At 41.4% G+C, this 527840-nt stretch overlaps 1 protein-coding gene across 1 annotated transcript; it reads left to right on the forward strand.

Annotated features, from left to right (window-relative positions):
- Positions 1-35333: 35333 nt before the first annotated feature.
- Kcnb2 (potassium voltage-gated channel subfamily B member 2) lies at positions 35334-449281 on the forward strand. Its single transcript, XM_028864611.2, has 3 exons — positions 35334-36186; positions 60576-61243; positions 445273-449281. Exons 2-3 carry the CDS (start codon positions 60665-60667, stop codon positions 447415-447417), a joined length of 2724 nt encoding a protein of 907 aa, XP_028720444.1. The 5' UTR covers positions 35334-36186; positions 60576-60664; the 3' UTR covers positions 447418-449281.
- The last annotated feature ends 78559 nt before the right edge of the window (positions 449282-527840 follow it).

The raw sequence follows: 527840 nt of genomic DNA on the forward strand, positions 1-527840 counted from the left end.
AAAAAAAAAAACTATGATCAAATATCTGACAAGAAGCAATTTCATGAAGGAAGGGTTTATTTTGTTCCATAGTTTGAGGGTGCATTATGGGGAAGACATGGGTATAAGAGAGTTAGGAGCTGCAGCAGTCAAGGATATGAAGCAGTTTGTCACACTATTTGCAGTCATGAAACAGAGAGGTGAATTCTGGTGTTCTGCTCACATTTTGCTTTTGTTTTAGTCTTGGCCTTAGCCAAGGGGATTAGGCCAGTCGTTTTCAGGATGAGTTTTCCCTCCTCAGTTAGACATCTCTGGAAAAACCCTTATGGATGCACTTAGAAGTGTGTCTCCTTAGGCCAGGCGGTGGTGGCACACATCTTTAATCCCAGCACTTGGGAGGCAGAGGTAGGTGGATCTCTGTGAGTTCGAGGCAAGCCTGGTCTACAAAGTGAGATCCAGGACAGGAACCAAAACTACACAGAGAAAACTTGTCTCAAAAACAAACAAAAACAAAACAAGACAAAAAAAAAAAAGAAGTGTGTCTCCCAGGTAATATCAAATCTAGTCAAGCCCATAAAGAAGATCACCATCATGCCACTGGTGTCAATTTTAGCTTCCAGTGGACCTCTCTAGCATAGCTCCCATCTGTGGCAATCAAAGACATGACTTCGGGTGAGTCCTCAGGCTTAGTCAATTCCTGCCAGGAGATAGGTAGTATGAATAAAAACACAGGATTTTGTTGCATATGGAGGAAGCAAATTACTCTTCCATTTGTCTACATCAGTTATCAATTTATCAGGCTATTCCAAGATGAGAAAAGAGTAGAGAAATTTCTAGACAACTTGCAGCTCTCATCTGTCTGGGAGGAAGATTTTTATACCTCAATGGTTGTTCTTGAAGAATTCCAAGATTAATCCACTAGTCATACAACACACTGGCTGGCACAGGAGGATGGTGAATGACTGAAGGGGGTCCAATAGAACACTACACAGTTCAACACTAAACACTGTGTTTACCAGAGGGATGAACAGAAGGGGCTTAAAGAACCCTGGGCGTCATATCACAGCTAAACAGATCCTCCAAAATCAATCTTTGTTTCTAACGAAAGTAAGCATTAACCAAAAAGGACTATTTCTATGTATTTTGTTTAGGATGTGCATAAATGTGTGCAGTGTTTTCAGACTCTCAGTTTCTGTACTTTTGCTTTTTTGATTTCTTTCTTGGGAAAGGAATTTTCTGTTCAAAGTCCAGTCTATGCCTTCAGTTAAATGTTCATTATTCTGACTCAACACATGGCATAGGAAAACTAAGTACTCTCATTATTTTAAAGCCGTGGGCCCCATGCTGTTGTGTTTTTCTAGGTTTAAGCTCAATAATTTGGAATGAATGTAAAATTACTATGGCACCATTACCAAAACAATCTTAACTGCTGTTGTTGATTTAAAGAATTCTCAGTATTTACAGTGTATGCCTCCAGTTTGGAGATGCTCATGGGTATTTATTTGAGTAGATGAACAGGAAAACTATCTGTAGTGATAGCAACAAGAAAGCAAAAGAACAGAAAGGGAAAGGTAATTTTCATAAAAAGGGCAAAATCCTTTTAAAACGTGATGAGTCCAAACAGATAGTGTTGAATAAAATTTTGGAGACAGTTATTTCCATCTTTTAAAAGTAAACAATTCCTTATCTTCATGGACCATTGTAGGAAATTACTCAGCATTTAGGATCATGTGCTCAGAAACAATATGATACATATTATGACAGTTTCCAATTGTGGTTTAACTGGTGGGCTAATCTCAAGTGAAGATGGAAGTGACGTGTTGCATTAGACCTCAGAGATCCCCAATCCTAATTATCCCATTGTTTCCTCTGGCAAAAATCTCTGTCTTGTTAAACATGCTGCTCATCTGATGATCCCATTAGTGACTCATTCCCGTACTGCCTGCCCCATGCTGGAAATAGAGCAGGCAGTTAGGAATATCACTGTGCTTCCCAAGCACAGCTCTCCATCTATCTTTAATGTTTACAGTTTACCAAGACTGGATGTCACTAGGGGGTAACAAGATACTATTAAGATAATGTAATAGGGTACTGAGAATTCTCTAAGAACAGTGTATGCTTTCCTGCTTCTTCTCTTTGGCTTGTGTCCCTTGGTCCAGGACTGTCTTTCCTTCTCTCTGCTGTTGAATGTCCTTCTGTATTTAAAGCTCAGATCAAATATCAGCCCTGCGTAGATCCCCCCTTTCTCATTAATAAAAAGCACCCTCTCCCTCCAATTTGCTTGCAGAACTATCCCAATACCGATCTAGTTGCAACTGTGTCTCTCTCTAGTTTTGAATTATTTGTGTCTACTTTTTGTCTTCTACCCTGTGACACCTTAAACTCTATGAACACATCCTTCTCATATTCGCTTCCTGATGCCCAGCACAGTGCTTGACATAGTATTATGCACTCAATTATGTCCACACTATATGTTACTCTTTTCTAAAGCATGTCTTCACCCCACCAGTGCCTTCTTCAATACCTAGCAAATGGCTGCCTGTGTGCAATGTCTGTTGAACTGCATAAAATCCAGTCACACGCTGGACTGATATTTGATGAATATTTAAATTTCCTTAACATTCTACAAAAGGCACTAGAAATAGCAGATAGATACTCATTTCATTTCTATGGGTTGTCCACAGCAGCACTTAGGAAGGAACATTTGGCTTCACCCTTTTTGATGAAAGCCAATAAACTAAAATCACAGTGCATGTAGACTGCAATTAAGGAAGTTGATGACAAAGAGCAAAGGCTAGGTTTCTCAATGTTAGGGATCAGGAACAAGCAAGGGGGAAGGCTAGAATGATCTAAGCACTAATAGATTAGAATGGACATATGAGTATGAAATCATATTATCTTAATGTAAATACATTAAATAATAATGTGAGTGTTCTTATAGATATGTAAATACACCAGTTAATACACACATATGTATACCATTGCTGTGTCATCTGGGAAAGTCTGTGAATAACAGTGCCCCCAAAGCATCGAGTACATTGAGTGTTCGATTGTGGTTTGTAATAGCCTGTTCCAGTACACAGCACCAGGACTCTGGACAAACAGCACCTTACAGGACAAGAAATATATAAGTTGAATCTTGAATATCTCAAATATCTGTAGCTGTGAATGACATGGAATTTAGGGCCACACAGGCCTTTGATTTGTGATGACTCTCTTGTTTCTGCCTTTAAAGAACTGAGGTTACAGCTTTGTATCACCACACTGACTTTTCACCCTCAAAGTTTTTAATGTACAATATAGACTTCGTTCCAATCCATCCATACAGAAAATTTAGAACTCAGAATTCCTAATTAATAACATAGGTCCACACAACACTGCTATACTAGACCATGCTGTATTACATTATATACTAAATATCATAAGCACATTATTATAGAAACATGGATGAGCACATCTACGTCTTTACACAATGAGAGAATTTATTGAGTAATAAATCCACAAGGTGCAGTGATTTCAACAGCAATTTGCCAGACAATCCTGCCCCATTGGTACTCAAAATAAGGTAAATGAAGGCTCTCTCTTTCCAGTCTTAAATACCACTCTTGACTCTCCTATCGCATAGAACACAATGAATCTACCTCCCTATAAGTTAAGAAGACTACAACAGTCTTCAAGAGGTTTCAGAAGTGGCACGAGAGGAGCGCAGTAGTCTGTGCTAACAAATCTAAACCAGCCATAGGGAAGAGCCAGCTTCTCAGGCCATGGGAATGCCAGGGATGGGAATAAAGGTGCAACACTGAGCCCAGCTACAAGGTGAGAAGGGCAGAACTGGCTGGGGTTGGGAACAGCAGATGTAGGTCCAGATGGATGAACAGCAGGAGGAGCAGACAGCAGTCAAATAGGCTTCTGCACACCAACAGCAGAGAATAAGGAAGACTGAACCATGGTGAAGCTGCAGGAGCAGTCAGGAGATTTAAGTCAGTTGGTCCTTGATGTCCACCTTAGCCACCAGAAGGCAGGCTGCTGTGGAGCCACGCACCATTGCCATTGGTGGACTACAAGTCCACCATTTCATGGAGTCCAAGTGAGGAAGTTACACAGTTTTCTTAATGTAACTTGAGCCTGAGCTCCATGATAGGATCTTAATACAACCACAAGCCCCCACAGTCTGAATTCACCCTGATAAATGTGTAGGATGGTACTCTGGCTACTCTCCTGGTAAGTCACCACCAATCAGCCTGTATTGCATGGCTGGTGCCAGACCAATGGTGGGTGTTTACTTGGTTACTTACAAACACAATCATCCTCCACCTTTAAAATGGAGTCAAGAGCTGATTATAAAACAATGTGCCAAGGGAAAGACACCATCTGAAAAACTACTATTTTATACAATTTGAAGTAACCTAGGGAGTAGAAGGGTGCAGCCTTCTCTCAACACTAAAGACATCTACAGAGAAAGAAGCTGGGGCACAGTAGTTGCATGTAACATGCTCATATTCCCCTATATACTTAAATCATCTCTACTTTACATATATTCTATGCTACAATGCAAATGATAATTACATAGTTGCTGTATTATATGACAAGCATATCTGTTCATGCTCTGTATAGGTGCATTTTTATCCTAGATTATTTCAATCTGAGATTGATGAAATGCACAGGCACAGAAACAGCCCATTCAGAAGACCAACTGTCTTCTTAATCCCCACCAAGTGTATGGAGAACATTACACTTAGTGAAACTTAAATAGCAAAGGGAATTGGGCAACCAGAAGCTGAGGTGGGAAAGGGGGATGAATGAATTGAAAAAGAAAGACTCTTCATGGAGCCAGGGCCTTAAGTCAGTTCCAACTTTTACCAATAGCATCTCTGCCACACGGCTTAATAATCTATGTAAAAACTAATCCCAATGGAAACCCATCTGAATTAAGTTAGTATATGTTTTAGTTAGAGTTTCTATTTGCTACGAGGGAGCACCATGACCAAAAAGCAAGTTGAGGAGGAAAGGGTTTATTTGCTTACACTTCCATATTGCTGTTCATCATTGAGGGAAGTCAGGACAGAAACTCAAGCTGGGCAGAATCCTGGAGGCAGGAGCTGATGCAGAGGCCATGGAGGGGTGCTGCTTACTGGCTTGCTTCCCATGGCTCGCTCAGCCTGCTTTTTTTTTTTTTTTTTTTTATAGAACTCAAGGCTACCAGCCTACGCAAGAAACCACTCACAATGTACTGGGTCCTCCTTCATCAATCACTAATTAAGAAAATGCCTTATAGCCAGACATTAGGGAGGCATTTTTTCATTTGAGGTTACCTCCTTTCAGATAACTCTAGTGTGTGTGCCAAGTTGACATAAGACTAGCCAGCACAGTATACAATCTGTTTTAGAATACACCTTCCCATGTAAGTAAAATGTCCATTCAAATACCAGTCTTTAACCTTTTTCACAAGTCTGTAACGGCTATCACTTATCTCAGTTTGGTCCTTCTAGATGACCCCAGGCAAGATCAGTTGCTCTTCAACAAGATGGTCCCTTCAATACTTTGAAACAGATTTTTATGTTTCTAATATCCTGCTTGTTATTCTTTCGAGGCACTATCAAGGAATTTCTTTTAATGAAACCAGGGCAGTAGTTTGCAAACATTGAAAGAGTACATTTTAAATTTTGCTTTGTGTAAGACTCTTCCTTGGCAACCATTCATCAACATTGCCTCATAGAAAGAGAAAGCAGAATGCTGCCTCAAATAGGAAGCAGGAAACTCTCAAGAAGGGGGAATGGGAAGCCCTTGTTTTATTGCCTTCTCAAGGACATGGCAGACACTGAAAACAGGGGGGTAGTACGCCAATTGCTTAAAGAGCAGTCATCTTCCATTTCAAAGGTTGTTGCATTATTCTGGGTTGTAGCTCAGTGTTTACCCACCTTGTATGAGACTCTGAGTTCAATACTCAACACTGGGAGGAAAAGTAGTTAACTCATTCATCAAAGGAGGTATCTGCCTCACAAACTGCCAAGACTTGTGCTACGTGTGAAGTGCTTAGGACAGTGTTTGGAATCCAGTAGTCATTCAACAGATGACAGCTGTGATCCCTACCCTGAGAATACCAAAAGGGTATTTTGTTTGTTTTTCTCCACTGCTCTAGCATCATCCACCTGATACAGAGTTCAAACTGTCTGGTTTTTACCCCCAAAGGGGGTAATTAATAAAAATAACTAACTAAACACATTCCAGTTAAATAATTTCTTTTATTTAATGTGTTTGTGTCTGAGCATGTGTATGTGTACCACAAGCATGTAGGTACCCAAAGTGGCCAGAAGAGGGTGTCTGATTTTCTAGAGCTAAAATTACAGGCAGTTGTGAGATACTGTGGATGCTAGAACTGAACCTGTGCCCTCTGTAAGAGGAGCAAGTGCTCTTCACCACTGAGCCATTGCTCCAGCCCTTGTAATTTTTAATGTACTAATGAATTTGTGAATAGGCAATTCACAGTAGAAAGGAAGGAGTCAGAAATGCAAAATAGACACAATAAAATACATGTATGAAAGAATCCTAAAACAACTGCACAAATCTCTATAAACACTGAATACAGAACAAGAGCAGAGGCAGGTGGGGTGAGATATTTGAAAAGAAGGTGAAACTAAAATGGTTTGGAGGCATGACATGTCCAGCAGGCACTTTGGCAAGCTGTGACCAGAATTCAAGTGTTCTTTTGTTGAACCTATCACTAAGATGAATTCAGACTTATTGGTACTCATCTATAGTTCTTTGGAGTAAAACAATCAATTAGATTTTTAAAGCTAAGCATGCATGTTAAATTGCATGAATTTAGTAAAGGGAATATGACATTAAACCATTCAAGGATTTAACAACAATTAGTAAACAAATGTGATTGTTCTAGAAACAATAATCTGCGATGCACAATTCTGCTCTAAGCTCTAGACAAACTCCTACACACACACACACACACACACACACACACACACACACACACACACACAAATGCAGACAACAGTGGGCACTTCATTGCTCATCTCCTTCCATTCCAGAATAAATAAATCATCATAAAATTATACAAGAGAACACCGTAGGCATTTAAAATACATTGACTACACTGGCATGTATAATGCTAGAGAGGAATGTTTAATATAGAAAAAACAAGTAGCAGAATGTAGGCAAAATTATAACAAATTACATAAACTTAAACGAAGAGACCTGTGCTGTTTACGACTTTGCACATATGCACAGGCAAATTATGAAACCATGCACGGAAGGATCCATCCAACACCAAGGCAGCGCTTACCTCTGGGGAGAGTGGGAGGCTGAGTGGGAGCAGGGATGTGGGCGAAATGACTTTAGCTCTCTCTGTGACATTTTATTCCTTTTTTAAAAAAGAGAGCTGAAACAAATATGTCAAAATATTGACATTTGATATATCTGAGCAATAGGTAGACAGGTGTCACATGTTTTCTGTATTTTTCCACATACTAAGTAGTTATTTATTTGGAGATGTTAAAACCAATTCAAATAACTCATAAGGTTTTAAGACTAAATCAATCTTCTCTCCTTCTCCTTTGACAATTCCATCTTTCTCTATTTCTTTGGCTTTTACAGGAGCATATGCGTGCACAGTTTCTAATTTGTGTCAGATGACACATATTACTCTTCTGCTTGCTTGAATGGCTCTTTGCAGAAGTCAATACACAGATCTACGTCACTTTGTATTCTTCACCCAGTGGGTGTGTTACAAGTGTATAACCTGATTTCCCCACTGATGAGCAATTAGATTTCTAGGGGTGTTTCTACTTGTGGATTTAGGAAGAAATAATGCTGCAATAGTTCTGCAACCAACAGACTTGTGTATTTATCTCGGCATTGAAGGTGAGTCAGATAAAAATCCCAGAACTGAGGGCATGGGGTTAAACAGTACACTATGACTCTTTCTAATTGCTTATAACAGCTGTAATATTTTATGTCACCAAGTCTTATCCATCCCAGCAAGCAAGAGGCATTGCCAGTCTCCTCTTTATTTAGCAGTCTGAATTCCTTGTCTCTCCCACTCCTTCAACAAATTGAAAACTGAAGAGTCTTTCATATGTTTACTGGGCTCTCTCTCTCTCTCTCTCTCTCTCTCTCTCTCTCTCTCTCTCTCTCTCTCTCTCGCACACATACACATACACAATGTTACTATGAGCTAACAATCACACACACACACTGTGCATACATGCATGTATGTGTGTTCTTTAAGACTTGCTCACTGCACTTTGTTAAAATCGTTTGATATTGGCTATTAAACTCACCCATTTATTCAGTAAACATTCTTATAGCAGCTGGTAGATGCCTGGAACTAAGAAGATGGCCAGTACCAATTGAGGTTGTGATTGTTCCTGCAGGGAGTTTACAACCCAGTAGAGGGAGACATACAAATCCAGGTGACCTAGCAGGTGTAGCAAGAAACAGTGTCTGAGCAGAGTGTGGTGAGCTCTTTGTGGAGCTCCCAAAAGGTCTGGCTAATCTCCATGCAGTCATGGGATGCTGGATCTTGGTAATGGAGAAGCATTTGTCATGTCCTCTCCAGGGCTGTAAGAGAGGAAGACAAAGAGCAGAGGGAAGAGCATGTGCAATAGCACACGGGGGTAGTTAGTGTGGATTGGTCCTCAGCAGTCATAGCACAGGATGGAAGACTCACAGGACTTGGACTATGTCCTGCCATACAATGTGCCACTGCAGACTTCCCCTGGGCAGTTTGGGCAATGTGTCTGGAGCATTGAATGTTTGGGGTTAGAAATCTGGGTTCAAGAGTCATTAACATTAAGGAGATTTGTCATTAGTCATGGCCTTGTTGAACTGCCCCTGTTCCTAGCTTTCCAATGTATTTCCAGGCTTGACAGAAAACTAACTGGTTTTCAACTACTGTTTTTGAGGTTTGTAGAGGCTTTATTGGTTTTTAATGCCCCTTCTCTTGTTTTTAGTACTTGCTTCTTGATGCAGTCATGTATGTCCTAATCTACTTTGTTTAAAATGTCTGTACATAAACACACACACTTGCACACGCACATGCACATGACCGTACGCACACATACACACAAGGTTAACCTAATGGTGTTTAGAACTGTGTCTCTACTAATATCAGTGGCTTACAGTCATCTCACAGAGGGAATGGCAATCTCTCATGGCAGAATACTGAATACAAACCTCATGTATTTGAAGTTTGTGCTTTTCACCTGATACTCGCATGGGATTTTCAGGACAGAACTCAAACTCTTAAGTTTTATGTCAGTAAACCTTCACTGTGTTTAGAGACAAACATAATCACAGCTTTAAACTATCTCCACGCTGCAAATAAGCTCCTTATGAAGGTTATTTTAAAATTTTAAACCCAGCAAGCTTGATTCTGATTTCAGATGGTAGCAGCTCTGCTTCCTTTAGATTCAAGTGGCGCCTCCGCTATTGAAGGAGACCCATCACTACTGATTCCTTAATAAACCAAATAACATTTCACAATTGACTCATTATCCCCAATTATTCTGATTCCTGAATTCTAATCTGATCATGTAGTTTATGATATTATATCCTATATTCAATTTTGCATCATCAAAATAAGATATGCATGTGCTTGAGAACAGAAGGGAATGTAGTTGGTTCTTCAGGGACCATCCTTCCCAATGTCTCGCACTGCCTCCTCCAGTGTGATTCAGTTCTCTCTTAACTTGCTCACTAATGCTCATTGCTAATCGCTGTCTGCTGTTTCACAGCTTCTGTAACACTAGAAAGCAGATGTCACCTGTCACGTTCCAGTTCTCCTTCCCTGTTTCTTTACATTCCCATTCATAATTCTCCATTAGATGCATTTACAATTAGTTAAAATAAACAATATAGTTAAACCTCTATTTTCTACCCTAATAGAGGTACCCAGTGCTTCTTGGCCTCCGCTGTAAAAGATCAGGATGTCAACATGTTAGCATTATTACTTTAACACTGACCTCGTCTTTCAAAGCTTTGCTTTCTGTATTCTCAAGGTGAAGAAAATGTGCATTATTATATTGCAACTTTTGAATTTGTTTCTGAAGTGTTTATGTCATCATTTTTAAAGTTAAAGTTCTAATAATTAATAGAAAATTTTTGGTATCAAGAACACACACATTTGGAGCACTGGAGAGATGACTTTGTCACTCATATGCCTGCACGCAAGCATGAGGACAGTTCATATTACCAGAACCAAAAAGAAAATGCCAAGGATTATGGTGTTTATTTGTAACTCTAGCACTGAGTGGGGCCAGAGGAAGAAGGGAGATGGGCTAGAGACAGGCAAATCTCGAAAGCCCATTGGCTAGTCAGCCTGACTGAGTCAATGTCTTCCAAGTTCACTGAGAGACTCTGTCCCCCAAAATAAACATGGAATGGCTGGTGACATTGCTTAACCTTAAAGGGCATTGCTGGTCTTCCAGAGGACCCTAGATCAGCTGCCAGGACCTATCCATGTCAGGCTCACAGCTGCCTATAACTCCAGCTCCAAGAGACCTGCTGCTCTCTTTTGGTCCCTGCAGTCAACCAAACACATACAGTACACACACACACACACACACACACACACACACACACACCACAGAAAAGGAGCAAACATATATTTGTTCCCTCCAGACCTTGTACCAGTTTCCTCACTCCACTCTGCATGCTTTCTCCTGTCTCTGCGTCACAATGTGCCTCGCCTGTATTCTCACCGCTCTCCTTCTGTCTAATTGACTGAATTCCTTTATATTGCTAACACTGCCCCGGGAGACCTCTGGCTGCCTGCTCCAATCTGGGCCGGATCCCCTTTGGCTTCAGTAAAATTGTCACTCGGGGCTCGTTTGCCACTGTATGTCTGCTATAACTGCCTCACAGGGCCAGTCTTGTCTCCTTTCTTGCTGTTATTTAGGAAGGCTTCTTTAAGTCACTGTCTAAAGAAATGATGAGCCTCATAAGGAAAGACCACTGGGACAGAGAACAGATCCCAGAACTAAATCCTCATGTCTACAGGTAAATGATTTTTGACAAGGTTTTCAAACCATCCGCTATCAAGATGATAGTATTTTCAATAAATGTTGCTAAGAAAATTGGACATCCATGTACTAAAGAATGTAGCTGGGTCCTTAACTTATATGATAAGAGTAACTCAGAATTGTTTAAATGATTAACTATTAGAGCTGAAGCTGTAAAATTTTTATAGGAAGACACTGGGGAAACCTTCATGTCACTGATACTTCTGGATAGGAGACAGAAACACTGGCAGCAGAAAAAAAGAAACAGATTCTTAGACCTCATTGAAATCTGAAACTTCAGTGCATCAAACGCACTGTCCGGGGTTGAAAAGGGAAGTCAGTTATGTGTGTGTGTGGTGGCTGTACCTTTGAAATCTGCATTCTCAGACAACAGAGGCAGGCAGATCTTTGTGATTCAGGGCCACCCTTGTCTACAAGAGTCACAGGTCAACCAGGGCTAGGCCATGAGACCCTGTCTTAAAAAAAAGGTTAAGTCACATGATGGAAACTATTAAACCTTACACCTCTGAAAAAGGGAAGTATAGGTAGGGGTCGGAGAGAGGGCTTAGCAGTTGAGGTCACTTCCAGAGGACCAGGGTTCAATTCCCAATACTCACATGGTAGTTCAGAACTAATAGTAGCTCCAGTTCCAAGGGATCCAGTTGTCCTCATCTGGCCTCTGCAGACATCAGACATATGTGTGGTATGCAGGCAAAATGTTCGTACACATAAAACAACTTTTAACGAGTAGTATATTCATACACACAACTCCTATAACTCAGTCATCACAAAATAAACAACTAAATTGAAAAAGAGAGAGTCAAAGTCTACTGATAGCCGTTTCTCCAAAGAAGTCATACAAACAACCAGTAAGGACAGAATAAGCTGCTCAACTTAGGGAAATAGACATTGAAACCGTGATGCGGGGCAGGTGCAATGTGGGGCAGGTGGGACGGCTCAGCTGTCAGGGAGCTTGCAAGCCTGACGACTTGAGTTCTTTCCCTGGAACCCACAGAGAATGGAGAGAGCCAGCTCCTGCAAGCTGCCCTCTGACCTCCACACCCTCACTATAGGACGTGCACCCCCATTCACAAACTCACATCACACACATGTGCACCTGTGCACACTGGGTGGGGGGAGTCATGTGACTGCACTTCACACTGTTAGAATGACTGTAGTGAAACAGAAAAGCGTGTTGGGGAGGATGTAAGCAAATTGGAACCGTTTGCTCTGTTAGTGGGGATGTAAATAATGCAGCTGACGTGGAAAAGAGCCGTTAGTTACAAAACCATTCAGCGTGGAGTCACCAGTCATTCAGGAATCTACTTCTAGCTATGAAACCCCCCCTCAAGAAATGAAAGCAACAACTAATATATATATATATATATATATATATATATATATATATATATATATATATATATATCTGTGCATCAGGCTTGCAGCAGTATTGTTCACAAGCGCCAAAAGATAGAAAAAGCCCAACTGCCTGCTGATGTGTGGATGGGAAAACAAAATGGAGTACAGAGGAATATGACAGAAATGTTAAAAAGGAATGAAACTGTGATACAAGCTACAACATGGGTGGAATATTTGCAAATCTTTTAAGTGAAATGGGCCAAACATGGAAGGTCAAATACAATCTGATTCCATATACCTGAGGCACCTAGAACAGCCTCGTGGATAGAAACAGGAAGTTGACAGATAGGCTCCCAGGGCTGGGAGGAGAGGACGGTGGGTACTGTTTAATGGAGTGCACAATAGTAATAGCAATGAAAATGTAGCTAATGCCATTCAACTGTACAGTTAAAAATTATAAATTCTATGCCATATCTATTTTATCAAAAGTTAAAAAAAATGTGGGAGTAAACTAATTTGAATACATTTAAATGATGAACGAGGAACAAAAAACATTGAGATTTTTAATGCCCCCCATCTCTTTAACTTTCATTGAGACCACAGTGATAGCTTAAGTAAGTATTGAATTCCCGGCTGAGCTAATTTTCACTTAGAAATTTGAAGACTTTACCCTGAGAAGTCTAATGTTCCTCTTTATATTTCTATTGAAAACTCCTAGAAGAAGTTGACATGCTTTGCAAAAGGAAGTCATACTTCCCAAAGGTGTGAAAGAATTAAAGATGGCACTTTACATTTTAATAGTTATAACCAAAGATAAAGCTTCAAATTTACAGATATTTTGTCTGTTAAACAAACAAACAAACAAACCACTAAAGACTAATAATTTATCCCCATAAACCCCAGACCTCTGCAACTAATTGGTCATGCAGGCTGAATGAAGGACCTGACTCTGACATGGGCATGTATTTTAACACCAAGGGATAATTTAGAAATAGCAAAGCCCTGCCTCCTTAATCAAGTACCATGGATCCTAATATTAAAAATAGCTTAGAAAAATCATTAAATTAATCATTAACTGTAAAGACAAAAAAGCACTGTTGGGCTGGTTTTGTCAGGAGAGATTGCTCAATATCTTCTGATATTAGAATTTTAATTAAAAGTGATGGGTGTTTCAATTTTTCATTTCCTTCTTTTAAATAAGACTGCCAAGCCTGAAGGCTAAATACAAACCAGAAATAATTAAAATATATAATAAGGATTAGACTTTGAATAAACTTTTTTCTGTAGTAACCCTTACACTGTTCATTTTCAGTAGTTAATGATATTAATCTATTTGAACTATCATCTAAATACTCTATGTGGATAGCAGAATTTAAAACCCTAACATTCATTATTTACTTCTTTTTACAATATTGCTTTTGTGTTCTTTTAGCCAGAGAAATGTAATCATTTCTGTAATTAGAAAGTCCATAATGAGTGCTCCCCAGATGATATCAAGAAATACCAACAATATTAATGATTACTTTCATTCTTTAATTCAGTTTGTAGTTCTATGAGATGTCTCAGCTCTAATTGAATTGTTTCTGTCTTTCAAGTCAGGCAAGACTTTAGGCCTAAGAACCCCTGTGTGTGGCCCCCAGCAGCACAAACAATAGAGCGCCATTTTCCATTCTTCTCCAACCTGGGCAGAGACATGCAGGCTCCATGTGGAGGCTTCATCCTGACCATTCCCTTGTTGGTCTTTAGGACTCAAAGCAAACTATGTGGTTTTGTTTTGCAATATTCTATTGAATTTTCTTCCTACTGGATTTAATTTAACTTGATGTAATGCTATTACTTTTTTTCCAGTAGTCAATGTTGTCTTATACATTTAGGAAACTGTTAAATTACATTTTTTTAAAATGGAACTTCAGCCTGCTTCTGAAACAGGACAGCACTGAGGCCGGAAAAAGGAACAAAGACAAATAGCAGTTGGATGAGTCTGTCAGAGGTCACTATCTTTGATGTGGTTATTTCCTTGGTTGTCTCAACTCCTCCATTACATTGACAGTCAATGACACCATTGACTTTATTGGTAAATGTCCATCATAAATAAGGACCTGCATCTTGGTTTTTCTCTAGAGAATTATAAGTCATGGGGCCTATCTCACCAAATCTAATTTTAATAGTATGATAACCAATCAATCAATAAAATAATATTCACATTCTGTGAACTGCATTTTACAAATTTAATCTCACTCCTCCAGCAGTCCCATGAAAACACCATTATTAATTACATCTTATAGGAAGGGAAACAGACGTTCAAGGAAGGAAAGGGATGTGCCTATGGTCACTTATTTTCTGGGTCAGAATATCAATCCCACCTCCTGACACCAAGTCTATATTTTTGCAAATACAGACTAAGAACTCTGGTTGTTCTTAGCATATTACAATGGGAACAAATTAAAAAACAGAGCAATGGATCATGTGAATCGGTTCATCTGTTTCAGCATCTATTTCAGTTTGAGAAAGACTGGTAGTCAAGTTTTTCTGCTGCCTCATACTGCCCTGTATAGTCAAGCACTGTGCCCTTCAGTGTCTTATATGTGCTTTTACTATGCTGAGACTGGGTAACTAACTTCTCTTCTTAAAAAAAATGTTAAAATTCTAAATTGTCACAATAGTTTTTGCTATGAATTTGATTTTGTCCAAGTCCTTTTGAGAAAACCAACAGCAGGAACTCATATTTATTGTCTTCTAGGATTAGTTTCTCTACATGTTTGTTATTTTAACTAACCCTTAAAACAATTTTCAAAATGCATATTCCCTCTGCCTTCTTATAAAGCATGAACCTGAGACCTAGAGATGTTGTTTCATTTAGCAATGCTTGGGATATATTCTGAGTTCCTCAGATGGCTGTGTTTTCACAGTTGGACGTTATAAATCTCATGCCTATCCAATTCCCCTCCAGAAATTAATCTTTCAGAGTTACAGATGACCCTCAAAACTCTATGAAAATAGTGATGAGACTACTTCATAAGTGTTATAAATCCTGGGTGATACAGGAGGCTGACCTGTCTGAATAATACTCTCTGTTAGGACCAAGAAGAAGCAGGTAGTATGTTAGAGTTTCAACATGAGCAACACTCCTCACAGTAGTCATGGAAGATACTGGGGAGTAAGTAGAATTTAAGTAGACCTCTTCAGAATGTTGACTGACAGAAAAGAATGGGAGAGTATCTTAAGAGAAGCATCTGGAACTGTTCAAAGTCTGAAACTGTGGACTAGAGGAAACTATGTGGGGACCAAAGGTAGAAACACATAGTAGGTCAAACATGGGAACCCTTAAACCTCAGAGAGACAGATTGTAGATTTACCCAACTGGCAACAGGGAATCAGTCATAAAGCAAAGCCCGGTGTTCTTAAACCACCTGGTAGTGGGGGGGGGGGGGGAGATGAAACAGGCTGGATTCTTACTGACTGATACTGTGAGAATAAGGCAAAGTTAGAAACATTGTATGGAAGCGTGCATGTGCCTTTTCTCTTATACACGTGTGCATGCAGTTCTAAGTCTGAAGACCATGTGGGAGAAAAGTCAAAACTTATTAAGTACTGGATAAGGCTGAGAACAAAGCAAATCTGGCTGCCAAGCATTAATCTAAGAAATGGAAAGAAAAAGCTGCAGGGTGATCAACAGAAGGAATTAGTTCAGATGAACTAAGCTGAGATGATAGCCTAACACTGTTTTGCTCTGCAACGGTGGGTTTGCAATATTTGATATCTGGGAAAAATAATACTGTGCTGTTAGTTTTATCTGTGAACTTGAAGCAACCTTTAATTATCTGAGAAGACAGTCTTAATAATAACAACATAAAAATCTTAATAATAAAAAGCACCTAGATCAAGCTGGGCCATATGCATGTCGATGATGAACTATTTTAGGAAGATGCAGCCATTATGGGTGGCATCATTCTCTAGGCAAGGGTTCCTGAACAGTGTAAGAGAGAAGAAAGCTAGCTGAGAGTAGCAAGCCAGGATATAAGCAAAGGTTTAGTCTCTCTGCTTTTGCCTGTGGATGTGACCCGTTAAGTTCTTGCCTCAACTTCACAACGAAAGGCTGTAACCTGCAATTCTAAGCTAAATGAACTCTTGCTGTCCTAAGTTACTTTCAGTCAAAGTGTTTTATCACAGCAACAGAAATAATACTAAAATAAATACATTATAAATTTGCATACCTTGAGAAGTGGATGTTTTAAGATCAGGCAGCTTAGAAGGTTGAAGAGTCTATCTCAGTGATACTGTGTACACTTAGCACACTTATTTAATCCCCAGAAGCCCACTTTGACCTCAAATTGGAAGGTTTAGTTATCTCTGATCTTTCTGGAGAAATTTTTATTTTGCTTTAAAATATTTTTTATTTTTTTGACAATTCTGTGCATGTATATGATATATCTGGTTGTAGAATATTATTTTAAGGTGTGCTACATTTGTTTATGCTGTGGAACATTTGTCGAATGATGCAAAGATGTGCTTCATCCTTTTATGTTGCATTAGTTTAACTCTATGAAACTGTGTTACTGCGCCTGTCTAAAACACCAGATGGTCTAATAAAGAACTAAACCACCAATAGTGAGGCAAGGGAAAAGATAGGTGGGGCTGCCAGGCAGAGAGAATAAACAGAAGAAGAAATCTGGGAGGAAAGGAAGAAGGAATGAGAGAGGAAGAAGATTCTAGGGGCCAACTACCCAGCCACACAGTCAGCCATGGAGTAAGAGTGAAAGTAGGATATACAGAAGTGAGGAAAGGGAAAAGCCCAGAGGCAAACGGTAGACAGGCTCATTTAAGTTAAGAAAAGATGGCAAGGAACAAACCAGGTTTGTGATCCCATCTCAACCAAGTCAGAAAGACTAACATCAAAGGGAAAAAGTGACAGAAAATGATAGTGAGAATGTGGAGAAAAGGGGATCTATTTGAACCACCACCCAAGGGACAAACCAGCTAAGGCCAGGCATTTATAATTAAAAATAAGCCTTTATATGTGATTTATTTGGGAACTGAGTGGCAGCTCCCCCAAAGAGCAAAAATGACCAACAACAACATCTTGATCATATTCACCCACAGTTCTCTTTTCCCACTTATCAAGGAACGCCCTCAATTTTTCCATTCCCACTTTGATGTCCACTCCTTTCTGTAAATAACACACTGAGCCTAACCACTGTTCCCTACATGCATACGGGTATAGGCCATCCACCAGAACATGAGCTCTCTAGCAATAGCCATATGCCAAAGAACAAGGATTTCCCTTCTCCCTCAGGCATCAGTTGCCAATACACCTCTGCTATGGGTGATGCTTCATCAACTCTTCTGCTATCCATGCTGGGAAGCGGACCAGCTTGATCTTTACAGATGATGTAGAGCAAACACCCCTGAGTTCACGTCTTTAGTAGCCGTATCTTGGCCAGAAGAAAAAAATTCACATCACTTTCCTCCATCCTCAGGTTCTTAAATTCTTCCTGCTTCCTCTTCCACAATATTCCCTTGGGTGGTGGTTCAAATAGATCCCCTTTTCTCCACATTCTCACTATCATTTTCTGACATTTTTTCCCTTTGATGTTAGTCGTTCTGACTTGGTTGAGGTGGGATCACAAGTAGTTTTAATTTGTCTTCACTCATAGCTATTGACACTGACAACTATTAAAATATTTATCGCTAATTTGTATTTATTCTTTTCAGTACTCTCTGTTCACTTCCTTATCCTAGTTTATGAAATTTTTTGTTCACTTCAAGTCTTTTGTGTATTGTAGACACTAATCCTCTATAGAATAGTCTGCAAAGATTTTCTTCTATTCTTAGATTGCTGTTTCACTCAACTGACAGCTTTTCTCACTTTTTAATTATGAGATCCCATTTGCCCATGATTGATCTCATTTCATGATTGATCAAAGTCACAATTAGACAGACCTTACCTCTGTCTCTATCTTGAAATGTGATCCCTAATTGTTCCTCTATAAACTTTAGATTTCTGGACTTACTCTGAGGTTCTTGATCCATTTCAAGTTGATTTTTGTGTGGGGTGAGAGACAGGATCTAATTTCATTCTTCTACATGTAGATGCCCAAGTTTCCAAGCACCACTGTTTGAAGATTCTGTCTTTTCTCCAAAGTATATTTTTTACACCTTTGTAAACGATCAGTTGGCTGTAGTTGTGTGCCCTCGTATCTGGGCCTTCTGTTCTGTCCCCATTTATCTACATTCCTGTTTTGTGCCAGTACCTTCCATCTTTATTACATGGTGCTATTATTATCTGACTTTAAATTAGATAAAAATGATACTTCTACCAGTATTTTTTTCTTCCTACATTGCTTTGGCTCTGTGGAGTCTTTTATACTTCCATATGAGTTCTAAGATTTGTTTTTCTATTTCTTTGAAAAATGTCAACTGGACCATAGGCAGTGATTAGACTAAATCCTAGGATGGCTTTAAGTAGAATGGTCATGTTCATAGTATTGATTTGTCTTATCTTTGAACATAGGAGTGCTTTTCATCTTCTAGTGTCTTTCTTAATTTCTTTCCTCAGGTTTTAAAGTTTTCACTGGCAAGTTCTTCTACATCCTTGGTTAAGTTAATACAGTATAATATAATAATATAGGTTATGATTAGTGGATTTGTTTCCTATACTTCTCAGTATTTTTTTCACTGCCACATAAGAAGGTGCCAGTTGATAAACACATTTATGAGTTCTAAGAGTTCTCTTTTGGAGTCTTTAGGGTTTCTTATATTTATAATATTATTGTCAAATAGAGACACTGTTATTTACTATTACTATTCTTTCCTGTTTACATCCCCTTTATTTCTCTTGTCTTATTGTTCTAAGACTTCCAGTACTATATTGAAAAGTGTTTGTCTTGTTTCTGATGTAAGTGGAAGTGCTTTGGGCTTTCTCCATTTAATATAGTGCTAACTATAAGCTTATCACTTGTGTTGTTGATTATATTGAGATATGTTCCTTCTATTCCTTAGTTCTTCAGGATATTTAACATAAACAAATACTGGATTTTTTTCCTTGAGTCCATGTGTGAAATTGATTACATTTATTGATTTATGTCTTCTGAACTATGTTTAATCTTTGGAATAAAGCCATCTTGATCACAGTGAATGATGTTTTTGAGATACCATTAGATTTGTTTGGCAAATATTTTGAGAATTTTTGGTTTTATTTATTTATTTTGAGACAGAGCTTCTGTGTATAATCCTGGCTGTCCTGGAACTCTCTTTGTAAACCATACTGGCCTCAGACTCACCAAGGTCCACCTGCTTCTGCCTCCTGAGTGCTGGAATCAAAGGCACATGCCACCATGCTGGCTTTGTTGCAATTTTTCACATCCATGTTCACTGGGGGAAATTGGTGTATAATTTTCTTTTTTTCATTGCATCATTATCTGCATTGGGTGTGAGGATAATACTAGCTTCAAAAAGGAGCTTGGCAGTGTTCTTTTATAGTTTATGAAATAACTAGGGAAACATTGGTGTTAGTTATTTGAAGGTCTGATAAAATTCACCAGTGGTTCCATCAGGGCAAGTCTGGAGTTTTTTTTAGTATGGAAACTTGCAATCACTGCATTAATCTCATTGTTTCTTCCGGGATTGCTTTTTTTGCTAAATTTTTGTCAACTTGACACAAACTAGAGTCACCTATGAAAAGAGACCTTCAGATGAGGAAATCCTTCACTCATATTGGCCTGTAGGCATGTCTGTGTGACATTTTCTTGATTGTCAATTCATGTGGGAGGGTCTAGCCCTCTGTCACTGGCGCTACCCATGAGCAAGTGGTCCTTGAAGTATAAGAAAAGAGCCAGCCGAATGTGAACCTAGAAGCAAATAAGCCACCCAGTAAGCAGGGCTCCTCAGTGCCCTCTGCCTTAGCTCCTGCCTCTGGGTTCTTGCCTTGAGTTCCTGTGTTGTCTTTTCTTGATGATGGGCAGTGACCTGTGAACAATAATAAACCATTTCTTCCCCAGGTTGGTTTTAGTCAGTGTCTTTATCACAGCAGCATAGAGGTAAACTGGGAAATAGGTCATATGCATCCAGAAATTCATCCATTTCTTTTCTTCTTTTTAAAAATTTATTTTATTTAGTTAACTTTTTTTTTCACTTATTTTACACACTGACCTCAGTTTCCTCTCCCTGTTCTCCTCCTACCCCACCCCTCATCCACTCCTCCTCCATCTCCATTCAGAAAGGGCCAGGCCTCCCATGGGCTTGAACAAAGCATGGCACATCAAGCTCCTCCCTCTGCATCAAGGCTGGTCAGGGTAATCCAAAGCAAGGAACAGGTTTCCAAAAGCCAGCTAAATGCCAGGGACAGCTCCTGATCTCACTGCTAGGAGGCTTACAAAATAGACCAAGCTACACAACTGTCACACAAACGCAGAGGGCCTAGATTGGTCCCATGCAGGCAAATAGATGGAACTAGAAAAAAAATCATTCTGAGTGAGGTAACCCAGACTTAGAAGTACAAACATAGTATGTACTCACTCATAAGTGGATATTAGGAGTAAACTATAGGATAACCAACCTATAATCCACAGTCCCAGAGAGGCTAGATGACAACCTACAACCGAAAGAGGGATACATGGATTTCCCTGGGAAGGGGAATAGACCAGATCTCCTCGGTAAATTCGGGGTGGGATGGAGAAGGATGGGGAGATGGGAATATAAGGGTTGGGGATGGGAGGAATGAGGGATGGGAACGTCCATTTCTTTTCAACTTTCTGATGTATTAGAATATGTTTTTTAGGTAAGACATTTTTTTTCTGCATTACCTAGTATCTGTTCCAATCTCTCCCCTTTCATGTCTAATTTTATTAATATGTCTTCTCTTTGTCTTCCTTTCTTTTGGTTAGTTTAGCTAGGATTTGTCAGTCTTATTTATCTTTTCAATGAACTAGCTCTTCATTTCATTGATTTTTTGTGTTGTTTTGTTGTTTCCATTTCAATAGTTGTTGCTGAATCCTAATGATTTCCTTCCATCCACTGATTTGAAGTTTAACCTGTTCTTCTTTTTCTAGGCCCTAAGGAGTATCCTTAAGTTACTTATTAGAGATCTTTGATTTCTTAATGTAGGTACTGAATGCTGTTGATTTTCCTCTTGGGATTACTTTCATTGTGCCTTCTAGGTCTTATTACATGGTATTTTCACTTTCATTTGATTCTAATATTTCATTTTATTTATTTCTTTATTTCTTCAAGGATGTACTATACTAGTTACCTTTCTGTTTCTGTGATAAAACATAATGGCCAAAAGTGATTTATAAAGGACTTTACTTTGGCTTATGGTTCCAAAGGGTCCGTCATGGCAGGGAAGCATGGCAGCAAGCGGCAGACATGGTGGTGGCAGCAGGAAGCAGACAGGTCACACCTTTAACAGCAGGCGTGAAGCAGAGAGAACAAACTGGAAGTAAGGAGAGGATACACACTCTCAAAACCCACTCACAGTAGCATGCTTCCTCCACCAAGGCCTCACCTCCTAACTCTCCAAACTGTTCCACCAACTGGGAGCCATGTGACTTCTTCAGGGGACAAGGCTTGAGAATAGAACTAACAGATTCTTCTTGTGGCAAGGCCCTGGAGAAACTGACCCATTTTGGCAAGACCGATGGCTAGTTCACTGCATAACTCTAGGCATAACCCCAGGAGCATATGTGCTGCCCTCTCTCCTTGCTTTCTTTACACAAACCATATTGCTGGCTGCCTCTAGTTTCACTTTCCCAGAGATACAGATAAAATAGCTATTATAAGAGGAAAACTTCCCCCTGATGACTCTCCTCTGGGTGAGCTAGAGGGAATGTTGTAAAAAATATACAGTGGACCTGGTTCAGTTCCTAAAGCCTTTGATGTTTCAAGTGTGATCATGAATTCAGGCTTTTTAAGAACAGGATGTTGCCTTTCCAAGGCACCTTGTGACTAGCCTGAAACAGTCACAGTAGTTCATACAAGAGTCTAGGAGAAATGCAAATAAATAGATGATATCAAGAGTTAATGGGAACAGTCTAAGAACAGGGAATAAAACAGACTCATAGAAACCCATAATGCCCTCGTTTATAATAGTTGTGCCAATACTGAAGGAAGTAGAGAGGAAGTGGATATTCGAAAAAGGGATAAAAAATGCCAATTGTTAAGAGTAAGCTTTTAAGTTATATAGTTTACAGGATTATAAGAATAAAGCCTGGTATGTCCCCATAGGAGAAAGAGTAATATAGAATGAAGAATGGATTGATTCAGCCTTGACTGATGAGTTAATTGTGAGAACTTAGATTTGACTAGAGGTAAACATTAACTGCTAGAGGCAAACTCGCTTTCACTTTGCATGATGCTGTAACCGCAAATGTTGTGAACTGGACACTGTTCAACCTGTAGGTGTACCTAGTTAGAAAACTTGCTTAGCCGCTTGCAACACAGCTTACCCTTCCAACATTAGAGCTATGAATCAAGTAGGTAATGGTCACCAGTGGTAAAGTTGGGGAATGAAAGGGGAATGAGGTAAAGGAACAAACTGGCAATTATTATTATTATTGTTCATTTGTTTTTTCGAGACAGGGTTTCTCTGTGTAGTTTTGGTGCCTGTCCTGAATCTTGCTCTGTAAACCAGGCTGGCCTTGAACTCACAGAGATCTGCCTGGCTCTGCCTCCTGAGTGCTGGGATTAAAGGCATGTGCTACCACCGCCCAGGCCAAACTGGCAATTCTTGTAACCATTATTAGAAACATAAGGAAACAAATTTGATTGTAAAGCTGTTCATATAAACCATTAAAACTGTATAAATAAGAACGGCCCAGGTTACTTGTTGAAACAGGTGGTCAGAGTTTCTTTGCTGCACCAACTTCATACATCTGTCCCAGGTCCTCGGACCTGTTTGGAGCAAGGCTCCCTGCAGGATCGCAGGTTCTAATACCCAAGCCTACAGGGCAGAGCCTGCTGAGAAAAAATCTGAGAATCAACATCCTTCACAATACCTTCAAATAATATAAAATATCTTGGTGTAACTCTAAGCAAGCAAGTGAAAGACCTGTATGACACGAACTTAAAGTCTTGGAAGGAAGAAATTGAAGAAGATATCAGAAGATGGAAGATCTCCCATGCTCATGAATCCTTAGGATTAACACAGTAAAAAATGGCCATCCTACCAAAAGCAATCTACAGATTCAGTGCAATCCCTATTAAAATCCCAACACAATTCTTTACAGACCTTGAAAGAGCAATACCCAACTTCACATGGAAAAAACAACAACAATAACCCAGAATAGCTAAAACAATCCTGTACAATAAAGGAACTTCCAGAGATATCACTATCCTTGATTTCAAATTGTTCTAGAGCTATAGTTAAAAAAAAAACATCCTAATATCATAAAAACAGACAGGTAGATCAGTGGGATCAAATCAAAGACCCAGACATAAATCTACACACACCAATGGACACCTGATTTTTGACAAAGAAGCCAAAATTCTACAATGGAAAAAAGAAAACATCTTCAACAAATGTTGCTAGTCTAACTGGATGTCAGCAAATAGAAGAATGCAAATAAGCTCATACCTATCACTTGGCACAAAACTCAGTCCAAGTGTATTAAAGATCTCAACATAAAACCAGATACACTGAACCTGCCAGAAGAGAAAGAGAGAAATAATCTTGAATGCATTGGCACAGGAGACAACTTCCTGAACAGAACACCAATAGCACAGGTACTAAGATGGACAATTAATAAATGGAAGCCAATGAAATTGGGCAAAGGACACCATCAATAGGACAAATGACAACCTACAGAATGGGAAAAGATCTTCACTAATTCCACATATGACAGAGAGCTGATTTCCAAAATATATAAAGAACTCAAGAAACTAGATATTCACAAACCAAATAATTCAATTAAAAATGGGGTACAAACCTAAACAGAGAATTCTCAACAGAGGACTCTCAAATGGCCAAGAAACACTTGAGATGTTCAACATCCTTAGCCATCCAGGAAATGCAAATAAAAATGACTCTGAGATTCCATCTTACACCTGTCAGAATGGCTAAGATCAAAAACACAAGCAACAGCTCATGCTGGAGAGGATGTGGAACAAGGGGAACACTCCTTCCATTGCTGGTGGGAATGCAAACTTGTACAACCACTTTGAAGTCAGTGTGGCAGTTTCTCAGAAAACTGGAAATCCATCTTCCAAAAGACACAGCTATAGCAATCTTGGGCATATACCAAAGGATGCTCAATCATACCACAGTGACACTTGCTCAACTATGTTCATAGCAGCTTTCTTTGTAATAGCCAGGAAACAACTTAGATGTCCCTCAACCAAAGAATGGATAAAGAAAACATGGTACATTTACACAATGGAGTATTACTCAGCTGTTAAAAACAAGGATGCCAGGAAATTTGAAGGCAAATGGATGGAACTAGACAATATCATCCTGAGTGAGGTGACCCAAACCCAGAAAGATAAGCATGGTATATATTCACTCATAAGTGAATATGAACTGTAAAATAAAGCATAACTATGCTACAGTCTGGAGACCCAGACAAACTAGATAACAAGAAGGGTTCATGGGGAAACACCTGGTCTCCCTGGGAAGGGGAAATAAAAGAGATTTTTGTGAGTAGACTGAGGGTGGGGATTGGAATACGAGGGATCAAGTTGTGGGGGGTGGCATTTGGGGTCAGGTATAAACCTGGGGCAAGAAAATCTCTCTGGAATCTATAAGGATGACACCAGCTAAGACTTTTTTGTTTTGTTTTTTGAGACAGGGTTTCTCTGTGTAGTTTTGATGCCTGTCCTGGATCTCGCTCTGTAGACCAGGCTGGCCTCAAACTCGCAGAGATCTTCCGGGCTCTGCCTTCCAAGTGCTGGAATTAAAGGCATGTGCCACCACTGCCAGGTCCCAGCTAATACTCTTAACAATAGTGGATGCGTAGCCTGAACTGGCTGTCTCCTGTGTCCAGATTGGTGCCTAGCCCAATTGTTACCAGAGAGGCTTTACCCAGCCACTGATGGAAACAAATGCAGACCCACAGCCAAACATTAGGTGGAGTATGGGGAAACCTGCAGAAGAGGAGGGGAAAGGATTGCAGGAGCCAGAGGGATCAAGGATACCACAAGAAAACTCATGGAATCGACTAACCTGGGTTCGTAGGGGCTCACAGAGATGGATCCAATAACCAGGGAGCCTGCAGGGGACTGACCTAGGCACTCTGCATACATGTGACAGTTTTGTAGCTTGGTCTTCTTGTGGGACACCTAACAGTGGAAACAGGGGCTGACTGACTCTTTTGCTGGCTTTTGGGACCCTGCTTCTCATACTGAGTCACTTTGACCAGCCTTAATACATGAGGAGCTGCTTAGTCTTACTGCAACTTGATATGCCATGTTTTGTTGATATTTATGCTCTCATATATACCTGTCCTTTCCTGGGCAAAGATGGAGGAGGAATGGAGTTGGGGGAGAGACTGGGAGGGGAGGAGGAAGGGGAAACTGTGGCCAGGATGTAAAATAAATAAATAGACAAACAAACATAAATAATTAATTAAAAATTTTTAAAAAAACCTACCACACTCAGCCATCATTACTAGTGTTTTCTGTGATCTCTGTTAGTTTGCGTAAGTTCTGAGGCTTCTTTTTCTTTGATTTGTAGTCTCACTCCATTGTGATCAGATAGCATATAAGGCATTTTTGTGACTTCCTTTGTGTCTTAATGTATGGTCTATTTCAGAGGAAGTTTTATGAGCTCCTGGGGAAAATGTGTATTCTTCAGCGTTCGTATGGAACATTCTGCCAATGGCTATTGAATCCATTTGCTCTATGATGTCATTTAATTCATATATTTCTCTTTTTGTTCATTTAGGAAAACCTGTCCACTGGTGAGAGTGGGACATTGAAGCCACCCAGTACTATTGCGCTAAGATTAACTTATGACTTCACAACTAATGGTATTTGTTCTATGAAATTGTGTTTAAGTTGTATTATGCTTAGGATCATAGCCTCCTCTTGGTGTATTCTTCCCTTAATCGGTATGAAGTAGCCCGTTTCAGCCTTTCTTTTATTAGTTTCTGTTGGAAGTTTATCTTGTCGGGCATTAGAACAGTGACGCTGCTTGTTTACTAGGTTCATGTGATTGGAACAGCTTACTCCATCCTTCCACTCAAGGTAATGTCTTTTGTGATGAAATGTATCTCCTGGGGGCAACACAGGAGATTCTGATGTTTGGATCTAGTTTACAGGTCTGTATCTTTTGACTGGGTAATTGATATCATTGATATTTGTAATTATTATTGAAATCTGTGTATTGATTCCTGTCATTATGTGGCTTTTGTAGTGCTTTTATTTTCCCTCTTCTCTTGCTTAACTATTGTGATAACATGACTTATTCCTTCTATAGCCTCATAGCTGACATTTTTTTTAATCTAAAGAATTCTTTCAAATATCTTCTTTAGAGCTCGTTTAAGTTCCTTTGGCGCATTTTTATTGTGAATGGTTTTTATTTTTCCTTCAGTTCTAACACATAGCTTAGCTCAGTGAAATGGTCTAGATTGGCAGCTGTCATCTTTCAAAACTCCAAACACATCACTACACGCCCCTCTGAAGTTTCAATGGCAGAATCTGGTGTTAAAATAACACTCCCCCTTTATATAGAAGGTACTGGAATCTTAGTTAATGAGATTAGGATAGGAGGGAAGCAGGATGGGTGAGAATAAGGCTAAAGGGTTAGATTAATTCTGAAGAGGAATGCAGAGTCGCAGTGGCTGAGGTACTGGGAGGAGGACAGCTGGGATGCCGTCAGGCACCAGAGATGTTAGAGGTTACTAAAGTCATGGAAAATGTTGTACAAGCAGGGTGCATTTGCGACGTTGGTCTCCAGAGCCTCCACATTTAATGTTGTTCTAGTGTATGAGAAAGGGGAGAGTGTAAGTCTTTTCCTGGGAGCCCTGCATTCTGTCTTGGCATCTTCTGGTCCTTCAAGTCTGGTGTATGTGAGGCACAGCATTTCCCTCGCAAGTTCCGCCGCTCTCTCCTACACAGAGCACTGTTTAAACCTGGATTTTCACATCTCCCTCCCCACTGGTCATTTTGTAACAGAATTCTAACGTTTCTCTCTGTGTTTTTCTTTTTAATTGCTTTTGTTTTCTTTTTTCTTTTCTTTTTTCTTTTTTTTTTCACACAACTCCTAATCTGGCCACATTCTTCTGTTGGTGAAGTACATGGAATTAACTGTAATTTTTCAGCTCAAATCTTAACAGTCATTTAAATGTCAACAGCCATGTTTTTCAAATGGGAATGCAAACAATATCTCATAGCTCTGCAAGCCAAGCAATAATATTGTCTATGGGCACTCAAATCTCATGCTTCAGGGGATAAACTGGAGTGTTTGTATAGAAGCAGCAAAGTGTTTTCCTTCCTCAGCATTTGTTATCTAACTAATTCTTTCATCCACTCTCTTTTTGGTTAATTTTCACATTAGTTTCCAGTTCTTTAACTATTGGTAATTGCCATTGGCAATATAGAGAATTACATAAGGCAATAACCTCACTATAAATATAGTAAAAGTATTCTGCCTGGAAACTCCTCAGCTCTTAGTTTATAATGGATAATTTTCACTTTGTATATTACACAGAAGCACATTGTTCTTCAGAAAACAATTTTATGGCCTCCTATATGGTAACCCTTCAAAGTTTCAAATGAATTTTGTGCAAAATGCTGAACTTTATAGTACGTGGTATACTTGAATGAAAATGTCTCTGTGGAACTTAGCTCTTTATATAATGAGTATACACTAATAACAAGTTTTAAATTATTAATTTCACAGGAATATGGTATGATATTTTAAATCAATGCAGCATATAGTAGAGAAGATGGGAAGATACATACTAGACTTCTTTGGGGCTACTGAGTGCAATTATCAGGATTATTGTATTTACTGAGTTTAGACAATATAAGAGAATGTTGTATCCTTCTTTTTTTTCCCCTTGCAGTAAGGTAAAACAATTCAAAGATTTCTTAAGTTTCAATTTTTTTTTTTTTTTAACTATTGGGTAGATGAACTCATCTGGCACCAAAGATGGCCCTGTTAGCAATCATATCAAGGTCCAACTTGAGAGATAATCATAAGGAATGGAAGAGGGAACAAGCAGAATCCTCTAATGCAAAGGGGATTCCATCCCCTTACACTACTTAGCACTAACCATATCAAGGGTGTGCCTTTTAACTTTGCTGGTGTTCTCTGGAAAGGTAAACTTTTATTTACACATTCTCATTGGCTGGAAAATAATACGAGATGAGCTACAGCTAACCTAAAACTCTTAAAGATTTACCTCTTCAAGAAAATGAGTATCTCTCTCAAAATAGTGCCGTGTGACCTGACTGTGGCAGCAATAATTGCAACTTCTTGGACTGCAGGAGCAGAAAGTCAAATTAGATTGTTTTCATGTTAATAGTGCTCATTCAGCAGACTGACTCCCTGTGTTGATTTTCCTCTTGAGTATGTGATTGTCTTTATAAGCAATGTGACTAAATATGATATATGTCAAATTCTAAGATTTGCGTGGTCTATGTATTAGTTATTTTTCTCATTGTTGTGATGAAATACCTGATAGAGACAACTCAAGAGGGTTCATAATCCAAGAGGGTAGAGTCCATCTTAGTTAAGACAGTATGCAGAGTTTGTGAGTCTGGTGGCTTAGAGCTGGGGTTCCTTGTATCTCAGCAGATAAGGATGGGAAGAACATGGCAGGCTGATATTACCTGGCCTGGTGTGGTTGGTGCCACCACACTCAAGGTGGGTCTTCCTCCTTCAGTTAAGCCTTACCGAAAATTCTCTCAATGACACACCCAGAAGTGTGCCTCTTAGGTGATTGCAAATCCAGCCAAGTTGATAATGACAATTAACCACGACAGTCTTGCTATCAATACATAAAGTGGAGATAGTACATGTATAGGAGATTAGTCACTTTCACTTTTAGGGTTTTTTTTTTTCATTTCTATGTTTTAAATTCCAGACAAATTTACTTGCTATGAACTCCAAAATATATGCCTGGGTTCACTGAAATAGGTCTTAAAAAACTCAGCCACCTAAAAATGTACATTGATAACATGTTACTTCAAATTCTACATAACACAATAGGTTGCATGTAACAAAACACTAAATGCACCATAACAAGCATTAAAACAAAACTTTAACAGTAAATAAGGAATCTAAAAATTGGCATTATTGAAAATATTATTCATTCATCTTCATTAAGTAAAGCAAGTTTATGTTTGAGATTCTATGTATCTCATACATGTTGAGCTATTTTTATGAATTACTCATATCTATTTATCATTAATATTAAGTATTTGGAAGTAGCTACTGCTCATTTCTTGATATAATTTTAATAAATATTAGGTGTTAGAAAATTGATTTTTAATGCTTTATTAATTATATTTTAATTAAACAAAACATTGAAATATAAATTTAGTGGGCAATGATAATTGTTAGATGATAGATCCCAGGGATGATCACTATTTCTACTATAAAGATTTTAAAGGTATGAGAGTACCAACTCCACAGAAGACCAGGAAATAACCAACATCACTTTTCCACCCTTCCTAGAAATGAATGGCCCCTCTGGAAGGTTTCTGTTGAATGGATTGTCAGTTCAGGCTTTATTCTTAGAAAGGAACACAAGCGCTGTTACAGTATCTGCCACATTTTAAACCCAATTGCTGTGTTGAGGGCTGTGATCACACGGAAATTTCTCAGAAAAGACTGTGGGTAACTGATTTCATCTTGCTAGTTACGGGTCTGATCTTGGCTTTTACCAGACAAGGTCCTTGCCAGGGCAGGAGGGATATCATATCGTTAACTCCACTTTTTGTTTCTGTTGGTGAGGACTCTGGGGTACAGAACAATGCCTTTGCCCTTGGGGAACTCCCTTCGCAAAGTGACTGGTTGCTCTTTGCTCACTGTTGGAGATTATTCCATTCCCTCCTTGTCCCACTCATAGGAAGTTCTTTAAATCTGTTTTGTCTAGGAGCCCCCAAAGTGTTCTAACACATTGTGTTAATGGTATGTTGGCAGATTGCAGCCATCTGGTACATCTAGGTGAGCCATCCACAGAGGTATCTTCTTTAGGTGAGTCTGAAAGCCTTCATCAGAGTCTGTGACAGCATGCCTCATCCTCAACGCTCCAGTCCAGTTTTTTTTTTTTTTTTTCAAATCAAACCAATACAACACAGTCATTCAGACAACAGATAAACCATGTGAGTAAACCAAGTGACCAGTCTGTCAGAAAACAAAGATACACACCCTACCTCCATGCCCCACATCAATGCCCATTTAAGATCAATGATATTTTTTTTTCTTTAAATACATTGGTTCTTTTCCCTTTTTTTGTAAGTCCCACATGTATCTTAGTGTTTTGTGCATTTCCCCGAATGAGTGTGAGGCAATCAAGTGAGACAAGAAAGGGACTAGGAATGTGGGGTGAAGTACAGTTGCCTAAAACTTTGAGAATACACTGCTTCCTGTCAAATTCCAATTCTACCACTTTAACCATATGATCTTAGGCTAGGAATTTAAATTCTCTCTAGTTCAGTTGCCTCCATCTTTAACAATAACAACAGTGCCATAATGATGATGATGATGATGATGATGATGATGATAGTTTTTACCTTTAAGGATTAAACTTGTAAAGACCTGTAAAGGATTCAGCCTAATGACTGATATTATAGTAAGATAGATAAAAATTTATGTTACTACACAGCATAAACACTTAACAAAAATGAGACTCAAGTTCCAATCATTGCTCTGCAATGCCCTAGAAACATACCACAATTTCAAATTCTAAGTGTGTATTTTTTAAATTTCTAGTTCACTGGTTCCAGAAACTCTACCACAATCCTTATGATTACCAAGGAAAAAAACAAGCTGCTGATGCTTAGATGCTAAGACTGTCTGCTAGTAGGGTAAAGGGTGAATTCAACTGTGGTGCTTAGAGCCATCCTAGGACATAGAAAAAAAATGTGTTGAAGTGTCTGGCATTTTTCAAAAAGTTCATGCTCAGAACAGGAATTGTTTTTCTTTTTTGTTGTTGTTGTTTTTAATACAAATATAGTCAGTCAGGAACTTATCTCTTGCTTTAAATCTTCAAAGAACAGCCAACTAAACCCAAGAGCACCCGTGAGATAGCACTTATCTCTCAGTGAAGAGCACGGAAGGCTCATTTGTTTTCCTAGCCTTCACTGTGTACCTGAGTGTTGGATTCTGGGAGTTGCTCAGAACTGCCCAAGTGTGCCTACAGTTTTGTTTAGAAGGAAATATTGAAGCACATTAGGCTTTAAAGTATGTTAACTCCTCATTGCCATACACGGCTTCCATTACAACCATAAAACCCACAGTATTTGCTCTTTAAAAAAGCCTATAGTCACAATCAATATATAAATTGGATTTTAATTAAGGGCACAAATAGAGTTATTATGTGCTGATATTTAAGGAAATTGATAGCCACCATATCTTCTGATATGATTGGGTTATACCAAACAAAACAAACCTGTCTATCAATTCAGAGACAATTTCTTTAGCTTGGTAATAAAAACTTTTCCAGACTGTGCATGTGCATGCACGTACATGCACACACATACACATGCATGTGCATGCACATGTGCACATATACCCATATGCATGCACATGTACATACATGTGCATGTACACACTATATTTTCATGGGCTTTAATTTTCCCTCTTAATAGGGCCTGTGACTTTTTTTAGAGACTCTTCTTTTGACCTTCATTTTTGTTTGATTTTACTCAATACTCTGTACAGTGCCTTCAATTTTTTTCTGTTGGAAGAGTTTTTTCTGGGTAGCCCACATTGGCCTGTAATTTGAGAGTCTTCTGCTTTAGCATCCCAGGTGCTGAGGTTATAGGCCTGTGTCACTACACTGACTTCATTTGTCATAAAAAAGTAAGTAAATAAATAAATAAATATAAATTAAAAAATCAAACCACCAAATTAAGTCTCCAAAAACTTGGAAATTATTGCCCTTTATGAATTTAGCATTTAAAAATCCTGTAGATGTACTACTTTATTCTAATGTATACAGACCCTCTAAGTCAACATGCAATTCAAATCCCTGCTTGATAGACTGAACTAAATACTAATGCTATTCAGATTAATAATTAAATATTTCCAAATGCTTCATTCAACAGCAAAAATCCAAGAACATACTATGCTCTGTACTGTGTATGTGCAGAGATTCATATACAGCAGCATTATGAGGTATGAGGAAACACATTTTTCATTTAAATTGTGTCTACTGATATGCAGAAAGGTTATTTCAGGCTAACCTTGTACTTCAGCTATTTATTTTAGCAGGCTTTACCAGGTAGGCATTTTGACACCACAGTAAGCAGTCATTTCTCCTCTTTAATATAATTTCATCATATCACAGGATGAATCTGAGAAATTGAAATATAAGCAAAAGGAACATTTCTATAAATCTCAATAAAGATTAAAAATGAGTTAAGAAGCAATATGAAAACACGTCTGACTTTTCAACTACATCATGTTACATTTTCCTTTGGAGAACAAATGGAGAAGATGGAAATTTATGCACTGAAGAGGTGCAGCCACATGATGATAATGAATGCAGGAGTTGGGGCTGCCGGTTGCAACCAAAGCTCTGTGCTTTGGGAGAACTCCGCCATAACGACTTGTACACAATGCTTCCAGTGAGTAACTGCGGGCCCCACCCCCTAAGCAGAATCGGATCACCTCCCCTACCCTGAAATTGTTTTCTTATCATTGCATCTCAGACAGTCAGCTGAGGCTGGTGGGTAACCAACCCCTAGCACCCTGTCTCCCAGAAGCTGAAGATGGCCGCATTGCAGGCGGGCTAGCGATCATTCTCATGCTAGACAAGCAGGTTTAAATGTCTCAGTCTAACCAAAGTTTAAGTCAATTATTTTTTTTTTTTTACTTAAAAACTTTATTTTTATTTTGCATGTGTTAGTGTTTTTCCTGCATGTGTATATGCATACAGTGTGCATGCCTGGTGCCCTCTAAGGCAAGAAGAGGCTGTCGGATCTCCTGGAACTGGAATTACAGCTGGTTGTCATGTGGATGCTGGCAATAGAACCTGGGTCCTCTGCTGTGCAGTGAGTGTTTGCTGAATACATATGGGACTTTGGGTTCCATCGAAGGCATGAAAACAGTGAAGGTATTTTTAAATCATTCCTGGGGGAACTTGTGGTTTACGATGAGGCACTGAAGTACACATATGCCATATAAAGCAGATGGTACCCTGTGTCTCTTTAAAAACCTGGGACAGAGCCGGTGGTAATGGCGCATGCCTTTAATCCCAGTACTGAGGAGGTAGAGGCAGGCAGATCTCTGAGTTTGAGGCCAGCCTAGTCTCTAGAGTGAGATCCAGGACAGCTAGAGCTGTTACACAGAGAAACCCTGTCTTGAAAAACAAAACAAAACAAAAAGCCAGTACAGTGTGCTATGGATGTCTGGGGATGGGGGTGGGGGGCTGGTCATTGAAGAGTTAAGAGTATGAAATCGTCCTTGAAAAGGCTGTAGTAGTTTAGACCTGCGAGGTAGTAAGGAATATTCCAGAAGGAAAGAAACACAGGACCCACTGACACAGCTGTGCAGGCACAGTTATGGCTTCAGTGTTGTTCTTGGAGACTAGTCGTCTGCAGAGAAATGTAAACTATATGGGAAGACCGGAGGCAAGAGAAGGCACTTCCTGCAAACTCCCGGACACTTGGAGCTGGAACTTGGGAATGGGCCAGGATTATGATAAAGGTTTTAGAATCCAGGCTTTGTCTTCTTGGTGCTCACACTTCAGAAGTCGCGGGGAGAGAAAAACAGGAGCCAAGGCAAGTTTCTTGTTGGAGGGTGATGGAGTTAGAAGAACCAGTTCCCAGAGTAAACATCCAGCAAGCGTGACAGCTCAGAAAAGGACCGTTCAGTGCAAGGTAAGACCTAGAGAGGCCGGAATTCAAGACACAGAGAATTCTGAAAGGCTATGCTACCTCCTGTATATTGGACTAAATGAGATATATTTTAAAGGCAGTATCTAGATATTCTTGGTCAAAAGTAATGTCAGGGTCCCAGCTCTGAATATAATATTCTCATGTCCTGAATTCTTTTAGAAAGAAAGGGTGTTTTAAGTTACTTGTTTTCCTGAAAGACACACAACTGTTTTGACTGCTTAATGTTCCAAGCATCGAGGTGCACCTAAGTCAGGAAGCTGCAGAGCCCAGTAATTTTGTTCAAGTTCATTGCATTTATTACACCCCGAAGTTGGGGAGGGGCCTGGGGTATCCACCTTATCACCCTCTCACTAAGGGAAAACTTGGCAGAGTTTTCCAGCCAGTAAATAGATCACTAAAGCAAGCAAGCCGGGGTCTGAACAGCGCCCCCGTGGGAAGCGAGAGTCAAAGCGGCCTCCCACCCAGCTTTATCCCCCAAACACAGAAAAGCGTTGACTTAGGGATGGTCCCCGAGCATAGCTGGAGGTTCCCGGAGTGAAGTAACATTCCACCTGGACTCCCGTTTATTCCGGAAGCTTCTTTTATGGGAGAACACTCTGGGGCCCATCCTTCAGGAGCCATATGTCCTCGCCCCACTTCCCCATGGTGGAACAGGCAGCCCGGGTTCTGGTCGCCTAGGGGTCGGGAGGCGGGAGAGCACAACAGCTGGAAGACAAGGGCCGGGAAATCCGTGAAGCCGCGGGAGCGTCCCGGCGGGGCGTCCCAGGGCTTCCCCGACCGCGTGCTTGCGGAGACCGACCGCGGGGCTGCGGACCCCTTGCCGGGTGCAGCTAGGTGGAAGCCCCACGGAGAGGCAGGTGGGTGTGGAGCCTGGACCTAGGCAGCGGCGGGAGCCGAGGGAGGATCCCGGTGAGGTGTGGGCGGCGCCCGATCGCCAGCGCCCGGGCCGCGCCTTGGGCACCGGGGGCGCTGTCGCCTGCCGAGCGCACAGCTCTGGTGCCGGGAGGCCGAGCCTGGCGTTCCCCCCGAGGTGCCCGGCCAGCAGCGCAGCAGGGCCGCCCACCCCGGGAGCCACGATTGCCTGGGAGCTGCGGGAGGAGGAGACACAGAGAAGGAGAGAGAAAGAGAGAGAGAGAGGCGGCGGCGGGCGCTCAGCCCGCGGGTGCGCGGAGCGCAGGAGGCGGAGCGCTAGTCTGGGTGGCCGCGGGCGAGTGTGCGCGCCCGGCCGGAGAGCTGCGGGAAGGAGGACCCGCACCCCGAGCGCCCCGCCTGGCTTCTTCTCGCGTGCAGCTAGCGCCGCTGCTGCACAGACACACACCCACCGAACGCCACCGAGCACCCGCCGCCCCCGCCGCCGCCGCCGCCGCGCCTCGGGCAGCGGGATCGAGAGCCAAGTCCAGGGCTGGCGCGGCGCGCAGAGCACCACTTGATTTTTTTCCCCACCTTCACTCCAGCCCTCTCTGATCTGGGCGGCGGCGGCAGGGGGATGGGGGCTCTAGGAGGGGGAAGGGGGTGACGATCGAGGAAGATTATTGTTCTTTTTAAAGGATGTCTTCGCTTCCTCCCAATGAGTCTTCTGTGAGCCTTCCTACTAGAGACTGCCAACCGGAGTGAGGGATGTAAAGAGAGAAGGAAAGCCGCCAGGAGCTCCAGCCAGCAGGGGAGACCCTCCTCTCTGCAGAGGGGAGGGGGATTTCCAACGACACAGCATTGACGAAAGGGACCTTCGTAGGAGAGGAGCCCTCCGAGGGAGCGGGGAATCCCACCGCCCTTTGTGGCACAGGAGCCAGGGCTGCTGGCTGAGTGGAGCGGGGTCTGTGGGAGCTAGGTAAGTGGCCCGGGCATTGCTGCTCCCCAAGAGCTCTTTAGAGATGCTTCGCCTTGACAGCCTGCCAGACTTGAGTTGCTAAAGGAACTGGAAACTGCCATATGGCGCCCAGTGGACTTAGATACAAAGCTGACCGGGTTGTTAGCCCTGACTGATGACTATTACTGACCGATTATTAACGCAAGGCTTCTTCCTGGTGGGGAAGACACGCAAGTGTGAGCCCCTGACAAGCCTGCCTTGACCAAAGGGATGAGAACAGTTTCATGTAGGAGAGGAGCCCCTGTTGCCTTCTGTTGCTGTTCGTTTGTTAGTAAATGCCACGCTCTCACGCACACACTTGCCGGACTAGACTTAGGGAGTGTGATTTCTCGTTGCATGCACAGTCCTCAGAACACTGAGGCATGCATGCGTTTTATTCCTTAATGGTGAGTGGTCTTGGTTCCCAGGAGCGAGCTAGAACAGGTCTCTAAGGAAAGCGCTCCGAGCTGTTCCCAACACTCTCTGCCTAGGAGACTTGGGAATACAGTTGCCCTGAGGGGCATCAAAAGACACCCATCATTTGCCTCATCATCTGCTCTAAAGACTTAACGACCCTTTTCAAGATAATATCCTACCATCCATTTTCTCAGATTAGGAGCATTTATTTGTATCCATTCATAAAAAGTGTCAATGTGCAATGTGCATAAACATGCCATTTATACATTTATGACTGCACAAGTGTTTTAACAGGTAAGATTAAATACTGGGAAATTTTAATATGCAAGAGCAGGCATTGAGGTAATTGCATGCAGGTTCAACACTCCATCTAATCAAATCATTCATTAATGTCAATATTTTAAATAGCACTTCACATTTCTATTTTTTTTCCGTATTGATTGGCTTTGGGGTTTGTTTACAATCTGATTTTTTTTCAAGCCCAGTCCAAAAGAAAAGTAAATATTTCACTGTTAATGTTTTTAATGTCTAGCATTGTGTGAGACAGACACCTCTTGGTTATTTATCAGTGATAACACATTGCATAGAATTAGCAAATAACAGATTTTGGTCAAATGTCTGCAGTCTTACCTGCCAGTACTGAGTGAGTCATAGGAAAGAATCTGCAAAGAGAGTAATATGTTAAAATTGTTCACTTGTAAAGTTTTGTCTATTTCACTCCAGATGCATGAGCAGGGTGCATCAATAAACACAAGAATGTCCCACACTTATCTTTTAGTATGTGAATAAAACATAGATATCTAGACTAGAGAGTTCTTTGTTCTTAAATTAACCAGAACTTAAACAGTTCAGTAGTTACGCATGTAAATGTGCAAATGTGCCTTTTTTTTTTTTTTTTTTTTTTTTTTTTTTTAGTTTTCCTGCTGCTTCGGGTGTTGTTTTTAATGTAGGGCTTATTTGTGTAGCTGCAAAGACTCTGAAAATACTGAAGGTCCTGTATGAAAATAACCCACTCATTTCTCCACTAAGTGCAAAGGGACCAGGTCACCTCACAGTGTTTCTATGCAGCCACAAAGTCAAGTCTGTGGTCTGCTCCTTCATGGAGTGCCGCTGGTCAGAGCAGCTGTCTGTCACAAACAGGAATCTGTCTAACATGCTCTTCTTTCTCTCGCACTACTCAGACTTTTAGAGAGAGGAATGAAGAAGCACTTGGCTTTCTCTCTCCTTTGGCCTTCACCTTTCCCTTCAAAGATAGTCGTCCCCAAGTCTCCCTCTTGCACCAACCCCTACACGCAGATTCTAGAAACAAACTCTACTGCCTGCCACTTGACGTTTTCAGGCTCATTCTGGGTTTTCATCCTCTTGTGCAACCCTTTCCTGAAGAGAATCAGTCTGTGCATCACTTGAAACTGTTTCCCAATTCATCTTATCCCACAGTTAAGTTCTCCACGTTTGTTCATTTACTGACGATTCAGATCAACCAGTAGAAATATAACCATATCAATGCTTTTGATTTGGCTTTTAAAGCGTCCTTGTTGATGTCATGGGGGAATAAGAGTTTAGCCTGCCCTTCTAAGATGTTCAAGAATGAGATTGCTCCACAAAATGAAATTGCAGGATGTGGGTTCAATCACATTTCTTGGCAACTTAAAGGCACATCTGATCAGATTTTTGTTAGACTTGTCTGAATGCTTAAAAGTGTCTAAGTCTGTGGAGCACTGAGAAGTAGTTTGTTTCTTGAGGGAAAAAATGAGTGACTTTTTGAACTGCTGTTGTAGCGAGATCACTGCACATGTCTACATCTTATGAAAGTAGATCATGTTACTGGCAATCTAGGAAAGCCACAGACTATATTTCATTTCATCCCAAGGCATGATTTTTCTTTGATTAATTCCTTGAAATTTACTAACTCTTATAGGCTAATTTCTAAAGGAAAACACTTAAATTGATAGGTAACTTCCCCATATGTATTCTAAGGTAGACGAACATGGTTAAGATATTCTGTTTATTTCCAAATATTCTTTAGGGTGTTCTTACATTTACATAGTCATCAAGTGGGGTTTGCATAAAAGCACGCTGCCTTCTAATTTCACAAGGAAGGCCTCCCGAGGCATGCAAAGCACAGGTGGGTTATGTGTGAAATCCTTGAATTTCAAGAGTATTTTTAAGGTAAGAATTTATGGTTGTATTACTCCCAGGGACATTAAAAAAAAAAACTTTATAGAGCAGAGCAATTTCTGGATTTCTTAGTTATGTACCACAAGTATCTCCGTAGATCTGTAGTCAATTCTTATTTATTGCTTATTTCCTCCCTCCCTTCATAGATAGTCTCCCCAGCTCTGTATTGAAGTGTAGTTTCTAAGGAAGAAAGAAAGTCAAATGTTGTCAGAAAAGGGTCCCTTAACCCATGTGAGCCAAGTCCTACATTAGCCTTTCAAATACCTCTCCCATAGGCTGAATTCTACCTGTTTTCACTCTCCAGTTTAATATCATAAAGAGGTTAACTAATTCGTTCATTAATTGGTATAATACTCATTAAGTGTATATCAGAAGAATGCTAGATAAGAACGTAACACATGCCAAATATATGGAAGACAGTCCCTGCCCCCAGTTTTTAAAGTATAAGTTAGAAAAAACAAAAACAAAACTCTTGCATTCTTGGTTGAGGAATCTCAGTTTCAGTTCAAAATGACAGATTTCTTACATGTGGAAACACATTTCACAATTTCATACTTAATCAAAGCAAATTCATGAACATGATCATTAAAATTTGTCAAGGCTGTGAATTTAGGACTTCTCAGAAAACCCTGTCATCAACAACACTGAAAGTTAACTAAATCTTTCATTTTAGACTTACAGAGTACATGAGACTATTTTCATTATAAATCAGAATATTTATTTTGTTTTCTTTAAGCAAAATAATTGTAATAGCCCACACTTAGTTGAGCCAGATGCTGTCTTAAGTATATTGCAAAAATTTCTCCATTCTTACCTTCACCTTATGAGGAAGCCAAAACTAATGCCCTTCATACAGGGACATGAAAGCTAATATTCATAGTCATTCCTTACCCAGAGTGACACAGGAAGGAAATGGAGAAGTCACTTTAAAGTCAGTATTTTGGGTTCAGGAACACGGTGACCCACTTTGATATTAGGGCATGTTGGGAAAGATGACCCTAGACAGAATTAGGAAGTATGCTTTCACTTCTAGATTCTTTGGGAGCTATGTATTCTCTCAACAGAGGGCATAGTTCTACAGATAAAGGGAGGCTTGGGAAAGACCAAGTGGAGGGGCACTTTTTGTTGTTATTGTTGCCCCTGACCTGCTCTCCCCTATAAACGTTTACTGGGAATCTGAAGGAAGAAGTCCAGATGTAGGCTGACTTTCAAATTGTGGTGACAAGGGGTTGAGGGCTCCTAAGGAAGCTAGCAGATTAGAGAGCACTGTGCTTGCAGTGACCTTTGAAAATGTGGGGCTAAGGGAGTGGTTCTCTGCATGCAGCTCTATCCCAGCAGGAACATAAGATGCTGTGTGGTCGCTCAGACCTGTAGTCATAATGCTGGGGAGGCCAGGCTGGAGGGTTTCTGACCACACAGCCTAACTCACTCAGCCTGTCTCAAAGGAAGAGGGCAGCCTTCCCCGGGAACAACACCAAAGCTGTCCTCTGGCCTCTGCATGTATACTCCACTCACATGATACACATCAGTTAAAAACAAAACAGAAAAATGTCTAACACAGGTGACCTGACTGGTGGACTGCTCACAGGAGTCCAATTTTATGCCTAAGTTTTGTGAATTATTTTCAATAAAACATAGCATCACAGGCATTTTTTAAATGACATATTTATGCCTTACAGGAAAATTATTGTATTCAGAGATATGATAGTCATTTATCGGTGTCCTCATCTTCTACTGTGCAAATATAAACCCACTATTTAATGGGAATTGAAGCACAGTCTCCTAACAGATTCTTTCTAGTATATTCCTAGAATGCTTCTGTTTTATTACACAGCTAATAACTATAATTGTGGAAACAAAGCAAAAAAAAAAAAATCCTCCTTTGAAATATTTGTCAAGAGAACTTAAATAATATTTGAAACAAAGTTCTTTCTAAGTAGCCACTGCTTCTGTTTATGTAGAAAATACCATCTGGCTTCAATTTGAAAGATAAAATGATTAAATATTTTTTGCAAGATGCCATTGAATCAAATATTTGGATTCATCTTCTTGATTGATTGACACTTTTATTTTTCACGCAGATGTGTCTCATAGACTGGGTGACATAGTACATACAGTTGTCTCTCAGACTACAATTGGCTTGTAGTATAAAAGTTCACTTAAAAACTTACATTTCCCCATTTAAAAAAACAGTCTTAAGTGATGTTCAGGTCCTCAGACAAAATTAACGAAGTCTTTTAAATCAGTAAAATACTTGAAGTACAGTGCCATTAACAGTAAAAATCCATGACCATTATCTCTAGTAGTGTTCCCAGGAAATGGTTGTTTTAAATAATGTGTATTGACCTCTCTGTATGAGACTCCTTGGGGGCATGCAGAGGTGGATGTAGTACTGTCCAGGTCCACCAGGAGGAGGGAGGCTGGAGAGAGTAATGCATGAGGAGCTCTGAGCAGAAAGAATGTTTTCTTAGATTAGTCTAGGCAAAGCAGTGACTAAGTGACTCACAAGCCCATCCTGAGAACAATGCCTTTAGGATTCACATCTGATATTTCATCCCGAAAGATCTCCTGGGTTTCTCCTCTGCTCTGAGTCCTGTGTGAATGAGTGTAAGACATCATGCATTCTCAGTCCAGAGGCAGAGACATAAATCCCCACAACATACCATACATGATCTTGGTGGGTTGCATAGCAATTCAGCTGAGTAGCTGCATCACAGAAGGATCCTAGAGTAAGGAAATACAGTTTAGTTTAATTCCTCCATATAATTATATTTAGAGCCATGATTCTAGCCCCAGTTAGACCAAGTTCCTCCTTTTTCATAGGCAGTATTTTGCAATTTCCCCTATGCTATCCTGAAATGATATTTATACATAATACAACTTGTCTGCACATACATTTTAAACTATTTAAAATAAATTTGTCAAAGAAAATACAAATAAAAGGAAAATATCTCCAGGGGAAAATAGCAGGTATGACAATATGTATGTGCTCAGATCCAGATGGACAGAAGATAGAATGAAGTAGAGCTACTGAAAATGCAGATGATTGGAAGAAAAAGACAGGTTGAAATAAAATAACTTTGAGTAAGAAAGTAATATTCTCTTGTATAGTGATGACACTTGTATATTTGCCATTTTAGAGCAGGAGTGAGATAAACGCTCACTAACTGTGACAACTGTACACCGTAAACAGATGTGCATGTACTGGAGTAGTGAGTCGATTAGCATGAACAGTGTTACACAGGGTGACACACTTCTCCAAAGTGGTGAACAAATCTTGGTGATGTTCCAAATGTGGTGGTTGAATTCCTAGAAAATTACTCTGTAAAAATGTAGTGTGTGCTATCGGGTTGGTATCCAGTGACATAATGAACAGGGCTTTGCTTATGTAGCTGTCCAGGGAGATATATGAACATTTGCAGGGCAGGACACAGGGTTTCTGCACACATGGCCAGGGTTCTCACATCCCTGGGCCTGGCCAACTTTACCAAACTCCCTGCAAAGAGACTGTACCCAGCTTTTCAGAAGCACTACTTGTGCCTATATTTTCCAATGAGAGCAAGCTACTGAGGTTGTAATGTGTGGCTAGCTGATTTGAAAAAGTGGGATTCTTAAGCTTTTTGTTTTATTTTTTAAAAGCCTTTTCATTAGTTTTAGAATTTCATACAATATATCTTGGTCATATTCACCTCCTCCCCCAGTTCCTCACAGATCCACCCCCTTTCCTCACCCATGTCACTCAGTCCTCTGTCTTCCTTTTCAACCCATGAAGTCCAATTGTGCTGTTGATGTACTCTTGGGTGCATAGCCATCAACTCGAGTGTGATTTGACCCACCCAACTGACATACCTCAAAGAAGACTAATTATTCCTTTCCCAGCATCTATCAACTCTTCAGTGGAGTGGGAAGTTGTGCCTACCTCTCTCTCCATGCTGGGATTTTTCTCTGGCTTTAGTTTGTACAGGGTATTTACACACTTTGACACCCTCTCAGTTTGTATTTGCAACTGCCCTGTTGTGTAGGGACGATACTGTTTCTGTACTCATCCACTGCCTCTGGCTCTTGCAATCTTTCTTCTGCCTCTTCTGAAGTGCATCCTGAGCCTTGGGAGGGTGGGGAGGTGAGGCAGATGTGCCACTTACAGCTGAACATCCCAGAGTCTCTCAGTTGCGGCTTTCCGCTCCTCCACCAGTTGTAGGTCTCTGGGTTAATTTTTGTCTACTGAAACAGAAGCTTCTCTGATGTGAGTTGAGAGATGCCCTGATCTGTGAGTGACAAGTCATCAGAGCTTTCAAGCTTTTTGGTAAGAAGGTGAGCTTGGTGGTGGGCTAAATAACACACAAAGGTGACAACGAAAAGATCAAAACATGTAGCTGGCTAAGCACTCGAGACATCCCCCCAGTAAGTAGATACAGTGTGTAAGGCTGGCTGGTGGGGATGCTCTGATGAGGGCTGTCAGAGCTTCATTTCCTACGTGGGAGTGTCAGACATGCCTTCACAGATGAAGTGACATCTAAGCTCGTTTTTAAAAGATGAGTAAGCATTCTCCAGGTGGAGAAGGAGGCAGATGGAGCACGGGCTGGGCCGAGGGAACAGCATTTGCAAAGCATTGTCAGGAAAAGAGCTAGGCTGGTGATTGGTTCGGTGTTCACGGTTGTAGGAAGTTGATGTCAGAGGAAGATGAAGAAAATGAAGACAGGATTAGACATCAGAGTGTTATATGCCATCCTGAAAGTCTGAATGTTGTCCCATAGGACAGGCTGTTGGGATCATGTGAAATTAAAAAAAAAAAAAAAAAAGTGACACGATTCCCTTCATGTTTTAGAGACAATCTCTACACTGGAATTTTGAGATGGTTGAATTATGAGAAGTAAGATTGACACCTGGGAGATGAATAGGCAGGATAATATCAAGAACTTCCTTTAAACAAGTATAGCAAAAGGAGAGGAAGATGTGGATTTCTTTTTTTCTTTAGGGCCAGTTTTGAACTTCTTTGACTGTGCAATTCCCTCACAACCTTCCTAGGTCATGCATGTATTTGCTTTCTGTTTTCCCAATGACCACAAGGAGAACCTTTCCCTTTGTATATTCCTTGAACTCAATTTATTTCTTTTCTCATGACTCAAATACACAAATCTCAAATGATTACTGTCCTAGCTAAGGTTCCTCTTGATGTGATGAAACACCATGGCTAAAAGCAACTTGGGAGGAAAGGGTTTGGCTTATGTGGCTCACACGTCCACATCACTGCTCATTGCCACAGCAAGTCAGGCCAGGAACTCAAGCAGGACAGGAACCTGGGAGCAGGAGCTGATGTAGAGACCATGGAGGGGTGCTGCTTACTGGCCTACTTATCATGGCTTGTTCAGCCTGCTTTCCTTTAAAACCCAGGACCACCAGCCCAGGGATGATCCTACAGCTGGTGCCTCCCCATCAATCACTAATTAAGAAATTGTCCTGAAGACTTGTTTCCAGTTTTAGGGAGGCATTTTCTCAGTTGAGCCTCCCACCTTTCCTGTGACTCTAGCTTGTGTCAAGTTGACATAAAACTAGTCACCAAAGTTACCTTTGGAATCATCAGCAAAATAGGCTTGGATGGTTAGGGAAATTCATTAATCACATGTTTGCTGACAGGCTGTTACTTTGTCCATTTGGGAAGAGCTGGTAAATTTCTGTCACCCAAGGCTGTCCCTCTTCTTAGGAATCCCATCAGTAGTAAGCTGTTCCAGATTTTAAAGTCTTACATCCTAGGCTTTGGCTACTTCCCTTTGTCTCTGTTATAAAACTAGCAATTCCTTCCCAAGGCCAGCAGTTATTTGTTAATACCTCATTACAAGCACCTCATGCTAACATTCTAATAATTTCCTTTGGCATTCCTCAGGCAGGCCCTGAGTTTCTTAAGTTTTGCTAAAAACATAGCATAGCCTCCAGCTACCAAGTTCTGTATTGGTTTCCTTGCTGATGGTCAATGTCACAATATTTAGATTTTTGTAAAGGCAGCACCTCCTTTTAGGGTACCAATTTCAATTTCAGAGTAAGATAGAATAGTGATAACGGCTGAAAATAACACTGAATGCAGCTGTTTAACATGCTGTGTATTTCTCTAATAGTTACATAAAGAGAAAAGGGAGGCAGTGGAGGTAAAGAATGAGTGTCATCAGAGATGGCAGAAGGAGGTAGCAATAAGTAGATAGATTAGATAGATAGATAGATAGATAGATAGATAGATAGATAGATAGATAGATAGATAGATAGATAGATAGATAATAGATGGTCAGTCTTGACTACTTCTTTAATACCTTAACTCAGATATGAGACATTTTGGGGGCTATTCCACGGATGAATATTTTTCCAAGAGCCTCAACCTAAATGGATAGGGGCCGGAAATTAAATCCTTGGCTTGATAGGAACTTCTCAGCGACAAGTCTCTCAAATAAATTTAGATAGACATTTAGCCATTCTGATTGTAGTCATCTTCCTTCAAAATAAATTAGGGGGGAAATGGGTGTGAATTCAGCTCAGTCACCAGTCAACCCGTACTTTGGGTGGCACACCGCATACTCCTATCTTCTCTTTGGCTCTCTTCCCAGACCTCTGGGACATGATCCTGTGGGACACATCTTCCTTTATTCTCTGAAGCCTCACTATTATAAGACTCCAATATGTAACAGACTCTGGCTGGGTGCTTTGGGATAAAGGATGGTAATTATAGCATAGACAAGAAACTAATTCTAATTAAATATTAGGTGTCATTGCTCCTGGAATGTATGTAGCATTTCTTAGCACAAGAGCTTTCCTACTGGCTCATATCTCCCTGAAGTCTAGGCACCAGCCATTTGCTATCTCTTCCTTCCTCCAGAGCCTTCTTCTCCATCCAGAACTGTACCACTGTCCTTTGCCAAAGAGTTAGTGGATGACTTCAAAAGTCACAGGTAGCTTATTATGTGGAACAATTTAACTTATGTTTGTCTCACTTTGACAAGGACACTTGGTTCTAATAGTGTAACAATTCACTGTGAAGCATAACACTCCTCTTTTTTCTTTTTCTTTTTCTTTCTTTCTTCCTTCCTTCCTTCCCTCCTTTCTTTCTTTCTTTCTTTCTTTCTTTCTTTCTTTCTTTCTTTCTTTCTTTCTTTCTTTCGTTCACAAAGGAGCAGTTTTTACTATTTCTCAGAGCCCGTAGTTTGAAATTATAGGCAGCTTTTAAGAGACTTAAGCTCAGCAAATACTTACTAGGCACTTTTTGAATAGGAAGCACTCTGCTAAGTCCCAGGGTTAAACACACAGAGTCTTAACCTTTATGGAGTTCCTGTCCATAGGAAAGTAAGTATGGACTCTGCAGTTCTCTGTTCATGATTGCAGTGACTCTACTCTAGGTCAGGACCAATGGTAGTTCTTTGGTTAGGAACTGTTTTGGAAAGAGAGGTGAGAAGCTGCACATGGGCTGTAGTATGCTAACCTGGAAGATACCCTACCACCATGATTTTCCAGAGGTGATTTTGTCCTCTGTGGACACCAGGACTTAGCTGTTTGTGTCTCGGTACACCATCTCCTCCTATTTTAACAGTCAATGAACCTGTCTTACAAGGAGCTAAGACAGACAGGGATAATGTGACATCTGGAGAAAGTGGGGCAGAGGACAAATGGCAATTGACAGAGTCAGAGCTTTCAGAGTACGGCAGGCTGTCCTGAGGGAGAGGGTGTCAGAGCAGCCAGTGCTTGGAGTTTTGGACAGGTGGGATAAAAATGGCCAAGTCCCATGTACTCAGAGTGCTGTGCTTTGGAGGAACATGAGGTTTGGGAGAAACCTCTCTCTTTAGTGGCTGTCAGGGCTCCACCCAGTAAGCTTTATCTGAAAAACAAGTCAGTGGTCTTGTACTAATAAAGGGATTCAGTAGACAGTTCCATTTCTTGTGCCATTACCATGTGACTAACCTGTCTTTCTGGACTTCCTGTACAACTTACTTACAGGGACTCTTGCTTTTCTTACCATTTAATTAGTTTGGTACTTTGCATATTTTATAACTATCAAATATGACCGTTTCATTTTTAGATTCTTTCTTGCCTTTTCTTTCTTTTCCTAATGATAAACTACAAGCCACACCTCTGCACTGCTTACACTTGCATATTCTTTATACCCTTCTTGCCAAGGACTAGGGTATTCCCAGAATCTGGGAGGGACAAAAAGGTGACTGGAGGCCCAGAATCTATCACTCTTGAGAATGGAGATGATCAGTAAACAGGAATACAAATACAGATGAGGCCAAGCTTAGTGCTTCCAACACAACTTTTCTCTCACCTTTTAAAGGAGAGGACTTATTTCTGCATTAAGAACAGAACTCGTTGTCAAAGCTGCAGAGGAGGGCTTGCAGAACTCCATTTGAGGATGGGAATGGTCTGTGTCTGTGCTTTCTGACCACAAGCCACATGGACTATGGAATACAAGAAATGTGACTTCTGACACTGAAAAAAATGGAACTTAAAGCTTACCTAAGTTAAGTAGCAGTAGTGGCTGGTGGTCATCCTGGAAAGTGCAGGTCTGTTAGCATGAATTAATTTAGGAAACCTAAGTTTCCAAAGCAGTGTTATTTACTAACAATATTGACCATATTTTACTGTATGTAAACATATAGGCCATTTCTGGTACCCAGTACCTACTTTGGCTCAGATGATCTCCCAGGTACTTGCGAAGGAAGGGATCTCAGAGTAATGACTCTTGTTTCTAACCATAAGAATCCCTGTTCTGGTGGCATTTCCTGCTTTCTGTGATCTGCACAAAATGTAGATACAAATGCAGAGTGTTATCCTTGTAAGTATCTGATTCATGGGAACCTAAACATTTTCTCACACCCAGCTCTCCTGACCAGGACTCTGTGTGTGTGTGTGTGTGTGTGTGTGTGTGTCTTGGGGGAGGCAGGTGCCCCCTCCTCCTCTCATCTGTTCACACTTCCTAAGTTATAAAGTTACACAAATACATCACTGTGTCCTTTAGCAGGTTCCCTTTTTTTTTTTTTTTGTATTGATTACTTTTCTCCTGTGCTTATTTATAAAACGTGTTTGTCAGTTTAGTTCAGTAGCAAGGAGCAGAGCAACAACAACAAATGCAAAACCATTTGGCTTATACACACACACACACACACACACACACACACACACACACACACCATCTCTAAAACAGTGGCAACTTTTGGCTGCCAATTAATGCAGTTTGGAATTTGTAAAAATTTAATGGTTTCAATGTGAAGTATATGAAACATGTAAGGTATGGCATCACATGGACCTGGACTTTTACCCCCTCCGTCTCTCCATCCCTCCTCCCTGCCTCCCTCCCTTTCTCTTCCTCTCCCTTCCCTTCCCGCCCCCCTCACACACACACATTTTGACCCTTTAGAAGCGCCGGTGGGTCAGGCCCTTGATTTCTTTGTCGTACTCTTTTCATGTAAAAAAAAAAAACATTTTAGTGACATGATCCTGGAAGAAGAATGTGGTGTCTAGAAGCGAAAATTATGAAGTGTGATGGTAAAGTAACATTTAAAAAGGAATAGTTTATCTTGATCCCTTTATCCTTGGTCTGAAAGGTTCAGGGGGAAAAAGTGGGTCCAGGGGGTTTCATATTGAATGTCTCCAGTTCACAAAGTCATGATTATTAATCAGAACATCATTAAATATTAATTGACTTTTGAGATAAATGTCTCTTTAAATTTGGAATCCTGGCTTTCTCTAAGTCTAAGGCGAGCGTTTTCATTAGGCTTTATGGAGGGCGCGCACAGAGGAAGCTAAGGAGCTGGTAAAAACCTACTTCGTAAACCACCTCTGGCTTGACTCAGGCCCAATAAAACACTCGGCTTCCAGCATAATAAAGTTTGCAAAGTTCATGTGTACACAGCACTGTACAGCACTGTAGTGATGGCTTTGGTCATTTTTGATTGGTTTGTTTTTTATCTAGGGAGCTATTTCCTTGCTAGAATTCTATACTGTCAGAAATATAATACTTAGTAGGTAGTAGATACTCAATAAGTATTTGTTGAACAAATTAACAAATTAATAAAACTCTAAAGAATTTAAAAACCAAACAGCAGCAAAAGTTGTAGCTGCCATAAAAAGAGATATTATCCTAGAAGGTGCTTGGAATTTTATTACTTTTCTTCCTTAAATCAAGGGGAAAGCTTCAAGACAACTCCAGTGTAATAATCAAGTCCACAATATCATCTGCACTCAGAACACATGCTAGAATCACAAATCCCAGCACCCCAGTGCTCTGTGCAGTGGTCCTGTTGCTTTCCTGAAAACAAGGCGGTGCTTGGCCCACTTTGTTTCCTTTGACCATCACGAACAGTAATAGCTGAGTGACACATTGCTTTGGAGGAAAGAATGGAAATGAGAAGGGAGTGGTGGATCTAAACCAGCATCTTTAATTTATATTTCATGCTCTTTTTCCATTCTGACTATTAGTGAAGCAGTAGAAATTAGGGAAGCATGTGGAAGCCAGAATCATCAACAATTAGGTTCAACTCAACAGTGTTTGTAGGTTATACTGTGTATGTACTTGTTTTATACTTTTTCTACCTCTCTGTTTTTATTATATTTGTTTGTGAACTCAGAAATTGCAAGGTCTAAGTGAAAGAAGTAAGTTCTAGCCTTCATTCTGAACACTCTTGGAAAGATGACTTCAGCCCACTGATGTTATTTCTCTTCTAAATTCCTTGACTTTCTCAAACTTTTAACATTAAGAAAAGTTTTTGGAATTGAATTAAGAATTCAATTAAGAATTGAATATTAAAACTGAGGCTAGGAGAGTAAGTAAACACCTTATTAATGACCAGACAGAGAGGTATGGAGTTGAAGTAGGCAGTATGTGCGGCTCTGTGGCCAGTCAGTCTAGCTGAAATAACAAGCTCATGATCAATGAGAGACTTTGCCTCAAAAAATAAGGTGAACACTGTGCCAAGTTCCACCACTCATTTCGTTCATCAGATATATTTTATAATGTTCTTTGGATATTAAAAAAATTATCTTCAAACATAAACCTACACTTAAAGAACCAAGATATGCTTACTCTGAGAAAGCTAAGGAGTTGACAAGTTTCCAAAGAGGGTTCTAGAAACATTTTAAGTTGGGTCAGCACACTGGAATAATTTTTATTAAAATTAAAAAATACAAGGTGAAGAGTGTAGCTAGAGTTTTCCTGCCTTGCCCACAGTCAGGACAAATCTTTGTCACCCGCCAGTCCCACAGCCACTCAGACGACCCAACCAAGTAAACACAGAGACTTATATTGCTTACAGACTGTATGGCCGTGGCAGGCTTCCTGCTAACTGTTCTTTTATCTTAAATTAACCCATCTTTATAAATCTATACCTTGCCATGTGGCTGGTGGCTTACTGGTGTCTTTACATGCTGCTTGTCCTGGTGGTGGCTGCAGTGTCTCTCCGCCTCAGCCTTCTGCTTCCCAGAATTCTCCTCTCTCCTTGTCCCACCTACTTCCTGCCTGGCCACTGGCCAATCAGTGTTTTATTTGTTGACCAATCAGAGCAATTTGACATACAGACCATCCCACAGCACTTCCCCTTTTCTTTTTTTAAAAAGGAAGGTTTTAACTTTTACGCATCTCCAAAGCCAGCTTGGTATATTTGGGAATTTGGGCGTAGCTTCTCTTACTACTTCCTGCTGGAGGGGGGCGCTGTATCTTATGGGGACACAAAGAAAATTTTAGGATCATGGAGTAGTCCGTGAGGCTGTATCATCTGAGCCAGTTGCCTTGAAACGATTCTGGATGTTGGATCATCTGATCCATGGTGTCATCGGAGACCTTTCAGGTGGTCTTGGCTGGTCAAACCTGATGTATCTTAATCTGGAACAAATCCATAGCCTCTGGCTTTCTGTAGAAACAAAAGCAGGAGAGTAATACAAAAGATACCAGATATTTACCTCTGGTCTACACACAGACACATAAGCAGACACACATGCACAGACACACACAAATACATCCACATGCATGTGTACACACACACACATACACTCATACACAAAACACACACAGACTTAGACACATACACAGACACACACACAGATGTGCCCACTGCGCAGACACACACACACACACACACACAGGAATATAATCACATGTATATAACACAAACATAGATGTTCCCATGGAGGAACGTGGATTCAGATAATGCTGTGGGTAGGCGAATCCTGAAGCCAACACTTAACTATTTGTGTCATTTTTGTATAAGAAGTTTGCCTTTCTAAAGTGTTAGTAAACTATACTGATACTCATCCCAACATGGGTTAGAAATAAAAAAGAAACCCCACTATATCAGAGTCAAATGGCTAAGCACAGTGGCTGCACGGAATGATCACTCAATATCTGATAGATGATAATGATAATTATTAACAAAGTTCAGAATTCAAATGAGATCATAACTTCGGCTCAGTTTCAGATACAGCTCCAAGAATATCCTGCCTTCTAGGAATGTAAATCTTCCTTATGGACATTGAGATCATAAGCTGAAATCAAATCCAAATTAAGACTCTGAATCTCATTGTCATATTTATTTTACATTCACATGCTTTCTCATGGCGAGCCTCACTGCATGAGGCTTACCAAGGGAATAAGTGCTTTAAGATTCCACTATGACCAAATCTGGAATACCAGACTTCCCTAAGGGGGAAATAGTGGGAAAATAGCATCATAGTAAATAAGAATTGCAATCAGGAAACACACCCCTGATCCCAACACCACTCTAATCACATTCCTCCTTTCATTTATTTCTGAATATTTTCCCTTGGTGAAAAGCAACAATTCCATGTTTTACTGTTCTTGCCATATTTTTTTTTATTTTTCCACACTGTTTTTGAAATTATTTATTTCAAGACTGTATCATCTGGTACCAATCACATGAACTCAGGGCTTCAGTCAGTCCATTTGTGGTCCCTAATTTTCACATTTTTATTCTAGAAACTGTTGATGGGAACTGATGAGTTCATTTTCAATTCTCAAATGCTTTCATATTTTCTTATCAGATTGTGCCAAATGTTATTATTGGCAGTCATTAAAAACCCCAAGGTTCATAGACACTAGGAGGTCATCTTGCCCATCTGCTTCTACCCTTGCCATTGACTATTTGTCGTTGTTGTAGAATCTCAGCCTTCTGTACAACAGATACACGTGGCAGATTAAAAGAGGGGGCAGGGACAAGGAAAGGACTATTTAAACACTGTCACATACAAATGGATGCTTGAAAAGGACACTTAATGATCTGCCCTGATGATGAGAATAGATGGAGGGCATGAAGAGACAATAGTGTCTATACTTAGGGACCCTGTTTCCTTTACTACCTACTAATCATAAAAAAGTAAATAAATAAAAATAAAGCCAAGCAGACATGTACTTATGATGAGTTCTGGTGTTTAAATATGGTCCATTCATATGATTTTCTTTCTGTCGTAGAATCTAGAACACATCATCTTTCAATCAGAATGACAGAAAGGAAGGAGGGTTGAAAGGCAGAGCAGAGGGTGGTCAGATGGAGAGGAGAGAAGAGGAGGGGAGGAGAGCAAGGAGAGAAGGGGAAGAGAATGGTAGATAGAGAAGGAGAGAGGGGAGGAAAGAAATGAAGAAAGAAAGCAAAGGAGAGAGGAGGGAGGGAGGAGGGAGGAAGGGAGGCAGGAGGGAGGGAGGAGAGAGGAAGGGAAGGAGGAAGGAAGGAAGACTTTTGACTCTGACTTTGCTGTTCCCCTGAGTGACTGTGAAGGCACAATAACAGTTCATGTTTTGCCTGCTTTCATTATTGTTTCATTTGGATTTTTGTATCACGCCTGTGTACCTTCACTAGATTATAAGTTCCATGATGTCTCCAATGGCCCAGGGCAGAGTAGTTCCTCATATGTAGTTGCTGAACAAACAAAGAAGGAACTCTAGATGATCTACAGAGTGATACAATAAAAGCATCATGATAGATAAAACAGACTGATGACTCACTGAGGCAGGGGCTGTTGCTCCTCTCTGGAAAAGATACTTGTTTTAATCTTGAATGACAAGTGAGGGTTTGTCAGAAAGAGAATGCAGCAAAGAACATTTTATAGAGGAATCCATATTGGATTGGAAAAATGGCAGATAATGTGAGGTATCTGGAATGGAAGAAAATGATTTCTAAATAAATCTGGAAAAGATTATGCTGCAGAGCCAATCTTTAGTATTTGGACCTTAAGAGGCCCAATATTACCTGACACATGATGGACTCCAGAAAACAGGGACTGGAACACAATTGGAAAATTTTTGTCTACTACTAATACATCCTAAATGAGAAATATCACTGTGTAAAAATCATATTCCTGAATGTTCGAGACTCATCATTATGTGCATCAAAGCTACTAGTGTTAGAAGGAGCCTAACAACATGTTCAAACTCTATCCAAATTTTATAAACTTTTTTAGTTTGGTTTCATAGAGCCTGACTTTGCTTTATGACAGCCATCCAAATGGAGTATGAAGTGTCAGCCAATCATCCAAGGAATTAACTGTACCATCCAGACAGAAGCCCAGGGAGCAACTATAGTCTTCAAGAGATTAGTATCGCCCATTGCTTGTTATTCCCTCAGCGCTAAGAACTTTTCTGTTGGTTGCTTTCTGTGTTTTTCTGACCAGCTTTCATCTTTGCTCCTGTCCTTTACTCCATTGTGATTCTGGGAAGACTTTTGTAAAAAGAAATAATGTGTCTTAGGTCCCAACATAAGGTCATGCTCTCCATCATAATATCAAACTCCAGCCAGGCGGTGGTGGCTCATGCCTTTAATCCCAGCACTCAGGAGGCAGAGGCAGGTGAATCTCTGTGAGTTCGAGGCCAGCCTAGGCTACAGAGTGAGTTCCGGGAAAGGCGCAAAGCTACACAGAGAAACCCTGTCTCAAAAAACAAACAAACAAACAACCCCCCAAAATCAAACTCTACATAAGGGCACACTCTCATAGTATTAAACTCCCTACTTGAATGGCCAAGTGATACTATGAAAGTTGAGCTTTACGCCATATAAACAATTAATGGGGAAAAGGGCCATGAATATGAAAGTGAGCAAGGCGGTATATGTGGTAGGGTTTGGAGGGAGGAAAGGAAAATGATATAATTATTCTATAATCTCAAAAAATAAAAGAATATTTTCAAAGAAACATTAAAAAGACCATTGTTCTAAATATAAGTCTAGAGCCTTCATGCTCTAAGTATAGCAAACACACGCATATATTATCTAACTAACTCTTTAAATAATTCTGTATTCTAGTGAAGAAAATGGTGTCTAAATAAAATAGTTTATTTATAGATTTGGGGACGTCTGTGTTATTGAAAAATGCTCACATTACATCTTCTTTAATACCTGTCTTTGCCCCTTCTGACTGCAGAAAAGCACATCCTGTGACCACAGAAGGCAAGCAAAGCTTTGGGCAACTATTTGAGTGCATCTAAAAAAAGCATCGCATCACTTATAGCAAGGGGGAAAGTTCTAGGTTTTTTGTTTTTAACTAAAAAGTAAATAGTTGTGCTAAAACTGAGGGTCACATAGACACGAGTGGCCTTTGGTTGCAAAAGAGAGGTTTGCACCCTCTACTCAGGACACAGCGGCACCTCAGCCCTTACTGGAGCCTGACCTGTTGAAAAGCCACAGACAGTCTGAAATGAGACAGCATCTCTAAGTTCCAACATAATCCTGGTTTGCCCAGTTTTCTTAGAATCCTTGAGCGGTTCCAGGAACTCTGTTTAGAATATTGTCTTGACATAAGAAGTTTGATGTATTTTTATATTGTTAATTATTTTAAAGGTTTTTTTTTCACTTTTTATTAAGGTGGTTTAAAGGATTTTAATAGGGAGTATATTTTTAAAATTGATTTCATTACCATCTAACAGTAATTTTGTCTTTCTCTCCAGATATTAACCACAGACAATCTTTGTGGCTTTTTGAAATAGAAACAGCATTCCCAAAATCTACTCCTTGAGATATACGTGAAATTTTAAGAAGCAACCGCATAGTTAGATATGGATCCTAGAGATGTAAAGGTCTAAAAGCTCTTTGCTTGCAAATATCTGGTCAGCACAGGCCAGCAACACAACACTGCAATGAGACATCACTAAGCCCTTTAGAAACATTTGCTTTTTGTGTTCCCCGACCCAGCTCGGTCACACTAAGGAAGTGTCAAGCGTATGACATAATGCTAGTATTTTTGAGACTGCAGAAAGGAAAAAAAGAAAAAAAAAATCTCCTTTTCAAACCTGGAGCCTGGAGCTGTAATTATGATGCCATGATCAGAAAGTTGTGTTTTGTCAGCTTCGGCCCTGAATGGGTGGCAGCATAATTCCACGCTGCTGCTGGGAGAAGGATGCAGCTGTGCTAACCTCCAGGATTTGTGGTTGTTTACTGTGCAAAGAGTCGCTTTCTTCTTAGACTAATGGAGGGATGTTGAGTACATTTGCACTGGCCAATTGATCTGCTGTAAGGCTTTATGTTTAGTCGATCCAACAAAGACAAAATATCAACTGTGATTTCATCCCCGACATAAGTATATATCTTCGTTTGTAACTGGTAATTTACATATACATAAATTCTGCAGTTACTTAATACCTATAGTTTAGGTATTGAATCATTTGATATTCAATGTATCTACAAGTTGAATTATGTGATTAATTTTTATGGAGTAAAATTATTATGGTAGACATAATTTCATATATAAAATTGTATGTGAGAGAACACAGTACTGTATCCATTTGCATTACCAAAATTAAAAACATAAATTTTGCCAGTACTCTGGAGTGGTAAGATACAATACCTAACCCAGAGCAAACTGAGAGATTCATTGTTATAAGTAAAATTAATATGGAAGAAAAGAATATAGATTAAAAGTGAAATGCTGCAGAATAGAAAATTAACCAAATGCTAAATAAAATGAGTGAAACTTTTATGATATTCAGAATGTAGTCTTGTCTAAGCCATGATAAAAATTAAAGGGCTCTTAAAGTGAAATATGTGAACCACCTTCTTCTATTTGGAAGCTAGAAGTGAAAATGAAAAGTTTTCATTGATTTAGAGGTAGTCTGTGTTTATTCCTGTTTAAAGTAAACACAGAGATTGAAGGGAAGATGGGAAAGGCCACAGAATCAGTGACAGGAAAATAGCACGCGGATGTCACAGGAAGTCAGAGAATCATAGACTTGGAAATGCCACTGTTCTATCGACAAGGAAACCAAACCCCAACCAGAAAGGTCAGCCCAAGTGGGAAGAGATGCTATAGCCCTCCTACACCCATCCGTGGAAAGCACCTTGGGGCAGGCATGGCAGCTGGTGCCTAAGTCCCGGTTGCTTGGGAGGCTGATGCAGGTAGGCTGCTTGAGATTAAGTTTAGGAGTCTGAGATTCAACTGGGAAACATAGTAACACCTAGTCAGAGGCAGTGAAAATACTGTCAGGGGCTGTGGTTACCTCAATGGTAAGGTGTGTACCTTAGTAGTACAAGTACCAAGCACTAGGTTCAGCCTCCAACACCTGAAAACTAATAAACAGCTTGGTTTACATATTTTTGTTGTCCTCTAAAACAAGATCTGATAACTGAATCTCAAGAGGTTTTTATATGGGAAGCAGTTAACTCTGAAAATAATATTCTGTTTTTGGATGTTTTCCCAGGTTGTGAGAATCAAATGACATAGTGAACATGCATGTTAGGAAGACAGGAGGTGGGGGGGGCAGTAAGACATAGAATTTGCAGGGTGGTGGAGACAGGAGAGTAGGGGGAGGCGCCAGCTGGTAGACCCAACGGGTTGGTGAATTCTGAGGTTCTGGTGTCTGGGCTGGTGCACTAGAGTGTACTGGAATTATTGGCTTATTCTGAAAGCCTTTTTGACTCTCTGAACACAATTCACAATTCTTTAGTTACTCAAGAACTGATGTCTTTAATCAGGAAACATGAAGAACATTCTGCCAAAGGTGAATGAGGAAATTTTACCACAGTAATGAAAGCCACAACAGACAATGTTAAGTTGTAAGGAAATCGAATCAACAGGGCATTCTCTCACCCTGGTCGCTCTTTTCACTTTGAAAAGAAGGCATTGGGTTTCCGCCTGCCTTTTATTGAGGGAATCTGTAATCAACACTGGATTTCTTATAATAGAAAGTTCTTGATCAGTGAAGAAGATATTTTGAAATCTAAGTCCTCTGACCTCTCTTCTCTTTTCACTTGAGACAGCCTTTGAAAGGGAAAATTCTGTGAAGTCATGGGCATGAAATTGCTTAAGGATGGTGTCCTGCTAGCAATTGGGACACTGCATTTTCTCTTGGCAATAACATTACAAGATGTCAGGTCTCAGTTTACCTTTGATCATAGTTATGAAATGTTTCTATCAGAGTCACGTTAAAGCTCTCTCTGTCTCTCTATCATAACCTCACACATGAGGTAATTAATTAAAACACTGTTTTTCTTAAGCAGAAGGCATGATATTCTAAAGGAGTAAGTGCATTTTCTATTCCTTTGTCCTTGTGATGGCTGTTCCTGGTCATGAATTTTACATACCCAGGAAGAGAGAACCTCAGTTGAACAATATAGACTCTGTCAAACTGGCCTGTGCGTATGCCTGCAGGGGATTTTCTTCATTGGTGATTGATGGAGCAGGGCCATGCTGGGCAAATGGTCCTCGGTTGCATTAGGAGGTTATCTGAACAGAAGCAGTGAGTGAGTCAGGAAGTAACATTCTTCCATGGTCTTTGCTTCAGTTCTTACTTCCAACATTCTGCTCAGGTTCTTGCCCTGGCCCAGCTTTCTTCGATATTCATTGTGTGATGTGGAGGTATAAGCCAAATAAACCCTTCCTTCTCCAAGTTGCTTTGGGTTGGTGTTTTATCACAGTAAAGGAAAAGCAAAGTAGAACAGTGTCAGAGCTCAAAGCAGTCCGGCCTTAATGTTTGTTGTGCGTGGGAACTAGTGAAAGACTTTGAGTTGTTATGGCGTCAGCAGAATGAAGTCACTCAGTGGAGGAGACATCTGGACTCACCACTGGAATTGCCCTTTCCCTAATATTTTCATTCAGTTTTGCCTGATATTGATGTTGCTGCTCATTAAAAAAATATTTATAGTTCAATGTCAGTAAGATATAAAATGTGGACATGAACATCAATGTCAACATAGTGCATATTACAGGGTGCCTGTTATTTGTAGATCTATATCTCAATAGAGAAAAAGGATGGACCCACAAGTCCAGGCCTTAGAAGGCAAAAGATATACCAGCATTCATTTAATAAACACGAATGTGCTTTTTTCTTATTCATTTTCTTTCAGTGGTTGAAAACCAAACCTCAGGAAGATCTGTGAATACTCTCACTTTATTCAGATGTGTTTTCTTGGAGTGAGGTCTTTACACAGACTGTCTCAGTTACTCACAGTGATGCCACATCTGACAGATGAGCTAGTATTCTGGTCTTTATAAAGGAAGAATTCAAGTTCAAACAACTTTAACAATCACTATAGTCTCTGATAGTCCCTTTTTCCTTTTCTAAAAATGGACATATTTTTACCAGACAAGAGGGAAGTGTGTGTGTGTGTGTGTGTGTGTGTGTGTGTGTGTGTGTGTGTGTGTGTGCTTAAAATATTCCTATAATTATATATCTGAAAAAAACTCCCAATTCAAATATATTTGCTGTCCATGTCTAAAATACTTCTTACATAGTCCATCTACTTTTTCTTCAGAAGCCAAACATATTCATTTGAGAGGATGCTTGGCCTCCAGATGGAGAAATAAATTTAACTTGCAGATGGAGAATCCTGGGGCTTGCAGACATTGTTGTGCATCTTACAAGAAAGTTCTAGGCATAAGAACCTCTTGGATCTCAAAGTTCATCCCTTTAGCACAGGCACTGACCTGTGAAACATGGCATATTACATTAAGGAGAGTGCTGTGGGCCAGTTTCTCCAAGCTCTGTGATTTTCTGCCAAATCACTCAGAAGACATTAACCATGAGGCTTCTTGCTGCTTCAGATGGCAATACAATAAGAACATCAAAGGGAAAACATCACAGATACTATGTTATAACCAAGTAATGCCCAATGGAAAGAGATGTGTTGCAAAAGAAGACAAACCACACATACAATAACATATTCTGTACATGTACAGCCTATATACATGGGTGCACTTTAAGCACACGATCCCAACAACTTCATGTATACATTTTTCTGTTAGCTGCCTTATGGAAAACAAAGAATTGACTCATTATTTAAATATAGTAAACCTCTCCAGTGTATAAGAGCAGCACTCAATGACAAGGGCATAAAAATAAAAAAGGGTGGACTTGTTCTTGGGAGCTTGTGATATATTGTGGAAACATTGTTACAATAACATGGTGAAAGACAAGAGATACAGTTTCTTGATCTGAGAGGGGGGTATGTCATGGAAGACCCTCTGGAGGAGGTAACATCTGGCCCAAGTCTTGAAAATCAAGCAGTTGTTGAGCAAAAGGAAATAGAAAAATGTAGATCCCACCAGGATCCACTATAAATAAGCCAAGTTCTAGAAACAGTGGTGTGTGCATGATGGGGTTGTTGCAACATGAAGGAAAAGTCTCCTTTATCCACTCTTTCACTTTCTGTGTGTTTGGTTAACCGTGGTCAAACAAGGTCCTAAAATATTACATGGAAATATACAGAAATTAACAATTCTTAGTTTTAGATAACTTCTTATAGTATATTATTATAATTCTTATATTTTACTATTAGCTATTACTGTTACTGTACTTAAAATTAAAACACAGAAATATGCATGTGTGTCTGTATGAAAAGCATTTCATGATATAGCTTTCCATATCTAGCTGTCTATATCATCTACCTATCATCCATCTATCTACCTAGCTATACACATTTCAAGTATACCAAAATCCACTGAGTATTTTGAGTCATATCCCCTGTAGATAGGAGATAGTTTTCAGACAGTGACTTGGACTAAAAGGGAAGGTGGAGAGGATCTTGCAGGACTGACTAGGTTTTACTTTCAATAACAAGGAGCCTTTGAAGGTTTAAGACCGGTGACAAGGCCAAGTCTGTATCTTAGTAGATGGTTTTTGTAGCTATTTGGTAAGTGGTTTTCAGATGGTCAGCACCAGAGGTTGGGCCAGTTTTAATGGCCTTAAGAGAGACACATACCAAGGAAGGCAAGGGATTTAGCTCTGTACCTTGGTGCTGGGGACTGGGTCATGGCAGAGGGTAGAAGCAGTGTCTAGGAGATATAATGCCCAGACTTCTGTAGATGCATGAAGATGAGAGGATCAGGTGCTCTCAGACTTTGGCTTGGGTGACTGGGGTAGGTGTGGGCATGAGGAAGGTCATCAAACTGAAACGGGTGGTATAGACAGGACCTGACCGGGTAGGTTAGAGGTGTAGCTGATATAACTGTGCCAGGTGTTATGAACAGGACCTGACTGGGTAGGTTAGAGGCGTAGCTGGTAGAACTGCGCTGAGGTTTTTCTCTCTGAGGCCTTCATCAGCACGGGTTTTCAGCAACTTGAGCAAAAGGACTGGGGTGACACAGTTAGGTCTCATCAACTTACAGATGTGCACAAGTGAACACACAACTTCCTCTGTGAACCTAACTATGTTGCTTCCCCTCTTTCTTATCTCCTACAACATAGATGTATACCTGTAGAAGAATGACCATTAATAACATACCTGGTTGTAACAGCTGAAGGACCCAGTAGGACAGGCCACGCTGTGGGATGTGGGAGAACTGTGAATAACCAAACGCTGTTGCTTTGTTTCCAGCTGCCATGGAGATGCCTGCTCCGGAGGAGTCCTGCCGCAGCTGACCTCCTCTTTAAGGACCCTGGCTCTGTGGTTCTGTCCAATTCAAAATGGCAGAAAAGGCTCCACCTGGCTTGAACAGGAAGACGTCCAGGTCGACACTTTCTCTTCCTCCAGAACCTGTGGACATTATTCGAAGCAAAACGTGCTCTCGGAGAGTTAAGATCAACGTGGGGGGCCTTAACCACGAAGTCCTATGGAGAACTCTGGATAGGCTACCCAGGACACGCTTGGGGAAGCTTCGAGACTGCAACACGCACGAGAGCCTCCTGGAGGTATGCGATGACTACAATCTTAACGAGAATGAGTATTTCTTCGACCGACATCCTGGAGCTTTCACGTCTATTCTAAACTTCTACCGGACAGGAAAGCTCCACATGATGGAAGAAATGTGTGCACTCTCTTTTGGCCAAGAGCTTGATTACTGGGGCATCGATGAGATCTACTTAGAATCCTGCTGCCAAGCCAGATACCATCAGAAGAAAGAGCAGATGAATGAAGAACTGAGGCGGGAGGCAGAGACCATGCGTGAGCGGGAGGGAGAGGAATTTGATAACACCTGCTGCCCTGAGAAAAGGAAGAAACTTTGGGACTTGCTGGAGAAACCGAATTCATCCGTGGCTGCAAAGGTATGGAAAACATGGTCTTGGGTCACCTGTGTAGTCAAAAAAGGTGGAGTGCTCACTGAGCACAGTTTTCTTCATTGCTGTGGTAAGACAGAACAAAACGTGGCTGCACAGTACCGTATGTAGGCAGATGTCATTTTTCCTGTGGGATGTAATAAAATGGTGCTAGTCCTTGAGAAATATTATTGTCTGTAGGGACAGGCCTGCACCTTAAGGTAGGGTTCTGATTTCCATGGTGTGGTGCCTTGGAGGTGGAGAAAGAAACCATGACTGAGACCCAAAGTTAGAGTCTTGTAGACCCGGACATAAGCTTCATCTTTGGTCAAGAAGGTGCTGTTATTAGAAGAAGCAAAAGTGCTTCCTGGCCTGGTTCAGTGGAAGATCAGGGAAAGAGAAGCTAGCATGTCCCAGAGGACTGAGAGGTCATATACAGGAGAAGGGAACCATCCTAAAAAGCTGTGTAACACTTGGGCCAGTGCTCACAACGCACCCATTGACCTGTCCTGTGAGGTCTTCTGTCATAGAGTTGTTTTTAACTACTGATGCATGTTTCTTTTATAAAACTGGTATATTATCATGTCTCAGAGTTTATAAAGTATTTGCTTAAAATGAAGGCAAACTTGTGTTTTTCATTGTGCCTGCATATATAGCCAAATCCAAATTAGTTTTCTGTCACTGATTTTTGTGTTTGGTTATAATGCATGATTCTGTTTGTCTAATTTTATGTAGAGCATCAAGAGTGCGTGAAAGCCAATTTCCATGCCATATATTTAATTCTATATTGCAATAGGAATGATACAGAAGACATCAAGTTGCCGTTAGCTGCAGGAGCATAACATCAATGGTTTGCTCCTGGTAGATGACATGGAGTGGGGTAGAGAGAGGGAATGCCATCATATGGGGCTTTCTGGTTGCTCTTTCACCTTAAAGTTTCTTCCTCTGTAACTGCGAATGGCTGCAGAATTAAAACAGAACATATGAGCCTTTGGACCTGAAATGAACCTTCTACAGGACCACCGGCAGCATAAATAATGACAGCAGCTGATACAGATGATGAGCATGTTGGTTCTCACGGCCTTTGGTTTACCTGAGTTGGTTTCTGATTGACTTCCAAAAGCATTTTATTTTCTGGGCAGGATGTGTACTTTAAATAAAAAAAAATGTCTTTCCTTTATACACAATGAAGAAATGTACCTTGATGGCGACTGTACAATGTCACTCGCTCTTCTTTCCTTTTTTAGTGACAAATCCTTGGTTTGCTCTTGCTTGTCCTGTATGTAGGAGGGAGACATGTCACCCGTGTGGAGATTTGTTGGGAAAGGTGATTGCCTTCCCCCGGGTTGAGTATTCAGTTACATATTTGAGTTCCTACTGAAAATATGGGGTGGATTTTGAAAGTGAATAAAGTAGACTATAGATTTAAGTTAGTATTGTGGAAGTTAAAAATTAACTTTATAGAAAGACTTTCAGCAACAGAGGGAAAAGTTAGGTTTACATCAAAAGTTCAAGAAGGAGTTTAATCAAGTATGTAAAATCAAGCAGGTGGATCAAGAAGACTTGAAGTTGATATCATTGATTTGATCATAACATTATCGATACACATCTAACATGGAATGCTAGTGGAGAAGATATTTGAAATATATGTTTTTTCCTTCTTGGTAAGGTAGTGCTAGATTAGGGTCAGTAACATGTTTTCTAGACAAGGGAGTATATTTGACTTCTAAAGTTTGAAAGCAGTACCTATTTCTTGATCTCTAGGAAGATAATGGCTTATTGTAATATACTATTTTTACCCTATATATCAACAATTATTTAAGCTTGCTTTGTATAGATATGTGCTTAAAACAATATGCAAAAGCTATGTACACTGTCCTTCAATTTTTTATGTTGTTATAAATAGTAAATTTGTCTCCACATATTAATGAGGAGTGATTTTGCTGCCTTAAGGACAGTCATAAAGCATTTATGTTTATTTCAATGTCCACATTTCCTCTCTGATTCAATATGAAATATTATGGAACTGTTTATGTCTGATTCCGTAGTATTTTAATGAAAGTGTTCCTCTTTTGTCTGAGCTTTGAGACCTTTTAAAACAAGCTTTGCATGATGCTCAATGTAAACCTATGTCTTCTTCCATATGTTTAAAAAGCAATAAAACTTGTTCTTTTCCTAGAGGGATTTTGGGAATGAGAGGGCCCATTCAGCTATGTGTGAATAGCTTTTTTTTGTAACTTAAGAATAAGCAGTTGTGTTACATCTGCAGGGGAATGACACTCCAGTCCTCACTATATATTTAGGTTCTGAATACATTGGGTTCTTTATGTGTATGAAACTCGTGTGGAAATTGCTGGAATTGCTCTGTGTTCTTAGGAGGCCTAGGAGGTAGAGATCTGTGGTCCAGGTGTCTGTTGATCTTTCTTGCCCAACCATTGCTGCTTTTGTGAGTTGAACTCATGTTCCACATACACTATACGCTTAAAGCAGAAACTTGTGAAAATGCTCCCTTCTTCCCAGAATTTACAATCTGGCCTTTTATCTCAGGAATTTCATACCACTGAAAATACTGGGATTTTCCTCTTCTGGTTTCTCTATATTTTCTGATTTTTCTGTAATAAAATACAGCTGGGCATGTTGCTGCATAGCTGTAATCCTAGCACTCAGAATGAAGAGGCAGGAAGATTGCTGGCAGTTAAAATCAACCTAGGCTGTATATCTAGTTCCAGATCAGCCCATGCTATGTACTGAGACCTTGTATCAGAAAACAGAAACAAACAAATGAAAAAAAAATGAATGTTTTGAGATTATTTGCCATTCCAATCACACTCCTAGTGTGGAAGGAAAAGATTTTTATCAGACTACCCATAATAAGTTAACTATCTACTCACTGATATATAATGCATATTCGATAATTTAGTAGCAATTGCTCAGCCATGCTACGTGTATCCATCGTGATGCACATACTCACGACTGACCTGCTCTACTTCATGTTTGGATAGGATCCTGTCGGTAAGAATTGGACCCTTAGAGAGCAGGCTCTCCAGTATCACATAAAGAACTACATTACCAAATAACTTTCAGGTGTATTAGAGCAACAACATCATTTGAAACATCAGTATCTGACTAATTAGCTTCTGTGCACATGCACAGAAGATGGTGAACTGTAATTGTACTTTTTATAAAATCTGAACGGACTGGTAGAAATGGTGTCTCTGGGTTTCAGACACGGCTCAGTGGTAGGTGCTTGAATAGTATGTGTAAGGGTGTTAAATCTTAGCACTGCAGTCAAGGGAAATGTCTTTATCAGTTCTAGGTGGTATGGTATGACTTATGATCTGGTATTGCAGCCTAAGTTGACATTTGCAAGGCGGACTTTGTCTTTTTCCAGCATGTCAGTCTATCTTAGAACCTATATTCACCTTCAGGTAGAGATACTGCCCTGAGTTAAAATGACAGGCTGTTTGTCAATGATGGGTCCAGCCACATGGTCTGGAAAATGACTAGGAAGCCTCTCTGAATACATGTGAGAGGGGATTATTGGCTCTGCTATGTTTTCATAGGATTGTGGAAAGCCAAGGGCCAGAATTAACTCAATGTCAGTTCCCTAGGCAGTAGATTGGAATTAGATTTGAGCCTGTACCTCTTCCAGACTGGAACAATTTAGTCTATTTCCAGATTTGAAGCATTTTTCTCTTTTTATTTGGCCTTTTCCAAGGGAGCTGCAATAGCCATTTCCTATAAATATCACTGACAGGGACTTCAATGTAAGGGATGTTTAGAAGATCTGAGGAAAATACTTCTTGTCCCCTGTAGTACCCTCAGGCTTGAGGTAGAGAACAGAGGCACACAGCTGCCTACATTCTGAAGTAGACTAACTCACTGCATACCACACAAGGCCACACTCTGGATTTCTAACGACAGCTGTGGACTAAGGACATCAGATCAGTGTCCACAGCATTGCCTCAGCCTGGGCACAGGTAGAAATGACTCCAGAATAGTGCCTGGCAGCAGACTGATCTCAGACTGAGGCAACACAGAGAACCAGGGTTCCAAGGAGCCCTGACCTGGGAAGAGCCGAACACAGAAATACATTTCTGTTCAGTGGAACCAGACAGTGGGAGCCATGCAGCAGCCTTGTCAGACATGACGCAGAGTCCGGAGTGGACACTAGATCTTGTCTGCTTCCTCTTCAGTTCCTTCATTTGCCATGGCTGACCTGCTTCATACACGTTCCCCACTACTCTTGAGTTTCTCTTCCTTCCCCTTTTCCTCTCCTCACTTTTGAAATCCTGGGCCCCCCCCTCCTCCTCCTGACCCTCTTCCTTCCCTTCTTATTCTTTCTCATCTTCTTCCTCCTCTGCCTCTGTCCTTCACAAACAGCCTCTTTGTCCTAAATGACTCTTCACCCTCATCCTCTTCCTCCCTTCTTCTTCTTCCTCCTCCTCCCTCTCCCCTACTCAGTTCTCCCATCTTTCATGCTTAGGAAGTAGCTGTATAGCTTAAGGAAGTGGAGGTGATTAACCAGAGAAATGTTTTCTCAACAAGTTTTTATTAATAGCTACCTAACGAGAAAAATTAAATTTTCCCTAAAAAAAAAAAAAAAAAAAAAAAAAAAAGGAAGAAACCAAACAACAAAGAATAAGACGGAATAACATTTTTTTAAAGTGGAGCTTGAAATGCTGCAAATGACCATCTTGTCTAAGTCTCTTCAGCCTTTCCCATTAGAACTAGCTTTTCTCCCCTTACAGCGATTATTTTATCCATTGAAGTTGCAGGGATCTGGGAAAAGGATATGAATCCATGCCCCTGCCTTTGACTCCTTCTTTCCATACTCTACATGGCCATCATGGGTAGCATGGCCCAGCACAGCACCTAAAGCAAGCCTGGACCTCCTACTCCCTGGAGACCTGGGGTCAATGTCAGGAACTTCCCGCTGTTGGGTTGCTCTATGTGCAATAGCACACACCCTCTTTTATCCCACTGTGTGGGCCTTTAATGTCACAAAAACAGTAAAGAGAAAATACATCAAAAGAAACAAAAAAAAAACCCTTTGAGCTCATCAAGGAGAAAGAATATATAGCATTCTCATTCTTTTTATAGTATCTGGATCAATTATTCTAATGCTTTGAAAGAAAAAACCTACTAGAAAATAATCACAGGTGATTTCTGCTTAGTTCAAGAATGGAACTGTCACATGTTGACTTGTGGGTCTGTACAGGGCCAAGCTCTGCTATATGATAGTCTTCATCTAACTCTGTGATGCCTCCTTTTATGATCAAAACCAAGTGACAATAAGCATTCACATAATGACAGACTCAAAAGATGATGGTGCAGTGTGAGCACACACAGAGAAATCTGCCTGCATCTATGCAGTTTTGTGAAGTAGACAGGTTGGTAATTCTTAACTAGGATTGACAGTTGACTAATAACCTTGCTAGTGGTTGCTTTGGTGTTCCTCAGTCTCCTTTCTCCTTTTCTTTCCAAATCTTCTTCTCTCTTCTCTTTCTTCACTCACATTTTTCAAAGTAAGCCAGTCTGTGTTCTCTGGTTCTATACCGTAAGAGTTCAGAGGTGCCAACAGGAGATGGGAGATTGAACACAATGTGGCCAAGCTGTGGAGGATGAACTTGGAGGCTGATGTTTTTTGTTTTTTGTTTTTAAAAAGCTTCATCAGTGCAGACAGAGTAGTCAAAATCCCAGCTTAAAAATATAGATAAAAAGAAAGCAGATTAGATAGAAAACAACAGAATTTTGGTTCAAATGTCTTAAATAATCCATTCCTTATGGTCTTATGGTCTTTTTCTAAATTCCACTTCTCTGTTTTTCCAGAAAGGCTGCTGTGAAAGGCCCCTCTGCTCCACTTGGTCACATTTGATCAGGATGAGAAAAGCAGGCAAATAGGAGGAACCCACAAGTTCAGTGTAAGCCTAACTTGACGGAGGTGTAAGAATAGAGTCTGCTTATTTGTTATTTTGGCTGTTACTTCAATCTAATTATTAGTAACTTCTTTTTGCATGTGAAGACATCTCTCTTTACACTGTGACTTGTGTGATCACTCTCAACTACTTCCCCACCTCGTGCCACGGAGCAGGAACTTGAACTCGGGTCTTCCTGCTTGCCAAGAATCTACCCTGTACCCAGGAATGTTTGTGAAAAAAGAAAAATCCAAGAAATACTCATTTTTCATTTGTTTGTTTGGTTGGTTGGTTAGATGTTTGTGGTTGTTTTAAAGAGATCCGGTCCTAACATGCCAACAGCTTTTCATCTCTTTAAAAGACAAAACAAAGAGAAAGCATTCATGCTTCTTTCAAACTTGATTTTAAACATCAGTAAGTGATTATCGTTCTCAAAGTTAATCTAAAAACCCAAGAAGCTTTTTCTACACTGCCTAATATTATCAAAAGCCAGAATGCATTTGCAATATTTAAATGCCAAGGCTTTGAAACCCCAAGTAATAGCAGATTTGTTTTATTCCAATAAGAGCCTTTGTGAAGTGAATGAGCTGCTATTTTAAGTCAGCCTAAGTATTGTGAAAAATGGTCACAATATTGAACACTCTCCGCTTTGGAAGATTCTGGAAGGGTTTAAACAATATGTTTTGATTAACCGCTCTTACTGGAGCTTGATCCCCCATTAAAAAGGGAAGAAGAAACCAAACCCTTCAAATGCTAAGCGCTTAAAAGGAAATTCCAGTTGCATGTTCAGAGAGCTTACCCAACTTATTTGTGTTCAAGAATTTGTTTTCTAGTGGAATAATGCCTTGAGAGCCTGGCTGATAGATGAATGAAGCTGCTTTGATTCATTGAGGAGATGGCTAGAAATTGCCTTTTCCATTATTGTTCATATTTTCATGGTTTAGCTTTGTCTACAGCATGTCACAGAAAACACATCATTTTTTTTTCAAAACTGATAGACTGGTATACACGGCATGGCATAGAACAGTGACAGTCACACTGACGTATAATATGATATAGATACAGCATTAATTCACCTAGAACTGAATGCCGGCAAAGACTGATTTGAATGTCATTGGTTTGTTCCCTTTAATGATCCAAATATTTAAGTTTGGCAGAAATATCAACCATGTGACAAAAAAGAAATCTCTTCCCAGAGGATACATTAATATGACCATTATGGAACTTCAAGCTTTAAATATAAAGTATTGACTGTCTTATTGAATATTACAATAAGTAGTACACAAATTCAATCATCAAAAAGAAAAGGTTTTAGATGTCTTATTCATGTTTGATTCGTCTATACTTCCAAACTGTTCCACAAAAGACAGTTCACTAGAAATCCATGCACTAATGACTCAAATAAAGTAACAATAAAAAAATCCAAAGCAAAAAATAGAAATGGAAAGATATTTTTAAAATTACCATAGTAACACTAGAGAATATTTTGTTTTCTGCAAAATGCTGTGCCTAATTTTAGGGAAATATTACAATCTTACCATTTTAAATAGTCCTTAATATTCATAAATAAAATTTGTGCTCATGATTGGAAGAACTTGCCTCTCTGGCCTTAGTGAATGTCACTAAATGGCCCAAAAGAAGATCCATTCATAATACAAACACCATCTGTGTACCATTTTGAACTGGATTTTTTTCTGATAAAACATGCTTTCAAAAGTAATTAACAGTCAATTATAGAATTATTACTTGAATTAAAAACCTATTTTAATGAAATCATAGCTACATAGGTGTAAAAGAACTGACAAAGTATAATTGATGAGGTAGATTTTTGTTTTGAGCAATGATTTAGCATTGCTGATTTTATTTCAATTGAGAGTAAGTGCAGAGTTCCTTGACATTCAACAGTTTTAATGTGCTGAGCCATTAATCTGAACTATATGTAATGTAAATTGAGATTAGGCATGCCAGTGACTGAGAGAATTTAGCTGGCCACAGAGCTTAACGTGTTTGAGGCTTTCTCTTCTTTGTATGAATTAATAAATTAATATTTTATGTTATATATGAAAGGGGCAATTCTATACAATAAGAGATTTATAAACATCTCATGAAACATTTATCATTAGGAATAACTTAGACAGGCATGGGAGAATGCTTGTAATCTTAGAACTTGAGGGGTTGAGGCAAGAAGATTGCGTGTTCAAAGGTAACCTGGTCTCCACAGTAAGACGCTGCTTCAAGATAAACAAATCAGTATTAAGTAGGAAATACACACACACACACACACACACACACACACACACACACACACACACACGCCTACTCACTTAGGTAGTCTAAGGTTTGATAGGGGCTTTCTCAATCCATCAGGAAATTTTCTTGCTTATCAATAGCCTGAAACGAAGCTGTTCCTGTATGAGCAGAGATATCCTCAACATCAAGCATGTTCCATACAGCATGTGGGGAGCAGCACTTCCTGTGCCTCTCAAGAGTGTATACCACCTCCTCCTTCTTTCTCTTTCCCCGTGTCTCCTGAACTAGAGTTGAAGATGGCTTTGTATCTCAGAATCAGAATTTAAGGACTTAATAATGAGTACATTGCCAGCCTAACTAGACATAGCCATTCTAGTATAAAGAAAATAGCTGGCCATGGTCTAACAGAGAACTACAGTAACAGATACAGAGGTGGATCATGGGAAAGAGGAAGATGTTTGCTTTCATCTTGATGAAGATGTTCTAGGAGGCACTGAAAGCTAACATCACAACCATTCCATACTTGGCATCTGTGTACTGTTCATATTTGACTGTGTAGATGTCTATATTTAAGTTGACTTCTTAAAATACATAAATTAAGTAGAGGTTACTTACCCTCTCCCTCCCTAAGTCACCCTTTTATTGTTTTTATTAACCCTGAAGTAAAGGAGATCCTCTGGATATCCCCAAGGACAAGTCACTGAAGTAGATATATCTGTCCAGATGCATACACACTGCCACTTCTCCATCTAAGCATGTTATAATATAAAGAATGCCCCTGCATGAAAATGCAGTGAACTGGAACATATATTTGTTAATTTAGTGTAGATTCAACTTTGTCATCCAAATAAGACGTTCAGCCCATTCAGAACATAACCTCCTGTGATAATCCGATCAAGCATGAAAATCCATGAGAAGTGCTCTATTATCCAAGAATAGAAAGATGAAGTGTTTTTATTAGTCTCCCAGGGTTTTGTTTCAGGATGTTGGAGGTCATTGCTACCCTGAGTGTCATGATTTAACTTGTGTCTCATTGAGTCACTCCTGATGCAACCACAAGTGTTGAATGTCATCCTAAATAGATGACACTCAAGCCTATGCCACAGCAGTACCAAGGGCAACCAAGTGATCTCAGCACAGCATCCTTTCCTGAAGCCTACCTCAGGGTATTTGCATATGAGAGGAAGGACTTCTGACCACTGCTATAACTCTAAGTCAATATAAAACCTCGAGTATAGCTTTGGATATTGAACTGCAGTTGTCCTGGTTGGTGACATCCAGCGTGTGTCCTCAACCAAATTTTCAGCTAGGAACTTCTTTTTTTAACATTGAGGTTTTAGTTTGCATTTCTAAATGGCATTCCTCTTTAGCGATGATTTGGGTGAGATTATCTGACTTGTTTTTTGGTGTCAGAGCAGGGCGTTTCAACCAGAACTTGGTTGAATTAAGAAATAAATCAGTGCCACTGTCTATGACAAATTTCTATGACCAGATTTGTGCTGTGACTGACTCACTTCATTCACACAGTGAGAATTTATGCTCTGGGAAGCTAGCAGAGGTCCTGCACGGTACCCTCAAGGTGAGGAATCTCTGAGGTTTCAGTGCATGTTTTGGTGTACAAGCAGACAAACATTGGTAAGAAGTGTTGCTGTTCAATTGCTGATAATTTTCGGTGCCACAGATGGAATGAACTGCATACTCAAAGAATAAAGATAAGAATGAGCAGACTAGGAAATAGGAAACCGTGCATTTGCCATTTCACATTGACTCTGTAAAAATCTAGCACATTTTATTATATTTCTTAAATGAATTCTGCAGGTGTGAAAATTATTGCATTACATAAGGAAAGTAATTGCATTATGAGTAATATTACAATTGAAAGCAAAAAAATCTGTTTTTTAGTACTGGTCTTTATTTTTCCATCTCTAGCACAGGAGCCATTATAAACATTTCAATCTCCACAGATTGTTTATAATGTAATAATCACACATGCCTTTCCCCTCTCTAAATTTTGAAAGATTAGCATGAGGTAGCTTAATAATCAGCAAACTATTTTGATTAACAATATAGCATGTACAATTTGTTCCCAAAGATAGAATGATGAATTTTTCTTTTGTACTTTGCAATGAATGAGCCTGAAGACAGGGAAACAGGTCTAGGTTGTTTACAGGCCATCCCAGCCTGCCTGTCAGAGAGGCCTCTTGGTATATTTCCAGTGTTGAAGAGATTGGTCAAGGTACCATATTACCACTGAGGAGGATTTGGAAGGCATGGTAATGTCTTTCTCACTGAAATTTAGCCTGTAAGAACATCCCCTAACTGCTTCCTTAGAGTTTGATTTCCTGTCTGCCTGAGTAGGCTCAAGTGCATCCTATATTCTTCTTTAACAAACCACTTCTGTATTCCTTCACCTGGACCAGCTCTTCCAAATGAATTAAAAAGAAGCCTGTCCCGCCCCCAGGACGATGTGCAGCCCCTTCCCACTGATCTCCCCAAGAGCCTTCCTCAGGAGAGACTGTGTGAGCTAATATGTAGATTATTAAACAAACTCCTGCTTCTCCATTTGATTCCTTTGGCTCTTGTTGAATTTTGCATTTATGTTAGCTTTTTCTTGTATCATTGTTGTGTGCTGATATTTTGTTAAACTTCATGATGTGAAACAGTATAGATTATAAATTAAGGAAAGTAGATGACCAATCACAAATTCAGCCTCCTTTTGTTTTTAACTTGGAAGGCAGGGACTCTAAGAGGAGGTAGGCTTTCCTTCATGGTTTGAAACCAGAATCTAGATTGTTCTTTCCCTGTTTCTTTAAGAGGAACAGGTTCATCATAAACTCAGCTTGTGCAAGGAAAGTAAGGCTTACCTTGTCATCCCTGTGGCTGCTGCTTTCTCCTCCGAGCCTCCTAATTTGAGCAGAAACATAACTTGGGGGAGGCTGTAGATAGAGAATCCAAAGCTGTATTTGCTTCCAGTTGAGACATTCTCCAAAGAGCTTCCTCATGCCCATCAGCACAATGACTCTAGTTTCCAATTCTGGGCCCTGATCCTTTCTCATAATCCCATTTCCCTCACAACCAGGGAAAAATGAACCTAATTCCCCACAGTCCAAGACCGCACACAGTTTTCATTCACTCTCTATATCAGCAGTGGGAAGCCATTTTCTGAAAAGGGCCAGGGTGTCAATGTTTTCAGTTTTGTGGGACTCCAAGTCTCCACTCAGCAGGTGTGGTGACAAAGCAGCTAGAAGGAATCTGAAACAACAAGGCTTCTTCGCGGCTTCCAATAAAACTTGACTCTGCAGCTGGGAACTATTCTGTCCAGCCTTACCACTCCTGAGGTACATGACTCTAAAGTCCTGATCTCTACTGAGATTGGGCTCTTGGCTAGACCTTGCTCACTGCCCTCTGCAGGCAATAACCCCATACGGCTGTGTCTATCTATGGAAAGCAGGAGCGACACTTCTCTAACTAGTTCAAGGATGCCTGCAGCTTAGCTGCAGCCACACCTGCAGATACATGGCTCATTGATACCTCTGGGAGCACCTTCAGTCTCGAACGCTGTCTATTCCCTAGCATTCTTTTTTTTTTTAATCTCAGCTCACATGCCACATTTCTGTGATTTGTTTCTGACTCTACTGTTTGCCCTAGTCTTGCAGCCAGATTTTGTCTGTGCTGTGTTCCTCTCCTTGGATCATGGCTTCAGAGGGATCATAGCGCCTCTTACCTTTAGTTCCTGACACCGTGCACAGTTCCGACTCAGTGTAACAAGTTCTCATTTCCTGCTACCAAATGGTACTGAAGGGTAATGATAGTAATAAAACCATGCTTGCAAATAGTTTCATGTCTCTGTGATGATTAAACAACATGGTTAGAAGTTGAATATCACATCCTAAATAATCAGACCTGGGTATTGCCAGGTTTGGCTTTGACAGTTTAAGAAAGTTGGAGATTTTATCGGTTTTAAATTGCTCTGTTTTTAAATGTAAGCCAAGAGCCGCCACAGCTGTGAGTTTTATATTTTTGTAATATATAACTTCTCCCTTCAGACAGCAGTGGAGGCTTCTCTGTATGCTGCAGGGTTTCTGTGAAGAAAGGAGTCAGGTGCTGCTGAGAGGCAGGCTTTCAGATATTTTGCCTTTCCAGGTCTGCTCATTTTGTCATCTGCACCACAGATTCTTGTCAGAGGCAGTAGGTGGCCTCTCAGTCTCTGCGTGTCGCAGAGGAGAGCTGGTGCTGACTCCGGGCATGTGTCCTTCCACACCCTGAGAGAATGGACATGTCATTTATTTACATTCGGCTTAATTTTGGAGAACTTTGGGTCGAAGGGATATTTGAGAAGTAGACTCAGTATGTGCTACTTACAACTCTGAGTGTGATAACACAGACGCTCATGTACGCCATGCATGGAGTAATGCATCACCTACACATGGACATGGAGGGACAATGGAAGCCTTGGCAGCTGGTCCTCCTGATGCTCAGAAAAGCTTCTCAGGGCACAGAGAGTCTGGAAGGCAGCCTGCTTTGAAGGACTTCCTGTTTCTGGAGACTGCAGACAGTTCTTTGTCAGGATACTGTCTCCCCAACACATCTGCAGTGAATTGAGAGCTGTAAGTGAGTAAGAAGGACAGAGTCAGTCCAGCGCTGCCCAGAGGGTACAAGCCCTGCAAGGGGACCTCATCACTGAAAAGCCATAAATAGGGACAAATCCAGGCTTTGAAACAAGACTAATATGGGGGTTTTGTGGAGAAATATTAAATGTAATATTTTTTGAAAATAGTAATTTTAATAAACATTGATTACTTATTCTCACTATAAAATGTAGAATAATAATGTTATCTACATAAGTGAACTGATTTTGTATAAACAAAAATATTTTTCTGGAAATGCCTTAGTTAAGATTTTATAGAAAAAAAACATGGGGAATATTTTGTTTGTTTCAAAAATGCTTGTAATCTGCACACTATTTTTCCAGCAAGTATGCTGAGACAATATTCTGATGTTTCAGATAATACTTTTGGGATTTTCTAATTTACTTTTTCCTAACAATGCTCATTGAACATGTTTTAAAGTTCTGTTACCTGTGAAGTGATTTCGTCTTCTTTTCATGTAACAGTTCACAAAACTATTTTCAGAACTATTTTGTGGATAAGCAACCGGAATTTAAGCCTTAAATGTGTCTTCTGGGAACATAATCGCAGTTGCTCACAGTTAGCTTTTTCATGGGTTAAATCTTTTTTATTTCTGATGCTCTCATACCTGCTTTTGAATTTTTGGTTCCACCGTAGTGTAACCCAGTTCTCTGGCTGGAGATCTGGCTCTAGAAGGGAGGACAAACACTGCCAAGTTACACCATGGTCCCAGTTCTACCACTGCAAACTGTACAAAAGAAAAGTCAGACTTGAGGAAATTATATGATTTTTATAGGAGACCAAGTTGGTAGGCATAGAATGACCAGAAGTCATCCTCTATACAAGCACAAATTAGAGCCGAGGTCAGTTTTGTGTATAGAGAAGTTTAATTATGCAGATTTTACTAGGCCCAGAAGGCTTTCTGAACCAGGGAATAAAGCAGAAGGGATGGAAGAGAAGAAGGAGAAAGTAGACATAAAGGCCACAGGAAAGGACAACAGTGTCGGATGCATGCATGGACCTTAGGGGACTGTCACGAGCAGAAAGCTGATGGAAGGCTCAGGAGGGCCTGCTTTGCTCTCACCCGAGGACCACTTGAGGGTCTGTGCTCACAGGGTTTATCAGTAGACAGGCTTCTGTTTGTGCACAGTGCTGGGGAGTTCTGGGGCATAGCACAGTAGCAGAGCTACAGGCCCAGGTTTAAGACATCTGGAATGGAGGGCTGACTCAGATCCTTCACCCACTTAGAGAGTTTGCCCAGTCTCAGAAACTTCACCAGATGGGGGAAAGGAGAGCAGTAAGTAGCAAATACAGTTGTTATAAAGACAAAATTAGCTACTTAGCAGGAGCCCTGGTATACATACACATCTAGAATATACGTTATCATCACTATTACCCAAAAAAATAGTCATCGCAAAGAAAATATTTTCCTTTAAATATTAAGGATTTATGTTGCAATATGGTAATTTTATTTGAGTGTGAAGGACATCTGTGCACATATAGTAAATTTTTTCCTCTTATTTTTAGAATAAATAAGATTAGCTAATTGAATTAATATTTATTGATTTATCCAAGTTTTCTTGAAAATGATACATTAGATAAGTGGAAACTGGGATATAAATTAAAATCTTAAAGACCCTCTGCTTTGGGGGTGGCAAATGGGACCTACTAATGTACAAAGAGAGAGAGAGACAGAGACAGAGAGGAGACTGATTTGGCTATTTAGTACTTGACCTAGCTGTCCTCTTTTCCAGATGGTCACTGTTGTGTCAATCACTGATATTAATATAACTGCCTGAAAGTTTAGCAGCTGTAAATAGCTCTATTCTTGCTCAGAAACAGTGACTTTGCTATGGGGCAGGGAAGTGATCAGTCTATCATGTCACACTTTCCAGTTGAGCTCACTGGTTCACCTTTCTTATCTAAGTATTTGTGGACATAGCATGAAGTTAAACACAGAACACTAACCTTCTAAAGCCCCATCATTCTGAGTCATTAGTAATAATATATTTTACTGCAAATTATTGTTTAACCTCAGCCTTAAAAACGTCCATGCTGCACTTCAAAAACTCTCAAGTTTGTTCAAAAACAATAGAGCAAGTAGGGAGTCATTAGAACATTGGTAAACACTAGTTTTTAATTTAATTCAGTTTTTTCATCTTGAACCACATTTGCTAACTTTAAGATTGAGATATGGATATGCCATAATATTTGTTTTCCAATGTGGACATTTATTTAAATAAGGCCATTCCCCTTAAAATACCACATTTTATTTGTATTAGCATCTAATGAATCTTGATTAAGAGTATGCAGTAGTAGGTCTCATTTCCTCAAATTATCTAAGACATCTTACAGAGAGATTGGCATCATGACAGGATAATCGATGACTGGGTTGTGGATAGAGAAACAGAGACTGAATAACCCAGAAAGGGAAAGTCAGAAAGACAAACTAGGTCACTTGGGGTCTTTTGTTACTCTCCTGCTCACTGTTCCTTCTGTAGTATATTAAATCAACCTGTGCCCCTTCTAAAATATTCAAGATTTGGTAGAGAGAGTGATAGATGATAAATTATGGATGGATTAGGTACATACATAATAGACAAATGATAGCTAACTTAGATAAATAGTAGATGATAGATAGATAGATAGACAGATATATGATAGATAGACAGATATATGATAGATAGATAGATAGATAGATAGATAGATAGATAGATAGATAGATAGATAGACAGATGATAGAAAACAGATGAGAGCTATAAGCTGATAGATGGATACAGAATACAGGTGATTGGTTGAAGATAGATAATAAAGGGAGGATAGATTGAAAATAAAAGAGTTCATAGAGAGGTAGATAATTGAGAGAGATGATAGATAGTTGATAGATATAAATGATAGATAAATGGAAGCTAGATTGAAGATATATGATATAAAATAGATGATAGATAGATAAAAAGATAGATAGATAGACAATAGGTGGATAGAAAAATGGTAGATGTTAGATGATAGGTTAATAGATAGATGATAGGTATGATAGATAGTAGATAGATGTATGTTACATTGAAGATATATAAGAGATAGATGTTAGATGGATAAGGAAATGTTGGCAGCAAAATATAGGGAAGATTAGGGGAAAATGAAATGCAAAATTTCATGACATAGACAATCCTCTAGTTGTCAGGAAATGACAAATTTTGGACATTCTTAATGCTAAAGCAAATAAGTAAACATACAGGTTTAAAAAACCAAAATTCCACAAAATCTCCACTTCTCAGGTAAACCTTATGGTTCCTCTCTAAGTAAAGATCTTTGACAAGAGAGATGTGACTTACAGGGTCAGCTCTGCACATATCATTCACCTATTGGACAGTGTCATTGACTCCCTGACACTGCCCTGTGTGCTGAGAACCCATGCTTGAGGACAGTAGACAGCATTAATGCACCACCACTGCAGAAGGAACAGACAAATGGCATGCAGTCAACACATTCTTCATCTCTGTGGTTTCACACCCATGATTCAACCAACCATGGATAAGGCAGATTCTGGGATAAAAGTGTGTGTACTGAACACTTACAAGCTTTGTTTTCGTGTTTCAATTTTCTGTAAACAATGCTGTAAGACCACTTATCTACATAGTTATTCATATTACTATAAGTAATGTAGAGATGACACACAGAGGGATGTGTGTAGATATATGCAAATACCACAGCATATTATATAAAATTTGCTGCGAGGACATGAACTTGTCTGGACCTTGGTGTTTGCAGGGCATCCCGGATCCAATTGCTCAGGGGTGCAGAGGGACAACTAACTGTCTAATACAATAAAAAAGGGTGAATGAGGTAGGGAAATAAAGCAAGAAGCAAGGATGGGGAGTGTCTCCTGGCTGGTAGCTCCAATTGAAGTAGGTTTTCAAGGGAAGGAGTCACTGGAAAGAGCATACTGAAGTAAAATTCTACAGTGGACCTGCCTGGCAACTATGGTTCCCAGCTTGGGTGGTTCTCGTACTTCAGGAAACATTTGACAATGACAGAAACTTTGGGTTTTCAACTTTGGGATAAAAGTGCTACTGTCATTGGGTATGTGGAGGTTGGGATGCTGTCACAAGTCTCACAGTGGACAAAAGAGCCCCCACACAGCACAAGGTTCTAGAGGACCTAGCTCTGGCCTAGTTTCAAGGATAACACTGGGGAGTGAGCCTGGGAAGCCCGGGAGTTAAGCTCACACACTTCACAGGAGTCTGGATCCTATGGGACCCAGAAAGTCCTTTTCTGAGCATGTTCCCTTTTCAAAATCTCTAAGGTCATGGAGCCACAGTTGGTTTCTTTTGAAACAGTCTCATCTCAGCTCCCATGTTGGAAATAGATGCTAGTGAAGGGAAATGGTGCAGATGGATGTTTCTGCAATAATTCTGCACAGTATATCACACTAACTGATGCAACTACATGATGAACTGGTAGAGTTCCATATGAAACCCTTCAGGCAATTTATAGTCATCTTAAAATTGGTGTCTATGGACACAACCTCCTGGCTATTCAGTTTTTAAATTATAGGAGGGAATGTTGTCTATGAAAAATTAAATTTTAATAGTTACAGCAACAGAATGTCTCAAAACAAAAATAAAAGACCTTTAAATACATAAGTCACCTTAGGAATGCCAGTGACGGTCGGTTTGTCTTCAGCAACTTTCACAAAAGAAAAGAAGCATTTTTTTAATGAGCTAGATTTATTAACTAAATCACATTGCTCCATGTGAAACTTCTGTGGAATCATATTAAACATTGAATATAAAATTTACTTTTTTAACTTTTATTTTTGGGGTTTAGCTTAATTACATTTCTCCCTTCCCTTTTCTCCCTCCAAATCCTCCCATATACCCTTTCTTGCTCTCCTCCAAATTCATGGCTTCTTTTTCAATAATGTTATTACATGGAAATATGTAGATGTGTGTACATATATATTCCTAAATATAACCTGTTGGAGTACATAATGTTACTTATCTGTGTATCTTCAGAGCTGTCCATTTGACAATCGGTATGCTCTTCCCTCAGGTCGACCACCCCTCCCACACCCAGCTTTATTCAGTTGCCCATAGTTCAAAGAAGCATTTATAAGAATTAAAACCATGCAGCTCAGAATACCAAGATATCTTGGGGCAGGGGTGAGGGTGAGGGGTCATCTAAAGAGGATCATTTCAAAAAAATAAGGTAAGCAGGGGAGACAGAGAGATGAATATAAATATTCTGGAAAAAGGCAAACGCTACCCAGATAAATGTGGGGGAATTCCAAGAGAGCAAGAACCTCTCATCACGAAAGCTCCCTGCACCCATGTTTGACTGTGGTACCCAGGTCAAGGCTCAGAGCCCACACTGCTACAAGCCTTTTCCTACTGCAATGCCCTATCAAATCAGCTAACTTCATTTTTTTTTCTTTTTTGCTGTTGTTCAATATATATTAGAAAAGGTCTCTTTCTCTCCCACCTTTTTAAAATTTCTTTGACATTACAGAGCATTAATGATTTAAAGATTTAATTAGACAAAGGTTCCTGTAGTGGCAATATAAGCCACTTCTCACCCTCTATGCAGGGACAGGAACTGTCCCTTTGTAAAATGTCTTTGTAACTGTGATCCACTGAGCAAGTAAAATTATGCTATTTTATTGCAGGAGAAAACATAATTATGCATTCATATGTTTAAAATCATGTGAGGCACTTTAGTATTTGCTTTGTGGTCATACGATTTTGGCAGAAACTACTATTTAGAGCCCCAATTTGGGATGATTGAATACTGATAAAATTGAATCCTTTCTCCTCTCTTTATCCCCATCTCTTTGACTCCCTCCTCTGGATTTCCACAAAAGGTTTACAGGGTTAAGAAAGGTCACTGAGTCTCACCCTGACAAATCATGTGGCACTTGAAGTAACACCTCCACCTCATACACTTCAAGCTCTTTTACTCTAAAGTAGGGTGGCCACACTCCTGTCTCACGGGGTCCTGCTGAGGAATGAATGGGTTGGTCCATGTCACCTAGGTTAGAGGAATACCTAACACACTGAGTGCTGGGTAAGAGGCTGTGTTGTTATTACTGATGTCTCTTTTAGCAGCAAGGTGTATGAGCAATGAAAACAGCTCCTCAGTAATATGCAGAAAAATTGCAAGTAATTCCCTAAGTAATATTACTTATTTTGTAATATCTGTAATATTATCAATAAATCGGGTCTCACTCTAAGAAATATCATGCGGGGATGGAGAGATGGCCCAGTGGTCAGGAACACTTGGTGCCTTACAGGGGACTAGAGTGGTTCCACTGTCGCTCCAGGAAATCTGGCGCCCTCCTCTGGCCTCTGTGGACACTAGTACACGTAGGGAACATACATATGGAGTCACTGGTAGGTAATCCTTTTAAATTGCTTAAAAAAAAAAAAAGATGACTTTTTCTGCTTCTTCTTAACTATTTTCTATGAATTTGCTTCCTCAAATTAGATCTTAAACTGGATGAGGATTTTATGGATTTGTTTCATTTTTCCTTCCCTTTAATGCTAGGACCAGTGTCCCCTCATGTTACAAAGTACTAAGCATACAGTTGGTAAATGCCTTTATTTTGCTGTTTGCTTTAGTTTAGAAATTTTACATCAATGGTTAACAGAAAGACATTTTATATCAAAATTATTATGACAAAATATGATTTTTTCAGAGATATACTGGGATTGTGAAAGCAAGGTTGGAAAATATCATATTTTAGCCAAATTATGGCAGCTGACACTTTTCTCAATTGATTCATTTAAACCTATACTTTCAAAACACAGGGAACTGACAACTTGAAAATGCACTGGTTTGGAACATTTACAAGGATGTGGAGTTTCTATCTAGTCAGATCTTTTCCAAAAATTAATCACTCTTTCTTATGTTCTCGCTCACTGAAAATAGATCCTTGTTAACCCACCAGCATTCCTGAAAAGTAGCATACTGATGTTCCTCCATGTGGCAGAGAGGAATGTCCACATTGCCAGATGCCTTGGGTTTACCAGAAGGAAGTCCTCCTACATTGCGGTCTTCTGGTCTCTGCCCTTTAAACAAGAGAAAAACCGTCACAGAATGAACTGATTGGGAACACTAGAGACTGGATGTGGTGTTGACATATTGCAAGCCAGCATTTGGAAAGTGGAGGCAGGAGAATTAGGAGTTTAAGCCTCAGGGATACAGTGAGTTCAGAATTAGCCTGGAATACATGGCATCCTATCTAAACAAATAAACAAACAGACAAACAAATAAGGTAAAACCAAAACAAAACCAAGCAAACACATAAAATACAAGAAAAAGAGAGAAGAGAAAAGAAACATGTTGGATTATTTGCAAATATAGAGCCCTTAATATGTGTCAGTTCTACTTTGAGAGACTATATCTGAAAAATGAAAATATTCCATTAGCAGCCATGTTTTTTTTTTTTTACTGTTTTATTGTGTGTATGTGTATGTGTGAGATACATGTGTATGTGGGGTTTATATGTGTGACCAGAGGAGGGTGTAGACCAGGCTGTCCATATGTAGTGTTCTCTACCTTACTCCTTTGAAGCAGGGTCTCTCACTTAACTCAGAGCTTACAGTTTTAAGCTCAGCTGGAAGCTGCAGGCAGCAAGCTCCGGCCCTCCTGCCTGCTCCCATCATTACTGGAGTTGCTGGCATGCATAGGACCATGCTGGGCTTGTTACATGAGTGCTAGGGTTCAAACGCTGGTGCCCACGCCTCTGCAGCAAATACTCTCAACTGCTGAGCTATCCCTCCAACCATTATTGTGGAGATTTTAGATGGAGTTCTAGATAGTAGATAAATTAAGATTTTTCTCTTGTATCTGTAAGCTCTGAGATCATTATCTTGCCCTGGAAGAAGCGATAAGAGACAAAGGTTGGGGAGTACAGCCGTAAAATAGAGTGTTCTGGACATGACATGGCCGTTTCACTTATGAACTCACATCTATGGTTACTTGCACAAGACCTGCCCATGATCAAGCCAGTCAACATTTGAGCATGGATGGGAAAGGAACCCCTGCTGTCCCTCCTGTAGCTGAGAGCATTGGCAGTTGATGGCAGAGAGAGGCCCATTTTTTCAAAGGTATGACATCTAGTAGGTTGCCTATGTTGCATGGATGGCCCTATATCCATTAAAATATAGCTAGAAAGAAAAAGATATGAATTTTGGAGGGTGACATGGAGGCTTAGGAGAACTTGATGGAAGAAAGAGGGTAAATAGGATCCAAATACTTTGTATACATATGTGAAATTCTCTAAGAAGAGATGAATAAAATTACATTAAAATTAAAAATAGCACTACCATGTGAACAAACAAGGAAATTGAGAAGGATGATGTTAAGGTAATACACAAGAGTGAGGTGTCTGAGAAAGAAACAGGCATTAATTATCTGCCATAACACTTTCCATGCTCTATGATCACAACTACACAGCAATCCTGAGGTATGTGCTTTTGTTCTGACCTTGGGGATTGAAAACTAAAGCTCAGAGGGCTTATGCAACAGAACAAAGGGCATTTCCCAACTTCGCATCCTGGCTTAAGTAAGTCTATCATCTATGCTGCCAAGACAGTATAAATAATTCTTGAGGAAAGAAGGCAAACTGCCATCAACAGTCCAACCTCATTATGTCATTAACGTCTTCCTCAGTCCCTAAGACTGGACTCAATTTGAGTGGCCATTTGTGGATTATCAGGAAGTAGCATGTTTTAAATAACATACATTTTGCTCTTGGGATGTTGCTAGGAACTTTCACCCTGTGTTAGGGTCTCTGAGATTTCATTCAAATGAGGTCTGTGGGAAGAAAAGAAGTGGTGTATTTTCTCTTTTACTAAGTACTACAGTGTGCTGATTTCAAGAGAGCAAGAGTCCTAAATGTTCCTTTTGTCATTCCTGGACAAAACAATAGAGAAATAACAAATATTGACTTTAAACCTTGAAAACTCATCAGCAGAGGATAGCTGCTCTAAGACTTCTTGTTTGGTGTGGCTTTTTACACTCACAATCTCTGTGTGGCAGCTTTTCTCCAGGGCATTGAAAGCTTCTTGGATACAGGACTGTGTGGTGTTTCCATGAAACAATGAGTGAATTTGTTATGTCTGAATTCACATACAGCTTTTAGTATAGCTATTGACAAAGTAAACTCCATAATGGATGGCAGATCTCAATTTAAAGTCACTTTCTACTTTTGAAGTTGTCATAACATCTTGATTACATAAAGAAAACATTGGTGAAATATTCCTTTTCACAAAACATGAATGCCTGGACCATGAAAAGAGTTAACTTACTACAGTCATTCATTGAAAAATCTAAAGAGTTGGCTTAAAATTCCAACCATATTTTAGGTAAAGGATTAATGGACTGCATGTACTATGCACTCATTTTCTTGATTTTTGTTAGAAAAGAACCAGGTCTGGAAACACAGTCATATCTTTGAAGTTTGGAAATGCTGTCTTCTTCATGGATGTTCATGCTGGCCCACTTTCAAGTTAAAGATTTTAAACCTCTAGATTTGTTACCAATCTGAGGTTTCTGAGCTCTGTGAGTTTCTTTACCTTACCAGAGACTCTTGAATATCATTCACATGTTAGTATGATCCCTGGACAACAGGGAACTTGTGGTACTCTACCCTAAACTCTGCTCTTCAAATCACCTTAGTGGGTTATCTCAATCTTCATACTTCTTACATCATGCTTCTTACTCAGCCTACAGAACTAGTAGGTTTTCATCCCATTTTGTAGGTGGGGATCAGAGATAATGGAGAAATGAACAAGCATACACCATTTCACATAACTGGAAAATGGCTGAGTTCAGGATGATACCAATAGTCTTATTTCCAGAGTCCATGGGTTGCATTACTGTAGGCATTGCTCTGCCTCAGAAGAGCAGTACAGAAATATGAGAAAACATAACATTATAGAAGACACTGAACACTGCAGCAGAGGGGCAGCACCAGAAGTGTGTTTCCTACGGGTCACAATCGTCCTTCATGGCCCTTAACATGCAAGGGTGGGCATCTGTTGACATGTCTCTACATCCATTTTTTTTTAATTGAATATCCAAAAAGTGGAATGGAAGTACAAATCCAAAAACCATAGTTAGTACCTTACTTTGCTCTGAATCATACAAGATGTTGAACAATTCTGAAAATCACACCAGGGTTGCAGCACTGTTCGTGGGATTACAGTCACTAATACATGCTTGCACGATGATCACATAGCTAAGGGCAGACATATGGCTAGATCATGACTGTGGGAACATTTGCTTTTAGGAAATCTAGATTATTTCAATAGAAAGGGTATCCCTTTGGTTTTTGTTTTTTATTTAGCTACATTAGTCACTTTCCTCATCATTCTGACAAAATGCCTGACAACAAGATAAAGGAGGAAGGTGTGGCTCATGCTTTCAGAGGGGTCTGTCTATGGTCACATGGCTTTTTGTTTCTGGGACTCTGGTGAAGCAGAACATCATGAATGTGGGATCTTTTGGGGGAAGCAGCTGTGCACAGCACGGTGGACAGGAATCAGAAAAGAGGAGAATAAGAGGCAAGAGGTACCACTCAGGGCCATGGCTTTATAACCTACTTTCTCCTGCTAAGTCCTATTTCTCAGCACCATCCCAATGCTGCCATGATAAGGAGAATTGTCCTTTGACCTCAGCATGCATGCCATGGTACATATGAACCTACATACACACACATACACACACACACACACACACACACACACACACACACACACACACACACACGGATAGTACCAGCAGATTTGGAATCCATCCAGAGATGAATCCCATTATTAATTCAGGCTTCTAGGGATCCAATCATTTTATAAAAGCTCTTCAACTGCCCATCCACCTCCCAACAACACATGGAATGTCATGGGACATGTCACATTCAATTCAAAGTCATTATTAACATTTTTTAAGTGTACATAAGTTAAATTACTCACCAGTTTCATTCCAATGTAGCAACGAAGCCACACAAAATCTTTTCAAAGGAGGTGTCACTCTTGACAGAATTCAGAATCCCCAGATTGCCTTTCATTTGGAGCCATAAGCACCCAGAGTCATTAATTTTACTCTGCCAATTTTTGTAGCAGTTAACCAGTGCTAACTTAATCTTCTAAGAATTACTTCCTTGACAGGTACCACGTGGTACAATTAAGATGCACATATATGTCATCACCCTGTTTGTAATTTGTTTTAATTGTACTAATCTCAGAAGCATGACAAGAATGGACACATCTTCCTAGGATGGTTTTCTCATTTCTCTGCTGCTTTGATATATATATATATATCCTCTCCAGAAAAAAAAAATTAGAATCAGTAAGAAGTTAAAGTTAATGTCACTGAGCAAGAGGGCAAATTCACTTCTTAAAAAAAAAAGCAAATTTTCCCTATGGTAACCAGTGTATCATATGGCATACACAACATATGGCCCATGAATATGAATCCTTTCAGAGATGAATTTCTCTCAGAGAATCATGATTGTAGCAAGGGCTAAATTCAGGTGACAACATGTCTTGTCAGGTCACACCACTCTGCAGCATTTCATCTACAGTTTGCAAGAGCTGATAATAGCATTTCACTTTTATAAAAATGTTTAATGAGGGCCGGGCAGTGGTGACATATGCTTTTAATCCCAGCACTCAGGAGGCAGAGGCAGGCGGATCTCTATGAGTTCAAGGCCAGCCTGGACTACAGAGATCCAGGCCAGGCACCAAAGCTACACAGAGAAACACTGTCTTGAAAAAAAAAAATGTTTAATGAAAGCCAGCCATGTGTTGCGATTAACTTTCCAAGCATTTTACTAAGTCCCAAAAACAACATGGTCCCATTTCCTGTAAGTGTTAGAACTGAGTAAAAACTCTGGATCTCACTCAGTCTTCATTTGATTTCTTGGGCCTCATCTTGGTTGTTGGTTACATACTAAAAACAACAACAAAAACCTACTGATTGTAGCTCAGCATTTAGTCTTAGTAGGCGAAAACTTTGGTTCTAAAGTAAGCTCACTTATTTAATGAAGGGAAGGAAGAGGGAAACCTCTAGCATTTTTGCATCAGACAGAGTGAGAGCTGTAAATTTTAATTTGCATAGTTTTTAAGTATCCTTTGCCCTTTTTGGTTAGAAACACCTTTTGTTCAGTCAATCCTTTTTAGTTCATTTCTTTGGCATCCTCTTGTGAAGGCACAACTCCCGTGTGTGCATCCTCTTGTGAAGGCACAACTCCCGTGTGTGCATCCTCTTGTGAAGGCACAACTCCCGTGTGTGCATCCTCTTGTGAAGGCACAACTCCCGTGTGTGCATCCTCTTGTGAAGGCACAACTCCCGTGTGTGTTTTTCCAATGTTAAGACACCTGATATGCAGTTGCTGTCCAGCACTGATCTGTTCTTTTCAGGGAATCCAAGATGGGTGATACTAGTTGTTATTAGTGGGTTGGGAATTATATAAGTTTTCTTTACAAATATGTTCAACTTTTTACATATATTTATAAATTTACATTTTAAATAAATTAGATACATATGTAAAAAAAATATGTCAACCTAAAAATATACCCCCATAGCCTGAGACTGATTAGACATTCACAAGAGCACATTGAAAAAGCAGGCTTTCAGAAATAATAGAAAAATTTGTTAGGCACTATGGGAGTAGAAACTACCTATTCTAATAACCTCAGAGGCTCATCATGTATTCAGTTATTAGTGAAAAGTCAGGTTATATATTTCTGACTCTTAATACCATTCCTGTCTCCCCTGAATGTTTCACTCATACAGACTCAAATTTCAGGATATTAAGGAAAAGAGACAATGAAGATAAGATTCATAAACGGGCGAAATCCACTGCAGGGTGGATTGAAGACCACAGACAGTCATAGCTCTGTCAACTTTAACTTGCTTGTAGGTAGCATGGAGCTGACAGAGCACTCAGCATCTGGCTGCAGAATTAACATTATTTTGATTATCATTTTGTGTAAAACTCTTCACATTATAATGCTAGTCTTTTGAATTATAAGAATAGAATCATGGGGAATAATCTTATGTAAATTTATATAACTAAGAGATAGAGAATCTTTTGAAATGAATATTTAGCTACATAAACTGTACATCCCAAACTTAAAGCATAAGAAATTTACATTTTGGCTAGGAGAATCTCTTTATTGTTGAATTATACCGTGTCCATCTGCTCCAGCGCTGCATAGATTTCAGCTCTAGTGAGCCAAGTGGGAGGATTCAGTGGATTATTCATCTGCCTCATACTCCAATACATAGACAACTTCTGATTGGTAAATTTTATCCCAAGTCTTTCCTTGTTTCATGATAATGAAATTAGGAAATCTGTACTCGAGTTAAGGTTGACTTTGTAATTCTTCCCCTAACCCTAAAGAAGGAAAGTGCAATTAATGTAGGAAACCAAGAGTTACATTGGTGCTAATTTAAGGCCCTTTTCTCTCCTTAACCTAATATTAGAAAAAACGTATCTCACATGTAGCTGCATGTTGTAGAGAGTAGCTAAAAATACTTATGACTTGGGTTAAAAAGTGTGTGTGTGTGTGTGTGTGTGTGTGTGTGTGTGTAAATCGTCCATTTCTGTATAGAAAACCTACCTTAAATTATAGTAGTCATTAAGGTTGTTCATTGATTTCTATGACATAAGGCATTGTCATGTGACTTGTACTGGCTAATAAAACATGAGTACAGTAGGTGGTACCACTTCTTGGCAGATATTTTAAGAGTCTGTGTGTAACATATACATTTCCTTTCTGCTCATCTTTATGAATAGCGGAATGTGTGTTGAGATAGCTCTACCATCAGACAGTGTCTCTCAGTGACTAGTCTGTGTTAATACAGTAAGAATAAAAAAGACCTAAAATGTGTTTTATTACATTTATTTAATGTATGTATTTAGTGTTTGGTGAGGGTGTGCATGCCACAGTTCACATGCAGAAGTCAGAGAACAACTTGTGGTAGTTAGTTTTCTCCTTCTGTCTTGTGAGTCCTGGGCTCAGATCCTCAAAGTTGGTGGCAAGTACCATCCCCTGCTGAGCCATCTTGTCAGCCTGAGAAAGAGACTTTTGTGCATTACTATCTTCTGAGATTTGGAATCATTTTGCTCTATCAGTATAGCTTAACTTAACCTACTTCAGCAAAATCTCAACTCTCCATTGCTTATTCCCATCACATATCCCAAAAGAAAAAGACTGCTTTATTTACTGTAAGTATTTATAAGTGAATCTGGAGGAATAAACTAAATAAGACTTTCTGAATTTGAAATGCATAGATTTACTTTGGACTTCTTTCGTAAGAATGACATTTAGTGAAAGGAAGCCTGCTTTGACTGTGTAGAATATTTGGCATGCTTGATAACTGGTGGTTGTAATTTAAATTAGAAAATAACAACCATTATAGATAGGATTCTTGGTTTGTTTGTAGACATAAAATTTATGTAGCATTTACATTTCAGATCATGTGCTGAGCCCTAAATATCTATCTTTGTAGAGAGAAATGTGCACAAAACTAAAAGAGAAATATGAATAATGAATTTGGACTTCATTAAATTATTTATATTCTTTAAGTATTTTAGTTTGCTTCTTTTGTGCTATGATTAAACACTGATCCAAACCAACTTGGGAAGGAAAGGGTTTATTTGACTGACAGGTCCATCACCAAGTGAAGTTGAGACAGGAATTCAAGGCAGGAACCTAGTGAAGCAGAGGCCATGGAGGAGTACTGCTTACAGACTTTCTCCTCACAGCTTGTTCACCCAGCTTTCTTATACAACTCAGAACACCTGCACTGGGGTTGCACTATCTACAATGGACTGGACCATGCCATATTAGTCATTAATTCAAAAAATTGCCCTGCAGACATGCCCACAGTTCAATATGATTTAAGCAACCCCTCAGTTGAGTTTTCTCTATCCCAGGTGACTCTAGTTTCTGCCTAGACAACAAAAATGAATCAGCACACTAAACATTCTGATTTATGTTTGGGGAGTGTAGCTAGAGTTTTCCTGCCTGGCCCACGGTCAGGACAAATCTCTCTTACCCACCAGTCCTGCAGCCGCTCAGACGCAACCAAGTAAACACATAGAGACCTATATTGCTTGTAAACTGTATGGCCGTGGCAGGCTTCTTGCTAACTGTTCTTATATCTTAAATCAACCCATTTATATTAGTCTATAAGTTGCCACATGGCCCATGGCTTACCGCCACCTAATATCTCACTTGTTATGGTGGTGGCTGGCAGTATCTCTCTCTGTCTTCCTGTTCCCTCAATTTTCGTCTCTGTTAGTCCCGCCTATACTTCCTGTCTGGCTACTGGCCAATCAGTGTTTTATTTATTAACCAATCAGAGCAACACATTTAACATACAGAACATCCCACAGCACTTTCTCTTTTTTTTAAAGGAAGGTTTTAACTTTTACAAAGTTAAATTACATATAACAAAACAGTTATCAAGCAAGAATTACAGTTAAAATATCTATTTGATTTGTTTTGGCAAAATTAAAGAAGATATCTTACCTATCTTATATTTGTGAGTTTAAGGTTTTATATCTAATTTATCTTTTATCATAACTAAGGAAAATTGTAACTATCTTTAGTTTTTAACTACATCAAAGACCTTAGAAGGATATAATATTATCTGAGAAATGGGAGAAAGATGTAAGCAACTTTCAGGAGTCTTGCAGGGTAGACAGAGACAGTTGGTAGCCAAAGTTCTCTTGTAAAGTTGGGGCATCTGTCTTTAGCCCACAGGACTATAGTTTCTCAGTCATTTTTTTTTCTTTAGTGTCTTGTAGAATGTCTGGCAGTTTTTTGTGTGTAGTCACTTTTTTTAGTGTCCTGTAGAATGTCTGGCAGTTTTTTCTGTGAAGCATGAATCCGAAGGACCATTTTCAAGCAAAGTCTAGTGGTTACCTTCTTATGGGTCCTGCATGTCCAGTCAATCAAGCTGTCTAGGCAAGAACAGTTTCTTGCCCAAATGGCTATTTTTGCCAAGAAGAAGATAAACTCCATATAGAGTATCTTTGATGTCCATCCTCTTTTCTGAAGTAAATTGGTGCTGCCAGGAGCAGACATGTCTCATTGTCCAGAAAGTCTAAAATTTTAAAACATTTTAAATGTCATATTTTGTAGGTCTTTGAAGTATTTGAAGATTACCTATCTACCTGATATATATCTATGTATACCTAGAAAACTTAACTAACATGACTACAAGTATGATTATCATAGATGACTAATTATTAATCTATTTTTAATTATTCATTACAATCTGAATGAGTTACATAAACATAATACCTCAAATGAGAGTACAAATATATATATACAGTATAATAAAAATAAGTTTAAAGTTGTATCAATAAACTAAAATCTGTATCAATGTAAAACATTTTTAAACAGGTTTAATAATCTATCCTTTTATCCTATCATATGTATATCATATCTCTTTTTTTTTTAGAAAGAGATCGCATTTATAATCAACTTATAAAAATATTGGTTTTTCTCTGTCCCATACCAGAGGGCTCTTTTGATATGGGACAGAAGAATCTCTTAACTTTTTTTTAGCAATATGTTTAGGTTTAGAGAAGGAGTGAGCCAATTCCATCTCTAAAGCCAACTTGGTATATTTGGGAATTTGGGGCGTAGCTTCTCTTACTACTTCCTGTTGGACGGGGATGCTGTATCATATGGGGACACAAAGAAAATTTTAGGATTATGGAGTAGTCCGTGAGGGTGTATCATCTGAGCCAGTTGTCTTGAAACCATTTTGGATGTTGGATTATCTGGGCCATGGTATCCTCAGAGGTCTTTCAGGGGGTCTTGGTTGGTTAAACCTGATGTATCTTAATCTGGAACAAATTCATAGCCTCTGGCTTTCTGTGGAAACAAAAGCAGAGCCTCCTTTCCAAAGCAACATATCCTTAGATTCAAATTTTGAAGTTAAGGTATCTTTACAATATACATATTGGCTTAACTTAACAGCCTTTACAATCAAGTGTTTTCTTGTAGTTAAAAATATCAAAGACAACATAATCTAGATTTTTTTGTGTGTGATATCTATCTTTACGTGGCTTATTTTTTATATTATCTTTACTTTCTCTTTAAAGACTTTATTTTTAAAAACTATTTTTATATAACTATATTTTTTTTCTTTTTTAAGCCTACATACACTTTTACACACATTGTAAAGCATTTAAAGTCTTGTTTCATCTGAATCTGTCTTATTGTGAATCTATTGTTTTAAACTGTAGCATTTCTAAGGCTGCTGGCTCTGCCCACCTCAGCTTCCCAATATGGCAGTGGTATGGTTTTGCACCAGCTCTGGGAGCCATCAACTCTCAGAAATAGTGGGTCTATGCTTCTATCAAAGCAGCATGTAGCCCAGAAACCTCTTTTTTTGTTTTGTACTAGCAAAGGCTAAATCCACCAGGCAGCATAATGTGCTGCTTATAGAGGCCTCATTCCCACCATACTGCAGGTCTAGCGTGCATGCCAGGAACCCGCCATAGTAGCTCAAACACGCAGGCTGCCACTAACTTGAGAGAAACAACTAGGAACTGTTTTTAGCTCTGTTTTAGAATCTTTTTTCTCAGGTTTTAGATGGAAACTCTTGCCAACCCATTGGGTGCCATTTATAGCTAGAGTTTTCCTGCCTGGCCCATGGTCAGGACAAATCTCTCTTACCTGCCAGTCCTGCAGCTACTCTGACCCAACCAAGTAAACACATAGAGACCTATATTACTTATAAACTGTATGGCCATGGCAGGCTTCTTGTTAACTGTTCTTATATCTTACATCAACCCATTTCTATTAGTCTATAAGTTGCCACATGGCCCATGGCTTACCAGTACCTTATATCTCGCTTGTCATGGCAGTGGCTGGCAGTATCTCTCTCTGTCTTCCTGTTCTCTCAATTTTCTTCTCTGTTAGTCCTGCCTATACTTCCTGTCTGGCTACTGGCCAGTCAGTGTTTTATTTATTAACCTATCAGAACAACACGTTTAACATACAGAACATCCCACCACAGGAGAGCTATAGACATATTACTTTAAAATTATTCTGTCTCTTCTTTGGCTGTGAAAAAGACAAAAAAAAAAAACCTGACTATGGGGTTTGTAGGAACTAAAGGGAAAGATACTGAAAATACTCTTTTCACTCAGAGAAAAGAGCTTTGTAAAGATTCCATCATTATTGACATAAATATTGAAGAAACAAGGTTAACATCTGTTCTCTCTTCTGTCTTAATTTCTATGCAGTTTCAGAGAAACAGTGTAGAGCTTGTGTGAGACCTGGGTGGGGAACTTCTGATATTCCCATTTTACCACCTTTGAGCACACTGCATCAGATGTGAGACAATGGGGGTCAATGACCACTTGGGAATCTGTGTGATTTTCCAATAACCCTTTCCCCAATCTGGGGCCCTGGTCTGCTGCCATGGCTAAATTGTGGTGATCGATGATTAAGACCATTGTTAGGGCATCTGAAATTTTCAAATCTGCTGGGTTATGGTTAATTTCATAAATATTGGATGAGCCAGCATCTGCCAAATGGCTTCGATGTGTTTTCTGGGCTTGTAGGAAGCAAGTGGGAATGGGTTATGTTTGGGTTCTTTAAGTACTGGAAGGAAATAGAACCTCTATGGAGAGTTACTGCAAGCCTTCAAGGATTTTTCCATAAGGGCCATTCCACTTACCTTCACTTGTCATTTATTGACAAGTTTAAAAGAGATATAAAGCTGAGCAAAATTACCTTCAATTTCAAGGAATTTAGAGTATAGCATAGAAAATTACAGGCTAGTTGGGTACCTACCTCATTTGGATATTGCTGTGACTCAATTCCATGGGTGCTTACAATGGTCTATAGAAGGGTATAAATGGAAATAGGGAGATAAAATGGGTTTCTTTTTTAAGGACTTTTTCCACTTTTAAGAAAGTAAAACTGTCTACCTAGAAGAAAAAAAATACTGTTTTGTATACCCCTATTCCCTCATCTTCTTTTTCTGCCATCTTTTAGATGTACGACCACTCAATCAATTAAGGATGAATTTTCTAAACCAAATGTGTCCAGAAAGAATTTTTCAATTGCATTGGCTTGTGAGAATTTGTTTTGGAGTACAGCTAAGAGTGGGACAGGGAAGTAAGAAGGCAACAATTCAGGTATACTTTGATACTTGAAGGTAGAGCAAGGGATTAATTATTGGCTTTGGTAGCTGTAACTTGGGCTTTTCTTTCAACAACAACCAAAATTTTCTTGCTGAATGTGCCAGTAGACACACTATTTCAATTTCAACATGGTGTGTGGGCTTAACCTAGGCCATGTCTTTACCTTTAAATCATTTACTCAGCTGATGAATATGTTTCATGTTTTAGATGTCTTCTGTGGTGACCAGTTTTGTGTCACCTTGACACAAGCTAGTGTTATTGGAAAGGAGGGAACCTCAAATTAGAAAATATCCCCATAATATCTGTCTGCAAGGTATTTTCTTAATTAGTTATTCATGGTGGAGGACCCAGTCCATTGTGGGTGGTACCATCCCTGTGCTAGTGGTCCTGGGTTCTATAACAAAACAGGTTGAGAAAGCCAGGAGGAGTAGGCCAGTGGGCAGCACCCCTCCATGGCCTCTGCTTCAGCTCCTGCCTCCAGATTCCTGTCCTGTTTGAGTTCCTGTCCTGACTTCCTGCAATGATGGACTATGGTATGGAAGTGCAAGTCAAATAAAACCTTGTCCTCCTCAACTGCTCTTGACCATGGTGTTCCATTGCAACAACAGAAACCCTAACTGAAACATCCTCCAATCCTGCTCTGCTTCTTACTGATAAAAAGGACTTTCTTGATTTATTATGTTCAAAAAGATAAACAATTTTAAAACATGAATAGATTTAATATTATGGCAGGGTGAAGCAATACATTAGCTTGAGAAAATTAGAAGAAAGTTTTCTCCGTGTATGCACATCAGTCAGAAGTAATGATTGACACACACCTGGATTGCTGAGAATAAAAACCTATGAAAAGCTTTCATGAGAACACAAACTATTTTTAGTAGTTCTTTGAGAATTTCTTGCGATGTGTTTTGAACATATTCACCTCCTCCCTTAACTCCTCTCAGATTGCCTCCTCTACCCACCCAACTTTGTGTCTTCTGTTTTTGCTGTTTTTTTTTTAAACATCCACCAAATCTGATTTATTCTGGCCATAAATTCTTGGATGTGTGGCCTTCCACTGCAACATGGTTGACTCACCAGGGGCTAAATTCTTAATCAGAACTGACTGTCTCTATAACCAGAAGCTATCAATCGCCAATAGCTCTTCAGCAAGAGATGGAATATCATGTCTACTCCCATTCTATGCTGCAATTTTGTCTGGTATTAGCATACACAGGACTGATGTTTGTCACCAGAACCACTGTGAGTTCATATTCATTCTATAGTCTATATTTCCATATTCTATTTATGTTTCTAGAAGTCACTGTCCCCTTATTGTCATTGCCACCTCTCACTTTTACAGTCTTTCTGGCCTGTATTCTACAATATTCCTTGAGACTTTGGAGGGGGAGGTGTGATATATATACATACATACTGTGTGTGTGTATTCATACATACATACATACATACATACATACATACATACATACAGTGTGTGTGTCTGTATGTGTATGTGTGTGTGTGTCCCATTTAAGGATGAGAATTCCATGAGTCTTTTATTCTTTGTATAGTTACCAGTTGTGGATTTCTGAGTTAATTGGTATCTACTTACTGCAAGAAAACTTCTCTAAAAAGAGTAGAGAGGGCATTAATCTATGGGCATAATGATAAGTTATTAGGGATTGGTTTAATACTATGTCCTCTTAGCAGAATAATAGCAGCAGGTTCTCCACTAAGGCCCATGACCTGTTTAGCCACAGATTCTGGGCCCTACAGTGGTGCCAAATATGAGTTTCATCTTGTTATGCAAGACATAAATCCAATCAGAAAGGGTTTGGTTAGTCCATGATGTTCATACCACTATTGCATCAGCGGGCATCTTTACAGGCCAGTCAGTATTATAGCTTACAGGGGTCACAACTGAGTAAGACTGATGATTACCTTTCTGTTCCAGTAATGTGCATAGGACCTTCTAGCACCATGAAAGCTAACCAATAGGGATGAAGCTTCCAGGTCAGTACCAGCTTAATATATTCATGTTCCATGACTTAAATATGTGGTGTTTTCAACAGTAGAATCTTACTATTAAGTTCTGAAAGAAAACCAATAGCCTTGTTAACAGTCTTTAATGGTCAGGGATATATGGGGTCTCATTGACCAACGAATCAAAATAGGTAAGCCATTCCCGGCACTGGGGATTTTAGCCTGTGGTATCTAGTAGAGGTGCTAATAACCTCTTACAGGGCAATTCCACTTTGTGTGTGTGTGTGTGTGTGTGTGTGTGTGTGTGTGTGTGTGTGTGATTCTACAGTAGGTAGGATTCCATATGACTTTTTCAAAAAGCTTTTAGTGTTATTTATACCTCCTCAGTATTCCCTCATCCAGCCTGTCCTTCCATCCTGTCCCAATTTACCCTGCTCCATTATTCCCCTTGTAATTTTTGTACCAATGCGTTCTGGATCAGTTGGTGCAAAGACAAATTGTTCTTCCTATTTCAAAAGCCCTCTGAGTGTCTGTTTTTTACATAACAGTGATTCTGTCTCTTCCTCCACTCACACAGCTTTCCATGAGCATTGTTAGTCAGCTTTAAAGTCACTATGACAAAACACCTGAGAGACATGGTAAGAGGAGGAAATGGTTCTGTCACTGCGTGGTTAAATAGTCCGTAATCACTTGGATCCTGTTGTGATATGCCTGTAGGGCACAGTACATCACAGTGGTTGTATTGGACAGGGTTCTCTAAAAGTACAGAACTGATATAGTGAATATTCACATATAGAAGCACACACATGTAGACATGGTATTTATTTGATTGGCTTACATGATATGGCCTGGGTGGTCCTTCAGTGGCTGTCTCACACTGGGAGACTACCAAACTGAGAAGTTTCATTTCATGAGACTAGATGGCTCCACAGTCCCAGTCTAGAGCTGAAGCCTGGGTGATTTCTGGAGAGTTGCTGTCTCCAGTCCACATCAGAAACCTGAAGAAACTGGTTCGAATGTCAGCAAAGGAATGCAGCATCAATTAGGTAAACTTGCTAGCAAGAGTGAAGGCCAAGTGTGGAGACTTTCAATTTAAGCACTTACAAGTCATAGGAAATTGTGTCTTTCGGAGTTAGAGGTCCACATATTCCACATAATTAGACACAATAAATAAATAAATAAATAAATAAATAAATAAATAAATAAATAAATAAATAAATAAAAACTTTTTAAATGAGGGCAAGCAAGCAAAAAACAAAAGTTTCCTCTTCCATGTCCTTTTATTTGGGCCACCACCAGAAGGCACTGCCCACATTTGGTTGGGACTTCCTACTTCAGTTAATCTGTGCAAGAAAGGAGTGCCCAGTGGCACACACTTCATGTGACACAGGGTGCAATCACATTAACAACACTATTTGTTGTCACAGCATGAGTGTGGTGAAAGAGGACCTACCTCCCAAGAGTTTCCGCACATCACTGTGGTAGCACAGGCTAGAGATCTAGCCGTGAGGTACATAGAAAGTCCAAACAAGCATCAACTCCAGACTTCCTATAGAGAGAACCCTTTGTGTGCTGGTCACCATTTTCCACTTCTGCATGCCCACCACCATTGCCCTTGAGTCCTCCATGAGGGCACCCTAGAGGGTCATTGTCTCTCTTACCTTCGGTCTGTGGGCTTTTCTTCTGAAAGTTGCTCTTGTCAAATTTTAGTCATGCTTGTATTCCCATTTAGTACATCACCAGCCCTGAGAAACCTTCTCTGACCCTCCTAGAGTGGCCCTCGCTGTGTGTTCTTGTAACAATCTATACATTTTCCATCCAACCCGCTATAGTTGCTTGTTGAATAGTCTTGAGCAGGACTTAGTGAACTATGACCTATAATCAAAATCTGACCCCACCTATTTCTTAAAGGAAGTTATAGTGGAACATGACCATGCTGATTGTCATGACTCCTCCCACAACATAATGACATATCTAGACATTGGGGCAAAGGGTGCGTCTTCCACAACTTCTTTAGTATCTTAGCTTTTCCATAAAAATGCTTCTGGTTCTTGGATTTTAAAACAAGTAATATGTCTCTATCTCAGGCACCACAAATGTCTAGTGTTCAGGACAGTATTTGTATAGAGTATATATTCCATGCATTTTTAAGAAATTAATTGAAAATTAGCACATTATATAAATAAACCAGTGAAGCAAAAATTAAAAGAATTATTCACACACTGTCTAAGCAGTGTCCTGGATGCTCCTCGTGAAATCCTCAGGGCTAGCATGGGAAGACACTACTACAAGGCAGGGTGAAACAATGATTTTGTTAAGCATTTCGAAGCAGGTAAAATTGACTTGCCAGGAGTTTGAACCCAGACTTCTCTTGCAGTAAAAGTAGAGACAGCGCAGCTAAGAGCGACATCTGGCATTAGAATGCAGGATTGACTGGAGTCCTAGCTGTCACATTTGCTACCTTTAGGACCTTCTATGAGAACACATTGAACTTCTCTGATAATTTCCCATTTATGAGAATTTATATAATCTTTCTGGTATTTGTCTCCACATATAATAAACCAGTAGATTCTAGTGTTTCTTTGGGATGCTGTGAAGATGAAGTGAGGTAGGCTGAATAAAAGGCTTTGAAGTGGCCAGCTCAAAAGAAGCTTTTAAAGACGTGATTTTCAGTGGTAAGTGTCTCCCTCAAAAATTGTTGCTTATGAGCAACATGGCTACAAATGAAGGTAATTACATTAAGTGAAATAAGCCAGGCACAGAATGACAGACACTCCACGTTCCCCCTCATCTGGGCAGTTACATAACAGCATCAAGTCAGGGAGAAGGGCTGGAGGGGTAGCTCAGCAGTTAAGGGCTATTACGGCTCTTCCAGAGTTTTTTTCCTAGAATTCACTTGGGGTGGCTCACGATCACCCACAGCTTCAGCACTCGGGCATCCAACTCCCTCTTCTGTCCTCTATGATCCTTCACACACACATGCCATACACTCACACAGACACATATAGATGAATAAAAATAAATAAACCAAAACAAAAAATAAATAAATAAAATTCTGGAGAAAAAAAAAAGAGGAATTAGTTCTGGGTTTCTGTTGACTACAGAAATCTAGGTTTTGTTTCAAATTTCCAACACATAAAAATAAATAGGTTCACATGAGACAGGTGCTCACTATGCTGATAGGACATGTGGTACATTTTACTAGGTAATATTATTTCCTTCTAGGGTCTCTGAGGGAGTTGAAGATTAGATAATTATAGCTACAGTTTTCCTTGTTAACAATTTCAGAAAAGAAACTCACTAAGAAGTGTAAAGTGTATAAATTTGAAAGACATCATAAGATAACTTTCTGTTGGTAATACAAGATAGGATAGAAAGCGAATTAGGACATTTTGGATTCACAAAATAGGATAGATAATGGAATATTTTCTCTGAATTTGTCAATGCAAATGGACTAGACATTGTTGATGTATTTATTGCTTGTATATATTATATATATTATTGTACTTATTGTATATAGTTTTTCTTATATTAAAATATGTGTAGCATGTTATGCTATATCCACAACTTTACAAATAATACATCTCAATAAGAAATTTAAATAAAATTATAAATCCTTGGTATTCATTTTTAAGTTTTTAAGAAATTCCATCTTATTTGTAACATATTTCACTTAAGTTCAAAGAAAACTTTCATTGGTGTTTTGCTTGTGCTCTTTACATAAAAGGTTAGGAAGAGGTTCTAGATATAGCTACATTAACAGATACACCAAATATTATATTTTTTGCATTGAATTTATAAATATTCTTTTGTTTGTGTTATTTATACAGAGTATACTGTAATACAGTAATAGCATAGAATATATAATATGTGGTAAGCTGGACTTCTGTGGGTTGAAGGTCAACCCTTCTGTGTGGCATTAAAGAGTAGCATGCACAGGCTGCTTGCTGGCTCATGGTTTGACTCATTATAGGCTGATTGACTGGTGACTTAACTTTCACTGTTAGTGTTTAAGGAGCAAATATCCATGCAAGATTAATTAAAGTATATCTACTATCCTAACAGGTAAATAGATTTTAACTTCTGAAAAAGAGGCAAGTATGGTTTCTTGACCTGAGCAGTGTCAAGACCAACTCACACAAGACTAGTCCATTGACATTTTCGCTAACACAAGGCTTTCACAGGACTAAGTAATGTGAGCAGACAGCTAGTGAGGACAGAACATCACAGACCGAAACCCCTAGAGATGCCGATTTACAGACAGATTTGAACTTGCTTATCTTTTGCAAACTACCACAAGAAGAGTGGCTTCAGAGACAATCATTTTAGTAGAACTACTCTTGATTTTGTGAGCCGGGAACTCAGGAAGGACATAGCGTGGAAGTTCTTGAGTGGACTTGCATCAAGCATCAACTGGTGGTTTCACTGGGCATCTGGCTGGTCTTCACTCACAAGTTTAGCCTATTCCTGGGAGAAGTTGGAAGGCTGGTCATCACGGTTTTTTTTTTTTTTTTTTTTTCTTTCCAAGAAGTCTTTCCACATGAAATGTCTAGTAGAAGTTAGACTTCATAAATAGCAGTTCCGGATTCCCAGAACAAGCCCCCTGAAAGGCCTATGTGGAGCTGCAAAATTTGTAGTGACTAAACCTCAAGAGTCCTACCATATCGAGGGGCCTGCCTGAGCACATTCGTTTTTAATTTATTTTGAGAATTTCATATATGAGTACTATATTTACATAATTTCCAATCTGCCCACTCCCTCCCTCTTCTTCTGAAATTCATGAGCTTTTCTTTATTCTTGTTTTACACATGCACACACACACACACACACACACACACACACACATATGCATTCACACACATAGACCACACACACAGCCTGCTGAGTCCATTTAGAATTGTCCATGTATATGTGTTTAAGGCATTTAAGTTTGCCCATTTAGGATTGGGATTGGATAATTTATCAGGGGGCTCATCCTAAAAAAGACTGATTCTCCCTCTCTTAGCAGAAATTAATTGCCTATAATTCTTTATCTAGGAGGGGTCTTATGAGATTTCTCCTATCCACAGATGTCAACTGGTGCTGTCATCGTTCATATCTTGCTTATGCAACCACAATATTAAGATTTCACGGTTGCAACTACCTGTCATATATACAATTCACTGTTTCCTACCAGATGCCCTAGCTCTTACAGTCCCTCCCCATGCCTTCTATGATGCTCCTGGAACCTTCTTTGTAGGCTTGAATTGCAGATGTATCAATAGAGGATCGGCACCCCACGCTCAGTTCTCTATATTTTGATCAGTTGTGTATTTCTGCAATGGTCTCTGTCTTTTGCCCAAAAATAGCTTCTTTGATGAGGGGTAAGAGCTACATATATCTGTGTATAAAAAGAATCTGTCTAAAGACTGAATGCATTTGAGAATTACACACTGGGCTGGAGAGATGGCTCAGCCGTTAAAGGCTAGGCTCACAACCAAAAATATAAGAGAATTACACTGGTTTAGGAAAGTGTCAGTTGTATGTTCTTCTCTAGGTTCCATGGCCCAATCAACCATGGGTGATTAGCCAGGTTTATAGTTCCCAGCTACGAACTTTCCCCTACTGAGCAGGCCTTAACTCCAACTAGACAGTTATTGGTTACCCCAAGATACAGTGCCACTATTGTACCCTGAGGCATATCTTGCTGTGCTAGTCATTGTTTGCAGATGGGTAGAACTATTGATTGTTTTTGTTCTTAGACAATTTGCACAGTACCTTCAGATACTATGAGAGCTAGGCATAAGGAAGTACACTTCCAGGTCAGTTACAACTTGATTTCTCCAAGTCCTATGACTAAAATGCATAGGACATTCAACAATAGGGTCTTACCTATAGGCTTTCAACAAAGGGCAACAGCAATAGCCCATATTGTTTTGGGATTCTCTTGGACTCCCTTGACCAACAAATGGAAGGAAGGTTTACTATGCCTGTTAGTGGGAATTATTACTCCCTAAGAGAATAAATTTCATCTAAACTGTATGTGTGTGTTTAAGTAAACATAAAACAATATGCTTCCTTCCTTACATATTTTTCAAGCATCCTTAGTGTTTGTTATCCCTTATTCCTCCTTCTTCCTTTGTGTTGTCCTTCTTTTCCCTTCCCAAGTTAAGACTTCTCGCTATTAAAAGCAGGCAAAAGGCTCTAGTCACTGAGCCTGAAGCCATATCTCCTATAAACCTCGTGCATACTTGTTATCTCATGCTTCTCTTAACCTGTCCTTTTTCATTTAACTTTTCAAATACACCCCTTGAGTATCTTCTATATAGATAGCCTCATCACTGATATCCCTGCCTCCTCTCCAGTGTGACCAAAATTCTTATACTCCAGCATACCCACTGTCAGTTTTCATTGACACCTCTCAGGGCCATATTAAGTGCTGTACTGATGCCTTAGCTGTGTGCTCTAAGACCTGCATTGCCTGCTCTCAGTCTGCTGCTGCTGCTTTTATTGCAGACAACTTTTATACTTACTTTTTTATGTGTTTAGAATGGGAGAGCACATTTGGAGATTGGAGGACAGCTTGTGAGAATCAGTTTTTTCATCCCATCATTTCAGTTCTGGGAATCAATTGCAGGTTGCTTTCTTTTTGATTTCTGATTTCTATAAAGGTGAGAGAATAAGTATTGTATCAAGCCACTAGTTTTGTGGAACTTTGTTATTGTATCCATAGGAAATTAATGCACTAACTGGATGACTTTGAGCACTTGACTTCGCCTTTCTACACCTCAGTTTTATCATCTGTAAAATGGTCATAGTGATGAGCCTTACTTGGTAGAGTGTTGTGTGAAGTAAGTGGGTTATGATACAGTAACTGCTTAGAACCTTTTCCACTCAGAGTCAGAGGTCCTCTCTATACACTGTTAGGCTTATGTTGTTCTTCACTACAGTAAAGATGGCCTCTGGTTTTTATGCCTCCTGTGAGAAGCAGTATGACACAGCTTAAAAAAATAATAACTGAGTTCAAATTTGGGATGTATTGTCATTTAAGGGTAATTTTTAACAAATTATGTAACTTAGATCCTCAATTATCTCATTTATAAAATGATCTAATATGACATGCTTTTCAAGAATACTGTGGCAAGCAGGACTGCTCTATAGCATCACATGCCACACTGATCAGATAAGGGAGCTAGCTCCTTTTCTACAAAGTCACTAAGACATGAACTGTGTGGATGTTGATGGCATCCACATATAATCCCAGCCCTTGGGAGAGTGAAGCTGCAGGATTGAGAGTTCAAGGATAAACCGGTAGGTGCTGCGTAATGAGTAACAGTCAACCTTGACTTCATAATGAGAGCCTATGTCTAAAAAGAAAACACATTTAGATTGAATATAGCAATCAATGTTTCATTGCTTATTTAAATTAACACGTTTTAAGAATTCTATATCTTTCCAGAAGTATGTTTATGGTTATGAATTTTTGTGTCCTTTCCCTTAGGCTCCAAAGGTCATCCCCATCCTGGATGAGAATGCTGAGTAGAAGCACATGATCTTTTAAAAATGTATCTTTTATTACATTATGAACTATCTATCAATCATGCCTTCTCTTGTGTTTTTTAAAAGAGGGAAAAATGATTTTAACATTCTTGACAAGCTTTCTTGCCTGCTTCTGGATGCCAAGTTGGTTCTCTTGTTCTCATAAGTTGATCAACAGCCTTGCTTAGAATATTTTATTCCTTTCATGTTGTGCTGTCACTTTTAAGACAGCCAATCAGCCTAAGTGTGGTTCACCATGCTGTGTGCCACTCAAATCTGCAATAAGGAAGACTTTCAAGCACTAGGCTAGAAGACAAAGTTAATTAGTAGAAGTAGACAGTAAGAAGTCACTGGGGGAAATGTCAGGAAGAAACAGTGTCCCAGCACACTGCCACTGTGATTCTTACAAGGCTGACACAGCACAGATGAGACCCGGTGTTAACAATGGTGCCAATAAGGTCATCATTCCTCAGCAGCTGTTAGTGTCCAGGCTACACTGGGGGTTCCACAGAAAATATCATTAGGGCTTTTGTGGCGTAGCAAGCTTTATTCTGTTCTCTGGGCCCATTTGTGTCGTTGCTATCCGTCTGAAACATAAGTAATTTAAATGTTATGGAAATGATTGTGTGGCCTTCAGAATTTTCTTAGGAATAAAATATAAGAGAACAGGATTTCAATAAAGCCATTTCATCTTATTAACACAACTTCTGAAATCGTTACTAAGAAAAGGATAGAATAGTCAACAGATGTGTATTTGCAAAAAGGGAATATATCTAGTTACTTTTTGATGCTGTAAAACCTGCAAACTAATTTCACTGGAAAGAAAATGTTGCAAATGAACACCATACACACATCAGTTTCAGCTTCCTTTGCTCACCAATTTCATCTTTGTGAAGGTATGTGATTGAATAAGGGTGCTAATAATGGCAGGAGGGGATAAAATTATAGGCATGATGATAATTAAGTGGTATTTATTTTTTATGACAATATAAAATCATATCTTTAGATTATAAAATCATATCTTTAGAGGGAAAAGGACAAAGGATGAAGAAAATTTATAAATTACCCCGTTATACTAAAGAAATGCAAATAAAAATAGCAGCTCACATTTTCAATTGTACAGTTCTAAAGATCCCAAAACTTTAAAATATCTTAGTGTTGATGAGTACACAGTAGGGCTGCTGTGGTAAACCAAACTGGGACTAACTTTTGTGATATCCTTCTTGAGGGTTGCTGGAGTTGAAATGGCAAAAGTGTGTGCTATGGTTTGAATATGAATGTCTCTCAAAGATCTGTGTGTTTTAACACTTCATCTCCAGCTGACAGTGCTAGTGTGTGTGTGTGTGTGTGTGTGTGTGTGTGTGTGTGTGTGTGTGAGAGAGAGAGAGAGACAGAGACAGAGACAGAGACAGAGACAGACAGAGACAGACAGAGACAGAGACAGAGACGGAGAGAGAGTGCAGAGAGGCGAGATGGGGCACTGTAACATAAGTTCATACGTTCAGAAGAACCGTGTTGGAGAATATGAATCATTGGGAGTGGTTGTTGATGTGTCACAGCTCAGCTCCGCTTTCTGTCTAGTTTCTGATTTTCTGATCTTTCAAGATGTGAAGACTTCCAGCTAGTGATCGTAGTGCCTTGAATTCCACCACACCCTTGCTTCCATGATGGACTGTACTCTCAAACTCTGAGGCAAAATCATCCTCGATTCTCTCCTATTCCTTCTTGTCAAGTATTTAATCACTGCAATACGAAAAGTCACTAATAGAAACTGTTGCTGTGATGAAGCTGAGCATACGGTTCGTAGGCATTCAGAACAGGTTTGTAGGAGGAAGTTAGAAAAGATGTGAGCTAGAAAGGCCTAGAGTGCTGGGAAGAGTTCTTGAAGGATCCTTTTGGTGGATCCTTCAAAAGACCAGAATGCAGACAGAAAAGATGACAGTCAGAGTGGCCTTCTAAGGTTTTGGAGAGGAACAGGGAGAGGTGGGCTATGTGCCATTTGTGTTGTATTTTAGCAAAGAATCTGATTATGTTTGCCTCGTGTCCTCAAAGTTTGAATGCGATGAATCAAAAAATAATGGACTAAGATGTTTGGAGAGAAAATTTCAAGGCAGCCTGTCTCTCGGCTGTGAAATCGTTGTAGACTGTTGCATTTGCCCGTATTTCCAGTGAGCACCAGCAGCAAGCAGAGCAGAAATCGGTGGGAAATGTTCAGTGTGGCAAAGGAAGGAACCCGAACTTAGATAAAGATGCAGGTAGAAATACGCAGTGTGGTGGAGAAGGAATTTGAACCCTGGTGAAGTTAAGGTTAGGGACCTTTGAATAAAGTCATTATAGTTGTTAAAAAAAAAAAACAATTAGTGCTATTGAGAGAACTTTTAGATTTTTCACAGGGACAACAGGAAATGTGCCTCTAGAACAATAACCCACTTATTGAGAGCTCCAGGATGTAAAGGTAAAAGTTAATTTAAATGGCGACATCTAGCCAGGCGGTGGTGGCGCACACCTTTTATCCCAGCACTCGGGAGGCAGAGCCAGGCAGATCTCTGTGAGTTCAAGGCCAGCCTGGACTACCAAGTGAGTTCCAGAAAAGGCACAAAGCTACACAAGAGAAACCCTGTCTTGAAAAACCAACCAACCAAACAAACAATTAATTAATTAATTAATTAATGGCGACATCTAAATGGCTGCTTAGGGAAGTGTTTTCCAAGGTTCAGCCATGAAGGCACACAGAGGCTGAGCAACCCCGGCCAATGCTGACCAGGTTGCATCTTGAGTATGCAGTGAGGCTTGGCATTCTCTATGCAAAAGGGGTTATAGAGACTTGAACCAAGTTTCCAGAAAGCTGCTGATATCATACAACATATATCAGGGTCAGATTCTTTACATGGAGCCCTTGAGCTAACTGCATGTGAAGCTCTGAGGCTGAAGCCTAAGTTATAGTTATGATCCAAGTGTATAAGAAATACCAGGAATATGAGATGTCTAAACGGTTAGAATGTTGCAATTATCAGTTGGAACCAGCCTAAAAGAGAGGACACCTGTATCACACACAATATAGCTACAGGGATGGGGCTACCCAAGGCCATTGGAGCACTGGTGCTGTCATCATGAGCTCAATATGCCACGTATGATCTGGTATTTGGCCTATTGGGGTTTGGTCTCACTTTGGTACAAACACTGCTCATCCCTTTTAGAATGGGAATTTTTACCCTGGGCCAAAGTCCCCATGTTCGAGTGTGTGAATTGTTTTTATGAGAGTTAGGAGAATGCCTGAGCCTTTGAAAAGACTTTTAATTTCACATTTTTCAGCAGTGTAAAGACTATGTAAGACCACTGGGTCCTATAAAGCTAGACTAAATGAAGTCTGCATTATGATATAACCATGAGCATATGGGGCTGGGGGAAATGTGATAACTTGCATATGAAGTGTCCCCCATAAATATTTGAACACTGGTTCCCAGATTGAGGTGCTATCAGGGGAGGAGATGGAACCTTCTGGATGAAGTGCATCATTAGGCACTCAGCTTGAAGTTTTGCAGTCTGGTCCTATGTCCTGTGCAGCTTCTGCTTCCTAGTGATACAAAGAATTCCAGACATGTGCTTTCTTCCCCATGAGAGACTGCATCATCTTAAACAAGCCAGACAAGATCCTACCTTTAAAGGAGCTTATGTTCTCATAGGGGTGAGAGAGAGTCATCTGAAATTTTTCAGGTAGTGAGGCAATACCCAGGGATTTTAGAGTAGAGTGGTGTGATAGAGAATTCTGAATAGAGAGTCTAGATTATGAGGTTGAAGAAAACTTGTAGAAGAAGCCTGGCATGTGCATATTTGTGACAGGATTGTATGAGCATTCCTAACAGGAAGAAAGGAAGTAGCTGCGATGGACTGGTAAGTTATGAGAGAGGTGAGCAAAGGTTAGGAAAGTTTGGCCGGGCAAAGGTGGCTGGACTATTGGATCTCAATCTGACAATGATCGTATTTGAATGGAAGGGAATCATCAGTTCCAAGGGGCAGAAGGGAGAAGAGCCAACAGTGGAAACTGATAAAGAAGCCCAGTCAGACCATGCTCTTGAAAATGAGAACTGAACAAGACCACCAGTGTGCAGATTCTGATCTTCATAGTGTAGTCCAACTCATGTAGATGTCACAGGTCCAGTTACAAAGATGTCAGTTACCCAGTGACTGTAAAAAGATGGCTGTGAGGAGGGACAAGATGTACAACCCACCTATTTTACTTAACACTAAGAAATTTGATTCAGTTCTCTGTACCAAGTAATTTTTTGTGATAGAGCTGTGGCAAAACAGAGCAGTAAGTCAGGGAGCTGGAAAATGGCTGCATGGAGCGTTAGGATGGAAGTGAACTGGAGCATTGCTTTCTTCCACCCTCCCCCTCCCCCTTATTTTCAGAATTTGTTCAGAGTCACACAGTAGTGTATGAGCAAGTAAAGGCTAGAACCTTGTTTTTTTATTCCTTACGTCAAGTATGTTAATAATGTGCATATACACATACACACTCATACATTCAGGCACACAGGTGATCACATAGCATTATTAACTTTCATAAGTGACAAAAATGAGTAGTGCCGAGAGCAAATCTTCTGTAGAACTAAAATCTTGGGTCATATTTCTATTCAAAGACATCTCTTTATGAATGCAATTGCATTTATCATCTAAGAAGAAAAGCATTATTTTTCCTTATCAGATTATAGTGGTTATCTTTCTGTTGCTGTGAGAAAGCACCATGACCAAGGAAACTTAGAGAAGAAATAGTTATTGTTGCTTACAGTCCCACGGAGTTGAAGTCTGTGCTGGCCCGGCAAAGGCATGGCTATAGGAGCATCTTGAACTCCAAGCACGAAGACAGAGCAGTGGAATGGTACATGGCTTCTGAGACCTCAAAGCCTACTCCCACTGAAATGCTCCTGCAAACAAGGTCTCACCTTTAAACACACCCAAACAGCACTCCAACTGGGGACCAACTTCAAACATCCGAACCTATGGGGGACATTCTCATTCAAATCACCACACAGAGACTTTTAAGGTAGAATAATAGATCTCCACATTATGTTCTATAATTTTATTCTATTTTTTCATGAAGAACAGGAGGTTAATGCAAAATAAATATTAATATTTTCTAATGTGCCTTTGTAGTTGAATAAAGACTAGAGAGACCCAGATAAAATCAAATTTTAAATGTACTGTAAAAATGTCAGGACCAAGAAATAAAATATATACTACATTAGGCCGTGCTATCAGTTAGGATCAATGTAGTATAATTTCATTTGCAGTGCTTGGAATATCTATAAAATGTTTTAGACCATTGCGCATGATGCTCGTTTGTGCATTTGTCCAAATCAGGTTTTATTTTGACTCCTGACTGAATAAAACATTATGTAAACATCAGTGTCGTCCCATCATGCAGCTCTAGACTGCCATTCCCATTGAACATTGGGACTGGGGACTGTTTGTCACGTGAATTATGGCTCTGGTTCCCCCTAGAGGTATAGTCCAGAGTACTCTCTTCTTCTCTTGTGTGAGGGAAAATTGGTTTTCTCAGCCATAGCAAAGGATCACAAACAAATTCTACTTGAAGGGAATTTGTAGATTTTTCTGACTGCAGTGTTAGGATAAGGCAGCAGGGAAAAATCTACACATCAATGAACAGAAAAGGATTAGACCAGAGGGCCCAGGGAAAAGATAGTGCTCTCAGAGCACTTCAAATTACAGTACTTGAAAAGCAGATGCTGTACTGAAATATAATTCCTTCAGAATCAAGGGCTTAGCACTTTAGTTCCCCCACCACCCTCCCCACCCCGCTCCTCGCTCTAGCCAGCGGGCAGTGGAGGCAGGGGTGTTCTTTCTTCTATTGATATGCAAGCAATGGAGTCTAAGCTAAATTGAGGAAAAGGTTTAACATAGAATTTAGGCTTTATGCAATTGAATTTATGATGATTTATCTTGCAATCATTTTGTGCTCACAAAGTACTGCTGTTTAAAGACTCAGTCTACCATTTGTATCTTCCTCAGATTTCTAAGATACGCTCTGCCTAAGAAAAGGATAAGATGGGAAATGATGTCTCATTACATAGGCAGCAAAATTAATACTCATAATACCATCAACCGGTGATGAGTGTTTCCTGTAAGAAAATCTCCATTGTACATAATTTAAAGATATGTTAACCAGTTGATCTTTACAAGCAATCCTAAGAGAAAGGGCCTGTGATTAGCCTCATTTGAAAAACATGCCTATGGAAGCAAGGTCAATACAATAAAAATAGGACCATTCTTCTCTGTTGAGGAAAGGAAAACATATTAATCTTTAGCTTGAGTAAAATCAAAAGACAAATCATTTACAACATGGCAAACAGGATTTGGACAATTAGAAAAACAGGAGAAAGAAGCAAACAGACAAATGATAAATTTACTAATGCATATAAATTTATTTGCAATGCTAAGTTTTTGGGAAGTGACATTTAACCTGTCCATGAGTGATTTAAAATGCATTCTACCAGTAGGAGAGATTGCCCAGCAATTAAGAGCATTGAGTTAAGATCTTGTGCTGCTCTTCCAAAGGATCCAAAAGTGGTTCTCACCAGCCAAGTCTGGCCACTCAACAACCAGCTGCACCTCCAGCTCCAGGAGGGTTTGATGCTCTTAGCCAGTTACACTCACATTCACATATCCACATACAGATAAACATATACACATAATTAAATATAATCAAAGTAAAAATTTAAAAATTAATTTACCCAAGCTTTGGTAAACATAAAAATAATCTTCAAAAACACAAGGGAGGGGAGATGGTTCAGAGTTCAGATCCCCAACACACATGTAAATTCCATATGGGTATGGTAGCACATCTGTAATTCCTACACTTTGGAAGCAGAGACATGGAATCTCCAGTGGCAGGCTGGCTAAGATTCTGCTTCAGTTATCAAAATAGATGGTGATCAAGAAAGACACCTGATGTGAACCTCTAGGTTTGGCACAAATGGCATATAAAGCATACATGTGCATGCACACTAGCACACATGTATGCCCATGTACATGCACACACATATCTGTATATCACACACATGCACATGCAAAAGATGAATCAAAAAGGAAACACAAGGCAATAGAACACAATTAATCAGATTATCACTTTCGGCTCTTTGCATTTCAAAGCAATAACATTTCTGCTTTGCCTTCATCTTCTCTCAAGTTTTCCATCTCTTGAGTAAAAGTACATGGGAGACACTGTGGAAGTAGAAACACCTGCTGTAGGAAAGCCTAGTTCAAGCCTGCAGGTGAAGGCTCTACACTCCTCAGCAGTGTCAGCATCCCAGAAATCAAGGTCAAATTCTACAACTAGAGAAACAGAAACTGTTGCCTTGGGCTTTGTGGAGGCAGAATGGGTGTCTGAATGTGACTGCATGGATTCATTGATTTTTCCCTACGGCAAGAGTAATTTAGTCCTTAAAATTTCCAAGGGAGTTCAAGTTTTACCTTGCAAGCAATGATTTTTAATATGAAGCATAGCCTGAGAAAAGTATGCTAGAATGATCGTCTCAATAGATTTAAGTCACACGCTTCTTGAAGATTAAACATGATATAGTGTTAAAAGATATAATCTTTTGTTAAAATAGCCTCTCTATAAAGGTAGTGTTGTTTCATTCACACCGGAGTACAGACGAGCTCACAAACAAATGTCACAGAGAAAGAAATGAGAGAGGGGAAAGCAGAAAGAAAGAAATAGAGAGGGAGGGAAGGAAGGAAGGGAGAAAGAAAGAAAGAAAGAAAGAAAGAAAGAAAGAAAGAAAGAAAGAAAGAAAGAAAGAAAGAAAAGAAAAAAAAGAAAAAATAAAATAAAAGAAAGAAAAGTAGGCAACAGTGAGTGAACAAATGCTTTTCCACACTGTGGCCACGAAGAGGAAACCTGATTTTAGGAAGATAAAATGAAAACAGTACATGGCAGATAGGCAATTATCTTCCAGAGGAATTTGATCAGATCAAGCAATAGAGATGGGAGTGGGCTTCTAGAAGTTCTTACAGGAATCTGTAAGTCGAGGATAACTACAAATTTATAGTCCTTGAAAAACAGCATTTGATACTGTCAGGCCATGAACATCCAAGTTATGTAGCTGAAACATGTTTCTAATTAGTCCCATCCTTTTCTAACATTTGACTTAGAAAAAAATACATAAAAATGAAACCTATCTTACACTGAATCAATGTTTTGCTGGGTTTTAAGATCTGACCACCTAATGAATGTGCCCAACTGGTGTTTATCATTGCCCAGCCCGAGCTGTGTGCCTGGAAGTAAACTGTCAACTCACCGTGGCCTCTCCTAGCCATTCAGGAACATCTGAAAACATCTCTGGCTCGTGTTTCTTTGTAAGTGCTGGAGGTGATGCACCAGCTAGCACACTGAGCATTCAATTAGACACTCCTTTCCTCTACTGTGAATTTGGAAGGGTCCCCTTGAAATTTCATCAGCAGAATGAAGTAACACGGAAGGGTGAATTTCTCGAGCTCTTGTAGTTACTCAGATCGGGTCTGATCCATTCTCAATATGCAGAGATTAGGAGTGTAAACTCCCACACGGCAGCTGAGATAATGACACCAACTCAAAGCATAATGTGGACTGATCTAATTTTAGTCGGGTGGCAGTAGATTCTCCTGTAGAAATGTTGCCCGTCTTCCTGCTGGGATGGATGGGGAAACACAGCTCGTCACACACTGTGGCACGGCAATTTTCCTCTCGCTAAGAGTGTAGTATTCAGAAAGAAATAGTTCTCCTTTCAGACAGCATTTGCAGTTGCTTCTCCGGGAGGTGTGTATTGGGTGAAAAAATAGTTTTAGTAGATACTGATTAAATGCAAAATAAGAAAGAAATATCATTTACAGTTAAGTATATATTTAAATTACATACACAATTAAGAAAATAAATACCTAAATGAATTTCTCCACGTTTGTCCTACCATTGAGTTGTTTGGAATGGTCAGTGTGGAGTGGTAGGTGTAGATAGGGCTTGAGTTTAAATCATAGCTCTGCCTGTGGTCCTGTGAATAACTTGGAAGCTATTTTATTTTATTTAGTATGAAATGAATACCCCTACACACATGCACCTGGTTCTACTGCTGTGGCAGCTGAGAGCCTGCAGTAAAATGCACAGCCTGACACTGATAGGGCAGATGGTAGTCTCTGAGTGCCACGGCGCTTGAGAAGTTTGTCGTTCTGCCTGCTGGACAGAGGGTGCTTATAAACATGCCTGCTTTTCCTTAATTTTTTTCCCAATGATAATTGCCTCAAGATACTTCACATCAGCCATTTGATAGGATCAGGTCCTGAGTGTCTGTCTCCCTTCTCCGGGCTCCCTCTTTTCTGAAAGTATCTTTCACTTCCTTCGATTATTTCCTGTCCCTACTTCAGATCAAGAATGTTCAGAAGAGGCTGGAGAGTCACCATCACTTATAGATGACCCTATAATAGTTCGTGTGACCTAATGAATAAAGGCTGACCCAGTTCCACAGAGCCAAAATGTCAAAGATCATGTAGTGTCACTACAGAGCTCCAGGCCCAGGTGGAGTAAGTGGTGGCCAGGGAGATGGCAGAGCTGACCACTACAAGCCAATCTTAGCTGTCTGAGTCATGCCTGTATGAAACATTGACAGTGGATTGTGAACGAGAATCTGAAATCTTGCCCAGCTCTGCCTTTTACTAATCACACGTAGGAGAATGTGGTCCCTACCCTCAAATCCCAGCTTTTTTTGCTTGTATAACAAAACTTATTTATTCTGCTTTCCATGAGTGCTCATTATGAGAATGGACTACTTAGTGAAAGTTGAGGGTGGTGAGGCTTTCTGCTACAAGTAGTTGGTGGTCTCTGGTCCCATTTAAAGCGTTGGGTTCTTCAAAACTTTGCACGGAGGGGTTTCCAGGCTCAAGAGGTCACCTTAATATTCTAGAGTTTGGCTTCTCAGTTGTATGAGAATTAGAGTCCAAGTTTAAATGTTGTGTCTGGAACCTCACCTCAAGAATTTCTAGTCCATTTGGTCTATAATGAAGCCTGTATCTTAACAAGTATACAGTGATAATACAGCGCCTGGTCTATGACCAAATGCCATTTTGTCCCCTAAGGGGCCAGTCCACTGGGGATAGGTATGTTTAGGGCAATTACTTAGGAATAATAAAGTGGAAGCACATGTATTATAAGCTATAAATTTTGATAACCTGGAGACTATACAGTTTAGAAAATTAGTACAAAATGGAGGTATTCAAAATCTGTACATTAGCTTTTGTTAAGCCCCCAAAGGGCAGTTTTTAAGTGACTAGGGTAAATGAAAAAGGTAACAGGGGTAAACAATGTATCCTCGGTAGAGGATAGAACTGCACAGCTGCAGGACTCATAATCTGTTCTGATAAGTTTGTAAAATTGAGGAACAAAAGACAACTTAAGCTTAAGCCACACAGAAAAGAATTTATTACTTTGGAAATGTCAGCTGTCTTGTGCAGGAGTCTCCCAATTATTAGCTATCCTAAAATCATAAAAATTAAAGCTGCATAATCACGAGGGAAAAAAGTTTCTCTAAGCCAGCCAAAGAGAATCAGGCTTCTCATTTTTAAATGGTTTTATTGATGTATAATTCACATGTAAGACAGTTCATTAGATTTTGGCCTATTCCACAGATAATTTTAATTATGGTAAATATATATATTATATATATAATATATATATAATGACATTTCCACTCTAACTGTTCTTAAGTGTACAATTCCATGGCCTAATTGCATTCACAATGCTGTGCAATCATCACTGTTATTATTCATAATCCCTGTCAGAAACTTTATAGCTTTTTCAAAATGACTCTCTAGTCTCTGTTTAGCTTCCTATGCCCATGTATTTGCCTCTTGTGGATATTTCACATAAGTGGTGATTCAGATCTTTTTCATGGTTCTTCATAAACCTTCATGGTACTTACTCCAGTTCTTATAGAACCGTTGTAGCCATGGAAGTCAGGCATCTTCCATCAATCTCAGTGTGAGCTTCTTGAGTCCTTGGTCCTGTCATTCATTCCACCATTCATTCTAAACATCCTACAGTTCATTGCACAGCTCTCCCTCCCACGTCACATCTGCTTACACTTTTATACCACCTCTCAGTGTTTAAACTTTTCTACTTTTCTATTTATTCTTATCTTCCACTTCCCTTAGGATGTGGAATTCATGAGAGCAAGGAAGGTTACCATTCCTGCTCCTCCCTAAAGCCAGACCCAAGGCTCAAACAGAAAATGACGAAGCGTTTGCTGGATACCTATAGAGAGAGTTGATGACAATCATCAGGGAAGCATTCTGACCTCTGAACTCTGTCCCATCATTGAAATCTCATAAGAGAGGGAATGAAAAGAATCTCACATCTCTTACACACACCATAATTAATTGCCTTCTAGAATTCTTCTTTTTCTTATGGGTTCTATGTTCTATGAAGTTATACGACTTCACACTATAAGCCAGTTTTCTTCTTTAATATGATTTATGTACAGCAGTTATAACCAGTGTTATACTACCTCAGGAAGTATATAGCTAAAACGTCCACTGATAAAGAGAAGTCTGGTTACATGTCTAGTTTTGCATCTCCATGACTCTAGACTGTATTAACCAAATACACCAACTTCTGCATCATAGTGAGCAAGAGAAAAAAAAAAAACGGAAATGACAGGCCATGGACCTGATCCTATTGCTAACATATGAGACTCTAGTCTCTCTGAGTTGGACAGGTGAAACAATAAGACCTGATTTGCGAGCCTAGCTACTGCCTGATCACACTGCCGATGTTGGCTTCTCTCCTTTTCTACGTGAAGCATCCTGTAGAATCACAAACACTGAATGAACATCTCTGTAGAATCCCAAACAAGAGTTTCTGCTGAAACATCATTTAGATGCTGAGGAAAAACCATCGTGGAGAAGGTGGAGAGCTGGTTAATGTTGAGTGCCGATTTGACAGGATTTAGAATCACCGAATAGTCAAGCCTCTGGGCATGTCTGTGAGAGATTATCTAGACTAGGTTAACCGAGGTGGGAAGACATTCCATGGTTGGGTTTCCAGACAGTAAAAAGGAGGGAGCCAGCTGAGCACCAGGAGTTATCACCCTTTGCTTCCTGACTGTGGACAGTGAGCAGCTGCCTCAAGCTCCTGCCTCTAGCTTAGGCTTCTTCACTATGGTGGACTGTAGCCTCCAGCAGTTAGACAAGTAAACCTTTCCTTCCTCAAGCTGCTTCTGCTGGGTATTTTGTGACAGCAATAGAAAGAATAACAAACACAGGTAAGGAGTAGAGCACTGTTAGATCATTAGATCACCTGGGTATCCATGGAACAGATGCATGGTGACAGGGACTAATGATACATGTATAAATGTATAAAAGAGGTATTTATACGTTGCTGTCACAAAAGGTATAATGATAAATGTATAGATGTGGACAGGTTTGGGAAAGTGTGGAAAGCAAGTAATGTCTACTGAATTGTCCTAAGATGAGGTCTCCCAAGACAACATAAAGATACTCTCTAGCTGCAAATGTTGAATGACAGGAAAAGGAGCAAGAGGGAGCAGCAATTCTCCAGACCTGCTGATACATCTAGAACTGTCTCTGCTGGTGGCTTGGTTGCCCAGGTTGCACGATTTCCTGTCACCTCTAATCTTGCCATGTGATAGCTTTTCCAGACAACAAACTCCTCCCCACTTCTCAAAAATAAATAAATAACTCATTAAAAATAGAGTGATTTCTGGCAAGTGCTATCTAAAGCCTGTTTTAGAAAACACACACCATAATATTATCTAAGCATCCTCTCAGGCTTTTTAGCAAGGGATATAAATATGCAGCAGAACATCTTCAGGACTCCCATATCGAACATCAGCTGTGACATTTGGAGTCTTTCATTATGCAGTCGCTGGGGCTCTGCAGACTCCCACTCACCTTGGTACCTACACACACTGCTGTTTTTCAGACTCCCTTGTATGGCTGCATCTGGGTGACAGGAAAGCTAGAAATAGCTATAAAGATGGCAACGTAAATGGACTTTCTCTCCTAAGCCTTGTGAACTGACAGTGGGTATACAAATGTCCCCCCAAATCCCAAATGACTCAAATTTTTATAGTACCCATGAAGAATGAACTATGTCAAATTGTAAAACCAGATAGTACCTCTAAAATCTTAAGCTTTATAACCTTAGGATCTGGGAAGCTGTATTAATTCCTAATTAACATACCACAGGTATTGGTTTAAAAACAGAAAAAAAAATGTTGCTGAATTTTCAGGAGCCCTTCTTGCTGGTCTCTAGAATTTAAAATATGATTTCACTAAAAAATATATATTTTAAATCTTTTCAGTTCATACTATAAGTAGTTGTGAAATAATTTCACTTACTCACCTTCATTATATGATTTCCTTTCCCTCAAATTTTGTTTCTTCTAAATCTTATCATTCAACATCATTATTCAGCATTTCAATGTGCACAGACATGATCAGTTTCAGGAAACAACTAACAAAATCTTCAAGACTGTAATAATGAAAGTGGAATGTACAAACACTTCAGAATCATTTATTTGAAGTAGCCAGGAATTTAATTGCCCATTTGCTGCATGGTGTTATGGTATGACTATGAGATATCCTCTATAGGCTCATGTCTTGAATTCTTGGTCCACGGATGGTGGTATGATTGTGAGAAGTTATGAGGTGAGACCTATCTGGAGGAACTAGCTCCCTGGGAGAGGGTTCTTAGTGGATGTCTTTCTTCCTCTGCTTCCTGTCAGCCATGAAGTAAAGAAGCGACTCTGTGATACAGGCTAGTGCCACGGTGGTGTTCTACCCAAACATACTGGGTCACCTAACCATGCACCAAACCCATCAATGCCATGAGCCAAATGAATCTCTCCTTCCTTAAGCTGTGATATTGTGCCGCAGAGGCAATAAAGGTAATTCATATAGATGAATAGAGCGGTGCTGTCCAACCTGTCAGATACTAAAGACTTTAAATGTAGCTGATTTGAGTTGAGATGAGCTACAAGTATAAAATACATGCCAATTTGTTTTGAGAACTTACTGAAAAAAATAAGAATGTAAAATACTCCTTTACAAGTCTTTAGATAGATGGCACACAAAATAATGATATTTTTAATATATTGTGATAAGATATGTCATTAAGCCTGGCTTTGGTGGCACACGCTTTTAATCCCAGCACTTGGGAGGCTGAGACAGGTGGATCTCTATGAGTTCCAGGCCATTCTAGTCTACAGAGCGGGTTTCAGGACAATCAGAGCTACACAGTAAAACCAAGTCTTGAAAAACTAAACAAGATATGTCATTAAAATTTATTTGTTGATATTTTTAAAATATAACACTGAAACAGTTTTTGTTAGTGTCCACTGGACATGGCTGCTTTAGAGAAACTAAAATTTCTCATTATTTTGCTGAAAACAGTTAAAGTACAACATTACACATTGAGATCCAGTACAGCTAAATTTAAATATTCTGCCTAGAGAACCTACTCAAAGCTCCTCCAGGGCAACCTGGAAAGGTATCTCTGGGATGGAAATGGCCACCCCATTGTCTGCACTGACTCCATCCTCCACCCCTCTTCTGCAGTAACAACCATAAAGTTTCGGTATGTGAGGGAGTTGCTGAGCCGCCAGCTGCTGTAAAAGAGGAGAAAGGCATACATCAACATGGACCGCAGGACCTTCCCACGTTTTTCTGTGGTAAAACCAACTGCCCCTTTCGAACAATGTGTCACTCCCAGAGGCATTGCTACCCAAGGGGTTAGGCTTTCCCAGTATTACCTCAGAGGTGCATGAATTCAGTGGATTATGTACTGCACCATCAGGCACAAATGTGAACACGATCTCCAGACTTCAGTCTTCCTGAGATAGTTCTGTGAATACTGTCTGACATTTGAGCATTCTAGAATACAAAGTATTCATATAGAAATGAGTCCTCTTTTTATACAAGAAGACTACAAACTTATAGAAATATGTTTTCCAAAGGATCTTTGTGAAATGCATGCATTTTATCTCTTATCAGTTTCTAATTTAAGTTTTTAAAGTTTCATCTGAGTTCCATCCTAACAGGATGGTACTGACCTCTCATGCACGCCAAGGAGCTCCTGCCATCTGCTGGTACATGTGGAGTTCATATAGTCACAAGCCCCACAGCATCATCTCGACCAGTCCACTTCCCAGCTTCTAGACTTTTCCATTAGAAAATCCAGAATGACGTTTAGAATAGGTCCTTATCTATTTAGCATGGTCGCCAGACACTGTCACCAGGCATTCCCTCCAGGCTCAATGTTTTGTTTTATTTGCTTCCTAGGAAGCCTGTGTGCTTGCTTTGCCTTTTATTTCATTTTTAATTATTTACATGTGTATTTATTTATGCGTTCGGTGTGTGGTGTGGCTATACATATTATTGTGGGTGTGTGACCATGGAAGTCAGATCTCAACATTCACTGAGTATCTTTCTTGCTTGTCCTTGATTTTGTTCTTTGAGACAGAGTATGGTCCTCACTGAACCTGTAGCTCCTCATGCATCTGAACTGGTTGTCGACTGAGTTCTGGAGATCCACCTGTCGCGGCTCTCTTTCCCCCAGCATTCAGCTTTTCCGAGCGTGCCAGAGACCCAACCATGGGTCCTTAGGCTTCAGCAGCAGTCTTTTGACTCACTGAGCCATCTCCCCAGCCCTACATGGGTAGACCCATGTGCCGTTCGGTGTGACTTAATCTATAATATCTGACCCCGAGTTAACTTACACTAGTGTAACAGTTTGTTTTTTTAAATGTATATAGGTTAATTGTAGCTATATCATACAGACTATATAAAAAATGTATAAAGAGAACCTGACTGTTTAAGTAGTTTTATTTTGTGGTATATTTTATAAGTTCTTACCATATCCTGGGTTGTATGTGAAGACTGGGGGATAAACTGATAACTTGGTATCATCTGATCCTTATGCAAGAAAATAGACATGTTCAGTATTTTCCTAGGATTTTATTTTGTTCTTTAAAAATACCTGTGTAGTTTGACCATTTTATAGATTTGTATTGATTGATACATTATTTCAGAAGGAGAAAAGCCCTATCCCTCCACTACTGATTTACTGAATAATGGTGACAGTCTCACTTTTTAGCCCAAAGATAGGAGACCAAATACAGTATTATTTTTTATCAATAATAGGAGATAGTTCAGTGTGTTGTTATCATAACATCCTATCATAGATCAGCTGAAATTCAAAATGAGCAACCCCAAGCTGAAATCCAAAATGTTTTGAAATCTGAACCCCGTGTATGCTTCTGTGCGTGCGTGTGCGTGTGCGTGTGGGTGTGCGTGCGTGCGTGCGTGCGTGCGTGCGTGTGCGTGTGCGTGTGCGTGTGTGTGTGTGTGTGTGTGTGTGTGTGTGTGTGTGTATGTTACTGAGGACTGAAATCAAAGCCTTGCTCATACTAAGAAGACGTACTTTACAGCTGAGCTATTTCCTCAATCTTGGGTTTTTATTTAATTAAAAATTTTTTGAGACAATGCCTCGCTAAGTTGCGACTGGCCTTGAACTCAGTCTGAAGCTCAGGCAGCCCTTGTAATTTCAGTCCTTCTGCCTCAATATCCTGAACAGGGAAGACTACAGATCTGTGCTATTGGGTGCTGCTTCAAACCTCAAACTTTCTGAACACTGTCCAGCAGTGAACAGTCCCACATCATGACACTTGGTTTCATGTTCAAAATGATTTCGAAACCTAGTATATAGTTGCTTTCAATCTTTATGTGTAAGATGCACAAATCATTAAAGAATCCAATATTTATGTTTGTTTTCTATCTCTAAGATATTCATAATGTATATTTGAAAATTAAAAACCACTCCAAAGTCTGAAATGCTCTGCCCCTAAGCAGTTTTTGATGAGGGCAGTTCAACTTGTACTGTAATCCTGAACTATGAGAAAAGTCTAGGGTAAGCAGTATCTTTATTGGATGGTTAAGCATCTTCCTGTCTGGACACAGTGAAATGGAGCTAAAGTCACTTTCCCTATGTCAGGCCCCCAGAAGAGTTACTTTATTAATCTGAACACTTGAGGCAAATGGACACATACACTCACGGTGGGGGGAGAGGGTGGCACTCGGTGAGGAATGTGAGTAGTCCAGGGATTAAATCCTACTATGCAGCTTCTCTGAAGGTTGATCTATGGAGAAGTCATGGGCACTAGTTAGGAATCCATGAGTAGAACCCTGTGGAAGAACAATAATCAAAAGTGGATTTTGAATTTGAGGTTGGTTTATCTTAGGCTCCCATCTGCTGACTGGATCACTGTAACTTGGTCATCTGGGAGTGCAAACTTGTACAGCCACTCTGGAAATCATTATGGAAATCAATCTTTCTTAAAACCCAGCTATACCACTCTTGGTCATAATACCCAAGGAATACTCAATCATACCACAGGGACACATGCTCAACTATGTTCATAGCAGCATTATTTGTAATAACCAGAACCTGGAAACAACCTAGATGCCCCTCAACTGAAGAACAGATTAAGAAAATGTGGCACATGTACACAATGGAGTACTACTCAGCAAAGAAAAACAATGACATCATGAGGTTTGCAGGCAAATGGATGGAACTAGAAAATATCATCCTGAGTGAGGTAACCTAGACTCAGAAGGACAAACATGGTATGTACCCACTCATAAGTGGATACTAGATGTAAAGCAAAGGATAACCAGACAACAACCCACAACTCCAGAGAAGCTAGCTGACAAGGAAGACTGAAAGACGGGCACATGGATCACCCTGGGAAGGGGAAATAGATGAGATCTCCATGAGTAAACTGGGGATGAGGGGTGAGCAATAGAGAGTAGGGGATGAGAATATAAGAGAATGGGATGGTCAAGCTGGAACAGGGATGGAGTGGGAAAGCAATGAAAGAGATACCATCATAGAGGGAGATACCATGAGGATAGATAGACACCCAGTGTTAGGGAAGTTGCCAGGAATCCCCAAGGATGACCCCAGCTTGGACCACTAAAAATAGTAGAGAGGGTGCCTGAACTAAACTGGCTTACCCCAGTGATCAGATCGGTGAATACCCTAATTGTCATCACAGAGCTTTTCTCCAGTGACTGATGGAGGCAGATGCAGAGATCCACAGCCAAACACCAGGCAGAGCTCCAGGAGTTCAGGCAAAGAGAGAGAAGAGGGATTCTATGAAGAAGTGCATCAGGGTCATGATGGAGAAACATGCAGGGATGACCAAACCAAACTAGTGTGAAGTCATGAAAGTTGGATCAATGGCTGTGGAGCCTGCATGGGACTGGACTAGGACCTCTACATGGAGAGAAAATTGTGTAGCTTGATCTGCTTGGAGGGCCCTCTGGCGGTAGGATCAGAATCCACCCCTAGTTCCTGAGCAGGCTTTTTGGAGTCCACTACCTATGATGGGACACCCAGTGCAGCCCTGAGGCAGGAGGAGGGGTTTGGACTTACCTCTATTGGATGTGCCTCCCCATGGGAGGCCTTGCCCTCTTGTAGGGGGGACTGAGGTGTAAGCTGGGAGGGGGAGGCTGGGGGGTGAGAGGAGGGAAGAAGGGGATCTTAAATTATATTAAATTAAAAATAAATAAAGAGGAGCCCCATAGTGAGGCTCTGAGAGTCCAAGGACAATAGTTTGGGTTTGTGACCTGTTCAGCCCCTACCTATACTCCTCATGTGGGTGTATAAGAGACACCACCTCCCTAAGCTTGAATTTCCCCATCTATAAAACAGGAGCAGGCTCTGCACCCTGATTTTTCAAAAAAAAAATCTGATAAATGGAAGGCACCAGAAGGTTTGAAGTGTTATTTTCCGTGTGTCTTCATTGACTGGGTTGTTAGTAATAAAGCCATTTCATTGGGGCATTTCTGGTGTGAGGACTTGTATTCCAGTCAGTCTGAGTCAATCGGTGTTGAGGTTAACTTTCTCTGAAGGTATTGATCCGATGAAACAGTTATCCCCAAAGCACTAGGAAAAAAATGTCTTCTCCCAGCTTAAATCACAGAGCTGCCCCTCACAAATTAGAAGCACTTCTGATCGTTTGCCCTTCGAAAGTTGGCACAGGGGTTGCAGACATCAAAGTTTAGCTTCGAGGAGAAGGAGGGCTAGGTGAGAGAAGGGAAGTCTCCCCTGGGCCTGGAGAAACAGACAACGATTACTGAAGGGTCATTGGCTGAAACCGAAGGTAGAGGCGAAAAGAGCCAGGGAAGTCATGGCTATGACCTGCTGTCGATTCGTGTTAATAGACGATTCTGGAACCCAAGCTATTCAGTCACATTCCAGGGAAGCATGAAGAACTGAAAAAGACTATGCAATAGAAGGAGTGAGAAAAGGTTGCTAGGAGAAAGATAGTGGAGATAACCTTGTGAATTAGTTGAAGGTAACTGGCTCATGGTACACAAGAGATCTTAGTCAGATTGAAAAACTAATCCATTCATACATCTCACAACATAGAGTATACATTTCTTTGTTGGTTTAGAAAGAAAAGGAAAAGGTTCCTGATGATGTAAAATGAATCCACCAGCACAGCTTCTTCTGAGGACACATGGAGAAATGTAAAAACATTACCTCCAGTTCTCATGTCTGAAGAAAGATATTTGGATCCTTTATCTGCAGGACACATCAAAATCTGTTTTCTATAACACTGTATTAGTCTGGCTTTTCTACAGGAACAGAACTGATAGAGTATTCATTCAAATATACATGTATTTATATTTGAATATATTCACATATATGGAATTTTTAGAATGGCTTAAAATCTGTGGGTCCAGCTAGTTCACCAATGGCTGTCTACAGAAGATCCAAAAACTGCAGTAGCTATATAGTCCACAAGGCTGAATGTCTCAGCTGCACTTCAGTATATTCCAGAATACCAAAGAAGTGGGTTCTAATGCAATGAATGTAGCTGAAGAGCTTCTCTCCAGGTCCCACCAAGGCATGCAGTCCCACAACCCATGTATATAAAATGATCACTCAGACACTTATATTACTTATAAACTGTATGGCTGTGGCAGGCTTCTTGTTATCTTCTATCTTAAATTATCCCATTTCTATTAATCTGTAAGTTGCCACATGGCTTGTGGCTTACCGGTATCTTACATCTTGCTTGTCATCATGGTGGCTGGCAGGTCTCTCCCCCTCAGCCTTCCACTTCCCAGCATTTTCCTTTCTCCTTGTCCCGCCTATACTTCCTGCCTGGCCACTGGCCAGTCAGTGTTTATTTATAGAGAACGATATCCACAGCAAATGAAGGAATGGGGAGCGAACAGGCAAAGAATGCAAGCTTCCTTCGTCTATGTCCTGCATATGGACTGCCACCAGAATGCATGCAGATTAAAGGTGAGTATTCCCATCTAAGTAGGCTCTGGAAATCTGAGAGAAAGACCTTTGAAGAGAGGGTTTTTAGTTTGCAACATGGCTTCATCATTTTATCCTTTGGAAGCATTTTCTTCCACAAAATACAATGTTACATTTTCTGTTGTTGTTTGCTTGTGATATCTCATCAAACTTCGTGAACCTGGGGTAACTTTTAGCATGTCAGTCTTGCTTGAGGTATTCTTTTAACCACATTCTAGATTCAGAACTTTGCAGTGGTCTGTCTGTCCCTGTGATCCTACAAAACATGGAAACATTTCAAAAATAAGCCACCTAAAACATTAAATACAAAGCTGCCCAAAGTCACCAGGATAAAGCTATTCCAAAATTGACAATTCAACTTCTAGAAGACCATCGCCTAAAAAAGAAAACCTGAAGTTCCTTTTGTGCCATGAGAAGATTATAGTCACATTAACAGATGTGGTATGTTAGTGTCTGGTGTCTCTCCAGAGAGCTCTGGGCAAGGGCTTTGGTTGAATCTCTGCACAGCTTACATAGTTTTACATTTAAGCCCAGAATGCCCAGCCACAAGGACCATAGCTCACCTGGTGAAGTGCCCAGCAAGTCTGAGATTCAAGTCATGTAGGGAACCTGAAGTGTCTACCTTATTCTGCAAACAGCAAAACCAAGGCCACATTCTATGGAATAAACTGAAGTGTTTTTGAAACTCATATGTAAATAGTCTATTCAGAACACATGTAGAGCCTTTATGTGTTCTGTGCACTATGCAGTGAAATGGCTGACTCTGTGGTACACATAAGATTCTCGTGCAGCTGGTTCTAACCTTATTGTTCACAATATGTGTTGATTCTGTCTGTGTTTAGAAGTCAGACTGAGAAATTTGATGTTTATTTAATTTTACTTTCTTTAGAGTATCATTTCAGGGCTGGAGAGATGGATCAGTAGTTAAAAGCAAGAACTTTTACAGAGGACCCAAGTTCGATTCCCAACATCTGTCAGCTCATAACAGCCTGTAACTCTAGATCCAGGGGATCCAATACCCTCTCCTGGCCTCCATGGACACCTGTACTTATAGGCACATACTACAGAAAGACACACACAAGTACATATAATTAAAAATTAAAAAAAAATGTATCATTGTCTCTGTTGAATGAGTGAAGAACTTTAGAGAACCTAAACTGCATACCAAAGCCCCAATAACAATGAAACATTAAGGTCAAAATCTTAAATCAAGCCCTCTGATGGCTTCTACATCCCTACATGCTGCTGTGAGGGTGACAAGACACTGTGATCTCTCATTTATCCCTCCTAATAACCCCCATAGAAGACTTTTAGAATAGGCAGGATATACAATCAAAATGTTCAAACAACTAGTTTTGGGAAGAGTTAAGATACAGGCACACATTTTCTGGTGAAATAATCATTCTTTACACAATTGAGACAAATGAAGACACCAAAATTGTTTATTCTGATAGGTGAGCATTATGTGCATTGTGTGTATCACACACACACACACACACACACACACACACACATACACACACACACACACTCACACACACATACATACACACACATACATACACACACAAACACACACACATACACACACATATACATGCATACATATCTGTGGTTCGTGTGTGTGTGTGTGTGTGTGTGTGTGTGTGTGTGTGTGTGTGTGTGTGTTATTTCAATCTGGGAATCGAAGTCAAGGACTGCTCATGCTAGGCAAACATTCTACCACTGAGCTACATACCCAGCTCTGTATGTGTAAGTATTAGTTACTTTTCTGTTGCTGTGATAAAAGTAACTTAAAGAAGAAAGGAGTTATTTTAACTTGGGGCTCCAGAGAATGAAGTCTTCATGGCAAGGAAGGCTTAACATTGCAGAAGGCTTGACCCCAGGACCTGGAAGCTGACTGATCACTTATCACCCACACAGAGGACAGAGAGAGAGCTCATTGAGGTGAAGCTATAAACCATCAAAGCCCATCCCCACTGCCAAACTTCCCTCTGCAAGGCTCCACCTCCTGAAAGTTCCATCACCTCCCCAAACAGCACCACCAATGGGGGAACAAGAGTTCAAATACCTGAGCCTATGGGGACATTTCTCATTCAACCATCAAAGCACCTATGTATACTTTAGTAACAATAAGTTTCTCTCACACTCACTTGAAAGTTTTATTTGTGGAGAGGAGAATTCAGACATATGAAGACCCAAAGCACTTCTCTAATAAAGGATGTCATTAAGGAGGAGGGCAGAAGAGATTCTGTGTAATGGTTCTCAGAGATACTAAAAACATTTTCTGGGGCTTTCAATTCTGATTTACTTTATGACTAATTATGTTTTGTATCATAGATAACCTTGTTTATAACCTAGAAGCTGCAGAAAAGAAAATTCTAAAAAATATTCAGAAAAGAAAAACATAATCATTTCTACTCTACACATTTGAAAAACTCAAAGCCATTCCAACCTCAATTTTCTTACATTAGAGAACAAATTGAGCCCAATGTGAATTTCTTATTTTCTTGTACATTACGTTTTATCCATGAGAAATACTAGGTGAGTAAATAAAACTGCACTGAGCTAAATAACGTGCATGGTAATGCAAAGATTGTGCACATACACACATCTCTAACCTCTGCCAGCTACCTTCACCTACCATGTGTAACAACCATGTGTTTTCAACCACACACCTTCATATCTTCTGCCACAACTTCCATTCTGATTCCAGATTCCCCTCTTTCCACTACCTCACTCCCAGGTTGCTTACACACCTACTTCCGCAAGAAAACTCCATGTCTTTTTCGTCATACTATTACAGCATTTTTAACATGCAAAACTGTACTGTTATTTTATTCACTTTTAAAAATGTTTCACCTTGAACTTTGTTGCACTCATTTTTCTCAAGTCCTCTGTGTGTGTGAGGGGGGGGGAGGGAGGGAGAGGAAGAGGGAGGGAGGGAGAAAGAGAGAGAGAGAGAGAGAGAGAGAGAGAGAGAGAGAGAGAGAGAGAGAGAGATTTCTGTATTCTACCTACAGAGGTTGTTAATGTAAGACATTATTCAGAACTGTTTTCCTTCATTGTATAGACCATGGTCCTGTTAAGCTGCAAGCATGCCTAGCCTTGCACTTAAAGTAAACTCTACTATTTATATAAAGCACTTCTTGTCACAGATTTGGAGGAGATTTCTCCAAAGCAAGACAGACTAACTAGGCATCACTTCTTAGTGAGGTTTTCAGAAGATAGCCCCAAAGACCAGAGATCAGTGGATTGTCTAGGTTGGCATCTCTCAAACCTTGTGGTAATGACAAGAGTTCTCTCCAGTAGTTTCAGGGAGCAGCTTGCAGGTTTTCACCCCTTCTTTTACACTGAGATGTAATGAGTGGCAGGCTTTCATGGGTTTATCTTAGAGCCAACCATTGAGAACATACCAGTCAGTCTTGCTCTGCACACACACTGCCTTTGACTTAAATCCATATGAGATGCCCCATTTGAAATAAGGTGTCAGTTTGGACACCATATTGGTTTCCTTCTAACTTTTGCAAAGTTTACTATATTTCCTTTTGTTTACTTCAAAGGCTTAAGAATAGATTTTTTGTTTTCTGAATTACATGGAATCTCACACCTAATTATATAAATAATTGTTTCCCTCTTCCTAAAGCTAGTTGGCCAACCAAGGATGATTAGCAAGTAGTTAGTTGTATAAATCATTATCATTATTTGTGTGCTGGTGAGAAGTTCATCTTTATATCTCTTTCCTTCTAAAATATGTTAGTGTTCATAGCTTGAAATCACAAGCTATGATGGGGATATTTGCAACACTATAGAAATCGATGCACATGACAAGGCACAGCTTCCCCACCACAAAGATCTGGTTGTGATCCATTTTCCCAAATAGTTACAGGGATTTAATCTTCACATGTTTTTCTCCCTTGTCGAGAGTATTTAATCAAGCTCTCAATAAAGGTGGAGGTGTGACAGAACAGGAAGCCAATTAAAATAATGATTTTTTTCTTCCCCTAGAGGTCTTCAATTTTATACATTTAGTGTAATTTTTATTTCATGTACATGCTTAATTCACATTGGCCAACCAGTCAGGCTCTATTAGATAACTCACATGAGTTTCTAGCTATGAACTTGCCTGATTTTTTTTTTTTAGTATGACAAATGGAGAGGCTGGATATCACAGATGTACTTCTTCCCTTTCTCTGTAATGGTAGTGCATCTCCTCTACCCACATTTCCCAACAATTATATTTGCAAACTTTGCCTTTGGGGCCAGTATTGGTGAAATTATTAAGGCCACTCCACTTTGTTAAAAGGAAGATTTATTTAGTGGCCAACTTACAAAAAGGGAAAGGTAGGCCGCAGGGTCTGGGGAAGGTGTATCGCAGTCCAGCGGTGTTCTCTGGAGCTCTGCTCGGTTCAGGGTCCCGGCACAGAGGGAGCGCCTGCCCATCCAGCTCTCAGGTCTCCAGGCGCCTCCCCTGGCCCCGCCTCATAGGCGTGACAGTTGCCAGAGTCTCAATGGGGGTTGGAACTTCCAGATCCAAGCTGGAATAGCTACCCACTACATCTCCCCCTTTTTGTCTAAATAAGAAGGTTCTAAACTAATACAAGACTATATACAAAGGAATGGTTATCAAATATTGTCCAGGAATAATGAGGGATAATGACCTAGATAAGATGGAACTACAACCAATGCAAACAATATCAAGCAAGAAACACATACTAAAATCCAGAGAAGTATAGAGCATAGGTAAATGGCCTGTTATAAAGATCATTCCAAAAGGTGTCCTATCCTAAACAACCTGAATCTAATACTTAATATGTTCTATCTAAGATATTATATATACTAAGTTGTAACTATAACTGCTAGTCTTCAATCCCATCAAAGACCTGAGAAGGAACATAATGGTACCTGAATAATGGTAGATGGATGCAAGCAACTTTTGGGAATCTTGCAAGAGTAGACCAAGACAGCTGGCAGCCTGGACAGTCACCTAATGTTTCTTAGCATTGTTGGTGCATTCAAATTGGCTACAGGTCTAGAGTATCTGACAGACCATTTTCAGAAGCAGGAATTCTGAAAGACCATCTTACCCTGTCTTGGCAGAATACAGTGGTTGCTTTCCTTGTGTCCCACTTGTCCAGAAAGGACAGCATTGCATTTGTACTGTCAGTCATCAGGGCAAGGGCAGTTCTTTGCCCAGTAGGCCATTTTGTGCCAAAAAGACAAACTTCCAAATGGAAATGTCTTAGAAGCCCAACATTCTCTCGGGATCAAATTGGTGCAGCCAGGAGCAATTGTGTCTCATGTCAACAAAATTCTAAGTTATTTAAATGCCATATTCTCTAGGTCTATGAAGTGTTTGAAGATTACCTGTCCATCTGACCTATGTATCTGTAAATCTGGATAACCTAATTAACGTAACTATAGAGATGACAGGCATAGGTGACTATAAATCTATAAGTCTTATCTGCCGAAATAACCTAAGGACTAAGGCTTCACGTAAACAAGGTAAACAGTCTATGAGCAAATGTATGGTAAAGAACGATGACTTCAAAATTGTGACAATACACAAGATATTTATAACAGAGGTAGGAATATATAGTGCAATATGCAATATGACAATAATCTTAAATATATATCAATATACCGAATATCCTAAACAGAAGTAGAACATACATAAAGTATGACAAATATAAATTTACATTTGTATCAATATAAAAATATTTTAAATAAGAGTAGAAATATATGTACATTATAACAAATATAGTTCTGTATTTGTATCAATATACAAATTATCTTAAACAGGAATATAAAAATAGTTTACATTTGTATCAACATATAAGAATCCATAACAGTACAAGTTACAGTGCAAATTATCTAAGGTTGCTATTTTCCTAAATTTGTTTACTAGTATATACAATGATCTACCATAATATCTTATACCTATCCATTCCATTTCTTCTTTTTCCTTTTTTTAAGGAGAATACTGAGTTTAATATTTTCTTCCACCCCCAACCCTATAACCATTATCCATAACCCTGAGAAATATGAAACCTAAGGGAGAAGGGGTGTCATTTTCTTAGAATTGCTTCCTGCTGTTTAGGGGGTGATATTATCTCTGTTGGGTACTGTGAGAAAGCTCAGATAGTTAAATCTCAGTTAGACTAACTGTAGGTTCTGTAGCAAGTCTTGGAGTAATGGGTAAGATTGTCTGAAAATCTGGCAAGAAGTGTAGTATGATGATGATTACCATGGCATCATTCTGGATTGGGTAGAGTTGTTGTTGGGGCCCCATCTTCCTTCTGGAGACTTCCGAGAATGTTATTGGAAAAACTTATTTGTTATCAAAAATGGAAGGTTTGGATTTAAAGAGGACATAGCATGTAAGAAAGGATTCTGAGAAATCAAGAGTAAGCGTGGAGAGAATTAGAATTTAGAAGACAATGGTTCCTTTTTATTGGTTTCCTTCTGTCCCACACCAGAGGGCTCTTCTGATATGGGACTGAAGAATCTCTCAAACTTTTCTTTTAGCAATATGCTTGGGTTTAGAGTAGGAGTGAGCTAATTCCATCTCCAAAGCCAGCTTGGCTTATAATTAAATTGGAACCACAACTTTACTAGATTGATAGAAAGATAGATGTTAGACAGTGAGATTTTACCACGTGTAGATTGGTACCAATAGATTCCAACCATTCAGGGGCCAGGCACAGAGTGAGCGCCCTCCCATCCAGCTCTCAGGTCTCCAGGCGCCTCCCCTGGCCCCGCCTCGTAGGTGTGACAGTTGCCAGAGTCTCAGTGGGGGTTGGAACTTCCAGATCCAAGCTGGAATGGCTACCCACTCACTACAGGCCAGCATGCAATTATTTGGGTAAAGGGGAGAAAACAGATATACAGAAATACCTCTTTCTAAATCTACCTCGAAAAAGAATAAAGGTATGTATTTTCGACTATGGGAATTTAGTATCCCACAGTTCTGGAAGCCAGAAGTCCTATATCACAGTGTCCACAGCTGCTTCCCTCTGAGGCTGTAAGGAGAGTCTGCTCTCCTCAGCTCTCCCAGCTTCTGCAGCTTCTCTGGCATCCTGGGAATCCCTGGACTTCTGCTCATCATTCTGCTCTTGCCTTTATCTTCCTTCACACAGTGTTCTTTCCATTCTTGCTGCTGTCCAAATGTCCCCTAACTAAGACATCCACCACTGAGCTAGGGCCTGCCCTCTGCTCTGCCTTTAACTTGACTTAGCCATGAAGAACCTGTTTCTAAACACATTGCATTCTGAAGTAGCAGGTTGGGACTCGAACACATTTTCTTGAGGGTAGACAGAATTCAACTCGTAATATCACCGTAATTAAATTATCATATGTTAATATCAATCTATAAATGTTCCCCATCAAGCTGGAGGTCTGGCAAGTCAAGTTTCCTTCCTTGCGAAGAAGACACTCCTAGTGATTTCCAGAGAGTGCCCAGAATGCCCATCCCGACCCGACCCCCTTCTTCAGCCTTTCGTGTGGACCTCTGTTGCCAGAGTCTTCCTGCCTTGCCCACAGTCAGGACAAATCCTTATCACCCGCCAGTCCCACAGCCGCTCAGACCCAACCAAGTAAACACAGAGACTTATATTGCATACAAACTGTATGGCCGTGGCAGGCTTCTTGCTAACTTTTCTTATATCTTAAAGTAACCTATTTCTAGAAATCTATACCTTGCCACGTGGCTCATGGCTTACCAGCATCTTCACATGCTTCTTATGCTGGCGGCATCTGGCAGTCAGTCCTTCTGCCTTCCTGTCCTTTTATTTCTCCTCTCTGTTAGTCCCATCTATCCTTCCTGCCTAGCCACAGCCGATCAGGTTTTATTTATTGATCAATCAGAACAACTTGACATACAGACCATCCCCCAGCACAGCCAAGTGCAGACCATCTCAGACACCTGCACTCAGGCCCATGGTCCTAATCATCCTCTATGCGGACCTGCTGGGTAACGCCACAAAGAACCCAAGAAGGGCTCCCACAGGACATACAGAACATCCCACAGCAGACCTCCATTGGGCAAGGACAGCTTTGCATATTTAAGAACCAGCCAGCTCAGCCTGTTGCCTTTCTTCCCCTTGTTTTCTTCTTGTAGTGTCTGCAAAACCTAGAGTGCTTTTTACATTTTTAAAATGTTGGAAACAAATCAAAAGAAGACTATTTCATGACACATGAGATGATATAAAATTCAAATTTCAGCACCAATAAACAGAGTTTTATTGGCAACCAACCGCACTTCCTCATTTGCATATTCCCCATGCCAGCTTCTACACTGCATGGGAAGAGCTAAGGAGTTATGAAAGAGACCCGCTAGTCTGCAAAGCCTAAAACGAGGACTCTGCCCATTTACAGGCATAGCTGGCTGACCTGTGCTTTGAGACACTAATTTTGTAAACTAGACCCCATCCACCACCGATTTCTGAGGCTTCCGAGTAGCAGCCACCAAGACAGCTAAACAAGATGCTGCCAGTCTTACTGCTATGAAGAGATGTCTTCATTCATAAATATTAACGTCCTCATGGTTTGGACTAATCTGTTACTATGAGAAGAACCACACAGCTAATTAGTAGGCATTTAATTAGGAAGCTGCATCAGAGCTGTTGATAGGCATGCTTAATATTCTACTCACAAAATTAACTGCTGAGATCAAAGGTGCAAGCGTTAATCACCTCCAGCCTCCTCCCAGTATGGCAGAGTTTTATGTCTGTGTGATAAACACAGCCTCCATATGTGGCTCTCATCGTGGAGTAATTTAGTTCACTTAAATTTAGTGGGTTTATATTTGATCCTTTCTCGTATTAGTTTTCTATTGTTGCCAAAACAGATCTCCACAAATGTAGCTGCTTGAACCACCCAACATCCACCCTCTCAGTCTTCTGCAGGTTAGAAGACAGTGGACATAGCTGACTTCTTTGCTCTGGGTCTCAGTGACCTGGAATCAAGATGTTGGCAGGGCTCCATCCCTTTCTGGAAACTGTGGGGGAGAACTGATTTCTATAGACCTTTATATTCCAGGAGAACTCAGTTCACTGTGGCTGTAGGGCTGAGGGGCACTGTTCCCAGGATGGCCTTCAAAGGTACCTCTCTTAAGATGGTCAGAATTTCTTCTCTCACGATATTCTTCCTCCTTCACATCACCATGTCAGTCCTTCAGTTCTTTTTCTTTGACTTTAAGAAAGTATTTATTGTAATATCAATGAAAATATATTGTATTATTTCTGTTCTCCCTTTCCTCCCTCAAATTCTCCCCATCTCTGCCTCCACCAAGTACTTTTCAGGTTAATGGCCTCTTGTTAATTACTTTTTTCTCTTTCTATAATTTTACTTGTTTTCATTTTTTATTCTACTCTCATATATTACATCCTAACTGCAGTTTCCTCTCTTTCCTCTCCCCCCCGTCTCTCCCCCTACCTCCCTTCTCCCCCAGACTTGCCTTCCTCCATCTCCCCTCAAAAAAGAGCAGGCCTCCAAGGGACATCAACCGAACATGGCATAATGAATATGCCACTATAAAATCAGGCACATACCATCACATCAAGGCTGGGTGAGACAACCCAGTAGGAGGAAAGGGGTCCCATAAGAAGGCAAAAGGGTCAGCGACCACCCCTGCTCCCACTGTAAGAACACCAAGCTACTCAGCCATAACATATTTTTCATTTATCAAGACAGGGTTTCTCTGCATCGCCTGGCTGTCCTGGAACTTGCTCTGTATACTAGCCTGGCGTTGAACTGGCAGAGATCTGCTTTCCTCTGCCTCCCAAGTGCTGGGATTAGAAGCATGTGTCACCACAGCCCAGCTCTCTTTTTAACTATTATTGTAACATATAACTATATATGTGTGGATAAATAGATAATCTGTGGTCCATTGAGTGTTGCTTGTATATTTGCATGAATATGTATATTTAGGGCCAACCATTTGAGATTAGATAACCATTTGGGGAGCTCATCCCTACGGAAGACATTCTCCCTTTCTCATAAGTAAGCTGTTATAGTTCTTTGTCTAGAGAGGGCCTCTGTGAGATTTGCCCCATCCACACTGGCATGCCATCTGGTGTTGCCATCACTGTGTCTTGTTTAGGCAGTAATAGTGAGGAGATCTCAGGGGTACAGTCTTCATGTCATATCTAGGAGACACAGTTTCCCAGCAGCCTTCCTGGGACTCTAGCTCTTAACCTTTCTGCCCGCTCTTCTGCAGTGTACACCGAGTCTTGAGTGTAGGGCTTGTATTGTAGACATATCGGTTTGGGTTGGGTACCCAACAGTTATTTTTTTTCATCCATTTTTTTTGATCAGTTGTGGTTTTCTGTAATGGTATTCATTCTTTCAATGGAAAGAGAAGCTTCTTTGAAGAAACAGCTGTATGTATGTGTGGATATAAGGATAAGTATTTAGAATGAAGTTAGGAATTATACTGGTTTAGGGTAGTGGCGATAATAGGTTCTCCTCTAAGTCCATGGCCATACTAGCCATAAGCAGTTGGCTGGGTTTAAAGTACCAGGATTGATTTCCCTCCTGTTGAATGGACCTTGCTGGTTACCCACTAAGATATAATTCCCAATTTTGCACCTTCAGATGTATTTTGCCCTGCTGGCCATTTTTGTGATTCATAGGCATCACAGATAGGTAGAACTATCTATTACATTCCTCTCTTGGCAGCTCTTATATTACCTTCTGGTATTATGAAAGCTAGTCCTCAGGGAGGAGGCTTTTCGTTCAGATCCAGCTCTGAATCCTGTGTCCAAAGTGCATGGTGTCTTCAGCAACAGAGACTTGCCTTCAATCTCTAGGAGGCAACCAGAGGCAGCAGAAATAGCCTATGTTGTTTGCAGGTCTCTTGAAGTACCCTGACCCAGAACTTAAAAGGAGTTTCTCACACCTGGCTCTTGGGAGGAGTGTTATCATTATGATTATATAATGTGTATCTATTGGTAATTTAAAGTAAATATAAAATAATATGATTCCCCCATGTCCTTGTCAAGCATTCTTAGTGCCGTTTATGTCTCCTAGCTCCCTCTCTTGTGTTGGTGTGCCTCTTTCTCCTCATTTTCTCATTTCCCCCTTCATATCACATATATCCTCTCATTTCCCTTCTCTAGATCTCTGTGATGGTTTGAAAGAAAATGGCCCCCAAAGGAAGTGGCACTCTTAAGAGGTGTGGCCTTGTTGGAGGAAGTGTGTCACTGCAGGGACAGGCTTTTAGGTATCTTTTGCTTAAGGTTGACTGAGCAAAAGTGTGACTATTTCCCTTAGTGTGGCTGTCAGTCAACTCTCTGTTGTCTGCAAAATGTGGCCCTCAGCTACTCCAGCACCATATCTGCAGGCTTTCCTTCAAGATGATTATCTACTGAACCTCTGAAACTATAAACAAGCCACCCCAATTAAATTTTTTTCTTTATACCTGTTGCCATAGTTGTGGTGTTCCCTCGCAGCAATAGAAAACCCTAACAAGGACAGAAGTGACTACCAGGGGCTGGGGTACTGCTGTAATAAGACCTAACCATGTTTTCAATGGGAGGAATTTGGACTTTGATACTTGGTGTTTGGAAAGCTGTGGAATGCTTTAAGTACTGTTTAATGGGCCATACTGGTAGGAGCATGAAAGACAATGGTGCTGAGTGTGATTTGATGAACTGTGGGGATCAAGAGGTTTCAGAGGAGAACAGAGTTAGTATGTGGTCTGGAGACTGGTCTTGTGATATTTTGGTGGAAACAGTGACTGTCTTTTGTCTTTGTCCAAAAAGTCTGCCTGAGGCTAAAGTGAAGAGTTTGAGGTTAATTCCATTGGCAAAGAAAATCTCAAAACAGCCTAGTATAGACTCTGTCATGTGGTTTTTCGTGATAACTCTAATGAAGATTTATAATGAAAAGGAGCAAGCTGAGCAGGGAAAATTACAAAATGAAAATTTTAAGGAGAAAAAGAGCACTAGGAGATGGAATAGAGATAAATTCTATATTCAAGGAGATAAACAGATTAAGAAATGGAATAAAGGGAGTGGTGAACCCAAGGCAAGATCCCACCCAGCTAAGTTTCCAATCTGTAGAAAGAAACTAAAGAAAAACTTAGATCAGGGTGTGGTGGGGCAGACCTTTAATCCTAGCATGGAAAGCAGAGGCTGGTAGATCTCTGAGTTTGAAGCTAGACTTATCTACAGCTAGTTTCAGGACAGCCATGCTTAGGCAGTGAAAAACAGAAAGTTGGTGGAGATGTAATTGAAAAAAGGATCCATTTCCAGCCCTAGCAAGCAGCAGAACTTGGCAGGTTCGGCCATGTGGTTCTAGCTTTAGAGTTAAGGATAGAAGAAAGTAGTTATAGAATAAAGCCTCTGGGGTCAAGCATGTGTCAAGGGTATGCCTGAATAAAGGCCTAGAAGAGAGGGCATTGAGTGAATCTGTGAAGGTGAAGCCTGGATTGCCTTGGAGAACCCAAGATGTTAGAGACAACAGAGTCATGGGATACCTGCTGAAGAGAGCTGCAAACAGGAAGTGGAACCAAGAGTAAGAAGTGTGTGACAGTCAACAAAGCTGAATGGAATTGGAGATGTGGAGAGTGTTTTGGCACCAGACATGGAGATGAAGTATTTGGAGTTTGCCCAGCTGGTTTCAGTCTTACTTAGGTCTAGGACTTTGAAATGGTAATTATATCCTGTGCCATTATATGTTGGAAGTATGTAATCTGCTTTTTGATTTTGATTTTTACAGGTGATTATAATTAAGATATTGCCATGCATCTCAGAAGAGATTTTGGACTTTGAAATAAGTGTGAGACAATTATAGACTATGGGGACTTTTGAAGTTGGATTGAATGCATTTTTGCACTATGATATGGCTATAAGTCTTTGGGGGCCAGGGAGTGGAATGTGATGGTTAGAAAGAAAATGACCCCCAAAGGGAATGGCACTATTAGGAAGTGTGGCCTTGTTGGAGGAAGTGTGTCGCTGTGGGAGTGAGCTTTAAGGTGTCTCTTACTCAAGCTTCCCTAGGTGTGACTGCCAGTCACCTTCCTGTTGTCTATAAGATGTAGGACTCTCAGCTACTCCCATATCATATCTGCCTGCACTCTACCATGCTCCCCATAACAATAATAATGAACTGAACCTCTGAAACTGTGATCAAGCAACCCCAGTTAAATTTTTTCTTTGTAAGAGTTGCCATGGCCATGTTGTCTCTTCAAAGCAGTGGAAACCCCTAAGTAAGACAAGCTCCCTCTGTATGATCTTGTTTTATTGTCCTGTTTTCTACCGTTATTCTGTGTTATATATTCACACCATGAGGACTTGGAGCTAGGAACTGCAGATGAGATAAAACATGTTGTATTTGTCTTTCTGAGTATGTGTTACCTCACTCAACTTAATCTTTTTAAGTTTCATCTATCTACTTGTAAGTTTCATGATTTCACTTTGCTTTACAGCCATAGTATTCTGTAGTGTCTATGTACCACATTTTCCTTATCCATTCTTCAGTTAGAAGACATTTAAGTTGTTTCCATTTCCTAGCTATTGTGAATAGAGCAGTAATGAACATAGAAGAGCAAATCTGTAGACTAGGATGCTGATTCCTTTGAGCCAAGGAATGATAGAGCTGGATCATATGTTACATTTATTTTTAGCATTATGAGGGTTTTCTACACAAATTAACTGTACCAGTTTGTAATTCCACCAATAGTGAATGAGGGTTCGCCTTTCCACACATTCTCACCAGCATTTGTTGGCAGTTGTTTCCTTGATCTAAGCTATTCTGAATAGAGTAAAATGAAATCTCAAAGTAGTTTTAATTTTTATTTTCCCAATTACTAATGAGTTGGAGCATTTTTTGATATATTGCCTAGCCACTTTTATTTCTTCTTTTGATAACTCTTTGTTCAGATTCATAGCCCATTTTTAATTGACCATTTGTTTTTTTGATTCTTCGGTTTTTGTTGTTCTTTATATATTTTGGATATTAATCCTCTCTCAGATGTATAGCTGACACTTTGTGGCTTCCTCTTCATTCAGTTGATTGTTTCCTTGTCTGCACAAAAGTCTTTTTGTTGTCGTTTGTTGACCTTAATTCCTGGGCAAATGGAATTCTATTTTAGAAAGTTCTTTCTTACATCTTGTGGGGTCCTGCCAATGTTTTCTTTAGATGTTTCTGATCTGTCCGTTTTTGCCTCTAGCTGAAGGGAAGTGTATTTGTTGTTGTTATTGGGGTGTGTGTGTGTGTGTGTGTGTGTGTGTGTGTGTGTGTGTGTGTGTGTTTTGAGGCAAGGTCTTGCTATATAGCCCAAACTGAGATTGAACATCTTCTTGACCTGGTCGGCATCCTGTGTGCTGGAACTGTAAGTGTGTTTCACTATGGGTAGATTTAGGACTATGGTGCACATAGGTTCATATATTTGAATGTTTTATCCCCAGTTGGTGGATTGTTTAGGAAGGACAAGAGGTGTGGCCTTGTTGGGGGAGGTTTGTCATTGGGGATGTGAAAACCCATACCAGGCCTAGTCTTGTTCTCTCTCCTTCCTCCTGATAAAGATATAAACTCTCAGCTACTGCTCCAGCACTATGCCCGCCTACCTGCCATCATGTTTTCCACCATGATGATAATGGACTAACCCTCTGAAACTGTAAGCAAGATCCCAACTAAATGTTTTCCTTTTATAAGCTGCCTTGGTCATAGTATCTCTTCAAAGCAACAGAACAGTATCTAAGGCAAAGATATTTCTTTCAAGAACTCATTGATTAGGTTGAACCCTTTCAAATAACTTATTGAAGTCTCTCTCCATTAAGGCAAAAATAAAATCTTTATAATATCGGCAAAATCTCATTGGTCATGTAATTTAACATATGCAGGTTCCTAGACCTGAGAAGTGGGTATCTGCTATGGCTGCTCTGCATGGTTAATCTTCTCTGGGTCCTTCTTTCTTTTTTATTTTTGTTACATTTCATTTCATTTATTTGTGTTTGTGTGAGTGTGTGTGTGTGTGTGTGTGTGTGTGTATGTGTGAGTGTGCATGCACATGTGTGATGATATGATGGTGTACATGTGTTGTCTAGAGGGTAACTTAAACGACTCAATTCTCTCTTTTTACCATAATGGTCCCAGAGATTGAACTCAGGTCTTCAGGATTGGCAACAAGGGCCTTGACTTGCTGAGCCATCTAAGCAGCCCTGGATTCTCTCTTTCTAACCTGAGGAATTATGTCTCTATGTTGTTCTGAGGTCTGAGAGATCAGCACTTGACTTTAAAGACTCCATTCTCTATTCCATTTTGGGAACTTCTGGTGGACAGTTTCTTTCTACTGCAGAGTTTGAATTTAGTCTCTCATGTATGCATCATGTTATTCCCAATCAACACACCAAGTAGCCTAAACTGCAATAGCTCAGAACATTAGTATTTATTTCATAGAACTCAGTTACAAAGCCTCAGCCACAAAAACTTATGTGAACATGGCTCAGTGGATTGTAGGGTGTTTGACTTGCTCCTCCAGAGACCATCCCAGGCAAAAGTTCTGTGTGCTTTTTGTTGCCCACACTTTCTCTCCTGAAGCCAAAAGCCAGAAGTCACACCAGAAAGCACAGGCATTCTTTGAAGTTTGGAATACATTCTTTTACTCATGACTATTCAAACTGTAGACACACTGCTGTCTTGTTGTCTTGTTACTATCCTGCTTCCTATTACCTGTCTAAATCTGGTTTCTGTCCAAGTTTGAAGGAATTCTTGGACTTGATCCAAGTATGAGGAATCTTGAGACACACTGAAAAATTTGGCTTAACTATAATTAGACTGAGCAGATTTTAGATCAGTAAAGTAGATTTACCAGCCATAGGGAGAGTGGATCAGAATGAGGAGCTGAATATTTCTCCCTTCCAACTGTGAACAAAGCATACAGGCCCTCAGGTGGGGCAGGGCTTCCTGAGCTCTTACAGGTTCTTGAGTCACCAAGGGAAAGTATTTTGAATTCAGGTTCAGATCTGAGTCTGGGGGGAGGGGTGGCAGGAATTCCATAAGCATCTTTACATCTCAGACAGTGCAGTGTCCACATGGCCATGGGCTATACCTGGAGTAACAAGAGTTTGAACTATAAATGAAATGAATGGACTTCTCCTCAAAGAGGTTACTTTTTAATGTTAACTGACTTTTATATTAAATATATTTATGTTACTGGGAAGTTTTGATGCCACTTTTCTTTCTTAATATTCACATTTAAGTATAGTTTTAATGATGTTGCAATCTCTCAGCTGAAAAACTGTGAAGAATGCCATTAGTTCCAATAACTCAAGATCTAATTAGAGAGAATAATATGTTTATAAAGGATGCAAGATAAAATTTCAATCCAAGTAGAATTTTGATGATGGGGCTAGCATAAGGAAGATAATTTGTTTAAAATGTGTTAAGTATAATTGGAGAATGAGACAATGCAGTCTAATGATTTATGTTGATGGACCGGTATTTAGAGTCTTCCTCTATATATCTTTTACAACACCCAGAATTCCTTAAGAAGCCCTGAAAAAATGTGTAATTACTGTCATATTAGGAGTTTGTTGTCTAACGTGTATGAATCTATGAATCTGAAATCTCCATATCTACATGACTGCCCTCAGGTTTGGTCTGAACATATGAAGCAGGGTCCACTTCCAGACACTGGGGTAAACAGTCCCTTCACAGTATTTCCTAGTATTTAAAGGTTGGTGTGAAGGCTGGGGATTCCTTGGAGGCGGGCTTCCTGTCTATAGCCTTGATTCTGTGTATGTTCGTGAGTCTGGACCCGAATAATATTCATCTTGCTGCCTTGAAAGTCAGCTTCAAATCAGGAAAGAAGGTAGATAAAGGTAACACCTAAGAGGCTGGAGTCAGGCTTGTCACCCCTCAGAGATAAGGGATATGACAGAGCCATCAACACAATGTAATCCAATTTACGGAAGACTCTAAATCATCAAGATTAGGTTTGGTCAAAATGGAGGCATTATCTTCCTGGTGACTTGCCAATCCTGTCACTAACTGAGTCTATCTTATTGACTGGAAAGGTCCCAAAGGGACTCCATGTGATCCTGTCTTGGAATAGGGAGCCCAGCTGAGCAGTGAGTGCCCTTGTTGCTGATGCTGTATCTCATGATGTGATAGTGAACACTGTACCTCTTACCTCATTGTGTTGGATCTGCCTCCAGGTTCATCAGAGGTATTCACCTGCTGTTTCTATAGGATGCTCATAAAGACATAGTCATGTTTACTAATGGAGAACAATGGGAAATTTCATTTGGGGTATTAGATGCAAAGGAGAAAAGGCAAAGTCTGTGTCAATAGAGAATTCAAATATAATATCTTCCAGCTGACTTTCTTGAGGTAGGAAGTATCTTCTAATCTGTGTTCTCCATGGCATGGTCATCCCAGAGAAAGCTTTAGAGAAGTATCATGGTTTGACACCAATGTTGATGCCTCCAACTTGTGCCACAGTTAGTAGTTCCTTATCTCTATGTTGGGAATGCTTGGCTACTTCTAAGGGATTTCATCAGCTTGAATAGGTTCATACATCTGGAAAGATTAGAACAGTGCCTGGCGTAAGTTGTAAATTCACTGAAGGCTCATCCCATTCCTACTGCTGGAAGTTTCCTGGATGTTGAGAGTAAGTAAAGATGTAGGGATGTTCGGTTCAGACACTGTGTATGGGTTGTGGCCCATTACACAGGATGTTTAGTTTATACACTGTGTATGGATTGTGGCCCATCACACAGGATGTCTAGTTCATATGCTGTGTATGGGTTGTGGTCCATCACACAGGATGTTCAGTTCACACACTGTATATGAGTTGTGGTCCATCACACAGAGGCTCTGCAGCTCTGTCTGCTGAACAGGCTAGGTAGCACCTCTATCTCATGGTTATAGTTAAGGTAAAAGAAATTATGAAACTGGTGGTGAGTTTTCACTTAGGGAAAGATGGTTGAAGAACAAGTTGCTATAGGAAACATGCTTTCTTAAAAGTCATTAAATATTACTTTAAAAGCAAGCAAATGTGATAGCAGGCAAATGAGCTTTTTATCTAAATTAGAAATCTACTTGCAGAGAGTATGCATTATGAAGCATGGAGAGGAAGCTGTTTTTTCTCGTGTTATCTCCAGTCCTTTCCTTTTGATTAGATCAGATTCTAGTCATGACAGCAGCATTTAGAGAACATTCTATTTGCTGGGTCTCATCAATCCTCACCACATTCAGACAGCATTTTGATGGATAATATCCTGATCCCCATTACACTAAAGATGGGAAATCTGGAGCTCAGAGAGGTTAAGTAGCATGCCTTTAATCACAGAGAACTAAGACACTGATGCCAGGCAGGCAGTATATAACCTTCCTCTCTTTGACATCAAAGCCATGCTGTTTATTCCTGCAATTCTGTCCTTTCCATAAATAAGCTAAATCTCTTAATGTCTCAAAACAGTGTTTATCATGACCAATCACAGAAGATTAGACCTTAGATTTATTTCAAAATAAGAAGTAAAGTGATCATTAAGAAGGAATAAGGGATCATAAAAATGGGTCTGAAGAGCTGTGTAGAGGGCTCAGTTGGTCAAGTGTTTGCCACACAAACAAAGGGACTTGAGTTTGGACCTTCAGCATCTACTTAGAAAGCCACACAAGGCAGCAAGCACTTTAATCCCTGCATGCTGAGGTGGAAACAGCAGATCTCCAGGTCTCACTGGCTAGCAGACCTAACCCAATCAGCTAGCTTGGGGGTATTAAGAGACCTTGTCTCAGAAAACCAGGTGATTGGTACCTGAGGAATGACTCCCAAAGTTGACCCCTGGCCTCTACACACATGAGCACACGGATGTATGTGGTGTACACACACACACACACACACACACACACACAAATTTCACAGCCTCTGATGAGAACATGTGATGAAAACAGCTGAGGGGATTCTCAGAAGCCTCTGAAAGACCACATCTGAGGCTATCTGAAAAGTAAAGAACAAGAAATGAAACAAACAAGTTGTGGAATGAGGAGAAAATGAAGGGCAAAAGCTGCTTGGATGTTGATAATTCCTTTCTCCTTCTGTACGGCTCTGAGACTGTCCACTCAATCTCTGTGTTCTCACCTGAGAAATAGGAACATAGTAATAATGATGCCCAGCTCATATAATTGTAAAGATTGAGGAGGCATATGGTGGAAAGCACACATTAGGGCTTATATTTACTCAGGTTAGGATTATTTTAAGAGTGGACATGATTCACACATGAGACAAATATGTATGGAAATATCAAGTGAAACTTATTAACTTGTGTATTTAGTATATGTTCATGGAAAGAGGGATTATCCTTTACCCACAGTCACAGAGCCTATCCTCAATGATTCCCAGCTCTGTAAGGCAAAGTTCCATGGCCCTTGGAACACTGCTCTGTAATATGTCCTCTTCCTCCAACTGTTTGCTTTCCACAGCACACTAGACAGAAGCCAGCACTCCCACATTTTTATCTGTAGATATATGGAAACTCACATATAAAAAAGTGGTCACCGGGCAATGGTGGCGCACGCCTTTAATCCCAGCACTCAGGAGGCAGAGTCAGGCAGATCTCTGTGAGTTTGTGGCCAGCCTAGTCCACAGAGTGAGATCCAGGACAGGCACCAAAACTGCACAGAGAAACCCTGTCTTGAAAAGAAAAAAAAAAAAGTGGTCATCCACCATGGACTTAAGCTTTTTGTTCTTAAATCCTCAGAAGCTATTTCTACCAAGGACATTGACCACTTGGCTTCAGAAATGCTGATACTTATTTTACCTCTTTGCACAACAACTCTGAAGATGCCCTTCTCAGCTCAAGAAAGCCTTCTGTACAGCAGCTGAGTTCTTTGAATGGGCATTTCTGATGGTACAGTTTCCTTGGATACAACAAACATTTTCAAGCCAGTCTTACAATTATGACTATTGTCTAAATTCTGCCTCCTAAACAGACACAAGCAAGCAGCATCCCCAAACTTGTAGGAATTTTGTGATTTTAATCACTTCATAACTTTTATAAGTAGGAAAATCTCCGAAGCCGCTCAAGGCCATTCATTCTCTTCTCGTGACTGGGGAGGCGAGAAGACCCGGCAGAGCGTGTAGTTTGTTCAAGAATAGCCTGGAACTTTCTCCTATGCTTTTCTATTTGTAAACAGAAAAACATCAAGTGAAAGTTCTTGCTTTTAGAGGCTAAAAGCCTGAAGGAAGTGCGTCCAAGCACTTCAGTCAATGCAAACCCATCACCAACCTGTGAGGACAGTATTTTACTGAATTCTTGTTATTAGCTTCCAGGAACGTTCAGTGTCCCTCTTCCTTCACCCAGTGATTTCAAGCTGAAAATATGAACTGGATTTTCAAATTTCAAAATCATCACATTAACAAATCCATTATGATAGAGAAGTAGGGAGTGGGCCCTTGGCCTCTTGGACTGATAAATGAATCTTTGCCCAGCTTGGACTTCTAACTGCAAGTCTTCTGGTTCTGACCCAAGATGACTATTCCTAAGCTCTCTGTACCTCCCACAGGGAAAGCACAGAAATACCGTACAACCAGTAGGGCATCCATTGCTTAGACACCTACAAGTTCATTTTCAGCTTTCATGCTCTCGTTTTTAAGTTGAATATATTTTCTTTCCTTGGTTTTAGAAGTTCCTATCTTTGGCTGTTACTATTTGGCTGATAAGGCCTTTAATCTGCCCTTTTTCCTGCCTCTCTCCCAGATAGACTGCTGAATTAATTCACTCCAGAGGGATGTTCCCCTTCCCAAACCAGCCTGTGCTGGGTACCAGGTCTGGGAATTAATCCTAGTTTGGCAACTCAGGCTCTGGGTGGCTGAGAACAGTCGCCAGACCTTCTTCTGGTTGTTCTCAATAGGTGTCAGGGTGGCTTTGAAAAGTGTGGTGCCAGAGCTGCACCGCAGACCACTTACAACACGGTTTCCCAAGACAGGGCTTGGCATTGGTCAATGTTTCAAACTCCCTAAGATAATCTGATGTGGAGCGTTCAACCTACTCAGAATTTTCCTGAAATGGAGAAGCAACTGGAATATGTAGAAATGAGGAATGGAAATCTATACAGATGACACAGAGTCGAGCAAAGGAGAGCAGCTAGCGGAGAAGGTATGTCCAGCTGTACATCCTGGGGTTATTTACTGCCTTTTCAAGAAGCTGATTGGATGCGTCATTGCCTGTCTAGTCTTGCAGCCCCCCAGTGGCATGATGGTGGCCCTGACCCATGATAAAGAGTTAAATGTCGTATGTGCCTTGTTAAACTACTAATGACTGTTTTCACTTCTCGTGCCGTCTTATTATTCGTCAAAATCCTGGCGATAAACTGCATGTCTGTGTCCAATGGAGCCTGCACTGCAAGAGCTAAATATGCGCCCATGAAGCTAATGAACCAGGGAAGACCAGGTGAATAAATGGAAAAGTGGTACCCACTCTCGGGTTTGTTGTTATAGTCAGTCCCTGATCTGATGCCAGGGCATGGCAAGTAAATCGTGTTTTATCGCAGCGTCAAAGTTACTTTTCTTAAAATACCTGACAAAAGGCAACTGAAAGCAGAAAGGGTTTATTTGGGCTTGTAATTTAAGAAAGGATACTGTCCATCACAGAAGGGAGGTGCGGCATCAGGACAGTGAGACATGTGGGCACATTTTATCTACAGTCAAGAAGCAAGCCGTGGATAGACAATGGAGCTGAACTGTAAGACCTCAGAGCACCCTCCACAGTGAGCCCCTTCCTTCAGCAAGGCCTCACCACCTGAGTGTTCCACAACCTTCCAAAGGGGCACCACCAGGTGGGGCCCAAGTATTCAAACATAGGAGCCTATGGGGGATATTTCACTTTCAAACCGCAACACAGCCCAGTGCTCCTGAGAAATACTGTGTCAAAGAAGAAAAAATACATTTCATGTAAAAAGTTCATTATTAAACTCACAAAATTATGTTTTAGATAGGAAAGCACAGGGAAACCCATACAACTCATAGTAAAAATATTCTAGGAAAAAGGAGTTTAATTACCAAGTTGAAGTTGCTAATATTACATTATAATTGACGTTAATGTGGACTAATTAACTTCATAATTTTGATGAAAACTGCCCTCTTTCTAAACATAAGATTTTTAAATGGTGCTGTCAGCTAATCAGTTCATTCAGCCTTATACTACAAATCACTCTGGCTGGCCAGTGTTCTGCAGAAGAATAAAAGGTAGAACAGCATCACTTCTGTGCCCTCCAGGTCTAACCTTGTGGGACTGCAGTGGTTTTCATTCATCATGTGGCCTTCTGATGGGCCGGGGGGCAGGTGTATGGGTGGGGGACGCAGCTAAAGGTGCAATGAGGATTTTGAAGATGACGCAGAAAGTTAGGCAGAGGCTAACATGATAATTAAATCATTAAGGAAATCTACCCAATTCCCTTTCCCTAGGCAGAAAAATCATTTCCCCTTTAGGATAAGTTTTCATGGATCCATGTATCACACCTACACTCTAATTTGAGGTGCACATTTTGTTGGTTGTGGTTCTACCGACCACGATGGACTTAGCTACTCCCAACTTGCAATGAATTCATTTTCTTACACTCACAGTTCTATTTTGGAAAGCACTTTCCAAGATAAGCTTGCATTCCTGTAAGCTCTGCAGGTGAGTTAAATCAAGCCATATAATTAATCATTCTCTATCCACTCAAGGGAAGGATGTATATTCTATGCTTCTATGCCAGACAAAAGAAATGGCCATTCTAGGTGGCCTGGCTTGCACTTCTTTTCTTGCTTTGTGAATCTCTCTGTGTTAGAGTTCCTGTCCATTTAAGCTTCGTTTTTATATAATGTGAAATTAGACACCAGTGAAGTCAGATACTCGTGGCTCTCCTGAAGTCATCTAGTGTGTCATGACTGAGCACAAGAACCCCGTGTCCGGATTGTGGAGACTCAGATTGAGACACTCTTACTATCAGTGTGACTTTAGATAGGCAGGCCACTTCCCTGAGACTCGGGCCCCTTTGTGCAGTGACTCTAGCCATCTTGCCTAGCTCCCTGGGTAACAATGACGTACCTGAGGTGATACACATACATGCTGGGACAACAGAGCCGCTAAGTTGGTACTAAAGGCTCATCATGATGCTAGATGTGTCCTGAAAAGCTGTGCTGTCTCTGCCCACTTGGCTCCCTACGCTGAAATCACTTGTTGAACCAGTTGGCTCCAAACATTCTTGTCCCCCACACGTGATGAGCTCAGGATTTGAGTTGAAGCATTAAGCTGGAGAAAGTACGATTAGTTAAGAATGGAGAAGAATGGTGACTCCATGGTTCAGTATGGTCACCTCTGACTGTATGTGGCCACGGAGCACTGGCAAGGTGACCAGTCTACACTGAGATATGATGTCACATGGTTTTTGAAGCCTCGTTCAGAAAAAGAAAACATAAAATATCTTTATGCTGAAAATACAAAATATCTTTATGATACCTTTATGTTGTATATTGAACTAATAAAAATTTGGATGAGTTGTCCCAAATAAAGTATATTGTTGCAATTAGTTTCACCTATTTCTTTGTTCATTAATAAAATGACGTTTAGTAAAATTTCAGTCATGGACCTGATTCACTTACTTCTACTGGACAGCACTGTTGCACATAAAGATGGCGTGGCCTATAAGCTTTGCTGTTTATTTGTTTGTTATTTTAGAGAGAGAGATGAGGAGTGACCATGGTACATATATACAGAGAACTTATAGTCTAGATAGAGCAGACATCGCTGAAAATCCACAATCCTGTGCAAGACTGGGCCCATAGCACGGGGCCTTTGTAGTCTGTGTCACTGGGGTTGTGTTGTTTTGTTTTGTATTTTGTCTGTTTCATTCACATGCAGTGGTGTCAGCTTAGGGTGGGAAGTTCCAACAAAGATGAGTTTTCACTGAAAATCCCGCTGAAGCCAACAGTAGAGTTTTCCTCACCAGTTCTGAGAACTTACTGGAACTGTTAGCACTCTTCCACAAATTCAGATGTCAAAATGCCAAGGGAAAGGAAAAGGAAAGAATTACATGGGCTTCACAGTATTGTGGCCAATAGAATTGAGACATGTTTTGTGAAATACTCTGTTGTATTATTCAAGACGTGAAGTCAACCTGGAGAGAGGGGACTTAAAATCTGACTTTTTTTTTAGGTATGTTTTAAAGCTTTTAGCTTTGACGAGAAATAGTTGTTTTGACTTTTGGGTAGGTGTCTTTTGAGCTTGCCAAGTAAAAGAAATAAAATTTCAACTGCTCTATCAGAACTCCACTTTCCCTTTTGCGTATGCCAAATGTAAAGTGGCTGTTCGGCTCTCTGGTTCAAGAGCGCACACTGACCGCATCTGAGCTCTCACACAGTGAGTGACCACCACGTGCCCTTCCCACACAAAGCCAAAAACCTAAAAAAAAAAAAATATTTTTCACCTTCGCTTTTAGAAATAAAGAAGGGAAGGATCAAGATAAAGCTGAGAAAAGGGAAGTAGCCATTGTTGAGTTTTCTTTTGTTGGGGGGAACTGTAGTAGGAATCACGGTGGGAAACTGAAATGTGTGATGAGCCACAGCCTCCTATGATCTGATTCAGTGTGTGGAATCACTGGATTCCTGGTCATCCCGGGATTTGGGGGACTGTACGGTGGACCTCTTATCCTGCATCCATCTACGTTTGCTTTCCTTTCTGTCCTGTTCACGCGGCTGTTTCCTATAGTGGCCTAAGATCCCACATACAGCCTAACAAGGAAGGTTACCCATGTGTGGTGTGCAGCCCATTTCCTCTGCTGACCTGCCTTTGGGGGAGTGCCCTGCTCCTGTCTCAAGCCTCCTCACCTTTTTTCTTTTGAGCTTGCATTCTTTTTTACCTTTGCTGGCTTTTTCCTTCTCAGGAGTTCTCTGTTGTGTCATGAACACCCAATGTGAAGTAGGGGGTACTTGAAGCTTTCAGAGCAAATAAATATCTGACTTTGGAAAATCAGTGGACCTGTGCATGAGGGAGAGGAAACACGTGTGATGGGCTGGGTAGTCCTTGTTAAGACTGTATAGAACACTAAGAACAGAGCCATATTCAGGGACATTAATAACCCTGAGGAAATCTGCACAAAGCAAATTTAAGTGAAGCTTCTCAATATTCCCAGCAATTTAAAATTGCCCTAAATTAGACAAATTAAAGGAAATATCCTTGCTTGTCAGTAGCTATAATGGTCAGGATTTTCTAGAGAAACAAAACCAATCAGTTGAATGAATAGACAGATGATAGATAGATAGATAGATAGATAGATAGATAGATAGATAGATAGATGATAGATAGATAGATAGATAGATAGATAGATAGATAGATGTGTGTTAAAAGACTTTATTAAATCAGCCTACATTAAAATAGTAACATAGAGGATGAGAATAATAGAAGGTGAGAATGAGGTAGTTGCTTGGCCCTTGAGAACCTCAGCATTGGCAGGAGTCCCCTAGTGGCTGTCTCATATTGGACAGGTCAACAACCACAGGACTGGGTGCCTTAGCAGTTCCAGTCTAGTGCAGAAAATTTGGAAAGTTCATGGAGCAGCACCAGTCCTTAGTTAGTCTTGGAAGCCTAGTTCTTGGAGATGCTAGTTCTGATATCAGCAAAAGAAGCTGTAGCTTCACTGAAAGGATAAATTAGGCCTGCAGCTAAAGGGAAGGCCAAGTGGGCAGGAGGAAGGCCAAAGGACAGGAAGGAAGGCCAAGAGGGCAAAAGGAGAATAGGCTTCCTTCGGCCACACCCCTTTTTAATCTTGGCTGCTACTAGAACTAGAATGGGCCAGCAAACTCAGGTCGGGGCAGGGTCTTCCCATGTCAACTAAGACCATCAAGACACTTCTTTAATTGAGTTTTCCTACTTAGGTGATTCCAATTTGTGGCAAGTCATTAAAACCAACTACCATAGCAGCCGGGACAAAGCAGCCATGCTGTCCTGGAACGAGAAAGTAAAGAGAGCACTGTGATCAGTCGCCTAAATGTGTCCATAAAATGCCGTGTTCTTTGAAAGTGCATTTGCTTAGTGCTACACATGAGCTGATTGTTTTCATGTGCTAAACACAATAATTCATAGCAGAAGTTCTCATGTACACTGTAACTCAGCCAACTCCATAAACTATGCTTTTGTTTTCTTTTTCTGATTAAAAATTTCATATAAGCACATGTTTTGATCAAGTACACATTTCATTTCCTCCCCCTTAATAATTCCTCCCCTATGCTAACCACCACATTATTTACCTTGAAATTGTGTGTGTGTGTGTGTGTGTGTGTGTGTGTGTGTGTGTGTGTGTTAAACCCACAGCATCTTCTTACTCTTCCTATGTGTGCATGTCTGTAGGACATTTACTAGAACATGTGCAGCCTCTCAGGGTCAAACCACTGAAATAAATTTTTGTCACAGCAGCCAAATTGGTTGCCAATTGACTAGGGATGGGATTGGGATTTCCCAGCCACCTAGTCCACCATGCTAGGATTTGTTTTTCCTGGCTTGAGCTTCTGCAGATGTTGTGTATGCAGTCACAGCCTCTATGAGTTCGTGAGCTTCTGCAGATGTGTGTGCAGTCACAGCCTCTATGAGTTCATGAGCTTCTGCGGATGTTGTGTGTGTAGTCACAGCCACTGTGAGTTCAGGAGCTTCTACAGATGTTGTGTGTGCAGTCACAGCCTCTGTGAGTTCAGGAGCTTCTGCAGATGCTGTGCATGCAGTCACAGCCTCTGTGAATTCATGTATACAACTACATGGCTATGTCTGGAGAACATTGTTTCATGGCAGTCATGGACTGTCTCGACACCCCCCCCTTTCTACAATGATCCTTGAGCATTTGGAGGGGGTGTGATAGAGATGTCTCTTTAAGACTGACCACTCCACAGTCTCTTACTCTTTGCACTCCAATCAGCTGTGGGTGTCTTTGTTAATTGCCATATCCTCCAACAAGAAGCTTCTCTGATAAGGGTTGAGAGATATGCCCCTCCGTGGGTAAAAGGATTAAGCCTTTGAGAGTCAGAAACCATGGTTTTTAAAACTCTCACACTCTCTCCTCCTCAGATGAATGCTATGTGAAAATGAAGCAGAGCTTTTGTTGTTGTTTAGTTTTGCCCTGGATTTTGCTGCTTGATCATAGTAACTGATCACTTGCCTCGTTTCCCTCCTACACTAATTATCATGGTTTGCCTGGTACTGGTGATGCAGCTTGGGATTTGATAACAAACAGAAGGAAAGGGAGTAAATGATGAAAATTCATTCAATTTCAATTTGAAATGCAATGTGGTGGTGGCTCCACATACTGGAACTCAAACATGATAACATCGTTGCCACCAAAGCACTACATCATCTTCGCCAACCTGGACTTGCCCAATCAGAAAGCCCACCCATTTCCTACAGAATGTAAACACAGACTCACTTCCATGTAATTTGCAGAACTCTGGTTTTATAAAATAGACAAGCATAACTTTCCATGTCATTTTAAATACATGTAGAGGATTTGAGTCTCAATTGATTTATCTCACAGTTCAATTGTGATCTGTCGAACACTTTTTCCTATACCACATACTAACTGAATTGAACCATACACATTTTTTTCATTTAGTCTTTGAAGTTCCTTGTAGGATTATTTCCCTTTAGTCCTAAATAAAACCACTGATATCCGGAGAAATTAAATGTCTGGACCAAAAGAAATAAAAGCCAAGACCAGCTGACCCTTAATCTCTTGATAGGCTTGTTGGTTCTTTAGTAGGCTAGGAAGCTATGCAGAAGGGTAGAGAAGGAAGACACAACCAAAGTGTCACAGCTGCCATATAATCGCCTTTCAGACATTAGAAAAATGGCACCTGTGACCCCTATGGGAGGTAATTGAGCCATTGGCTCCATGATGCATGACTGCTACTGAGCACTCAGTGTAGATATATCACTGCGCTGCTGACCCACCCACATCTCAAGGGCACAAATGCTAGAGCTCATCTTCTGCCTAAGACCTGTGTACAGAGAGGGAGGGATCAATTCTGGGACTTGGCATTTTAAGAGCTGGGCATAGACATCAGTTCCCTGTGCCTTGATAGTTTACTGGCTCCTTATTATGGGCCATGGGCTTTGTGGTTGCAATGTCTTGGTATTAGACTACTCCTAGATGCTTCACAGAAGCAGCTACAAGGTGATAGTGGGACATTTCATGCGGGCAAGCACATCATTACATCTGCATCAACTGTGTCTCCATTTGGCTTAGCAACAAAAGCTGCTCTCTCTCCCCGCTGCTGAGGGCAATCCAGAGAAGGTATAATGACATTAGAGCTCCTGGGTTCCGATTGTAGAATAATATATGGATGGGTGCATATTCTGTAGAAGCCTCCGAAGAGGCCTGGTCTAAATTCTGTCATCAGCATTGCCTGGTGATCTCCAAACTGAGCCAAATTGTGTTCCAAACCCTCCGTTCACCATTCCTAAGCACTCATGAGTTGAACTGCACCTACTTCAACATGAAACTTCAAATTCTTTTTGCCAATTTTAGATTCTGATCTATCAATGGTGCTGCCTTCTTGATTACTGAATAGCAGAGGGTATTAATGAGTCTTTCCAACTACTGTCATTGGTATTCAATACATGTCCTGTGTCCCAGATTGGCACCACCTGCCATTGGAGTGTCAGTTATTATCTTTTCTTTTCAGCTTTTTCATCAATGTTAGCAGTATAATTATTTCCTGTCTTTCTAAAATGTAAATGAAAGATCCATCACTTTAAGGTGAATGGTGTTTTAAGAATACATGCTTATCACATTTCTAGATATACTTAATTTTAGTAAGTATATTAATATATGGACTAATATTCATGTATCAGAAATACTATATATATTTAAATATTAAAATGTATTCAAATTTAATATATATCAAATACATTTTATATATTAGGATGACTGAATTATTTTGTGTGATTTGTATTGCTATTTATTTATATTCAATTAATTATGTTTATTCATTTTTTTTGAGACAGGGTTTTTCTGTGTAGTTTTGGTGCATGTCTTATATCTCACTCTGTAGACCAGGCTGGCCTTGAACTCCTAGAGATCTGCCTGCCTCTGCCACCCAAGTGCTGGGATTAAAGACGTGTGCCCCCGCCACCACCACCTGGCTGTTTATTCATTTATTATTAGACAGTTAATAAGCATGTTTTTCTGAAGTCCTTATTTCATATGGATAAATGTAATGATATTCCCTCTGAACTAAAGTCTTTCATGCAGTGAGAGGCTTGACTCAAAAATCTTCCAGAGTCCCTTTGATTGTCTGATGGAAGTCAGAAAGACAGAAAGACAAAATCAGGGCTTCTAACTCTCAAAACACTGCATTAAAAGTATTCTGCATCCAGCCTGAAATAAAAAAAAAAAAAGAAATTTGGATCACTCTACTTTAGTGAACATGGAAGACTTTGCGCTAAATGAAATAAGCGAGACAAGGACAAATGTGTAATTGCTTCCATCTACATGTGGCCGCTACAGTAAGCAAAGTCATAGGGGCAGAGTGTAGAACGGTGGCCATGTGTGGCCTGGGGTAGCTGGAGTGAGGAATTAGAGTTGAGTGGATTATAAGGTGTTTGGAGAGGTAAAAAAATAACAGAGATGGAGAATGATGAAGGCTTCCAAGCAATGTGATTGTGATGAACATCACTGCACTTTACAAATAAAATAACCACTGCTAATATTTGTGTTGTGCATATTTTACAATTTAAAAAAGCCACTGTGACAAAGTTTCCTTGTTGCTAGAGAGTACGTCCCTCCAAGTCATAAATGAAAGAGAATGAATTTTGGGGTAACTGAGCACATATGTAATACACTTTATTTCCAAGACATGTCTTTCTCACTTTTAAAAAGTGAGTTCAAGAGGTTTTTTTTTTTTTCTAAGCCACGTTATCTTGTTTCTACCATTTCTCAATAAATCCTGACAGAGGCTCTCCAAGATCTCAGAAAGATCATGAAGAAGCAAAGTAAAAATAGTGTATTTATAAGAAAGCAATGTGTATTGACACTTTTTGGAAAATTCTAATGATTCCACTTCCTGGACAAAGCTCCAGATTAAGAAGCAGTTAAGCAACCTTAAGTTCACTCAGTAAATACATGGAAGAGCTAAGAGCGGAGCGAAGGATTCCCTGAATCTCGCCCTGCGCCTGGATAAACACGTTTGCACGCTTCCGAGCAGGAGCGAGGTTGGCAGGAGACACGAGGGGCTGGCAGCCTGAGGAGAGTCTTTCGTGCCTAAAAATAGTTTTTGAGCTCTACAAATCTCTCATGGCAAAGCAAACTCTGTTACAAATGCTGACTCTCCTCCCAGCCTAGCACCAACTACTAAGGGAAAGGAACCAGAGGGAAGAGAGTGCCTCTTCATAGCCACACTGCCATTCCCTGGTGGTCCTGATGTTTACATACTTCAGTGTTCCTATCTTTAAACCTTTTGAAGAAAATAATATTCTTTAAATTTTCTAGAGCTTTGCTGTTGTCAAAAAGTTAATAAAATCACGTTAATCATTTCGGATTCAACAAGCCTACAGCTCCGTGATGTGTACCAATGTGCATTCTTTGGAAACCTCCCAGACCTAAAAGGAGATGCACTCTATTCTATGGAAATGAAGCAAGCTCATTACTGCCAAAGATTTGCACAAGTAGGCATTAGAATTGATCCAGAAACTACTGACAGGAAGAGACAGAGCTGAGCTCCCTTCCGATTTGTACAGAGGTGAGACTGAAGGGTACAGGGAGGCTGAGTGAGGCTCAAGCAATCAGTGAAGTGAAAACTTAGCACAGGTTAGCCCCGGGCCTGTGATTAGGCCCCACCATGCTGCCTCAGCATCTACTGTCCTCCCACCAAGGGGGCTGGGGAGGTCGGCCCTACTCTTCCTGGTGGCTCTCAAGTCCCTGAGAAGAGCACTCCTGAGTTACAGGAGACACTTACACATCATCAAGGGACAGAAAAGGACTGTCGATTTGAATCCCCACACGGACATAGTTTTGAGAATTATACCCTGTTACGAAGGGGTTTTACAAATGCTAACCAAATATTATACCACTGAGAAAGCCTTAGACTCTGTACGTCCTTTTTAGTAAATTATCTAAGAAAGGGAAGTCAGGGCCTGTTGTCAAATGCCATGAAGGGATCAAACAAATAGCAAAAAGCCCAGTAAACTCTTGAACTTTTCCAGTCAGCAATTCAGAAGGAGGCTGGGAGTGGGAGCTGGGCTATCTCAGGGAAGCATCCTCGGGCAACTGGAGCCTGGTTTGAGGACAGCCATGCTAAACTGCCAAGACAGCAGATTGAGTGCAGTGTGGAAGCTATTCCAGTTCCGGGGCCTGGGGTAGGTCCTCTGTAGAGAAGAATACACTGTTTAATTTGAAGGTGGCCAAAAAGAAAAGAAGAAAAAGGTCCTTTTTTAACTGTGCTGCAGTTCTGTGGCACATTAGCGATGCACATCATGAGTATGCCTGGCCTGTCTTTGATCAGCACATGTTTGTAGTTGCCAAAGCTCGGGAGAGCGTATCAGTTTACTTCAGGATGAGAAGAAACAGATACCGCTTTCCAATTATACAATCACAATTTTTTTTTGTTGAATGTCTAATGAAGTTTCAGTAAATTTCTTGTGCAATGTGTAATTATTTTTAGATTTTTTTGAACTAAAAATTTTAAATGGAATAAAATGCTAGTTTTTTTAATTAGATGAGATATAAGATAATTAATTTAAGAAAAGGAGGATTCAAATGATATCCTGTCTAGGTATTCTAACCTGATAGATTATGTTATTTATCAGATCAATAAGTAAGGATCACTGCATGAGATCTATAAAGCAGGCACTATTTTATGAGAAACAGATTTACTACCACATCAAGTTAACATTGTCTGTCTCATGAAATTTGGCACCACAAGGCTTTTGAACTTTTTTCTTGCATTGTGTACTTTCTTGGCTGTGCAGATTTGCAATCTAGTATACACCTGCTGTGTTTCCCTATTAAAGACATTTTTCTTGTCTACTCTTAGAAGAGGAGATTTTCATTATATGTTGTAGTCTAAGAAACTTCCGTTCTATCATTTTTTGTATTTTAAAGAATAGGCTAATGTGCTCTTTTAAAAACATCTTACTCATGGTATCTGGAATTACTATACTTTGATTAATGGGTGTGGGTTTGTTTATATGTCACTGAGAATCTGCTGTCTTGGTCTAACTTCTTTGTGAGTGTGCTGGGAGACCTCTTCCTGTTCACTCAAAGGACTCACTGGCATTCAATCTTCAAAGTAGAGACTGGAGGATGAGTCATGCGCTTAGAAGCAGGCTTACCGTTAATCATCACTGGCAAGAAATGTTTCAATGGTGGAGATGTGGGTCAAAGGAATCTCACAGTCTAGTGTAGAAAGTTTGTCAAGTCTCCAGTGTGGTCTGGTTTCTTTCTGGATTTCATGGAACCTCTAAATGTAAAGTTCTTCTGCTTGTGGGATTCTGAATAGTTCGAAAGATTATGTGATCAAGTGAAATGATTAATAGTAGAACTACCTGGAATGAGTCCAAAAGGGAAAGCATAGCATATAATCCACAGATACTGTTAAAGGAACTATTTATTAGAAATTATATTGGGGAGAAGAACTCACTAGACAGGATAGACAAAATCGTCGCAGAGTCCTGGAAGGCTGACATCCTGTTCCACGCTGTTCCTGCTGCCTGAGTCAGTCTGCACCATCCAAGCTCACGAGGGAAGAAAGGGCCAGGCATAAGTGTCCCTCCGCTTAAGCTAGCCCCAAGGCCACACACCAGGGGCTGGTACTTCAAGGTCATAAGTGGAACCAGTACCCACTACAGGTAAGGCTGTGACAAGCGCATCTTCCTAAACAGATGGTTCTCCTGGTAAGACTGGTTTTGTTGGCAATGGAACCTGTAGGATGTGGATCCTTGCTGGAAGAAGTACATCAGTGGGATAGGCTTTGAGTGTTTATAGTTTCATTCTACTTCCAGTTTGCTATCTCTGTTCCATGTTAAAAATGTGATCTCCAATCCTTCTGCTTCAGCAGCCTGCTACATATCCTCTAAGATACATGGCCCCACTAATCCCAGGAAATGGGGTACATTTCCAGTACCAGGCATGATTTCCCTCTTTTTTTTTTTTTTAAAGATTTATTTATTTATTATGTATACATTGTTCTGTCTGTATGTATCCCCACAGGCCAGAAGAGGGCACCAGATCTCATTACAGATGGTTGTGAGCCACCATGTGGTTGCTGGGAATTGAACTCAGGACCTTTGGAAGAGTAAGCAGTGCTCTTAACCTCTGAGCCATCTCTCCAGCCCCCATGATTTCCCTCTTATTGAGCAACCATTAAGTCCAATCAGACAACTATTGGTTGCCATCAAGATGTGAATGCCACTACTACACCCTTAGGGATATCTTCATTGTTATGGATCATGGGCATCATGGGTAGAAATAATGATTGCTTCCTCCCCCCCCCATTAGCAGCTTACATAGCACCTACTATGAAAGGTAGTCTTCAGGGAGGCTTTCAGGTCAAATTAACTTGGATCCCCCAAGTCTTGTGTTTGAAGTGAATGGTGTCTTCAGCAACAGAGACTCTTCTTCAACCTCTGAGAGGTAACTAAGGCAAGAACAACAGCCTATATTGTTTTGTAAATCTCTAGGACTCCCCTGAGTTAGAGATGCTATGGCTTTTGAGAGGAGCATTGTGTTTTAACTTCATTTAAACTGTATGTGTATACATATACACATATAATTATGTATGTTTTATTATGACAAGTTGATCCAGTTATTCCAGTTCTCTAAGCTAGTTTGGATGGTTTTCTAAATTTGGGGATTTGTAATTTGCTGAATGCTTTAGCTATTGTCAGGTCCTACTTGTTTTTTTTCCAACAGTTCTGCTTATGCTTCCTGCAGTTGATTGTGACAAAAGAAACCCAGAACACAGAGCCCTGGCTTCCACAGAGGTTCAGTCCATTCTTTCATTTAATCTTCTCAACCTTTCATTTACCAATGAGGAAATTCAAGTTCAGAAAGGTTAAGTAACTTGCTCAAGATCATGTGTACAGTATCTGTCAGAGGCAGGAATTCATACCAGGGTCCTCAGAGGCCTCATTCTGCATACTCCACACAACAAGATCTTGTCACATGTTTAGTTGCCCATTGATGAGTGACCATAGATGTGAGAGTCTTGCAAGAGGACTATCAGGATTTACAAGGTATTTTTTTAAAGGGAAAGTCAACATCCTTCATGCTTTTAGTGTTCCAACTCTCTGGTAAAGAGATAGACATAAAAATGGTGTAGTATTGATAGAAAAATCTACTCTAGTTTTTTTTTTTTTACAAAATGATGTTTAACCTCCCTGTAATGATTTCATATCTACTACATGGCAGCTAAGACCTTTTTAGCAGACTGATACATTTGGGAACTTTAAGATAACACCGAGTGTCAAAATTGACATGCTTTTTCTAAACCCTGGAATTACCATGTCACAAGGCGGTAAGAAGCTCCAGGAAATGCCTTTTCCCCGCACTCTGAAACATTCATTGAGAAAATTTCATTGATGGGAGTTTCAGGAATTAGGAATACACAAAGCATGGCCTCTTGATTTTCTTCAAGAATGAACACACCTAGATTTTTTATATGAAGCATACACCATATTTTATTTCCTATAAGCCATAGAAAATAACTATATTAATACCGATTCTTTTGATATCCAATTTGACCTCCAGTTGATTAAAGGCATTATATGTTTAAGTAACTAATTGTATTACTTGAGCAAAGTAATAATAAACAATATCCACTTAGAAGTTCTTTCAAATGCTGCATTTATATTGAAATTGTGTTGGATAACAAAAGCAGCCAAAGTGGAATTAAGGTTTTGAAATACTCAACATCCAACACTAAAACAACTCATTAAAACCTCACTGTTAAAGATTATTTAATATTAACATCCACATCTAGGGAGACTTTCTGGCCCCCAAAGTCAATGAAGGCAGCACTGAACCACAACGCAAGCCACTGATAAACGGCTCAGACGTGACTTGGCTAGAGGCCCAGATGTGACCTATCTGCCATAAGTCATACTAGATAATCATAGTCAATCCTGAGAATCCTTTGAAAAATGCTTCTACTTTTGGTCTTTGAATACTAGATCTGCATCCCATTCATCTACTTCACTTTAGACAATGACCAGATGTTTATTCCATTATTTCAAGGCATAATAATGCAAAAAAAATTAACTCCTAATTTGATATACTTGATTTCATTACTTGGCTGTTCAACAGTGACACAGCAAAAAGTAGAACCCTTGTATCTATCCTTCCTTACTTCCACCATAAAATAATCATTACTCTATTTGGCCCATCCTATTAAATATCACCAGTTGTTCCAGTCAGAAAAGGTAATGCATCATTTGGAGTCTTCTCTCTACCTCATTTACCACAGAAATAAGCTCATCAATGCCACCTCCATAATCTACCTTAAATTTGACCTTTGCTCAATGCTTTCTTAACACTAGTCCAAGGCCCAAGTAGGATACTCCAACAAATTTTAAAAGATGTTCCTTTCTTGGGGCACAGGCATTGCTATGATGGTTTCTTCAAAGCACACCCATTGACCATAAAGTTAGTGTAATAAAGTCACATGTCCCTGATGTCAATGCCCTAGTTGATTCCCCTGGAACTGTGCTGTACAAAACCTGGAGAACCATGTTATAAGGGCCCTGAATCAACCACCATGCCTGATGTCTTGCATGTTGAAGGAGCTATCTAATGGCCATACCTCCTTCCTCCCTGTTCTGCTACAGTCATTTTTTCAAGATGCATCTAGAATGACCTCTTAAAATCATATATCATGCCACCTCTTTCCTCACTCAGTGTCTTCCATTAGCATTCATTTACACTTTCGATCAAAATCAAACTGTCCCCCATGGCCACAAATCTCAGGATATCTGGCCACTGGCTATCTCTTCAGATAGCTCTGACCTCTCAGAACCAATATGTAATCAACATGGAATGTCAAGGCTTAATGACTAGTGCCTATTCTGATTGATAGGTGGCATACCATATTGGCTAAATGTCTTTAATATCAACACTGACTACCTCTTTTGGATCTGCTCACTTGGCTCTTGTTTTGCTGTTCCCAAAACAGAGCAGACTTTTTGCATATGTATTAACTCCCTAGGATTGCCTCAACAAATCATCACAAGCTGAGTGGCTTAAAATAACCACCTGCAGGGATTGTTTTCCTTTGACAGAAATTCTTTCTCTCACAGTTGTAAAGATCAGAAGTTTGAAATCAAAGCCGACCCAGGACCAATCCCATCTAGAGACAATGAGAATCCATCCATGTCTTCTCTCAGTTCATCATGGCTGTCAGCAATTCTTGGAGTTCTTTGGTTCTAACCCCTATCTATGCCTCTGTGTTCACACTGCCTCCACCCTTCCTGTTTCCCATTGTTTCTCTTATAAGAACTTTTCATTGAATTTAATGCACACATCATTCCACATGATCTCATCTCAAGGTCCTTAATTTAATACCACCCACAAAATCCCTTATTCCAAGTATGTTCATATTACAATGTCCCAGGTCGTCAGAATGTTTGGGAAATCTGTGGCAGCAGCTTCAGATATACAATGCTGTAAAATAGCTTTCAGGCCTATAGATTCTTCCATGAATCTTTTTAATTTGACAAGCACGACTTTTCTTCTTTACTTTATCTCAGTTTCCTCTCAAATAATAGTTTCTCAGAAAGGTCGTCCTTGGTGCCCTGTCTGAATCACTTCCTCCTCTCCCTTGTCACACTGGTCAAATCTAACTGGTCATCAGTTTTTATAAATAAAGTTTTATATGAACAAGCCAACCCCACAGGATTACATAGTTTGTGCAACATTTTATACTGTAACAACAGAGTTGAATAATGTGAAAGAGAACATGCAGCCCACAAAGCCTGAAGTAAGCAGTGTGTGTCCATTTACAGAAAACCATGAGCTCAGGGAATGAGTTTGATGAACAGTATATATTTGTTGAACTGTTGAACTTATACTGTAAAGTGTTATTTCTGAAAAGAGAGATTAAAATAGATCTTGGATTTGACCCACTTTGTAGAAAGGTGTCTATATTTTTGTTTCTTTCTTCCTAACCTAGAGGACTTCCTAGGTACTAATGTGGATACTTAAGAGATGTTACAAAGACAAGTTTATAGAATGAACTTTTCAGATCTCAATCTTCTTTGAAGAGTGTCCCATATTGCTTATGTCCATGATGACCCAGCTAAGTCAATACTATGTTCTATATTAAATAAGAAGATAACATTAGGTCATTCTATCAGAAGGAGGCAAAGCCAGAGCTTTGCCTGGGCTCTAATTTGAAGTTCAGGGTCTCTTCATTGTGTCTGTTTCACTGTGGATATCATCAAGGAAAGCAGATGAAGATATACTGCAAACAGGGCCATCCAGTGACTAAAATCAATGATTCTATGTTAGTTACAAACAAGAAAGATTTGGTTCTTGGTAGGGAGTCTTTGCATCACCAACTGCTTTATGTATCATTTAACCATTTGATTTAAGTAAAGGAATGTGAAATATGAGAGCATGCACATAGATATTCTGAAAATTAGTGAACTTAAAATATTATCCTTGAATATGGAAAAGACCATAGGAAAGCCTTAAGTGAAAAGACAAAAGACAGAGTGAATGTCTACAGAAGAGCTTCAGGGAATGACAGGATTACTGAATGAGGAAAATACATATATATGTTGACAGCAAACTGAACAACAAACCAGGGTAATGTATGCTCTCTTCTGGCATTTATATGGCTGTTTCTGAGTCCCAAAGTCATCACTCTGATTAAGATGGTAAGTAGAAAGGTAGAGATTTCACTAACCATATCATTCTAAGAGACAGGATGGACATGTCTACCTCAGACTCAGTGTATCTCTCTCTAACTTTAAGAACAATTATTCATCCATGACTAATAATTGCTAAGTGCTCATGCCTGATCACAGATGAGGAAGGCATCCTCCTTGCCCTTGGGAGTTTCACAGACAGGTGGGAAGGTCAAGAAAGGTTTGTCAGTAGAAGGGACTTGTGAGCTGGAATCAGGCAGAAAGGGAAAACACAGGCAGAAGAGCTAAAAATACCAAAGTTTTCAGAGGCCAAAGAATCTTAATTAAATTCTTGTACTTATGATCTTTCTTCCTCATGCCTGCGCTTTCAGTTTGTGACACCAAAACCTCAAGACCAACTTTTTTGGGTTTGGGGAAAATTGACAGATTCCTTCATTTTCCCAATGGTCTCCAGCTGAAGAGAAAAGGCTGAAATGATAAAGAAAGGTGAAATGTCTTCAACGCAAATTCTCACCTTTGAGAACCACCTGTCTTCAGGGTTGAAGGTTTTAATATAAACTGGTTTGCCAGTCTGATTCATTCAGAAAGCCCCAAGGCGGAAACCCTTAATACTCTATCCTTATGCAATGCTGAATTGGCTGTCAACTTTCAAATCATAAATAATAGTAATAGCCTACAAAAGCCAGGAAATACATAAATGAAGGCTTTCATTCCAATATTAACTCATCTAGTTGTGCCTTAAAATATCTTTCAATATCTAGATAAACTTCCCAGACTTATTTTAGTATGTGAAAAATGGGCAATGCAGTTAAGTTACCATTATAATAAGCACCTTAGGCTTTCATAATTTGAATCTTCTCTAGCCATTATTGCTTAAAAGCATTCACATTGTATAAACAGGAAGTTTCATTTTAAGCTATAAATGACCATCTTGTGGATTGGTAGATAACAGTTTTTCATCTGTGGAAATAGAAGCCCATCTACATGGATATATTTTTCAGTATAGGTAATAGATTTCCTTAATACTTTCTCTCTAACCTAGTTTAGCATCAGCAAGATAAGCATGGCAGTGGAGACCCGGCTCTCAAATCTGCCTCCTTGAGGAGAGGGCTTATGGAGTATTTATAGGACAAAGAAGCAGGCTGCCTTAAGGTATGAAGAAAGGCAACGAGATCTGTAGTAACCCATGCTATGTGAGCATGTACAATAAGTTCTCATGGCTCTTTATGAGGCATGTGTGCAGAAGATGGTGACATTAGCTAGGGGTGGGTTTTTGTTCCCCTGACATCAGGGTCACCCAGGCCCAAGGGTTGAGCCTGTCGTACTCAGAACAACAGCCTTCAAGCGCTTGCAGAGTGACCGAGGCAACCATTATCACCATGACCCACTCACCAGAAGTGTTACCTGCAATAGTGCTTGGAAGGACAGTATAGCTAAGCTGCATGACTTCTAGAATCGGTGCCTTTTAATGCCAACAATAAGCAAGTAACTAAGCAGTGAGAAGTCTTAGTCTTGATGAGAAGTCTTAGCAGTGATGAGAGTCTGAATGGTAAGAATTACAAAAAGTTGCCAAGTGTATGCAAGACCAGGCCAGCTGTGACTGCTGGCTGACGATGATCAAAGTTAGAACTCTGTTCTCTCATGACATCTTGCAGACCAGGACTTGCTCTCTTGATGGTTACATTCTTGAATTGAACTCCCAGGTTCTAACTTATCACCCACTACATGTAGTACTCAGTATGTGTCAGATTCACTTGCCTGACTGTAAAGTATCTCTACTTCAATTTAATAAATATCAGCCACATCTGCTGTATCAGCCATGGATAATATATAAGTTGTCCACACACACAAGAATTATAATTGGTTGAATGAAAATATAACAAGGTAATATGCAATTAATAAAGAAAAAGTCTGAGAACTGGTAGAGAGAAATCATAAAAAAGGATTAAATTACCTAGAAAAGAAATCAGCACAGGACTCAACTTTTATTTAGTTAAGTATATTTATCTTGTGCAAATTAAACCTTGTTACACACAAAGGTTTACAGTTGCAAGAGGGCACATATGAACTCTTTCTACAGCTCATGTTACGGAGGACATAGTAAATAGCACAACTGAAATGGGATCTTTGCCTGGAGCGGCGGCGCACGCCTTTTATCCCAGCACTCGGGAGGCAGAGGCCCAGGAACCTCTGTGAGTTCGAGGCCAGCCTGATCTACAAAGCTAGTTCCAGGACAGCTAAAGCTGTTACACAAAGAAACCCTGTCCTAGAAAAAAAAAAAAGCAAATAAATAAATAAATAAATAAATAAATAAATAAATAAATAAATAAATAAAAGAAATGGGATCTTTAAAATATATATTAGTAGAGGAAGGGAAAATATTTACTTGTGAAATTCACTTTCAAACTACATCTATAGAATTATCCTAAGAATTCTAACTCTGCCTGGCTTCCAGTGGGCTCTTGGGTAATCCTTTAACAACGAGCAGTGAAGGCCAATGAGAAGAAATTCCAAGTTTTAGGAGAGAAGCCAAAAAGAGTTCATATTTAAAATTACTGAATAGTTATATGAGAATAGCAGACTATCTAAAAATCAAATAAACTGTGAACTTCTTTCTGCTCTTCACATTTATAATGCATGTTATATAAAGACCTTGGAAGAATGATGAGATTATCCTCCAGTTCCAGGTGAGCTTGTGTGTAATCATTAAGCCACAGGAACTGACCAAAACAGAAAATTCTCAACTTATTTTCAGAGAAAGGGAAAGAAAAGACTTGCTTTGTTTCTGTATGATTTTAGTGGAGCTGTTATCAACAAAAATATTGTAATTATACTACCTGTGAGTATAACCAAATGGAAACAATTAACCTACGATGTCCACATTTCAGTAATCTACAGCTATAAAACATTATTCAAAGAATTTTAATTGTATCAAGCCTCCATTTAAACTATTATGGAATCAACTTGTGGCAATAAACCTAATAATGAACACATCAAATCCTTTTAGTCTCAGGGTAAAAGCATCTTGCTGGAGTTCTAAGCATTCAGAAAGAGACCTATAAAGGCTGGGCCCTCCTTGCAAGGGGCCTTCTGTGTATGTCCAGGCTGTGTGGAGGCATTCCAGAACAAGGTGTAAAGGCTGTTCCTGTTGCTAAGTCAAGGATGTGACAGACCAGGGAAGGCCCTTTGTAGGAAGATCTGTCCTTGCTGTCGAGGGCAGCCATAAAAACTGCCCCAGATTATTTTAAGAGATGCCTCCCTCAAGCTCTCCGTGACATTTGGCTTCTCATGGGAATGTGATGTGAAGATGGAACATCCCCATTGAAATGGAAAGTGGAATAAAAATAAAATCCTCGGTAGCTCCCAGGACAGTCAGGGAGCCCAGAAAAAGCTCCCCTGGAGAATGGAGGTAGCCAAATGGAGTAGGACTGTCTTTGAACCTTGACATTGTATGAGTGGCATTTGGTTTACACAGGATCGTTATTATATCAGAACCAGATATACTTCCTCACTGTAAATCATCACCCAGAATTTCTGCGGGGTCTTCTCAGACTTCCCCAAGTACCCCACTTCTGTCATTAGGGACACAATATGATTCCCAAAACACTTAAATCCTTCCATAAGTTTTATCTGGTGTGGGCATTTCTTCAGTTACTGAGATTTCTCTCAACCAACGGAGCTCTCAAGTGATGGCTCTGAGCATTTCTTTCATGGGAAATGAGCTAGCTAACTTTGATAATAATCAGTGATTTATTCGACGTTTTCCAGAAAGAATTTTGGCTTTAGTTTTTGCATGCATGGCTGATCTTGTCATCAGCTACGGGTAAGTTTGCCTCTAGTTTTATGAGTTCAACTACTTTTAAATTGGATCTTTGTTGAAAATCCTTTTTTTTTAATTCAGTAGAGATAAGACTTGAAGTTTCTGCTGACATTTTTTTCATCTTCTTTTCAGTGTATTTCTAACTATAATAAAGCTTTCTCAGCTTAGAGATTTCTAATATGATTTTGAAGTGTATCACTTATTTTTTTCCTCCATAATTTACTACATACTTGGTTTCCTCTTTATTTTATAAATACTTCTTTTACTAGGCTCCATCACGTGGGTCTTCAAAGCTCCTTTGGCTTGTAGGAGTTCTCCATTCTCTACCACCAACCACCATGCCTTTCTTCAAGAAAAGCAACCTAGATTTGGGTCTTTGGGACTAAGTCCTCCAGGGGCTTCCTTTGACTTTGTCATTTAAACTTGTCCTGCACACACTTCGGCACCCAGGCTCTACCATTTTATACACTTTGTTCAGGTTCTTTCCACAGCTCATTCTCTTTTTGGAAGCAGACTCCTGGTTCTTTAACGAGTGGAATTTCCACCTGCACGATCTTCTGGTGCTGCCTGGACTTGCCCTTTGTTTGTTTTGTGTGTTTGTTTGTTCTTTTTGTTTTTTGATGTGTGCAGAAGGATGTTTTCATTCCAGCTACTTGAGTCGGATGTGGAATGATGTGTCTTGTGAAGACAGGCTCTTTCTTGCACTGTCAAGCATCAAGTCTTCTTATTTAAATATTTAGCTTTCTCTTCTTGAGATCCTCTCCTAACATCTCTATTTTAAACCCAAGGAAAGATTTGGAGTCCCAAGGCGTTTCATTAAAGACCTCTGGCTTTGTACTTTGTTTTGCTGTGTTCCTACTGCTTTGTTCTTGTGTCTGGCTTCCATCAAAGTTGAACTGAGGACTCTAATTTTTGTTTCAGTGAGGCTAAGCCTTGGAAGGATAAGAATTCCAGTAACTTATCCTGTGTGCATGTACAGGCCTTGTTTGTTTGTTTGTTTGTTTGTTTGTTTGTTTGGAACAGTCTCATATAGTCCAACTGTCCTCAGATTTACTGTGTATCTGAAGACCGTGACTGTCTGATCCTTCTTAAGACTGGATTACAGTCTTGTGCCACCACACTCAGCATGACAAACATTTGATGAGTAAAATAGTCTTACCTTAACCATCAATACCACCACTCCCGTGGCAATCTGTGGGGCTCTGGACAGAGTCTAAGGTGCCTGGCTATATTTATGCATTCTGGTACCAATGTCTAGGGCTGATACAATGCAGACAGAGCATTGGAACATCTGATTCAATGGAAGACCCAGACTTTCAAGACCCTAAGAGCTACAACAGACTTAGGCTCCATAACTTGCCTAAGGTCCATATAAGTAGTAAGCATTTGATTCCAACCTAAGTTTTTTTTATTAAACAAAACACCACAGAATAGGTGAAAGAATGCACCAACCAACAGTGATTAGTGGGCTAGGGTTTCACATTGAACTCAAGTTCAGTGTAGGCTCAGAGAATAGTGAGGAGGTGATTTGGAATCACCTTTGAGAAACAACTTGCCTAACAAAGACAAAGAAGATACAAAGCAAGTAATTTTCAGGCCAGTATTTTTGCACAGTTCCACAGAGCCCCAATTTATTTTTAATCTGCATGCAGCCTTGAGTATAGCAGAGGTGGGATAAAACCAGTCAGTTGGATTCTAGCTTCTCTACCCCCATCCTACTTAAATCAGAGCATCCTGTATGTAACTCTATCTGTATTTTAATTATTACATTTATGCTTAAGTATAATTGTGTCACTTAGATATAAAAATGTAACCACTGTTCTGAGAGAAGAGTGACTTGGACAGGCATCACCTGCACTTTGGTGAAGATCTCCACACAAGATGAATTAGAATGGTGAAACAGAGCAGCTGGAACACACAGAAAGATGGACTTTGTAGTGATTAAAAAATTATAAGCTCTCCTCCTAGGCCTCAACCCTAGACAAATGAAGGAATACTCAGAAATAGTCTTCCCCAGGGAAGAGCACACCAATTGGTTATCCAACACCAAATGGTCAGTCTTGAAAAATGTACATCCAAGCAACCTTACACAGACTGAGCAGAGTGTTTAGGAGTGTGTGTGTGTGTGTGTGTGTGTGTGTGTGTGTGTGTGTAGCAACAATTAAAGGAAAAGAAACCATGAATTTGAAAAAGAGTAAGTGAGGTTTGGCAGGAGAAAAATATCATAATCTCAAAAAGTAAAATATACATACATACACACACACACACACACACACACACACACACATGAAAGTTATACTCACACACAAGTATATATATTTGTGTGTGAGTATAACTTTCATATATGTGTATTTTTGTTGTTCATCTTTACAAAGATTTTAAATAATTAGAGATGTTACTTCTACAAAGCAGCTGCAGTTTTATGGGCTTGCTAAGCAATATCAGCTCCTCCTTAAGATTTTCTTTCCGGAAATAAAGGGTCTCCTCTTTGGTGCTTCAGATGAGGCTCTGTTTAAATGACATTCTCTTTGAGTGTAGGAGTTGGGTCCTTCTAGCATGTAAAATGCTCCATTTTTCTAGTCTAGATTACAGGGAAAGCCTGTCCGCACTGCAGGAATGATGTCTCCCCTGTGTCCCCAGAGCTGTAAGTCCCCAGTAGATAAGATTGAGACTTGACACCCATCTCTGTCCAGCGGCCAGCTGTGTCACCCTGTGTCTGCCCAGGTCCTGACTCCCCTGCTCTTCAGCTTCCTCCAGTTGAGGTCTTCCTGTGCTCTTTAGTAAGATCTGACCCAGGCTAAAGTGGCGGTACCCAAAAGAAGAATTCCCCCATGTGTTATGCAAGAGAGAATTTAAGGTTGACTCGGCAGGCATTTGTTCCTGTGCTTGAGGAAAGTGCCATAATTCTCCCCAGAGACAAATGTCCACTACACTGTCACTTCTCCACATGCAGCTCTTACGGGTGACTGTCCAGTGTCATAAAATGGCACCTGTACCACCCATTGAAGGCCCGCTTCTGCAGAATGTGTTATTTCATTGGAAAGACTGCCTTTTCTTATTGTGATGGAGAAAGCATCTTATCATCAATTTCACTCATGTGACAAATCTTTATTGCATACCTTCTATATATGAGAACTGTTCCAGACACCAAGGATCCAACAATTTGCAAAATGCAATTGTTCTCCATCTGTCTTGGTTAGGGTTTCCATTGCTGCAATGAAATAACATGACCAACAAGCAAGTGGGGAGGAAAGGGTTTATTCAGCTTGCACTCCAGCATTGCTGTTCATCACTGTAGGAAGTCTGGACAGGAGCTCAAACAAGGCAAAATCCCAGAGGCAGGAGCTGATGCAGAGGCCATGGAGAGGAGCTGCTTACTGGCTTGCTTCCCATGACTTGCTCAGCCCACCTTCTTATAGGACCTAGGACCAGCAGCCCAGGGATAGCAGCACCCACCATGCTGGACCCTCCCACACTGATCACTAATTGAGAAAATGCCTTACAGCTGGATCTCATGGAGACATTTCCTCAACCAAGGCTCCTTCCTCTTTGATGATTCTAGCTTGTGTCAAGCTGACACACAAAACGACCTAGTACACCATCTGGAATGCTTGATCTCATTGTCAACTTGATTGGACTGGGAGAACAACCTAAGAGATCAAGAACAATCTTGATGTCTAGGAGTGTCTGTGAGGGAATTTTCATCTACACTTAACACAGGAAACTAAAATGTGGAGGAAAGACTTCCCCGAATGTGTCTCTCCTTACCCAGTAGGCTGGGAGATGTGCTGGAACACAGTGAAGGAAGGAGAAGCCAGTATGAGCAAGCTCTGTTCTCCTTTAGAAAATGTGCTTATGGCCACTGCTGTCACCCTTGGACAAAAGACTCTGGCTTCTCGATCTTTCGATGTAGACACATACTAGTGACTCCTCAGGTAGAGTCCAAATGTTTGGTCCTGGGCAGAGGCTGCATCACTGCTGCCTCTCCTTCTGCGGAGCCCAGTCTCTCAGACTGTCCAGCTACTGGGTTCTGTGGCTCTCCACTGAACAGACAGCCTCCGACCAGCCATGCTTCTCCGCGAAATCTTCTTTTATCATTATGTCTGTCCTACTGGCTTTGTTCTGAAGAGCCTTGGTTAATACATCTGGCACTACATTCCAGGGGGAGAAATAGACAAAATGAAAAGGTAAAACCATACTTTGGTGGTACACGCATGTACTTGGGAGATAGAGGCAGAAAGATCACGTGTTCAAGATCTTTCTTCTTGCCTACACAGAGATTTCTGAGGGCAGCGTGGGCCATATGAGACTGTCTCAAAAAAAAAAAAAAAAACCTTTTTAAATCATAGTTTGTTAGACAATGATAATTGCCATGAAAGAAGTCATGCATGATAACAGAATCATGGGAGTTAACATTTTAAAGAAGGTAGTCAGAGAAAGCAATGGAGGAAAAACAGGTCCATAACACAGACGTCAAAGGCCAGCAAACATCTTCAGTATTCAAGAGACAGCAGAGAAAAAGAGAGGCTGAGGTACAAAGAACTGGGGGTGGGGGGCAGAAGGTGGAGCCATGGAAAGAACACGAGGCACCAATCTGGAAGAAGCATGACTCTCATAGGTACTAGTTCAGACACTTCATGTGAACCGGAAAGTTACTGGCAAGGGGCACATGCTGGCCATGATTTGACCCGCCTTTGAATATGATTGCTGGAGTTACTTTACTGCTTGGCGGGTGGAAGAGATATGGAGATTGTCATATGAAGGTAGTAATGGTCCAAATAAGGAAGCAGAGTTTTTGGAGGCGAGCTGGTGACAAACACCAGGGTACTGGGATGTCACGTGCTGATAGAAAACAGGGATGTATCCTGGACTCTGTGCTCAGGCAGCTGGGGGGCTGGAGGTGGGGTAGTGGCCAAAGAACAGGTTGGAAGCAAAAGAAACATGGAAACTTCATCAAGTACCTGCTGCCTATCCCACCTAACACCATGAAAAACTTGACTGATGGAGCTAGAGAGGCAGCTCTGGGGATAAGGAGCACTCCTGGTCTCCCCCAAGGATCGGAATGCCTACTTCCCACATCAGGTAACTCACAAAAGCCCATGTCCCCAGCTTCAGGAGATGCTACACTCTTGAGCACACACACACACACACACACACACACACACACACACACACAATTATAACTTTTTAAAAGGAAAATGTGAATAACAGTATAAATACATCTATGGACTACCATGTTAAACTCTTGGGGCAAATTTTTAATCAAAATGATAAGTAATGTTATATAGGCAGATCATCAGATTATGTGGGAGAAATCTCACTAACCTAAGTCCTAAATGGATGCTTATTTGATCTTTGATTGAGTTTACCACTGCAAAAACTAACAGGCAGGCTTCTTCTTAAGCCATTTCTGAATGATGGGTTGTTGTTGCTTTTTTTTTTTTTTTTTCCAGATTGAAGGATTACATGTATCCCAGCCAAAAGCTTAGTTCTAGCCAGATGATTATTTTTTATTTAACTAAAAAAGCAACTGCAGACTCAACCCAAATAGACTAGCTGTCTCCCAGCAAGCTAATTATTAAACGCAGTCGATCTCTCCCCTCCTCACCAGCTGACATACTGTGAAAATGATCTGGTTACCACAGTGAGGGAGGAAGGTGGTGGATTGAGAAAGTGGAGCTGGGTACACTTGGAGAGAACAGAGCAGCTTCCAGTTCCTCGTGGACAGGAGCTAGGGCCCCTTGCCCACCTGTGATAGGCCACAGATTTGTGAATGGGACAGTGCTTGGATATTTATATTCTTTAGGTTTGGGTTTTTGTTTGTTTGCTTTGTTATTTAGTGAAATAGTATTTCTTTTCAAAATTACTTGATCAAAACTGATTTAAAACACCTTCAGTGTTTTATTCTTTACAAACAAAACACAATAACAATTTCATTGATGCAAAGAGCTTGTGGGTACTTTGGTCTAACCTCATCTTCTCTCAGGAAGTACAGTCATTGCTATCTGTGTCCACTGGAAAAATTATTTTAGGGCTGATCCTTATACCTCTCCTGCTTTAAAAATGCAGGAAAGACTCTATTTGTTTTATGAAGAAAGGATGCTTTTGCATCCTGTCCTGAAAAAAACCTTATGAAAGCAATGATGAGTAATATTCTTAACACTTCTTAAAGTGCCTTTGAGTACATTGCCACTGTCTTCATCGTATAGATGGGGAAATCTGATGTTTAGACTAGATTCTGAATGAATGGTTTAGGGAGCAAAATTTTATGCTGTTATGATTTATTGGGTAAGTTGTCTGAGCTGTGAACAGTTTTACATGCCTTCATATGAGTAATAGGAAATTTTTGACAGCTCAGTAATAATATTTCCTTGACTGTTTTTCTCAGCCATGAAAATTATAACTACTAGAAATTTCTCCAGTCATGCCTTTTTTTGTTTATTTTGTTGTTATGTTGGAAGTTGCTTGATTGTTTTGTTTTCCTTTCTGCTTATGACATTGAAAAAGAACATAAGCTTAAGAGCCAAATGTCTGTATTCTGTTTTTTTCACATGAGTAGAAATGTGGGGGAGAGGGAGAGGGAGGGGAGAGAAAGACAGAGAGAGAGAGAGAGAGAGAGAGAGAGAGAGAGAGAGGATAGATAGGTAGATAGAGAGATGATAGATAGATAGATAGATAGATAGATAGATAGATAGATAGATGATAGATAATAGATAGATGATAGGTAGATGATAGATGATAGATAGGTAGACAGATTGACTGATAGATAATAGGTAGATAGACAAATGAGAGATTATAGAAAGAAAGAGAGAGAGAAAGAAAGAAGGAAGGAAGGAAGGAAGGAAGGAAGGAAAGAAAGAAAGAAAGAAAGAAAGAAAGAAAGAAAGAAAGAAAGAAAGAAAGAAAGAAAGAAAGAAAGAAAGAAAGGAAGGAAGAAAGAAAGAAAGGTGTTATATAAATAATAGAGACAAAGAGTGACTTTGAGATGGATTTTAACACTCTAGGTCATTTGGTCTGAGTCTCTGAAGAGTGGGAATAATAATCATACTGTATACTTGATGAGGATGACAAGATCAATTCACAAAGATTACCTAACACGGAACCTGATGTGTGTGAAGCTACTTCTTCCTCGTCCTGGCTACTGGAACCCTTGGGGATTTAGTCAAAGCCTTCTCTCTTCCATCTGCAGAGAATCTCTTTAGTGCTAATGTCCATTATCTTGGCTTTAAATATTTATCTTTCACCTTTAAAATTTGTATTTTTAGTCTCTTCAATTTAGATGTTTCCAAGCATCTCACATAGAATACATAAATCTGAATTTCTTCTCTGCTGTTTCCCACAAACTTTTTGTCATTTGATCTTCTGTTTCAGGACACCACCATCTACTTAGTGAGCAGTGACATTGTTAAGATGGTAATGTGGGAACCACTGGTAATTTGTCGTCCCCTCTCTCCTGGCAGAGCACTACCAGTTTCTCTTTCATAGACAATGTCAAGCGCCCATGCCTTTCTCACATTTCACTGATCTCAGCTACCCCAGCCCAGTCCAAGTCTCTAATGTGACCCACCTTGGATGGATGCATGGAGTCCCTGCCTGCATCCTTACTCCTCTCTAATCCTTCCTCACACAGCAGTGATGTAGACCTTAGGGAGATGCTACAACTGTGTCACCCTTCTATGAGCCCCCTCCCATCCTTTTGTGGAGTCTTGTTGAACTTAAAACCCAAGCTCCATAACCTTTCTCATCATTACAAATGCCTCCTTCACTGCCCTCTGCACTCAGTGACTGTGTTGGGGGCCCCAAAGACCACCCGTGGAGTTCAGTGGTTCACTGTAAGGACTCACAGAGCTTAGAAAAATTGTTAAAATCACAGTTATGACCTACTGTGGTAAAATGACACAGATTACAATCAACAAAGGAAAATAAACCAAGGTCCACATCTAAGAGAAAGCAGCCCTAAGCTTCCAGTCATCCCCTAGCAGAGTCTTGAGAGTGTGGTCTCCTAGGAATGATGTGTGTAAGCCCACATGGAACCCTGTCAGACAGGAACTCTGGAGACTGGGGAATAGCATCTTCGTTGGAGATTAGTCACAAAGGCACACAGTATGACCTTAGCTGCTCATTTTCTACCCCAGATTATTGTTGGCATAAACTTTCTAGTGCGACCCATAACCCCAGTAGACAAAGACAGCTTTCAGGCTGGGAATTCCTAGTGCTCTGATGTTGTTTCTCAGAAATTGGTCAGTGATCAGACTGTCCTTTGAAAGGTGAAGATGCTGAACAACCTAGGCATGTTGACTGAATTCTCTCTGTCCCTTGACAAGGTGAAGGATCTTACAGTAGACCAAGCTCTTTTCCTCCCAGGGCCTTTGTCCCTGGTGTCTCCTCACATGGGGCACCTTTCTCTGTATGTCACCTCATCAAAGAGAACTTTCCTAACCACTTGGTACAAATTGGCCTGTTTCTTTTATTATTCTCTACCATATAACCTGGGCAAAATACTATGTATTTATATGTTTACAGTTGTCTCTCAAGTTTTATACAAAGAGCAGAAAACACGCTTCTTGTTTCTCTGTGCTAGGTACATTGTCCAAGATGAACTCATTACTCAGAAGATATCAATGATTGGAGCTGAAATTTGAATGGTGAACATCTCTCAGTTGTATTGATTTTGTGATTTCAATGAGTTTTAGAAATCATTCTAACCTAACAGCCAAGTTAAGGGTACTCTCTCTGCTATACCTGTAACCTATTGGGTTGGCTAATCATCTGGTCAGGCAATTTCCAGTATTTTCCATGTGTGCCTTTGCAAAGGAATGACAGGCAGGCAAAATCCACTTGCCCCTCCCAACTCTCTATAAGTCTAACAACACAATCCAAGTAGTCATTTGCGAGGCTAAATTGACTTTATTAATCACATGTATTTGCCATTTACTGATTACCTGTGGTAGTGCTATTCAGTTAAATCAGTAACATTAGTATATCACAAGTCAAAAAGTAACTAAAGTATATATGACTATATTATAATTTAAAATAAAGTGTGTATTTTTGTTTTATATTTAACAGATATATTTAACCAATAATGGCTCTAAAATAGATGAATAAAAATATAACTTCCTCGGTTCAAAGAAATCTGACTGACATAGAGAAGAAAAAATAAATACACCCAAAAGATTCTAATTCACACTGATGTGTATAATTTTGGAAATGTCACTATAATAAACAGAAACTTCTCTCATTTTTGAAGTTAAAAAAATTCTAATTGCCAGTGGCAATATTCAAAAAAAAACTATTCTTTCATAGTAATGCAGTCACGTGAAATGAATTTCATTCAGCTTTTGTACAGAAGTTCAGGAGCTAGAGTACTTTTAAATAAATCACAGTAGTACAAGCTTTCTGTGATTTCACATTTTCTATTTCAGTCCAAACCTTTGTCTTGTTCTTGCAGGTCCTAGAGATATGAGGACCCCGTTTCTAATTACAGTCTCAGCAACCAGCTACTGGACTACTCCACACTGGCCTCTTCCTACCTACTATTCATGGTCCCCAGATATTGTATGGTCTAGTTGACTACCCAAAGGATGAAAGTATTACCTTAAACATATTAACAAGTATGAGTGTTCATGTCAAGCAACAACATTCAGGGAACATGCTCAGACCGTGAGGAGAGTCAGGCTCTGCTCTCAGTCCCTCTCTGGTTAACGACATCAGTGGACCAGAGCTCCCTGAATAGCACTCATGGCATAAGAACATTGTACAATGTGATCTTCACAATCGCTGCCTCTCAAAGTCTGGGTTCTGTTTCCCTTCTGTTGATAATCTGGAGATCTTCACTGATTCTCGAGAGATGAGATTGTGTTCAACCACCCAGGCAGACAGTTCAAGCTGATCAAATATAAGTACCCAGTGAACAGTTTCTGGTGAGCTGCTGTGTCTGCAGTGATCAATCAATTTGAGTTTCTCATGCTTGTGGCATTCCTGCCATAGAACCAGCAACTGTTCCTAGATTTGGACTAGATTCACTCTGGTAGAAAATTTGGGAGCAAGCCAGGTGGTGGTGGCGCACGCCTTTAATTCTAGCACTTGGGAGACAGAGCCAGGCGGATCTCTGTGAGTTCGAGGCCAGCTTGGTCTACAGAGTGAGATCCAGGACAGGTGCCAAAACAACACAGAGAAACCCTGTCTTGGAAAAAAAACAATAAATAAATAAATAAATAAATAAATAAATAAATAAATAAATGAAAAAAAGAAAAATTTGGAGCAAATTTGAGAACCTTCATTTACTACTTTATGTCCTATGGGAAAGATTCATTGAACAAGAACCTGCTGTTCCTCTCTGGTCCACAGCCCCCTCTATTTTAGAGCTACTCTCTTCCCCTACCTTCTTCATAATTTACACCTGGATTATCTCTCCCCTAAATGACCTTGAAATCCTACGGGTTCTCTTTCCATCTCTTTTCACTTCATAGGACAGTTGGGTCTGATGATTTTCTCTGAAACAGGTGTACCTATAGAAATACATATGGACATTTCTACTTGTTATCAAGGCCATAGACAAAGTAGACCTGATCTTCCTTGAAGGCTTATCTTTCACAGCCTCTTCCCATGTATTCTTAGCTCCCACTAAAGTGGATCATTCCTTGCTCTTATCACATCGAGCCTCACGTAACTAAAACTGCCCCTTCACGGTCCCCATTGGTTGAAAAGGTCTCACAAGTCCTCAAAAGGCTCCTGTCCTCACACATCTGAGACATATGTCAACCCTTAGGCTTGAAGGCACTTGCCTGTCTTATGGCCTCTTAGATTTCACCTTGTGGTTACAAAGACACGCCTAATCCAGACTGAAGCTTGATTTTCCTGTCCCAAATGGGCAAGCCCTCTTCTCAGCTGAAATTCATCTACTATTGTAAGTGCTTTTCAGTGGTATTCTAATCTACCCTCTTGGTTGTTGTGTGTAAAGTATTGAAGTTGTAAAATTTCTGAAGTGAATGAAACTTTGTACAGCGTGCTTATTTGAAAGATGTTTTGTACATTTTACACTATTCTAAACAGAGGTGGAGGAGGGTTTTTCCTGTAGCCTACTGCTTTTTAACCCGGCATCACTTACCCTCCTGAGGGTACACCATAGTATTTTGTACAAAGGTATGCATAACTCATATTGGCTGGATAAAGGGCATGCAGTCACCTTACTGTGGAAATGAGTATGAAGGTAGAAAATCACAAGCTGCATGTTTTCTCATGTTAGTACTGATGCAAGTTGCCCCTGTGTTGTACAGGAGAGCCTGTAAAATCCTCAGTATTTCATCAATTCATTGTCCCAGCATTTTTTAGAAGATCTATTCGAATGACTTGTATGGTCCTGGAATAACAACAGATTGGTAAACTGCTTATTATGAGTCCTATGATTGACAAAAGATAACGAGTTCCATGACTTCCTGAGGATATGAGGCAGAGTGTGGTGGCCTAGTAGCTTTGACAGCTCACTGGCAGCCTTGCATGTGTTCAGTTTCTGTTTCCACGTGACTTTGTTGCTCCTGCCCGAGTCTCAGTTTCCCCCTTTAGTTTGCTTTGCCAGTGTATGGTTAGCCGTTGTGCCACAAGCCAAGGTTTGAAGATGGATTTACCTGTCTGTCTCTGCATCCTTCCCATGTCGTTGCTGTGACCATACAACCACACCCACAGTAGGCTATCGGAGCACAAAGCTATACTGAGTCCACTATATCTTGTAAATGATTGCTGCCCTGTGTGAGTTGAAAACCAACAGACAGCTGAAGAAGTTATGAATCACAGCCCTGCACAGCAAAGCTTTTGCCAGGTTAGTATCTGTTGACTCATGAGCTAGCTACAAGCTGCTGCATGCTTTTGAAATTGAATGATTGTTAGACAGTGTTATTGTGTGATAGACAACTGGGCTGGGCATGGTGATGCACACCTTTAATCTCAGCACTCAGAGACAGAGGCAGGCAGAGCTCTGTGAGTTCGAGGCCAGCCTGGTCTACACATCGAGTTCCAGGACAGCAAGGGATACATAGTGAAACTGTTTGGAAATCAAAACACAGAAAAAATAGATAACAGATGCACTAAGAGAAAAGGTAACCTCAGGCCCATACATCCCTTAGCAAAGATATGGCAAAGGGTCAAATGTAGTAGTTTACTGCTGAAGTCTCCAAGGGTGGCTAAATGCAATACTCACTGGTATTCTGGAAAGTTAATTTTGCTGCAAAATTGCTGTTTTTACTTGAGTTAGATGAATTAGAGGAACACTAGGGCTAGTTTCAGATTCTGTGGAATTTCTTGATTCAGAGTCGTAAGAGAAAACCCTCAGCTAACTCATTTCCTGCAAACTCATTAGCATGGCCATTTTCAGCACGGTTGCAGCAAGTTAACATGCGCTGCCTTGCTACAGCTGCAGTTAGCAACTTGCCAAGGCATTAGGAACTATGGGTGCCTTAATGGAACTCAACAGGGGTCTAGAACCTTGTGAGAAACAGTTCTGGGGACACCATAGGGCTCTGGGAAAGTGTGATGAACTGAGATAGATGTAGTTTTTGTCGTGAGTTGTTCTTATTACCATTCACTAAGACTGTAGTGAAGGGTCCATTTGTGACGCTCTTAAATTCAAAGGGACCTCTTTTGAGTCAGTAGAGAGTCTTCCTAAGGTTTCTAAAGTCTTCTGTCAAGTTTTAAGGTCTTTGTCTCAGATGTCCTGGAGCTTAAGGAAAGCAAATTGAAACCTGAAGTAAAACCTGGATACCCCTTACAGTGGGTATCTTATGTCCATTAGTAATATTTTGAATGCCCATAACTCTTATAATATATACTTTGGTTGGTACATTTAATTTAAAAATGAGTACTATTATTACCTAGGGAAGAAGAAAATAATATCTGTTAGTGAAGAAATTAGAGCTCTTATGCAGTGCATTAGGAACATAAAACTGAAGAGTCTATGAAAAACATTATGGTAGGTCCTCAAAGATTTAAACATGGAATCATTGTGTGATCTCACAATCCCATCCCCGAATTTATGCTACAAAGAATCAAAAATAGGGACTTGAGCAGGGAGGTGGGCACCAATGTCCATAATAGCATACTCACAACAGCTGAGAGGTAGCAGCAGCCTAAGTGTGCTGCATTAAAGGAGCAGATGAACACAGTGTAACAACGTTCGGGTACAGTGGGATTCGGAAGTCTCCTAAGATGGCAGGACACTCTCACACGCCCCTCCGAGACGGCTGAGTACTGACAGCCTAGAAAGTGACAGAACCTAGGCACAGTGACAAATACATCAAGCTCACAGACAAGTTCCACTCCTAGTGGCAATCAGCACAACTGTGTCTGGGAGGCCTGGAGGAAGCCAGGAGAGGGAAGTTATTTTAAGGAGGGTAGAGCTTCAGTTTGGGAAGACAGAAAATTGCTAAAAATGGAGGGTGGTGATGGGTTCCCAGCAATGTAAATGTGCTTAATACCCCCAAACGCCATACCTAAAAACCACATAAATGTTGATTTTTAAATTGGATATATTTTACCAGAATTTTCAAAAGTGAAGACAAAAGCTATTAATTACTAGCTTAAGTGGCATCAGATGCCTCCCACGGCCACTCTGGCGACATTTTGGACTCACCCTGTGTGTAGATAGCCCTTCTCTGCTCGAGTAGCTAACGTGACCTGGGGTTGTGGTGAAAGGCGCACAGGTTACAAAGCCAGACGCGCGATTGTAAATCCCAAGGACCTCTCGTCAGACAATGGGTCAAGCTAATTAGCCTTTCCTTACCCTTCGTTTTCTCTTCAGTAAATAGTGATGATGATATCTACCTAAAAAAGGATTCTGAAGCTATTAAACATCTTTGAGTTCAAAAAGGTTATTTTTTTTTCACCAAGCCGTCTGATTTCCCTTCATTTGGGTTGCTAAATACCACTTAGGCTAACAACAGTTTAAGGTGTAAGTTTCATCAAAGATCAGGAACAGATCTCAAGGTCCACACAGGTTGCAAAAGAGTATAATTATATTTTTCAAGCTATACTTTTCCACTTTGCAACCTTAGCTTGTAGATACTACTTGTGGTACAATAATCAGACCTTTTATAAGCATGATACTGCTTACTTCATATCATCAGTATGTTCAGCTTATGATAATTCAATATTAATCAAAAGTGCTTTGCAATTTGTTAATAGAGAAAGTACAAATAATCATGTCTTAAATGACTAGTAATAGATAATTGACATTTTGGGTAGCCCTACCATCCAGCATAAATGAAATAGTTAATGCCTGTTGTACGTGTAAGCACAAGCCCTGACTTCCAGAGAAAGGTAGATTAGAAATGTCGGGTGTGACTGTGAGCCTGTGCTTACAGCACAAAGGCTTTGGAGAGACAGATTGCACTGTTGAAAAACTTGTCAAAAAAGTTGATTTCCTGCTGCTGCTGCAGAAGATTAGATGGAGTTGTAGCAAATAAAAAATTAAGGATTTTTTTCCCATGCAAAAGTAAAATATGTGTATTGTGTGGGTTTGAGCAATAAAACATGTTCCTAAATCAACAGAAGTAACTGCTGTGTTTCACTTTGCTCGGGGGCTTGACTTCTGTTTATTCTGTTGGCCATTTTTTTTTTGTTTGCATACAACCCACTATAGAAATGACTAATGAGGACCACAACCACCCTCAACATGTACTGGAAGAGAATGATATGAACAGATAAAGAGCTTTTTAAAATCACAGAGCCAGGTATCATATCTAGATACATTGGGAGAAAAAAATTAGTAAAAAGTATTTAAGTGTCTTTGCTAAGAAATATTATTTTTAACTCAAGGCTTTTATGTTTATGCGTTCCCTGATGGAAGCAATGACTAGCAGCCTTTGCTCCATTTGCTTCCAAGCAATATTGGGGGAAAAATGAACAAAATATGCAATGAGAAAAAAAAATCCGTGCAAGTCCCCAGGGTAAGGACTCGCTGACAGTATAATGGATGTTTTCCATTTCCTCTTGTCTAGAGTTCTAGGTGGTTGCAGGCCATATATTACCGTCCCTTCGCTCCCACCATTTCCACCCACATTAACGGAAGGCCCCATTGCAGAAACAAGGCAGTCTGCAGTCTTATTGTTATTTATGGAATGAGATCATTCTATCTGGCGTAAGTGCTTCGTTGCCTTCTTCACACTCTCAAGACAGAGAAGCACTCACAGAAACTGTTCGAAGAGAAGAATTAAGACCCCCCCCCAAAGTGTCACTTTTCAGCAATCACTTTAAAATAGATGTTTCAATAAACATTTGCAAGTGGTTGCATTGATTTTGCTCCCATCATCCTATCCTCTCCCTCCCCAAACTCCTCTTCACATGCGGGGAACATCTGCAGATTTAGAGGTGCCTGTTGGGGGAGAAGTGTTGCTACTTCTTTTTCCAAGGTCTCCATCAGAAAGTCAAGAGCTTGAAAAACAACAGTTCATTGAAATTGTCAAGGAAGTGAACCTAGTGGGTGGTGAGCTTTCACCCAAACTCCTGAACACAATAAAAGCGTTCCTCTGTTCAAGGCTATTGATGTCTACATGCAGTGTATGTCTCTTTCGAAATCTAGGAAGGACTGGGATGTCTTTGCTTATCTTTCTTTCCAAAGTGGGGATTGAATATAGGGCCTCACAGCTCCTAGCCATGCACCTTGCCACTGAGCATCACACCACTGAGCCCTATTCCTTACAGACTGATCAGGTGCCATGCCTGAGGGGCTCTTTGCTTCCCATGTCACTCTCATTTCATCTTCTTCCTATTGTCTAATGTTCACACATTCATTAAACCATCATCCTAGGTGAGAGCAAGAACTCTCCCATACTCCAGGTCATAATTCCTAAGGTCATAGTTTCAGTTCAGCTTTGCTGAATTACATACATGTTGGGAGCTGGATTTCAAATTTGAAATACTAGCACTCCTATACAGGTTGAGGAGTATTCTGCAGAGGCCTAGGCTCGTTAGACAGGAGGCATTTAACCTGGTTCTTTGCCTTTGCTGACATTACTGCCTTTTATTTCACTGGGAAAATAGAAGCAATCAGATGACACTTTGCAGAGACTCCCACAGCACAGCTCACCCTCATTGGCATTGGAATCCATGCTCATCCCCTGCTCCTCTCTCCTTGTCCCACCATCCTTCCTCTTCAGGTTGGCTCTTTTTGTGGCTTGAATTGTGCCCTCCACTCTGTTGAAGTTTATGTATCCAAGTCCCAAGTCCAAGTGCTTCAGAGCATGATCTCATATTTGGAAATGTGGTGTTTGCTGTTGCAATCAGTTCAGTTAAAATAAGGTCACCACAACCAGGCTGTGACACCTATGGTCCCAGAACTCGGGAGGGTAAGGAAGAAAGATTTTGAGTTGCAGTCCAGTTCGGGTTGAAAAGGGGGTTCATGTTGGAGTAAGTCATTATTCCAATATGACTGGTATCCTCATTAAAAGGGGGAAATTTAAGCAAAGACTCATGTACAAGAAGAACACCTGTGAAGATTGGAGCTATGCTACTAGAAATCAAGGAACTACAAAAAGCAAAGAAGTCTAGAACAGATCCTTCCAGAATATCCACAGAGAGAGCATGGCCCTGCTAACTCCATTATCTCCTATCCTGCCTCCAGAACTGTCAGACAATGCATTTCTGTTGTTTAAATTGCTCAGACTGTGAGACTCCTACATGGTCATGCTCACAAGCTTGCACAAGGTCCCATCATTGTCCCTTTGAAGACTGCATCCCTGAAAACACTGTGACAGCTTTTCTTCTGTCAGTACACAATTGCGCTAGTACACAATCATATTGGAAGCCATGCCCAGCCATACTCTTGTTTCTTTGCTCCTTTGTATGCAGAATTATTGGAAAACTGTGGTGATATTTTATTTGTGCGGAAATGTGGTATTTTATTTGTATGTTAATAAATAAATTTTACCTGGAGATCAGAGGTCATAGCCATAAACAGAAGTCAGGCAGTGGTAGCACACGCCCTTAATCCCAATCACATGGCAGGCAGAGTCTCTGTGTGGCCAAGGACACAGCCAAGTGTGATGACATGAGCCTTTAATTCCAATACCAACCATAGAGACCTGGAGGTCTGTATAGACAGGCAATGATGAGGAAGTGATGTGGCTTGGCTTAGAGCCAATGAGAAGGCAGAACAGGAAGGCAATAAAGGCACAGGTTAGACAAGAAAGCTCTCTCTTGGGAAGCTACAGTGAAGGGGTAAGCTAAGGTTAGTCAGTGGCTATTCGCTATTTTTCTGATCTCTTCAGCTATTATCCCTGTATTTGGCTCTGTGTTTCTTATTTAATAAGACCATTTAGAAATTCGTCTACAGAAAACTTGTGCATGATGATTGTCTCTTCTTTGTCTCCTCTGGTCTCTTTGGAACTAAATTCAAATAGGGTTTTATCCTCAGTGCCCTTGACCTCCACATGGTGAAATCCCATGTACACACCTCAGTATTTACTTCACACCATCATCTGTCAACAGCATCCATTTAGATTCCTTGACACCATTTCCTTTCTTGGGTTCTTTTTCTAGTTCCCTTCATCACCCGCTGCATCTCATTTTATGTAATGTCCTTACCACATGAGTCCTTCAGAGTCAGTCAACGTGACTTATCCATCATTCATTCTGTCCCCAAACCTTAGCATCCCTGCTTGCTGAGCTCCTCAGGAATTTGTCATGATTCTACCATGGCCCTTGTGTTTGCAATTCTTTTTGCCACTAATGCTGTCCAGAAAGCCTCCCATGATAAAAACCTTGTTCGTTATTTGGTATCATTCTTATTTTGTTTTTACTTTTTTTAAAGAAACACTGAAAGATTCACAAAGTCAGGGAGCTTGTAACACAACCATTAGGAAAGATCCTGACACACAGGACTGACTGACTGACTGCTCCACAGCTAAGCTGAGACAAACAACCACATAAGTCTGATAGGGCTGCACCTCTCTCGGTGCTGTGTCCCTCCCAGCAAACTGTACGTCTTGATGTGAACCTCTGCCTCCCTTTGTCCTGGGATCCTGCCAAGCGCCTTGCACGAATCTTGTGGTGATGCGCTTTGAGAAACGTCTTTGCTCTTTACTGCTCTTGGAGTCTTAACAAATATTTAATATGTTATTTTGAATGACTAAATGTGTAGTTAGTCTTAGATTCATAGTTTTGAAATATAATCCTCATCCAACTTGATTTTTACATGACCTTATTATATGGCAGGTTTGATTTAAGGGATTTAGGCTGCACATTTTCCCAAATGTAGCAACAACATCACAAGATCCTATTTGGAAACATTCAAGGTGCATAATGAAGCCTGGGTTGACTCAGCAGAGCATTAAAAGGACAAATATTGAGGCTGGAATTCCAGTGGTTAAAAGCACTTGTTGCTCTTGCAGAGGACCTGGGTTTGCTCCTGAGTACCCACATGGTGGTTCATAACATCTGCAACTCCAGTTCCAGGGAAGTCCAATGCCTTCTGAACTCTGCACAGACAGACTTGTATGCAAAACACCCACACTTAAAATAAAATGAATAAACCTGATTTTAAAAAATAAAGGGCCAACTTTTAAGGACTAATATGAACAATGTTTCTTTTTGTGTATGAGATCACAGAAGCCAAGTGCCTACATTTTTCTTTCTGTACCGATACATGGTCCACGCTCTTCACATCTGGAAAGAGCCTTTCATCATGTGATAACTAAGTTCCACTGGGTCTTAGTCCAAATTCCTTGACACATTACATCAGCATTTCTTAAGCCTTTCCACTGAAATACTTCTGATATCAGGAAAGAGCAACACTTATTCCCAAAGGTCCAGCTCTGTAAACCAAAAGTCATCAGCAAATTCAAGAGGGCTTCATGCTCTGCCATCAAAACACTGAGGAATTTTCCACCTCATGATTTTTTTAAAGGTGTTTGTTTGCTAGATTTGTATTGAAGACTGAACCCATGACTTTATAAATATCAGAAAAGTACCCTCCCACTGAAATAAACCCCCAGCTCCACATCTCACCTCACTGAGTTCATTCAGAAATAATTAAAGTGATTATTTTAACCATGTTATGTCTGTTGTGAAATGGTTTCTGGTGTTTTCAGTTATTTACAAAGAACACTAAAGGTAAGGCGTGTGTATCTTGTGACTTTAAGGAACTTGTAGGACCAAGTATCCATTGAAATTCACAATTTGGGGCTTCTGACATGGTCTCTGGATGAGAACGAATTAGCTGTCCTTGTTAGGCATAGCTCTGGCATCTATTGAACACAGCTCACTGCCTACAGAGGCTGCTTTCCGATCAGAAGGCTGCTTTTGGCAGGCGACAGCTTCCTGTCTCATCCAATCCTCGTCTCTAATGGAATGATGCATCACTGTGTAATGGGTCCTGTTTTATTCATTTTGTTCTGTTAAGCCTGGATCAATAATGCAGCTAACATCCCAAAGGCTCACATTCTCCCCGACTCGCACTGTGGTGTCACCTGCCTCAGCGCAAGATTCAGCGGAATCATAATCGATGCCTGGGAAGATTTTAATTACCTGTATTTCTCGAGCACTGTAACACAGCTTCGCTTTAATTAACTTAGGGGTTTTCCATGGCCTGTTCTCTAAGGAGCAGTCACTAAGGTGAACGACGCAGAGGTGGAGTTTACACATGAGAGAGATGGCAACCCTCTGTGTGAGAACGCCATGCAAGGTGACATCAGCAAAGGGGGAGGTCAGACAAGGAAGGGACGCCACAGCTCACTCGGCCTTGAATACCAGAACTACGAACTTGGAGTTCATTGAATCAAAGCAACCGTGCTGCCCAGGGAGGCTATGGGACGCTTTTGATACAGAACGTAGCATGATTGAAAAAGCAGCTTTTGACAACTAGGTGGGATATTGCGGAATAGCGTAGCTGATCAGCACTGCTGAGGCTGTCACTCTAGGCCAGGCAGAGGCCAGGAGGCATGCAGGGTAGAAATGAGCGTGAGTTTGTAACTATTGCCTATCTGAGGCCTCATCTCTGAGGTGAGGCTATGGTCTTGTTCCTGGAATCACATCAGAGGCTAGGAAAATAGAGATAGCTCAGTCAGAAAAGTATGTGGAAGACTTGAATGCAGTCTTCAAAATCCACATAAAAAAATCTGAGCATATTAGCATGCTTCGACTTTCAGTTCTGGGGAAGCAATGATAGGCAGATCTCTGGAGATCCTTGGCTACCCAGTCTAGCCTACTAAGGAAGGTCTAGGCCAGCGAGAAACTTCCTCTCAAAAGAGAGCAAATACAGATGGTACCTGTGGTTGTCATTGATGTTCACACGGGTATACATGCACTCACATGTGGACAACACACACACACACACACACACACACACACACACACACACACACACACACACACACACCATACAGCAACAGTTTGCAATTTGCAGGACAGAAACACAGTGATATTTTTACTGTTTCATGTAAAGTGCAGTATCATAGTCAAAGGCCATTGTAGGCGACCATTCGAAGTTTTGCAGTCCCCCATGCTCATATCCTAAGTGAAATAAAAATCCTTGTATTTACTTTTACAGAAACAGCCTGTGGGGTGAGGAAATTCTCCTAACTTCTGATGAATGTATGGTGATATAGATCAGTTAGCTGGAGTTTTTCTGGGATTACAAGTTGGGTGACTTATGCTCTATACCACCTCTGGACTAATGGAGAATCACATGGACTATGGTCAGTTTGTTTTTCTGCCACTGTGCTGAAAATAATGTCTGAGTTCCTGCCTCTCAAGTCAGGCTACAGCTCTTAAATCAACTAACTTCCTGAGAACACTGGAGTCTCTTCACTGATGCCAGGATATTGGTCGGTGCTGATGCCCACCGGCCTCCAGCAATCCTGCCCTCTCTCTGTGGCTCTGGAAGCACCATTTCTAGCCCTAGAGGTGAGGTCGACCTACAGGTCTCTCCCTCTGCTGCCTCGCTGTCATTTGCAGCTGCCCATTCATTCTCAGCCTGCCAGACAGGACACACTCCCTGTAGCGGGAAGCTCACAGAACATGAAAGCTTCCCACACTGCAGAAGTCTGCCTGCCTCGGGGTCTGGGTTTGGAGTAGCGTCTTCTCCCAGAGCACTGGCAGAGCTGTGCTACACGTTCAGCCTGGTAGAAGGCAGGACCTCTGACACCGGCAAAATGGAAGAGAAGCATGAGATGAAATACTGTGGTTTAACACATCCACAGCCTTCAGTGAGTATTCTGAAAATAATCTGCATCTGGGGGCTAAAATTACATTTTTAAGTTATTACATCTACGTAGTTAACCATGACATAGTGGCTTCCAAGGCTGTACCAAAATGGGTTTAAGCATCCTTCCTTCCCTTTTAAACATGTACATTGAGTTTTTCTAAGATAATGTGTCGATATCAACCTGTCTGATTATAGGATGTTCTGTTTGAAGCCCGATTCTTTTTAGAGAGTAACTAAGGCACAGCTTTTCAAATAAATCACCTTGGGTTCAGGCCATAATAAATGTCCTCTGGAGTGTGGCCATCCCACCTAACATAGCTGGCACTGTCTCCAAAAAGCTCACCATGACTCATGGTGGTTATAGACCAAGGCAAAGAATTTCATACTTTTCTAAATTACAGACATTAATGATTGTGCCACGTCCTCCGGAATTTAGGAATACTGCTGACTGGTATTATAAATGAACTGCTAATGGCAGTATTAATGTCATTGTGGTCACACAAGGATTTTTTATAATCTCTCAAGGCAATTCTATAGGAGACAGAGGAGATTCTGGGGGAGAGAATATGCAATCATATACATATGTGGAAATCTCACAATGACCTTATTTGCATACCAACTCAAATTTTTTCATAAACATAAAATTCTTTCATAGAAGCAAACCAACAGCTTTTAAGTTACCCCGAGAAACTAGGTCATCTGTAAATTTGGTGACTTTGCACTGTGCTTCCTGATGAAGCCTCAGAACCTTTCACCTGACACCCTGCCAGGCAGTCGGGGACGGTAAGCGGAACCCTAACCTGGAAACACCGAATCAACTACCCTCACTGGGGTGCAAGTGCTTTGAATGAGGAGGAAGAATCCTTTCATGTTGGTTGTGTGTGTGCAATTTGGCCTGCAGAGGAGCACCAAAGCGTCATACGTCCTGGCAGGAGTAAGTACTAAGATGGCCTGAGGTTGCTCTCGTCTGATGCAGTGGAAAGTTCACTTATCTGAGCTTTTATATAACATAGGAAAATGAGAAGTAAGCAGCAGGTCTGCAAAGAGCTCTAACTCCCTGCCATCACAATAGAGCACTGTGGGCACTGTCCCTGTGCTGTTCTATTGCTTATGACACTTTTTTTTTTCATGTTCCCCTTCCCAAAGAGTTGGATTATTCATGCCTGCAAGCATTCATTCATCTGAATCAATCAATGTTTATTATGTTCTAGGCACTATTCCAAACCAGTATAGAAAGAAAAATGAAATCCATTTTTTCAAGAATCTTATCAATTGGTGCTTTTAATTGGTGGCAGAGATGTGTGCAAACAACTTAAAAATGTTAAAGGGCCAAGAACTAAGTGTTAGGAATGACAGGAATGAACACAACCACAAAGATAGAGACAACAGAAAATTGATGAAGTGCCCCGCCAAGGCATTGTTGCTGGAGTGAATCGGCTCAGCCTCCTGTCCACTGGTGGTCATTCTCCCAAAGTCTTGGAAGAGCTTCTCCTTGACCAGGACTAAGTCGCCTTTGCCAAAGGAGGTGGGGGTGTCTTGATTAATTGAAGGCTCCTCCAATAGAACCTGAGAACCCTAAAACTCTTTTACCAAAAGAAGAGAGAATCACCCCTGCTGAGACAAAGAAGAGGAGGTGTTGGATAAGGTGATGGAAATTTGAATGAAGCTTCTTCACCTGAAAAGGAATCTCTGTACAGTACATCTTAGTGCCACGTGGAACTTTTGAATATATGAAGTTTAAAAGAAGATTTTATCAGTACTCAATAGTTGAAATAAACCAGTAGAAAGGAGGAAGGGATGAAGACTGATCAACAGATGCTAAGTTGTAGTTAGTTAGGAGCTAAGCTAGTCACCCAGGAGTGAGTGTGAGCAAAAACTATGTACTGCATATTTCAGAAAACTAGCAGAAAAGATTTTGAGGGTTTCCACTGGAAGGAAACCCAAAATGTTGGCATCGGTTACTTTTCTTGTGACAAACTGCCTGATGCAACAGCTTAAGGAAGAGTTTGTTTCAGCTCACAGTTTGAGGAGTTGCAGTCCCTCATCAAGGGAGACATTTAGTGAGAGCATGAGGAGGCTTGCAATACTAAATTCACAGCCAGGAGGTAGAGAAAGCTGACTGCTACCACTCACCTGGTTGTCCCCCCTTTCCCTTTTTATTTATCTGTGACTCCGGCCCATGGGATGGTACTGCCCACATTCAGGTGAACCTTCTCCCCTCAGTTAAGCATTCTGGAAATGTCTCACAGACGCACCTATATGTGTCTCCTAGATGATTCTTAATCTAGTATAGTTGACATTGAGTATCAACTACTACAGTGTTTGATGCAGGTATATGTAACCTGATTAACATGTTGGTACATAACATGTGTGTATGTACCAAAATAACATTCTTCACTAATATACATAATGTGTATTTTTATAAGTTTTTAAAAGTCTAAAAAGAGAATAATAAAATAATATAAATAAAATCTCATAAAATATTGAGTAAAGCAGGTACAATGGATTTAATACTGTCTGATATCTGATTTTAGTTCAGTAAAATGCAAACACAAGCAAAATTAGCATATGTTATTTGTACATGGATAAGATGTGCAGTGTCCGTTGAGAAAGTCACATGAACATATTCAAATTTGTTTTTTCTTGTTTCCCCAATATAATCTGACCCCTCTATGGCGCTTCTACCTTGTGAATATACACAACCATCTTTATATCTTTGCATTAATCCTTCATCTTTAAGGAATTCACATGATAATAAGTTGCAGTTGATAAGCAAAGAAAATTTAAATTTAATTTAAGAAGCAAGGAACATGCTATCAAGCTAAAAGGGACTACACTGTTATTCTGAACCACAGACAATGAGCTTAGTTTGAATGCTGGTGCCTTACAAGTCAGAAAAAAAATATATCTGCCATAAAGCCAACTCTATCAGGACATATTATTATGTCTATTTCTCAAAAAGAGTCGGTGGCGTGGGGAAACATCATTCTTATGATCATCACTCCACAGTCTTGTGATATTTTCAATAGCCTGTTATTATTTCTTCTGAGTTCCTAAAACAGTATTGCAACGCATATGTTCGTAAAGACCAGAACAATTTTAATGAATTAATTGACAAATTTGTATTGGACCACAGCAGGTATGCCAGGCTTGGTCCTCAAAAGCAGAGGCACGGTATTGAATAGGACCTATGTATTTCCCATCTTCTGGATTTGCAGGCTAGTAAGACAAACAATTGTATAGATTTTAAAATGAGGAATGGTGCTCCAACATTAGAGGTCCAGTGAGCTGTGTGAGCAAGAAGTAAAAAAGCAAGAACTTCACTAAATTCGGGGGGGGGGGGGCAGAGAAGAAAGTCTAGAAGGAGATTGATACTGAAGCCTGAAGATGATTGGCAGACAGGCTGAGCCAGGATCTTAAAGCATCACAACACCATGTGAAAATAATGTCAGAGAAAGACTTGCAGCTGAGCCTGTTTTTAGGAACCCAAGTTCCATATGCCCAAAGGATAGCAGGGCAAAACGAAAGCCCTGGGCCAACCTTTCCTTTGAAACTTTACAAGACTGTATGCTTCTCATTTGAAATACACGGTTTCTTAATTGCTGTATCAAGACCTTACCCTTTCACACAGAAAAAGATCCCGCTTTGATGGTGTCTGAAGGGTGAACCTGTTGGAATGTAACTCCTCTTCCAGTGAGTTTGGGATTCTCCAAGCCAACAGTTTCTAATCTCTCTTTGCTGGGAACTTCTTATCTGAGGAACCTCAAAGGGCAGAAGGCAAAGGTGTGGGACAGTTAGTCAATTAATAAATTATCTTGCCAACACAGGAAACAACCCAACACCAAACCACACCCAAGACACAGGGAACAGCCATGTGTGGAGTGACCTCCCAGAAGCCCCTACTCTTTTCTGTCATTGCTGGTCAGTCATTTCCTGATACTATGGTGGTTCACCTCGCCTTAGAATTATGCATCCTGAGTGAATTTGGTTAGAAACAGAGCCCTGGGGCCACATAGACGTTCACCACCCTCATCATGTTCACCTAGATCTATTCTTAGAACGAAGTGTATGTCCCAAACAGCCACCATAAATCATTTTTTCTTCCCAGGATATTGGTCTACTTCCACCCCCATGGCATCAGATAATGAGGATGTGATGGCTTCATGATTCCTGTAACATTCCCTTGAGGAATGTGCTCCACAAGAGAGCTCACCTCACAGAACTGACTGCCCAGGAAGCTGTGTGTGCAGCCACTTGGGAATGCTGCTGAGAATGATAAAGAGCGTCTTCCTTTTGTGACAGGAAGTTGATAATGTCTCTGTGAATATTTGAAATGAGTAGCTGATTCACCTCATCCTGCAGGTGGATGGCCACTGACAGCAGCAGACCGGGGTATTTATTACTGAAACAGACCAGCCTTTATAACTGTTACCCAGTTTCAGTGTTCTGCTGGGTTATTTGTTCAGGGTTTGGTGAGTGTCATTTACAATAGAGTTACTATTTTTGCTCTCAGCTCTGGTGTCATCAGCCAATAGAAATTTTAGACAGCTTGTAAGACAGAAAAGAAAAGAAAAACGTCCCTCTTCAAACATAATTTGATTTTGTGTGTATATCGGGTTTATCCTGTTTCCAAGCCTGACCTGCCATCTTCCTCTGGACTGAGCCCTGAGAAAGCTGTCCAGGGAGATTTATTCCTTGTCATTTCCAGCAACCCTGTAGCCTTGGGTGGGCATGTTATTTTCTCCCCGGAGGAAGAACTGCAACAATGAAACTCATCAACAAGGAAACCTCAGCAATAAAAATACAAAAATAGACCAATTCCTAAGTAGTCTAGCATTAAACCTGGGGTCACAAATTCTATCGCTCCAGACAGCTTAAGAGTTACTTAGTTCTTTCAAGGTAAACGTTTGCTTCGGTAATTTCAATTTGACTCAAGGCTGTGATGCTTCTACAATAGAGAGATAAAATGGCCTTGGAAATCGAGGCATTAGTCCTCCGCCTTTTAACTTAGATATCCTTTAACCTAAGGCTGTTGAGGCCTCTGTATCTCCAGTATCACAGGGACACAGGACTGGTCTGCCGGTTTGAAGAGCAGAGGTTGTTGGTTGGTCTCAGCCGTGGAAGGAGCAGGGCTTCCTGTACAGCAGGCTTGATGGCACAGGCAGGACAGGGCAGAGCCTGTGAGGGAAAGAACGGGAAGACTAGAACCTTAAATCAGCCCTGGGTACTGGAGACGTCCCAGTACCTGAGAGGTGGAGCCTGGAGATGGCCGTATCTGCAGAGCTCACTGTACCTGCACCCCCTTAGATGGACTGGCCTGTCTGTCCTCTACATTAATGCTCAAGTGGTCTTTGTGGAGCACCCATCTGGGTGTCACTCACATGCTCAGAATCCATCGTGGGTCCGTCCCTGGAAGATATGTATCCAAGACCCAGGCTAGGGAGATAACTAGTTGGTAAAGTGCTTGCCATGCAAGAAAGAGAACCTTAGTTTGATGCCCAAGACCCATACTAAAAAGCAAAACCTACAGCAAAAACATAAAATGTGGTCTGGTCTGGCTGCCCATTGTGGATGATCTCAGCACTGGGGAAGAAGACAGGTAGGTATAGTCCTGGGCTCACTGGTCTCTCGTACTATCCTGATCAGCAAGTTCTAAACCACTGATAGACCCTGTCTCAACAAACAAGATGGTCAGTGCCTGAGAAATAGAACAAAAGATTGTCCTCTGGCACTCACACACACACACACACACACACACACACACACACACACACACACACACACACTGAAACCCTTTGGAGATCCTTAGCTTTCTAGCCCAGGCACCGCTGTCCTTCCTAGACTGCTTACAGCTGGTCCCTGAGGGGCGTTTGCTGCTCTTGACTCTTGGAACCCATTCAGCCTCTCCAACAACAGCGTGTTCTTTCGCATCTGCCTGTTTTGCCTTCGACCACCCAGCCCTTCCTCCTGGACACATTTTCTAGCTCATCCCTAATTACATTTCTTAAAATGGCTTGGTTGAAAAATGATCTCCCGTGATGATACCTGATACCTGCCTCTTCAGAGCAGCCGCCACAGTATACTCTTTCTTATTTCTCTGTCTCCTTGAGACACCATAACTTCTTGGGTGCAGGAACCAGGAAGTACACCTTGCATTTCAGGGTCTAGAAAGATGCTTAATAAATACTTGAAAAATACTGAGTAAATGAATGAATGGACTAGTTTAGATTGCTATTACTTAAGTTTAAATGATGACAGGAGGAAATGAAATTTTACTCTTAAAATTCTGTTTTAATGTTTATAGGTAACCTTAACGTTTTGAGAAAAGATAGATATTTGCAAATATCAAGCTACAGAGAGAACTTAAAATTGGTTTAATTTGTTTAATTACTTGCTAATAAGTGTATCCATTCAGCATCTGGAGCAATTGCTAAGTGTGGGGCAATATGGGAAGAAATATTTATGTATTTTTATTTTGACAAAGTGATGTATTGAACATGAAGCAATTCTTGAATTTTGATCTGATTTTTCCTTTTAAAGTTGAACTCCATTGAGATTAAATTCTCAAGCTATGAAACAGGTTTGCAGACTTATGCAGCCATTACCTCGTCCTAATTCTGGTGCCTTCCCATCACCCCCCAGGAAAGCTCTTCTCATTAACAACCACTCTTCATTTTCACCCTGAGCTCCAATCAATCACTAATCTGTTTTCTGTAGAGTTGCTCCTTCTGGACATTTCCATAAATAGACTCAGGGGGTGTGTGATCTTTTTGGTCTGAGTTCCTTCATTTGGCATAAAGCTTTGAAATTATTGTGGAGTCACATGATCATCACTCATTCTATTACATGAATGTGTCACACAGTTTAACAGTTCACCGGTTCACAGACATTTTGTGTTGATTCTCATTTTTCTCTATGGACTTCAGAATCCAGTTCTCTGGTTACATCTGGCTTACATTTGAATTTCCACCTCTAAAAACTGATTTGTTTTATAGTTAGTAAGCAGATGATTTTATATTTAATTGTAATACTACAGCAAGATTGTCATATAGCTGAAATTGCTCTTTACATTTAGAAAGTCTGAATTAAGCTTGCTCTAGACATGGAGTCCAATTCCTTAACAACATGAATCCACATAACCTTACTTGGATGTTGCAAGAGATTATTTTTCTGATGTCATTTACTGAGCCTGGAGAGCTGGAGGACTCCTTCCAAGTCCCTTGTTCTTGTGAATCTTGGCTGGGCAGAGAGGGACTTAAGTGGAACATCTCCGTGCCTGTCAAGAGCTGCCCAGTAGGAGCAGCCATATGATTGGATAATTGCTGTTTCCCTTTCCCCTCAGAAGCAAATTGCTGTCATTATCAACTGCCATCAATTAAATCAACCATCATCTCGGTGTCTTTAGACCAGTTCTCTCGTGGGAGAAAAAGCCAAATATAAGTATTTTCATTTCTCAGAAAAAGTCATTCTGCCTTGTCCTGGGCTCCCCACCTAGGCCTGCAGTCTTCCTGGCACTTGGCACATCCACAAGGGTGGGTTTGTCATCTACGAGGCTGGAACGTTCCTGTGGAAAGTAACCAAGGCCATCATTTCAGGGAGTGCCCAATTTTAAATTTTGCTAGAACTTCTCACTATTTAGACACACACACACACACACACACACACACACACACACACACACACACACACACGTGCGTGCAATCATTTTCTTTCCTTTTCCTATCAAATATGTAGCCACACATAGACTTAAATTAAAATTCCCAGAAGAAGCCATTATTCCCCTAATTCAGATGCTCCTAAAGCTCTCAGAGTTACCCTTTAAAGGTGTCTTTAGTGTAGTGAGTGAAGGAAGACTGTCGCAAGTGCCACAGCCTCTGGTTCTGGAAATAAGGACAACAGGATACAAAAGTCTTGAGGCAGCAGGATGCCTGTGTGTTGGAAATGTCCACAGCAGACCCTGAACTTTCTGCATTGATGAGCTGAGTGTTGACTTGGTGCCATTTTCATAGGATGGGCTGATTCAGCTCCCCTGGGCTAAGAGGCATTTCATCTGTTTTCCTTTTGAATTAAGTGTTTACATAACTTGACATTTTAAAGCACAGGCTTTGTCTTCCCCAGAGCCTGTCATTCCCTATAATGCCCTGACTTGAACCCTGGCAACAGGCATTACCCTGCATCTCAGACTCTGAGAGAATTTTTATTCTGGTCCATTTGGGACCAAAGTACTAGTTGACTTAAACTCTCCCTGACCAGCTGGTACTAAGGTTGCCTCTAAAGAGAAGCATTGTACTGGGCATAGTGGTTCTTATTTTAAATTCCAGCACTCAAGAGAAAGGCAGGTGAATCTCTATGAGTTCAAGGTCAGCTTGAGATATATAGTGAGTTCCAGGCCAGCTAAGTCTGCAGAGCAAGACCTTGTCTCTCTCTCTCTCTCTCTCTCACACACACACACACACACACACACACACACACACACACACACACACATCTGTAAGACTTGCATAAGATCAAGCCATCTGAAACTCCCACCATGGATGGGGAAGAGGGTAATGGAGTTTCATCCCTATCTGAGGAGCTACTAGCAGTTGACAGAGGTTCTTTTCTGTAGGGCTGTGGCTTCTGAGAGGCTATTTGTACTCCAGTAGATAGTACTACACCTATGCATGTCCAGGCAACACTAAGTGAGCTCAGTGAGGGGGGGCATAAGATACTGGGAGGCAAAATGATATGGAGAATAAGGAAGGAATTGATGGAAACGGACTAGGGGATAGATTTTATCCAAATACATTACATGAAAGAAATAAAGGAAGGGAAGAAGGGAGGGAAGGAAGGAAAGAAGGAAGGAAGGAAGGAAGGAAGGAAGGAAGGAAGGAAGGAAGGAAGGAAGGAAGGAAGGAAGGAGAGAGAGACAGAGAAAGAAGTTCCATAGTTGAGCTAACGCCATTTCAGGGCACAATAGGAGCCTCTTTCAGGTTGCTAATCGTTTTTGGATCCTGCAACCTCCAACATTGTAAGCCTTGTAATTATTTTAGTGAACGTAACTGGTATTTTTTATTCATGCTTAAGGAGCTAATCTGTTTGCTGCAATAATATCCAATCTCTGCAGGTGCTGTAGGTTAATTACACACTGAAGCAAAAAAGTACAGCAGCTCACTAATCATTTGATAATTTCAAAGTTCTCAAGCTGAGCATTCTCATTGAGAGGCTGGCAGTTTCGAGACTTTGCAAAGTTGATCACCAGGCAGCTTCAATGGCAGCTACTCTCGTCCTCCCATCCGTTACATGCTCGGTTCCTGGAATCTGTAACCCGGCCATTTTACTTCTACAATTTCAGTATTCCCATGGGAGATGTTCTAAGATTCCTAGCTTGCTATTCTGGTGTTCTTTGAAGTGGTCCATGGTGGAGACTGAGCCTTCATATGTGGCTGTTTGATCATGCCTGCTAGATCTGATGTGAAGGATGGGAGTTTATGTTTCATACCTCTTTAGGCCTTTCAATTCATTTTCTCATTAATATTTATTATGCCAAAACATATACGAAGGATAAGAAGTGTAGAAGAGTAGATCTTTTACCACAGATAGCGTCAAAAGCAGAATGTGTCCCATCTGAGAGGCACTTCGCTGGCAGGAAGAGTGAGGAGCTGTGCAAGAGTCTACTTGGAAATTTGTAAAAGTAGTCACCCTAGGTAGTCTTTAGTTTCTTCTGTCTGACTTTATGCCAATATTCGAGGATTTTCTTTGTGAATAGAGTCATATAGATCTTGATTTCTGGGCTCATCATCACTAGAGTGTTGTACAGAATATCATCCACCTCCCTCATATAATGCCACAGATTATATGAAACTGCTCTCTACTTCTGAAAATGTACTCCATGTTATTTGCCTTAATATCTTCTGTGGAAATTATTGGTGCTAGATGCCTTGTTAGTCAATAGATTTTCTTTCTAAACTTGGGTTTTCTGTTTAAAATAAATAAACGTTGGCTTCAGAGAGCAGCAGAGCTGATAACACGAGTCTCAGGGGGTTTGCACTTTTGTTCTTGGGCTCTTTGCTAATGGTAAAATGGTGTAACTTGGTGATGAGAAATTAGAATACCATGATTATCATAATGTTACCATATCCTGAGCAGCTGGCAGCCCTTCCTCCGGTCACCATTATTAGCTGCCTTGTCTAATTTGAGCAAAGGGGAACAATGGAGGATTCTGCATTTCCTTCTTCCATTCACGGCTGTCTAATCTTGAGTTACAGCCAGGTATGGTGTGTGGTGGGTCTGTCTGCACATAACCAAAGCATGGGTGAGGAATGGTTTCACATAACACCCTTGGACCCCTGATTCCTCCCCTTTCTCCCCTTAAAGTGGTGATCGTTCTTTTGGTAAATGAATGTCCCCTTACAAAAACCCTGCTATGACTTTTCCTTCTCATCTCTGAGGAGACACCTGCTCACATGAAGCTTTGCCCTCCCTGTGTCCTTATATAAGGTTCCTTGAGACTTGTTGAGAGACTGTCACAAGAGCATAAATTCTGAGACTGTCAACCTGCCTGTCCATCCCACAGCTAGGGAGAAAGCTTAGCTACATCCTAAAAATAGCCACAACTCCCTGCACAAATGTCACTCATTTGGCCTCTGATTCTAGCCACAGAAATGCATGGGAAGTTCATAATATTCTAGAAATATTCTTGGGGATGGCTCCAAATGGAGCTGGTTTCATTGAATCTGTAGAAACCTGGTCTCTCAGTAGTCGTGAGTCCCACCTGGACTGCATGTCCCTGGAGAAGAAAAGAAAGAAAAAACAGAAAGATGGGACATGACCCTTGGAGAAAGGGAGTTTAACTGTCCCTGTCTCTGTTGTCCCTTCCATCTCATGAAGTCTTGACCTCCTTACAGAAAATCCAGAAACTAGCCTACCTATGGCCTCCCTGAAACATCGTGGTTACACTTACAGTTTCACAGTCTGTATTTCTCTTTCGTGAACAGCAAGAAAACTTGCATCCAATTGGATTATTTCAATCAGTATATAAAATGTTCAGCCTAAGAAAGGTTCAGTGCTATATGTAGATTGAGAAAAAATAGAAATTAATATTCAATTTGGGCATGTTTTATGCCATGCACCATCCTCACAAGAGGAAGAGGAATAATTAATTATAATGAAATAACAAAGTGGTCAGGATGTGGAAGTACTTGAAATTTGATTTAATTCTTGTTTATTTCACTAAGGTCATCTCTTGAAATACTCCTGCAGGCATGTAAAGCACTTGACTTTGCATAGGTTGTTGGAGAAGACTGGCTTTCACAGGCAAATCATCCAGTTTGCATGTCTGCTCTCCCACAAATGCATCTGTGGTCTTTCCTGCCTGCCCAAAGCCCTCCTGAGTATTAAAAAACACCTGGGCATACACAGAGTGCAGACTTGTTCTCTTTGTGTATTCCTGCATTTTAAAGAAAACTTATCTTATACAATCATTGCAAAGACCAAAAATGACTGCAACTTGTAGCAACAGTTTTTGAACTGTTTTTATTATATTTTATTATTGCTTATTTGTTCTTATTTTATGTGTATGCGGGTTTTACCTGCCTGTATGTCTGTGTATGACGTGCCTGCGGTGGCTGAGGAATCCAGAAGAGGGTGCTGGACCCCCTGAGACTGGAGTTACTGATGATTGTGAGCCACCGGGTGGTTGCTGGGAATCAAACCTAGATCCTCTCGAAGAGCAGCCAGTACTCTTATCCACTGAGCCAACCCTCCAGCCCCAGCAGCAGCTTAAAAAAAAAAACAAGACAAAACAAAACAAAACCAGCAGATATTTAAAATATAGACAGAAAATTATGATTTAAAAAATGTCCTGACACACGAAGACTTCCATGTAGTCACAGGTCTAACAGAATGGAGACTGTTAGCCGTCATCAGCATGTCCACTGCTGTGCTGCTTACACTAAAACAGTGGGGTACATATATTATTGATCTGAATAACCCAGGAAACAATAACACCAGTTATTTGTGATGGTAAATGCCCTGGCATTTTTTGTAGTCATCTTTTTCCCTTTAAAAAGACAAATGCACACTTTTTTTTGAGAAAATAAATATTCTATTGTTTCAACTTGCCTAATCTTGACTTTTGGACCTCTAAATTCTTCCTTGCCCTGAAAACAAGACCATCTACATTTTTAACCAAATTAGCTGTAAGGCATTAGCTTTTAACTGAATCCTTACAAAATTTTATAAAGGTACAACTTCCTAAGTCCATACCTTTATAAATCTGTGTTTCGTGGTCAATACAATGGGTTGCTGATGTTTATCCTTCTCGGGGAATTTTTGAGAGTTCACAGGACTAGGTGAGTATGCTGAATGTTGGCAAAGGTAATACTTTAAAATACTAATCTAGTGACCTAACAAAATGGGCTTCTGAACCTGGGACCTCATGTGTGTGAGACAAGCATCCTGCCACTGAATTATAACCCCAGTAAGTGAGCATTTTAAATTGGGAGTCTTCTTGTACTGGCATCTCCTTTAATGTATTCCTACTGTGAGCTTGTGCAGAGAGGAAGGGGCTCCTTAGGGCAGAAAAGACAGCCATCGATAAACAAGATAAACAAGATAAACATCGATAAACAAGAACATTCCCAGACTTTTTCCCCCATTATTGACCATTTCAACACACCCACCATGTTTTCTAGAAGTGACTTTTGAATCTTTGATATGTTCATAGTCCCTGAATGAACCTCTGAATATCTTCAGTGATTTTTTTTTTAAATCCTAGTCAAGTAATACTATCATTTTTTTCCATCTTAATCACAGGATATTCTCTGTGTCTGTCCTGTATTTTTTTAGGACCTATTGAAAATTGAGCATTAATTCTATATGGTGACCCTTCAAATTAAAGACAGAGATAAAATGCAGATTGAATCAGATCATGGTCTTAGGCTATAACCCTGGAGCCACATTAAGAAAGTGATTTTTCTAAAGTGATTTACTATCTGGCACCGGCAAAGGCATCAGTTGGAGGCATTTTGGTGTAACCTTGTCAGGGAACGCAGGGATAAATCTAATAGTTTTTGACTTTTCCCTCCCTGCTTCCCTTCCGTGAGCCCTTCCTTCCTCCAATAAATATTTATTAAGGGCTTTTTCTGTGCTAAGTGCTTGGGCAAGAATCCAGGGGTGAATCAGAATTGGATCCTGCCCTGAAGGGGTTTATAATCTAGCAAGGAGGTTAAATAGGGAGAGATCATTGTATAAAATGATAGGAGAATTCGAAGGAAAGTCGGCATTTCTGTTTGGACAGTTAAAGAAGACTGAGGTCTCTGGGGGAATCTAATAAAGGCAGCAGACTTGTTCATGAAGTGGACTTCCTGGTTAGCATAGACATGCACTCTCAAGGAGTTCACAGACCCCTGGGGAGATGTCTGAGTGCACACACATACATGTGCTCATGTATAAATTGTATGAACAGAGAGAATAGGAGCAGTATTTGACTCAAGCCTTCAATCATGGACAGGAAAGATCCAATGGGAGAGATTGGTGGACAGAAAAATCAGCTTGAGTGAATCAGGAGCCAGGAGAGCATAGGAAACCATCCTCTTCTGACCCTAAATTCTGCTTTATTCTATAAGAATGTGTTTTCTTATAAGGTTTTTGCTTTGTTTGTTTTAATATGTGCGGCATGTGGGAACATGGGTATGCAGGTATATGTGCTTGTGTGTCCACTCACCAAGGCCAGAGGAGACCATGGCCAGTGTCCTGCTCTACCACTCTTCACCTTTTTTCCTTCAAGGAAGAGTCTCTTACTGAATCTGGAACTAGTCTAGTGGCCAGCAGTCCCATCAATCAATGCTCCTGTTTCCGCCCACCCCTGGTGCTGAAGTTACACGTGTGTGTGCTTCAACACCCCGCTTTATAAACCGTTCTAGGATTGGAGTCAAGCCTTCCTGCTCACACAGCTGATGCTTCCACCTAATTAGCCACCTCTGCAGGCCCAGAAAAGCTTTCTGCATGCAAAATTTTAGGGAGCGCTATGAACTATGGACATGCTAATGTTCTCACTTCACTAAGCCTTCCTTCCCATCTCTTCTACTAAGCTCTAATTTCCCGTAAGTGATGGCTTTTATTTAATTCATCTTTGTAAAACATCCTTCCTGCATGCATCTAAAAATGGGGTGAAACTTATGGCTTTATATCATCACTGGTATACATACATTTGCAAGACTGAATTATTGATCTTCGTGAACTACTGTTTAATTTGTGTAAACATCACCACTAAAGCTCATTACACTGTCCTTTGCCATAACTAGGAATCTTTCAAGGACTGCAATCAAAATAATGAGACGAGTACAGCAGATAAGTAATCAAACAATTCACTTTCTATAGCATTCAAAGTATGCCTTTGACCTCATCTTGGAAAAAAAATAGAAACAGAGCCATGTTCTACAGTCACAGTGTAGATTAAGTGAACTATAATATTTGTGAAATACCCATGAGAGTTCTAGATTCAGAATAGCACTCAGAAAATGTCAACTTTCCTCATCATCACCCCTATTACTATTTTGTTTTAGTATGCCCTATGCCTTTTCAGTACCTAATTTTTTTAGCTAAAAGTCCCCAATGTGCTACCCATCTAAGATCTCACCCAAGGTATTCTCACTCACCATCAATTTGAATGAGAGTAACATCTATTGCTTCAGAAAACCCAGTCCAATTTCAGAAAATTTAAATTTACCAAATATGAAGTTTGTGAAGCAATTATAGACATCATTTATTTTCTAACCCAAGGCAGCAGAGTGTAAATGCTCTGGGTTCTCTAAGCACCTATGAACCTTTGAGGTTCTGGTTTTCCAAATGTGACACCATCAGCAGCATCCCTGTGAACACATGTGTCCATGCTGCCCGAGACTTTGTGTATTGGATGCTGGAGTAAGGCTCCCTGACACACCTGCTGAATGTTTGAGAATCATTGCTTGAAAGCTCTAGATCTTGTTCTCAAATCATTTAAACTGTTATTGTCGCCATGTTTTTACATTCCGTGTCTAAGAGATTAGCCTGTTGCTTCAAGGCAGGAACCTCACATCAACAAGTCACTCAGTGACCAACGTGTCTACTAGTAACACCAGATTCCCGCATCCCCTGCCCTTTGTATCCCATAGCACAATGATGCAGTACGAGCAATTGCATTTAACATCACACCTCTTCCTTTATGTCAGTTCTTCTTATCTTCCCTTTCCTTCCATTTTGTCTGTGTGTTAGACTAGGAGAAAGGCCAGCACACTGAAGGCAGAATTAGCATTAAACCAACCATTTTTAATACCATTTCCCATGGTCCTGAGGAAATAATTATCTATGTGTTCGTATGTGCAGATGTAGATTCATCTACAAAAGCCTTTAACTGGATGTGGTTAACATAGCTAGAAATGAGAGGTAACTGAATGTGAAGTAGGGAATGGCTAAGCAATTTATGGAGCATACATAAAAGGAAAACCTTTTCACATACTTGGGATGATATGGAAGGTTTTGGACCAGCAAGATAACTCACCAGGTAAAAGTCCTTGCTACCAAACCTGAAAACCTAAGCTTGATCCCCAGAACCTAGTAGAAGAAAAGAACTGACTCCCCAAATTTGTCCTCTGACCACCACACATGCATATACAACCAAGCAATCATCAATCAATCAAGCGATCCATCAAATTAAAAGCTATTGGAAAAAACAAAGAGTTTTGAGGTGAACTTTCCTCTTTGACGTGTGTCATTGACTCTGAGATCAAACGCCCAGCCCAGCTCTTATCTCTGTCAGAACAAGATCTGAGCAGTGATTCCAAATGCCCCAAATGCACGTTCATTCCATGGTTTCAAATTTTGAGAGTGGAGGAACTCACAAAAACCTACTCTCTGTTGCAGTCCACTCTGTTTCTTCTCCTTGTCTCTACCTGCCATCTACCAGGGTTGTCCCCATGAAACCGAGGAAGAAAGACACAGAAATGTGCACTTCAAACAAGGCCTCACTGTGCCAGCAGTACCGAGTCTGTCCGTGCCTGTTCTCCTCCGCTCTGCAAAGCTCTGAACGGGCTCTGGGTGCCGCCGCATAGGTGCAGTTTTGTCTCAGCGAGAAGTCTGCTTCTGTTTTCGTTTTGTGTTTCCTCCCCCAGAGGCGGGAAAATAGGACATGCCGTCAATTACTTTGCTAGTGGCCGTTCAGTAAACCTCAGGCTCCCCGTGCACTGGAAAGGAAGGAAGGGCTGCCCTTACCGGGCCCTGGCTGTCTCAGGCTGCCACTCTTTGAAGAGAAGAAATGATGTGGAGAAATTGAATCATGAGGTGCCGTTCATTTAATTCAAAAGCCAACTTCTGCCAAGAATCTGCTAGGGGAGAAAAGTGAGTTTGTGCTGTTAAATGTCATGTTCTGTTTGTCGGAGTCCTTTCAGCTTGGCAGACAGAGCCCAGGCAGGAAGCCTAATCTGGAACCATAGTCCCAGCTCAGAAGAGGCTCAGGAAGCTATGAGGTATTAGGGGAAGATGTTGGGAAACAGGCTTCCCAGAGATCTGTTGGCCTCCTGTGGTGTGTGTGTGGACTGTCTTTCTGCAAGGTGACCTGGCCTCATCTCCTGGTTGCTGAGGGATATCAGGGGACCACTTCCAGATCTATCCAGGAAGATATCAAGAGTGCGTTTACCATCTTGCTTTAGCAACAATCAGGGCTCTTATGTAAATATCAACAAATGCTTAACCAGAAGGCTGGGGAAAGGGGAATATGGAAATGAAAGGGCTTTTCTCTTCCAAGCTACACCATGTTCTGCACTATTCCAAACCCAGTCATGGTGCTAATGGGATCAATTGGCTCCCACAAAGACTTTCTGAACACACTTGTGCTGTGAGATAATGGCATCAGGGTCCAGCTCATCAGGAGCTCTGGGGGATAAAATCAGACAGACCTGACCGGTAGCTAGTAACTTAGTAGGAAAGGCTTTTGTTTAAGCTGTATAAGAAGTTGAATTATAGCTAGGCAGTGGTGACACATGCTTTTAACCCCAGCACTCAGGAGACAGAGGCAGGCAGATCTCTGAGTTCTAGGACAGCCTGATCTACAGAGCAAGTTCCAGGACAGCCAGAGCTATATCGAGAAAACAAAATAAGAAAAAGGAAAAGGAGGAGGAAGAGGAAGGAGGAGAAGGGGGGAGAAGGATAGAAAGAGGAAAAGGAAGAAGGAGTAGGAGGAGGAGGAGAAGAAGAAGGAGAAGAAGAAGAAGAAGAAGGAGGAGGAGGAGGAGGAGGAGGAGGAGGAGGAGGAGGAGGAGGAGGAGAAGAAGAAGAAGTTGTTGTTGTTGTTGTTGAATTAGTTGTTGAATTACAGCATTATCACTATGGCCTCATGACCTCAGTCCCACAACTTGCTCTGGAGTATGGCGGCCCTTTACAGTTGTCACCAGCTGGACTGAGGAAGACATGAATTTTTACACTGTTCAGTCCTTGGATATAGGATGCTCTATGCTCTTAGACAACTACTGTCAAGGCTCAGCTAAGAGCTGATGTCTGCCAGTACCCAAAAGGACAAGAGCTTCTGTGCTGATGTCAGAGTAGAGGAAAATCCTAGAAGCCTCAAAAAATTCTATCTATAATAAGCAATTAAAAGCATTTGTATGAGAGATAATAAGTTTTCTTCAGAGAAGTGGCCCTGTTAATTTCCACGTGCCCTAGTGGATGGTACTACATAAATGTACACTGATTGGACACAATGAGGCTACAAAAAGATGGGGTGAAGTGTGGAAGGAAGGAAAGAAGTCTGGGAGGAGTTGGAGGAAGAATGAGAGGTTGATATGACTAAGACATGGTATATACATGTATGAAATTCTCAAAGAATGAATAAATATGGTTTGTGAGTAGTTGTTGCACAAGAGATGATATGGATGACTCCATGAGTCCCGTGAACCCATGTGGTCAAGAAGGAAGTGCTAGGTTGAAGGGCAGGCCATTCTTGGAGAGAAAATGATGCTTCTGAACACCATCCTAGGAATGTCACTCTCAATGGCATATTGCCTCTGATTCTATGCTTTCAAGTTGAAGATACATTTCTAGAACCAAGCTTGAAGGCTGATGTCCACACTTTGAATTCTCATGTGTGGCTGCCAGAGGGCAATCATCCCTGTGTAAACCCTACAGTTTGAAAATCCATTCTTGGGTGATGTCAGTGACTAGGAAAAGCAGACCTTTGCTCCCAGAGTTAATTGAGAGAGTTCAGAATCAAATTACTTTATCAGTCATTTAGTCAATGACATTTATTAAGCAAATAACCTCTTATTTAGAGGTTGTGGAGCACTACCAAAATGGAATAGGAGTAATTACTACTAACATTTGGCTCACTCTTCATTGTGGAATATTTTAGCATAATTTTACTTTTTAGTGGGTTTTGTTAATGTCCCCATGAAGATGAAGCTCAGGAAAATAAGATAATTGTCTCAAACTACTAATTGCTGCTATTATTCTCCTAAAAGTTTTCTGGGAGTATCTAGTCTGAAAGGGATTACTGAAATAACATAACTATTACAGCTTGCTCTCTCTGAGAGAATATAAGAGAAGTGTATGTATGTACATATGTTTGTATGTATGTATGTGTGTTTGTATGCATGTATGTATAATGTATATGTGTTTGGGGGTTATGCATGGAGGGGTGTTTATAAAACATTGAGTAACCCCTGGACTTACAGCAGACAGAGGATACATACTGTATCCCTGAAAAGATCTCAGTCTTTAAAAGCACACTTCCATCTATCACTCAAAAACACAGTGTAAGTTTTAAAACAAATTAAGGGTTGCATTTTCGTGATCTATCCAAAGACTAAGGATCTAGAAGTGGCTCTCAGTATTTTTTGTATTGCTATAAAATGATACCTGGTGCTTGGCAGTGTATAAAGAACAGAAATCTACTGGCTGGGAGGGAAGTCCAATGCCAGGGTGAGGCAGCTGGTGAGGGCCTTTCTGCTGGATCACAGCATGGCAAGAGGCATCGTATAGTAAGAAAGTAGTCATGCCAACTCAAGTCTCTCTCTCTTTTTTTAAAACACTATTTTTGTCATAGGTGCCTCACCTTCGTGACTTTCTTTCACTTTGATTATCTTCCCCAAAGCCTCATCTTGAATATAATCAACATATGCATTTGGACATTTAAGTTTCCAACGCATGAACTGTCAAAGCTTTACCTGGAAACTTTCCTCGGATACCCACTGTTGACTGCATGCAGCCTTTATGAGATTGCTTAAGTCTCCGTGGCTATCCATTCCTCATCTTCCAACTCAAGGAACCCTTCATCAGAGTCCAGTCTAGGTGATCTGATAGAATGTGAAGACAATAACACATGATGTTAGAAGACTCTTAAACTCAGACTGCCTGGTGAAGAGAAGAAAAGATGAGAAACCATACCTGAGAAGAGATAAATAATACTGGTAGTTCATTCTAATGTCTGCATGGCCGTGTTCCTCTTCTCTGCTGAGACACTGGTGTGTGGTGAGGTTGTTTCATACAAAGTAGAAAAACAAGTGTGTGTGGATTTTAAAGGTAGAGGAAGCTAATCAAACTAAGCAGATAAGAGCATCTTCAGAATGAGTGTCTTGGGTATTGTAGGGTAGAGAACAGCATAAGGGGGAAATCACCCCTGAGACCACAGAATTGGCAGACACATGCAGCCTGAGAATGAGATATTTTTCTCTGACCATCTAATGCAGTGGGTCTCAACCTGTGGGTCTCAACCCTTTGGGAGTCCAATGACCCTTTTCACAGGATCACTTTAGATCATCAGAAAACATAGATATTTACATTACTATTCATAACAGTAGCAAAATTACAGTTATGAAGTAGCATGGTTGGGGGTCACAACAGCATGAAGAATTATATTAAAGGGTCACAGCATTAGGTAGGATGAGAACCATTGATATAATGACAAGTAATGGTGCCCCAAACATCCTCAAGGGGGGGAACTCTGAATGGAAAGAAAAGGCAAACCTTGAAAGACTGGAGGAGCTAAGCCTAGTTATTCAGATTCAGAATCAGAGAAAAGCCAGGATCCCATTTCCTGATAGAGACACAGGCCCCTGGAGGTTTAAGGGGCTAAGCCTATCCCTAAAGCAAATGCTCCAGTCACAAGGAACCAACACCAGGCCTGGCTACAGAAGGAAGGAAGTCAGAGACTCACAGAGGAGGACACTCCAGGGCCAGAACAAAATAAAAATGACAGCTCACCAGATATAGTTATCTGAGGGAAGTTGAGGGAGAGCTGGACTGCACAGGGGCCAGTGTCTTGGGAAGACATGGTTCTGACAGCTAGACTGAGACCCCCGGGAAGGCAATGGAAGAGACACTCTCAGAGTGTCTTATGAGAAAAGATAGATGCAATAGTGTCCTTGGGTCTGCCGTGTGTCTCAGAGAGGACACGTGACGGTGGGGGTGGGGCTTCTGTGGAGTAAGCCTAAAACCCTCTGCAGACCGCTATCCTTCTTGCAGCGAAAGTCAAGTTCCCACAGATTTGTAGCGATGATCTGAGAGTTGAATACTGATATATATGTTCTGCATCTCTTGATGGAAGTACAGTGTCATGTGGTTACACGGTGTTTTCTGGAAAGTGGAGGATAAGTATGAGTGGTTCACAGGCAGGGCTTTCTTTTAACATGACTGTGAATTCTTTAGGTGTTGGAAATAGATTCCCAATTAGTGTCACGGTGCCAGATTTTTTTCCTCATGTACCGATAGGGATTTATGGCTCTTAAGCACTGTTCCCTGGATCCTATTATTTTTCACACCTCAGTGTTGAGCAAGCCAAGGGTCATGGAAATAAATGTGATTGGTCTTTAATTGTTTCACATGTATAAAAGATAGCCTTTAGTTGTTTCTTTCTTAACATACCCTGCCCCATTTGAAGGAGAAAGATAGGAAGCGTTGGCAAACGTTATCCTTCAGATAGCAATGGGATTCCATTGTTCACATACTCTTCAAAGCATTTCTCCAGCAACCAGCCTGCTGCGCTGTCTGTCATGTGGCTCACAATCCAGCCTCTAGTCACGCATCTGGGTGCTGCCGCTGTGTGCTGCTCATTGCTCGCCCGGCGCCTGTTGAATTGCTTTCCTATTGCGCTGCCTGCTTCTTCTCGCCAAGTTCCAAATGAACCCCATTTCGAGCATCACTTTTTAAATATTGATGTTGATTTGACCTTTATGGGCTACGGAGGGACCTTGAAGAGTTCTTTAATCTCACTGCTTGCCTTCAGAGGGAGTCAGAACCAAACATCCCAGAGAAGAGGGAACTCCAATTGCAATGGCATCTGTAGAAAGCAATCTTGCGGCTTTCCTTGCTAACCTTCTTCACTGTTTCCAGACACTCTAACTTGCCCAGACACTATGTGACTCTGTTTGGAATTTCTGATTCAGCTTCCTCATGCTCAACCTTAAATCGTTCTTGGGAAGCCAGGAAGGAATAAAGAGTGGTAAATGACTACCTTTATCTTCTGAAGGAGTCTCCTAATTATCCCTGTATTTCTCTTTAGCTATGTGATTATTGATGGTAAAGCACAGATTTTTTTTTGCGGGGGGCGGGGGGGGGGGCTGCGGGGCTTGGTTTGGTTCCATTGGTTTTGCTTATTTTTCTTCATTTGAGGGTGCATGAAATAGCACAAGAAGAAACATATAGTTGCAGGAATGTGAGCATTAGAATATCAGAACACTCATATCAGAAAATCCAGCTGCTACCCTTTTATGCATATACACAGAGAGTGTCACTTATCAAAATCCCAGAAGCAGCTATACACCATTAAGAGGTTACCCCAAAACTCAAAGTACCATATCTCCTAAATAAGAGAAAACAACATTAACAAGGTTAACTGTTGTCCTTATTCAAATTTACTCTTTCCTACTATTTCCCAAACCATCAAGATGTGACTTAGGAAACATGCTCTTCATTTTCAAATATATGAGTCTGAGGTGGTGAATGAGCATGTGGTACAAAGTAGGGCAATGTGAGAAGAGTATAAAATAGGACTTTTCAAACCAGGGTGGAGTAAGATGAGGGAGTGCTAAGAGGGAAAGGTGAGGCTCTCTTCCCTAACTTGGCCCTGGGGACAAGACAGAGGCACACAGTCCACGGCAGCCCACCACAGCCAGTCTTTCTCCAGTGCTCAGTTGGCCGATCCCAGTGGGAAGCCAAGAGCAGAAGGCCCTACCTCTATGGTCCATCCAAAGGTACCCTTAGAGCACTCGGAGTAAGAAGAACCTAGCAAAAATGAGCTTGGGAATAAATAGAAGTTTCCCAGCACAGACAGTGAGAAGAAACTTGACCTCTTTTGAAGAGCAGAATTGGTGTTATCGGTTGGTTTGGTTTCTTTCTTTGGGAAAGACATTATTGAAGCATATACTTGCAAGAGAAACAGCAAAGTGCACATGGAGGTGAATCTACAATGTTCTTTTAATTTGCTGAGATCATCCGGAATGATTTAGTGTGGTACAATGAAGAATCAATAGGTGAGTGTGGACTGGAGGTTGCCATTGATTTCAGAGAACGCCATCTTCTAGTGCATTATCTTAGAGTTAATGCTTCTCTCATCCAGAGTCGGAACAAGCCTCAGATCTCTTCGCAAGCTTTTCTGCACCGGTGTTAATTATTCAGACACTTTGCCTTTTAATAGTGGCAAGTGATTACTTCTCGTCTTCGGTTTCAGTGTCTTCAGAGTCTGCTCTGCCCTTGCTCCCCTGAGGCAGAGGAAAACATGGATCTGTGTCCTATCAGAGACATGCAGTCGAAAGTTTTCCATAGTTTCTGCCTTTGGACGATATTTGCAACTATTTATTCGTAATAGCAGAAGCAGCATGTTCCCAGAGTCTGACATAGTTTTAAGAATGAGAATCTGGCATGATGTTATGCTTAGCCTCATCCTATTTTTGTCCAAACCTGAGAGAGACTTCAGAACACGGACTCTGCCAGGACTGCTCATCTATCTTGTGGATGTCAGTAGCCAAATGTGTAGCTTGGATGTTGACCCTGCCAGGTGCTGCAGAGTGGCTAATAAAAAAGGCAGACACTGTAAAAAGTGACACATTGTTTACATTTGGATAATGTCACCCTCTCTTAGTACTGACATTATTTACTGGCCCATTGTCTACTTTCATCAAGCTGTCCATGGTTTGAGCTTAAACTCTTGGGTGAAATATGTCTAGAGCAGAAATAGGAAAACTATTTTTTTTTTCTACTTAACAGGGGATAGAATAAAAGAAAAATATCTCCCTAGTCTGTTCCTATTGCCTCTAATGTGACTGGAAGATACTTTTTAAAATTTTATTAACATAAAATAAGGTCAAAAGAAGGTTCCCCAAACAAAAGTTAGACTTGTTTGAAATGTGATCTTCTTAATAATAATAATAATAATAATAAAACAAAGACAGGGAGTCTCAATCTCCCAAGCATCTCTTCAAGCATGGCTTTGTTTCATGATGCTGGAGCCTCTCATGAAGTTATTGTGGTCCCAAATGGGCAGAAGTTTCTTCCAGTGGTACTTGGGGGAGGGCAGCCTTGCCGTGGGAAAAACTGCACTACTCCTGCGTGGAGCTACAGAGTGAGAGCTCTTGACCTTCTCCCCTCGCTCTCTTTCAACAGCCCATGCCCAGTGTGTCCATGGTCTTCATTCCCCATTTAGCTGTCCAAGAGCCACACGGAAGCTCTCTCTCTGTGTCCTTGGCATGTTTCATCCTGTGTTTTCATGTTCTCAGGCCCATGGGAGTTGGCAAATACTTTAAGGTAGTAAGGAAATAATTTTGGCCCATCTGCTATGGTTTACTGAAATTTGATAAAAACATCTTAGTGGCGCTGACACAGACGCTCTGTAACCTAAGGGTAGTTTCGCTTTACGGCTCCTTTCGAAACGTGCTTAACGTGTCTTCATGCTTTACAATTCTCCTTCGATATACATGCCATCTCTAAGTTTTCTCAAAATCCTCAGTGCTTGAAAATAATAAACAGTTTATCCAAAATACTAATGAGAGCCAATAATGAACTAGCATGGAGAAGTTGGTATTGTAAACTACGGGGACAGCTCAGTGTATTTTGAACCATAAGGAAAGAGAAGTGTGTGTGTGTGTGTGTGTGTGTGTGTGTGTGTGTGTGTGTGTGTGTATACTTATGTATTATTAGACCTATATGTTTATATGTATACATATATGTGTATGTGTATATAAATATACAAATATATGTACGTGTGTGGTGTGTGTATAGACGTGTGTATATAAATAGCACATATATGCACATGTGTGTGTATGTGTATTGAAGAGAAGAAATTAAGGGAAAAGTGGATGGTAAGAGCAGTGGGGACCCACCTTCTCATAATGGTGACAGTTTCCCTCACATTAAGCTGTGATACCAGTGACCTGGGACAATAGGTCAGGAGTGACAGCATAACGCAATCACAAAGTGCCTTTCAGTATTACCTACGTTACTGCAGCATGTCACTGCCCTAGTTAGTTACAAAGAAATTTTTGGTCAAGATGTTACTAAATTTCTAAATGTATTCTTGCTTATACGAGAGATTTTTTTTTTTTAAAGAAACTAAACTTGAAAATTTTAAAGCATTAAGGGCTTCCCTGAAAGACAATGGATTTGAAGGTCTCTCAAGGCTGTTTAAGTGGACAGGGAGGTCACAGTGCTGTTTCTTCTTTATTCATTTGTCAATAGTATGGACTTCACGTATTAGGATGAGCCAAGTTATGTTGCTCACAAACAATGCCAAAATCACAAAGGTCTTCAATGTCAAGGACTTGTTACTGTTGTTGGTCCATTGTGGGTCAGCTTAGGACTCTGCTGGGCATCACCCTTACTACAGAATTGAAAATGATGGAGCAAGCGCTGCTTCCTGGGATGCTGGCCTCCCGGCAGGTGGGCAACCCTGTAGGGATGGTGCAATGACAATTGATTGTTCTGATACAAGGGTGGTACACTTCTCTTCTACCTGCATCTGAGTGCACAGAGGACCCGACACCACCCAACAAAACCACAAGGGGCCAGAAGTGCAATCTCGTCAGGAGTCCAGGGAGCAAAGAGCCAATGATCTCCGTGACCACTGACTGCACCTGTGCTGTCCACATATGCCAGGCTACCCATAAGGTGCAGGCTCACCATCATTCCCAGGTGGGCTGTACATTCATGCTGAAGAGTCAGGAACAGCATCTGAAACCATGTTTAATAGAGTCTGTGATAAAGGATACCTAAAAGCACACTGGAGGAGGGATCTGCAGAATTGCCTATGGTGTTAGGAGTACTTTTAAAAGGAAATGGTATCCTTATGATACAACCTGAGGACTAAACAGGCATTAGCCAGACAAACCCAAGGATGATCTCAGATTTCCTGACAGAGCATATCAGCTATAAAAGCCACCGGGATGTTCTTTATGGGATCGTGCAGGAAATTAATTTTTTTTATCTTCATTGATTATTTGGTTAATGTGTTGTGTACATTATTTCAAATGTGTACTCAGAAATCCTTTCAATTTGCCTTTATTTAATGATTGCTGTTATCTGTGAAAAGCAGTGTAAGTAATTCATGATATATCTTTCAAGCTGAAAACTCATAACCAAGCTTAATACAGACGGGGGGGGGGTGGCGGGGGGGGCAGGGAGAGAAGTAGGGGGACTTTTTTTTTTTTTTTTTCTGGAGCTAAGGACCGAACCCAGGGCCTTGTGCTTGCTAGGCAAGCGCTCTACCACTGAGCTAAATCCCCAACCCCCAGGGGGACTTTTAAAAGACATGCCAATTGCTGTAGCAGGCTGTAGTGGTGCTCAAGTCTTATTGGTTGAACAGGTAATAGCTCTCACTCATTGGACCCTATTTTATTGGTGAATTTCTTACCCTCACTTGCACATGTTATATATTGAAAACTGTTGGCCAAATTTCCAAACTGGCTTTGGAAAGCCAGATGCCACTGAACTGGCCCCATGACCTGGGTTAGCTTTGGTTGAATACAGTAGTCTTCTTCTGAAACAACAGCATAACAGTTAGCACTTGCTGAGTGTAAAAGAAAATCTTTCAACTTATCTGGGTTTAGAATCACCTTGGAGACTGGGCTTTGCCTGTGAGAGCATTTCCAGAGTCCATTAGCTGAAGGGGGAAGACCTACCCTGAACATAGCACCATCTGTGTCTGGGCTAGGAGCCCAGGTAGAATAAAAATTGAAAAGGGGGAAGTGAGCTTAGAGCTGACATTTTCTTTTCTGCTTCTTGACCCGCCACAAACGATGAGAACTGAGCTGCTCTGTCATGGTTTCCTCAGGAAGGATTGGACCCTCTGAAACTGTGAACAAAGAAACCCTTCCCAGCTTAGGTTGTTTTTGTCAGCAATGCAAATGGAACTTGTGTGCTGCATATTCAGATGCCACAGATGATGGGCAAAGCTTTATGTGCACTATAGTTTATATTCTCCCACAACCTGATGCTGAGAAACTAGTCCTGTACATGTGACCTATAAGGTGGGTGTTGTTGAGGGCCCTTTCCTGCGATATGCATACAGCTGATCAGAGGCTCAGGGATAAGGCAGCAATGCCTGCTGGGATTTCCTGCCCACCGTTCAGTGGATCTGAGTACAGCATGCGTGAGTGCTAGGATAAGAATTATGACACCAATAGTAAGTGGAGCCAGGAGGTGTATGAAAGGAACCCTTTTCTATGCTGATATGTTAACCTGAAAAAGAACATGCCTACCATTCATTGAGCAATAAACATTCTTGAACCATTCTTTTGGATTTCTTTTTCTTTTACCTTGGAGAACTTCATAGCCCATGGTTGCAGCCACATTCACAAGTAGATACTCTACTCCCAACAGCACCCCGTGTTCTTGTGACACCCACGGCAGGCTTAAAGGACACCAGGGTTTACTTCTGAGAGACAGTGTTCTTAGGACATCATACATAAAACCATATAATTTGTTTTTCATTTGAAATGCTGAGAATAAGGGATTGTTCTCACCTCTGCTGCTGAAAACATGCAGTTTTCTCTGTTATTGTTAATTTAGCAATTAAACACGAACCAACAGGTTTGGATAGCAAAGTGGCTAGAGTTTACTCATAAAAATATTTTCTTTTAAAAAATAATGTAATTTACCACTGGATTTTCGATCTACCCAAGTAATTTTGTCTTTCTGTGATTCCATTTTATGTAAACACTAGAAAGATACTTTGGGGCTTAGGGGTAAACACTTTCTCTGCTCTCAGCCAGTCCAACAAGAAGGTGGGAGTGACTAGAGCAGCTGCATTCATAGTTCCTTAGTAGCTTAGGAAAGGGAGGGAGGGAGGGAGAGAAGGAGGAGAGGAAGGGAGGGAGAGGGAAGAAAGGAGGGAGGGAGGAGGGGAGGGAGGGAGAAAGGGAAGAAAGAAAGAGAGGGAGGGAGGAAGAAGAGTGGAGGAGGAAGGAAGGGAGGGAGACAAGGCAGGGAGGGAAGAAAGGGTGGGTGGAGAATGAAGAGAAAGAATGGAAAGAAGGAAGAAGGGGAAAACCTATTTTAATTTTAAAACAATAAACCAAAGAAACAAAAAGAAACTCCCAGTAAAAGGAATTTGATAAGAAGATCCTAGAAATACAGGAGATGGGTGGTTAAAGGACACATGCCATGTGATAGCCAGGCTTTCTGGTCCTCAGACTACAGTCTGTAAGTGCTGAGCCCTCAGGCAGTATTTCCCGGGTGAGTAAGCACAGTGGAGTTCAGTGCAGTTAGTGAGCAAGGCTCAGCCTTTCCTCTTCCTGTACAGTCTACAGTCAGACCCGAACCACTGTGCCTTCAGCTCCGTGTCAGGCTGCTGGGTTCCAGTTGGTGCTTTGGTTTGTTGTTTGTTTTAATGGCGATTGAACGCAGGGTCTTGCACATGCTGAGCAAGTGCTGTGTCACTGAAATACAACGTGCTTTCTTTTTTTTCCTTTCCTTTTCTTTCTTTCTTGTTTTTTGTTTGTTTGTTTGTTTGTTTAAGACAGTATCTAACAAAGTTGCCCAAGCAACTTGGAATTCTCCTGCCTCAGCCTCTTGAGTTGTGGATTACAGAACTACACCAACAGGCCCAACTTACATAGTCATAGTTTATCTTATCATTGATCCTCTATTTCCATTAGCTTTACATCTGTGGAGTCAATCAAAATTGTCTGAGAAAAACATTGCATCTCTACTGAATGTGAAAACTTTTTCTATTGTCATATAATGTAACAACTATTTCCATAGCACTTACATTCTATTGATATTATAAACTAGAAGTGATTACAGATAGATAAGCACTGATTATATGCAAATACCATACCACTTTGTGTAAGAGACCTGAGCATCCTCTACTTCTCAGTCATAGTCAACCAAAGAGAGGTGAGGGAAAGGGGTGCATCTTGCAGTCACAGTTTCTTAGGAAAGAGTGGGGTGAAGGCAGGCAGGAAACTTAACTTGGGAGCAAATTACAGTGTGGGAGGCCAGTTCCCACTTTTTCCCCCAGAGTACTCTTGAGGAGAAAGGGATAAGAAATTTAGGTAGAAATATAGAGGGGAGAGAGACAAATAGAAACACAGTAGTCTCGGGAGAGCATGGATCCTTATCCACCAGTCCTTCTGTCTCTTCTAAAGGGCCTTTTGTAGGACTGTCAAGGGGTGGAGTAAAGACCTCCCCCCAGCACAGCCAAGTACAGACCCTTCCAATCACCTTGGAAACCATGCACATGGTCAAGTAATCTTCTAATGTAGCTCTGCTGGGTGAATCAAGCTCAGATCTCACTAGGAAACCTTTGTCGGCTTCCACATTACAGCTGAATCCTCTACATTGAAAGCTGCTGGACCATGTCTGCTTGGCCTCCTACAAAACTGAGCATTTCGTTATTTCTATTGCCTTCCTAGAGAATGTTGTTATAATTCGTACACCTGCTGTATTCTGATATCCAAAGGGGTTCTGAAGTAGTATGTAGACACTGAGGATGACTTTACAAATTTATGTTGCCTTCTGCAGAGTGGTGTTGTTACTGAACCTCCAGACATGAGTAAGTCTGTCCTCCCCATTATATTAAAGGCTTAGGGCTTAGACAGACATAGATTGGCTGCTCGCTTTACTGAGGCTATGTCAAGAGATGTCAAAGAGCAGAACATATTTGTCCGGTGTGGATGGCATTTGTGTTTTCTCCTCTTTTGTCATTGTGGAGAAGTCATTTCTAGGCCTTGCTGTTTTGCATAATTTGTCACCTGACCGTGGTTTCTTCTTGATTAACCTCCGAGCCCATCTTCCCCAGCTTCTGTCTGTATGTTCTGCTGCAAATGAAAGCTTCCTTTAAAAGCCTTTCAGTTAACCTTGTCTCCTCTTAGGACTTCTGGGTCTCTACACACGCACTCTCCATCCTGTATGTTTCCCCAAATATGTCCTCTTCATACATATCCCACCTGTGGCTCAGAACAGAACTGTTCATCTCTGTGTGGAACTGTGACTTCCCGTGTACCTTTTTCTTATTCAGACTTCACCTTTGAGACTTTGCTCTCAGTTAAAGGTGAAGACATAGAGTCTTCATGTAGGAGAGCTGGGTCTGGAATCAATCATGAGGCTTGAAGCTCTCTATCCTGCTGGCTTGAAGACCTATGCTCTCTATCTCTGCCCTCAAAAGCAAACATGGATGGACCTTCCTTCCTGATAAACCTGGGTGATGGGCACAGAGTACATCAGACTGAATGATTCCTCGGGAGTAACCCTGGCAATCTGTCCATGACCAAGCATCTCTCTTCTCCATGAAACACTCTTGCTTCTCATTTCCAGGATTTGCTGAGTCATGAATACTCAGTCCTTACAGCAATGCCATCTTGACACCTCATCTTTGTATCTATACTCCATCGACCACCTCACTGGGAAGTACCATCAGATTCTTTTTATCTGTCTCCTCCATGTGCCTCAGATTTTGACTATAACATCTCTATCACCATCTTTGATCTGGGAAACCATGGCAGCATGCCACCACCAAGACCACAGCATTCACTCCTCCCCAGCCAGTCTGCATCTGCTGTGGCCCTTTGTCGGCCTGCTGTTCAGCCCACAAGCAGAATGATCTTCAAAACTGTTCATCTGACCTGCTGACCTCCTTGAAATGCTTTGGTTTCTCACTGCCTAGGCAGGTAAGAAAAAAAAAAGCTGATACAGCCTCAGGACCTATTGCCTGCTTTCTTCTATCCCCACTCTATGCACCAGACAGAGGCTTCGTTATGGCCATGAGACACGTTTCCCTTAGCTCAAGGTCTTTGTCCAAGCCATTACCTCTGCTCAGAATAGTCTGACCATCACTATCATCACCTCTCTGGCATCACCTCATCATCCAGCATGTCCTCCCTCACTAGTAATTGTCATCATTGTAGCTCATAGGGTTATTGAATGAGTGTTTGTAAGCACCATAGTCAAGGGCTGTGTCTATTTTTCTTCTCTTTGTGTTTCAGTTACTTCTCACATTATTGTGACAAAAAACAAAAATAAATAACAAAAATTTAACACAAAGTAATATAAGGAAGGATTTGTTTTGGCTGAGAGATTAAGAAGAGACACAGTCCATCACGCCAGAGAAGGCAGCAGAGATGTAAGGCAGCCGATCACACTGCCCCTGCATTCAGACCGCAGAAAGTTGGAGAGGAAATAAGGTCAGACTGTAAACCTGAGGGCTCATCCCCAGCAACCCATTTCTTCCAGTAAGTCTTACTTTCAAAAGCTTTACAACCTTCCAAAAGAGCACCACTGGTTGGAGACCACGTGCTCAAATGCACAGGTTGATGAATAATGACATTTCACATTCAGACCCCAACACCCAGCATGATCCTAATACACAACAGACTCTGACTGGATTGATGGATAAGAGGTTTGTGGTTGTGTGAACATTATAGCAGACTTTGTCCTAGCCATTTACAATCCAAGATCTGTGTTGTTTCAGAAGGTTAAGACATTAAAAGAAACATCCCTGGACACCTGTTACACATACCAAGCCTGTCCATACTTATTCCCAATGTCTAGAAAACTGTATTCACTGGAGAATGCTCCATTTATTTATCACCAGTCATTTCAAAATGCACTGTCCACGGTCTTAACAAGAGCCAACACCAGTCTTCCTTTGACATTAGTGATATTGTAGAAAGCGCTCATTCATGCATAAAGGATTAACATTCACATAAGAGGGCTGAGAAGCATTTGATTAAAATGTGTCTAATAATGTGGAATGTTTGCCTTTTTATACAATTTTATTATGAAACGGTTAGTTGACCAAATTGCAACTGGAAAGGGCAATGCAAAGAAGCAAAATCTGTCTTCAATTATTCACCCTCCATGACTCATTTTAAGTAGGACATCAGAATGATTGCATTAATGCACACTGGGAGCATGCTTTGGACAAGATATGTACTTGAACTAAGACATGTATTAAATGGAGTAACACTTAAAACTAAAAATCTAAAAGTCTTCATATTCATCAAAACCGAAGTTCTATTATCCCAAATGAGTTACTCAATCTGGTTTCTTCAGTTCTACTATTAAAATGACCCCTTTGTAAACCTCAGAGTATGTGCCCCTCACTAAAAATAATCATTGTACTGGTCTCTGGAACCAGATCCCCCTACTCTGTACTCCAGCTTCTGGGAAAAGCCGGTAGGCTCCATCATCACCCTGATAGCTACTCAACTGCCTAGAGTCCGTCATTCTCTACCTAATAGATAGCACTTGCCCATACATAAGCCTCAGACACCAGACAGGTTTGTTACATTCTCTACCTAATAGATAGCACTTGCCCATACATAAGCCTCAGACACCAGACAGGTTTGCTTTCCTATCCTCACAATACAGATGCCTCAAGTGCAAAATAACCAACATTGTCATCATATTTTCCACTCCAAATCATATGGATAAATATTCCTCCAAGAACAAGAAATGTTAGAATTTCATAGGCCATCCTAGGGCCATCCAACAGAATATTCTGAACCAGATTTCTCTGGTTGGCAGTTATCTAAAAAGGCTAGCTGCCCTTGCTGTGATTTGTGAAGTTGAGAGTCGTCTGCATGGGTGTATTTGTGCCACAGTCGCTTCCAGCCTCCATGGTAGATTAGAAGTCACTCCTCACCACCTGGAAAGTAACACTCCTCTCTTCCTTCAGTAAGAGACTAATCCCCTTCCCCTCTGAGTCATGTCTCTTTCCCTTCTGTTCCTAATTATCATTTCATCTCCCCTGCATGACAAAGGAGCGCCCCCCAGCACTGTGGTCAGATTTCATAATCTTACAAAGATATCACATGTCACTGTCTGCTTTGTGTTTTATGGTGTACCCACAGTTCTGTAAATTAAATATGAGTGAGTGGTTATGCCCAGGAAAATCAATCTTTAACCAGATTAATATTTCAATGCCAATTGTATAGATATTTCTCCATTTAATGCGTGTGTTGGCTTCCAAATGGAAAATAGTAAATGTATCATTTTGGAAAACCTTTAAATCAAACTAAAGACAAAGAGACTAAGCCAAATATACTGTTAGACTTTGAAGCTGACCATCGAAGGAGAACTAATAATTTATAGACACCAGATATTTTATGACAGACAGGAGGCCCTTTATTTACTTCATTTCTGGCTATTTCATTCTATAGGTTGGAAAGCAAAGCATGAATCATGTCCATGAAGAGTTACCCAAATCAAATACAGGATACTCAGTTAAATTTGAATTTAAGATTAATAATGATTTTTAGTGCATATATGTCTCAGATAATTCATGGGCTATACTTATATTGGAAATAGGTCAAGGATCCTTTTGCACTATTTGGATAGATATTGCACAGGACCACAACCAGTCCTGAACTCTTGAGTGGCAGATCCACAGGTGCTGGTCTTCTAGACCCAGCTGCTTAAGACTGTGGGTCATGAGAACTAGGGGATTAAGGCCCCAGGCTTCAAAACCTAGAGGCTTGTATCTCTAGGCATTCGAGTTGGTAAACTGGGCTTTTGGACTCAGAGGCTCATGGCTCTAGGCCCCAAGAACTAGAAGCATATTGCTTCAAGTTTTCAACACAGGAGACTTAGCGCTCCAAGTGCCACACCGAGGCTTATTGCTCAAGGCTTTGAGTTTGGGTTTAGGAACCACCATCAAGTGGTTAGTCTATAGCTCCTGAGCTCATGGCCTTGTGTCTTAACCATCGGTGGCTCTTGAGGACTATTCCAGCTCTCATTTGGCACCCCCACAGTCCTTTGTAGTCTTCACAGCCTCTGCCCCAAGCCTATCTTGAAATGTTTTCGCTACCTCTTCTCTGTTAGCAAGCCAAGGGTTTATATCCCTGTTGGTTCTGGGTGCTTGTAGCCTCAGAAATCACCCTCCAGCTACCTTCTAGCTACTGCTGCCTGGTTCTTAAGACTAGAAGTCCAGTATTATATCTGCTTTTGGTGTTACTAGCCCAGTTCACTAAATCCACAATAAAGACCACAAGTAGGCATAAATAAATAAATAAATAAATAAATAAATAAATAAATAAATAAATAACACCATTTGGGAGAAACTTTTAGTGGGTCTTAATGTTGTAATACCAAGAAGTAGGGCTGTAGAGATGGTTCAGCAGATTAAAGCATTTGTTCCCAAGCTTGACAAGCTAGCTTTAATCAGTGGGACCCACAGACAAGAGAGAATAAAGTCTACAAGTTGTCATCTGACTTCCACGGGTGCACCATGTCCCCACCCCCTATCCTGAAACACTAAAGAAACATAAAAACAACAATAATAGTCATACCAAGGGGTACTATACAGGGCAGAAGTCTCCCTGACTGATCCAAAAAACCTGAGAAACAAATTTGTTTATCCAGCTAAAAAGAAGCAAGACACATTTAGAGCTGGATTGTTTCCTCAGGAATCTCAGCCTTACATGTGCATGACCACCAGTTCCACCAGTCACAAGCCTTGTATATCCACCAGTCACAAGCCTTGTATATCCACCAGTCACAAGCCTTGTATATCCACCAGTCACAAGCCTTGCTTATGAACCAATCACTAGCCTCATGATATCAATCACAGGCTATTTGTTGGGTCACTGAGGTTCTCTCCCATCCTAAATGAGAATAGTCGCAGGGTCAGCAGGGTCATTTAGAGTTCATAGACTATGTTAAGCTGGTAAGAGTTGCCTAGAGCCATCCTAACTATAACAAGGATCCCTGAAGCAGAATTATGGAGTCAGTGGCCCTTGCAGTTGGAGTATAATTTTCTCAGCGTGATGGTGGAGTACTGTGAAGGTTGTCAGAAAAGGAACTTGCTTGGCTAGCTGCTTACTGCTCAAAGGAGACAGACATAAGTGGAGGTGGAGATCCTACCAGCTTTCTTTCAAGAAATGCTTCCCAGTGCTCTCTGTCTCTCTGTCTCCCCCTCTGTCTCTCTGTCTCTCTGTCTCTGTCTCTCTCTCTCTCTCTCTCTCTCACACACACACACACACACACACACAGAGAGAGAGAGAGAGAGAGAGAGAGAGAGAGAGAGAGAGAGAGAGAGAGGTCCTTATCTATCTGAGTTACATGTTTAAATTATGTTGTTTATCTGAAATTTAAATATTTTGAGGCTCCTTAGGCCTTTATTTGGCAAATCCCAACCACATAAGAAAATTAAGAAAAAGAAAACCAATTTCCTGAGGTAATACAAACACATTGACTTAATATACTAACATAGAATTAACATATCTAATATGATAAAGCTGATTGAGCATCCTAGAGACAAAATACAACATGCTCCCAAATCCAAGTTGAGCATGAACATATCACCAGGGAAAATCTACACTAGATTACACATAATGAGTTACAGTGAAAATTTGTATACACTAATATATTATATAAAATTCCCTTCAGGGTATGTGCACTGTGTGTAAAGTACAAGTGGACATATTTGTGGATACTGTGACTATGTGATACATGATTATGTGTAAGTGCATATTCCAAAATCAAAAAGGAGGAAAAGTGGGAGGGAAGGGAAGGAGGGGAAAGGAAAAGAAACACTGAAAAAGACCTAAATATTTAAATATTTTTGGTCCCAAGCATTCAGATGACAGCAAGTCAGTGTGTCGATTCTTTACATTTTCATTTATAGGGCATCCTAAGGTACCATTCTGACAATGGTTCTGGGTTATCCTGAGAAGTGGTTTAGGTTTGAGAGCCTTTAGTACCAAGGACCTGTTATATTGTTTGCTTTTTCTTTCTAACTCTGGTCATGTGACACTCAAGTCCATAAATTATTTAAAATTTAGTCATTAAAATCTTTGGGAAAATCAATCATTTTTCCTCCCTATAAAAGGAAGCCATGTTTTTAAAAAATGAAATCATACTTTAGGCTGTATCTGCCTGATTCCTCCCCCACCAGAAGATGCCAAATTAAAGTATAGGCAAGAAATGCTAGCAGATTTTTAAACGTTCACTCCTTAATCCTGCCTCAGAGCAGAGAAGTTGACAGAAATGTGCAGATCTGCATTCCTTCTCTTCCTAACACGGACATTTCTACAGTTATGTGGAATAGCTCTTGGCATCGAGCCAGCAAATTAATTACTACCAAGAGTTCTGGTGAGGGGCAGCTAAAGGTTAAATTCCATCCAGTGCATTTCTAAAGCTGAACTGACACTCAGCGAAGTGGGGACCCTTTTTGACTTGTGGAAACATCATATGCTTTTTAGAAGGCAAATTGCCAATAAGGACCCAAAACTCTCGAGGATAAACGACCCACTGAAAGCAGCCTACTCTGAAGAGGGGACGGTGGAAGGAAGTATGCTTCTTCTCCATGGCCTCTGCACTGGACCCCTGCCACCCTTCTGCTGAGACTGGGCACTCCTCTGGAGCAAGGGTTACCCATTTCTGCTTGTTTGAGCAGTGTTTTCTACAGAGCAATATCCAGTGGCCAAGTTTATGGCCATGATCAGTGTCTGGGGAGAGGTCTGGTCAGTGATGGCTAATCTTGGTTGTCAACTTTGGCCACGTCTGGAATCAGCTAAAACCTGAGCAGCTGGACACACCTGGGAGGAATTTTCTGATCGTTGGGAAGTACCACCCTAAATCTGGGCCAGGCCTTCTGGTAGCAGCCTGTCAGGAGTCATTATCAGGAGCTATTGCAGGCCACAGGCTTATGCAGTGAGAATTCAGCCATCATTTGCAAGTTCAGCCCACCAGAATTAAGGAATCTCATGGAGGATTAAACCAAGAAAGCAGGACATTTTGGAATAATGCATTTTGAATGAATTTGCTGTTTCTTGTTGTAGATTTCTTGTGCAGTTACAGCTATGATATCTCCCCATTACAACACATCTTCACGTAATGTGTATATGTAATCTCATGATTACATCTCAATCTTATGGGCATACATATATCCGTGGATGGTCAGGATGATGATATGATGATTTCTCATTAGCGATACAATTTTCATGTATAGAAAATATACTAAGATATGCTTCATAACTAGCTCTATTGTCCCAGGAGACTGTAGACACTTGTTCTATAGTCTATTGTCCCAGGAGACTTGTAGCCTGCCTTGTTCTTTTTACTCAGACTAACAAAAATAACAACCTCCCCTCAGTCTAACACAAACTGCACACATTTAGCTCACATTTACCTCAGAGCAAGTTCAAACTAGACTGAAGGCCTTTGTAAATAGATCATAAGTTTAAAACTTTATAGTTATGTACAAGGTCAGAGTCACAGGTGTCTACCAAGATCACTAACACAAAGCACTCTGAGAAAAGCATGCCGATTCTTCACTTGCCAAGTCTGCTGGCAATAGATCCATGTCTCAAAGTCTGTCTCATTTGGGCACTGTGGCCTTCCCTCTTACTCCTGAAACCTTGAAAATGTGTTGCCATGGTAAATGGCTAGGCTTCTAATCGCTTACCCTAGGAATGTGCTTTTGACCAATGAGAGGTAACTCTTGTAACTTTTTCTATTGCTTCAAGCCTCCCCTGAAGAAGGAATTATTAGGCTCGATGAGAAGAATCAGGAAGATGAGAACAGAGAATTAGAGCTAAGAAATTATAGACAATTAGGCCAAGTAAATTAGGAGAACAGCAGAAGAATAAAGAGATATACACAGGTAGAACACAGTGTGAGCAGATTCATTCCTTCACCCTCAGATACTTAATTTTTTCCTCACTTATTGTAGTGTCTCTTTTTGAACCCTAAAAAGAAGGCTTTAAGGCTGGTCCTTAAAAGCCTTCGTTAGCAACCCACATAAAAGGATGTGGAAGAAGGAAACTTCACTTTGTGCCTGCTTGCCCTCACTTTCACTGGCAAGTTCATCTATTGTGTTGATGAGGCATTCTTTCACTGGTGTCTGAATCTACTTCCAATGTAGACTGAAGACCAGCAGCTCTCAAGGAATCCTCTGGGACACCAGCACCAGATTGGGGCTGCTGAGATATACAGTCTCATGGACAGATGAATTCCTGGGTCCTTGGCTTTCTGTTTGAACACCCAGATCACAGCCTGTGAGCCACTCTAGTAAAACACACAGATACACACACACACACACACACACACACACACACACACACACACACACAAAATCAGCTCGTCCCCTTTAGAAAACCCTAACTAATAGAACCACCTCTTCTTCATCAGGTCTCTCGATAGTTCCCTCATATGTCACCGGAGAACAGTCTCCATCTCTTCACCATGTAAGCTCATAGTGAGAAAACATCCATATAAAGCTAAGAAAAGAGTCCTTGCCAGACACTGACCATGTGGGGACCCCCATCTCTATACTGAGAACTGTGAGAAAGTGATTTCTGTTGTTTGGGCTGCTCACTCTATAAAACTTACTAGAGCAGCCTGAGCCAGGGACGATCAATGTCCAAGTGCAGAATATGGATTTAGTAAGTGGTGGCAAACCCTTCTGTAGATGTCTGGATAGTTAGCATCATTCTCCAGCCTATTTGGAGTATGGGAAAACGTTTGTGATGTTTAAATGAAAAAGCAGACTACAAAACAGCACTAAACATTATACTATATGTTTAATATTTTCATTAGCATGTATTAATTATGCTAATGGCTTCATCATGACATTCTCATACAGGTACATATCATGTAATTTCAGCAAGCTTGCCCTGTTCTTTTCTTTTGTCCCTCCATCACTACTGATGACCCCCTTCCTCCCCCACCCCCATTGCATCCTTCTATTTTCATGTCACTTTTTGTTTGTGACCCAGTGAGTTCCATTAGGGCTGTTTATGGGAGTATAGACACCTTCCCAGTACTTAAATGTGTGGACCACTCAAGAACGTTCTCTCCTTCCCCCAGCAATTTAGGAAATAATACAGGTATGTACATAGACGAAACTTATCACTTTTGTTTGTTTGTTTTTTAAACACAAGAACACAAGGTCATAGATCAAAATGTGAATACTTATCTATGAGTTAGGCATTACTCTTCCTATTTTATTCTCTACTGTATTATCTAAATGCTGAATTTTGAACATTGTTTTACTTTTGTAATCAGAAAAATCAATTAGGAGACATGTGGTTGTCATTGTTGCTAATGAATTGATCCCTCTTTAGAGGCTGACACCGATGGGAGGAGCTGGTCCAGGAAGTGTGCCCACATACACAGGAGTCTTTCTCCGTAAAGGCCAGAAGCTCCCAGCTGTGGGCAGCAGCCTCCTGATGAGCTAGGAGACAAGATTCAAAGCTCCCTGGCCAAAAGGGGTCCCACCTGATGGAAGTACTTTTTTTCTCTCCTTTCTCTTTTCATCTCGTCACTACCCATTTGCCACCTTCGCTGGTATCTTTGCTCATTGGATACAAAGATGAGTAGGCTAGATAAGGCACTGGAGCACGCAGCAACAGAAAGCCTTCCAATGAGCAAAGAGATGGTTAGAAGCTGAAATGAAACAGAGACATGCTGGAAACAGAGACCTGGTTGTTTCAAGGGCCTGACTGGCTTTTCTGTACTTTCCTAGATCGACTTGAAGTCCCCAGGGCACTCACCCATTTACTTCACCTCTGCACAGCTTGGAATTTTTGTCTGTCTATCCAATCTTTTAGCACTCACACTGCAAGTTTAGAAAAGGGACAAGCTAATTAGGCTGATTTGATCATTGCGTATTGGACACATTTGTCAAAACATCAGATTGCACCCCATAAATATATGACTTTAATTTGTCAATTAAATATGAAATAAAACGTAAAAGGGAACATAAAAAATAAATTGGGGCATTTCTCAATTTGGCTGTTGCGGCAAGCTCATTAGCCAAGACTTCTGACCCTCCTCTCTCTCGTCTTTAACATGCCGCTCATTATCATAGAGCATTTTGTAACTTTCCTGCAGTGTGATAAAATAGAAGAAATCTTGTAGCTTGCATTGAGAAGTTAGAAAAGCTGTCAGTCTGTTTGTTACAGGGTCTCTAACCCTTTCCACAGAAGAAATCCTATTATCCAGGCTTTTGTTTGAATTATCTGCAAGTCTATACCTAATTAGCAAGGCTGGAATTGAAGCCTTTCTTGGGGTGGTGATCTTTGCTCTCTTTCACTGTCACAAGACATATGGGGTGACAAGAGCCAGGAGAAATGCCCAGATTACATGGACTTCCTGGGTCATTGCTGATGGCACACAAATTCAGAGAAGAATTAATAACAAAGAAGAAGAGGCAGGAATCATAAACTGAGCCTGGAAAACACACAGCAAAACATCACAGATGGATTAGAACCATTATCTAAGAAAGGAATTAGCATGTCGTTATTTCTAGGAACCCTTACCAGAGCTTTTAACCATCTATTTAAAGCATAGTTTTGTGCAGTGAGTATAAATAACAATCTAGCGATACTTTTTACATTTCTAAACTTTATGTAAATACTAAGATGATATATCGCCCAAATGCAAAAGGAACTCAACTCATTTGAGATGCAAGAAAACCAATTCCAAACTCCCCAAGCAAAATGCAGTCTCTTTTCCCAGGCAGAGTGGATTGTCCCTTCACCAGGAACTTGCTGTGGCTAAGCAACCAAACAAAAGGAGACAAGCCAGCTCTCTTTCTGTTTCAGGACTCCCCAGAAGTGTCTCTGTTAGTCCCTGTTTCTTGGGGTGACTCTGTTCTGACATCTCCGCTCAGTTTTTAATTGGGAGGAAGTTGAACGTTAGTCTCAGAAATGGTGGACTAATTGCATCAGAGACTGTATGATACGAAGCACTTTCCTTTAGACTAGTGATGTGGGCGTCAGATATCATGTGGTCTTCAGACAGCAGACTGGTGAAGAAACACCATACATGGCCTCTCCTCTTGTGTCTGCTAATCTTGCCTTCTGAACTTGTTTCCTAGGTCTAAGTCCATTCTGTAATAATAATGCCTAAGGTTTCACAGACAGATTAATAAATGGTCCTCAAGGGGCAGTCCAAGAATGGCCACTACTTGACTGGTGAAATGCCAATAAGTATCTTTATATGCCATATTATTTCAGGACTTTAGTGCTTAAGAGTGCAAAATATGACAGTGCTCAAATAGTTACAATGGTGTAATATTAGCAGATTTAGACAAAGCATGATTAATTTCCCCACAGTGTTCTCTTATAGTTTTATTACAGCATGCCTCATGTTACAAACTATATCATAATTATATTAATAATTAATTGATTGCTCTACCTGTAATGAGAAGGGAAGGAAGTAACACAAGGGAAACTGTGGAAAATGTCTAACACTGAGGTAGGCCTGGAGGTGTCACAAGGCATTTGCCAGACGGACAGGTCAACAAAGCATCTAGCAAGAAGAAAGCCAAACATTAAACTGTCTCTTTGAAGATGTCTGTACTGGCTGGTTTTGTGTGTCAACTTGACACAAGCTATAGTTTATCAGAGAGGAAGGAGCCTCAGTTGAGGAAATGCCTCCATGAGATCCAGCTGTAAGGCATTTTCTCAATTAGTAATCAATGGGAAAGGTCCCAGCCCATGGGTGGTGCTACCCCTGGGCTGGTGGTCCTGGGTTCTATAAGAAAGCAGGCTGAGGAAGCTATGGGAAGCAAACCAGTAAGCAACCCACCTCCATGGCCTCTGCATCAGCTCCTGTTTTTCAGTTCCAGACCTGCTTGAGTTCCTGTTCTGACTCCTTCAATGATGAACTATGATCTGCAAATGAAAGCCAAAAAAACCCTCTCCTCACCAACTTGCTTTTTGGTCATGGTATTTTGTTGCAGCAATAGAAACCCTAACTAAGAGAACATCTTTCTCCAAAAGACTCAAGGGGAATTCAAGATAAAGTTTTTACTGCTATAAATGTAACAATTAAAAAGTCAGTGCAGGGAAAATATCAACAAGAGGACAATGGAAAGACCACGGTGTCCTTCACAGTTAGCAAAAACCGAGACACACCTGCATCCTAGGAATTACAGTGAATAAAGAGCTCAATAGCTCGGGCTTTGTGCTTACTTGTTCTCTGGCACTGAGTGTGGATCGGTCATTTGCATAATGTGGATTCTCACTGCATGGTGCACATTATAGTGAACATAGTATATAATTAGCCTTATGCTGCCCTATTTAATAAAAAATTTTAAAACATGAAAAATAACAAAAACACGTGGCCCACAGAAAGTGCTAGAGAAATCACAATGGGCCTTCATGCTTCTTGTCTATTGGACTGCATGATATTTGGCCATGAATGTTCACCAACACCATGCCATTGGTTCATTTTTCTACTTTCTTTTTTTTAAAAACATTTTTTATTCCCTGAGAATTGCATATATATAATTTATTTTAATCATATCCATTCCTCTCAGAAACTTACCAGATCCTCCCTATCCTCCCTATGCATCCAACTCTTCATGTTCTCTCTTAAAACACACGCACACACACACCAAACAAAAACATGAAGTCTAGTTTGTGTTGGCCTTGATATAAATATCGCATTTAAGGCTGGGCGTTCCGAAGTCTCCTATCCTCTGAATGCTGTACAGTTGTAGATCTCTGATGAGTGTTGAGCTGTGCACTGATGGGTATAGGAGTCATGTTGTTGCTATATTCATTTAGCAGAATAACAGTAGGAGATTATTCCCTTCGGGCCTTTGACCTATTGTTCTGTTTTACGTCAACTTGACATAAGCTCAAATCATTTGGGAAGAGAGACTCAATTGAGAAAATGCCTCTATATGACTTGCCTATAGGTAAATCTGTAGTGGTGAATTTTCTTAATTGGTGATTGATTTGAAAAGGCCAAGCCCATTATTGGTGGTACCATTCCTAGGCAGATGGTCTTGGAATATCTAAGAAAGAAGCAGGCTGAGCAAGGCATGGGGAGAAAGTAAGTAAGCAGCCCTTCTCCATGGCCTCTGCTTCAGATCCTGCCTCTAGACTCCTTCCCTGAGCTCCTGCCCTAACTTCTCTAGATGATAGACTAGAAGCTGTAGGATGAAATAAACCTTTTCCTTCGTAAGCTGCTTTTGTCCATAGTGTTTTATCATAGCAATAGAAACCATAAGACATGTATCTAGCCTCAGGTTCTTAGAATCATTGACCATGTCAGGTATGTGTACCATCTCATTGAACAAGCCTTAAATCCAATTTTAAAAGGTAGTCAGTTACTCCATAACATTTGTACCATTATTACACAAGTAGTCATATCTTACAGGCAGGTCATTATTGTAGCTAACTAGTTCATAGCTAGGTGAGATTAATTATTACTTTTCTTCTCTAGTTCTAGCACTAGGCAATGAAACTTCCAGTTGAGGATCAGCTAGATTTCTTCATATTCTATGACATATGTAAATGGTGTCTTTAGCCATAGGGTCTTGGGGTTTTATTTGACAGCATATGATGTCTAATTGGTGTATTGTCTCCCCTGTTATGTGGTAACTTCATTAAAACATATATACACATGTCTAAACTAGTAGGCTTCTGTGTGGCTTTTAAAATGGCTTTTAGTGTTAAAAATCTCTTCCTGTATTCTCTCTCTCCTCTCCCCCATCCCTCATCCCATTCATTTCTTATTTCAATGTATGTATGTTATTTGGGGCTTCAGTTTCCAAATTCTAGATACATAATATTTAATCTAGAATACCTTAGAAGGCATCCTACATGGACTCACCCCACTCTATCCACTCTCTTGTGATAGTCTCTGCTATAAATTAGAAAAAAATTAACAAAATCTGAAAAGTAGGAGAAAAGAATATGCTTGTTTAAGGTTTGCTAGACACTAAAATACACAGGTTTGCTTTTGACACAACTCTTTTTGAATCTTTCCATATCTACCACAGTCACCATTCCAAAGTCAAACTTAAACTAGGTATCCTACAGCCTTTGATGAAATCTGGATTAATGTGCATTTCTTTCATGCTAAATACCAATTAAATTCTGAAATTGTGTGTGGAAAGAATGGTGTATAATACTTATCCTAGTGATCAATTGACTTCTGTGTGCTATTATAGATCTTTTTTAATCCATCAAAGTCTTATTGGGTGTATGATAGCAATAGAAACCATAACTCATGAACTAATTCATTTACCTTGATTTCTTCATGATCAAAAAATTACTCAACTAGTTCTCATCAAAATAGAGCAATCATTAATAATAAAGAATTTACTATTGAAAAAAGAATATTCTATTTTATGAAAACAGTGATGCTAACATATGACTTTCTGGGCCAGGAAGCCATTGCTTATCCTTACCCTGTCTCCACTTTCTGCTTTCTGTCATGTGTGACACCCGTAAAGGAGATGTGGACTTTTCCTGATTCTGGTACAATGGTCAGGAAGGTTTTCTAAATAATAAGACTACAGAGTGGAGTGGGTGGAAGGATGGGTGAGTAAGGATAAGTAAAATAAAGAAGGCCAGGCATGGTGGCACACACCTTTAATCCCAGCACTCGGGAGGCAAAGGCAGGCGGATCTCTGAGATTGAGGCCAGCCTGGTCTATAAAGTGAATTCCAGGACTACACAAACAAAAGAAAGAAAGAAAGAAAGAAAGAAAGAAAGAAAGAAAGAAAGAAAGAAAGAAAGAAAGAAAGAAAGAGAGAGAGAGAGAAAGGAAGGAAGGAAGAGAAAAAGAGAGAAAGAAAGAAAAGAAAAGGAAAGGAAAATAAAGAAGAAACCATCCAGCATTGTATATGTATCATCCTTTATTTTTAGATAGAAGGATTCTACCTAATAGAAAAATTCTAATTTGCTACTTGAATTTGCTAATTCCCTTGCAAGATGGCCACTCTACCTATCAATAGTCAACTGCTTAAGAATTGCATAAAATAAAATATACTGAAGACAAAATACATATTGGGGGCATAATTTAGTTTTTATAATGATTCAGAAGGTATTTTCGAATCTGGCAATACTCATTTTGAGTATCAATTATCATTGTTTGTTAAACATGGAAATATATGCTAAGAGATTTTTCCCATTAACCAAGTGTTACCATGCTTTTAAAAGTATTTCACAAACAAGACAAATGCTTTATATAAAAGGAACCAGTTTAGAAGCTACTTGAGCAAGGCTACTTCTTCATAGATAAATATTGGGATGTAGTGTGGTGCTTATACTAGCAAGAGTCAGTGTGAGTACATCATACTTTCTCAGCCTCTCAAGCACTGTGGGATGATAAGGTCAACACTGCTCAGGAAAACCATGAGAAATGAGCCAATGGGAGAAAGAAGCATATTGTAAATCAATACACGTCAGAGAACTTCTAATAGAAAGCGTTCTGTGTCTTGACTGATGATTAATTTTAGAAACTCTGATTCTTTGGTGTCATACCTGGTGTCATACTTTCCTGGCAATTTTTTCTGTTTCAGGCCACTTTGGCTTTATGAGAACAGTTGCTTGGAGATTGTATCTGCCCAAGTCCCATGTGGCAGCTGGTCTCACATATGTAATTTAGCTAATTCATCTTTGCAGAATGGAAGAAGTTTCCCCACAGTTAGATTTGAATTCTCTGATGATTCTTCCTCCCCTTTGGATGCCAAGAGGATGTCTCATTTGGAAGTTACTAGAGCCAAATGGGTTCGCTCTGGTACAGGGTGTTTTGTTCATTTTCTGCTGAAGATGTTTTCTTTTATTCTGCTGGTCCTGGGAGCTGAGCCTTTTGCTATGGTAACATCCTTATTTGCTTGTATACCTGCTCATTACATGTCCAACTGTGTGTCTTCAGTTGGAAGGAACAACTCCCTACCTAGAACCAGTGAGCATCACTATGAATCCATAAGCTCCTGTTCCAGGTTGTGCTGGGAGCCGAAGGCAGAGCTGGCCTCATAAGCTGTGGCCAGTCTTCAGGCTGACTTGACTCCTGGGAGATGATCCTGCTGGGGGTGGCCCACTAGCTTCTAGGAAGCACTTGACACCATCCTACTGGTCACTCTTTACTCTGGACATTTATACATTGCAAGGGCATATAACTAATGGAATGAGACGATTACCAATTATTTTCAAGAGAGTTTTTCTGCAAGGACTGATTGATTGAAGTAATAAGTATAGTTGAGTATCCGCAGCCTCAAATCTGAAATCCCTCAAAATTAGAAATTGTTTAAATACTGTTTTGAAGCTACAAATGAAAAATTCCATGTTGGAGTTCTTGTACTTTCTGGGGATTCAATATACACAAAATTTGTTTCATATATAATATCATTTAAAACACTGCATAATATGTATTTCCGCATAAATTACCAAAGGATGATTCGAAAAGATTTTATAAAGTTACTTTCATGCTATATGTATAAAGGATATGTGTAAAATAAATGAATTTGGTGTTCAGACTTGAGACTCATTACTGACATATTATATGTATACAAATATTACAAATCCAAAAAAATCTAAAATCCAAAAAATTTCCTGTTCCAAGCATCTCACATACTGAGCCTACATGCAAAGGCTCTTAATAGCCCATATTTTCAAGGAGTGAGGTGTGTTAAGTAAGGATGCTTGTTTGGTGGCCCTGAGATAGGCAGCAGCCTGCAGAAACATGACTCCTACCTATGAAGTGTCATGAAGTAGCTATGTCTGAGATTGAAAATAGCACACGTAACAGCATTCCGTACCTGTCTAAGTCTGGTGATGTCCCTGCTATGTCCCTGTTCTACCATCTATCTGCGACCGACCGTGTCCCCAGCTAAAATGTAAGCTCTGTGGGGACAGCCATGCACCCTGGCTCTCTCCAGCACCCGACACTGTGTCTGATATGATGAAGGATGATGTATGACTTCAGGACGTGTAAGGGAGAGGAGTAGGGAGGGGGTACTACAGTGTGAGAGGAGGAAGGGGGAAGCACTGGGTGGGGGAGGGGGAAGGCTCGGCGAGCATTCCATGTATTGTTAATTAGCCTAAGGAGACATTGTAGGCATGCTTCAACATTATTCAGCATGGATGTGTCACATGTTCTCTCAGTGACCGCCCCCCCCTTTCCACATCACTGAAATTGTAAGTAAACTGCCTCCCTGTGTGTTTTGACTTTTCACTTACAGTCTTCGTCTAAATAGAAGTGAGGTAAAATTGCGAATTTTGCTTTTGCTTTTGAGCTGAGAATCAAGGCAGGGGCTGTGGGTAGCATTCCTGCAAGGAAGCCCTGCCAGCACGTGTACTGAAGATCCCATGCTTTGTCCAGGCGGGGAGCAGCAGGGCCTAACAGCTGAACACACAGGTTGTCTGAACTCGGGGTCAGAGTCTGCTCTACCACTAATTAAATGTGTGCCTGGGGATAAGTTATTGGTCTGAGGGTAAAATAAGGAGGGTAAGGACTATGACGCCGGACTGTCTGGGGCTGAGTGATGTAAAGTGTGCGAAGAAGTGTTCTCCACAGTGCCTGGCACCCCGGAGGGTCGTTCTGCACGGCAGCACTACAAAGCCACCCCGTGCCAGGAAGGTGGTCCTTAGACAGTGAGGAGGAGGAGGAGGAGACTTCTGGGCTGGCAGTGTCTAGATGCAGTTTCTGATGGAGTGTTTGGTGCGGAGGACTGAGGCACCTGCTCTCCGAGCTGAATTCACCATGGAGATCGGTTAAGGAGATGGAGGTGGGGGAGGGAGGCAGGGTGATTGGAGGGAAAGCCTGGCATTGAAGTGAACTAAATCTGTGCAAGCGGCTATTTTTGTCAGCCCAACCACAGTGGGTGTGTGATCGGGCGTCTTCTTTTGATCCAGCTCTTTTTATAGATGCTGGCTTTTCTTAAAGGCAGCTAGCTCTCTCTTCCATCCTTTCCCAAGCTGCTGCAGTGACTTGGAAGTTGGCTTATGGAGTATTTGTCATCCGTAATCTCAAAAGGACAACATTGAGATTAGTAACTGGATTCTTCTTTAAGATGTAAAAACAATCTCACCAGCCCCAGCGGGGAGTTTAACAGTGCTTTTCCCCGTAGAGAAGGCAAACACATTACTATTTCAGAAGTGTTTTCAGAGCCCAGGCTCAACCTGTACAGGCAGCTTCGGTGAAAACAAAAGCTAACATCAATCCATCCCAGCACCCTCCTCTCTTTCTTCTAGTAAGGAAGACTTGACTTCAACCATGTCAAAACCTGTCCCTATGACTGTCACTTAGACAAGTTCAATTAGCGTCATCATGCTCTTTCCCAAGAGGGTACATAGGAAGTTATGAAATGTTGGATACAAAAGAAGAAAGCTGTCAACTGGTGCTTTCAAAGTGTTTTTTTAAAGGGTTCTGTGAACATTTCCTCCCGGCACTGCTGTTTTATAACAGTTGCTTTTAGGGCACAGGATGCTACCAGGACCAACCCAGCCCTTGAACCACAGGACCCATGATGCAATGCAATGCGTATCTGGTAACCATAGTCACTGCAATAAGGGAGCTGAATGAGAAGCCCCCTACTCCAGCAGCAGACCAAGCTCCTTCTCTTTAGTGAGCAGGTAGGTGTCAGTCGGTGCAGGCATGCTCTAGTCCAGAGAGGAACCTGGCTGCCTGTGCATAGGTCAACTCAGGATACTAAGGAAGATGTTCAACAATTTTGGATAAGAGTCTGCCATTTTAGAAAAATCCAGTCTATTTCCTCCCCTGTTCTTCGTCCCCAGAGCAGGCAGGTGGGCCAGGCAGGCTTGTGCTAATGAACCAGGCAGATTCTGATGTAGGAAGTGCATTTTCATTACTACGAACAAAACAGGCACACGGTGGACTTTGGGGGTGGGGGCAGTTCATAAGTCGCTTCCACTCAAAGGGCAAGATGCATTTATCTGAAGGCAATTCAGTGGTTTATAATGGACAGCAGGAGGTGTGTGGGGGTGGGGATGGAGATTTGTCTCCTTGTCGTCACAGTCTTCCTGTGAGCATTACCATGAATCACGGTCAGACTGCAATGACTTTATACCACGCCAGCTATGTAAACCACAGACAACCGATGTCCCGATCTCTACGATTTTAAATAGCATCCAGGAGCACAGTTCCATTTTTAACACGATATTTTGAATTTGTACAAATAAGAACCAGTCACCAGACAGTGACTTTTTGATTATTCCTTATGCTCTGCTATAGTCAAGCATTGGGGCTTTTAAAAGTACTTGATTAGAAGCAGTTGGAATCATCATTTCCCAGCAAGACTTACTATTTTATTCATGAAAGTCACTGTGTATCTTAACTGAAAAAAATGGCAGTAATTTCCCATAAGAAGTCTGTATGTCAAATTTGATACTCCACGGTAAAATCCTCCCACTCAAAAACAGATGAAGTTACAATGTAACCAAATATTGTCTCCATGAGAGATTATTTTTTCAGACTTGACTGCGAATTGGAGTCATCTGCCATAATTGGTGAAAATTCATACACAAGATCCTTGCTGCTTCAGCAAGGCTGGGCCTTTTTGTCCTGTGTGGTTTACTGACATGCTGGTACATACGGGATCTTGGACTCTCTTCTGGAAGCACCAATGGGCTGTTTGTCTAGGACTATGTATAGATTGTACACTGACAGTAAAGTAGCCATTTGCTAAGCCTCTTGGCAATCCTGTAGCCTCCTGGTTCGTTCAGATACCACTGAGACTGTTGTTAATCGGTGTCATTAAGGAACAGTACAGCAACTGAGCGGGGCTGGCTGATGCTCAGCTTTTACACGAATTACAATTTCTCAGTAAGTCAGTCTGCAAATTGATGGACAAGTCCTTTGATCATTGCTGTAGGAGGAATTCTTTCTGTGCATCTATATTGCAATTCTGATCTTTAACATCCAAATCTCAGCAATACTTAAAATAGAAAGATTCCCCAAGTTTTGCTATTAACCTCACCTGATAGTAAAACTTGGCCAGAGTTGGCATGGCACCACTAATATAATTATTGTACAGTTACTTAACAGTGTGAATACTGAATTATTTTGTTACAAAAATCAAAATGATTTGGAATCCCTGCTGGCTTTAGGACATGCCCCCTCTTTCTTTTCTACTGTTAAAACATCTGAACCATATTTTTCTGGTCCCAAGATGGGTGGATATAAAGTCATGGACCAGAGCTACCTCATCCACATGGATGACAACAAGCAGATTTTCTGTGACCTCAGCTCCATCCCCAAAGGTGTTGTTCATAAATTGAATGTGATAATATATCCAAGGTTCATTAACAAAAAACTAAGATGACTGTCGTTTCTGATTAAGAAACCATGGCAGATGCACCTCTGTGGTACAACACATGCCTAGCATGCGTAAGGCCCAAGAACGTGTCCACCTCCATAAGAAGGAAACATGACAAAAATGAATGTTCATGTACTGTGGAGCCATGAATCCTGCTTCCGTTTGTTTGAAACAAGTAAAGCCCAAACTGGCCGTGAGAAGCATTTCTTGTCATTTTCCAGAAAAACACTAGCCTGGAAGCTGCAATTTATATGCAAAGGACCTATGGGCTAAAAATTAATTATAAAATAAGGTAAAGTTTAAAAAAAAAAAAGTCCTAACATGATGCTATGAAACAAGGAACCTCCAATGGTGTCACTGGGCTTGTTTTCTGTTGGTCATCTAGTGCTAGAGAGACAATGCACCCTTAGCAGCTTGTTTCCCGGGTGAGACTACCTTGGAAAATTACATTTTCATTTGCAAGTGGTTCATCAGTTGGAGACAGCTTCTCATTTAGGGATGGGATCATATGCCCACCGCTTTCAGCTCTAAGACCCTGTCTGGGGCAGACCGGTTAAGACTGTGTGAGTTCAAATGTGCTGCTGATTTAGAGAGCCTGGTTTTCTTAACATCTTCCATCTTCTCTGGCTCCCTGCTTTTTCTACCTCCTCTTCTGCAGAGTTCCCTGAGCTCTGGGGTGAGGGATTTGATGGAGACATCCCATTTAGGGATGAGTGCTCCAAGAACTCTCTCTCTGTTTAACACCTAGCTGCAAGTCTCTGTGTTTGTCCCTGTCTGCTGCAGGACGAAGCATCTCTGAAGATGGCTGAGCAAGGCGCTGATCTACAAGTATAGAAGAATGTCATTAGGAGTCATTTTTATTGCTACTCTGTTTGCTTGCTTGCTTGTTTAGAGAAGAGTAATATCTGGTTTTACCCTAGGACCCTGGGTTATCAATTCTTTTGTTCTTGGTTACTCAAGCAGTGACAGGTGTAGCTAGAGTTTTCCTGCCTTGCCCACAGTCAGGACAAATCTTTGTCACCCGCCAGATCCACAGCCGCTCAGACTCAACCAACTAAACACAGAGACTGATATTGCTTACAAACTGTATGGCCGTGGCAGGCTTCTTGCTAACTGTTCTTATAGCTTAAATTAATCCATTTCCATAAATCTATACCTTGCCACGTGGCTGGTGGCTTACCGGTGTCTTCACATGCTGCTGGTCATGGCGGCAGCTGGCAGTGTCTCTCTGCCTCAGCCTTCTGCTTCCCAGAATTCTCCTCTCTCCTTGTCCCACCTACTTCCTGCCTGGCCACTGGCCAATCAGTGTTTTATTTGACATACAGACCATCCCACAGCAGACAGGCGTGATTTCCTTCTTTGAGGTGAGCCTTAGGTCCAATCAGACAGTGGTTGGTTACTCCCACAAGTTATTTTTAAGGCAGAAAAATGGCCAGATTTTACTATTAAGAATATAATTGTAAATCAAAGTATTGTTCTATTGTACAACTTGGGATCAAACATTTTAGGGTGACTTTAGCTGTTCCAGATGGGAGCTGAATGACACTAGGATTACATTATTTTTCTTTAGACATAGTTTTAAGTTTTGAAAATGGAAACACTTCTTGGTATCCCCACTCGTGTCCAGGCTGTTCATGTAGATAAATAAAATGTGGTACATATACATAATGGAATACTACTCAGCAGAGAAAAACAATGACATCATGAGGCTTGCAAGCAAATGGATGGATCTAGAAAAAATCATCCTGAGTGAGGTAACCCAGACTCAGAAAGACAAACATGGTATGTACTCACTCATAGGAGGATACTAGATGTGGAACAAGGATGACTGGACTGCTACTCACATCACCAGGGAGGCTACCTGGAAAACAGGACCCCAAGAAAGACACGGGGATCGCTCCTACAAGTTTTGTGCCACCATTACACTAGTATAACTTTCAGGCCAGACACCATTGTAGATCAGAGGTTTTGTGGTTAGAATGGTGCTTACATTTCTCTTTTGGTAGCATGCAGAACACCATCCTGAACCAAAGACTCTAGCACAAAGAGTGAAGATTCTATTTGGGCACCAACTTGACTTCTCCATGTTTGATGAATTTTGGAGGTCTTGTCTCCAAGAAAGGGACCTTGCCATCGGTTTATGGAGAGCAACCCATAGTCTTGGCAACAACATGGGTTGTTGGAGGTTCCAAAATGGGACCCTTTTGGCAAACAACTCAATTAGACATAACCCAGTCCTGGGACTGGAAGCTTCATTTGGTGACAAGAGATGTCCAGCTGGAGCTCTGTCTCCCCCATGAATTGACAATTTCATTTAGATCCTCTTCATATATATAGTGAAGCTTTTGGTGTATTAGATTTTCATATGATACCTCAAATGGCTCTTAACTTTAGCTATCTTTCTTTTTGTTCATTCCCTCATCTATCTCTCTCCATTACCTTCTTGTTTGATCCTTACATTCCAGCCCCACCATCTCATCCATCCATAACTATCTATTCTATTTCCCTTTCCTAGAAAGACCTATCTATACCCCCAGCTCCCTCACTCTATACATAACCTCTGTGGTTCTACAGATTTTAGTTTGGTTATCATTAAATTAACAGTTAATATCCACATATAAACAAATCCATACCATATTTGTCTTTCTGGGTCTGAGTTACCTCACTCAGGATGATTTTCTTTTAGCTCCATTCATTTAGCTGAGAATTTCATGATTTCATTTTTTAACAGCTGAGTGATATTCCGTTGTATAAATTACCATATTTTCTTTATCCACACTTCTGTTGAGGGACATCTAGGTCATTTCCAGTCTCTGGCTATTTATGAACAGAGCAGCAAAGAACATGTTTGAGCAAGTATTTCTGTGGTAGGATGAAGCATCCTTTGGGTACATGCCCAAAAGTGGTATAGATGGTCTCAAGGGGGGTCAATTCCCATCTTCTTCATGAACTGACACATTGATTTCCATAGTGGTTATATAGGTTTGCATTCCCACCAGCAATGGAGAAATGTTTACTTGCTCCACATCCTCACCAACATGAGCTGTCACTTGTGTTATTACTCTTACCCATTCTGACAGATATAAGGTGAAATATCAAAGTAGTTTGATTTGAACTTCTGTGATGGCTAAGAATGTTGAACATTTAAGTGTTTCTCAGCTCTTTTGAGTTTCGTCTTTTGAGAGTTCTCTATTCAGATCTGTTTCCCATTTTTTACTGAGTTGTTTTCTTGATATCTGATTTTTGAGTTCTTTATATATTTGTAATATTAGCCCTCTGTCAGACGTGTAGTTGGTTAGAACCTTTTCCCATTCTGTAGGCTGCCACTTTGTCCAAATGACAGTGTCCTTTGCTGTAAAGTAGCGTTTCTGTTTCATGAGGTCCCATTTATTAGTGGTTGATCCTAGAGCCTGCACTATCAGTGTTCTATTAAGAAAGTCTTTTCCTGTGCCAATGACTTCAAGGATATCCCCCACTTTCTCTTCTATCAGTTCAGTGCATCTGGTTTTATGTTGAAGTCTTTGATCCATTTGGAGTAGAGTTTTATGCAGGGTGATAAGTATGGACTTAGTTGGATTTTCTACATTCAGCCATCCAGTTTGACCGGCACCATTTGTTGAATATGTTGTCATTATTCTGGTGTGTATTTCTGTTTTTTTTTTTTTTATCAAAAATCAGGAAATCATAGGTGTGTGGATTTATGTGTAGGCCTTCAATACAATTCTAATGAGCAACGTGTCTGTTTTGGGCCAGCACCATGCTGTTTTTATTACTACAGCTCCACACTACAACTTGAATCAGTCATAGTGATACCTCCAGCAGTTCTTTTATTATTCAAGATAGTTTTAGTTATCCTGGGTTTTTTATGTTTCTGTATGAAGCTGAAAATTGTCCTTTCAAGATCTGTGAAGAATTGTGTTTGAATTTTGAGGGCGATTGCATTGAATCTGTAGATTGCTTTTGGTAGGATGACCATTTTTTACAATATTAATCCTATCAATCCCTGAGCCTGAAGATCATTTCATCTTTTGATATCTTCTTCAATTTCTTTCTTCAGTGACTTGAAGTTTTTAATCATACAAGACTTTCACTTGCTTGGTTGGATATTTTTGATTATATGAGACTATTGTAAAGATGTTTCCTGATTTCTTTCTCATACTGTTTATCATTTGTATATAGGACTGATGATTTTTTTTGTATCCAGATACTTTGCTGAAAGTGTGTATCAACTGTATGACCAGTAAAATTTTTAGGGTGACTTATGTATACTATCATATCATTTTCAAATAACAATACTTTGACTTCTTCCTTTCCAATTTGTATATTCTCCATCTTCTTCAGTTGTCTTACTACTCTAGCTAACATTTCAAGCACTATACTGCATAGGTATGGAGAGAGTTGACAGCCTTGTCTTATTCCTTGTTTTTAGTGGACTTGCTTTGAGTTTCTCTATATGTAAGAGGATGTTGGCTATGGGTTTATTGTAAACTGCCTGTATTATGTTGAGGTATGTCTCTTTTATTCCTTTTCTCTCAATGACTTTTATCATGAAGAGGTGTTGGATTTTGTTAAAGGCCTTTTCTGTGTCTGATGAGATAATCATGTGGTTTAATTTTTCTTTCAGTTCATTTATATGGTGGACTTCATGTATCGATTTGTTGAACCATCCCTGTATCTCTGGGATGAAGCCTACTTAATCATGGTGACTGATCTTTTTAATGTGTTAATATATTTGGTTTGCAAATATTTGATTGAGCACTTCTGCATCTGTGTTTATGAAGGAAACTGGTCTGTAATTTTCTTCTTTCTTCAGTTCATTGTGTGGTTTGGGTCTCAGGGTAACTGTTGCCTCCTAAAATGAATTGAACAATGTTCTTTCTGTTTCTACTTTGTGAAATAATTTGAGGACTATTGGCATTAACTCTTTTTAAAAGCCCAGTAAAATTCTGTGCATAAAACATCTGTTTCTGGGCTTTAGAGTCTGTCAAATTGACATAAAACTATACACACAGGTGAAGCACAGGTTTTTAAAGTACACCTTAGGATTCCCTGGATTTCCTTGGTGTTTACTGTTATATCCCCATTTTCATTTCTAATTTTATTAATTTCAATATTCTCTATCTGCCTTCTAGTTAACTTGGATAACAGTTTGTCCATCTTACTGATTTTCTCCAAGAAACAAGTCTTTGTTTTATTGACTCTTTGTATTGTTTGTTTCTATTTTATTGATTTCAGCCCTGAGTTTGATTATTTCTTCCTGTTTAATTTCTTCCTTTATTTTCTAGAGCTTCCAGTTGTCCTGTTAAGTTACTAGTATGATATCTCTCCAGTTTTTTAATGTAGGCATTTAATGATGTAAGCTTGCCTTGTAGAATTGCCTTCATTGTGCCCCCACAAGTATGGGTATGTTGTATGTTCATTTTCATTCAATTCTAGGAATTCTTTAATTTCTTTCTTAATTTCTGCCTTGACACATATTTCAATCAGTAAATAGTTGTTCATGTTTCCATAAGTTTGTAAGCTTTCTGCTATTTCTGTAATTGACATCCAGCTTCCATCTGTGGCCGGATAAGATGCAGGGTGTTGTTTCAACTTTCTTGTATCTGTTGAGACTTGCTTTGTGACAGTATGTGGTCAGTTTTGAACAAAGTTCCATGAGGTGCTAAGAAGGTATATTCTTTTGTGTTTAGATGAAATGTTCTGTATATATCTGTTAGGTCCATTTCGTTTATAATGTCAGTTAGCTCCAGTATTTCTCTGTTTAGTTTTTGTATGAACAACCTGTATATTGGCAAGAGTAGGATACGGAAGTTGCTCACTATCCATGTGTGAGGGTCGATATGTGATTTAAACTGTAGTAGTGTTTCTTTTATAAACTTCCATGACCTTGTGTTTGTGGCATAGACATTAAGAGCTGAAGTGTCCTCTTGATGGATTTTTCCTTTAATAAGTATGTAGTGTCCTTCCCTATCTCTTCTGATTAGTTTTCAATTTAAGTCTTTTTTGTCAGATATTAAAATGTCTACACCAGCTTGCTTCTTAGGTCCATTTTCTTGGAATATCTTTTTCCATCTTTTTACCCTGAGGTGACATCTATCCTTGATATTAAAGTGAGTTTCTTGGATGCAGCAGAAGGATGGATCCTGTTTTTTTTATTCATTCTGTTAGTCTGTGTCTTTTTATTGATGAATTGAGACCACTCATGTTGAGAAATAACAATGGATGATATTTGTTGATTCCATTGGTTTTGTTGTTGTTATTGTGGTGGTGGTGGTGGTGGTGGTGGTGGTGGTGGTGTGTATGTGTGTAGTGTGTGTGTGTGTGTGTGTGTCTGTCTGTCTGTCTGTTTCCCCTCTTTTGATATGCTGGTATGTGATTACTTATCCTGTATTTTCTTGGATGTGGTTAACCTCTTTAGGTTGGAGTTTTCCTTCTAGTGCCTTCTATAGGGCTAAATTTGTAAAGAGATATTGCTTAAATTTGGTTTTATCATATAATGTCTTATTTTCTCCATTTACGGTGATTTAAAATTTGCCGGTGTAGGAGTCTGGGATGGCATCTGTGGTCTCTTAGAGTCTATAGCACATCTGTCCAAACTCTTCTGGCTTTTAGAGTCTCTATCAAGAAGTCAGATGTTATTCTAATATTTCTGTATTTGTATGTTGTTACTTGTTTTTTTTTTCTCCATGTAGCTTTCAATATTTTCCTTTGTTCTATATGTTTAGTGTTTTAATTATTATATGCTGGAAGTACTTCCTTTTCTGGTCTAGTCTATTTAGTGTTCTGTATGCTTCTTGTACCTTAATAGGTATCTCCTTTATATTGGGGGAGTTTTCTTTAACTAAGATATCCATTTCTTCTAGTATGTCTTCAATGATTGTGAATCTATCTTCCATATCTTGCACTCTGTTTGTGATGTTTACCTCTGAGGCTTCTGGTCAAGTTCCTATATATTTCATTTCTAGATTTCTCTCAATTTTAGTTCTCTTTACTGGATTCTATTTTTACTTTCAAATATTCTTGAACTGTATTATTCATTTCCTTCCAGCCTTTGTCCATATTTTCATAGATTTCTTTAAGGGATTTATTCATTTCCTCTTTAAGGACCTCTATCATGTTCATAAAGACGTGTGTGTGTGTGTGTGTGTGTGTGTGTGTGTGTGTGTTTCAGCTATGTTGCAATCCTTAGGGCCTACTGTGGTAGGGCTGCTGGGCTCTTGTGGAGACATATTGTCCTGGCTGTTATTAATTGTGTTGTTACATTGGCATCTAGGCATCTGGGTTTGGGAAGACTAATTCTTGGCACTGATATCTGTTCTTGTCTTGTTGGGTGGGTGCTTTGTTCTTTGGTTTCTGTTACCCTCTTCTGAGGCAGTGGTGACTGTGTGATGCCTGGTAGGGAAGTCTGCTAGGATCCTGCCAGGTGTGGCCCTGGGGTTTCCAGGTGGAATATGTTCCTAGGTGTTGGAAGCTGATACTTTAGTAGGGGGATGCTGAAACCAGTGTGTTCCACCAGGGTCTGCTTATTCCCCTAGGAATGGGGGCAGAGAGTGAGGAGAGGCCACAAAAGGCAGCTGCTGCAGCCCTGGGGATGAGCCTGGAGGACTGAGTGTGGAGGAGAGAAGGGGAATGGAGACCTGAAGCTTGCTTACCTGCTTTGCTGGCCTACTTGCTTCTGTGGCATTCTTGGCTGGTGGGTTCCCAGGGAATGCCTAATGCAGCTGGGGCTGGGGTAACAGGATGAGTGGTAGAAAAGGATGGAGGAGATCTGTGTGCTCAACTGGAGAAGGGGGCAGAGAGGAGGGAAAGGCCACAGCAGGTGCTCTGCTGCAGAGTTGGGGGTGAGACTGGGAGATCGGATGTGCAGGAAGGTAAGGAAAGATGAAGATATACAGTTAGGCTACCTGATTCCCTGGCTTTTTATATATGTGATCTTACTATTCAGCCCAGGATGGGCCAGAACTCACTCTGTAACCCAGGATGTTCTTGAATGTGAGATCCTCCTGCTTGGCCTCCTGAACACTCTGTGTACCGGCATGTGACACTGTACTCACACAGCCAATTCTTTAACCAACCTTTTTATCTCTAATGGATACAACATGGGAATAATACTGTCTAAGTTTACTTAAAGTATATCCAAGCCAGCCTGGGCTACCTATTAAGATCCTGTCTAAAAAATCATAAATATAAAAGAAGGTAAGAAATAAATAAAGGATATAACTACATAAAAAGAAAGAAAAATAAAAAGACAGCCAAGTTAATTTACATGGTTAATTATTTCTGATTAATGTTAGAAATTTATTTAAGATGATTTACTTCAGGAGGCCTCCTGAGTCCAGCATCATTTCTTCCACAGTGCTTCTTGGAAGAACATGTGTGCACATACATACATACACATACACATATGCACACACATACAAACACACTCACAGACAAGAGCACTCACAAGCATATGTATACAAACACATGGGCAGAAAACACACATAAATACAATCACAGAGAAGAACACACATGCACATGTATGACAAACACATACAGGAGAACACTCATGCATGTCTATATACACATAGAAAACCCTCATGCATGTACACAGACATGCATGCAGAAGAACCCACACAAGTATGAACACACAAAATAGAGAGGAAAACACACATATACAAACATACATTGAGAGAAAACATACATGTACATTCATCAAGCATCCCTAGTTCAAAAACAAAAATAAAAAATACTTCAAAAACTAAAATTCTGAGCTTCAATATGACATCAGAAATAGAAATTCCACTCCATGAAACTTTACTTTCATTCAGAAAATCACTAAAAAATCCTCTAAAATTATCTTTAGGTCACTTTGTGCAAAAAATGTGTGTAAGAGACATGTATGAATGTCTTCTTGATAGTTGGGCATGGTACCTAACATTTGATACATATGTTAACTATTAAAATATTTAAAAATTCCAAATCTAAACACATTGGTCCCAATCATTTTGGATAAGAACTGGATATGTGTGTGTGTGTGTGTGTGCGCGCACATGTGTGTGTTTAGATGTGTGTCGCATATGCTGTACACACACAGAGAGGTGTAAGTACTCCTGTACTTACATTTATTAAAATTTGCACATAACATAAATAATTCATAATTGTGTTTCATAACTATTACCAACACACTGTTATAAAGTTATATTTTACTTTTTGTTATTGTTTTTATTTGTATGATTTGGCAAAGGTTACAGTACATATTTTTTATATGCAGTAAATCATATCCTTTCTTACTATATTTAAGCATAATATATGCCTGGTGAAATAATTTATTAATGTTTTTAATTGATTTCTAGCATATATTTGGATTATAGTTGAGTTTTCAATAAGTTCTGAACCAAATGAGCAACAATGTGCTTGTTTTCCAGATAGGGACTATTAGTTGTGATTAATAACGTCTGAATTTTGCCAAATTATACTAAGCAATGAACAATCCTTATGGGCACAATCAATAGCCTGTTCTTATTAAAATCTTGGCTCCAATACAGAATTAACATGGGATAAGGTTGTGCCTTCACAGCTTGCAAACATGTCTACTTAGCTAATGTTCATTAATGCAAATTAGTTGGTGACAAATGTTCTTAATAGCAGTATTTAAAGATCTTTTCTGCAATGTTTTCTAGCACATAACCAGATTGAATATTTTGTATCTTACCATCACCAGTTTCCTTAAATTGGGAGCTATTCTGACCTTAGTACTGAGTCATGGATCCTTTGCAGTAAGATGGAAAACTCACTAAATCCCTTAGTACTATCCCGTGGTTGAGTGTGGTCCCAAGAGTGGGGATGAGACAATAACCGAGTAGAGCTGACCTGATGCTGCTTCTGCTCCAAGCAATACAGAAACTGAAGGCCTTGATTGTTATAACACAGTAAATTTGGGTTGTTTCATAAATTCCCTGATTTAGATTGCATTTTTACTGTAAACAAAGTTAACCATTAGAGGGTCTTTAAAGATCCCAATTCAGTGAGATCTCTGAGAGTTGAGTATGGGATGGACAGAGCTTTGTAAGCAGTGAGCCTTATGCATTGTCCCAGAAGAGGGTCCACAATATCTACCAAATTGTTGGAGGTTCTGTGAAGCGCTCTGATTCTAGAACAAAGGCTGCCTACATTTCCTGAAGAAGCTGGATTCTTCCTATTTCTCCTAGATGTCTGTGCTGACCTTTACAACCCACTATGTGCAGTGGCACTGTGCAGGAAGTCCCTCAAGAAGATGATCATCCTTGCTTAATTGTCCATGCTGCTCAAAGGGACATCCGAAATAGTTGTTTAAAAGGCAGCTGTCCAGTCTGTCTTGCACAACACACTAGACACCAGCTCCAAGTTTGTTCCCCCTTTCTCAACTATGCCTAGCTGAAAGCCAGGCCTGGCCATGCATCCCTGGAGACATGAATGCACTCTATGGGGAGTCGCATCAAACTGCATGCACTCCACTATTCTTCAGAGGAAACCACATCACTCCCACTTCACCCTTATGGCTATAATTATTCAGTGATTGAAGTTACGTGATGGCTCAGAATTGGTGCCTCTGACAAAATGTAACTTAGTGCCAAAGCTCATAGGGTCAAGCCTAAGCATTCCTGGCCGAAGAATCACACACTAAACCAAAGAAAAGTTAAGCAAAACATTTTTAAGAGTTTTATCGTGATATGTAATCTGTATGTTCTAGCCAAAGAGTACTTCTTCAGTAAGAGCCTCTAGGAACATCAGGACATAGGATGTGATTTTCATTTAGATGTCATTGAGGAAATAGCCTCTAAGCTTACAATTAGCGCTGATGTCAGTAGGTAATCTCAGAATTATTTACACATTCCAAATAGATCATTTATTAAAATGAACAAGTTCTTTTCACTTTCTTAAATCTGCATGTTAAGTATCTAGTGATACATTCTGACCTTTGAACATACTGTGGGACTCAGTGGATATGTTTTCCTCACTTCCATTCTATATGCTGTGTCTTCTTCCATAGTCAGTTCTATCAGTCCCTCCAAATAAAATTTGCCTACCTGCTGTCCCACCTTGGGAACCAGATCCATTCAACAAATATATATTAATACCTATTCAGTGCTAGGTTTCACATTAGGCATCAGGAATATAAACACAAATGAGCTACAGATTGTTGTCCTACTTTAAAAAATAGAGTAATAAAGTTAGACAGGTACATAATTGACTTCAGTACAAGTGAAATAGAAGATAAGAAGGGATGCACTAGGAGCAGAGAGGTCTCGTCAGAGGAGGATACTGCAATGGATGAGCAGGAATTAAAGGGAAAGACCGAGAAGAACATTTCAAGCAGAAAGAATGGCCTTAGTTGTACAAAGAGAGAGGGGGCGATAAATCCTACAATTTGCAAGGGTTGAGCTAGGGCTTTAAGTTCATGAAAGCAAGTGTCAGATAAGGCTAGAAAAATTGCTGGGAACCAAATAAAAATCATTCCCTGAGATGATTCGGCCCATGTCCTGAAGATGATAGGAAACACTGGAAGACAGAAAGGCTATCCAGCAATCAATCTATCAATAACTGACAGTTTACCCTTTAACTATTTTCTCATGGAAATTTTCTCTACTTAACTAAGTAGAAGAGGGGAGCCATGCCAAATACAATATTACTAATATCACGGAATGCAAAACAAACATTTGACAAAGCAATGCTGACTGATAACTACCCGACTCAAGGGATCAGCTGCCTATGAATAACTGTACTTAGGGAAGAGAGATGGTTCCTCAGCTAAGAGCACTTGCTGATCTTTCAAAGGACCAGAGTTCAGTTCCCAACGTCCACATCCAGCAGCTCACAACCTCCTGAAACTGTAGCCTGGGGGATCCAATGCCCTCTTCTGGACTTTGCATGAACCCACAAGCACATGAACATACCTGGACACAGAAACACACATATACACAGAAATAAGAATAAATACATCTCTGGGGGAAAAATCACTATGCTTTTAGGTCCAGTTTACTGACCTCATGAGGTCTTAAGTAAATATTTGTATTCCACAGGTTTCTGATTCTGTCTTCTAAGATAAAAGTACTTTGTTATTATTTTCTTTGTTGGTTTATATTTCTTTGATTCTAATGTTATTTAAGTCGGGCTACTACTCAATAATAGTTCAGTGCCATCAAGCTGAAACAGTGACTTGATATTTGAAACTGTGTCACTTGAATAGCTACTATTTTTATACGGAATGAAGAGTGATGAGCAAGAATGTTCTGAAACACGGATTTACATCCAGGTGTGTAGCTAATAGTTACAATGGAAAACTTAACATCCACTGCTCAGTAGGCTTTTGGAATGCCCCTCCCCAGTCAATACACCTCTGTGCCTGGCAGCTCATCCCTCAAGCTCTGCAATACTTCAGGTCCCTGCCCCCTGCTGAACGATGTGGCCGAAGAAGAGAACTCACCAGGGCTTCATGACCATTCACTTCTAACAGGAATATGTTTATGGGACCTTTACACAGAGCAAGTTCTGGTGGCAAAGACAGAAGTCAATGAGAAGAGGACTGTCCGAGTGAAGAGACAAAATAGGAAAAGGCTCAGCTGGAGAAACGCAAGCTGGGTTTTTTCCATGTTGTCCTCTGCATTCTTCTTCTCCTTGAATGACCACCATCAACTCATCTTAAAAACCCAACTACCCACTTTTGCACCCACAACAACTTATGTTTGTTAGTTCTTCCTAGTAAATCTGATACTTTTTAGATGGGTCTATTTTTGAATCCAGACAGGTATCTTTTAGTAAAAGGATAGAGTTCAATAATGCTCAGTAGACCCATGTGTCTGGCACATTATGCCTTCCTTCAAGATATTTTAAAGATTTATTTATTTGAATGTTTGTTTGTGTGTGTGTGTGTGTGTGTGTGTGTGTGTGTGTGTGTGCCCTCAGAGGCCAGAAGAGAAGGTGTCAGATCCCCTGTAGCTAGAGTTACATGAATGCTGGGAACCCAACCCTTGTCCTCTGGTCCTCTAATAACAGGACTTAACTTCTGTTAGGTAATGCTGATACAACCTTGGAATTTTTATATATCATTACATACACCTTCCACCCTCCTATATCCCATTCTAAACTAAGAGGCAGATATATGCTGCCCCATTGCTTCTCCTCCTAGCTGATCTCTGCTCCCAGATGTAGACATCAAGGTGTTTTGGAACTTCTCACACTGCTAGTAAATTAATGAACTAAGCCCTTGACCCCATGGGTACCTGAATGGGAATAATGATTCCTGTTTTCCTAGGCATAGGAGGGGCATTTCTCTCAGAAGTCTGGCTTTCTGCACCCTTCTCCATCCTACTCTCCATCCTCATGAAGGCGGTGTAGAGCCTGTGCAAAGAACACAGAGGCAGATCCTGTGGCCAGCTTGTGACTTTACTAGTCTCCGTTCAGGTGTTACGTTTTGTATTGGTTAAATTAGAAGGTTCCATTTCCCAGCATTATAAACGTTTTTACCATTGAAGTTGTAGTAAAATCTGTATCAGCTCCCCCATAATTGCTCCTGGGATAGAAACATGGAATGGGTTGTGGCTTCCTCTATCATGAGTACCTTACAAACAGAGGAGGACTCTTTGTTACATTTTATTTTTCATAAAGTACAGTCTCTATTCATAAGTGTATATGGAATGAATGAATGAATGAATGAATGAATGAGGACATGAGCTCCTGCCAAGACTAGAATCTGTCCCTTGCCAATGTTTGGATGAATCCTGCTTCTATGCACAATGGGGGCCCTGAACTGGAAGTGAACATCCTAAAAAGTGTCCCCTGGTTCCTGTGTGTTCAGATCCTAGGAAATATGAAATAAGAGACACTGGCACTTCCTACACAAAACATGAGTTGCAAATGTGGAAACGGTCTAGGCACAGTCCAGAGAGAGTGACACGACTGATCCTTTGTGGGTCATCTTTAACTGGAACCTGCACCTTCTCTGATCCATGTAGAGCAGGGTGCAAACCATGATCTAGAGAGTGAATATCCAGATGGAATACCAATCACCTTCTAAAAGCACATCCTCCATCTCGAAGGTTCTATTGGATGGCACTTACAAAGGAACTACAGCTTGGTACATTTAGAGTATTGAAAAAGTTCCAAGCCAAGAATATTCCTTGGCACTGGGCCTAGGCATTTTTATTTGTTGATAAATTCAATAAATTTTCACTTGTTTTATATCCTTTTCTGTCTGCATCTTTCTTCTTCTGAGACAGACAACTAACCATTTGTATGTGTTCTGTCTTGAACACTAAATTATGACACGTTGCGTATGAACTCTCAAAATGCCAATTAATCTTACTATATAGGTTTATCTACACTTTATATGTATCAATCTCATCTAATACAATCTTTATAAAAGCACACCACAAGAAAAATTTAAGAAGTAATTGCATCATATCTTCCCCCTCTAGTTAAGATGTGTCCCTGTTTTTAAGATATAAATGTAGTGAATGTAGAGACCATAAACCTAACTTTCTTGTACATTTTAAGTAATTTTTCTACAAGTTTTGTGTTCTTTGTCTAGGAGGTCTATCTTACTCATTCTTCAAGACAATGTAAACTTTTAAAACTAATAATAAAGAAATGAAAATATTAATGTTTTTCTGAAATTGAAGATTCAGTTTAAGAATCAGTTGTGTGAGGATGTTAGTCCATAAGCCACAAAGAAAGGACACCAGTGCAGGGCCTTGAACATCCTGAGAGCAGACGCAGCAAAGAAGTAGCTGCCTTCCTCGTTCTCATGGGCATACAGCTCGGTTTGCACAGTTCCTTCAGGAAAAAACTGAGTCGTGTGCATTTGCCATGGGTCTCCCATCACCTACCACAGGAAAAGCATTGTTTGGCCAAGGACATGGCACAAAACAGACATACAAGCCCTGTCATCACAGTGCTCACTTTAGGACAGTGGGTATGGAAGTGGACAGAGAAAATACACATGTGAGAAAGTAAACCACTAATACATTTAATACAGTAAGTGTTTACAAGGAAATAAACCATGACGTAAGTGAGAAGCAAGTTCCAGGATGGATGGCACTATGGGAAGAGGAGCCGAAATTTCCCACATGCCCAGAAGGAACTGACTTTGAATGACAACTGTGCAAAACACAACATGTGAGTTGATGGTAGAAGAACATTCCAAACAGAAAAAAAAAAAATTGTCCAAGTCCTGAAGCAAGAATGAACTCAGAGCTGCTGAAGCCGGGGGAAAGGCTGACATACAGGAACCACATACCCAATGACAGGAAGATGCAGCAGAGGCCACCTGGATCCTGAGTTCCCATTGGATGAGGAAGCTGCTTGAATTGAGACCTGTAGATGGTTAGCTCCATCACTCTCATCCCTTCTCAGCCGCTGCCAGCTCACTCAGCTGTGTCTTCCCGCTTGACAAGGTGTGAAGGGACTTGGAACAGAGACAGAAGGACCCACCCCTGTTAGTGCAGCCTTATCTCTTAGCCTTTTGTATAAAATATGCATCTTGGAACCTTTTGCCTTCTTGGTCCAAGAGAATTTAGGTGCCATCTACCCCTGCATCTTAGAGAAGAAACCAAACAAACCCTTGGCCAAACTGAGCTGAATTAAGCAAGAGTGGAAGCTGCACGGATGAGATCAATCTACCACAAGGAGTTTCTCTATGTAAGACTGCGTGAGATGGCAATTAGGAGGGAGGGAGTTTGGTGCTTGTTTTTCTCCTGGTTGAGACCAAATACCTGACTAAACCAACTTAAGGAAAGGATGGCTGGGGTTTATCTTGCCTCCTAGTTTAAGGGCATGGTCTCTTATGGTAGGCACAGCATGATGGCAGGATTGTGAGGTGGCTAGTTACACTGCACCCACAATCAGGAAGCGGGGCAGGGGGAATGTTGGTACGCAGCTTGTTTTGTCTTTTGATTCAGTTCTAGATAACAGTGCCCCCCGGGACCAGTCCTCCCAGACACACCTAGAGCAATGTCTCCTAGGTGACTCCCAAGGAATCCAATAGCCAGTCAAGCTTAACCATGACAGGGAGGGAAGGAGGCAGTGACCTGGGAACCTCCAACATCACCCCTGCTCCTCAACTGGCCTAAACCATTGACCCTTCCATCACATGGTTGATCTTTCCAGCCTAGCCAGCCCCTCCTTAGCAAACATTATCAGGTGAGATCAAAAGAGGCCATCATCAACAGTAAAGACTCTCTTTTGTCACTGTGTAATAAAGTCCAAACATCCAGAAACCTTCCAAGAGCCAGAGACAAAGTCTGAAGGCTTTATTTTGAGTGTCTCACATCAGATTTGTAGGCCATGGGTTATTCTATGCTAGTCATGAGTCCAATGAAGGATATCCAAGTTACAGAGCAGCCATGCTTGGTGCTTGAATTTCTTTGCAGAGCAGAACTGGGAATTTAAGCATCTTATAAAGGAATCACAGATTTGCCTTTTCCACCCCTCCAAGTCACACGACACTTTTGTGTACTTCTTTCCTAATTGACAAGTGTCACAGCTCTACTTCTGCCCTCTCTTGGATGTTTGCCTCTGCTGGGCAGACATTACACTGACCACATGATGTCAACATCGTGAGAACCCGTACTGGAAAGACGACCCTAGCTCATCCTTTTCTCCAGAGGAGAATGGTCAAAATAGAACCTCCCTTTGCATCCTTGGCATTTTAGGATCTGAGATTTCAGTCAACTCTACAAACCATTCTTTATCTACAAGTGATAAAACACAAAATATGAAAGTAAAAATTAACAACAAATATCTGATGACTCAATGGAAGATTATGTGAAGAACTTTACATCTTACAATGTAACGGGCCAAAAGATGTGGGGTGCTATTTATGGATTTTCCAAATAACTTTAAGCAATACATGGGCTCTGTCTGGCCTGCTTGATTATGAGTGTGACAAGTGTGGCCTCAGAATGAGGGCATTGCTTTTGAAGAGCTATGTTTGTGGACCACACTGAGTTAAGGGATTCAGTGGGCAACTGCAGACATGTGGCAGCTAGCCTCTTATAGAAAGCTACCAAATTGAATCACCAAAGTGTTCCCATGTTGTGTAGAGTAACAGTCCCAGAAACTGAATTTCTTCTAAGCAAACTTTATTGTCTTATATTCTCTCTTTAATGGTCTTCCCAATAATCTAGTTCATTTCAAATGAATGGATATTGTTATAATTTTATTTTGGTCTGATATTATATTAATGGTCTTTCAAGTGTGTATATGGATTTATTTAATTGGGAGATGGTAAGACATGGTTATAGAAATGATTTTCATGAAAGGCTTTGTTCTAACAAATGCCCAGAAACAATATCCTTACACACTATTCAGGACTGAAAGTGGGCATGTAAGGGAACATGCAATGTCTGTCAGGGGCAAAGGTGTGGAAAGATGATGAAGCAAGAGTCTATAGTGTAATTTCTGTAGAAGGAATATGCAAAGAAGAGTCATCAGATTTGAGATTGGCAAGTTTGATCACTTTCAACAGTCTCTGTGAAATGGAGCTGTCCATAGTTACCTAGTACCAGGTCCTGGGATGGACAGGACCAAAGAAATAGCAATGTCATTCAAAGAGCTCTGTGGTGGAGGTGGCTGGGAACTTGAGGTCCGGATTGCTCAGTTTGTGCATGCAAGAAAGTTTCAATACTAGTTGCCTGTGCTCTCTGGGAATTTGCTACCCCCTCCTTCAGTAAGACCCCAGGCGTCAAAGCATTCAATACAGATTCCAAAAAGTGTTATTGCTACATGGGGTTAAAAAGAAGTCTTCATTGTGACCTTTAGCATAAGATTATTTTAAACCCTCTTAATTTAAGTATGACTTATGTAATTAAATAAGTCTAGAGAATTAACCTGGTATTTATATTTCGTTATTACATTTTGGTTTTTTTAGCATGTAGTAATTGCACATAGTAATGAGTTCCACCAAGACATTTTCATTCACTATGTAGTTTGACATATTCGCCACCCTTCCCGATAACCTTTCTCCCTTTCCTCATAGTCCTCTTCCTTCTCCCAGAGAGTTTTGATTCTACTTTCACGTCATTCATATATTGTTTAGCTATATAAAATGTAAGAAAGCATGCTGTCTTTCTGACTCTGGCTTACATCCCTTAGTTTGATTATCTCAGTTTCACCCACTTTCTTGCAAACGACATTGTTTTTTTTTTCTTTATGACTGAATACCACTCACTGTGTAAACTTACTTCATTGTTTGTTATCCATTCACCAGCTGACAGGTACCTAGGCTTGGGTATTGTGTGAACTGTTAAAATGAGCATATGTGTACACATCTCTCTGTGGCACAGTGACTTAGATTCTTTGGTCATATTTCATCTTTCTGTATAGCTGGATCATATGTTAGTTCTATTTTTAGACTTGCTGGTGGGGATGTAAATGAGTTCAGCCACTATGGAAATCAGTATGGAGATTCCTCAAAAAAAAAAAAAAATCTAAGAATAGATTTCTTAAAGAAGAAAAGCCAGACTCCCCCAAGGGGCTTTGAAAATCACATGTGCCCAGGCTTCCCCTTAACCAATTAAATGAGTGTTTCTGTGGAGAGGCAGCTATAGTATATCCAGAAGTCCTGGGAAGCCACACTGAGGAATTATTGTTTTCCCAAGACAAATGTGGTAATATCATTTAGGAGCCAGATTAGAAATGTTAGGATCCACCACCACTGCAACCCAGAGAATGAGAAGTTCTGGGGAAGGGCCAGCACTGTGTCTTAGCAGGCCCTGAGTCACACTTCACTTTGATGACCTTTGCTCTAACCCTTTCTCAAACTACATAGTTCATGTATAATCACTTGCTCAACTGCAGTTGAAGTTCAGAGCACACAGAAAAATTTAAATTAAAAAGCAGTAATAAACGTAAATTTTTAGGCTAAGTGTGGCCTGTGTAACACTCCAGATGTACGTTCTCTAAACAAATCAATTGCTGTCTGAGAATTGAATTAACTGACTGCCCTGGCTTTGTTTACAAAACAGGTCAACACTGCTAGCCTGAGGAATCTTGAGAAAATGCAGGTTCAGATTTAGCAGGTGTGGACTAGGCCTAGAGCCTGCCTTGTAGCAAGTGCAAGAGCCTTGCTAATTAATTGTTGCTCTCAACCCTCACTCTGAGTAGTGAAACTCTATTGAACATCCTGTGACTGTTGTCAATGTCCTATGGAGGGAGATCGAATGGAATCCAGGCACCTCAAATTCTTCAGCACAGAGGATTGATCCTCTCTACCTTCCTGTGTTGCCAAAGGACTGAACTTGTCCTTTCTGGATTTTCGATGGTGTGGGTTTCATGTAAAGATAGTCTTCCCGTGTGCAAACCCAAAGTCTGAAATTATAATAAGGGAGTGTGTTTCTGTGAGACTACTGGGCGTGTTCCCAAAAGCAGCGGAAGTGAACAGGTTAGTAGTCAGCATGCTGTAGTACTCTCATGCCTGGCTGAAGCTCAGATCTAGGTGAGGTACTGTTGATTTGAAAAGGGTTCTAGATAGAGGAATACATTTCTACCCTGGAGCAACCGCAGTTTCTTTTCCCATGCAGAACATTCCGGTGCTTCTCTCTTCAAAGCTGCCGTTTTCATATCCACAGTGTTGTTCAGCTCCCACGATTTGGTCAAGTGTGAAATTACAATGGGAGGCAGAGCCCAGGGTGGCCCCCACAGCTAATGAGAATCTTAAAAAGACGGAAGAGCAAAGACAAACACTGCAAGAGAGAAACAGGATGGATTAATCATGCATGAGAAGTAGTTTAACTCAAATTGAGTCACTTTGTTGTTGTTCTCACATGTTAGATATTTATTTCCTCCTTTGGTCAGGCCTCAACTACTTACAACATGAGAAGTTTTTTAACCAATCACGAACCCAGGGATTTCTGAACCGGAAGCACATGCTCTACTACTGAGGTACACTCCTGACTTGATTTTGCTGGGTTCTTTATTAACCTAGCATTGCCTATCAGATCTAGGGGAGGCACTGTTCATTTGAAAAGGGCGTTGAGTTCTAGATGGAGAAATACCTTTCTACCCTGGAGCAACCGCAGTTTCTCTTCCGATGCAGAACACTCCAGTGCAGAACACACAGGCTGCGACCTACTCTGTGCAGAGGGACCCATTGGAAGATGGAGAATATTTAATTTTGATGTTTAGGTTTTATTCCCAAGTTCTGTGAACACACCATGCTTTGCGAAGAATGGTCTGAAGAGGAGAGATTAGGCTGAAATATAATAAATAAATTTCCAGTCCTATTCAATATGCAGAGTATCCAACTCACTGGTTTAGTTTGAAATTAGAAGCTGATGAAGTAACAAGGTTTGCTATAATGGTTTATTCTTTCTTTAATCTCTCCTTGTTTTATTTCTCACAATTATACATTTGTATTTGAAAGCTAAAAATTGTATGCATTTGTAATGTATTACATGATGTTTTGAATTATATATCTGGCCATGGCTCAGTCCTCCTAATTATGTTAATTACCTCACATAGTTATCATTTTTCATAATGAGAACACCTAACATCTACTTTAACAATCTACAAAGTAAAATATGTTGTTGCTCATTAGTGTCAGACTGTATCACAGTATTTTAAAATCTGCGAGAAATTTCATAGCCCAAACTAGTAAGTGCCATTTGAATTTAAGTCCTCTGAATCCACAGCCTAAAGCTTGACCTCTTCCCTCTACTGTGCCTCTGTTTAGTAGGAGGCTCGATGACTCCATTCAGCAGGGCATTACAAGGATGTGAAGGCAGGTACCAGGGCAAGTCACTGGGAAGGATGCCTCCGGACTGTTCTCCCTAGAACACGCGTGTGTATCAGGTTTGACTTTTTTTTCTGAATTCGGTTTTGAAAAGCCAGCTGAGGAACAGTTTGCCTTAGACATTTTGGTACTTAGTTAAGCATCTATGAGATGTTTTCTGTATGTGTGGTGCTCTTTTTGGCACACTGTCTGTACACTCACACACTTGCACATGCACACATGCACACTCACACACTATGCATGTACATTTACATACACCCAAAATGAAGACATATTGTCTACCCTCAAGGATAATGACATCTAACAGAAGCCAGGAGAGGAGAAAGTATTTCAATGAACCTAAATGCCTCTGTATTTCAGAGACAGGCCCACAGCATTTTTAATGAAAGTTAAAAGGGGGAGATAGGTCCAGGACATACGGAGGAAGTAGAGTCCAAAGGATTGGCAACCTAGTGAACATGAATGCAGCAAGCACAAACAATGGGTATGGCCTGGTGAACTCCTTCTGTTCAGGCTGGCATGTCCAGGTGGTTCCACTGACAGGAAATAACAGTAATGTTACGGGTTTAAGGGAAGCAAAATGAGATCGAGTAGATTGATGGATGTAAACATGACTGTATTACACCCAAGGATGAGGGAGTGAGGATGAACTGGGAGCAGAGGAGGGAGGGGAAACTGAGGTTGGGATATAACATATGAGAGAAAAATAAATGATCATGAGCATGATGATGATGATGATGATGATGATGATGTAATAATGATCAGGAGTGTATGGTTATCACGGAAGCTGCCAAAGTTTTGTGTGTCTACTTGACTTGACCAAGAATGACTGCTCACCAGCTGCATATTGTTTCTGGGTGGGTCCTTATGCCTTTGGAGGAGATGGACACTTAAATCCGTGGATTCAGTAAAGGAGATTTCCCTCCCCGGCTGAACATGGCCAATCTTTTGAGGGCCTGCACAGAACAAAGGCAGAGGCAGAAGAAACTATACCTATTCTTTTTTTTTTTTTTTTTTTTTTTTTTTTTTTTTTTTTTTTTTTGGTTTTTTGAGACAGGGTTTCTCTGTGTAGCTTTGTGCCTTTCCTGGAACTCACTTGGTAGCCCAGGCTGGCCTCGAACTCACAGAGATCCGCCTGCCTCTGCCTCCCAAGTGCTGGGATTAAAGGCTTGCACCACCACCGCTCGGCAATATACCTATTCTTTTTTTCTGCCTCACTACTGGAGCTGGGCCATGTCATCTGGTCTCCTGTGCACAGTTGGTTCTCAGGTCTTTGGGCTCAGTCTGGAACTAGCCCACTAGCTTCCAGTCTCCACATGATGATAACTCATCATGGCATTATTAAGCTCTATAATCATGAGAGGCAATCCATCATTCTATGTGCACATGCTCCTTGATTTATGATGAGGTTATGTCCTGATAAGGGCATCATAAATTGAAAATATCACATGTCTAAGGTGTGTTTAAATCATCAAGCCTAGTGAACATCCCAATAGCACAGACCTTACAGAATGAAAGTTAAGCCTGGTCATCATATTTCGGGCTCAGAGCTGCAGCCTGCACACCCAATAGCAACTGAAAAGCTGCTATTACTAACATAATTTAGTGTGTGTGTGTGTGTGTGTGTGTGTGTGTGTGTGTGTGTGTGTGTTTGTGCTTGTTGGATTGTGTCTCTGGGAAACCCTAACACACAAGCTAACAGCTTACTACTGAAATGCATGATAATTATCCTAATTTTTAGTCAAGTGACTGAGCTAGGATGGCTGTGCTTGTCTGCTCCTGTTTGTCTCCTTCAAAAATGTCATAAACCAACACTGACACTCGGATGATGTATGGCCATTTAGTTAGGCTTTGAGTCCTTCATCTACGGATCAAAATGTTAGGCACTGTAAAAGAGATTCTGTTCTGAATATGTTGAGCTGACAGCCTAAGGAAGGATGTGTTCTCCTTGAGACTGCTAGCTTTTCTTCTTTAAGATGTATTTTGACAGCAGACCCGAATTTGGTGACCGGATAATGATACTGTCAATAGACACCATAGGAATAATCCATCCTTTCTCTAAATAGTTCTATGTGTGGAAGAGTTACAAAGGATGGAACCCAGGACCTTGCAGAAGCCAGGGTGCACCCCACTACTGAACTATAATCCAGCTCCCCATAAAATTAAATTTTATTACACATTTCCTTTGACTTAAAGTATTTTTGGTTCTGCTTACTAATTAATGTCAATGAATATATCTCTATTTATGTGGATGTAAGCAGCTTCATCATCTGTAACCACCATCTTGCAACATCACTTTCACAGTACTGTAGTTGAAGAAACTTTCATCAAGCTCTGCCTGTGCCCTTATGCCCTGGCAAACAGTGATAAATCAGAGACATGCAGTGCCTCTGTAGTGTATAGTCAAGACAAGTGTTTACCAAGCAGGGACAGGAAGAATGGAGCCAATTCAGAATCTTGTCAGTTGCAAGAGATTTTATTGAATTCTTATATCAACAGTGCAGTAGGTTCTCCTTGGGAAAGCAGGCTCGCTGAGTTAATGGACTAGTCTCCATTCTTAATGAATATATTGAGCAAAAATCAAACTTTCAATTCCTGATCTCGAGAAATTTTCAAGAAGCGCTAAAAATTTGTAGCAACGGTTTGGGTGAAATTAATCCTATATATGCATACAAGGGAGGATTAGTCAGCAGCCTATAGAATCTCCCTCTAAGGCCTACTGTCTCCAGACCTGCACAAGAATGCAAATGAAGAAAGGCATTCTCAGAGCCTTCCTGCAGGCCTGAACCCATAAAAACCACAACATAGAGTTCAGCAACCTTGTGTCTCTTTGCTGGGTTGGAGGAGCTAGGAGTTCAGGCACTGTCCATAAGATGCCAGAGAATAGGATAACTCTGGAAAACTCTAACACAAACTAGACCCTAGTGAGCACCAGACATGGAATTCTCCAAAAACTAGTCAAGTCTATCCTTGAATTGAAACTGTATGAGCTCTACATACATGTAAGTCATTATATGCTAATTGAAAAATAAAAATGTAAATGAAAATGGAGTCTCTTTGGGCAGGGTACAGTCTGAAATAACCTGGAAAAGGGCACAGCCTGACCAACATAAGCATTGCATGTCTAAGGAGTCTTTATGTTTCCTTCATCATTAAATGAAGAAAGGCTTTCTCTGTTCACTAAATGTTTCAGAAGTCAGGATGCACTTTGCAATCAATATGTATATTTAACATAATGGAAACAGTGACTTTTCCTGAACATGTGTTAACTTAGTAGTAAGCCTTCAAATAAAAGCAATATGGTAACAGAAGAACAGAAAAACAACCCACTGAGCTCTTGATAGAAAGAAATGGGCCAGGCAAGCTCTCCAAACCCACGGGCCTGATCTAATGATGAAGAAACATCTGATAAACTCCAGGGAGGTTTTCTGGGAAACACCTGAGCATCTGCCTTAAGATTCAAACAGACACAGCATCAAAAAGTCTGAGCAATTGCCTTAGTCCAGAGGGAACCTCTGAGGTCCTGCTAAGTGTAATGCAATAAACTGTACACAAACCTGCCAGGGCCAAAGGACTCTGGGTTAAAACTAAGGAAACTGACTGTAGAATTCACTTGGTTAACATATCAGCACTGCTTCCATGACTGCGCTATGTACACCATAGTTCTGTGTGGTGCTACTCAGAGGGAAAATTGAGTCCAGGCTATGTTCCCTCGGGATATTTTATTTGTTGGGTTTATTACAGGTTTTCATGTCAGGATGGTGTGTAGCCTTCCCTACAAAGGTCAGGAAGCCAGAGAAACCTTGAATATAGAAGGATCTATCTCACTCCTTCCCGGATTTCCTGTCTCCTGCCACCCTATTTCTGGCCATACGGGATGTAAGCTCCTCAGAGGAACTCTACCACTTACTCTGGCAACAAGATGGGAACCAATTCAATCCCAATGTTAGATGCTCCTCTGCTTGCTCCCTCACCTGTGGGTGGCAAAGGACAGGGACCCAGAGACAGTCACTTTCGCAGACAAGAACAGTCTTAGAATGAGAGATATCAGATATTCTTTTCTGCAGTAAATGCATGGCATCAAATACAAAGCTGGCCTGAAGCTACCTAGACCGGACACTAGATAGCCCAGAGCTGCTCATAAGACTAGTTGCAACTGGACATGAGCCAGTGGATAAGGAAGCAGTTTCAGCAGGAGAGCAGAGGTCTCAGGAGAAGAGGCTGGATTAAGGAATGTTTCTGTGTCTAAGAAGTCCAGGGAAGAAATCCAAGGGAGCAGAGCTCTGTGGCCAGTCACAGGCTAGCAATCTCTTGATGACTACCCTGCCAGAAAGAACCCCCATGGCAGGTTTGAGTGAGTGCAAAGTAGAAGCTACTCTGCCCACTGGAAGGCCCCCCATGAATTATCGGTTCCCCCAATATTAAACCCTCAGACTTTAAAGATCAACTGTTTAATGAATTGAAGTTTCAGATGAAGACTGGGGAGCCTCTCCAATTCCAGGCCTTCCTAATGACACACCTCTTGCCTCCACTGACTTGACTCAAAGCATCTTCCTTATGCCTTCCTCATGGCCAAGGCCTCTTCAAAGTGAGGTATTGCAATGCACATGGGCAGCACAAGTATGAACAGGAATCCTGCAACCTCAAGCATGACCTTCACAAGAGCAGAGGCAAGAATTTCCTTGAAACAAGAGAGAAGAGGTTTGGGGTTATCCAACCAGGAAGGAAGCCTGCTCAAGGCAGGCTATCAGAGATCTCGAGAAACAAATCATTCCAGTGCAATCACCAAGCCACCCTCCTCAAGCCTGGTGCAGACAGCTGATGCAGCTGTGTTTGCAGCAGCTTGATTCTGGGAGAAACTGCAAAGGGTAGAAGAGACCACTGGCAGAAGGTGTTTCCCCACCATCTTCCGTGCTGACCAGAGGCCTGGGTAAAGGAGGAGATGCCTTTCCTGGGAACAGCAAAGCTGAGAGCGCCATGAGAGATTCCCCGGCTGGCTGCAGGTTAGGAGCAGGTGGCCATCTGCCTCCAAAAGCGTCTTTCTTCCCCCAGGAAATCTGGAGAAACCCAGAAGAAGGCAGAAGTGCAGGCCGATCGAGAGCCCATGCCTGGACTGCTAAACTCCCTGCTCTACAGCAAGACGTGACTGGCTCGGCAATCAAGTAGCTGTGCTTGCTGCCCAGAGGATCCCTGAGTGCCGTGGAACTTAAAGACCAGAGGGACATCACTCATGCCTTCTCCACAAATAGTAAAACTAAATGAAAGGGAAACACAGTGTGGTGGAAGAGTAGAGTGGGGAACAGGGGCAAAAAAAGATAAGATGGAAGCAGGGGAAGGGGGAAATTAGCCAAAATAAATATGTATGAAAATCCCAAATGCGATTACGCTGAATCCAACTAAACATAGTAATGAGGAATTTTAAAAGATGGGCTGGGTGGTAAGTAAAACAATGCAGGGCACGTTTCAATCCTGTGGATGAAAGAAACCACCTAAGCAATCTGTGTCCAGAAGTCCTGCCAGCTGGGACTCTCAACAACTGGACACACAGTGGCCCCTTCTGGCCAGGACTGTGAGAATATTCTAGATCTTCTCACCGTGTGCTGGGGGAAGGGAGCAGCATGAAGCAGATGTGCTAGGAAAAATCCAGGTCCCTGCTGACAGGAGGCACAAGGGCTTCAGGGAGCAACCTTCCAGTAGGCAGCTGCCCTGTGGAATCAGTGAGCTTCTGGGGCATGGCCCCCTCTCTCCCCTCCCCTGCAGCCCTCTTCGTTCCTACTCCCGTTCCTGTTATCGTCCACCGTGAGTCTCTGTGATAACTAATCCATGTATCCTGCATCATGCGTGGAAGTTGATTTTGTGTCGCAGATACTGATAATAAACAATACGATGCAAGGATGGTTCTCGACACCATATGTGAATCACCTTAGAGAGCTAGAATTCTGAAGATTAGCTATGTCCCAGAATGGTTGCAAATATGAGGAGCAGGGGCTCAGGCCCCCGAAGTTATTCTAATGACTAGCCAAGGTCAAAGCTACTGACATGACCAGAAGTGGGATGAGGGGGGAGGTTATTGGCATTATAGCGTCTGAGCGATCCTGAGGCTTTGCTGGAGAGTTCCCCAGAGGGTCGGGACAAGAATGCAGCCTTGAGTGATCACGAAGCTCGGACCAGCAGAGCATGTGGCACTAGAGAGAGAGGATGAAGTCTGTGTTTCAGGGTCTATTAAAACCACACAAGGAAAGCAAGAAGAGGTGTTAAGTGTCCCCCGCTTCTGGAACCATCCATAGGGGAGTGTGAAATGCTGAAAGGAGAGGAAGGCAGAGCAAATGGTTGGAAAGCATTGGCATAAAATGCTCCCTGGAAACTTGGAGATCAATGAGATTATTTTGTGCAGGTTGATGGAGTGGAAAGGACTAAGTCATTGTACTCAAGATCAGGGCAGAGAAAAAGGAGCCAGAAAAGAGAATGAGATGCTACGAGGAGAACCATGGGTGATGCCATGGAAGATAAAGGAGCAGGCAGTGTGGGAAGAAACAGCAGGTCCATGGCTGTTGCTGGGTCCAGTGTGGTGTTTATTGGATTTGGCTGTGGACTTGGCTCGGGTCAGGTCATTTTAATAGATACAGGTGGGAGAAGCCTGCCCGCAATGGGCCTGAAGAGGGAAACAGAGACAGTGAGGCTAAATTATTCTTTGGCAAAACTGGCTGCGAATGACAACAAGGATGCCTGGAGGTAGCTGAAGGAGAATGCAGGATCCCGGGAAGATTCATAAGTATGTTTATGAGTGTGTTTATAAGTTATGGGGGCGGGGAGGAACGATAACCATACCAACACAAAGGTACAACTCCAACAAAGAGAAGTGGGCAACTGACTTGTCAAGGACTCTGAATGGGAAGGAGAGAAGAGTGGATCTTTGAGCACTGGGGACAGGGGGACATCCTTGTTCTGTTATTGTTGTTCTTCGTGGTGGCTCTGTGTGTGTGTGTGTGTGTGTGTGTGTGTGTGTGTGTGTGTGTGTGCCTTCCCTTGTACCTAGAGAAAGAAGAACAATTCTTGTAAAGAAAATCACGGTCTGGCATTTCTACATAGACTTTCAACTAGAGAAGGTTGGGGTTGGCTCGGCAGTGATTACACTGAAATTGAGAAGTGATAGCAGAGGAAAAATGGAACTCCCAAGAAAGGAAGGAACCCAGCAGGGGGTGGACCTCAATCCCAGTGAGTGCTAAGTTTCAAAGTAGAGAAAATCAAGGGGAGTCTTCAAGTTCAAAGCTTGTAGGTGGGACAAACTATCAAATCAAGGCAAAGTCACTCTATGGGGTGTGCATGGTAGAGAAGGAGAATCAAAGGTCCAGAGTAGAGATTGGGAGGTAGGGGATGTAGCCCATCACCTCCTAAGTCACAGGAGCTTAAAGGGAAGGATGGGGCAGAAGGAGACAGATTCTCTGAGGCAGAGCTATGCCCGCCCCCCACCAGCTCTCTATTCTGAACCAAGTGGGACTCACAGCATGTGTCACTAAAAGAGAACAGGGGTTTGGAAGAGGCTAGAGGAGCACAGAAAAGTTCTGGAGGGGCCACTAAAGAGACCAGAAAAGGGAGAAAAGGAAGCTGAACGGGAGAAGTCAAATAGAGGCCAGCTGAGATTGGAGACGGGGTATTTTCAGAGGCCCCAGTCCTTAGCCCTGAGCTATTGTCTCCGGTTGTACTTGGCACCTCGGATGCAATCATACACAACTGTGAGATCCAGCCTGCCCAGGCAGATGTGGCCCAAATCCAGGAGCCAGGCTGTCAAAAGAGGCCAGGAAAAGGGCAAGTCGAAGTAGATGCTAAAGAAAGGCTGAAATAGAAAATCGCAATATACAGCTCCTGAGTGGGTCGCCATTATGATGGTTAACCCAAGCCTCTTTCAAATGGCTCTTGCCCGATTCTTGGGAATGAAATCTGGTTCTTCACTCAAGATCTTCTTACTCATTGCTCACATCACCAACCTCTGCATTTATGTCTTGAAAGGAAGTAGGTCTACCCTTCTCATTATCGGAGCTACCAGGTAGATGGAGAAGCAGCCCAGTTTCCAGACATACCTTTGCAGTGAGCACACCAGATTTAAGCGGTGATTGAATGGCAGCCCTTGAAAACGAAGGCCCCCACAATGCAATACTTTTTGAAGAAGGAACATTGGTTATTTCCCACAAGTATACTAATAGTGGAGAAAAGGCAGAACTCCACAGGCTAACCTGATTTGACATTTGCTTTAAATATGCGAAGCGCTGTTTATCTGGGTTACCTTATTATATGCCCAGGCTTGGCTGGATAATTAAAGGGCAGCTGGAGAATTAAGATAAAATCATGCCAATATTTTACAAGGAAAACTTTTAGAGTTCTCTCTTTGTCCCAACACCCCCCTGTGTAATGAACTTGGATTGAACTAGTAGAAGATTTATATTGAAGCCAGGGAAATGAACTAGGGGCTGAGATGAAGGTCAAACTATCGCTTTGTTTCTCTTTTTAACACATTCCAGCATTTATTATAACAGAAATATAACATGGATGTATTATACTGGTTAAAATGTGTACATACAACGGAAATATTATTTTTACATGGATACAATGAATATCTAAAACTAAGCCCAAAGAGGCTAAAAACCACAGCTTTAGTAACCACAGAGAAAAGGCAACTGTCTGGTATAAATACAAACTTGGGGTTTTTATTCTCTCATTTTGAGCTATTATTCTCAAAATAGGCTTTTTAAAAAGCCTTGTTTATTCTAGTCCGTGAAAGAAATGGTGGTACAGAGGGAAAGATATCAATCTTTTCAGTTTTAAGGGGAAAATGGTTCTTGGCTCACTTATTATGTGGTGGTACATTGCATTATAAAATATGGAAAAATTAAACTCACCTTGAGGAGAAAAGAATCTAGTTCCCTATATTTACTATAAATGAAGACAGAAAAATGTCTCAGTGAAAACTTATATGAAGAAAATTTAAATAATCTGAGAAAAATTGTACAAAGCATCGTTGATCCCAGGGGCTCTTAATAAATACTAACAGACAGCCATCAGAAATTAACCTTCTTTCTCCAACTCTGCTCTGATGTCTTCTTCCTTCTACTACGGTTAACTGAAATTGTCCAACCAGAGCATGTGAGGCTTTCAACAGAAGTTATGCTTCTGTTTCCTGTAGGATGATTTCACCACTCTCTATGCTGACTTTTTCAAATATTGCAATCCACAAGGACATGAAGAGCACTTTTTTTTTGTTTTTGTTTTTGTTTTGGTTTTGCAAGACAGGGTTTCTCTGTGTAGCTTTGCGCCTTTCCTGGGACTCACTTGGTAGCCCAGGCTGGCCTCGAACTCACAGAGATCCGCCTGGCTCTGCCTCCCGAGTGCTGGGATTACAGGCGTGCGCCACCACCGCCCGGCTCTAGGAGCACTTTTTAAAAAAAAAAAAAAAAAAAAATTACCTCTCCTGTTCTTTGGGAGAGATGATGTGTAAGGTTTGTAAGGTAGAAATAAGGAGAGTAAGAGGGGACATAAGGTTTGGCCCAGTCCTGAATGATGTCCTCATGAGAAGGAGCAGGGAAGGAAACAGCCATTCATGGAGCAATTGGCCCATTAGGATGAGCTTCTTGTTTGAAGGCTTGGAGTGATATCTGTGTTGCTGAGTGAGCAGAGATAAGAGTCAAGATCAGTATGCATGGCAAGTTAATCATCAGAATTCAGATCAGGTTAACAGTCACCGACAAAAGCAAGGTAATCTAGTGTGCCTGTTACTCATCCTGAAACAAATGAACTGTTGGTTCACATGGTCAAGCCAGATGCATTCCTTTGCTTTAGCCCTGATTCTTTCTTCTCTGGGTCTTTTTAAAAGTTCTCCTTTTAAGGAAAATTGGCCCAAAGAGAAGCTCAGACATTGTAGAAAGTCTAAGATTTGGAACCAGACCAACTCTGGTGAGTTATCAGCCTCAAGGTACCACCTTCATGGACTTAAGTAAATGAAAGGCTCTCTGAACTTAAATTCTTTTGTCTGGGAATTAGAGATGATAATGCCTGTCAGGCCATTGTGAGCACTAAATGTGATAATATATGAAGTATCCAGTGCTTAATAGTTTCTCAATAAATTTGCCTCTTTCCCACTCAAGAGTGGACATTAAAACAACCTAGGTGACAGAGACCTGTGCTCAAATCTACCGTGTCTCTAATGGGCTGAGTATGACATCCCTTTCCTAGTGTCTCACAGTGGGGTAGTCAAATTTGGTCCCTGGGTATGGAGCAACAACATCACCTGAGAACCTGGGCTCCATTGCAGAGCTACTGGATCAGAAATTCTTGAGGAAGGGCCCAGCAACCTGTGCTTCACCAAGCACTCGAGGGGATTCTCATGAACACTAAACACTGGCATGTTGGGATGAGCCAGGTTAGTAACTCAGGAGGAGCCAGTACAATGCCTGTAGACCTCAGCAAACATTTTCTGCTGAGTACTATCTCATACCTATCTACACAGATCCATTTGATATTGGTAGTATTTTGCTTCAACTGGGGCCTACATGGTGGATGTGGCTAATTCCTGGACTTGCTGAAAATGGTCATTTCCAAGTTCTCTCCACTAACATAGCACATATTTTGTTATGTATCTTAAATTTTGGAAATTCCAGAACCAATTGCTGGACTGAAGAAGTGGCCTGGCAGGCTAGAGAGATGGCTCAGTGGTTAAGAGCACTGGCTGCTCTCCTAGAGGACCCGGATTCAGTTCCTAGCACCCACATGTCAGCTCACAGCTGTCCATAACTCCTCTTCCAGGAGATCTGATTCAGACATACTCGCAGGCAAAACACCAACGTATTTAAAATAAAATAAATAAATTATTTTTAAAAAAAGTGGCCTGGCTCGGAAACTGCTTGCTATGCAATCATGAGTATCTACGTTTGAAATTTTAGCGCCACATAAAAGAGCCATGATGGGGGCAAAGACTGGACATGAAGTCTAGCCAATCAGAAAACTCCAGATTCAGTGAGGGAGTATATAAGATAGAAAGAATAGAGGAGAGACAGGGGAGGAAAGGAGGAAGAAGGAGGAGGAGAAGAAGAAGGGAGCAACGAGAAAGAAAAAAACGGAGGGAACCAGTAGCCAGTGTTGATGATTCTGGCTTCCACATGGCACATACACCTACACACAGAGAAACACACACACACACACACACACACACACACACACACACACACACACACACCCCACAGGTCATCGCCTTCCTGTAAAGTCAGTTCTTCCTGAGTACCATCACTCCCCTGCCCCTCCCAGTTTTCCCCCTATTACATTTGCTGACTAAGTACTGAAAGCAGCCGCTGGGTATTTCTCTGTTATTGCAAAATCTCAGTCTCAAAGAACGGTAACTGTTCACAGCCATCCAGACAATAAGCTTCCAGGTGTGCGTGTCAGTGCAGCTAACGGGTTCAAGAAGCCGGGTTCATCTACAACTTGATTCAGTGCAAAGGAGAGGCAGACCTGGGGGAGTCGCTGCCCTGCCCCCTCTCTTTCTCACTTTTTCTTATACAGCCCCTTCTCCAGGTGCTCTGCAGTCCCTTCATCAGATGCTTCCCCTTACGGCCCTGGAACTGGGTGCTGTCTCACCAAGGCTTTGAAATGACTCATCAGCAGGTGTCTGTCAGGCTTGGGTTGACTACATACCTGCTCCTTCTCTCTACTGCTCCTTGAATGGGAGAGCAAAACAAAACACAGCCTTGAGCTTGAAACACAGGCATTCACAACGAGCTCCTTTCAACAATGCCCAAGGAGAACCAGAAAACAAAACGGGCCTTTTCTCTTTTGTGTACACCGTGGCCACCAAAGCATAGGCATTGTTCGGTCAAGGTCCAACACTTACCAGAGTGATTGCTGGAACATTCAGGGAAGAGAGATTGTGTTTATAATGAGAGGAAAATGGATTAATCAAAACTCTAGCCCTCAGCTGTCAGTAACAAAATGCAATATGTCAATTGGAATATGAGATACCTTTGACAAGAACACCATCGTGCTTGCTTTAGTCAATCTTACTTGCAGCAACCTGACTTAAGCAATGGTTTTTCTCTGCAGCAAATGAATGCCTACAGACAAAATCGATAAGCTATGAAAGTTGTGGCATTAATTTTAGAATAAAATGGCTGCTTCAAAAGAAGGAAATTATAGCCTAGTATCTGCGCTGCTGGCAGCGTGTTCAAGTCTCTGGAGAGATCAAATGCAAAGGTGGATCCCCTTTGTGAAATACACATAACTTGCTTCAATCATCACTGTAGATTTTAACCTAAAAGATCTTCAAAGCTAGATTTTTATTGACTCTAAAAATTGGCTTAAATTGGCATAACTCTACAAATTCTTGATAAAAAAAATACATTGTATTACCTATTTATGAATGTTTCTGTCTAACCCCCTCACCATGCCCTAAACAAGCATGCAACCATGTCATCTGAGGTACATCAAGACCCCATTCCCAAAACTGCCTGCTTCACAGCAGGTGTGGCTTTCTGACCATGTTCTGAGATGAGGGGCGGGGGAGGGGGGCCCTATGGATTCGAGGCCACAGATTGCACATGGCTCAGGCATGCATAAAACGAATGTGTAACTGTCCATCAACAATGTAAAAGTAAAATGCTGACATTTTTGAACACACTGTCTTTATGTTCCTTTTCAATGACATTCCACTTGGGACATCCCTCCAGAGCTCGGTGACACACTCAGCGCCCTGTTCTCCCTGTATACTTGGTACCTTCACACCACTCTGGGCTTTCCTTTACCTGGCAGGAAGTGCCCCTGTGAGTTTCTCTGCATATGGATTAAAGATATATATGTACACTTACATTTATTTTAGAAGACTGAATGATATAATGAAGCCTAAGATGCCTAGCCTGCATGAAATGCTCAATAGGCATTAGCCCTTACTATCTCCTCATACTGACCTGCTCCTGGGTGCTTAGGCTAGATCATCCTGTGCTTATTTCTTCACTGGAGCATCGAAAGGTTGACTGTTTCTTGGTTGCTAAGGAGGAAAGCAAAACACATCATTTTAATAAATATGTGCATTTGTAAATTTACATAACATGCATCCATAAAATAAGGCTTGCCATTTTTGACAAAAGTAAGCTTATAGATAAACGTGCAGGTAATCCTTTCTTTAGATTTGGTTCAGAATGAATTAAAAATCCTTTTTAAGCTGTTCTTCAATCAGTACTGTCCTGAAGCTAGGTGTCCACTGGCAGAAAGTAATTCTAAAAGGACTTTTCTTTTTCTTCATTGATGGTGTGTGCAAGCATTGATGTAGATGCTGCAGATGCCACAATGAGCATCTCAGAACACAACCTACCACACTGCTGAGAACTATGCTGTGCTGATTTGAATGAAAATGGCCTCCATAAGCTCATGTGTTTCAAAGCTTGGTCTCCAGTTGATGAAACTGTTTGGCAAGGATTAGGAGGTGTGGCCTTATTGGAAGAGGTGTGTCACTGGAGGTGAGTTTTGATGTTTCAAAAGCCCATGCCAGACTCAGTTAGCTTTCTCTCTGCCTCATGCTTATGGATCAGATGTATGTAAGTTGTCAGCTACTGCTCCAGTGCCATGAATATCTGCCTGCCTACAGTCATGTTGCTCACCATGATGTTGATGAACTCTAACCCTCTAGACTCTCGAGTCCCCAATTAAATGCTTTCTTTTATAAGTTGTCTTGGACATGATGTTCATTGCTGACAATAGAAAAGTAATTAAGGCACACACTGACATGGAGATGCCTAGATTTTGCTCAGTCCCAAGAAATCATAACTTCCAGAACAGCCTGAGTCTTACTCATCTATTTCTCTATTTACTTGTTTATTTTGTGTTCATATGTGTGTGTGTGTGTGTGTGTGTGTGTGTGTGTGTGTGTGTGTGCATGCGCGTGCACTTGTGTATGAGGGTATACATACACTTATACACTTTTGTGTGTGGAGGTTGATACTGGATGTCTTCCTTGATCACACTTCACCTTAGGCAAACTGTCACACTTGAACCCAGACCTCCCAGATTGGGCTAGTCTAGTTATCCAGCCTGCTCCAGGGATCCTCTTTTCAGCCTCCTGGGTTTTGGGATGATAGGTGAGCCACCATCCAGTCCTGCACTTACATTTGTGCTGGGAGTCTGAACTTGGCTTTTCACACTTGCACTGGGGACACTTTCACAGGTGAGCATTTCTCTGACCCTTGAGTCTCAGGTTTTAAATATCCCCTTCCCAGGGAACCTTTGTTCATTGACAGATCAGAAACACTGATTTTATTTTCATATTTAGCAATGGGTTGACAAATGTGCTTTTTTAAAACTCCAGTGCCTTCAAAGGTCATTAAGCAGATACAACATTCTCTCCATCCAAAACAAAGCCTCGCAGGGCTGAGAGATGTTATTGAAATAGAAAGCCATATAGTTAGTTAGACATGAGGCCCAGTGAGAGAGGCACCATTTGGTTATGATTATTTAAAAACTAAGCTTCTGTTTCTCAAAAACAATTCAGCACAGACAAGGGAAACTGAGCAGGTGCCAATCCAGCCAATGGTGCCCAGTGATTAAAAACAGAATCATTTACCCAAAGTGAGGTTCTACCCTGCCCAGTGCAACTCAAGTGCTCAATAAGTTACGTTGAATTATTAAGTACAAAGAACGTATTGTTAGCTTCAACAGTAAGTACCGTTGTGAAGGCCTGTGCCCAGCACTGCTGGGAAACACAAGCAGCAGGCTTCCCCGAGGGAGGTGAGACTTGTGTGACCTTGAAGACAGAGTGGGCTCAGGTAGGCGATTACAGGAGGAGCAGCAATCCAGGCAGATCTGTGTGTGCCCAGGGACACAGGAGACGCCTTGTACGTTTGAAGAATTCAAGCAGTTCCCATCATCCCCTGCCACCGTGGAGGGCCCATGGCAGTGACCATGGAGATCCTGCACCGTGTCTTCACAGCTGGAGAGGAAAAGGCAGACCCCTGGCCCGTGTGCTAAAGTCCTCCTGGAAAGAGGTACAACACCCTCAGAGTTGACAAAGCACAAAAATGGAGGGAGAACAGAGCGGCTAAAGAGAGTTTGACAACTGGGCGACGGAGAGCCAGCATATGCTCTGAGCTGACTCGAAAATGAAGAGGCTTCACTCAGAGTTCAACAAAGGAGGGTGAAGAGGCCTTTGGGGGAAGGAGGAGTCACTAAAGACAGGGAAATGAATACAGCGTTGGAGTTCAGGAGAATTCAACTGCAGAAGGTGAGGCAGAAACTGACTTTAGGTAGGAAGAACTCAAAGAGGAAGAAAAAGTGTCCAGCAATCCTAGTTAAGCATGCAGGGGGGGTAGTGTGGAGGGTTAGCAATAGGAAAGCACAGCTCCATCTGCCTGAGCATGGTTCTGAGTGGAGCATCCATCCAGGACCATATCTTGTGCTCCTGGACAGTAGCAGTGCGCCTTTGGACTGGGGTGAGTTCTCATCTTGGCCATCATGTATAGCCCTGTAACCCACTGCCTGTCATGTCTCCTAGTTGAAAAGAGCTGAGCAGTAGTAATCAAAGCTGAACAATCCTCAAGTTTTGATTGATTGCTTCTTAGGCATCATATTTTAGGAAATTATGTTCTCAGGGCTATCAAGAAAAAAGTGTGTGCTTAGGGACGCCCTTGTTTTGCAGTTTCCAGCTCAACAGAATAATGCCAGAGTTAGTGTCAGTTCTCAGCAAACTCTATCTGCCAAACTCAGTGGGATGCATTCCCTGACAAGGAATGACAGGTACCCCTCATCACAGAGTCTGAATCAACTGTGACAAATGTCTCACTTGGGAGAATATTTTCCCAATTAACACAATTCAGTAGACACATTCAAGTTAGTAGTTGCTAATTGCAGGGTGTCAGAGAACTTATAAAATGGGAAGAGCCCTACATAAGTCTTCTGATGGGCAGATGTCACATCCTTAACCTTCACTCATTATTGTCTACAGACAGGCGAAGCCCTGCCATCAAGGCCAACCTCTACTCAAAATTATTTGTGTATTGTTTCTTTCCACTAGGCCAATAATTGCTGAGGAATTACTAGAAATTATGAAGTTTTCAGATGGAATTTTCTTATTTTTGTGTATCATGTTGATAAATATTCCATCAATTTCATCACCAGTGTCCCTTATTAAACCAGATAGAGTAATGGGTCCTTTACTGATTTCTGCTTTATGCTTAAATGTAATTAAAAGAAATATCCCTCTTTCCACCATGCACAAGAACAAATAAAAACCAGTGTGAGTACAGTGAGATTTGTCCCTGGGAAATTCCTTGTTCAATTTTATCTTCTTTCCTCTCTCAAAAATATCACAGTTCCAGTTTTGCTGTTGTTAGCAGTTTGAGGAGGGTCAAAATAAGTTTAACGAGAAAGTGCCACTTCAAACACAAGCGAGCAACCTTACTGTGGAGCTAAGTCTATTTTAAATGCTCGTGCAATTAGTGCTACACATCATCCTCAGGATTCTCAAACTTCAACGTGCATCTGAGTCATGTTGGATGGTTTGTTAAAATTCAAATTGCTGGGAATCATTGCCAGACACTCCAATTTTCTGGGTCAGGGACCCCAGACTTTAATCCTAACACGTTCTAAGATGCTGTCATACTTTTAGTCTAGAATCCATACAGTAAGAGCCTCTTTTTAAACCCAGTAACTATCATCTCAATTTACATCAGTTAACTGTGCTAGTTGCTTTTCTCCTTCATTCACAAAGCTGCTGATCTATTTTTAAGACGTGTGTGTGTGTGTGTGTGTGTGTGTGTGTGTGTATGCATGCGTGCGCATACACATGCCTGAAGCCCAGAAGATGGCATCTGTTCCCTTGGAGCTGGGGTTACAGGGAGTTGTGAACTAATGTGGGTGTTGGGAACTGAACTTGGGTCCTGTGCAAAAGCAGCATATGCTATTAACTGCTGAGCCATAGTCAGCCCCATAACCATTTTTTTTAATATTTTTAGGCAAGGTTTCAGTATGTATGTAACTCTGGCTACTCTGGGACTTTTCATGAAAACCAGGCTGGCCGTAAAGCTGCTTTTTGAGGTACAGTCTGAGCAGTATGTAAGCAATGGGCTCATGGCAGGAGTGTGTTTTCTAGGTAATACCCATGACTTTCCCACACTGATTCTCCAACATTACCTACTCCAGCATAGTGGAATCATTTGAAAAGCTTGAGTGTCTATAGATTCCTAGATTCTGACTGCAGATTGTAATTTAATTGACTTGAGCACATCCTGGGTATTGAAATGTTTCAAGGCCCCCTGAGTTGCCCAAGTGCAGACACTACCCAGGAAGGATAGCCTGTACATAGACTCTTTGTAAGTTTTTATTATTATTGTTGTCACTGTTGCTTAAAGTTGTTCTTTGACAATTTCATATATGTTGTATTAGTTAGGGTTTCTATTGCTGTGAAGAGACACCAGGACCACTCAACTCTTATAAAGGAAAACATTTAATTGGGGTGGCTTTCAGTTCAGAGGTGTAGTCCATTATCATCATGGTGAGACATAGCAGCATGCAGGTAAACATAGTGCTGAAGGAGGAGCTGAGAGTTCTCCATCTTGATCCAAAGGCAACAGCAAGTAAACTGGATCACTGAGTGTGGCTTAAACATATATGAAAACTCAAAGCCCACCTCATAGTGACACACTTTCTCCAACAAGACTATACCTATTGCAACAAAGCTACACCTCCGAATAGTGCCACTCCCTATGAGCTTATGGGGGTCAATTACAGTCAAACTACCACATTCCACTCCCTGATCCCCATAAGCTTGTAACAATATCATAATACGAAATGCATTTAGTCCAATTTCAAAAATCCCCATTGTTTATCACAGTCTCAACAATGTTTTAAAGTCCAAAGTTTAAAAGTCTCTTCTGAGATTCTTGCAATCTCTTAAATTTAACCCTTTTGGAAATCAAAATTTAAAAAAACAGATCACATACTTCCAACATATAATGGCACAGGATATACATTACCATTCCAAAACATAGGGAAGAGAGGATAGTGAGGAAATACTGGACCCAAAGCAAGATCAAAAACCAGCTGGGCAAACTCCAAACTCTGCATCTTCATTTCTGATGCCAAAACATTCTTCAGATCTCCGATTCCTTTCAGCTCTGTTGACTGCAACACAGTTCTAACCCTTAAGCTGTTTCCACTCCCTCTTAGCAGCTCTCCTCAGCAGGTATCCCATGACTCTGGCATCTCTAACACCTTGAGTTCTCCAAGCCAATCCAGACTTCTCCTTCACAGCTTCACACAATGGCCTTTCTGGGCCTCCATGCAGGGTCACCCCTGACACACACCTGGCCTTAGCAGCTTTCCTTAGTTGTGGAGGATAATTCCATAACCCTTTTCTTGTATCTTCAACTCTGAAGCCAGAACCACGTGGCCAAAAGTGCCAAGTTCTGCTGCTTGCTGGGGCTGGAACATGACCCCCTGATTCAATTACATCTTCACCAGCCTTCTGTTTTCCTTCTGCCTAAGCTCAGCAGTCTAGAACCTGGATCTGTAGACCAGGCTAGCCTCAAACTCAGAGATCCACCTGCTTCTACCTCTGAAATGCTAGGATTAAAGGCATGCACCACCACACCCGGCTCTAAGCTTTTCTTTAATTCCTTTTCACAAGTTGGAAACATAGCTAGGTAGGTTCCTGTCCTGAGGCCACCACTCCCTTTATTCCATTTCTTAATCAGTTTATCTGTTTGAACACAGGGCTTAGCTCCATGCCACTTCCTGGTGCTCCTTTTCTCCTCAAACTGTACATTTTATATTTTTGCTTTCTCCGTCTGCTCCTTTTCATTATAAATCTTCATTAGAGTTGATATTAATAACCAGACAACACAGTGAGTACTAGGCTGTTTTGAGATAATTCCTCTGCCAACAGAATTAATCCAAAACTCTTCACTTTAGCCTCAGGCAGACTTTTAGAACAAGAGGAAAAGTCAGCCACATTCTTCACCAAAATATTATAAGAACTGTCTCTAGGTCACATACTAACATTCTGCCCCCACAGTTCAAATCACAGTTAGCATGACTGTCTTTCATGCTCCTAATAGTCTGGCTCATTAAGTAGCACTTAAAGCATTCCACTGCTTTTCCAATCCAAACTCCCTAAGTCCAAATTCCTCCAAACAAGAGCATAGTCAGGCCTATCTCAGCAATACCCAAGTTAGTCCCTGGTAGCAATTTCTGTCTTAGTTATGGTTTCTATTGTTGTGAAAAGGCACCATGACCACAGCAACTCTTATAAAGTAAAACGCTTATTTGGAGTGGCTTATAGTTCAGCGGTATAGTCCATTATTATGGTAGAATGTGGCAGTGTGCAGGGAGACACAGTGCTGGAGAAGGAGCTGGGAGTTCTCCATCTCAATCCAAAGGCAACGAGAAGTGAACTGAGACACTAAGTGTGGTTTCAGCATATATGAAAACTCAAAGCCCACCCACACAGAGGCACACTTCCTCCAACAAGACTATACCCACTGCAACACAGCCACACCTCCTAATAGTGCCCCTCTCTATGAGCTTATGGGGGCCAATTGCATTCAAACCACCACACATGTATGTAATGCATTCTATTTACTCTCTCCTCCTGTTGCATTCAGTCCTCTGAGGATTGAAACATTCCATCCTGCAGGAAGCTCCTTAAGCAGGAAGGTAAATCATCCAAAAAAGCTTCAGGAAGCTCCCTAAACTGGAAGGTAAACAGCTCAAAGTAGCTTCAGGAAGTCCCTGAAATTAACCAGATTCACTAGGCCTTTCCCTGTCAAAGGAAGCTATAAAAGATGACAGTCCCCCTAAGACTGAAGGAAATTAAACTGTAAAGAAGACTCATTTAGTTACAACTAAGTCCAATACCAGACCAGCTGGCTGGAAGAAGCAGAAACCAGATGAGCTGCTTAGAAGAGGTTTAGACTAACTCGGGCACATGAAAAGGACACTCTCCAGCCTGATGAGCTGCCTACAGGCTGTGCAGTGTGCTCCAGGATCCCAGCTTTGTGAGCTGTCACCACGCTGGGGTGGGCTGTGGTGATGCAGCTGTCTTTGAGTCATTTCTGCTCTCATAAGTAACTCCTCACATATATTCCTGTATGTAACCCCAATAAAACTCTTTGGTTAACCAAGACGGACTTCGGTGATATCTGTACTTTGGTCTCTCGTGGATTCTTGGTTTGGGGTGAATAGACATGTGTTGCATCTCCCCAGAAAAAGTTTTGTCACACAACACCTTTACCCTGTCCTGTCTCACTCCCAACCCTGTCATTACCCACTGCTTTTTACAAGTCCCTTCTCACATTCATGTCTTCTTGCTTTATCTTGTGGTCCACTGATTTTTAGCCAGAACCATATGTGTGACCACAGGTTTAGAACTGGGCATCAGAGCTTGATGGGCTCACTCTTAGTACACAGCTGAAGAAAATGACTTTGTTTTATAAACAGGGCATTTATACCACCCTTCTGAGGCTCATAGAACATCACAGAAATAGGATAAAAAAGAATGTCAGAGCAGATGAGAAATGTTATCTTCAGGGCACAACCTTTACAAACACAACCTCACAGCAGCTGTGGTTGCATGCACTAGGCATGCTCAAGACTAGATCTGTTAACAACCAATCATGGATTGGAGAAGGGCTCATGGTCCCCTTCTCTCAACTATGGACCAGTCCAAAATTTCTTCTATCTTAAACCATGTTCCTTAAGAGAACTTGCAACTGGCCAATGCTTATCTAATGACCAGGAGCCATCTTCATACACAAAATTGCCGTATTGAGATACAATTTGTATAACATAAAATTTGCCTTTTTAATGTACACAGTTTAGTGGTTTTGTTATAGTCATTGATTTGTGCATTCATGAATGCAATTAAGTCTACAACATTTCCATCATTTCAGAAAGAAGCTACATAGCAAAAAGGAATCATCCACATTCCCTCTGGCCCCTCCCCGCACCAGAGAGTAGACTCTGCCTCTACTTCCTATAAATGCAGTCATGCAGAATGTAGTCTTTGGTTTCTTTCACTTAGCTTAATGTCTCCAAGTTCATCTACATTATACCACCTACCGGTACATCATCCCTTTGTATCACTGCATGAAGTTCTGTTGTCTGGGCATACTACTTATTTTATCTAGTTTTACCTGTGGGCATTCGGGTTTCTGCTCTGAGGATGTTATGAATAATACTTCTACGAATGTCCATGAACAAGTTTGAACTGAACCTGTGTTCTATTTCTCTAAGAGTAGAATTCCTAGACAATAGGACAAATCCATGTTTAACACCTTAAAGGATTGCCAACTGTATTCTAAAGTGGTAGCACCATTTTCTATCCCTACCAGAAATGAAGATTTCAGTTTTTCCACGTCTTTATTAATAGTTGTTATTTATTATAGCTATTCTCATGGGTTTGAAGTGCTATTTCATTGTGATTTTTATTTGCATTTCCCTAATGGCTAACGCTGGTGAGCACCCGCTTGTAAGTGTTTCTCAGCCACTTTATCTTCTTCGTAGAAGTGTCAGCTCAGTGCTTTGCACTTAGGGTGGGTTATTTAATTTTTTTATGATTGGATTGGAAGAGCTCTTTTTATAATCTGGTTGTAAATCCCTTTCTGGAAATAGGATTTGCAAATATTTTTGGCACTATATTATTTGTAGCACAAAAATTTTAAATTCTGATCTAGTGTAGCTAATCTTTTCTTTCTTGAGTTGCTTGTGAGTTTTGGCAGCGCATCTAAGAAGTTGTTGCTTAACAGAGTCACAAATGTGTATGCTTGTCATCTTCTAAAAATGTATAATTTATCTCTTTCGTTTACCCTTTGATCTCTTTGAGTTGCTTTTCGTGCATGACATAAAAAGGGGACCTGATTCATTTCTAGTAAATGGCTCTTTAGTAGTTCCAGCACTATTTGTTAGAAAGATTATTCTTTTCCCCCGGTTCAATTGTCTTAGTGTCTTCCTTCTTTCAAAAATTGAGAGCCATAAAAAGACAAACTAGTAATATTTTCTCAGATTAAAAGTTTCACTGAAAATTAGGTAGGTAGGTGGCTATATATACTGGATACTGATCATGTCCGACAGCAATTAAAGAGCCTAATTTAGCATCAGTTGGACACTAGTTAAATACTTCCTACACACTGGATTCTAGGAAAGAAAAATAAATTGACTGTAATTTTTATCCACTCTACCTATCTAGGAAGACAGAGGAGTAAACAGTAAACACTGGTAAATGTTCTGCCAGTGATAGGGGAGGGGCAAAAAGGCAGCACGGAAATGAGAATGTTTATCTCTGGGGTGAAGGCCCTGGAGAGAACGGGACTTCGCAGAGAAGGGGGAGAAGGAAGGAAGTCCTGGAAGACTGGAGCTCTGGAGGGGGTGGGGTAAAGAGTGGGTGGTGTTGAAGCAGAAAGCAAATCGGCTTGGAATAACGCCGCACACCCACCTCTGGAGTTTGGGCCACATTCTGATGAAGCCCTTGAAGGACCTTAGATAAAGCTAGTTCCCTGAGTTTCATGGACGTTCTCGAGCCTCTTTGTGGATTTTAACTTTAGCATGCTCCCACTAAATGTGGCATCACTGACCACAATTCTAGACTGCTTTTTCCTCACCTAACCATGACTCAGGTACTTACTTTAAGCAGCAAAGTCTCCACCATGCAGATCACAGTACAGCCTGAGCTTCCTTCCTTGTGAGTGGCACAATGGCCCAGGTGAAACAGAAGCTGGGCCAGCGCTCAGCTTGAGACACAATACCAGTGTCAGGTACCCCTTCAGCGGCATCAGGATCCATGCCCGCCCTCCCCCACCCCCATCCCTGTAAGCTCACTCCTTCCAGTACAGCTGAAAAGCAGCCCTCCTTCCGGTGCCCTGTGACGGCCGGCCCAGAAAACAGTAAAGACTGTATGCTGGTAGCATCAGGACACATTCCTACCTGTAAAGCTCCCTATCTCCTCTACAAGCTGTGTCTCTGGGGGCATCGGTGGTGTTCGAGAGTCCTGTTTATTAAGATGTAGGTTCTTAGCCGGGTGGTGGTGGTGGAGGCGGCGGCGGCGGCAGGTGCACGCCTTTAATCCCAGCACTGGGGAGGCAGAGCCAGGCGGATCTCTGTGAGTTTGAGGCCAGCCTGGTCTACAGAGAGAGTTCCAGGCCAGCCTGGTCTACAGAGTGAGATCCAGGACAGGCTCCAAAACTAAACAGAGAAACCCTGTCTCCGGGAAAAAAAACAAGATATAAGTTCTCTTCTAGTGCTTAATGAAAAGGGCCTATTTGCAGAATCAATATCCAACTTGAGCACTGAGGGGAAAGTCTGAGTGCTGCTGTTTGCAAAACAGAGCAAGAAAATGTTCCTACACCTTAAGAGAGCAGGTCCTCCCTGTAGCAGAACAATTAAAGGTTGGAATACGGTCATGCTGTCTGCCGACAAGTTTCTTTGGGAACTGTCAGCTCTGCACTGCACACAGTAAAGGTGGTGGGACCTACCACCTGAAGTCAGCGGGAGGGCTGGTGGTGGGAGAATTCATGGTGAGGCTTAGCTACTTAGCATAGACTAAGTGCTCCTTAAATGACCACTGGGGCTGTGGTTATCCCTCGTTCCTACAATGGAAATCAATAAGGATGCTGCATTAGATACATACATCTGTGGAGTTAGGACCAAAATGCAGAAAGGGAGAAAGATGTGGCTTTGCTCATAGTTCCAGAGATCTCAGGCCTCACTAGGCAGACCATCATGGTGGCTGGTACATGTAGGGTAGAAGACTTTTCGCCTCAGGGTTGACAGCATGTTAGAGAGAGGAAGGGATTGGGGACCAGGTATATAACTTCACGGGTGCATAGCCAAGTGACCTAGTTCCTCAGGCTAGGCCCTACCTCCTAATGTTTCCAGATCCTCCCAAAATAGTGCCACCAGCTGGGGACCAAGAATTCAATACCTGAGCCTGTGGGGACATTTCATATTCAAATGACAACAGATGCAACACACTGAAAATAGCCACATGTTTTCTCTGTGTGTACAAGTTTTATAGCTGAGCCCAGGCCCCAACCACGTGGCTCCACAAGGCTCAACCACATGACTCCGCAGGCCCCAACCACAGGGCTCTGCAAAGTCACCTCAGGCAACATGCTCTGTTCTGAGGACATTGTACTGATCTTGGTCCAAATTATACCTTCACACACTTTTTTATGACGGGAATTCGGCTATATTTGTTTATGGTGATTTGTGTATTGTTGAAAGGAAAAGCTTCCGGCTATTAACTGAGAGATAGGACTGATCTAGCGTTAGCTAAAATTATGGTTTCTCCATAAAAAAAAAATCATCTCGGGTTGTATTTATTCCACAAGAAATGGACATGGGCTGTATAATTAAGGAAGAGATACATTAACCAAAAATTACAATAATAAACAGGAAGATGATATGTAATTAACCTTTGCAGCAGGTAACATTAGCAGTTATCCAAGCCTCTTTTCACAGAACTGCTCACTTGAAAATCAACCAGCTTTGCTGTGGCGTTTTCTTAAATATTTCATTTACTTGCCTGCAAAGAAAGTGATTCCCTCTCTCTTCATCTTCTTTCCTTTGAGCTACAGAATTCTGCTTTTACCATAGCGACATTCAAAACTGTATCTTATCAAAAGAATTGGTTTTATAAAGAAGCCTATTTTTTTTCCTGAGGTCTCTAAATATAAACTGTCTGAAGAGGATTTATGACATAGAAGGCAGCCTCGTTTTCTTGTATTATTGAAGGATGGGATGAGAGGGAAAAGTAACTACATGCTCTGTGGCCAAGTCTCAGTGAGAAATAGGTCAGGCCGATGGGACCCTGAAACTGAGTCCATGTGAGAAGATGGTCGGGGGAAGATTTGCCATGGGAGGCTAGCCATGGCAGATGTTTCAGGAGCCTGACATTCAGTACAATATTGTAAAAACAGAGGTTAGGCCTTGAAGTCTAATGTCTTTAGGCAAGCCCAGGGGTGGTTTGCGAAGCATTAATCCATATTATGACAGAGATTCGGAAGATTCCATGACAGCCCAGAGAGTCCTAGTGCTGGACCAGATGGCAGGATTTGGGACTTCAGTCCCTAATGGATTCAAGGAGAAAGCTAAGACCACAGCTCCTGACGAGCCAGGCAGAATGACCATCAGGAGATCTAAAGAACATGCAAAGACATGGGGCCAAGAGTGAGGATGAGGCCAGCACTGAGATCCAAGGGCAGAAAAGGCCATGCTGCAAGATCAGTGCTCCCTAGCCACTAAGGTACCACTTGGAGGACCTAACCAGGGCCAGGGCCAGTATGAACACAAACCTAGAATAGGTCATATAGAGATGTCAGCCTTGGCATCATTGACATTTTAAACAGATTCCTTTTTTTTTTTTTTTTTTTTTTTCCAGCAATGGGCTGCTCTGTGCCCTGTGGAGTATTTAGAAGCACATCTAGCCTTTACACATTAACCTCTAGCCATAAAAATTAAAAATGTCTCCAGTCCTTGTTAAATATCCCCGTGAGTTCCTTTGATTGAAACTAATAAGCAGGCACAACCGCCCAAGTTCAGAAGCTGCCAGGGTGAAGCGCGATGTAGAGCCACAGCACTCGGGGCTTGTGGCTTGTCCCTGATATCTTCCCTTCGGCCCCCTACTGAGCTTCCCAGAGCTCCCTTCTTGTTCCTAAACATCAAGTCCTTTCTGGTCATGTTTGTCCTTTTTCTCATTCCTTCTATAAGAAGAGTTCTGTTAGGAAACATCACTGTCTGCCCTAAAAGCAGTTAGATGTCGGCAAGGCCTTGGTCTATATCTGTTTACTGTAACTGCATAGGTAAAACATACCCTATTCAAAAGAAGTACTATGGCAAGGCCTAAATTTTAACTAGGATCCATAGTGAATGCCACCCTCGCTTAAATGAATCTGTGATACTGATTTCTAGTTAATGTCTACTCCAGGATGTCAGCCAGAACACTCTGGAAAGTCAGTAGCTTTAAAAATACTACTCTTGTTACTTGGGCAATGGCAATGATCAGCTGACATTTGGTGACAATCTAGATCCCTCTACGTATTGGAGTCACATATAATCCTACCCCTTGTCATAGCCCTCAACTGGCTAACTATAGATAGAAATGGCATGTCAAGACTAAACTGAATTGAATGCAGTGGCTCACAACCATAAGCTCAGCACTTGAGAAGTTTGCATAGGAGAACTGACATGAGTTCAAGGCCAGCCTGGACCATAGAATACATTTCAAGTCAGCCTGGACTAGAGGAAGAACCTTCCTAAAATAATCTCAGTATCCCCCTCTTCTGTCTCTCTCTCTCTCTCTCTCTCTCTCTCTCTCTCTCTCTCTCTCTCTCTCTCTCTCTCTCTCTCTCTCTCACACACACACACACACACACACACACACACAAACACACACACACAAACACACACACACAAACACACACAAACACACACACACACACACACACACACACACACACACACTACTCTGGAAGATCTTGAGAGAGCATGCTCACCCTTCTTGGTTGGGGTGTTCTGAGTAGCATTAATTCAAATTCATGTGAATTGTTGATAGATGGGAGACAGTCACTCAGGTCTACTGAACAGAGCATCATGAAAACTTACTCAGCCAGCTTTCCTTGGGTAGACCAGAACCAAAAAAAAAAAGTAGGCTTAGCATGTTTTCATAGTTTCCCCATGTGAGGAAAACCAGATATTTTTGTTAGACTGGAGGAAAATCTAATCTACTCTAATCTAATCATTTCAACATTAACAGATGGATCTTTATAGATTGTACAGTACTCCTAAGGAAAATATGGCTCATATTTTAACCACAGGATTGTTTGTCTTCTCCCTCGTCTATGCTATGTTGGGGAAAGTCTAGAGTATGCCCATGGGATAGGGATAGGGTGGGACAGGTTTCACTTGCCATAATGTTAGGGTACTGGCAAAAATTAGGGACAGATCTAGACTGTTCAAGACATTCTTGGCTGAATTGAGTCCTGTTACTAAAATATTGTCTGGGATGTCTGGTAAAATATTTCAACTTGCCTGGTGTTTTGAAGGGCTCAGTTTTCACTTTCATTTTTCCCAGGGCTTATCTTAATCACTAATTTTGTATGTAAGAATTTTAAGATAGTATAGAACTTGATTGTCAAGACATAATATTATGCTAAAGCATGTTTATGGAGCTATAAGTCAGGTCAGTGATTCATTCCAAGGTCTTGTAAAGCTATGAAAATTGTTAAGAGAAGTGTCATTTGGTCAAGTTTTAGGTAGCAGTTATGATAATGACTACCATCCTCTCTTAAGTTTATTTCTCATTAAATCCATTATGAATCTATGAGGTCATTTATTGTTTGCATTGTTTGTAAATAAGGAAACAGAGACACAGAAGGCCACCTGCCTGGTGCCAGCCATGGGTTAGCCAGCATTCAAGCCCAGGCAGACAGATAAAGTCTACATGCATCATAATTATAGTATTCCATTTTTCTTATATATGAGCCAAAGGAGGATATTTCTATACTTTTATTTTTGCTCTTATTTCACATTTATACCACCTTTTGTGGCTGTGATTTTATATATAAATACATACATTTTATGTATACATAAATTAACAGACAATTTTATGGAATACAATTTTGTGTGTATATGAATACAGAAATCCTACTGATCTCAATATATAAATGCCTTTGTATAAATTTGTATTTCCCTAGATTATGCCTGGGAATGTGTTTAGAGCAATAACACACTGCAGATAAAATCCTTCAAGGATCTAGTATTCATCCAGGTGCCCCCGATTTGGAGTCACAAAGTGGCTCAGGTCACCAGCTCTCTCCTGGGATTTAGAGCATAGAGCAACCTAACCAACCCTACCAAAGTTTTCTTTGGAAAGGGAAATTAGACTAGCCGATGGATGAAACAGTTAGCTCAAAGCAGAAGCATGTGAGCTGCTGAAGCCAAGACGGAAGGGGAGCCGGGGAAGCAGGATGCTAGCAAATTCACCCCTGCAGATAGAGCTGACTGGCTACTCCACTGCTCTTCATCAGCCTCCCTTCCTTCTGCCTTTGAGGCAGACAAAGGCGGGGAGGGCCAGCCATCTCCTGAAAGTCACCTATTACTCTAAGGAGAAAGAGGTGGAGGAAGAAGAGGAGGAGCAGGAGAGGGATTTGTTTTATTTTTAAGAGTTGGGGGTTGCCCATGTTAGATCTCCTAGAGTTAGAGTTATAAACAGTTATGAGCTGTCTGCCATGAGTACTGGGAATCAAACTCATGTCCTTTTCAGTACATACTCTTAATTGCTGAACTATCGCTCTAGCCGTGACACTGGACTTGTAAGTTTTTAAACAGTGTCTAGGGAGCAAGACCATCTGTGACAGAGTACAGCTGCAGACTGTCAGTTTTGAGTATCCTACATGGAGATAGCTCAAGAATTCTTTAGAATACTCAAGGTTGATCTGAGAGGAACCATGGCCTTCCCTTCAATATCAAGATAAGTGCATATACTTTTAAAAGAATGCTCTTTATACTCCTCTCTCTCTCTCTCTCTCTCTCTCTCTCTCTCTCTCTCTCTCTCGTGTGTGTGTGTGTGTGTGTGTGTGTGTATGTGTGTGTGTGTGTGTGTGTGTGTGTGTAAAATGTAAGTATATAGATTTAAAAACACATAGGCACAACTTGACTTTGTGACTCACAATAAACACCCCTCAGCCCTGGAAGCAAAAGCAGGAAATTCCACCCTCCTCCCATCTCCCAGCACCTTGTTAGTAAGTAGGGAGGGTTAGAATAAGCGGCTATATGAATTTGCTTTTCAAAATTGATCTACAGGTCGGAATAGCTAGGCTGGGTATATTTTGATTTACAGAAATCCCAAATGGTACCCTTCTTTCAAAGCCTTTGGATTGCTTCCTGTGCTTTGAGCAACTCTTCATTATTCATCCTCTTGTCCTTATTTACATGTGTTTGCTTTGTGTGGGCTTTGGGATCTCAGGAGGGTGTTAGCAACTCCACTGGTGATATTTTTAGCATTTTCAATGTGGCTCTCCTTGTTCACAGCTTCTTATTTGTATTTCTGTGCCTGCCACTAACAAGTATCCTACAAACATCTGTGGAGTGGGCACTTGGGGGCTGGGCCCAGTCCAGGGAACTGGGGTGAAAATTGAAATGCGCAGTTCAGGATTCAACACCCCCCAATCCATTTTTGTCAATCAGTTTTAGATGATGACATCTCCTGAACAGAATCTGTTAGGGAGAGAGGAGACCTTGGGACTTGCAGAGCAGCCCAAGTGAGCTGAAACTTTATTCTGTCTGGGTCTTCAATGGGAAGATGAAAGGAACCTGGGTAACCTCTGAGATACCTTGATGCTCTAACAGCCCATGACCATTGATCTACAAAGGTTGTAAATGGAATAGACCCCAGAAATAGACAGAAAAGGCGGGGATCATCTTACAGACATGAAGAAGAATTTATTTACTTAAATCTTCATTGGACCATGCCATGGAATCATCCTCAGGTTAGCATTTTGTGGCCTCCTCTGCCTCCCTGTCTGTGCAGTATGCTGTTAGACCCAAGAACTAAGAGCTGCAGACAAACTCTCCGGTGCCACAGAAGCATAAAGCTTGAAGACTGGTGAACGGCACTGTAGCTGCCATTCCTTCGGCCTTTCACACTGGCACAGTGCTCCTAAGACCCATGGATGTGTTTCATGTGCACTTGACAGATGAGAGGATGAGCCACACCGGTTTGGCAGGCACAGGGCATGGGAAGCTTTCTGGAAACTTCCTGGAGTTTGGATAGAACTGTGGTAAGTCAACCCCCCGGGGGCATGAAGTCATTGTGCTTTCTTAGGAAAGTCGCACACGTTTTGTATCTCCAGTTCTTGACTTGTAAAATCATCCCACCAGAAAAAAAAAGGAGTCTCTCAGCTATTTGCTACCATCATGGAGTTTGGGGGTGTTTATTATTTTTGTTTTTGAAGAATTCCCAGAATCCTAGCTCTTAAAACTAGTAGCAAGTTAATGTGCAATATGGCTGTCTTATTACAAACACTCCTGAGAACTGTCTGTGCACACACATACATGTGAAATGCCGCCAGGCTTAGTGGTCTGGGGATAACAAAAGGAGTCTGGAATCTGTGACATTCATGACAGTCAGTCTTAAGATGAAAATGTGTGTGAGTGTGAGTGTGTGTGTGTGTGTGTGTGTGTGTGTGTGTGTGTGTGTGTAGAGGCAGGAGGGAGAGAAGGAAAAAGAGACAGAGAACTTTTTAAAGCAATTGGCTGCTGTAATCTTTGGGGGATTCATTGACATGGCATAGAAGACACGATTTGTTGCTTCTGAAGAAACATTCACTAATGAATATTCATTTGAAGTATTCCCCTTTCTGGAAGCCTTGTTCCTTCAAGCCGGTGAGTAACTCGGCCTCCCTTCCTCACTTATAAACTAACATAGTCTGGGAACAAATCCTCTAAAGCAGCATCTGAGAAGCAGGAACCCCTGTGGGTGGGCCATGTGATAACACTCCTGTCACTTGCTGTGTGATATTTATAATTAATGCCCTCCCCTTTCTAGCCAACAGTTACGCAGCTTTGTTTTCTAATTATGGAAACAAAGAATGAGTGTTCACACTGAGGTATTGCTTTTGCTGCCCTGGAAAATGAAGATCTTTGAAAAGAGAGGAACCTTCATTGGCCCCTGGCTTTCAACCAATCTTTCCAGGTCAGCTGTCACCTGGACTCACTTGAGGGAGGATCAGAAAGTACGTGTCTTTGGTTGAAGACAGTAAATGATGACTAAATTCAGCATCTCCTTTTCTAGAAATCTTCCCGATTCAATGAAGGGGTAACAAAGAAACACCTCTAATTCCAACCCAACTTTGTGGCTTAATTTCCTGCTGGGTCACTCGGAAAGCGAAGTGTTGTGTGTGGCTGGTGCGTTCTCCTTCAGACATGGCTGCCAAGGCCACCTGCAGAGGAGGTAATGGTAAAAAGCCAGGGAGTGCTCAGCAGCCAACTGTAAGAAGCTGGCTCCGTGGTGTCTCCGTCTGGCTCAGTCAGCAAGTGCACAAAGAGCTGGCTAGTAGCTGGTTCCCTCCTGACCTGTGGCTCACTGGCACCTTAGCTTGCTGCTTTCTGAGTATGTGCCAAACTGGGGCTCTGGCATAGTGGTCTCAGGCAGACAAAACCAGACCTGTACACTCAAGCTGCAAAGGCAGAGGTATCAGCATTTCAGTGCTTCTCTACTCCCTCAGTAACACTTGGAGGACAACCTTGGCTTTGGTTGAAATAAGGCTTTTGTCTCTGGGTTAGGCTGCTTTATGTTGATCTAACAAAATACCCAAGGCTAGATAGCAGTTAAAGAAGAGAGGTTTAACACCAGGTAGTGTTAAACCTAGTCTCACGTCATAGTGGTGGTTCACACCTTTAATCCCAACGCTCAGGAGGCAGAACCAGGTGGATCTCTCTGAGTTCAAGGCCAACCTGATCTACAGAGCGAGATCCAGGACAGGCACCAAAACTATACAGAGAAACCCTGTCTTGAAAAAAGAAGAAGAGGAAGAGGAGGAGGAGGAAGAGGAGTTTACATAGCTCTGGAGGTTCAAGAGAGAAATATTCATATCCACAGCTCTGGTAAGAATTCCCTTGACTGCTTCATAATGGAAATCACACGGTAAGACAGGAAGCCAGAGGATGGCAGGGGGCAGTCCTACACTTTGTAGCAAACCTCTTGGAAGCTGACGAGGGTCCTATAGAACTGCATTAGTTTCTTCTCACAGTAGTACCCTAAGTGGCATAGTTACCTTGTACTAAGTCTCACGTCACAGACGTTGACAGGACACTAGCCCACTCGAACATGTGGCTGTGGCAGGCCGTGCTCTTCTCCCCCATCCCCTCTGCCTTGCTAACAGCCCTTAGATCACATTCCTGAAGCTGGCCACCAAAGTCTGTTCTCTTATTTGGTCACTCCTCTCCCTGAGGCTGACTGCCAAGGTCCAGTGCAGCAAGCAGAAGCCCCCTTTGGTTCACCTAATTAACATGACCCATGAAAATTAAACACCTCATCCTAACACAGGCTTTCTCCCTTTACCTTTATAAACTCCCATTGGCCTATGGGCCACATCTGTCTCCTCTCTATCCAGAGGCAGTCCTTCGTCCCTCTGGGACAAACATCCCTGCCCCCTCTCCCTTGTTCCCTTTCCCTTCTCCCTCATGTCTCTTCCTTTACTACACATCCTAGCCCATTCTAACACAGACCTCCATTTCTTCTCCTCTTAAAATGACACCTGCAAGGTCATTTGCTGCTGTTTTTTGCCGGGGTCAGAAAGCAGCCACTTTAACTTTTCTCCTCCATTTAATAGATGATCTCTCTGTGAAAACAAATGTTTGGGAGTGGTTGGTGCATATTCCTGGGTCTCGGAGGGAGTACCCTTGTAGCTAGAGTTTTCCTGCCTTGCCCACAGTCAGGACAAATCTCTGTCACCCACCAGTCCCACAGCCGCTCAGACCCAACCAAGTAAACACAGAGACTTATATTGCTTATAAACTATATGGCCGTGGCAGGCTTCTTGCTAACTGTTCTTATAGCTTAAATTAATCCAATTCCATAAATCTATATCTTGCCACGTGTCTCATGGCTTACTGGCATCTTCACATGCTGCTTGTTATGGTGGCGGCTGGCAGTGACTTCTTCTGCCTTCCTGTTCTTTCTTTTCTCCTCTCTGTTAGTCCCACCTATACTTCCTGCCTGGCCACTGGCCAATCAGTATTTTATTTATTGACCAATCAGAGCAACAGATTTGACATACAGACCATCCCACAGCCTCCCCTCTGTGCAGGAGTCCTCTCCAGAGGTTCCTCACGGTACCACCGTCTTAGTGGACAGCCTTCCAACACACAGACCCACAAGGGACACTCGACATCTACATCTAAACCATGGTAGAATGAATTTGAAAGGGCCCTTTTCCCATCTCTCCCCAAGTGCTGAAGATAGGGAGAAAGGAAATCATTGCATGCAGAGATGTGTACGCAGGACGTGTGACACACAGCGTGTTCCTGTTCTCTGGACTGGGTGACCGAACAGACTGGCAACTTTTCTTGAGATGAAACTGATATTAGTGTTTTCCTGCCCATGTCTTCCTCAGCAAAACTGCTACCTGATGTCGGAACTTGTCAATGGGGGCAGGGAAATGTTTCAAAAAATCTGTTTTGACAAGGTTCTCCCACTCTGGTCCTAGTCATTGACTGAAGAGGGGAAGACCCAGCCTGAGTGTGGGCAGCACTGTCCCCTGGGCTGGGGCCCCAGACTAAGGAGAGAGGGGAAAGTGTACCTCCGCTCATCTCCCTCTGCTTCCTCTTCCACCAAGTCCTGAGAGAGAGGCAGGCCCAGGCCCAGGCCCAGGCCCAGGCCCCTGCGGCTGAACCTTCCCCACCCAAAGCAATCTCCCTCCCGGAAGCTGCTGCTTGTCAGGCATTTGGTCACAGCAAGAAACATAACTACCAGTCTCCAACTGTTGGATTTTATGGGTCTGTGAAAATCTTTTCTGGCTATCGAGCTCTTTTTAGAGGAAACTTGGCGATTGCAAAATCGAAAGTCATAGCTAAATGAGGAGATGGAGCCAGGTCAGAACAGGTAAAACTGAAGCAGCTAGGTGACAGCTGGGGAACACTCTCCTCCGATTGGCACAAAACTGAACGTGAGAATCCGGGAAGCGCAATGGCTCAGCTGGAAAAGGTGCTTCCCACCGGGTCTTAGGACCTGAGTTGTGTTCCCAGGACCCACATGACAGAAAAACAAGATTCCCGCAGATTGTCTTCTAACCTCCACATGTACACTGGGGCACATGGATACACACACACACACACACACACACACACACACACACACACTAAATTAAACTGACAAATATTTTTAAATGACTGGTTTCCTTAGTGATGCCATATCTTACACACTCCCTGCCTTTGGAGGACTATTTCCTTGGTGTGAGGAGAGGTCATCAGGATGGATAGCGCATCTTCTTCCATCACTGCAGATAACTCCATCCTTTATGATGGTTAGACCTACATGTGTATTGGAACGGTGGCTCTGGATTAAGCTGCATGATAAAGCCTGGTTTTGAAATGTAAAACCTCCACCTCTGAAGTGTCACTTAATGATGCTCAAAGCTTCAAGTAGAATCTCCTGGCTCCAACACAGGCCCAGACATGGCCCCTTTAGTTTATGACTTCTGATTGTCCCACTGTTCAGCGGAAATTGAAGGTCTGAGGCCAGTTTGACAAACGCAGACCGAAATATCTGAAGCTCCTGGTGCTGAAATATTTTCATCTCAAATTACATGGCTAATGTCCTTCCCACTTCACTTTGCATTATCTCTCTTCTATTTCTTCTAGAAAATGACTGCAAATATCATTTAGCTGTTGTAAAATGTTAAAAATTCTCAAGTAGGAGATCTGTGAAATTTGAAGTATTTAAGACTGAAGAGCTTCACAGAGTCAGGACAAGTCTGAAGCCTATTCGCACGTTTGAATCAATTGTCAATCTCATAAATCTCAGAGTATTATAATAACCCTCATTTTATTCTTGAGCCTGAACTTTCTTAATGACTACTATTGTATTTAAATCACATTGGGGAAAAACCCCGCCCTTTCCAAGTGGTGTATTAGATGAAATGCCGAGGGCTCTCTGGTGGCTCTCTCCAAGTGTCGTTCTTCATGGCCTGTGACTGAGGGAAATCCATTTTCTTAAAGATGTTCTCCATCTACCACATGCTCCCAGAAGACTCGATGGAGCCAGACATTCCTGTCTCCTCATGATGTGGCCGCCATACTATCATTGTGCCACAGTGCTTTGACACTAACATGTCTATGTGTCTGTGGCACCAGGAACAGAAATACATGGAACATATGGAACATACAGTCTACACCCTGAACATGATCCTTGAGAATGGCAAAAGACAATTCTGTTACCAGTTATTGTGTTTACTATGCCTTTTATTAGCATGCAGTTATCTACTTATACAAAAAAAAGCTTCTGAATTATGCCAATAGTAGCCTGGTAAATCTCAGGTTCACTGTGTCTCTCGGCTGCATCACTATGCCGTATTTAGTGATGGCCCCATGTTCTCTAGGTTCACATAAGTGTATTCTCTGATGTTCCCACAGGTGGAATCACCCAGTAACACAATTCTCAGAACACTATTAAAATCTGTGTGGCTGTAATGGTGTTGCTTAGAAATGAGGAGGAGGCAAGGAGCGCCTTGCGGATTTATTTCAATCATTGACACCTCTGAGAAGTCCAAAAGCCTAGTGTTTGCCATTCTGAACACCACTTTTGTGAGAGCCTTCCAGATCTTTCTTCCTAACTGGATCTCCCTTTTCAGGCTTTCCTGGGTGATACCTGGGAGGCACGTCACACTCGTCATTTCCACAATAGTTTCTGCTGCCTGAGAGTGAAGTTCAGTTCTATTTTGAAAAAGTTCTAAATGCCCTGGCTGAGTTTCTGAAGACAATGTTTCTCCCTCTGGGTCTTTTTAAAAATTCTTTCAAACCATTGTTAGAAGAGTGATTACTTTTTCAATTCATAAGAATGGCCATAGGCTTAAGGCTAATTAGAGTTGCAACACTACACTATCTGATGTTTGAATCAGAGAGATGTGATGTGGTATCCTAGAAATCCTTCCCTACAATAGTTCTTCCCATTTTGCATGCGTCTTTTTTACAAAGATTTTTATTTTGGTCGTCGTCGTCGTCGTCGTCGTCATCATCATCATCATTATTATTAATATGTATAACATAGAAGGGAAGGTGTGCACGTGCCACACGAGGTCAGAGGACAACTTTGTGGAGTCGTTTCTCTTTTCCCACCTTTATGTGGGTTCCGGGAATTGAACTCATGTCACCAGGCTTGCATAATAAGCGCTTTACCTGCTGAGTCCTCGCACCATCTAGCCAAATTTCACAAGTATCTTTGTGTCCACTGTACAAAGAAATGCTAAAGACACCTTTAGTCTTAGATCCTTGCTTCTGCCTTCACTTTGTTTTACACCTCTGCCCAAGATCTGCTGTCATCTTTCAGAACATAAACCAAGTCATAACCTGATGATGACCAGCAGTGTCTCCCCACCCCCACTCCCACTCCCAAACCCCACCCCCACACCTACATCCCCTCCCCCAAGTTCCAAGGCTGACCTCAGCTTGCTCATGCAGTTCTTTCCCCGGGATTTTGAAATCTCACATATTTTTTCTCTTTTTCAAATGAACTGCTGCTCTCCTGGGACCCTTGGGAGTGCAGGTTTCTTTCTACCTTGAGCCCTTTGCAATGGTGTGACCCTCTGCCTGGAATTCTCTTCCCCTGAGTCTCTGCCAGGCTCAAGACACAGTTTGCCTTCTCAAACAAACTGATGCTGAGCCACTCTCTACACCTGCCCAATCTCCAGGCTCCCATCCTGAGTCTACCCCATCCACCTTCTTGTTTGTTTTACAGAATCTGTCACCAGCCAAAGTAACTTGTTTGCTTGCTCTTCTCCACTAAACATAAACTCCAGGAAGGAGCAGGGGACCATCACTTTATTACCTTCTCCACGCACAGAGGATGTGTGCGAAATTTGGAGCTAAATGTTCTGTAAGACACTTACGCTTTACAGACACAAACCTTCATTTCAATGGATACACCCTGTTATCATTTCTGACTTGGTGACTTCATACACCTATGTGCAAGAGTCTCTGACCTCTAGTTAAACATATTATCCATGAAAGTGGCTTATGGCTAAGCATTTTTTAAAAAAAAAATATGGTCTGAGTGGTTGCTAAGGATAACCTAAATCCATAAGAAACGGGCAAACCTTATATTAGAAGTCACTTACACGGAACGTTGGCTCACAGCTTCTAACTACTAAGGAACTATGTTGATATGAGCACAGCTTCTGCACATTTCTCTTCCTAACAAAATTATGTGGGAGAAAGGGGGCAGAAAGGAATTACCAACAGCCCACATGCTGGGAAATGAGCTCCTGAATAATTAGAACTCTCTAGATTTGTGCTAGTCATTTTTTTTCTTTTTCTAGAATTCTCAAGTCCATTCTTAGGAGTGATGAAAATCAGCAAGAAAAAACTCAACTATGCCTTGCTGATTTTTTTTCTTAATTCTCTAGGAAGAAAATAAAGTTAATCCAGTTAACGATTCAGATAAAAATGAGTATGAGAAATGACCAGGATTAAATGATGTTCTTTAATCAGAAGTGCTCCCACCTCCGTGGGAAACTGATGCCATTTAATCTGGTATTTTTCTGACATTCTCTTTTCTGTCATTAAAGATGCCTGCCATGAATGAGGATTTGTTTTTTATGTCAGTGTATTCCCAAAACTTCTGGTGTATTTATTGTCAGCTTAGCATGGTAACTTAGAATCCAGAAATCTGGTTGCTTTGGTTTAACAGCCTTTGGAGCACGGTGGAGCTGTGATTTATTCACACAAATACCTAATGTGCACTCACCAGTGCTGTAGGTGAGACACGTCACAGGGTTGAGATTTCTCGAGACCTTTCCCCACAACCAGCATACTGAAAAGGGCAACTCCATTTTTAAATTCTGGAGGATTTCCATATTGAAATGTGGCTTGGAGATGCAAAAAGGTCACTAGTTTGCTGCAAAAATAAAGTTGTTCATAATTAAATGTGAAGTGGGAAGAAAACTGAAAATGAGAAAGAAACGAGACTTGGCTTAGAGCTCCCATGTTAGTATACTCACTGCTTAGTTGTAAAATAATCAAGTATGCTAGATTTTTATGGTAACTCCTAAGCACAAAAATAATGTGATAGGATTGAACACAGCAGCATTGTTTTAAATGCACACACTCGTCTCTCATAAGACATGGAATATGACTTTTTGCTCAGGAAACCCTCTAACCCTTAAAACAAACCTCTTATCAGCTACAGAGTTAGTGTGAGAAGTAAGTAGTAGGTAGCCTGTCAGAAGTTATCCAGGCATGTAGAATTGGTAAAGATTTTTCCCATTCTCTAGGCTGCCACTTTGAATGATGGCATCCTTTTCTGTACAGAAGGATTTAGCTTAATGATGCTCCTTCTACTAACTATTGGTTTTAATGCCTATGCTGTCAGTGTCCTGTTCAGAAAATCCTTCCCTGTGCCAATGAGTTCAAGCCCATTCCTTACTTTCTGCGCTCCCAGAATCAGGATATCTGGTCTTATGTTGAGGTCATTGATCCATTTGGAGTTGAGTTTTGTGTGGGGTGATAGATATGGATCTATTCGGATGCAATCGTTCAGTTTGTCCAGCACCATTTGTTGAAGATACTGTCATTTCTCCCATGTATATTTCTGGCTTCATTTGTTTGTGTGTGTTTTCTTTTGTTTTGGTATTTTTGGCTTATTGGGTTTTGATGATTTGGGGTTTTGTTTTGTTTGTTTTGATTCTTGTTGTTTGTTTTTGTTTTGGGGGAGAGAGGAAGTGAAAGAACATAAAATTGGCTGGTAGGGAGGTGGGAAGGATCTGGGAGGAGTTGGGGGAGAAGAAAGAACATCATCAAAATATACTGTATGAAAAAATTAAATACAAATAAATAAGAGATTCTGACATAATGGACAAGTTGTCCTATGAGACTGAGATGTTTTTGGGAGGACGGCTCATGTTTAAGAATCTTTGCAACACTCGCACCTTAAATTTTATTTCTCTACATCTGAGTAGTTAGTATTCAAACAACCATCCTATAACTCCATGTGAAGCAAGATTGCCATCAAACTGGGACTCTTCCGGAATTGCAGGATTTTCCATGAGTTCTAATCCCCTCTCTGCATTCAACTTGATAAATTCTGTGGCAGTTTAGCTCCCAGGCTGTGAATTACCACTGGATGTTGCTATCTCGGCCTCCTTCTGTTTGATTCATTGCACAGATTGTTTTACATGATCAGACAATTCAGTTAAGCCTCCTTGGGGCCACGAGGACTTGGGGGCATCTTCTGAGAGCTTAGATTTGCTTAATTCTGAATATCCTAAACTGATTATGTCTGTGCTGAAATAAAAAGCTTTAAAGACACTGTAATAAACTAAGAGAGAATAATAATCATTGAAAATGAGAGTCTTAAAGGATGGGCATCTCACTTCCCATTCTCCTTTCATTGTATCTACAGAGTAACTCATCTGAGTAAGATAGCATGCTTTACAGAAATTCATAAGTAAGAGCGATGGCAAATCAAAGCCTGGAGCTCGTGTGTCGTTTCTCCATGCTGGTACTTTCCACACTAATCATTTTCTAACTACAAATCATCCCGTTCCTTTGATGAAGTATTCATCATCTCATTTTTGCCTCTGATTCTAGTTAGAATGAATGTAGCTTCCCATTGGTAGGTGGCGTAGACCATGGAATAGTAAGCACATTGCCCAAGAATAGGAACTCACCCCATGAAAACACTGAGACTGAAATCCAGACTGTGGCATTTAAGCAGTTTTGCTTGTACTTTGTAGGAGGAGTTGGAAGGCCTGACCCCACAGTACAGTCGCTCCTGAGCTATATATACTACATCTAACCAAGAGCCAGTGTAGCCCTGGCTCTTCACTCGCGGCTAGATTCCAAACCACACTGACCACTCAGGGCTAGGATGCTGCAAATGCAGTGTGGTTGGTAGTCTTACTTTCTGTTGTTTCTGCTTTCAACCTGTCTGTGCCGGTTGGCTTTGTGGATAGGCCCATGGAATACAGAATACAGTAAGTACAGTAAGAATGGGTTGTTACTGTTGTGAAAGCTGAAGTGGGTACTGTAGAGACGTTCAGTAAGGGTATGCAGCCAAATATTTTTTTCTTTTGAATTAGATGCATGCACGACAACTTTAAAGGACTGGGGAGGTAGAGATAAAAAAGCTAAATGGTTTAGCAAAGGTCCTCATGGATCCACTATAGACTGTGGGACTCATGACTGAGAGTTGTAGACAGCTTGCTTCAGAAGTGGCTTATGGAAGAAAGGCAAGGCAGAGTTTCAAGCATTCAGCCAATGGAACAATCTTTGCCTTTCCTTCTCCATGCCCTCCAGCAGAATAAGGACAGATGGACTTCTGTGCACGCATTGTGCACCAGAGTGCCACCATAAAAGTGTTTTGTTTTTCACTACTTTGTTTTCTTTAAATTAACGTTTATTACTTACCAGTGCCTGTTCTGATAATTCAGATAATTCAGTTTTACTATCCAGCATCATGAAGTTCTCAGGCCAGACATCTTGAATTGCACATCTGAGCATTCCTGCTCTCTGTGACCTTGGGCACCTGCCCTGTTCTCTTTCTTTATGAAATGGTAGTAACCGCATCCACTCCATAAACTTGTAAGGAGAATTGAATGAAGTAAAGCACGTTAAGGATAGTGTAAGGAGGATTGAATGTAGTAGAGCACATTAAGGACAGTGTCTGGCAATGCAATAGTCCTTAAAATTGTCAAAGTGTCCTTCGGAGACCCATATGTTAAATGCTCAGTCATCAACCACTGATGCTGTTGGGAGACTGAACTGTTTTAAGAAATGGAGTTTGATGAAAGGAAATTAAGTCACAAGGGAAATTCTCTTGAAGGTGATGGTGGGGCCTCAGCTCTTTTCTCTCCTTTATTACTGGATGCTATGAGATGAGCAGCTTCCTCTGCCATTCATTCCCCAACATGGCATACTATGTTGGGGAATACAAAAGCAGTGGGCTCAGTGACCATGGGCTGAAACCTCCCAGACCATGAGCCAGAATAAATCTCTCCTCTTTATAAGACTGTCAGATATTTTATCATAGTGATGTGAATGTGACTAATATGCCTTAATAAACAATATCAATTTATGTATTTTGTATTATCATAACAGAAATTGTGTCCCATGTATTTCAACTCACTCAACCTGTCATAACAAAGTGCCCCATACAGGGTGACTTAACAAAAGTTTACTTTATTATGGTTCTTGAGGCTTCTAGCCAAGAAATAATTCGTAGGGCTTCAGGAAAAGAAGACATGTAAACAGACAATATCATGATAATGAACTAGAAACATAGTCCATGGAGTTTGATATAAGATTAAGTTCCATGAAATATAATATTTATCATTTATTGGGTGCCCAAGCTGATGTCCTAGTTACTATGCCCAAGTGCTTAATAACAATTGTTTCATTGAAAATTTCAAAAAACATATGAAGTTAAGTATTGTTATAATTAACATTTTTAGGATTACGAAGGTTCCATGCTACAGTGGTTAGCTTTAATTGTCGACTTAGCCTACAATCATCAGGGATAGAGCCTCAGGGAAGGATTCTCTACATTGGCTTGGCCTGGATGAATGTCTGTGAGGAATGTCTGAAGTTGATTAACATAAGAAGTCCCATCCCATTGTGAGAGGTACCATTCTCTAGGCCAGGTAGCGGTGACCCTGGATTGTGTAAAAGTGGAGAAATCAAGATGAGCACAAGCAAGTAAACATGTGTGCATTCATTTCTGACTGCCCTTGACAGCAGATGAGATGTGACTGAAACTCCTCTCTTTCCTCACAATAGTTGAGCTCTCAGAGGGAAGACAGAGGTTATCTGGGTGGAGAAGGAGAAAGCAGGCACACGGGAAGATCAGGAGGCGTGAAGAAGCTTGGTGTACTCAGGAGTGGACAGCAGGACACCCAGGAGGGAAGCTCCCAGATGAGAGTATGCCAAGAACTAACGCTCAAGAGACCTGTGTTCTAGTTTATGTCTTTGGCAGTGATAAAATACTCTGGCCAAAAGCAACTTGAGTTGCTTATATTTGGCTTATACTTCAGGACACAACTCATTATTGAGGGAAGTCAGAGCAAGAATTGAAACAGAAACCATGGAGCAACACTGCTTTCTGACTTACTCTGGCTTGCTCAGGTAGCTTGATTATAACAGCCAAGACTCATCTGCCTAGAGACAGTGCCACCTACAATGGGCGGGGCCTCTAATGTCAATCATCATTCAAGAGGAACTCTCACAGACATGGCTACCGGCAATTCTGACTGAGACAACACTTCTGTTGAGGTTCTTTCTTCCCAAGTTATTCTAGGTTGTGTCCAATTGACAATAAAACCAACCAGGATATCTCAGAAGGATTAGCCTGAAGACAGCAAGGGACCTTGGAACAGTTTTGAGCAGGAAAGTCACATAAATGAGATAAGCTTCATGTTTTGTTTGGTACTTGTGGGTGCTTTGTCTCTTCTGACCTCTGCTGTGTCTAGTCTGGGCTCTTCTGGTTACTTGCCTCAGAAGTTATCTCTTCCGAGCTGCTTTCTGAACTGAATGATGCAGGATTTTAGGAAGCTGCAATATTAGAAAGAAGAAATTAGTTCACCATCTCTCTCTAATCAAGAGATGACGTGAAAGATGTCTCAGCAATTATGAGTACTTGTTATTCTTATAAAGCACCAGGTTTGGTTCCAAGTATCCATGTAATAGCTTACAACCATAAATTAATCTAGTTCCAGGGGATATCCCACCCTCTTCTATCCTCTCTGGTCATGAGGCATACATGTGATGCAAATATGCATCAAGACAAAACACTTATACACATAAAATAAAATAAATCTAAAGAAAATATTTAAAGACAATGTGAGAGACATGCTTGATAATGCATGCCTTTAATCCCAGGCTTTGGAGGCACAGGCAGGCACATCTCTATGTGTTTGTAGTCATTGTACTCTATATAATGAGATCCAAGCCATACAGGCCACATGATGAAGTCTTGTCTCACAACCAAATAAAACAAGAGATGGAGTATATCTTAACTAGGAAAGTGGGATTAGGACTGTGGAGAGCAGGGTTGAAAAGACAGAATTAAAAGATTGATATACCAGTAGTTATAGTTAATTAGATGAGCTGAAACTGAGTAAAAAGGCAAGACTGAGACTCAGGATCTTAACTGGATGAAATATCGTTCTATGCTGCAAGAGAAAAGGAAAGGGGGGGAGAGTTCTGGGTGAATGACAAAGTTCCACAGGATCCCTTGCTCTGAGTTGCTTATGGGATATGCAAACAAGCAATGCTTATAGACAGTAGGTGTGCAGTGCTCAGTCACCAGGGAGAGAAACCAGTCTGGAAATGGTGCCTTGGAAGTGCTTACTCATAGGCAGTAGCTCAAGGCCAGGTGACGAATGAAAGCCTCCAGGACAGCAGCTCGGGAGCCGTAACTGCCAAGGTCAGTAACTGAAGACCACAGAACAGATACTGCAGAGGTCAGAAGAGCCAAAGAATACCCAGGAAAGAAGTTTCCTGGAGGTCAGGAGGATTGAGCAAGATATCAGGAGTCTACCCCCTGGTAGTTAAGCAAGAACAGCTTAAGATCAACTGAATGTGATCATTTGGATATCACTGGCCACAGAGCCCTCGTGGCTTTGGTGGAATGTAAGGACAGATGCCAAAATGTAGTGGGTGAGGGAAAGAGTAAACACAAGCAAACTATGTTTTCAAGAGCTTTGGCAGTCTGAGGAAGAACGTCTCTGTGGCAGTAGCCAGCAGGCAGTCAAGACCAAAGCAGAATCAATGTGTTTTGCCCCTGCTATGTCTACTGTTTCTAATAATACCCAAACTTTTAGGGATCAAACAATACCCTATCTTTTCAGAGCTTTGGGGCTGGGGGAAGCCTGCCGTTCTTTTAAACTTTCACTTCATTTACAAGTGATAAAGTTTGTTTGCACTTGAAATTTGTATATGAGATTTTCCTATGCTTATTCTGTGTCCAGCTGATATAAAAACTTGACTGAAATTCAAGAGTACCCAGCTCAGAATGTTCTTATCCATCCTTTTTCCGTGAGTGTTCATTACCAAGAATCATAATCTGTTTACATTGTTTGACTTATTTTTAACATGTGTTCAGAATGTGAGCATTGCCATGAATAGACAGACTGAGTAGGAGAAGGAAGAGGAGCCAAGGGACTGACTCCTCCCAAAGATTTGCATGGGAGCAGGAGATCTCCTCCCTCAAATTTGACTGTAGTATCCTGAGAGGTGCTAGGAGGCAAGATGAGAGTTCAGACGAGTTTCAGACAGGAGAGATCTAGCCTTCTTAAAACAAAAGTGAGCCCTGTGCACAGAGCAAATACAGCCATCGTAGGAAGACCCTAGGCTGCCATACTTGCATCATCCTTATTTTACTCACTCCTACAGGGAAATGGTAGATCGCATTGGAAAGCCATCATCATAAGGGAAATGTGAGTCCAACAGCCAACCTATTCACAAATCTTGCTCTATTTTATCTGGATTTACCTGTCTGAGGAGTCGCAAAAGTGAGCCATGCTCCACTAGAGAGGAAAGAAAAATGAAGCATCAGATAATGATACTCCCCATTTTAAGGCTTCAAATAAGGTATACCAGTGTCCAGAGCCCATTCATGACAATAGATGCTACAAACACTTCCTTAGCACTTTCATGACTGTGTACAGTTATCCCAGAATGAGTTGTTCTTCTACTGTAGAGGGGGAAGGGAACAGTGTCCGCCAGAGTGCTCAGTGCATCCGCCCATAGTTGCTATAACAACCAAGCAAGGAAGGGACCACCATCTCCTCTTGCTTCTTTTGCTCTGGCAGTAAGTAACTAGGTGGGAAAAGCTTGAGGTGGTCTGGTGTCACAGACCTGACAAACAGCAGAGTGAGTGAGCAAGGCAGGTAGGACCCGGGCCTTCTGTTGAGTCTCCAGAATGCCTTCCCAACCAGATCCTTCAGTTAACAAACCTTTCACTTCTCACTCAATAAAGCATATGATCTGCATCTCTCCAATTTAATTAATACTTGAAAAATATTTCTACTCACACCCTCCCCCCAATCTATACATCTATCTCTTCTTAACCATTCATAATATTAGTGACTTAGCTCACATGATAAAGTAAAAAGATGAGTGTCTCTCAAAGTAAAATCCAAATGTCCCTATTTCCTAAAAATAGAAAGAAAGAAAGAAAACTGCTCCTGTTGGGGATATTTTCTGCCTATCACGCAACTTTAACATTTTCCTTCTCCAGGACAAATCATGTCAAACTATGTTGTCAGTGATATGCACAGAGCTTTGGGGGGTAACTTTCATAAAATTCTGATAGCAGGACCCCACACTCAGATATTCTTCTTTAGTAGAAGACTCTTGGCATATGTGCACACGTAAGTTTCTAATCTGTAGCCAAGACTGGAAACTACTGACATCAACAAGCCCACTGATAACCCACTAATAGCTTCCAGCTAAAGTTTACATTGATAAGACATCTCATGTGCACCCAATTAAATGCCCTGACCAGATATTTATTTGTTTGCTTGTTTGTTTGTTTGTTTGTTTGTTAGCATAAGAGCATCATTCAGATGGCGGAATTTAGCAAGTGAAAACTCAATGACATTTATTGATAGCACGGTCAACTGAATATACTTCTCACTTTCATTAACTGTCTCAAAATACATGTTTAGAGATTATTGGAGAACTTAATAACATTATCCGCTTGCCCTCCACAAGCTATGAGAACAGTACTCTAGAGTCCGAGAGTGGCTATACAATTTTAAACATGCTTGTTTGTTAAGCAAGTAAAATACACTGGGTTTTCCAGGACCATGGTGATTTTAAATATCCTTTGGTATTCTCCCATGACTGTCGAGTCCACATTCATCTGTGTGTTCCTCGGGTGTCTAGTGGGAGCTCTCATGCCATGCTGTGGTTTCTGCTTCCACCAGCCTCTATTCCAGATGTGCAAGCAGAACTGACAAAGCAACAACCCTGGAGCAACTGGCTGTCCAGAAAGAACAGGCCAAGGGGCAGGCCCTTGTCACCAGTGACGAGGGAAGGCTTTTCTGAAACCTGGACCTGAGTTAAGAAAAACATGCTAATAGGGAGATGGGTCTGTGAAGGAATGTGGAGAAGGTACTTGGAGCAGACACCAAATGCTCCTGCTACAGGGATGAGCTTAGTGTGTCTGATGATACCTTTGTAGCTAGAATGTCTAGAAAGAAAAAAAGAACCCAAACAATACTCATGTACAGGCAGGCAAATCTGGATCTACACTTCAGAGTGTTTTCTTTTTTTATTTGTGTGTGTGTGTGTGTGTGTGTGTGTGTGTGTGTGTGTGCACGTACGCGCGTGTGCACGCGCACCCAACTCACATAAATGAAGGTGCCCATGGAGGCCAGAAGAGGGCATTGAATCCTCTGGAGCTGGAGTTACAGGTGGTTGTGAGCCTCCTGATGTAGGTTCTGGGAACTAACCTTGAGTCTCCGGAAGAGCAGCAAACACTCTTCCTGCAGAGCTATTGGTCTCCAGACCCAAATTTGGGAGCATTTTAAACAAAAGACAAAATATGAATTATAAATTTAATCGAAGCATGAATCCAGAAGGTGTTCAGTTGCAGCATCAGTTTCTTCCACAAAGTACACATTGCAGAAAGGATTGAAGTTGGCTAAGACTTTGAAGATTAGGGTGAGTGTTGTGATTGGAATGTTCCATGTCCCCATAAGCTCCTATGTCCCCATAAGAACATGTATTAGAACACAGTTGGTGTCACTGATTGGAGAGCTTATGGAGACTGGAAAGAGAAGCCTCATTGGAGGAGGCTGGACAGAGCTGGTGGGCATTGAGATTCCATCCACTCTGCTTCTTGATCTACCTGGATGCCTCCCACTCCTGCTGTCACAGCTAGAAGCCCCTCCCACTTCCAGACTCTCCTTCCCATGATGCACTGTTTACCCTTAAGGCAAAATAACCCTCCCTGAGTTGCTTCTTGTTGTGTTATTTTTTGTTTTTAAAAATCTATTTTTGAAATTTTTCATATATTTCAGTCACATTCTTTTCCCCCTTTAATTCTTCCCTGACACCTCCACCCACCCAACTTTGTATTCTTTCTCTCTCTTCAAAAGGAAAATAAAACCAATACAAAACCAAACACACACACACACACACACACACACACACACACACACACACACACACACAACATGAGGCTTGCCCTAGCATGTGGTTGATATCCCCAGTGTCACTCCATTGAGAGAAAGCTTAATTTTCCTCTCCCAGCATTTAATGTCTTCTTGGCTAAGTGTGGGACTTTGTACCCATGTCCCCTTCTCCATGCTGGCATTTTATCTGGTTTGAACATATGAAGGTCCTATGCTGTCATTGTTTCTGAGATCATAAGTGCATTGGCCCTGTTATATCTGAAAAACACCATTTCTTTGGAGTCACTACCACTGGTTCTTAAGGTCTTCTGGTCTCCTCTTCCGCATAGATCTCTGAGCCTTAAAGGGAAAAGTGTGGTACAGATACCCCATTTAAGGCTGATTGCTCCATAGTCCCTCACTGTCTGCATGGTGTCCATTTGTGGGTATCTGTGTTACTTATCATTATGGCAAAAAGAAGCTTCTCTGATGAGGGGTCAGCCATACTGATCTATGAGTACAACAATATCATTAGGGATTGTCTCAGTGTTCTATCGCTGTGAAAAGACACCATGGCTCTGGCAAATCTTATAAATGAAACGTTCAGTTGGGGCTTGCTTACAGTTTCAGAGGTTAGTTCATTATCATCATGCTGGGAAGCATGGTGGCATGCAGACAGGCAGACAAGGCAGCTGAGAGTTCTACATCCAATCCACAGGCAACAAGAAGAAGAGCAAGACACTGGGCCTTGCTTAGGCTTTTAAGACCTGAAAGCCCGTTCCCAATGACACATTTCCTCTAAGAAGGCCACACCCCCTAATCCTTCTCAAGCAGTAGCACTCCTTAATGACTAAGCATTCAAATGAGCATATGGGGGTCATTCATATTCAAAACACCACAAGGGCCATATCACAACAGTGATAAAAAGAACTGAGAAAGAGTGTATTAGAATGGGGTTGTCATTTACATGTAGTATAATGAGAAGTAACTAAATAAATGGGCTGCTGCAGGGAGTAACACTATACTGCTTAGTGGATGGATTAGAACAGACTCGGGAAAATCATCAAGAAGCCAGTTAAAGAAGATGACTGTTCTAGAAGAGAAGTGCCAATGGTTTGTCATTGTCCGGCACACGTAGAGATGAGTTCTCAGGCTTAGTCTGTTATAAGTATATGGAAGGTGGCCAACTGCACTTCCTGGATTTTCCTGAATCAAAGGTGGGGTGACTTTGCAACCTCAGAGTTAAAAAACAGTGAGGTCGGCTGTATGCTTTAGCTGTGAGGGAAAGGAGCAGACGCAGTGTGTGGTGACAAAAATATGAATATATGGGTCCTAAAACAATCTGTTCCTTGGTTTCTCTGTTGGCTAGGAAAGTAGGAAAAGCAAGGAAGTAGGTGAAGAGATAACTCTGAACCTCAGTGAAAGACAGGAGAGACAAGCAAATTGAGAAGTCCCAATTATATAGAAACTAGTCACAGTCATGAAGATGTCTTAAAAGTATTGGGAACCAAAACCCTAGAGCAGGAATTGAAAGAAGAATGACTGGCTGGTTCAAATGTTACTGAAGGTCTAATAGAGATGCTGGAAAAATTCTTATCTCAGATTGGGGTTTTGAGAAATCAGGTTGCTAGGTAGAACGTAATCGATGACAATAAGATTCTTGTCACAAGTTAATGGGTACCTTCAGTAAAAGTGACTCAAACTGAAAACACACAGGGAAAGATGTTAGAGGTATAGGATCAAGGCAGTCAAGGCTGTGAAGAGGTAAGTAAGGTTCAGGCTTTAATACGACGGCAGGAGGGAACATGTATAGATCATAGTTCTGAAGTCGAGTAAGTGGGTGCATAAAAAATAGACAGTGACTCCACAGATTTACATATTTTCTAATTCCCTTTCCTTATAAATCTTCAGGAGGGACCCAGGAGAGGAGATGTGTAAGAAACAGCAGTTAGAAGCTAGGAATTTCAATCAGTAAAATTACTTAGTCAGGGACTAGGGGAGCAGCTTTACCAAATGACCCCTTAAATAAATAATATCTTCTCCGACTACTTTGAGATTTCTGTTGAAAGTTATGCAGTGTAATGGAATACTAAGAAACTTTTAAAGCAACCTGGATTTGTCTAAAACAAAACACAATGCATGGCCTAGTCTAGGCACTGCACAAAGGCCAACTCTCCCTGACTGCAGTAGTCAGGTCGTCCGATTACATCTACCTTGAAACTACTAATGTATTCACCACCTAGCTTCATTTCCAAACACAAACAAAGAACTTACATCCCGGTTTCCTTTAGGGGAACTATCAAAAACTTAGGACCGAAATGCTCAGAAGATGACTCCGAACACAAACCGAAGCCGAAGTATTTGTGCAACCACTCTTCCCAGTCTTGCTGGGCAGCAGTAGGGCTCCACTGAGTTCCCTGCAGCAGAGTCTCTCTCGTGGCTCTGTAATGACGCACGGAAACCAAATTAGCTTCGACAAACTCAGAGTACGAAAGGAAAATCTGTCATTCCGAATGGCTGATGTATGCATATGGCGCCAAGAAGCTGCTGTTCACCTTGCAATATAATGTATAACATGATAGCACACCATAGAAGTGTGACTTCCTTCTTACAGGATAAAGAAGCCGTAATAGTCACCCTTCTGTGGCTCCATCTGGCATGTCTTAAATTAAGCTGCCACATTTATGACCCATGATCTTTTATGTCACCAGGAAATATTTACTGAAGGCAATATTTGTTCAGGGTTGCTTGTCACAAGTGGCCACCTGTTTGGAGCTGTTGTGAAACAGAGTTTGAATTCACCCCGATTCCCAGTAGCTCTGTACAAGCAAAATCTAATGATTTTTTTTCTGTGTTCCTCAGTTCTCGTTAAAATACAGGAGGGAAAGTGAAAGAGATGACCTAATGTATAAAAGGACAAAGATATAAATACGCGTGCTCTGTTTTTAATTGTGCCAAACATCTGGCTAATGTTAACCATAGAGCCAGCAATTTGGTATCTTTTCAAAGATACAAGAAACAAGGTATTTTGTCACACTTCTTCTGATTTTAAGGCAGCTCAAGAAAACTGAGTCATGCCAAATTTAAAAGTAATTATGGTCTTCAGCTTCTTTGGTGTTGTTTTGGAAGAATTTACAAATATACAGGTCATTTATTGAGATAATAAGATGGGGTTTAATGAGCCTATGTGATCTATCCAGATTTACTATAATTTACTAAAAATGACGAAGTCTAAATATTTTAAAGATCCCTGTGGTAATAAATACCAGGAAATTTTTTGTTCTATTCCACAAAATAAGGAGGCTGAGTAGAAATATATCCAATATTATATTGGCTTAAATAATAACATGAAAACTTTAGGTTGTCACCAAATTGAGATCAATTATGAACTAAAACTATATTCCTGAGTGCATGGGTAATTCTGGTTGCACTTTTTGGTGCATAGAAAGTTATTTTCTGACAAAATTACAAAGAAAAACTTTTCTAGATACTTTTGAAATATTTTTTGTTTACTAGTTTTTGGTGAATCCAATGGTCCATTAGGATTAGTGAAAACAAATTCTAAATAATTTGTTTAACCATCACGGCTGGTCTGTGTGACTACTGATGGCATAATTTGGCACATGATACAGTGTGTGTGATATACACCATGGTATTGGGATTCAGTTCTCACCATGCTCCATTTCCTGATTCAGGTGAGGCTAGATTTGCAGTCTCTGAAAAAGAATGTTAATTTTCCTGTTTTTATAGAAGTAGCTGTTTTTATAAGCATCTTTAAAAGTTTTCAAAGACTGCCAACACAGTCCTATAAGGACATCTGTAAAAGTAGCTAAATAAGTAAAACTGGGTCTTCTTATTTGTTGTCTCAGCAACCAGAAGTCCTGGCTCCCACAGCTTACTAATGAATGTACAGCTGCCAATCAATCACCTACCCCACAGGCCAGAATATAGTAAAAAAGGGAGCTCAACTACCATGCAGATGGAAGCCAACCTCTCTGGGCCCTGTGCTCAGAGGAGGCCCCTTGGCAGGACGGACACTCAGAATGGGGGTGCTCCACCTACCACAGAAGCCAGTCAGCAACCTCTATCAACTTGATTAATTTATTCTTCCCCTTGTGTTTTTTAACTTGGTCACCACGGAAATGTGCAACAAATGGGAGTAGATTTACAAACTGGAATGAAGTTTGTGAGACTCGACATCTTGCACCTGCCAGGCTGAGAGCATTTTCTCGGCCGTCTGGGATAACCCTTGCTGACACAGCTTAGCACTGTGAAACCAATTATCCATCTCACCTACAGCAATACGGTGCCAAGTGGATTATAAAGATGCTCACTTCTGGGAATACATGCCAGCTCCCAAGGGGTTGTCTGTAATGCCATTGTGGTTTGTCCTGCATGTAGTAAATTTCTTTTTGGAAGATGAGAAAGAAAATGTGGAAGAGAGCTAAAACAGGGCTCCCATTCCCTTTCATATTTTGGCATTTTTAATATGCTATGTTGATCAAAACTTGCACAAGTCTATACTTGTGTCTAACTATGTTTACCGTGTTTTAGAACCTTTTCCCCACACCACTTGTCCTCCACAATATCACAATTGCTTAGCCTCCTTTTTCTTTATATCTGTTCCCACCTTTAATATACACGACCTAAATAAACTTTTTCCTTTAAAGTATTTTCATCAGGATATTTTATTTTGGGTCAAAGATGGAAAAGACACAACAGTGCTGTACTTGCCCTTGATCCTGAGACAAAACTTTTATCCTTAGCATTTTTATAAGTGTTTTTAAACAGCCCCAGGCTTCAAAACTTGCAGGCTCTGCCTAGATTAGTGCTAGCCTTGGGAACTGTCTTAGCTACATTTTAAGACTAGTCTACAAAGAGAATCTTACCACAAATCTCTGTGTCTCAAAGATTTCGAAATGTGAAGGCAACATCAAATTCTTTAGCAACCCAAAGCTGAATATCTTGACACCCGGTGGATTGTCAGCTCCTTTTGAAGGCTAGTTCTGTGTGTGTGTGTGTGTGTGTGTGTGTGTGTGTGTGTGTGTGTGTGTGTGTTTAATGTGGAAGCTACTATGGCTCTGGGCAGAATGCCTTCCTCACAGAGTTGTTTAGTTAAGTGCTTGTGAAAGTGCACTCCTCCTACTCTGAAAACTCCCAAATAGCCAATACTAAGACCTCCCTCCCTCAACTCAGGAATCGTGACAGCCCAGAATTGGCAGGTGTCTTATCAGGGGGAGAAGGAAGGCAAGTTCTTCCTCTTCCCTGACTCGTCCTCCTTACACTAACCCTCCCAACACAAGCACACTAGTATGTCTTTTCTCTTTCTTCAGTTCATCTGGCACCAGTTGCTGCACTGTGGCTTCCCATGGTGGTAGATGGCACCTGTTATGGGGCACTGGTTTCTGTGAGTGCATGCAGAAATGCAGATTCTTCTGAGGACTGATCTTTTAGGAAGAGTCAGCACATGGTGGTCAAGTCCCTAGATGACAAGCTAAGTGAAAAGACTTATGTTGGTCATTTTTTCAGTTCTGTGACATCTACCCAAGAGAAACAACTTAGAAGGAAGGAAGATTCACGTTTGTTCACAGTTTCAGTCTGGGGACGACGAGATCTGTTGCTTTAGGTCAGAACTGAGGGGGAACATCATGGTGGTGAGAGCATGTGGTAGAGGAAGCTGCTCACCTCATCATAAACAGGAAGCAGAGAGAGACAGAGAGAAGTACCAGGACAATATATGTCCTTATAAACATGATCTCAGCAACCCATGTCCTCTAACTAGGTCCCATGCCCCATAGTTTCTATTACCTCCCAATAGTCTATTCAAGTATCAGTCCATCAGTGAATTAATCCATTGATTAGGTCAGAGCCCTCATGAGACAATAATTTCTCATGGATTGGATTTACCATCTGGAGACCAAGCCATTAGAAGAGCAGCCTGCCTAGCAGAGAAGAACCTCCCATCTATGTAGTCCTGGCTATCCTGGGGCTTGCTATATGGACCAGTAGGGCCTTGAACTCACAGAGATCCCCCTGCCTCTGCCTTGTGAGTGCTGGGGTCAGAGGTGTGCTGGGGGAAGAGGAATGCCCTCTTCCACTTCTGGCTGTTGACTAGGACTTTTCCAGGACCATCTTTTGCCCACTGAGTTTTGTCTTTAGATGTGTCGGGTGACTCAATGAGGGTGTTGCTCACAGGACTCAAATCAAATGGAGACTCTAAAGCTTTGCCCTGTGCAAAGACCACAAGACTGTGCTTCATGACCATCTTCTCAATTCTGTAGATGACCTAGTAGTACCAACATCACACTTGTTTGGGACAATTTAGAGAAAAGTGCTGAGAGATAATGTTTTCCTAAATTCTGATCTAATACTATTAATTTGAACAAACCAATTGAAAATTGGAACACTACTTTCCTCCTCAACTTTTGTCTAAAACACTGATAAATATGTATAGAGGATTTAGCCCTTTTTTAAGATTTATTTATTTATTATGTTTATTTATTTATTTATTATTACATACAAACAGTGTTTGTATGTATCCATGCAGGCCAGAAGAGGGAGCCAGATCTCATTACAGATGGTTTTCAGCCACCATGTGGGTATTGGGAATTGAACTCAGGACCTCTGGAAGAACAGCCAGTGTTCTTAACCTCTGAGCCATCTCTCCAGCCCCGATTTAGCCCTTCTTAATGAAAATGCACTTTTCAATAAAACACAGTTATCATGAAAACAGAGGTCATGAATTTAAAGGAGAGTGGGGAGGGATGTGTGGAAGGGTTTGGAGGGAGGAGGGGGAAGGGAGAAACGTAATAATATTATAATGTCAAAAATAAAATTTTTAAAAAAGAAAGAAAACACTATTATCATGTGTGGATCTCAAAACAGAGAATTTACTTTCAAACACCAATGAAATGAATTCTCTGAGTGTCTTTTCTGTAAACTGGAAAAATATACTGTGGCCTATAAGAAAGAATAGGAAACCAGACAAAAAACCATGCATGATCTTAAAGGCATAATCAAGGCAACTTAGAGAAGAAAGCATTTCATTTGGGGCTTACAATTTCAGAGGGTGAGAGTCCATGGTGGGGAGCAAAGCCATGGTGGTAGAAACAGCAGAGAGCTCACATAGTGATCTGTGAGTAGGAGGCAAAGACAAAGACAAATGGGAATGGAATGGCCTTTTGAAACCCCAAAGCCGACCCCCAGTGACACTCCTATCCAACAAGGCCGCACTTCATAATCCTTCCCTAACAGTCCCACCCAATGGACAACCAAGTAGTCAAATACTTGAGCCTGTAGGGCCGTGCCCACTCAACCCATCACAGCAGCTGAGTTTACCTCTTTAAATGTCTCCATAGGCAGAAGATTCCCAGATTGAAGAAATGATGCATCACTGGGATATAATCATTCTTCCTCAAAAAGCAGTCTAATTTATCCTATGGAAAACACAGCATGCTGTATTTCTACATTTTATTCAATGGATATACATAAATATTGACAGAGTTTGGCCCCTAACTATGGAACATTCTGTCTCCTACCAAAACTTTGGTTGTTGAATAAGTTTGAATTTAATACAATAGAACATTGCTGGGATAGTTTGTTTATTCTTCAACCAAAGTCCCAGTATGTTTATTTTAAGAAGCTGAGGCAGGAGGATTTCCATGAGTTAAAGATCAACCAGAGACATATAGAAGGAAGGAGAAGAAGGTAAGGTAGGGAGAGGGAAAGGAAACAAAGGAAAGCCCCAGGGAGACCAGTAGCTACTGGGCCATTGGCCTTTGCTCCCAAAGATTCCAGAATTGAGAAAATATGGATATAGCCTAAAGCAGTCTACAAGACTCATTCCTAATTTGTCTACTGATATTGAATAAATACATTTGTCAATAGCACATCCCTGTGACATCTTTTAAAAGTTTTTGTGATGAAAGATCTCATTCTCTAGCCCAGGGTGGCCTGGAACTTGTGGCAATCTTCCTTCTTCAGCTTCCAAGTGTTGCGACTACAGTCCTGGTCCCTACTACCTTTCCATAGATGTTCTCGTATCCTCACACTCACCAATGGCAAGAAGATGGTTGGCTGCAGTAGTGTTTCTTGTCATACTTGGTAGACTTTCACGTCCACTTTCCATTTGTAGAGTGATGTTTCTTTCATACTTTTCAATAATAGCAATGGCCACTAAGATGCCATTGTCAGAGAGAATGCCCAGTTTGAGCTAAACTTTGCAGGTTGTGAGCCTTCCTAGAAGAAGGCAACTTTGATTCCCACTTGGGTTGCTGCCAGCAGCCCTTTGTGAGGACTTCCTCATGTTACATTTGCTCTGTTTCCTGTAGAAAATGGTTTATCAGCAACTTGGACCATGAAAGGGGAATATCGCGATGTGAAATCTGAGATCTGTGCTTGTCTGCCTCCCCTTGGGGAAACAAAGCCAACTGAGTCTCTCTGTTAAGACTTTGAGGGGATGCGACCAACACCAACTTCTTCTGGAGTCTTTTGATTCAAAGAGATCCCATCACGTAAAATAGTATTGTTATACAGCATACTGGGTAATCACTGGGTAACCATACACCCCCTTTTAGATACTTGGCCCTAAAGCCAAGGGTATCTATTGATCACAGTGTCCCATTTTTCTGTTTTGTAAAGAAAAGTCTAGAACACACTTGCTGATGTGTTGCTGAATGGTCTGAGGCCGCCCTTTTGGAGAAAGAGAATACTATTCTGACTGTAGTTTGGGTTTTAGAATTGAATTCTTTAAAGGGCAGATATTACGGTGTTTTATTATGGTAGCTATACTGTTGTCCTCACTTCTCCTAATAGGTCCATTTTTGAGCATTTGTTGATTTCTAACTATATCAGTTGAGTTGCCAGCTTCATAAAATAGATGACACAGTTTCTGCCTTCAAGCCTGGCAAGGGAGACTGGACATCTCTCCACTCTAATACAGCACATGAGGGCTGGGATAGATGGACGTGGCATCAGGGTCACTGAGACCACCAGAGAGGATGCTCTTTATCTGACCTCATCAGATCAGGTGTCTAAAAGGAGCTTATAGGAGCTTGAAGCATATTCCCCAGGCAGATTCAGTGGAAGCTTTGGGATCAACTAAAGGATAGCATCATTTTCCATTTCGTGTATTTGCTGAAACAAAAGCAGAATCATTTCAGCCACTTCCTCCAGTCTCTATGGGAAGAAAAACAACATTTAAAAGAAAAATTAAGTAACTGATTTCCGTATTAAGTCTCTGTAAAAGATGAGTTTATTATTTGTCCTGTTAGCCTGCCCAGATCTCAATTTGGATAATTACATTCCTCCTACCTAATTTATCCCTGTAGTTTTAATTGGTTTCAGAGTTTTCCTTCTCTTCAATTGTTGTGCAGTGTTGTTATTTGGTATTAAACAGCTGTTATGTTCTTCCACAGAGCTGAATACTTTACAGCAAGCAACATAGTGATTTCAGTCCTATAGGGCAAATAATGCCATTTGCAAGAGCTTTGAGATGACAAATAATCCCTCAATGCATAGACATGCTGTGTTAATTATTGATAGTAATGGTTCCTAACCATGGAGTCGTCACACTGAGAATAGCACAGAATGCTGTCTGAAGTCTACCAAGTCATATACACCCAGAATGATCCTTATTTCTTTAGATAGTGTCTCTGCACTGACATACACTCCAAAGTGTGGCTCATTCTTCTATTTTGTTTGTAGCATGTTGGTTTTAATTAAATATGTGCTGCACTACACCAAGAACAGATGCTCACTTTACTTTTAATCAACTTAGAAGTTTGTGTGGTTATTCATGTGTTTGGTAATGTGATTGTAGACATTCTCCCTTCCCTCAGTCCTTTGTGTGTATCTCCCTGGGATGACAAAGATGGAAAGATGTGAAAGGTTTCCCAGCAGAGAGCCACTCTGAAGACTGGCTTCAGTACTTTTATGAACTCAGTCCTACTCTTCGCCATATTCCTCCCCCTCCTCTTGTTGCTGCTGCTGCAGTTAAAGGCCGTGCTTGATACCTATAACAAGATCATAATTCTCTGCCACCCATTATGGGCTTCACTTTAGGGTAGAAGTTCTGGCCCAGGGTGAGTAATAATCACTTGGTAGAAATGTCAGTTGCTTTCTTCTTCTTCACCTTTTTCTCCTCAAGTATTGTTTTGCTCCTTTGATGAATGCTATAGAAAAACTAAGAGAGTTTCCTCTGAAAAGTGATGCTTAGTAAAAAGATTTGTGCCTAAATGTCCTTAAAACCATCAGCCATATTTGAAAATCCAAGCAACTTTGAGGAATGTGCTTGGTTGTGACAACCATAATTCTGTGTCCATGCTCTCAATATATGGAAATAAAGAAAACAAAAGCCTGATAATTTGGGAGGGGTGATATATGACAACCAAAGTTATCACAGATATATCAACACTGGTATCAAGAATGTCAATATAGATGCTACTGACCTGAAGTAGGTTTACCTCAAGCTAGTCAATTCCATGGTCACCACAAATTGTGTTCTAGATTATACTTTTTGTCACTGCAAAACTATCTGCAGACCTGCTTCAGATCCTCATGTCTTGTTTCATGCTCATAACATCTCACCAACATTTCCCCAGACTTTCCTAATGCCTGAAAAAAAAAGTTACATGATAACCATTCCAAGTATTTAGGAGCCACTCTGTTCCCAAGGATGCACATTACCTGGTATCACTAATACTTCATTTATAAAGTATAAGATTTGTGGCACATACATGTAAGAACTGAGAGGCATAGGAAGCTCCAGGAAAAACCTGACCTTATGTCAATGGCCAGTGCAGATATTTTACTCTCCTGATTCCTCTATAATCCTCAGAGTTCACAGGTATGAGAGGGGAGCAACGTCTGAAAACCTACAGAACGTGATACAAGAATTGAGTTTCTCCAGGATCTTTCTGCTGTAATGATAGTTGGACTCAAAGTTGAAAGAAATACAAGTGAGAGTCAGGGTTCTGAGAGCTGAAGAAAATAGCAGGAGAGGCAGAGGGGAGCTGGAAGCATAAATGAGGCGTCACAAGAAGGGTGATAGGATCAGCCTGTGTTAGTAGAAGGGCAGCAAAATGAACTAAGGCCAAAAAGAGAAAAGAGACACACAGTCTGGACAGAAAATCTAATCTGTTCTAAGCCCTAAAGTGTCAACACAACATGGAAACTCTTACTGGCCACTGGAAGGTGTGATTCCGGTTGGGAAGACTGAATGCCTAGGAATATACACACAAAGACAACTTAATTAAGTAAAGCTTCTGTTGATGAAGATTAAGATTTGCATGTAATTGTACTTCCATCAAAGTTTTCCAATTCAAAATTTTTAATCAATACTGTCCTTTTTATATTTCCTCCCTCTGCAGACACCCCTCATTCCCCAGGGATTAAGTCAAATTAACTACTAATTAAAACATAACATTTGGAAATGACTTGCTGGGCCTTGCTATATAATTAATAAAGTGAATGGAATGGCAATTAGTTCTGAAAATGCATTGACTCATTGAGCAAACATTCTCCAAACACCTGTTACCTGCATTTGTTAGCTATGGCACTGTTGGGAATATCAAGATGGAAAAGAATATCTTGCTTCTTGGAGCTGGGGCAGAAACATGGGCGGGGGCAGGGGATAAGGATCTGGTCTAGAGAAAGTGTTGAAAGGAAGTATTCAAAGAAGTAGAGAAGTGTTGAAAGGAGCTGGAGCTCCATAGATCAGTTGGCATTTGCTCTCCAGAGTGAAGGTTACAATCAAAATGCAGAATTCAGAGTACTGGGTGACAGACAGTATGCTGCAATGGATCTGCTGCTGGCCACTGGTACCATATTACCTCAATTTATGTACCAGTTACATACATGTAGCCCAGTTTCCCCCCTTGTAAGATGAGCATCCCCATGTCTTTGTGGTAACTGTGAGGATGACCAGTATCAGTTACCATAACGGCCAGATCATGTGTAGGAGTAAATTGGAGTTATGCATGCCATTCATTATCATCATTAGAACCAGTAGCTGAACAGTCTATAATAGCAAAATGGAAAAAATATGCCTCAACAACAATGAGCAATATGCCAAGGGAGAAATGTGTTTGCTTGGTAATCACTGAGATAAATAATTTTGATTGTTGACTTGATTGGATTAAGAAAAGTCTAGAATGCTGGCAATGGTCAAGAGACAGCCCGAACTGACCTACCCTGGTGATGGGATGGCCAAACACCCTAATTGTCGTGCTAGAAACCCTGTCCAATGACTGAGGGAACTGGATGCAGAGATCCATGGCTAGGCCCTGGGTGGAGCTCCGGGAATCCAATTAGTGAGAAAGAGGAGGGTTTATATGAACCAGAATTGTTGAGACCAAGGTTGGATAAAGCACAGGGACAAATAGCCAAACGAATGGAAACACATGAACTATGAACCAATGGCTGAGGGCCCCCCAACTGGATCAGGCCCTCTGAATAGGTGAGACAGTTGATTGGCTTGATCTGTTTGGGAGGCATCCAGGCAGTGGGACCAGGTCCTGTGCTCATGGCTGTTTGAAACCTGGGGCTTAGCAGGGTCACTTGGCTTGGCCTGGGAGGAAGGGACTGGACCTGCCTGGAATGAGTCTACCAGGTTGATCTCAGTCCTTGGAGGGGCTTTGCCCTGGAGGAGGTGGGAATGGGGAGTGGGCTGGGGGGAAGGGGAGGGGCCGGGAGGGGGGGAGAACAAGGGAATCCGTGGCTGATATGTAGAAATGAATTGTATTGTAAAATAAAATTAAATTTAAAAAAAAGAAAATTCTAGAAGGTTAGTGCAATGCACCTCTGGGTGTGTTGGTGAAGATGTCTCCAGAGACATTTCAGTCTTGAGGACAAGGACTTCATGGATGGATTCATGATAGGATGGCATTATTGGGTGGTGGCAAAAGGTAAGAGGTGGGACTAGCAAGAGAAATGGGTCATCATGAGCCCGTATGTCCATTCTCTGATTCCTGACTGCCAACAAGTGCAGATTAGCCTCCACCATATGCTCTTGCCACCATGATATACTGCCCAAGTACTTGAGCCATGCTACCATGGACTGCTCCACTAAAACCATGGTCTGAAATTAATAATAGTAATAGTAATAATAATAATCCTTCCTTTAAATGTTTCTATTAGATATTTGGTTATACATAAAAAGCAAACTAATGCATATGTCCTCTGCTAATGGGGGAAAGAAAGCCCCTCCAATCATAATTTTATCCAAGTATCCCCTTTGAACCCAGACAACCTTAAGAAAGAAGTTGCTATTCACTTTTGCCTTCTCCCTGGGAAAGTGTGGCTTCCTAAGGAGCTTAAGGATGGATTTTGAGAACACTATCTTGGACTATAAATCTGTCTCCCCACATAAAGCCCTGCTCTCAAGAATTATTCCTTCTGCAAATAAAGACTTTAGAAACAATGATTAAATAGAGTTAGCTCAGTTGTTGACCCATTGGTATCTTAACTTAGCCCATTTACCCTCGTTACCTGGAGTGATTCATGCCTCTCAGCCTTAAACTTACTTTTTTAGTCTGGTTCTTTAAATACTATTACTCAAAAAAAATGCTTTCAGATGCTTTCAAAGGACATGGTCTCATCAACATCATGCCCTGTTGTGTTTGCTTATGATACACATTTCATAAATGCTTTTCAATCTGTAAGGGTGAATGCTGCAAATGTGGCCCTGGTGTAGCAGGAGTAGGTGTGAATGAGGCAGAGACCTGGCTGCAGTCCTGGCCGTAACTTTGAATGACACACAATACCTGCACCTTCCATTTATACTTCTGCACAGTAGTGGAGGTAGAGCGCTGTGGCTTTATTTCGCGTTAGCAACTAATTAAAATGATAATTATTTCACTCAAAGGCATGACAGAGGAAACTTCTTTCAGATATGTGTTGAATGCCTCGTGTTTACCAGCACCACATTCTGTGCTGGCTCACTGAGGTAACAGGAAATGGGTCTCTTGTCTTCTAGTCCAGTCAATGAAGAAGCCAGGTAAATGAATTTCAATGGCTACAGGTGCTCTGAAGGAACAACCAACCAAGTGAGGAAAAAAAGATAGCAGAAGAGCTTTCCATGTTTAAATGACATAGTCATGAATAGTCTCTCTGTGTGTTTCTGTCTTTGTTTCTCTCTTTGTGTCTCTGTCTCTCTGTGTTCATCTCTGTGTATGTCTCCCCCCTTACACACACACACACACACACACACACACACACACACACACACACACTTTTAATTATAGCTATAATAGTTAAAGGGAGCCTGTTACTTAATAAGTAAATAAAAAGAGGAAGGGTACAGCTCACTGTAAAAACTCTAAGGAAGAAAAACATTTGAAATTTTTAGCACAACTATCTGGCCTAAATATGCACACACTACCAGCTGGTGGGAGCTTTATGTCTGTTTGGGGACTCTGCAGAGTTATGGCTTCACAGCATGCAGACCATGTATGTGATGCCCTATATCTCAAATTATGGCTGCTCCCCAGCGGGTTGTAGAGATGAAGTATATGAAGCATACACTGCCGGTCAAGGCAAGCAAGCTGCTTTGGGGGATTCACGTTTGTTGTGAGACCCATATGCAGTATCTCAAGTGAGTAAGCTCTTGCAAACTTGCCCGCCCTCCAGGTGTGAGCATCACTGTGTTTCCTGCTAATGCGGAGCTTATTGATGGCCTCTGCAGGCACATTCCCTTCTAACATTCAGTTTGGCTCTGTGTGTATCTTTGTTCTTTCCTGGTTCTATCTTCCTTGATGTTCAATGAACTAACTTTGCTTAGGACCCAACTCCATGTTCACAGTGATGAGGGGTGATCTTAGATTGTATAGGCAGATTTGTGTTTGATTTGCTCATTACATCCCAAACAAACCATTCAGCAGCATGAACTGGAAAACATTATCTAAAAAGCATCTGGGCAGAGAGAAAGTGCCACTTCTGTATCGCACAAATATGAGACGAGAGTAAATCTGCATCTCTGTTTGGGCCACTTATTTCTCTTGAAAGTTGTAAGTGAAAGAAAGAAAGATGCCTGGGTGAAAGCATATTTACAAAACACACACATAAAGTGGGCATTTCTTTCTAAACCAATACTGAGTAAGTAAGGGGATGTTGAGAAATAAACCAGAGAAAGAGTACAGGGCAAATCCAGCTGATAAAGCTGTTACTAAAAGACAGAACATTTGCCTGGTTACTGTATGCTTATGATAATCTTCCTCATCCTAATACTCATGACAATTTTAATGCAAGCTACTGAAGAATCAAGATTCTTGGGAGCAAGGCTGAGGTAGAGGCTCAAGGTTTTCAGGCTAGCCCAGGCTACCTAGTAAGACCCTATCTCAAAGAACACAAACAAGCAAGAGAAACCAAAACACCTTCATACTTCAGTGTTTTGTTTGTTTGTTTGTTTTGGTTTTTTTTGTCCAAACACAGTCCTCCATTTAATCTCACTAAATCCTAAGCCAAAGAGCAGTTTCACTCTTAAACATTGTCCTGCTTTGATATGAGCACCAGTGCAATGCAGTAAGATAATAGTTATCAGCAATGTCCTGCGTATGGTTGATCTGTGTGCGTGTGTGCGTGCGTGCGTGCGTGCGAGAGAGAGAGAGAGAGAGAGAGAGAGAGAGAGAGAGAGAGAACGTGTTTTGATCAGAAATAGATCAAGAGCCAGTGAAATGGCTTAGCAGATAAAAGCTCTTGCCACCAAGCATGAGAACTTGAGTTTGATCCCCAGAACCCACATGACAATAAGAGAGAACCAACTGCTAAAAGTTGTCCTCTAACCTCCATATGTACATCATAGTGTGCACATGATATACATGGTTAAATAAATAAAAAAATAAATAAATTTACAACTTTTCAAAGAAGTATGCCTGAATCTATGTAACTATCATCTGTAGTGTTTTTGAAGCTTTATAACATCCCTATACAAAAACTTTGGATACTAATACATGCCTGTTTCATAACATAAGAAGGAAAACCCAGCACATAGCATAGGGTGTCATGTACAGTGAGCAACTTGATACACATCTCTTGAGTGAACACTGTCAAGTAGTAGGTCTTCAACATCACTGTAGTCTAATATCCATACTGACGTCAGAGTCATCAAGAATCATCTAGAATCTTCAGAAATAAAAGAAGTATCAAAATATGTTTGCAGTTAAAAATATTAACCATAGCCCCAAGAGAAAATATTTTATTACCAATTAGGATTACATCATTTAGTGGGAAAATAAGAGGGGTCCCAGGTATTGATAGGATCCAAGTCTCAACCCTAGCTCTACAACTCATGTCCACCTATCCTTCAGGCCTAGAGGGTTCTTCACAGAACCTTCCTGACCCTAAATGTATATTATCATATCTTCCCTAAACCCTTGGCACAAGTTTGTCATCATCACACCAACTTTGTTGAGGATTCTACTCACTCAAGGATCACAAAACTATAATCTACTTATCATTCCTGCAATTACGATTTGAAATCCATTTTGATCTTTCTTGGTCCTAGAGGATAAGGTCTGGAGATCCTGAGAAATGCCTCTCATAACCACACAATGATACCTACCTAGAACGAAGTGCTCAATAAATATTTGTTGACTAAATGTTGTAGGAAGTGATTTTTGGTCCAAGATCTGTTTGGCCCACTAAGTTATCTTAGCCATCAACAACTAAACAGCCTTTAAATATGATAAGCTCTACTTGTGTGGTATCACTTCAATGCCCAGCTCTACGTGATGGTGTATTGTTGGTATTCTGTTCCATGAGGAGGTTAATCCAGATATTGTGTGTGATTTCTGTTTTCCAAGACAAGTATTTTGACAAATTTCCTAACCAATTTCTTCTCAAATGTATAGAAATTAGTTATCCTCCTCCCAGTAAATTTTATTTCCCCAGTGGTAGAATGACATTTACAAATTAAAATTAAAATGAACACAAAAAGAAATGTGGAATTTGATGTAATGTAGCTGGTCTCCCTAAGAGCACAATTGAGAAAGCTACCATCACCCTGGAGGACTAAAAGGAACTAAGGCTGATTAGCTCAAGGACATTGCTTTCTGGATCTAAGGGAAGCATCTTCTTTCAACTTTATTAGATAAGTGCTTTTAAAACTGAAGTTACCATCCTAATATCACTCTCAAATATGCCCTTATCATTTCTCTGGAAAAAATCATCAATATTCATGAATGTCTCCAAGGAAGCCCAAAAGATCCCAACTGCTCTAGATTCTAAGTATCAGTACTTACCATACCTGGAATCAGAATTTGGTGTACACTAAAATTTAGAAACAAGTGACAGTCTCAAATTATTTCTTCAAGTAAATAACTACCTAAAAATGCCTTTGCAAGGCTGCTTGCCTTTGTTTATCATTATTTTTGTTTGTATTTTGTAGTAGTCCATTCATTCTTAGTTCCTATTACTCTAACAATTCCTCACTTTGACATACTACTGTAAATTGGATCAAAATAGTGAAAACCTGATGGCCCTAAATCCTTCTTAACTTTGATTCCTCCTAGAATGGTTTTCCCTATGCAGTCACTTCAGCCCCCATCAGTTGATATGTGTGACAGGTGCTCCCTTCACACTGGAGATATCACAGGAGGGAGCCATCTTAGAGTATCAAAATTCAGAGCAGAACTTCCAGCCAGTTTGAAGGAATTCAGCACAGAGGGTTCTATACCAAGGGGACAGAGATAAGAAAATAAGTAAAACAGAGATGTCCAGAGGATCAGGTGTTGTTTGTCACCAATTTTATTTTGAGAATGAAAGATATGTAAATAACAAAAGATGTAAGCCTGAATCATCACTGATCATCCAAGATTCCTGGTCTATCATGAGGGTGTGAAAAGAATCCAAAGTCTCCACGCAGGCTCTACTGAGTGGAGATTTCTCTTTCTGCCATCCTTTGTCCAAATGTTCATTGTTGGCTGTCCCCCTTTGACTGACATTCAAATCCCTTTTCTTGTTTAGATAAGGAAATAGTTTCATACAAGGTCAAATCTCATCTCTGCGCTGCTGGTATCCTTAAGGTCATATGAGCAGGTCCCTGATAGAACCAGTTGTGTGTTATTGTCATAATAAAGCAATTAGTAGAGGACAGACTCAAGTCTTTTATTACCCAGAGCCTATTGTTTTGTGGTACTAGGCAATCAAACTCCTGGGGCTTACACCTGCTATGCAAATGTTGTTCCACTGAGAAATATCCCTATATGCCCACTCCCAGGTTTTTGTTGGAGATCACCCAACAGTTACCCACAAAGCTTTTCTGCATTGATTAGAAAGACTTCTATAAAAGGAAGCACTATTTCTCAGTTCTGGTGCATGATATCAAGCAAGTTAGAACTTGGAAGAAACAAAGCAGTGTTTACCTTTAGTCACTCCAACTCATGATGGACACAAACATCATGTCTTAGACATGGTAACATGCTGGGAATACTCCTCTTGTACACTGTAAAGATTTGTCACTCAAATTTGGTCTAATAAAACACTGATTGGCTAGTAGCTGGGCAGGAAGTTAGGTAGGACAGCCAAACTGAGAATGATGGGAAGGAGGATGGAGTCAGAAAGTCTGCCAGACAGACTCAGAGAAAGCAAGATGAGAATGCTGCACTGAGAAAAGGTACCAAACCATGTGGCCAAACATAGATAAGAAATATGGGTTAAGTGTAAGAGCTAGTCAGTAATAAGCCTGAGCTATCAACTGACATATATACGTAATATTAAGCCTCTGAGTGGTTATTTAGGACCTGGTGGGCAGGAGAGAACCGTTCATTTGCAATAACATGTCTTAGATGATAACATCTGTGCATACCCCCAATGTGGTTTCTACATCGTGTCTTAGACATGATGGAGATAGGCAAAGGTCATAGCATCATCAGCATGTCAGTTGTGAAGCAATAAATAACAACCTAATTTGCTGCATAGCTATCACAGTTTTTAAGCTGGAACATAAAAAGAAAAAGAACAGTGTCATCTTCTCATGAAGAGACATCTTCAAACCACATTTACACTGGCTCTTGTCTGCTTTCTCTCTCTCTCTCTCTCTCTCTCTCTCTCTCTCTCTCTCTCTCTGTGTGTGTGTGTGTGTGTGTGTGTGTGTGTATGCACATTCAAATATGTGCATACACATTTATATGTACATGTGCAGAAGCCAGAAATGAGCACTGGGCATCTTCCTCGATGTCTTCCCACCTTCATCTTCAGACAGTCTCTTCCTTGGCCTAGAGGTAACTGATTTATATAGAATGGCTGGCCAGCAAGCTCCAGGGATCCACCCACCCAGCTCTTGGATTAGATTTATGCTATAATACTTGGTTTCTTGTGTGGGTGATGAGGACCCAAACTCAAGTCCTTATGCTTGAACCCTAAGCACTTTACCAACCGAGTCATCTCTCCTGCCACATCATTTACTATTTCTTTCTCAGGGACATCTTAAAGGAATAGGTTTCAGTTTTCAGAAACAAATTCCCACAATGCACATGGCATCTCTGTTACTGTTTTTCTTTTTAACCTTCTGGATTTGGAGTCAGAGTTTAATATGTCTTCCCCATTCTCAAGCTATAAATACAATTTTTGTTACTTCCCAAATTTTCATGGTGCCATTTAAAAATACTTCATCCATTTGGAATTTATTCTAAGATAAAAGTGGATCCAAATCTTTTCATCCACTTGGCTCATCCCCCTATCCAAAAGATGAATATAGCCTTATACATGATCAGTGCTATGTTTTAATGTTTACCATTCATTTATCTGTCTATTCACATGCATAAACTACATTAACTTAATCATTAAGACTTTACAATCTATTTTAAATTCTCTCTTATTTTCCAAGCTATCCTTCCTTGTTTGTTATAAGTAAATGAATTTCAGGAGCATCTACTTTAGATCATGTTGTCTTCATAAATTCCCTTAGGGAGATATGACAACTTGTTTAATTGCCTCCTATTCTGATCCAATAAGTACTTTTTTTTTTTCTTTTCTTTTGTTAGTGTCTTCAAAAGTATTGGGAAGTTGTGAAGGTTTCCACATTGCTTGCTAAGTTTTGGCTTCAGATTGTATTCTCAATGTGTTCTCTTTCTCATTACACCTTCTAACTTGCATTTCTATAAAAGATTGTTGACCTTTCTTAATTGAGGTTGTGTCTTCCTGATTTCTCTCATTCTTTGCATGCACTTTTTGCTGGCTCTCTTGGGTTTTTCAGGTAAACACTCTTGTCTAAAAATAATAATAGATTTACCTCCTTTGTAATTTTTGTGCTTCTGATTTCTTTCTTTTCCTTTCATTTTGTTAAAAAGTAATGGTCACAGCAGGCATCCAATTTCTTCCCTTTTGCTTCCCCATAATTTTGATGTCATGTGGGGATAATACAGATGGCAGACAAGAAGATAGGCAGAGGGGTGAATGAAAGAATGGCTGGATGGACACAGAAAGACATCTCATTATTTCAAGGAATAGCTATCAATTCCTACTTGAATTGGTATTTTTAATTACAAAGAGTTATTGGATTTAGATTACCAGTTCTATAAAGAGGGTAATATGTTTTCCTGATGTCTACCAATGCTGTTTATGTTAGTACAGAACCTAGGGTCATTACTGTCTTGTATTTCTGAGAGTTTCTGCTTGATCCTGTTTTGTTTGTTTTCCTTTTAATGTGTTTCCAGATTCTTCCTGTCGGGGTTTTACATGGATTTTCATTTCTTTGGGGCTGTAGTTCTCTTCTTTGTGTGATGCTTTTTGGATTCACATTGTACAGACATCATGAACAATTGGGAAGTTTTCCTTATTTTATGTGTCTCGACAAATAATAAATGACACGGAAATCAAATGTCCTTTAATGTTACAGTAAGGTTCCCAAAAAGTTAGATGGATTCTGTACCATCCATCTGTGCATGGTCACATGGAGATACAGGAATGAATGAGGTTATCTCTGCCTTCAAGAAACCTAAGTTCTAATGTAGGGGTTAAACACATCAGTAACATGTTACACAAAGGAATGACAATTTTCTTTAGTGGAAGAATGTAGAAAATGCTGTGACAATACAAAAAAAAAAATAGCTTCATAAAGAAAAATGTACTGTGCTAAACCAGTATTGACATTATCATGAGAAAGAAAAGCAAAAGTCCAAACTGGAACTTCAGAATCTCTGTCCCTCAGACCTACTGTAGTTGCTGAAGTTTCCTTAGTGGGAGTCTAAAGATTTGTGGACACCGGAAATAGGTGAAGTCTTAGAATGCAGCTTCCCACAGGAGATGTTGAATATAGATGTTATAGTTATATCCTAAAGCAATGATTTATGGCCATCGACTCTTAAAGATGATTTTCATACAGAAAACAAAGGAATAAAGATTGTGATGTTCACAGATTCATGAAAATGACAATAGTGAGGAGGTTGGAAAGAATGATTTTAATGTCCCCAGATTCACAAAACTGAAAATGAGCTCCCAGAAGAGAAATAAAGGATTGTCAAAGGTAAAAATTGCCAATGTTTTTCTGGTTCTACCTTGGACGCATTAACCAATGATTAGATTATCTTTTCTCTTACAAATCTTTCTCTCCCTCCCTCCGTCTCTCCCTCCCTCCCCCCTCTGCCTCTTTCCCCTTCTCTAACCTCCTTTGTTCTGTTCCTCTCTCTATTTTTCTCTCTTCTTAAATTTTTGTTGAAAAAAGTCCCACACATACATACAAGCACACAAACCCAAGAAGTGGGTAACTTAATTAATTTTCACAACTTAAACATGTAAACATCAACCCCTTCAACCGCTCCAAAGACGTACTCTCCTGATTTCTACCATAATGAATTGGTTTGCCTGGCTTTGAACTTCATGTAAAATTTATCATCTAGTTCATGTTTCATTTTGTATCTACTTTCTGCTGTTCGATATTATATTTGTACAACACAGCCTTATTGATACATGTTGATTCTATTCTTGTTATTGTATACTATGATATTATAGGTAACACCACAGTTTTGGTTTGGAGTCTTTGTTTTTGTTTTGTTTGTTTTTATTTTAATTTTAGACATTTTTAGGTCTTTTTTTTTTTTAAATAAATCCTGGTTGTTTTTATTTTTGAGGTTTGTTTTTCTGTTTTTGTTTTTGTGATAGGGTTTCAGTGGATAGTCTAGGCCCTCCTCAGATTTGATACCCTCCTTCCTTAGCCTGGAATTAAAAGTGTTCACCACCTCCATGCCCAGCTTTTTTTATTTACTCTGATACTAATGAGCATTTAGATAATTTCTGTGTTTGAGTTATTATGAATCCTTTTGATACTATATCCATATTCATTCGTGAGTTCTCATTATCCTTGTTATCAAGTATATATCTAGAAATGAAGGTGCAGGTTATCAGATGGCCATGTGTTTAGCTCCTAAACAATTTTCTGAAGTGATTGTACTAATTTACTTTACATCTAGCAATGTATTAGAATTTAACACCCTCTATACTGCCATTGATACTTTTCAGTTTTCATTATTGTCATTTTAGCCATTCTATAAGTTAATTCAGTGCTTAACACAGCTTTGAATAATTTATATTAAGAACTTGTTTTTAATTAATTAATAAAAAATAAATAAATAAATAAATAAATAATGAACAGAATAAGGAGTTCTTAAGTAGCCAAAAAATTTGATTCACTCCAAGGCTAAAATCACCCTCCTGAGGACATTTGCATTTAGATTTATAGTGAACACTGAGGGGACTCACTCTTAAAGATTCTAATGATTTTCCTGTTCTCATGTTGGCATTTTATTCGGCACACCATAGTTCAAGCAAATAACATCTCTAAGTGTGTGGAATAATAATTGCTCCACATTAATTATTCAAGACAATGGACCAAAGAATAGGGCCTGAGTTACAGAGAAAACAGTGGGCTAAGCTACAGTAATTACTAAGGAAATTAAAGAGGCCAGTGCTTGGTAAAGAGGAACATAGTACATTAGAGCAAAGGAAATGATTGAGCCTGGACAATGCCTTGTGAACTAACACATGGCAGGCTGTGGGGGAGTTGCAAAAACCCGCCTTTCAATTTGTAGGACTTCTTCTCCACCAGCATTCGGAGCTAGTTAACAAAATCTGCCCTGGTGAGGATGATAGCCAATTCTAACATCATACTTAGCTTCATTAAAGCGCCTTGGGACACATCCACCTTACATTCTCAGGAAGGGAAGTTAAAATGCCCAAATAGTCTTTGCGGACTTGTCTTCATGAAATAATGACTATTGCTTGGATGTTTTAATTTTTTTAACTCAGGTCCTACACAGAATATCTTGAAGTATGCCCTCAAAGGGGTACACACCTTATTTTATTCCCTCTCTAGTAATTCCTAAAGATAATTTTGTCTGTTTGCTTTGAGACAAGTTCTCATTATGTAGCCCAGGATGGCCTAGAGCTTGTAATCTTCCTGTCTCAACCTCGTGAGTGCTGTGATCATGGGCAGGTGCCACACATTTTTAAACAGAATACCGTGTCTTCTGCTTTCCCCCTTAATTAACACTTATCTGTATCACTACCAATGCTTTATTTTTCTTTGTCCTCTGTGAATAGACATATAAAGAAAGCAGAGTCTTTGGCTATAGTTGTGTGGCATCTCCACTGCTTGTCATACCAGTAAAACAATATGAAAAATATTGTCACATAAGTGGTGAATGGACGAACCTAGAGGGACCAACAGAGGGTTAACACTTCCTCTAATTTTTCATTGACTAATTGATCCCCAAATCTTATCTTTCACATCTTATGCTTTAAAGGGTGTGGGGGTGAAATATAGTCCTATTACAGCAAATTTCTAGGTGGAAAATTTAGCAGGAAGTAATCCACAACTTGAGAGAAAGTACAGGAAGAATGTTCTCGAGGAAGCATAAGAGAGCATGAAGAATTCCCTAAAACCCAGACAGCAAACCTAGAGGCTGGAACCCTGATATGAAAAGCCCAAGAGAGCTAAAGAAGTACATGGAGAGATAATAGCATAGTGAAAGGGGGGAGAAAAAATCATTTCATGTTAAAACTGCAGAAGATAGCAGTAACACAGGAAATAATGAAAATTTAAATTCATCATGAAGTAAGTCAAAATGAAACAACTATGAAAAGAACAAATTTAAGAGAGCTTTGAACAGATTTCTGCAAAACCTGCTGAGTAGTGACGCTCTTCAGCTTGAGAAGTTAATGACCCAAGCTTCTTGGATTTACCCAGATCCCTGGCCCCTGGTCCTTCTCAGACTGCACAGCTGCCAGTGCGCCAGGCGGGTCGTATTGTAACAACATTTACAACTTCCCTTTGGGTTGAAGGAAGGCTGAGGGACCATCTGAACAGATAATGAAATAACTGTGAAAGTTCAGAGCCTGCTGAACAAAACAAAATATGTTTTGCCTGATTTATGCAAACTAAACATATTGTCAAGATTTTGGAGCAGTCAAGTCCAAAACATGCACAAAATACAGCAATTTCTCAAGTCTCCTGGCAGCAGATAAATTCAATGGAAACACATCTCAGAAAGTTTAGCTGGACTGGATACATTTTTGTAGTATGAACTCACAATTAATGTCTTCTCTATAAGGAGTAGCCTACTCAATGCATCTAAAAAGTCTTGCTCCTATCAATGGGGTTGTCTCACTAGAGAGTTTAAGGGCATCTGTAGCTGAAGTTATCCTGTTCCTACCTGGCTCCCGCGGGCCCCAGACCCAAGCAAACACACAGAGACTTATATTATTTATAAACTGCATGGCCAAATGGCTCAGACTTCTTGCTAGCTGTTCTTATATCTTAAATTAACCCATTTCTATAAATCTATACCTTGCCACGTGGCTTGTGGCTTACCGGTGCTTTGCATCCTGCTCCCCATGGCAGTGGCTGGCAGTGTCTCTCTGCCTCAGCCTTCCACTTCCCAGCATTCTCCTCTCTCCTTGGCCCACCTACGCTATCCTTCCTGCCTGGCTGCTGGCCAATCAGCATTTCATTTATCAATCAATCATAGCAACAGGCATCTTTGTTTTTGAAACTTCAGTTAAAGAAGATATAAAATTAGATACTTTTGGGTTGCTCTTTTTCTCATTCTAAAGAAAGCAGGTCAACACTGGCCTCCATTGCTGTTTCTTCCACATAGTATCTCATCCTGAGGCCTCCAGCTGTGAATTTTGGAAGCCAAGTGGTTCAAACAGTTCTTTCACCGTCCTGTGAATGTCCAGGTCTCTGGAAGACTTTTCTCCCTCCGTGTCTGCAGGCAATAAATAGATCAGTTAATTCTCTGGGTTAGGGAATTTTTGAAACCTAACTTTTATGCACCCTGGTGTGGTAGGTCCTAGAAAAGGGCACAGCCCTGTAGGAAAAATATCTTCCAAGGGTAAAGACGAACAGTGACCTTGGATGAGACTACAGGGTTTTGAATGAATCAAAGATTCCTGCTTGTGACATCTTGTTGGCGTTTTTCTATTTCTGAAGGAGGAGCTGGTGATTCATAGGGCAGAGCCCTGCTGGAGCTGTGGATGGCAGCTGCACGTTGAAAAGTCTTGCCCTTGGCTCACCCTGTGCTCTCCCTCCTGAAGCAGGTGTGTTCAAAGCCTTACCTTTAGGAACTAAAGAGGCCCCGCCCTCCCTATCTGCCATTCATAGGGGATTCCTCAATGGCTGATGGAAGTGAAGGCAATAAAGGGCCTTGTGAATCTCTCCTCATAGAAACCAGACTGAGTACCGATTAAATGTTTTACAAATATCTTTCTGAATATCTGCCATCAGACAGAAAATAGGATGTTAACTAACAAGATTGTTATTTTACAAACGAATAAATGACTGGAAGGATTGGAGGTTTTGTAAGTGTTACGGTTTCCGTCTGAGATGTGTCCTACAAATAGGTTCATGTTTTGAATGTTTTGGTCCACAGCATCTGACACAGTTTTGGAAAGTCATGGAGCCTTTAGTAGGCGGGACCTAGCTGGTGGAAATCACTCAGTAGGGGTGGGCATGTGAAGGTTACAGCAGTCCTTCCTTGGTCCTCACAGTTTTCTGTCTGCTGGTCTGTCCTCATCCTTCCTTGGTCCTCACAGTTTTCTGTCTGCTGGTCTGTCCTCATCCTTCCTTGGTCCTCACAGTTTTCTGTCTGCTGGTCTGTCCTCATCCTTCCTTGGTTCTCACAGTTTTCTGTCTGCTGGTCTGTCCTCATCCTTCCTTGGTCCTCACAGTTTTCTGTCTGCTGGTCTGTCCTCATCCTTCCTTGGTCCTCACAGTTTTCTGTCTGCTGGTCTGTCCTCATCCTTCCTTGGTCCTCACAGTTTTCTGTCTGCTGGTCTGTCCTCATCCTTCCTTGGTCCTCACAGTTTTCTGTCTGCTGGTCTGTCCTCATCCTTCCTTGGTCCTCACAGTTTTCTGTCTGCTAGTCTGTCCTCATCCTTCCTTGGTCCTCACAGTTTTCTGTCTGCTGGTCTGTCCTCATCCTTCCTTGGTCCTCACAGTTTTCTGTCTGCTAGTCTGTCCTCATCCTTCCTTGGTCCTCACAGTTTTCTGTCTGCTGGTCTGTCCTCATCCTTCCTTGGTCCTCACAGTTTTCTGTCTGCTGGTCTGTCCTCATCCTTCCTTGGTCCTCACAGTTTTCTGTCTGCTGGTCTGTCCTCATCCTTCCTTGGTTCTCACAGTTTTCTGTCTGCTGGTCTATCCCCATGAGGAGCTGCTGCCTCGTGCCCTGGCTACTGTGCCTTTTCCCACACTGGACTGAAACTGAACTCATGAGCCAAAAAGAACTCTGTCCTCCTTTAAAGTTGTTTTCGTTGCATGTTTTGGTCACAACAACCCCAAAGTAACTAACCACCAGGTTTATTCAACAGAGCTAATGGCCCAAAATTGTATGCCTTTGTATTTTATTGTTAAAACATTCCTCTCATCCTCAGCAAGAAAAGGAGTCTTTTAACCATTCTATTAATATACAAGGAAATTTACTATACTCCAACAAAAATCTCTTTTAAAGAACTGGCATTTGAGCATGGTGGCATACATCTTTAATCCCAGATCTCTGAGAGGCTAAGATAATAGTATCAAGAGTTCAAGGCCAGCCTGTGCTATATAGCAAGCTCAAGACTAGCTTAGGCAACTTAGTGAAACCTTGTCTCAAAAATAAATTTTGGGGTTTTTGTATTTTTTTTAAGTGAGGGATGCCTCTCAGTGGTAGAGCATTTGCCAAGCATACACAGGCTCTGGGTTCAGTGATATAAAAATAAAATAAAATGTAGCATTACCACCCGATATGTAACAAAAATATTATACAACCTATTTACTAGTATCAGTATTTTTTCTATTATTCAAACAATTTTCTAAATAAATATGTTATCCTCCTAAGACATTCCATATTCAAAACTCTTTGCATGAAGGGATAATTTGGTTTAGAATGACTACACAGTGCTAGCTGATAAAACTAGAACTGTCCAAGTTCCACTGTGAATGAGCTCTGTGGCCCTGAGAATGTCACTTCTGATTCCTTCGGCAATCCCCTGGAAAATGTAAAAGCATGCACAGCCTGATGATTTAAGGACTAAGTAATATGAACTGACACTATGCCATACCAAGCTGGTAGGAAAATCTTTTTACAATAATAATGATGTAGCTCTTAAAATTAATTGACAAGAATGAATATAATTTGCGATGATATTTTCAGAATGATCTAGTCCTACTTCCTTAATCCTATGCTAATATTCCAGATGTATGTTTAGTTTGCTTCTTTGTAACAAAGGTGAAAAGGAAGGGAGGGGAATCAGATTAAGGAAAACATGTGAATAGGTAGATGACAGATAGATGATTGATTGATAGATAGATAGATAGATAGATAGATAGATAGATGGATATATAGACACATAGATAGATACATAGATACATATGTGCATATACATATGCAGGAAGAGAGAAAAAGGGAGAGTCTTCCTTTTCTTCTTGCTCTCCCCCAACCCATCCATCCTCACGCACTTGCAATCAAGTGCCAAGTTGAGTGGCTTCCAGTCCTTGGTATATCTCACCCTCATCCCCTGTTGCTGTGGATATTGCTCTATATGCTGTGACTGTATTGCTCTGATTGGTTAATAAATAAAGTGCTGATTGGCCAGTAGCCAGGCAGGAAGTATAGGTGGGACAAGCAGAGAAGAGAAGGCTGGGAAGAGGAAGGCTGAGTCAGATGCTGCCAGCTGCTGCCAGGAGAAGCAAGATGTAAAGATACCAGTAAGCCACGAGCCATGTGGCAAGGTATAGATTTATAGAAATGGGTTAATTTAAGATGTAGGATCTAGCTAGCAAGAAGCCTAAGCCATTAGGCCATACAGTTCAAAATTAATATAAGCCTCTGTGTGTTTATTGAATATGAGCAGCTGCCAGTCCAGGCAGGACTGCAGAAAATTTCAGCTACACCCTGTCTTCTATCTCCATCCTCACTCTTGCTTCCTTCATCCATCCTGGCCTACCCCTGTGCCAACCATTCTCTCCACGCTCTTTCATCTCTATCTAACCTGTGCTCTGACCATATCATTGCCCTGCTTTAAAATGTCTAAGCAAAAATACAACACTCTCCTCCAGGGGCATAAGAATCATTTATTCTGGAGCCAAATGTGAGTGACCATGACCAGGAATATAGATTTAGGTTAGCCCCAATACTGTGTACCAATGTGGTAACAGCTTCTTGAAGTTTTTATAGAAACAAAACAAAAAAGTCAAGGTGCTTTTCAAATACATTGATGGAAGCATTTGGTAGGCAGGTCACAGCAAACGAGGAAAACTACTCCTATAGGACTCAGATGCTGTGTGACAGCATTTGCAGACCTTTGGTTGATTGGAAACTAGGGGATCTGTTTTAGTTAGCTTCAGATGCCAACTTGACACAGCTCAGGGTGATCTGAGGGAGCCTTAGTGGTGGGTTTCTCAGGTTGATCTGTATCCATGTCTATGAGGAACTGTCTTGATTGATGATTGACATGAGAAGGGCCCCGCCCACTGTGGACAGAAGGTCCTGGGCTGTATAAAAAAGCTAGCTGAGCATGTGCTGGGAGCAAAACAGTAAGCAGCATGCCTCCATGGTTTATGCTTCAAGTTCCTGCCTTAAGTTATTGACTTGATGTCTGCCAATGACAGACTTGGTGACCTGAAAGTGTAAGCCTATTAGAGGCTTTCTTCTTGCAAAGACTTGAAAAACGTTGCCTTTGCTCAGGGTGTTTATCACAACAGACAGAAAAATAAAATAGGATCTGTTCATGCATATCAAAAGATATACCCCAATGGTCATGAAAATCTTAGGTCAGGCACCGAGGAAGGAAATAAATGGCTGTTAAGGGGGCTAATGATACCCCAGGATAATTTGGCTCTGGACTTGAACATTTTCAACCTCTCCACATTATTGAAGTTCTAACCAAACTAATCCACTTTGCAGAAGGCTGGGTAGAAAGTGCAGATCTTTTCAGCAACTTTCAGTCATAAAATCCTCTGGTGGCGCCACGTCATTTCAGAGAGCTTCTCCTCAGGAATTAGCTGTTTGAAGTGGGGAATTAAAATACCACTTTGAATGTGTGAAAAGGCCAGCTTGTCCTTCAGCAAGACCCAAACCTTTGCGGCTCTGGCACTTGTCAGGGTTCCACAGTTAACTGTGTGTTTGGACCGTGTCCCCTCCCTTCTGTGCCAGGAGGGTCAATGTCTCACACATAGCGTACACTTGGCATCTCCGTGCTGAACTATGTGGCAATCGAGCTGCAAAGACAAGACACAGAAACAGGAGTGGGCAGGGAGTCTGAGGCAGGGAGTGTCCATTGCCCATGCACTACAGGCTGTTGACCTAAGTATGGAGTGCGCCCTCTCGACCTCACTTTTCTTCTCTTTGCTTCCCTAGTCCGGACATCATGATTCTCCACTCCCCATCCCAGTCTCTTTCTGCTTGCCCTTAACCACCTACCTGGGTCAGTCTCCAATAGCAGTCACCATGATCTTCATAAGGAATTACAAACCACATTGTCACCCCACATTCAAAACTCCTGAGTGGGTCAGCAAGATGGCTCAGCAGCTTAAAGCACTTGCCTCCAAGCCTGCCAACCCGGGTTCAATCCCTAAGACTCACATGGTGGAAGGAGAGAACTGAGTCCTGAAAGCTGTCCTCTGACCTGGAAACATGTGCCATGGAACACACACACACACACACACACACACACACACACACACACACAATGTGATAAAAATTTGAAATTCTTCAATGATCTCCTACCCAACCTAGGACAGAGTTGCCTTCCTACTTCTCTGGCCCTTGGCATGTCTGTGTGGCTGGGGTCGTCTTTGCTGAGCTCTGTCCCACACTCATCTCTTCCCCGTTATTTACAACTCAGCTTCAATGCCACCACTTCATTTTCTTGACCACCCAGGTACTGTCATTCATGAGAGCAGTCACTGCCGCCTCCACCCTAGCCCTGACCCTGTTATCGCTCTGAGAATGAGGCACCTGGCCATGTGGCTCCCTTCTTCTTTCAGGTCTCTTCCTTCTTAAGGTCATTTGTAGCTTAGCCACACACACACACACACACACACACACACACACACACATGTTTGAAAATAAAAATAAATTTTTCATACAATATATTCTGATCATGGTTTCCTGTCCCCCGACTCCTCCCAGATCCTACCCCCCTTTAATGCTCTGTATTTGCTCAGCATTTATGACCCAGCCTATAACCAGAAGGAGGAAGCCGCTCTGAGTCATGCTGTGCAATTTCGAGTACCTTGAGAACAGGTGATATTTTTCACAGTGTCAGCTGCAGGGCTCTGCAAGTGTTTTCCTGTTGCCATGGTAAAGGCTTTAGGAAGCAAATCCCGCCCGGGAAGGAGCTTCTCTGTGCTTCTGGAGTCTCTGCACAGACACTGGTTTCCAAATGGACCCTGCCAAGGGCATTGCTCAGGGCACACTCTTCGTTGATCTTGATGTGAGCTAAATTGAGCCGAGACTTTGATGCCTCTGATACCCCACTGCCAAGCGCCTTGTCAAATGCCAGTTTCCAGGATCTCAGAGAGAAGACACAACATCCTTTGTTGGAAACACAGTCCTCAAAAGGCAAACACCTGTAATTTTTCTACCCACAATAACAATTATATCCCACATATAGAAACACTTACTTTCACTGTCTCATGTAATTCCAAAAGCCATCTAAGTGGCAGATAATATTATTAACCCCATTCTGCAAGGGAAGAAACCAGGGCTGAAAGACGCTAAGTGGATCCTCGCAAGTGCTAGGACTAAAACAGATGAAGGCTCGGCATCAGCCTGGAGGTCATGGACTTTGCTTTCACCTGTAAGGGGTTTCCAAGGAAACCTGCATCAGGTCTTCAAGAACCTGGGAACCTGGAGCTTGGAGCTGGTATGCCCAACAAGCATGCCTAGTGGTTAGTGATCAAAATGTACTCTTGTGAGCTGGAGAGGTGGCTCAGAGGTTGCAGAAGACCAGTTTGGTTCCCAGCCCCATTGAGTGGCTCACAACCACCTATACCTCCAGTTCCAGAGGATCCAATACCCTGGCTTCTGAGGACATGCACTAACATGCACATACCCCACGTAGACACATACACAGACACATATACATAACAAATAACAATAATGATAAGTCTTTAAATATTTTTCACAATCGCTCTCGTTTCCATTTTTCCCATCCCTTTAAACTATATGAATCTAGGCAACATTCTTCTCCATAGACACAATCAGTCTCCTCTTCACTCAGAGACTAGTGTTCTGTGGCAAAGACAGTCTTTTGTTATTGTTGTGTTTTGTTTGGTTTTGTTTGGTGGTTTGTTTTTGTTGTTTTGTTTTGTTTTGTTTGTCTTGTTTCATTTGAGTCAGGGTCTCATTCGGTAGCTCAGGCTTGCCCGAAGCACACTAAGTAGCCTAGACTGGCCTTGAATCACAGCTGTCCTTCTGCCTCAGTCTCCCATGTGCTAGAATCACAGACATGCGCCCCAGTGCCCCACGAGAAATCAATGGAAACATTAAAAGGAGCAATGGGCATCCTTTGTACAAAAGCTGGAGCGATAGGCCAGCTCTCTGCTCTCTCAGTTTGCCTTGCTTTGGGCTCCTCCTGCCCCACCCCTGGCCAGGGTCTGGCTCATGTGCCTTAGTCTGGCACATACATATCTGAAAGATGGCTCTCCTGTAACCTGTCCGTGCGGGGGTCCCCCGACATTGTCGTATCTCCTGCAGCACCCAGGTGGTCACTTCTAGCTCCCTCCTCACAACGCACTCCAGTCTTCTGATGTATGCTTATTACTGTTCAGCTGAGATCCTCCTGCCCTTGAGTAGGCCTTTGCTGGGGATATCCTGAAAATCTGACAGTGACTCTCTTCTGCCTGGCCTACGGGTACTCTCATAGCCTTTGTTTCCTCAAATCTCTGCACATGCAGACTCATTTCAAAGCAGTAGTCACAGTCATGAGCCTGAAACACCCAGTCTTCCTTGGTCTAAGTATACTGGCCCATGGATCCCATACGCAGAGTTAAGTCCGACTGGTGGTCTCACATCTGGAACCAGCCTCAGACTGGCAATGGGTGAGGTGACAGCCCACACTGGAAGGAGTGTGGGGAAGAGCCCTCCTACAAGGCTTCCTCTAAAGAGCCCTTTCTCTTCTCTAGCCTGGCTCCTTTTATAGTTTGCTGTGGCAAAATTCGTGCAACATAGCATTTGCCACTTTGTGGATTCATTGTTAGAGCTAAGTTTTGTGGTGTGAAGTGTATGTGGTGTGAAGTGTATGTGGTGTGAAGTGTATTCACACCACAGCAGTCGTCACCCACTGTCATTCCCAGGACGTTTTCATCTTTCAAGACGGAAGCTCTGAGCATGCTAACTCCCCATACCCATGAGCTCATACTTCTTTCAGAGTCTGTGATTTTTACTATTCCTAGTACCTCATATCAATCACTAGCTGTCCTTCCACAGCTATCTTAGTTAGTGTCTTAGCTGAGAAACACGACCCATCGCTCCTCTCTTTGAGATAGTATTCCATTATCTGTGTATGTCACATTGTGCTCAGCCAGTCAGCCTTCCATAGACATCAAGTTGCCTCAGCCTCTTGGCCATAATGAACGATGCCTTTGCCATGCATCCCTGCTTTTGATTCTTTGGGGTCAGTGACTAGAAACTGAGTTGCAGGATTGGATACCAATTCGGTGTTTAATGACTTGGGGAGTTCTCCTACCATTTTCCACAGTAGCTGTGCCGTTTTATGTTCTCTCTAACAGTGCACAAGATTCCAGACTCTCTACATCCGCCCTACCATGTGTTTTTTATTTTGTAGACATCACCCATATTAATGGGAATAATGCGAAATTAAGTAGTAGTTTTATTTGCACTTCCCACTGACTTTGCAGATCATGGAGCGAGGCTGAGCATCTCTCCATGTCCTTAGTCACTTGTAGATCTTCTTTGGAGGAACATCTATCTAAATTCTTGCCCACTTTTAAATTAGATTGTTTATGTTTTTCATTCTCAATGTGAACTCCTTATTATAGATGTGATTTTTTCATGCAGTTGTCCTATCTTGTGGCTTTTCTGGCTTTTCTACTCTCTCTGAACTAGTGTCGTGTGGTGCGATTTCAGTCTTGTTATAGTCCAACATCTTTTCGTTTAAATTTTCTGCCTATAGTTTTGGTGTCATTACTGAACCCAACTTCGCACAAAGGTTTTTCTGCTTTTCTTTAAAAAGACTTACAGTTTTGATTCTTCTGCTCAGATTTCTTCTTCCCTTGTAGAAGAATCCATATCCTAGTAGCATCGATTTTCTGCAGAAATTTCATATGCAAGTTTCTTTTTATCATTGCTTTGGTATTGGTTATCCATCGTATTGGTACCCGAGTCAGGGTTGAGGCCTGAAGAACCTAATTCTCACATCTATATGATGGGAATACAAGATGTAGGAACTGCAAGTTATTTACTGTACTCCAGCTGGATCCCACAGACCACAAGTCCTACTGGTGTAGCATGTCAATATGGTGGAGATTCTCAACCTAACAAAGGTGAGTCAGTAGCAAACACAGTGATTTCTGTGAAGAGTAAGGAAGGCAAATAGGTGTATCCAACCTGAAGATGGAAGGCTGAGGTGTGACAAGAATAGTTTGCAAGCATATGATGAAGACTGCGGACAGCTGTTCCCTTACTTCAGAGGGGAAAGAATAAAAAAAAAAAAAGATTTCAATTGCAGGATGAGAGATTAATTTAGGTGTTTCCTGAGAGTGTGTATCTAGGTTACCATGGATGCTAAGTCTCTCTGTTTAGAGATTTCTCTTCTTAGATCAAATAAAGGAGAGAAGGTGAGTGAATTGACTCCTTAGTCTCCTCAATTAGAAAATGATATTACAGGTGAAAATCCATGTTTTGAAGGAAATCAATTTCCTTGCTTGACTAGTCGGTAACTCCGAGCATTACGAATTAAAACTGGCAACACTCCCAGCTGTGACCCTCACATCTGTCGCTGGTTATTTCCGTTGTATGGTCTCTGTGTCACTCACTGTCACGTAAATGTAGACAACAATAATAACTGCATAGCAGCTTTGTGTTAGCTTTACCCCTCATTGCTCTGCCCTTTAAAAAAACTTTTAAAGAAAGAGTTCAATGCTAGATGGAAAGTGTTGGACAGTACTCCGTTCTGATTGTTGCTGTCAGGGTCGCCTGGTGGCTGGCCACTGTTAGCTTGGAGGGGATGTCAGCTTGAATATCTGCAACATCAAATAATCCAAGACTTAACTCCTGCCTTGGTTCTAGACTCTGCCACCTGATTAGCAAGCAGAGATTGACCTTCCTGGGCTGGTTGAGGGTGGAGAAAGCCAGCCATTAGTAAAATCAGCTTTCATCCTCTGCACACACATGAAATGCTCAGGGGGCAGAGAGAAATAGCGGACGTGATTTTGACACAGCCGGGGAAGTCAGTTTAATACTGAATTTTTTTCCCACAAGCAACCTGTTAAATCCATTGATATGTGAGCTGACCTAATGACACTTTCAATTTCAGGCCTCTGTTGTTTTCCTAGAAAATTCAAGTCTACTTTATCTGTGGGGGTGTGTCAGGGACAACTCTGCCACTGTTATCCTGAGTTCTATGCACAAAAGTCCGAGGAGTCCTCACACTTTGCGTAGGTAGTTTCAGTAGACTCCCCACCCCACCCCACCCTACCCCCCCACCCCACTCCCTGCTGTAATCTAGCTGCTACTTCCTGTCACTTTCTCCCCTCTGCTGTAGTCCTGATCCTCTCCTAGGCACGAACGCTCTCCTCTCCCAACAGCTGGCTAAAGACCCCCTTTCCTCATACCCCACACTTTCTCCTTTAAGGCAGTGATATTATCCTTCTGGCCCTGGGAAGCCTTTCTGCTTTTTTTGTAGAATGATATTTTTTCACAGTGTCCAGGCCATGCTGTCATGGAATCTAATACCTTGTAGTTATACACGTATTCAACCTTCATCCCCTCTGAGCTTCCCAGCAGAAGAGATGTGCCATGTTTTTATACCTGGGGTTCCTGTATCAAGCATGCAAGTGTTTGTCGTAGTTAAATAAATACATGATCATCCCTGTATCAACTAGCATTTCTAAAGTATTTAAATAAGTATTAACAGTTTTGTCTTAAACAAGGAAACTAAGTCTACCTTTTCAAATATTTCCTGGAGATATTTTAAATCCGGATACCCTGCTATGGTCAAAGACACTAACCAAAAAATTTACTTAATCTATCGCTTTGTGAGAGCTGAATAAGAAAAAGGTGTGCGAGAAAGAAATGCTTGAATTGCTAAAGCAGTGGCCAAGAGTTGCAGAGAGCCTATTCTCCATCTTACACTCACTCGTTCACTAGTTCAGCAAATATTAACAGATGCCTACTTACTAAACCAAGAAGACCACAGTCCACTGCAGGGGAGACAAACCTCCAAGAGGCTCCATTTCTTCTCCAGGGGCGCTCTTTTCTGCTCTGGGTCTTCATTTCCAAGTAATTCTATTCTTTCTTCCACAAAATGCCTTTCTAACTACAATTGCAACCACCTAGAAAAAGGAAAGTGTTCTTGTGGGGAATAGCATGAAATACACAAGGGAAAGACAAGGTTAGAGACAAGAGTTGATTTCTAACCAATGCTCACCTGAGGGCTCAGCTTAAGTGTCATTTATTGGAAAAAACACAACCCAATTGGATCACAGCCCAAAATTATCATCAAGTCTCCATAGATGATATGATGCATGCCTATAGGAAAATAACTTAATTTGTACAGTTTCTCAGCACGGTTTTCTATCTAGCCTAGTAGTCTAAGTATTTGAATTCTTGAAGTAATCAGCATTGTAGACCCACTTACGCACATTTTCTCTACAGAAATGGGTTCGTGTCCATGTACCAAGGCCACTTATTATATGGTGCTGGCAGAGAGGTTGGCAGGGCTTCCTGAATTTTTTTAATGTGCATATTTGATCAGAACAGTTCTGAAAATCTCATGGGATTTTGCTAGAGAAAGGACAGATTTGTGGCTGCAGGGTTTCAGTGTTTATCTAGTTTAAAACCCTGGACTTGTGACAAAATAGCACATGGCCTTCCATCTGTTTGCTCTTTCTCTGGGTCTATTTTCTGAGCAGATTGAAGAGATCTATTATGCTAAAAATATATTCTATTCTATAGTTTTCAAGCCAAGCTAAGATCGTTCATTTTCAAACCCTCTAAGAACGGGGATGCTGTGGTAGTGCTCTAACCCTAAGTCCCAAAGTAAAGCATGCACTGAAAATAAAGCCACTGAGTTTTCCATCCCAGCACTCAAGAAGCTTGACATTCTTGAGAGCTTGAAATAGCCGCTTGTATTTCTTCCTCTGCCTATTTCTCTCCTTTCAGCTCTAACTTAGAGAACCCCTCCAGGCAAGCCTCCTCCTGTGGTTCACTGTAATTTCATCTGCTTTGTCATGGTTCTGCCCAGACAAGAGTCTGAATATCTGTCTGTAAAGACAAAATTCAATCTGTCGAGATGAAGAGTTGAATCAGTAATTTACTTTAGATTATTCGGCCCAAAACTCATTCTCCAAACTTAAGGATATTAAAGGCCTGGATTCCATTCATGAAGACACTGTCATCTAGTTCTTACATGCACAGATAAATTCATGAACTGTGGCACATTAAAATGAATTCAGTAATTATTCCACTCTACACATCATATCAGAAAGCAACTTTGACCACAAAAAGTCCTTCCAGGCTGGGGATCTAGCTGAGTGGGAGAGCACTTGCCTGACCTACAGGAAGCCCTGGGTTCAATCTCTGGCTCCACAAAACAGAAGAGAAGGATTGTATCACTCTGGTCTATTTGAAATCCTCCAGATGCATAGAAAGCATCTATTGTTTCCTGAAATCTGCACTCTGAGCAGTGATAAGACAGCTTCAGAGTAGAGGGCGTATAGAATAAAATGGGGAAGAAGAAATGCCTGACAGTTCTTCATAAGCCCCCAAGGCTTTTGGAAACTATTTCACATTGTCCTTCAACACAACTCTAAGGAAGGTCCTGTTTTTACAACAGCCCAGATGTGGAGAGTGAGACCTAAGATATGAGGTCACTTGCCTTGGGTCACAATAATACTAAAGGTGTCTTGGGACTGGCATCCAGCTCTGGTCCTCTCTTTCTGGTGTGGCACATCCCACATTGTACTTTTTAAAGTTTCTATGCACACTGCTTTGTGAGCCTTTTCCAAAACCTTGATAAAGTAAACAAGACAAAAATAATGTGTCTTAAATTAAAGCATTCAAGTGATTATTTTCATGGAACTGGCCTTTGTAACCATGGATACAGATGTGTCCTTCCATGAAGATTACAAGCAGAAAGTAAGATTGCAACAGAAATTATAATTATTTGTGGGAGGTAAATGGAAGGGCATAGTGGAAGAAAGTTGTGAAAATAATCACTGTTTCAATAGGAAAAGGCTAGCTATTCCATAATTGATGACTAAAAACAGTTATATGTCAACTGAGAGTATCCAGTGCACCTCAGAACTGTGTTTCTTCAGCTCTTCATTATTTCCTCTGCTTTTTAGTGACACAGCCTACATCATCATAGTCCCCTTGCCTTCCAGTGACACACCCCCACATAAGCTGCTGTAACAGCAGAGATTCTTAGCGCTGGAAAACAATGTCTTTGCAGTTACTTGCCAGGAAGGAAGGAGGAGAAGGAAAGACCCCACACACACATCCTCATCACTAGCACTCAGTCCTTCTGTTCACCCTTCAGGTACCAGGCTAACCAGTCCAGATGGCTTCTCCCATCTGTGTGGGACTTTGTCCTGAGCAAAGAAATTTTGAGTGGAAGTATGAGACTCGAGGCCTTCATTCAGAGAGAGCCTAAGTTGGTATGTTCTGTGACGTCACATAAAAATCTCAAGTTAGCAAAGCTAAGATTGAGTTACCTGCTTTTGAATTTTAAGCAGTTTCTCTTTCGTTTTCCTCCCTACATACCAACATCATAAACTAAGAATAAATGTTAGGTACTATAGATGCCCACTCAAACTTCTTCTGCTGTAACAGCTTATCTCCAGTCTTCTTTTTTTTTCCCTCAGTAATCTTATTGACTGAGGCTGTGAACACGCTAAATAGTCCAGCCATGGGGTAATCTGTCATGTCTCTGAGACCACCCTGAGAGCCAACCATGTTTGCTCCCACGCCAGTTTGCCTTGTTTGCACTTGTATTATAATTATGTTATTTAAGTTAAAACTGGCTAATGTCACCAATGAAATCGGTGCCCAAAGAGAAAGTTTTCTCAATTAGAAACAAAATAAGTGCCTTAGAAACATACACTGCAATAAACAAAACATGCAAACCTATTCTTAAAGCAGTGTATAAGGAACAGTGTGAGAAGGGTGAGCATAAATCCACAATGGCTAACGTAGGTTGTGAGAGAAATATGAGAGTTAGGAAGAGTAACCTGGAATGTCACAGTTAATGGTTTGGACATTATTCTGCAGAAACCGTGGAGTCACGTGGAAGCATCTGTCAGTGTCTGATGTGTTTAAGTTATGGCCTCATATGATAAGGAAAGTCAGTCTCCTAAATTTGGAGTTAGCTAGTCACTCTCACCAGGAAGAGGGTTTGTGAGGTTGAGAGCAAGGTTGGGATTCAAAGCACCTGTGAGTGGGGATGAGGAGAGACATTACTTTTGTGAAAGAGAGCTATGAATGCAAAAGACTATGTAACTAGAATTAACCCAGTAACAGAATCAAAGAAAGATGACTTTTAAGGACTGGAAGGACCAACATTATTGTTGCGGTAAAACTGTGAGAGATCAGAAATTTAACCCACTCTCAACTTACATTATTTGTACAGGACCACTGATGCTGATGGAATACACAAGACCACTAAGTCAGAGAAATTCATGCCAGTAGCCAGAGTATTTGTGTTTTCTTATGTCATTCTCAATGTCCAAGTTCCCACAAGGAAAAACTGAAAAGGTCAGGTGATCCTCCAGCCACAGGAGAGGAACCCTTGGTTTAAGGACCATGATTAACTTATGATAAACAATGGTAAGCCTACCCTGCTTTGGTAGTAGAAATCACTGCCTCTATCTTGTAAGTCTGTGTACTGGAATCAAACATCCTTAGGATAACATACCAGGACGAAAACAGAGCCAAGTTCTGCTCCAAGACATGCATGAATACAAGAAACCTGTGAGAATGATTCCCAACAACAAGTGGGTATACTAAACTGAATAAAAGACATTTAATGGCAAATGTTCTAAAAAGCACCAAGAGCCAGAATCAAGACTTACAATAAAAGCATTGAAGAGAATGTTGATTCAAGAGAGGAAAGGGGGTTGTTTCTATTTAGAATATGAGAAGGCAAGAAAGGGATAAATAAGAACAAGCCAAAATTGTAAACTTATCACTCTGAATACAAACAACCCAGGGAATCACTCCAGAAACACATACTACACTGTTTCTGTCACTCTGCACCATCCCAGCAAATCGGGCAACTGGTATCATCAAATGGTACCAATGGAAAGCTGACAGGGATAGGCCAATTGGACAAGTCTCTGAGTGGCTGTTCCTCTAGCAAAATTTGTTCGATGTGTTTCCATAGCCATTTACCTTTAACAAGGAACTTGGACTTGCACATGACTGAACAAAAGAAATCAAGCAAGTGAAGCAAGCATATGAACCAGGACAATTGTTGGCCCAAACCCCTCTGCTCTTAATAGTTCATGGGTAATTTGTCAAGACCTCACCTTGATTAAGTGCAACGGTGTCTTTGAGTGATTAAACTTATAAGTACTGCGTTTTATTATGGGAAGAAATAGTATATGGCTCACCACCCTCAAAATTAGACCAAACCCAATTGCAGTTGTGTGGGTGATGGTTTTGCCTCACCAGGAAAAATAAAGCAATGGGAAACCAAGAGGTGTGAGCCAAGCATGAGCTTGGAGATGGAGGGCACCTGGCGCAAAGAGCTCTGGGAACTGCGTGATCTTTATTAGGAGCCTAGCTAGACACCCCTGGAGCTGATTGCCTGTCTTTTAATGCTGGTACTGAGAGTTGTGGAAACCAGACTTGACAGTACTTACAGCGCTTCAACATAAAGACCTGCTCTTACTCTGAAGTTTTCTGTGCAAAGAGCTCCCCAATGTGTGATTTCCAAGGCCCGGAAGGTGTAAGCAGAGAAGAAAGTACAAATCACACATGACACAAGCTGAAAATTCACAGTTTTCTGCTGAATGGAATTGTGTGGCGAACCAAAGTGGATAAATCACATTAAACACTGAACTCCTCTGCTAACGGTAGGAATCTACGAGAAAATAACCATTCCTTCACACACACATTCTCCCCTAGCAGTTCTACCTGCTCCCTGAATTCCCAAGGTACGGTGCCACCTATGAACTTACATGTATCACAAAATACACGGATGTCAATATTTGACCCTCTCAGGGTCTGTCAGTCATGGCCTAACCACCTTTTGTTTTGTCTGTTCATAACAATTCATATTTAATAGCTCATCCTTCATTGGCACAGGGCAGCAAACTTTAAAGTGAGATGTTTTACTCAAATGATTCTTCACAATTTAGGCTAAATGTTTGCATTGGGAAAGTTTGTCAGTGGTAAAGCCCTTGTGTAGGGTTTGGGAAGCCCTGAGTTCAATCACCAGCAACAAAACCAACAAAATAATGAGAGGACAGGGAGAAAGAAAAGAAAGATAGACAGAATAAAGAAGAAAAAATTACTACTCAATTTTACTTCTATTTGCCTAACTTGTTTTCTTTTGACTTTGTCAAAAACTTAATGGTGTGTGTACCAGACACCAGGGGTCCAAAAAGATTTACTAACTTGATATTACTCAAAATTTACACACTGTGGGTACACTTTTCTTTAAAATAAATAAATAATAAGGTTATGATTCACAATGTGGCTCTACTTTAAAACAAGCCTACGGTCAATGATAGAGAAATGGCAGTGAAAAGCCACACACAGTTCTTTAGAAGTCTCCAGTCAACACACACAGAGTGGTCTAGGAGACAACCAGCCAGTGCTTGCTGTAATCTAAAGTATCAGCCTAAAGGGTCTTGGAATTTTAGCTATTTCCTGGAAATTTGACAAGCTGGGGCATCCCTAATACCAACAGGTACTCCATACCACAGGATCTGGAAGTTACTTCTTTGCATGCTCATCACTTAATCTGCTTTCACCACACCGAGCACTATCAACAGTTTCCTCCTGTTCTTCAAATGTTGCTAGTTCACAGGGGAGCGCAACATGACACTCCATAGCGCCCCCTGACTTGAGATATGTGTATTTTTCCAAGTGGTGGTTTTCAATTCTGCCAAAATGAGTATGAACTCTGTTTTCTCAATCGAATACGTTTCAAATGGCCATAGACCCTGTGAGAGGCACCAGACAAGTTGTTACTGGTTGTTCTCTGGGACACAGCTGTCCAGAGCACTGCCCACCTGCCCCTGGTTTAGGCACAAGGGCCACTGAAGTCCATGGGTCCATCTCAAAACAGCGATGTCCCTCAAGGGACCTTCACGCTGTTGGAAGCTCTTGTTCCCCCATGACTGCTGGCCAAATTCAGGCCCTCTAGGTTTCCAAAGCTACTTTGTAGAGATCTGATTATTTTTAACAGTGATCAACTCTCTTCCACACTAGAATCTACTGGTCCCTTTATAGATTCTGAAACCATACTTGGAAATTATCAGTGGTCAGACTCTCTCTCAGTCTTCCCTGATACTGAGTTAATCACATAGAGTAAAATCTGCCCCCTCAGAATCCTACCAATTTAGAATCCATACTCTTCTGTTTTCTCTCAGGGCGTGGCCCCGGCCAGATTGACCATACTGCGCTGGATAGCTCCTCCCACCCATGAGATTTACTAATCTCGTGCAACTAATAGGGGTGCAAGGTTTACTAATCCCATAGCAATTAACCCACAGTCAAAGGAGATGTCAGAGACTCTGGAAAACAAAATTCCTCAGGTACTCTAAATCGTTGCCCATGCCAGTTTCAGACCTCATTTAGTTCCAGTTTCTTTGCTAAAGAAGCAAAGCCCTAAAGACCCATCAAAGGATACAAAATATGTGGAAGCTGGGAACACAGCACAATGGCAGAATGCTTGTCTAGTGTATATAAGGACCAGGGTTTTGGTCCTCAGCACCAGGGAAACAAATGTTAAAAAATAGAGTATTTGATTGGCAAAGTATGAGTTCAGATTGCTACTTACACAGCAGAGCTCTGTGTTCTTAGAAATATTTTTAGGCTTTGGGTAAGGCACACATACTGGTCTAACCTCCCTGTGCTAATTTATATAATTATTGTTGTTGTCCTTGTGAAATACAATCTCTTAAATATTCCTTAGCTGAGGATTTCACAGGAAGGCTATAGGTTTCATTACAGCTCTTTCCAGGGTGAAAACTTGACAGTGGAATCCATATACCCAAGTCCTGGAGAGATGGCTTGGCAGTTAAGAGCACTTGCTGTTCTTGCAGAGGATCCAAGTTTTGTTCCCAGCACCCACATCAGGTGCCTTACAACTGCCTGTAACTCCAGTTCCAGGGGATCCAACTCCTTCTTCTGGCTTCCAAGGACACCCATATACACATGGCACACACATGTGTTCACACACACTGGCATTTTATTTTTAACATTAAACAATTAACGTTATTTAAATGTCCCAGGAAAAAGCAACTTTATAAGTCATGCCTTCTGTTCTGGAGAACTCAGATCCACTTCCATTCCACACACAAGTTTGAAACTGGATGCCCTGACATGTACTCTATTAGGTATTCCACAAAAAGATGAAACGGACTGACTCTTTGCTAAGCAAAAGCAAAAACTCACCAGCAAAGCATGTCCAACAATCCCCAAAAGCACATTTCACATTGCCAGTACAAGAGATGAGCTAAAGCAGAGAGATTTTTGAGTTCCATTAGACGGATCTTTTAAATGGGAAATGATTTCACACATTTGGATGAAGAGTTCACTCAAGAAACAACTAAAAGCTTTCTCGACAGGGTTTGGGGTTAGAATCAAGTGCTCTCTCATGGTAGCCAAACACTGCCCTGGTACCCTGTACAACATCGCCCCCAAGTGGTCTTCCAGTTTCTGCCTAAACCCTAGAACTCCCAGGCCGCCCCAAGATCTTACTTTGTGTCTGATCTTTTGTTCTCTCTCTCTCTCTCTCTCTCTCTCTCTCTCTCTCTCTCTCTCTCTCTCTCTCTCTCTCTCTCTCGTGTGTGTGTTGTTGTTGTTTTGTTTTGTTTTGTTTTTGTTTTGAGACAAGGTCATGATTCTCTTTCCTCAGCCTCCCGAGTTCTGGGACAACAATCATGTATTAACAACCATGCCTGGTCGCCTCTAGGCGTCTTTAAGTCTTGATCACTTAGAATGGAAGACAGAGCCACAAACAGGTTCCTTAATGTCTCTCAGTCCTCCATTGCTATTTAATAATTATTTGATTTCCTAAATATTTGTGAAGGCATTCAGAAATTCTAATGTTCTTGCATTCAGGTCAAATACTTCCTGTAGCATCATGCAACCAATCAAGGGTAAGAGACGATTTTGAATATGTGAAACATTTTAACATCATTTAATCAACCTGCTACTTTAACCTGAGAAGTAGTCCCTTCTTTCCTAAGAAGTCTCTACATTTTCCCTCTACTCAAACTAAGTCAAATTCTGTGAAACCAATAATTACCCAAATAAATGAGAGCACAAAAAAAACCCAAACAAAGCACTTCAATGTTCTCAATCTTCCATCTTCCTCTTTGGCAAACCAGTGGATGTGCTCTACCCTCCATCTGCATCCCCAGAACCCAGCTGGTCCTCTCGGCTGGTCCTCTCAGCTGGTCCTCTCAGTTCTCTAACTCACTGCACTTGGAAGCAGGCTGCCTCCTGGAGTGAGTGGAATGCTGGACCCTGAAAGGAGAGAGTAGGGGAGGGGAGTCGGTGAGAAGTCCATCACAGCATCTTTCCCTAACAGATCACAACCAGGCTTGCTCTAGTGAATAAACCCTGTTGCATTAATTCCTTCTGTGTGCTTCTTCCTGCACCGACCATTTCTGGCAGATTCCTGACTATAACTGCTGGGCATGCCATTATTTACACCATTAAGGCCCAATTTGCATTTGAAATATAGAAAAATGGCCAGATGCTTTCTGTTTTCATGTTTGCCAATAAGAATGGGTTGTAAAAAATCAAGCGCTTAAGCAAAAAGATACATCTGTTTTCCAGATAAGAACGGGCCGGCTCCAGCCATCCCCGCCCACTCTGGCTGCTCCAATTACGATCTGATTCTATCAGTAGGGTGGGGGTTGTAGTGCAGGCTTCAGTCAGAAAAAAGGGCATTTCTAAAACTCCAGTGAAGGAACACTTCCTCACTTGTTTGCTTCCTTTCTATTTGTTCTGGATGGAGACTTTGGTAAACAATAATGACAAATAAATTAGGATAAATGTAACCATGCCCTTGACTATTTGGGCATTGTCAACAAAAAAAAACAAATTCTAGCCGGATGAATTGGTTCAGTACAGACTTACAATGCCAGCACTTGGGAGGCAGAGGACCTCAAGTTCAAGGCCCACAGTGACTACATGGGGCCACCTGTATCAGAAAAACTGAAATAATAATTACAACTCTAAATGATTTCTTTCCATTTCTGTTATTCTCTTGCTATGGGTTAGTGGCAGTGGCAGGCTGGTCTGGTCCAGTGACAGCACTTTGAATAGTACGTCACTAGAGAATGAATCTGTAACTAGATCTAAGAACGCTGGATTCCTCTATCTTCCAAAGCTACTGTTCAAACAGTTTGTTAATTCCTCCATCCATCTGCTCTTTCATCAAATACATGTTGCATATATAAATATACACTGCTAACCTGTGAAGTCGGACATTGTTACGTGCTGGAGACACAGTAGTAAAGAACGCTGTCTACCCTCAGGGGCCTACCCCGTGTTGGAAGTGTTTTCAATGGAATATGCCCCAAAACAGAAACTAAGAATCTAGCACTAGAACAGTTTGGTTATTTTCCTTATACTTAATAGTAGAGGTTGTTGTTGTTGTTGTTGTTGTTTTTCGGTGTTTTCATCACATATATAGCATTTCTTCTAAGGAAAAGCGAAGTCTTTATTGCTCTCATTTTCTTACCCACTGAAAGAGGCTTCTACCTTCTCAGCTTGCAATTCTCCACACACAAGTCAGAATTCCTTTCTTTCTCATCTTCTTCAGCTGTGCCTGAACTTGGATTAATGCCACCAGAATTCTCTCTAACATTAAGCATTCTCTATCTGGCTATAAACCTGTGCTCCTAAATATGGGCCTTCCAACCTGTCAATCATCATTTATAACAAATAACGTAAACCAGAGCTCCGCTTGCTTTAGGGATTCTCCCCTCCTCTGACTTTTAAAGTGAGGACATTCAATGTCTTTGCTGACTGAAGAAGACTTGCCAAAGTTTGTCTGAGGAGTGGGGACGGTGTGGCATCCTGTTTGCCTTCTTTTTTCAACAGTGCAGGGTAGTTTTGTCTTCTTCCCATCAGGGTTGGAAGCCTGAAGTCTTGGGGGACCGTCTGTGAAACACTCAGACTTCAGATGTGGGGAGGGGCAATCAGTGGTCTACCACCCAGGTACTTCAGGCCCACCCACCACACCCATCATTTGCAGGCAGAATTAGATGCACTCACAGAACCAGGGCCACACTGCCATCTGACTTTGTATGCCACAAATATCATTCTTTGGCACCCAAATAGACTCAAATGTTTGTTAAGTGAATGCTGAATCTAACGACAGCTTAGCCCCCAAAATGGGACGCAGGAAGGGCTATGATGTTGTCTAGTTAAAAGAGACAAGATGCACCATGGGAAAGCATTAAGGCAGCAAAGAACAAAGGATCTGTGTTAGGTCGTCCCACACTTTGATGCATTTGTACATTCCCGTTGCATAATTCTTCTCATTCACTTCATGAAGATGGCAAAGAGTTTTGATATGGGAATTTGAAATGATCCTAAATCTTTCTAGACTGTTGGACAGGGCTACAGGCCTTCCTCCAGAAGGCAAACTGAGTGTGTACCTCTCCACTGACGGCCTAACTGCTTTCAGAGCAGACAAATGGCTTTAAGCTGGTGGTGCCACTGACACCTGCCGGCCATTCTAAACTGCCAGGTGGCTCCGTGGAGGAGACCAACGTGGTCCTAGGCCCCTTTAGAGGAGAGATGCATCCCTGAACTAAGCCAGGAGGATGGTGTCCCTTCCTCTCCTCCCCCTTTAAAGGAGGAGCTAGGAGGAAAGGACTGCTGCTGAGTCCCAAGACTTCCCCTCCCACCTCTAAAACCTCCCCATCAGACACAAGAGAATCAGGACTGTCTGTATAAAGAATGAAGAGAAATGTAAGGAGGGAGGAAGTCATTTCCTTTTTACTGGAAGCCGATAGAACCAGGGCCTTTATTTGTACAAAATGAAGGAGAAAAGTTCCTGTAGTTTAGTCCCGGCCTGGCGGCACCGTGTTCCCCCAGCTCAGCGCAGTAGCCACTAGCTTCATGGCTACCAAGGGCGCAGGCGTGGCTGCTGCGTGCTGAAATGTAGGTGAGGTTTAAGTTCACGGGAAGGTGAAGATGTACTAGTGGGGAAGTGGGAGAATGGAATGGGGCTAGAGAGATGGCTCTGCATTTATGAACACTTAGTGTTCTCGTGAAGGACCTGGATTCAGTTCCCAGCATCCTCTGGGACAGAGTCTCGTGAGAGAGGGCTCAGAACTCCAGCTCCAACTCACACCACCAGCCCCAGGGGATCTGGCGCCCTCTTCTGGCTACCTGCCCCCATGCACATACTCTTACACAGGCACACACACGTGCACATTAATAGTAACAATAATAATCTTAATACAAGAGAATGTAAACTGTCCCTTTAATAAATTTGGTATTATTAGATGTTTAAGTGATAATATTTTCTATATGTTGGGTTATATAAACTACATTGTTGAAATTAATTTCATCTTTTGTTTGTATTATTTTTAATGTGACTACCAGAAATTCTAACTACACCTTCCCCTCACTGTATTTTCCCTTGGACAGTGCCTCTTTCAATAGTCTTAATTAATACAAAATTTGCCTTCTTAAAATCTCTTCATTGTTGGAATAAAGGCAGGGAAATCATTAGAAAAGACATTAACTTTGTTAACCATGCATTATATTTGTGTACATCTTCAAGCTTTTTCTCAAAATCACTTTCCATTTACTCCTTTAAAACTAAAGAAAAATGGGGCTAGAGTGATGCCTCAGAGGCTCAGCACACTTTCTGGAGACCAGGCTTTGGTTGTCAGCATCCACATGGAGGCTTCCAACTGTAACTCCAGTTCCAGGCATCCAGTGCCCTCTTCTGTCCTCCACGGGCAATAGAAATATATGTACTGCACTTTGCGGATACACATCAAATAAAATAAATAAATCTTTCTTTAAGCCAAAGAACTGTATCTCTTTAAAAAAAAAAAAAAAAAAAAAAAAAAAAAAAAAAGAACCTTGCCATGCTTCTAGCTCAGAGTTTGGAAGTATAATAGTATTAAGTGAATAGCATCAACTTTAAAAACTTAACTTGCTGGTAATATTACAATTTTAACTTCATCAAATATGGAGCTGGAGAGATGACTCAGAAGTTAACAGCAAATTGCTACTTTTGCAGAGGACCTCAATAGGTTCCTATACCCATGTTTGGTACATTACAACCAAATGTAAGTCCAGTTCGACATCCTCCTATAGCCTATGTGGGCAACACACACACACACACACACACACACACACACACACACACACACACACACTCAAGAATTTAAAAATAAATCCTTGGAGATAAGAACTGTTTGGAAAGTATTTTTGGAATTTTCTTCCCAGACAAAACTTTTAACAGGCATATTGTTGCATCTTGCTCTCTCTCTCTCTCTCTCTCTTTCTCTCTCTCTCTGACCATTGATAATGCTCATGCACTAATCTAAACAGATGAATTATTTATCATCAGAATTGCATATTTCATTTTACTTACTGCTTTGTTTGTATTTGTGCAGTTATGATACTAACTAAAGTTGAAATATTGCAGGCCCCATAGTTCTATTACATTAATCTTTGGTTTATAGCAGAACATATTATTAAATATTTATGTAGATTGGGAAAGCAGTCAATAGCCATATTCTACAGCAGATAATAGAGAACCAAATAGGTTTCGATATAATCATTTTCTGCAGGCCTGATGGGGACACTCCAACAGGCTCTGATGGCTAATCTCTTGAGCTTATTTCTTCATGTAAAAGTGTCCCATAAATGAGTGGACAACAGCAGTTGCCAAAAACTAACAAAGTAGTCAGCCATCGTTAAAGGCATTTGGTCCCTTAGCAGTTATAACGCTGAGCCATTTGTACTTACCAGAAGTGGTTTTTTGGTAATATGATTTGTTTGTTTTTGGATGTCACATACTAAGAACTCAAAATAATAACTCTATGATGATATGCCTTGTCATTGACATAATGCAAACCAGTGCACTAAAAAGCCGTTGGAGAACACATGCAGCAGAGGGTGGCCAGCACGTCCCGCCCCTTCAGAGAGACAGACTGTCTTCTTTGCCTTCCTGTTCTGTTTCCATCAGTCTCTATTCAGTCGTGTTATACACAAGTATAGAGGAGCTCGGGAGGCAGCTCTGTTGGAAAAATGCTTCCTTCTCAAGCATGAAGACCTGAGGTCAGGTCCTCAACATCCACAAAAAAGCTGAGCACAGCAACTGTGTACCCAGTAACCCCATCACTGGGGACATGGAGCCAGGCAGACCCCTAGAGTTCACTGGACAGCCAGCCCAGCTGATTAATGAGCACCAGGTTCAGTGAGAGACCCTGTCTCAAAATATGTGGTAGAAAGAAATGGAGGAAGATACCTAAAGTTAACCTCTGGTCTCCCCCCCCCCACACACACACACACACGCACACATATGCACACATGCACACATACACACATATGCATACACATGCACATACACAAGTACCTATAAGAATTGCTGTAAGAAGGTTTAAAACCAAAGCAGAGTTGATCTTCCTCATCTGGACTCTCTTGAGTGGCCATTTCCTATTATATTGCCCTCCCAGAATCTCAACTTCGTCTTCTTACTTATCGTGTCCATTCTTCTGCCATTCTGAGTGCTGGCTACCAACAAACAGAGCTGTGGGCTCCTCCAGACATAGAGGCTCTTGGAAGTCCAAGGGGAAGTTGTGTGCAGCAGCAGCCAGTGATGACAGAAAGGCCCCCACGTGGGACCAGCTCTGTGGCAGACTGCTCCAAGGCCCTCAGAGCTGGGCTGAGTCTACTCTCCAGTAGATCCATGCTTTGGGGCTACTATTCTCCCAGCACCCCTCTCTTTCCTGGGCTCCTTTTGGTGCCGGGCCGGCACATCACTGAACAAGGATCTCAACCTCGGCCTCTGGCTTCAGCAGACTGACCTAAGATACCACCCAGTGTTGAAGGCTTGCTTTATCCATTAGAATCCTACTAATGGCACACCATGGGATCACTATGAGTAATAAGTGATGCAACATGGTGTGAGATGTTGTGTTCGCTCCTCCCATGTTCAACAGTCTTACCAAGGTCAGTGACATCAGGCAGACCTGTATGTTGTCTGGGACCTACTATTCACCCTCTCTCAGAGTCTGGCGTACCTGTCTTTTTGAATGAATAGTGTGACAAGCCATTCTTTGTCCCTTCAAATCAGCAGAACTAGAATAGGGTTTCCTAGCTGTTTTATTCTGCTCTGCTCATTCTCAAGTGCTGATGCTTCCCATACAGGCACAAAGATGCTGCTGTAATACACAGCTTTCTTGTCTGAACCTCCTATCCGTGATATTATCAATCTCCTACTAGCATAAGTTAAAACGATATTGATGACTCATGTGCAAGTCTAAGACATTTCCTCCCAATTAAATTAGAACCATTTAAGGCTGTGTTCTACTCCTATGAGGTGCTTGTCTATGAGCTATTCAATTACTTATGAGATCTAAGTGTTTCCTGGGCTAATCTGTCCTAATTAAGAAAGCTATTATAGGATGTTCCCCAAACTGGATCTTGGTACTGGGCAAACACATGGGTTTTGGGTTTTGGTTTGTAAACAAGAAAAATAAAACCACAAAGAGTAAAGCACATGTTCTTACAAACACAGGGAAATGGCATCTGAGACAATGCTCAACCATCAGTTATGTTTCTGACATGGTTGACAGCTACCAAGAGTTTAGCTTTTGGTGTCCATGTTCAACCCAGGGACTGCCATGGCCCATCATGCTGACCCTGTCCTTTCAGAACTCCACGATCCTGGGAATAGTCAGAACTCATCCACTTGACTGATAGGTGCTTGTCAAGGATTGCTGGGCACCAAGCACTGCGCTGAGAATCTGGGGATAACACAAAGGAGAGCAGAAACACCTATGACCCCTGTCCCTTCAAGCACAGTATAGCTGGCGAGACTGATTTCAGTCAAAGAATGTGTGGCTATAACTGGGAAGGGCATCTGAGGATATCTTCAAGGTAGTGGAGTATGGTCAGCTCCAAGTTATCAGAATGGGCTTCCAAAGAACCCAACCATTACATTGACATTGTAGGAGGCCTGGAAGGATATAGAATAAGGAGGAGCATTTCATGACGAGCCTCATGTGTGCAAGGATCCTGTAGCAGGAAGGGGCCATGGCCAGCTGTACAGTCAGAGTTTGCTGTCCAAGAGTTTGCTGTCAAGGGTAATAAGGTTGACAATAAAGCTCAAAATAACCACTCAAAAATGGTGAGCAAAGTTGACAAAAGGGACGGCTGTCCAACTAGAAGTGACCTCTCAATCCACTTAAAGTATTTTTAAATGACTCCTGTTATTCTATTTTGTGTAGATAGGTGTTTTGCCTGCACGTATGTCTGTGTACCACCTGCATGCAGTGTCCTCAGGCCAGAATAGGTGTTGGATCCCAGGAAAGTGCAGCTATGAATGGTTTGGAGCCACAGTGTGGGTACTGAGACTCAAACCTGTGTCCTCTGGAAGAGCAGCCATCTCTCCAGCCGGAACTGAAGTATATTTTGTGTCCACTGCAGCAAGGGACTGTCCTGAATTCAGATCTAGGAAATCTTCCTCGAAGAGGACCCCAGCAGCACCTCTCAGCTCCACTGGACTCCACCCTCTGCACATGTGCCTGTGGGTGCTGCGCTTGCATGGCCTTGAGCTGCTCTTCTCCCAGGGATCCTTAAGTCAAACAGAACCTTATGTCATTGCTCTAAGAAATACTACAGCCTGTAACATAGAGACAAATGGCCTTGAGACCAAACCTATGCAGCCTGCTAGATATTTGCCTGATAGAATCCCACCTTATACTGTGCAGAAGTTTGCCCTCATCTGCAAAACAAAATGTGGTTTTTGTATGCAGAGTCCTCCAGGACTGGACTGTCTAGCCCATCTCTTTTCTCCCTCAATCATTACATTCCAAGAACTCCAAGCTGCCTTTTTTTTAAGGGGGGTCATAAAATTTCTCATCAGAATTGGCATAAACTGTAATGCTTCATGTTTCTGTTATCGCCTGTATTTCAGACTCCATGACTGTTTAAATGAAGTCTGGAATATGGAACGGCATTGTCAAATGGAAACATAGTAATGCAAGCCTCTTATTTCCAAGCTGCCATACCAAAAAAGTAAATGTATCCGGGCAGTGGTGGCACATGCCTTTAATCCCAACACTCAGGAGGCAGAGGCAGATGGATCTCTGAGTTCGAGGCCACCCTGGTCCAGAACAGCCAGGGCTACACAGAGAAACTCTATCTTGAAAAAAAAATCAAAACAGTAAATGTAAACAGGTGTAATTAACACCAGTATCATTTATTTAACCCATATATTGAATAAGCTATCATTTCAACATATGATTAAACTAAAAATTATTAAAACCTTCCATGCTTTTTTCCCAAATTTTGTACATGTTTTAGCAACAGATTGCAGCTGGTGCTCAGCATATCTCAAGTCCATCTGTGGCTGATGGCCACCATATTGGGTAGCAGAAATTTAGATAGGTTGCATCCAGGTATGGACAAAACCCACAGGAAAAAAAAAAGCGAAGAATGAGCTGAAGAAAATCAATATGGGCCTCACAGAAAAGACTTTGGAGAAATCAATTGTCTGAGCATAGAGGCTTTAATTGTCTCATTTAGTTGTGGATGGACTAAAATGTCCTTACTCATTTCTATGTATCTGCAGACAGCTTCGGTATTATTATTATTGCCTTTTTAAAAAAGTCCAGGGAGCATTTCTTCTGCTCCTCATAGTTCACTTTTTCTTGATTCTAAATCCAGACATATGTGAGCTAGTCAGATGCGCTGAGTTAAAGAGCACTGTAAAATAATTTCTAAATTTTTTAAAACTAGCATTTATATTTTAGGAGAAAAACAGATAGCTGGTGTATTGTTGCCTAGCAACATTTCTTCTCTTGCCTCCAGAATCAGTTTTTGTCACTTGATCAATTTATATAAGTTATCACTGAGTGAGTGAGATTCAACAAGACTTCTACATCCAAGCATCTCTCTCGACCACAGAAACATGGAAAGACACAAGTTAAATCTGCAGCCAGAGAAACTTCAACATGCCTACTCATCTTTTACAACTACCTGAAGGACTCGCATGAATTTATTAAGAAACACAACTCTAGGCCATCATTGTTTCAGTCGGTGTTTCATAAACGGATTATTGGGCACTTACCATGCACCAGGCTTTGTGCTGGGCTTGAGGATGACATAATCATAGACTTCAAGGAGTGCACAAGCCCTTGAAGAAGTCAGGTGCTGAGCATGCCTGTGATTTGTGTGTGGGAAAGTAGAAAAGGTTGCAGAAGCAGCCTCAAGCCTGGACCTGGGCTACTGAAGGCCTTTCTGAGAGAGAAGGATCAAGGTAAGAGCTGAGCGAGGAGCAGGAGCTAGCTAGCTGAGGAGATTGGGTCAGAACGGGCTCACAAAGAAAAGAGCACATGGAAGACACACATTTAAAATGGCATATTGTAATTTGGGCATCAGGAAACAAAGCTTTCCAGGAAGTGGAAATTTGTTGTCTGTTGTAAGTGGGGGAATAACTAAAGGATGCTGTGTGTCTTAGTTAGGGTTTCTTTGCTGTGAAGAGACACCATGACCACAGCAACTCTTTTAATGGAGAGAATTTACTTGGGGCTGCCTTACAGTTCAGAAGTTTAGTTCATTATCATCGTGACGGGAAGCATGGTGACATGCAGGCAGACATGGTGCTGGAGAAGAAGATGAGATTCCTACATCTTGATCCTCAGGTGGCAGATAGAAAGAGAGCCACTGAGCCTGGATTGAACATCTCAGACCTCAAAGCCCACCCTCAGTAACACACTTCCTCCAACAAAGCCACACCTACTCCAACAAGGTCACACCTCCTAATAGTGCCACTCACTATGAGGGCCATTTTCTTTCAAATCACCACAGAGTGGCTGTGACTAAGTCTGAGGAAGAAGTCTGGGTGTGTTGTGGAATATTATTTTAAGATGTGTTACATTCATTTATACTGTGGAATATTTGTTAAGTGATGCAAATATGTATTGCATTCTTTTATATTGCATTTTTTTAATTCTGTGAAACTGTGTTACTTTGTCTATCTAAAATACCTGATTGGTCTAATAAAAAGCTGAACAGCCGATAGGTAGGCTAGGATAGGTGGAGCTGGCAGGCAGAGAGAATAAATAGGAGGAGAAATCTGAGAAGAGAAGATTGAGGAGCAAGGAAAGGAGAACATCGGTGGCCAGCCCCTCATCTACACAGTGAGCCATGGAGTAAGAAGGAAAGAAAGGTATATAGAATAGAGAAAGATAAAAGCTCAGAGACAAAAGGTAGATGGGATGATTTAAGAAAAGCTGGCTAGAAACAACCCAAGCTAAGGCCAGGCATTCATAAGAAAGTCAGTCTCCATGTGTTTATTTGGGAGCTGGGTGGCATGCCTCCAAAGAGCAAATAGAAGAGAAAAAAAAAAAACTACATGGGGATCAGTTCATAAAGAAAAAAAAGTGACAGGGAGAAGATGGGGAAACACAGAAAAGGGAAGACGAGTAAAGGGAGAAGTTGAGATGACTGTTGATCAGGATAAAGCAGTGGTTCTCAGCCTTCCTAATGCTGCAGCCCTTTAATACAGCTCCTCGTGTTGTGGGGACCCCCAACAAGAAATTATTTTTGTTTCTACTTCATCACTGTAATTTTGTAAATATGTGTGTTTTCCAATGATCTTAGGCGACTGCTGTTAAGTTATTTGAATCCCCCACCCCCACCCCCGCAAAGATTGAGACCCACAGGTTGAGAACCACTGGCATTGATGATAAAAGCCTGGTTGGGATCACTGATGATGACGATGCACTGACCATGGGAAGGAGATCCACTGGATGGAAAACCTGGTATACAGGCCTTTGCATAGTACCTTGAATAGTTCTCTAAATAGCTTGTTTTGAAACAAAGAAACAAAAGGCAAGGGGTGGGGATGGAGTGGTTGCCTGTACTCTCCATGGAGAAATGGTCCATGAGGGACACGCACAACTGAACTCAGAGCTGCCAAGCCACAGTGCCGGAGCTCTTTCTACTGAGCCGATCACAAAAGGGAGTCTTAGTTTTTCAAGGAATGTGGGTTAGGGTGTGAACCACTTGCCTAGAGTGCTTGTGGCCCTACCTAATTTCCCTCTCCAGCACAACAAAAATAAATAGACGGAGGGAGAGATAGAGGAAGGGAGTTCTTGAGAAGAGGGAGAGAGAAGGGAGAAGAAGGAAACTCAACTTTTGAAGTTCTTTACATTGAAAGTTCCTTAGGAAAGGCTGTTAATCCAGGTCTGTCTGGCCTCGGTGTTAAAACCAGACATTTCATTACTGCAGTCATCTTCCCAAGAGTGTAAATCTGCTGTGAATATTGCTCTATATAAATAAAACACTGATGGCCAGTGACCAGGCAGGAAGTAGGTGGGACAAGGAGAGAGGAGAATTCTGGGAAGCAGAAGGCTGAGGGGAGAGACACTGCAGCCACCGCCAGGATAAGCAGCATGTAAAGACACCGGTAAGCCACCAGCCACGTGGCAAGGTATAGATTTATAGAAATGGGTTAATTTAAGATATAAGAACAGTTAGCAAGAAGCCTGCCACGGCCATACAGTTTATAAGTGATATAAGCATCTGAGTGATTATTTTATAAGTGGATTGTGGGACTGCAGGGTTTGGTGGAACCTGGAGAGAAGCCCTCCAGCAACATAAATCATAAATCATATACCTGCAGTGCCCCAAGCTAGCAGAACCGCGGTCCAAATCAATCCACATTTATCATTGCATATCTAGTTCATATAGTCCTCATGGTTACAACATTGTAACAGTCAAAAATCACTGAACAAGATTAGCCAAATTAAATGGCTTTGATCCAAACATATCATATAAGACCTGGAATTTAAGCATATGTCTCAAAAGGAAACCCCAGCCCTTAAAAGCAGCAAGTTTTTAGTTTTAGTTCTTTCAAACAGGGCTTTTGCAAGAAAAAAAAAATTACATTCCGAGCAGGGAGTAACTTTACCTCTCTAATGTGCCGTTTCGCTGCTTTCCACTGCAGTTTGTTAAATAACTGCGCACAACTGCATTTTCAGTATGCTAAGCATAGACACACAGCAGCCTACCCATATTGCAGAGTTAAATTTCCTGCACAAATTGGCTTTTTCTCTATCACATGACACTGGGGTCATGTCCCTCTAATGAAAAAGAACCAACTCCAAAAAAAAAGTTTGCAAATGAGGTGGGTAATATGTGCATCTCAAGGTAGTTGTTGCTCTAAATCTCCAGTGAAACCTGCTGTGACTGCCGGTGGCCATGCAACTTGACTGCCGAGTGAGGTCACGGGGTCCTGGCTTCTCCTGTTGCTTTCTCTCCTCAGTACATGTTGTCTCACACGGTACGAGTTGTTTCTTTCCCTCATAACTTTTCTTGAATAAATGCAGTTCTCCAGGAGGAACCAGGATTTCTGGCTCCTGCACCCTTTACCTCATGTAAATGAGGCTTGGCTTCCGGAATGAAGCTTCTCATCTCATTTGCCTCCTGCACAGACTGGATTACACAGAGACTAAACTGACTTCTGCGTCTGCTTTACAAACCCGTAGAGATCGCATGCTGTGTACTCCTGAATGGGGGCCTTCCATCTTTTGATGTTTGGCTTACTTCGTTTAGGATAATTGTTCCTCAGGTCCAGCCATTGACGTCACAAAAAAATCCAGAATGTCTTCCTTTGTTAAAGCTTGTCTTAGTTAGGGTTTCTATTGCTGTGATGAAATACCATGACCAAAAAAGCAAGTTGGGGAGGAAAAGTTTTATTTGGCTTACACTTCCAGATCATAGTCCATCATTGGAGGAGGTCAGAACAGGAACTCAAGCAGGACTGGAACCTGGAGGCAGGAGCTGATGCAGAGGTCACGGAGGGGGGCTGCTTACTGGCTTGTTCCCCATGGCTTGCTCAGTCTGCTTTCTTATAGAACCCAGGACCAGCAGCCCAGGGATGGCACCACCCACCATGGGCTGGGCCCTCCCCCATGGGTCACTAATTGAGAAAATGCCTTAGAGCTGGATCTCAAGGAGGCATTTCCTCAACTGAGGCTCCTTCCTCTAGATGACTCCGACTTGTGTCAAGTTTTGTGTCTGACACAAAACTAGCCAGGACAAGGCTGAATATTATTCCTTATAGTTCCTTTTTCTTTTCTTTTCTTTTTCTTTTTCTTTTTTTTTTTTCCTAGACAGGGTTTCTCTGTGTAGCTTTGGAGCCTGTCCTGGATCTCGCTCTGTAGAGCAGGCTGGGCTCGAACTCACAGAGATCCGCCTGCCTCTGCCTCCTGAGTGCTGGGATTAAAGGTGTGCGCCACCACCACCCGGCTTCCTTATAGTTTCTTTATCCACTTATCCCTCATGACTCCGAGATTGGCCCTTCACTTGGTTGTTATGAACAGTGCAGTGGGCATGGTGTGAAGACATTTCTTAGCATACAGAGTTTAGGTCTTCTGGGTAAATGCTACCCACAGATGCACCTGGGCCATCAAGAATTCTTTTTTTGTTTTTTTGTTTTGTTTTTTGAAAGTGGGGCCTGTAAGTGAGTGGAGCGCTTGCCTAGTACGTATGACACTATAAAAAAATAAATAAATACTGTTTCTTGGTCTTTGGATAATTTTTTTAATGCTGGACTAAATAAAAGAGATTCTGTTTTTCTCCACAACATTTTGTTTTTTGGGTTTCTGTTTTGTTTGTTGTTGTTGTTGTTGTTATTGTTGTTTGGTTGGGGAGGGGTGTCTTAACCATTACAGAACATAGGAGTGACATCTCATTGCGGGTTTCATTTGCAAGCCCCAGGGAACACTTGCTCATGCTTCTGCTCGTCATTTGTGTCCCTTCTTCTAATAAGCCTTCTCGGGTCCTTGCCTGTTTCTTAATTGGATCATTTCCTTCTATAGTGCTGTTGGAGTGTCTCATAGATTTTAGACATGAATCTCTTCCTGACACACGGTTTGCAAATATTTCTCCCAAGCCTTAGGCTGCCTCTTTCTTCTTTTCTTTTTCATTTTGGTATACCCTCCTTACCTGTTTTTGCTTTAGTTGCACAAGTATACTTGTGTTGGTTTTTGTGGAGTGTGTTGAATTTGGATTTCCTTGTGGTTGTTTTAGCGTTCAAATCATTCTCGGACAGGGAAGCCCAGGGATGAACACAAGGATTTTTCTGTGCTCCGGCACGTGGAGCTGACACATATTTTGTGATCGTTTATCCATGTTATCTGTAACTGTCCCCGTCACTCTGTATTTGCGTTTACTAAAGCACGAACCACGCCACATGAGCGTCTGGGTCTCACTGTGTCCTAACACTGACGCGTGTTGCAAAGGCTGACGGTACAGCAGCGACTGCTCACACGGAAGTATGTCGGAGATGGTTTCTGTCACGCGGTCGCTATTCACCTCACACAAATGAGTACGTCAGGAACTGGGGCTGGTCGCTTAGAGAAGTGCACACGCTGAACCTATCTCAAAATCCAGAAGGACATGGGATGCTCTTGCGTTGTAACTGTTCCTGTCTTCGCTGTTGAAATAGTAAGGCCCGAGATGAGAAGAGGGGCTTTGCGTGCCTTCGAGGCTGAGAGGAATCTGTTTGTGGATGTTGGGCCTCTACACATTTGCAGATTCCCTCGGTGGAAGTACATCAAGAGGCTCAGATTTGTAAGTTATGAATTTTCTGTGTATCTCTAACCTCAAAGCCACTATGTCATCTGCTCTGACGTAATTTTGGTAAAAATGAGGATTTGGTCATAGTCATGCAATTTGAAGTCAAGAAGTGCTCTTGCTTCTTTCTCTTCCTTGACAGGCTTTCAGAGGTGATTATAGCTCCACTCCCTAGAGATAGGTCCTGAGAGCTGGAAGGTCACCAGAGGAAGCTGTCAACCCAAGGGTGGGCAGAAGCAGCCGGTACAACATGCAATGACAAGCAAACTCCTCAACACTCAACTGCTTAGGACCAAGAGTGTCTTCAGGCAGAAGGGTGTAATGAGGGACCCAAGCTGTTGACAGCAGTGACTTTGGTGGCAGGCTGCAGTGGGTACCTCTCCCAGCCTGCTCCAGGCCTGGACTTGATGGTTAATCTCAATTCACCGGACCCGTAGACCCCAAAAACAAAGTAATGAGTCATTCACAGAAGCCAGTGGCTCTTGTTAAAATACGTTCTGCACCGCAGGTTTCTTCACTGCTTCTGCTCGTTACTGTTCAGCTGTTGTGCTAAAATGTCATGGCCATGGCGGCATATAGAAGAAGGAGTTTGTTTGTGCATATGGCTTCACAGGGAGAAGAATCCATCACGGCAGGGAGGCACGTTCAATAGGCAGTCCTGGCAGCAAGATGGGGGGGGGGGCACACTGTTAACAGCAAACAGAGAGCAGAGTGGGAACTGAAAACAAGACAAGGTTTTAAGTTCTCAGAGCCTGCCCCCCCCCCCAGGCACACTTCCTTCAGCAAGGCTTCCCATAACCTCTCCAAACAGCACCACTAACTGGGAGGAAGTGTTTAAATGCTTGTGTTGATGGGGGCATTTCTCATTCAAAACAACTGGGATAGGATGTCTCCTGTGCCCAATGACAGGTCCTTGCTCTTGCAAGCTGTTGCCAACTTAAGGGGCTTAGTTGGGTCGTGATTTATTTGAGAAATGCTAGGTATTTGAATGTCAAAGAAATTTATCAGCAACCATTTTTAATTTCTCCAAGTCTAGACACAAGCCAACTTTAGTTTTTTTAACTTAATAAGTCACACAAATACTTAGTCTTCAGTATAAATGAAACCTAGAATGTAAGTGATTTTTCAAGTAAAAGAAATGAAAGTTGTGAATTTGCTAGTGTTTTCTCATGCCCATTAGTTAAAAGTGGCCATAAATTGTACAGTTAGCTCTCTCTCTCTCTCTATCCTCTCTCTCTCTCTCTCTCTCTCTCTCTCTCTCTCTCTCTCTCTCTTTCCAGTCAGTTAACTTTTGATTCTTTTTTTTTTCTTTTCAAGACAGGGTCCCACTGTGTAGCTGAGGCTGTCCTGAACTTGCTCTGTAGACCAAGCTGGCCTCGAACTCAGAGATCCATACCTGCCACTGCCTCTCAAATGCTGGGATTAAAGGTGTACACCAATACCATTTCTACATAAAACCTAAGACCTATAAAATGTTGAACTATAACTAAAATTTAAAGCATATAAAAATATCCAGCATACTTACTTTAAAAAGATGCTATGATGTGGTGGTATTGTGTTCCCTGAAATATTGTGCATGCTAATAAACTTATCTGGGGTCACAGAACAGAACAGCAACAATATTAAACATGGAGGATAGGCAGTTGTAGCACACGCCTTTAATCCTAGCTTTCCAGAGACAGATCTACCTGGATCTCTGTGTGTTCTAGGATACAGCCAAGCAGGATGACACATGCCTTTAATCCCAGAAAGTGAGCCTTTAATCCCAGGGAGTGATGGCAGAAAGCAGAAAGGTACATAAGGTGTGAAGACCAGAAACTAGAAGCTTTAGGCTGGTTAAGCTTTCAGGCTTTGGAGGAACAGTTCAGCTGAGATTCATTTGGATGAGAACTCAGAGGTTTCCAGTCTGAGGAAACAGGATCAACTGAGGAATTGGCAAGAGGAGGTGGCTGTGGCTTGTTCCGCTTCTCTGATCTTCCAGCATTCACCCCAATAACTGGGCTCAGGTTTGTTTTTATTAATAAGACCATTTAACATTCCTGCTACATTATGATTTTTAAGCGTTGGGGGATATATTGTTATTGTGTGCTTTGCTAGGGATCAAACCCAGAGGCTCAGTGCATGATAAACAAGTGTTCTACTGCCATGCTCTGTTCCCAGTCCCCCAAATCCTATTTTTATTGAGAACCTCTTTATTTTTTTATCATAAATCTTGGTATTAACACCCAAGTTACAAAGGGTGGGAACTTCCAGTCTTCTTATTTATAAAAAATGGGTTGAGTAGAATCTTACACTCAGTCCTTAAGAGTTCTGTTTTGACTGTTACTGTAGTTAGAAGAGTCGCCATTCCTGCTCATGCTCTCCCCAGTGTGTGAGCTCGTGCTGCATTGTGCAGACCCTACACTTCTTCTCTAGCTCATAGGCAACTTGGGTGGAAACAGGAATGCATCCTGTGACGTCAGGGACGGTTCTAGCTACTTGACACACAATTATAGCATCTTCACATAACCCACAAAGGTCAGATATGATTCTTACTTCACCTCTGCCAGAACTCGGGCTCACAAGAGATTAAGCTGCCCAGGTCCTCAAAGTCACAATGACAGTCAGATGAAAGGCCATGACATAAATCCAGATTGCTCTCGTTGCAAAGGCGTGAGGTCGCACTATCCCAGGTACTTTTCAGTTACAATAGAATGTTAAGAATTATAGGGGTGCTTTTTAACTCTCTGTAAAACATATAGCTCGACATGGTGGTGTGTATCTGTATTCCTGGCACTCAGGAGACTGAGGCAGAAAGATTGTGAGTTCGAGGCCAGCCCAGGCTACATAATGAAATTGTGTCCCCAAAATCAAGACAAAAACAAAAACCATACAGTAAGTCAAACTAAGCTACCTCAGTGTTGCCTGGCAGGGGGATCTGACTTCATTAATGAATTCTAATGGTTTGTGAGCATCACGCAATTTGTTTCTGTGTAAACAGCACTCTGACAGGGCTTGCCAGTGCTGAAAACAATTTGTCCTTTAAGTGTTTCAAACATTCCCTCTGCAATCTGCTTTGCACTATTAATTTCACGCTATTAGGAATGCGTTTACCAAGCAAAAGTAAGCCAGCCCAGCTTGGACCTGTCAAAATGATAATACATTTGAAATTAGTAGAATTTTTATTAGGTTTTTCTAATATGTTAATGGGTTTCAGAATTCACACAGATAATTATCCAAAACTTCAAGTCAGCTAACATATCTCTGAAAGAAAAAGTAAAAAGGGGGGAGGGAGGGAGGGAGGGAGGGAGGGAAGAAGGGAGGGAACTGTCCTTCTGTCAGCTTCCTTATCAGCTCCGTGTCCTGTGGACTGTCATCCCACAAGGAGCCCTGGACACTCGTTGTCGTCAGTGGACAATAACCTACGAGGTAGCCTGTGTACACAAAGGGCATTCTTCGCCCGCCTCCAGCAACTGGACCCTGAGAGGACCTGCCAACTTGTGAAAATGGCACTAAGTGTGTACCTAGGGCATGGTTCCTTTCTACGCACATCTGGGTGGAAAAGTCCCTTTGCTTTCTAAAGCCAGATCCCAGCCTGCCTCATCATTAAGATCTGATCTTACCTCAAACCAATGACAGCCCTCTTAGGCTGGCTGTGTGCTGGGGAAGGCTATTGTCAAATCCTCAATAACACAGAAGCCATTAAATGCATAATGGCATCAGACTGAAGAGCCCCATGCCCCTCTGTCTACATGAAGACCCACCACTGTCCTTTATACTCCTTGGTAAGAAAAGCTAGCACTAGCACTATGGGTGGATCTATGAAAATACAAAGTGGTTTCATTCCAATGTCCAGCATTTATATCTTTAAAAGTGGATCTTTTATGCTGAAGATGCTTTCTTACCTTATTCTGGTTTTTAAAATCAGAAGAAAAACCAGAGCAGAAACTCCTCTGGGAGTTCCCCTTGTCGACACCCTCTGCCTGCTGTAGAGGAGGCATGAATAATTGATTGAATTTCCATTAGGGTCAACCAGAGTGTATATTACCTACAGCGTGATGCAGAGGGGAGGGTGAGCCGGAGCTAATGATCCAGGATCAAGGCGAGGGAGTTGGAGCTTTGTCCTGTGAATCCAGATGTGTCGTGACCCAGAAGTGACTAATCTAGATGTGGAAAATAACAGAAAGACAAAAAATAACTGTGCTGGGATCTACCGGCAGCACTTCACATGGGGCCACCCCCAGCACTTCCTCTGCTTTTCTCAGAGCCTGATTAGCCATCTGATGGACCTTTGAGAGTGTTGGCGAAAGAATACAAATTATGCTGGCCCTGCTACATGAGCGTCCTAGCTAATTAAACCTTCTGCAAGGGCTGCCGGTTGGCTTGGGAGTGGGTGTGAAGAAGGATTCAGAACCAGCGCTGAATGCTCATGCAATGCGCTTGTCTTATTGACAGCTCGCATTCAGATTCTCTAATGGAGAGCTCCTTCTTGCCCCTCCCCCTCCTGCTCTGGCTAGGTTTGCCTCCCAACAATCTCATCAGTGTCTCCTGCAAGCAAAGCCTTTGGAGTCTCCCCTGGGAACTGTTCCCGCCAGCCTCAGCCCACAGGAAGGAGCACTCTGCGCTTTTTTCTTTTTCTACTTCATATTTGGGGCTGAGACGTGGACTGTGCTGGCATCTTCTGGGCAGTGCCTAGGACCCCTGATCAATGCCTTCACTCCCCAGCCGTGGAGCCAGCTCGCTCAGCACTGGCTCCATTCTGCTCCCCCTCTGCCCAGCAGTTACCAGGATTGTGTGTTCCAAAGCTCCCAGGTCCAGGCCTGCGCCTCAACTTCCTTCCTTCTCTGTTCGTTTCTTCACTCTCCTCTTTCAGAGAAATGAGAATGCTCCCTGGAGTCTGAGGACAAATTTTTTTGGTGTGGGTTTCTTAAGAACATGTATTTTGGGTGCATGCAGTGCAGCACTTAACCCTCACCAAGTAGTTATTAAACAAAGATAATAATGACAATCATATCATTACCTACTCACTTAGAAAAATCTCATAATAATTGCAAATAAATGCTAATCTTCCCCCTTCCTTGTTAGCTTACCTAAGATACCTTCCTCTCCAAAAGTCTCAGAATTACCAGCACACTCCCCCTTCTGCCTTCTGAAGACTAAGCTCTGGTCTGTACAACACTCATTTTCCTGCTCGTCATCTCTTGCTTATCATTTTGACCTCTTGTAAATGTCACCTCAGTAGAGCAAGCTTTAGCTACCCCGCCCCCAGGAGTCCACCAACATCCCAAATGCACTCCGTCCCTTTGCTTCCTGAAACTTGCAGCAGCCTGTTGGTGATAACACCCGCCTCTCAGCCTGTGCTCTCAGGTCCATGAAAGCAGAAGCTAGGGTTCTTCAGTACCAGATCCCCAGCTCCTGGCATAAGACCTTCCCCACTGTGGCTGTTCAACAAATACTTGTTCCCTTGGCCGTTTGTTTCAAGCCTTTACAAACTTCTATTCAGAGGGTAAGTGAGAAGGTTGCAGAGAGCTGTTGGTAACAGAAAGAGCCAATAAAAACACCTGAGTATCAGTATCGTAACCTCCCCAAAGGGACCCTTGGTATATGTTGTCATCCCTCTCACTGTGTGTGAGTTGGCGAGTTCTAGCCAGTTCTCCTAAATAATGACAGCATCCCCCTAGAAAACAGGAACTTTTCCTACGCCAAAGGTCAAAGGGCACTGTTGAGTCAAGGGTCCTGGAAGAGCCTCTGGAGCATCTTTAAGATGAGAACTTAAAGTTTGGCTGTGAAGATTTATTTTAGCCACATGTTCTGTTACCTGGTTGAAATGTCTATTGAACTCCTTCACAAGTACTATCCGGTAGACACAGGCCCCTGAAAGTGCCGGCTCTTCCATCCCAGAGGTACTTGACTCTCAGAGTTAAAAGCCCTAAAATGATTGTCCTGACAGCCACTCTGTTTGAAGGCGCAGAGCAATCTCTGGGGGTAAGTGGTTATTGAGATAGCATTCTAGGACGTCTCAGGAGCCACTTATGGGGACACTCCGGGGAGTGTGGATGCTTCTTATAAATGATGTTGGTGACAGGTTTGACAATTCCATTTTATGAATTATTCCTAAAAGAAAGTGAGCATTTTTATTTCCTATTTATTTCAATATTTTAAAGTAGATAGGGAAGTACTCTTTTTTAAAATAAAATGTTGGGCCTGTGCTTAAATCAGTTGCAGGTTAAGAAGGATTGTAGGTGAACTGACCAAAGCCAAGGGCTTCTTCTCAAGGGAGCTGTCCCAGAAGTGTGCCGTGTGCTTTGCTCCGTGTCTCTTTGGTTTGCACACCTCGGATTAGCCAGTGGTTTGCAGGTGCACCAGTTGTCTCTCAACCATTTATAACCCTCTGCTTTAGACCTGTCTATCCACACAAGTAACATCTAATTAACATATCACTAAATACCATGCTGTGAACCATATGTCCCAGTAAGAGAAGTTGGGTAGTTCCAGGTGTATTTACTCACAGGCAAATGTCCCTACCTTTGCTCTGAGAAATCAACCCCATGTTGAGCATGTCTTAGAGCCACAGGGTAGAGATTTTCTTGTTGATACTATCTAGTAGCTCCTGTTGAAATTTAGTCAAGTGAATCAAATCTAAAGAGACCATTATAAAGAGTAGCCCACAGTGGTACATCCATCTGCCATGAATCCAATTAGTGAGTTAGCACATTCTTTTTCTCCTGCTTATTGGGGCGTGCCCTGTAAATTTACTCACATTTTAAGTGAGCTATGAGCCTATAGTAGACGGGATGCTCTAAATGGCCCCTCCAGGAACAGCTGCTGGGGACATTTTCTGGAATGGAACAGTAGTCAGTGACTACTGAGGCACATTCCAGCATGGCTTGGTGGTTTGCCTCTTTGCACCCTTTGCTTCCCAAGGCGACCTGCACATTCACAGACTGTGTTGTCTAATTCATTGAAATAAGTATTACAAACACAGCAGATAATGATGTCATTCATCAATGAAAGAACAGTAGACAAGCCAGTGGGGTGCTTTGGGTATCTGAGGGTCTCACCGTCAATGACTTCCATATTCCAGTGTTTTCTAGTTCTCATTAGGTCCTCATTCTTTTATTGTTATTGTTTATTTTCATACTGTATTTGAATTACAACATTCCTTCCTTTTCCTCCCTCAAACCCCCCCAGGTACTTCTCCCCACTCTCCTTCAAATTCATGGTCTCTTCTTTTATTAATTCTTATTGCATGCATATATGTATTATATTTGTATATATTCCTAACTATAACCTGTTGAGTCTATATTATGTTACGTGTATGTACGTTTTCACAGCTGACGGTTTAGCACTGGATAACCAATTTGGGTGCTCTTTCCTGGGAACAGCCCTCTCTCCTGCTCCCAGCTTCATTCAGCTGCTGTAGTGCTTTGTGTAGGGTTGAGGCCTCCTGGGCTTTTCCCCATCCAGTTTGGCGTGTTTGTCGGGGTCTTCTTTGTTCAGCTTGCTTTTTGGCAGTCATGTTAGAGAGGCTTTACAGGTGTAGCTTCTGATGTCACTCAGAGACACAATCTCACAGAAAACTCCTTGGTCCCCTGGCTCTTACAGTCTTTCTTCCCCCTCTTCCGGAATGTTCCTTGAGCCCTGTGTGAGAGTGTTTTGTAGAGTATCCACTGGAACTGGGCTCCACTCCTCTGTGTTTTGATTGGTTGTGTTTTTTCTATGATGGTCTCCATCTGTTGCAGAGAGAATTTTTCTTGGCAAAGGGTGAAGACTACAGTTGTCTGTGGGTATAAGAACAAATGTCTGTAGACTGTTATTAGGTATTATCTGGTTTAGTAAATTAGTGGTTATAGATTCTCCAGTAACCATGACTTCACTAGCAATGAAGAGTTTGTTAAGTTCCCAGTACAGCTTTGGTATCCCTCTCGTTGAACTCTGCAATCCCAATGGCAGAGCTGTTGGTTATTGCCAAAGTATATGCGCCACTCTTCCCTATAGGGTTATCACACCATGCTTGTCGTTGATGTGGGTCATAAGCACGATAGTTGGGTAGGACTCTTGGTTGCCTTCCTCCTTTGAAAGCTTGCATGGTTCCTTCTGGTACCATAAAAGCTGTTCCTTAGGGAGGGGGCATTTAGGTCAGTTCCAGCTCAGGAGCCTCTGAGAAAAGTCTCACTCTTTAAAAAGGCACTAGGAAGCCTAATCCTGGCACTTGGAGGTGAAGGAGGAGTAAAGAGTTCAAGACCAGCTTCAACTACATATTGAGTTTGGAGTTAACCTGGGCTACATAAGACCCTGTCTCAAACAGATAAAATCCTCCCTTACTTGCATTAATAATAGTCCAGCCAAACTGGAAGATGTGAAAAAAATGTTCTGAGGTGATTTGTTACAAAAATAAAAATAAAATAGAAAATCTCCTCTGTCAATGGAGGTTCCTTCTTGGTCTCTTAAGATTAAAATGTGGTCCCTGCAAAGTACCTCAATGTCACTTCTAATCAATCACTTCCTCATGTGTCCATGGAACAGAATCTGTTTCTTCCTCCAAAGTCCTCATTTACCAAAACAAGAACCACATATGTAACCAAAATTGGAGGAGAAAGAGTGATTGACAGCAAAGAAACCAGGCCAGGCCCCAGGAAGGTGAGCACACCCCAAGTCAGCAGCAGTTCTGTCTCTACTGTAGAGAGGAAAAGCTCCTAGCTTAGGAAGAGCTCAGGGACAGAAACAGAGCCTGGTTGGTCACCTGCCCTTGTGGGTAAAGACAGCAGGTTAAAGCCCCTGGGAGGCCAGGAGAAGTGTCTGCGCATGTCCAGGTTAGACAGAGGGTATGGAAGGAGAAGTAAACAAAGAGAAATCCACAGGCCCTCTTCACAGCTCAGACACATTAGGAAGGGGACAAAGGAACTGACCAAAATCATGACTTTCATGGGGCTGGGAATTTGTGCCTTTGTAAATAGGAGGAAATATTTTCAAATTATATACATGTTTCAAAATGTATAAAGAACTCCTAAACATATCTGCTCTGCTGTCAAGCTGATGTACAGCACAGTACCCATGTCAAGGGAGACAGCAAACTAAAAATAAAGTCAATAGCAAAAATGAATAACAAATGACTCAATTTAAAAATGAGCAAAATAATTAAATAGACAGCTTTTAAACCTTTTTATTTCTTTATTTGTGTGCGGGGGACACATACATGCCATGGCACATGTGTGGAGGTCAGAAGACAATCAGCAGGAATCAGCTCTCTCCTACTACTAGGAGAGACTCAAACTTGGGTCCTCAGATGTGGCAGTAGCACTAAGAATCAGAGAAAGTCAAGTCAAGACCACATTGAGCCGTCACCTCACACCTGTTCAGCTACTGTGCCTGTTGGTTGTGTTAACTTAACACGAACCTGACAAACCTGGGATATGGAAGAAAGGTAGCTGAGCAAGCCAGAGAGAGCAAGGCAGTAAGCAGCATCCTTCTGTGGTTTCTGTCTCAGCCATTGCCTTGAGTTCCTGCCCTGGCTTTCTTCACTGATGGACTGGAAGCAGAGGATGAAACAAGAGCTTTTGTCTCAGGTTATTATTGGTCATGGTGTTCACCGCAGCAATAAAGAGGCAAAGTGGGCCAGCCGTGATCAACAAAAGGCATGGTAAACTATTGTTAAGGTTGTGGAGAAAATGGAACCTGTTGGGAGAAATATCAATTAGTGCAGCCACCATGGAAAACAGCGTGGAAGTTCCTCTGAAAACTGAAAATAGAACTCTCATATGGTTAAGCAATCTTGTGGAAAAGGACATCCAAAGAATTGGTATCAAGATCTCAAAGTGCTGTCTCCCTACTCACATTCACTGCAGTCTTACAACAGTCAAAGCCTGAAGACAGCCTACAGGTCCATCAACAGATGGGTGAATAAAAGAAGTATGGTGGCTACATAATAGAATGTTATCCCACCGTAAAGAGACCCTACCGTGAGTGGCAGCATGGACCGGTAAACCTTGAAGATGTTATAGTAGGAGCCATGAGCTAGTTGTAGGAGACAAATACTGCAGTTCTATTTACATATGGTTGAGGAGCAGTCACCCTCAGAGACAGGGCATAAGACAGTTTCCAGAGACTAAAGAGAAGGGAGTAGGTGTCTCCTGTCATGGGGATGAGTTCCAGTTGTATGAGATGGGTATGCCAGTGATCTGGTGTGCGACATTGTGTCTCTACAATCTGTATCAGGCACCTAGTCATTTTTTTAAAGTATTGATCTCAAGTCTGGTGTTATTTTACCACAATAAAAATAAAATTTTAAGGCTGTGGGTAAGGACACTTGCTGTCCAAGCGTGAGGACCTGGATTCTGATCTGCAGCACACGTGTAAATGCCAGGTGTGGCCATGTTTGCCTGTAACCTCAGGGCTGGGGGAGGGTGTAGGAAACAGAGACAGGAGGATTGCTGAGACCTGCTGACTAGGCAGCCTCACAGAGAAAAAACAAGTGACAAGCTCCAGCTTCAGTGAATGAACCTGTCTCAAAGGTGTAAGGCAGGGAGTAAAAAATCAGGATCTCTGATGTCATGCATGTGCACACCCTCACAGCATACAGATCACACCCACACATCCTCATAGCACACATGTAATACACACACACACACACACACACACACACACACAGCATACATGTAACACACACCCTCACAGTATACAGGTCACACCCACACATCCTCACAGCACACATGTAGCACACACACAACATACATATCTCACACACACACACACCCTCACAGCACACATGTAATACACACACACATACCCTCACAGCATACAGATCACACCCACACCCCCTCACAGCACACATGTAATACACACACACACACCCTCACAGCACACATGTAATACACACATACACACACACACAGCATACATGTAACACACACCCTCACAGCATATATATGACACACACACACATACCCTCACAGCGCATATGTTACACACACACACAGCATACATATGACACACATACACACAAACACACACACACGTAAACCAAAGCTTTTAGAATCCAATGTGGTAAAACATGCCTACTCTCCATGTAGTTGTGAGGCTGAGGCAGGAAGATCAAGGCTTCAAGTCCAGCCTGAAGCACATAGTGTGACCCCATCTCGAAAACAAACTGCACAGTGAAGCTGTATGTTATAGACACACTGAAATAGAGAAGAACACAGCCCAGGTGGGATTCTTACATCTCAGTTGTTCTTCATGTCATCATCTGTCTTTGATCCCAAGTGAGTTCAAATTCATTAAGGAAGAACTTAAACATTCCTCTCACAATATGTGCATCTAGAGGAAGCAGTGTCCCATAACGGGAAAATGCAGTTATGGGTCGGCTCCACTTCGTACTCCCGTCTGTGATCTCCGAGCTTCGGCTTTCTCCTAAGTTGTTGTGATGAGGACTTAGAGGTAATGTAGCCCAAACGCTTTGCTCATCAAAGCAGTGAGTGGGGGCTACCAAAAGTACAGCCATCTCGCACTATAAATGAAATGTTTGAGGGGCAGCAAGATGGCTCGGCGGGTAAAGGCATCAGCCACCAAGCCTGAGGATTCAAGTTCAATCCCAGGGACCCACTTTGTGGGAGGAGAGGAACAATTCCCACAAGTTGACCTCCGACCCCCATCTGCATACTCCGCCATTGCACACGTGTACAGGTACACACAGAAGGAAGAACGATACAATTGAAAAACAGATAAATAGAATATGGGAGATGGAGCCAAACAAGATGGCTCCTAGTCCTGCCTCGCTTGCTCTTTTCCCCTCACCGTAGGTGTATGACCTTCAGCCAGGCACTGACACTTTCTGAACACTAGTTTCGTCATTTGTAATAATAGCTGATGTGACGTCCTCACAGAACCACCAACAGGGTCCAGCGAGGTGACAGCTGCAGAAGCCTCTGTTTATTAACACTAAAAGCTTTGCATGACAGGAAATATTGCCAAAGAAAAATGAAACAATGTGGGGGACATTGCAGACAAAAGCTACGCAGGAGACCTTGCTAAACAAGTGAACGCCTCAGAAAGCTCCCCACATGTGAACTACTAAGCTCTTGTATTGGCCTTACTGGTGAAAATATCACAAGGCAGCCCAAAACGAGGTGAAAATATTTCCTATGACATATGATAGCTAACAATCCACAGCTTGAATTTTGCTGATGTGCCACAGACTACAGCTGCCATTGGAGTTCTGCGTTTCTCATCCCAGAGTTGACTCACTTAGTGAGCAGTAGGACCAGTGTGATTTACCCAACAGCACTGGCTCTTGAGACACGTCCTACTGTGCCTTCCCACTGAAACATTCTCACTTGCCATTCCCTCGGCACTCTCCCTCTTTTAGTAAAACTCCTGGGTTCAAAATGACTTACGAGGGATAAAGAGACGGCTCAGCAGTTAAGAGCACTCGCTGCTCTTCCAGAGGACCTGAGTTCAGCTTCCAGTACCCACACGGCAGCTCACGATCATCTGTGACTCCAGTCCTAAGGGATGGAAAATGCGCTTCTGGTCTCTGCAGGCACCAGGCACGTATGTAGTATGCAGACAATACACCCATTCACATAAAATATATTTTAAAAATTAAATTAAAAAATTATTTTTAAAAAGGGCTTACAAGCTGAAGAGATGGCTCGGTTAGTGAAGGAACTTACTGCACAAGCTAACAATCCCCAGAACCCACAGAAAGGTGAAGAAGAGAACTAACTCCCAAAGCTAGTCTCTGAACTTAATGGGAATACCAAGACACAAATACCCCCATACACATCATGTATGTACACATACACTCACATAATAATAATCAAGTTTTTTAAAATGCAGTGACATGTCAGAGTTGGGTATATAACTCAGTGGTAGAGCATTTATCTCACATGAGCATAGCTGTGGTCAGTTCCCAGTACCACACATGTACACACACACACACACACACACACACACACACACACACGCACATGCACACGCACATGCATACACACTCACACACATACACACACACACATGCACACTGACTTACAACATATATTATTTAAATGATAAGTTAATAAAGTAGACACTGAACTTTTAAAGTCATCTGCTCACCCTGTAGACAACAAATGCTTGAGAAAATACAGTTTCTATTAGAGGAGACACAATAGAACAGCCTGTTTCCTATGATATGAAGTTGAAGTGTTTAACCTCATGTAGTATCTTAAATCGGAATTTCACTGGTGAGTCTTGTTCATGAGAATTGCGGCTTAGCAGAGAACCATGACCAAATGTAGGCAAGAGACCAGGCTCCAATCTCTCCTCAGCCTGGGAAGATGGCCCTTCACTGTTTAAGAACAGCTTACTCAAATGTAAACCAGCCTGGAGCTCATGCAAGCTTGCCAGCCCCACACCTCCACCTCAGCCTGCTGAATCACTGGGCCGTGGGCACTTGCTTGTTCAATGGAGAGTGTCTCCCGAGAATTAACTTGTGGTGCATCTTAAGGAAAGTGCTCTTTTCAGCAGCCTCTGGTTATGATCTGGCATCTCACCTGTGCAGCTGAGACTATAATTGACTAGCATTCTGAGCAGAAAGGACAATGACCATGTTTCTCTGGCAAATAGCTCTGTCAGGAGAGCCCCAGTCCTTCCTAGCATGCCCTAAGCTTAGCCCTAAGCATCCCATCTTCTATTTGGTGATCTCCCTCCCCCATCAGCTCCAGTGTGGTACCCTGTAAACAGTAGAGTCCCTGGAGAATCTTTTGAACATTAGCATGCCTTTTTTCCTGGGAGAAAAGAAAAATCAGAAGAGAGACTTTATATTTTCACTTACGTGTTGAAAAGGTTTCTGTGACTCTAACATTTGTCCTGAAAGTGCCTACCACTAGTGAACTGCTGTGAGCAGCTAGCTCATAGTAGTTCTGAATGCAAGGCATTCAAATGTAAGGGAACAGCTTTTCCAGCAGCCTTCCTGTGGAAGGGAAGCACAAAGTCAGAAGCATGGTCTGCCTCCTTTGCCTAGTCTTATCCGTGAGCCTGAGCCAGCACAAGTATATTGGCGAAAATTATAAAGGCCACTCCACGTAGTTAAGAGGAAGATTTATTTAGTGGATGACTTACAAATGAAGGAATGGATAGGTCGCGGGGGTCTGGGGAAAGTGTATCGCAATCCAGCGGTGTTCTCTGGAGCTCTGCACAATCAATCTCCACTATCCAGGGTCCAGGCGCAGAGAGAGAGCCCAGAGCGAGCGCTTGCCCATCCAGCTCTCAGGTTTCCAGCACCTCCCCTCGCCCCGCCTAGTAGGCGTGACAGTTGCCAGAGTCTCAATGGGGGTTGGAGCTTCCAGATCCAAGCTGGAATGGCTACCCACTACACAAGTAGGATGAGAAGCCTCCGTTCTGTACTGCTCCCACCCACGCAGCCACAGTAGAAACGACACGGACTAAACATGACTTCAACTCTGGCCATGACAGACACCATGGAGCCTTTGATTTTAAAAATAAGAGAAACCTGACCCAAGTTTTGGCTCTTCCAAAACTGGAATGATAAAAGCAGTGCAGTGTGCCACACAGTTGATCTTAGAGATGTGGTGTTCAGGAAAGTGTCTGTGGCAAAGGTGCTACTCAGAGAATGCTAGGTGATGTCCACAGAGCCTCTGGCAGGTCCATGCTGACCAACACAGGGAAGACCTAAACTCTAAGCAAGAGGAGGCAGACCAGAAAGTAGGCATGCTTTGCCCTTCCTTGTTGGGGTAGCAATGGAGAGACAAAATGGTGCAGACCTGTGTGTCTTTCCTCTAGGTGATTGTGATGTCCGCCCACAAGTATCTTTATTAAGTACCAAGGGAAACTGACACCTTCTGTTGTGAGTTATCTACAATATGGCCAGAACTGAGCAGATTGCATCAGGCAGAAAGATCCTGAGGTGGTATCTGTTACACATCTGCCTTTGTGCAAACCAAGGCTTCCCTTCCTACATCAGTTTCCCCCTGTTGTGGGGTATCCACCAGAGAAGACCACTCGGACAAACGTTTATGCCAGCAGGACGTCTTTATTAGTTGGCCAGTGACTGCCCTGGGTGTTTGGGACTCGAGTGCAGCCCCAAGCCTGTAGCTTCTAAGCATAGCATCCACATCCTGAGTCGACACACCTCAGTTAGCAGCAACAATTAGCCAGATGTGGAACTAGAGAAGCCAAAAGCAGAGGTAGTGCATTTAGAGACTTTCCCAGGACTACAGACTTTGGTGGAGCAGGTCTTTGTTCTCATTTTGACAGGTGGCCCTGCCTACCTGGTGGGTTCCAAGGTCTAAATGGCGCTTCTGTCATGGGGTCAGTTGTGCTAAGGTCTAGAGGTCTACTACAGTCTGAGGAGTCTGATAAACTCCCTTTCTAGAAATAGATTTTCCTAAAACTCCTAGGACCTTTTTGTTTGGGGCAGGGAAGTAGTTTTGTTTGTTTTTTTTTAAAGCAAGGTCTCACTATTTAGCACAGGCTGGACTCCAACTTGCTATGTAGCCAAGGATTACCTTGAGCTTCTCATCCTGTTACCTCTAACTCCTGGGTGCTGGGATTATAGGCCACCATGTCACCTTCATTCAGTGCTGGGACTGAACCAAGGATTTCAGGTGTGCCTGGTAAGCACATCACCTACGAACTTGCCTCAACCACAAGTCACTGTAAGCTGGTTGAAAGGCAGAGTGTTTCTTGCTATTGTGAGGTTTGGCCTCCCATCTCTCTCTCTCTCTCTCTCTCTCTCTCTCTCTCTCACACACACACACACACACACACACACACACACACACACACTGTGCAGTCTTTTTCTCATTTCCAGAAAGCGGCACCATGCAAGAGGCACACGTGGACTTGCCTGCTCCTGCCCACTCAGATCTGCAATTTAAAAGTGAATTAACTGTGACTTGCTCTCTTTTCACTTGGGGGCTCTTCCTTTTCACTTGTCTTTGCATTTGAATGGGACATGATTTCAATTTTCAAAAAAATTATCACTCCTGTATCCCAAAATTACTTAAAAATCATCTCCAGTAACAGCTTTACTCCAGAGACTGATAGACATTCACTAGAGAGTTTGCAAAATTTTTGAAGCTATCTTAAAGTAGGAGCCTTAGCCTTAATTTTATTCTGCCTATGACGAACCTGGCAGGCCAGAGCCTCTTGAGGGAGTCTGGGAGTGGGGCTTGAGTGGAATTCTGCCGCCCTGGCAGCCTGGCTGCCACTGAATCTGGTTTCTGCCTTGATCTGTAGCTAGTGCCTGCCCCACTGTACACAAGCACCGGTGTGGCCAGCTCCAGGAACTCAGGCACCCCAGGCCTTGGCCCACACTGCCTGGCCAGCTCAAGCATGGAAAGGTGCAGGCAGACTGGAGAGGAAGACAGTTGTTCAGAGACGGAGGGGACTGTGGGCCAAGCAGCTGACATGTTTACACTGCGGGCGAGGTTCGCGCTCAGCTGCCAGAGCCAAACAACATCTGTTCAGGTCCTGCGGGGCACAGAGGTTCTCATTGCCTCGCTGTCGGAAGCAGGAGGGGCCAGCCTGACTGTGACACCATCTGTGTGCCAGGGACTCAAGCCAAATGGCCTGGCACTGGAGGGCTTAATTTCTCTCCATCCAGGCTGCACTAAGAGGAACCTTGGAACCGGCCAGCAGCAGCCTTCTCTTCACTCTGGCTTACCTGACCTGCCCCAATCTCAAAGGAAGCACACGACTGCTAATTTGCCAGGCGAGGGAGCCCACTAATATCCTCTGCTCACACACTCCCTCCTCCAGCCTTCAGATGCTGCTACTTTGGAACCCAGAGAACAGTAGACAGGAAGCTGAAGAGCCGGGGCGGCAGCTCTGAGAGCAATGTCCGCTGGCCCGGCCCTCTTCTCTCCCAAAGGTGTGTACAAGCAGCCTCCCTCTGGGCCTCTGCAGCCAAGACTCCCCCACCCCCACCCCCAGTAAGGCTCAGGTGACAATGTACTGTTCTAGTGAGAAGGGGAAGGCACATCTCAAGATAAAAAGGGAAGCTGCATCTTCCAGCGTTTTCTTCTCTGAAGCCCTTCCTTGCCGGATGCAGATGCGGTACATGGATGAGCAACTTCAAGACCACCCGGGAACTCGCCAACAGCCTCTGGGACCCTTCTCCACCCAGAGTATCAGAATCTGCATCTTAACAAGCCCCCATGTGATTTGCTTGCACGGGTGTTTGGAGAGTCCCTCTGTCCTGCGGCTGAAGATAATGATCAGACACCTGAAGATAATGATCAGACACCTCTCTGTAAATGAACACCGAGTTGGAGGAAACTGTTTCCGTAAAATCATGCTGTAAAACAGAAAGAGTTGAAGGTACTGACACTTGTGAAACAGAAATGCTCTGAACCGAAGCTGTGAATCCCCAGTCTTACCCAGAGGTCTGTCTGCACTGCCCTGCCTCCTGCTCAGAGAAAGGAGGAAAAAAAATAGATGCGGCTTCCTGTTTTAACAGCAGCCAGCGCTGGTGAGGAGGGAGGGGTTCCTGTGACTGCCTGTCTGCTGAGAAGCAAGGAGGGCCCTGTCCTCACTGCCACCTTCTGCTGCAGACAGGAAAGGGCCAGTGGAAACCATTTGGAACTTCCCTTTGTCACTCCGAGGCCATTAAATTTTTACAACATGAGAAGTACTTTTTCCAAAAATAAACTCCAGAGTTATCATTTCAGTGGGCCAGGGAAATGTACAGCTCTTTTATTATAACTGAACAAGAGAAGATCTGTAACAATTCTAAATTTCCTCTGATTCTACAAGCTTCTCTCCTTACCAGGAAAATAATAATAGCAGAACAACCAGGTGTTGTTTAGGGCATCGAAGCATACCTGTGTCCAACACAGCCCTTGTCTGCCTCCAGCATATAATAAGGTGCTCTATGGGTATGGGAAACTCAAACATCTTTGGGGGGATTCCCCCAGAAAGGGAGAGAAAGCCTGGGAAGGAGGCTACACAGAAAGGGGCAGTATGAACGGAGGTCATAGTTCATCTCCAGGAGATTCCCACGCCTTCTTCCAGATCATTCCGTTCTGCATTTGCACTTCATAGAGTTCATAGGCTGGGTCTGTTATTTCAGCCATGCAGACTCATGAATGTGGTGTGTAGTGTGTGTGTCTGTGTGTGTGTGTGTGTGTGTGTGTTATGTATGTACTTGTGTGATGTGTCTTTATAGTATGTGTGTACATATTGCTCTGTGTGTGTGGTATATGCATGTATACAATGAGTGGGCATGTGCCGTGTCTATGTGTTTGTAGTGTGTAGGATGCATGCCGTGGTGGATGTATAGTGTATGGTGTGTGTTTATGTGAGTGTGCTCAATCCTACTCTTCGCTGTGAGTTTCTCAGCAATGGCGCACTGATAAGAATTGCCGTAGGCCCTCTGTAGTGGTGCTTCCTTGTGCATGGCCAGCAAGATGACAGTCTGCTGGTGGGAATCTGCAAGCAACTGACTCTTCTTGATGCTTTCTCCTGCACAGTATTTTAAGGAATGTTCACATCTGTGAAGCATTTAAAAATCAGGAAATGTCACCTCTCTTTGTTTAAAAAAAAAAAAAAAAAAAAAAAAAAGGTCCAGATTTCTGGCTTCCTTTGAAGTGGGAAGCTGACAGTATCTTCATTTCTATATGGCAACAGCTAGCTAAAGTTGTGGCCATTTCCCCCTCTAGATGCCGTCCCCAGCCCCCACCACACCTGGCTGGGAGAAGATCCACTTGGAAAGCATCTAGATGTTTCTTTCAGATAAGAATAGGAATGGCTGCACAAGAAGGAAATGGAATGCCTGTCCACGTGGATAGATTGTGTGGTTATCCTTCGGTCAGCACTGGCACCTGCCTGCAGCAATCCCTTGGAGAACTCGGCATCACTGTCAACACACCTAAGCAGCTCTGTGGCTCCAGTCACTCCTCAAGAATGTGCTGCCTATCTCTGCATTCCCTGGGGGAGGTCCTTTCCACGTCCCTCACCTGGGTGCAAGGACACACTGCATCTCTAGACTTGCTAAATGCTCCCTCGCTTACTTACATGGTGTGGAGCTTGCTCATTTTGTAGCTGCTCCTTGGCTTCCGTTCTTCATTATGAATTATTTCAGATCCATAGAAAAGAGAACAAGTAACACTCATCTCCCAGCTTTACTGGAACCACACACTTCGCCCTACTGCTCCAGATTATTTTCTCCTGAGAACAACTAGCTTTGATATGTTTAAGGTTCTCCACATATTCTTCCCAGATCCATGCTCTTCTCTAACTTTCTGAGGTTACTGGCAGTCTAATTACCTTCCTCTTCCATTATTGCAAATACCACTTCTAGGGTTAGCCATTTGGTACAGGTCCATGTTTGAATGATATGTCCCTGCAAAATGTTTCATGATTGACTCATGTATACTATGAGTCAATTCTTGCTCATGTATACTATGTCTGGATTTTCTCATTACCTACACTGAAGTGGCTGTTCCTACATTTGGCATGTGGGCATGAGTCTCTTTATACATCTACAAGTAGAATTAGGAGTCACGAGATCGCGTTTTCATACTTTTATTTTACCACCAATTCTTCTCCAAAATAATGACATTGCTGCAGCTTTCTCAAGAGCAATATACAAGCACTTCCTTTCTTTCAGTTTTCCCAGTATTTGATATTATGGAGGCTTTTAATTTAGGCCAATACAAGGATGAAAAGACACCTCAACATCATTTAAATTTCATTTTTGGATTACTAGTTAGCATCTTCTGAAACATATGTTTACACACACATATATATATACATATTTATATTTATAAAATTATATAATTTAATTTTGTGTCTGTGCTCACTTGTGAGTGCAGGTGCCCTGGAAGGCCAAAGGCATCAGATGCTTTCTAAGAGCTGGACTTACAGGTGGTTGTGATCCACCCAGTGTGGATGCTGTGAAATGAACCCAGATCCTCTACAAGAGCAGCATATGTTCTTAACCACTGAGCATCTCTCCAGGACCAGGTTGCAAATCTTCTCACATGTTCATGAACCCTACTGTGGGATTCCCCATGCCATGAATTTCCTGATTATTTCATTCTTTAGCCCTAGTAACAATCACTTGAAGGTTAGATATTTTTAAAATGACAGGGGTCTTTTGATTTTTAGAAGTTTTGGGTCTTAATATGAAGTGATTTGTTAATATTTTCATGCCTTATCCTTTCCATGTCTAGTTTAACAACTATTTTCCTGTCCTGAAGTCATAAATGCATGTTCCTATGTTAGTTTGTTTTCAAGTTTTATTTTACTTTTCACACTGAAATTACTGAACCCCCTGTAAGTGTTGGCATAGGGGAATCTTCTCATTCCTACTCCTCACTTTTTTGACAGGGTCTCACTGTGCGGCCCTGGATAGCCTAGAACTCACAGAGATCTGCTTGCCCTAGCCTTACAAGTGCTGGGATAATGGTGTGGGCATGACAGCCAGCTCATTTCCTGACTTTATTAAGGACAAGTGTTTCCACAGTATTGCCTGCAGGATTGCCATTGTGTTATGTATGTGTTTTCATATGTGTTTCAGACTATTTAGGAATTTTGTTCTATTTCATTTTGTCTTTGCCGTCTCTTCCACCCCCAATTCTCATTTTAGTTGCTAGATGCGCCTGATGCTGGTGGATTCCATCCCCTCTGTCCTGAAATTGACATTTGCTCTGTTTAACCCTTCACTGTCCTATGTAAGCTCCGCAATCAACTGGTAGCATCATGACTATATCTTTGGGGTTTCGATTGGAATTGCATTATTACAGATTGATTTCTAATTTCCTTTTAAAAGATATATTCTATCAAATTAAGAAAACATTTTTCAGCCAAAGTGATGGCACACACCTTTAATCCCAGCACTCAGGAGATAGAGGCAGACAGATCTCTGTGAGTTCAAGGTCAGCCTGGTCTACAGAGTGAGTTCCAGGACAGCCAGAGATACACAGAGAAACTGTCTTATAAAGCAGAAAATAAAACCAAAAAACAAACAAAAACAAATTGGCCTGTGATTTAGTAGGAATTCTTAACCCTACTTGAGAGTTGAATTTCATTAAATATTTGTCTGTGTCAGCTAATATGGTGCCATGGTTTATCACCTATAACCTGTTGGAAATACTTTAATTAATAGATTTTAAAATAGTACCCAAAGTACCCAAAGTGACATGTGCCTGTAGCCCCAGCTCTCAGGAGGCTGAAGCAGAAAGACCACAAGTTTGAGGCCTGGGCTACAGAATGAGACATCTTATCCAAAATAAATAAATAAATAAATAAATAAATAAATAAATAAATAAAAATTAACTTAGCTATGCTTGTATTCCTTGAATAAATACCCAGTGGTATTTATTCAGGCATAGACCCTGCTGAACTAATTTACTATTTATAAATTTTTCATTTATATTCTCTAATGAGACTAGTCTAATGTTTTACACTTTCCTATTCACTTTCAGTTAGCTGCTGGATATTTTTCCTCTCCGTAACACTATTTGAATAATAAAGGGGTTATTTGTTCCCTGAAGATTTATCAGGTCTCCTGTACAAAAGACTCAGGCTTTGTATTGGCGAATGCTTAGACTTAGGTAGTAATGCAGCTTCCTCACTTACTGCTGGTGTATTGGGACTCTCTCTCTCTATTGAAACATCTTGTTAATTTATTGCTTTCTAGGAATCATTCACCTCATTTTTGTATTTGACATTATTACCATAAAGATGAACACCATCATGTGACATCTGGAAATTCCTGCATTATTTATAATTGATAACCTCTTCCCATTCTATATATTCTCCTGTTACTACTTCATCTCCTACCCATCCTCCCTCTCTCCTGCCTTTTTAATTTTTTCGTTTGCACACATCATCACAAAGATTGACTTTGAGTAGAAATTTCTTCTGATGAAATGTTAAAATTACAATTGATGTCTGAGATATGTGTGGGGTGGTTTCGAAATGCACAGATTTGGGTATGGTTTGCTGCCAGAAAACCAGCAACAAGCCTGTCTCCTGGTTCTTTGATGCCTACTTTCCATAGGATTTTCCTCCGAATAGGCATTTAATCTGTTTTGTTCCGTTAGTAGTAGTGCTGGAGATTGAACCCAGGACCTACTGCATGCTCTGCACCAGGTCTGCTTCTGAGCTACAACCCCAGCCCCACCTCCATGGAGTATCTTCCTAACTCAGATGAAAGACATGGGTGTTAGAACTTCTAATCCAATCAAGCTCTATACCAAACCCTAAAATCTTAAACTAGCCTCGCAGGAAGATGACAGCACTCATAGTTCACAAATTACCTTTTCCTCTCTCTTGAACTATTTAGTTGCTCTATTTCATATACCCAAAGCAGATGCTTAGATCAAAGTATGAAAAGACGACCACATGTGCTTCTTTATGCATGCTCTTCATATGCTTTCTGCCATGCTGAACTCTCCTAACCTGGGCCCCTGCTCTCCGGCCTGGCCCCTCCACTGGCTGAGCAATGCCACTTTGGAGAGATTATGGACTTGCTTCCCTAACTGTGCACTTTCCTATTGTGCTAAAGGCTGCTCTGTCTTAGTCTTACTGTTTCCCAGATGCCAGAAAGAAAACAAAAACAAAGAGAAGGAGAGGAAAAACACAGAAGCCCACAGCATTCCTGTGACAGCATTCTGGACCTAAACTGAAGTTCTGCTTCCAAAGATGGCTGCTCTGCCCCGCCCCGAAATGAACTAAGCACCAAGTATCTTACTCCTGGGAAAGCGTCAATATTCACCACCCACTTTTCCCTTGCTCACAAAGAGGTATTTTCAGGCTGTGCTGTAGCTCAGTGGTAAAGCTCTTGCCTAGCATGAGTGAAGCCCTGGGTTCAATTCCCAATATCGAAAAAGGAAGGAACTATGGAAGGGGAGGTAGGAGGGGGAAAGGGAGAGAAGAAAGAGAAGGGAGCAAAGTATTTTCCTCCCACCAGGCTTCCTCAGCAAGGGGGCCAAATTAGCAGCCTTTGGCTTACTTTACAGGGCCTAGCATTGGCCCGAGCCCTGGTAATGTGACTTCTCCTGACCCTAAGGCTGGCAGTGATATTCACAGACAGCCCCAAGTTTCTCACAGCTTGGATTCATCCTGCCCAACAAACGGTAGCAATTTCAACAGCTCATCAGCTTTTTCATCACAGTGGCAGCTGGCACACTGGGAACATGCAGTTAATATTCATCAATAAATACCCAGTGGCACAGAAAAGAGGTGACCATCTTAATCTGATGGATTACCAGAGGTCACACTTGGCAGTCACTGGGCCCTAATCTTCAGGAGATGGCACACATCTCCCATCAACAGCAATTTCTTCCAAGAGAATCTGCCCACAGCCAAAAAGCATTTCACTTCTGCAAGCCATTCTATCCAGGACAAAGGATGTGTTCTGCCTGAGCTGTTTTGTGAATGCAGATTGTTAAGGATTCCCTAAACCAGCTTGCTGAGAATTTTCTATCATCGTTTCCACAGCCAGCAAGGGAGGGAGCGAAGTCAAGCCTGTCTGTGGAGCTTGAAATGAAATCCCAACACTCACAACTGCCTCAAGAGCACCCCTCAATGGCCTATTTATCTATTACAAGAACAATCCAGGATCAGTGTTTTGCTGGGGATGTCTTTCTGTATGCTGTGAATGTGTTGCTCTGATTGATTGATAGATTGATTGATTGATTGATTGATTGAAAAAATGCTGGTTGGCCAGTAGCGAGGAAGAAAGAAGTATAGTATAGGTGGGACAAGCAGAGAAGAGAATTTTGGGAAGTGGAAGCCTGAGTCAGGAGACGCTGCCAGCCGCCACCATGAGAAGCAAGATGTAAAGATACCAGTAAGCCATGAGCCACATGGCAAGGTATATATTTATAGAAATGGGTTAATTTAAGATATAAGAACTAAATAGCAAGAAGCCTGAGCCATTAGGCCAAACAGTTGAAATAATGTAAGTGTTTGTGTGTTTATTTGGATCTGAGTGGCTGTGGGCCCAGACAGGACTGGAGATAACTCCAGCTACAGTGTTTAACTGACCATGTTGGAGGTGGATCTTGGTACTTAGTGAACATCCTTCTAAAGACTAAACTGCCAGGTGGTGGTGGTGCATGCCTTTAATCCCAGCACTTGGGAGGCAGAGGCAGGCAGATCTCTGTGAGTTCAAGGCCACCCTGGGCTACAGAGTAAGTTTCAGGAAAGGCACAAAGCTACACAGAGAAACCCTGTCTCAAACCCCCCCTCCAAAAAAAAGACTAAACTGAGAGAACATTACTTTAGAATACAGAGTGAAGGGACTTTGCCAAAATGCATGCCAAGTTTAATGTACCAGATGTATAGGCAAATGCACAACATGGTTACTGATTTTCCTGACTTGTTTCATAATCATAGCCAGCACTTTTTAGAAAATCTACCCAATCTCAAATCTAGAATGGGACTAGAGCTTCAGATCAACACTCTCACCATCTAAACTGACTTGGAGGATTCTCTTGACCTCCAGTACACAAGGGGAGCTGTAGGCTCCCTTCAAAGGCTTCTCTTCAAAGCAAGCTTGTATTCTCTGATATTTCAGGACTCTATTTTCCCCAGTGTTTATTAATCTAACTAACTATCCATTGACTTTTTCATCCACCTATCCCATAGGCAGGACATAACCCAAGTCTTCCTCATGTGCCTTTACTCATGGAGTCCAGCCCTCATCCCCAACTGAGCCCAGGACTGTGAACTTATTCCCTGCTCAGTGGGGAGCTTGGTTTTGAACAGGCCTGATGGGGGAAGACATCTACCCAGATCTAATCAAACTGTTTCCCTGGCCCCCAAATGTGTTCTGTGGAAGATAGCTCCATAAAACCCAGGCTGCTTGTGCTGTGTGTATGTCTTGTCCCCATGAGCTGTTGAGCTCAGAAGAGTGCAAACACATTAATCAAATGTTCTGCATATAGTGTGGTCTTCATTAAAGAGCCCTCTGTTGAATTCCAGCCAGTTAATTTTTTAAGACTCCATCTACAATATCTGTGATCATACCCTAATTACACTTTTGATACAAAAAGTGGTGGAGTCTTAAGGACATTCCACAAGCCTTTGAGTCAGGCTGACGATTGCTCCTGACACTGCCATGCATTTTAAAATAAGGAAGCATTCTATACACCTAAAGGTAAATTATATCTAGCACCTTGTTCTCTCTAGGGCCTCAGACATTAAAAACAACAAAATTCAGCTCCTTGTTCCTTGGTAATAGAGGTTTATATTATGATTCCCTAGTAAGAGGACAGGCCATAAACTGCTGTTGCCTCTCAGCAGTGAGGAACACCAGCCAGGCATTCCTCTTCATAATGATTTTATTTAGAAGACATAGAAGAGACATATAGAAAAAAATAACAGTATAAAGAGTACAGGGAGAACTCATTTCTTGGAGCAGATTTTAAATGAATTAGAACTGTATTTTTGCCATCTGCTGCTGCTACTGCTCTTATGAAATCTGGGATTCGCAAATGGCAGTTTGTGTAACACTAATCCTGGGACTCTGAAAATCTACGGCAGAATCTGGAACCTGCAGGAAATATTCTGGATTGCTTTGGAAAGCTCTGTGGCTCAATATAAGCTTTCTGCAGGGCTTCCCCAGCATCTGACACATAGCACCACCAGCTTCTTGGGCAAGGGAAGAGGAGAGCTTTGTCTACCAGGTATTGCAAAACACCACATGAAAAATCCTTCCAAATACTTCCTGTTGTGTAAAGGGCTTCATTGTGCAGCTAAAAGGAACACTCGCTGAGACTGAGTACCTTAGGATCCAAGGATACCATGCAATGAGGCAGGAAGATACATTTTCACACTGCCTCATTCAGAGAGGTAAACTAACATAGCTATAACCAAAAATAGAAAATTAAATGCACAGTAACTAAAAATGAATGATCAGCTCAAAACTCTCCATACCCAAACAAGCCCCACTATTTTTTTTTTTTTTTTTTAGTCTTTATTTCTAGGCCTAGACAGAGGAAGAGCAAAAAGAGACCATGATCTCTAATTGGATGCCAAAAGGTCAGATTCAGATGCTAAAGTTCTAGAACATTCTGTGTAGCACAGATGATCTCCCACTCTGCACAGAAATACCTGAACCTCATTCCATTCCTTCTCCCAGCAAAACTGGCACCACACCTACAAAAAGACAAGGTAGGGAAGGAACTTCTATGGAGTCTAACTTCAAGAGACCATGGGTGTGCTTCAGTGGTGAGCAGAACGGTGGAAAGGGCTGATGTGGAACACTACTGCCTAGCTCACACAATAAGGGAAGGCCTCAGCCCACTAATGCAGGGTTCCTCATATCTGAAAAGTTCAGGTTCCTTTCCCAGGACAACACACTAACCTAAAACCACCCACCTCACCTGTTCCTACCCTTGAGCACTGGCTACTCTTTTAGAGGACCTTTGTTCTATTCCCAGCACCCATATGGCAGCTCACAATGGTCTGTAACTCCATTTCCAAGGGATATGGTACCCTCACACAGACATATATGCAGGCAAATCACCAATGCACATAAAAATGAATCTTGAAGGAAAAATAATAGCCAGGTGATAGTGGCACATGTCTTCAATCCCAGTGCTTGAGATGCAGAGGCAGGCAGATCTCTGTAGTTGAAGTTTTTTCCAGTCCTGCCTGGCCCATAGTCAGGACAAATCTCTCTCACCCTGCCAGTCCACAGCTGCTCAGACCCAACTGAGTAAACACACAGAGACTTATATTACTTATAAACTGTATGTCTGTGGCAGGCTTCTTGCTATCTATTTTTTATATCTTAAATTAACCCAATTCTATTAATCTATAAGTTGCCACATGGCTTGTGGCTTACCGGTAATTTTACATCTCGCTTCCTCTGTGTGTGGCTCGTGACTTCTGACTTAGCCTTCCTGTTCCCAGAATTCTCTTTTCTTCTTGTCCCATCTATACTTTCTGTCTGGCTACTGGCCAATCAGTGTTTTATTTATTAACCAATTAGAGCAACACATTTAACATACAGAACATCCCACAGCAGATCTCTGTGAGTCTGAGGCCAGCCTGAGGTACAGAGCAAGTTCCAGGACAGCCAGGGCTACACAGAGAAACTCTATCTTGAAAAAAATGAAAGGAAAGAAATGGGTGTCTGGAAAGAATCAGAGGCTCAGAAACAGGAAGTGATCACGCATGATCACCCCTGAGTCACCCCAGGAACCAGCAGCAATAGCTGCGCTGCTGTCTATCTGTGATAAGGCTCTTTAGTGGAGATGGCAATCTACAGGACAAAATTCACATGCAACCAGAAGGGCTCACTGGGGACTCTAGAAATGCAATGGAGAGGGATCCTCAGGAAGACCAAGAGTTGCTCTCCCGTTGCAAGAAGCCTTAGCATAACCCATGATCCCTTGGGGTCTACTGATAAAATATGAATGGACAAGGACCATCAGCTATTGTTCCCTGATACAGTAACCATCTAGTTTAAACTGCAGAAGTACTGACTTCTTTGAAAGTCCATATCAAAAAATGAAGTCTAAAAATTCAGACAACTCTAGGTCTTGGAATCCTGGGAGCACATATATGAAATACCTATACCATAGACAGTTCAATCGATGACTGGATAAAGGATTTCATTCATCCATGGTTCAAAAATTGTCATTTATTTTATTTTTATTTTGGGGATATTTTCTTTTTTTTAGATAAGGTCACAAACTACAGGTCAGGCTGGCTGGGAACCACAGCAATACTCCAGCCTCAGCCTCCAGAGTCCTGGGATTATAGGTATGATATTTTCTGAGACTTAGCTAGAGCTGTTTGTGATTCAGAGGGTGACACACCAACCTATTCTTATGGCTGTGGTAGAATGTATGAAAGATTTTTTTCTTTTTAACTAACAGTACTCTCTCAAGGGTTAACATGTCATACCCTCTATCATCCATTATTCCTGCACATGAACAATTGGATTGTGTCATCCTCATAATGGATAGAAAGTCAGATGGGATAGTGTCGGGCTTCAGTAGAAAGGACAGAATTGGAAAGGCTGGCAAGTAGATCTGCCTGCTAGCCACAGGTGGGAAGAGCAGCTGAACGAGAAAGTAAACTAGATGGTGGGGAGTACCAAAGACATCACCCCAACAGCCTGCATTTTATCCCATCCCTGCTAGTTGAAACAAACAGAGGTAAAGCGTAAAGACAACCTGAAGCTCTCCCTGAGCTTTGACTGGCTTCCATCTCTCCTGCTGGAGAATATGCAGCTCAGACTGTCCCACACTGGAGCTCTCTCTACTTGATACCTGAGACGCAGAACACTCCTTTTGAGTCTAGGTAAGAGGAAGAGCAAGGGATGTGTGTGCAGGGTGTTCCACAAGTGACCACGAGGGCACAGAGGATCTTCTGGTAGAGCCACCATTTAAGAAGACCAAAATCAACCTTGCCGCAAATTAAAAGCAGAAATAAAAGAATGAAGCCTACTTCATCTTTTCTTTGATTTTTTCTTTTTTAAAAAGTAAAATGACATATAATAAGGTAAAACAAAAACTATCACAGTGAAATTGGACAAAACAAACATACAGAAGGAAAAGAGCCCAAGAGACGGCACAAGAAAGAGATACTCATTTGCATGCTTAGGAATTCTATAAAAACACTAAACTGAAAGTCATAATATATATTAGCAAAGGACTTAGTGTAGACCCGTGTGGATCCTGTGCATGCTGCCTCAGTCTCTGCGAGTTCATATGTGCTTTGACGATGTCAAATTAGAGAGCCTTGTTTTCTTGTTGTTCTTCATCCCCTCTAGCTCTTATATCCTTTCCCACCTCCTCTTCCCCAGTGTCCCCTGAGCCCTGACAGGGAGGGGTATTTAATGGAGACACCTTATTTAGTATTCCAAAGTCTCTAACCCTCTGCATAATGTGACTCTGGCTGTGAGTCTCTGTATTTGTCCCCATCTGCAGAGGAAGATTATATGAGCATAGCAGAATGTCATTAGGAGTCATTTTGTTGCTACTTATTTTTTTGTAGAACAGTAATATTTGGTTTTATCCTAGGTCTCTGAGCTATCTAGTCTTGGTCACCCAAGAAGTGTCAGGGATGGGTTCCATCTTGTGGAGTGGGCCTTAAATCAGATATTGATTGCATATTGATTGCATCCCACAAGCTTTGTGCCACCATTAAACTAGTTTATCTTGCAGGCAGGACACCAAGATCAATCCAAGAACTTAGTGTTTAAATTTATGTCTTGATATCATGCTGAGTATCTTCTTGTACCAAAAACTATAGAACATAGGGGTGAAGGCTCTAAGTAGGCATCAGCTCAACTTCTCCATGTTCAATTTAGTTGTGTACCTGTTGTCTTAGGTAGTGGGGCTTTGTCATCAGTTTGGGGAGAGAAATCTGTAGTCTTAGCAACAGCCTGGCTTCTTTGGGGATTCCCTTAGAAGACCTTTGGCCAACAACTCAATTAGATTTAACCCAATTCCAGTATAGGAAACTTCATTTGGTAACAAGACATGGCCTGTTGGAACTGTGTCTCCCTGTTATTTGGAGATTTCAGTTAGATTGCCTTCATATATGTATATATTTGGGGAAGCTTCTGTTATATTAGGTTTCCATTCTACTCTTAAATGGCATTTAATTTTAGCAGTCTCTCCCTACATTCCCTCCCCCACCTCCCACTTCCCCCCCACTCCCTGTTTAATTCTTCAATTCCAGCCCCCCACCAACCCTGCCTCATTCATCCATAACTATCGATTCTATTTCCATCTCCTAGAGAGATCCAACCCTCCACCCTAGTTACTAACTCTTTACCTGACCTCTGTGATCCTACAGATTGTAACTTGATTCTCATTGACATAACAATGAATACATACCATATTCCCCTTTCTGGGTCTGGGATACCTCCCTCAGGATGATTTTTTTTTTCTAGTTCCATCATTTACCTGTGAAAGTCATGATTTCATTTTTTTAACATCTGAGTAATGCTCCATTGTGTAAATGTACCATGTTTTCTTTATCCATTCTTCTGTCGAAGGACATCTAGGTGATTTCCAATTTCTGGCGATTATGAATAGAGCAACAATGAACATGGTTGGGCAAGTGTCTCTGTAGTAGGATGAAGCATCCTTTGGGTACATGAGTAAGATATATTGAGATCTTGGGACAGATTGATTCCCATCTTCCTGAAAAACTGCCACACTGATTTCCATGATGGCTGTACAAGTTTCACTCCTACCAGCAATAGATGAGTATTCCCCTGGCTCCGCATCCTCACTGAGCTATCACTTGTACTACTGTTATTACAGGTGTAAGATGAAATCTCAAAATAATTTGATTTGCATTTCCCTGATGAATAATGATGTTGAACATTTCTGTAAGTGTTTTTCAGTCATTTGAATTTCCTCTTTTGAGAATTCTCTGTTTAGATCTATACCCCATTTTAATTGGGTTGTTTTTATTGATATCCAGTGGTTTGTTTTGCTTTGTTTTGTTTTTAGTTCTTTATATATTTTGGATATTAGCCCTCTGTTGGATTTGTGGTTGGTAAAAATTTTCTCCCATTCTGTGTCCTGCTACTTTGTCCTAATGATGGTGTCCTTTAGTGTGTAGAAACCTCTCTGTTTCACGAGGTCCCATTTAATAATTATTGATATTAGTGTCTGTGCTAATTGTGTTCTGTTCAGAAAGTCTTTTCCTGTGTCAATAAATTCAAGGCTATTCTCCACTTTCCCTTCTATCAGATTCAAAGTATCTGGTTTTATGTTGAGGTCTTTGATTCATTTGGAGTAGAGTTTTGTGCAGGGTAAGAAGTATGAATCTATTTGGATTTGTCTACATGCAGCCATCCAGTTTGACCAGCACCATTTGTTAAAGATCCTGTCTTTTTGTCCCAGTGTGTGTTTCTGGCTTCTTTATCCAAAAAATGTGCATTTGGAAAGATTGTAATTCTGGGTGCTGATATCTGGTCTTGTCTTTATTGGGGAGTGTTCCATTCTTTAGTTTCTGTTGCCCTCTCTGATTTCTTGGGAAAGTGTAGTAGCTGTGTGTTGCCTAGTAGGAAATTCTTCTGGGATCCTGATAGATGTGGATACTGATCCCTGTCTGGAGTGCCCTGTGGGTTCCCAGGGAGTCATCTTTGTTTTTCTGAGATAATTTGGGACTACTTTTGAAGTATAGACATAGCCAGTATTTCACATACACCACCCTCAGTAGTAGAAGAAGCTGGTAGGCATCCCTATCTCATGCATGAAGAAACTCGGGTTCCCAACACTTACAAAGCTTGCTCAAGGTTTATGTAGCTTTGAAGTAGCAGAGCCAGGGTCTGAACCAGTGTCAGCAATTCATAAGTTGGCAAGAGCTTGACCACTAAGCTGTAGCTCCAGCCCTCCTCCCGCTTCTGTAACTCCCTTGTTCCTTGTTTATTTTCTTTTAAAACCTCTATGAAAGTATTCTCCATGAAATGTTTTCCACTACCTTATGGCTCTGAGTATGTGGCCATTAGGTTGTGAATTAAATCAGATTACTGTTTAAACAAGTATGCAAATTCATCTTTAAAAGCAGGAAATGTGCTTCTGGAATCGGCCACAATACCATTCCGCTTCTGGAACTAGGAGCTTTGCAGTGTCAGCCGATCAGCCCTTGGGAACAGATAATGATTTTGTCCTGGACTACTGCACAGCCAGAAAATTTGGTTTGACCTTAGGGTGATGAATGTGTGTGATTTATAATGGAGGACTGATAAAAGGGGGAAGGGTTATGCAAGGTGACACCACACAAAAGAGGAAGAGAGCCATGGGGTGATGTGATTGGATTTGCTACTTATGAAGAGATTGTTTGCTTTTTGTGATAGATTTATCTAGACTGACATTTATTCTGCTTATTAAAAAATTCACACTCATCAGTTTACTCTGTAGGCATAATAAATATATTTCATGTCCCAAGTCCTATTACACTGAATTTATTTCCGTTCCAACATAGGGTAGAAAATATAGCTTTGATTTGTTCTTTCCAACTCTGCTGAATGTTTTATCACCTAGACTTTATGCATTTCATACTTGAAGATATTTTAGTTACATTTCTGGGATTCCTATCTATTCTAACATACATAAAAACAAATATTAGTTATCACAATTTAGACTAAAAATTAATCAAAATATTTTTTACAAAAAATAATAGTACTAGATAAACTGTGTAACTGTTCATAACTATATATATACATGTGTTTATATGTGCACACATGTGTTTATATGTGCTAACACATATATGTGACAAGGTGGTAGGGGTATGATGATGAACAGGACAAATGAGTCTTCACAGAGACCACAGACTATACAAAGACAATTGAGTAGAAAACCACATGGAGAAATACACATGGGAGGGAGGGAGAGAGAGTGAGAAACAGAGAGAGAGAGAGAGAGAGAGAGAGAGAGAGAGAGAGAGAGAGAGAGAGAGCAAGCCCAGCTGGGAGACCTGCTCCCACATTTTCCCCAAGGAAAGAAGAGAGAGGGATAAGAGATGATATTAGATAGAAGGATAAAGGGGATAGAAACAGATAGAAACACAGGATAGCCTCGGGAGGGCCGGGATCCTTATCCACCAGCCCCTCCTGTCTCTTCTACAGGGCTATTTATAGGAATGCCAAGGAGTGGAGCAAAAGACCTCCCCCTAGCTCAGCCAAGTGTAGACCCTTCCAATCACCTTGTAACCACACATGTGGTCAAGCAATCCTCTAATGCAGCCCTGCTGGGTGAAGCAAGCTCAGATCTCACTAGGAAACCATTGTGGGCCTCCACAGAAAGGGAGAATTGAATCTGTATCTATTTTTCAGTTGAAACAACTAGTCTTAATTCATTATTATTATCCCATGTTTTGTCCATCTAGACAGCAATGGAAAAACATTGAGAAATAGTGTTTAAAATACAGAAAATTTGGCCAAATTCTTTTTAAATCCAGATGTTCATTTACAAACCTAAAAGCCAAATGGTTCATTGAACTGATTCGTTATATGAATACTGAATATGAGTGTCAGAGAGCAGAGGACGTTTTGAGATATTTTAAATTGGTTTGATGCCAACCCAAATGACACTATGATAAAACCAATTTTCCATTATTTGATACCACCCCTAATACCTGCCCTCTGCCTTGCTCTGACTGGCACACAAAGGATAAAGCAGGAAGCCAGAGTGGCACTTTCCATAATCTTGTGGAATTAAGCAGCTACCAAGACAGTTCATGGGGACAAGTTCTGTGAGGTATGAGGGAGGTCAATGATAAAGGACTCACTTCAACATTTAACCCGAGTTCTCAATGACAAGATGGACCAAACAATGTCACCATCTTCAGGAAGAATATTCCAGGTATAGAGACAAGCTAACCAAAAGTGAGGAAGGCAACCAGAAAGTCTGTGTGGATGTTGGGCACTGGTCAAACTGGAGGGTGGAAGAGGTGAGGGTAGAGAGAGCATACATAAGTAGACCATCACAGGCCTGAATAAGGAGTGGGTGTTTGATTCTAAATGTGAGTGGGAGTCATTGGAAAGTTCTTCTTTGAAGAAGGCTATGTTTTAAAGGTTGAAGTTAGAAATGTGACAATACACTAATTATTGGAATAAGGGAAGAATGAGTCCCATGTCAATCACATCCAGTTCCATGCCACGGCACCATTTCCTCACTTCAGTTTTTCCTTGGTAGCAGAAAGATGCCACGGGTGATGCTTACTGCATCAATCTCTCCAGGCCTCCCGTGAGGCAGCAGTATCCTTGGAGTTCATCTTGTTTAGATGCTGATTGATCTAAACTCCTTTTGGCAATAGTTTTACATGTGACTCTAAGAGGAGGTCCATTGCTTTCTGTGAGCCTGAGAAATTCTGCCTCTTCCTCTAGAAATTTAATTTCACATTCTGGTAGGTTTTGTTGCAATTTTTATTTTTTGATTTCTGGAAGCTGGATGCAAACAGAGGCAGGAAAGACCCTCAAATGAAGAGAGGGACGTTTGAAAAGTACCATAAATATCTGAGTGGGAATTCCCATGTTTTGTGTCCCAGGATCCCTTAAGTGCTGAGAATGAGATAATATATGGTCCTACCCCTAAGCTCCTAAGAAAGGGAAAATGGATCAGTAGTCTAGGGACAATAAGTGATAGACCAGAATGGAGAATTTCAGCCTTTGACAATGAGAAATGTGGTAGGCAGAACAATGGCTCCCAGAGATTCCTTTATTTTTTAATTCCTGGAACATATCAGTGTTGTCTTACATGGCAAAATGGAATTATGGTTGCAAATAGAACTGAGGTTGCTAATCAGCTGACACTAAAATAGTCACCTTGTCCTGGATGATGGCAGTGGGTACTGTCTTAGTTAGGGTTACTATTGCTGTGATGAAACACCATGAAGCAAGAAACTTGAGGAGGAAATGGTTTATTCATTTAAGGAATCATCGCCAAAGGAAGTCAGGACAAGAACTCAAACAGGGCAGGAACCTGGAGACAGGGGCTGATGCAGAGGCTAATGGAGAGGTGCTGCTTACTGGCTTGCTCCCATGGCCTGCTCAGCCTGCTTTCTTATAGAACCAGCAGTCAGGGCTAGTACCACCCACCATGGGCTGGGCCCTCCCCTATCAATTACAGAAACCCACAAAGATAACCCCACAAAAGACTGCTGGCAATGGCCGAGAGACAGCTGGGACTGACCTACTCTGGTGATGGGATGGCCAAACACCCTAATAGTTGTGCCAGAAACCCCATCCAAGGACTGAGGAATCTGGATGCAGACATCCACGGCTAGGCCCCGGGTGGAGCACTGGGAGTCTAATTAGCGAGAAAGAGGAGGGTTTATATGAGCAAGAATTGTTGAAACCAAGGTTGGATAAAGCACAGGGACAAATAGCCAAATGAATGGAAACACATGAACTATGTACCAAAGGCTGAGGGGCCCCCAACTGGATCAGGCCCTCTGAATAGGTGAGACAGTTGATTGGCTTGACCTGTTTGGGAGGCATCTAGGCAGTGGTACCGGGTCCTGTGCTCATTGCATGAGTTAGCTGTTTGAAACCTGGGACTTATGCAGGGACGAATTGGTTCAATCTGGGAGGAGGGGACTGGACCTGCCTGGACTGAGTCTATCAGGTCAATCTCAGTCCTCGGGGGAGACCTTGATCTGGAGGAGGTGGGAATGAGGGTGGGCTGGGGGGAAGAAGAGGGGGGCAGGGAGGGGGAGAACAAGGGAATCTGTGGCTGTTATGTAGAACTGAATAGTATTGTAAAATAAAATAAATAAAAAATAAATAAATAAAAGAAAATTAACTCTCTCAAAAAAAGAAAGAAAGAAAGAAAATGCCTTACAGCTGGATCTTATGGAGGCATTTTCTCATCGGAGGTTCTCTCCCTTCAGATTACTCTAGCTTGGTCCTGAAATCACAAGTTTCCTTACAAATGGGAAAGGGAATCAGAAGAGAGTTGCTGGGTGACGGGCATGCAGAGAGCCAGTGTTGGTAGCTCTGAAGATGGAGGGAGCCAGACCCAAGGAAAGCGGAGAAAGCAAGGAGGTAGACTGTGTTCTAAAGCCTCCCCAGAAGAGCTCAGCCCTGTCAACACACCTTGATTTTAATCCGTAGAGCACTGGGTCAGTAACCTTTGAACTGTGGAACTAGGACATGACAAACGTGTGTTGTTCACTGCACTGGGGGGAATCTGTTCGAGAGGCAGCTGAACACTCGTGCACCAGCTAAAGCTTCCGCCACGTGGCGTAAATACGGAGAGCAAGAGAGATGAACACAGAGTCACAGGACCAGGGTCTCCCAGAGAGGCAAATCCGCATCCATAAAAGCCCTGATAGACATCCTTCTGCAGAGGAAAAAACAAAGATCTCCACATCTTTGGAGCCGGCACCCTGACCAAGAAAGAGCCTGTCTAAATTAGTACAGGATACGGGAATATTTTTGATTGATTTCTGTATAAGTTTAAAAATATCTGGGCTAATGAATATAGATGTTGATTAGGGGTGTATTTTGCTCCTATTTTTAAGGGTCTATATTTCATAACCGTTTAAGTTGTCATTTACAGCTCATAAAATCTGAAGGACAAAATATCCTTGCACTATGTTGCTTTTTTTTTTTTTTTTTTTTCATATTTCTTAAGTGAGTTTCTGTAAACCTCCCTGGATCTTTGTGAGGATCTATGTTGAAGCTCATTCTGTGCCCTGGCAGAGTTTTGCTCTGCTAAATGTTTTAGAAGAGCAAGTTAGCTCAGGCTATCTTGGTAAGTGGCTATTGATATTTGATAAGCTCCACTCTGGAGGCGCATGTCAGCCAATACCTCCTCCACAAAGTCCACACTGCCCTGTTAGTCTGTTGTATAGGCTTGCTATGGGAGGAGGACACTGATAATCATAGTGAGGTCAGTATTTGTCATGGTCTGAATTTTCCCCATCCTTCAGACAAATGCAATGTGTGTTCTCCACCTTTAATCCCATCCAGCTATGAGCTCAGTACCTTTCATAATGCCAACAGGATATAGTATTTCATGAGCGAATAAATGAAGGAAATATTTGAATTAAAGCAGAAATGTTGAGCAGTCAATTTGAATAATTATGACTAATCCCTAAGCTTTCATTTTGCCTGTTCAGACTTGTTTTCATGTATAAATGTTCATACACGTGAAACTTCTGTAGTTATACATTATGCCTATGCACATGTGTGTAAATTGCCAAGATCATCCTAATATGTATAATTTGTCAGCATCAAATATCAGATGATTGAACGCTAAATTATTAGTTCAAATACACTAAATTCAAGGACCCAGAAAATATTTCAAAAGAATGCACCGTATGTGAGAAGTAGAAATTCCTTCTCATTGTACTTCTTCAAAATGACTAATTTTCATAATACATTTTAATTGAAGGTTCTCCTACAGCTTGGCTTTGCCACTAGAAAGAAGGGGTCAAGATAGGAATCAGCCAGAGAAGCTCAAATTTTTAGCCTGATAAAGAAATCAAGAGAGAAAATACTCATTTCTTTTTGTTGTCAGTATCCACTTATCCTTCATCAGCATTTTTGAATTATTTTTGTTTGGTTGCATTTTGTTCTGGACTACTAGAAACCTAGAAGAGGCTCATGGGAAACACCAACTGTAGTTGTCCCTACAAGCACATAGGTCTGTGGGACATAAATGAATGATCCAGGTTCTAGACAGTTCTAGACTGAAGTTTCTCATTACGTCATAGCAACATCAGAAGTTGCTGGATTCTTTCCTACACCTGCACCTATATGATAACAGAGACCACCTAATAATTTTATGTAATTCCTTAGATTTAGGATGCAGCTTCCAGTTGATATTTTTGTTGAATTTTATTCTATAGGTAACAGACAATTAATATTATAAAATCAAGTAAAAATAATGATCCAATTGATCGTATCTATTTTATTTTATTTTATTTTATTTTACTTTTTCCTACTTGGAAATGTTTTGTTTATTCCCAGGACTACAAAATTTGTGCAAGGTGGGGATGTATTAAATAAGGCTTCCAGACCCTAACTTACCCAATTTAACATGACATTAGACAATTTATGAAGTTACCTGAACATCACATTTGGAAAAACAACTTTTGCCACTACCGAGACATGTTCTGATTCCTTCTACCTGTTTTGCATATGTAATCACAGATCAAGTTAAGTATCTTATGTAAAAAGATATTGATTAACATCACAAGCACAGTAACACAGCCATGCAAAAGCCTGAAGCTCAGGGTTTGGTCCTAATGATTCATTGATTTTCTACCTGTCCTAAATTCACAGCTCTTCTCTCCAGCACCCCCTTTTCTTTGGACTGTCTCAATTTCAGCTTTGAAAATCCTTTTGCTTAGACAAGAAAAGTAGCCATTTTAAATGAATTCTAACTTGTTGTTGTTGTTGTTGTTTTGAGACAGGGTTTCTCTGTGTAGCTTTGCGCCTTTCCTGGAACTCACTCTGTAGCCCAGCCTGGCCTCCAACTCACAGAGGTCTGCCTGCCTCTGCCTCCCGAGTGCTGGGGTTAAAAGCATGTGCCACTACTGCCCGGTTTAAACAAATTCTAAATATGAGTGATCAACATAAAATCCTATTTTTAAAAAAGTATTCTTACCCTGATTCTTGGTCTTCATTCACAATTTTGGCTTCATGGGTATACCATTCTCCCAGATATGGGGGAATTTATATGGGACTATCACAGACCCAGTGGAAAGACAAAGGCATCCCGGGAAATTAAACAGGCTGTTTTGGTTCAAAGCCATCACATCTAATAGTGCCAGATTTTGGTGTGTTTAAGGGGCTTTCCAAAAGCATCCCTGGACCCTGGGACCTAGCTTATCTGATGTTCATTTTATACTTCAAAGTCTGTTTTATTAAACAGGGATTCATTTTCTTGTAGAATTCATGAGGAATTCATGAGCAAAGACGAACATATTTAGAAAGCATTTGGAACTCCATCTTCATCACCTCATGTGACTGAGACATCTCCCAGACTCTGGCTATAGGCTGAAAACATCTTGCCATTGAAAGCTGACCACTTATTTATCTGGTATGACCAGTTATTTGGTGACCTCCATTATGGAGGCCAAAGTGTTCATTCAAACTATACTTAAGGAAAGCTACTGAAATTCAGACAAAGCTCTTATCAGTCCAAGCCAGAAGTTTCCCCTGCTCATTCACACTCCTTTCCAAATTTGCTGAGCTTCCTAGAAATGTATTTGAATAGATTGTTTCTTCATGGGCTCATGAACATTGCTTCTCAGTCAAGCTTAAAAAACTTGAAATTCAACTGATAGTAACTATTTTTTAATATTATCTGTGCACCTAGTCCCAGGCTGAGCCAAATGAATTCTAAAGGCATTTTTTCCACGTGTTGCAATGAACTTGGCTTTTTACAAGCTTTTTTAGACACTTCAATTATAGAAGTCTATCACTTCCTTTATCTCTTTTTTTAATCTGGTTCGCCTGAATGAAGGGTAAGTGCTTTCTCTATACTCATTTGTGCTCAGGTTCAAGAGACAATGAAATATTAGCTACATATGAAGAAGGAATATAAGTAGCCATCTTTATCTGGGCCTCTGCACCCCTCTTATGTGGAAGCACCAGGTCAAGGGCACAAGTCTTTGAAGGTCACAGGAAGAGCGGCAGACCATTAGCTAGCAAAAACAATACATAGCATTGGTGCTAGACATCCAATGTAATGGGTAATATTATTTAAAAGCAACCACAGCATCAGGCACGTTTTAGCCAATCACAGCAAGAAACACTATCAAAGTTACAAAAGAAGAGACAGAGCCCAGCCCTGGGACAACCGCAGATATCTCAGAGACTAAGAGCCAAGCATTGTTTTTCTCTTCTCTTTGCTTTTTTTTTTTAAAGATTTATTTATTTATTTTATATATATGTATATTATACAGTGTTCTGTTTGTATGTATCCCTGCAGACCAGATCTCATTACAGATGGTTGTGAGCCACCATATGGGTGCTGGGAATTGAACTCAGGACCTCTGGAAGAACAACCAGTGTTCTTAACCTCTGAGCCATCTCTCCAGCCCTGCTTTTTTTAATTAAGCAAAAAATGTTTATCAATATACATCTTCATCATCTTTTAACAGTATAGTATAGCTTTCTTCTGTACATTGCTATTGTCACCTAATCAACACTGAACAACCCTCCATCATAATCTCATCTCTTTCTTTCACCTGTGAAGTGTTTTATGTAGTGTCAATGGCATTAACGGGCAATGAGCTTGTTTTCTTACAATAGTTAGAATTGATCCCTGCGGATGGAGGTGCTTTGTATTTGAGGCATTTTAGCTTTAAGATAAGTTTGTAGAAGTGGATTTGCTGAGTCAGGGTATGTGTACTTTTGCTAGGTGCTGCCAAATTCCTTTCCACCAATGCTATGGCTATTTAAATTCACATCAGCAATGAAAGTCAAGTGAGTATAGAGTATTGAATAATGTCTGAGGAGCAGAGTGGGGATGTGATGGGCTCCAAGCCTGGTGCTGCTGTTTTCTGTCAAATAGAAGACAGTCATCGGGAAATATAAAAGGAGGCTGGTGTGAACTGGTGTGGTGAAGCAAGAGAGACACTTTCAGAACTACAAAGGAAACCAAGCACCTAGTGAGATAGGACCATTCAGTACTGTGGAGGGTTCGACCATGATGCTGCTCTTTGAGCTTCTGCCAGCATTTCTCTGCAGACTGGGACAGTGGACCATGGGCCAGCAGTAAAACTATTGACACAGGCGTTTACACTAACCTATGTGGAGCAGGAAAAGCACATGGACCAGAGAGCCAAGAAGTTGAAGGTGGGGGATACCTCAGCATCTACAAAGGCATGCAAAAAGACATGAAGCTAAGAAATGTAAATAAATACAAGTTACGGGGCAGAAGAACTTGAGGAAGCATCAACAATAGGTGTCATGAACCAGGGAAATGGGGCGGAGAGGGAGACTGGAGATTAGGATAAGAGGGTGGATTTTCAGAAATTGAGATCCTAAACATGGCATATTACCAGAGAAGAAAGAGAACAAGGTTCTGGACAAATGATGAATTGGGAAATAGGACACATAAGGTTAAGAAGCGTCAGAAAGTTGTATTGCATGAAAATGAATGTCCCCTGAGATTAGCATTGAAATGAATCAAAGTAGTTGATAAATGGAAGAAATTTCTAGTACTATTTAATGTTGGTAGAATGAAGTAAATAACCCAATTTCTTCAGAGAAGCCTTATGCAGCAGCTTTTAGGAAATAATGTAGTCTCTCAGCCTGTTTTGTGTTGCTATAGCAAGATAACCAGCTGGTGCTTTACTTTTAAAAACGATTTTATTTAGGGGGCTGGAGAGATGGCTCACAACTGTCTATAACTCCAGCTCCATTGGATCTGACAGGTTCTGGCCTTTGAAGGCACAGACACACACACAGGCAAAACACTCATATACATAAATAGAAATAAATAAAACTTCAAAAAGATTTCAACTTTTTATTCAGCTCATAGTTCTAGAGATTGAAGATCATGGGGCCAGATCTTGCAGGGGTCACCAAAGCTACGACACATTATGGTGGATGACATTTTGCCAGGAACATGTGCTTAAAGGGGTGATAAAAGGCAAGCCAGGGAGCCAGAGGTTGTGGGAGGAACAATCTCTTCTGTAACAACTCATTCTCAGAACAATTAACTTGATCCATAAAACAGGCATCAATTCCTTCCACTAAGACTCTCCTTTTGAGCATTCTACCCCCTCTCAGCTTGTCACACTGAGAACCCCAATTCCAACACACTCCCCTTTAGAGGACAAAGCCATTTCCAATCCCTAAGATCTGGCTCATGGGTGTTAGCTGTGTACACTTTCAGCATTTAGTTCAGAATTACTGATTTGATCCTTAATGGCTGGCTAGTAAAGAAAATTAGTATGTCTCTGTCCCTGGGTCTTATTTTGTATCTATCTGTGAGAGATTCATAGTAGAACAAATCTTACTGTGAGTAGAAGAGTCAGAGATAGTGTTATTCTGAGAACTTCATCATCCACTTCTAACTCTGAAATTCAGGTTTCTGTAATTGTGGAATTTTTAAATGAGTGTATATTCATTAGACAAAGTGATGGAATTTTGAATTTTTGTTTATGTTATGTTTATGTATTGTCTCAGGACAGGGCACACGTGAAGGTCAGAGGACAACCTGAGAAAACTGATTCTCTCCTTCCACCAGGTGGCCCCAGGGGTTCAAGACCTGTCATCTTGCTTGGCAGCAGGTGTCTTAGCCCATGGCATTTTCACAAGTCTACATCATGTATTTAGTTCATATTCACCACCCACTACCCTCATTGTCTCCCCGCCCTTCGCACTGGTTCCTTCCTCTCCCCAACTAATGATGACGAATTTGAAGGAATGAAGAAAATTCTGGTTATATTCATCTATCTCATCTGAAATGTATTATTTAAAAATGCTTTGAAACTGAGCACAGTGACACATGCCTATAGTCCCACTTCCCCAACAAACTAAGACAGGAGAATCACCAAGCTCAAGACTTCAGCTAACTTTAGAGCTCTTTTTAAAAATTTTTTTTTTTTTTTTGCTCTGAAGGCAAACACTGAAATTCTTGGATTGGCCTTTAAAACTGCTTGCAGTTCATAGGTGTCATAGCTGCATAGGACTGTTGGTAGCATTCCTCCTTTGGATGTTTGCATGGTACCTCCTGATACCACGAAAGCTAGTCTGCAGGTTGTTCAAGTCAGGTCCAGCTCAGGGGTCTCTGAACCCTGAGTCTGAAGAGCATGGTGTCTTCAGCAATAGGGACTTTCCTTCCACCTCTGGGGGACACCAAAGACAACAGCAATAATCTAACATCTGGGGAGTCTCCTGAACAACCTTGACCAACAACTCAAAAGAGGGCTTTCTGTGCCTGGTGTTGAGGGTTTTGTTAGGTGGTCTTTGGCTCTTGGAGGGAACATTATCAGCCCAGATCAGGGAAGTTCATTTGAACTATATATGTGTATTTATACAGAGACTTAGAGACTTACATGTATTGCAGGGGTTTTATAGGTAAATAGTTAGTAGTATGATCCCTTATGACTTTTTCAGACATCCTTGCTGTTATTTTATCCTCTTTCTCCTTCTTCTGTATTTAATTCCCTTGGAAATAGTCTCCAGGGAAGAGCATACCAACTGATTATCCAATACCACATGGTCAGCCCTGAAAACATGCATACAAGTAACATTATACAGACTGAGCAGGTTAAATTTAGAAATACACATGTATATACATATATGCATGTAAAAAATTAATGATAAAATAGGCCATGATTGGAGGATATATAAGAGGGTTTGGAGGGAGGGAAAGGAAGGAAGAAATGTCTTAACTATATTATAATCTCAAAAATAAAAGAAAAAATTTAAAGCAACAAAAAAGGGAAGGAAGGAAGAAAGGGAGAAAAGAAGAAAGGAAGAAAGGAAAGGGCTACTGGTGGGAAATCACACCAGTTCCTTGACTACAATGAGTTTTCAAATTATGGAAATACTCCCAAATAGTCAATGACCCTAAGTCTCTGAAAAGGTTATTTTTCCCAGGACTCATGAGTCCCCACCACTGTAGAGCTATCAACAGTTAATGGATTCTGGGGAGGAGAGTCAGTCTTTCTTTAAGGGTATAGCCTCTGGTATGTCAATCATACACTAGTGAATGGTCCTACACCCAGGAGTATATGAGCAGCACAAATTGGCATTGGTGTGTTATTAAAGGAAAAAAAAAGAGGACACAAAATTGGGAAGAGGTGAGGGAGGAAGGGGGATCTTGGAGGAATTAAGGAGGCAAGTGGGAGGGGTAAATGTGATCAATATACACTATATGCATGTATAAAATTCACAAAGAATTAATAAAATACTGTGTTTTTTAAAAGATGATCTTCCCCATAAATGCTAGACATCTAAAAGCCAGGTAATCCAAATCTTGGTCAGATAAATAACACAAAAGTTTTTCTCTTTGGCTACACTAGGTTTGGGAAAGAAAAAATGTATTTCTTTATTCAATGAAGGTATAATTTTATTTGACAAAGATTTAATTTTGTAGAGTACATGGATGGAAAAGGCTTAACATTTTGTACTACATGCTAATAAGACAGATAAAAATCAGGTGGAAATATAAACATAACCATAGTCCAAAAACAGGCTAACTCCCAGATGAATCATGTATGTTTAAAAGGAACACTGGGTTATTTATAAAAGGAGTTTGAGGAGAACTGCATAATTAAAATATTTCTATGTCTTATTTTTAGTTTTTATACCAACGTTTTCTCATTTTTCTATTTTTATCCAAATGATTTGTATACATATGAAGGCCATGTCACCAATTATTTTTGTAAGCTGATGTATTTGCAGGTGAGTATTACTAAGATCTATAACTACTGTACTATTTTTAAGTGTGCACAGATAGTTTTAGATTCTTTAAAATTCAATTATCCAAAGTAGCAAACTTTCCATATAAGATTAATTTCAGTTCATCTTTCTTCTGCCCCTTGAAATGGTCTTAGACACTTTGAAATTGGACAAGAGGAAGGGACACAAGAGCAAACTACATTAGCTTAGCTGGCTACATTTATGTATCTTTGGTTGGTGCTTAAAAAGTTAAAGCAGTCTTCACCAATGCTACCTTAGCACTTTATATAAACTTATACTGAAAAATTCATCACTTTGTAGTATAATTTTTTAACATATGTGTTTTCAAATATAGCCTGTAGAAAGAAAAAAAAAACGTATCTCATTCACTGCTGTACTCCTTACACCTTTCATAGACTATACGTGTAGACAAATGGGCAGGTAGATGTGTGGTTGGTACATGGATGGATGAATAGAAGCATGGATGGATGGATGGATGGATAGATGAGTGTGTGAGTGGACTGATGGATGGACAGGTGGTGTGGTAGTTCAAATGGGCATGGTCCCTGTAGGTTTGTATGTTTGAATACTTGGTCCCCTGTTGATATAATTGTTGGGAACGAATTGAGAGGTGTGGCCTTGCTGGAGGAAGTGTGTCTCTGAGAGTGGGCTTTGAGGTCTCACAAACTCTTGCCCTTCCCAGTGTCTCTCTCTACCTTATGCTTGTGGATCAAGATGTAAGCTCCTAGCTACTACTTCAGCGCTATGCCTGCCTGCTGTCATAATGCCCACCATGAGGGAGGCATGGTCACGGACTCTAACCCTCTGAAAAAGCCCAAATTAACTCCTCCTACAAGTTGCCTTGGTCATGATATCTTACCACCGCAATAGAAAAGTAACTGAGACAGGTGAACAGACTGGTAGATGGGTATCAGCCATTACTGAATTCTTCAACAAGGTCTGAAGAAGCAATCTTCATGTCCCTTTACCCTTGAAAACACCTGGCATATCCAAATTCGCTTTCAATGGCTTTTTGGGTGGCTCTCTATCAAATGGTTTATTTAAACAGCCTGAGAACCAAAGTATTTGAAAGTTTCTCAAAATCTTTTAGAAGGTAAGCTTGACTTGTGAAAATCAAAAGAATTGAATGTATCTAAAGCTCACTGCAGACAGTTAAAATGCATACATAGGGCATAGGAACAGCTTTCTCAAGGCTTTTCCCCAGCCCTTCTCCAATTCCTCCTACCATACTCTCCACCATACACAGGATCACACTGTTCTCTATCCCATGTTGATTGTAGCGTGAATCCTAATTGGTCCTAATAATAAAAACCCAGAGCCAGATATTGGGGTAAATGCTGAAAGATCAGAGAGACAAAGGAGCCAGCCACAGCCACCTCTTACCTCACCGACTCCTCTAACGAAAAGGGGCTGAGCTCCTGTCTCCTCTGGCCGTATATTACCGTCTCCACCTCCCTAGCACTGGGATTAAAGGTGTGAGCTTCCACCGCCTGGCTGTTTCTCTTTTAGACTGGATAAATCTCATGTAGTCCAGGGTGGCCTTGAACTCCTGATCTTCCTGCTTCCTCCTCCCAGTGCTAGGATTAAAGGTGTGTGCCACCACAGCCTGGCCTCTTTGGTTAACTAGTGGCTAACTCTGCCCTCTGATCTCCAGGCAAGCTTTATTTTTTAGAGCACAAACAAAATACCACCACAGTTGGTCATTCCGATGGAATTTAAGGGAAAACAGACTGTAGAAATTTTAAAGTAAAACAACCTCAGACCTCTCAGAATCTTACGTGTGCTAAAATTTAAGAAGAATTAGAAAGTTAAACGAATTTAATGGCATGGGAGCACAGTGATAAGGAAAAGGTTTTCAGAAAACAACAACAACAGAGACACAGCAGTCGTGACAGTCAGTCCTCAGCTATGGGTGTTGTTTTGCTTTGTTTATAGTATGAGCATCAGACTCAGGTCTTCACACATGCTCAGTCAGCCCTCAGCTATGGGTGTTGTTTTGCTTTGTTTATAGTATGAGCATCAGACTCAGGTCTTCACACATGCTCAGTCAGTCCTCAGCTATGGGTGTTGTTTTGCTTTGTTTGTAGTATGAGCATCAAACTCAGGTCTTCACACATGCTCAGTCAGTCCTCAGCTATGGGTGTTGTTTTGCTTTGTTTATAGTATGAGCATCAGACTCAGGTCTTCACACATGCTCAGTCAGCCCTCAGCTATGGGTGTTGTTTTGCTTTGTTTATAGTATGAGCATCAGACTCAGGTCTTCACACATGCTCAGTCAGTCCTCAGCTATGGGTGTTGTTTTGCTTTGTTTATAGTATGAGCATCAAACTCAGGTCTTCACACATGCTCAGCAAGCCCTCCTTCAGAGTTTTACCCCAGCCCAGGCAATGGTTTCTAATCAGCTGTGGGCATAATTGCTGACAATTTGAGGTCTGTTGTAAAAGAAAACATCTCACCTGCTTGCATACCTGAAGAGGCCTACTTCTAGCAAAAGAGCCATCATCCCACAAACACTGAATCCAGTCCAAAAGCCCAACTGTCACCCTGGACCTACCAAAAAAGTTGGGGAGACTGTTGATTAGACCCTTCTCAGAATTCATGCAGCACAGCGAGCTCACTCAGAGCTGCCAAACCATCAGGATATAATATGAGATGTCTGAAGTACAGGTCAGGAGACATGGGGAGCACGGACACCCATCAGGCTATAAAATGAGATGTCTGAAGTAGAGATCAGGAGACACAGGGAGCACGGACACCCACAGGCTCATCCTAAGGAGTAGTCCAGGCCAAATCCGTAAGAGTTCCTCCTGAGCAAAACTCTTCTCCACTGATCGGAAGCAAGTGACTGTTTAGCTCGTTCTTACCCCCACCCTTTGGGTGAGTTGTCAAGCCACCCTGGAGCATCCATGTGCATCCTGCACATGAGCATACTTGTTTGTAGCTTTGAAAGGGAGAGGAAAGAACACAAAAACAAAGCACCAGCCTAGCTTGTCTCCTTTGCTCATTCTTCTTCATGAAAAAAGTCATGTCTATTGTCTTAACCCCTAAACTTTTCATCGATTCTCACTCAAATTTTCTATTTTCATTTCCAATTTGAGCTTATGATCCTCGTTGGTTTCGGAAACATTTCCAAGGAGTTCAGATCATCATTAATCCTAAGATGAGGTCTAATTAAACAAGAGCATCTGTAATTTAAGAAATGCATGTGTTTCTATTTTTTTAATGACCAAAATATTTAATAGTTTCAAAGATACTTGGTAGAATTTGAACTATACCATGAAAGAAAGCTGCTTGGGTGGTTTTATGTAAAAATCATTTCCTCTCTTAGAGTAGAAGTTAGTTTGCAAATTAACGAGGTGGAGCCAAAAGAGAGAATTGTATTGTAAAGGAGTGACTCACAATGTTTTGACTTTCTAAACTATAACTTTCCTGACACAAAGACTGCCTTGTCGTTTGATTGCTTTCTAATGAACATTAAGTTCTATCACAATTCTGCCACGGGAGCTGCCCATTGTGACCTCATATTACCTGTCCTTGAAGAATGCACGGGGCAATTATGACCGAGAGACTATGATTACAAGGATATATCTTCTATATTCTACCCAGAGATCTGGTACAATCAGTGCCACCATAAGAACGTTGCCATTAATAGCAGACAAGCAAATCAATGTTTGTTTGCTTAGAAGTAAAAATAGTTGCTGGCTGATAAGTATGTGTTCCTTGTTCCTTTTATTTACAAGGAATTAACCAACCATGAAGTACTCTTGATAAATAAAACCTGTACAGTCCTCCAAAACAACTGAAAAGCACATCTTTTAAAGCTGTATAATGCATAGGAGAGTACGTGGGCTGAACAAATACAATCAATCCAAAATCCAAGGCAGATATACTGGCTCACTGGAGGGGCCTGCTTCGAACCCTTGCCAAAAGTCTTCATGGAGTCTAGAACCTGATGTAGAAGCATACTGAGGCATACTTGGATTATCTCATCCCCTAACTGTTTAAAAAAAAAAATGAAGCTATGTGTAAAAGGCTCCTAAGTCAGATGATGCCAGAGGAAGGATGTCCAAGCTCCAGCAATTCCACTCCTGTGTGTGTCACTATAATTAGTAACTGAGATTGAGAAGAGCCCGAGAATGGCCTTCCTGATGTCTATGAACCTAGTGGACAATGTAAATATGAGCCTAAGTCTCCCTTGAATGTTACATAAGGTTTTAAGTCTTAGTCAATCAGTTCTTTCATGTAAGTCTCCGTTCACTGCTCCCTCCTTATTCGAGTTGAGGAATCCAGTCACTTTCCCAGCTTCCTAGGACAGCTGTCTACAGGACCTGTCACCCTCCACTTGGACATAGACAAAGACTGTTTGTCCCTCTACAGGATCTTGGGAACTCAGAGCCTTTGACTCAGGCTGTGTACAAAGCTGAGTTAGTCCTCTTCTAAGAGAAGGTCTACAGTCATCTTTTGTATTTTTTGTTTGTTTTGTAAGTATTTCCCCTGCTGTTTCTGAGTCATTCAGCAAGTATTTATGGAGGGGCAACCTCAAACAGTGGAGGAGACCTTTTTTCTCTTCTCTACCTGTGAAGCTCTTCCATTCCCTTTTGCCTCAAGCAGCATAGTCTCAGAGAAGCGTCCCTGACCCCCAAGTCCATGGCAGCCATCTTCATTGCCCTGAGCCTCAGTCTTTCCTTCCCAGATCTGACTTTAACTGTAAATAAACTCACTTATTGATTATTTGATTAATGCTTGTCTCAAGAAATTGAGGACAGGAACCATGTCTAAATTTGTTCAGCAGTTAATTCCAATGTCTGGCACTCGGCACCACTCTGTTAATTTGTGGATTGATTGGTGAATGATGAATGGACGGACAGATGGATGGATGGAGCAACCTCGAGCCCATAGTGTATTACAACAAAGTGAGCATGACTAGGCTCGGAAGGCAGGTGGGGCCAGAAAAGTTGGATTGGGACAGAATTATAAACAGCCTTTCAGAAGCATTTCCACGTAGCTTGTAAACAAGACGCTATGAAATTTCAAAACCTCAATGACTGGGTTAGGAATTTAAGAGGTTCACTGGGGTAGAAGGATGGAGAGAGGCCTGGGAACAGAAGAGGCAGAGGCAGGAAGAGGAGGAGGAAGGTGTTGCTGTGGCCCAAGCTGAAAATGTTGAGGTTCAGACAGAGGCAGCAGCTGCAGAGCAGCAGGAAGGAGAGATGAGTCACACAACCTCAGACAGTCCTGCTGCTCCTTAGAGGAGCCACAAGGGTTGCAAGGAACACCCTCTAAAGGATGCTCCCACCGCTCTGACCCAACAGACCCATCACCAAAAATATCCTCAACCCAAGGGCTGATCTAAACCATTTCCTACCTGTGGCAGTATACGCAGGAAATTTAAAAAAAAAAAAAAAAAAAAAAAAAAAAAAAAAAAAAAAAAAAAAAAGTTGCTATTTTTCTTCCTGGATATTTTTCAAATAGTCTCAAGAAGGTAAAAACTTCAGGTTTAGTCAGTCAACCAATATTTGTCAAACACTGGCCACATGCCAAAGACAGAAGGTCTGAAAAAAAAAACAAAAAACAAAAAAAAAAACCAAATGTGGATATGGCCGCTATCGTTTACAAAGCATAGAAACTGATTAACCAGCCACAGACGGGCTGGGGCAACACAGTGTAGCAAATGATCTCGTGGGAGAAACAAAGAGCATGCGTGGGAGCTGCACCTGGTCTCCGGTGACCTGTGATCTAATTGCAAACCAGAGGCATGCCAGGCAAGGGGGGAGGGGAGAAAGAGCATGACCAGGTGCAGGAACGACATGCACAAAGACTCAGGACCAAGAGAACATCACAAGGGATAGAAAGATGGCGTTGCCTAGTTCAGAAGATATTGGGTGAAATAACATTGAGACCCTCAGAGCCTCCGTAAATGGCTGTTGATAGTGGCAGCAACTTCCCTGAAAGTGTAGATTTGAGAACTGCCTTGGTGTAGGTGATGGGGAACCAGTGTAAGAATCGACACTGAGTGAATTAAAGAACACTAGCAGTGAATGGCATACCCTGGAGATAACAATCCTCCCAGGGAGTGGGGGGGCAGCAGGCGGTAAGAAGAAAATCAAGAGTATGCAATTCCAGCTTGGCACTGAAGGAAGTGAGAGGCATCAGGAAAAGAGAGTGGTACAGAGAAGAAACTTCTACCAAGCACCCGAGGAAAGATTGTAAAGAGCCATCGCAGTCAGGGTTAAGTCAGGATCAGGGACCCCAAGACAGGAGTTTTTATAGATGGGCTGGAACAAAAGCAAAATTACAGCGGGTGAGAAGAAACTACCAGCTGTGGATGGTTAGTTAAAATGCAAGGGTGCTCATTAAACACAGTCCAGGTCAGGAGCACATGAAAAAGTGAAAGTGTATTCCGACTGCAGTAATGAGATTTTGCCTCTGTGCTGTGCTTCAGCGTGTGATAAAAAGACCTTCAGGGTCTGGCTTTGGATGCCCCGTTCTAACGTTTTATCATGCGCTGTCAGGCACTGGCAAAGAAAAGGAAAATAATAATTCTAAGTTATTTCCTATAGAGGAGACTTCTCGAATATGCCATCCAAGCATAATGTGTTTATTCTGTTCTCAAGGATTTTCTGAAAAGGAATTAAATTCAATATAGCATCAGTAGCAATTTTCTGCATTGCGTGTGTATTCACTTGGAGAATTTATTTTTGTGCTTAGGTATTAAAAGGTCTCTTTGGGGCAGAAATTCTGATGGCAGGCTACATCTCTAGGCCCTGCTCCAGAGTCTTCTCAATGGCTTTTGGAGATTTGCGACCAGCCTTGCATCCCCTTCCTTTACAGGGAGCACAGACGGGTTTGAAATGGGCACTTGGCCTCCTGCGACCATTTACTTCATCTGTGTTAGGATCTTTATTTACCCTCAGACTAACAAGTTTTAGTCCAACCAAACACACAACTGAGGCACACACACACAACATTCACATCTTCATTTGAAAATGACATTGATTGCTGGGCGGTGGTGGTGCATGCCTTTAATCCCAGCACTTGGGAGGCAGAGGCAGGTGGATCTCTGTGAGTTTGAGGCCAGCCTGGGCTACAGAGTGAGTTCCAGGACAGGCTCCAAAGCTGCACAGAGAAACCCTGTCTTGAAAAACAACAACAACAAAAGACATTGATTAACAAATTGAAGTATCAAGTGATTTGCTATTACATTTATTTGTTTGTTTGTTTGTTTGTTTGTTTTGTGTGGGAAGAGGTATATTGCCATGGCATGTGTGTAGAAGTCAGAGGACAATTTTGTGAAAGTTGGTTCTCAATTTCATCTCATAGATCACACTCAAGTCATCAAGCTTGGTAACAAGCCTGTTTACCCAGCCATGCATAGAGAAGAACATATTATACCACTGACCAAAATACAGCCACAGCCCAAACTGAGCACTCTTCCCATTAGTCAAGACTGATCTTCCATCCAGGACTTATCACCCAAGCACTGAGCATCAGCTCTGAGCTGGATTGCATTAGGTGATTCCTTGCTACAAGCTTGAATGTGAGCATCACTAAGCCAATTTCTTGTTTAACAGGACCACCTGTAGAACACTTGGCAGAGTTCAAGTACCAGTTTAATCTCTCTGTGCTTCCGTTTCCCACCTTGTGTGGTAGGGATAACGGTAGTGTCCACTGACATGTAGTAGTGAGAACACTATGTATTAACATGTTCGTTAACAAAGCACTGGGCATGGTCCGAATCACTTCTCTTTTTCCTTTCTTGTCTGTTGGCTAAAAGCAATGATGACTCCCACCTAAAAGTACATTTAAGAGATTGGCATGGGCCAATGTATGTGTACTTGTCATTACCAACCATCTCTTCCTAATTATTTTATATACTAATCAAGCTTATTTGGAAAATAATTCCTGGGCTGTGTAGTAAAACATTGTGTGTGCCGTCATAGTTAGTCACTCTTTATGATTTAATCCAGACATATTTACTTCCTTATCCCTGAAATTGAGTTTGTAACAACTAACGTCTGTAACACAGCTCCACATGGAAGGAGTTTCCTGAGTTGTGCTGTGTGGAAAAGCTGCTTGGGAGATCAGGACATGGCAGCTAGCTCTCACCTTTTGAAAGTCCACAGGCCAGGTGAAATGACTAAGTCTGAGGGAAACTCCATGAGGCAGTTTACCATTTTGTGATTTTCTTACTCCATATCCAGAGCTTCTGTGAGTGAGACGAGTCCTAAAGGAGGTACACACCTGTTCCCTCAGTTCAGCTCTGTCAAAAGCAGGACCTGGAAGGGCTACATTCTATATGTACAAACAATGTATATCATACATAACCCACATACACCGGGAGGTATTCGGAGTATCTTAAATCACACAATGTTCATTCTCTACAGCTTTATCACAGAATAATCACATTATTACCATTACCCTTGTACACATGAGGAGCTGACACACAGGTTGAATGTGTCACGCCAAAACGCCCGAACAGAATGAAAGTCAGAGGCAAAATATGGACAGTTAATTGGGAGCCCGAGGCTCCATGGTTCACTGTTACCTACACCAGCTCTCCAAGATTCATACCTGAGATGAATACCTGTATTGGTTAACCCACAGCTTCATTTTATCAGAGACGAAGCAATTGTTTTAGAGGGTTCTGGCCTTCTGAGCAGGCTGCATACCTACGCTGTATTTATTGCTGTTTTTCTCAGAAATGTACCACTTTATCTAACAGAGATAAAGCTTAGCAACGGGGCTAATTTAAGTACCAAAGAATGAAAAGGGAGTTTATCTTGAAAACACCCTCCAACATTTTCAGCAACCAGTGATGTGAAGCAAGGCCAAATTCAGAGTTGAAGTGAGTATAAATAAAGAAGAGAAGTCGTTTATATCTTTTCTCCAAACTATAGCATTTCTAAAGGGAAAGAGCCTTTTATGTAACACACGTGGGTCCGGAGGAACCTGGGTGGGTTTGGGGCAAACCATGATGGAACAGAGACACCTACTGGTGAGAGTGAGCCTTGTGTCAAAGCTCAATCAATTCGTTTCCAGAACTCAGTTTCTCATGAATATTTGAAAATGTTGGCGGGACTCTACAATGGTAAGATGCAGAATCCTTCCCACAGGAAGGTACATTTGAAAAACATGAGGTACATCCAATTATTCATTTCCTAACTCAAGCATAGGATCTCTATACTCCCAGACAAAGCTGCTTGCTAGGATCTGGCTCTGCTTACAGCCTGGGTCCAAGGTCCCTGCAGACCCTCAGTTCTACCATTTAAGGCAACAGCACTGAATGAATACTTGCATTCAAAAGACAGTTGAGACAAAGGACCATAAGCATTCATATCTAAACACCCTGGAGCCAAGATGCTCATCACTTTGGACTTTACAAGTTGCTGAATACCGAGTCTGGACCCATCCGGTCTGGATGTCCCAGGAATCGAGCATATATCTCTTTTAGATCAGTGGTTGACATCTAGGAAACTGAGATGCCACATTGATTCTCCAGAGACAACATTTTCCACCCAATCTTTTATGAATGTGTAATCACTGGAATTCTCTCCTCTCCCATCTCAGCTGGTAGAACTCAGCACTTCAAAAACTACTTTGCTGAGTGTTGCCTTTTAAGAAAAATTCAGGGCCGGGCGGTGGTGGCGCACGCCTTTAATCCCAGCACTCGGGAGGCAGAGCCAGGCGGATCTCTGTGAGTTCGAGGCCAGCCTGGGCTACCAAGTGAGTCCCAGGAAAGGCGCAAAGCTACACAGAGAAACCCTGTCTCGAAAAACCAAAAAAAAAAAAAAAGAAAAGAAAAATTCAGAAAGGTGAGATGGAGAAAAGGCTATGCCCTAGGTTTTTCAGGTTACTAGAACAAGTTATTGAACAGCAGATAGCTTGTAAACAATGGAAATTTATCTCTCATAGTTATGAAGGCTGCCAAGAACATGACCAAGGCATGAGCAGCCTGTGTCTGGCATGGGCCCATTTTCTGATTCACAGATGTCTTTTCCCTGTGTCCTTACATGAAGTCTCTCAGGCCTCTTCTATTAGGGGAAAAACCTGTTCAATGGGGCTCCACTCTTAGAAGCTAATCTTTCCAAAGGCTCCACCTCCAAAATCCATGAGCTTGGGTGTCATTTGACATGTTCAACCTACAACTTTTTTCTTTTAAATTATTAGCATATTTTCATAATTGGGGTTCATTATTACATTTCCATGAATATATATCATGTACTTTGCTTATATTCACCTCCTCCCCCAACAAAGAATGAATTTTGGAGGAAGGCAAACATTCATACCATAGCAGGATAGAAGAAAATGAAGTTTAGGAGAGGCATTGATTTTGTGTGGAGGTAGCAATACAATGTTTTGTCGTTTTGGCTCTGTTAGTTAAAATAGTTCCGTTCCCTGTTTAAACTTCCTAGCCATGAAAACATGGAACTGAAAGGTCCAGAAGGCTGTAGAAGAACTAGTTCTCGGTTAGGGGTTTGGATGCAACAGTACACATTGTGTGATTTGGTTTCTGTGGAGTCTGTGTGCAGACAGGGAGGATGACTTCCTGAACAAGGATGCAATCATACAGAAGTGATGAAGAATCCAGTGATGTAAGGGCTAAGCTTGGTGTTTGGGGAGCGAGAACAAAAGCAAGTTAACAAGTTGGTGAGAGGTATCTGCAATGTACCTGAAGATTTAGCTGACTGTTGCGGTGTACCACTTTATGTTAAGTATAAGTTCAAGAGTACTAAAGGCACAAGTGGGGGAGGGGGCTGCCTCTGGATTGGACAAAGACATCGACAGGTGTCTCTGCAGGAGTGGTTTTTAAAAAGAAAAGGGAAAGTTCTGTGCTAGGATGAATTGGTCAGTCCTGACTGCACACGTGAGCCAGTGAGTCAGGCATAAGGAAGTGACCAAGTAAGAGAGTGGACCTCAGTGACTAGTTTAGGAATGTGGAAGTTTCTGAATAAGAGAAATCTAAAAGAGAGAGAAGTGAGTGGGGGTGGGGGGCACCACGTTTGCCATTCTTGGGCCTGTTAGAGCCCTTCAAATACTGATTAAATCTTTAATTAAGCACCTGGGGGTAAGCTCTGTGCTGAGTATATGAAGGAAAACAGATCTGTTCCAGGGTATTTGTTGTCACGGACACTCCGAGAGTGATGATGAAGTTTACCTTGAATCCGAGGGCAGAGCTGCAATTGGCTGACCTGAATTAGCCATGGAGGTTTCAGGGGATCCAGGATGCATACAGAAAGACACAGGAAGCAGTAGTCATGGGCCTTTTGAATGGGGAAGGAGAGCAAGAGGCCAACAGTCGCTTCCCCGTCACTTTTCTGATCAATCAGATTTTTACAAGACTGGGGGCGGCAAATAGTAGTCTCAAATGTTTTACATTGGTATGGACTTTTTTGTATTGATACAAATTTAAGGTTATTTTTGTTATACTGTGCTATGGAATAATTCTTCTGTGAATTCTGTGAATACACTGTGAATATGTACTACTCTCACTGATTAGTAAAAAGCTGACAGGCCAGTAGCCAGGCAGGAAGTATAGGTGGGACAGCCAGACACAGAGGACTCTGGGAGGGAGAAGGGTGGAGTCAGGAGACACCCGGAGTCAGAGAGGGAGCAGGATATGCTGGAGGACAGGTTAATTTAAGTTGTAAGAGCTAGTTAGTAATAAGCCTGAGCTATTGGCCAAGCATTTGTAATTAATATTCAGCCTCTTAGTTAGTTATTTGGGACCAGATGGTTGGGACAGGAAATCTGACTACAATACTGTATATATGTTTCTATTCTTGTTTAAGATATTGTACCTATGCAACTCATTTAACAATGTAATGTAAAGTTATAGTCCTTGAAAATTATTATTACAAACTATTTAGGATAATTAAGAAATGCAGATTAGGGGGCTGGAGAGATGACTCAGAGGTTGGGAGCACTGGCTGTTCTTCCAAAGGTCCTGAGTTCAATTCCCAGCAACCACATGGTGGCTCACGGCCTTCTATAATGAGATCTGATGCCCTCTTCTGGCCTGCAGGGCATGCAGGCAGAATACTGTATACATAATAAATAAATAAATCTTAAAAAGAAAGAAATGCAGGTTAGTAGTTAGTCACCCATAACAATCAAATTTGTGGCCATATTGTGAATGTTTTCAAGGTCAAAAAGATATATTTTAGATAGATGGTTTTCAAACATTTCAGAGACCTATAGAATATGGCATTTAAGAGGTTTTAATAACATAAGGCTTTTCATGACAATGAGACATGTGTGCTCCTGGCAGCACCAATTTACTTCAAAAAAAGGATGATGTGCATCAAAGAACCTCCATAAGGAGTTTGTTTTCACTGTGGCAAAGTTAGCCACTGGGTAGGAAATGCCCTTGCCGCGACTGCTGACAATATGCTGTTCAAACTGGTCAAGCAGGACACAAAAGAAAGCAACTGCCAAACTTTGCCAAGACAAGGTAGGATGATCCTTCAGAACTCCTGCTTCACAGAAAATTTTGTCAGATATTCTAGACCTGTAGGCTGAAGATGGATGCCTGAACATTACAGAGGACTCTTGGGTGGCTGTCCAGGCAGCCAGATGTCTGTCATTTCTATAGTTTTGAAAGTTTGCTATATACTTCCTGTTTACTCAGGTAATATTATATCTTTCTTGGGTCCCTGATGGAGTTGAAGATGAGATAGTTAAAGTTACAGTTTTCCTTGTTACCAAATTCAGAAAAGAATCTCACAAAAGAGATGTAAGGTATGTAAGGTTGAGAAACATAAAAGATTAAGTTGTTTATAAGAAAATGTTTTAAGGTCTAAAAAGATATTTCTAGGTTGGTAATACAAGTTATGATAGAAAGTGAATTAGGTACAAAACTTTGGACTCACCAAGATAGGATAGATAATAGAGTTTTTTCTCTGAATTTGCCAAATACAAATGGACCGAACATTATGAATGTAATTCTTACTTGATAATTGTTCTTATTGTATATAATTTTACTTTGTTAAAATTAAAACCTTTCCTTTTTATTTAGACAAAAAGGGGGAAATGTTGTTAGTGGTTGTTTTTGCTTTTCTGAGGGGCTGACATCCAGCTCCCAAATAAATCACACATGGAGGCTTATACTTAATTATAAATGCCTGGCCTCAGCTTGGTTTGTTGCTAGCCAGCTTTTCTTAACTTTAAATTATCCCATCTATCTTTGGCCTGTGGGCTTTTATCATTTTTTATTCCTGTATACCTTTTCTTTCCTTCTTACTCCATGTCTGGGTGTGTAGCTGGGTGGCTGGGTGCTGGCCCCTGATGTCCTCCTCCTTCCTCTCTCATTCCTTCTTCCCTCTTCTCAGGTTTCTCCTTCTATATATCCTCTTTAGCTGCCAGCCCAGCCTATCCTTTCTCTTGCCTTGCTATTGGCCATTCAGTTCTTTATTAGACCAGCAGGTGTTTTAGACAGGCAAGTAACACAGCTTCACAGAGTTAAACAAATGCAACATAAACAAAAGTAGTACACCTTAAAATAATATTCCTGCTGTGGATATTGCTCTGTATAAATAAACACTGATTGGCCGGTAGTCAGACAGGAAGTATAGGCGGGACTAACAGAGAGGAGAATTGAGGGAACAGGAAGGCAGAGGGGGAGACTACCTGTAGCTGCCACCAGGACAAGCAAGAAGTAAGGTACCAGTAAGCCACAAGCCACGTGGCAAAGTATAGATTAATAGAAATGGGCTAAATATAAGAGTAAGAGCTAGACAATGATAGGCCTGAGCTAATGGCCAAGCAGTTTAAATAATGTAAGTGTCTGTGTGTTTATTTTATAAGTGGGCTCTGGGACTGATGGGACTTGGCAGGACCCAGAGAGAAAAGCTCTCCAGCTACATATTCCCCATCAGGGAAATGTTGCAGGATATTTGTTCTCACTGACATTCCAAGACTGCCAATAAAGTTTACCTTGAATCAGAGGGTGGAGTGAGCAATTGACTGATCAGAATTAGCCACAGAGGTTTTGGAGAACCCAGGATACCTATAGAGGAACACAAAAAGTAATAGGGGGTGGGGTTAAAAAGATTCTCAGGCCTTTTGGATTGGGGAAGGGGAGAGGGAGGCATTCACTGGTCACTTCTCTGCTGCTTCTCTGATCAATCAGGTTTTTACCCCAATAGCCGACTGCTGGGTTTTATTTAATAATAGTACAACATAACTAAACACTTCAAGATTCAGTCAGACTTTGTGAGGGTTAGTAACCCAGCAGGGAGAGAAATCAGTGCCTAAGTTCTGAAACAAGATGCGAAAGATGCAGGGAAAGTCAAATGAGTAAGGAAAGGGATATGTGACCACTCCTTGAACTCTCCCCCCACATTCATCTCGTCTTCTCAAGGAGATAGGCAAGGATAGAAGCAACTGAATCTCTGAGGAGGTGGTGGACTTTGGGAATGAGAAGTTAAGGGTTTGGGGATGGGGCAGCATGCACAAAGCCCTGGGTTTGATCCCCAGCACCACCTAAGACCAGAAGTGGTGCCACAAGCCTCTAATCCTACTACTTTTGAAATTGATGCCAGGGGATTTGACCTAAATGGTGAGATCACAGAGGTCTCAAAAAAAAAAAAAAAGTCAAGATCTGGATATCTGGAAAGAGGAGATAAAAATGGGAGAGAAACAGTAGAAAGAAAATTTTCAGGAATCAGTCGCTACCCCATACCAGAAGCTATGTCCAATTGAATAAATATTTGCAAATAAAAATCAGTTTCCTCCAGTGGATTCTCACCAGGGATACAAACCACTCTTAAAGCCAGGCCCTATGCCCCGCAGTAGACGGCCAACACAAAATGAATTCAATAGCAGTGTTGGGGGTTCTTTGTCTCATAAGATTTTGATGGTTTTGCTGTTTTGTTTTTAACCTTACAGATCCTTTGTGTATATATTACAGCTTCCTTCCTTCCTTTATTTGTTTGTTTGTTTGTTTTTGTTTGTTTTTAGGAGACTCCTGTGTGTAGGAACTCGTGCGTTTTTGTGTCTGTGTGTGTCTCTCATTCGTTTTTTTTTAACTCCTTATTTATCCTATTCTCGTTTCTTTTATCTTATTTCATTTCATTTATCTTATTATTATTGTTTAGGTGCCTACTTGTTTTCTAACAAGAGATGGAAAGAGTGAGGATTCAGATGGGATGGGAGGAGGGAGGATCTCAGAGGATCTGTGGAGAGGAAAGCGATTAGACTTTATCATATGAAAAAATATATTTTCAATAAAAGAAAAAAATAAAAAGAATCAGTGTCTACAACTTGGAGACTTGGATGTAAGGGAGAAGAAATACACATAAACATAGATATAGACAAAAATTAGAACTAGGGAAAATGCTTTAATTCCATTAATTGAACAGTGAATAAGGGTCGTATTTTTAATAGAGATACAAGAACTAGGAGCAGGCCAGCAAGATGGCTCCCCAAGGAAAGGTGGTTGCTTTGTAAGCTTGGCAGCCTGAGTCCACACAAAACCACAACTCTCACTTCACCTGTAGTTAGATAACATCCCAACCTTGCCACGGTCATTGAAATTCTAATCATTTCAACCAGACTCAAGGAAAGTTCAGTATAAAGTGTAATTCTTTCCAGAAACTTCTGAGTTCTGACAAAACTGAATCATCCCTCAGTTCCATGCCCACATGAACATGAAAAAGGAAATGGGACTCCACCAAGTTGTCCTCTGACTTCTACACATGTTCCATTGCACACCTGTGTATACACACACACACACACACACACACACACACACACACACACACACATGAATTTTTCTTTAATCAAGAAGGATTCACAACAGTTGGAAGACAACATCATGAGTTTCTTTTTTCAACTTTCTGTAAGTCTAGAGAGACTGGCAGTTATGTAAGTGGGCATATCCCAGAAGAGATTGGAAATACAGAACCAAAAACTACATGGATCTACCTGAGAATCCACGAGATTTTAGCCACTCCAGAAGCTTGGTGAGGGAAATACTAATTTGTTTACATTGTAGGTCAATTTCCAGTCAGCTTTACATGCTTTTATATAAGACTGGTTAAATATAAGGTTGTTGTTTATAAAAAGAAGTTGTGAGGCATAAGCCATCGTAAATTATTAAGCTGAGAAGGAAAACACTTCCTTATGATATTTTTTTGGTTTCTAAAGTTGAGAAGTCATTAACTGATTGGAATGTGAATAAATCAAACAAAATGATAAACTAAAAAATAAAACCTCTATGGCTAAGAAAAACCAGGAATCAAAAGGTTGAATTTAGTACCAAATATATCCTCAGTGGAATGAGAGAGAATAAATACTATAATCAGTTGACTAAAAGTAGTCATTAATATGTGAGATATCACCCTTATTGAAATACTCACAAAGAGAGCCAAAATGATGTGATGTGAGAGGGAGTTGATTTATGCTGTCCTCAAAGGCACATATGATCATTTTGTTGAAAAGAACAATTCCCAGAGTTAAAAGCTTGAAATCTAGTCAATAAATTGACTATTCTAAATGCTCTTAATTGACCATTGTTTGTGGCATTAAAAAAAGTGTTTAGGTTTCTGTTCAAACAGAATTTTTACTTTCCCAATGAGGTTGAAATAGGAAGAAAGAGGGGGGGGAGGGGAGGGAGGGAGGGAGGGAGGGAGAGAGAGAGAGAGAGAGAGAGAGAGAGAGAGAAAGAAAGAAAGAAAGAAAGAAAGAAAGAAAGAAAGAAAGAAAGAAAGAAAGAAAGAAAGAAAGAAAGAAAGAGGGAGGGAAGGGAAGCAGGGAGGAGGAAGGCCAATTTATACCATTTACTTAAATAATAAAATAGTGGTTTGTTGTACTAAACCACTTCTCTAGTGATATCAATCTTACAATTTGGCCTGATAGATAAATGTTTTGTAATGATTAGTACATTTGTTTATAATGTAACGAGTTGTACTAATCACAAATGCCCCATTTGAAATCCTACTAACAAGAACATACTCATTGGAACAATCACACTCCACTCTCGTGGTGGCATCAGGTTGGTTGAACAGGAGCTCTAGGTAGAGATTGCTTTAATGAGAAAAGAAAGGGGTGTGAGCAGAAAGGGGTAGCAGCAGATATGCTGTGTTGGAGAGCCCTGAACAGCTCTAGAAGGGCTCAGGACTTGGCCCCACAAAGGAATGAAGAGAAAAGGAATGACGGAGGGAGGAAAGAGAGGGGAGGAGAGGAGAGGGAAGGGGAAGAAAGGAGAAGGTTGAGGGATGAAGAGAAGGAAGAGGTAAACAGGACAAGAAGAAGCAGACTAAATAATAAGATAGATAACTTATTCCACAGTGTTTCCCTGGTGAGGCTGGAATGCCAATATGCAATTGGACAATTATGTTCTCATCTTCAACCTACCTAGTCATGGCTCTATAGAGAGAAAATTAGTAGTTCCTTTCAGCCTGCTTTGCATGGGGATCTGGGTGTTCTTTGTTTATCTGCCAAATCTGCAGTACCTGACAGTCTCCCAACCATATCATTAGGATGAGAACTCGCAAGCAGGAAGGCCAGGCAGCACGAAAGTTGTGTGTTTCATATAAGTACGAAGTCATCATGTGCCTGGATTTGTTCTCTGGTCTACTTAACTCTAAGAAGCAAGGGCTGACTGTTATGCAATGAGAAACTAGAATAAGTGTGATGCATGAGGGGCCTGAACCATTCTTCTGCTTACTCTTCATTTACGTAAAAAGTTTATTTTCTTTAGCTTATGATGTTAGAACAAAGATTAAGGAGGTTTCACAGCCATGGAAGGTATTCATGTGTATACGTAGAACTTTGAAGAGAATATCACATATTTAATAGGTATTGTTGGGCTGAATACTCAGACCTGAACATCTTATAGAACTCTTTGTAAAAAGTTGCACATTAGCATGTAAATAATCTATGAGATGAACCTTCTTTATCTTTTATTACATTTATCCAATTATCCAAAACTGAACAACATTTCTCTTAAAGAAGGAGAACCCCAATGCCTAAGTCTTTTCCTGGTGCCCAAGCCTTCTGGCATCCTAGAGACTAATTAAATGTGTCGGTGGAACAGTGGCTGAGCATAGCAGCCTTCGAAGAGGCTGGTTAATACCCTTCCTCTGGAGGGGAGCAACCAGGTTCTCAAAGGATTCCCGTTTTATGTGCCATCTTAAAATAATGTGTTAGACATGTCCTCTGCTTGCTTGAAAGTGTCAAATTTTAGCTTCCTGGCATATGCAAAACTGGAATGGCATTTAGAAGGCCTAGATATCTAAAGCACAGAGTCTCACTCAATAGCCAGCTCTGCAAACAACAGCTGTGGCCATGAATAAAAAGCATCTATTTGTGAGGAACCAACATGGAAAGGGCTTGTGGTCATACAAGTGCTTTCACACAATATCCTTAAACACAGCTCCTAAAAGCAATACTTGCCGGCATCATCACCTTTAAAGGACATAGACCTCTGTTTGCAAATATTACTATGTGTGTTTGTATGCATGTGTGTATATTATTTTTATATTTAATAGAAGTAAATTCAGTTGCTTCTATTAAAAAATTTCCAGTGCAAATGTTCCCTTCTTTACCTAGTTACCTAGTGCCTTTAGCACTATCTGGGACACAGCTTCAACAGGTCTGTGGCAAGGCACGGTGAGCTTGCCCACCCAGTCTGCTTTTAGCAATGGCCTCTTGGGAACATCCATAGAGTTCTAAGGTCCTGAAAAGTACAGGAGGGAGTAATTCCTATGCATGGGGATCAAGAATGAAAACTTTGGAAGATATGGCTTTTAAATTTGGCCTTATTCAAAATAGCTCTGTCAAGACTTCTAGAAAGAACTCCCCTCTAATATCAGAAACAGTGATAGGTGCAACTCTTCAGACATGGCGTTCCATTTCCTTTTGTAAAAAATGTGTAAGATGCTGACATACACATGATTGTCTTGTCACAACCTCTAGCCATGCTCCTTAGTATGCCTAGACTGTAGTCTCGGAGATATATAAGGCGGAGAATGATGCATATACAATTATTCTGAAATCATAATATATTCACTTTGTTTTTAATCTGTATATTAAATATGTTAGTGCTTGAAATTTGCCTTGATGAGCAGGAATCATGGTAGACTTAAATCTTCATGTAAGAAAACTACATGAAAAATGTGCCGATAACATTTTTCAATAAAGCACTTATTGGGTGATACATATCATATATAATATATTATAGCTCAATCCTATCATAGCTAAGTGAGCAATAAAATTGATATTTGAATCCAAAACATGACCTATTAGCTAAGATAATAATTTTAAACTATAGAATCACGTATCTTAATATTAACTATTTAAATCATATGTAACTATTATATAATTAATAAACACTTATCTAATCAAAATTTGGATCATTTCTTTTGAGGCAAATCATATGACTGAAAAACCAATGTGATCATTAGAGTGATCAATCAATATTGCCAAATCCTCTTAAATCTTGAATGATGTAATTATAAATTTAGATGGAATATTAAAAAATAATAGTGATAACAAATTTAATATTTGCCACTTCTTTATAACAAGGTTTTAACCACTAGATACCTTCCTAACAATTCATGGAAATTTATCACCCCAACTTATAGTCTAGAAAATATCATGAAGTAAGCAATTTAAATAGACTCAAAACACAATAATAACAGAAGGATGGAAATGGTAAATAAAATGACAAAAATATTTTTAATGTCTTATTATTGCTTTGAGAACTTTATACAATGAGTTATTATTTACAAATGTAATATTTATTATTACCCCTCCACCAACTCCTTTCAGATCCCCTTTTCCCTTTTCTTCCCTACCCCATCTACCATTATGTCCTCTTTTTTTTTTTTTCAAGACAGGGTTTCTCTGTGTAGCTTTGCAACTTTCCTGGAACTCACTTGGTAGCCCAGGCTGGCCTCGAACTCACAGAGATCAGCCTGGCTCTGCCTCCCGAGTGCTGGGATTAAAGGTGTGCGCCACCACTGCCCAGTCAAGTCCAATTAGTTCTGGCCATGTATTCTTGGATTTATGCCTTCCTTGGGAGCGTGGTCAACCTACCGGGGGCTACACCCTTAAAGAAAACTGACTCGTTTCCCCACAATAGCTATCAGTTGCCAGTGGTTTATTGGTTTCATGCCTATCTCCTCTCTCAGCGCCTGGATTTGTTCTGGCTTGAACTTGCACAGCTATTGTGCAAGTCAGAACCAAAACTGTGAGTTTACATGTGCAGCCACCCTGTGGTGTCTGGAAGACACTGCTTCTTTGTGGTCATCCATCCCCTCTGGCTCGTACACTCTTTCCTCTCCCTTTTTCTGCAATGATACCCAAACCTTGGGAAGAAGGGGTATGATGTAGATGCCCTATTTAAGGTTTAGTATTCTGCAGTCTCTTATTCTATGTACCTTGACCAGTTGTGGGGCTCCATGTTAACTAACATCTAGTATAAATACAAGTATCTCTGATGAGGATTGAGAATGCATTAACCTATGAGTATAATGATAAGTCATTAGGAGTCAGTTTAATACTATGAAAGATAGAAATCTTAAGGTCAGAAGTTAGAAAGCACCAATATGCATGTTTTTTTTAAAGTAGCTATATGCATAAACCACATAATCATATCTATATCACTGGCAGAGTGCATATCCAATGGTAATCTCATAATATTAAACCACCGAGTGGCATCATAGACATATTAGTTTGTGTGAACACATCATGTTATGTACAGAAAAAGACAAAATAGCCTGATGATGCATTTCTCAGAGCTTATCACGCTCCTAAGGCACATGTGGATGTTTAGATGGGCAGACCAGATTTCCAAGTCCTAAGTCAGAGTAATGCTGAAGTGTGAGCTCAGGAGAGTGCAGAGGTAGTCTACCTTCCCTCCATTTGTAGAATTGTCCGGTGCTTGGCTTGATGGCAGCACATACTTATAACCCCAGCACTTGGTCGGTCAAAGCAAGAGGATAACAAGTTCAAAGCTAGCCTGAGCTGCATACATGACCCTGACTCAAAAAGAAAAGTAAGGGGGGAGAAAGGAAAGAAAAGAAAAGCTATGTTTAGGAAACAAACTCATGCTACCTTTATATGGATCATTAACAATTGTAACTCAATAGCAACTATTGTTTATTCTGATTTTATTGGTGTATGTTAATTGTGTATAATGATAGATCTCATTATGCATTTCATACATATATAATATTTTTATCATACTCATGCCCCATAATCCTTTCTTGTTCCCCTTATGCTACCACCAATGCCCATCTTGCCCCACAGTCCCTCTTTTTTCTATTCCCCCTTTCATATATTTATCTAATTTCCCAATGAACCGACGATGAGCTTAAGTAGGGTTCCTTACAGGGCCTCGGGTGGTTATCTACAGGAGCAAGGGCTTGTCAGCAGCCACATCGTTGAAGTCCTTCCCCCAGTGACTACTAACTGCCCAGGCACACAGAGAGGAGAAAGGCTCCCTCCTCCTAGCTACCACTCAGTGCCTACAGGTCCTTGGGGTCAGGGGTCTCATAGCCCTTCTCTGTCCCGCCCCCTACGACAGGATGTTGGCAGACTTGCTCACTCTGTGCAAGTCGTGAGCCCTAAGATCTGCCATGAGATCGTGAGTAGAGACTTTCACTTCACTCTGTTCTCCCCTCCCCCGCAACCCCCAACCCCCAACCCCCCACCCCCAACCCCCCCTACCCCCAACCCCCCCCACCCCCGGCTCTTACTTTTTTTCTTCCCTTCTTCTACATTGATCCCTAATCCTTAAAGGAAATGATCTGGAAAACTCACTCGTGGCTGAACAAACTGTCTTATTCTCAGTACTTTGATCAGTTATGAGTCTCTGTAGTTGTTGCTGTTGGCTACCAAACAGCTCCTGTGACCAGAGCTGACAGCGGCACTAATCTGTGGGTATCAACAAGGTTAGTTAAATGGAAAATTGATGAGCACACAGTGTTTATTTGGCTAAACGATAGCAGTAACTTCCTCTCTATGGCTTATGACCCACCCAACCACGGGCTTTTGACAAGGTTTACAGTACCAGGTATGGGTTCCTTCCTGTGGAATGGGCCCCAAATCTAATCAAAGTGGTTGCTTACCCCATTACTGACTTGCCACTATGACACTGGTTGGAGCTTCTAGCCCAGTCGGTCAGTTGTGCAGCATGCAGATCCACAGCTGAATGAGACTGTGGATGGCAATTCTCCCCCAGGTGATTGGGTGAGGGATTATTTACTGGAGCCTGGCCACCTTACCAGAAGCTACATCACTGAAGAGAATGTCTTTTCCTCCCCTAATGACAACTGCCGAGAGATCCACAGAGAGGAGAGGGACCTTGTGAACCCCTCCCCATAACTACCATTAACTGCCCAGAGGTGCTTGGGGATGGGGACATAGCATCCTCTAGGTGCCATGAAAACTTCTGTCCCAGTCCGGGCTTACTCTTTCTATGTCCTATGACAAAAGCATGTGGTGTCTTCCGTAAGTGCCTTACCATCTAGTTCAGGTAGGCAATGAACGGCTGTGACAAATGCCTGTATTGTTTTTAGGGAACGACAATTAGTAGTAGTATTAGTAACATTGTGCCCAACACATGCATAAACATGAACAAATATTTTACAGCACATAACTTGTCCTCCCTGACACTTTCTGTCCCAGGGTCAACTATTTCATCTCATTCTTACAGAGATACTGACTATGAGACTCAAAATGATTTGAGATCACCAATGGATTGTTACTCACTGTTTAAAAACAAGTGCTGTTCATCCATAGACAACCACTGCCATGTTTTGGCAGGATCTGCTCTTACTGGGGGCTTAATAGAAAATATGTAAGAACAGGGCACATTTCAGGTATTTTGGTCTAAGATCTATTTATCTGGACAATAGCATAATAATTCCTCAGCACCTTTAACCTATAAACCACCACAATCTTTGCCAGCTACATATCAGACAGATTAGTATCTTGAATACATAAAGACTTACAAAATTAAACAATTTAATTATCCAATTCAATCAATAAAAGTGCTATCGGACTGAATAGAGAGATACTTCTCAACAGAAAAGATACAAATGGCCAATAAATATTTTTTTTAAGTGTTCAGCATTCTTACCCATCAAATTAAAACTACTTTGAGATTCCATCTCACCCCAGTAAGAATGTTTATCATTAAGAAGACAAAGGACGCTGGGTGGCGGTGGCGCATGCTTTTAACCCCAGCACGCGGGAGGCAGAGCCAGGTGGATCTCTGTGAGTTTGAGGCCAGCCTGGTCTACAAAGTGAGTTCCAGCACACCCTCCAAAGCTACACAGAGAAACCCTGTCTCAAAAAATCAAAAAAGAAAAAAAAAGACAAATGACAACAAATAATTGTCGGGGGTGGGAAAGAGGGACCCCTATTTGCTGCTGGTGGAACGGCACAGCGTCTGTCAAACTCGGGATGGGGGCTCATCAAGAAGCTAGAAGTAGAACTACCACATGAGCTAAGCCTAGACCTCCTGAGTTTCCACCCACGGACTCTAGGGACACTTGCACATCCATGTTGATTGCAGCACTAATCACAATAGCCAGAAATGGAACCAGCCTACATGTCCATCAGCAGATGAATGGCTCAAGAAATCGTGATACATTGAAATTTTTCAGTCTTAATGAAAATGAAGTCAGGACATTTGCAGGGAAATAGATGGAACCCTGGGTCAGTAGTTGCAGCAAATTAAGTCAGACTCAGAAGATAGTGTATGGTTTCCCTCACATGCAGAGTCAAGATTTAAATGTGTGTGGCGGGGGTTGGGGTTGGTGGCCAGTAAAGGATAGGAAGAGCTCTTAAGGAAGCAGAGGTGGTTTTCCCATTTCTTAGTATCAGAGGAATTTCTTGCTGCTAACTTTGCTTTCAAGTTGTTATTGGTAGTATTTCCTTATCCCCTACCCTCCCCACCCCACCCCTCCCCACCCGGATCCCGGAATCCTGCTGGTGCATGTGACTCTTTCACAGTGTCTGGCCTCCTCTGTCCCAGCTGGTTCTGAGGTGCCTCTTAGGACACAAAGCCTAGCTATTTACACACAACAGTCAATACAGCTTAGTGTCCCCCAATTAAACTGGCTTTCCTGTTGACTAGGAGTCTAGCCCTCCTTTTCAAAGGATAGTAAAACTGCTTTTGCAGTAAACACACTTAAGAGCTCTCTGGGTGTTCCCAGCACTATTGCTCATTAAAGATTAGATCTCTAATTGACTAAACAACCTGGTTGCATTCATGTCCTCAGCGACAATACCAGATTACCACAGACGGCCTTGGTGAAGACAACCAAAAGAACTGGGTTCTGTCCTCCCAGGCTAAAGGTACTAGAAAGGAGCCTTCCTAGACTCCTCCCAGCTTCTAACGGCTGCTGTCAGTCCGGACATCCACAGTGGTTTGAACGAGGAATGTCCTCTCAAAAGCCATGTATTGGAACACCCGGTATCCAGTGGGTGGGATTCTTTCAGAAATTTGTGTGACCCTTAGAAAGTCAAACCTCACTAGAGAAAGTGGGTCCCTGGAAGGTAAGACTTGGGGCTTTCACAGCTTCATCGGGCGACTTCCTGTCCAGGCTCTGCTGTCCGACTGTGGATCCAGTCTCCTCACCCACCGTCTGAACAGTCTAAAGAAGGCCACAGGCTGAATAGCACACCCTTGACCACAGAACTGAAATTAACTCATTTAAAAAATGTATGAAAGAACCTCGAACTCTGTCTTGGATCTCGCTTTCTTTCCTTCTTCTCATGGGAATACAACCTGGGGCCTCACACATGCTAGGCACACATGCTACAAGGATCGATGCCCCCCTGCCTTCTGAGTTTTTTCTCAAGTGACGCGCGCGCGCGCGCACACACACACACACACACACACACACACACATACACCCACATCAAAAGGGAGAGTCCCTCAAATTTAAGTGCACATATGAACTCCTTGGGAATCCTGTTAAAAAGCAAGTTCTGCACCAGGTGTGGTAGCATATACCGGCAATCCCAGCATGGAAGACTGAGTCAAGATGGTCACAAATTCAAGGCCAGACTCTGTTTCAAAATAAATAAGCAGAATAAAATTTGGGTTCTAGGTTGGGTTTACAGCTCAGTGGTGTAGTGTTTGCCTGACATGGGCCTTAGGTCCAGTCTTCAGACTTTTTTAAAAACAGGGAGCTTGGGGTGAAGCCTGCTGGTGGTGATGCAGTTAGTTCAAAAACCACACCCAAAAAAAGTGATTCAGAAAACTTTCAGTAGGAAGATGTGAATGGGAAGAGCCATTTGAGATCTGTTTTAACAAACCTACCTTACTATCTAGAGTCTTGAGATTTAAGATGCTACTGTGGCTTCTATTTTAAAGTCTAGGTTTACAAATAGAATTTAAAGGTATTTCCAGAGGCTGTTTTATGCTGGCTGGGGCAGGGGATGGGAGTGGTGAACTGGTAAAGCACTTGCCTTGCCAGCCCAGCAGCCTGAGTTTCAGGCCCAGAACCCACAGAGAGAAGCCGGGTGTGCTGGGTGTGACTTGTAACCTCAGTGCTGAGGAAGGAGATCCATGTGACTAGGTGGCCAACCAGCCTAGACTCACTGGTGAGTTCCAGACCAGTGAAAGACCTTGATCCCAGAAGCAAGATGGACAATAACCCAAAGATGACCTTGGGGCTTCACACAAACCACAAATGCATCTGCACACACGAAAATACTATGACTAAATACATAAATAAGAAAAAGGAAAAAATTCTCTTTTTATGTAGTATTTCATTCTATGATAAAAATGTTTTTAAAATATATATTCTAAATGGCAAGGTCTTCGGTAGTCCTCAGAAGGGAATCTAGGGGTGACTCTATGCTTAGGATGAATCTCCGTGACTGCAGACATTGTCCACCTAAGACAGTAGTGCAATCTCTCTATCCAACAAACACTTCCTGAGCCTAAGTAGGAAACCCAGACGCACTAAATCCAGAAGTGCTAGAGCCTGTTCTGATCGTGGGTCTCCGATTGTGGCTGCTGAAGCAAGTCAAACAGATCTCAGTGAAAAGCCTTTGTTTCTTATATTCACTCTCATGCTTGGAAGAACATCTGTTATTCTTGCATCAGAAGTAAAAAAAAAAGAAAGAAAGAAAGAAAGAAAGAAAGAAAGAAAGAAAGAAAGAAAGAAAGAAAGAAAGAAAGAAAGAAAGAAAGAAAGAACTTTCACGAAATACAGCTCTTCTGGGACCAGGAGACCACACAGTAGCCTCCCTATTAGACAGTGAGTCAGGCTAGGTTCCTGTAGGCCCAACTGGGTTTGGCTCCCATCTAGCTCCTCCCTTGGTAGAGCCGTTCAGTTTCACCATGGCCCCCGCTTGTCTTGTTTGCTGGCATTCCATAATGTGGTCTTAATGATGTTGACCCCAGAAGTACTTTTCAGAAGACGTTTGCCGCGGAGATTTATTAAAAGGAAAGATGATTGCATTACAGCATTTTTTTTTTTTCTTTCTGTGGAGCTGCTGGGACACAGTCATGAGCTATGGGGATAATGGAAGGAATAAATGCTTGCAGTCCTCTGCTAATGGTGATTGATGAGCTGATGAGAGTGAGAAGGTACCCCAGGAACAAAGCCAGATTTTAATGGCACTTTAATTCTGGAAATTTAGAAGACTTCCTTGCAGAAACTAAAAGTCAGAATGGATAAGAAGTCATTCAACAAACGAGCATGCTTTCAGGGAAGGGCAAGTATAAATCGGTCCTGAAACTAGTCTTTGCCCTGTGTGACTTGAGCATATACACTTAAGATAACATATTATCTAAGGAAACAGTTCTGGTAAATAACACAGTATGCATTTCAAATTTTATTCATGTGTCCAATGAACTGTTTAACTCTACCTGAAAACAGTTCCCTTTACAAAGCCTGAAGTTCTGAGGAAACTAGTTTCTTACTATGAAGAAACATTTTTTAAGATGAGTCATGGTTAACGCCAAGGATGACTCTGTCTTCTAGTCCGGTAAGATGATGAAGATGAAGATGATGAAGCTCCTGTCAGAGCTGCTTAGTCTCCCTGGTAAACTTAGTGAGTAGCTGGAGAGCCCCGGGGTCCTCCAACCCTGTAACAAATAAAAGTGAGATGTCTCAGAGAAATGGTCTCATAATCTGCCCACAGTCCAGCTGCCGTAGAAATTGCTCTCTGGGCTCATTTGCGTCCCCGACCTGTCTCGTGTATTGCAGCCATTGATCTGTTCACCCTGCAAATCTAGATGCCACTGCCTTCTTTGAAATCTTTTTGTGGCATTTAATCCTTACAAAGGGCATCCCCAAGCTTTGGTAGGCAGCAGCATCACTGGGCTGAGCAGCAAAAACGAATGAAAACAGACTTCTGAGGGTCTCCCCAGTTTTATTCCCTAATAACTAAATAGGGCCTGGGAACTCATATTGCCAACAACTTAGCACAGCTCACACCGTGTTGCTGATCTACTGGTGCTGAGCCAGAGAGAGCGGTCTACAGACGGAAGCTCAGCACACTTGCATTCTCTACATCATGTGCCCTTTACAATCTGCCTGACCTCCCGGGAGCGCACCCGGGGAACTTTCTGTTCCCCAAGGCTTTCATAGCTTATGTTGCACAAATGAGGGAGGGATCCTTCACACTAGACTATCTGGACTGGCAGCCTCTCAGTTATGCAGTGCACAGTCTATACCCGTGTATGTAGCAGCCACGAATTCACCTCCGCACCATGCTCCTTAGGGACTCCTCCAGTCACAGTGTTTTCTGAGCAAGCTCTAGTTTGGAAAGCCTCAAAGCCATTGCCCTCTCCTCCCAGCCTGCCTTGGACCTACTTTCCTTTCTGAATAGAAATCTCTACCTTTCTGTCCTTCAAGGCTTTCCTCTCAAAATTACTTGTGACTGGACTAGTACTTAGGTCAAAGCAAACATCATTCCAACACAAAAAGGAACAATATTACAAAATCTGGATAGAAATGTAAATGGGCAGAAATGCCCAATCTTCCTGTTGGAAAATAAAACACATTCAAAATTCTGTTTTTGTTCCTTAAGTTTCCATGAACTATCTTTTAAAAGAACTGGAAAGCTGGTAATAATGAGAAAAGTAAAGAAAGCTTCTGTTTATTGTCTTGTTTTTGTCCTAAATATTCAGGTGTCTGAGATGTTGTATAATCACACGATATTTTAACAAATTATCCTTACAAATATGTATTTCTTCAATAGAATATGCAGAATTCTTTATTTCTTACTTTTACATGTTTTTCAATACTTTTTGTGGGGCCTTACTTTTGCTCACATGGGATAATAATTGACATATAGATATATCAAAATATGTGTGTAAGTGTTATGAGACAAGGAGTTGGTTTTCTGTAATGAGGTGACCCCTGGTAAGACAACCACAAGTCGGGCAGGCCCCACTGCTAAGATTAGTTGGCCAACACAAACTTGACTGGATGAGGGAAAAGGAAAACTCAAAGTTGAGTTTGAAGGGAGAGAAGGGTAGACAGCGTGGTTATGGGAGGAGCTGGGGGTGAGTGTGTTTAAAATATATTGTATAAAACTCTCTAAGAATTAAAAAATACTGTTAAAGGTAAAATAAAATGTCTATATGCAAATATATTTTTAACCATAACCTGTATCATTCATTATTCTCAGTGGCTTAATGTCTTTGGCACAAGCCTGAATCATACAGATCTATACATGTTACTCTCACTGTGTGTGAACTGGTAAAATCACATGCAAACTTATAAAAATGTGGTATGGAATGAATACAGAGCTTTTCTTTAAGCAAATGTACCCTTCTGTGAAGGTGACATCCAAAGCCAATATCAATTCAAGAACAGGCTTCCTAAAGAAAAAGGATTTTAAAATAGGAAAGGCTATCTCCTCAGTGTAATGGAAGAAGAAAGGGATTAATAAAAAGTATAGCTCTTAAAACTAGAAAGGATTATGTTGTTGAACTTGTAACACTGCTCTGTTATCTCAAAGTGGACCATTTCAAACAGACATTTCTTTTTAAGGAAGAAAATGATTAAAAGCAGTTCAAGATTTTTAGGCTGACTTTGGATTATGAAGAAGCCAGCTAAAACGACAAAACCTCTGCTATATTCTCTCATAGTTAGAAAATACTCGCTTTCTTCCATTATTTATTTATTTTTTAATACAAAGTGTTGCTATGTTGCATGACCCTACTACTTCAGCTTTTGAGTTCTAGAACTACAGGTGTTCATACCATTCCTGGTTAGAAAATCCTTAATTTCTTCAAGGGTCCATTCTCATTTTCTCCAGCTCTGTGGATCTCTCTTTCTTTTAATGGAAGATAGAGTCGGGAGTGGGGGCTGACTACTTTATTGAAAGTACATTCAAAGTGCCTGCTCTGTTAGATACTGGAAGAACTTCCACAGAAGATCTGTAGTATTTGCCATAAGCCTAAAACCTTGCTTGAGAAACAAAATGATCTCCTATGAACTTGTCAAATGACTGTTCCAGCGAGCTGTAAGGTTGTATGGATGTAAGGGAAAATGCATAATACTTGGGCTAACTTGAGCTGAAGAGGGGGAGGTAAGAGACAACTTAGGGAAGAATCTACTGAGGGCAGAAACAAGGCTCCACGGAGTGTGAGTTTGCTGTGGCTTGCCACAGAAAGCCCCCATTACACACCCGCATCCCAGCCGCTGTTCATCTGCAAGACTCTCTCTCACTTCCATCTCTGGATGCCTGAGAGCAAAACCATCTGGTCGGGAGCTGGAGAGATGTCTCAGCTCTTGAAGAGGATCCAAGTTGAATTCCTAGCAACCATGTCAGGTGGCTCATGCCTGCCTGTCCCTCCAGCTCTAGGGGATCTGATTTCCTATTCCGGCTTCCTCAGACACCTGCACACATATGCACGAACCCCCACACAGAGGTGCATGCGTACACATAATCAAAAAGTAAATCTGCATAGACATCTTGGAGCAGAGATCATTGCCAGGTCAGCATGCCTGGTCAAACACAGACTACTTTTGTAAATTTCATCCAAACATCAAATGCATTTTCAGTGCATTCCAGATAAACATTTGATTTAAATACAACTAAAATGTTCTGTATTTTTATCTCTTAAATCTGGCTGCTCTGGAAAAAAAAAAAAAAAAAAAAAAAAAAAAAAAAAAAAAAAAAAAAAAAAGCTCTTCAAGTATAAGTAAGGCCACAAAAGAAGATTTTGCAAGTTCAAGTCAGTCCAGAAAATGTTCATGGCCCTCTTGTTTACAGTGAACACAGAAAACTAATTCTCCATGTAAATATTCAAAGGGATGTCTTCCCCCAACTTCTGAACTGGCTAGGCAACTGGTTGAAAGGGTCGTGTAAGAAGCTTTGCAGTTGTTAGGAAAAGCCCAGTTTCAGGGAGTCTTGTTCATTGGCACCAAACATCCAAGAACCTGCCATTTTTCTGGCTTTCCTAATTATGCCATGCACTTGAACATGGTCCTTTGTAGGATACTGGGGCAAGGGGCATCTAGGCGTTCAGAATAGGGACAGAATAAAGAACTAGATTCTTCTTTTGGCTCAGCAGGAATTGAGATATGGTTTTGGAATTTCTCAAATAAGGATAATAATGAATAGTGTTAGTGCTTTACAACTTACAAAAATCTAACATGCACTTTGTTTATTTGTACACAAGACAAGATTGTCTAGGTAAACAAAGCAAGAATTTTATTTTCTGCCATCTCTACATGAGACTACTGACTCTCAGAAAAGCTGCTTCTGACATCCAGGGTCAGAGAGAGAACACAGTATGTCAGAAGCAGGGTTCAAACTCAAGCTTTTGGTCCTCAGTCATATATTACTCCCAGCCCTGCCTACTGCCCGCCACTGATTACACTCCCTCAATCTTTGTTTCTTTGGTTTTCCCATTTTTCTTCCAGCTTGACTTTTATAATGTACAATTTCTAAGCAGTTGAGCTTGATAAAAACCCATTGGAAGGATGTGTGCCCCTGGACCTCTTCATGCATCTTTCCCACACCCTGTCATTCCTGTGCTGAAGGGGATATCATTCTGTATAAATAAAACACTGATTGGCCAGTGGCCAGGTAGGAAGCATAGGCGGGACAAGGAGAGAGGAGAATTCTGGGAAGTAGAAGGCTAAGAGGAAAGGAGACACTGCCAGCCACCGCCATAACAAGCACCATGTGAAGATGCCAGTAAGCCATGAGCCACGTGGCAAGGTATAGATTTATAGAAATGGATTAATTTAAGATATAAGAACAGTTAGCAAGAAACCTGCCACAACCATACAGTTTGTAAGCAATATAAGTCTCTTTGTTTACTTGGTTGGGTCTGAGCAGCTGTGGGACTGGAGGGTGATAAAGATTTGTCCTGACTGTGGGCCAGGCAGGAAAACTCTAGCTACAGAGGATCTAACCTTCATGGGGACTGTGGGGTGGTCCAGTAGCAGAGGGCTTGCCGAATACATGCAATTCTCTGGGTTCTGCTCCGGTGGGGCAACAAAAGCGAGCAAACTTAATTAGTTAAATATTCATGGAGACCAGCAGGCAACAGAAAGGACCCATGACTCTGCTCCTGAAGAGCTGGCAGAGGAGATGTCTGTGTTCTGCCAGGCTTGGCTGGTCTCCATTTTCACTCTTGGGCTCCTAAAGACTTCCCCGAGAAGCAGTTACAGGCACTGCCTGAGCATGGGAATAAGTGTAAGGCTCAAGTCATCTCCAGCTCACTATCGTTCCTGTGTTTGTAGAGATCCTAAGAATAATATGGCATTCCATTTGTTAGCCTTCACCTAATGACTCAGTTCCTAAAATCTAATCTTTTCGGATACAGAAATACATCATGGATGATGAAACTACGCTTATTTCTAAAGACACCAGCAAAATAGCAAAACAGTGTCTTTGATCATAAAATATCCAAAGTCTCCTCAAAAAAATTAGGTTTGTGTGTGAAAATGAGAAGCAGTCTAAAAGGGCTCCTCCTCACACCCCTCCTCTCCCCATACAGAAAGCATTGTGTACATGGGCAATCTTTCATTCAATCAGCATCCAAACTGCAAGAAAATTGAATTCTGGGGTCACATAATCACCAGGGCCATCATAACCTTGCAAGCAATTGAACTTTATTGTGATGTTTGTTCTTTTCACATAGTCATGTGGTGTTGGAGCATAAGAAGTCTTCCCTGTCTGTGAAAGTCGGCTGAGAGAACTTAAGGTTGGAGCCTCTTCTGTTCTGGGAGAGCCAAGGGAGCATTAGAAGAAGGGGCAGTTAGCCAGTAGAAAGGTGGACACCATGTGGTTCAAAGAAAATGAAAGGCTGGAACTGAAAGCAACCACGTGACTCTTCCTTCAATGGGAATCAAAGTGCTTACTTTTCGCTCAGCTGTTCCCAGTAGTCATTTGGGGAGTAGATGCAGGAGATGGGTGCATGGAAATCATGATATTCGTACCAAATCCTTGCCTCTCCCTTCAACAAGTGGGTTGGCATTTGGCTGATAGGCCCAGAACATCCGTGTTCTGAAAGTAGAAAATTATTCATGCTTCTAAGAATGCTTTTTGCAGCCCTCTTCCTTCCTGTCATTTTAAGCAACTTATCCCTGCCCTGAAAATTATGTCATTCTTCTCCACATTGTTTTCCATAGCTCATTCAAAGCATAGACTATGGCCTACGGGGAACATAAAGTCAGAGTAGTGTGCAGCAGTTCAGAGCATTTAACCTACTTCACTCGCCTCCTGACGACATGTGCTTATGCCAGGAAAGGCAGGGTTGGGGAAGAGAGAGGCAGTACAAGTGGAGCATTCCACGTGAAGCGCAGAAGGTCTGCCTGTTTGTGTGGCAGGCTGAAGAGCAGTGACTACACAGCACGTGAACACGTGTGAAAAGCAGGCTACACAACTATCCGCATTTCTAAGACCTGAGGCACCAGAAGCAACCTCTGCCAAACCATAAATACTTGCCACATAGGTGGCTTAGTCAGAAGGAAAATGAGATACAAATCACTGCGTAGGTCAAAGAATATGCTTGAAAGTGTTGAAAATATGGATAGGAAGCTGGTTATGGTGGTCCACATCTGTAATACCAGTACCTGCAATGCAGAGGCACTAGGACTGGGAATCAGAGGCCAGGGCTACAAAAAAAAAGGTCTAGAATTATATTTAAGAGGGAGGTGTTACTCAGTTGGTATAGTACTTGGTCTAACATACACAGGACATCCAACCCCAGCAACACATACACAAGGCAGGGTAGAGTAAACCGATAATCCTAGCACTTATGAAGCTTAGACAGAAGGAACAAAAGTTCAAGATCATCTTCAGCTACATAGTTAGATTGAGGTCACCCTGGAATATCTCAGATCTGTTCTCAAAAGCAAACAGAAAAATGGTGTGGAAGGCTTGTTAGCATTCCTTGCACTCACTACACTATGCTTTACCAAGTGTTTTCTTCATGATCCAGTCAATGATCCTCGGAAGCAGGTGAGGCATCTCATTTGATGTCTCCATATGTAGCAGAACCCCATGTCTTAATTCCTTGCCCTGCATTTCTTTCCACCACAGCACATCCATTATCTACAAATAACACCAACAAGTTGACGTAACTGAGGCAAGTTTGGGCTGCCATGCATACTCTAACAAACAGAAATCCATGCAGCCAACTTTTAGTGCCTCCTTATGGAAGTATAGGAACCCTGTCTGTTACTCTACATCACACTACAGTACCTGTGTCAAAGCAAAGACTGGAATAGTCACCCAGCTGATTCAAGAGAGAAAAGAGTCGCCCAGAAAGAATGTGTGCTCCCCATAACTGAATGCTTGCTACATCCCCAGTGCAATATTTTTCAAAGCCTTCTCTTTCAATTTTTTTCCTATGCAACAAAATGTAATTCTGTCCATTGAACCAAATGTCAGGGTCACTTAGGACTTGTCTTTGGTTTGGTTTGTAGTCCCAACTGGAATAAGAAAAATGTTAAAGTGGAACATAGAATGTTAGTTCATAGTTAGTATGTTAGTGAGAAAGGGACTTGGCACTGAGCTAATTCAAATCTCCAAGGAGGGTGGGCCAACATTGCATGGGCAATTAATTGCTTGCACTTCCTTTGCCACGTACAAATAAAAGTCTACTTGCTAACGCTGGTGAAACAGTTTGGCTCTGCTAGGTCTGGAGACCAATTCAAGGTAACAGATTAAAAATCCAAGTCAGTGATGTCTTAACTTACGCATGGCTGTAAGTAAAACAATACACATGTCATTAGGGTCCATTGTACTTAGTGTAAATACCCATGTTTAGAAGTTTATCATATAGCTCTGAGCAAACTTTCACATTTACTATATTAAAAATCTCTCCAATAAAAATAATAAACCTGTGTTTGGTTTATTATGCCACAAAAAGCACTTTTGGTATATATGGAGTAATTTGTCTGAGGAGCTGTCCTTCTGAGAAAACTCCAAGTTTCACAGGATATTTAAAATAAGCCATTCCTCCAAACTGGAACTCCAAATGGGTTCTAACAGATTGAATTTCAACATGAAATAGAAAATAGTTCACTTTAGTACCTTTGGTTTCCTTAACATACACGTGGGGTTGCTAAGAGCTTCAGTGTTTGGTTTTTTCCTACAGTAATTGCCTTTCTTCAAGAATGTACTCATGGCCATTTCATGTGTCTGCTGACTTTCCCAGTTTTAAATGGAGCCATCTTTACAAGGTTGCAACCATCTAGACTATAGACTGTATTAATATCACACATCATTATCATTTGGGGGTTAAAAATAGGTTAAGAAATAAAATGGCTTACAAATCTAACTCCATGAAGTCAAAACTGAAGACTTACTATTCTTGGTCCAAAGGTTGGAAGATAGGGTCTTGGAGTGTGGCTCAGTGGTATAGCACATGCCTAGCATGTGTGAGATCCTGGGCTTGGTTCCTGGTACCATACTTTTAAAAAGAGTTTAAAAATAATCAGATGGGTTCATTTGCTCTTCTGCTTTTCTTCTTTTCCCCTGAACTGGCAAACATCAGTAAATGGCCTCAGAAATGGTCATGGAAGAGATTCAACGTGGAAATCTAGATTATGGGTATCTATACATGAATGATAGAAGAAATCCCAATATTAAAATGTCCAGAGCTGGATGTGGTGGCACATGCCTGTCAGAGGCAGGAAGTTCAGAAGTATGAAGCCAACCTGGGCTTTAGAGCGAATTCAAGGCAGCCTCTGCTACCTACTGAGACGCTGCACTGTCTTTCAAAGAAAAACAGTCAAAAGTGTGTTAATAAGAGTGTAGCCTCCAGGAACTACAGAGCTGGTTTCTTATGTTAGAGCAAAAGGCCAGGTAAGAGGTGACCAGTGGCTTCAGAAACAGAATAGCTTAGTGTTGTCTTGTCATTGGAAATGAAGGAAGAGATTCAAGGTGAACATTCCTAACTTGTCTCTAATAAGCCATCTGTTATCCACAGGTTCATCTAAATAAACATTGTTACGGTGGTTCTACTTCAGCCTCCATAAGTCTCTTAGGGTAGATGGAAACTACTGGCCCTCCTGGGATTCACTGGCCCATCTTTTAAAAAGTATTTAATTAAAAACAAGAAAAGAAAAAAGCCGGGTGGTGGTTGTGCATGCCTTTAATCCCAGCACTTGGGAAGAGAGCCAGGCAGATCACTATGAGTTCAAGGCCAGCCTGGGCTACAGAGTGAGTTCCAGGAAAGGCACAAAGCTACACAGAGAAACCCTGTCTCGGGAAAAAAAAAAAAAAAAAAAAACAAGTATTTAATTAATATATTTATTTATACTGAAAATTCATACATTATATTTTGATCACAGTTTCCCCTTCCCCCTCTCCTCCAAGACCCTTCTCATCACCCCCTACCCACCTACTCTCTTTAGAAAACAAGCCAGAAGGGCTGGAGAGATGGCTCAGAGGTTAAGAGCACTGACTGCTCTTCCAGAGGTCCTGAGTTCAATTCCCAGCAACCACATGGTGGCTCACAACCATCTGTGGTGAGATCTGGTGCCCTCTTCTGGCCTGCAGGGATATGTGCAGACAGAACACTGTATACATAATAAATAAATAAATTTAAAAGAAAAAAAAAGAAAAGAAAACAAGCCAGAAAAAAAGCAAAAGATACTAGAAACACACACATAAACATAAAAGGCAAAATTCGAAACTATAGTACACAAACAAGATTCCAGTGGAATAAAAAATGCCAAACAAACCAATATAAGACAAAAAAAAATCTACAAAAACACCAATGAGGGGCTGGAGAGATGGCTCTGAGGTTAAGAGCACTGACTGCTCTTCCAGAGGTCCTGAGTTCAATTCCCAGCAACCAACGGCTCACGGCTCACAGCCATTTTTAATGAGAACCGGTTGCCCTCGTCTGCCTGCAGGCATACATGCATATATGTATGTAATTAATTAATTTTAAAAAACACCAATGAATTCATGCTGTGCTGGCCTTCTACTTCTGGGCATGGGAGCAGCCCTTAAGTGTGGTGTATATACCCCGTGAGGTTAGTTATTCTTTTGCAAATGGTTGTCAACTGGAGAGAGCTTCTTGGTTAGGAATGGGCGTCATGTCCACTTCCCCTTCTCAGTTCGGGGACCCCGTGTGGCTCAGACCTGTGCAGGCCCTGTGCATGCTGCTCATTCTCTGTGATATCATGCATGTGTTTGGAAGATACCGTTTCCTTGACATCACCCATCCCTTCTGTATTTATTTTTATTTATGTACATGTGTGTATTGGTGGGGGAGTAACCACAGAATCCCCAGGGGAATCCACAGCTGGAACTGGAGTTATAGACAGGTGTGAACACCTGACATGAGAGCTGGGAACCAAACTTGGGTTCTGGGCAACAACATAAATATTCTTAACCACTGAGCCATATCTGCAGGTCAACTGCCCCACCTTTTTATTTATTTGTTTGTTTGTTTGTTTTATTTTTTTATTTTTTTTTTTTTTGGTTTTTCGAGACAGGGTATCTCTGTGTAGCTTTGCGCCTTTCCTGGATCTCACTCTGTAGACCAGGCTGGCCTCGAACTCACAGAGATTTGCCTGGCTCTGCCTCCCAAGTGCTGGGATTAAAGGCGTGCACCACCACCGCCGCCCAGCTATGCCCCACCTTCTTAATAGGAGATTCTGAAGTATACTCAAGAAACAATGCATAACCTGATTCTAGGGGAAGACAAAAAGGCAAAATCTACTAATAGAGGACCATTCTTGGAGCTGAAGAACAACATAGCTTTATTTAGTACCCGTAAGACATTCTGAAACGCCTTATGCCATGAGGGTTCTCTTTACACCAAGTGAAGAGGGCAAATGAGAACAAAGGAACAGGAAGAGAAACAATAAAAGATATAAATGAAGCAGAAGAGTAAGGAAGAAAGAGGAGGATAACCCCAAAGTAGACGAGCTTACGGACAACACATAGGGAAGGAAGTGCGGGCTATAGAGATGGGGAAAGGCAGTCGGTGTGCAAGCATGAGGACCTGAGTTCACATCTGCAGAAGCCGTGTGAGGCTGGATGGACAACACAGGCATCTGCAAGCCCAGCACTCCTACAGGGAAATGGGCAGCGGAGACAGGAGGCTCCCAGAATCCTCAGCCAGACAGTCCAGTGTACACAGGAGAAAAGCAAGAGACCCATCTCAAGAAAGGTGCAAGGTGAGAATGGACATCTGAGGTTGTCCTCTGACCACCACACATGCACCTTAGCAAATGGGCACCTTCACACACACACACACACACACACACACACACACACACACACACACGTATACACAAAGAGAGAGAAGAGAAAGAATTCAGAAGTCCTAACACAAACTAAGTTTTTCATAGTCTAATAAGTATGGAGTTATGGCCTCAAGACTAATCATTATGCTTTGAGATGTTAGCTAGATGCTAAGTCTTTTTGGAAAACAGTCACTATCTGGTTATTTTTTTCTGTTGTGTGATATTTTGTTTGTGTTCTGACAAATAAAGCTTGCCTGGAGACCAGAGGGCAGAGCTAGCCACTAGTTAACCATAGAGGCCAGGCAGTGGTGGCACACACCTTTAATCCCAGGACTTGGGAGGAAGGAGTAGGAAGATCAGGAGTTCAAGGCTACCCTGAGCTACACCAGATTGAACCGTCTAAAAGAGAAACAGAGCCAGGTGGTGGTGGCTCACACCTTTAATCCTAGCACTAGGAAGGTGGAGACAGGAATCTAAGGTGGGTGAAGACAGGATCTCAGCCTCCCCCCCCCATTCAGTCAGAGGATTCATAGATTTTTCTCAGAGCTAGGTACAAAACCTGTTGCTAATAACACCTGTCAAGTTTAGAGGGCATCAGCTCAAGGGATTACTTCTTCATGGTGGACTTTCATTCATGCAAGGTCATAGATAAAGGTCAGACCAAACCAAGTTGACCCAAACTAGGCAAAGAGTGTTTTCTACTCCACCAAGAGCTATGTTGTTATGAATTATTGCATGGGGGGACCCCCGAGGGTGTCCCACAAGGTATGGTGGCAGTGGCAGTGGCCAGTTATTCGTAACCCAGATGCTGCATCCATGTGGAGAGTTTATTATAATAGAGAGATGAAGAGAAAGATAAGAAAGAAAGAGACAGAGAGAAAGAGAAAGGAGGAGAGAGAAGGTGTACACCTCGTGGAAGAAAAGGGAAGAGAGAGGAAGGGGAGGAGTTTTTCCTTAGAATGAGGCTTTTACATCATGATGCAGGGCAGCGCCATGGGGTGGGATTCAAGGGGCAGATCAGAATATTAGCATATATGATCCAAATGTACAGATTTTTCTAAGCAAAGAGGTACACCCCTACATTGCTCTCCAGCGTTAATCTTCTTGATATACTCCCACAAATCTAGAGTACTAACTTAGAACCAGGAAATCCCCCTTTGCCCTGAAGTCTTTAGTCACCAATCTATATATCTTTGATCTTCTTAGCAATGTCTGCATACTATGCAATTGTTATAGCAACCATGAAATAGCTATGACCATTGCAAGCATTCAATATATTTATAAAACAAGACGCAGAAAGGTTCAATAATCTGGCCAAGGTCTCACAGTAAGTGACAAAGCCAACGTCAGAGCATGGAGTACAGACTCCAAAACTCAGTCACTAGAGCCTCTTCTTCCTTCTTTCTGATGTCTTTGTGCTGCCCTCTCCTTAGCCTGGAGCATCTGTCTGTCCTGCAATGGCATCTCTGTCTGTTCTTCAGAGTCTTCAAGAACACTGTCTTCCTGAAATGAAGTTATCTCATGATCCTCCTCCCCCAAGTGATATGAACCAGAAATCTGCATTCCAGACAAAGGCTCTCCCGAGCTGCTTCTCAAGCCAATGCTGGCCACTTGGGAAGTATTTGTTCTCACGAGGAGTACTGCCCAGTCTCTCCTCTTCACATTTGGGTTCTGCTTTACTGTGCATAGCTGTAGAAGAAAGCTTGGAGATTCCCTATCTGATTTATGTAGCATGTAAGAGAATTTACTCAAGCAAATGCAAACCAGGTGGTTAACAAAGAAGAAGTTCAGCTAGCTAAGAGAGAAGAGATCACTAACCCCAAGAAGGTATGCCAACTATATGGAGTCTTCATCCAAATGGTAACCCACACAAACATGTCTCAGAGAGTGGCAAGTACGGAGAACTCAGGTTTTGTCAATTGCTAAAATCTAAATGTGCGTGAGGCAGAATTAACTCATAAAGTATTTGTATTCCTTAGCGAACTCTAGGTTGTAAAGTGACCTTCGTAAAGCCTTTCTGGAATAACTGAGATCATAGTTTCTATGAGAACCACGAGTGCATGTGTGGATTTGCTAATGTGGACCTCCTTCTCCTTTCCAGATCCTGGCCATCGTGTCTATCCTGTTCATCGTACTCTCCACCATCGCTCTGTCTCTCAACACACTTCCGGAGCTGCAGGAAAATGATGAATTTGGGCAACCCAGCGACAACCGCAAGCTGGCACATGTAGAGGCTGTGTGCATCGCTTGGTTTACCATGGAGTACCTTTTACGATTCCTGTCCTCACCGAATAAATGGAAATTCTTTAAAGGCCCACTGAATGTCATTGACCTGCTGGCCATCTTACCATATTATGTCACCATCTTTCTCACCGAGTCCAACAAAAGTGTGCTGCAGTTCCAGAATGTGAGACGCGTGGTCCAGATCTTCCGAATCATGCGCATCCTCAGGATCCTGAAGCTCGCCAGACACTCGACTGGCCTGCAGTCTCTGGGCTTCACCCTCAGACGGAGTTACAATGAGTTGGGCTTGTTAATATTATTTCTGGCTATGGGGATAATGATATTTTCCAGCTTGGTGTTTTTTGCTGAGAAAGATGAAGATGCTACCAAATTCACCAGTATCCCTGCATCATTTTGGTGGGCCACCATCACCATGACCACTGTGGGCTATGGGGACATTTACCCTAAAACACTGTTAGGGAAAATTGTGGGTGGCCTCTGCTGTATTGCAGGAGTCCTGGTTATTGCCCTTCCTATACCCATCATTGTGAACAATTTCTCTGAGTTCTACAAGGAGCAAAAACGCCAGGAGAAAGCTATTAAAAGGAGGGAGGCTCTTGAAAGAGCCAAAAGGAATGGCAGCATTGTTTCTATGAACTTAAAAGATGCCTTTGCTCGAAGTATGGAACTGATAGACGTGGCTGTGGAGAAGGCTGGTGAGTCAGCCAATACCAAGGACTCTGTGGATGATAATCACCTGTCTCCAAGCCGGTGGAAGTGGGCCAGGAAGGCTCTGTCGGAAACAAGCTCCAATAAGTCTTACGAGAATAAGTACCAGGAGGTTAGCCAGAAAGACTCCCACGAACAGCTGAACAACACTTCTTCCTCCAGCCCACAGCATCTGAGTGCCCAGAAACTGGAGATGCTCTACAACGAAATCACCAAGACACAGCCTCATCCCCACCCAACCCCGGACTGCCAAGAACAGCCCGAGAGGCCATCTGCGTATGAGGAGGAGATAGAAATGGAAGAGGTGGTCTGCCCACAGGAGCAGCTGGCGGTGGCACAGACCGAGGTCATCGTGGACATGAAGAGCACCTCCAGCATTGACAGCTTCACCAGCTGTGCCACTGACTTCACAGAGACCGAGAGATCCCCCCTGCCACCCCCCTCTGCCTCTCACTTGCAGATGAAGTTCCCCACTGACCTCCCAGGAACAGATGAGCACCAAAGAGTCAGGGCACTTCCATTTCTAACACTGAACAGAGATAAGGGGCCTGTTGTCAGGGAGGCTACACTGGATTATGCCCCAATTGATATAACTGTGAACCTCGACGCTGGGACTTCCCATGGTCCTTTGCAACCTGACAGTGCCACTGACAGCCCTAAGAGCTCACTGAAAGGGAGCAACCCCCTCAAGTCCAGATCCCTCAAAGTGAACTTTCAGGAAAACAGAGGCAGTGCACCCCAGACCCCACCCAGCACAGCCAGGCCACTGCCAGTAACCACAGCTGACTTTCCGCTCACCACCCCTCAGCACATCAGTACCATCCTTCTAGAAGAAGCCCTTCCCCAGGGAGAGAGACCCTTGCTTGGTGCTGATGCTTCAGCACGATGTCAGGGATCTTCCAGAGGGCTCTCCCCTCGATTTCCCAAGCAAAAACTGTTTCCTTTCTCTTCTAGAGAAAGAAGGAGCTTCACGGAAATAGACACTGGAGATGACGAAGACTTCTTGGACCTCCAAAGGTCAAGACCAGACAAGCAAGCAGACTCCAGCCCCAACTGCTTATCAGACAAGCCTGGCGATGCCAGAGACCCTTTAAGAGAAGAGGGCTGTGTGAGCCCCTCCTCCCCTCAGAACACAGACCACAACTGTAGGCAAGACATTTACCAGGCTGTGGGTGAAGCCAAAAAGGACAGTAGTCAAGAAGGGTACAAGATGGAGAACCACTTGTTTGCCCCAGAAATTCATTCCAACCCAGGAGACACGGGTTACTGTCCCACTCGTGAGACCAGCATGTGACTAGTTATAAAAGCAATAAAAAAAAAACTTCTTTCTTAAAAATGCGATTAATAATGCCGTGAACTAAAATATGGGAAACCCCTCACATATCCCCCCCAAAAAAACAGTGCATAAAATGTTATTTTTGCATGGCATGAACAGTTTAGTTTAAGTACTGTTTAAATAAAGAGTCAAGACTGCATTTTGTAACAAACAAAACTGAGTCAAGAGCAGCGAGCAAATAAAGAGCTCTGTTAGGAACCAGTGCTCTGCAATGTCTGACATTTTTGATCCTTTCATTTCAAACTGTAGGCAGGTTTCTGGTTTTAACTTTTACATTACCATGAATTTTAGGATTTGCACATGAAAGGATGAAATGTCATTGCATGTGTTCATGCTTATGGGGAGTAAGGTGCTTTGAGCTTGCAAAATGCATAACTCTGTACATAGGCCTGGATGCAGAAGTCTCAAGAACACGTGGACGCGAGTTCCTGAGACACAGGTAATCCTTCACAGCTACTGCCTGGAGGAGCTGTCCAGACTTCCTGTTGCAAAACTGCAACCTCTTCTTAACCCACTTTCCTTGTGCATCTTGCTTTGGATTATAAAGCTCTTACGTTTGTTTAAAGGAATTCAGTATTTTTATTTATTTGGGATATAATTCAGAGGGTATGTTTATATGTATTTTTATTTATTTGGAATAAAATTCAGAGGGCATTCTTTTTCTTTCTTTTGCTTTTGCTTAGTTGTTGCATTTGTGGTGTCATTTATAAATCATGGAAATCAGTAAGATTTAATGACCAGATATCAAGTATTTGGAATTTAAGCTTGAACTTTTGCCTATTACAGACTATTACAGAAACTCAGTTTTCATAAACTTGAAAATGTATAGAAGGTTCTATCATAAAATAAAAATTTTAAATAGTTATTCCACATTTGGAAATCATCTTTAAAACAATTTCTTTTGGCACTGCACACATGGCTGTATTTTCCTTTGGTGTCCAGCATACAAGTTAAGATCTGCTAAAATGGAAATTCCACAAAGTGACTGTTGACAGACTAAAAGTAGAGCCCCCTTCCTTGACAGAGCTGGTCCCCAAATGAGGTGCCATGCTAGGAGCCCAGGTCTGGAGATGGACCACAAAATCCTTTTCAATGGAGGATAGAGATGTAGAATGACACGACCAGTCCTGGAAGGATGCTGTTCTTGCAGACTTTGAATCCTTCCTAAGCAGGGCAAGAGCACTCTCAGTAACTGCAGCAACTGGACAGGCTCTCCCAGGTTTCTGACCCCCAGAACCCCCTAGTAGAGGTCAGGACTCTCCTTGCTGAGAGTCCCTTCTGGCACTTTCTTAAGGAGCACACTGAATGCAAAGGCACTGGGCACTGAAGGTTGCCCACTCACTGGACTCACCTGCTTCGTGGAAACCAAGGCTCTCATTACTGATGATCAGCTACCAGCCATACCATCTCTGGAATGACTCTACAACCTCTTGTGATCTCACTTGTATTGGAATAAAAACAAAGACCAAATTCTTTCTAGGCCCCCTTAAGATCTCAAATGAATGATTTCTAGTTTCCTGGCAATGCTCAGGTTTTGCCTCAGCAAAATGTATTTTGTGCGTGTGTGCATAAAGCTGAGGGAATTGGAAAAACTAAAAGCAAAGCTTATTGTTTAAGGAAAAAAATCTAAATTTTGTTCTTTCTTAAAAGGAAAACCATTCAGGAAAAAATAGCCCAAATATTTATAATCTAATATAAGTCTTTAATATTTCTTAATTAATAGCCTCTGGTCATTAAATCTCAGATCAAAAAACAAATTTTGTTTTTTGTTAAAATCCAAGCAGTCTTGATGTTAAAACTAATTGAAAACATTTGTTTTATCCCACTGTGCTTAGAATTTCTTAATGGTTTTCATGTTTGTTTCAAAACATAACCCTTAAGAGTTTATAGTCATTAATCATTAATATTTATATTATGCATACTTCTTTTAGTGTCTAAAGACTACATGTTGATCAGTTTTTGTAAATCTAGAGTATTTGAATTTTCTATATATAGTTTTTCAAAGTCAAGTAGGTATATCTATTGTTAGATGACTAGCAAATAAGTTATAAAGATCATTTTCTTCATACAGCTCATAAAGCAGTTATTTTCTAACGTCTCCAATTGATGAATCTCTATTTTTTTTATTCATCTGGCTTCATAAGTGGACTTACTGCCCTGCCAAATGACCAGCGTCCCACCCTCCGTGTGTCTGTCAGGCCTTCTACTGAGAGCCCTGTTCCATAACACTTACCATGGGGACCCTTACCCGGTCTAAAAGTCTCGGATGTTTTTCCTGGAAGCAATTTTCCTAAAAAGTCTCTCCCTGTCATTCTAAAGGTTTGCTAGGAAGGTTTCTGTTTGTTTTGTTTTAAAGTTTTAAAGAATTTAAAAAAAAAATCCCTTGGAAATCTCATCCTTTGAGTTCTCTTAGTTCCTCTGAACCAAAAGTCTTCAGCTAGGAGAAAAGAAAGAAAAATTTCCTCTGGGAAATCTTTGACTTTGCTATTTCACATGGAGGTATCTCCCATAATGCACCTGTGAAGCCCTTCCAAACTTCAGCAAATGGTATCTAACTCAGAGGAGAATGTGTCTGTCTGGAAAGACCTGGAGACCTGGATACACCTATCAAGTGTGGAGTTCTTTTGAAGTCTTCTTCTGTGTTCTACATTAAAAGTTCGTGTTCATGCAGCAACTTACACTATGCTATATCTGTTTCAGTATTTTTTAATGCTGTTTTATATTTCTCATCAACAGGAAAACTGACAGTCTTATGACTTCAAATACCTCTTTTGTATCCCTTGGAAAACACCACCCAAGTTTAGAAAGGACTGCCTGAATGGGCTATTGGAAGGTTGCACTTCCAAGAGTTCATTTCGCGGTTAGTTAGCTCAGTGACCAGGAATAAAGGCCAATGAAAAAGGCTATTTGAATGTCCTCAAAATAGCATGGTCCCTCAAATGGCTAAGATGTTTCTGCTGGCTGTCTTAACCAGCAACAAATTGCCACAAAATGTTTTTATCTCAAAGATAAGAGCATAGGAATGAGTGTGCATTGAGTACTGGGATGGAGACCAATGGTAAAAAGCCTGCCTAGCCATGCATGACATCCTGGTGAATCCCCAACACTGCAGAAAACAAAAGAAAAGGGGGAGAAATGCCTTAAGTAGGTCCACAAGCACATACCAAGTGGGTCCCTGAAACTGACTTAATTGTTTTCGAAATATTTCACTAGTAATTCCCTCACCCTGACACAGTAGACCGCCTTGAAGCAAGATGTGATTAAACACTATCATGATGAGACTAGATCTGGTACAAAGAGTATGTGCCCACTGTCTGACCCCATATTCTCTTGTTAACATTCTTATTTTCATGCTGGCCATGAAAATTTCACAATTTATTTTCTCTTGAAATTAAAAAGGAAGGGAAAAAAGCTTAGGTATGTAGGCTACTTCACAGTTCTATCAATGTCTAAAATTATGTAAATAAACAGGAACCACATTGATAACATAAAGGTTTTTTTTTTTTTTTTTTTTTTTTTAAGTAGCAAGAAAGTCTGTGAGGTAGTAAGGGCCTGATAATTAATCTGAACCAAGTTAGGCGCTTATATTTGCCAGTTGGGAATTCTGGCCATAGTGTACACGTTCCTTAGCATAGGAGAAAGCCCCATTGTTTACAATGTGACAGGACACACACATGAGGGAGACTATAGAAAGCCACTTGCTCTTCCTAACCAAAAGCAGACAGAATTCAATGACCTCCAGTCTAAACTAAAACACATCACTTATTGAACTTAGCCACATTGTGCTGTTTGCCCATTCAGATGATACTAGATGAACGCTTCCTCTTCCATGCCAATTACAGGAGCTGAGCAAAGGTACAGCTCTTAGCCTCATGGAGCTTCCCATCACTTTCAGCTATACCACTGATGCAAAGGTAAAGGTCACCTAACAGGCTGAAAAAAAAAAATCACCCAATGATCTCAGCAGAGAACTATAGAACATAAATAAATTATATCACTTTCCCAAAGAACATTTTCCTAAGAAATAGATGAATTGTATAAAGTCTAATTTATAATTATGTTTGAATCATGCTTAGTTTTCATACTTGAAATGACAAATTGTTGATCTGATTGAGTGAGATTGTGAACTACCTTTGCTATCTGGTAAATGAAAAAATAATATTTTATGGTTGGGAATGTACCTCCGTGATAGAGCACTTGCCTGCATAAGGCCCTGGATTCTATTCCCAGTACCAGAAGAAAAAGGAAAAGAAAAGAAAAAGATTTTAATTAGATATATTTCTTATCAAAATAGTTAATAATAGTCTGTCACACATAACTAGAGAAAAATTTAATACCAAGGGAAAGGATTGGAAAATCTTACATTTCTGAATAAATTTTAAAAAGGAGCATTTTAAGTGCTTTCCTTCCTGCAGTCTTTTGGCAACATTACAATACTACAGCATTATTCTCTACTTACTCCTCTAAATTCCTAACATTTAAAAGTCAACCCCCCTGGCCCGACTCCAAGAATCTGATCACTAGGTCCACGGAGATTTTAAAGGGTACGGGTTACTTTGCCACTGCAATGTCTCCCTCAAAGTAACACAAAAATTAATAAACCAAAAGGAAATAACAGAAAACACACACGAGAAAGAGAAATGGGTTTGGCGGCACATGGCTTTATTACTGGGAGGTTGAGACGGGAAGATTCTGAGCTAGAGCACAGTCGTGGCTACATAGTGAATTTCAGACTAGCCTGGCTCATCTAGGAAGACCCTATCCCAAAAGGAGGGGGAGGAAGAGGAGGAAGAGCAGCAGCAGCAGCAGCAGCCAGACATGGTGGTGTGCACAGGAGTCCCTACACTTATGAGGTGAGAGGCAGGCTAATCTTGAGTTCAAGGCCAGCCTGGTCTACATATCAAATTCCAGTCCAGCTAGAGCTACACAGTGAGATACTGTCTTTAAAAAGAGAGGAGAGAGGGGGAAGAAAATAAAAAGAAACTATGAGATGAAAACATTCAAAGGCCAGTTTCTTCTAAGAAGAGGAAGGCCTCGACTCAACAGTTCTTGTGAACAGCCTGTGCACATTTTAGTAAATACTGTGATTTGCTGCAGTCCTTGGGTGGTTTCAACAGTCATTTCTCCCACTTACTTTTGTAAAATTACCCAATTAAATTCCATGATTCCTTACTTACTACTGTCATTAACATGCATTACCTCCCTTAGTAAGTCTAAAATGTTATTTTATAGAGACTATATATATATATATATATATATATATATATATATATATATATAGAGAGAGAGAGAGAGAGAGAGAGAGAGAGAGAGAAGAGAGAGGGAGGGAGGGAGGTATAATAAGTCATTTCAAAACCAGAAAAAGACAAAAATACAAAAGATTTTTAAGATGTAAGTAATTAGTGTATTCTTAATTTGTCGTATACACACCTGCATAAATGTTGTACTTATATGAATATACATGTATGAAATTTAGATACTTGATACATGAAGAATAGAATAGAATTAGTCCATAATTTTAACTTCACTTTCTCTCCTAAAGAAGTTATTTCTTATCATCAAACAATTCCAGATTACTGTTGATACATAACAAAACTTCCTTGAGTTTTTTGCCTAAAGTTAATTGCCTAAAGTTAACAAACACATACAGTCCATGCCCTCCAGTTTATAGCCTAGCAGATGCTTCATATTTAAGTGATTGTGTTCCCACATGAAATCCAGTTTCACAGAGTGGGCTAGTCTGTCATCTGAGATCTCCAAAGCCCTTTACTGTCCCTTAGACTCAAGGTGTTTATTTTCGTTCTTTAATCTAGTATCTGAATTCCACCATATAATTCCTAAACATTCTGGCTTAAAATTACAACATCTGCCTGAAATTAGTGACAGTGTATGAAGATATTTCCACTTCAAAAAAGAAAAATAAAGATGAATAAAAAATTTATAGACAAAAATCATGTTTATTAATAAAAATGACTTTAAAAAAATAGGCACTCTCTCTAGGTAGCCCAGGTTGGCCTCAGAATCACAGTCCTCCTGTCTTGGCTGCCTATGAAGTGGTCATTTTTAACTATTCTGTCTCACATTTTCGACCCTAGCCTCTATTTAAGCCAACACAACCTACTGCTTGGTAAAAGTCTACTGCTGGTCTGAGTCTATTCACAACGGGACCTGCTGACAAAGATATGACTGGATAGTTTCTCTTATGATTCTTTTACATGTAACTGAATCTGAAACAGATTGAGGTGGCATGTCAAGTCAAAACAATAGCCTTTCAGAATGAAGACACAGAACACTGGCAGCCCGAGGTGAAGGTGCAAAGGTGTATCATAATCCCCACCCTTCCACTGTTCTTCTCTGCCTTACATGCCTTCTAGTGTTCAATTTGAGAAAAGGTGGATTCTTTGAAAATGTGCACATAGATGTCATGGTCAAGGTCAACCCTATTCCTGTCCCCTCAACCCACCCCCTCCAGATCCCCAGCTCTGTTCCTTCCCAACTCCAGATGTTCTGCAAAGGGTAGGATCCTATTTGCACAGAAAAGGTAGTTGGTAACCAGGAGCAAGGACAAATTCTCTAACATTTATGATGTCCATGTCCCCCGCATGTAGTCAGAAATAGCTAGGTTCCAGGCATTTCTGTGATCATATCTCCTTTTGCTTTTTATTGTCCCTTTTGTGTTTGCTACCCTCTGAACTACACTTTCAGGGAACCTCGGCTACTGCCTATAACACACACACACACACACACACACACACACACACACACACACACACACACACAAAAACCATCAAGTTTTGCTAAATCATGATCAGTGCTCTAGATATGCACTGTAGATCCACAGTGTGTGCCACTTTGACATTCTTGCCACTATGGGAAGCTAGACAAGAATGTGAATGGCAATGGGGGGGGGCAGGAGGGATGGTTACGAGTCATGATGTAAAGACAATGATGTCTTGTTGGTCCGCTCAACAGCTTCTACTCAGATAGCTTCTACTTGGAGACTCTGACCAGAGTATGGCACAGCCGCTGGCTTGACCCTAATTGAGAAAGGAGTGTCTTCTAAATTTCCCATAAACATCAATTTGTGCTGGCCAGAAAGTCTACTGTAGCCAAATTGCTCACCCATCCTTAAGGCAAAATGTAACCAACATTTTTATTTGTAGCGTATGGGCTAGGCTTTTTCTTTTTTCTTTTTTTTTTTTTTGCCTGCAAGTTTTTTTTTTTTTTTTTTTTTGGTTTTTCGAGACAGGGTTTCTCTGTGTAGCTTTGCGCCTTTCCTGGAGCTCACTTGGTAGCCCAGGCTGGCCTCGAACTCACAGAGATCCACCTGGCTCTGCCTCCCGAGTGCTGGGATTAAAGGCGTGCGCCACCAACGCCCGGCGCCTGCAAGTTTTATACAAATCACTATATTTGACTAAAATTGGGAGCATTCTTTAAGAAAAATAGACATTAAAAAAAGAAATATTACTAGTATTAACCCAAATTACTTGCTCAACAGGAATGCTGTCACCAGAAATAATTAATAAAAGTGTATATACTACTAAACTTTCAGTGAAGAATTACCAAAATTCTTTGTATTCAGCTCAAAATCAAAGAAAGAAAAAAGAAAAATCTGCAACTCACAAAATATTAGGTTTATCACACAATTATCAAGTTCCAAGCTTATGTAATTTTAAAGAGGTATATATTAAACCATAAAAAATTCAAAAGTGAGTGTGTAGAAAGGGTCTCCTAAGCAAATGTGAGGTTCCATTCGCAAGCTGAAGCATTTTAACAGCCTTTGATTTAGCTACAGAATAGCCATGCATGCTCTGAGCACCTTACTTTCAATGGAATAGTTTATTTTCCACTGTTGCTTATATGTGGTTTCCTTGCTTGTTGTGTTTTGTTTGAATAAGGGAGTATTCATAGAAAAAAAAAGAGTGTTTAAAGGAAGAAATTATTGGGCAACTTATTATTACCAACTACAACTGGAGTAGGTTGGAAACTAAGTGGCCTTCACTGTCCTGTTCCTCCCCGACTCCCCTTTCCAGGCTTCACTATCCTGGTTTGAAAGGACAGTCCTGTGATCACATCTCACATCCTTCTCCCTCCAGTTTTTCATTCCTCTCCTATCTATAGTACATGCCAGGAATCCTGCCCTGGGGCCCACCTGCTTAGAGCGTATAGGAACCTAGTCACAAGCAAGAGTAAGTGGGCCCATTAGCAATAACAACTTGAAGCCTAAAACCAGAAGGAAGGAACCAGAAAACTCAGAGGCCAAAGGTACACTGTGCCAGCATAGAAAAGCAACATGATTTGACATCGTTCTTTCCCCTATGAGTGACCAAAATTCTAGTTCAGGCAGTGGCACTGTGGGGTCAAGCCCCGGCATCCCTCCGTCTATGTATGTGCTCTGCAACTGAGCTGCACTCATGGACCAAACACGGTGTTTTTAAGTTTCTACCAAGCTGTAAAACTTGAAAGGAAATAGCAGGGTTTTTGAGAAAGGTGGGACAAAACTTATTAATGTATTCCAAGGCAATCATCTCAAATGCAAGCCTTTCTACTAAATGTGTATGAAGCTGATGAGTGTGTCTATTTTCAGGGCAATATCCCAAAAGGAAGATACCAATATCATCATCTATAGTAACAGACATTTCAGTTGGGGAAAATTGACATTCAGGTCAATTTTCATATAGTTAGGGGACAAAATTCTAATAGCCATTCAAACAAAACCTTAACAAAAGGTGAGGGTGGAAAGAAAGCCATACTGAAAAGCTCATGCTTTGTCATCCATCTAATTATAAACAATTCATATTTGGATTAGGATTTTAATTTTTTCTTTTATGTAAAAAGTGTCTTAAGATTACCATGTGAAATATATACTACTTATTTTATTAGAAATGTGTAGATTTTTTAAAAGACTATTATAACTTAAATAAGATGGAATATAGGAAAATGCCAAGCATACTGCTGGACAAATAAAAGATATGTGTCTTAAAACAAGAACTCCAAAGGAAGCGGTTCAAGTCACATTTGTGTCCTCAATACTAAGTTCTCAAATTCTTCTGTAGCTTCTTGAACAGCCAAAAATTTTAATGTGTGTTTAAGTAAAACCTACTGTTATATAAAATATAGGTCATTTCATTTGCTAAGTTATATACCTATAGGTACTCTATGTGGCTTTCAAGAATTATATTATTTTAACATGTTTAAACAGATAACATGTTATGGAAACTAGTAGTACATTTTCAACCTAATTGCCTTAAATTTAGTGTTTAGTTTGCAAGTCTCAATTTTTTCTTGAGGAAAACAGCTGCCTACAATATTTCAATACGCAGTCTGTTTGGAGAGTATTTTGTATTTTTCTGTTACCACAAATTTAAGCTGCATCATCATCATCATGGAATCATTCAACATGGTAGTCCATCTTCCCACTTCAAATGTTTGCAAACCTGTGGACCCATTTCATAAAGGAATTCACAGCCAATTTGGTTCCACAGTTACAATAACTGGTCCTTTGCCAACTATATTTTGAGTACAAAGGCTTTGTCATTTAACATATTTTTTTCCTCATTAAATTTGTTTTGCCTTCAAAAATCTATAGTATAGATTGTCATCAGTAGATTTCATTGGAGGCTTTTGTGTTGCTTTATTTTAATGTTAATCCTGCTGATCAAGGGGGGCTAATTTTTCATGTCAGTGTATTTAAAATTCTGAGTTATAAAATTGAGATGACCCCCCATATCTTGTGATGATAAGTGATGACCAGGGGGACGCCATACAAGACAGCACCCTTCACACTCGGTCTGGACATAATGCAGCAACTCCAGGCAGGGCAGGTTGACCTCTGTGGAAACAGAGTGTGGCGGCTCTGATGTTAAAGACAAGCTAAACTGGGGGGCTTCTTCTATTGACTCTACAAAAGAATTTCCAAGATACATTAAAACTTTCTTCTAGGAGGATCTAGTAGCCATCGCTGAAAAAATAAAAACCATACTTTAATTTTAATGAATTTTCATTTGTTTAATTGGCTTGGGATGATTATTTTGAAGATGTTTGGTTGGGTGTGGTTTTGGGGAGATGGCAGCTCTTTGTGGGAGTTGCTCAGTAATTTTATGAAAACCTTAGTATAACACATTACTTGGTTTGGACTTTCAATTCATTATAACGCTTAAAAAATAATTCATGTTCTAAGTCATAATTGCATGACAGTTTAGCTCTTATTATATTTAGTTATAGCCTAATGGAGACTGTATCCCTCTGCTTTCTCAAAACAATAAAGTTCCTAGTTTATTAAATAGAATTCTGACAGAAAATTATGCCGCCCAATCAGCTTTAAGTGTACCGATCCCTGTCTCCGTGTAATTTGTACAACACTTCCGTGTTGACTGTCATGTGCCTCCCGCATTCCGAAGCTACACTGTCATCCTTTCATCTTACTACGCCAACACTCAGCCGCGGCGATGTCGCATGCACAGGCCGTGATGCAAACACGTCTGTGAACTGCTCAGTCAGCACCACGTCCACAAAGTCTGAGGCAATGCCACAACCCTGTAGTCCAAATGGCGCACTGTGGAGATCGTCTTCGTCCCTGCGTTCTTTACCACAAATGCTGAAGCAGTGTTTTTCAGTGCTTTTTAGATTTGTAATAAAAATCTCTGTGTCATAGCTACATAGCTGAATATCAAGCAATTCAGTTTTAAAATGTTGCCTACTGACAAACTAAAGAAAAATATCTACTAATTTTCCCATATAATTGCTCAAATTCTCTTCTGTTAGCAATATAGGCCTGTCTCAAATGATGTCTCGCATCACTATTACATATAAAATAGGAGGAGGGTACTGTGATGAGACCTAACATTAGCTGTTAAAACCAGTCAAAGATTGTACTAGCCTCAGAAGTGATTCCTCTATTGGACTCTAATATTCCAAAACACTGGATGTGAGCACACTCGGTGTTGGAGTGCTTGCCTAGTATATGCAAGGCTGTGGGTTCAAACCCTGGCATCAGGAAACTAACAAACAAAAATTTGGATATCTGCAAAGTTAACGATTATGGACACTGAGGTTCCAGTATTTAGGGAAAGGGGGAGGGGAGTAAAAAGGGCAAGGAGGAATGGAAGAAAATGGGGAAGAGAAAAAAAGGAGCGCAAACAAAGGAAGTATCAAATGGGGGAGTTAATGCTTGCAGCATATGCTTATGGGGAAGTGACGGGCTTTGCGAGCTGTGCACACACAGGCACTCATGTGTTTAGGATCAGAAAGGGATCCTAAATTATCTGCTGGGTTTTCCCCCTGTGGTTCACTAAAGTCATGTTTTTCCTTTTTAATTGTCTAACTTGCAAAAGGCATCAATACAAAATTTAATGTTAGAATTATAAGCTTATTGTTAAACTCAGGACAACTCTGTAAAGATTCATATTAATTTTCTGAAAATTTATGATGAAGGTATTTATTACTGTCAGAAATTAATGCATTCAAAAAAGCCTTGTTGGGGGTAATCCTGGATGATTTCTCTACAAAACATATTACTATACAACCTGTCCTTTTTCTCTCAAGTTATAGAGGCTTTAAATATTGTAATGAAGTCCCTAAACATCCCCCAGGTTACAAATACTCAAAAATATTTTTTAAATCTAGGGAGTAAAGTGTCAGAAATTAAATACTAAATGAGTAGTTCCTCAAATGCTTCTCTACATATATATTCAGTAAAACAGCTTCCTATCTCAGAGCTGTACACGGCATTAGGTTTGTAGCTACAGTGCATGGTACATCATCCCTTTTATTAACTTCAGTGTCTTAGAGGGTTTTCACACTAGAATATAAAAGCTCTGAATGCTGCAGGGAAAAAGAAGCACAATCAGTATTTTGTTTTAAGAGTTCCCAAATGAATGACCCTGTCCTGTCTACTCATGTAATAATTGCATTTCATCCTATACTCTGTTGACTTTCAATACAGATTCTCACTAGGGGCTAAAGCGTATGCGTAACTGGCTAAGTCTTGTCTAGTCTCATTCATCTGCCTCTACATGCTTTATTTCATTATATCTGCAAATGAGATGTTTTGGTTTCAGTTCTGTAAAGAGGATGTGGTTTAGCATATGCGTGTTTGTTTGGCTGTCCATCCTGCACCACTAATATAATGCCTTTTTCTCCCATTTAATGGTATTTGTATCTGTGTCCCTATATCTGCTGCACTTTAGCTCCATAAAAACAAAACATGATTTTGTATTTATAGTTTTGCTCATCAACTCAGTAATTCTGCAGCAATCCGCGTACTTCTCTGCATGTGGTAGTCTGTACAATTGTTCGACATCAAAATACTTGTTTATTTCATGTCAAAATGTCTATCAAATTGCCAGCGTTGTTCTCCATTTCAGTCTGGTAGAATAAGTGAGATAGAAAATAAATGTGTAAATGAGTCATCTGTGTCATGTCGGTTCTCTGCATGAAACCACTTTAACATCAAGCATGGCACCAGTGTTGCCTGCCAGCAGCCCACGGGAGCCTGACCCCTCATGGCTGATGGCATAGGCAGGTGGTCTTTAGAGAACATGGGAAAGCTCTCAAGTCCTGAGGGGATGGGGGTTGGACCCTTGGCACTCCGAGAAAGGACTGGATTCTCCTTTTCAAAACAATCCTTTTACAAAGATGACAGGCAAATGTCACTTGCTTTATACTTTTTTTAAAAAAAACCCAATGCAGGTCCTGGAGAAATGGCTCAGCAATTAAGACTGCTTCCTGATCGAACAGTGGACCCACGTTTAGTTTCCAGTATCCATGTTGGGCAGCTCACAACCACCTATAACTCCAGCTCCAGGGCATCAGACCCCACCCCCCTTCTGACCTCTGCAGTCACCAAAACACACACACACACACACACACACACACACACACACACACACACACACTTAAAATAATTTCTTTTAAATCTAGTGCAGACAGCCCTGCTAAAACTCTGGGGTAAAATAACCAAAAGTCATTGAGATAGTTGCCCACTATTATCCTACAGTCAACTCAGGATAGTCCCTTCAGGGAAATCAAGCCTTCACCCTGGACCCAGTACCAGCTTCATGGGTATGTGACCTGTGCTACTCCATGTAAGTGCAACCCTTCAGAGAACAACCGCCACACATATCTGCACTAAAATGATGCCTAGTGGTGTCATCTTGAAATTCTTAGTTTTGAAGGAGATGCCTTATATTTTCATCAGTTGGGTAAATGACAGGACTTCCTACCTATTCAGATCCTCTGAAACAAGATGTTATTGGAATGAGAGACTTACATAGCACTTATCATACATTTATTTGCTCATTGACTCTTCATACTGTATTATCATCATCCCCATTATACAGACAAGGAAGTTAAGGCAGAAAGAAGTTAAGTACCTTGTCACTTAGGTCACTTAGCTGGGAAAGCCAGGGTTTGAACCCAAGTATGTGCACTGAGGTACCTGACCATTTAGGCTATGCTGTGTCTTGCTTCATTGTGTGGCCTTTCTATCAGAGAAGCTCACTTTGTTTTGTTTGTTAAGATAGTGTTCGGGACGTGCATCAGGGTCTTTCACCTTAAAAACTACTGCTTAATAACCTAAAGGTTTCAAAGATGATACCCTCTGAGAAACTGCAAATCTCCACAGCAAAATGGCCCTTGTCATGTTGTCAGACACTTGTTCATGTTAAATCAATAAGATAGCTATCAACTTGGAGTAAAATATTGCCAGTGGACTGTGGAAGCCCATTCTCGGGTTCCTCATGGCTTTACCCAGCAGGTCCGAATAGAGGATGATCAGGACCACGAGCCTGAGTGCAGGTGTCTGAGATGGTCTGCACTTGGCTGTGCTGGGGGAGGAGGTCTTTTGCTCCACCCCCTTGGCGTCTCTATAAAAACCCTGGGGCAGAGACAGTTGGGGCCCATTGGAATAGGTTCCAGGCCCTCTCGAGGCTATCCTTTATTTTCTGTTTATCTCCGCAAGATTCTCTGCAATAAATCTTTCTATCTAATATTTCCTGCTGCTCACACTCAAGAAAACTCTGGGAACTGTGGGGGTGGTGGGTAAACGCCCCACAGTGGACTTGTGCCCCCAGCTCAAACATGATTGCAGAGAGCCTGGTCTCTCCAGACTCCTTCTGCATTAGGAAGAGAGGAGAGAGGTGCTGAGGGAGATAGCATTGGCCTTGACACTTCCCTCCATCATCCCTCTGCCTTCCCAGCTCAGAAACTTCCACACATTCTTCCTAAAATGACAAAGAGCAGCATACATGAGTAAACGCCACCATAGTTGCCACTCGACTTAAAAGAAGAAAAAGTTCACCAATTCATGTATGTGAACATGAGAGGTTGGAGCTGATAAAGTGTGATTCAGTACTAGACTCTAGGAATTGGACAAGAAAAGAAATGAATAATGTTCTTTCAGGGTTCAGTGTCACAGATGGAGGGAACAGGGGTCCCTAAAAAGCCCACCATACCAGCATCCTTCAAATTTGATAATACTACCCAAAATATCTGGATAAAGTACTTACAGTTCTTGTCTTAGTTTGGATGTTTTTTATTGCTGTGTAGAGACACCATGACCATAGCAAGTCTTATAAAGAAAACATTTAATTGGGCAGGCTTGCTTACAGTTTCAGGGGTTCAGTCCATTATCATCATGATGGGGAGTGTGCAGACATGGTGCTGGAGCTGAGCTGCATCTTTCAGGCAACAGGAAGTTGACTGACAGTCACACTGAGGGAAGCTTGAGCAAAAGAGACCTCAAAGCCCACACCTACGGTGACACACTTCCTCCATCAAGACCACACCTACTTCAACAAGCCACATTCTAATAGGGCCATTCCCTCCAGGGGCCATTTTCTTTCAAACCACCACAGTCATCCTCCAGGGTTGGCACCCAGAGTGGGTGATCTGTTCACATTAGGAAATTATAAATCACCCAGTAAACATCTGTATTCTGTCCACCATACTCTTCAGAATTCTCTTTTTTGAAGACTCAGGGGAAACAGATTAAAAAAAAAAAAGAGTAGGAGGTCATCCACTCCTAGAGCTGTACCTAAGAAAAATGGAACAAAACTTGGTTGGGTGCAAATTTTCCCCCTGAGATGTGTTCCTTTCTCAATGCTCCAGTCCACCCTATTCATCCCCCGCTCCTCCTCACCCTTAGCATATAAGCTGTACAGGGCATGATTTGGGAAACAAAAAAGATGGAGGTGGGAAGGGGATAATAGCATGGCTCTAAAAGAACTAAAATAAGATTTTTCCCTCCCTTCTCCACCTTCCCCCATAGTCAACCTCTTGTAAACAGATGGGTTTAACAGTGTGACTCAGCGGGGTGCAGAATAACGGAGATGGCTAGAGCCAAAGCTGAGCACGCTCCTCACTTCATCCCCAGGGCTTTCTTAGTCCCGATGGCTCCACGGAATGTCTTCTCAGAGAGAAAGATTGTCAGCATTCCTAGCCATTAGCACTTAACTAGGAGAGTGCTCTAATGAAGTCCCTGGTCAAAGCTAAGTGTTACTTGGATGACTCTAATTGGCTGAAATATGTGTCCCCTCCTATGACTGAGCTTTGTGGTTTCTCAGGGGACACAGTGATGTCAGAAAGCATCAGCAAAGAGCAGGGGCTATCAGAACTCTTCACAATGCTCAATGCAGTTCAAGTCATGTGCCTATGACCCACGCATAGTCTAGAAGAGTGGGAAGTACCTTCAGAGGAGAACAGCAGGGAGCTCTCTAGCCAAATGAAAGAGATTGGGAGAGGTTGAAAAAGAAAGTTAACCTGAAAAACAACGGTACGTTTAAAGATGCCTTTTTTTTTTAATGCTGTCACTGTACAGGAAGGTAGGAATAACACTCACGTAACTTACCAATGTTTTTTTAAGTAATTCTTAGAACAGCCAACATTCAATTAATTCATGCTACATATTTCAGTGCTGAATACTAGTCTCAGACTTAGTACCAGGGACCTAAGACTCATAACATGAGGAATCTGGCATCAAAGAGCTCGCAGGCAACTTTACAGGGCAAGCAAAAGTCGATACAGATATTCCATGCAATCTAGTCCTCTGTCCTTTCTCATGTCACCTCTAAGCAGGCATTCCATTGACTCAAGACACAGCCTTTATATACAGCACCTAAATCAACCACCTCCGGCAATCAGAGGAGCTAATCCATTGAGCATTTAAAGTGTCTTTATCACTACAAGGAGCAAAGATCTCAATACCTTCCTCTGCAGTAATTATTACTGTGGCAGCTGATGGGCTTTGAGAGTCCATTGTATGCCAGATACTGTCCTAAGAGTTCTATGACTCTGCTATCTCCTTCAATCCTGTCTCTTGAAAGGAGTTGGTTAACAGGACTCTTCAGCAGTCATCAATGAAGACACATTTGGAGGAAATGGGAATAAACCTCAGGATGAGGAAATTAGGTGCCCTTTAGACAGAGCCTCCACGGTGATGGATGTCTCACATTAGCGATAAGGACAGAGCTGGTGAGATCGTCTTCCTGGGATGTCTTCAGAATTAGGACAGATACTCACCCAGCTGTAATGAGAAGCACAAACCTGTCGGGATGAAGGAAGATGAGGCAGATGACCTTTCGGTGTCCTTTTCATTTCTGAGATTCTATAATTTGTGATGCTCTGGAATCAAGTTTATTATTATTATTATTTTGCTAAAAATTTGTGGTGAATTGTCTTCATTAAATTTCCCCCCTTCCCATTAGCACAGATGACAAAGCTGAGGGAGGAGGCAAGAAATCTGCAAAAACACCTTTTTAAGCTGCTAATAATCACATAGCCACACTTTTGCAGGAACAAAAGTCCTGTTTAGAGAAGTATGCACCAAAAGATCTCAATGGCAAATGGCAGATATGGCATAAGGCTACATCCCAGAAACCCAGGCAAACAAGCACTGCACCATATGTGGTAAATGAGTCTGAAATGCCCTTGTGAGGATGGAGACAAATTAATGAGTATTTGTCACTTGTAGACACAAACTGATTCTGAAATGTCAATGGCTTTAGAAAGAAATAAAAACAGAAATATTAGAATTTTTTAATTTTAGGAATTCAAATTATGGGGCTGAAAAGATAGCTCGGTGGTTAAGAGCATTTGCTGCTCTTCCAGAAGTCCAACATTCAATTCTCAGAACCTGCACGGCAACTCACAACCATCTATAACTCCAGTTCCAGGATATCCAATGAAGTCTTCTAGTATCCTAGGGCACTAGCACACACATGATATACAGACACACAGATACATGCAGGCAAAACCCATACACATAAAGCATTTTTTTAAAGAGTTCAGATTCTTGTCTAAGCAGAATTAAGAAAACTGTGATTTATGTAACATTTGATTTTAGTAAGGAAATATCAGTACTATAAAGTAATTTTTCAAGAAGCCGTAGCTTTAAATCCAAATTCCAGGCTATTTCTCAAACAGTAAATCATGACACCCCAACATCTATCCTTAAACCTGTTGCCTATAGGGTAAAGTAAACCTGTTAGGTTCTTATCCTCTACCCCTGCATAGGGAGAACCTGAATTCCAGTTTCCAGTGACTGATTCATTACTCGATTCCTGAACATCCTAGCCATGTTGTTCTCTACCACATTTCCTCACTTTATTCCCTCCATATTTTACCATGCTCTGAGCTTTTCTTGTTCAGTTGATTACTCCTTTAGTGTTTCTTTCCTACTCCCATGAGCCCACCTAAATGGAAATAAGAACTTCATGCAGAGACTGCCTGGTCTGCTCTTTCATCCCCATCATTTCAGCACTTGGATAGTGCTCAATAACATGCCTTGAATGAAGAAATGAGAACATGAGGAGAGAAAAAACAAAGGGCTGTTATTCCAGACAGCACCAAAGCAGGGAGAAGCTGAAGAAGTCTGGGTGAATGGTTCAGAACTAAACACTACTTAAATGAGCAGAAAGCAGAGCACTGGGAGGTATCTGTGCAAGGAAATGTCTCTAAGGAGGACCAGTAAGCTGGGCTCCTCACATTATAAAGGGACAGGGGAGGGGGTCACCAAAGGAGAAACAGAAGCAACCTCTGCCTTCAGGGCACCTGCAGACCGGCAGGAAGACATCTTGTGAAGTATCATCACCTCTTGATGGTGATGTAAAGTAAGTGCCAAGCTGAAACGCAGACAGCGTGCACTGCTAGGGGTATAGAAATCGAGCATGGAGAGTTCGGAAGGCACCAAGGAGCAAGGAGAATGTGTGCTCACGGCCTTCTGGGAAGCAAAGCAAAGAAAGCCCCTAAGTTAAAGAGCATGACAATTAAAACAAGAAGTGCCCAGTGTGTTCTGGAAACAGCAAATGCTTCACCGTGTGCATGAAGCGTGGAACACCTGGGTGGCAGTCAGCTTTGGTCACTGTGATGACACACTTGAGCTTAAAAGAAAGACTTATTTTGTCACATAGTGTCAGAGGTATCAACTCATGGTCACCTGAGTTAGCCTCATGACTTCTGTGGCCATAGTATGACAATCATAGAGGGGAATGCATGTGAGAAATGCTTCTCACCTTACAGTGGTGAGAAGGACAGTGAGCAGGCTTGAAGAGAGGCTGGAGACAAAATATAATGTCAGTGGCATGTCCTCAATGACCTGCTTTCTCCAAACAGGTCCCACCTCCTAGAGTTTTGGACACCTCCAAGTAGCCTACTAGGCTATGAACCTATCAATGCCTTAATACATTTATAAGGTCAGAGTCTTCACAATCTAATCACCTCTGAGAGTATATCACCTCTACATATTGGAGACCATGCCTTCAACACCTGAGACCTTGGAGGGCATTTCATATCCAAACGGTAACAATGCACAACACCTTGAAAATCATATGAAATAATTTCACTTTTCTTCCATGTGAAGTAAGGTTTTTTGAAGAAATGAGTATTGTGATAAGACATGAAGAGAATAAGGCATCTGGAAAAAACAGAGACTGTGAGCACTTCCTTTGTGGTAGAGAATATGTGCCTATTCTTACATCATCTTCACAACCCCCATGTGAGAGAAGACAATACCCTGCTAACCCTTTATGATTTAGACACAGAGTTTTGAAAACAGGAATGCTATTTTAATAATTTAGATAAAAATAATGAGCATCTGGGCTAGGACACAATAAGACCCAGAGGGATGTGAAAGAAAGAATGAGATTTTAGAAAGTTGCATTTTATATGCCTCATACGCTACTATTTCCATTAAGTTTTTTTATATTGCATGTGATATCTCCCTCAAATCACGCTTGCTTGAATAATTAAAGGAACTTACTAGCTCAAAAATTGAAAATTCAATTTGATGTCAACCTGGTCTACATAGTGAAATCCAGGACGGTCGAGAATACATAGTGAGGCCCCGCCCCAAAAAATAAAATAATGGGGGCTAGAGAGATGGTTCGGTGTTTAATAGTACTTATTCCTCTTGCGGAAGACCTGGGTCCAGTTCCCAGCACTCATATAGTAGCTCAAAATCATCCCTAACTCCAGTTCAAGGAATCTAATGCCATCTTCTGAACTCTGAAGGAACCAGACATGCACATACATCCATGTAGGCAAAACATTCATACATAGAAAGTAAGATAAATAAATACTTTTTTAATACCCCAAAATTTGAAAATTCAGCAAACACTTCAAATGTGACCTCTTCCCTGACTTGGGCTGTGAATGAGTTTCATCCCTCGGCATTGCCGTCTCTTACTATCAGTTTCTCATGAGTCACACTATGGTGATGCTGGCGGTTCCAGACTATCCCCTCATCACTCAAAATAAGTGCCTTGGTTTCAGAATCCACAGCTTTGTACAAGTGTGTGGTTCATTTTTAAGAAAAATAAAGAGAAGAACAAAATTAGATGAGCCTCAGAATTTCTTTAGAATGCAAAAATAAGTACCTAGAGCCAGGCACGATGATACATACCTATAATCCCAACACCCAGGAGACAGAGGCAGAAGGATCATGAATTCAAGGGCATCCTGGCTACACAAGGAGTTTCGAGACCATCCTGGTATACAACATGACCCTGTCTACAAAAACTAAACATGAAAAAGAAGATATGGAGTGAAAAAGGGGGGAGAAAGGAAGAAAATAAAAGAGAAACAAAAAAAGACACATGACACTAAATGCTAAAGTTGGTAAATCCTAGACTATCACAAAGTATCATCCTTTAGGATTTCTATTAGTTAACAGATGTACCTCTGGAATCTTCTTCCAACACTTTTGGCTGCATGCTCTCTGAATGACTCTTTATATGGTTTTGTAATACTTTCTATGCAGAAAAGAGAAATTAAGCGATTCTTTCCTCTTTGTGGTTGATGATCTTTGTTTTATTATTCCTGGTTTATGAAAGAATTTTTCTACTATTTTACAACTCATTTTGTATACCATTTTTTACAGTTTCCACCACAGCTTCCTGCTTAGGTGTGACTTCCTATATCTCAGAAAGATCAGTCCTTAGCCCCCACTGGCCAATACTGAAGGAAGCAGTTGGCTCAGATCCACCCCACCTTTGGTATATCCCACTCATCCCATCAGGGAATGGATAAGCAATGAGTGGAGTAGTCTCCGAAGAGTTTATCTTGGGACTAAAGACAGTGTCTGGATGCTCAATAACACCAACCAAGACTTGAGTGAACATGGCACATGGCTAGTCCCAGACCTCTGACCAGGACTTACTGGCTAAAAATAGTGGTTTTTCACTCAGATCAAAAAGTGAATTGGAATGTCTGTGACTTGGGCAACCTTGTAGATTTAAACTGGCTATGGGTGTATCTTATCTAGGAATAGTGGATATCTGACATTTGCTGTTTCTGTGGCAGGTGGTAGAAATGAAAAGGACTAGCCAAATGATGGAAGCACACTTGAAACTCATGTTAAATGTGTTGTGCCTTGTACATGTTCACATAGCATGAATAAAGGAAAGTCACATGACCAAACCAAAAGTTAGTTAAGAGGGAAGGCACTCAACCAGGGATGCAACTCACCTGGTATAGTATTTATGTCACCAAGGAAATTGGGGTTCCTCTTTGGGTTCCTCAGTTCATTGATAAAAGGATTGAAAAACAGACTCAGAATTTGCACCTTTACTCTGGATTCCACTGTCTCTGGATTCCACTGCCTCTGGATTCCACTGCCTCTCGATTCCACTGCCTCTGGATTCCACTGCCTCTGGATTCCACTCTCTGGATCCCACTATCTCTGGATTCCACTGTCTCTGGATTCCACTGTCTCTAGATTTTATTGCCTCTGGATTCCACAGTCTCTAGAGTCCACAGTCTCTGGATTCCACAGTCTCTGGAGTCCACTGTCTCTGGATTCCACTGTCTCTGGAGTCCACTGACTCTGGATTTCACTGCCTCTGGAGTCCACTGCTTCTGCAGTCCACTGTCTCTGGAGTCCACTGTCTCTGGTGAGAAATTGGCTGTTAAGTTGGAAGTTCCCGCTCTCCTACTTATCATTTATTTATGTCTTGAAACTCAGTACAGCCTGGAACTTGCTGCGCAGACCAGACAGGTGTTGGGTTTGCAGCACCCCTCCCACCTCTTCCTCTCAGGTGCTGGGACTGCAGGTATGCACCGGTACAACCTGCTGGCATTCTCTTTGTGATATTTTTCTGGGTGGTTTCAAGATGTATTTCTTTGGCTTTCAGCATTTTTTTATGATGAGCGTCTCTATGGTGCTCATCTTTATTGAGCTTCTCACGTGAGTCTGAGGCATGTAAGCACAGGAAGCAGTTTAAAATACAGGGACACCCCACACACTAGCTTTTGAGTTCTACAACATTCCCCCTTGTAATAATATCCTTTCTCAACCTGCAAATACTGTGCACACACACCGCACTCCAAACAACATTCCTAGCAACTTTGGAATCCTCTCGACCTCCCACTTGCAATGGGCTGCTCGTAGTCCCATAGCTGAGCAATACTACAATTAGTAATAAAATTGAAACAGCTTTTATTCAATATCCTCCTCCACGGACTTGGAAAGGAAGCTATGCATGGTGTTTACATTGATAAATATCCCCATAGTCTAGGGCATGTGAGAGCTTGATCCCCTGCTGGTGGCACTGTGTGAGGAGGCTTGGGAAGTGAAAAGCAGGTCACTGGAGGAAGGCTTTAAGAGTTTAAAGTCTCCCAGTGGCACCCAACCTCCCTAATGCTGCAACCCTTTAATATACTTCCTCATGTTGTGGTGCCCCCAGCCATAAAATTATTTCCATTGCTACTTCATAACTGTAACTTTGCTACTGTTATGAACTGTGTTTTCTGATGGTCTGAAGTGACCTCTGTGAAAGGGTCATTTGGCCCATGAAGGGGTCGTGACCCACAGGCTGAGAACCACTGCTACCCTTCATTCCCAGTGCGCAGTTTCATGCTTGCAGTTCACAGTGTGAGCTCTCAGCCTCTGTTCCTTCTGCCATGCTTAGTGCTTGCTGCCATAGCGGACTCTTATTCCCCCTGGAACCGCAAGCCCAAATAAACCCTTTCTTCTATAAGATGCCTTGGTCATGGTGCTTTATCACAACAATAGAAAAGTAACTGGTGTACTGAGTGATGCTAATAAACCCTTCTATTTCCACTTTTTCCCACTGAAAAATCATCTTACCCGCTTCCTGAAGTGGAAGAGAAGTAGGCAGACACGAGCCTTTTTAAATGTTCCAGGCACTCAAGCAGAAAACAGGAATGAATGAGAACTAATAATCTAGTTAGTTATAAGAGAAAATAAGGATATGCATGCAGCAGAAGTGAGTCCTGTGAGACTGTGAGTAGGTGATGCCCCAGGTCAAGCCACAATCGTGGATATGATGGTACAACACTTCAACTAGTTGGAATCTTCAAAGGAGTAGAGAGCTTTTGCTTGACATTTTAAGGAAAGCAAAATGCATTAAACTCAAAAATATGCATTGCTCATCACCTCTGTTACCAACTTGGGATCCTGGCAGTCCTATACTCACCCATATGTAGACTCGGGTTTCTCAACCGTTGACTGTAGGGGGACTTGCGTTCATGGGAAGACTTAGTGAATGTAGCATGCCTAGCAGCGGTGCGCGCCTTAACCACTAGGTGCCAGCACCGTTCCCCACTGGCAACAACCCAAAGTGTCTCTAGACTAACAACTGAGGAATACCTACACCAAGGTTTCCTTGATTGTGGGTCACGACCCCATGTAGAATCATGTGACTAAATATGGATCTTGTGAAATATACAGCAACAGTAAAAGGTTTCTGAGCGCTCCACAAGGAAATAGTCCAAAATGGAAACATATAGTGAATCTGAAGGGTTTCTGGCAGCGCTCACCCATGTCGCATTGTGACTCCATGGCACTCTTAGTTTTGAACTCACAACATGAGCACTTTGCATTGTGCACGCTCTCATACCATGCAACAAACTCAGCCTGAAACAATTCAAGTCAGATTCGAGACTACTGTATGTTATGAATTGTAGAGTTTTTGTTGTGTGTGAAAGTTTTTAGTTCTGATAGAAATATAGTAGTGTAATTACAGCAAACAAAGGCATAATTTCCTCACCATTATTTCTCAGCAAGTACCAAATTCATATATCTTTCTATTGTATTGCATTGTTAGAAAAACATCCATCTCACTCAAATTTGCATTTATCTTTAATTAGTGGTGAAATCACATGTAGACCAAAGAATTATTTTAAAATAAGTATGTTCATAATTTATTGTCAGTAGACATTTGATTTGTAGATATATTTTTTTCTTTTTTTTTCCTTTTGGTTTTTTTCAAGACAGGTTTTCTGGATATTCTAGAACTCACTCTAGAGCTCAGACTAGCCTCAAACTCAGAGATCCTCCTGCCTCTGCCTCCTGAGTGCTGGGATTAAAGGCATGCTCCACCACTGCTCACCTTGTGTACATATTTTATATATCTAGAGTCAGATAAAAATTTCTCTGGAAAAGGGGTTTGTGGAAAATGTTTAAGAAGTCCTTATCTAGATTGGGTAATAACTGATTGAGTTGTTGGCCAAAAGGGTCCCAGGGGCCCCAAGCCATCCAGGCTTTTTCAACAATTATAGATTGCTCTCTGCAAATGACAGCAAGTCCCCATTGCTAAAGACAACATCCACACAACTCCCTGAACATGGAGAGACGGTGACTGCATACAGCCTTCACCCCACAGTCTAGTGTCTTTGGTACAGGAAGGCACTCTGCACATCACCAAAGGAGAAATGTAAACACCAAGCCAGCCACAAATGCTTTGATCTACAATGGTGTCCCGCCTGCAAGACACACTATAGGGATAGTGGCACAAAGGCTAGGGTGTAACCAGCCAGTATCTGATTTGACTCAAGGCCTACTCCACAAGATGGAACCCACAACCTACACTGCTCGGGTAACCAAGACTAGACAGCCCAGGGACCGAGGATAAAGCCAAATACTACTGTTCAAAAAAAAACTGATAATAATAAAATAAATGTAGCAATAAAATGACTCCTAATGGCATTCTGCTATACTCAATGACCAGTCCCTTGCTCAGCAATCATCAGAGAACCTTCCTCCTGCAGCAGTTGGGAACAAATACAGAGTCCCACAGACAGACATTATGCAGAGTGGGAAACGTAGGAACACTCAGCCCTACTGGGATGACTCCATCAAATCTCTCCCCTCAGAGCTCAGGGAACCCCAAGGAAGAGGAGATAAAAAAGACTTTAAGAGCCAAGAAGATGGAGGACACCAGGAAAACAAGATCCTCCAAATCCACATGATCAAAGCCCATATGAACTCTCAGAGACTGAGGCAGCATGCTTAGGATGTGCATGGGTCTGCACCAGGTCCTGGGCATATATATTATGGTTTCCAGTTTAGTGTTTTTAATGGGATTCTTTAGTGTGTAAATGAATGAGTCTTGGATTCTTATGCCTTCTCTTGGGCTGTTTTTCCTTCTGCATGTCTGTCTTGTCCAAATCCGATATGATAGTTTTTGTTTTATCTTATTATATTTATTTTGTTATATTTTATTGTTATCCTTAGAAGCCTGATTGCTTTCTAATGAAAGACAAGACAGAGAGTGGATCTGGATAGGAGGGGAGGAGGGGAGTAACTTGGAGCAATAGAGGGAGAAGAAACCACAGTCAGGATATATTATGTAAGGGGAAAAAATCTATTTTCAATTAAAAAGGAGGAAAAAAGAATAAAAACAATGAAAATTAAAATTTTAAAAAGCCCTCATCTAAACTATCAACTGATAAGGAGTAATATTCAGAATGATGGGATGAGTTTCTCTTGTATGTTGAACCTCTTTCTTCAATAAAGATCAAATGTCCCTCTTTAGGATGAATTTTAACCAAGGAATTTAATATAGCTTGGAAAGAGTGAACTGGGAGAGACTAGTACTAATTGATTTCTCCTTGACAATCGTCCATTTGTTAAATTTATCACATTATGCATATTTCTACATTCTATATTCTATTCCACTCAAAATTAACTATATCATTTCTGGATGCTGTCTATGAGATGGTTCACCTCCTCATCACTTGGTGTGAATGTTTTTTGCAGACCTAGTACTTTCTCTTAAACCTGATGGAAATCACCCTGGAAAGTTTCCAAGTATTGAGGCTCTGAAAGAAATTTCACAAACGGCCTAAAAATTCTTTTTTGTGGAAATGAAAAACTTTGCACTCACAGAACAAGTAATCAAGCATTATTCTCCAAAGAGCCATTTCCCTTCTGTGAGCACAAAGCCCATTTCAGAGTCTTCATAGATGGAACTGTTTTATAAATGAGCACCATCAGAAGGACCACACTAGCATTCAAGAAGGAAGCAAACCAGAAAATCAGGGTCCTGGCAGTGGTGGGACAATTCCTTCAGCTCTGGGAAATCATCTATATTGTCTTTTAGTTTGAAAGTGGTGTGTGTGTGTGTGTGTGTGTGTGTGTGTGTGTGTGTGTGTGTGTGTACATGTATTATTACTAACAGTTTAGACACTCCCAACACACAGGAATAGAAAAAAAAATAAGTTGATTTAAATTCATGAGGGAAAATGCTGTTTCAATAAGATTAATTTGTTTGTTTGTTTGTTTTACATCCTGGTTGCAGTATCCCCTCTCTCCTCTTAAGATTAATTCCTAATTTAATAAACCAAGATACAAAGACTTATAACAAAGATACTGTTGGGCAGTATAACTATCTACCAGAGAAGACTGATCAGACAGGGGTTTAAGGCAATAGAAACCCTTTATTAGATGGCTGGTGAATATACTAGGTTTCTGGATCCCAGTGTAGTCCCCAGCCTTTCTCTGGGTGAGGTTTTAAGAACACGCTCACGAGTGCACACAGACACACACACACACACACACCCATATTCTGGGCTGACATACTTCAGTTAACAAGAACAGTTAGCCAGAAGTGGAACTACAGAAGCCAAAAGGCAAGGTTAGCACATTTAGAGACTTTCGTAGAACTATGGACTTTGATGGATTAGGTCTTTATTTTCATTTTGGCAGGAGGTGATGTCTATATGCTGAGTTTTATGGCCTCAATGGTACCTCCATGATGTAGTGAGTTGTGCTAAGGTCTGGGGCCCTTTTTTGGAAATATAAGAGCAACACAGAGTATAACATAGAATCTTTGTATGGTGATATTGTGTTCCCCAATATATTGTGCACCTTAATAAACTTATCTGGGGTCAGAGAACAGAACAGCCACTAGACAGACATAGAGGCCAGAAAATGGTGGCACACACACCTTTAATCCTAGCCTTCTGGAGGCAGAGCTCCATCTGGATCTCTGAGTTCAAAGCCACACTGGAAACAGCCAGGCATGGTGACACATGCCTTTAATCCCAGGAAGTGATGACAGGAAGCCGAAAGGTATATAAGGCATGAAACCCAGGAACAAACCTGGTTAAGCTTTTAGGCTTTTAGCAACAGTTCAGCTGAGATCCATTCGGATGAGGACACAGAGGCTTCCAGTCTGAGGAAACAGGACCAGTTGAGGAATTGGCGAGGAAGCTGTGATTTGTTCTGTTTCTCTGATCTTTCAGTGTTCACCCCAATACCTGGCTCCAGGTTTGTTTTTATTAATAAGACCTTTTAAGATTCATGCTACATCTTTGTGCTGTAATGTATGAGAGATCTGCAGCAATAATCTAGTTCCCATTAAAAGTGGGTGGCAAGGGTTCAGTTAAATCCCTGAAACCATGTGTGATGGCTATTCTTGGTTGTCAACTTGACTACATCTGGAATTAACTAAAATCAAAAAGTGGAGGGCACATCTATGAGGAATGTTTGCTTAATTTGAAATAAGTAGATCTACTTCTAATCCAGACCTTTGAGAAAGCGGGACACACACCTTTATTTTGGATCACGACGCAGGAAGACATACATAATTGGGTCCACACCTTCTGTTGGAAGCCAATACAAGGTCATGGAAGAAGAAAGCTTTTGCTCTTTGCCTGTTTGCCCTCCCTCTCCTTGCTAGCACACCCATTCCTTCACTGGCATTAGAGCCTACTTCTTCAGAATTCCAGCATAGACTGAAGGCCAGCTGAGACGTCCAGCCTTGTGGACTGAGCAACTACTGGATTCTGGAACTTTCCATTCACAGCTAGCCAATATTGGATTAGCTGAGCCAATATTCAATTAGCTGGACCACGGCCTGTAAATCATTGTAATAAATCCCCTTTCTGTATATATGTATATATACAAGGAGAGAAAGAGAGAGATAGATTCATTCAATAAGTTCTGTTACTCTAGAGAACCCTAATACAACATGTAGAGATGGAAAGTGAGAACTAACAGTTCTCACCTCTACATGCAGGCTATAGCATTTGTAACACACACACACACACACACACACACACATACACACACACACACACATACCCCTACACACAGACACACACAAACACTAATAATAATAATAATAACAATAATAGTAATAATAATAAATGACAAACCATTGCACTCTCTATAGTGGCCCATTCTCCAGCAGACTCTTCTCAACTGAGTGATTTTCAGAAGCCCCCTGAATATGACCAGATGCATATCAACTTTTGTACATAGCCCAACCCTGAACCAGTCACTACTTGAGGAAATGCCTAGCTCAGACAGACCAGAACACTGGGCATGGAGAAGACCTTCCCATCCAGGCACGGAGTGAAAGAGTAAAGATTCCCTGAGAAAAATCAATATGCCATTCCTAAAGATCACAGAGTGGACACTGAGCAGGGCAATCACCATTTGTGCTAGGTGAATAGTTTCTGTTTTAGGTACCATCTCCTCAATGGTCAGTGAAAGTAAAGATTCCCCAATTTTCTCCTTCATCCTTTGAACGATAACAGGTCCAAGCATGAAGAACTTTCTTCTTTTGTCTTACTTTGAGAAATTACCATGAAGAGAAATTAAACTCTTTTCATCTGAGAATTTGGAGTTATTTATTGTCAAAAAAAAAAAAAGGTTATCCCATTTTGAGTCTGTTGTGTTTGGTTTTCTAGGTCTAATTTACCTTGTCTGTAAAAACAAGAGCTTTGGCTTAGATGACAGTTAATGTTGTTTGTCAACTTTATAGGATTGAGAGTAACTGGCCACCTCACCCTTCTGCATCCCACATAAAAAGCTGGATGGGTTTGGTGGCCCCCTGTTGCTGGAGAGCTTCTCTCCAGGTTCCCCAAGACCCGCAGTCCCACAATTCACGCATAAAATAATCACTCAGACGCTTATATCACTTATAAACTGTATGGCCGTGGCAGGCTTCTTGTTAACTGTTCTTTTATCTTAAATTAACCCATTTTTATAAATCTATACCTTGCCACGTGGCTGGTGGCTTACCAGAGTCTTCACATGCTGCTTGTCCTGGCAGTGGCTGCAGTGTCTCTCCTCCTTCTTCCTGTTTCCCCAATTCTCCTCTCTCTTTGTCCCGCCTATACTTCCTGCCTGGTCACTGGCCATCAGTGTTTTATTTATATAGAGTGGTATCCACAGCACTTCCCCTTTTCTTTTTTTTTTTTTTTTAAGGAAGGTTTTAACTTTAACATGGTAATATTACACATAATAAAACAATTATTGAGCAAGAATTAGTTACAATATTAAAGAAGATGTCCTATCTATCTTATATTTGTGAGTTTAAAGTTTTATATCTAACTTATCTTTTATCATAACTGAGGAAATTACAACTATCTAGTCTTTAACCACATCAAAGACCTGAGAAGGAACATAATGGTACCTAAGAAATGGTAGATGGATGCAAACAACTTTCGGGAATCTTGCAAGAGTAGACCAAGACAGCTGGCAGCCTGGACAGTCACCTAATGTTTCTTAGCATTGTTGGTGCATTTAAATTGGCTACAGGCCTAGAGTATCTGACAGACCACTTTCAGAAGCAGGATTTCTGAAAGACCATCTTACCCTGTCTTGGCAGAGTACAGTGGTCGCTTTCCTTGTGTCCCGCTTGTCCAGAAAGGACAGCATTGCATTTGTACTGTCAGCCATCAAGGCAAGGGCAGTTCTTTGCCCAGTAGGCCATTTTGTGCCAAAAAGACAAACTTCCAAATGGAAATGTCTTAGAAGCCCAACATTCTCTCGGGATCAATTGGTACAGCCAGGAGCAATTGTGTCTCACGTCAACAGAATTTTAAGTTATTTAAATGCCATATTCTCTAGGCCTATGAAGTGTTTGAAGATTACCTATCTATCTGAAATATATCTATGTATACCTAGAAGACTTAACTAACATGGCTACAAATATGATTATCATAGATGACTAATTATTAATCTATTTTTAATTATCCATTACAATTTTAAATGAGTTACATAAACATAATACCTCAAACAAGAATAGAAATATATATATATATATATATATATATATATATATATATATATATATACAGTATAACAAAATTAACTTCAAGTTTGTATCAATAAACTAAAATTTATACCAATGTAAAACATTTTAAACATAAACTAAAATCTACACCAATATAAAACATTTTAAACAAGTTTTTTTTTAAAAGTAGGTTCATTAATCTACCCTTTTATCTTATCATCTCCATATCCTCCTATATATCTAATCATATCCCCTTTTTCTTTTTTAGAAAGAAATCACATTTATAATCAACCTGTTTTAAATAAAAATATTGGTTTTTCTCTGTCCCACACCAGAGGGCTCTTCTGATTTGGGACACAAGAATCTCTTAACCATTTTTTTTTTTTAAGGAATATGTCTGGGTTTAGAGGGGGAGTGAGCCAATTCCACCTCTAAAGCCAGCTTGGTATATTTGGGAATTTGGGTGTAGCATCTCTTACTACTTCCTGCTGGAGGGGGGCGCTGTATCTTATGGGGACGCAAAAGAAAATTTTAGGCCTATGGGGTAGTCCTTGAGGCTGTATTGTGGGAGCCAGTTGCCTTGAAACCGTTCTGGATGTTGGATCATCTGGGCCATGGTGTCATTGGATATCTTTCAGGGGGTCTTGGCTGGTGAAACCTGATGTATCTTAATCTGGAACAATTCCACAGCCTCTGGCTTTCTGTGGAAACAAAAGCAGAACCTCTTTTCCAAAGTAACAAATCCTTAAATCCAAATTTTGAAGTCAAGATACCTTTAAAATATACATTTTGGCATAACTCAGTAGCTTTTGTAATCTAATGTTTTTCTTTAGTTACGAATATCAAAGACAACATAATCCAGATTGTCTGTGTGGTAGCCATCTTTACGTGGCTTATTTTTTATATTACCTTGAGCCTATTGCTTTAAACTGCACCATTCTAAGACTGAAAAGGCACTGTGGCTGCTGGCTCCGCCCACTTCAGCTTCCCAACATGGCAGTGGTACGTTTTCCGCCAGCTCTGGGAGTCATCAAGTCTCAGAAATAGTGGGTCTAAGCTTTTATCAAAGCAGCGTGTAGCCCAGAAACCTCTTTTTTTTTTTTTTAAGTACTAGTAAAGACTAAATCTACCACAGAGCTTAATGTGCCGCTGGCAGACGCCTCATTTCCGCCATACTGCGGGTCAAACGCACACGCCAGGAACCCGCCAGTGTTTAAACCTGTGTTTTGTGGCGTCTAGCTGCCCGTTTGAGACAAGAAGCAGGAACCTGGTTTTGGCTCTGTTTAGAATTGGTTATTAAATATTGTCAGGTTTACGGTGGAAACTCGAGCCGTTGGGCGCCATTTGTTGCTGGAGAGCTTCTCTCCAGGTTCCCCAATCCCCGCAGTCCCACAATCCACTTATAAAATAATCACTCAGACGCTTATATCACTTATAAACTGTATGGCCGTGGCAGGCTTCTTGTTAACTGTTCTTTTATCTTAAATTAACCCATTTTTATAAATCTATACCTTGCCACGTGGCTGGTGGCTTACCAGAGTCTTCACATGCTGCTTGTCCTGGCGGTGGCTGCAGTATCTCTCCTCCTTCTTCCTGTTTCCCCAATTCTCCTCTCTCTTTGTCCCGCCTATACTTCCTGCCTGGTCACTGGCCATCAGTGTTTTATTTATATAGAGTGGTATCCACAGCAGCCCCCTGTGATGGCTAGGCTTTTGTTAAGCTAGAGTCATCTAAGTTGAAAGAACCTCAACTGAGAAAATGCCTCCATAATATTGGCCTGTAGGCAAGCCTGTGAGGCATTTTTTTTTTTTTTTTTTGGATTGGTGACTGGTGTGGGATGGCCTAGTCCATTGTGGGCAGGTGTTTCAGGGGTGTATAAGAAAACAAACTGAGCAAGCCAAGAAGTAACACTGCTCCATGGCTTCTACTTACTTCCTGCCTCCAGGTTCTTGCCCTGACTTCCCTCAGTGACGGACTGTGACCTGAGAGTTGTAAGATGAAAAAACCCTTTCCTCCCCAAGTTGCTTTACTCATGGTTGGAGGGGAGAGCTATTCTATGACCTTAAAGCACCGCCCCAGAGATGCAGCAGGTAACTGCTCTACCTGCCTATGACCTTGAAGTACATGCCCCTGGGGCGTGGCCTCTCTGCTACCCTTAAGACCTGAGATGCAAGTAGGCAGCTCCTCTTTGCTCCCTTGTGGGACTTGGATACTGGACTGACTCAGACAGCCAGAGCAGCATGAGACTTGGCCCCAACATGCCAGAACCTGCGACAATTCTGTACAGTGAGTTTTTCTCCCCTAATAAATTTCTTTGCCCTTTAAGCAGACTCTGTGGATTTTTCGAATTACATGGTATTTATTAGAGCAATTGAAAGCCTAACTAAAATATCTACCTATAATCCCAGCAGTTGGGAGGCAGAGGCAGGGAGGGGAGTCCCAGGAACAAGCTGACTAGCTAGATTGGATAAATGGGAGAGGTCCATGTCATCAAGAGCCCCTGTCTAAATAAAATGGAGAGTAACAGATGGAAACACTAAATTTCAACCTCCACATGTAACACACACACACACACAAATACTACCTCTCCTCCCAAAAGCTTCCACCCTTTCCAAAGTCAAGGCTTTATTTTTCTTTCCCTTGATTTTTTTTCAAATAAATACTTAAAAGTGTAATGAGTTAAAACAGAGCTGGGTGTGGGGGCACATGCCTGCCATCCCCTCAGTTGAGGGGAACAGAAGAAAGGTTAAGAGTCCCAGGTAATCCTCAGCTATACAGGGAATTTGAGGTCAGCCTGGGCTATCAGAGACCCCGTTTTTTTTTTTTTTGTTTTGTTTTGTTTTGTTTTTTTAAATGTTAAATGGAGTCTCTTTATAACCAAGATTATACCCAAGTAGAAACAAGAATTACCTAGCCCTCCCATTCCCATCAGGCAACTCTCCAAGTTGATGATCTTGTATGTCACTCTGGCTGTAGCAAACAGGTTCAGCTGTCCAATGGAAACCCTGCTTCATCACATCCTGGGCCAGTGGATCCATGCATATGCCAAGCACAAAAGCCTCTAACTCACAAACCACGCCTAAATGTCTCTAGAGGATCTAATAAATGAAACTTACCTGGACGAAGGTACAGATGCTATTTCTAGTGGCGTACTACAGGAAGAGCTGCAGCAAAAAGAACAGTTTGTCAGAAACTTAAATTTTGAGAATTATGTAGATCTTATAAAAAAAAAATCAAACATCAGTGGGTCAGGGACAATTCCAGAACTCAGAAGACTGAGACAAGATAATCACGGGGTCACAGACAGCCTGAGCTACGTAGTAAGCTCTCATTTCAAAGAAAGTTAAACATTACTAAAAAGAAGACATGAATTAATGGCTGACAACCAAGATTACTGTAGCTGAGACCATAGACTTAGCTCTACAGAAGTGGTAATAAACAGTTCATTAACAGAACATTTGGGCACTAAATGCAGAATAATTTGGCATCAGAAAAGAGTCAAATTTCTCAAATCTAATTTTTTAGCATCTCAAGACACAAAATTCTGGCTACAGACATTTATCTTCCAAATAATACATACTCAAAGCAACAAGCCACAAGTTTTCAAAATCATCAAATTTCTAGTGAAAAAACAACAAAAAAAAAATTTAACTTAATTTCCCATGAATTTTTAAATATTTTCTTGTGTTAACTGGCAAATAAGGTTTTTTTTTCACTTTTAGAATTAATTCATAAAAAAGTAAGTTAAATTTCCTTAAGTTCGTGTGCTCTTTTTAAAGTGGGGTTTTGTTTTATCATCTCCTCCATTTCCTGAGGCCTATACCTTCAAGCTTTAGTGCAGCACAGCCCATAGCAATAAACACATCTTATATTACAATCCAGCAAATGCATATCTACATAAAAAAATGGAAATTTATATCAAAATTCATAGTTACTAAACACGTAATAAAAGAGTATTTCACTAGATGACTGGATTCTCTATGCTATTCTAGAAGTACATATTTTTAAATTTTTCAGAGACACACTAAATTTGTTTTAGGAGCTGCTTATTAATGGAATGCTGAAGTTTAAAATCCACAGCCTTAGCTTAATGTGATGGCTCACACCTGTAATTCAAGCTCTTGAGAGCTGAGGCAGGAGGATCACTGCAAATTCCAGGTCATCCTGGCCTACAGAGGGAGACACTATCTCAAAATAACAACAAAAATCCAGGCACAGTGACACAAGCTTGTGGTCATCAGAACTGAAGGTAGGAGGCTCAAGGCTGGCCATGGTATGTCAGAGGCAGGCCTCACTGACCTGAGACCCTATCTCAAAAATCGGTAACAAAAACAGCCTTGGGGACTTGGTTATATTAAGGAACTTAAGCACTGGGGTAACTGAAAACAATGTGAAAGAAGGAGTTTTAATTACTTGAGAGTTTGGATTAATGAGAACCAAATCAGTTTGCCTTCAGCCAGAAGAAATTGCAGCCTCTTACAACGCCTCACGGATGCATCCCCTAAATCAGCCAGTTCTGTAAGCTAGCTCTGCCGGAAACTTCTGAGAATGAAGAAATTATGCAATAACTAGAATATGAGAGAAAGAGCTCTAAATGTGAAGTTGGAAGATCTAAAGTTTTAATTCCACCATTTCTAAGTTGGGTAATTGGAGTGGACCTTTGCAGGTCACTGAGACCCACAGTAAACCTCCTCGTCTATAAATCCAGGAAAGTAGACCCCCAAAAACGGGTATTACAGAATTTCTACCTTCATCTACAACGTGTAAAAAGTTTGGACGTTGCCACTTCTGTCCTTTTAACTAGCAAAATGTAAACAGAAAATCAATGACTTTTTAGACACAAGGAAGAATTGTGAACAGGGCCAACTGTCACACTAAAATCTGGAGAGATGAATAAATTCAGAGACTCACAGTCCAGGTTTGCTGGCCTGAAGCAAAAACTGACAAAGTCAGGAACACGTTTAGGAATGAGAGTGAGAAAATTCCAGGGCCAGAGTATGGTGGAACCCTTACATTTGTGTGGTTTTCCCTTCCTGGAATCCCAATGTTGGGGGGAACCCTTATAGGTGTTCTATTCTAGGAATCCCACTGAGTTCTCCCAGTGATGAGCCAGGGAAGATCCCCCCATCTTCAGCAAGAGGATAGAAATGGTAACCATTTAAACTATGCCTAGACCCCATAGAAGTCCTATGACGAAGGCCTACTTTCTAGCCAAAGGCTCTTCAGAACCTTGTCTGCACTGTGAAAGGATGTTTACCCAACATCACTCCCTCTGGACTCTCTGTTTCCCCTAAAGATGGGAAAAAGGAGCCGAAACCGTTTGTGAGGTCATAACCTAGGTCACATGATTACACAATACTCTTGACACTTTACCCCCACGAGGCTCCAGCATAACAACAAAACTTGAAGTGGAAAGAGCAACAAGGGCCAGAAATGAAGAAAGTTTAAACAAAAGGGGAGACAAAAACCGAGGACGTGGAGTGGCTCGTTGTCGCCCCGGTTCACACAGCTGCAGCAACTCCTGACTAGATTAACACTATGCTTCACACTTAAGGCTTTTTTTACCTTCTTTCCTATCATCATATGCATCATGTATGGCTTTTAAAACAACCACCACAAAAGGGCTTTGAGGAGATGGCTCTTGTGGTAAAGCACTCACCTTGCAATGAGGAGTTCTAGCCACAGAGCCCACAGGAAACTGCTGGTCTTGGTGCACAGGCTTGTAATCCCAGGGCTGGGGAGTTGGACACACAAGGCTCCCAGCGTTCACTGGTCAGCTAGTCTGGCCTAATCGGTGAGCTCCAGGCCAGTGAGAGACCCTGCCCAGAGGAGGGGGACAACATTTCCGAGAATGACCCCCAAGGTTGTTCTCCAACCTCCATACACATGTATACATCCATCTACACACACACACACATACTTTAAAAAGGAATAATTACAGAGTAAGTAATGCTAAAATCCCAAGTATAAAGTCTGATAAGATGAAACATCATCAGAAACAGAATCAAAAATGATACCCTTTTGGAAATGAATTATCAGATAGGAAATGTAAAAATAACTATAAGTAATATGTTAATGACTAGAAGAAAAAGTAGATAGCATTTTGTTTGTTTGTTTGTTTTTTGAGACACGGTTTCTCTGCATAGCTTTGGAGACTGTCCTGGAACTCACTCTGTAGCCCAGGCTGGCCTCAAACTCACAGAGATCCTCCTGCCTCTGCCTCCCAAGTACTGGGATTAAAGGCGTTGCACCACCACACCCAGCCTAGACAGCATTTAAGAACAGATCACAATGTAAGCAAAGAGCTGGAAAGACAACAAAAAAATCAATAATACATGCTGCATATCAAAACTGCAGCATCAAAAATGAACACCTTTGACAGCCTCCCTGGAAGGCTAGACACAGCCAAAGAAAGAATCCATAGTTCAAAAGCAAACTAGCAGAAACTTGTTAAACTGACAAGCAAAGAGATTAAAAAAAAAAATAACAAAACCAGCTGTAATCCAGCCACTATGGGGTAGCTCAAGGTACGCCATGAGCACTTGGAATTTGCAAAGAAGGAATAAAGAAGCCAAGAAATAGAAGTAAGGATGGCTACAAATTTCTTCCAAATGAATGATATGCACCTACCCAACTGGACACATGAGTTACTGAAGAAAAAGAAAAATAAACAAACAAAAACCAAAGAGAATATGAATGTGGTGGGGAGGCACATTTTAGGGTTGGGAGAATTCCTGGAGGAACAGGTGAAATTAAGCAGTGCTGGTTGTGGCACTGGTTACCGAATGGAAAGGTCATGGTCACGACAGAGCCCAGTATTAGTTTTAGAGCTTTATTAGGAAGAGTGGGGAGAGAAGAGAACCAGGCCTGGGGAGGAAAGCATGTGCAGTGAGAGGGACGATGGTGGGGGGAGAGAGAGCAGAATAGAGAGAGAGAGGGTGGGGTCTGAGTCCCGGCTCTTTAATTCGCAGATGGGCTTACAAAGCCTGCTACACATGCGCAGATTGTGTGACTACGTCGAGTATGTGATCACGAGCGCATACTGGTGACGTAAGACACAAGACCCTTGCTTAACTCCAGAACTGCGCATGTGCGGTCATGTAGCTGGATTGAGGGCAGAATTCTAACAACAGGGGAGTTTGGGATAAATATAATCAAGATACATTGTATATATGTATGAAATTGTTGAGGAATAAAGTTAAATTGTTTTTAAAACATAAATAACTTTTTAAAAGCAAGAACCAATTATCGTTGACTAAAGAAACTTCACACACACACACACAGAATATGAAAAGATGCAATTCACTATAGCATGCAAATGGAAGCCGAACAATGCAAGACTAGTTCTGACCAATCTGATAAAGTAGACCTCAAGCCAAAATTACTCAGAAAAGATCATGAAGGTTGTTAGTTTTCTGGCTGCGTTGTGTTCTTACCCTGCAAGGAAATGTCACGAAACACGACAGAATCCGCTTATAAGAGTTTATTAGAAAATAAAGGGACAGAGAGTGCAGGCCTGTGGGAGAGACACGTGCGTGGAGAAGAGACTGGGGAATATGGCGCTCGACTTTTAAAACCGGCTGGGGGCGTGGCCAGGTCACGTCACTACTCTAAGCACGTGCGTAGATCACATGGTCACGTTGCGCGCTTATGTGACCATGCAATGTCACAGACCCTGATCATGCGAGACCCCTTGGCCCGGAACTTGCTAGGTGGAGATATCCGGGCCCACCGGGTATCCTAGCTACGAGAGACGCTTTTGATCCGGAAATGGCTAGGCGGAAGTGTCCGCCTGGTAAATAAACCCTTCAAAGGTCACCACGTGACAAAGGGGAAGCACCACCAAGAACACAGAATCGTTTCAAATACGTACGCACGGAGCATGGGCACACCCCAGTTAACAAAACAAGCCCTGCACAAAGGGGACAAGAGCAGGCCCCGACACAGTGATAATGGGTGATCTCAATACCCACTGAATCCATGGATAAATCATCCAAACGATAAAACCAACAAAGGAATTCCAGGTCAAGTCGTGCCACAGATCCAAAGGGTTTGACAGACAGCCACAGAGAATTCCATCCCACACACACAGAGAGCAGAGACCTGAAGCTCAGGCTTGCTGGGTAGACAAACCACTCTATCCCAGGTCCTTTGACCTGAGAGAGTCAGGAAATCCAGCCATACCTACCCACCCCAGCCTCAGGCTGTGTGTGATTTAGGACTGTATTACTTTGCCTCCTCTGGAATTTGACATTTCATTTTAAGTGTGAGAGTCGAGTAAGTGTCCAGAATGCAATCAAGTTGCCATTTAAAGTGATTTGTGTGAGACCAAAATGAGCCATCTTAGAAATAAGACCAAAATGCTTTCACCCTAAAATTAAGGCCTAAGATTTCTCCTTTTGGGAATAGGCCATTAGTTACTGAAACCAGTCAGTTCAGATTCCAGAAACCAGGAAGTGTAAAAGTACAGAGTCACAAGATAGTCAGGAGGTAATGCCTGCCAGACTATGGAATGTCCTCTCCCTGGTTTCCAGGGTAACTGACCACAGAAATGCCCCCACCTGAGGGCAGCCAATGAGAAATGGTGGTGGGCAACCACTCCCTTAGAAGCAATTTCTAGAAGTCCCTGGAAGCGAGCCAATCAGAATTGTACCTGTACTAGCACCCCTAAATGATGTAACCTTGTGACTTTTCCCTTTAAAAACTGAGCTTGCAGACAGGTGGGCGCTTCCTCCAGCCTCCACTGCGTTGGATGTATTGGACGAAGTCCCTGCCTAGGCTTGTATTGCTTTTGGATATCCAGAATTAAACCTTGCTTTTGCATTCCGGCATGCTAGTCTTTGGTGGTCTCTCTGGGGGTCACGATCTGGGCACAACAATTTGCTGTGATTTAGATTTCCGATTTTTAAAAAACAAAATTCTATGCAGAAAAACTCAGGCATCACAAAGACTCCGATTTTCCCCTTTGTTTTCACATCGTTCCACTTTCTGTCCAAATGTGACCTGCAAAGTACAGCAATTGTCATCCCTGTTTTCTACATGCTCCATGGAAACTGTGGTGAACATTTGGAAATTAAAATTAAAAATAAAGTACTAGTCAACTATGGTCAACAAACAACAACCTTGCTGTGCCTCCTCAGTGCAACTCTGTACTGCATGGAGCCCGGGAAAAAGTCACTGGCTATGAAGTCAGCATGGCTTCCGGGTACCTTACTACACAGGCACGGGGCACAGCTTCAGAACCTCAAAATCAGAATCTGTCCTGGGCCTATTCCTGTAACACAAACATTCCTCCTTGTCAGTAGCCTGTCGGGACAGCCATACTCTGTAGCAGTTCCACGCCCTACCCAGAGAGGGACACTCAGGAAATGGCAGGTACAATTCTCCAATGCGGGAGGGAGGGGGGCGCTAAGGTTCCTATTTACCTGTTACAGCAGATGGCTGGCATACCCAGCCCTCTACTCTGAGCTCTCTAGCCCAGAAGCTGGGCTGCCCTTTCCCCAGGGGCTCTTCCCTAAATAATCCAGACATTTTTGTTATCTCCCTTTTTGTACCTTTGGGCCTCCTGGCTGCTGCATCTGGTTCCTTCTCTCCCCTCTCTCTTCCCCTCTCAGTCTCCCCACATGGCTGAGCTCAGTCTGGTCCGCTCTGGACTCTTTCGGATGTCCCTGTCCCTACCTACACTCTCCCCTTATCTACAATAAACTTTCTCCTCCACCACACCTAGGAGCATGTCCTTTCCTTTCCTTTGTCTTTCTTCTTTCAACTTTCCAACACTCCCCTAAATCCCTGGGGTGTGAACTGGGGAAGACAAAGGCTGCCTTCACCTCGGTTTTAGAAGTCCTACTCAGTTCCTCGGCTTTATCCCTCCCTCTCAGGCCTGCAGCAAAGTAGCACATGGGAAGCATGAGGCAAAACAGAAGTGCTGTCTCCTGCCTCAAAAGAGAAAGAGTGGGGTGGGATCCCCTAGGCCATTTAGAGCCTTTCCCTCAGAAGCCTACAGTTCTACTAAAGTCTGCCACCTGGGACCAAGCATCTAATACTTGGCCTTTGGGGAGTACTTAATATCCAAACTCTAGTACCTGAAAGTGAACCTACTGATGCGTACTGATGTTCAACAACACTAAACAATCATCAAACACACATTTTAAATGCTAAGGCTAATTAACCAGTAACACCACCACTTTTCATTTTGTGTGCTAATGGGGGCACATATGGGGACTGTAAGTAATGACTCTCATTAGGAGAAGAACAAAATTAGCATTTATGAGTTCTAATTAAGTTGCAGCTCCCAAATACAATGTATTTTGCTTTTCACTAAAAATAGTGAACCTTTAAACTAGAGAAGGAAATAACAAAATGCCCAAATAATTATAAGAAAATTGAGGCAAGGATGACATCATTTATGTTTTCCAGTTTCTGATTTTTCACAGCCTATCCAGAGGTCCAGGATCTGCAGGAAACCCAGATGTACCAGAGAAACTTAAGTAAGACATTAATTAAAATTAATGATAAATGTAAATACTCTATGAAAACATTAAATATTTCTTTTAAATATCAGTCATTTATTATTACTATTACTGTTGCCATGGTAACACTAACCCACGGGAATAGAGAGGGTCTACATGAAAAGCCCAGAAATACTAAAAGCATAAAATTATTAACTTTTGTTACCTTCATTTTTGCCAAGGCCATGACTATCAGCAGCTCTTCAATTCCTTTAAAAAGAAAAAGAAAAAAACACTTTTATGTGGAAAGATTAAAACAATAAGAGGAGAGTTGGGGTATACCTCAGTGGTGGTATAGCATTTGCCTAGCCTGCACTTGGGCCCAGGATTCAGTCCTAAGCATCACAAAACAAGCACTTAAATAAATAAATAAATAAACACAATAGAAAGCCCTGGAAGCAGCAGGATTCCATGTGAAGTGTATAAATAATGCTGGCACAAAAACGAGGCTTTATGCTCCTCCGAAACAATCCGGGGATGCCCACAGCCGCCTTAGTAACTGCTGAGGGACAATGTCTCCATCTATTTTGGTGGCCCTGCAGCTTTCTCTCCTTAATTAGAGTCTCCATATTGCCTGGCCATCTGCTTCTGGGTCCTTCCCAAGCTTCGGTGATGGAAGGGACATTTTATGATCTCATCCCTTTAGTGGGAGGATAAATCCCACGTTTATCTGATCAGGACTAACTGCCTTTGGAGAAGACATGGTGCTTGCTATGTGACTGCGGAACATTCGATTCGCTGCAGAGGTTCCCGACATTTCTGTTTGACCATTCACGGCCGTCTAGAATGAAAATGCCATTTGCAGGACATACTCCCCCTACTTTCTCATCACTGACCTTAGATTGTCTGCTGCTGCTTGATTTGTTATTGGAAGGAAATATTCGTATTTTCTAAAATGCATTGCTTCTTCCTACATTGAATCAATCATTCGGCTGTTAACTGCAATTCTGTTTGGGTAGCCACCAGCCCAGACTCATTGTTTGACACCAACTGCTCAGTTTTTCACCTTTGCTCAAACACTCTGGTGCATTGTCTATAAGAACGGCTTTCAACAGTCCTGCTCATCTCCACACATGCATGTGCCTTCTCTTATCAAGAGACAAAGCTTACATGACTGCCATGGACTGTGGGGTGACCTTGTGGCTTGCTTTGGACCAAAGAGAAGGAAGGGAGTGGCACTGTTGGTCTGTCCCTGAGCCTTCTGAGATCTGAGGATGTCTGCTTCTGCTCATTCGGAACCTGGTTGCCATGGAAAGAAGTCATGAAGACAGGTTCTAGAGGAGAAACCACCCAGAAGGAGGGATCACATGAAAGAAAATCAAGGCTTCTGGCATGTGCATGAACGACACCATTCCCACAAGAAAAGAATCCAGCAAGTCTATAGTCCTTTGAATTGTCTTTTTTAATGTTCCAGAGATGGACATACCACTGACATGCCATGTGGGACCATCTCAAGTCCCACAGCACAAACATTGTAAGCCATGTGTCCCATTCAGCACCAGGTAGAGTGGAGAAGAGTCATTTTCATCAAGACATGCCTGAGTCCCTGACCTACACATATGTGAGTAAAGACATTGTTACTGTAAACTTCTGTATTTGGGGATGGCTTCTTACATAGCAATATACAGCCAGCAGAAATAGTTTAATAAACCACTGTAACAATTGCTCCAAAGACGGATGCTACCCTGTGTCTATACCTCCTTGCAATGTTATATTGCCATATTTCCCATCAAGAGTCAGGAAACTGTGACTACTCGCCAATAGAATATGACAACAGAAATGTAGAAGTCCTAGATGAGTATTAAGCCACAAAGGGTCTTGTAGATCCAGCACTCAGACCTTTGGAGTGTGGACTCCACCATGCTAGAAGAAACATAGACTAAACCATGTAAAAGGAAATTAAGATGCTCCATCTGAGAGCCAACTCACACCTGAGTTGAGTTGAGGCTATCTTGAAGCTCTTCCAGCAAATGACTATGGATACATGAGTTAGCCCAGTCAAGATCAACAATTCTGCTGTCCCTGAGAAATGATTATTGTTTTAAGCCACTAAGGATAGAAACAGTGTTCTGTGCAGTAGATGACAATGGATTTTAAAAAATGCTTCTACCCCACCACAACCTTAAGTCCAATAAGGCTGTACAATGTAGACAGCCAGTCGTCACTGTTGGAAGTCCAGAACAGTGGTCAGACATACAGGCCATAGTGTTACATTCCTTGGGGTTACTAGGGCTCTACTACTAACAAGGAAATGAGTGATCTAATATACGTTTCCTGTTTGCAAAATAGGGATCAGAATAGTAGGTACCTCAATGGGGTCTTGTGGGCATTCAGTGAAACATTCACATAATATATACTCAGAAAATGTTAGGCAGTCTTATTTTTCAAAGGCATGAGATAGGTTTTTATGGAAAGTCTTTACAAATTTTCAAATGAAGTCATATCCTTTAAGATCTTTTTATAAAATGAAACTGAGAATGAAAAGCCCACATTCCATAGCCCTCCAAACCTTCTTCAGGGGGTTGTCATGGTATTACTGGAAGGATTATAGAGGAAATGATTTAGGGCATTTTTATGGGATGGATCTGTAGGAGGGAATCCTTCTAAATGATAATTTAAAATAGTTTTGAGCAAAGCTTTAAGCCCTGATTTTTTAAGCAATTTTTAAATTGCTACTTCTAATGACTTAAACTAGGATTCTGAAAACTTCAGAATTTCTGTCAATATGAAGATGGACATCTAAACACTTGTTTTATATTGATGTTACACAACAGGAACATCCGTGAGCACAGGTGTTGCACTGTTTCACAGAACAGTAAGAAGGTCCACTCTGTGATACAGCAGTAGAAATGTAGAAAGGAGGGCTGGCACACTGACGCAGCAGGTAAGGGTGCTTTCAGCCAAGACTCGGGACCCAAGTTCAACCCCCGGGACTCGAATAGTAGAAGGAAAGGACTGACTCCCTCAAGGTGCCCTTTGATCAACACATGCATACTTTGGCACAAGGATATCTACACATACACATAGCAAATATATAAGTAAATAAATGTAATTTGAAAGTGTAAACAAAAAAGGAAAGAGAGAGAAAGAGAGAAAGAAAGAAATTTAGTCCTTAATCACTGGAAGCAAAATTAAATAGTTGAAGATTGAAAACTTAAATAAATGATAGTATATCAATACATTATGAATTTATATCCTGGGAATAAGGAACAAGTAAACTGTCCAATCTATTGGATTACAATGCAAATTGTTTATTGTATTAAATAGATGTACTTCAATAACTGCCTCATGACTAAGACATCAAAATGTCAAGGCAATTGAATGAGAATAAATTATGGTCTTTACTTGATAAATGAGAGAAATTCTCTCCAACTAAAGTCAATACTACAATTTGGGAACATTTCAAGTAATTGGCATAGAAAATACTAACAAAATTCACATACATTCTTTTTATACCCTTTAAAAATCTTATTTAATTCAGGTTGCTATAGCAAAATACCCTAGACTGGGAATCTGGAAAAATAGAAATTTATTTGTCACAGTTTTTCTAGAGGCTAAGAAGTCTAAGACCAACATGTCAATAGTTTCTTAGGGCCACTTCCTTATTAGTAGAACACTTTCTTGCTGTGTTCTTACATGAAAGAGAAACAGAGACCAAGAAATAGAGACAAAGAAACAGAAAGGAACAGGTAATATAAGCAAGCTCTCTGGTATCTCTTCTTATGAATACCTAACCTTCAATACCTAATTGCCATTCAAAAGCGCAATACTCAAATGCCATCACTTTGGGAATTAGTGTTCAATGGGTAAACTGGGAAGACAAAAATCAGTCCATAATAGTGAAAATGCCTATCTGACAAAAATAATTACATTTCTTGTCATACATGCAAAAGCATGTTTCTGTATCTTGAGCTTCCTTGAATCTGGGAAGACATTTGTATCTATAGCAAGCAATACCAATGGTTTGAACCCATGAATATCTGTTCCCTTGGGAACATTTGGCAACATCTAGAGACAAAGGGTTGTAACTAATGAAGACAGTGCTGCTACTGCTAAACATCCCATAATGTACAATGTCAGCAGTGCTGAGGCTGAGCAAGCCTGTAATAGAGATGGTGTAAGTCAGTGTTTCTCAATCTGTTGGACACAACCCCTTCAAGGACAGAGTGACCCTTTCATTGGGGTCATATATCAGATACTTACATTATGATTCATAACAGTAGCAAAATTATGGTTATGAAGTAACAACAAAAATAATTTTATGGTTGGAGTCACCACAACATGAGGAACTGTATTAAAGGGTCAAAGCATTAGGAAGGTGGAGAACCATTAATCTAAGTGATATGTTTGACTCTCTGGGCTAGGGTGTAAAGGGCACTATACCTTCTACTTAGTGTGTCCTCTCAGGGATTGTTAGCCTTAGGGACCCAGCCAGCATACAAAGGAAAACCTAGGCACAAGGAAAACCAAGGGCCTGGTTCATATCAGTTGCAGAAGCCCAAGCCAACAGCCAGTAACAATTTATCCAGACATGTGAGTATACCATCTTGGCATCCGATCTCCCAGCTCTCAGTTAAGCCACCTCCACTGATGCGCATAATAGAGATGAGCGGCCTCCTCTCACAGAGGCTGTTCAATGCAGATTCACAAGAAAAATGAATGGCTTTTCTTTAAGTCACTAAGATTGTAAATGATCTGTTCCACAACAACAGAGAACTGCCACTGATCCAGCCAGCCACTTACCATCCGTGTACCCATTCTCATTCATTGCAACGATTAGCACCTGCATAAACGGTGTTGCACTGCTGATAAAACATTTAAACAGTATTTACTACACTTAGTGTGTGGTAACGAGAGTAGATTCAGAGCAGCAATTGACCCTTCCTGGGGACTTGTTAGTCACAGGCATCAGTGGTTACCTACAGAAGCAACTGACTCTGACATGAGGAGCAGCTGCAGTCCTAAAGCTGCAAAGACAGCACGATAAAAGCACCAGCATTCTAAATTTACAGCAAGAAGATCAAAGAGCATCATTACCGACCCTTCATCATACTTCCGAAACAAAGCTCAGATGCGTCCAGCAGGATAAGAATATTGTTTTTAAAGAATCGATATAAATATTATACAACTATAGTTTTTTTATAGTGAAAATTTTCTAGTAGGAAATTGCCCCCAAAGGTACATTAGTGAAAAAAAGTGACTTTTGTTTCAACTTAGAAGTTCTATGTTGCATTTCAAAAATTATACCAAGAAACTTTAGGGCCACTCATACACTAAAGAAAATAATGATGGCGACTGGGGTGGTTTAACATTAGTTGATATCTTAGAATTTGTTGAACTATTTCCAGTCAACATTTTCACTCTTTGTAGTACTATGTTTTGAATTTTATATACTGTTTGAGAGTAATACATTTTGTCAACAGAGTCCCACATGACTAGTATTTAAAAATCCTAATATCTTCTTCTTGTAAGCACCCTAGGATGACCTGTAAAATTATCTTTATGCTCTTGACCCAGAAAGCCCTCCAAACTTATGCAAATCAAGAGGTCCCATCTATGTTCCCTTTAAGAACACACATGAAACTTCCTGACCATCAGTAGAATTCATATCTCCAAAGCCACCAAGTATCTGAAAAACATAGCTTTAATACATGAGTACAAAGTTAATGATGTATGTGTATAAAGATTTCAGGATGAAACCCATTACTTTGTAAAACAATCTAAAAAAAAAAGGGGGAAAGGGGCAACACGTACCATCTTCTTGGTGGCATGGTGGTGGGGTTGCCATGTGTGCCTAGACCAAATGGTGGAGAGGGAGTTGGTGTTAGTAGCCCAAGAAGAAAGTTACATTTTTTTTCCTGTGTGTACTTAAAACTGCAGAAAGTCATGTTGATTCAGGTATGGATTTTTCGGGCCTCTGAAGATATCCAAGTGAATGAAACACTCCTAAGACGCACAGTCACACTTACAGAACTCATGGTCAGATCAACCCATATGTGAACTCCTACATGAATTCCCTTTCATCACTGTGACCAAATAGTGAAATTAAAGAACTGAATTACAGTTATATTGTAATTGACTTGTAATAAACAGTTACATCTGTCCTCTCGCTTTAACAATTGATGAAAGGCAAGCCTTCTGAACTACATGAACACACATTTATGACTCCTTGTTCTGGCCTTTACCATCCTTGTTCCCCCAGTACACAGAGCTTAATAACTTTGTCTACTCATTACCACCCACAAAATCTTAAACTCTGCAGTGAGTTTAAGATCAAGGAAGATCTGCAACGTAACTTCTTGCAACCACAAGAATGTATAATAATGTTTGAAACGAAATCTCAGAAATAATATAGCACAGACTAATTTTTAAACTGGCTTAATTGGCATGTTTAAGTCATTTTATAATGGTGCTCAAACAATCTGTGTGAAGGGCTGGTTTCTTATTTTATCTCCAGTTTCTGCAGTCCATGACTAATTTGCAGGTCTGGCCATATGCCCATATGAGATTCACCACATAGAGTTCAATACCACCTGAACTTGTCTGGACCTTTATTTTACTTAACAAGACAAATCAACCAGTGCACCATGACACATTTAGATGTCCCAGCAATAATTCATTGTTACAAAGTCTCTAAAGCTGGGCGTGGTGGCACACATCTATAATCCCACCACTTAGGGGGTGGAGGCAGAAGACTTAGTTCAAAGCCAGTCCCAGCTACACAGCAAGCTAGAGGCCAGCTGGACTAGATGAGACCCTGTCTGACAAGTTTCTAGAAGACCTTAGCTTTGGTCTTCGTTAACCAAAAGCAATAGTTCACAGGACCAGTTGCAGGCAGTACCCTATGGAGCCCTGCACTAGAAATTTCAATTCGCTGGATGGCGAAGTGCTCACCTAGCATGCCTGTGTTCAGTGTCCAGCACTGCATAAAACCAGGCGTGGTGGTGCATGCCTATAATCCCAGCATTCAGGGGTGGGGCAGATAATCAAAAGTTGGAGGTCTTCCTCAACTAGTAGCAAGTTCAAGGTAAGTTTGAGCTATATGAGGTATTGTCTCAAAAAAAAAAAAAAAATTATCCTGAAAGCTTCTTTCCAGAGAATATCAGTTAACAAAAGATATTAAATGTGGAAATTTAGAGTCCCTTCCCCCCTCTGAAAATGTTTATTTGCTTCAGTTTCACATTCTAAAGTATCAGTTTTGCTAAAGTTTATGTTTTTATTTTATCATTTACTTATTTATTCATTTGTGGGGGGGGGGGGACATGAGTGCAGATGCCCTTGGTGGCCAGAAGAGGAAATTGTCTCCCCTGGAACTGGAATTACAGTCTATAGTGGGGCACCTGATGTGGGTCCTCTGGAAGAAGAACAGCTACTCTTAACAGCTGAGCCACCTTTCCAGGCCCCAAGAACAAGGGTTGGACATCAGGGCACATGGACTCTGACCTTGGCTGCATAATTAGTAGTCGTATGGCTTTAGACGAGTTACCTTACTTCCTGACCCTCAGTTTCCCTCATTTGGAATATGTGAGTAACATATTACAAGGGTGGTATGAGATTTGATTTAGTGATGCTGCGAAGTATTTACCACATTCCTACAGTGTAGCTATGAGTGAGAACTCCTGTTTCCATTATTCGTTATTGGTCAGTGGTGCTGGGCTTTGAACTCGGGGCTTTGTACTTTCTAAGCACATGCTCTACCACAAAGCTTGTACCCCAGAACCTGTGTTTAAATTGGCAAAATTGCCTTACTGTTGACATTAATTTCCAATCCACAATTTCATTTTCTTCAAGTATAACTTTCTTAAAACAATGTCTCTCAGGGTTCATATCTATAATCCCCCACTCCAAGAGAAGCTGCAAGGAACACCAACAATAGATGCATGAGAGAGCAGACGTCTGTGGAATTCTGAAAGCAGATGGCCTAGCGGCCATTAACTTAGCATACCACACAAATCTGAAACTCTGTCTGGGATGGGGATTCTACTTCAGGAGTCTAGAAAATTTAAAAAAGAAACTGCATGCACTGGGTACAGCTTTGAAGGCAGAAGTGTGGTGTCAGGAAAGCAACAGTCCTTTTCCTCCTGGGTCTGACTTGGAACTAAGAGAGCAGAGCATGTTACTCTACCCATGGGAGGTGACTCCCCTCCTTCCTGTTGTTAGAATAAAATACGGAGACTGGGTAATTAATAAAGGTTTTGTTTAGGGGAGAACTTGAGATGACCCCCAGGTCCTTTCAAATGCTAGGTAAGCACTCAATTATATCTCCCACTCCCCCCCTTTTTTTTCCTAAAAGGGGTCTCTTGTAGCTTAGGCTGGTCTCCAACTCACTATGAAGCTGAGGATAACTTCGAACTTCTGATCCTCCTGCCTCCACTTTTCAAGTGCTGGGATTCAAGTACAGGTGTATCTACCATGCCTAGTTGATGTAGCTGTAGGGTTAGAACCTAGGGTTTCAGGCATGCTAGGGAAATAGTTTACCAACTGAGCGATATCCCCAATATACACACACCACACTGCCACCACCATTGGTGTGTATGCGTGTGTGTGTGTGTGTGTGTGTGTGTGTGTGTGTGTGAGAGAGAGAGAGAGAGAGAGAGAGAGAGAGAGAGAGAGAGAGAGAGAGAGAGAGAGACTTTCTAGCAGGCCTTGAATTTGCCATCTTCCTATCTCAACCTCTAGAGTAGCTAGGATTACAGTTCTGCAAGGTCCTTCCTTGGGTCTTTGGGGTTTTGGCTTGTAACTCATGGTTCTAGAAGCTGCAGAGGCCAAGAACATTGCACTGGTGTTTGGTCAGTATCTGCACTTCGCATCCCATGTTCAGAGCATGGCAGAGCGAAGCACAGGGTGAAAGAACAAGGCGTGAGCTTGGTTTCTTTTTCTCTCTTTATAAAACCACAGCGTTGCCTGCTTTTAGGACCTGTTCTATTGGATTGCCTCATCCAGCCTTAATAGAGGAGGAGCCTAGTCTCACTGCAACTTGATATACCATGGCTGGCTGATATCCATGGGAGGCTGCCTGGATCTGAAGGGAAACAGTGGAGGAGAAGTTGGTGGAGGTGGGGAAGGGGGTTGGGGACTGGAAAAAGGGGGATGGAGAGAAAACTTTAATTGGAATGTAAAAAACAAACAAACAGAAACAAACAAATCAAAAACCATAGTCCCAAGATGGGACTTGTGGTCTTATCCAACCCTAAATCCTTGCAAAGAATCCACCTGTAAATGCCATTACTTCAAGTTTAGAGGTTGAGTTTGTAGCACACGAGCTTTGTGGCCATCAAACCCCAGTCGGAGTGCATGAGTCTATTGGCCATGTCTACTACATAGCTGGCAGGCAGTGAGCTGTCAAGGTTGTGACTAAAATCCTGAGCTCCTTCCTGCCCCAGTTCCAATCTCAGAACAGGAGCATTCCAGCTGACACCAGAGGGTTCCTTCCTGGAGAATCCAACCCAAGAGAAAAGACCTATAGACACTACAAATGTCTATCTCATTAAGGATAGCTGGTGAAAAAGGTATCCAGTATTCTCCCAGTCACCTTTCAGTGTGACCGCTTTATCATGTAGATGAGCCAGGACTAAAGAACACCATTTTCTAAATTTAGAACAACCACCAAGGGTCCATAACAGGGAACTCATGCTGAGAGAGAAAGGCCCCAGTTGACAGAGAATTCACAGTGATAGTCCAAATTCTAAGAGAGACACTTGAGCCCTCTTGATTCTTACACTATCACACTATCATCTTTGCCAAGAGATGTATTTAACAGGCGCTGCAGGAATCCAGACTTGAAGCTGACCTCCAAAGACACAAAAGCTGTCCCTGCTTTCCCACAACTATGCGAGGTCCCTAAAGCCAAAGAGCGCAGGAACAGGCAGGCAACTTCCACCTACCACCCCTGTAAAAATCCCTGAGAGGGTTTTTGTAAGGATTTGATCCTTAATTACGTCATCAGCCTTCGACAGCTTCCCAGCCTAAAAAGAGGGTGAGCCCTCTGTGGGCTCTCTGTCCCCTCTCCTCTCCGCTCCTTCCTCCCGTCGGCTCCCCTCTCCCCCTCCTCTCTCTCTCTCTCTCTCTCTCTCTCTCTCTCTCTCTCTCTCTCTCTCTCTCCTCTCCCCCCCCCCAATAAAGCTCTGAAAAGGTAACCATGGCTATGATTCTTTTAATCAGCACGCTGCTCCAACGGCATGGTCGCCACGGGCGGCGACCAGCCACAAGGGGCAGTGCCGAGGCATAACTAACAATGGTGCCGTGACTCGGATACACCACTGAACACCGAGGACCCGCTGTAACTACTGCCGCCTGTTCCCCCATCCAGCAAGACTGCGAGCGCGCGCGTCCCTGGACCCCCACCACTACCGCCATGATTCTTCACCACAGTAAGTCCGCTGTTTTCCCGGCTGTAGTCTGAGCTATATTCTTTGCGACGGACACCCCGGGGGTTGTCCTCGGGCTGCACTCGCAACGGCACATTTCCCTTTCTGACGAGAAAGCAAATGCTGTCTTGGTCTACCGGGTGAACCAACTGCAGTGCAGCTGCAGCCCTTCGCATCCCTTGACGGAGAGGATGGCGAAGTTGAGCTGACTCATGGATCTCTCTCCACTCTTTGGGGACGCCCAAAATTGTAGTCTGATCCTGGTTTGTTACTTTAATTTTTTATTTTAATTTTTTTCTCTCTTGGCTACAGTCATGGGACAAAGGGGCAGATACATTGGCGGATAGGGGTGGGCACCTGTAAATGTGTCCACATAGCGGCGTAAACCTGGCCCCATAACAGAGTTGCGGGAACTTCTGCCAGCGAACAGGCAAATAAGAGTTACTTTATCTCCAAGCTTTCTACTAAAGTTCTAACTAAACCCTTCTCCTTCCCCACTTCTGCGTCTCCACGTGCAACCTTTTCCATCCTACTTCTGCTGGCAGTGGGCAGGCTTAAGTGGACGGGCTTGGGCGGTTTCTATGACTTGCCCTAACTCACCTTAACTCTACCCACTCATTCTCAAACTGCCTTGATAAACACAGATGGGTCTGGAAGTGACCAAGATCCATACAAATAAATTTAAAGTAGTCAGGATGGCTCTTAAGCCAAAAAAAAAAAAAAAATCAGCTTATAGCCTCAGACAAGTCTTCCAAAAGCTGTCCTTAAGTCACCAATCATCAGAAAGAAAAAAAAAAGTTCAAGACACGGAGTAAAATCTGTCTCTTGTTCCCCAGACCTCCCTGACTAAAACTTAAGCATCTGGAGAGCAAGGCTCCTGACCCCACAGGCAAAAGAGTCATCTGTGGCATTTAAGGTGTGCCAGGGAAGAGATAAAAGCCCCAAAACAAAATTGCCAAGTGCTGGCACTTGCTGACTCCCAAAAGCTGTTGGGTCCCTGTTTTAAGTGAGGAAAAGGCCATGGGCTAGAGAATGCCCTGCCAGGCCATCTACAGCCTTGTTAAAAGTGCCGCCTAGAAAGACAGAGTCAGCTGGCTGCCCCCAGGCACCAAGATGCATGGGTACATCAAGCTAAGACCTCCAGCATACCTAGGCTTGGCTACAGACATGGCAGGGAACCCAGAACACAGCAGGGAAGCGATCTGTTTCTTTCCTTCTGGACACCAGAGCCACTGACTCAGTCCTGGGAGTTTTGGGATGCCACCTCTCCTTTATTGTCGGGTACAGTGGACAGCCTTACCACCTCACCAGATTTAATTGCACCTTCAGAGTTAATTAATGAAAAAAGATTTCCACCTAAAATAAGAGCTCATTGCTTCACTCCAGATCCACTGCCTGTGTTTCTCACGTGCATACAGACAGGGCCCTGATCTTTGCCTTGTCCCTAATTCCAAAAAAATAAATAAATAAATTCTCATGTGCCACAAGCTTTTCTCTTCCCAGTTCCCTGTTCTGACTCACTGTTCAGCTAATGGTACAGGACCACCACAGAACCAAAGTCCAGAGATCATCAAATAAGAAACTGTAACAGCTAAAAGGTATTTACACCCCCAGGCCCAAAAGCGTCTGGGTGCTACAAAAAGATTTTAATGTAAACATCTATTACTATGAGATGCTTTTAACAACTGATCACCTGTCTCCTGGATGCCAAACTAATAAAGGAAAGAGGTACTTTAAAATAATCTGTCTCTGATAAAGCTTAACATGTTTCAAAATCCATAGGGGCAGGCCAGATCTACCTCAGCTAAATGCCAACTCCAAAAATAATAATGGTTCTTTTATCTCTCTTAAGTTTTTTTCTGTCACCAGCATCTTGTCAAACAGACAGTTCCCAGCCACAGCCAAGAGAGATACATGTCTCCAGAGCAAACGGATGATAGACAGCATCTCACAACGCCTGTCTACCTCGGAAAACTCCCCTTCTCCATTCCCCCCAGAGCCAACCAACGTCCAAAAGTCAGCTGGAAGCAGTTTTTGAGAGGAACAACGCCCCTAATCCCATCTACCTGCTTTTTTTATAAAAAGGGAAAGTCTGGAATGTAAGGATTTGATCCTTAATTACGTCATCAACCTTCAACGGCTTCCCAGCCTAAAAAGAGGGTGAGCCCTCTGTGGGCTCTCTCTGTCCCCTCTCCTCTCTGCTCCTTCCTCCCATCGGCTCCCCTCTCTCCCTCCCCCCCTTTCTCTCTCTCTCTCTCTGTCTCTCTCTGTCTCTCTCTGTCTCTCTCTCTGTCTCTCTCTCTCTCTCTCTCTCTCTCTCTCTCTCTCTCTCTCTCTCTCTCTTTCTCCCCTCTTCCCCCCCAATAAAGCTCTAAAAAGGTAACCATGGCTATGATTCTTTTAATCAGCACGCTGCTCCGATGGCATGGACAGCATGGTCGCTGCAGGCGGCAACCAGCCACGAGAGGCAGTGCCGCAGCATAAAACAACCAGCCACAAGGGGCAACCTCGCGGCAACAGTTTTCTCATTTGCAAATGAGAGGAGCTGGAAATCAGAGCATCTCGAAGCCCATTTTCCTCAGTCCTGAGGTCAGACTTGCACAGAAACCGTCTTCTCTGCCAGTCTGTCCCCTGGCTCTCCGGGAAAGGACCAGTAGCAGGACTTGCAACAAGTCCAGCACAACTACACACGTATGAGACAACACATTGCAGATGGAAACAGTCTTGCTGATACGCATAGGTGTCCATTAGCTTGTCAGTGTTCCTTTCTCAAATATGCACCAAGGTTATAAGGTAATTGAGGAACACATTTAATAATAAAGAAAGAAACTAAAGCAAATGGGAAAATGAAGTAAGCAGGCAAAAGATGAAATATAAAGCATACCCCAAGAAAGATAAAGGATACAGCATCTAGGAAACACAAACATCAAGCAGTTTCTGTAATGAAAGGCTCAGAGGAAAAGAAAGCTCTTGGGTATTAAAAATACAGACTAGGAACTGGGGCAGTGGCTCACCCGTAAGAGCATACTTACCATTCTTACGGAGGACCTGGGCTAGGTTCCCAGCACCTACAGTGGGCAGCTCACAACTGTCTGTAATTCCACTTCCAGGGGATCTGATACCCTCTGGCACCTTCTGGTCTCCGAGGGTACCTGCATGCACCATGCACATTGTGTACATAAACTCAGGCAGGCACACATGCAGACACATAAATAAAAAATAAATCTTTTTTGAAAAGCAACATTTAAGTTTGAACTAAATATTTCACTGGAAATGCTTAAATTGAGGACATTTCCCAGAAATAGAAAACAAGAAGAGAAGAAAGATTCAAAAAAAAAAAAAAAAAACCCAATAATTAGCCAGAGTATTTCTTACTGACCATTAGGTATTCCAGAAACAGAGATGGGCACAGGGGGTGGGGGGGCGGGGGGGGGGGGGGGGACGACGACGACTACTTGAAATAATGCAATTCATTAAACTCATGAGACAGGACTAATGAACATGACTTCCTAAATTAAAAATAATCACCCAGAAAAACCATATTAAACAACACCATGGAATTTCAGATAAAGATATAAAGAGGAAATTGTTAAAAGCTTCCAGACAGGAGGAAAATAAAAGTTTCCAAAAGAAGGATTTCAGAGCCCAGCGTGGTGGCGCACGCCTTTAATCCCAGCACTCGGGAGGCAGAGCCAGGTGGATCTCTGTGAGTTCGAGGCCAGCCTGGGCTACCGAGTGAGCGAGCTCCAGGAAAGGCGCAAAGCTACACAGAGAAACCCTGTCTCGAAAAACCAAAAAAAAAAAAAAGCTCTTTTGCCGGGCGGTGGTGGCGCACGCCTTTAATCCCAGCACTCGGGAGGCAGAGCCAGGCGGATCTCTGTGAGTTCGAGGCCAGCCTGGGCTACCAAGTGAGTTCCAGGAAAGGCGCAAAGCTACACAAGAGAAACCCTGTCTCGAAAAACCAAAAAAAAAAAAAAAAAAAAAAAAAAAAAAAAAAAAAAAAAAAAGAAGGATTTCAAACTGTAATTGCATCAGATCTTACTGTATTTTTACTGGAAACAAAAGGACAATGAAGCAATATCTTTCAGCAGTTTCCAGTTGTATATCTAGAACTCAAACAAGCATTTTGATAGGGAAAGTTACTGCATTTTCAGGCAAGCATAATTACCTCCCATACAAACAGTAACAAACCCACCCAGATATGAAGGAGATGGGGGTTGGGGGGGATATGTTGGTTGTCTTCTTTACCCTCAATTCTCTTGCAGAACAAGGTCTCTGCTTTCCCCTTGATATTTACTCCAATATGGCTCAGTAACATGGGCAGGGCAGGAGTTTGAAGACTTTTAGAGTCTAAAGGTGTAGATTAGTAGAAAGGGGGGTCAGAACACTGTATGTGTATGTCATAAAAGCAGGAAGGAAGTCAAGAAGGAGGAGAAAGAACCAATGGGGATTTGGGGGAGGGGGAGGAGTAAGAGCAGAGAATGATAACATATGCATATGGCCACATCATAGCAAAACCCACTTCTTCATATGTTAACAAAAATTAATTTGAAAAAAAGACTGAGTAGATACATCAAACAGAATAGAGTGAAGTGGTTGGTGCAGTGAGCCACAAGAATATATTAGAGAGATTCAAATGTATATAATAAGCTATACCTTAACTGACCAAGGTGTTCTTCAAGACGAAGCTATTTATCAAGAAATATTTGGTGGTTTTTAGCTTATTAATCAGCTGTCTTCTGGTATGAAATTCTTGTGTGCCTATATACTACTAGGCCATTTAGCAAACAGTTTAGCTTCTCAGACCTACTGCTGATCCACTAGCTAACTAACACCCCTGCAGGGCCTAAGAGACAGGCAGGCTGTAGATGCATAGCTTTGTTTCTTTTGCAAATGAAGCTCAGACCATCCCTTACCTTCAGGCCTAGTAGCACTGCAGAGCAATTGACTCAGGACAGTAGGGCTTTTTGCATAACCAGGTGCTGTAAGGACTGGAGCAGAACTCCAGAGGCTGGCAGAGTTGCTGCTTGGCTGGGAGAGAAGGAGCAAAGCAGTTTCTGTAGATGGTAGATTGAGCCTCATGGCCAGAGAGAAGAGACAAAGGCAGAGATTCTGTAGATGGTAAGGCAGATCTTTTGTAGAGTTTTTTCAGAGCCAGGAATAAGGAGCAAGGAAAGAAAGATGAAGGACAAAGGAACAGGGGACAAAGATGAGATCAAAAGCACAGGAGCTTAATTATTTCTAGGGCCATGAGGGGACCGAAAAAGAAAGGACAAAGAGGAACTGGGTGTCAGGATGGAACTGAAGCTGTATAGATAGACTTTTGTCTTAGAGAAATAAACTGGCGGACGAAAGAGCATGGTGTACACAGATTCTTTTCCCTCTGATAACCCCACACCAGACATAGCATCTTCCCCAGGACTCTGGGAGGAATCTTCTCAGGGCAGGCCTCTGGGAAAATTCTGTTAGGTTGGAAGAATCTGGGGTCTGGGGTGTGGCTCAGTTGGAAAAATTCTTACCTAGCATGCACAAAGCCTTAGGTTTGATCCCTAGTATGCAATAAACCCAGCATGGTGGTGCACGCCTGTAATTCCTGCACTCAGGCAGTAGAGACAAGAATATCAGAAGTTCAAAGCCATCCTCAGCTGCTGTGCTGGCTAGTTTTGCATCTACTTGACACAAGCTAAAGTCATCTGAGAGGAGGGAACCTCAATTAAGAAAATGCCTGCATAAGACTGGGCTGTAAGCAAGCCTGTAGGGTATTTTTTAAATTAGTGCTTGATGCGGGAGAGCACAGCGTATTGTGAGTGGTGCCACCTGTGGGCTGGTGGTCCTGGGTTCTATAAGAAAGCAGGCTGAGCAAGCCATGGGGAACAAGCCAGGAATCCTCACTCCTCTATGACCTCTGCATCAGCTCCTGCCTCCAGGTTCCTGCCCTCTTTGAATTCCTGTACTGATTTTCTGTGGTGGTTTGAAGGAAAATGGCCCCAGCATCTGGAGAGCAAGACTCCTGACCCCACAGGCAAAAGAATCATCTGTGGCATTTAAGGTGTGCCAGGGAAGAGATAAAAGCCCCAAAACAAAATTGCCAAGTGCTGGCACTCACTGACTCCCAAAAGCTGTTGGGTCCCTGTTTTAAGTGAGGAAAAAGGCCACGGGCTAGTGTGTACACTGCCAGGCCATCAACAGCCTTATTAAAAGTGCCACCTAGAAAGACAACCAGTCAGCTGACTGCCTCCAGGTGCCAAGACGCATGGGTACATCAAGCTAAGACATCCAGCAGACCTAGGCTTGGCTACAATTGGCACAGAACCCAGAACACAGCAGGGAAATGATCAGTTTCTTTCCTTCTGGACACCAAAACCACTGATAAGGACAGAATCTTTACATCCCAGACTTTCGCTTATCATAAAAAAAAAAAAAAAAAAAAAAAAAAAAAAAAAAGCAGGTAGATGGGAATAGGAGTGTCATTTCTCTCAAAAGCTGCTTCCATAGGCCCGGTGGTGGTGGCGCATGCCTATAATCCCAGCACTCGGAAGGCAGAGGCAGGTGGATCTCTGTGAGTTCAAGGCCAGCCTGGTCTCCAAAGCAAGTTCCAGGAAAGGCGCAAAGCTACACAGAGAAACCCTGTCTTGAAAAACCAAAAAAAAAAAAAAAAAAAAAAAAAAAAAAAAAAAAAAAAAAGCTGCTTCCATCGGTGGGCTTTTGGGGGGTGTCTTCTGAGGTAGACAGGCATTGTGGGATACTGTCTGCCATCTGTTGCTCTGGAGACTGCATCCCTCTTGGCTGTGGCTGGGAACCTTCTGTCTGACAAGATGCTGGTGACACAGAAAAAAGCTTAGAGAGAAAAGAATCATTATTTTATTTTATTTTTTGGAGTGTCTCCAGACCAGGGGAGTTGGCACTTATCTGAGGTATATCCGGCCTGTCCAGATGGATTTAAGCTGGTTTTGAAACATGTTAAGCTTTATCAGAGACATTATTTTAAAGCACCTGTTTCCTTTACTAGTTCGGCATTCAGGAGACAGGTGATCAATTGTTAAAAGCATTTTACAGTAATAGATGTTTACATTAAAGTCTTTTTGTAGCACCCAGACATTTTTGGGTCTGGGGATGTAAATACCTTTTAGCTGTTACAGTTTTTTACTTGATTATCTCTGGACTCTGGTTCTGTGGTGGTCCTGTACCATTAGCTGAACAGTGAGTTAGAACAGGGAACTGGGAAGAGAAAAGCTTGTGGTGCATGAGAACTTACTTTTTGGAATTAGGGACAAGGCAGAGATCAGGGCCCTGTCTGTGTGCACGTGAGAAACACAGACAGTAGATCTGGAGTGGGACAATGAAATGAAAGCTCCTATCTTAGCTGGAAATCTTTTCCCATTAAGTAACTCTGAAAGTGCAATTAAATCTGGTGAGGTGGTTAAGACTGTCTTTTGTACCCCAACAATAGGGAAACAAGGAGAGGTGGCATCCTAAAACTTCCAGGACTGAGTCAGTGGTTTTGGTGTCCAGATGGAAAGAAACTGATCGCTTCCCTGCTGCATTCTGGGTTCCCTGCCATGTCTGTAGCCAAGCCTAGGTCTGCTGGAGGTCTTAGCTTGATGTACCCATGTGTCTTGGTGCCTGGGGGCAGTCAGCTGACTGGTTGTCTTTCTAGGTGGCACTTTTAATAAAGCTGTTGATGGCCTGGCAGTGTACACACTAGCCTGTGGCCTTTTTCCTCACTTAAAACAGAGACCCAACAGCTTTTGGGAGTCAGTGAGTGCCAGCACTTGGCAATTTTGTTTTGGGGCTTTTATCTCTTCCCTGGCACACCTTAAATGCCACAGATGATTCTTTTGCCTGTGGGGTCAGGAGCCTTGCTCTCCAGATGCTTAAGTTTTAGTCAGGGAGGTCTGGAGAACAAGAGACGATTTTACTCCATGTCCTGAATTTTCCTGATGATTTATGGCTTAAGGACAGCTTTTGGAAGATCTGCCAGGAGGCAGACTATAAACCAATCCTTTTGGAAGACTTGCCTGAGGCTATAAGCTGATTTTTGGCTTAAGAGTCATTCTGACTACTGTAAACTTATTTGTATGGATCTGAGCTGCTTCCAGACCTGTCTATGCCTCTTAAGGCAGTTTGAGAATGAGTGGGTGGAGTTAAGGTGAGTTAGGACAAGAGTCAATTGAAGCCACCCAAGCCCGCCCATTTGAGCCCGCCCACTGCAGGCGGAAGTCAGACAGAAAAGGTTGCACGTGGCAGAGGAAAAGAAAACATCAGAAGTGGGGAGGGAGAAGGGGTCAGAGCTTAGCAGAAAGCTCGGGGATAAAGTAACTTTTATTTGCCCGTTCACTGGCAGAAGTTCCTGCAAAGCTGTTATGTGGCCAGATTTACCTGTATCCACCAATGTAAGTGGTAAATGTCCCATGGCTGTAGCCGAGGGAAAACTAAAAAATTAAAATAACAAACCGGGATCAGACTCCAATCTCAGGTGTCCCCAAGAAGAGAAGAAAGATCTATGAATCAGCTCAGGTTAGCCATCCTCTTCATCAAGGGATGCTGAGGGCTTCACTGGTGGACCAAGGCAGCACTGATGCCCTCATCAAGAGTGCAGCCTGAGGACAACCCCCGGGGTGTCCATCACAAAGAATATGGCTCAGGCTACAGCCGTGAGAGTGACGGAGCACAAACTGTGGTGAAGAAACAGCAGTAGTGGCAGTGGTAGCTAGCGGTGTGGGGGTCCAGCAGAGGCGAGGGATGCCAGCGCGCTCTCGGTCTCACTGGATGGGGGAAGAGGCGCCAGTGGCAGCGGTGGCGGCGGTCACAGCAGGTCCTCGGTGACTCCCCGAGTATGAATGGCACCAATGAAGGGTTTAATGGGGTGCTCATGGCTGGCTGCCACCCACGGCAGCCACAGAAGAGAGCTCTGGATGCTGCGGTGGCAGAAGAATCACAAGCCATAGTTACCTTTTTAGAGTTTTATTAGGAGGGAGAGAGAGAGAGAGAGAGAGAGAGAGAGAGAGAGAGAGAGAGAGAGAGAGAGAGAGAGAGAGAGAGAGAGAGACCATGTGGAGGGGAAGTACAGAGAGAATATGGAGAGAGAAAGCACAGAGAGCACATGGGAGGGCATGTCTGCTTTTTAGGCTAGGACGCCATTGCAGCCTGATGATGTAATAAAGACAGAATCCTTACAAGCCCCCAGTTAAATGTTTTCCTTTCTAAGAGTTGCCATGGTCATAGTGTCTCTTCACAGCAATAGAACCCTAACTAAGAGACTTCCCTTGATGATGAACTGTGATGTGGAAGTATAAGCCAAATAAACCCTTTCCTCCCCAAGTTGTTTTGGTCATGGTGTTTCATCACAGCAATAGCAACCCTAAGACAGGGTTCAAGTGAGTTCAAAAATATCTTGGGCTACATGAGACTGTGTGTGTGTGTGTGTGTGTGTGTGTGTGTGTGTGTGTGTGTGTGTAAATGAAAAAAAAAAAAAGAACCTGAGGTCTTATAATCATGTTCAAGAGTATGGCTTGGGAGGTCATATGCCCTCGGGGGAACCTACTCTAAACAGACATGTTATTAAACGACCTTCTAAGTGTTTTGTTTATACCCATAGATCAGTATCACTTCCAGCTTAGGTCAGAGAAGCTTCTTTGTGCAATGCACATAGTCAGTACGGAGATTCATAAACAGGCAAAGCACTGAGAGTAATTGCTCTAGCCCTAAACAGGACATTCATAGCTAACCCTGCCAGTCAAGGCTCAGGGAACATCATACATGAGAGAGCAGAAAAAAAAAGTAAGAGCCAGAGAATGGGGGCGGGGGAGTGCTATGAAATGCTATCTCCTGGACATGGCACGGCCGTTACCCTACTTAATGAACAGCAGCTATGGTTACCTGCATAACATCAAGCCAGTTAACATTCCAGCACCAATGTGGAAGGGGCTCACAGAGTGACACCCCAGTTGAGGAGCTACTGGCAACTGATAACTGGTGGGGTAAGGGGAGTCATTTTTTCCAGGATATAGCCACTGATAGGTCACCCACGCCCATACAGGTCACAATAAAAAGCATTAAGGGAGAAGGGGGTGCAGGAGAAGGGTGAGATGGGGGTGCTGGGAGGGGGAAAAGAGATTGGGGTGGATATGACCAAGGTACATTGTATCCGTGTATGAAACTGTCAAATAATGAATAAAAATATTTTTAAAGGAATCTGGATCTTTGATGATGATGTCCAGCTCTGACTGACTTTCAACCACATTCTTGTTGTAGGATATAAGTCATTCTCCTGTGATGTGTGCTATTTTAAGTGGATTCTTTCTGTTACTGGAATGTGAAATGTCCAAGGAGAGAGGCAAACTGTTTATGATAGGAAAGAGAATTTTGGGGGAGGACAAAGGGCAGCCTGAATGCAAAGCGAGGATTCCAAAGATGCTTCTAGCATGGCAGCCTAATCGTGGGAATAAGGGCTGTGCTCACAGATGCCACTTCTACTCCGATTATGTAAGTAGTTGTGTCCCTCCGTTCCTGACTGTCATGCTCTTCATCCCCACAGGTACCACACTGGGACTCTGTGGAGAGCAGATATAGGAAACATAGATTTTGAAATCAGAATAAATTCTAAAACCAGAAGAGCAAACATTACAAGCCACATTTCACCAAGTTACTTCTATTTGCACAGTGGCTTTCAAACCGGCTTTTGTGACCTTAGGGCCCCCAGTTTACCCTGGGGATAGCTCTTTCCATCCTGGACTTATAGAAGAGCTTATAAGAAGGAATTTCAAAGATGGGCGGGAGGGGAATCTTTACATGGAGGAAACTTTGCCACAGTTTGTATTTTAACCAAATATTTCACTGCAGGGCGACCTCTACTGGCCAAATAAATGAACAAGCAAAACTGAAAAGGCGGCTGATTCAGTTTTGTTGGTGGTCAAGAACTTGAAAAGACAGTTTGAGAAAAATGTTTTTGGAATTGTTAAGACCCATTGAACTCTGAATACTTTCAGTTTTAAAAATATTCTGTATATTTCAAATTTTTGAAGTAGAGAAAAACGATATAATACACACACACCAGCTACCTTATTATACCTTAATATTACCAGTTTGTACACAGGTACGTATGTATGTGTGTATGTGTATGTGTATGTATGTATTGGAGGGTGGAGGGTGGGTGTGGTGGTCTGAAAGAAAATGGCCCCCAAAGGAGTGGCACTATTAGGAGGTGCGTCCTTGTTACAGTAGGTGTGGTCTTGTAGAAGAAGCTTGTCACTGTGAAGGGGCCTGTGAGGTCTCATATATGCTCAAGCCATGTCCAACAAGCTTCTGTTGTTAACTAGGATCTAACAGTAAGAAGCAGCTAGCTAGAGATTTAAAACAGAGCACCAACTCTCAGGGTCTTCCAACTTTTTAGGCTTGGCCATACACCCCACAGGAAAGAAGTAATGGTATAAAGGTGGGGAAAGGATTTTAATCAGCATAGCTATGCAGGAACAGCGGAAGCAAATATTTCTGCCCATATTCTAGCTGCTGACAGAAATTTAGGCTTAAACACAGGAAAATGTGGTGTGTGGACAAGGGGTATGCACAGTTAAGTGACTGCTGCTGTAAAAAAGTGCGGTCTGGTTGATCATTATGGAAAATCTGTTTTGGCAGAGATGGTCTGAAGAAGCTCTTATTGTTTGAGGGGATGTGGTAGGGAACAGCCACACAGGCTCAGCAATGCCCTTAATTATACATAGTCATAACCACATCCCTCCTGCAACTCCTCATTATTTAGCAAACCTTCCTAGAAACCTTGACAAAAGGACAGAGATGCTGCCGTATGGTTTTAGTCTCTGCCAAAAGGCTTCCATGAGACCTTGCTATATCCCACAATGACACTCTGCCTCTCCACATCTGGGCCACCTCCAGAATTTCACCTTAGAGTTTTAAAATAACCAAAAAAAGTACAAATTACCATAAGCAAAAAAGCAAAAAGCAAATGAAAGGCCCATTTCACAGAATTTGGGGTTTGATTCTTTTGCACAGAAGTTGAGCAGAGTCTACAAGCACAATGAAGAGGTCAATGTTGTGGTCCCGCCTCTTCTGCTGGCATCCTGCGACATGAGCAGTACTGTTGCTATCACATAATCCTTCCTGCTTGGAGTTGATCTCGTCATACATGGGGACCTGTCTATGAGTGACTCAGCTGTTTCTGGAGGCCAAGATGATGTGGATTTACAAGACACTGGAGACTTGGGGTAACTTTTTGTGGTTCCGGAAGGGTACCCAACATTGGCAGTTGGGTTGGAGATATAGCTCACTTGGTGGGATGTTTGCTTAGCATCCATCCTGGGCTTAATCCCAGCTCCACAGAAACCAGGTATGGCGGCACATACCTTGGGAAGTAGAGACAAGAACGCCTTCCTTAACTACATGGAAAGGTTGAGGCAGACTAGGTTACATAAAACCCCGTGTTAACAAACAAAATAGAAACGTTGGCAGTAAGATGTCTCGGGTAGTCTCATCTTTGGGTCTTCAGCCTTGAGCAGGAGGACGAGACAAATTAGTATTATGCATATTTAGACAGACATCCCTTCTGTGATTTAGCATGCCTATGGAGTTAAGTCAGAGGGACTCGAGGTTTTAAAACAAAGGAGACACATGAAAACTAAAGGCGGGACTTCCAGGCTTCCATCTTGCTTTCAGTTACTTGGGGGACCATATGAACAGTCAGTGGTTATTAGTAAAAGTCATTCATTTCTAAGTACTGTCATAATATTTATGTATGTGTAAAATTTCCATGTTCCGGTTCCTGAAAACAGTGGTCCCATTACAGTTTCCAACTTCCACTTCAGAGGAATACAGGGTTTTCATAAACATAAAATATATGTTATATATTTTATTATATTATTATTAATATATATTTCATATATATGAAATGTGTATTTTTCTGCTGGCTGAATTTGAAAAGGGGTAGATAGGGACACTTTCATATCCTATATTGTAAGAGCATATTTGTGCTTCATATTGTAGAAAAGAATCTGAACATAACACATTGTAAACAGCTCAGCGCATATCCACTGCCATTGCTTTGTTTATTGTGAGTCAACCTCCAGCCCGGGTGGTGCTATGGAGGAAGCTGGGCTCAGCAGCCTTGAGGATACACAAGCCCAAACGCACAAGGAGAGGCAGTAAAGGGGGAGGTGAAAAGGGTAAGGAGAGGTGCATTAACGCCATGAATCTCAGAGGCATGACTGACCACCTGAACGGACAGACGAGACTAAACTTTGGAGTGATTAATGTGCCTTTGTTCCCTATAAAGTTTGTTAGCAGGAGACAAGATTTTAGACAGATCTCTACAATATTAATCTAGTGTCGGCTTCTTCTTCTTCTTCTTCTTCTTCTTCTTCTTCTTCTTCTTCTTCTTCTTCTTCTTCTTCTTCTTTTTTCAAGACAGGGTTTCTCTATGTAGTTTTAGTGCCTGTCCTGGATCTCGCCCTGTAGATGAGGCTGGCCTGGAACTCACAGAGATCCACCTGGCTCTGCCTCCCGATTGCTGGGATTAATAGGTGTGCACCACCACCACCACCACCCCAGCTAATCCACTGTCTTCTAATTGACAGCTCTCTGAAAAGGCATAGCTTAAAGATTCAATTCCTTTCTCTGCTCGTTGCCATTTACGGTTAGAGGCAGCACAGACTACAATAGTCCAGTGACAAACTGGCTCATTATTGAAATCATGGCCTTTCTGATCTGAGGTAAAGATAAAAATCCCAGGTTTGGTTTGGGGGTGTGTGCTGTTGGAGATGGAGCCCAGGACCTTGACTACCTCCATCAAAACACAGACGTTTCTATTGATGAAGTAAGCATGGCCCATCACAACAAAGGTAAGACAATGTTCACAAAAAGATTCTGTGCAAAATGATCTGAAAGCCAGAAGAAAGGGAAAACTCAGCAGTAGCCATATTACTGAGTACTTATAATATGCCAGAGACTGGTCCACGTGCTTTCTTTGTCCCAAATTTCAATGCCCACAGCACTCCTATAAAGGAATGTCTATGGTGGCCTCCACTTTCCAGAGCAGGAAATCCAGGCACAGTGTGATTACCTAGTTTCCCTTGAGTCAGTTAATGAGGGGCAGAGACTACAGGCAAATGCAGTCAGAGCCCCTTCTCTGATACTGATAGGATGATGTCTTGACCAGAGTCCTAGGAAACACATTAGAACCCTGTAAGCCATCACCTACTGATGCCGAGCCTCTCCTACTTATGGTTCTAGGGACTCCAAACCCAAAATGGTGCTGGAGTATCCCTCTTCTAAAAAATTAATTGAACAGAATTTGAGCACACCTTTCATAGAGAACCTCTGGGTCCCTTGGCGTAAGAAAACTAAGATTTGTTAATGACTCTGGTGACTGTGACCTAAGTTAAAAATAATTTCAGTTAACATGCTCTTGAGACAAAACATTGTTCTTTTCCAGCTGAAATAATCTTGTGTACGGAAGAATAATTTAGTAAGTTGTGACACCGTTAGTCACTAAAAGGGAGGCTCTGGCAGCCCTCCTTCATATTCTCATGATTATTCGCAAAGGATGCTGCTGCACACGGGCGATTTGGGCTTAATTCTTTAGAGAAAAATAGAATGTGGAGATCAGCTTTTAGAGAATGGGGAAAGTCCATTCTGGTTTGTAAGTACTCCCTGTATCCCCAGGACTTTATAGGAAGAAAGAGCGAAGTGTGAACTCAGAGTCCTGAGCCCTTAGCTTACTAAGTAGCTAACTCACTAGCCTCAGGTGAATTAGTAATTCTCGTTATGCAGCAGATTTATAAAACCATGGGTTAACAAATGTATCTACCTCTAACACTAGCTCTGCAAATGAATAAGCTAATACATGCAATGCACTTAGGAAAGTATCTGGCATCTATTATTCATACAACAAATGTTGGAAAATGTGTTATTTAGTCTGAATATTGGTTCCTCCCCACCCCCAACTCATACGTGGGAACCTATGTTCAATGGAGTAGTAAGATATGAGGCCTTTGTGGTACATGGTGGTCACACGCACAATCCAAATACTCAAAAAGCTGAGGCAGAAAATCTGGATTTCAATCCAAGTCTGGGCTACACATTAAGACTCAGTCTCATAAAATAAAAAATTTAAAGATAGATAGAACCTTCTGGGAAGCGATTAAGTCACCAAAGATTTACCTTCATAAATGGAATGTGTATCCTTATAAATTCAGGTCATAAGGAGCTGGGTGCCCACGCACACTGTGAGGACACAGGAAGAAAGTACCATCTTTTATTCAGAGAGTGAGCCCTTACCAGACATGTCATTGGGGCTTTTCTAGCCTTCATAACTGGGAGAAACAAATTTCTATCGTTTATAATTGATCCAGTCTGTTATAGTAGCCCAAATGGACTAAAGAGTGCTGGATATGATCATTATTATCATCACTAATATCTGCTCAAGGGACTTGGTCTAACCTCCTACAGAGAAAGTGACAAAAACAGAAGTTGAATTGAAGGCTCTGTTTTCTGTGGGTGAGCACAGCAGAGTCTTATAGTATCTAACTTTGTTTGTTGTGGTCCTGGAGGCTGAACTTGCCGAGTACTAGCTAGCACTCTACCACTGAGCTACATCCAAAGCCCCTCACTGGTCATTTAGTTTGTTTGTTTGCTTGTTTGTTTGTTTGTTCTTAAGGTGGGATCATGCTACAGCCCAGGTTAGTCTTGAACTCTGTTTCTTCCAGCTTCAACCTCCATAGTGCTGGGATTAGAGGTATGCACAGACATTTCTGACCTATTTAATTCTTAAAAATAAAGGTCTCAAATTCTGTGAAATTCTTCTCTAATAAGGATGATCTGAGGTTGTAGAGAGGGCTCATTTGGTAAAATGCTTGCATCACAAGCAGGAGGACTTGAGTGAAATCCCCAAGACCCACACAGAAATTCCAGACATAGTAGGGTAGCACACTTTCCGCCCCAATGCCGAGGAGGCACAGACAGGCTCCTTGAGGCTCACTGGCCAGGCTTAGCTGAATCAATGAGTTCCGGGTAAAATCAAAAAACAAGGTGGTGGGAAACTAACGAGGACAAAAAGAAGTTGACATTTGGCCCAAGGCAGCAAACCCAGAATTTGGGAAACAAAACAAGAAGACTCCTGTCCGAACATGGTCCAAGAATGGAGTTGTGTGAGGTAAATTCTGAATGCTTATAAGAAAACACCAAGAAAACAGGACAAGAGTCTTGTGACCTCAGTTTCTTCAAAAACATGAAATTGTTCTTGGAATGTGTTTTCATGCTCCTGCCCGGTGTAGTGGATAAGACTTGAGTTTACTTCAGATTATTCATCACAACTGGTTATTTTTATTTGTATATGCCTCTATGGAAAAATTATGTTTTTGCCACGTGCAGCTTGTCCATCACATGTGGCTTGTCTGCCACGTTCAGCTTGACCTTGTGACTATACACTTTGCTCATGTGACTCTTCTTAACCTTCAGAGTATAAATTGTCTGATGCTCTGAATAAAGTTGGCTATTGCATGAGTCTTTAGTCGGCTTCATTTCTCGGCTCCATTCTCCCAGGTCGCACCACTGTTCTAGAGCGGTAAACAAGAGGCGCCATGAATCAGAGACCTCAAGTCCTGATAATGGAGATAAAAGGGTGGGGCCCACAGGGGGAGAGTGAGACTAACAGGGCAGAAACCTGGGAAGGCTTTGCCTTATGTCAAGCTTATGCATTATTTTTTAAAGAAAGGAGGAACACAAATATTAAACCACAACTGATAGATTGACCAAGTTGTTTATGATTATAATCTCTGACTTCCAGAAGAAAAAAATTTAGATGAAGAAGTATGAGACAGAGTCGGAAAAAATATTGAAAAGGCATTTTAAAAAGGGGGAAGATCCCCACTTAGTTCTGGGCCACTTGAACATTAATTCAGATTGCAAAATACTTCCTTAAGTATTAAAATACTTAAGGATAGTCACCAATCTGATTACAGTAGATGGCCAGTTCAGGCACCCTCTCCACTATTGCTAGGAATCTTAGCTAAGGTTGTCCTTGTGGACTCCTGAGAGTTCCCCTAACCTCAAAGTGTCCCCCATCAAGATGTCTCTTTCTTTACTCTCCTCTTCTGAGTCCAGCCCACCCAATCCCCTCCCTCAAGTTCCTATCCCCTATTCCCCCACCCCCACCCCCAGAGTTACCCAGGAGATAGTTCTCTTCTATTTCTCCTTCCCAGAGAAATCCATGCATCCCTCTTTGGGCCCTCTTTGTTATCTAGCCTCTCTGGGGCTGTGGATTGTAGGTTGGTTACCCTGTACTTTACTCCTAACATCCACTTATGAGTGAGTACATACCATGTTTGTCCTTCTGGGTCTGGGTTACCTCATTGTCATCAGAGAGCCTTTATCCAGTAACTGATAGAAGCAGATGCAGAGATCCACAGCCAAGCACTGGGCCGAGCTCTGGGAGTCCTCCTTTCTTCAGGGGAACCCACAAAGACAGCTGACCTGAGCTCATGGGAGGACATGGACTCTGGACCAACAGTTAGGGAGCCTGCATGGGACCGACCTAGGTCCTCTACACGTGTGTGACAGTTGTATAGCTTGGTCTGTTTGTGAGGCTCCTAGCAGTAAGATCAGGACCTGTCCCTGGTGCTTAGCTGGCTTTTGGGAACCTGCTCCCCATGCTGGATTACCTTACTGAGCCTTGATGTACGGGGAGGAGCTTGGTCCTATCTCAACTTGATGTGCCATGCTTTGTTCTAGCCCATGGGAGGCCTGCCCCCTTCTGAATGGAGATGGAGGAGGAGTGGATGGGTGAGGGGGAATAGATGGGAGTCTGGGATAGGAAACAGGAGGAGAGAAGGGAGGAGAAACTGTAAAATAAATGAAAAAATATTAATTAAGACATACAACTTAAAAAATAAATAAATAAAATACCTAAAGAAAATAATGAGGATAGTAATTATGATGAAGAGATTGCTAATTCCTTGAATGAATATAAACTGGATAATCAAACCTTAAAACGGGTTTTAAAAAAAAGGCAAAGAAAGGACATTTCCCCCAATCAGGCAAAAATCAAAAGTAAAAACAGCACCACAATAACTATACCAGTGAGGACTCCTTGGGCCCTCTTCCTCGAGCTGATTTAAATATGCATCCTCCATTACCTAGATATGACCCTGAAACACGGAGTGAGGAATCTGATAATCAATCTAATCTTGAATTCTCTCTCTCTCTTTTGTTTTTGTTTGTTTGTTTCTTTGTTTTTTGTGTTTGTTTGTTTCTTTCTTTGTTTTTTGTGGGTTTTTTGTTTTGTTTTGTTTTGTTTTGTTTTTTTGAGGGGAGGATGATTTAGGAAAGCCTATGAAAATGTTAGCTTTACAACCTAGGGAAGCTAGGGCACGGCAGGGGAAAGAAATTTGTTTGCCAATTCCTCCTCAGCCTTGTGTGCTGTTCTTGGTAATTTCAATGCAATTTCAGCAAAATCAAAATTTGTTTACCTAATTATGCACTAGCCAATCTATTTAAAACTCTAGGAGAAAAGACAGTGTTGGACAGTCCTCAAATATTATCTCAAGAGGCAAGGAACAAAACTGCTTTTCAAATCCAGGTGAAACAAGGCATTGGTGTGGGTCCTTCTATGTCTTTAAACTGACTTATTTCCCCCACTAATTTGTCTTCTACAGGTATTATAGCACTAGAGGATAAATCTTTGGAATGGATTTATTTATCACTCTTGGGCATATACCCAAAGGACACTCTATCCTACCACAAGGATACTTGCTCAACCATATTCATTGTGGCTTTATCCATGGTAGCCAGAAACTGGAAACAACCTAAATGTCCTTCAACAGAAGAATGGGTAAAGATAATGTGGCACATTTACACAAAGGAGCATTACTTGGCTATTAAAAAATGACATCATGAAATTTGCAGGTAAACAGATCATCATTTGCAGGTAAACAGAAAATAATCATCCTGAGAGAGGTAACCCAGACCCAGAAAGATACAGTATGAATTAACTTTTTAATTAAATTAATTAATTAATTAATTAATTTTTTGTTTTTTGTTTTTTCGAGACAGGGTTTCTCTGTGTAGCTTTGCGCCTTTCCTGGAACTCACTTTGTAGACCAGGTTGGCCTCAAACTCACAGAGATCCACCTGCCTCTGGTGGGTGCTGGGATTAAAGGCATGCGCTACCACCGCCGGGCCTGAATTCATTTATATGTGGATATTAGCTGTTAAGTAATTGATAACCAAGCTACAATTCATAGACCCAAAGAGGTTAGATAAAGATAAAGGGTCAAGAGGGGACAAATGGATTTCCCTGGGAGAGGGAAATAGATTTTATGGGCAGTCTTTGAGGTGATGGGGACAGGATTAGGTGGGAGAGGGTAGAGACAGCTGGAATTGAGGGATATTTGAAAGATGATATGGAAACCTAGTGCAGTAGAAACTTTCTAAAATACACGAAGGTAATTCTAATGAAGTCTTCTAATAATGGGGGATATGAAGGCTCAACTGGCCATCTCTTGTTCCCACATAAAGATTCCAGTAGTGGGACTAGGTTGCATTCAATTGACTTGTTGGTCAAGGAGATCTCATGGAGGTCCCAAGGAGGTCCCCAAATAATCCAGGCTGTTGCTAAGACAAAGGGTTGCTCTCTGCAAACTGTCAGCAAGGCCCCATTGTTGAGTATAATACACACTCATTGAACATGGAGAAGTCCAGCTGGTGCCTAACATGGAACCTTCACCCCCATGTTCTAGTATCTTTGCTACAGGAAGGTAATCTGCAGGCTACTGAAAAAGAAATGGGAACACCAACCCAGCCACAAAACTTTGGACCTACCTTCTATTCTGCCTGCAAGATGTGCGAGGGCAATGGTGGCACAGAGCTTGTGGGAGCAGCCAACCAATGTCTGACTTGACTTATGGCCCACTCCATGAGAAGGAACCCAAACCGATGCTTCTTGGGTAACCAAGAACCAGAGACTAGATAGCCAAGAGGCCTAGGATCAAACACTACTGGTCCAAAGAAGGAGAAAAAGTACCAATAAAATGACTCCTAAAGATATTTTTGCTATACTTATAGATCAGTGTCTTATCCAGTCATCATCAGAGAAGCTTCCTCTGGCAACAGATGGGAACAGATGCAGAGACCCACAGCCAGACATCATGTGGAGAGAGAGGTTAATGGGAGGTCTTCATCAAACCCCTCCCCTCAGGGAATCCTGAGGAAGAGGAGGTGGAAAGAGTGTAAGAGCCAGAGAAGAGGGAGGACACCAGGAGATCAAGAACTCTCAGAGACTGGAGCAGCAAGCACAGAGGCTACATGGGTCCTCACCAGGCCCTCTATGTATATATTACAGTTTTTAGCTGAGTATTTTGATGGGACTCCTGAGTGTGAGGATGAGTGGGTCTCTGACTCCTGTGCCTGTTCTTGGGATTCTTTTTCTTCTGTTGAATTGCCATGTCCAACTTCGATATGACAGTTTTTGCTTTATCATATTATATTTTATTTTGTCATGTTATGTTGTTGTCTCTTAGAAATCTGTTCTTTTCTAATGAGACAGGAAAGGAGAAGATCTGTATGGGAGTGAAGATGGGGAGGAACTGGGAGGAGTAGAAAGAGGGGAAACTATAATCAGAATATATTATAAAAGAAAAGAATCAATTTTCAATAAAAGGGAAGAAAAGAGAGACACAAAGCTAGAAAGGACAAGATCATGTAAGTTCTTTTAGGACTTAGTAAGGAGTTTGGATTTTATTCTATGAGTGAAGGAAGTCAGGTGTTGTGGTGCACGCCTATAATCCATCACTTAGAAGGCTGAAGCAGGAGTTCTAGGCTAGCATAAGATATCAGACACTGTCCTTTAAAAAATCAAGAAAGCAGGGCATGATGGCACATGCCTTTAATCCCAGCCCTCAGGAGGCAGAGGCGGTAGATATTTGTGAGTTCAAGGCCAGCCTGGTCTACAAAGTGAGTTCCAGGACAGCCAGGGCTACACGCAGAGAAACCCTGTCTTGAAAAACCAAAAAAAGAAAAAGAACAAAAATCATGAACTACAGATGTATATCAAGATATGGAGCTTGCCCTACATCCATAAAGAAGACCTTGTGTTTCATCCCTAACCCTGAAAACAACAAAACAGCTCGTTATAGGATTTATAAAGATAAATGGTGAGTTTTGATTTATATTTTAAAAAGAGATTTCAGATATCATGTAGATGAACGAGTGAGCATGTGGGCCAAAGGTAAAAGCACTGGTACTCACTGTGAGGTGAATCCATATCTAAATGAGAAATGGGGGGGTCACTTGGCTGGGAGTGCAGACACACAGGGAAAAAAACGGTTATTTTGAAGGTAGACTAACCACAACCATTGAAGGATTAGATATGGTTTGTAACATACATCAGAAGAAGCCTATGTTTGGGGTCCCATTAAGTGGTTAAGTAAATCATGGCACCTTTAATATAACGGGGAAAATCAGATAAGTCTCTCATTTGATGGAGAAAGGGTTATATTTTGATTGTCATATTTAGATGCACAGTAACCCAAAAAGTGATGCCCAGTGGTAACGTTTACATGGGGTAATAGTCTTGGGTCTTAAAAGGGCCTAGATGCTGTTTAACAACTAAGCAATGGGACAACAGATTTAGAAAGAATTTCAAACCCTAAGGTTGAGAACACTTCAACATTCAAAGAGGAAAAAGAAAAGGAATAGCCAGGCAAGATCTGAGACATGATTGGTAAGGTGTGAAGAATGACAAGAAGAGATAACATTTGCATCAAATAAACAAAATGTGTCTTCTAGAAGGATGTTCTCAAAGAGACCAAGTGACCTGAGGTTCCTATAACCTTTAGTTCACAGTAAAGACAGCTGCATGTGATGGCCCATACCTATAATCTCAGCACTAGGGAGGCTGAGGCAGAAGGATCACAAGTTTAAGGTAAGATTGGGATAAACAGTGAGACCCTATTGCCTACATTTCTACAGTAGTTTGCAATAGCATTTCTCGCAGTGTTGACACCGCTATTGTATATAATATCTGTGATATTTAACTTCCATTGTCACCTTGACTGAATTTAGAATCACCTCATGGGCACAGCTCTGGGTATGTCTGTGAGGGCATTTCTCAAGGTGTTAGCTGAGGAAGGAGCCCACCCTGAATTCGGGCTACACCGCTATGGCTAGGGTCCCAGGCAAGTGAACATCCATTACTTGAGTATCTTTGCTCTGTGACTGGAGACACAATGTGACTGGCTGTTTAATGCCCGTGCACCGCAGCTAAGCTATTCTCACCATCACACCTTCCCAGCCATGATGGACTATATCACAAACCGTGGCCCAAACAAACCTTTCTGTTCTGAAGCTGCTTTGTCAGGCATTTAGTCATAGTATCTTAGTCTGGGTTTCTATCATGATGTAACACCAGGACCAAAAGCAACTGGGAGAGGATAGGATTTATTTCAGTTTGCAATGCTCGGATCACACTACCGCTGAGCAATGTTAGGGTAGGAACTAAGGAGCAGGAGGCAGGAACTCAGTTTGCTTTCTTATATCACCCAGGACCATATGCCCAGAGTCAACACCATCTGCAGTGCACTGGACTCCCCCATATCAATCATTAATTTAAAAAATGCCCTATATGCTTGCCTATAAGCCAACCACATGGAGGTATTTTCTTAACTGTGGTTCCTTCTTCTCATATTACTCCAGCTTGTGTCAACTTGACAAAAAGACCAACCAGGACACACAGCAACGAGAAGAGTAAATGATTCAACTACAGGAAAAGTGCTGTGATCAAGTTACTGAATGTGCTCTATGGTATGTTCCAATCATAATTTCTTGGTCATGGGCTATGGATACAGCTTCAAGGTAGAGTGTGTGCCTAACTAACATGTGGAAGGCTCTGGATTTGATCCTAGAACTCGAAGAGCAAAAATAGAATGGAAGAAAGAAAAGAAAAGAAAAGGAGGGAGATTTACAGTCTACATAATTAACTACATTATTAACTACTACTGGCAAATGCAAATAATATACAGAGACTCACAGGCAGACATTATGCAAAGTGGGAAACCTTGGAACACTCATCCCTAAATGAGATGTTGTAACAGGGCCCCAGACCTTAGTGGACCCCAAGACCTCCATGATGGAAGTTAAATTCCAGTTGTAAAACTCAGCATGTAGACAACATTACCTAATCCATCAAAGCTCATAGTTCTAGTAAAGTCTCTAAATGTGTACCAAATTGCTTTTTTGGCTTCTGTAGTTCTACTTCTGGCTAACTGTTCTTGTTAATTGAAGTGTGTCAACCCAGAACATGGTTTTTGTTTTTAAAAGCACATCCTGAGAAAGGCTTGGTGAGACACTGGGATCCCAAACACCCAGTATAGTCGCAAGCCAGCTAATAAAGATTTTCTATTGGCTTAAGCCCATGTCTGAATATCCCATAACAATGTCTCCATCAAATCCATCCTCTCAGGGTTCAAGGAACCCCGCAGAAGAGGGGGCAGGAAAAGTATAAAAGCCAACTGGGTGATGGTGGTGCATGCCTTTAATCCCAGCACACAGGAAGCAGAGGCAAGCAAGTCCTGAGTTTGAGGCCAGCCTGGTCTACCGAGTGAGTTCCAGGATAGCCAGGATTACACAGAGAAACCCTATGTCAAAAAACAGAGAGAGAGAGAGAGAGAGAGAGAGAGAGAGAGAGAGAGAGAGAGAGAGAGAATGAGAATGTAAGACCCAGAGGGCATGGAGGACACCAAGAAAGCAAGGTCATATGAACTCACAGAGACTGAAGCAGCATGCACAGGGCCTGCACTGGTCTGCCCCAGGTCATATATAAATATAATGACTTCTAGTTTAGTGTTATTATGGGATTCCTTAGTGTGAAAACTGATTCTTAGGCCTTCTCCTGGGCTGTTTCTCCTGTCTGTGTGTGGTCCAACTTTGATGTGATAGTACCTCTGAGGTGGTTATAACTCTGATGTGGTAGCTTTTGTTTTATCTTATTATATTTTATATATTATCTCTTAAAAGCTTGTTTGTCTTGTAATGAGAGACAGAAAGGGAGTCGATCTGGATGGGAGGGGTCATGTGCAGGGACTGGCCGGAGTAGAGGGAGGGGAAATCATAATCAGGGTATATTATGTAAGAAAAGAATCTGTTTTTTGTTTATTTTTCAAGACAGGGTTTCTCTGTGTAGCTTTGGTGCCTGTCCTGGATTTCACTCTGTAGCCCAGGCTGGCCTCGAACTCACAGAGATCTGCCTGGGTCTGCCTCTCAAGTGCTGGGATTAAAGGTGTGTGCCACCACCACCCGGCCTTGAACAGAATCTATTTTTAATAAAAGGAAGAGAAAGAGACTGAAGCTTTAAAAAAAACAAAAACAAAAACAAAACAAAACAAACAAAAAACCATGCTGTGCAACAGAACAGTGGCATTTATCCCCCTTAACTACCTGAAACTTTGTACCCAGTATCTTCCTCTTCACCATCCCTAATCCTATAATTTACTTTGGATTGGTTGAATTAAATAAACTATGATTCTAATATTAATTTATTTCTTTTAGCTTTTTATATGTGACTTCTAAAAACTTAGAAATCACATATGCGGCTGAGGTGCTGTGTTGTTAAGTTGAGACCATGCTATTGTGGTCGGCATAGGTCCCTTACTTTTCTATTCAACAGGGGAAACCCATCACCAGGGCGCATGGTTTCAGCCAGAGATGAGTTCTCGCCAGGGCGGGAAGAGTAGAAAGGGGACCCTCTGGCTCTCAACAGTTTGCTGTCACTTTCTTATACTCACACATGCTATTGCTTTTGCTTTGGGCAGATGTATTTTATTAAAAATATTGACTAATCAGTGAATTGCTTAAAGCATCCACCAGAAGGTATTTTTCTTAAGTACAGCATTAAAATAAATGTTCATGGAGCACAAATCCCCAAATCTTCCATTGGCTGCCATGCACTGCAAACATTTCAGCCAATGGCGGACCTGTTGAGGAAGACTGTCGCACTAGGAGGATAAGGAAGCTGAGAGCTTCCTATGACCTAGCGCTGTTGCTGCGGCAATGACATAATGCAAGGAAGGCATTACTCCTGAGTTTGGGACGACACTGACCTAAACAAACCTACTGCCAGTCATGTGACAGCAAAGACAATTACAGCCCATAATACTTGGTCACACAACTGACAGTGTTGCCGGTTTATGCCCTCATCGTGTTACCCTTTTGTTTTGGAGGGAAAGGATCACACACTGACCGAATGCCGACGTTCCGGATATCTGTTGTCACCACGAAAGCCAATGAGCAGAGATAGGAATTGAGTCTCTAAATTGTGATTTTGTCAAACGGACAGCAGTCTGGGAAGGCAGCATGTTAACACTCTAAAAACTGCGCATCATCTCATCTCCGTCTAGACTACTCAGCTGGGGACACATCAAAGGCAGGCAGCCACTTAGGAGCTGAGGTCTGCTCCCATGGTCAGGTGGTCAACTGCATTCTGAGACATGTGATGTCTCGTGTCGTCATCCCTTGCTCTCTGACATCATTCCATAGATGTCTGGACTCAGGCACTGGCTGAAATGCAGAGTCTAAGACAGTGTCTACCACTACCAACCTTGTACACTCCTCCAAGGGCATCTGGGCTAGGGAAGCTGAACTGAAAAAAAAGCAAACCATTAACAGTATGTACATGTTAAGCTAATAATAATGTTTGCAAATTCCTCTGTACAAGTGAGTCCTTATAATACAGAATATAAAAGTGGCTCTATCCATTGTAGATGTAATTCTGAACAGTCTTATTAAATAAGAAACACAGAGCCAAATGCGGAGTTAAAATTATTTATCACTATTTTAGTGTGCTGCTTCTACTTACAAAAATGTACTGCAAAACAGAATTTTAGGTCATGTTGCAACAGCAGCAGCCTCGTTCACTTCCTGTTTACTTGTCTCCTGAGTGCATTGAAGGGCCATGGCTAATGACTGGCCCATCCCATACAGATGTGTATCTCAGGCATGGGTATCCCCTGGCTCTATGATACCCATACATGGGCAATATATACCCTAATTCTGCATTTAGCATATCCCTGTTAAGTGATGTGTGAACAACTGTGTCTCCTTGCAGGGCTAGCCTTCACACCACAGTGATTGTGTCCTATCAAAAATAGAGGCAGGGCCCAGCACGGTGGCACACACTTGTATATACAAGTGCCAGTGCGGCATGGACTTCATAGTGAGAGGCTATTGAAGGAAGGAAGGGAGGAAGGGAGGGAGAGAAGTATGCTGAACATCGATTCTACAGACTCTTAGGATATGTTAAAAGCTCTAAAATATTAGCATGTCTAAATTAATATTTCCTTCCTGAAACATGCTTGGTTTCTGCTATAAACACTCCTGCAGTTCTTGGCAGTATTTTCCTGGAGTAATTCTGAAGATGGGGAGCTGGGCGTGCTCATACTCCCCTGAAATCCCAGCTTTCTTAAGGCTGTGTGAGAAAGATACTTAGTTTCCACTAGTGCAGCTATAGAGTAAGACCTGGTCTCTACAAGTAGGAACTTATCTCTCAGTATATACAAAGGTTGGTAACATACACCTATTAACTGAACTGAAGACAGCCTAAGGAAATCTGAGGTCTAAATCTACAACATTCCATCTCTCCACAATCCTCAACTCTACTCTGCCTTTAACATAGTTGTAATTTCTTCATAAAACTTCAGTTCACAGTAAAAACACAAATACTTAAGCCGGGCGTTGGTGGCGCACGCCTTTAATCCCAGCACTTGGGAGGCAGAGGCAGGCGGATCTCTGTGAGTTCGAGGCCAGCCTGGGCTACCAAGTGAGTTCCAGGAAAGGCGCAAAGCTACACAGAGAAACCCTGTCTGGAAAAACAAACAAACAAACAAAAAAAAAAACCACACAAATACTCAACATGGTAGATATAAGAATTTAAAAGCTGGATTTCAAAGTGTTCCTCAGAAAAACAGTTCAAGATTTTTAAAAAAAAAAAAAAAAAAAAAACAGTCCTAGAAAATGTGACATCATGGAACTTATTATCTAAGTTGCATGGCCATTTCTTCAGTAGCTCTGATGGCATTGAAGGCATCCACAATCTCCTCTTCTACAGTGAGAAGCCAGAGACAGCAGTGTGGAAAAGCCCCAATGGTCAGAAATCCCACTAGAGAAGTCAAATGGACCTCCCAGCATCCCCAGCCTTTGGTTTCCAGTTTCACTGTCAGGAGCATCACTGGACCAATGGAACAGCCTATTGGATAACTTTGATGAAGTCAACTCTAGATGGAAGCTCTCCTTTGTAACAGCCTATTGCATAACTTTGATAAAGTCAAAGTTATGGGCAACTATACAAAGCATACAAACTGAACTTGGCCAGAAAGTAGAATTTCCTAATTTTACCCAAAGGGATGGCTGTATGTATGTATGTATGTATGTACGTATGTATGTATGTATGTATGTATGGTGGTGCTGGGACTTGAAGTAATGCCTTGGGCACACTACACAAGCACTCTAGCACTGAGATACATTTCCAGACCCTAGATTGGCCTGAGATTTACAATATCTGAGCTTCCCAAATAGTGGAATTATAGGTATGTAGCATCACATTCAGCTAGCAAAGTAGCCTTTACTTACTTAATAATATTTATTTATTCAGTCTCACATAGTCCAGACTAGTCTCTAACTTGTAGGCCACTTTGTGGCCTGGAACTCTGATCCTTCTGCCTCCATGACCGTAAGTGCTGAGATTACAGGCTGTGACAGTAAGCCTGACTGGGGTGACGTTTAAAATCATAAACTGAAGATTTTCTCTCTTCACCTAACCCACTCCCATCCCTAACTACTAGCCCTGCCTTCTTTAAAACAGCCCTGGGTAAATGGTGCTTTTTTTGGTAAGCCTCTGTGTGTGTGTGTAAGTGAGAGCTTCAGATCCTCTGGAGCTGGAGTTAGAGGTAGTTGTCAGCTGCCCCATGTTGGTGCTGGGAATGCAACTCTAATCTTCTGGAAGAGCAGTAAGATCTCTTAACCACAGCCCCTCACAAAGTTCTATTATAAGCCTAGAAAGCACTAGTTCCTTGGTTCAATCTCCAACACTTCCTCCCTCCCTGCCACCCAAGAGATTTTTATTTAGCTATTTTACATGTACCACAGTTGAATTTTCTAAAATTATTCAGAAAAAAATATATACCATTGATACTCTATGAACTGATAGTCCCAAAACAGCCACACCTGTGTTGAAGATACTTCAGATGGATTAACTGATTCAAATTCCTAGTTGTGGAGAATTAGAATATTGTAGATCTAAAGTGAAAATTATGGGCTACTGTTAATTCCCTTACAACGATTTATCACCTATCTCTGTATCTGACTTAATATTCCTTTAACTATCAGCTACAATCTTGAATTGTATTCTCGGCAGGCCACTAGTTCCCACCAACCCCAAAACTAAGAGCATCATTTACAAAGCACCTAAACACTCCAAGGAGTTATTTCTTTTTGCTGTCCCCCACCTGTCATCACTCTGGAGGCAGTGGGACCTGGCAGAATGGAGCTGATAAATGAGGTGGAATAAAGTCTCCTGTGACCTTTCTTAACACTCGGAGCATCAGACAATTTATACTTTGAGAGTTAACAAAGGTCACATGAGTAACGTTCTCATGAGCTCAAGCTGTATACCATCATAAGGACAAGCCACATCGGTCAAAAATATGTTTTCCCACAGAGACATACAAAGGATAGTCGAAACATTTAATCGAGTAACAACTGCAAGCAATGATGAGTAATCTGAAGTAAACTCACTCCTGTCTGCTGCACCTGGGAGGAACACAAAAACACATTCCCAGAACAGTTCCGTGCTTTGAAGAAGCTGAGGTCACAAGTCTCTTGTGCTTTTGGAGTGTTCTCACAAGTGACTAGAATCCTCACATGACGACATCTGGACTGCATGTGTTCTGACACCCATCTCCTGGCTATCTTCTCCAGTGACCTACGGTAAATGAGTTGACTCATGGCTGCCCTTCTGTTCTGTGACCATAAAAGTTCATGCCATCACTTCCACACAGTAGAACATAGCGTTAAGGGCAACGTGAATCTGTCTTCAGTCCACTGTCACCCATAATTGACTAAGAATAAGCTACCCCTATTCCCTGGGGAGGAGAAATCTATGTTCTTCATTAACAATGGCCGCAGCAAAATTGTTACAGTTCTGCTCCATCCCGGAGTGTAACTAGGGAAATGTTACAGTTCCACTCTGCTCCGGCTCAGGTGAAAATTGTTACTTCTCTGCTCCATTCCATTCCAGCCAAAGGTCTCACCCAAACCTCATTCAAAAGATTTATTGGGAGGGAAGAATCCAGGAGGGTGGCTGCCTCTGCCAGGGTGGAAAAAGGCAGCTCCCCAACTGAACAGGCACAGGGCTTATACAAGGCTTCTTAGAGGCAGAATTTTTCAGGGGAGATTTTCCAGGTGGGAATTGGTGGAATTTCAATCCCTGAGCTTAGACGAGCTCCGAGGTTGGCTAGATTTCATGCTCAGGGATTGGTTGGGTTTTGTGCTGAGTTGGTCAAGGAGTGTATTTCTTTGGTTTTGGTTTTGGTTTCAGGACCAAAGTGTGTTTCTTTCACTGTCGGTTTTAACCTTTTGGCTCTGGTCTCAGGGTCAGGGTGTTTCTTTGGCTCTAGTTTCAAGGCCAAAGTGTATTTCTTTGGCTGGTCCTTTTATCCGACAAAGGCTTCCTCTGCTTTTTCATTCAC

Source organism: Peromyscus leucopus, chromosome 5 (genome assembly GCF_004664715.2).
Source record: "Peromyscus leucopus breed LL Stock chromosome 5, UCI_PerLeu_2.1, whole genome shotgun sequence".
NCBI classification, from domain to species: domain Eukaryota; kingdom Metazoa; phylum Chordata; class Mammalia; order Rodentia; family Cricetidae; genus Peromyscus; species Peromyscus leucopus.

Bases quoted from the DNA above. Each gene is read 5' to 3' on its own strand.
- Kcnb2 (XM_028864611.2), top strand. From the start codon at position 60,665: ATGGCAGAAAAGGCTCCACCTGGCTTGAACAGGAAGACGTCCAGGTCG. The intron at 61,244-445,272 runs GTATGGAAAACA...TCTCCTTTCCAG, and splicing joins ATTCATCCGTGGCTGCAAAG to ATCCTGGCCATCGTGTCTAT.